Below are 576,716 nucleotides of genomic sequence, written 5' to 3'. Positions count from 1 at the left end.
CATTAAAGGAAGGAAGGTGGAGGGGCCCATGAAACATTGACATGAAGGAACTTAAAGCAGAGATTCATATTTAAAAGGGGAGCAACGATAGGCTGACAGGGAGGAACGCCATGGAATTGGTTAGATGAGGCCTGCTGTCTTTCAAACATTACATTCTGTTGAAGCAAAAACATGAATGAGAGACTGTAAATATCCAAAATATCTCCAAATTCCTGCAGCTGTAGATGATGTTTTCTTCCTGCTTTGAGCTGGTAGGATCAGCGTTTTCTTCAGTGTCGCTATCGCTCATTTCAGCTGTTTCCATTCCACTCCAAATGTCTGTAAGCCTGCCTACCCATATCCCTGCGACATGATTAGCTGGTCGTCTCCTTTTTCTCCTTCTTCTTAAATGGCAACTAGCATTCAAGGTGCATTAGCTTTGTACTGAAACCTTTTCGTCATGTAAAGAGACCCCCCCCCCCCCCCCCCCCCCCCCCCCCGAGGTTCATCCATAAAAATCCAAGAAACAGCGATGGTTCATTCTTAAAATAGGTTTGAATTATTCCATTTTTCTCAACCATTTCTTCATTCAGAGGCAGATTTTCCTCATCATCCGTCTTATTCTTCTCGCTAACCTCCCAAAAGATGACGAACAAGGAGACGAGTGGAACTGATTATGTCTTAAATCTTAGACATGAATGAAACATTTTAGATTTCAACAGCAACTATTAGACGTAACGAAGCAGAAAACTGATTTTGTTGGGCTCATTGGCTTCTGAAAGTTGATATATTCAAACAAGTTAAAGTGCTCTCAGTGAAACAAGAGGCATGTCTAAATAAAGTGCGCTGTGACAGATGATTATCGGCCTTTTCAAAAGTTCTGTAATTGGCGACATTTTTATTCCCCGTAAAACATCACTAATCAAATCTGTCTTCTCACCGTCTAAGAAATTGCTCCATCGCTTTCTTTGTAAGCTCCACATCAGGGTCCCCACTGTGCTGTCGAACAATAACGCATTTGTCTTATGTTGACGATTACCTCACCTCGTCATACACAGAGCACACTGATTCAATAAATTAATTTTAAAAAAGGAATCTGAAAACAAATGCTCTACTGTGGCTGAGAGACGAGAGCGCTGCAGGTCATTCTGGTCTCCTTCCATCTCCACACATGTTTCCAGTTTTTCATTGTTTGGGTTTTCAAAAAAAAAACTCAAAAGCTGCTGTCAGAAAAAAGATAAGAGCCATCAAGCTGAGCAAGAACCCATGAATCAAACGTCCTCTTTTCCAGCGGATGATGAAGAATTGTATGAATCTGTGCAACACATGGTCAATAAATCCCCCTGAACTTTACCTTGATGGAAACACTTGGCTGTGTCCTGCATGCAAACTCTGAATGCTTGTGCTGTGTAGAGGGATCAACAAGAATAAGATTTATTCCACTAATATCCTACAAACAAAAACAAAGACATTCTTTAATGCTTGCATAATTGTTTCCGAGGCAGTTCCTCTTCTGTCTGCAGCACAAAAGTTTGGTTTGTTTTGAAGGCTTCGTGTTTACTCAAGGCCGCCCATGAGGGGGGGATAAAGGGGGAAGCTTTCTGGGGACCAGTCGTTGAGGAGGGCCCATGGAGGTTTGCAAAAACATGGAATTGAGGTCTGATTGACCGGTAGCTTTGTTAAGTTGTTCTGCCCCGCTACCGGCATTGTTGCCCGGCTTGAGTACGGGACTTCCATCTGCCAGGATTATGAACTTGTCAAGCCCGGGGCAGGGGGATTTACGTGGATGAAGTGTCATTATTTGATGACAGGGAGTTATGTTAAACTGTAGCAAAGAGATGAGCAGCGACTTCAAGCCGGACTCTCTCAGCTGGGACGGCGAAAGCACGATGTGTCCGGCTGGTAAAGCGGGGTGCAGAGGGATGAGTTGGAGCTGGAGCTCATTAGCCCCAGAGCTAGCACTCGCTCTAGGCATCCCGGGGCTTCAGGGACCCACACTCGGCTGTCTCGTCCTTGATGTCAAAATCCCAGTCGAACTCGCTTTAATCTCTGCGTTTCAGTAACATTGGTGTTATTCTGTGTCTTTAAACGACACAACTTAATTATCTAAACAAAACTTTCTGTTCCTAGCTGTCCGGAGACGGACCGTGGCGCTCACTGTGGAAACACAATCATTCACTAGAGTGGCAGCGAACAACGGCATAGTGCTTGGCGCTGACCAACCGCGGCGCGCACGGAGTATGTGGAAATTTGGAGAAAGGAGGATTGAAGGCTGGTGATGTTAGCAATGCTAACGTTAGCCAGGCTCGGCAAACCTATTTGACATAATTTACAAACGGCCAAATTCATCCCACAATGCACTGCTGTATGCTTCACTTCACTTGTTTGGTCTGGATGCGTGCTCACTTAAGGCGAGCTGAACTCTGGTGCACTTGGAAGTAAATGGAGACCCCCGTTTTTAAGCGGACCAGAGTTCAGTTCAAACAGACCAAACGGCTTCGGTATGAATGTACCCTAACCCGCAATTCACACAAATTGACCGGATGCTCTGTGCGTTTCCTTGTCTGACTTCCTGTCCGGGCTGTTATATTCTGTCCAGCTTGACGCGTGCCTCCAGCACACTCCGGTGAAAATAGACTTGCTGCGTATTTGAAACAGAGCAGAGCGCAGTGCCATCTGTGGCACGTGCCGGAGACGGACCACAGCGCGCCCTGTGTGAACACAATGATAGACCAGAGTGGAAGCTAAGTACAACGTAGTGTGCGGCGCTGACGGACTGCGGCACGCACGGAGTATGTGTGAATTGAGAAACGTAGGAAGATATTGGGGAATAAGGTCCGTTGCTTCAAACTAACACAGGGATCTTTTCTGCTGTGGACTGTACCAACCTGAGGGTCGAGCTCTCAATTGTGCACACAGCGATTTTTTTGGCTTCACTTTTGAACACCATGAGGAGGCGATGGAGTCCATCGTCGTCCATTCTCGTATAGAGTCAACGATCTCCACTATAGCAGTCTGTTTATCCCATAAGCAGGACCACACTGAAAACATCGATCATTGTGCAGCTCAGGGCAGGGAAAGTATGTGCTGTACTTGCCAGACTCGCACTGACCCAAACATGTGCATTTTTTGAGTTTTATGAAAAATAAAGTACATCTGAAGCCAGAGATCCGTCAGACTGGAAGAAAACTTGTGTTCTGATAGCAGAGTTTCTTACAGCCACACAAGCTCCACACTACAGAATATCATATTGATATTTTCCAGACCAACCTTCCTCACAGACACGTAATTAAAGGCCTAACGTTGGTTAGCAGGAATTTAAATAAAATAAAAACGCTCCTCAGTGCAAAAGCTTGAACTCTCATTAAGAGACAGACTCTTGAAGTTTCTTGTAAATCATTTCTTGAAGCGGGATATTTTGTTACAGCTATCACGCATGAGTTCATCATTTAAGGACGAAATTAGGGGGCTTTTAAAGATGTCAGTCACTGAACACTAAACCTCTGTCAGTTTGCAGCTGATGACTTTCAGATGGTAACACTAACGCGATGTGGCTTTTCATGGAGACCCTGGAGACAAAAAATGTTTGTGCTCTCTGTAATGCTGGTGTGGGCTCCGCATGCACACGACGGAGTGGTTGTTGTCTAACTCAGGGCTGTCATTACAATTGGAGTGGATCATTACAAGTCTGAATACTTTGTTATGACAGACTGTAAACGTGTCAGTGTTAAATACTCTCTGCTCCAGACGCAGAGATTAGAGACAGAGGCTTCATTTCAAAAGCTCTTACATTTACAGCTACAGACAAGTGAATATTTGGCAATCATGCAGATTTTTGTTTGCTTGTTTGTAACTTGAAAAGTAAAAATATTTTGCTTATTACAGCTAAAAGATTTATATTTGTATTTGTCACTGTGACAGTGTTGCCGTCATTTTTTTTTTGCCATTTTGACAGATACAACCGATACTTACAAAGGAGTATTAGAGCCACATTTAGGGTGGAATAAATTGAGATTTTGAGATTAAAGTCAAACATATACGATAATAAAGTCGTAAAAGAAGAACGTTGTAAATTAACGAGAATAAAGTAATTAAATTAACAAGATTACATTTGTAAATTTACAAGATTAAAGTCGTTATTTGAGTCTATAGTTGTGTCAGTGTGAGGAACGTGGAGTATCTTGTGAAGTTATACTTTAGTGAAGGTTTCACATATAAAGAGTGTAAGTCAGGATATGGTAGTAGTACCGAATAGCGCCACTAGGAGGTGCCTCTGTTATGTTTTAGTGCAGGGCTATTTAACTCTGTTGTTCAGGGGGCCAAATTTTCAGAAAGCTAAGTACCCAGGGGCCAGACAAGAAAGCCCACCACAGCAGTACACTGCGCGAAAGCTGTTATTCCCATCAACAACACACGCTTGTGACAGGCTGTGAGCACAGGACCAAAGATGTTCTACTAAACGGGAGCGATGTGCTGTTTTAAAAACTTAACTGTGGCAACAATGACAGTCATTCACAAGTTTTCCCCCCTGTTTATCAGTTATTCATTTTTTAATTGTAAATAGAACTGATCCGCTGAAACACAATCATTGACTGGAGTGGCAGTGAACGGCAACTGTATTTGGAAACTGGGGGTCAGGGTGTATTTACCTTGGAGGAATGCTGTCGTTGCAGGGCGCTTCCATATCCATTAAAATCTGGATGAACTTTGAAACCAAACAAATTAAAAACAAATTTCTATTATTTTTACCAAAGAAACATTGAACGAACACAAAGAGCAGACTCAGTAATTTCTCACTTGATATGGAAATACATTTCAGTGAAAATGAAGGAGCTTTTCTTGAAACTTAAGCTCTGTCTGTAAAATTGAATGCTGGTAGTTGCGTCTTTCTCATCGTCTCAGTGTCAAAGCAGAGTAAAACTGTTGAGTGAAAGACGGGTTCTTTATCTGTCATCTGCATGAAACTTGTAGCCAAAGTCCAATGCAATAATGGATAACATGTGTACTGTTTCTTTATGTTTTATAGCCAAAGTTTATGAAAAGAGGAGCATTACGTGTAAACACAAAGATAAATGATGAGAGTGTCCGATACGTCTTACATCTGTGTGTGTAGTAAAACAAAAAACTTGGCTTCTTCAGAGAGGCTCATCTGCTCTCCTCTCTGACAAGCAGACAGACGGGCTGAGAAGGTAAATCAAAGTCTGTGTTTCTGCTTTACACTGGAAAAGGTTTATGTGAAAATATAGTTCTCAAGGTCTCACCGTGGAGCTCTACAAGGAAACATGCCCAGCAAACCTTCCCCTGAGTTCCACTGCGTTTTATTTCTCTCTTTTTCTCTGAGCATATGGATGTTTTTCTGGACGCTCCACAGAAAATATTCTAACTTGTGTGTGTTTTGAAGGTCTTTGTGTGCCTTCAGCCAGGCTTTGAACCAACAGCTAACCACTGTTTACACTCTCCCACTCCCACAGAGGAGCTGTATAGGCAAACACAGGAGAGAGAATAAACCCACTGAAACAATATAAACCCTCACGGCTGTTTCTTTGCAAAGATTTACTGTGAAATTGTATTTTCCTAAACACAGGAAATTGCACCATTTGAGCTAGATTAAATATATACATTGGTCTGCTTGTGATGTATGGCACATTGAGCTAATGAGCGTGGGCGCTGCTGATTATAAGCCTATGCTTTTCTCTCTGCGTGTGCAATCATCGGAGCTCTGATCTGTTTGTCAGACACAGAGCTGCCTTCTCCGTCAAACAGATTTTTGTTGCTCTGACAAATATTATGTGACTGGGTGCACAATGATTCCTCTGCAGAAGGGTTGGATGTAAACCATCTTTAAACATGCAGAGATCCTGTGGTTTGTTAGGGTTTATTTAAGGTATTAGTTAACAATTACAATTAAAGTTCAAAGTCGTATCAAGATGTGTGATTTTAATCTAATCTTAAAACTAAATTAAACCAAACAGGATTAACTACTTTATCCTGTTTCACAAATTAAACATGATGAATTTCTGAGCAACTCAATACTTCAGTTAGGCATACATTTGTTTCCAGAGCCTCTCACTGCCAATTTCCACGAAGCTCATGTGCACTGCGTTCTGTCAGTACCATGATTATGCCCCACTGGGTCCGTTTCTGGAGCGAGAGCGCAGCCAAATCACAGGAGAACTACAAGATCACGCAGGATTAAAGAGAAGAACATGGAAACAACATGTTGCTTTGTCTTTCTGAGGATGATTTGTTGTTCATTCGGTGCCTGTTTTGATGTAATGTTGATAAAGTGATGGATAATACAATTGCAAGTCGGTATATTTTATTGTTTTATTTTGAAATTGACCGTGCGCTCTGTGCGTTTCCTTATCTGACTTCCTGTCTGGCTCGATCTGTCCTGTTCAGCCTGACGCGTGCCTGATGCAGCGTCCTCAGTCGTAAAAACAGACCTTTAGCGTATTTGAAACGGAGCAGAGCGAAGTGCCGCTGCTTGCATGTGCCGGAGTTTAACCACAGCGCTGGCTTTGGAAAATGGAGCATCGACTAGAGTGGCAGTGAACGGTGGCAAAGTGCGCGGCTCACAAGGAGTATGTGGAAATTGGCAGGTGGGGGAAGTGAGACGACCACGATCAGGGACGCCGTATGGAGAGGCACAGTGGCCGAGTTTCGTCACAAGAACACAACTGACGGAGAACCAACAGACTTTCCACACCAAAGAGAAGACTTTGTTTGGTCTTCAGTCTTCAGAGATCGGTCTCACAAACGACTGCACTCGGTCTGAACATGAAGGGATGGGGGTGGACGAGGGGAAGCGGTCTGCCGAACATAACATGTATCTATGTAGGGCAATTTCTTAAACGATTGATGCTGTCTTTGTTGTGGGGAGGACATTGAAAAGAAGGGTCTGATTTTGTGACAGACTCTCTGTGATGTGCAGAATTACACGTCTCTGGTGCTGACGGTGGTTAAAACGTTGGCTCATTTTTAATGCTGAGGTTGAAGAGGATTTGTCTTCATCCCATCCAGACATTCCTGCCACAGCAGATCCACTTTGACATCCCCTCTCTGTGAGTAACAGCCCATCAGACACCAGTTTCTCTGATATCTCCCAGAAAATTAAAGCTCCTCAAAACAACCGCTTTGAAATCCATGCTGCTCATATCGCTCGCTAAAGCTGACTGCCGAACTGTAAGTTGAAACTTCTGTCAGCAGCTCATTTATAGTTTTGCTCTTTGCACCACTTGCTCACAGTGCTGTGTAAAGTAGTGTCTTGGAAAGTGATAGGATGGAAAACTCAGCAGATGACATTTTCCAGAGGTGAGCATTTATTTACAGTGATACTCCCATCACGTGTTAACTTCATAAAAACAACAAAAGTTCAATGAAAAATCAGGTAAAATTAACACATATCTAAATCAGATTGAGGACCATGTTAAAGGCAGCACATCCTCACCTTTCCCCCCTCAGGAACAAATGTCTCCTCATTTTATAGACTACCCCATTAACAAAATTGCCGCACCTGGGTTAAGAACAACTGACATAGGGAGTTTCACTTTTCTCTTACTGCAAAGAAATACAAATAAACCCTTTAAACCTTTAACATCAGATCATTTACTCAACTAAACTAAACGAAAACATTTCTCAGAAAACAAAACCCTTTCAGATGGTCTGCCCCAGTGATGTCAGCGATGACATCATCAACCTGATAAATACCCAGGAGGTGATGGGCCAGCCCCTTTAACTGCATGGGACCACATGGAGAACTGGACAACAGAACAAACACAAGTAAGTATGGATAACAGACAAGCAATGATATACTCCATAAACTAAATAAAATGACTGAACTAAATCAAGACTGTGTGTTTGCTTTAAGTTGATTTATACTTTGATGTGACCTGTAACTTAATGCTAACACAAACAAACCCGGGATAGTAAGTGCTGAAATGTTACTAAAGCAAAAAATACATTAAAGCAAAATACACAACTGTAAAGAATGAACTGATTTGATATTAAATGAAGATTTAAGTGACAAGTGGTGAATAAGAAAAGAGCATCTCACCCACGCCTAATGCTGGCTACACACTAGACCGTTTTGGATACCGTCATCTAGTTTTCTTCTCTTCTTTCTTCTACACACTTATGCTGTTCGTAGCCCGGCTTGGGAACTATGGAGCACGCTCATAACGCCTGCTTTAGTTCGTTTGAGTTGTACACATGCAAGAGTTATTTGACCCCTAACAGCATTATTTGATGTGTTAGTCTGACTTTGAGAAATGTGTCTTTCATACGAATTCAGTCTGGCAAACACGTTTACACATATTTCAAAAGATATAGTTTAAGTTGGACTTAGAAGGTAGGCGGTTTCAAAGCACCCCCACACATCCGTTTTGGACGCCCCTCAGTTTGCCAGATATGACAGCAGTTATCAGGTCAAACCAACAGGTGTTGCAGTGATGGAAGCGGGCAAGAGAAGTGGTTCAGATAGAAGTGATTGTACCCGACCTAAAAAGCCTCTGCATGTTTCTAATAAGCTCCACGAGCAGAAATGTGCTCAAACTAGGATCAATATTGGAGATGCTTTTGAAAAATGGAGAGAGGTTAGAACACAGAAAGGTTTACAGACTGATGCAGAGCTGGATAAACACTGAAGCTTCAGTGTCCACCACATGGTGACCTGTGTGAGCATCGACTCTAGAGAGGAGGGGGCAGGGAAGCAAGAGAGCTCTCTCCCCGAAAACCGCTGTTGACTATTGACACCAACGCTCTTTTCCATAAGTAAGATGTTCCCCGTATATTGTTTTGTCGCTGTGGATCGTGTCTTGTACCCTCGCTCTGTGTCTGATCAGGAAATAAATGATCTCAAATACAAGACATATAGTGAAAAGTAACAGAGCAGTCATATAGCAGCCATTGTCAACAGACTGTTGTCATAGAGACAGGATTCACGTGCAGCGCTTTTATTCTGAGTTCACAAAAGCTTCATGCGAGAGCTTACCAGTGCACAGCCAGCGCTCTTCTGCCTAGAAAAAAACGCTAGGTGGACACAGAGCCTAAACGCATCACTATTCTTCATGCTGAGTCTTCCTGTGTGTTTCTGTTCCGGTCTCTTGACGTCCCTGTAGCCCACTTCCACTGGATCCTGGATGAGGAGTGTACGGGGAGCAGTGTGAGGGAGAATATCGCTGACTACAAGACAATCTTACTGTAGCGTCAGGTTCTTAATTCAACTCACACACTGGCTTTTTTCACGACTTAAACAGACCCCCGCAGAAAGAGCAGAGATCCTTCTTTGTGGTGTGTAAGAGTGAGTCTAATTAAAGCGTTTGGCTGTGCATTCAAGTAAATCCAATCAGACAGACTCGAGCCCCACACTAGATGATTCCTCGTTTAGGACGGTGTGGCGCTCCAGCAGTGCTCCTCCAGATGTTCTTTGATTCCATGAAGTGATTATTAAAACACACTTTTCCATCAGGGTTTGGCAGCTGCTGTCAAGAATGTGTCTAATGAACCTGGGGGTCTGGGTTGTGTCATTATGTCAGGAGCTTGTATGTGTCCCACTGAGACTTCAGGATTATCTGCACCTTCAGCTCTGAGATACTGCAGCCCAAAGACAGGCTCAATATGTGTGTTACACATTTACTCATTAACATGACATCAACAACGTTTTAGTGTCAAAGTTATGTTTCTGCATCTTGTTCCTCTGTACATTTAAAATGTGAATTCCTGAAGTCCCTCAGCTTTGTTGCTGTTACACTTTTCCATTTTTTCATGACCACATCATCACGTGTCATAACGTCGGCTCGTGGGTCAGGGCTAAGACGGGAGGAGTCAAAAGTTATCAAAGAAATCGAATCATTTATTACAAAATGAGTTATGAGGTGTGTTTAATCTGAATCATCAGTGGTGTGCGTGTGTGTGAGTGAGGTGTTGAAGAGTTAACATAAAGAACTAACAAACAACTGTGCCAGCATCGCTAAGGCTGAATGAGAGAGAGAGAGGGAATGGCACAGGAAGCTGTTCTTTTACATCCTGGGCTGAGCAATGGGCTCAGGTGCTCCAGATCTAGCAGATGACTACCTCTTGGCACCTCGAAAAAGGGATAATGCACATGACACATGACACACGCACACACGCACACACACACACACACACACACACACACACACACACACACACACACACACACACACACACACACACACACACACACACACACACACACACACACACACACACACACACACACACACACACACACACACACACACACACACACACACACACACACACACACACACACACACACACACACACACACACACACACACACACACACACACACACACACACACCACTTTTCCACCCAGCCAGTTCCTGGGCTGGTTTGGAGCCAGTGCCTAATCTAGCACCAGTTCTTTGTGTTTTCTGACTCAGGGCCAGAAAAAAAAAACATTCAAGAGTAGCACCAACTCCTTGCTGGTCTACAAGAAAGAACCGGTTAGGTCAGGGGCCTTTGGCGGGTTATCATGACCAAATTAGAGAACGTATTCAGTGATGTAATGGCTAGTAATGACGAGGCTCTCTGGCGGCCCTTGCCTGTGAAAAAGCAAACGTGTTTTTAGACGGTTCAGACGTTGAGCCAGCTCTCACTTACAGAAAGGATTGGTAGAGAACCCTTAAGGGGAAACGGACAGGAAAAAATGTAAATCTTGTGCTCACAAGAGATTTTAGATGACGTCCAAAAACATACCTTTTAAATTCATTCTGCCGACGGCCCCCTTAGGGACTCTGAAGAATGGCACTCGAATTGGTACAGATGCTTATGGTTCCCTGATGATGCTTGTTCAAGCTGCTCAAGCTGGATAAATTATTATATATATTTTTTTATCTCTAGATGTCCGTAAAGATATAATTTAACATCTTTAAATTCTGATTAAATATTCCCAAACGTATGCCATCTTTATTGGCCTCCCCTGGACATGTTTTTTACTTTTTTAGTGCATACTGTAATCATCCAGGTTCTTATTTTGGGTACACTTCATTCAGACCAGCCTTCATTTTTGCGTGTCCTGCGATCATCAGGTCAGATGTTTCTCAGCATGTTCTCTATCTATCCTCATATTTTACAGCTCAGGGTCTCATGCATTTTATTGTGTGGAATTTCCTGTAATGCTGAAAAGATGGCCGGCCTGAAACAAATCAACATCACAGCTGAGACTTTTATAGAAGGTTTTAGAAGTCAGATTAAGGTTCATTCTAGCGTTTAAAGTGTTGTTTGGACCTTTTTATAACCCGATAAGAAGAAGTATTTATATTGGAGAGATATGCTGGGAGTCCATGGTTGTGACAATCACCTCAGACATCTGCCGGTTAAATGCATTTATACTGCGGCTGATTGCTTTCCTTTACAGACCACAGGTGAACCGCAGACATCTCTAGTGACCCGTTACAGGCTCCTTTAAGAACATGTGACAGGACCGCTGACATGAAGGAACATAAACTCTCACACCTGGAGTCGTGCTGTTCCCGAACCTGCAGGGAGGAAAGCTGAACGTCCTCCTGTGAATCCATGAGGTTCATGCATCATCTCGTGCTCTCATGGCCGTGTGGGAGTGTGAGCGCTGAGTTATGAGCATGATGCAACGCCATGGAGACGTGAAGGCTCCCACACGGCCTCTGATTTAAACTGAAATATAAATAATCCTCCCCCTCAGTATCAGGGTCTAAGAGAGGCTGTGAGGGAGCAGGTTGCTCCGTAAGAAGTGAAGGAGTGTTGCGTGATCGGGAACATGACAACAACAAAAACAGAGATGGTGTTGATTTTCAGAGTGCAAAGCTTCACCATGGGGTCACCTCTGATGATACATCTTTCTGAGGCTGCAGTACAGACACAAACCCAATTAGAAAAAGTAAATGAAAACAGTTCAAGGGGACGGTAATAAAAGTGAAATATGTGATGTAACAAGGTGGATATTACTTTTGACTCGTCAGCTGAGCCGTCTGAGGTAAAAGGAGCTTGAAGAGGTGTCGTTCTTTTCCATCACAGTGACTTCAGGGAAGCTGCTGCCTGTGCGGTGGCCTAGCTACGTTGTGCCTAAAGGGACAAAATGGCAAAGGATTAATGCGGTTAAAAAAAACGGAACTTAAACACATCTCGATTATCGTGACAGCCCTTGAAAAAATAAATAAATTGACCTTTCTTTCCCATGCTATTTTTCCTGCAGTTTAATTACCTGAGACAGAGTTTAACCTGCATGCATGTTCATAGAAAAAGCTCTAAAGAGAATACATAACGTCAGGAAAATAGTTGAACTTTCGGAGCTGATTGGGTAGATTGGATATTTCCAGAAGTTCTCGGTACGAGGTAGACATGAGAACCGCCACGATGCGTAAACACACACATACACAAACTCGGACATAATGGCGAGGTGATTCATCTGCCTGTTTAACATTTGCAGTAATTACAGAACCCATTGTGAAGGCTTAATTACTGTGGGGAGGACATTCATCTGTGTATGTCCTTTAAATGTCACTGTGTCTGTTCTCGCTGTGAGATAAAAAACCTCCTACAGGAGCTGCTGAACCCGGGTCAGACCAGATACCTTCAGGAGGCATCAATCTGAGCTGTCAGTGAATCTATTAGCATATCATTTACATCGCAGTGAGGTCACCATCGTTCAGAAGCTTTGTAATGGTAATATGTGCACCTGTCGGTCATATTGAAACACCAGCTGTTTGCTTTAAATGGTATATTATCATTTTACCTTTTCAGAGTGCGATCCAGCAACACACAGAAACAAAGCTCCACCGTCTTTGTACGATCATATTGATTCTGCAACAGCGTAACATTGGCGTCCCAGTCTGTGAATTTGCGCTGCCTTACAGCGGTCGAGAAGCACGACATGTAGAGGAACAGCTGGAGCTCCACATACACACACTCATGAGCACACAAACACACAGCGCTGGTCAACAGGCAGTGTTGGTCATACAGCGGCCGTTGTCAACAGACTGTTGTCATGGAGACAGGACAGACGTGCAGCCCTTTTATTCTCAGAGCACAAACGCTTCATGCAAGCTCCCCCAAGGACACAGCCAGCGTTTTACTGCCCGGGAAAAAAACAAACGCGAGGAGGACACAGGGCCTTACTATCTCTGTAGGTGTTACAAAGGTGAGGGTTGGATGTAAATATTTGGGCTCCTGTTAAACTAACGCTGATGTGGATGTGTTGAAAGTCCAACTCATTGCTTACCTATTAGAACTGAAATGTTTTCCAGTTCAGTTTCACAATGAACGCCTCTTGCTTTTACTTCCATTTTAACATTTTTTTTATTAAAGGGAAGTGTGTAACTGAATCTGTAATGTTAGGTCCATCAATAAGCTCTTCACAAACATCAGAGCAGCTCTCCAGTGTGGGCTGCAGCATCACTACATCCATCTGTTATCCTGCAGACACCTTCTGATGTCCGTACACTAACACAGCTCTGCTTTCAGAAAAGGCTGCAGCCTTGGATCCTTGTTTTATTTATTTGACAGTTCAGAGGCTTTATCTGGCGCTACAGTCGAACATTCCCGCATGTGTTCTGTGTTTGTGCACTGCCACGACCTGCACCTGTTTGCTTTTTTTCAAAAAATATGAAAGATTGAAGTGCAAACGTTCGAAGTGAAATGCAGCTCGCAAGCTTGACTCTTTGAAACCGAGATGATCCGATACCTGGCTGACGCTCACAAACACAGCTCTGAGTTACTGAAACCCGAACAGCCAACGTCGAACTGAACTCATGGAGACGAACTTTGAAGCTTCCAGATACAATGCTACACTTTGCAGAACTTTCCACTCTTAAGCCCCTCTCACTGTTTACTGCACGACCCCTCCCCCCGGGTTCACTGTCTGCAGAGTGTGTGCATGCTTTGTGTTTTATAATGCAGAAAATGGACGTGTTTGCACAGATGAGCCTGTGTTTGCACAGTGAGATAAACCCCAGTGACATCATGCTTGGACCCTCGAACGGGGGGACTTGTGCGAGTGAGGTCAGAGCTTGAGAGAGGGGTTTGTGTGTCGAGAGTGTGAAGATGAGCTCCAGATGGCTGCATGCTGAGGATTTATGGATGAACAGTGGCTTTGTAATGTAAGAATGTGTGGGATGGGGGAGAGAGATCTGTGACCTCAGTGCTGCTGCTGCTGCTTCAACACGGGGACGAGTCTGTCTACATTTTGTGTAACAGGTCTGGGACTCCTTGTGATAGCTCGTTCCTCAGCTCTGGGACACAGAGTGTGGGGAAAAAACACTTCTGGAGTTCATTATGAGTCCAGTGTGAAGTAAATACTTCATATTTTAAAGCTTCTCTTTACGTTTTTTGGTGTGAATTTGACTGCATCACTGTGCAGTAATTCTTCTCATCGTCTTGTTTTTCCTTCATAAAAATACGACACCTGTTGTTAGTCTACTTTTAATTTTCTTTTCTCACACTCTCCTGCAGGAGGCGCTGTTTTTCCAGCTTCACTCATCACACCAGCTCTGTTCCTACGTGTCGACAAAACCCCTGGTCCTTATCATCAAAGGATTTTACCCAGAGGCTGATTAGTTTCTCACAGGCCGTGGTCCACGCTTTCTGGGATGCTGCACATGGGTGGAGTGTGTTTCGGTCCAGCACGCTCGCCACTTCTAAAGAAGAGCGGCTGCATGAAGAGGGGAAAAAAAGAGGCCTTGATGAGATTAAGCGCTTCAAGATGTTCGCATGTTGGTTTTAAGCCGAGGGAGAGGGAGAGAGAGGGCCACTCGGGGCAGTGCATTGTCACTTCCTGTTGTTTGTTACGGTGTGCACTCTCCCACTCTCTGGAAGTCACGCAGAGCAGGCAGACACACAAAGGCAACACTGTGCTTGTGTGTGTGTGGTAGAGGTAAACAAACTCCATCACTGCCTCCAGATACAAGTCAGTATAGGAAGACATGCACTTGACAATTTCCACTTGGGGAGAGGAAAGTGGAGAATTGTACCACAAATAGGGTGGAACATTTGTCAGATTTGAGGTCTTCTGCAACATTTTAAAAACATTATTTATCTGCAAGTGAGGACTGAACTAAGGGAGACTTAGCTTTGAGGTTGAAGCTGCTAAACTGCTAAAAAGAGGCCGTGCACATGAAGTCATAGAGGCAGAATTCACTTCAGCACTGAGTGGCAGGAAGCATGTAGGCTACTGAAAGAAGCATTAGTGATGCGCCAAATGCAAAAAAAATACTTGGCCTGAGCCTGGTTGAGCATAAAATCAGCGCACCCAAAAGCTGGCTCTTTTTTTTACCTACATTCATCTTAGAGCACATTTAGGCTTCTTCCTGTTTATTATTGTGGACAGAGGAAGAGAGGCTGGGAGGACATTTCTACACGATGGATGACAGACAGTCAGACCCTCTGCATGTTTCTTGTTTTGGTTATGACCAACAGAAGCACAGATCTAACTCATTAAAGGTTATGGAAGCTTATATACGACCTCAAGTATGTGGAAAGTTGTGCTCCCACAGCTGTGGACCCTGCAGTGATCATTTTATTAGCACAGGTAATATTTCAATCCCCCAGCGTTGTTACGGACGGTTGGAAAAACAAGGGAGGTGGACCCAAGTGCAGAATAAACTAATAAAACTATTTATTTAAACAAAAAGGCAAAAACTAAAACTTTCCATCAAAATGTCCAAACTGAGAAAATCCAAAAATTTACAAGCACTGTGAAACACTAGGAAACACTGACACTCTAACATATGACAAACAACACTGGCAACTTACAACAATGAACTGACACGTGAGGGAAGACACACAGAGACTAAATAGACATAGGGTAATCAGACACAGGTGAGACTAACAAGACACAGGTGAGGACAATCAGGGCAATCACACTGGGAAACACACAGAGGCAGGAATACAAGAAACACTGAGGACAAACTAAATCATGAAACACTAAAGACACACAGAACTCAAGAATCTAACAAAACACACTAGAACACAGAGATACACGAGGATAATAAATGACAAAATAAAACAGAAAACACTGAAGACAAAACTAGGAAACACACAAGGGAAAAAGCAGCAACACTAGGGAACATTAACACACAAGGGAAACAAGCAACACTGGGATAAAACAGGGAAACTCAAATACAAAACCAAATCATGACAAGCGTATCCACTTCAAACTCATTATTATCAACCACAGAGCCCTCCACAACCTCCCCCCCTCAAACGTCAAAGAGACAAAAGTCTCATGTATTTTTATTATACTTCTCTTTATTGGTTCAAAATGATACAAACACTTTGAAAATAAAAAAGATATACTTTCTTTGGTCGTGTCCTTCCAAAGCGGGGAGCTTCCTCATCTACCATGGATGTGATGAATCAGTGGACTTCCTCTTTAAAGTAGCACACCGTATTTCAGCGTGAAAGTGTTGAAAAATGATGCATAGTGTGAACAGCAACAGGTCGTTAATGCGCACTGAGTCACTTAGGAGCATGTGTGTGTGCTCAGTGTGAGATGAGCATCATCACAGCAGAGGAGGAAAGAAATCCAAAAGACGTCAAGTCAGCTTGTCCTCATCATTTCCTCTTTGAAATATGGTCAATAAACTCTACAAACAGTGGGACTTATTTTAGCCGTTTGCATGACTTTCAGGAACGAGGACTGTGACTGTGCAACGTGCACATTTAAATCAACAGACAGACTCCTGATGTAAAAGCAGAAACTTTCCAGTAGTTTATGGGGAGAAATAATCAAGCAGACACATACAGTCGAGGAGGGTCGATTTGGTCGTACAGAGCGATGGGGAAAATCCCTGCGGTAAAATTCCCCAATCCAACCTCAGAGACCAACTCGCCTAAGGTGAATCAAAGTGTCACATGTAAAGTGAAGTAAAGATGAGCAATGTGAGTTTTCTTTGCACAGAGTCGTAGGAGTCTGTGTGTGCCATCTCATTCCACAAATTAAATAAAAAGATTACATGTATGATAGATCTCCGCGCAGAAAAGTCAAAAAGTCTCGCTTGAATCACTCCCAGATGTCGAGGACAAAAATAAACTCAAACAAAAACACACAGACCTGCACAACACAAGCTCCTTTTCAAAATTGAGACGTTGCAGAAAACTGTCCAAACATGACGGAGCCGCTGTTTATCGTCAGTCAAAATATTTTCCTCAGCATCCCTCCACATCTGTCCCCGGCCGTGTCTGCCGCGCCGGGGCCGCGCTGTTGAAAGGATGTGCAGATTAAAGGGCCCATTAGAGGCTCTGGAACTCATATCACAGGGCACGTGTGGTGGAGCTGAGTAATCATTGTTGACGATACAAACAGTTGCAGTGAGGACAAAAGGCATCGTTATGTGTGTGGAGGACTTTCGCTCATGGTCATTATTTGTGATGTGAGGCTGCAGAGCTGCAGTATGAAAGGCGCTTTATGTAACCTCATATTCTCCTCTCGTTATCTCCCAGGCTTTGGTAATAGTCGCCGCACACTGTGCTTCTGCATGTCACTGATTTAGCTCTGATTAACATTAATGGGCTGCTGCAGTCATAACATCAGTATGCTGGAAGTACATCAGGCTAATGTCTGCTCTATGAGCACACATAAAGCTGAGACTCTTGTTTGAACTAATCTACTAAGACTATCTGACATCCATAACTGACTGATCCTTAGGAAATGTTTCAGAGAGCAGGGAGAGTGTATTTTTTTTCTCATATTTGGAGAAAAACATCTACTATCATAAAATAGCATGTCCTTTTTTATCTTGAAAACTGAAAATGGCAAGAACATCCTGAAACTGTCAAAACCATTAATCACTGTCCTCTCAGCTATATCATTAAAATCCTCCATCCTCCTCCTGAAAGGTTTTTAGATTGTTTTACTAATTAAAAATAATGCAGACCTTAAAGGAGCATTATGTAACTCTGACTCTTAGTGTTTAAAATGGGTACTGCAGTCTAAATTCTAAACATTACAGAGAGCTGTCTCCCCCCTCCCCCTCCTCTCTAGAGTCCATGCTCACACAGGTCACCATGTGGTGGACACTGAAGCTTCAGTGTTTATCCAGCTCTGCATGGGTCTGTAAACCTTTCTGTGTTCTAACCTCTCTCCATTTTTCAAAAGCATCTCCAATATTGATCCTAGTTTGAGCACGTTTCTGCTCGTGGAGCTTATTAGAAACATGCAGAGGCTTTTTAGGTCGGGTACAATCACTTCTATCTGAACCACTTCTCTTGCCCGCTTCCATCGCTGCAACACCTGTTGACCTGATAACTGCTCTCATATCTGGTAAACCGAGGGGTGTCCAAAACGGCCATGTGGGGGTGTCTTAAAACCGCCAACCTTCTCTGGTCCAAACAAATCCAGAGCATTCAGGACCAGAATCTAAAGTTAGAAGGAGGACATACTGGCTGCTGCATTGCTCCTTTCTTTTTCACTAGACACTTGTGATGACGTGGAAAGTGGCCTGCTGTAACATTCAGTTAGAGCTGCCTGATATCTAAGCCAACATAGTGAGGGACCGAGCTGAAAAGAGGAAATAAAAAAGAAAACATTCATTTATGTTTGAACCCAACAGTCACATTAAACCCTCTCAGAGTCCTGTGAGTAAAGCAACATTGAAATCTAATTTCATTACAAGTGACGGAAAATATGCAGAGGCTGCTTGTGGTACGGTGGTTCTTCGAGCACTTACTCTCTGTTTAGAGTTTGTCATCCTCTTCGTCTCGCATAGCGTGAGCTGCAAACTGGACGGCACAGAGAGCCCGTGAGCTGCTGTCCTCTCAGATAAGATGTGACCACGTTGCACTGGGAGCATCTTAATTCAATGAGTGCTCCGGCTCTGGTAGCATTGCATGTCGTTACGACTCATTTTTCGGGGTTGATCTCACTTCTGTCTCTCATCTTGCAGGAGTCATAGTTTCCTCATTCTGCTGTTGTTTATGTATTCTGCAGCCAAACACATCTCTGACTCAGTAATCACGGTCTGCAACAGCAGAGAAAAATGGCAGATTCAGCTGAATTGCAGATGGCTTTATAGTGTGTTATCTTTCCTAAGAGTCTGGTGTAGATGTTTAATGCCTGACAAAGATATTTTTAAAATCTAAAAAAGCAGATTTTCAAATATGCACTGCTGACAATTTCCATTGAATTTCATGAGAAGTCTTCTTGTTGTAGTCGTTCATACATGAACCACACGGCAGGAGACAATCCCTGTGAGACAGGAGGGAGGGCGCAGTAACATATAACGAGTTTCATTACATGCACAGAGATTGTACCGGTCGCGTGCAGACAGTCTTTGGTCGTGCATCCATCGCAGAGCATTAACGTCAGCACCCACTCCCACTGGATCAAGATGAATTCTCCTGATCTCACATCAGCTCACTCAGACTCTGCAGAAGAAATACAAGAGGGCTGGCAGGAGAAACTCCAGACAAAATCAGATTGTAAAAAGTGTCTGTTTGCGTTCACACATTCAGCTCCTCCTGAACGTATCAGGAGTTTTTCAGTGAAAGTTTGAAAGCACTGAAAGATTTAGAAAATGTGATAGACCTCACATGTAACAACAATAATCATAAATGAAACTCTTTTGTTCCTTGATTGAGCAGTGTGTCGTTTTTGGTCACATCGTTGCTCTCCACACTCTAAACGATTCATTTCCCAACAACCACAGTATTGACTTTCTGAAACTGAAGCTCTTTGCGACTTGGTGACCACGAGGAGGAAGACATTGCGATGGTTCTTGGAATTCTTTTAAATGAAAATCCACAAAGAAATAAGTTAGAATGTGGACAAAGACACGGAGACGGCATCCACACGGGCTGTACATGTAAGAGGACGAGCTGGAGGGGAGTAAGATTTGATTTGCTGTGGTCGTTGTTCGTCCTTCTTTAGTCAGCTCCCAATTGGCTATCACCTGACAATGTGTGCTCGGCTGTCCTCGAGGTCACCTCCACACAACAGGAGATCAGATCGTAAATATTTAACATGTTTATGTTAAAGATTAGCATGTCGTGGTGAACGGAGGTCCTTCCAAGCAGACTGAATCACTCTTAACACAACTCACAGCACAGGAACATCTGGAAAATGAATCTTTAGAACCATCAGAACATTGACAGAAGGGGGGGGGGAATCGGACCCAGATTATCTTGTAGTGTGTACCCCGCTTTACTCCGACACCAACAGCTAGGAAAAGACAAAATCATCTCTGTATGTCACTGAAACCTAGAATGAAAGACACATGAAACTGATTTTGTATGAAGGGAGAGGATTTCTGACCATATTTTCTTGATGTGTTTCATCCCACTTGTTTGTCTCTGATGACACTGGCCTCTGTTCTTTCAAACATGTAATGCCATTATTACCACTGAGACAGATGTTGGTGTTCTCTGATGTATAATGACAGAATCCCCTCGACCACATCACAAGGACAAATTACAGCCAGAGTGCAGCTCTGTCCACCCCCAAAACACACATTTTCGGCATGTCTCCATCATGACAATCCAGTCTGAGGCCTGATGTGTGGCTCCACTTCAGCGCTGAAGCAGCCTGTGAGGATCTGGAGCTGAGAGGAAAAGAAAGCAGGCTGAGAACAAAAGGAAAGCGTTGGAGCCACTTGGCTCTGCTAGGTTGCGTGTTGTCCTCACCGCTGAAACTATTCCACTACGTAGAGCGCAGCCAGACAATTTGTCAAGTGTGTGTTGACTCCCGAGAGAGTGAAAAATGCAAGTCAGAGTGACATAAAAGGCAGGAGAGAGGGTACAAAGAGAAAGAGAGAGGAGGGTTGGAAAAAGACGAAGTACAAGAAGTATGTTGGCAAAGGAAAGAGGGAGGACATTTGTATGCAAGGCTTCACTTCAGCACATTAGCATTCAGTGACGAGTCACTCTCCAGTCTCTGTGAGCTCTCCACTATAAATCAAACAGCATGTTTACGGCTCAGGAGTGCACCCGGCTCAGAGGGGATTGCTGATGCAGGGCACACCATGAGACCACTCTGAGCGCTGAATGTTATGTGCAAAGTCGGCGGTCTTTCTCTGGTCCTCTCCACTGATCGTATTCAGAGGAACATCTTGATGAAGTTAAATGAATTCATTAAACTGCTGTCAACAGACACTAAACAGAGTCTCTTCTAGTCCCTCAGTCAGAGATCCCAAACAGTCATAACTCCTTTTGGATTGCTTTGGGCTGACAAAAACAAGCTGCAAAACACACCACTGCAGATTTATGACATCTGTAGATACAAGTGCAAACATATCGACGTGTCAAAGTGTTGCAGGTCACCCGGTTAGAAAAACGGGGTAGAGCAGGGCAGTGCCAAAACAGCAGACTAAAGCCCCGTGTCCACCTAGTGTCTTTTTTTCAATTGTTTTCAATGAGTAGAGAGCGTTCTCAGCAGAAAGCGGCCTTCTGGAGAAAAAGCGCAGCGCCTGCAGCGTCTTTTCTTCCAAGCGCTCCGCCTTTTTTGTGCTGCTGCTCCGAGCGCTCAACTTGAAAATCGTTCAACTTTTCAGAAAGCTGCTGTTGACGTCAACGGCGCTCTTTTCCAAATGTATGATATTCCCCGTATTTTTGCCGCCTACAGATCGTGTCTTGTACCCACATCCAAAATATAAAACATGCTGCAAAAAGTAACGGAGCAGAGTCTGTCATACAATGCAATGCAATCCCTCCGGGGCCTAAAGAACAAGATATGCCCGCACACTTGCTAAAATGCCTCCAAAAAAATTGTATTCCATCAAAGTCACGTTTGGACCAGAGGTCAAATGATTAAAAGCTGTATGACTTTCTTCTTTATAGTGTGACGAGCTAGCACCGGCTACACATATAAATACAACCAAAAAGCAAGCCCTAACCTGAAGTGTGATAGAGAGGTCAAGAGATGACAGTGACAGAAAGGACTAGTTCTCACTACAGGGAAAACATAAGGCTAGGTCAGCCCATTCTTTATTCTCCCCATGAAAACCAGTCCAAAGTAATTTACAAAACAGAAATATAAGACGATAAACCTGTTTCCTAACAATGGTAATTACTTTATGCTAATCTTTCCTAATGTCTTCTCTCTGGTCATTTTATTCATCTGCAGAAAATGTTGCTCGTTCAACAGGAGACAGGAGACACATGGCAGCAACCGCCTGATTCTGTCAAACTGTCTGAAGACATGACATCCATGAATATACAAGTCGCTAACATTAACAAGACTTTTATTTGTACTTAACCCTCCTCTGGTGTGACCTTAGCAGAGGTGTGGAGGCTGAGAGCAGGCGGAGGAGACCTGAGCTGATGTCTAAAGACTCCCTTGACTCGGCTCTGCTCCTCGCTCCTCTGCTGGACGCATTAACCCGAATCAGCTGCACTTCTCATCACAGGCCGACGACCAACTGTTACACATCAGACACCAGCAGGGTGTGTATAAACACACACAGCCTGTCTTCCTGACACACATGCATCGCAGACGCTCTCCTGATTTTAACACACACTTTAACGCAACTACTCACAGCTCAGGGATACATAAGGTGGCAGGGACATGTGGCGACTCTAGAGACTCTTGGGGGGCCGTCCAACCAGCGTTTATCACAATCATGTCTGCCACAATCATGTCCTGACGTTTTCCCCTCTTCCTCTTTTTCCCTGTTTCTTTTTCTCTCCTATAGACGGATCATTCCTCTTCAGTTTTATTTGTCGACTTTGGACAGACGTTGGTTTTCACAGAAATAATGCATGCTACACTTACCCCCAATCCCCACTGGATCCATTTCTGGAGCGTGAGCGCAGCCATGAGCAGCTGTACACACATCAGAGGAAGATCACGCGGGAATACCGAGGAAAAAGGTGCAAACAACATGTTGCTTTGTCTTTCTGAGGAGGATTTGTTGTTTGTTTGGTGCCTGTTTTGTCGTAATGTAGATAAAGTGATTAAAAAATACAATCGTGAGTCCGTATATTTTGTGTTTTATTTTGAAATTGACCAGACGCTCTATCCATTTCTTTGTCTGACTTCCTGTCCGGGTTATTCTATTCTGTCCAACTTGACGTGTGTCTGCAGCGTAGTGGCGCTGGTGGCATGCTCCGGTGGAAACACAATCATTGAGTGGCAGCAAACCACGAGCGATGTGCGCGGTGCTGATGGACCACGATGCGCACAGAGTATGTGGAAATTGGGTGTTAACAGGGCAATGAGAGTGAGTCCTGTCAGATGCAGCCCCCTTAGGAAGGTTTCATACTGTCTTTTTTATTCTCACATTGTGATCAGTTTGTCAGCCCTCAGGGGCCCCTTACTGGTCTGGGGCCCCCAGCAGTTGCCTGCCCTTGCTCGTTGACAAGCAGTGCCTCTGTGCAGGGACAGATTTAGGGAGCTGTGTGTTCATTAAAAAAGCTGTAACCTGCCTCTCATGGAACATTTTTAATGGTTTTTATGGGTGAAAGATGCACGAGCTAATCCCAAGCAGTCCATTGGGTCGGTTTAAAAATGATCATCTAAAGGGTTTATTGTGAATGTTGATGCTACACATCAAACAGATTGTGATTCATAGTTTTATAGATGATCATGCACATTTTGTGTGACTTGTAAATATTTATGTTCCTCAGTAAAGTTGTGAGTGTTTTTATTTCTTATCCGTACACTTGGGAGGAGTTTAATAGAGCCTTAACGGAGAGAGAGTTGAAGGTATGTACTAAGCATCTCCAAAAACATGCATCCAATGTCTGCAGGATTTCAGAAGCAGAAACATCCCTAAATGCAGCAGAGGTTGGTTTTGCATTATGGTGATGCTTTCTAACAGACAATGCAGAATCAGGACGCAGAGGAGTGGATTTAGAACAAGAAACTTCACAGACATGTTTTTAAGGAGCTCTGAGACTTATTGAAACTGGTTGAATAGGAGGAGGATATGTGACCTTTAGAGGTTGTTTTCTTCTCCTCTTGAGGACGGACCCTACAAAGCTCGACTTTTTACAAATCTGCATCATGGTGTTGTTTTTTCAGCAAACATGAATCCAGTTAATTTCAAGTAAATCAAACGGAAATCGTTTTCTTTTTCAATCAGGCTCAAACTGCTGAAGGGAGCCGGAGTAAAGCGGCTGCATAACAAATATTCTACAGGTGCACTGAGACTCAGCAGATGAATGGGCGCCACTCCGGGATATTATGGGAGAAGAAATGACAGCGGTTACGTTGCATGGAGAAGGAAGTCTTGCATGAAGTCAGGCAATAGCCCTAGTCAGACTGCCGTTTCAAGCCGCCATATTTACACCCGTGTGACGTTTCGCTTGTGATGTTGCTCAGTGAAGGTGTGTGAAACAAGAGGAGAGCTGGGTGAAGCAAAATGAAACAGAAATTAACTATAAAATTGTAAGAAAAAAAAAGGGGGCAGCTGTAGCTCAATTGATAGAGTCGGTCGTCTCTCAATTGGAAGGTCGGGGGTTCGATCCCCAGCTCCTGCAGCAACATGTCCGATGTGTCCTTGGGCAAGACACTTAACCCCAAGTTGCTCCCACTGCTTCATTGTCAGTGGCTGCATATGTCCATTTATCTCACAAGCCTGTATGTAACACAGTCAGCTGAATGTCCTTTGTCTCAGAAGTTTGACCGTTGCAGCTTTTAGAGGTTACAGCAGAGCGGTGAACGATCCACTCAGCTCTGATGTGTGTTACAGTTTAGAGTCTGCTGGTTGCCAGTTGTGTGGGCTGTGAATCAGAGGTTAGGAATAACAGAGGTTTCAGCGACCGTCCCCGGAGTAAAGACGCTGATTCATCTTCGGAAAGACCTTGCTCGCTGTGATTTCATTATGCAGATGAGTACGAGTGCTCCTGCGAGTGACCGAGCCTAAAAAGGACGCAGGCGGCTGGCAGGATGTGTACATGTTGGCAACGGTAAGCCGAAAAGACTTGTGGGAAGCGTGACACCAGCAGCAGCTCTGCAGAGTTCTCCTGATCAGATGCAGTGCTCCTCTTTCCTCGGGTTCACAGGGAAAAAACAGTAAAAAAAAAAAAAAAAAAAAAGCCCCTGCATTCCTCTGACAATGCCTATGTCTGTATAGCATAAACAGATGGGACTTCTGGCTCCACTGAACTGCAGCTTAACTCCACTTTAAGATCTTTTGTTTTTATTTATAGCAGAAAGCTGCCGTGTTGGCATTCTCATCCTGTGGAGAATTTGGTGCTTAATCAAAAAGAAGTGGAAGTTACTGAACCCTCCTGTGTTAATGATAACACAAATGAAAGTGGACATTTCGTAAAAACAGGTTTCATATAAAGTGTTGCAGCGCACTAAACTGAAACTCTTTTTGGGGAGGATTCGTTCCCTAAACACTGTTTTTATTTTCTCTGTTCTTCATTGTCTCTCTGTGTTATCAAAAACAGAAGAGAGATAATGTAGATAAATGTAAAAACTACCTTCGAAGACAAAGGGACATTTCCAACAATATAACAAATATAAAAAGGATTGTGGAGCTCAGGAAGCGACTCATCTACATATTTTTTTTTACTGTTGTCCTGTGTTGGGAAGGTTTTTGGGATTTGTCCGGGGGAAAATTACAAATATTTTTAATTTACAGAAACAGCCACATCCAGCCAATGTTTACGGTGGCCAATAGGGGTCACACGCTCGACAACTGCTGAAAATGATGCACATTTAGAAAAAGTGCAGAAACGCTGCACATTCAAAAGCAGACGCAAACTCCCAAGATAAATGCAACAGTTGAAACACGCTGCAAAGAAACAAACCCGCTGCAAAAAGGCAAAACAAGTCAAAAACACACATATTCAGAATATAACTGCAAGTTCAGCCTTTAACGGAAGTGCTCCAGGCCTGTAGGGGCGCTGTGGACCTGTGTATTTACGGGAGAGAGTAAGAGAGACAGTTAGGAAAAGAAAGTTTTGTTTCGATAAGGAAGTTGTACCGTTGAATATTACAGATACACGGAGATTAAAGCGAGTTTGAGAGTCTGGGATTTTGACATCGGGGACGAGAGCCGAGTGTGGGTCCCTGAAGCCCCGGGATGCCTGGAGCTAGTGCTAGCTCTGGGGCTAATGAGCTCCAGCTCCAACTCATCCCTCTGCACTCGCTTTCAAAGCCTGGCACATCGTGCTTTCGCCTTCCCCACTGAGAGGGTTAAACTGTTCATCTTTTTGCTACAGTTTAACATAACTCCCTGTCATCAAACAAACTTTACCCACCGAGAGCCTCCTGACAAGTTCAAATCCTGGCACAGAAGTCCCATACTCATGTTGGGCAACAGTACCGGTAGCCGGGCAGCCAACAGAGCTACCTGTCAACCAGACCTCATTTCTCAAAGTTCCCAGGTTCCCTCCGGAGCGGGGATTCAGTGAGAGCAGCCCCAGTATGCCTGGAGCCGAGCCCGGCACCTCGCTTCTACTATTACTGCTACTACAACTCCTCTTTCCTGGTTCATAAAATATTTCTGTACCAGCGGAGTGTGTTTATCGACCACAGAGATTCTCATTCAGAAAAATTCATTGAAAATATTTGCTGAATTCTCTTCAACTTTGCCGTTTTATATATGGCAGTTGTAGTGTAATATAGAGGAGATCAACAAGAATCAACCTCAGATCTTAAGACTTAAAAAAAAGAAAAGACTAAAGATCAAGACGTTCCCTCTCTGCTCAGACTTGTGAGAGAGGCGGCAGAAAGGCAGTCGCTGCAGGGCGGCCTCTGGGTTCAAAGTAAGATGGTACTCAAAGATGATGCTGGCGGAAAAACAGGTACATGTACTGCAGATTTAGGGGAGTTCATCCTAAAGATGATAACATCGCTGCAGCTGAATGCTCAGACAACACACTGAAGCCTCCGCTCGTACTCTCTGCTCGGGATTTAATTGCTTTTTAAATTGGAAATGTTGTTCTCCACGCACCATCACACTCAGAAATGTGGAGTAGGAGGATGTATGTATATGTGTGAGTGTGTCAAAGTAATTATCTATCTAAGAAGTTTATTCAAAAGGAGCAGGTGCATTGTCTTCTTCCAGTTTGACTCTCATGAGACCCGTGCTCTACTCTCACACACCAGAAGGTCCGACAAACCTCCCGCTGCTGCAGCCGCCGTTAATGGACCTGCCACGTGGATTGACTCACTAACTCCCTAATGAAAGAGAACCACAAATTATATTCATGGAAATGCCAGAGTGCAGTTTGATGGACACACTCTTCCTCCACTTCCTCTCAATCTGTCAGTCAGTGTCTCGTTCTCTCCGGCTGCACCATCCTCTCTGAAGTGAAAGTCGTTTATTGGTGATTGTACCGGCTGAGTCAACTCTGTGTCAGGATTATTACAACGATTTATAGTCTCACAGACTGAATACACAAATGGACAGCGTGCCTCTGCATCCTCCTGTTGCACAAGGATGAAGCCAAAATTCCTGTTTCTGTTTGACATATTGTGAATTTGGAACAAGAATCGGCACGTTCAGGGCGCAGGTATAGCCTAATGCAGGGGTTCTCAACTGGTGGGTCGGGACCCAAAAGTGGGTCGTGGAGTCGTTTTCAGTTGGTCACCAAAGTGTGCCTGGGGGAAAAAGGGTAAAAAAAATCTAAAAATCCCTTTTAAAACATGTTTGTTTTGTTTCATCTCTTTGTTCTGTGACATGTTTTGTACAGTTTGAGGTCAAATCTGCACAATTTTTCATAAAACAAATATTATTGGTTAAAAAATATCTAAAATTTGGGTCGCGATTTCTTATTAGGGAGTTGGTGATGGGTCCTGAGAACCACTGGCCTAGTGGTTGGTGTGCCAACCCATGTGCATAGGCTGTATTCCTCCAGGCGGGCGGTCCGGGCTTGAGATGGACCTGTGGCACCTTTCCTGTCTGTCATTGCCCACACTCTCTCTCTCTCTCTCCCTGATTTCTGACTCTATCCTCTTTCCTGGCTATAAAGGTATAAAAAGCTCAAAAATAAATCGAGAAAAAAAAGAATGATATGGGCTAGAGGAGACACAGCGTCGACGTCACGCTGCTCCTACTGACAAAAACACTTTAACTTAAGTTTGAGGTATAATTGCTGAGGTATAAAAGCTTTTTTCCCTGAATTTGTTTTGCCGCATCGGCTGCACATGTCTATAAAATGCGACGGAGATGCGAGATGCAGTATTTACATGATCACTAGGGGCAGCGATCATCAGCCATCTCAGCTGATCTTATGTCACTAAGTTCATAAAATATAATAAATAGAGTCATAAATAGAAGAGTCACCTTCTTGAGTGACATTCCACATAATAGACACCTTCTTACGTCTCAAGCTTCTTGGTGTGCCCTCTAGACGTATCCTCTGGTAACTCGTGTCACACATAGGCAAATATATACTAGTACGTTCATGACCGGGCCGGTTGGGTACCCAAGCCCCAGTTTAAACGGCAACGATCTCTTGGGTTGGTACAGTCCATGTTGCTAATACAGTGACACAGCGCCACAGGAGCTGCATTCGCCATCAGAGCTGTCAACCATGACATTTTATACCTCTTAAAACTTCTGCTGAGAAGATGACTTGGAACACAAAATGGCAAACATTTTACCAGACATGCATTTTGATTTTCCAGTTTGACCAGTGTCACATCTGTTAACAAAGACGAGGCGGAGTTAATGACCTTTACTGAAGTAGGGGGTGCTCTAAATCTTTCGGCTTCACTTGAGGCGAGGTGTTTCACTGTCCATTCTTTCTACAGTCTTCCAGTTAAGACCAGAAAAACATCTACAGAAAATGCTTAATTCTTTCTGCAATAATCACCCTGAACAAAATCAAATAGACCCTTTTTATCAGCTAGTGTTTGTAACAGTCCTTTTTTAATGCCTGACTTTATGTTGTGTTTTAAATGTGTTTTTAATGTAAGTTGTGTTTATCGTTTGAGCCGTGTCAAAGGATTCCTGATTGCTGTAGAGCATTTTTGTTTTCTAAACTGTGAGTGTCCCCACATACATTTCTATCTGTATGTTTCCTTGTTTTGTATTCTGCTGAATGTGAGTCCCTCCTAAACACCCACAAAGCAGATTAAGCCTCTTGGCTTCGTGTAAAGCCGTACTTAGGAGAGCCTGCGTTAAGCATCACTTTCTGTGTCTCACCGCACGTTTCTGTTACTTCTTTTTTTTTTCTCCATGCACAAGTGATTTGGCCCTCAGTAAACCTGTAATTATCTAACAGCCCGAGCAGTGTGCCGGTAATGTTTTAAAACGGTCCAGGATCCAAAGACATGCAGGGAGGTCCTCCTCTGTCACACTCATCAGGGACACTTTCCCTCCTGTCTCACACACACACACACACACACACACACACACACACACACACACACACACAGGTGGACAATATACATGTGTGAAAACCAAGAGGGTGAGCATGGTTCGCTTGATAACTTCAGTCGATCACTTCAAGGAGCTTCGTTTTCACTTCGTGCTCACTGATTCAAAGATCATGCATGACAGGAAGTACTCAGACCGAAAGTAAAATCATCATAACACGATGCAGACACTCTATATCACAACATATGAACTGTTGTAGTATACAAACAAAGAGTGAATATGTTGAGAAACACAAAAAAATATTGTGCCGGTTGGTGGGACACACATGGGGGGCCGTCTATTTAACCAACCCTGAATCTAAATGCACAGAGCCCGACTACCTGCTGTGTCCGAGGAGCATTGTTAGAGCGATTCTTTTTACCCCCCCCTCTCTTTGTTTCCTTTTGAGTCTCTCACTGCTTTATACCGAGCAACAATCAAGAACAAGAACATTTTCTCTGCAAAGAACGGTGGACATTGTGATTTTAAAATGATACATGTTGTTTATTAGAAAAGGAAACCACATTATTTTGCTTGTAATGATGATGTCATGTTAAGATTATTTAATATATAAAGATACAAGAGCTGATCTGGAAAAGTATAATAACCACCAGCCAGTTCACTCACAGATAACTGAAAAGAAAGGACACTTTTTCCCCCCATCATAAATCATAAATTAGGTCTTTTGTAACAATAAGAAGAATCATAATTAAAACTATTTTTTTATACTTACCGGTGAAGCTGTGACTTCCCCGTGGCCTGTTAGTTTGTGCCTTCTCTCTTCTTGTGTTGCAGGTTTGTGTAATCGGTAGGCGTGGCTGACCAATCAGTCTGAATGAGAACACCTTACCTGGCCCCGATGCTCACAGTCATTATAAAAGCTGCCACCTCAGTCTGATCAGAGAGACTTTTCTGCATGCATCTTGTTTGATTACTTTAGTCTGTCTAAAGCCAACACCTGCACGATACGCTTTTCACACACCCACTCACTACTGACCCTACTGACATCCAAACTTCATCTCTTTTGCAATTGAATTCATATTTTTGTAAATAAATCAGTTTAATTATTTGGTGTCGCTCTCTTTAATTGCCATGGCCTTTGAGTCGGTCAGGACAAAGCAATCAGTTATGTAACACAGACTAAGTAAAAACTGACTAAGTGAGATCTATAGACATCATGCACTGTGAGCCCTCTACTGGACACTGTGGGGATAGCTTTACTCATTTCCTTCATGGTCAAACCTTCATCAGCAGAGAAAGAACTGCAGATACTTTTAGTTTGTTAGTTAAAAATGTCATCTTTTCCTTACACTTACTAAACACAAATGCCCCCCCCCCCCCCCTTTTTGATTCAAAGATAGATTTCTATACAAACACACATTAAAACACATGATTTTCATTTTTTTCCCTACAGCTGTTCTCTGCAGCTGTGATCATTTGTTTAGTTTATTGAAAGCAGAAAAACAGGCTGTAATAAATAAAATGGTGAGATCCACTAAGATTGTCCACACTGGATTAATTTGCAGCAATGATTTAACTCATGTACCCTCATTTATAGCAGAGCTGTGGCTGGTAAATGAGCACAGTGACACCTAACATCCCGCTCGTTGCTGTAATAACCCCTCAGGAGTTAACACATAGTGACATTAAAGATGAACATTCATGATTATGCGCGGAGCACCCACCCGAAAAAAAATCCGAGATGTCCCTGAACGTCCCTCCAAGGACCACCTCCATGTTATTGACTGCTGTTAACGGCAGTCTGTGACCCTTACCGACTGGTCTCAGCATCATGAAGTGTGATTTATCCCCAGCTCCGGAGGCGGAGCAGTGCGCATGCGTGTTCCGATCTGCTCACCACCACATGCGTTTGGTTTGCGACTTCGTCAATTTCACAGAGACACCGAGAGCAGGAGCAGAAGTGAGGCGGATTAAATCCAGTATAAAAGCACAAGATTGAACATGAACCAAGAATCTGATACTTGGATATTATAAATATTGATAGAAATAAAAAAAACAAATAGACTCATAGGTTGTGCATAGGATGTTGCAGATAAGAATTGCTGGCACATGATCAACACATTAAATAGCCAATTTAATATCTTGTAATGCTTGTATCAAGGACTAAAAAACATATATATAGTCTGACTTAGTGATGTCACCCATGGGTTTCTGATGCACAGTTTTGACGCCAAAATATGCCGCTCAATATTTTGGAAATGTAGACCCTATATTTTCTCTATTTAGTAACAGACAAAGAGGAGGAGCTGAGGTGAGCCTTGAGTTTATAGGCAACAGGTCTGACGTCACATACCAAACATAACTCTTATCCTTTATAAAATCCAAGCAGATACTGTAGGCAATATAGTTTTTTTAATTACCTCCTGAACAGAGTGTGACGATAAAGACGTGAGCTATTCGGCTCAACGTATATTTCTGCTGTCAAAATGGGAAAGTGTGTGTATGGGACTCCTGGTGTTCCAGTGAAGCTTATTATCAGCTGGTGTTTGCACTACCCATCCAGATGTGCTACCATGCTGCTCTGTGCTGGAAGCATTTTTGATAGGTCGCTTTCCATCTATCGAGAAATACTTCCTCTATATTCTTAAATAATTATTATAGAGTATGAAAAACATGCTTCAGTTTCCTTAAGGTGCAAATACAGCGAGTTATGTTTTTTTTCAAGTGATTCTGTACTGGGAGCATTATTTGATATGAGATTTATACGTCGAGATATGCCTCCCCTAATCCTCAATAATAGAGAACCAAAAACTTGCTCCATACTCTGTCAGTGCATACGGAGCGCGTATAGTGCATTAATATAATTATTTTGTTCTGGAAGCATTATTTGATAGGGAAAAATGGATAGCCTCTGCTATGGAGGAAACATCTTTCGACAAGGCGGCACATCTAGACAGAACACTGTGACTTTGGGAGGCTGCCTCAAGTGGACATTAGAGGAACTGCAGTTATTCCCACTTGTGCACTGGCTTCATTTTTCAACACAGGAGGTTGAACAACTTGGCAGATAATTACAATTGCCATGAATATAGCCTATATCAAGGCACTGAATGCAGAGTTTTGTAAAGTCATTAGGTTATTAATAGGAAGCCATTTTAACTAACAGGTGCCAGAATGACGTTTTCTCCCTTATCTTTCTGTTATAATAAGGTTGCTTCATGTTTATTGTGTGTTAAATGAATCATAAAACTGTCTCTTTTTTTCCACATTTGTACCACTATTCTTCAAAACGTGGTAAAACACGAAACATTGATCGGCGAGTTTAATTTCCAGAGCCAAACCGGAAGTTGTGCGTAAACAGCGTGTCCGACTTGACGTGGGTTTTGAATCACGACGTTTGTTGGTGAGCAGCGGGCGTCCTGAGCGCGGAGCATCAGAGGCTGATCCTCCTCCTCCGTGTGTGGAGGGCGTGCGGTCCGCTGTCACACATCCACTAAACGCCGCTCCGCTTCTTCTTCTTCTTCTTCTTCTTGTGTTTCCAGCTCTCAGCGGGATCAGAAAAAAAAGCGCTCCAGCTCAGACCCCAACATGGGTTAGAGACACAGCGAGCCATGGATTACCCACTTTGTGCACTTCGGCGAGGAGGATGATGATGATGATGATGATGATGGGGGGGAATCGGACTTGTTTTCGCAGAGACACACTGACAAAGACCGGGGACTGAGAGGGACTAGAGATCCAGGATCCGCCGCTGCCTCTCTCTCTGTCTCGCTTTGTCGTCTTATTATTTTTCCTCTTTTTTGTTTTTGTTTTATTTTTTTATTTATTTTCACATTTCCCCGCGTGTGAGCGAGACAGAGAAATGTTTGCAGAATTGCTGTGCAGCGCCGTGGCTCTGGTCCTGTATGTCAACACTCTGGGCGCCGATTTCTGCTACGATGACAGGTAGGCTTCTACTTTTAGTGAATGAATGACACCCAGCTCCGTGTTACTAACGCCACTGTCTCCTCTGTGTGTCCTCACATAGAGGAGACCAACTCTGAGCTTCATTATCTGCTGCTGTAACTCTTAATAATACAGCGGGAAAGTAGCAAATAATCAATGGAGTTTGGTGCTTTGAAGATATCTGATGCATCGTTCTGTTGCATCCTTTCTCTTGCAGACTGCGGTTGAGCTTTGAGTGAGCTCATGTGAGCGCTTTCGCGTATTTTCCCTGCAGCATTCTTTCTGTTTTATCAATAAACTGAAATGAACTCCGTGCAAAGTGTTGCAGCCTCCTGAGTCTGCAGGAAATAATTGATCTCCAGAGGAAGCATATGTCTCCTCATCTCTGCACAAAGAGAAACTTCCCTTGACAAATTGTCCAGGACGACTGAAACTTTCTGCAAAGCTGCACATTTCACAATAAATGAGCTTCCAAGATATATGCGGGGAAGTCCTGGCCCCCCAACTTGAAAGCATCAGTTTTGAGAAGCCAGCATGGAGCATTGGGTTCAGCTGGGCAATGCATTACTCATAGCTGGCCTTTTGATATTTGATGGCTCAATGGTTGTCAGTGCCTCAGGCTCATTTATGCAGCATCCATGCCTTGATGTAGGTCAGAGGCATGGTGGTTTCCATGGCGTCTCTATGTTGCATCTTTATTAATAATGAGGTTACATATCCATCGATAGGAGGAGGGAGTGTATTGTGCAGCACAGTCTCAGCAGTGAGTGAACAGGTGTTGCTCTAATTCTATGACAGAACAGGAGGGCATAGCTCAGTGGGGAGGCAGTGCATTGACACACAACATCGTTGTGTATTTCCTCTACAACTCTGCAAACTGCTGTGTAAATATAACACTTCCTGCGTTACACTTTCCCCAGGGCCTTTACGCTGAATCTCTGATACTTTCCTCATGCTGGAGTCGCTATGCCTCTGCACTATTTTACAGTCAGGTGATTCTTGCTGCTCCTGTATAAGACAGACTGCGTTCTATAAACCTGTCAGGGAGCGAGAGGTGAGAGGCTACCGCTGCTGAGGATGTCTGCTGCTGCAGAGTCAGCTGCTGTGTGGCTGCGGGAGAGCCTCCAGCCTGCAAGTAGTTTTAATGTAAAACAGAAACCCTGATTGTTCTGTGAGGACATGTTAACATAATCATGTATTACCATGTGTGGGTTTTGTTTCCAAGATGTTGCAGAGCTCCCATGAAACATGTGAGTGACAGAGCTGTCCAGAAAGAGTTTCTTGCGTCCTGCCTCTGACATGATTTTCAGTGCGGGCTATCTGTCATTCAGCGTTATCTGTTTTTAACACCATGTGTTGGTTCAGGCATGTAATTAGCAGCAGTGTCCCGTCCCCTCAGGCTCCACTGGAGGAGGGAGATACAGTGGAGCGAAGGGCGGCTGTGAACGATATTTAAAAAAACAGCCCTGGTCAAACAGGCTCATCTCACTTGCTAATGTGGAGCTTGTGTGGAGAAAAACACCGAAGTGACTCGGCGATGGTGGAGAAGCTGTCATCATGCAAATGACGCAACGTGTGGATGATGATAAATCAAACTGGGAGCCATTACCCCGTGCCCTGCAGCCTGTGGACAGGACTTATTTTAACCGAGCCTGACACTAATTTATGGATCATTCACATAATGCTTTTTTTCAAAAACTCAAAAATACATCATTAGTATGTGAGGCCTCAAGCTCAAAACACAACGCATAGCTGATGTCTTATTCAGATTGAAGTCTAATGAAGCTCTGTGTGTTCCTCTGAAAGTTTATAATAAATAGTTGCAGGAGAATTAAATATGGATATTTTGTCACCGTGCGATATCGATTTCTCTCTGCGAGAAGACAGACTGTGCTTCTCTTTTGCCACCGGCTGTTAAAAAAGCGACGCATCGACTCAACTCTGCCAGTGATTAAAAGTTAACGTCTAAATCATGGTGCATTTCCAATGAGTAGTGGGGCTGCAGAGCTCACACCTGAGGATATGCAATCGATTGGCAGTTTAATACATTATGGTCTGTCGCTTTTCTTGCTGTATATTCTTGGGAGTGTTCAGCTCAGGGTGTTCTCAGGCGTTCGTCTTATCAGAGGTGACGACACTGGCTACACATTCATTTAAGCAATGCATGCATAGTAACAGAGGCCGCCAGGAGGTCACAGTGAAAACAGAGCATGTTTACACGTGTTATGAGAAATTTTATCCCCAAGGCTGTTAAAAAAAAATAAAAAAAAATAAAAAAAATCCAAGCAGGGCAGTTTTGTGACCCCTGAGGCAGTTACAGCCCCTCCCTCGATAAAAAATGACAGCCCGAACGAGTGGTCTGTTCCACCGCGCCAAATCGCCCCGGAGAGCTTTTCCTCCCCCCCCCCCCCCCCCTCCCGAGGACACACTCATCATCGACTTTGACACCTGCACTGGAAAATGGGAATCATGCGTCATGTTGGTTCATATCTCTGTCGCCCTGATCTGCAGTTTGGGCCATGTGAAGGAATGGGAGAGCCCAGATAAATGTCAGGAGGAGAAATACTGCTGCAATACTGTGTGACGTTTGGAAAAAGCCTGCTGCACACACTGCACACACGCAACCGAAGCTGGTGCAAGCAAAGGTGCAGAATAAGCTTTGATTTCATGCAGTTAAATGCATCCCTCAGACTTTAAAGATCCTGATTGAAAAAAAAAAAAAAAAAGCTTTCGTGCCGGAGGTTAACCAGGATGAAAAAAAAACAAGCCGTTAACAGCTGGAACACTGAGCTGTTTTTTTAAGGTACATTTCAGCGTACTCACACACTACAGTCTCATGGATTATCATTGGCTGTCAGGAGCTTGACGGATGTGATGAACTGCACACAGCTCTTTTTCTCTCTTTGACTGTGTGAGGATGTGGTGTGAAGGTCGCGGGTCACGTTGGAAGGACGCAGCCTTCCCGGGCATGGCCGATGATTTATAACGCTCAGACAGTTGGTCGGTGAAGGCGAGTTGCTGCTCTGCTCGCCGAGCCTGAGAGCTTTATTAGAGGAGTCGGGGATTGTGGGACGAACCGAACGTTTTCACGCTGATGCGGTTTGATGTGAGCTCCGAGTCGATGACGGCAAAGAAGCCACATGACACTCTGGGCAGTGAGTCATGTCGGGTAATGAGCCGACGTACCAACCAGACTATGGAAGAAACAGGAAATGAAACCTTAATTCTTCATTTTATGCTCAGTTATATTCCATTTTGTGTCACAGGTTTACAGGCTGTGTCTTCAGAGACGGACAGCAGCAGACTGGAGAGTCTTTGCCGTGTTGTCTCACAGGTATATCTTCACAGTGTGAAGGCTCTGTGTGGTCCCTCCTGTTGACCTACCTGGCCTGACATGGACTCAGTCTGCTCTCATGGCTGACTCGTCCTTGGCGCTGTGTGTCAGTGCACTGATCTGGAACCCTGCTCTTATGGCCTAAACTGTAGGATGGGCTGCTTGTGGTTATGTTGAGGGCGGCAACCCGGCAGTTTAGTATCTCCACTTTTTTCCCCAGTCAGGCTTTCTCTGTCTGCGCCCTGTAATTACCGCGCTGCCTGCAAAGAGTAGACTCACGGCATGGTGTGGTAGACGTAGCCTCTCCGCTCTCTCTCCTCCTTTCTGTCTGCCTGCCCTTCAACAACCACCCCCCAAAACAAAAAAAAAGCCTTCTCAGGCCTCCAGCGTCCATCATCCAACGGCTGCCTCCAGATGGTCCCGTTTGGTGAGCAGGGTTTTTCTTCTCTCTTGTGCAGCTTGAAGAGGAGGGTTTGAAGTGGATTCAAATGGAGGATGTTGTGTTTGCTGGCAGTTTCCAGGATGGAGACATCAAAGTTCCCCATGACACAGACAGTTGGTAACAGTCAGTGAAGATGGCATCATGACAAAAGCACATACGGTTATATAACATCATACGTCATCATAAGTGCCTTCATACACTATGTGGTGTTGGATTTGACTGTTGTCCGTGCATTTTTTGACAAAAGCTGCTTTCAGTGACAAATCTGTGGAAATGTGGACTACTTGCCCAGCGCCAACCAAGACCAAAGCCAGCACCTAGCCTGCTCACATTTAGCATTAAAGGTAGAACGGGTGGAGTCGGTGAAGATCAGAATCAAAGCTACAAAAACACTAGGGTGCTGGCAGGAGAAACTCCAGGTGAAGTCAGAGACAAACATGTGTCTGTTTGCGTTCACACATGCAGCTGCTCCTGGTAATACCGGAGATTTTCAGGAGTTTTCTGCCAGTGTGAAAGCTCTTTATGTTTGGCTGTTTGCTGCATCAGAATCAGGATTTATGTAAAAATTCACAAATTGTTCTGAGTTACATTTCAACTTAGCACACTCCCTTTTGTCAGTTTCTTTAAATTCTTCCAGATTTGAATAAGAAGATTTAAAAGTTGTCACTATGTGTGACTTTAAAAAGATCACAAATATGAAATAGAAAGTAAAACGAACGTATAGATAGTTTATGAATGATGAGATGTCAAATGTAAAGTACAGAAAGTCATCTTGTATAACATATTTTAAGTACTTGAATGTAGTTGAAGAAGATATGATTCATGTAGATAGAAAGCAGAAATAATTGCTGTTCAGTCACCTGTTTGCACACACCAATCATACCCCCCCCCCCCACTGATCTAAAACAACTTAAAAGGTGATTGTCTTTTAATTGAGTGTCATATTCAAACACACTGAAAAGATGAAAATGACTAATAACCGGTGGTAATTGCTTCTATGTAAATGTTCAATGGATCCGTTGCCTGGAGGAGGGGGGGGTTTGATGTCCCTTCATTTCCTCCCTCAAACCGCAGGAGAGTTCAGTGTGTTGGCAGCAGAGGAAGGAGATCTGTGGGAGGCATCCTGCCCAATCTCTCTGGCCCCACACTCTCCCCGATAGATTCCTCTGACGGATTATTCACAGATACACGGTGCCAGCTCGGGACTCTTATTATTCCAGAGACAGTAGCTGAACACCAACAAACTTGGATGAAAAAAAAAACTTCTTTTTCAGTTTTCATTCCAATTTCTTCCTTCTCTTTTTTTTTTTTCTCCACAAACAATAATGCGATCCTGCCAGCCAGTCCCTCACAGAAATGTATGAATCTGTGGTTATTAAAAAGCCGACTGTGTGACTATCTTCATTCCGGCTTCACCACCCGGAAAGATCAGCTCGGCGTCTGACCACAGTTAGATTGGATCTCCATCTTTTTCAGCTCTCAGTTTCCAACAGAAAACCAATCAAGAGGCATCCATTGTTACATTTTCAGCTATCCCTGCAGAGATGCTCTGTTTCTAAAGATCCCCGTATTGAGGGCTTCTGATATGTTTGTGAGCTGCTTTACTCACCCGCAAAACCTGACAGAATTACCTGAAGCATCCTGGATGAAGGCGGTTCATATTTAGGTCAATAGGAAACAGCTGACATGATATGATGCTCTCTCCTCCCTGACTGTCATCAGGCTCAGAGTAAGACCTCATTACACTCTATCTTGCTTCTTGAATTTCACGTAGAAATGTTGGCCTCAGGATTGCATTCCCTGCGGCGGTGGGGGAGACGGGAAAGAAAATGTTGAATACCTGCATATTTGGAAAATGTGCGGGAGAGATTACATTTGAGAGAGTGTTTTATTGTTGCTCTTCTTGTGGACACACACACATTGCAGCTGAATGTCTGACTCCTGTTGCCTCCCCGTGGACTTCCTTTCTCTTACCTTTCCATTCTGGGTCAGCAGGTTTCTCCACGACTGTCAGAACAGTTGAATGAGCTCCTCACCCTGCGGTGTGGACCTCACTGGGAAGGCAGCTTCCTCTGTGTGATCTGTGCATCATCATGTAGAGCCCTGGAAATGTGTGAGGCGAACTTTCTCTCTTTTAAAGCTGAAAGGCTGAAAGTCCTTCTTCACTGGAAATGAGGGGAACATAAATTATTGTATCCTGCAAAAACTTGCAAAATCGATTTATTGATTTATGTTTAAAAAAATGGAGATTCTTCTCTTCTAAGATTTAATATCGATTCATAACTTCCAAAAATAGAGCAACAAGAAATGCAACCAGTCTCACTGATGACTGGAGTAGATCCTGAAGTATGTACTAATTCATAAATAGACTTTGAATCCATGGATCCAGAACGGTTTTGAATCGAAAATCGATTCTGAATTGAATCGTGACCCCCAAGAATCGAAATTGAATTGAATCGTTAGAGACAAAAATATTCCCAGCCCTATTGTAAAGTTGAAACAAGCATTTGAAACATATTTGTTTCCACATGTGATTAGTGTGTGAACAGTAGCAGGCTGTAGTAGTGAGCATTTTAGTATCTAAGCTGCAGTCCAAGTGTTTCACTCCTTCACAGTAATCCTGAGTGACATTTCACAAAGGGAACATTCTCCTTTAAGTCACAGGACACCCACAACCTTCAGACCCAGATGATGTCTGGACTCTTTATAGAACCCTGATCCACACATGAGTCTTAAATACCTGTGATACCTTCATGTGGAGCTGATCACACACAGTGTACCTGTCTTTGATTACTGGAGCAAACTCCTCTCTGCCCTGTGGATGAAACTGAGTATGTGTGGCCGGTTATAGGGAGCTAAAAAAGACTGCTGATTGCGTCAGCTTCGACTGATTTTTATAATCCAGCAGCAAGTTGCTGGTTCCACTGTGGCGTTGTGAGCAGTCACCGTGTCCATTGTTTCTTAAAACCCCTCGCTGTGCTCTTGCCTGGCCAGAATAAGCCTCTTCAAAGCTGCATTAATCAGGCTCTAATGCTTTTAAATCACACGACTTGTTTGCAGCAGGAAGAAGAATAGGCCATATGTGGATGTCGGGTTGCTGCCTGCAGTGCTGGATGGAAGCGTTAGAGACTGTTGTCACTGCACTCCACTGCACATGATGCTAACCATCGTCCTGTTGGAGTATCCTCGGTGCACCATGTCTGGCTATTTAACTAAAAGCCGACAGATAATCATGTGGTCACAGTATGAGAAGGTCAGACAGCCAAACAATATTAATCACCTTAAAATGGAATAATGTGCAATCGAATCATCCGATAAACAAATCTTATACATGGTCAGTATTGCATGCGAGACATAAAAACGACTTCTCAGTTACAAGAGAAAGGGTAATACAGGTGCAAAAGAAAACACCAAATCAAACAGATTAATCAAACTTGCAACAAAAACAGATTAATCATAGATTAATAGGATGCATCGGGTGTGTCAGTTTTGTACTTCCTCAATGTCCTGGACGGGCATAGTGATCGATACACGCCACAGGTTATGTTCCCATCATTTAACATGGGAGTTAAATGATTTGACTCTGCTGGGCTAAGTTGTTAATGGGTCTAGACAAGGGTTTGGATTTGGTGGGCTAATGCTGGCTGATGGCTCTTAAGCTGTGGCCACTCTCAGGCTCTTGGCCCTCTTCATATTAATGGGATTAACAGGACTGTGGACGAGTGGGGGCACAACGTGTGAGCAGAGAAACCCAATCCATTGGAAACAAAAACGTCCCCCCCCCCCCCCCCCCCGTACCCAACAGGGATGCTTTAGATTACCCGTTTTCGTAAGGAAGAGGAGAAGGATACCCCTCTCTGCTGGGCCCCTCCATCTCGGTGGCCTTATTCTCTGACAAGGACCACTGGCTGCTTTCGATAAGGTTATGACACAAGTTGGCCAGTTAGGGGGCAATGTCTTTGTCCATTGTAAGTAGAGGAGGCTGTGTGGTCCCTCTGTTCTCCCTGGACCCAATGAAGGAGCCCATTTGTGCCCAAACAGAGAGGAATTAAGCCCTGGTTGTGTTGGTGTGTTGTTCATGACGTACAAAGAAGCAAGACCTCAGTGTGCTGTTTGAACAGAGCAGAAAACTGCTGCAGCCTTGCAGCCAAACCTGTCACAACCAATTGGGTGAACTCATTACGGTCGTACGTGCTTCAGTCAACGCTTTCAGGTGGTGAGACAGAGGAAGGAGGGAGGAAGATCCACAGCTAGTTAGCTAACAAATGCTTCTTTGTGTTGTGGATATTCCAGTGTGATTTGTTAGTTTTACATGGCATTGGTGTTTAGTTGGAAAGATGATGCGCCTGTCAGTGCTGTTTGGGGGAAATACAGGCAGTACATTTTTCGAGCTGTTTGCCAGGCTGGAAACCAGCCCTCAGCTGCTGGCTGCCAGCTGACAGAATGGTCGCCATGTTTTAGTAATCTGTAATTGGAGCCATTAACATCTGATTTAAGTACAATAATAATGAAAAAGTAAAACCCAGAATGGTTAAATGTAATCAAGTCAACACAAAGCTATATGTTAGCTGTCAGTCAGTGTGTTTACATGCTGTTTGTAAAAGTAACATACTATGTAATGAATTTGCATGTTAACACCGCAATCTGACCCAAACTGGACTGCACATGATCCACAGTAAACATGGCACACTTTAGGCTGGAAGTCAAACTGCATAAATGAGTAGCAAAGCAGAAGTGGCAATGCCATCTGCCTCAAGATATCGCCATAAGGTAGAGGGATAGCGTGCATCGTATTTAAACCAAAAGTCAAACGCAGGGTGTGTACCAAATGTACAGAGATGGAAGTTGTCCTTGTTTTCACCATTTGATGTACAACCACCACTTTTCTGTTTGCTAACTCGTTAGCAATGTCAACAGGAAGGAGGTCAGATAGTAACTAGCTGAAGGGGTCATACTACCACCTGTTGTAACAGAGTTGGACATTTTATTCCTTAATTAAATCGACTGGCCCTTGCTGCTTGTCTTTTGGGACGAAGACAGTTTTCCAATGAAAGCTGTAACCGCTGCTGGACTAAACTGTGCATGTAAACATAATGAATGTGTGAGATTTTTAGATTTTGAACGTAAAACAAAGGCTTGTGATGGTTTCAAGAATAACACAATTTGCTGCATTCACATAATGAAGTGTTATGACACATGTCTGCACGTTTAGGGCCATGCACGGCTTCGTTTTTCAGCCATTCTCCCACAAAGAGCAACAAGAACTGTCGTTCCAACAAGTGCTGAAAAACAACACGTGCTTTGGTTGACGTGACAAAACCTTATAAACACCCGGAGTAATCATGAGCAGAGCAACTGGGAGATGTGATAAAGCTAGTCTGTGTTTAGGGAGGAGGTCAGAGTGGAAGGTTGGGTCAAAAAACATCAGACTTTAAGACAGGAGACAGCTGTTTATTTCCTGTTTTAAACCCACATTCTCTTTTTTTTAAGACATAACTACCACCGGTCCTGAACCATAACCACATTTTTTTTATTGTAACCATGGCGAGGAAGCTCCCAAAACATAAACAACATGGTCGACTGAAGCAAAACAACTTCAACAGTGATTAGTAAAATGTTTGGAGGGCACAAATGTATTTATAGTTGTACTGCTGGAGCGTCAGTTTAGAAGACACTAAATATGTGTTGCTCTGAGGGCTAAAGATGCAATTTAAATATTATGATAAAGGATGCTAAATGTGTATTATTAGCATTGTTAGTATTTTTTTACTGTTTGTTGTGAAAGTGGAAACCTAACAGATGAAATGGCTGACTTTTGGTCGTAATGGTGTTGCAAATGGACTGATTTTGTTAAAACAGGAAATCAACAGCTGTCTCCTGTCCTTCCACTCTGACCTCCTCCCTACACACAGACTAGCTTTATCACATCTCCCAGTTGCTTTGGTCATGATTACTCCGGGTGTTTATAAGGTTATTGTCACATCAACCGAAGCTCGTGTTGTTTTTAAACACTTGTTGGAATGACAGGTCGTCGTCTCTCAACTGAAAGGCCGGGGGTCCGATTCCCTGCTACTGCAGCCACATGTCCGATGTGTCCTTTGGCAAGACAAATAACCCCAAGTTGTGCCCGCTGCTTCATCGACGGTGTATAAATGTGTATGAATGGATTCGTTAATATTGATGGACTCTTTGTGTGACCTGCGGTGTAAAAGCATTTTGAGTAGACTAGAAAAGTGCAATACAAGCTCTAGTCCATTTACCATTTGCCAAGGAGAAATCAGAGTTAAAGCAGCTGCAGGCCCATTGATTAAAAACATGTGGTGTGTGTCTAATATTCGATCCACTTGGCATTATCATCAGTTACAAAAAAATGCTTCCCCCTCTTGTCAGGTTCAGGTTCATTCCTAAAAGATCACAAGAGATTGTATTTCTCTGGCGTGTGTCATTGTTGTGGTTGAACTGGTTTTCAAACATGATTACAGTATCTGGTGTTTCTTAAAGAGTGTGTGAGTGAGTCAAATGCAGCAGAGAAGGGCCTGTGGTCAGGATAGTTTAGCCACTGTGGGTAACCTGCCGCTCTCCTCGGGTTTGTAACACTTTCTTACAACTAAACAATGTTCGCCTTGGGGCTTGTATCCCGACCTGTGTGAACCTTCAGGCCAGTATATGAAGAGATTACTGCAAACTTCACAAAGGAAATGTTCGGTACGCTCTTCTTTATTTGTGTGGCCATCTTATACAAATGAAAAATGAAGCCAATAAGGACATTTAAAAAACCTGCAGTTCCTTGAGTGTCCACTTGAGGGTGGCTGCAAAAGCGTCAGAAGTTCCTAACTTACACGTTCTAAAATTCCTGTTTTTACAGTAGACATTAAACATGTTTACAGCCTGCTTCAAGAAGTGAATTTGGTTTGAAAAGCTAATTTCTTGATCGCCTCACAGCAGGTTTGGAAATGAGCACCCGTCCCCTGCCAAAAAATGGGTGATTTTTTTTGCAGTGACGGGTGAATTTGCTCAACCTACCTGTCATGGTGGCGGGAAAATAAATGTAAAATGCTTTGTGACAACAAACAGTGTTAAATGAATCCCCGGTCTCCTGCTTGTTCCGCTCTGACTTTATGATAAGAGTCAGGCAGTCGTTCATACGGCCCACACGGCACCGCCCCCTCCTCGAGTCAGTGTTTACAATGATAGGCTGTAATCTGCTGAAATGACTTGACTCCATATCTCTTTAGCCTAGCGCAGCCCGGATTAGCGTCTCAATTTCAGCTTGTCTACCTGCTGAAGGTGTGTTTAAACTTGAGGTAATTATGTAACAATGTAACACATGATTCAGACCAGAGCAAACGATCTATATGTGTGAAAACACAGTAAGTCCATGTTTTATAGTCTATGATCCTATAGAGCAAATTGAAGAAGGATGTCCTTGTGGACCTGAACAGTTGCTGCTGTAGGAGTCTCCTCCGTCCTCTCTCTTCACTCACTTCCTACCTCTGGCCGACCACAGCACCAGAGGAAGCACATCTTTTCTCAAGCTGCCTTTAATTGACACTGTCGAGCCCTGGGAGCCTAGTGCGTTGGTTTTGGTACTATGCAAAATGCATGCAAAGCACAACAGCCTTGAGCGTGCCACCCTCTGGGACACCACAGGTTATTTGCTACCAGACAACCAGTCTGGCTTCAGGTTCTCGTATAGTTTCATTTCAGTAAGTTTAGAAGAAATACCAACCGCACTTGGGTGTGAAGCTTGCCAAGCCTTTCATCAAAAAGCTGCGCTGGGAGAGGGCAAGAGTTGAATCCAATCCAGAGCTGTAATCTCAGCTTTAGGGGGCTTTTCACTAAATAGTTGTGTGGGTTATGGAAGAATGAAAGCAGATACTGTGTGTAGGTTATGGTTTCTTCTGGTACTGCCGTTATGCTACTGTTCCTGTACGTACGTTCAGCTCTTCATTGCCAGATTCATCTGAAGAACATCCAGAGTTGATTAAATAAAGGATTTCAAAATAATTTGTCACATTCAGGGCCATTTTTCTGTTTTGCATTTACGTATGTGGCATCACCAAATCCCACCAAATGAGGTGTAAATGGACTCGTTCTAATGTAGCTTGTCATGACTTGGTGAGGCAGACGAGCCTGACATCTCTCCAGATGGAGAACAGCTTGTGTTGTATTGTATTTCACATGCAGAGCCAAGTCTCTCCTTTTCTCTCGCTCGCTCTCCCCTCTCTCTCTCTCTCTCTCTCTCTCTCTCTCTCTCTCTGTCATCGTGAGTCAAATCACGCCGGTGACAGATTGATGGAATCATGATGCTTTACAGGCTTGATTTCGCTGGTTTATTTTGGCTGAGCACTGACCCTGAGTGTCTGTGGCCGCGGTGTTTCTCCTCATCTCTGACCTTTGGCATGTCTCACTTTCCCCTCTGGCTATTTTACCAAGTGAGGTCTTCCTCTTCAACACGAGGAGGATGCACACAGTTGGCCTGAGTTTATTTTTGATCCGAGGAGGAAGTTTGGGTTGGGAGAAAGCGTGCAAAGCATTTTTTTTCCCCCCTTCACCAGCCCCGGAGGTTTGATGATCTGGGGAGAAGCGCTGTCAGCTGCTCTGACAGAATAATGAGACTTCTCAACAAAAATAAATTTTTCATCTGAGATGAATTGAGGGTATGCGAAAGAGGAAAGAGCTTAGCTAGCAGGAAGAAAGAGTGAGTGATGGAGCATTATGGCATTAGATGGAAGGTCTGATCCTGGATGCTTTAAGTGCGAGTGTGAGGGCCTCGAGGCGATCCCTTTCAGTCTGTGGTGAGCACTTATTGTCCTGACTCTGAACTCCAGCTGCTTATGGGTCTAACAACATTTACCTGATGAGATGTTAAGAGGGCTCCAAACCACAGCCGATCCCCCCGAGTGGCTCCTCCAAACGTGTCCAAGCCTGTACAGTGGACACATTTCTCGCCACCACATGGTAGAAAGATCAGCAGCTGTTTTAATTAGGACGCAGTTTAAAGGAAATCCGTCCTCAACCCTGCTGGCTGGTGAGCTTTGTTTTCGTTGGTATGAGTGACTGCTGGGATCGTCCATGAAGACCCTGACCTTCAGACATGAGGCTCACGACTTTTCAAACAAAGTGTCACTCACAAACCTCAAAGCGTCTCCTTTTTCTGCTAAAAATGTTGACCTCCGCATGTCTTTAAGTTTGCGGTCAGGCTTCATGTTTTATTTTCTCGAAACAAGTTTTTTTCTGGAAAAAGGCAAATCATGCATTAAAGAGAACGACACTTCTAACCTCTTACTCCGAGGTAAGTCTTGTCAAAAAAAAGGAGACAATTTCCTACACTGCTGGCAGATTCCCCTCGCTTGAGTAATAATAAAAAAAAACATTATCAGCACTAAACACAAGATTTTACGGCTTGTGAGGTTCTCTTCCTGCCTCCGCTTCTCATTTAGCACATTAGCTAACTAAGTGCATCCATCACTCTCTCTGCATGATTGATGGAGCTGACAACTCCCCCACATGACAGCTGAAGTGAAGCTGCCAGGCCCCGGGCACCTGCCATGTGGACTCGTTTGCTCCCTCGAGACTCGGCCCTGTTGTTCGGAGACAATAGAGCCTGATTGTCGCTGTGATTATGCCACCTCCTAAACGGCACGTCCTGCAGCTCGTATTCACATTTTCATCAGGAGCTAGCAGCCACCCCCAGCAGCTCATTGAGAGGATATTGATTTTTATCAGGGGAATAATCCACCATGGTTTCCCAGCAGCATGCAGATGGTTGGTCCATATTGGGTGAATAAGGATTACATGTATTTCTTCCTGCAGCCATTACAGAGCCCTGTATCTGATTCAATGAAGAGAGGATTCATAATGGAGCTATGTCTGTTGTACACAGTAACACAGCAGGATACATTTATACTTCAGATATTTATCGGTTCTACTGCTGGGTGTGGTCTAATGGGTTTAGTATTTTGATTGGAACGTGTGCGTGATTTCTGTTAGAGATTTCAAACTCTGCCGTTGGAGACATTTGGCTGTAAATCACCTGAATGAGTGATGGGCTCAGGTGGTCTCAGCTGATGGATGAGTCAGACACAGTGCATGTTGGTCCGCTTCATGGTCTTTCATTTGGTGTAACAACTGAGGCAATGTTGTGCAATTTTCAGTCATTAAACAAGGAATCAGTCCAATATATAGAGTCTAGGAGCAGTATTTGTGTTGCTGCGGTATCAGAACTAGGGCCCAACAGATATGGGATTTTGCTGCGTCCGATATCGAAATAAAAATCACAATACCGATAAATTGGCCAATATCTTTCTTTGATCTGTAGATATAGATAGATAAAGATATACACTTTTATTGTGTTAATCCCTCTAATGCAGTTATCAAACATTTGTGGATAAGATTTATCAGGAGCAAAGGTTGGTCATTGGTCACTCAACTTGAAAGTGACTGAGCATGTACGTGCATCACCGCTCGACACTCTGGAGAGTGATGATGCTTTTTGTAATCCGTATAGTGCCCTCTGATGTTGAAATATAAATGCTAGTGTAGTACAATGAAACTCATTGAAGTGTTTTGTCTGGTGAATAAATCTAGTAATATCGGCGCATATCTGTGATAAAAGCAGCCGATACCGATAGTCATTTGATTTTATCGGCTGGACGATTCAAAGGTCGGGCTCTAATCAGAACCTTTGTTCATTTTGTGCTAACTGAATACAGTTACTTTTCTTTCAAAGGTTGTACATTTTGCACTTTAAAACATTAAAAATCAAAGATTAAAGAATCAGAAAATGTATTAATCATCTTTTCCTGCAAACTACAGTTATGTATAAAAAATACAAAGCAAATGTGCTTCAGTGAAGAAACTCTGACATGAAGCATCAGCCACTGAAAACATCCTTTCTGCAGTTGTGCCAATGTTATTACATGCCCTGACTTCATTAATCACAACTCACAGTAGCCTCCACGGCTTGTTAATGAATCCTTGGTGTATTTATTTATTTAACACACAAAGTGATCCCTGTTTTTCAGACTGGCTTCGGTAGCACATTTGTTTTCCAACATAATTGGCTGTTATTTTCATGGGTAGTTTGTGTTTTACACCAAATAGAAAATCTGGCTTCCATCCTGTGCAATCACTATTTCCCATCTCAGAGTCATGATTAAGCCCAAAACCTGCTTTCCTCCAGGCCCAGTCTGCTGTTGTGAACTTATATCCTCAATAAGAAAATCTGAATTTTCAGTGCTGCAATAGAAAGAGCGTGCCCTCCAAAGTGCTTCTTAAATACATAGCTTGTCTGGATGGTCGTACTGCGTTTAGCCAAGGCCTTATAGCTTTACAATGGAGCGTCTGAGTGAGTCTGTTGTTGGAAAGGTCTCATTTGTAGCTGCGCCATAATCACATAATCATCATTATGAATGAACTCATGCTATTTATTAAGAAGACTTCTGGTTTTCTTCAAGAGTCCAGAGCTGCTGTCTCACATCATGTCCACTTTCAGACTGATTGAGATAATTACTCATATGAAGTCAATGGTCCTCTTTTTTCCACAGTATTGCTTTTCCAGTCTGTTCACTTCCATTCACATATCCTTGATCATGGAGAGCAGGGGAATCCTTAGCCTGCAGCATGAATGAATGAGTGCGTGGGACGCTGTGGGATGTAGAAACCTGAGCCGAGCTGAAGACGAGCCACAGCTCCACTGACTGATGCTCTGGTTAGTCCAAAGTCACCATAACAGATACTTCAACGAGGCTCTGCAGGTTTGTTCATCTGCAGGATTATACTACACTGGCAGATGTTCCTCCGGCTCATTTAACTTTTGTTAAATATATATTACACGGCTGTGTTACCTGCTTGATTCTGATTGGCCAATTACGCATAGCAACAGTCTGCTATCCCTCAATAGATCACCGTTTTTCAGAATAACACACCGTTACTAAGAGAAATACACTGTTGCTAGGGACGCATATCTTTTATTAAGATTTTTTTGGGGGCTTTTTTTAGAGACCGGACAGTGGATAGCGTCAGAAATCAGAGAGAGAGAGAGTGGGGAATAACATGCGGCAAAGAAGCCACAGGCTGGATTTGAACCCTAGGTCTTCAGCCTTTGTACACAGGGTGCACACACTAACCACTAGGCTAGCAGCACCCAGGGATGCAGCGCTTATCACCGACTCTTGAAGGCTAACCATAAGCATAAAAGTTAATCTGAAGATGAGCAGTGCACTTTTGGGAAAAATGGAAAAGAGAGGATAACAGCTGAGATCAAAAAGGATAAAAGACGTAAAAACTGAACGCTATGACAGAAAAATCGACTTGACTAAAGCTGGCACATGAAGCTAACATGTAACAGAACGTGCTATGGGATACAATGGTGTTTGAAATCTAAGAAAATGTCAACCAAGTCGGACATGACGAGTGCTGCGCTGATTGAAGCATGGGGGAAAGCTCAGTTAAATGTTAGTAATGAAAGCGTCTTTAGCTCATTTCATGAAGGCTACTGAGTTATCCGTTGCTATGAACTTCCTCAGTAAGTAACCGGGTAATATCAAGATGATGTAAAGTGAGCGGGCTGTTATCAGGGCGAGCACGCAACAGCCCGCTCACTCCACATGATCCCGTACAACAGATGGATGTAACTGCATGTGATTGTCATCGACAGTGTTGTGTCCTCCCTGAAAACAGATTAAGAATATATTAATTAATTAACCAGAGGATTCTCCCCAAAGCTGTAATAGTTTGCAGATTTGTCTGACTTAGGAGGCGTTCCGTGTGACTGTCAGTGGACTCCTGGGGGTGAGTCAGCTGCCGCAGACTCGACGCCCTCAGTCTAAACCAGATTAAGAGTTTAAACCTTTTAGTCCCTGGTGGAAAGGCTGTTAAACTTCTCAGTCTTTAGACCTCTTGCAGAGAGGTTTTTTGCATGCAGGAAGGTGCTTAAAGGAGCAATCAGTAACATTTCTAGTGACAAACTGACCTTACTATATGATCAGACATTAAAGAAACATGCTATGTTGAAGTGCTGGCTTCTCTGACAACAATGCAGCAGCCAGTATGTCCTCCTTCTAACTTTAGATTCTGCTCCTGAATGATCTGGATTTGTTTGGACCAGAGAAGGTAGGCGGTTTAAAGGGACCCCCACACGGCCGTTTTGGACACCCCTCTGTTTGCCAGATATGAGACCAGTTATCAGGTCAACAGGTGTTGCAGCGATGGAAGCGGGCCAGAGAAGTGGTTCAGATAGAAGTGATTGTACCCGACCTAAAAAGCCTCTGCATGTTTCTAATAAGCTCCACGAGCAGAAACGTGCTCAAACTAGGATCAATATTGGAGATGCTTTTGAAAAATGGAGAGAGGTTAGAACACAGAAAGGTTTACAGACCGATGAAGAGCTGGATAAACACTGAAGCTTCAGAGTCCACCACATGGTGACCTGTGTGAGCATGGACTCTAGAGAGGAGGGGGCGGGGCGGGGACAGCTCTCTACAATGTTTAGAATTTGGACTGCCGCAGTACCCATTTTAAACACTAGGTGTCAGAGTTAGAGTTTGCTCGTTTGGGCTTGCAAATATTTGAAAATCTGAAAATGATAAAGATTGTTGTGATTCATGACTAAACTGTTAACAGATCAAAAAGAAAAAAAGGTGCATTTGATTCATACAAAAATGTAAACTTGCGATCAAAGTGTATCAGAACATCTTGATCTCATTAAAAATGGATCAAAGCATCAACATTTTACACTGACCCCAGCTGGAGATAAAACACAGCTCTGCTATTTGAGTGCATGCACAATGTTTTCATGTCTGCACAGATATTCTCTCTGACAGCTCCAGAACTTGAAGTGGACCTCGCTCTCGTCTCCGTAAACCTGTTGACCCGAAGTCCACCTTGATGTTTGATCCATTTGTTGCCTCCTGGAAGATAAATAAGAGTCGAAATGGAAAAAGAGAATCACACAAATGCACCATGGTACACCCGGCACACAGAGTAAACACTATTCATGTGAACGGTGTGGGATGTGGAGGCGCTCCGAGCCTTCACCTTGTCAATCCCATAAAGCGGTCATGATGCAAGTTGAGCTCTGTGCGGTGCAACCTTTGGCTGATCCATGACTCGGCCCTCCTGCCAGCTCTGAGCAGTAACATCAGTTTTAGTGTGCGACTCGTGTTGGCTTATCAACGCGAGACTTCATTAACATTCGACATGTTGAGCTGCTTTCCACATTTTCCACTTTCATTTATTTATTTTTGTTACGGAGAACAAATTGGACGCCTTCCTAAAGGCCTCATTATCAAATACTTAGGAGGTCAAACACTCTTTATGAGAGGAACACACAGTTTGTTGAATGAAAGCTGAAAAATACAAAATCACAATGAATGCCACACGGTGTTTAATTCAAAGAGAAAGTCAATAAAAATGTAATTTCCATAGACTGTATATTAAAATAGACAGAGCCTACGCCCCCCCGGAGTGAAGCCAGAGTATTCAGAGCCCCCCCTGCTGACTGGCTGCGGTATAGATCATCAAACCCCGTCACCTCAATGGAATATGCAGAATTTTTACACTGAATTATCAAAATTAATAAAGAATAGACTAAACCAATGTTATATTTAGTTGTTGAGTAATTACATTAACTATATTTCCATCAGTTATCAAAGCCACAGAAATCCTACATTTTAGAGTTGTAACGGGACGTGTGGTCACGGCAGCCATGACAGAGCTGCCATGACAGACACTGGATGTTACGTCAAAGACCATAAGGAAGCGTGAGCTGCTACTGAAAGCTGCCATAATGTTGCTGTATGGAGTGGAGTAGCAGAGGGAATCACTCCCATGATTCCCCGCCAGCCTCAACATAATTTTTTGTTATTGTTTTGATTGGGCCTTCATGCGACTTTTCTCTCTTAAATACACACTTATGTCCATCGTTTTTACTGCTGCTGTTTGTTATGGGATGTCACATGATCTCCACATGAAGAAGAATGCTTACCACATTAGCGCCTGTGTCTCTATACGGGTGAAGCTCTGTGAGATTCTGTCTGTGAGATTCTGAACCAGAGATAATCATCCTTTAATAGTTGCCCTTGACTTTGGAGTATTTTGTCTTTCCCCTCGCTAACATCCAGGGCTCATGTCTGCATCGTGCTTCTATTACAGATGTAAACATGATTCCCTCGTACTGTCGTTGTCTACAGGCTGCAGAGCACAGCGTATACTTGCTTGCATTATTTTCAGCAGCTTCTCTTCGGGTTATTAGCCCAGATGGTGATGTGTTTATGGCTTTTAGGACTTTGTTTATTTGACGGGGGGTTTAAGGTTGTTTATTATGGACCAGCTTCAGTTGTGTGCAGCAGTAACGGTCTGATTATGGTGAGATTTACGAGCTGCATGATGTTTATCTGGAGAGTTTTAGTTCAGCTGAACCGTCATCTGCATCCTCATGGATAACATGAAATGATTCTGTGTGGCTCCTAGTGAACGGAGAACTCCTGATCATTTCCCTGAAGGTTCTCTGACTGTGAGGAACCACTTGACTTAAACTGCAGTGATCGGTGCACATGTGACTTCAACTTATGGATTCAAACACATTTGTTGCAGCTTCAAATAGCAGGAGGATTCAAAATAAATTAAACTTCAGTGTCCACACTGACAGGAACCATGGAAGCAGTGACACAAGAAATAAATATAAATCTGGCTTTGGATACACAAATATTTGTAAGTGGGATTGATCCATTATTGGTTGCCCATTCTTGGAAGTAGATATCAATAAGACAGGCTTTTTTAAAAATGTGTTAACGTCTCATGATTACATCAATTCTAACAAATATGCTTTGATTGGAGAAGAGTTAGAAATGTTTTAGGTGCACAGAACAGACAAAAGTGTTCTTTAAGGCTTAATATGCGATTTTTTGATCCAGTAGATGTCGCCCTTGAGCACCAGCATGAAACCAAAACAACTCGCGCTGCATTGTTGTGTTAGCATGCTAATGCTAGTGCTCTTTATAATGCTTGTATCTTCACACTGCATGTACATTTACACAAAATGAGCGTGATCTAGAAACACAGTTAAGCAGTGAGTACAGTATGTTATTCTTCTTTTCTCTAGTCCCTCAATTAAACAACTTTTATTCGCGAGGGGAGGAGCCGGCCGGCCGTCCTGGCAATGTAAACAAACTGAAGGTAGGACTCTGAAATCTCTGAAAGCATCACAGAGAGTGGGACTCGGGTGATACACCCATTGTAGACAGTCATGACTCACAGAGTTATTTTCAGAGGATATACTTGATTTATATTATATTTAAGTTTGAAAAATCAAATAGTAAGCCTTTAAGGTTCTCTGTACAATCATATAAATTGTTAAATACATTAAATGATTAGGCTTTTATTTTGAAACTATCCATTTTAAAAAAAAGGAAGTTGCATTTCCTTTTGCTTCGTACAACTTCACTTTACAGCAGAAGCCAAAAACCACTGAACTACTCTTCACACCAAATCAATTATGAATCTAAATCTTCATCCAGATCAAGTCAGAACTTTGGTCTATGATCTGCTAAATTCATGAGGATTGGTTGAATTTGCGTTAATAGTTGTCATCGTGACTTTGCAACTTCCTGGAGGCAGCGATAAGAACAATCATAGCCTTCTCCATTTGAGCCGATGGAATTCTTTGAGCGTCACTCCTCAAATAAAGGATGAACGTTGGATTGAGTCAAACACTGAGAAGTATCGGCTGAATGAAAGACACCAGGACTCGGTGGTGGTCTCTAACAGAGCTCACCAGCAGAGGCTGGTAATTGATTTGTTAAATCCCCCGACTGACTCGGTGAAACGAGATGACAAGTACAGTCCTGGGGGGTTGTTGAGTGGAGGGAGTGATGGGGGGAGAAGAGGGGGGTCCATGACCCACAGGATGATCAATACGACATGATGAGGCTGTGCAAACGCTGCTGCAGCTCTTTGTTCCGATAAACCGACCACTCAGCGACATGAAACGTATCACGTTATTAAAAAAAGCAGATCTCAGTGACACACTCATTTTCACTGGTCATGTGATTGACCATGTGCTTCAGCGCCCTTCTTTTAAAGTGATATCAACAGCTTTAAATGTGTTGTGGATCTACAACAAAGCTCTACATGGACTCACGCCTTGTCTAGTCCATCCTCATGTTTCCATAGCAACATGCCACGGTCCTTGTCAGGTGCATCCCAAAAACACCACTCCGCTCTGCTGAGTCTGTTTTCAACGGAGCCCGATGCAAGAACACGCCAAGCCACACAGCGCAGATCGACCCGGACAGGAAGTCAGACACAACAACGCAGAGAGCATCTGGTCACTTTCAAAATAAAACACCATGCACACATCGACGACTGTATATTCCATCACGAAATCTACATTAAGGCACCAAATGAAAAGCAGGTCAACCTTGCAAAGTGACCTGTTTGCACGTTGTGTGATCTTGTGCACTCGCAATTCCAGCTGCTCTCCTATGCCTCAGAAACAAGTTTGTTAGGGTACGGTGCACGCCGCCGGATGGAACAAAACCATGACGCAGACCGAACACGGTTGATGTGAGGTCTCTGGGTTAGGCTTAAATTTAGATCGTATGCTTTAAAGTCTGCTTACAAGTTATTTCATGGTTCATACCCGTTGTATTTCTCCTCTTAGCTGTTAGCATCTGCATGCAGAGTTCTAGCATTTTAGCACAGGTTTTGGCAGCAGTAACTTTCAGTCAGGTTTTCTCAGCCAAGAGACGGTGGTAGGTCAATTGCAAGTACACTTTTCAAGTCATAAAATATCCATATACAAGTGTTTTTCTTTGGGGTTCAGAAGGAATTCCTCGCCCTCAGGTGAGGCGGCTGAAGGCTTGGAGGGAATAACCGCTCACTTTGCACCTCATAAAAACCTGCGAGTGAACCTCAAGCTGAACGCCTCACACTGAAGGTCCCCCGCTCTGCTCCCCTCAAAGAAATCCTCCAGGATTATAGAAGTGATGAGGAGGGCAGTATGGAGGAATACATACACCGCCCTCTTCACTGTGTCCTTCACCATAAAACACACATAGTCAGAGTGATGCATAAAATCAGGGCTGCATGGATTCTTTCTTTCCTCCTTTTTTCTGAGCGTTGGTTAAGTAGCGTTTTCCTGCTGGCTCCTCTGGACGGCCACAGCTGCCAGGCGACACTCCACAGTGCTAAAGCGTGTTTTTCTTTGCCACGAGTGCAAGAAGCTGGACTAAAACCATGGCTACTGAGCCGAGCTTGATGTGTGCACTGTGGTGTGTTTTAACCCCGGTTTGCGTGAGTTACATTTTTAATAGAAGCTGCAGGAATGCACTCTGTTGTATTGAAATAACAGGCTGGCAGAGAGCGGGGTTTCCATTCCCTCTGCTCTGAGTGATTTCATGATCCTGCAGCGGTTCAGCCACACTCCCTACTACTGCAGGGCGATGATAGGAGGCTGAGCTCACCCTGAACTTGGGCGGATGAATTATGAGTGTATAAACTGACAGATGAGCTCTTTGTTTCGTCCTCTCTCTTCACAGATCTGTTCCCCGCTGTATTGATCGGAGCCGTGTGGTCAGAGTCATTTGTCACACAGGTGGAAATAGATGTCACAGGACAGAAGCGGCATCGATTATCTGAGTTCTGAACAAATCAAGACAGACCTCTTTTGACTGAAACATAAGAGACTGGGAGAGCTTAGATATGTGAGTTTGACTTGATGGTTTGGTTGTGAAGAGGCTTGCCTTATTTGCTGAAATGATGCGCCGATTAATCTGTTGTTGAAACATAAAAATGTTGTTGGAGTAGGATAAACGTTCAACTCTGCTCCTGTGTGCTCTGATAAGATTTAAGAAGCAGAAACAATACGAGGGCTGCAGCCCAATATGTTTGTATTGTTCACCTGGTGGGAGGCTTGAATGTATCCTTCCTCACATTCTTAATTCACTTACTTCATCCAGGTCAGACCTGCAGGTAAATCTGTCCTCTGAGCAGCCCGTCCTCCTCTGAACTCTGTTAGCAGGGATCTGACATGCCAACAGGTTCACATGATTAACCCCATCAGCTGAGTCTTAACACCCACAGTCTCTGTTTCTTCTTCGCCTCATCACCTTCTTCCCTCCGCTGTGTCCCTCTTGACATCATTAAGCGTGCTGTTTTTCTTTAATTAAGTTCATCTGTGAATGACGGGCTCCATGCTGCTGCTGCTGAGGTGTTCTGGCAGTACGTGGAGTGTCTCTCTCTCTCTCTGTCATGCACAGATACAGATATGTAAACATAAACTCACACCCACACATACTCACACCCTCAGGCTGATGGGACTGCAGACTTTACAGAGCTCCTGAGCTCAGTGTAGGAAAGAGACAGCACGGAAAGATAGCACATATAAACATAACAGATCAATAGATTGGATCCATTTTTAAGGTTTTTGGGGGGGATTGTTATGCCTTTATTTTAGAGCTAAGACAGTGGATGCTGTTTGAAATCGAGTGAGAGAGAGACAGAGAGAGAGAGAGAGTGGGGAATGACATACGGGAAAGGAGCCACAGGTCGGATTCAAACCCTGGCAGGAGGCTTGGAGGACTATGCCTCAGTACATGGGGCACCGACACCCTGATTTGTTCCATTTTGCACTGGCATTATGGCACTGTTTAAAAAACATGTTGTACCTGACACTGCTGCATGCAAAAGAGAGAGAGCACTGTCTTAAATGAACAGAGAACATTTCAGCGGGAAAAAAACTCTGAGTGAGCTGCATGTGTGAACGCAAACAGCCACATTCTTCACTCCCACTTTACCCTGACTTCCAGCAGCTAAGTAAAATTTCAGCGGGAGGGGTCAGTGCAGTCATATTCTGCATCTGGCGCACGACCTTAGACTGTATGCACGTGAACCATGCGACCTCTGTGCACGTAATGAAACTGCTTCTTTATGTTTTCTGTTCTCCAGTATGTTCTTCTCCACTCTTCTGTATATATTGTGAATGTGTGGAATTACTGTCAGAGCATTGTTAAGTGGACTCTGTAGCTTCATCCTTGTCCCTCTTTTTACGTCATTTCTTGCCCCCTGAGGTTCATCTTGTACATTATGTTTCTACTCTGAACATATTTTCCAGGTAAATTGGGATGAAAGTTCATTTATTCCTTCAGTAGTTTTTTTATATTTCCATCACCAGTAATCTGCCCTGGTGGGTCAGACCATCACAGACCGGGGGGAGGCCCGGGTATGTTCTCTGCACCACACGGCTCCGGTCATTACCACCACAGCGAACGCCCACCTTCTGTCAACATGTTATTTTTCGGATTATGGCTTCCCCGCTCCTTCATGAGGAAATTGGGTTGACACAGTGAATTTCTTTCCATTTAAGCAGCCTTAATACTTAATGCTGTTTTGTCTGCCCCTGGGGCCCGCTGAGTGCGCTTTGCACTTCTCTGGGCTGGCACAGCTTCTCATTACCTCTGGAAAAAAAAACTTCCCCTGCTCATGTAAAACACTGAAACCTGATCCTCAGACTCCAAACAGGTCTGCAGGAGACTCCACATCCTGCACAATCCGGTGGAGGGGATGCTGCACGAGTAGAAAACGGCCCCACCGATGATGTAAAGAAACAGCATGTCCTCATTTAACGTCCATTAATACCCGAGGTGAGGTTTACTTTCTCTGGTGAAAGGAACTCTGGGTAATGAAAGGAGACAAAAGGACATGCAGACGGGTGTTAGATCAGCTGCTTTTCATAAAGCTTTGACCATGTTGCACTAGAAGTGGAGTGAAACTGTTCAAACGGTTTAGAGATGAGTTATAAAGAGAAGAGAAATGACATCATACCAGTCAGTGTTTCATTTACAAACATCGAAAAAGCATTGAAGTGTCAAAACATGGTCGACCTTAGCTTATAGTTGTGAAGCTGGGAAAAGAGTTAGGCTCTTTGTTTTTCTGAGCGCCATCGTCTTTTTTCTATTGTTTTCAGTGAGTAGAGATCATTTGCAGCAGCTGGAAGAGAAAGCGCAATCTGCCTTCTTTGTGCTGCCGCTCTGAGCGCTCCAAGTTTAAAATCCTTCAACTTTTCAAAAAGACGCCGTATTTCCCTGTATTTGTGTCTCGTATGGATCGTGTCCTGGTCTGGACCCACATCCTTTTTGCTCGGTGTCTGACAGTAAAAAGCAACAGAGCAAAGTCGGTCATACAGCGGCCGTTGTCAACAATGACTGTTGTCATAGAGACAGGACAGACATGCTGCGCCTCATGCAATGGTACCTACAGAGCTACAGAGCAGAAAAGTCAGACGCCATACTCCTTTAGAGGTATCAGATTACAGAGTGTTTACACGCCATCATGTATTGTTTGCTGAAGGGAGTTCTTTCTCGCTCCCTGCTGAGATTCTCTGTTTTCACCTGCAACTCGTCTCGCTGCAGCCAACACAACAGGAAATCAAATTCCAACCTGCTGGATATGATGTGCTTTAAAATCCTTCACGATGTGTGATGGTGTGTGTTGATTCAGTGTGTGTGTGTGCGTGTGTGTGTGAGTAAACGACTGTGTGCGCCTTTACGAGCTCGTCTGACTGATTTCCCAGTGAGAGCGCGTCTTTACAGCCGGATTCCTCCAGGATGAGTCTGACTGTTTGATAGAGCGGCCCCGTGGCGGCCTCCCGGCCTCCGTCCTAATGAGCACCACGTCTAACAGGTGGTCCATCAGAGCAACAGACAACAAGACGAATCAGACTGTTTGTATGTGAGACGCTTATTCTACGTGTGAAGAGGCTTTTTATACATCAGTAGTTTTCTCCCCGTGCAGTGAAGACTTGTCATCATAAACACATAATCAGCCTGAGAGGCTCTGCAGTGTGTGTTTGAAATGATCCAACATTTCCAGTAATCCTGAAAGGTAGTCACCGTTTACAGACTGTTTATGGTTGTTGACGTTTCATAAAATTCTCCTGTGAACAAGCTGCAAGGTTTCATGATGCCGCCATGAAGAAGGAATAAAACAGGGTCAGAGCTGTACGAGTGTTAATCCTTTCCAGATGAACTTCCACTCTGTTTAAGGAAAACAAAACTTTGTGTGAAATTAATCAGTTTCATCCATTATTTAAAAACTCGGTTTTTAACTTTTAACAGTAAGGACAGCAATCAAATGTGTCTCCAGATTTATAGGTAAACTTGATCTGATCCCTCATCCCGCTGCTGTGTCTCGAAGTTATAAAGTAAGTCTCTGATTGTGTCAATTCACCACCTGAAATATTGCAACAGCTACCGGTACTTTTTCATAGACTGTTTAGTTGTGAAGCAGTCGGAAGATGAGGAAGGGTTGCAGTGAAGACTTTCACCCACTGGAGGATGGATTCATTGACACACTGAGGTCAATATGTAAATCACATGCTCGCTCCTGAACACAGGAGACCTTATCGTGCAACAACCAGACATTCATTATCTCCAGAGGATGAACCCTAATGACTTTGCAGAGCTTTGACTTTCTTTACAGTTTAATGTTGTAGTAGATCAGGTCAGAGCTATCACACACATATGATGCTATCATCAGGTCAATGTTTCCTCCCTGTGCTCCGATATAAACTAGTAAATATTAGCATGATAACATGCTTATCTAGAGGCCTTTCCACACATGCTCAAGACTCCTGCATGTGTCTGAAATATCGGCGATTAGCAGTATGTGTGAAAACAAATAGCTGAACTTTTCACCTGGACTTTTTTTATGCAAATGTTTTAAAGGGTGTTAATGTGCCACCATGACATATTTGTGCATGCAAATCAAAGAACATGTTTTCCCTTTGCATGCAAAAGAAGTCTACTCTATCGTATTCTATTCCATTTCCTGGAAGCCTCAGTGTACAAATTCTGCGTAAAGTCGGGATGAGGTGATGTGTGAACACAGAAAGAAATATTCAGGCAGATTCACCTCAGGAGAGGGGGAGGGGCTGATCACAGTTTATCCTGCAAATGGCACACGGCCGGTGCATTCTTCCCACACATTACTTCATAATTTAGTTTTCTGCTCGTTGCTATTTTCTCCCTCACTCTTTGACTTATACTGTGAATGTCTAATTACATGAAGCATCGATCTGAAGTCAAAACATGTCTTCATAGTGTCAGACTCTGGTGCTCGTCGCTAAGAGGGATTAATCAAGTTTTATGACATCCTGGCTTGCCTCCTGACACCCCCAGCCTCCCGTCCGACCGGGAAACTTCCCACCTTGACGGAGGGACATAACAGGAAGATTTCTCGGGCAGGCTTTTCTGAAACTCTGCCGACGTTTTCAGGAGTGCTCGTGTGAAAAAGGCTTGGGTTGATACAAACTTTAAACATCGTCGTGTTAGCATTCTTTGTGAGCATGTTAGCATGCCGATGTTGTTCTCCGCTCAAAACAAGGCTGCACCCAATTAAAGCTCAAAAGGATGAACTCTGTTTATCAAACATCCACAGACTGAAAGAAGGAGAGAGAGAGAGACAGAGAAAGAGGGAGGAATAAACAAAAACAAAAGATCTTTCCCCACAATGTGTCCATGATGTAAAGACTTCATGTCCAACAGGAGGCACCTTGTTTCATTTATTGTTAAATTCACCTGGTTTTCATACACAGATCTTAAAGGAGGAGGAGGAGGATGAGGAGGATGAGGAGGAGGTGGTGAAACATGAAGAAATGTTTGCTGTCGCTCTCAGCTGTAGTTTCAGTAAAAGTCTAAAGATCTGATTCACAAAGGATGGATTACAGCTGCTAATACTGCCCTACAAAAGCAAAAGGCAGTAACTTCAATTTTTTTGAAAATTAGTTTTTGTCATTTTTGGAACATTACAGATGTGCTTTATCATGTGGACAAATATCTTGAGTCAATTGTGTTGTTGTTTTTTTGAGAAAATAGTAGGTTGTATTTACCATAACTTCCAAAAGCCCTCGAGAAACCAAGACAGAGTCCAGTAACTTCACTCATCAGGGTCTTTGTCTTTGAACTGCAGCATTCAGGAATATACTGATTTAATATAGTGATCAGCAACCAAGTGAAATACAGTATCAAATGGAAGTTACTGCCTTTTGCCTTGGCATGACCTCGTATTATTGTACAGGCAATGCAACGGCAGAGTACCTTAACTTCCAAATAAGGGTCAAAGGTCATGTTTGACCTCAAGATTTTTATGTACATAAAAAGACAAAGAATTGCCACATTTCCAATATTCTGCCTGCAACTCATTTGGCTGGACAACAAAAAGACTTTAAAGTCATTTTTCTCAGTTCTACACTCTGGCGAGTTCAGGTCTTTTGCCTTTGTAGGGCAGAATAGCTCTAGATATTGTGCATGATTCGCTCCCCTATCTGCTCCATCTCAAGGTCTTATTCACAAAGTCGATAGTTCTAATGACATGCAAGCGCAGACACGGCCAACAAGTCGTCCTGCTCCGTGCGGTTTGCTCTCGTTTAGTGTCTGAATGTGGAGAAAAGCCGTCTGTGGCTCGACTCTGCACGGAGCTGAGCTCTCACGCTGACAGAGCTGTTTTTGTTTGTCCATATAGAGATAATGAGCTCCGAGGGGGGGCACTCAGTTTTAACTGGTGATTTCTGAGGTTAATTACTTTAATTGCCTTTTTATCTCATCATAATAAGTTCTATATTTTTCAAATTACTCCCCTTAGAAAACTACATTTGAGAAGACACTGCATCACTGCGTTTGTAAGTCTGAAAACAAGCTAATAGTTTAGCTAATGTTGTTTCTAGATCTTCAACATTATCACAAACATGTTATCTGCCAGAAATACTTTAAATATTTAGTTTCTTCTTCTACTCCTGCTATTCGTGCTGCTTCAAACTCCCCGGTGTGTCTTGTAATGGATGTGTTTCCTCCCAGTGGATGACCAGTATGTACAGTCTGTAACAAAGCACCAGTGTTTCCCATGCATGTCTTTTGTTGAGTTGGAGCTCATTAAATGATGGTGTGTTAGAATGCACAGGGTCGTGTTAGGGTGGGGTGGGGTGAGGTATGATGGGGAACGCGCCCCCCCTTCCCCCCCCCCCCCCCTCTTCTGCATTTCTGCAGCTGACTTTTAATGGAATCTGATTTAGAAAGCTTGTGAATAATTCCTGTGGGGTTGGGGTTTGTAGGTCATCGTGCCATTATGGTGTGTTCCTGGGCTGTCTGAGGGAAGATGTATGCCTGCGTGTGTGTGTGTGTGTGTGTCTGTGTTTGTCTGTGTTTGTGTCGGTGGGGGAGGGGGAGTAAGGCACGAAGGCTTCGGCTGCGTGTCTGGTCGAAGCATCGCAGCTTCTCTTTGCACTCTGCTGTAGGTGGACACCGAGTGAACCCCTCCCCACCCATCCTCCTCCTCCTCTCCCCCCCCCCCGGCCTGACCCACAAATCCCTTCCTCTGGGCAACAAAGGGATTATGGCAGAAACAGACTAATCTACTTTTGTGAATTTACCTATGCAAAGTGTTTGCCCTGCTCGCCCTGGCAGCAGTCTTATCTCGCAGAACAAAAAAAAAAAAAAAATCTGAATCTTTACTTTCTGTTTTTGATATCATCATCCAAAGCTTACAACACTTTCATGCTTTCTGTGCAGAACAGAGAAACCAAAAATTGCTGCAATCTCAACGGAGACTCTTTGTTTTCTTTATCTGAGACACTTGAGAAGGAACACTGGGCTTCTAAGGGGGACACCTGCAATAACAAATGACTCCCCAGCGTGCAGGAAACATCCAAAAGCAGCACTCTGGATGAGTTTTGTCCTGATTTATTAAGATTCTGCATTATGCCTGAGGGCCGTGCATGAATTACAGCTTGAGGTGCTGCAAGAAGAAAAAAACACTCCATTGTGAAGGGCTTCCCAGCCAATTATATTCAGTAGCACATTCCCGGAGTGACAGTGTGTTACTTGGACAAATGCTTAGAGAGCAACTTTTCACCTGTGGTTGGTATTTCTGGCCAGCTTGACTCAAACATCTTTAAACTTTTCTTTCAGTTTATATGTGGAAGTGGAGTCTATATCTGCCGGTGAGGTGGGAGAGGAGTGATGGGGAGTGGAGGAGGATGAACTTATCACCTTGTCTTGGGTCAGATTGATCGTGTAGAGGGTTTCTACATAGCTGGCTCTGTTTGAACGTTCCTGTCTTGACGGTGTGAAGCGTCCAGAGGGAGTGAAGTCAGCACGCTGCATGTGTGGCTGGAAACAGATACAGTCGAATCTTCTTGGCTGGGTTCACGTTATTGTTCCTCCTCAGACTCCCCTGACGCTTGTGAATGAGCCTACATGTTAGCACATACTGTGCAGTGATTGTTTCCGCTCCACATTGGGCCCTGATGATGAGAGATCGGCTGATATTTATCTTAAAAGGAAGAGCTTTGATTTTACACCACAGGAAGAACATGTGGGAGGCTGTTGTGTTGCACAGCGCTGGATTGTGTTTGACTCATTTCCAGATGCCGGGGCCTGGGTGGTCACACCCATAGCGATGTTTCACAATCCCCGTTGACTGCGTGCAGTTTGTTCACTGAATATTGTCTCTGATTTCCTGGTTTTTTAAAAAACTGGATCCTGCACACCAGGTCTGTTTAACTGGTCAACCACACGATTTCAACAAAGTGACCAAGCTGTCATGGTGATATTTCCTGTGCCACATGTTTTAATGATGATGTCATCATCCCAGTGTTTTCACAGGGTGTTCACAATGTGAGACAGATGGGTTGTACTCTTCTTATTCTGGGGCAGACGGTCCAACAGCATGAATTCAGGAACATGCTCCGTTTCCTCCTGGCTGAATATAAGATGATTCAAAAAAAGAAAGAAAACTTTGTGCTAGTCCTCTTGAAAAACGTCCTCTTAAAGCCTTGTTTCAACCTAGCGTTTTGGTTCAGTTCGGTACGGTAAACCCTGCTCTTGCCTGCGTTTCCACAGCCAACCGTACCATTATTAGGTAAGCGCAGTGTAAGCCAGATGGAGATAGCCGCGTCAGCTTTGTAATCGTGTGACATCATAGCAGCCCAATACTGTGTAGCCCGCTATTAATTAAGTTACAATTTCAAGAAGAAGAACGGGACACAGTAAACAAGGGACCCTTTAGGGTCAGATCTGTACCCTTGGCCCCCCAACAGAAGGATAATAAAAAAAAAGTATGATGTACGGATTCCTTATTTTGGTACCATTCCCTACTTTTGACGGTGGAAACGCCAATAAATGGGTACCATACCGAACCGGACCGCTTGGTGGAAACGGGGCTAGATACTATAAGTCAATGGACTAAATGGGCCTCAGCTTGTATATTTCTTTTCTAGTCTTCTGACTACTCAAAGTGCTTTCACACGGCATGTCATACCTAAACATTCACACCCTGATGGTAGAAGCTGCTGTGGAAAGAGTCCATCAGTATTCACTCATCCATTCCTTCACTTGTATATAGCCGATAAAGTAGCGGGAGCAACTTGGGGTTAAGTGTCTTGCCTAAGGACACATCGGACATGTGGCTGCAGGAGCTGGGGATCGAACCCTCGACCCTCCGAGTGAGACGACCGACTCTACCCACTGAGCCTCAGCCGCCCCTAAGTTTAAGAAGATAACCCTCAAACACAGCTCCACACCGCTGAAATTAAACACAATATTAAGAAAACCAAACTAGTTTCTGTGTTTTCAGTGACGGCAACAACAACGAGGTCATGCAAATGTTTCTCCTGTCATGAGTGACGGCCGCACAGCGCTCAGGCTGCTCGCACAAGGTCGCTCTCCCTGCTCTTTATAAGTAATGAACGGCCCTCTGGTGACTTGTTGATCTTGTTACTCACAGTGTGAACGCACACTTAGGCTGACTTGTTGGTTTAATCACCTCAAAGCTACCATGACAGACATCTGGATTTTTATTTTAAACCGTTGTATTGACAGCTGGGTTACATTTCTATAAATAAAACAGAGACTTTGTACAGGAACAGAAATGATTCTCTGTGCTGCCGTTGATTTAACCTTCTCTGAGCTGATTCCAAACGCGGCCCGTAGCATGACCAGGAGTTCTGTTAAGCCTCTCGTGCACAGACCGCTACAAGCTGCTGAGTGTCGCGTGAGGTATGTGTGTTCATGTGCCAGGCATGCACCGCGCTGATGGATGTGTAGTGACAGTTGTGAGATATGGCCTGTCGGACATCCAGGGCCGGAATCATAGTGTCTGATGAGCCGCATCACCAGCCTGCTGCTCTCTGAACCCCGTCTCATCAGAGCGGATAACGCCACTCTAAAGCCTCTTGTGTAAGAGAGCTGATCACCAAAGACAGGCCAGGAGGGGACAGGGTGTGACGCGAGTGTCCTCCCGTTGCTCCTTCTATCCGTCTCTGATCTCTGATCTCTGATCCTGACCCTAATTCTTTAAGGAAAGGTTTCCTGAGAGGAGGTGCCGGCTGACCTGGAAACAGCGCAGAGAGGCGGCGTCGTTTTGAAGGAGCTGCAGACGAGGAGCCAAGGGACCTGAACTGCCTCTCTCTCTCTGCTTTTTTTTTTTTTTTTTTGATCCGATGAAGGACACGGCTCCATCTGTTTCCTGCTCCCGAGGGCTGCGGCGTTCTCAGTCACGTCGGATGAAGACAAATGAATAAATGGGAAGGATGAGTCACAGCTTTAGACCCCGTGTTGTGACAAGTGCTTCTGCTTGTGGAAATATTGACATGTTTGTTAAAATCACTTTTGAGGCTGGTTGTGTGTCAGGCGTCATTATCAACTGATAAACACAAACAATAGTCAGCTCTGCTGACAACATTGTCGGTCTATAACTGTTTACTCCTTCGTCTTCGGTGTTTACTCGGCTGGAATCCTTTGTTTGCTCCGTCAATAAACAAGCCAGCTCAAAATGTGGGACATAGATACTTGTTGTGCTCCCCCCCAGGAAGCCGTTTGCTTCTTAAGAGCGTCTTCCTTTTCTTTCAGCTCATCATCCACCTCCCCACTCAAACCAATCCATCTCCTTTCTCCGCTCCGTCCTCTTGTGTGTCGTCCTTCAGCACCTGTCAGCTCCTTTGTCCTCCCCCTGAAGAAGAGCAAACCCATGCAGCCGTGCCCCTGCGACCTTTTCACTCGCCCTCTCCTAACCAGGCGGGTGCTTTTGTTCCTTCCAGCTTTTTCTTACCGGGTTTTTGAGGCAATCTGCAAGGGGGCATCCGTCTTCCCATTGACGGAGGCGTGGTGCTCGCTGCTTGCTAAGGGCTGATAGAGGACCACACATGGTCGGGGGCTCCAGCGCCTCTCCAGGACCCGGGGGTCTCTGTGAGTGGGCACCGGCCCCCGGCTCTGCCTCCTCTCTCTCTCTCTCTCGCCCTTTTTCTCAGCCTTTTGTGCGGTCTCTTTCTCTCAGCCTGAGCTCTGCTTTGTCCCTCTATCAGGGGGCCCGGTGCCTCCGCGTCCCCTCCCTCAGCTTTGTTCACTCCACCTACACTGTGCCACCAACAAGTATTCCAGAAATGCAATGAATGCCAGTCTTTCTGTTAGCGTGAATGTTCCTAAGTAAAGAAAGAGAAAAGGAGTTTTAGATTTCATGTCGCTCAGGAGGTTCTGCTGATGGTTTGGGCAGTTTATTGAGCTGAGCGGACGACGATGATGAAGCCATTAACAGAACTCTGAGAACGACTCTCCTGACTCTGAGAGACAGTTGATTAAGAGTTTTGCTTTTTTGAAGTATTTGTTTCTGAATGATAAATTGACTCCGTTGACTTTCTTACATTTTCTCTTAATAAGATAAAAGTTTAACAATCAGATCAAAGCTCATGCATGCTTTAATGCAGACGACCCCACAATAAAGAGCACACCCGGTCCCTGCAGACCTCCATCACAGACCACAGGAATCCAAGACGAGGCCTTTTTTTCATCCAACCTGCAGACATATTTATCATACTTGAGTGAATATAAAACACAGACGGCTGATGTCTGGACACTCCACTAAAAACATAATATATGTCCCCCTGTCTCCACGTCCACTAACGTCAGACTGAGCAGCTATAAATCTGAATATCTGAGGTTTATTAAGTTCCTTTTTTTCTTCTTTGTATCGGTCGACTGGACCTCTTTGATGTTTCACATGCAGCCAGTGAGGTTTTCTTTCTTCTTCCTTTCATTATATTTGAGGCCCGGCTGTAGCTGTAGTGCGGCCCTGACGCGTTATTAACATGAGGCATGCAGGATTGTGATGATGTTCATTTTAATGAAATCTCCATCCTGCATCAACTAGGAAACAAAGAGTCCGAGGTTTTTAAGACACGGGTTAAACTGGCTGAAACTGAAGCCTGCGGGCATCGACTGTTTCCCCTTATAATCCTGATGTTTGAGGTACTATACAAATATAGACATTGCAGTCTAATGCTTCTGATTAAAACAGAAGCATTAGACTGAAAGAAATACAGAAATGTTGGGATACTATACATATATAGACAAATACACTCAATACAATTCAGGGACTAAATAAAAACTTAGAATTCAAATTTTTGCCGTTTATAAGTTGTTTTTTTTATATTTGTATAATATCACAGTATATCTGTATTTCTTTAAGTCTAATGGTTCTGTTTGAATTACTTAAAGCCGGGGTCACAAATTAGCCAGGTTGAGAAACCTGCATGACATCTACCTTAATAACTTTAGATTTCACATGAAAAAATGTTCATGAATCCCTTTTAAAAGAAACAGACAAAATGAAAATGTGTTGGTGCTGTCTGCACAGATCTGCAGGACTGAAGCATAACATGCATGTTATTGAAGTCCTCTGCATCACATGGTCATGAGTTGTTTTGCTACCAACCTCAAATGTAATAAAGGAGGAACCTCGAAGAGAACAAAGCTCTCTGGTCGTCTCGGTAGCTGCCTTGAACTCATGCTTCTTTCTTCACCTGTTCCCCTCATCCAGGTCACCGAGCTGCCTGAAATATTTGACACAGTTTTCTGAAGTATTTAAAGAATCACAGGGTTGAATAACATCCATCTACATTTCCTATTATTTATCTGACGTATAAAATGTTCAAGCAGCCTCATTTTATTGACACTGACTCTCTTTATCAGACCTCAGTCATACACCAAACTTTTATCACCCTCATCAAAAAACCGATGAGGCCAGAGTGCAGCTTTGACTCTCACATTTTAAGAAACCTCGATTGAACCTAAAGACAGGAGGAACGACACGTTCACGTTTCCATCAGCACCAGGGGGCTGCTCCTCAGTTTCAACCCACGTCTCGTGTAGAGGATCTGGCTCAGATCATTAACGGCGGCCAATTAGGAAGAAGAAAACAAGCATGTGTCTATTGAGCAGTCAGACCGCCCTCAGGACAATCAGACTATAGATCAGTGAGTGTGATACCCGCTCTCAGGAGCAGAGACTCATCGATTCAGTTCATCCTGCAGGAGTTCAGAGGCATGCATCTTTTTTTAAATCTGTCATTCTCAACATTCATTGTATGCTATGTCTCGTAGAATGTGTTATTTTGTCAGCTGAGCGTCGCCTCTGTTGAACAAATAGTTTCAGACGATCCAATAACGCTGAGTGTTGCAGTTCATGTTGTATCTAAGTTTGGATTCAATTTAGGGCGGAAATGGGAACAGAGGAAAATTGCCTGCGAATGTTATTGACTTTGAGCGAGGCGATTCTCCAGAGGGACGTGTTTGGTGGTGCATCGACCGGAGTGATAATACAATACAGAGAAAACATGAACCACAGGAGGAAACATTACGCTTTATGGAGGAGCTTTTCCAATTTGGTCCATTTCACAGCACAAAGACTCTTTATTGGATACATGTACGCCGAGGCGGTGACACGTCCCATTCACATTTAATTTACTCGGGACGTTTACTTCCTTTCTCATTGTTTGATTTTTCACCTCAGACATGTAAGCGGAATAAAAAACATCTGCTGCGGACAGTTAAGTTAAAGAAATAAAGGAAAATCTCCAAGCGAGCTCACTTGGAATCAGGTTTTGCTTGATCGATATATTTTCTGGATTTGTGCATTTGAGAGAATCGCCTCTTTCTTAACGGACAAACTGAGTGAGGAAAATCCAAAGTGTGTCCAGAGCACAGACGCTGGTTACGGAGGCGCTGCGGTTTGTGTGATTTGGTGGCAATAAAAGTTGAACACACGTAAATGAGCTCCTTTGCAAAAATGCAAATTGCCACCATGTGGAAGACAAAGCATTTAAAAACACGTAAGAGGCTATTTGGGTTCTTCTCGGGTTAGTTTATTGGTTAACAAGGCGGCACTGTCTCACGCGATGGAGGCCGCCCGGCGCTGGAGATTTAGGTTCCTTTTGGCTTCAGGAAATAGAGACACCCGTGAAGTTCTGCTTCTCCTCACTCTATCTGTACTTTGTCTAGTTTATTCTTTCTTTGTTGATGGTTCCTCTTATTTCAGCTGCTCATTGAATCAACACTACAGCAGATTTCTCGTCTAATTTAGAAACATTAGAGTGTCGACGTTCCAAATTACGGTGGCCCTGAAGGTCAAATGCAAAAGCATTTCACTTAACAAAAAAGAACATTTCACTCCAAGCAAAAATATTTAATTAAACACAAAAAGATTTTACTTTCTGGAAAAAAAAGAATAATTTCAGATACTTGAAAGAGCAGGACTACATTACTTGTTTGTGATTGGACAAAGCCCAAGTCCTTAGCAAAAATCAAGCGTCATTTCCTGTTTGTATTTTGTCAGTAGGGCTGGAAATCTTTGGGTGTCTCAAGATTCGATTTGATTTCACTTCTTGGGGTCAACATTCGATTGAGAATTTTTTTTCTTTCTTTTATTCCCCATATGATATTTATTTTCAGATCAATACAAGAACAACTGGGCAGAGTGTGCTAGATTTTGCACATAGGGTTTCAATTTGATTTCGATTCTTGGGGTCACCATTCGAATGAGTATTTATTTTTGATTCAAAATGATTCTGGATTCATGATTCAAAGTGTTTTGATGAATCAGTGCATGCTTCAGGATCTACCCCAGTCCTCTATGATACTGGCTGAATTTATTGGTGCTCTATTTTGCATTCTACTGAGTCAAAGAGATAGCTTTAGCACTTAGCAGGGAGTGACTGATTATCAAAAACAATCTTTTTTTTTAAGTAATTAATTAATTTAAAATCTCAGAAGAGATAAGAATCTTGATTTTTTTCCTGCACCTCTATTTGCCAGTTTGGCCGCTAAGAGAAGCGATGGAGGCAAAGACGTTTTGTTGCATCCCTTCATTATTCACATTTATGGGTATAAGATTCATCGCTAAGATTGTGCAATTCTTAACTGGCAAAATGTAAACAGGAAATGACGTATGACGGTTGCTAAGGAACAAGTAGTGTACAAACAAATATTGTAGTCCTGCCATTTCTGTTTTTTTTTTTTTTAAGTTTTTCTGCAGAAAGTGAAATTATTTTTGGGGGATTTAAGACGTATTTTTGCATTTGATTAAATCTTTTTTTGTCACTGAATATTTTTTTTGCATGAATTGAAAGGTCAGAGTGAGATAACTGCAGCTGACCTTCAGAGCCACCATATTAAAGCCTTGTTTTTTCGGTTGACTCTGACCCTCTGGTTTCCTTGGTATTTACGACCCTGATAAGCCATCAGAGGACAAGGTCCAGAGCGATACCAGAGGATTAAATTCAAATAAACACCAGATTACCATCACACCTCCACATGATTCCCCTTCTCTGATTCTCTAACTGTCAGAAAACAAAAGTTAACAAGCGGGAGATTTCAGCTATCAGAGCGTTTTCCGCACAGTCCGTCACAGAGAGACTTCTCCAGATCCCCAGAGGATCACCAGCCCCTCAGTCCCTCCATCCAAACCCTGACAGCCCCCTCACAGTCACGTGGCTCCCGATGGGGAATCTTGATCTCGGTGTGAGTTAAGCTACATGTGCCTTCAATTAGGGTCTGCATTGGGAGCCTGAATGGGAGAGTTTTAGAAAAGGCTGAGCTGAGAGCAGTGTGAGAACACTGGCCTGTTGTGATAGCATCTAATGAGATGACTCAGAGCTGCATCCTCGAGCGCTGCCATTCATTAATGTAATGATTCGTCCTGTGTGTGTGCGTGTGTGTTAAAATCAGTAAATAAGCCCTCTTGCTGTGTTGTGGTTGCAGAGAGAGTCTAGAAGAAGTCTGCTGTTGAGGTTTATAAAAGGCTAATAAGCTGAGCAAAAAGCGAAGAAATCAATTGCTCTCTGCTGACTTAAGCATGCTCTGTTAGAGCTCTAATTTGATTGGTTCTCTCACATTTATTTGTGATTGATTGATTGCACAGTGCTGTTCTGAGATAGCCTCTAATCAGCACGCCCTGCAGTGAGAAGAGCTCCCCGGGTCCTCGTGCACTCAGCTTCTTCATATTTAAAGAGAAGAGCCTTAGAGGCTGCAGGAGAACTGGGACAAGACGCAGCTGTTTCAAATGTGAACACAGAAGACGGTCGGGCCACTAAAGATGTCTTCTCCTTTCTGCTCCACTGGCCTCCTCAAAGGCTCTTACTGCACCTAAGCTCTCATGCAATAAACATCAGTGAGAGGAGGCCTCTGTGTTCATGATTCAGGCTCCTTCTGCAGAGCTGCTGTGCCTCGTAAAGCCGCGCAGAAAGCTTCAAGGAAGGATGCTGGACAGATGATCCAGTCGCTCATTTGCAGGAGCTCTGGCTTGCACAGGATTTTTCCATCTCACTCTTTTAGTCCCCCCTCCCCAATCGGCTGTGGGTCTCGCTGAACCCCTCCATGGGTCAACATATTCCGAGCCCAAACCAGAGAGCGTAAACGGGCCAGTTGAGGGCCAGGCTGGAAAGGTCTTGCACTAAAACACAGATAAACGCCCAGGAACAGTCTAGCCTCCGCTGCATCGATCAGCCTCTCCATGTGAAAGGGAAGCGCTCCAAACAGAAGAGGAGGAACAAATAGAACAAATTTATTACCCCGAGGCTGCAAAGGTCAGAGCGTGACAAAAGGCCTCCTGTTGTGAGGAGGAGTGCTGTTGAGTGGCCCCCCTCCAATCAGAGCCTGAGTGAGGACCGCAGCATTAGACATGGGTCATTCACAGGGGAAACATGGAGGGAGAGCTAGTTTAAGAACAAAGAGTGTTTTCTTGTCTTTTACGGGGATGTGACGTTAATTCAATACAAAAATCTGTGTGGTTAAATTTTCCACTTTAGTGTTTTATTGGCTAAAGAGACACAGAGGAACGCATTTTTCTATTAGGTCACATTCGTGTGACCATTAAAGACAGAAGGTTTAAAGTTCATAGGTCATCCAGAGTATTGTCATTGGACTGAATATGTCAACCAATCTCCATTAATCTCTTCTGATCTGCAGAAGTTGTCATCTACATTTTCATCTAGGGGGCGCCTGTGGTTCCTTTCCCGCACGTCATTCCCCACTCTGTCCACTGTCCTATCTCTCCCATAGAGGCACTAAAAGCCAAAAAAATATATATTAAAAAAACATTTTCATCTGAAATTTTTTGTCAGTGTGAAGAGATTATTTTCAGACTTCTTTTAAAGGAAAACTCAGGATGAAAGAAGTTAAACTTTGGGTAAAGACGTGGAGACGGCGTCCACATGTTACTGTACAGTGCGATTGATTTTCAGAGGTTCTTGTTCTCCCCTCTTCAGTCAGCTCGCTTCCCAGTTGGCTGTCGTTTCATTCTCATGATAATCCACAGAGTGTGTGCTCGTCTGTCCTCTGGGTTCCCCTCACACAACAGCAGATCAGATTGTAAATATTGAACATGTTTAATATTTGCAATCCGGGCGACGCTGACGTCTTCTGAGCAGATCAGATCACTCTTAAACACCTCGCGCCACAGGAACATCTGGCAAGATCATCTTCAGAAACATCACAAAATCCTGACTTTGATGAGGATTGTCGGCCGGGGGGGGATTATCTTGTAGTGTACCCCACTCCCGCTTTAGCTGTTTGACTTTTTGTTGTCTGCTCCAGCAAAATAGAGAAGGAAATACTGGTCCTTTGGTGTGGCTATCCAAACGTTCTATTGCACCCAATTAAATGTTTCATCGTCCCCAGTTTTCAGGTAGCTTGTCAGTTTGGTTCATGGAGTAAAAATATTGATTTGAGGATTTAGAGAAATGACAATGGAGGATTGGAACGGGGAAATTAACTTCTGTATACGAGAGCTGTTGAAAGAGTGGGCGGTCACTGTCGAGCTCGTTTGCCTGACTATATCTCTCTCTATGATTTGTGTCGTATCTCTACAATGCAAAAGTAATAACTAACTCTAAAGAACACCATCGAGGCCCCGCCTGTAAAAGTTTGAAAGATAGTGCTTTAGTGGCAGATTCAGAGTCCCTGAGAACGAGAGGGATGTGTGAGAGAGAGAGAGAGAACGAGAGGGCTACCCGGGCGATCCAGCAGCTCCTTGCTGACAGATATATTGGATGGAATAATCGGAGTGTATATCACCCTGCTCCGCTCTGCGCAGGAAGCTCCTCTAATTGGCTCCTGCACCTGGAACTGACTATAAACATCGCCAAACGCCTTAAAATGGGACTCGGGCGTTTGGTCATGTGTTTAGAAGTCTCTTGGTTTGGAAAATGATGATGTTTTTTGTGTCAATATTCTCCAAATCAGCTCTCTGTTTGTAATAAATGAAATGCAAACTATAATGGAAGTGTTGGGAAATGTTTAACTGAGCAGTAAGTCATAGAGACAGACTTGTGGACAGCTTGATCAAACAGAGCCGTGGCCCCTCGGGCCGGTGCTGGACATCAGAGGATGGAGCAGGACTCGTTCTGGCCCCTGGCAGCTTCACACCGGGGGGATTTGAATGCCGAGCTGCCAGGATTCCTGCTCTGCCAGCCCCGTTGGCTCGACAGAAGTGTGGCTCTCTGGTTGGTCGGTTGCTCGGCTCTGAGGATCATCATTCAGGTCATGCCCTACAGTGCCCACCCAGCACAGCACAAAGGTCTGATCAGGGATGCTAAACAGCAGGCACGGGCGTTCACTGAGCCCAAACACACTGCTCTGTGCCGGACCAGCCTGCCCCGCTTCAGGCTCAGTGTGCCACTGTTTGCTTGTGTGCTGTGCCATGAAGTAGAGCGAGTGTGTGTGTGTGATGGTGCCAGAGGAGCAGGGCAAATACACACAACGAGACGAGACCACTAACACTCAATAAGGGAGGCTTGATAGATTGGATATGATTCTCTCTGGAAGACAATTTAAAGTTTAAAGTGGGCTGCAGGGAAATGTATTTTTGTGATTAATCTAAATTAATTAAAAATAGACTACACCTATGTTATATATATATTTTGTTGAGTACTTACATCACCTCAAATATTTCCAACAGTTATCAAAGCCAGAGAAATCCGGACGTGTTGACACGTCATGTTTATTGGTTGCCATGGAAACAGATTTTACGTCAAAGGGCACTGCATAGTAAAGCGTGAGCTGCTACTGAAAGCTGCCGTACTGTTGCTGCATGTGCTACTGTGGTCAAAATGTCATGTGAACTCCCATGATTCCCCGCCAGCCTCAGTGTCATCGTTTGTTATTGTTTTGATTGAGCGCCTCCTGGTGGTCAAATTGAAAAAAAAAATTGTCCGTCAAAGAAACCCCATGTCACAATAATTTTGTCCCAGATGTAATGAAGATACCACAGATATTAAAAGAGAGAGGATAACAAATGTAATGCTTTAGGTAGAGGGAAACATTAAACTCTACAAGGAGAAGTTCTAATCCAGTCTGGACACAAACTGATGATACTGGAGGTAGAAAATGGAATAACCGTCACTGCGAGCACAGAGTGGATTCAGCTGAGTTAACCCTGTGATTAACCTCCATGGTGTCTGACTGCTATCCTGATTGTCCACCATCACTGTCTCATCCAAACATCTTTACTGTCATACCTTCATCAGCTACTGTGACAGAGGGACACATCAGGTGGAACACTTTTTTAATACTGCATAAATTAGATGTTTTTTTCTGTGTATTTCAGAGTGATGTGATTAAGGTAACAGACTGATCTGAATCAGAACTCCTGCAGAGGTCACTTTAACAGATTTCCCCTCGGCCTCCGCATGAATAAGAAAAGAAGTTTCACACTAAAAAATAATTTTCTGTGTAAAGAAGAAAGGAAAGTTCTTGAACACTCCCTGAGGCTGTTTCTTTTCTTAAGAGCTTTTATTATGGGCTTACTAATCACATGTGTCAAACGAGAGAAAGCGGCCATTCATTCTAAACAAAGGAGATTTTACAGCGTCCCCTGTGGGCGTGTGTTGGCTTCAGCGAGCTCCTCCAAGACCACTTTCTCTCCAAGTCTCTCATTTTTACTCTCTGTTCTGTGTGGATGTCAAAGCTAAAATATTCAAACATTGAAACTTTGATACATGAGCCTGTTAATCATATTTTAGTCTGCAGATTTAGAAACAAAGAGCAAAGCCTGATTTAAAATTTCATGTCGAATCTACACTGTAGCAAACACAGCGTAGCCCTGTACCTATGCAGAAACCTACAGTATGTAAAATATAACTACGCGTAAAAATGACACAGTCTGCGAGCCCTGTGATTGGTCCGCTGGTTGCATCGTATTTCCTGCATTCACATCATTCCCCCGTCCTCAACTGATACAGCATGCGTACATTTAATCTCCTCCGATGTCTCCTCTCTTTACTTCTTTCAATAATTTCAGTTTAATCAACTGCTGCTCAGTATTATCATCTCCAACATCGACATAGTACACTCTGTTTTAGTTGCCATGGTTTCCTGCACACAAACAAGCAGAGAATGTGGCGGAACCGGAAACTAGCGATATGACAACCATAGAAATCGCTCTGCCAACTAGTGTTAGTGAGAGTATTGCAGAGCTACGCAGACACACCAACACACACAAGTATGTAGTGTTCATGATGGTGTAGGCCGCTGGTTCCCAAAGTGGGAGTCAGGACCCCATGAAGGGCTGCGAGATGCCTTCCTAAAACAAATACACATTTAAGATGAAGCTGCATATTTGTCCCATTATTGTGAAAATACGTACAAACAAGCAGTTCGATTTTAAAATCAAACCATCGTCATTTACTGAGATTTGTGTAAATTATTAAAGAAATTAAAGTAATGTGTAAAAAATGTGACTTTGCACATGATGTAGGTGTGTGTTCCTCTTTTCCTCACACACAGACTTCACCTGTGGGTGTGTTTTTTATGTTTTGTACATCCACTCGGTGCTACAGTCTGTACTTTAAGATGTTGTGTTCTTCTTCGAGTGTTTCTTACAATAAATGACTAAAATAACATAATAATAATAATAATAATTGTTTTTAGGCTGATGGGTTCTTTGGGTTGTTCTAATATCTTAGATATTCTCATTAGTGTGTGTGTGTGACTGTGAGCAACGTTAAACACTTTAATCTCCAGGGACAGCCGCGAGGGTCCCCAGTCTCTTACAGCAATTTTTTTGTGGGGGTTTGGGAGCCCCTTGATGTAGGTCGCTACGGTGCAGCTACGGTGCAGATTTGATGCAGAAGTATAAATCAGGCTTCATGTTGAAGTGGAGCGAGGAGCTCATTTCTCCCTGACTGATGAACTCATAAAATGTTGTCCTTTGGCGTCCACGGCCTGCTGCTTGGTGGGTCTTATCCAATGTTTCCAAAATAATAATTGTCCTCCATGTTTGTGCATCTCATCTCCATCTCTGTCTGCGTTAATAATTGATGTATTTAAATTTGCTCTCTGAGGGTTTGATTGATTTTTCTTGCCACTGAATAAATGAATCTCAGCGCCCTGAAGGCACCAAAACAGGACATCACTCATCTGTCACTTAAGAGAGCAGAAACATTGTGTTTAATAGCATATTAAAATCATATTAAGGCTTTATGTTAATGATTTCCTTGGTAATAAAACATTTGAATGAAGAGTACAGATTGAATATGAGCTCTTGGCATTAGAAGAGATATTTCCCCTCAGTCTTAGGTACCATAAGTGCAGAGGACGTATGCCATTAATGACCTGCTGGCGTGCCCATGGGAGGAAACATTATACAAAGAGGCTGCCGGAAACAGCGAGCGGACTACCCCGGTGTCTCTGTGGGCAGTCTATAAATACCACTGTGCCTCTTTCAGATATTAAAGCTGGGTGATGACATGGAGTTGGCAGACCTTCCATCACTTTCCCCAAACTCCCACCAGAGTTCAGTTTCTTCTCACAGATAGATTTTTTTCTTTTAAAGTTTGGATGATGTTGTTGGAAACTAAAGCTGGAGATTTTCCCCCTAAACCAAAACTTCACCCTGTGACGAACACACTCATTCAGATACTTCCCAAGAGTTCAGAGATCACTCGTATGTCAGGTCGTCAATAAATCTGATTCAATCTGTCATCTTAATGATGGAAAGTATTCAAAAGTAAAAAAAAAAACTACACATCTTTAGTCTAAACTAAAAGCTGTTGAGGGAAAGATAACAAGCACCGTCTTAATTGCACAAATACGTTGATAAGTTTTGGAAACTGAAACAGTGATGACCATTAAAAAAGTTGCTTGCTGATAGTTTAGACATTTTGCAGGAGACTGGCACAGTTTCCGATCATCAAAAAACAAGAAATAACCACAATTTCGATGTCTAGTACTTCTGTTTTTGTTGCCGTGGTAACGAAACAGGTTTCTATATTGTTTTATTTCTTCCAGAATCTATCTGAGACTCCAGGAAGTAAATGGTAAAGGGAATTGAGCTTGTATATTTCTTTTCTAGTCTTCTGACTACTCAAAGCGCTTTTACACCGCAGGTCACACCTACACTGATGGTGTACTGATGGTAGAGGCTGCTGTGTGAAGTGACCATCAGAAGTAACTCTGAAGCAGTGAGAGCAATTCAGGTTTAAGTGTCTCGCCCAAGGTCACATCGGACATGTTGCTGCATGAGCCGGAGACTGATGCTGGAGACTTTGCTTCAGCGTCAGTTGTTTTGTATTCTCAAACGTGTAAAAGATTCAGGGACGTGGCTTTTTTGTTTTTTACTCCTGGAGTGTCCTTCAGCTGTCGCCAATATTTCCAGCACACTAAATGTAAATCTCCTCCGTGTGACTCCCCGGTGGTGTGATTCAACGGCACATGCATTTATTAGTGGAGAATGTTTTTTTTTTCGGTACTTTCTTCAGGCTTCGGAGGATTTATTCTGAAGGTTTAATTTTATTCTGACATCTCCATTTCACTCACAGCTTCATCTCAAATTCATTGAATAGTTGTAGAGGGAAAATCCTGATGACACGTCCTCGGTTTTCAATCTCCTTCATAATATCCAGCCTCGTCTCCTGTGTGCACGCTCAATGCTTCGACTGCACAGTAAAGCCAATCAATCTACAATTTTCGCCTGCCTGTCTACCAGGGATTCTGGACTCATTGAACCTGTATATTTGTCTCCTTCCTGCTGGTGCATTCACATTATAAGTGATGCTGATCCAGGGGTGAAGAGGTCAGCTCTCACATGATTATTTCTCAGCTGAGGAGCCGAGGAGATAGCAGCAGCACTTTTCATGGAAATGTTCTGAACTCAGCAGAAACGGCTCAGGGAAGGCCCACTTAGGAAATTGTTTGAGATCAGATTCATGATTATATGGTTAAGAATTGTCTCTGATAGAGGCGTCAGTCAGGGTCCAAAATAAGCAACCGCCAGTAATCAAATGTGGGTTGAAATCCAATTTGGCGGCTAAAATAAATTAGGTTGATGACCACATTTTGTTTTACAATGACAACACTGTCCCACTACATTTTTTCTTATTCAGTCCATAGATAGAACATACTCAGTACTTTGTTTTATCTCTTTAATTGGATCTCACATCTTTGTTTAGTTGTAGTCATGTCAGAATTTTAAAATTGAGTGAAAAGTGAAGGACTGTCTCTGGATCTCTACGTTTATTCCAGTTAGGGGTCTTGTGTACTGTGTAATGCATAGCTCCAGGAAGCTTACACATGACGTTTTAACTTCAATCCGATCTTTAGCAAAACTATGGAATCCAACTCCACCTTCTGTCTCAGTCCGCCTCCTGACTCACAAACAGATTGTGACAGAATGAGGCACACGACTGAGATCCAGACAAGCTGTGGACGGATCAAGGTTGGCAGCAGGAAGTAGATGATGGAGACAGAGTAATGGGACGTAGAAAAGTTCTTCAGGGGCTTCTCTTGTTAGTGGCCACATGATCTCTCTTCCCCCCCCCCCCCCCCCCCCCCGTTCCTCTGGGAGTCGGCGCTCAGGCGCGCGGTCGTCATAGGAATGTGCTCCCGGCTGGTGAAGGTTTCACAGTGCACACACAGGTCCTTCCTGCTGCCAGCCTTACTGAGGAACGAGTCTGGCCGGCCGCAGAAACTCAATCTCCCTCTCCAGCTGGCCTTTTGGCTGATGAGGGGCCTGATGATGAAGGAGGACCTGCAGAGGATTAATGATTTGCTATAGATTGAGATGACTTAAAGCTCATCTTTCCCCGTGTTTCTCTGCACGTCTGCTGTTTGAGACGTTCGCCCCTTCTTTGAGGAATCATCAGCAGGTAACCTGAAGAGAGAACCCTCCTGCACGGCAGCTCAGGCAGCCAAAGCTGTTAACACAGCGGGCTTCTGAGCGACTGGCACTGGCAGTTTTCTGTGCATTGCTGCCAGAAAATCTTGTGTGGTTTTGAGGCAATATATAAAGTATCTGGGCTCGCTGCGCTCCACCGCAATGCGCTCTGGAAAAAGAGAACACTTGTCTCCATAATGGCTTTGAGATGTAATTGAACCGTAATGCCTCTTATGTGAGCATCTCGCGGTGGAATGAAGATCTCGCCTGACAAATGGGCCAGAGAAAATAACCTGGCATATCTGAGTCATGAAGTGGAGAAGCTGGGCTACTGACTTGAGAGGCCTTGCTGGTGGAGAGGGCTGGAGCCTCCGTCAGACCGGAGGAGCCAGAGAAACCCAATCATCTGTGCGCTGACATCCAAGGCTTTTCTATTAAATCCCAGCTGATTATTTCTCTGCCCCGTCCAACATCCCGAGGCCAGGCAGGTAGTTTTCATTTCCCTCAGATCCATCATGTCTGCTCAGCCGTCTCAAAGGGAGCCGGTTCATTTTGGGATTTGATGAATGCTGCAATCCCCCGCTGCACCACACCAAAGTCCCTGTGAGCTTCTTGGTATTGAGAAACGAGAGCTGCCAAGGGAAAGTGTTATTTTTGAGAGCTTCAGAAACAGTCGAGGAAGCTGTTCATAACCTTTGAGTCAAGTTCTGTTTCGGGTTTATCCGTGTCTCCACATTCAAATATTTGTTTAATTTACACATCAAAAACCATCACTCATCTCGTCTGCAGCTCCCTCACTCCCACACTTAACTCAATGTTAATTGTGACCGCTGTGAGGACACATCACAACCTGCTGCACTCGGCTAGTTGACACGTGTCACATCCCAAATCATCGCACCTTTAATTGCAACACCTCTGTTCTGCTATTGCCAACCACCTTCTCTCCGGGTTTTTTTTTTTTTTTTACCTTCAAATCATCAGCACCTACACCTCCACCTCCCGTGGAGCCCGGCGCTCTGTCAGACACCTCGTAATGTGGCAGAAAAGATATTTAAGGACTCCTGAAGGGAGGAACATGTCTTCTTTTTTTTCTCTTCTCTTTTGACCCCTGCTGGCCACCACCCGCGCCGCTGACATACACAACTTGTTGTCTGTTGTCGCAGCATTACAGTGGGTCACAGAGGGTCATCTCTTGCGGAGTGGAAGTCAAACTTGCTCCTTACTTAGCCACTAATCTTTTGCCAAGACAGGCTGAAAGCACACATTCGTTGTTCTTTCTCATGAAGCCCTGTTTCTGTTTCTGTTTCTTTTCTGCCCGCCCCTGCAAACTGTGAGCTGCCATGTCGATTATCACCGCAGGTCGCCCCCTCTCTAAGCTGCCTTCTGCCTACATGGCATTCCCCTACTGTGTGCCAGTATTTGTTTGTGGTAAAGGGTGGGGTGCTTTCGCTTAATCCCTGAGTCCACAGCTGTAAGAGCTGTGGCGGTGGTGGCAAAGCCGCCCTGAGCTTGAATCTCGCCCCTCTGGTTTTTCTGTTTGTGAATGCCACATGACCGCACTCTCAGGGCCGAGCTGTAAGCCCGAGCTGTTGTGAATGCTTCATTTCATAGCAACCTATATTTTGTGCTGTGCCTGCGCTAGTAAAGAATAGCTGTGCATCCTCCTCCCGAGAGTCTGCAGTGTCCTGCCAGAACAAATAGTCGACACTATAAACACTGTTTTCAGACACAGCTCTTCTATTGAATGTGGCAGGGCGGTAAAGTGGTCGGGCGGGGAGGCAGTGTGACACTAATGGAATCGAGAAAAATGTCAGCGTTGGGTGCTGTAACCAATATTAATCTATCTGCAGTTTAGATATCATATTTCTCTGTTTCCTAATCGTGTCCTGTTCTCTTTACAGCCGTGCAATCAAGACCAACCAGGACCTGCTCCCAGAGACCCCCTGGACTAATATCTTCTATGATGACTTCTGGGGCACCTTACTCACACACAGTGGAAGTCACAAGTCTTACCGGCCTCTCTGCACCCTCTCCTTCCGCCTGAACCATGCGCTGGGGGGTCTGGAGCCGTGGGGTTACCACCTGGTGAACGTAGCCATCCACGGGGCGGTGACAGGCCTGTTCACCTCTCTGGCTCGCCTGCTGCTGGGAGGAGGCCCGTGGAGCCTGCTGGCCGGCCTGCTCTTCGCCTCTCACCCCATCCACACAGAGGCGGTGGCGGGCGTCGTGGGCCGGGCCGACGAAGGCGCCGCCCTCTTCTTCTTGCTGTCCCTGCTCTGCTACATCCGTCACTGTAAGCTGCGGGGCCACGCCAGGCCCTGGAGGCTGGTGGTCTGGTTCCTGGGCAGCCTGGGCTGTGCCGCCTGCAGCATGCTGTGGAAGGAGCTCGGAGTCACCGTCCTGGCGATATCAGCGCTGTATGACATCTGCGTTTTCCACGGACTCAAACTGAGACAGGTCGTCATGCTTCTCTACAAGGTAAAACAGTTTGTTCTCACACCGTGGTGCAGCTTTATCACCGAGAAGAATCTGCTAGACAACATGGGAACACTGACACACATGTAGCAGAGACCGTGTGTGCTGGGTTTGAAATGTTATGAGAAAAACATTTGCCAGTGTATGCACAGCTGTGTCGTTCAGGCAGACTGTTGTGTTTTCCATTAAATGTGAGGAAACACGCGTGTTGGTGAAGGAAACAGGAAACACAGTCTGTTCTTCTGGGTCTGTGCAGAGGGCACAAACACTGATGTTGCTTTATAGCATTGGTTCTCACAGTTTTCCTGTATTGTAATGAATATTCCTTGAACGTCACATTTACAAACACAAATCAAACCGCATCATGAATCATTCATCATGCAGCATGTTTGATATAAACATCTGTCCCATTATGTTCCTCCATCTTACACTCCCTGTCTTCCTCTCCCTGAAGATCATTCTAATCATCAAATTAAGAACCAATTAAACTAATTGAGAGTCCATTAAAACGGAACCCGGTGTGATGAAGAACGGCGAGTAGCTTATCGAGCCATTAGTGTTTATTATTTGGAAATGCATGACGTCTTTATACAACGTTATGATTAGTTTCACATTAGCAACGGAGCAGATGAAGTGTCTCTGGAGAGTTCGTCCTTTTGTGTGCACTAAATGAGTTATAGATCAGCGTGTTTGTGAGCGTGTTGAAAGAGAAGAAGACGAGGACGTTTTTTTAAAAAGAAACTGCTGAGATTAAGAAAACGTGAAAAGCCATTTCATATTTTTTTCCTTTACTTTTGAAGCACTCAGGCATTAAGTAGCCTTCTCCCCCAACAGCTCCTGTCAGAAGTGTTTACTCTTTGCTGTCTAGTCGATGTGACACCCGTGACTCTGTCCACATCACAACAAATTCAACAAGACGTGTGCACGAACATGACAAAAGGGGCCGGGCAGCAGCCAATGGGAGAGGAGCTTTAAGGCCCACCCCCTCAGAGGACAACACATAGAAATGTTTGTGGAGAGGAGCGATAGATAAAAAAAAAACTGAAAGAGAACGAATCGGACACACTGGTTCATTGAAGAGAAGATCAAGCTCCTCCCTTTCTTTACCCCGCAGAGTGCTGAAGTTAAAGAGCGAGAGCCTCTGCTGTCGTCTCCTCCACGCTGCTCCGCTCATGATTTAAGCCTGATCCGACTCCGTGTCCTCTGGAGAACGGCCCATCCATCGCTGCAGACGGGCCTTCTAAAGGCTCGTCAGGCGTGGTCACAGCAGAGAGGAAGCAGGGCCAAAAGGGCTGAAGGAAATGATGCCTCATCTCTGACAGTTTTTTCCAGCTCTTTGATTGAACTTCCACAAAGCCTACTGATCCCATTATCTTTGTAAAAAAAAAAAAAAAAGCACTGGCTAAACTTAACAAACCCCCTACAGATTCCTTTTTATGGTTAGCCGTGCTGCTACACAAGCGTGTGAACGTGCAACTTTGAGCTAACATTTATCATTGTTGTAGCGTGTAATTAAGTTTCACAACAGACAACATAAAAGAAGCAAAGACAGAGAGCTGACATTATCGTCTAAATCACTGTGACTTGGAAGGTTTGTGTTATATAAGACCTCTCAGTGTGTAATGTAACTCTGCTCTGTGATTATGGATTCAGATGAATTCACGAGGGGATCTGACCTGATCTGTTATTCTGATGGTAACCAGTCGAGCACAGCAGCGTGCACATCCATCTCTCTCCGTCACTGAGAGGGGGCCGTCACTTTAACTGATGATAAGCAAAAGGAGCAACTTGAGCATTCAGCCCTTTGCATTGATTTAAGTTTAGTACAGAGTTGAAAATGATGAAATGAAAGTGATAATAAGACGACTCGGCCTCCAGATCCCCAAACTGCAGAGAATAAATGGGACATCAATGGTGTGAGATAAGAGGGAAACAAGGCATGAAAGCCAGATAAAGGAAGTGTCACCATGCCCCACTAAAAACCCCGTTCTTCAGTCGGACTAAAGAGCGCTGCTCGTTGCATGACTGACACACCACAACGGGGCCGGCGCTCTCACAGAGCTCTCCACTCAGCTGCAGTCGTTTTACATTTAACGATGGAAATGGTGAAATGATCCCGCTTATCTGATTGTGGCGCACAGTGCATTACATTAGAGCTTTGTATCGGCCCAAAATCTCCTTTGTGTCGTTACTGCTGCTGTGTGCGGTTTGATGGATGAAGGCAGCGGAGACCGGGAGCTTTGCTGTAATTCCATGTGGGCTCATAACTCATTCCATCAGGACTCTAACTGTAGTCTGTCTGCATTCAAATCAAAGGGACGAGGTAATGCATGGATATTATCGTGATTTATTGGGTGCATGTTGCATAATGTGAATTTTGCATCTTGGAACAGGAGCATCATGCTCTTCAAAACAAATAAAGTCCTCCTCGTCCCTCGTGATACTCACCCAGGTGTAAATGTCTCCATCCTGCATCCTGATCATTTTAATAGAGACTGTGATTCTGATCAGTGTGTTTTACAGTATACAAGTGTGGGTCTACTTCTGCCTGTGATCATGTTAGAAGTATAAGAATGTTTTTGGCTGAAAGGAAAGACGAAGAGACGAGACAGCGAGAGGGGAACAATTGTGGCCGAGCTGTAATTGGATGAACACATGTTCGGGGTCCACAGTGACGCTCTTGGATCCTTCTGGCATGAAGAAGCTTTTATTAAGAGATTTAGTGTAACTTCATAATGCTCAAGGAAAAACATGATGCTCTTTAGATAAATAAAAGTCACCCATCAGCACTTTGTTTTCTTCCGGACTTTGAAGGCATCAATCTGCAGTTTAACTTTTTATATCCCATAATGGTCTCGATCAGGGACCGCGGGGATAAATGGGCCTGCAGGGTTAAGAGCTCCCTTTCTAATAAAATAAAGATGAGAACATTTATTCTTCAAATAACTTACAACAGATTGTTATAAAGTTTGTTTGAACCCTAGTAGCAACCGCTAAACTACTTTATATTGACGTAAGTTGTTTTCAGACGAACAGTTCTTGTGACCTTTTGAAGAGGAACTATCCACTACAGAGTTCCCTGAGGACAACACACCATGGGGACTTTTACTCTGTATGCACGGTTAACACGGTTTTAGGTACTAAAATAGTTCATAGTTCCTGCACTGCAGAATCAAAAAAAAGGGGGGAGGGTCCTAAAAGTTCCTAGAAAGACACGTCCAAGCTCTGTACCCTCCTCTTCCATTCACTTCTATATTGTAAATGATGGACAGGTGTCTTGACCTCGCCTCCATGATCTTCTCACAGGCCACCCACCTTTGACCGATGACACAACTGTAGTGATAGAAACGTAGCGATGCTAAGAAACTAACTCAGAATCTTTTGTGCCTTTATTTGACGTACAGTGGATAGAGTAGGAAATCTGAAAATAGAGTGGTGAATGACATGTAGGAAAGGAACTGCAGGTCGGACCCGAAACCTGGAGGACCACGGTCTCTGTACTTTGGGCGCGACCTAACCGCCAAGTTCAGTGCATTTTAGTGTGTGTGTCTCTTTAAATGCAATGAGCCCCCCCCCCACCTGAGTTTTCCCGGTAGACATCACTCCTTCGCTAGCGAGAATAAAAATGGCGGACCTGTGCAAAAGTTTTGCTCTAGGCTGGTGGAGGAGTCCATGGGTGGAGATACCAGGGGAGGGGAGGGGATTTTTTTTTAACCAGAATCCCACTGTGACATCACAAGGAGAGCACATTTGAAACAGAGCATTTTTCTGTGTGTTGTGAGACTTATGCAGACCACAAACAAAGGACTGGATGGGTTTATTTCACATTTTGTGGGTCGGTAGACACTCAGGTTACGAACATATATGTTCAACAATTTGAACAATTTTTAATTCCCTTTAAGGTAAAATTATTTACATTACGATGTTAACTCTGTTAGCATGTTGGCAATGGCAATTACGGTTATGTGTTAGCATCAAGCTATAAAAAACTAAGATGACACTGGTCCACTGCTAACCATCACTGTTCTACTTACATAAACTTAATAACTTAAAATAATACCCCCTCCCTGCTGTTAGTGTGTGTGTTCAGTGTTGAACCCCCAGCCCCAGTGTGTGTGTCTGCAGCTCACATTGAGTTCTACTTATTTCTTTCCTAAACACACATGCTGAGAAAACCTGTAATTAAATTGTTTACTCAGTGTGACCTTTACAGTGGTGATATTCTCCACTTCTCCGCCTCTGAGTGCCTGATTGGAGCATTTATAGCCATGTGTTGTTGGGCTCTGCGTAACTCCAAGCAGCGGGCTGAAAGCATGCAAATGAAACAGAGTTGGCAAAAGTGTAAGTGCATGTGTGTTGTAATTGAAATTTATGTGGAAAAGTGTTTTTTTTTTTTTTTTTTTACAAGACTTTCTCCCGCACTGCATTCGTTAATAGGCTAATTTTCTAAAACAGATACTGACACGTAATTAGAGCTCTTCATTAAGTGGAGGAAGGAATGTTTTTTATTGTGAGCTGGTGATGTTTATTCCATAGTGTAATGCAGTAAATGATCGGTCCTGAGGACTTCTTTCTCTGTGTGCTGACCAGTTAAATAAATGTTTGGACAAATAAAGGAGTCAATTTGGCTCTGAGATTTATAAGGCTGTACATTCAAAGTAAAAGTCCTAATCATAACGATGTAACTGACTGTTTTTATAGTTGTTGTTCTTCCCACGTTATGCTCCTTACACTCTTGGCTGAAAAAAGAAAGAGAAAGTGTGCACGAGTCGTTTCCACAGAGGAGACACGATACTGATGGTTAACACACAGGTAGAGTGTGAGTCACAGTCCCTGAGGGGCCGACTCTCCTGACAGGAACATGAAGAGAACAAGGATTTGAAAACATTACACAGAAATCTGACTGCTTTGAAAGTGTAAACTGGATCAAGAAGAATTACCTTAGTGATGTCATGACGATGCTCTACATCCATCAGGACCTTTTTTGAAACACACAGGCTCAAATATATCTTCAGAGAAACGTGAGACGTTCCTCTGCGGGTCGCCTTTGTTTCCCGTCCACGCTGAGATGACCCAGCGACTGGAAAACCATTTTCCAAATCTGGGACGCGACCCAGCTGGCCCTTTGAGAATGTCACTTTGTCTTTTCACACCTCCAATTTTCTGTTCACACTTTGGCTATTAGCGCAAGGTCAGTGCTCACGCTGTGTGTGTGTGTGTGTTGTGTGTCTGGAGGGCGACAGAGCTGAGTTTACCGGAGCGCTCAGGTGTAGTTGTGATGACCTCGGTGATGTCAGGTATGGAGGACAAGGAGGGCAGATGTATGTGTGCAGTAACTGTTTCCATGCCAAGCTATGTGTATGTGTGAGCGTTAGACTCTACAAAATATGACACCCATACATACCCTTGCTGTGTATCAGATGAGGTGAAGTGAAACACAGCCCGGCCGATACATTCTTACCTGGGGCTCCACAGATGCTCCTCCATGCTCTAATGGCTCCTGTCACCGTGTGATGGATTGGGCCTGGTGGGCTCAGCTTGTGCCCCCTGCCCTCGCCCACCTGCCTCTCACATGGGGATACACACCACCGCCTCTGGTCAGGATATGGAAATGGGCAGTGCAGGGCATGAATAATGGAAACACATTTATAGATAAACAAAATAACTCATTTTGGGGAACATGCTTGTTTGCTTTGTCGCTGATAGTTAGATGTTTGATGTCACTCTCATGCTCACATCCGCACATAAAAGAGGAGGAATCAAATCAGTAGCACTTTAAATTAAGGTCACAATATTGACTATTAACTACATGACCACAATCTATAGCTAATAAGTCTTTAACTAAGAGTTTGCCCTCCATACCCTCCCTCCATTTCTGCTTATTGATGTCAGTTAGGAAGTTGTTGAACATAAAAAAACTCCGGTGTTGAAAATTGAAGCCAAGGCTGAAGTGTAAAATCCTGCAGTTCCTCGAGTATCCACTAGAGGCTGGCTGCAGAGGCACAGGAAGTCACATACACACCCATTCTAAAAAGCCTGTTTTTCCAGCAGAGATTAACATGTTTACAACCTGGTTAAAAAAAAAAAAAAAACTATGTCTAATTACCGCATTAATTACGACACACACTGTACGGGGGTTGAGTTGTTAAAAAAACAATCTGTTTTGATTTTATGAACGATACAAGTTATCCATTAGGCGCCTGTCTGACCTGATAGGTAGGCACGGTGTAACAGTTTATCAGTAGGCTTAAAACCCGCCTCAGCTCCAGCTCTCAGCCTGTCGTTAGGTTGACTGAAAGTTAGGATGAGACAGCATTTCCAGCACGGAGACCGCCATGGATGTGACCCCAGAGCCCCCTGCAGGAACAGATGGGTGATGTCACTCAGGCTTCCTCCATAAATATTTACAGTCTATGGTGTGTCTAATTGATGATGACCAGAGTCTGTAAGCACAAATAAATTAGTCTTGGTGGCAAATTATTAACTGTTTTGTGAAAATCTGCATAATACCGTGATTATTATTGATCCTCGGTTGGCTTTAAGCTGCATGTTTTAGTTTTCTGACAGTAACAATAACTAATGTCGGTGGCCGGTGAGAGAGCGTTTAATGTTTGAAATGTCATTTTTGATTGTGCTGAATGAGTGCACAATATAGTCCACTACAGAGGACTCTCTATGTAGGGAGTAAGGAATGAGACACAACCTTACTTCTGAAAAGAGAGCGAGCATGCATACATCCCAGAATGTCAATCTTTAATATTAACTTATAGCTTCATATGAAGGCAGCTGCACAGGCAGCAGCAGGTAATATTAAAGACATTTCCATCCCAGATGACTGAACAGGTCTTTCAGATGCTTTCTGTGTTGCTTTGGGGTAAAACGAGGAGAGTACAACCACAGTGATAGAAAGTGACTTGAGCTGGGTTTGCTTCAGCCTCCTGTTCATCAGGGATAAGTGAACCTGACAGGCAGAGAGCCGGCGACAGCCAGCACGGTGACCCTGACTGTGTCTGCTGTGAGGAGATGGAATAGAAGAAAGAGATGGAAAAATCCCTCAAACAGCCGCGTGCTGGTGAGAAAAATCACGCCCAAATACAGCTGGGGAGGTGAAATATTTCACTCTGTTCACTCACTTCACTTCTTGTAGAAAATGATGACATATTGTGTCTTTTTATAGCCAGCATGTCCATGAATCCACAGTTCTATATGTCATATAATACCTGGATCCTGCAGAGGGATGTGGCCCAGCACCAACTCCCTGCAGCATCAGTCGAATGCATACATCAGGCCGTCTAACTGGAGACATATATAGATTTACTGGTTTGTCTCTATTCTCTAAATCATTAGGCTTTCACAAGGGATTATAGATTTACCCATGCAGACAGGAAAAACGGCCTCATAGTAAAGACAGCCACAATATTTAAAATATTGTATTGGCCTGAATATGTGACCCTTTTTATTCCCCTTAAATAACACCTGAAAAAAGTGGGGTTGTCTTCTGTTCGGGGTCTGGACTAAAACGCTGATATACCTTCACAAAACAGACAGAGCCTCTTCTCTGTATAGCTAGTTCACCGCTAATGACTTACGGCAACTGTCACTCACAGCTGCAGAGCCAGGGGGGCGGACCAAACTACCAAACTCCATCTGCAGAGTCCCTTTGCACCTTTAAGTAAAAGATAAAGACCCAGCTCTTTATGAACACCTACAACCTTTATGATGATGACGATGATGATGGTTTGAAGCTGATTAGAACTCTCAAGAACAGCTGTTCATGTTGTGCTCTGCCTCTGGTCACTTCCTGTCAGCACCTGTGTGTCCGATCAGACTTGTTCGTTTGCACTTCCTGACGTTGTCCTCTTTTCTAGATCCTTTCTTGTGTTGTTCTTACTCTCTGATGTCCTTATGTCTTAAATTGTCTGAGAAATGAACTGTAAAAAGTCTTACTTTATAAATTGCTCTTGAAAAGGAGGGTCAGGGTTGTCTTATACAGTACTCTTGACAACGTGGTAACTGACCTGCTTAGTGTCATTATTTCTTGTTTCTTTTATTCCAGAACAAAATCAGACAAACTCACTCTCCATATTTTTACATTTAAAGCCTTGCAAACTATATTTCAAGAGTCATGAAACACCAGCTAAATATAGCTTGTTCCTTTGTTTCAGTTGACGACCGTAGTTCCTGTTTCTGGCTCCTTTTATGGTCCCAGCAAATAAAGTGGTATGTAGACTCAGTCAGGCAGAGCGCTGGTACTTTGCACTTCCAGCTCTGACCAGTAAAAAAAGAAGGACGCCTTTGTTAGTTGTCATGTGGACATATCGTGAAATCTCACTATTCATTACATGTTCCATTTTGCTGCTCTATTCACAGTTTTATAGCAACTCGATGACTTTTTGGGCCTTTCTTGTAAGTGGTTATGTAAAGCTAACCGAAGAGATGAATGTGTGCACTGGAAGGCCTCAGAGCTGTGCGGCAGGTTACAGTTTTCTCATGTGAATAGTTTGTTTAAGACGGTAAATACAGCGTTTAGGAATCCTAATCCAAACAAGCATAACCAGATATCCAATAAACTACAAACTGCTGCCAAAGTCTCTCAGATGGATGAGAGAAATGAAATCATTCAGATGTGAAACGGGCAAACGGCCACTTTCAACAAACAGCGGAAAAGGAAACATGTCGGCTTCTGTCTTCAAGCTCGCCGCTGCATCGTGTCAGCACGTCCTGCAGCGTTCCCTCAGCCTCCTGAAGACACAGCGGTCCACACCGTTACCTGAAAAAAGGTTGAGTCCCGGCAGACGTTCCTCTTGTGCAGGCTGCATTTTCCAGGAGAGGTCTGTCATCACCGTGGGCGCTCCAAGCACAGAGCGGGAGAGCTGAGGAGAAACAGGGCATGTGTGAAGGAGACGAGGAAGGAGAGCGAGTTGAAGAGGAGGCAGAGAGACGTTAATGGAGGGCCAGCCAAAGGACAGAGAGAGGGAGAGAGCGGGAGTCTGCTGTAGACATTTTCAGGAGGCAATGCGTCTGTCAGATGGCCTGTCGCTTCCCATGAACCAGCAGTAACGGGAGGCTCTATTTTAGGATACAAACATCCACACACCAAGCTGATGTTACTAAAACATGCGATATGAATCAGTCTAAGAGAGTCCCCTCTGAGCATGTGTGAACCTCAGTGGCGCCTGATTTTACTTATTTATTTGTTGCTTCAGTAAAGGTTTGGGATATTAGTCTGTTAGCCTGGAGAGTATTCCTTAAACTGGAGGTACACTGTTTGATTACAGACCGGCATTTTTTTTGTCAAATGACTGATTCTGAAGTCGGGCACGATGGCCGTTCACGGCTCGATCAGCTGCTCTCAACCGGTTGGATGCATTTCTGACATGTCTGAAGTTTTGGTTTACGACTGCACAAACTCCCACAGTGAGCCATGAGCAGATTCCCCCAACTTCATCACTTTGTTTTCCTGATCGTGTCTGCACAAACTGTCAGACAGCGTCTGAAAGCACTAATGTGTCCTCCCCTCCGCAGTCTGCACTAAAGATATGAGCGAGAGAATGCTGGCAATTGATGTTGTTAAACTATCACAGATTGCATTTTAACAAAGTGAAATATAAGCAGTGGCTCATGAGTAATATAGTGCGTTAAAGAAAGCCTTTGTTATTGAGCACATGCAGACTCGTGCTCCTCAGCTGTGGTCTCATCATCCTGCTCTTACAGTCCTCTCTCTAATTGTCTCCCATTCTTTCCTGTTTAGCTGCTGAGCTGCAGTTTGAAACATTCAGTCGACCGTGTGGACTAAACGGTCTCTGGCCCACACCAAATCCTAATTTGTCTTCTGTGACACACTGGAATGATTATCACAGCAGTAAAGCCAAAGCCGCACGGGACAATAACCTGGGTAGTAAACACGGATGCAAAATGTGGAAAGAATTCTCCACAACAGGATCTGTGGAGAGAAATCTTCTTGGTAATGAGACTCACATCAATTTACAAAGTGCTGTCAAGTCTTTGTGACCTACAAGTCAAGCCCATGATGTCTCACTATGACACATAATATACCTGCAGGTTGTTTTAAAAAGTCTACTGATTTGCTGTGGAAACCCTCGTCGTAACCGTATCGAGTAGACAAAGAACAAACTGTGCCTTACCGCTTGCCATCCTTTCACAGTGTTGCACCGAAAAGAGACTTTCAGGTGCTTGATTTCTGTGCCAGCACATCTGGGAATTCTTCGCGCGATCCCTAGATTCATTGGTAATCTGGAGGCAAAGCGGCGTAGAATTGAGTTTTCATACCTGCCTCACTTCAAGCCGGCACAGAGATTTTTTTAGAGGCTCAGAGACCTTCTGCGAGATGTCTGCATGTCTCACTTCTCATTTAGATTCCACCTTCTGCGTGTCTCTTGTTTTGTTGCTGGCGTCCCCTCAAGAGTTCTCCATCATATTTTCTCTCGGAGGTCGTTTTTGTTTTTTTCTGATTTTAAAGTGATTTTATGAGTGTATAAGAATCCATGACATGACAGGTCATGCAGCGTCCTTTTGGTATATTGGGTTCATCTAACCTGTCGGATGGTGTGTAAAACACCCTTATCCAAAAACACCCTGATGAAGGTCAGAAGCCGAAACGGGTCGGTCTAATGACTAATTCTCTAAAACGCTCAGCTAGGCCCAGAGAAGCTGCAGATTCAGGTGTTAATTCTCTGCGGGTTTGTCTGTTTTCATATTATTAAGCGTCCACATTTGATGCAAGATTGCTGTAAGGCCGTTGTCTCATAGTTGCTCTCTCGCACACAATGCCACCAGACTGCTTATTCTGTGGAAAACCTTTGAAGGTACCAATGGTAAAAAAAAAAAGAAAAATGTAAGTCATCATTGCGTTATGGGTAATTCTTGTTCCTGCTGTTCGTCATCAACCCACACCACAATTCATCTTTTTTTTTCTTTTACGTCCGCAGAGCTGCTCTCGTGCTTGTTACTGGCCAGTATAAACAGCAACAAATGGCGTGCTGTCACTGAGATGTGGTCGATGGTAACATGACACACCAGAGAGTTATTTTCAAAAAATGGTTCAGAGGGAAAAAATGCAATCGGAACAATTTCTACATTCAGCTTCTGACGTCCCTCTGACAGTTTATCTGCTTAGCTTTGGACCCGAGCTCTGGCTGTGTTTGTCTTATTCCTGCAGGAGCTTACCGCCTCTCTAAACCCTGCAATACAATGACTCTGATCTCCCAAATGCAAAGTAATGACTGGAAATCCATGCATGGGCTGGACTAATCTGGTTTGGATACAGCTGGAAACCAGTCTTTAGAAACTGTCCATTTTGATGTCTTTTTCTTTATATATTATGTTCCATTTGTCCCTGAAGTCATTGAGAGTCTATAAGCAGCATGGAGCACAAAAGCACTTCCCTCCAACCCACACATCTGTCTCTGTAGAGCTTGAATCAGCATCTTGTCAGAGCAAATTTGCAGTAGTGGTCACATAGTCTAGTTGGCCCGCGCAGCAAAAATAAATATGGGAAACTAAAGACCAGAAATCAGGAACACTCCGTTTATTTTTCAAACCATTTCTGTGGTTTCACTCAATAAATATCTCGTATGAAACGTTAAGGGGTTTGAGTCCACTTTGTTTTCCGTCGTCATTATATCCTTATTGTCTGGTCGGCTCGATGCTCTAACTTCTTCCGACTATAACTTACATTTTATTGTGTACAGATGAAGATGAACTAAGTGTTGTTTCAAACTATTAAAGGTCACATATTCTCCTCCTCATAGACCAGTTTAAATAAGTCTCAGAGCTCCTCAAAACATGTCTGTGAAGTTTCTTGTTCTAAATCCACTCTGATCCTGTATTTGATCATGCCTATAAACCCCTCTATTTCAGCCCTGCTCAGAACAGACTGTTTCTGTGTCTGTACCTTTAAATATGTAAATGAGCTGTGTCTGACCACGCCCCCTCTCTGGAAGGGCTTGGGTGTCTCTGGCTTTCTCGCTCCATGTCCTATTTTTTACGGTGAGAAGGCAGACTCAGAGGGCAGAACAAACACCAGGTTAAAACAGAGGTTGTACTCCTCGCTGTCCTTGGGTTTGAATCCGACCTCGGCCCTTTGCTGCTCGTCAACCCCAACTCTCTTCCCCCCACATGTCCGGTCTCTCTTCAGTTGTCCTATTCAATAAAGGCAAAAATTGCAGAAAAAATAATAACTTGATGGCAGATAGCAACCTCTGCTGGTTGAAAAAAGGAGTATTACGCTTAAATTTTTTGTCTCAGCGATTTAGGTTGTCCATATTTGTTTTGATATTCAATTGTACTGCGAGGTATCGTCACATCCTTACGAGGTAGTGTGATGTTTTTCTTACAACTCTGAGTCATTGGGTCTGGTTAGTTGAGGAACTGAACTGGAAGCAGACTTTTGGAAAATGTTTGAGAGAATTTGTTGCCTTGGTTACGTTTTATCAACTCAAGTTTGAGAAACCACTGAGGAGTTGGCAAACTGAAGGATTTTCCATTGATTATCTGTTTATGGATCCTGGCCTCAGAACCTAATTTATGTCCCTCCTGCCATCCTATAGCACACCCCTCTATTACAACTCAAGTTCAGATTTCATCCCCTCCACAAACACCCGCTGGCTGTCAGATGGAGATACAGCTTCCCCATGCTGTTATAAATCTATGGATGCCTGATTGCCATTGATGACAGAATAACTGCTCTCTGATTACAGCGGCAGGAACGACCGAGCCGTTCTGACCTCCACGCAGGGATCACCTAGCTTAAGTACACAGTGTAGATAATTTGTGGCATGATGGGAACATTTAAAGTAAGTGTGTTTAATGGGAGACGAGCGGGAATGTTGAGTGAAGGTTTCAGGAGAAATGGATCCTGTGTTGGTTCAATGATTATGGTTAATAAAAGCTGACCGAGAGAGCATGAGTTGGCGTGTTTTTTACGAGGTCATGGTTGGAAAAGTTCTTGCTTGGATTTATTTGCTCTCACCAAGTCGGCCACCACTTCTTTTTTTCAGTCAGTCTTGTTGTTCTTTTCACATTCAGGACAGTAAATGTAACCTGCCAATCAATATGCATCCAAAGTGGCCTCACACACATCTCCCGTCATGGAATCTGTATGTTTTCACCCCCTTTTCATATTTTTTTATTCATGATTCCTGCTCATTTCTTGCCTTTTACTGTTTCTTAGACAGATTCTCTCCCTCGCCGTCCAGCCACCATTACAGCTGACTCTGAGGGTTTTCTGATTGGTTCACAGGGGTTAAAAGCTTTCATCACAAGCAGTGCCAGTCAGGTCTGCTGCAGGGTTTGACTTTGTGACCTCTGGCACCATGTGGTCCACGATCCAGCAGAGGTCCACTTGCCTTGAAGTAAACCATGTACTGCAGTTTCACACTCAGACGTTTATCTGTCCTGAAGTGATGACAGGGCTGATGGAGATTATCTGAGCTAGATATGTGACAAATTGAGGAATGTGAATGTGTTGCTTTTTGAGATGATTCAAAGTCTGATTTATTGAACCTGTGTTCATATGATCGACTGAAAAAATGTTAAGAGACACTGGTGTATTCAACATCTCTCTGATAAGTTATACGTTACTGTCCTCAAGGGTAAATGTGTCTTGCAGACTCTGTCCTGCAGCTACAAGAGAATGAAGAATACATATATAGAAATCATACAGATGCAGTAGCATTTCAAGGAAAATCAATGTTGCAACAATGACTATAAAATGAGCCAAAAAACGAGACAACAGCTTTCATATTCTGCGTCAGAGAGCGTCAGGCATCAGCTTAATCACGTTTGGAAACATGAGGCAGCTGTTGGTGATCCATAACACGTTGTTAGGAAGTGTAATAGTCAGCTCTTATCTTGTTTAGCCGGCTCACAACCAGGTTTTTACACCCAAGGAGTCTTTAATGTCTCGGGGGGGGAGGATCACAACAGCTGGGGCTGATAAGAAGCAGAAAGATTAGTGGAGAATGTGTGCTTCGTCAACCACCAGCTTGATTAGTCGATCCAGCCGCAAAAGACAAAGGACACGGGACAAGTGTATAGTACCCATCCATCACACTTAAATAGAGAAAATACACCTTTCCAAACAATCTGGCGTTCTTATATTTTAGGTATCAATTTCAACTCTGTGTGTGTGTGTGTGTGTGTGTGTGTGTGTGTGTGTGTGTGAGGCTTTGAAGGTGGTTAGACTCTGATTGGTACCCTGAGCTCATTTTCACTTCCATTACAAGTCCATCAATGTGAAGCAGGAGCTTGATGAAAGGCCCTCTGCAGACAATTGATCTTGGTGATGATGAAGAGGAGGGTGTGGGGTGTGGGGTGGGGGGGGGGAGGTGGGGGGGGGTACATGCTACTCATTCTTTCACAGGATTTTTACTTGACGGTGCTCGCTGGAGTGTGAGCATGGTCGTGGCGTTGCACTTTGATGGGCTAGTTAGACGTGTCGTGTGATGGATCCTTCTTAAATGCTCTTAAGAAAATAGTATGGTGTGCATCAGCCAATTATGCAGACAGGCCGTGAATGACTGGAGCTCTTTCTCCAGACTGATGAATTACATTTCTCTCAGAGCTCCAACAATTTATTCACAACATCCCTGTGGTTGTGTAAAAAAAACAAAAAAAAAAAACATTTTCTCCTCAGTCAATTCGAGGCAGGCACAGGCATTAATAGGGATTCTGTAATTGGCCTGTTTTGCATTTCATCTCCAAGGATATGTTATTCACACGCCTGCCTTATAAAGGCTAAATTGTTTCAGTTCTGAGCTGATTGCGCCTCCAACACAAGAGGAGAGAAAAAAAAAGCCTGCCCTCTTGCCTCCTGCGGGGTTTTGCTAAACCACTTATTTCAAACTAAACTGGATTATAGACTAAAGAAAAAAGCTGGAATGCCTCGCTTTTCCTGCATAATGGAGCCGGAGCACCCAGGGAGCCGTTGCCCGGCTGGCAAACTCGTGCTTTCGAATGAACATATTAACCGCAAACATATTAGGGAAAATCAATGTTTGTTTATTCAAGAGAGGGTTCATGTCGGCCCCCTCCTGTAACCTGTCCTCCAGAACATCTCTGGAGAACTTCCTGTTATGCATACTGCCCATATGCTTCTTTGCTTTCACATTCATGTTCCTCAGAAAGTCTGAGCAGTTGGCAAAGTAGGGCAAGAGGAGGAGCAGTGGGGTTACATTAGTGTGAAGTTCAATCAAGGGGTTTGTTTTATGTTCTCAATACTGCCCCAAAGACTTTAGTCTTCATGCAAAAGGGAAATCTCAATGTGCAAGAGCAGCACGAGGAATGCAAATGAAACACTGCCTCAGTCCTGAGCAGCGGCGTCTGGATGGACGACAGGTATGAGCATAAATGAGAGCAGTCAGGTTGTTGTTAGCTTAAGCACATTCTGAAGCTCAGAGGTTTAAACGTAAAATCTGGTGTAAGTAAGACGCACTTTTATCTTGTTGAATATTTATTTTTTATTGTAGAGACAGGACAGTGGATAGAGTCGGAAATCAAGAGAGTTGGGAATAACATGTGGGATTTGAAATTGGGTCGTCCGCTTGGAGGACCACAGCCTCCATATATGGGGAGTGCGCATTAACCACTGCGCCACCAGCGCCCCAGTAAGACACACTTTTAATACCAATTTGTTCATCCAAACTGTGTACCGATATACAGTACCTGTTTAAAATGCAGAGAACAGCAGTGATTGGCAGCACAACACTCGGTGTGTTGGTTGGTACTTACCAACTATCACAGTACGCCGAGAGCTTTAACCGTACAGGTAGCAGGATTACAAACTCCACATAAATAAAAAGATGGTACTAGAAGAGCTACACAGCTGCACAGAAATTGCATGTGGTGGACTTTGTTAAACACAATAATCGTTACGCAGGAAGACACTTTGAACCTTTTTTTCCCTCTGGATGACCCCCAAAACAGACTGCGTCTTATATACCAGTGTGACTTTTATTCTAGGTTTTATGGTATAAGCCACACCTGCAGACGCTGGTCACATCACTGCATGAACAGAGCAAAATGTGCAGAATCAAAGATTGCAAAGTTGGCCATGTAGGAACAGAAATAAGCTCATGGGCTGGTTGGGAACCTGGCGCTGCGCCCCTTTAAGATGACCGGTTCACTTGAAAAATAGAGGAGGCTTTTCTTCAAGTCTCTTTCCACGCAGTTCTCTGAGTTTACTTTGAGCTGGTGTCTTGTAAGCCCATGCTCGGGCCAGAGAAGAGCCTCATAAATCCACACTGGATCTCCCTGAAGCAGTGATTGAGATGTATTAACACGGCTAAGCAGGCCTCTGTGGTGAAGTCTGCACAAAGCACAGCCCCCGGGGCCCCTCAGACCACTTCAGTCCACTTCAGCTCTTTGTAGAGTTCCTGCTCACCTGCTTTGATTAAAAAGTAGCCACAGGATCTTTGGCTCTCTGCTCCAGCGGGTTGAGGGATGGAAGGTGCATGTTGAAACCTTGTGTGTGAGATTTGAAGAGGATGATAACCATCCATCTCTCCCACGAGTTCATGTGAAGTTCAGATGAAAGAGTCTTACTATGAGTTTAAGGAGAGAGCTCATTTTGGACAGCTGCTGACTGTAAATAACACCGATACTCTTCAGAAGTTGGGTTTCGATTTAAGCGCTTCACTGGGTGCATACTTTCTGTTTTTCTAAAATCTGAGATATGAACAGTTGACATTTGTACACTCAAGTTTAAACAATTATCACAGTTTGTTTGGCACTTTGTAAAGAGTTTTTTTCAAAGTCATTTTAAAGTTGTGTCAGGCCTCATAATATTAACCATGCACTGAACAGGATGGAGGATACATTAAGATCGTAACACTTATATAAGCTTCTTGTGCAAGTACAATGTGAAGATTTATAACCACTCTGTACTTACGATAGGGCGACCTTATTCCAAACCTCCAAATCAGGACACTTTAATTTACCGCAAACTGTATCGATGGTGGGTAAATGTTTCCTCCTGATCAGCTTGTTTAAGTTAGCTTTAAACAGCGTTTGCCTCACTGAAATAAATCATAACAGTTCTACTTCCTGCCTGGCTTTATGTCTGCATTTCCAACGTGGGCGACTGAGAATGGACACTTGCAGTGTGTGCAAAAAGCAGCACATTCATTGGCTGGTACTTCTTGAAGGAAGCTGTAACTCTCCTGGAGGTCTTTGGAAAACTTTATTTTCGCCATGACAGCTCGCCTACCTGTCGTTACGCAGTAGGTCCTGTTCGCATGATAAGCTAGGCTAGCTAAGCAACAGCCGCAACCCCAAGATTTAATGATACATGTTTAAACCAATCAGTATTGGACTTTGACTGGTGGTGCATTAGGGATGTTTCTCTATTGGCTCTGATTGATTGACACATATACAGACCAATCAGGATTATTTCAATGGATTAAAACCAGGAAAGGGACTGTTCAGAACCAGGACATATTAGTGCTTTATAGATATTTGTGGGGTCAGGACACTGTGCTTGAAAACTGGAAGGTACCAGTCAAATTGGGATGTATGATCACCCTACTTTACAATTAATGTAAAGCTACAGCCTGTTAGCTTAGCTCAGCATAGAAAATAGAAACAGCAGAACACCTGGCTCTTTGAAGGTCATAAAATCATGTCTACTAACACCTCCAGTGCTCACCAATGAATACATCCTGCTGCAATTTCATTTACAAAAACACAAGTATTTAAAAAGTCACATGGTGGTCCCTGCATCGTTCATAAGAGAATTCTCCATGCTTGGTTTATCACACCAGTTGCAAGCTGTCAGTTTATTTTAATTGGCGCCTCTCAAATTGTCCAATTCCCTGCAAGACTGGGAACAAAACTGCAGATCTTCTTTTCCCGTATCTGTCTCGTTTCCTCCTCATGGTGTTTATGTTTGTCTTAAGACAGCTTTAGCAGTGAGTCCCACAATCAGCAGGCGCACAGACGCTACTTTGCTACGTGTCACTGAGGGCTAATTAAAATGATACATTGACGGCATGTTAACCTTTGTTTAACAGTAGGGGCTTATTTACCTTTAAAAATAATAAATTGAGTACTGTATATGTTGCTTCATCCTGGTGTGCTTTTTCTTCCAGTCTTGCAGTGAACTGAGTGTAGTTAACATTACAGTCACTTATGATAGCACAGTGGTTTCCAGCTTAACTAGCTTCATCAGGGGTGTGTCCAGTTGACTGGGGTAGCCCAGACCTCTGCAGTGATGGAATTTTTAGGTGCACACAAACACCTATGAATTGACCCTTTTTCTAACTCCAATCATAAACAATATGAAGTAACAGAAGACAATAGCATGTTACAATTGAACGTCAAAGTAATTTCATGCAAACTCCTTCACAGTCTGACTTACAAAAATACTTTTTTTTAGCAATGTTTTGGTTCCGACAATGGGAATGGCAAGGGGTCCCAGTCCAGTAGGGGCGCTGACAAACTTTAAACCACAGCAGTTTCTGAAAAATGTGCATATTTTGCAATGACAGTAGGAAACCTCCCTCAGGGGGCCCCATCTGACAGCACTCACTCTCATTGCCTTCCTAAGTGTTGCATGCATCATTACTCTGATCTTGGATTGAAAAAAGAAAAATGAAAAAAAGAGGAAAAGGAGTAAGCGTTGGGACACTGGCTGTTGGAGGCCCCCCACTGAATGTTTTGCCTATAGGGCCCCAACGGCCTCTTGAATCTGCCTGAGATTCAAGACGGCATGACAGGTTGGAACAGATAGTGAATTACCTCCTACTGTACTACTTTACACAAGCCATTTTTGTGATTGTATAGCATTTGGTAACACTACCCATAATTCCTTGCCTTATTTATTCTTTCTATATCATATAAATGACCTTACTCTGGGAGTTACCGTCTCCTGTCTTCCCCTGAAATGTATGCAGAGCTGACTGTAACACATTTGGCAGATCCATACATTAATGAGAAATGGTGACGTGGGTAGAAGCGATGACCTTTTGATACCAAGCAGCTGAATACTGTCTTCATGGGTGGAATATCTTCATGAAACACAGAGGCACTATACGGGCTGTTGTCAGAGCTCCCCCAAAGCTTTTGACAGAGCTGACCTTACACAAGTTTTTTTATTTTTTTGTGTGTGATATTTTAACTCCCTGAATATTTAATATCAACATACACTGTGCTGTTCTCGGCCATACTAATGTGCTTCAGAGTCCGTGCTGATAGGATTTATAAACATGGTGAGATTAACCGTTTTAGAGAACAGGCAGGTCTTGTGTTTATTTTGAAGTGAACACATTAACTCCGAGGCGTTCCTTTGGTACTACTCTATTTCACCACAGCAAAACATGGTAATTTGTTGTTTGCAGAACTCGTCAGTGGTGCGTTCAAAGCCTTGTCTCCTGTCCCCCAAAGCAGAGGTTGTAAAGTTTATGATCACGTCTGTGCCCTTTGGCGTTTGGATATGAAAGTGTAAGATCACATCCAGTGGAATCAAAGTAAGATGAGTTTAGCCTGAAGTTCAAGTTTGTGTAATGAAAAGGATAACATCCTGGATTGTGAGGCCTGGGGTCCAATTATCCAACAGGATAAAAGCTATCTGGTTTGATCTTGAATTTGGGTTGTTCAAAAGAAAAAAAGCATTTCATAATGGATTAGGATCAAGTAATCAAATCCTGGTTTGAATCCGGATAAATCCTCCAGTTTATGTTAGTCAAACGTTTTGACTAGGATTACACTAGAAGGCTGGATTCAGACTGGATTACAGGGAAAATAAAAGAAAACTATTAAATGTGTAAAAAACAATATTTACAAGATAGTTGATCATTTAAGACTTTTAAATAATTTATTTTATTCCTCATTAAATATTTCACTAGAAAGCATCAATATTAAAGTTAACATTATACAAAATCAGAGACATCAAAAACGTACCAAGTCTGAAGCAGATCTGACATATTACTCAAAATCCACTTTACCACATTTCTCTAACTCTAATATACGTCTCTAGTCTGTCTACAAGCCCCCCAATGATGAGAAAAGTCCATCCTCTCCGGCTTTTGCCTGCTCCACTTTTCAGAAAATGTGTGCTCAAACAGGCCGTTTGGCCCCCCCAGGTGGGTGACACTCCCACAGCTAGGTGTTTGTTCTGCCCTCTGAGTCTGCCTTCTCACCGTAAACAATAGGACATGGAGCGAGAAAGCACCGAGCCACACAAGCCCTTCTAGAGAACTTGTTGAAAAGGAGGATAATGTCAGACCTTTAAATTTTAATTAACAGCAGCTGTGAGGATCTTTCAGTTTGTGGGGATTTTGATGCCTCTTGTGGACAAAATATGTAGTGTGAAGTCCCCTTTAGAGCATAGGTAATCCAGATTTGGTAGTCATTAAAAGTCTGTACCTAAATCAGGGTCCAGGTTTTCTTTGAAATAGCAGGATAAAAGAGAACTGGATTACGTGATCCTCTGTAGAAAAGAAGCGGATTACCAAATCCGGATCATTTTTATCCAGTTGAAAGCCTTTGAAGTTACTTTTTACTGCACGTTTTATATTTTAGATTGTTTATTTCCCGATCAGACACGGAGCGACTGCAAACTATTCTCAGGAAAAAAAACCTGGGGCCTAGACACGGGGCCTAAGAAAGGTCAGTCGGTCCTTATAACGAAAATGCTTTGGGGAGGAGGTATATCCGGTCATTTTTCAATATATTTTTCATAAGCAGTTCCATGCAGCTTTTGGGAAATATCAAGTGTGTATTGTGATGAATGAAGTTCATATCGTTGGTTTTGATGTAGCTGACTCTGGAATCACCAGAGGGAACTATGTGCATGAATAGAAAGTTGTGATGGAGGTTCACCTTCATTTATAAACACTGACTCAGTGCTAATGCTCTGGATTTAATAACAGCTGGCCTGCTTCCCCTCCTCTGGGTTTGCTTCAAAAAGTGGTTTAAAAAGTCACTAATAGAAAAGAAAAACATGGCACTGGACTGATTTGTTCTTCCTTCAAGGGTTTCCAAAAAGATCCCTCCAGCCAGTTTGTGATGAAACACATATCAAAGCTTCACGATGTAGTTAACACTTTCTAAACCATCCTTGAGCACTCGTTTAGTTCCAGATGGCATTACACAGCTGTACTGTGGAGGCCATTTTATTCTTATTTATGAGTTAAAGTGATGGAAGATGAAGCATTTCTTTGATCAACGTCCAATCCAAAGCTTCGATCTGGAGAAATGTGAAAGTCCAAGATTCCTAAATGTTACATCTGCCCAGAGAATCACATTTGGCCCTCGTATGTTGAGTGTATTTTCCAACAGTTGTCCCTTTTTGTTTACTGTGATGTGAGAGTTTGATCAGTGTTTATGTGCTTTCTGTGTCTTCCAGAGAAAGAACCTCCACCTGCTGCTGAACGTGTTTTTGCTGGCAGCCTGGGGCGCCGTCCTGCTGGCCGGACGTTTCTACTGGATGGGAAACAAACCCCCGAACTTCTCCAACTCCGACAACCCAGCAGCCGACTCTCCCTCTCTCCTCACCAGGACGCTGACATTTTTCCACCTGCCCGCCGTCAACTTCTGGCTTCTCCTTTGCCCAGATATGCTCAGCTTTGATTGGTCGATGGACGCCCTGCCTCTGATCAGGAGACTTGCTGACTGGAGGAACTTACATACAGCTGCCTTTTACCTCGGATTGTTCTTGTTGGCGTGGTTCAGTCTGAGGACGCCTCACACAGCTAAAGGGAAGGAAACCAATGGCAAAGCTCACCATTACACCAACGGCAGAAACGGGAACAGTAACGGACACACTTACCAGTACAACAACCATGAACATTTGAACAACTCCCACACAGACACTCACAACAATAGTGCACAAAATGGTACCAAAAAGCACTATGAGAGCAGGACTTCACTGCCCACCACTGAAAATGTGGTGGTGTTCTCTCTGGGTCTGCTGGCCATCCCTTTCCTCCCTGCCACAAACCTGTTTTTCTATGTGGGCTTTGTAATAGCAGAGAGAGTACTGTACATCCCCAGCATGGGCTTCTGCCTGCTGGTCGCCGTGGGGATGAGGTGGTTGTACATCCGTCTGAGACGCAGGTCCTTCAGGACGATGTTGGTGTACTGCAGCGCTGCTCTGGTGCTTCTCTTTGGGGTCAAAACGGTCCTGAGGAACCGGGACTGGCGGAATGAGGAGATGCTGTACAAGTCAGGGATTTATGTCAATCCTGCTAAAGGTACGTTTTAACTCCAATTTATACCTGTCAGAAATCAGAGGTCCCACATTTGCAGATGTTGTTTTAGACTCTGTCACTGTCTGTCTTTGATGGATAGGGTCATAAACATCCCATCATAATGTGTTATAACTAAGTGGCAACTTCTCGTGTTGAAAAATTAAGCAGTTCCTCGAGTGTCCAATAGAGGCTGGTTGCAGAAGCACAGGAAGTCACATACACACCCATTCAAAAAAGCTTGACTTAACAGCAAAAATTAACTAGGTGACAGCCTGGTTCAAAACAAACAATCTGATTAGCTCATGTTTCAATGGGCACACACTGTACGGGGGGTGAATTTTTTGATCCATTTTGATTTGATGAAGGATAAGAGTTATTCATAATAAGGCGTGTAGCTGACCTGATTGATAGATGGGCGTGGTGTAACAGTTCGTCAAGAGACTTAAAACCTGCCTCAGCTCCAGCTCTCAGCCTGTCGTTAGGCTGAGACAGCATTTCCAGCATGGCTCATGCTAATCAAACCACCAAGTTACTGTGTTGCGTGTCTGCTTGAGCAAGTATGCTAGTGTTAGCTTGCACCATTGTTGGCTCAATAACACCAAAACATTAGCTTTGAGTGGTGCAAGCATCAGCTCAATACAACCCTCACTTAGGCAGCAGAAACTGAATACTTTTACAGATTGCAGTTATCCCTCAAATTGGGATTAAAAGACCTGCGGCTTTGTCCAGCTGGTCTGTCCTGAAAACAACCATGCAAATGCTCTCTGTGTCATACGGTGACATGGTAGGTAGGATTTTCCCACATTATTGATGCTTGACTCACGGGAGTTTAAGTGTGAGAATTACAAAAATGGTACGCTGGAGCAGCCTCAGTTTTCTCATTTGTCAGAATCACAGACAGCCTTTAGAGTTCTCCATCATTGTTCAAAGAAATGACATCCAAAAGGTAAGATGTATGGTTAACGTGGCCTCTGCAGTGCAGGTATATCTGCTCCACCATGTACAGATTTTATACTGAATGCTCTCTAGGCACATTGTCTGAATAATGAGCAAGCTTTTTAATTAATAACGTGTGCTTTCTCTCTTCTGAAACCTTCAATACTTCAATATAAAGCTGCTTCAATGTCCCCTCTTCATGTCTCAGCCTTTGCACTGACAGAATATTCAAGTTTGTAAAAGTTTAACTCAGAAGCAAAAGTAGTCCGGAGTGACTCTTATGACTCCAGTCTAAAGCACTTTGATTTGACTTTTGTTTATGAGAGCTCATGTATCATCTCCTACCCAGCATGCAATCTGTTCAATTACACCAGAAGTCTGATCTCACTTGGAAGGACACTGTCACTCTTCCCAAACTGGCAACTTTAACAACAATAATAAAATATTCAGCAGCCTTTAAATTCAAGGTCACCTGAAACAGAGTCCAATCCAAAGTTGTCCGAGCTGCTGCGGTTAAAGCGGAGCGGGCAGGAGGAACTCTCAAGGCAACACGGGGACATGTTGTGTTAGCTAATTTCCCTTTCAGATTCTGCAGTGGAGCTGAGGCATGACAGCTGTTTGTTTTGGCAGAGCGTCAGCCCCGCAGAGCTGCAGCAATGTCCCCCACTCACATTCAATATCATGTTTATGAAACAGTGAACAGAAAACACACTCACTGGTTCGTTTGAACTTGGAAAATTCAAGATGCACAAAGCAACTTTTACCTGTGAAAGGTCCTAAATGATCTTGTTCCAGGAAATGTTGTCTTTTTCCTGCCATTACATTGCACCATCACCGGGGATTTCATACATGTAGATGAAATTTTACACAACTAATTACCTTAAACACATTGCTTAAAGGCTCACTGCATATTTTAGCACTTTGAACACGTTTTGGAAAAAGCAGCACGAGCCAAGGTTTGATATCTCTGATTATACGACTGATGCAGATGCAAGAAGAAACAGAATCTTTACACAAAGAAGTGTTAAGTGTGCGATATTGTACAAGATTATTATGCAGATTTACTGTTTGATGCGTCTACATATCATAAGTGAAACAACTTTAAAATAAACTCGTAAATTGGAAAAGTATAGACACAAGGTTAGATACAGAGACTGTGTGAACCATGGATGAAGTCTTAGTAATGTCACCCCTTAATAGCTTCAACGTGACATCACACACTTGTGAAACCGCCCACCTGGCAGACAAATAGAGGTGTTTTACTGCTGCATGCTGCAGAGAAGTTGCCCGGTCATTTCTACCTACGTGTTTTAATCTTTTGGGTTGTTGTTCAGTGTGATGATCCAGCCAACGAGGAAACAAGCCCGGGTTGTTCTTTTACAGAATCCTGTCTTACCTAGAGAGCAGGAGCATTACGGACAGCCACATTGAAAAATACAAACCCTAACCCCTTACTTTTGTAGACTTTCATTCTGGAGGGTCAAGGAGAAGGATTCTCCACTCGATGTAAACATCACTAAGTAACATTCTGATGAGGACTTAGGTATAAGCGATTGAGATGGTGTCCTGTGTGCTGTTTAGAGTTCACAAGTGGCCAAATCTTGCAGCCTATCTTAAAATCTGTTTTTTTTCTGCGGTTGTCAGGTGATGTAAACATGCATCACTTATCAAGCCCGTTCTGCAGCTCCACAGAGTGTTCAACGGTGACCGCCATTTCCCTAAACTCTTTTTGCCCTCCAGGCCTCTGCACCAGTCACATGACTGAAAACTATCAATTGGTTTTGACGCCGTTATTGGCGATTGCCATATTAGAAATGTTCTCTCCTCCTAACGCTCGATTAATCTAGAAAGAGGCATAGAAGTGGATGCTTATTCATGCACAACTCATCTTAAATTGAATCCAAACTGATGACTTATAAAAACAATTCACCCCCACCCTTTGGCCAATAAAAACATGAGCTATTCAGATGAAAACACATTTTAATTTGGTACCCAATGGGGATGCCTTTGCTTTTGGAGACAGCCTCAAGTGGACATTTGAGGTACTGCAGGTTTTTGCACTTTTGCCTTTCCTTTATTTTCCAACTCTGCAGGTTTCCCCTTATATAACATAGCAATCTGCACAGGCTGCTTTTTTTTAAACCAATTATTTTCTTTTCGTCCAATCACTACCTCAACATTAATCTTCACACTCCACAGCGTCTGCACAAAACGTGCAAAAGCTTTTAGCGACCCTGTTTCACCTGTCAGTTACTACCATTCAGCTCCAATGCTGTTAGCTTTGCAATAGCTCCGTGGTGGTCCTCTTTTCATGCACTCTGTCATAATGACTGGTGGTTTTGGCACAAACCTCCCCTGGTGTGTCATCTCTCTTTACCCATGATGTCTTGGTGCACCAGGTGCAGCAGACAAACGTCCACTTCAGGGATTAAAAAACACAGAGCGTGTGTCAGTGGATGGCTGTGAATGAGGAAAAGAAAATAATTACTTTCCCTCTCCTGGTGCTTTTTTTTAGATCCTGACAAAGTCGTATTTAAGAGGGTTAAAAAGCATTTTCTTTTTTATTAACTTTCTCTTTTGTGTCCTGTCAGCATGGGGCAACCTCGGAAATGTCTTGAAGAGCCAGGGCAGCATGGAGGAGGCCGAACAGGCGTACAGAAACGCCCTCTACTACCGCAGCAACATGGCCGACATGCTGTATAACCTGTGAGTCTGTGTTTTACACATCTCTGCTGATGTCTAAATGTGCCTGAGAGGCTTTTTAAACTGATATATTAGATTTTCTTTTCAGTGTGTCTCCACTCACAGACGCTTCAATGACTTGAGTGTGTGCGCACAAATGAACGAGCTCTCCCTTTACATGTGTGTCCATTGATCAGTGCTGTTCTCTCAGAGGAAGTGCTGCCGTCTTGTCTTGTATTCTCCAGAGTGTCGTCTGTCTGACAGGGTTATTAATGATGCTGTTTTAGCCTGGGGGGTGGGGGGTGGAGGGGGGGTGGACACAAAGCATCCACAGTCAACACTCACAGTTTGCTCATATGTCTGTGGTTTGCTCACATCTAAATCTCCCTCCTCACTTTTATCAGCTGCATGTGTTCTCGTCTGATCCTAACTGCAGCTCTTTTTTATAACTTGAAGTGTCTCCTCTTTTCAGTTTTTTTTTTCTTTTCAGCTCTAAACTGTCTGCACCGTCTGTCCTTTTGTCTGTTCCAGCGGTTTGCTGCTACAGGAGAGCAACAAGTTCTCAGAAGCACTCCACTATTATAAGCTGGCCATTGGGAGCCGGCCAACTCTGGCTTGTAAGTACAGCTCTTCTTTTTTTGTTGACAATCTGCAGCTCTTGTGGTCGTGGCTGTGCTGTGTCCAGGCAACAATGAACACAGGCTGTGGTTGTGGGAGAGGAGAGGAGAAGGTGGCAAAGGGCAGTCGGTGTAAGAGTGAATTCAACGTTCAACACGGCGGTGTGACTTTAAAAACCAAAGGCCTTTCAACCAAATAACTGAATGATATCACTCATTTTGAAACGAGCACATGAATCTCATTTATCCAACAAGTGTTTTTGATCTTGCTTCCTCTCCTTTCCAAGCATATTCCCCACATCATCCTCATCTTTTCCTGGTTTAAAAGATTCAAAAACAGTGTCATTGTAATGCCACGTTGAGACGAGGTGAAGATACAACATGAAAGAGCAGCCAAGGAGACTCTTTTTACAAAAAGTATATTAGATGACATTAATTTAGGATTTTATCAGGAATTAGCAACCTGCTAGAGTCGATGCTCATGCAGGTTGCCATGTGGTGGACACTGAAGCTTCAGTGTTTAGCCAGCTCTGCATTGGTCTGTAAACCAGTCTCATATCTGGCAAACCGAGGGGCGTCCAAAACGTCCGTGTGGGGGTGTCTTAAAACCGATTGATTGTTTAATTGGGGAAAGAGTTCCATCGTAGCTTATCGCCTGCCAGAGGGGGGAAGTCAAGCCACCAGTCACCTCCTTGGGCTGGCACACACACAGACACTGAAAGAGAGAGCACACACACAGACAATCCACAGCGAAAATAAACCAACACATTACAACCAAAGCCGTCCCCGTCGTCTTCAGCAGGTTTGTTTCCTGATTAGCACAAATTGCTCACAATCTGCACCGATCATGCACTAAATGAGCTCCCCGTTGTTCCAGGCATCAGTCAGTGACAGACAAACGTCTCTGCTTTTTAGTCCCTGGATTAATTATAGACCTAATCAAGATCCCGGTAAGACAAGAAAAATTCCATTTGGGATGCAATTATTCAATCGGGTACAGCCGATAACAAGGTTAATTAATTACCTGAAGCGGCAGACATGTGGAAGGCAGAATAAGAAAGTGACAGTTAAAGCCTTTTTCAAGGTTACTCCATCGCTCACTGCCTAATTTGAAAACCACAGAGGTTATTTATTTATATTAACATGCAGAGCCATCCTCCCTTTGAGATAAAGCTCCATTGATTTCTGTCACATTTCAAGCAGAATTAAAATCAGTTAAGAAAGCTGATGAAATTGGAAAACTTTCTTTCTTTCGTTCGTCTGTAGATTTTCTTATCGGTTCTGCTTTCAAAAAATATAAAGAAGTTCAGATTTGAACAATGAAATGCATCATCATGTGGGACAGATAAGACTCTGAGGATGTGGAATAAAATAATGTGAGAGACGACCCGTTTAAAGGAGAGACGGCAGGACAGATTTGATGAGACCTCAACATCTTATCGAGGTTCATCTGCTGTCTCAGGTTAATTTATTCCATCAGTCTGATTGTATAGATAGGAAGGTCTGCAGAGACTAATTACTCTGCAGCTCCACATCGATCCTTAGATTCTGTCTGAGTCCGCTCAAGAGAAAGTTTAACGAGTAAAAGTAAAACACACAGGATCCATATTAAACTAAATCATAGCGTGAAGCATGAAAATGACCCACAGGGGTTAATTTTTCAAACCTCAAAGAACCACTGATCATCTCTTCAGTAGAATTATGTGACGGCTCAGTGAAACCTTCTGATCTGAATCCACATTCATTTCCACGTTTTCTCTCTCTTAACAGCGGCCTACTTGAACACAGGCATCATCCTAATGAATCAGGGTCGCCTTGATGAAGCTAAGCGCACCTTCCTGACCTGTGCTGATATCCCGGATGAGAATCTGAAGGACCCCCACGCACACAAGAGCTCCGTCACCAGCTGCCTGTACAACCTGGGCAAACTGTTCCACGAGCAGGGACACCAGGAGGTAACTGCCTGCTCAGAGATACATGTATACTTTTAAATGTTGTGTTCTCTCCTTACTATGTCGTAGCTTGTAACTGGATATGTGTGGTTTTAAAGAGCCCATATTATGCCCTTTTTGGGGTTCATATATTTAATCTATGTACCTACTAAAGTATGTTCACAATAGCTAAAGTTTGAAAAAAGTGTCTGTTTTCATGTACTGCCGCTCCATGCACCGGCTCGCTTCTGACTCTCTCTCTAAGGCTCTGAAGTGCCCACGTTCAGAGTCCCCACGTGGGCCAAGTCTGATCTGATTGGTCGGCCTGTCGGCTCTGCCGTAATTGGTCAGTCGCTCAGCACGGTTCTTGCAAATGTCCCGCCTCTTTTACCATATTGGGAATGCAGCCACTGGCTCCGAGGGGAGCATAAACATTAGCACTTTAGCACTACTGTGCTACCGCAGGCTACGGCATATTGTGGGCGTGCTACAGAAGTTAATGGGCCTGCAACATGAGCTGCAGGGCTTGCCACAACGAGCCAATGGGCTTAGATCAGTGATCTCACACTGACAAGATCTCACACTGACAAATTTTTATCGAGGGGGGCTAGAACCGAGCGTTACATGCAGCTAATCCTACAGCTAACAGGAGGACGTAGGAGAAGCCGCGTTTCCACGGACTTTGAATTTTTGCACATAGATGTGCCTAAATATGCACAGGACACTTGGAAAACACACTAAAGAGCATATAAAACCAGAAAAAGCATAATAAGGGACCTTTAAGTCTGGTTTCTCTCCTGCAAGTTGCTGCTGCGGAAAACAACATATTTTCTAATATGGCTCTTTCAAATTAAAAGCATTATATTCAGGGACTTTTATTGTGAAGGATGTGTTGGAAATAAAATATGTTCTAAAGAAAATGGTCGAGTAACCTTGGCTTTAGTGGAGCTACAATTAGCGGACATTTTCAACAACACCGTTAGAAGTTACAGTTTTTGCAGCCGCGTCTTTGACCTTGAGTGCTTTTAATCATCTTGGACTTAAGACAAGCGAGACATCAGTTTAAACTCACCTTTAAGCAGGTACACATGTTGTAATGGAGATGAAAATCCATTCAAGCACATAGCCTGTGTTAAAGCCCCAGACAGGCTGCTGTGTAAATGCTGACAACAATGGGCCACATAGTTCCTGAAAGAGCAGTTGAGTTCACCTTTGGTGAAAAATGATCTCATGTAGGAGCTGTTCTGTTGAATTGCAATGACATGCACATGTGTATTGAGTATATATTTTGGCTCATATTTGTGCATTTTTAAGTGTGTCTGCAAACATATTCCGTCCTTCAAACACCCACACTGCAAACATGGCAGCTCAGAGATTACTCCTGTACAAAGAGAACATGCTGGAAAATTTAACAACAGGGTGAATTGAGATTAAAGGCAGGCAGTTCCCTAAAGAGCCTTTAGGGGACGCTGAGAAAATACTCACCTCTTTATGGACATGTTCCAAAAGTGCCGGTGTCAGAGGGGACACAGTGTTTTTGTGCAGATTATCCTCAGGCTGTTCCTAACACATTCCCTCTCTTTCATGCCCCTGAAGACCTACAGCGCTGGCTAAACTCACTGAGTTTCCAATGCTGCAGATTTATATTATACAGCAGCACTGACGCTGCTGATTCAATCAGGACTGAAGCCGCGGCGCTGCAGATTCAATAAAGGCTCTCATAGATTGTTGGCGTGCTGCAGAAAGAGAAACGTCCCACTTCCTCTAACCTCTAACCACAACATTTGCTTCAGAAAAAACATTTCAGATCATCCTTGCTGCTACACTCTGAGGTAAATCACTGGACCTTCACTCGTGTCCACGCCAGAGTCAATATGTGACACCGCTGTAGTCGTCCTAACAGCCGTGACACTGAGGATAGACCCTTTAAGCACGACTCTGTATGAACCAGCCTCCTAGCGACCCCCGATTCCACGCTGTGTATTCACAGTGTTGGGGGGCCCCCGGCTGCAGGGGAGGAATGAGTTTCTCTCGCAGGGTCTCTACGCTCACTAATGCAAACATCCCCCACCTTCCCTCTCTGTTTGTTTCATTCACAGGAGGCCCTCACAGTGTTTAAAGAAGCAATACAGAAAATGCCAAGACAATTTGCACCACAGAGCCTCTACAACATGATGGGTAAGAGCTGCTTTTGTTTCTCAAGAATAATATCTGCTGATGTTCAGTCCAGGAATACTCCCAGGCAGTGGACCTGGGGGGGTTAGGGGTTATTTCTGGAGTATTGTGGAACAAATGGCTGCCATACATCATGCATTTTCTTTTGTTTTTCTAAGTTTTCTAGGTCACTTTAAACAAATAGACGTTGTGTTTTATCTGGACCAGCAGCCTCTGATCTGAACCAAACGTAATGAAGGACAAAGGATAGACAGCTTTTATCTGTTTGACAATTTTAGATTTGAATGTGGAGAAACTCAAACTTACTCAAATCTCAGACTTTGGGCTAGGGGAGGGCTGCTCTCCAGTGCTTGATGCCATTTTTTTGACTGCAAGCACGGGTCAAGCTGGACAGAATAGATCGAGCCAGACAGGAAGTCAGAAAAGGAAACTCCAAGTAGTACAAGTAGACTCCTCATCTTATTTTACATGACTTTAGCAAAATTCTGTCAAAACAGGAACCAAATGAACAACAATGCTACCTCAGAAAGACAAAGCAACATGTTGTTTGAACGTTTTTGTCTTTATTCCTGCGTGGTCTTGTAGCTCATGGCTGCGCTCAGCTGCACTCATTTTCCAGAAAAGGACCCAGAGGGGCAGGGCAAGGACCGTCTGACGATACAAAACCACGATGCTGACTGAACACAGCTCACAGGGACTTTATGGAAATGAGCAGTTACCAGTTGTGAATCTCTAAACCTCTGATTAAGATTAAGATTCAGATAAACACAAGGTTAAGATATCTTTGTGAAGTCTTTAGTTTATGTCATGCCATGGCTGACATGATGCAAAGTTTTAAAGGAGAGCAAAACTCCAACAAGTGTTTAAAGAAATGTCTGATAAAAAATCATAAAAACAACTTTTAAAATCCGGTTATATCAGGTTATATGTGTTATATCCGTGAAGTCAGGGTTTGAAAAACTCATCTGGAATGATAAACAGTGTTTTGAGCAGACTTCTGTAAGGTTTACAATATCTCGTTAATTAGAGTTGATATGCTTTTTACTACAAGAACAACCCTGCTTGTTGGATTACAGCTGGAGAGCAGCTGCTCTCGGCCTCATTAGAGCTGCTTTCACTTCGCTTTTTTACTGAGTTTTTTTCTCCGTCTCCTTTCTTTCCTTCTCCCTCATACACAAGCAGCTACTCACACTCATACGCACACACTCACATGGAAACCTGGGATGTCTGTAATCTTGGTAATGCCACAGGTTTACTTATGAGTTAGCAAAATGGGCTTTGACAGAGCGTCTGGAATGATGTCAAAATGTTGATGAAAGCTTCAGTCAGTGTCGGGAGCAGCTCTGCGTCTGTAGCGGAGCCACTCAGCCACAGATCTGTGATTTCTGCAGCTTAGCTTTATGTCCCTGCTGAACCGATTTGCACACTTGGCACACCTGCTCGGACAGGTTTCCACTTTCAGTCCCTGTGCCGCTCTCGTGCTGTTAGTCAGATGGCGTGGAGCACAGGCTTTCATCAGAGGCAGGCCTGGGTGGTTATCTGCACCCTGCTGGTCTCGCTCCAACACTCTCTGGTGGGCCGAGGAATGTTCCACTCCGAGGAGACGCTTTTCAGCTCCTTGGATTCGACGTCACTTCTAATTGCACGTTGATGTTTGTGCAAACCTCATGCCGAGGTCTGCTGCCAGGAAGGCCAGACAAGTATTCTAGCTGCTTTTAAATCCATCAGCGAAGAAAAAGTTCACGTCAAAACAGACCTTCGAACTTTTTATTTGGATATATTTTCATGCTGAGTGGCTCGTGGGAAATATCTGAAATCTAAGCCGATATGCATCAATGCATTTTATTTAACGATGTTTTCCCAGTAGGACGAGAAAATGTTTTAGGATTCTTGACTTGTATGTCTCGTTTTCTCAACGTAACAACTTTAAAAGTTAATTTTAGCCGTTATTTGTCTGCAGTTCTTTAAGGAGCAACATTTAATTCTGACACCTATTGTTTAAAATGGGTACTGCAGTCCATAAAACTGTCTCCCTCCATGCCCCCTCCTCTCTAGAGCCGATGCTCACGCAGGTCACCATGTGGTAGATACTGAAGCTTCAGTGTTTATCCAGCTCTGCATCGGTCTGTAAACCTTTCTGTGTTCTAACCTCTCTCCATTTTTCAAAAGCATCTCCAATATTGATCCTAGTTTGAGCACGTTTCTGCTCGTGGAGCTTATTAGAAACATGCAGAGGCTTTTTAGGTCAGGTACAATCACTTCTATCTGAACCACTTCTCTTGCCCGCTTCCATCGCTGCAACACCTGTTGACCTGACAAACTGAGGGGCGTCCAAAACGGCCGTGTGGGGGCGCCTTAAAACCACCTACCTCCTCTGGTCCAAACAAATCCAGAGCATTCAGGAGCAGAATCTAAAGTTAGAAGGAGGACATACTGGCTGCTGCATTGTTGTCAGAGAAGCCAGCACTTCAACATAGCATGTTTCCTTAATGTCTGATCATACAGTAAGGTCACTTTATCATTTCACTCACTACACATCTTACTGATTGGACCTTTAAGAACAGGAAAAACCAATGTCATCACGCCTTGATCAAGAGATTAATGAGTCAAAATCTTGAGAAAACAACAGAAATGTACTGATGTATATGGTATATACAGATAAAGATGAAATGTATAGAGGTATGTCCGCTCAGGGTATTTCATGTTTCTACACATTGATGATTGATAAATCTAAAACTCAAGCCCTGACTTTTAAACGACCTGTTCTGTTCCTGACTCGTGTCAAACTTTGACCCTTTGAAAATAATATTTCTATTTGGCATCACTGGACACTTTAGAAACTCTCTCAGCTTGACTTTTTGCATGTTTGATGTTAGCTGTCGACAGGGACCTTTCTGATTATGTAGCTGATTTATTTTGGATTTCCAACTCTTGAATGAGAAACATAAGGCTGCACTGATTGATAATATCTTGAATATATATTGGTCTGTATTACTTTACGTCTCAGGGGAAACATGTTGAGTCTGGAGCTTTCAGTGTTTCATCATAGAGTTTTAAATAATTCCTGACATGCATGTTTCCAGAGGTTTCTTTTACACTCTTATCTCGTGTCATAAAAACGTCCCTGAGTTGTGATTATGTGTCGTTCACCTGCTGCTTATCACAGCTTCTGATCGGGGGGAGTGATTAGTTTAAATCCTTGCTGAATTAAATTCTCATGCCACTTTAATCCAAACAACTTGTCCTCTCATTTGAAATCTAAACCCTGATAAAAAAAAGTTCTGGTGAGATTTTAACAACCGTGATACATCCAGGCTCTTCCCGTCTGCATGTTCTAATGTTGACTTGAACTGTGTCGCGTCCAATAACCTGCTCATGTGGTCAGATTCCTGCAATAATACGAGTGTTATCGGACGGCTGTGAGAGGGAGGTTATTGTTGTTTCAGGTGTGAGCGGGTGGAGGGTCGGATCTGGTGGAGAAGGAGGCCAGAGTGTTTTTGAAATGTTGAATTCTTACAGATTATTTCATGCAGTGTGAAAATTCACATTTGCATCCTCGTAGGTGTCCAAAAAACATCATGCACAGACAACGTGAGGGTGTCTTGTGTCCCTCTGGAAAGAGAGCTGTTCTGAATCATCATGCAGCTGCAAAAATGAGAAGATGTGTAACCTCTTTAACCCCTGACTCGACCCCCCCTCTGCTCCCCCAGGAGAGGCCTACATCAGACTGAGCAAGCTGCCTGAAGCTGAACACTGGTACAGAGAGTCTCTGAGAGCCAAGCCGGACCACATCCCTGCACACCTGACCTACGGAAAGCTGCTGGCTATGACGGTAAGACCGGTGTTATCCCGCCTGGGTCTTACTTAGGGGGGCTTGAGAGGCCATGTGGTAGGAAAGTAGTGTCAGAGTTGTCACTACCTGGAGGAGGGGGCGATGCTGTTTAGGTTGTAGGTAGGTAAGATAAAGAAGTTCTACATGTGGGTGTGGTGGGCAGTGAGAGCTAGCATGGAGGAGTGGGAGGGGGTCTGGGACACTGGAGCTCACTGTCAAGTCTTGCTGAGGTGTCGTGGTACTAATCAGTGAAGGGAGGTTCTCACTTGACAACCCCGATGATGTCCTGGCTCTGGGGGCCCTTCACTCTACATGGTTGAGTCGTGGGGGGGGGGGGGGCAGAAGGGGCCATGTGGGAGGGTAGGTAGTATCAGTAACTTGCTAGCTTCCAATAATGAAACCTGGTTCTGTTGAAGGTGGAAATACTGTTTTGGTTGTGCTGGCATGTGGTAGATTATGTAATATATCAGGAGGAAGTAGATTTTAAAAAGTGAAGGTCTAAAAGGTTAGACACATTTTTTCTTGATTCAGACCTGTGATGTTGGAAACTACGACATATTTATGATACTTATCTTTTAAACTCACTGTAAACTTATGCAGATTATTTTTTATTATTTTTCTAATCTAATATAATTTAACAAACTACATACGACTGCTGCAGGTGTTAGCCTTTTTATTTCTCCCTTTAAAAGAGCTCAAGTTGTTAAGCTTTGAGTGATAATTATAATCAGTGTGATGATGATCTGCACATATCTTTCACATAGTTTAAATACCTCAGCTGACTTCATACCAACATATATACTTAAACAAGTTCATTACTAGTTTATTCTGATGGGAAATCAATGATAATAACTACAACTGTAACATAAGTGAGACACTGAATGCTCCTTTGTTTTTTTACTTTGCAGCAGAGAGAAAAATACTGAGTCCGCACACCAGAAGCTGCTCCAATTAAATTCAATTATATTAAACAGACAAATCACCACATGTAACGTTTGTAGACACACCTCCACATTTATACAACCCCCGAGGTCACCTGACAAATATATATACAAAATAAACTATGCAAGACATTCATGTTAAAACTCCAGCAGAAATAAACCTGCAGTAACCAGAGGATTAGAATAACTTGAATTGCATGACTGTAAACATCAGGAGAAATCGACATAATGGCATGTACAACAAGGAAAGAACGAAAAAAATCTGAAAAGAATCGCACATCAATATGCCACATTAGTCCGGGGCCCACAGCATATGGAAAAATATACCAAAATACAGAATAGAACCGTCAACTGAGAGAAAACACTCTGCAGCAGAACATCTTTGTGGATCCAAACAAGAAGGAATACTTTGATCCAAATGGCTTTTAGGAGTCACTATATGAGCTTTTATAATTCAAAGGTCTGGATTCAGGTTGTAAAGAGCCTGATAGTAACACTCCTTAACGCGGTCTGATATGAATCATTAATGGATGAGTAGGTAACCTTTCTCCTGCTGCCTCCTCTGTGTCTGACCTTGTGTCGACTAACTTTTTGCTTCTCTAACCTCTTCTCATTCTCTACCTGTACTCCCTCACTGCTTTTCACTCGCTCTTTATTGCACCCCCTTTCATCACCGCTGGCTTTCATCGGCTCTCTCCGGCTTTTTACTGATGGTCGTAATGTTCTCCTGCAGTCTCTACAGTTAATCAATAGTGTGTGGGTTAGGCAGAGAGCAGGGAGCGATCGGCAGAGAGGGAGCCTGAGAGACGGACGAGAGCAGGCAGTAATGTTGTGTCTCTCAGGACACTCGGAATAAGACTGCTCGATCCAAACTTTTGTCCTCGCTGCCCTTTTTCTGCCAATGGAACTTTCTACTAGGTCGTAATAAGTAGCTCAACAAAAAGTTATTTCACAACTTCTGATCAGGAGCATGCATGTTATGTTGCTCTGCAGTGTAAAGAATTTAAAATCTCAAAACACTGTAAAGAAATAAGTGGAGCATTTTCCAGGACAGCAGAGATAACATCCTCTCCGGGTCACACAGCTGATCTGGGGTTAGAAGAGCCAAAGAAACAGGCGTCTGTGTGGGGCGGTCTCGGGGGGCCGGAGCAGTTTCCAGAGTCTCGAGTTTACGACGTGGTGGTCATGTGGTCGGGTCACGCCGTCATCCGTTACAGATTGCAGCGAGATAGACGTGCTTGGAGTCAAGGCGGCAGGGAGGATTAGTAATCGCTGAAAAAGGATGGTCACAAGAGAAATAAACAAATTAGAAAAGAGAGTGACGGAGGGTCAAAAGAAGGGTGGAGGCCGTCTACCCAGCTGACCCCGTCTGAGTCTGAGTCCTGATGAATAATAATCTCAGAGAGGCCTCACCTTTTGGAAACAAAAACAAGTGATTTCCTTATCTTTAATAACTTTATATTGTGTTTCATTACTAATGAGTTTGAAAGAATCTTACTGGAGCATCATTAGTTCAGACTGACCGAATAAAAAGCATCTTTTTCAGCATGTTTAAACATTTTTTACACAAGTTATATTTCCCTTCTTTCTGTTAATGCCAAAAGGAATTTAATAAAATATGTTCAATAAAAGATCAATATGAAGCTACTGATCTTTCTACCATCTACCTTCATTCATGCTTTATCTTTTCTGCAGCTGTGGCTCAGTGGTACAGTCGGTCGTCTCACAACCAAAAGGTCTGGGGTTCAATCCGATGTGTCCTCGGGCAAGACACTAACTTATGTAGAACTGACAGTGGTGTACGTTAAAGTTTGGGCACATCTTGTGTTCTTTAGAGCTACCTGTGATAGTTAGTGCAGCCTGTAGGGTATGAAACATGAAAGAAAAAAAAAGAGGAAAACACAAAGAGGTGCAAAAAGAAACTTCTGAATTGACAATTTAAAATAAATCCAACGTGAAAGAAAATGTAAAGTAAAATTTAAGTCAAATCAGGAAGGCGATGAAAGTATGTTTTGATAATCGCTTTTCATCTGAAACTCTCTCATTAGTCTGTATTTACCTGTACATTTCTGCATGTTGTTTTGTGCTTGTGGCTCAATAAGACCGCCAGAGCAAACTCTGTCAAGCATTCCTGCAGCTGCAGGTCGCTTGTGTGTCTCCATGGAGCTCTGAACCAAACTGATTCAACCCTCTGATCGACGGTCAGTGTAGAAAATAGTTCTGCTGCGTCCTTCGTTAAAACATGCTGGTGGAGCTGACATGAAGTCCCCGATGTACAAAAGCCACTGGAAAAAAAATCTGAAAAGCAAACTGTGTCAGCGAGGAGAGTCTGTGGGGAAGAACACAAATCTGTACAGGACAGTGTTCAGACTCGGGGAGGAAATCAGTGGGCTGTGAACTGAAGCTCATTTTATTTAAGACAGTGTTATTGATTCTGCAGGAGAGTGGAGATCAAACCTGCAGGGATGCATATCTGTTGAGCTCTGACCATGATGGATGATAGAGGGGGTTTTAGAGCTCCCATGATCCTTTGAGGGGAAATAATGCCATCAGAGGAGGACAGTTTAGAGCCACTCTATCCTCCTAAGCCTCTTTTATACACAAGAAAAATGAGAAGTGAGAAAAGATTTGAAATTGAAATGTGCTGTAAACTAGATTCTGGAAAGGATAGCTTTCAATGTATGCTCTTCAAGTTGTGGCTATGGCTCCTGTTTTTGATGACGGCGATATTAAAGCATGATTAAAACCAGTGTGTGAAAGTTAAGCAGCCTCTCTCACCCTCTCTCCTGTTGCACCGCTGTGAGTGCTGAAGACGCTTCAGATAGTGTCAGGGGATTTGAGGTTCAGATCCCTGCAGGAGAGGTGCGGAGACTGTGAGATAAGGTTTTGCCGTCGGGGTCAGAGACAGGTGAGAGGAGGGAGAGATGGCGCTGAGCTGGTAGCTGAGGCGCACAGAGCAGAGGGCGGCTGTGATTTGTGGATGAGGGAAGGATGAAAAAGAGGAGGAAGAGAGAGTTAATAAAACAGATCAGTATCGCCCTCCCCCCCATCACACTGACCCCTCCACACCTCAGCAGACTCCCCCAGGGGGATCAGGATGTGTTTCAGGCTCTCGGTACACACCACGGGTCAGAGATGGACACGGCCGCCTTGATGCTTTTATTGGATTCAGTCATCTTCTTGTCATTTCCTCTGCTAATGTAAAGCAGGCTGCATCCATAATCACCTCAGCGTCCACAGAGCGGAGCTACATCTGCAGCTTATCTGATGCTTTTCAGCAGATTGAACGATTTGAAGCATGCACCAATAAGCTCAGCATGTGTGTGACAAAGGGAGGATGAGATATCGACACAATGAGCAGGCTAGAATGAGACGTGGATACAGTTAATGAAATGTGTGTTTGGAAGGACCATTGGCGTTTTGTTATTTACGTCTTTTATCATTTCTTTGGAGGGGCATTTAATCCAACAAAGAGTACAGTCCTGTCAAAACATGTGGAAACTGAGAGACAGTAAAGAAGCTGGCTCTGGGTTCCTCTGACCCTCATGTTTGTGGATTCAACTAATACCTGTCACAAAGCGCTGCGTCACAGAGCAGCTAGCACAGTTGAAGATTTGTTAGCACACGCTGGAGATCTGCACCTAAAAGTGAGATAAAGAGAGTCAGTGAGGAACTTTTCTGGTTTTCCTGTCAGGCATGTGCAACACATTGGCTTTATTCTGATTCCCCTCTTCCCACCACACAATGCATCTCCTGTTGCAACACAGAACACATGTGGATGAAGGAGAGTGCAACACTCAGAGAGAAAGAAAGAAAAAACAATTTGAGGTAAATAACATTTGACAAAAAACCAAACCTGATCTGAACACTGAAAATGTTTGGAACCAGAAGAAACCTCCCCTGAACACAAAGATATTTGATAGAAAGAAACATGATCTCTCCCTGTCAGTGTTGGAAATACTTGAAATAATAAGTGGTTGAAAAGCTGCCTCACATATGGTGAAAATGTTGCTCAATGTGGTCAAAGGAGATGAGGAAATGTAAAAGAAGTGTTGGGCACAAATGTTTGTTGGCTTTTTGAATGATTGCGCCATAATATTAAAGGCTTTTTAAGTATTTCATTCCTCAGTTTTACATTTGTCATGTTTGGAGTGCCCAGTTTCCCTCTTTTTTCTGTGTTGACTCATGTACGGTTGCCATGATTTAAAGGTCACATATTCTGTAAAATCCACTCCACCATGTTTCTCTAACTCTAATATGTGTCTCTAGTCCGTCTACAAACCCCCCAATTATGAGAAAAGTCCACCCTCTCCGTCTTTTCTCTGCTCCACTTTTCAGTAAATGTGTGCTCACGCCCCCTCCCTTCCAGAGAGGGGGCGTGGTCAGACACAGCTCATTTACATATTTAAAGGTACAGACACAGAAACAGCCTGTTCTGAGCAGGGCTGAAATAGAGGGGTTTATAGACATGATCAAATACAGGATCAGAGTGGATTTAGAACAAGAAACTTCACACATATGTTTTGGGGTGCTCTGAGACTTATTTAAACTTGTTGAAGAGGAGAATATGTGACCTTTAAGGTCGCAGAGGAAAAGCAGGTAAATTGAGCGTCAGTGCTGGTGTGTTTCTCGGTTGTTCATCGAGACATGAAGGTAAACTAAATGAGTTTTAATCCAGACATTTGAAGATGAAAGTGAATTCAGTTTCCGCTTCAAGGAGGTTGAACAGAGTATTAATATAACAAGTGGTGTAACAAATTGCTTTCCGGGGGATTAATAAGAACTCTAACAACATTTCCTCTCAGACGAGTAATGAGGAATGAGCTTCTTGTTACCTTTCTTTTTTAAGGTCTTCACACATGCTGTCATCCAAATCCTCCATTATTTCAACTCATTGTGCTTCAGTTGAACTCTGAGGTTTTCACAAACACACGCAGGTCTTTGTGATTATAACAGCAGCTGGCCCTTTAAACGTGTACATTCCTACATCTGTGAATACGTGTATAAAAACACAGAGATGATGCTGTTCATGCTGAAGCTGCTGGGATCATTCCTTGGCACCATCCGCTCCATCAAACATACTGAGCACAGGCTTGATTTTCTGCAGCATGTAAGGAAACGCCGCTCCGATATTTACAGTAGAAATGATGTATTTATTGAATCTTCAACTCTCTAAATGTGTGCGTCTGACTGAGTAAACAGTCATTAATGCAGCTCTGTACTGTTTGGACTGGAGCCCGTTCCTCTGCTTGAATAAACGGAAGTCTTTGCTGATTTTGTGAACATTGTTTTTCCTGGCTTAAACGATCTTTGTTTAATTTTTTTGACCTTTTCTGATCAGTTGACACTTTACCTCATGCCGTCATAACCTTGGTGCGACTCCAGGTCATCCATTATTCATGTAAAAACATTGTCTTTAATTAAACACTACACTAATGGTGGCATTGTTAATGCAGCAAAAAAACATCAGCTCGTACAGCTGAGTGCCCATTGTTAATTGTTAAAGAGATGACATCTGGTGCCCAACTGAGTGCAGAGATGTGTCAAGAGTCCCAGCTGGCACATCTATTGGCCAGCTGCTCGTTTCTGTGTGAGCTGTGATTGGTTACGTGTCACTGTCTAAAGGACCTGAGGGAGCTGTGGAGGTCCACAGGGCTTCAGTGATCCTTGTCCTCATCATGCTCTGCTCACCTTTCCATCACTGATTCATTTATCTCTCTGCAGGCTTAAAAAAAAAACACTCCACACTGATAAAAACCGGACGGCCTGATCCACTAATTATAGACTGGGGCTGCTAGTATCTCCAAAAATGTGCACATCATTTGCTGCTTCTTTCTGCTCCGTCTCAAGGTCTTTTTCACAAACATAACGCACTGAAAATGTTCAGACACAAACACACCCGACAGGTTGTCCTGCTCTGTGCAGTTTGCTCTTGTTTTGCATCTTCACTCTGAGAGGAGCTGAGATTTCATGCAGGTGATTCAAGTTATTTCTATGAGTGAAGGGAAACGTTGTAAGACAGGCCCCGAAAAACATCAGTGTCACCATTAATACAAAGTGTCCTCCCTGATTGGACCAAACTAAAACAGCACTTACATTCTCGTTGTGTGTAACCACTCCAGATCCTCCAGATCGAGCTGCTGACAGTCCCGTTCTGATTTCATCTGCGGTTATAATGGTGATAGTCAAGGTCATATTTACTGACTTTATTTTAAGATAATTTATCTTTGAAGTCATGCAGAGGCCGAGTTGTTCTCCTGATCTCTGGAAAGTTTGCGTATGACATCTCTAATAAATACTCAGCTCACTCCAGCTCCGTGTGACTGAGAGCGTCTCTGTTTGTAATCCTGATTCTTTTTGCAACAAGGTTGATTTGCATAGAAAATGGAAAATCATCCCCCAATAGATTGCATAGAGGTTCATTTAATTAAATGCAAACTGCAACGGTGCACAGAGGCGCTGTTTGCTCTGCGGCCCAGTTAGGGATGCATTTAACCCTTTGTGTGTGTGTTTTGTGAAATAGACGGTGTCGGTTTGACTCAAGTTTAGTGAGTGCAAAAGCTGCAGGATGCTTCTGTGAATCAGGCCCTGTGTGTGTGAGCACTGTGCACCTGTGCATGCTTATGTCGAGCTAAATACAACTTAAGATAAATGATGAAGCTCACAGTTTCTCTGTCATCCTGTCTCTTTCCACTCCTCCCTCCAGCTCCACTTCTCCCTCTCTCTCTCTCTCTCTCTCTCTCTCTCCCTCTCTCTCTTGTTGCACAGTGGTCAGGCCACACACCCTGCAAACCTGCGGTTCTGCTCTGGAAGTGTTATTGCACAGATAAAAGTGTGTAATGAATGTGCCTTTGCCCTGTGTGCCGGTTGTGCCAAGCATGACAACGTGTCCACGGACGGGACGACACTCGAGCTTGAAAGAAAAACACTGGTGGTCCGTGTGTTTCATGTCTGTTTATGAAGATTTATTGTTAAAGTAGGCCTGCGGTTTGCAGAGGGACATTAGCTTTACTCCGAGGTATTTTGGCCCTTGAGCTGAGTGTGGTGTTTTTATAATGAGTCGTTTTGAGGAGCGGTTGAAACAATAATTCCTCTGTGTTTAATCCGTCTCCCTCAGGGCCAGAAAGCAGAAGCAGAGAGGTACTTCCTGAAGGCCATCCAACTGGATCCCACTAAAGGCAACTGTTACATGCATTATGGTGAGTACACTCTTTCAAATTCCAAAAAACTTTTTTAAATGTGACATTTCCTGACTTGACTCTTGAATCCTCACTCATAATATTTTGGCGATCGAGCTCGTATTAGCCGCGAATGTTGCACAAAGGCAGGAACTGAGAGGTTCGGGGAGGCTGTTGGGACAACAAACTTTTCTGACCCTTTCTTCAACTCATCTATGGTGTCGCTCTGTACGTGCAGCAGAGAGGATGATTTCCTCACATTGTTCCCTTTCAATTGATGAAAACATGGAACGTGACAATTTCAGCATCCCTCATCTTTTCTTATTCCCGTGTGAATCACACATGACCTCTCAACGCTGTCACAGTGAGACGGAGTATAAGCTGACGAGTTGATCACTTCATCCCTCTGAAGCTTCTCATGATGAACCGATGTGTCCGCTCGCTATCACTGCAGCAGCCTGTACAGTATGTGACATTTAGAGCGATCAATACTGCAGGTTAAAGGTAGACTCCGGTGTTTTCTTGACGTACAGTTTGTCCAGGTTGTCACATGTAAAGGTTAATGACTCTGTAAAGAGCAGATGAAGAGTATCGATGGAAATAAGTGAAGAGTGTCATTGCAGAGACCGAGAACAGGATATTGATTGATATGAGGTGAGGCATCCAGGTTATGATTTCTAAATCCCCAGTTTGTGGTTCTACCACATTCTCTTGCTTGTTTTGGTACAGGAAACCATGGCAACTGAAACAGAGCGTAATATTTTGGAGTTGGAGCTGAGAAATATTGAGAAGAAGTTGATTTGACCGCAATTAGCGTTCTTTCTTCTGCAGAATTAAAAAAATGGATGGGATACTGGAAATGTTGTGAATGTAGGAAATACGACGCTACCCAGCTGACCAATCACAGGGCTGTTGTTTATTTCGATGTGTAGTAACATCTTTTAGGCTCAGTATGCAGCCTTCTGCAAAGGTACCAGAGTTTTACCCCCAATTTCAACATACTCCTTACGCGCCGTGGTCGGTCAGCGCCACGGTTTTGCTCAGTCGGTGATGCACGCCCTGCCCCACTGGATCCATGTCTGGAATGTGTGCTCAGCAGAACGCAGCCATGATCAGCTGTACACACATCACATGACAACTTCGTGAGTCTGTATATTGTGTTTTATTTTGAAATTGCACGTATTTAGAGTATGTGGAAATTGGGGATTACACAAACATGTGACGTAGAGTCCACATGCAGACGTATAAATCAGGCTTTAACTGTGCCAGATTTCAGAATGTAAAAGAATCTTCTTTGCACTCCTTTTCTACCAGAGAGGAACATGTATAACATACTCACTGCTGCTGGCCGATCTCAGTGTCTCTTGTACCTTTTTGAATGAAGGATCATATTGAATTGTGAGGTACTTGGGTATTTAAAAATGTCAATCAAATCACTAAATCATTATTAAACCTTGAAAAAAAGATCAGATCAGGCTAGGAGGATTGGTTCTACCTTTTCAGTCCGTCTGAAGATCTCAAAACGTACCGGAAACTCCACACAGTGAAAACAGAAGGTAGAGAAAGAGCTGCACAGATGCTGAACTTTGTGGACTTTGTTGAACACAAAGGAACTCATCACACAAGAAGACGGTTTGAACCTTTTTCACCTCCGGGAGACCCAAAAAATCAGACGGTGTCTTAGACAGTTGTGCGCTTTATATTCTGATTTTATGGTGTATGTCACATATTGAAATATGGAAAGGCAATGGAATAATAAACCCAGAGGCTGTCTTTCCTTTATAACTCATAGACCTTTTTTATTTATATATTATAAAACCCTCCATAGCTGCAGAGGTGTTTGTACCCTGCAGCTATTTAACACTCTTTAATTCTGAGCTCTCACTTTACACACGTCTCTCCCCTCAGGCTTTTACTCACAGCTTCAGTTTCATCCACAGTTATTAAGAAAAACATGCTTAGGTTCATATAGTGGTTCAGCATCCTGGTTCAGCGGCGGGGCTAACCAAGGTCAACAGGGAATTCATTCCTCTCCAAACCTGGCCCTTACCGAGGGGTCCGCCCTTAGTTCATGGCCTCGTCAGTGCTCCCTCTCATCCAGGAGGTCCACTGAGGTGAACCGCCAACACAGCCGCGCCCGAAAATGAGACGCAAACCGCTTGTGAGAAAAAACATTTTCATTTTTTAAAAGAGGCAGATCCATCAAAGTTTGCTAATCTGAACAAATGAGTCTGAGAGATTGCCAAAGATGATGGTATGTTGCACTGATATCTCGTGTTTCGGGAGATTATTTCAGGGCCAGACGAGGCCGACCCTCCTCTCGGGCCAAAGGCAACACTCAAAGACTGTGTATCCCTCGGCAGCTCAGCGGGGATCCCCTCAGCGTTTTAATAGAGCTGCTGTTCTCTCCCGCCCTCACAGGTCAGTTTTTGTTGGAAGAGTCGCGGCTGCTGGAAGCTGCAGAGATGGCAGAGAAAGCCGCACGCCTCGACAGCGGGGAGTTTGACGTGGTGTTCAGTGCAGCACACATGCTCAGGTGAGTGAGTGAATGGAATTATTCCTGTACTTTACTTTACATGTGATGGTTTCCCCAGCCCCCAGCTGATGCCCAATCTCACTGAATATATATTGCATTTGTTCGTGGAGGAGATGGGTGGGCTGCAGTTTTCCATGGCTGAGTAGAGTATGAGCTCTACTGTCTGCAGGGTTTATCCACCGGCTTACGCTACTCCTCAGCTGCTGTGATTTACTTGGCTGTTCTTTGTAATCCTCCTCTCTCGCTGCAGTGCCAGCCCCAGAGCTGCTGGTTTGTCTTAGCATGCTGTGCAGCTATGCATCTTCATATGCTCTCTCTCACTCTCTCTTTGCCTCCCTCCCTTCTCTGTCTCACTCTCTCGCTCTGTCGGCTCTGGCTCGTGTTTGAAAGTCTGCCTCCAAATCAGTGCTCGCTTGAGCTGATGAGCCTGAGCGGCAGAGCTTTAGCAGCCCACAAGCTGTTGTGTTTCTGAACACGAGCCATGAGTGGAAATTAGTAAATACAGCCATGTGCCAGCTTACAGTATGCCGCCCCGCTAACTGAATAAACCTACACATTTTTACAGTACGACCCAGAGTGAAGATTTCCTTCTTTTAAGACATCTTAGGCAACACAGGCTTTTCCTGTTGCTGCTCTCTGCTGAGAGGATGTTGTTCTGTAAAGAGTTTTTTTTTAGAGGGAAATATCTTGATTCTCTTTCTCACCATTAGTAACGTGAGAAAATCAATGCTGCTTTCATGATGCGAAAGCCAGCAGGTAATTGAAGTAGTTTGTTTAATACTGGAAGCAGGGGGGAAACAGCCAGGTCCCTAGAACAGCCAATAATTAACACCTTGTAATAAGTTGTTGGTCAAAGCTTTTCAAAAACAGAAAAATTACTTGTTGGGTTGGAGACTCCAGGAGGATTTTGTGCCTGAAGCCAAGAACAAGTCCTACACATGTGCTACCGTCACGTCATTAAAACAGTTTAAAGATACAAGCCAGTCAGGAAAAACGTTCTCTGTTGGACAAATCTGGAGATTCAGACTGATTTTCTGAACGTTTGCACTTCACTCTGTCCGATCCCCACACAGCTGATCTGCTGTGGTTGTCTCTCTCCCTGGTCGAGGTAACATCACATTTATGTTTATAGTTCCAGACCAACTAAGACAACCGTTCCTGAGAAATGTTCTGCAAGTTTCCAAAGTATCCTTCTACGTTGTGTTGTGCTTGTCTGGCTTGAATACACTGCTCCACGCTGCCCTCTATTGTTGCAACTTTTGTTCTGTATTCTAAATGAACGCAATGAACAGAAACAGGAAGCTCCGCCCATATCCGTATACCGTAGCCTTTAGAGGTGCTTGGAGGTACATTTGTAACAGTGATCGTCACATGAGGGGTAAACATTTTCTCAGTCTCTTTAATATGAAGACTCTTAAGCCCATATCTTAAAAAAAGCTTTTTATGACTTTATAATTAGAGAGATGGGTCAGTGGATAGAGTGATAAATCAGGGAGAGAGAGAGAGATGGGAATGACATGGATTATAACCAGGGCTGCCTGCTTTAGGACTGTAGCGTCTGTACATGATAGGGCGTGTAGACTAACCACTAGTCCAGTGCAGCCCAGTTCAGTTCTTGTTCTCTGATGTGGGAAGTCATGGCGTGGAACTGGGTAGGTCTCTCCTCCTCCAGGTGGTGGCAGGGCTAACAGTTAGAGAGGGAGATGATCATGTAGAAAAACAAAAACAAGTATGAAACACGTGTGAGCCTCTGAGTACGTCCCGTCAGTGTGAATACCGAGCTAAGAACAACAAACCTAAAAGGGAGTTTGACTTCACTCTCTCCTTAGAAAGTCATAACTCAACGATATTTATTTGGTGAGGAAATATTTAATATGTGCACCCAGCTGCTTTACGCAGAGCTCCTCCTCCTGGCCGTCTGATCCCGCAGGTTCTTCACCACCAGCAGCTTCTGGCACAGAGCGCCTCTTCCAGGGTCCAGACCTCTGGCAGCCAATGGGGGCTTCGTGCGGCGCTCATTCTGAACTTTTCTCCGTCTGCTTGGCATGGGGTCTCACTCCTCCACAGCTCAGGTTCTTTATATGTTTGTCTTGGAAGCAGACGTGGAAAGGTCCTCGGTAGGAGGCGACCAAGTGATTCTACGCAGGAGTAAAGGAAGCGATTTAAAGGAGAGGAAGATGCTCTCAAATGTTCAAATGTCTTTTATTGCTCTCTTGGGCTGATGGTTTTTGACCACTTTGCTTCCAAACTAATAATTTCCGTCTACTTCCTTTTAAAGGAATCTTTTCCTTTTTACTGATTTATAGTGTGAATGTAGGACAGGAAAGGCTGTTTAATCAGTTTTACTTTCCTTTAAGGTGTTAAATATCAGCGACATTTATGTTGTTTATAATCCACCGACAGCCAGGAGAAAACAAGTCTCCTGGAAACACGCTAAAGCGCATAGTTCCTCTGATAGATTCCCATTCAAACCACATGTTTCCTATCACGAGGTAATACACTGCACCTGAAAGATCCCTTAGTTCATAACTGAGCATGTCACAATGTTAGATATGCCAATTTGTGGATATATTTCTCGGTTCCAATTTTTTAAAACCGTACAAATTCTTTAAAATTGATAACCTTATAATGGTAATAGAGGTTAAAAAATAGAAGTCACATTGGGATGTGCTGCACATCCAGCGCTCCCCAACGGGGAAGACGTCTGTGTGCAGCGTAGCGTTATAAAAGAGAGAATATTGCTTTGCAAAAACACAATTCTGTTCTGAAGACGGATGGGGCGGCTGTGGTTTAAGCATAAGTATGTGGCTGTTGCTGAGAATGCAATTTGTTCTTTTAGTCATTAGTATCCAACAATGTCATGCTTGCAAGCTGAACTGTCAGTGCTGTGATTTGTGCACGTCTGGGGTTAATAAAGCATCTCCAGACAACAAGATGTCCACGTACAAAGATCAGTGGTTGACTTGCTGATTTGAAATATTCTCTCCTCCTCTGGGGATTGTTTTCCCATTTTTATTTCCCTCATCCGTCTCCTTCTTGTTCTTCCTGTGCTCTTTTTTTTGCCTCACATTCACTGTTCCTCGGGTTTAGACCCAGCCGGTGGTTCACATACTTGGCCTGGTTTGTCTGGGAACCCACAGTCAGACGGCCCTCGGAGGTCCTGCCGCCCCTCCCTCCAGCGGTGGTGTGGCAGCTCTCCAGCTCTGCTCTGATAATGTGTTTGTAAATGTGATAATGATATTATAGAATTAGATCTGTGCCTTGTTTTTTCACCGGAAGGTCGTGCTTTCTAAATATTTTGCTGGCAAACAAACATGGAGTTGTGGTTGGACAGTAAACCCACATTTATAATCTCCGGACAAATTCGGCAACACGAGTCTGTGTCTGGGTCGCCTTAGGAATGTAAAATGCTTTTTTGGACGAGAGCTGGAAAACCTCAGTTGTGCTAAAAGAAAAAATAAAGAGCAGTGGCATGTTCTTCTGTATCTGAAGGATGTCCGTGCAAAACATGTGGGATAACTGTCCGATAATGAGCTAATGTAAGCATGTTAACAACTAAGCCTGCTAACATTGTAAGCAATATATTAGCTTAAAATACATCTTGTTGTCATTGTGAGCCTGTTAGCATTCTGACATTAGCATTTAGCTAAGACAAAGATGTACATAGAGCTGCTCTCTTCCATTTAAACTATTATAACTAATATTACTTTTACAATGGACGGCAGTATCTCAGTCTGTAGGGACGTGTGTTGGGAACCAGAGGATCGGGGTTCAAGTCCTGATTCTGGAGTCTCTTGGTGCCCAAAGAGAATCAGTTGGGGGCCCCTCCAACCAGCGTTCACCACCCTCATGTCTGCCCGACGCTGACTCCTTTTCCTCTTTTTTCCTGTTTCCTTTTTCTCTCCTCTAGACGGATCTTTCCTCTTCATTTTCTTTGTTGACTTTCACTGACAAACTTGACCACGTTATATGTAACTAAAGTTTACTATTCATTGATTTAAGAATATAGATCCAAACCAACACATAAGACAGTGTCTCTCAAACCAAACAGTAATACTCTGTGTTTACATTGGCCCTGCATCCATTGAGCTCTTCCTTTCATGTGGACCCATGTCGATGATGATCCCTTAATAGACTGCGACAGCCTAAATGAAACTGTGGCTCCAAAGAGCCCTCTTCCTTTGATCATTACGACTTAAGGGGCTCCGCAGCCAGCCGCCGTCGACCCTGCCCTTGACTTCGTCAGAGTTAAACAGTTTGCACTGAGACGATTGTTACCATCAGTGTAAAGCATGCAGCTGCAGGCCATAAAGGTGACTTTTAATAACAGGAAGGGTCCCGTCACAGAGGAGCCACAGGTCTGAGCATAACAGTAGGCAGAGCGGGGGGTTGTGGAAGGAGATAAGAAGAAGAATCATTATTTTAATATAGGGCATTCCTGCTTTGACTGCAGGTTTTATGCCCTCAGGAACTTCCAGTATTTTTGGTTCCAGGGACCCATGCCGACAAGCCATCTGCCCTAAGTGCTTTTTTGTCAGTTTGACGTATTCGGTTGTTTTTGGTGCATCTGTGACATCTACTCTGCTGTCCTGGTTTCTTTCAGTTGGTACGTTTATGTTTAGTGCTTAGTCAAATTTCTCAAAGTCGGGCCAACACACATAGATCGTCTGCCCGGGGGTCAATTTCCTCTTGCATGTATTCTCCTCAATCAAACTAAACAGGGCTACTTGTTCCAGGATTAGTTTATTTTAGGCTTTTTTATTATGAAGAAACAAAACAATACAGACAGTAATACTACGTAATCTATCCTAAAATGTATGTATAAGATATTCACAACAAACATGAAGTTTAGAAAACAGAGGGGGAGGGGAAACAGTTTGCCGCTTGCTAATTTGTCAACAAAGTCAACCGAAAGAAGATCCAATAGAAATGAGCTGAAAGAGGGCATATCGCCACCTACTGTAGCGGAGTCGGACTTATATTCTGTCAATCAATTCATTCTTTCCCTGTTCTTGTTTACTGGGACAAGGACCGAAGTCAAATAAAATGGCCTAATCGAACTGTAACCATAGCTCGTCTTAACTATTCATGTCAACATACTGAGTGAATTTGTGTTTTCCCCTTAAGTAGTCCTTCAATATTCTGTATTCATCTAGCTTGTCGAACCAGAATCTCCCCCACCAGCTTGAAACAGAAATGCACGGTGAATATTCCTGAGTTTCCTTAAAGTATCCAATAAGCCAAAAGTCCTGACCTCGAGGTTCAATTAGAGCAGAAAGTGCTTGCTCTGCACTGCTCAGCACAGATGTTATGGAGTGAAAGATGCTATCAGAGAGAGAGAGAGAGAGAGAGACCTGCAGGAGATTGGATGGGCTTTTCTCATCCCTCATGCTGTTCCTTCATGTTATTTTCTCAGTGACCCTTGAGTGCCAGTAAACACGCAGGGTTCAAGGCCTCATCCCGAGCCAAGAGCGATAAAGATGAGTAATGATCGCCTCTCTCTGTGTTTCCCTTGCAGACAAGCCAGCCTAAACGAGGCCGCCGAGAAGTATTACGGACACGCAGCCAGCCTGAGACCTAATGTGAGTACAACCACGGCTAGCTAATCATCCCCCATTACTATTTACCCTGATGGACACTTAGGCAATCATAGTCGGGGTGGCTTTCCGATGATATTACTGCCCAGTCTGCCTCACCACAACGGCGCTCATTGTCAGCGGGGCACAGGAAGCGAGGGCTGGCTCTTTACTGAGCTCAGAGGTTTGTTTGTGTAGCGTCCATCACCAACTTCAAAGGAGGAGCCAAGGTAAGTAGATTGAAAAGAATAATGATAATAACACCCGGTCAGGACTTTGACATCTTGAGAATGAATGGGCTCCAGTCTTAAAAGCTTTGGCAGGAGGGGTCGGCCTGTTTAAGTGAGGGCCGCAGAGGGAGGGAAATATGTTTGGCATGCGGTCACCCTGTTTGTTCTGTGTTTTGATTAGAAGAAATCAGCTCAGGATTAATGATCAAAATATATCTGGACAACATTAAGCAGACAATGAAGTTTGGTTCTGAAAGCACACAATGAACTATAATATATACAAACAATGACAAACAAAAGCTTGGGTGTATACCAAAAGGCTAAAAGTCAAGATGTCCACAGAAACATGAAACTAAGCTCCGATCCTCTTTGTTTTTCTCCGTGCAGATGTACACGTTAGCTCTTGCCAGTGAGTTGTGTATTTTAATTCAACCCAGATAAAACAAAGGTACTTTTCCTCAAAGCTGTAGATGTAATGCACATAGAATAAAAAAATACAGTTTAAAGAGAACGGAGAATTGGTGGACACTTTCCAAAGATTCCTAAGTAAGCTGTTGTTTATATTGTTCATATTTTCCAAACGGTATTAGGGCTGTTACAACAAAGACATTGGCTTGTTGGTTATCCTTTGATTGCTTTAATTCAACATTATGGAGGAATTTGGTTTGGTGTGCGTTGGCACCCATCAAAGGTCTTGTGAGTGCTTTGCTGTAAAAAAAAATATACAATGTGCTGTCACGTCTATCCCTCTTAGACAACATGAATAAGCCCCTGTGTCCACCCTAGGACTTTTTGTTCAGAGCGCCAGCGTCTTTTCTCAGTTGTATTCAATGAGTAGAGCATTCACAACAGAAAGTGGCCAACTGGAGAAAAAGCACGGCGCTCAGGCTTTTTTGCTCCGAGCACTCAAGTTGGAAATCGTTCAGCTTTTCAGCTCCTGCCCCCAGCGACACTGAAGAAGTATAGATAATGGATGGATTTTTTTTTATTTTTTTAACTACCAGCATAACAAACACTTAGACGAGCGATTCTCCATCAAAGTAAGGTGCATCTTCTTGGGAGTTCAGTTTTTAGTTCTTTCATACTTTACCTCTTTGATTCATTTTCACATTCACACCTCCAAACAACGGAGAGTCTTTTGTTTAAGATGATGTTTTTTACATGTTCCCTTCATGTCAGACAGTTTCTATAAATCAGGATCATTGGGGGGAAGGAGAACGGGTTTGACGTGCGCCAAAGTGCAGAGGACCAGAGTCAAATCTGACGCCTATGGGACGAGTACCGAGCCTCTGTGTGTTTGGCGTCCACTCCATACAAACTGAACTAAACTGGTACCTCAGACTGAACAGCTCACCTGACTGTTCGTCTGTGAATAATGGGAGGTGGTTGACATCGAAAGGATTACTCGTCTGTCGCTGCTTCTTAAAAAATCCTGGGGATGTTTATGTTCTTAACAGTTCTGTTTCAGGCCACATTCATGTCATTTTCACATGACTGGTTCTTGGCGGCTCTTATTGTACAAACAGGCATTTATTGTCCACATCCAAACACTGAGGCCCCCTTTTTGCCCCTACTTGGTCACTTTAGCTTGGATCCCTTTTGCCATTAATATTGCTTACAGCTGAGGCACGATTGTAACTTAGCATCTTCATCCATCTTCTTTACTGTTATTCTTTGTTCTTTCCGATACAACTTGACTTAAGCCATGTACCCTGTCCATCATCATTTGTCATTTCATGCTTTACTGCGGCTTGACTCTTCCCTCTCCGAAGGCCCTGATGTTTTATATTAAACACATGTGTGTGTGCTCTCCGAGTGAGAGAGGACAATTGCCTCCATTCAAAGGGATTTAGTCCTTTAGTCTTACAATTCCCTCTCTGGACGAGCTAAATCCCATCGGATGTTTGGTTTGGTGGTCGATCTTTGACATCTGTCCTTTTGCATGCAGATCCTTTTTGCCTTAATGCCAATCTGAAGTCATAATGGTGAGGTCTTTTCAGCTCAACTCCAACTCCTGACTCTCCCAGTCTTTGTAGCATATGCTGCTTTACGGTCTAGGTTAATACGCTCCACATCTGGCCTCTCCTCGGCTGCTACATGCCAGTTTTAAGAAGGGTTCGGAGGCAGAGAGGTTACAGAGCAGCAGGAAATGAGGGAAAAAATGAAAGCTTCTGACAAGGGAACATTTCGCAGAGTGTTATGAGTGTGAGGCAGAATGCAAGAGTAGGGATATAAATCACTGAAGCCTAAGATGTCCAGAACTGCAGGAGAAAGGCTTTGGTGAGGAAAGGTGGGAGTCTACGTTGAGGACTGGAGGAAGGAAATAAAAACTCGAGAGTTAGATCAATTCTGCATGGACGCAGAGTGAAAGATCTTTTTGAGAGAGAAGTCAGGGGTCGGGTGATTCTCAAAACCAGACATATTTGCTATAAGGTCTCTTTCCTGTCATCATTGTCTATCCTGGGCAAAAGTCCCTTTTTATTTATATTTAGTGAATAATCCTTCCCCTTACACCGCCCCCAGGATAAAAAGCTTTCAAACGTACAGGCGTCTTGTGTATTTTCTATATGGCGGGGACAGTAACTCTGCAGTTTGGGAAGTGAAAGGCAAGCAAGTCATCATCAATGCATACCTGCGTGCTGACTATCTAAAGTTAGCTAGCTAACGATAGTATCAGGATCACTGACAGCGGTCACTGTCTTCAGCTTCTTATGTCTCTTATTTTTCGCTTCCTCGCTCCTCAATCCTCGCTTGAACCGGAAGTCGTTCTGTGCCGCCATGTTGAAGGACGTCTCAAGTCTCTTATTCCGGCCCAGAGGAGCGAGGAAATAACTCTGAGGAGCTATGATCTACTAATATTGTCGTACAATTCTCACTGACCAACCCTACATACTTTACTAGAGCAGAGAAAATATTGCAGTGCTCTCCAAGTCCAAAAAAACTGCATACTGAGTAATTTACCAATATACACCTACTTGTCACCTACCTGTGTGGGTGCAGTTTGCATGTGTGGCCCCTTAAACTCTGTGCGTAGGTGGAAACAGTCGTGTTTCAGCCGGCTGTATTCTCTGTAGTTTGATCCCTCCTTGTTATTCTGTGGTTTGACCTTTGAATGGAGGGTCAAACAGAATGTAATTATAGTGCAAACAGCCTCAGAATTAACCGAGCATTAAAAGCTAAAACTCTGGCTGCCTCTGAGGGAAATAACAGAAAAATGGGGAATATATTATTCTGGTTAGGGATTAATGTGTTTGCACTTCATGACACCAGTTGGTGAATTGTTGATTAGTAAGTTGAATGATGCACAAACAGAGAAAGTGAGCAGTGGTGGAAGTGTTGCTCTTATCAGACTTAAGTTTGTCCCGAGACATCTGTTACATTAGTGTTGAGGAGAAAACGCTCTGCTCTCTCAGGGACAAAAGGATGATAACACACAGAGTCTATATTTTATATTTTAACAGTTTGATTGTCCCTCTGAGAAATGAATCACTACTATTGTTTCAGTTGTGGTTCTATTGCATGCCCATCACTCATCCAGCTATGACACTGGATAAACAAAAGATGTTTAGAGAGTTTAAGACGAGGGTGGAACAGTCTAATGGACGAGGGAAATTCATGCAACATCCAGAAGTTCTGCAGACTAAAGTCATAAACCTCTGCAAAGCTTTTTTAAACACAGAGGTCATGGTTTCCTTCTGGGCCGTCACAAGAACTGTGCACAACTTGGTTCTGCTGATGTATTAGTCTGCATTCACACCTGAGCCGTTTGGTCCATTTGGAACAAACTCTGGTGCTCTTTGTCTGATAGTTCGTTTGGTTTGGGGGTGGTGTGAATGCTCAAACGAATTCTGGTCCGCTTAAGAATGGGGGTCTCCAGATTCCAAGTGCACCAGAGTACAGTTCGCTGTAGGTGAGAATGTGTTCCAGGCCAAAGAGACAGCAGCTGAAATGAAGAGTTTCAGGCAGAGGCTGAAAGATGGAGCACTTTCAGATTTATGGAAAGTGTTTATGTGGTTGCTTTGCATTTTAGAGTTTGTATGTGTTAATGTCGCTCATGATTTTAATGTAGTGATGAATCAATTAGCTTTATTGGTTTCTTTTTCTTTATTGTAAATCTGTGCTCTGTTTTCCTGTAGTCACTCCTTCATGTAGTCTCATAACACACCACAGACTTCTAGAAACATTTATAGAACTCGTTTGTGTTATTCGCAGCAGGTTTCTCTGAGAATGACTCTGATCAGTTAATAAGCCATGAAGAAGAAATTAAAGCCTGTGGGACAACACGTAACAAATCATCGAGAAGACATAATCATGTGCTGTGCAAAGTGACAATGATTTCTGTGGTGATAATTATAGGAAAGAAGCCACATTTAGGGCGGTAAAAGCACACGATGGGACTGTTTTACTTCAACATTCCTCGTTTCCTAGGAATTTGATTACAAACATTATGAACGTCTAAAGCAGTAAAACAGTAGCTTCCCTGCAGGACTGACGTCTTTTCCACACTTCAAACCAAAATGGAGATCAGATGTTGTTCCTCTCTCGGCCTGGTTACTCCCAAAGTTTAGAAGTGATTGCACTCTGGAAGTTTTTCCTCTACTTCTGTCCTGGTGAATCATCGCTCCTCATCACGTTGATGAGTTTGCCCCTCGGCGGCAGCAGCAGCAGGACGCTACAGAATATTTATCCTGACCCACTTCAAAGATGAGGTCGCTGTGACAGCTGAGGCCAGAAGGGGAAGACACCGGGACACGCAGAGACGCAGGGTTACCGCCTCAGGGCGATCACAACAACAGGAAGAAGAAGTGTGTCTGCAATCTTTGGGGCAGCAGCTCAGACTGTACGGGTTGGGAACCAGAGGGTCAGTGGTTCAAGTCTGGGTGGTGTGGACCAAAGTCTGGTCTGGTAGCTGGAGAGGTTCACTTCCTGAGCATTTCCTGAGTTTCCTTCAAGCAAGGCACCGAAACCCCAACTGCTCGGGCGCTCTTCCATGTCACTCTGACATCTCTCCACTAGCGCATGTTTGTGCATGTGTGTGTATTTCAATCAATCAATCATTATTTGTAAAGCGCCAATTCATAACAAGTGTTACCCCGAGACGCTTTACAAAAGAGCATATGGGATAATATGCAGGAAGGATTTCTCCTTTGATTTCCTCGTGTTCCTTTGCCACACTTCTTTACCGCTGAGGTGGAGGTCGGAGCAGGCCATGAATGAGTGAGGACGGCGGGGGTTGTGGGGACGACAGAGTCCGATGGTGGTTGTGTGTGTGTAGCATGTCTCAATAACAGAGTTTAAAAGTCATTTACCCTGGGGCGCTGGTGTCACAGTGAGTGGTGCGCGCATCCCATGTCTTGGAGTGGGCGGCTCGGGTTCGAGTCCGGCCTGTGGCTCCTTTACCGCATGTCGGGCCTCACCCTCTCTCACAATGATTTCCGTCTCTGTCCACCGTACTATTTCTCCAAATAAAGGCACAAAAGCCCAAAAATAATTCTTAAAAAAAAAAAAAAAAAGTAATTTCCCCCGTAGTGATTTATAAAGGATATCATAAAAAGAATAATAATCTGCGGTGTAGCCTCAAAAGTTATACTTTAATGTTAAATCATTGTTATTTACTCGAGAACTTTGCCTGTTCACTCCCTCTGACACTCCCTCTGCTTTTGTCTTAATATTTTATTTTCATCCGATCAAAGTTTGTCTGGTTTTTTTTGCTCGGATTGAATTGGATGTGATGAAAAACATTTCTGCTCAAATCCCCGTTCCCACTCTAAATTATGTATACCCCAAAGTGTGAATAGATGAGAGTGTATTTGCATCTGTCCTCTGGTGGCCTCTGATGTTTAAAAGATGAATATTGATCAAATCGTTCTTTTATCCAAACAGACCATTGATGGAGGGTAAATAACAGCAGCACACTCTCTGTGTTTAAACCCACTGGGCCTCATTCACAGTCTGAGGACGACATGTCTCCCTAAAGCTCTCTTATGGGCGGGGTTTATTCTGACTGTAGGTACAAACAGAAAAACAGTCGAGAGGATACTGACTTAAGTCTGAGTGCTGATGTACCGGACCACAAGCTGTTGGTTTATATGTTTTTTAAATTTGCATTGTAGACATTATTAGAATGACATGATGTTACATTTCTCCACAAGACAAAACTAAGCACCACTAAGGGCATACAAACATATCAAATTATACACACAGTATGCACTTTTATTCGATTAAATGTATATTCTTTATTCTTTATGTTGTTTATTTCTATAGTGATGTGTGATGTTCCGCATTATTATGCCGCCTAAACTCGACATTTTCCAACTTGATTATTTCCATTAGAAAACTTAAATTAAAAACTCGAGTAACAGTAAAAACCTTTTGAAAACGATTGAAAAAAGATGCTGGCGCTAAGAGAAAAACCTCTAGGTGGACACAGGGCCAAAGGCTACCCTGAGGTGTACTCAGCATGAAACTGATCTGGTCCTAACATCAGACTCTCTTCTGGTTTCAGTATCCGGCAGCCTTGATGAACCTGGGAGCGATCCTCCACCTCAACGGGAAGCTGCAAGAAGCCGAAGCCAATTACCTCCGAGCGCTGCAGCTGAAACCCGATGACTCCATCACCCAGTCCAACCTGCGGAAGCTGTGGAACATCATGGAGAAACAGGGCCTGAGGACCACCAGCCCCTGAGCTCGGCTCGCCCGCCTACCTGCCATCTGCACGCCAGATCTGGGGGAAAACAAGACGGCCAGCACACTCCTCATTCTGTCCTCTCATGAAGGGGGGACTCTGGGAGGATGTTTGCTCAGAGGGGACAGGACTGAGTGCTGAAGTCCTCCTTAGAACTCCTGAGCTCTGCACACTCCTCAGGCCAGCAGCTCACAGTTTGGCAAGGCGCTGCTCGGACTCTTTAGAAACTCAGAATTAGTCCTCTCACAGGAAACACTTTTTATTTGATAACTAGAGCACTTAAACTGGAAGTGAGAAAGGTACATCCCTCAACATTTGTGATAAATTAGGTGTTTTAAAACAAGCATGTGTAGCTCCAAAGGGAGGAGTTTCCCCCTCAGCAGTGAGAGATAAAACATAAAAGAGAATCTCTAAAGGCTACACTAAAAGTATTTCAATAAAGTTTGGGTTCGATCAGATGTTCAAACTTGATAATCAAGAGAAATTAGGAAAATAGTGACAATTGGAAACCATCCAAAAGCTCCAAATGAATTATGTTAATTAAGTTTAATCACATCCTCACTTTGTTTTGCAAATGAGATTTCAGGGCACTTGAAAATGAAGACAATTAGCAGCATCATTGAAAGCTTTGTGTAGCAGGAGTTTTGATATTTGGTGTCAAAAAAAAGGGAAATTTAATTGGAAGCCATCGCAGAACAACAACAGCCTCTCAAAGGTCGACAATGGCTGGATGTTTAAACGCAGAAGAAGAAAATAAGACCCCTCCTCACAGGGTGATGCCTTATTTACAAAAACATTTAAAAAAAGGTGTGAATCTTCTCAAGCAGAGAACTGAAGTATACATGTGGCATTTTTTACCACCACTTGCCATTTCTGCTCTGCACTGGGGAAAAAAGCCAAGTCACCATGGTAACATAAGAAGCTATAAATGGAAATATTAAGCTATCTCTTGGTGGGAGTGCCACAGAACAAAGAGGCAGGTATGCTAAAGCCTTGTTTCCTCTAAGCGTTCTGGTTCAGTACGGTACACATTTATTAAGAGTTGGGAAGGGTACCAAAACTACTTTTTAGGTACCCGTCTGTTGGGGTGCCAAGCGTGCCGATCCGACCCTAAAGGGTGGAGCTAGACAAACTGCAGTCCCTTGATTGGTCAAAAGAATCCTCAATTCCTGTTCAACAGCGGTAATAAAGGACAGACACAAAACACACAATGTTTAAATATCTTGTGGATTTTAAGAGAGAAATGTCAAGGCCATGGACGACCTTGGAGATTCTGGCCATTCTAGGAATCATTGATCTTTGATTACTGTGTCACATTCTTCTTCTTTGCTGGATTTATTGGCCGTCTACACTCATATGTAGCGCCGCTGTGAAATCGCAAGATCATGGTTTGTACCAAACTGTACTGAACCAAACCGGACCGCTTTGTGGAAACGGGTTTTCAGATTCACTACCCTCTTCTTCCTTGCGCTCCAGACGAGCGTGCAGCGAGATGATGAAGGAGATAAAACCAAATACAGACGCTATGCCTACGCCACACTTTATCTGTCACCACAGAGCAATGCAAAGACATGAGGGAAATGTTGTAACACCTATGTGTTCGTTTAAACTAATATCAGCGTGTTTGTACAGAATGAATCCTAATATATACTTACAGTGTGTATAGTATACAGAAAATCATGCAGCAAAAAAGTAGCCCGACTAAAAGTGGAAGCTCAGATATTGAGCAGGTTTAGTCCGTCAGGTGAGGGGTTCCTCCGGCAGTCTTAAGGGTCTCCTTTGTTTTGTATATATTCTGTGTTCTTAACATCTCTTGGTTTAGCATTGTCAGCATACAGGACGTGAAACAGCACCTTCCATGGAGTAAGACCATGTACATTATTTGTGATTTTTCTTTTTTTTTCTTTTTTTGTTATCGGCCACAAACCTCCTGAAATATTTGTGTCCTTACTTTTGAAGAACATTGTAAGTTATTGCTTTGTGTTACGAGAGCAACAGAACCAGCTGGCACTGTGTTTTTAAGTGTTACATGAAGGTCGTGAGTGGATAAGATGTTTAAATACAGTCGAGTCGGCCATTATAGTTAACACAGAGTAGATCAATGACGTCAGTGGTGGATCAAATTTAAATATATATGCGTCACTTGTTAGGGCGGAGATATACTTGCTGTTTAACCTACACAACCGGCTGCGTCATAAACGTAATTGTATATATACTTGACCGTGAGCAACATGCATTACTGGATGAAACCTCTAGAGGGCACGCCAGAGAGCTCACATCTACTTGTTGTGTTGGATGAATGAAACAAACATGCGGACACTAAGCGACAAACTCCAGTTTTTAAAAGATGAAGCCAATGCTGAAGTGCAAAATCCTGCAGTTCCTCGAGTGTCCACTAGAGGCTGGCTGCAGAAGCCTCAGAAGTCACATACACATCCATTCAAAAAAGCCTGTTTTCACAGTGGAAATTCACATGTTTACAGCCTGGTTAAAAAAAAAAAAAAGGTCTGATTAGCACATTTTTCTCTGCACACACTGTACTGGGAATGATTTGTTTTAACCTAATCCTCGTGGATTTTTGAGGATTGACAGTGACGCATAATTAGGTACGTGGCTGACCTGACTGAAGGGTGGGCACTGTGAAGCTGTTTGTCAGGAGGCTTCAGGCCCACCTCAGCTCCAGCTCATCGCCTGGTGTTATGGCTGAATGTAAGGGTAAGACGGCATTTCCAGCATGGTGACAGCCATTGACGGGCTTCCAAAGATAGTTGACATCACTCAGGATTCGTCCGTTAATTTTTAGGGTCTGTGGCAGACACTCAAGGGAGGTTACTATTATGTTAATTCTGAGAACAGAACTAACATGAATAGTAACATCTGATCAGATGGACAGAACACACCATCAGCATCATCGCCCCCTCTCTCAGTCTCACCAACACTTTCCACCATGCGCGGATGTAATAGCCCCGGTGTTTCGGTTTAAATTGTGACCCTGCTGCCTGGTGAAATTAAGCAGAATGCGCCCGTTGATATCGTAGTTACAGACGCTGTTGAAGGCAGAGAGAGTTGCCAGAAGCTGACGCCGAGGTGTAGTACTGACATCGAACATCTTAGCGTTATATGTCTGTACTTAAATGTGGATCAGCAGAGTAGATCTCCTTTATCTGACATCCTCTCTGCCTCTACACTGCCCCCTACTGTTCATGTGCATACTGCAGCTCATGTTTATTTTTTCGAGGACGTGTTAAAAGCAAGTATATCTCTCCGGCCTCTCAGTCACATCGGTGTTAACACTGTTTCTGTGTTGTAATGTGGTGGTCACCAGTGATGTGTTCACAAGAAAATCACAGCTCACACTCGTTTCCTGTCCCACACGTCACCGTCCACACACTCACAGCGCCTCCTAGTGTCTCCTGTGTATATAAAGTGTTTCTGAACAAACACTGAGAACCGTTATTGCTTGAGTGAAGATGTAAAAATAAAAAAGAAGTGTTTCACTCTGTGTCTCTGCTCAGGGATCTTCAGCAGTGGGTTGTTGCAGAAACTTGTCCACAGAGCGTTTACTAAATTAAAGATTTATTTTTGAAAGTTGTTGTATTTGTATAAATTATGGAGATTTGTAGCCTTTTTCTCCTGTTTTTTGTAATATACAGAAGAACAATGTGCCAGGATAGACTTTTTTTCTTCCCGATGTTGCTTTTTTTTCCACAATAAATTTATGGTGTTCTGCTTTTACTTCGCTTCCTGTGCAGCTGTTTTTGACGACGACCTTTGACATTTCAGGTGATTTATAGATTTCATATGTTTACCATATTGATCCAAGGACAAGACAATCCTGATTATCCTGATGAGACGCATTTTTAGAAAAAGACTAAATGTCGTTATCAGAAAGAAAACCATTATATTTGAAAATAATGCAGACACAAAAAGATAAAATAAACAAGGTAGGTTGATGGGTTTTTTTTTACGCCTTTTAAATAATGTTTTTGGTGTGTTTAGATTCAATTGTCACATTTCAATTCAATAGATTAATCTTTCAAATATTTCCAGGAGACTTCACAGTGACTGGTTTCTCATCTTAAATCTTTTTCATTGAGTTAATCACACAGCGCTTTAAATAAAACAGTTTCTGTTCCTGCATTCCAGTCTTCACTAACACACACACTCTCCTGTGTGAGCATGTCTCTACTACACTACATTGACATTATTCTTTGTATCACCATGTGCATAGATAACCATTGTCTTATAAGTGGCATTGACTTAATGAGCACTGTGTCTCGGCACTGAAGTTGTGAGTGACAGCTGTCCTCAGTCATGAGTGCGACATGCTCTACAGATAAGGGGATCCGTCTTTTCCCCAAGTGAAGAAGTGAAGAATCTCGTGTTTGGAAGATGAGATTGACAGAAAGATTGGTTCAGCGTCTGCATTAATGCTGGCGTTGTACTGGACTGTTGTAGTGAAGAGGGAGCTGAGCCTGAAGGTACATTTTTATTAGTTTTTTGGGCATTTTCTCCCTTTAATGGATATGACAGCTGGAGAGAGACAGGAAGTGTTGGGAGGAGATAGTAGGGAATGACATGCAGCAAAGGGCAGAGGTCAGACTCGAATCCACAGCCTCTGCAATGAGGACTACAGCCTCTGTACTTGGCAACATAAACGCTAAGCTATTGGCGCTCCCAAGGCAAAGCTCTCGATAGAAAAAATTTCCCCCATGGGGGATCAATAAAGTTTATCTTTATCTTTATCTTTATAGTGGTAGATTCATTCCAACCCTCACCTGTGGTCATGTACTTTGAGTAATGGCTGAAAAAATAAGATCGTGAGATACAAGCAGCAGAAATGTGTTTCATCCAGAGGGTCAGCCTTAGAGATAGGGGGAGGAGCTCAGACATTCAGGGGAAGCTCGGAGTAGAGCTGCTACTCCTTTCTCATTGAATGAGCCAGTTGAGGTGGTTCAGGTGTCTGATCAGGCTTGCTCCTGGACGCCTCCATTTGGAGGTTTTCCGGGCATGCCCAACTGGGATGAACCCCCGGGTAGACCCAGAGCTCGCTGGAGGGATTATATATCGAGTCTAGCCTGGGAATGATTCAGAATCCCCCAGGAGGATCTGGAAAACAGGGAGAGGAAAGTCTGGGTTACTTCGCCTTCTACACTGCAACCCGACCTCGGATAAACGGAAGAAAATGGATGGATGGTGGCTGTGTCCATTGTTGTGAAAAAGCATTGTAATTGGACCAATGCAGTAATTAAACCCCCCCCATCGTTTAAAAACAGCCTTCACACTCTGTTACAACATCTCCAGTTCTAAGTCAGATTGCTTCAGCTACATTATATGAGTTCACAATGGCGTGCTCTGTCATGCTGTGGAACACGTTTTACAGGCGTTTAAAGTTGCCCCCTTCAAATCTGCTAAAAGATGTCGTTAAATCCGCTCAAATGCATCTCCTCCACTTTGATGTTTGCACAAAAAGGCAGACATGTAAATATTCCCATATGGAAGGGCCAGCACAGTGTCTGCACATGGCTCCTGTGTTTCTACTACAAACGCCCCCGCAAGTCAGACCCCGCTGACATGCAGCAAGCCCCTCCCGAGAACAGAACGCAGTCTGCCCTGTGATCTTTCTCACATGTCGACGTGGAAGCTCTGCTGCCATGATCAGGCCTCACAGGGTGCCCAGATTGGACTTATTGGACTGGAATGCACAGACAGCGTGCACCGCCCGGCCCTGTTTGAGTCTTCTTCTCATCACACAGGTGTGCCTCACTTCTCTCATCAAACAAAGAAACAGGAAGCTTGCTGCTTGGTCAAGCTACTAAAAAAATCTGCTTTCACTTCAGACAATACCAGAATTTTAAACTTTAATATGATACTGGTTCAAAAAGAAACAATATTGACCTGTTTGGATACCATGGCAACAAACATAGAATTACAAATACTTGCAGGCAAAGTCCTACACACGGTCTAAACTGGACAAATAAATTGGCAACAGGGCTGTCAAATGATTAAACTTCTTAATCACAAATCATCGCAAGATTGCAAGTTTAAATCACCATTAATCACATTTTTAATCTGAAAACAAATTAATCTGGATCAAATCTGTTTTTTTCCCTTACAGACTTGTCAGATTTAAGGCCATTAAGCTGCTCCACATGCTGTATAAAACCTCTCCTCATAAGGAGCTATATCCTGCAGCAATAATACTCCTGCTAGCTTCTTGAAATGAGCCCTGCAGGTAAACAGTGAGCTTATTGGTTAACTGTGATCTCTGTTTGAACAAACTGTGAAGATTTCACTCTCATGTTCTCATTTGCATTCAAACCTCTGAAGACTCGAGTGCTAATGAGAGCCTGTCATTTTGTGAGCTGTTATTAGCAAAGCACAGATTTAATTATAGTCATAATGATAAAAACAATTAAGGATGTTTTCCCATCAAACATCATCTCTTCCTGCAGCAGAAAGCTGTAAAGTAAATCATCTTAGAAATTACAGATTTAGGTTTGATCATCATAACAAAGATGAATCACAAAAAACACTTCAAAGTAATTGGGTTTATTTGGAGGAGTGCCCATTTATTCACCAGAATAAGACCAGAACACTTTATTTAAAACACAAGTCATGTGAGTTTGGGATTTGGATATGACATCATCATTAAGACAGAGAAGACAGATTTATGTATCCTGGTAAAAACAGCATTCCTAAAAAAAAAAAGGCAGGACCAATCAAATGAGTTTAAGTGCAGAAGAGGAGTACAGTGGCTGATGAGAGCAAACGATGACCAATAGGAAAACATCAATCAGAAACAAACGCAACAACAGAAATGTTCTGCAAAGGAAAAGAGTAAATTCTGCAAAAAGTCAGAAAAACTCTTCATACACTGAAAATACTGAAATTATATGTCAACAAAAGTCATCTATATTAAGACAAATGCTGCAAATCCAGCCATCACAGCAGACGTACTTCAGGCTCTTTGAGGCCTTCTTTAAGCTGCATAGTTATGTATGTGCATGTTGGACATTTTGGACTTTTACATGTTTTTGTGTTTTTGGTGTTTTGGTTTCTGAATTTGCAGCACTTTTTCTCTGCTGTGCATCGTTTTGGTCTTTGCAGATCGTTTTAGTTGTGAAACGATCGACAACTAAATCTCATTTATCTTTAAAAAAATACATAAAAGTGGTTTGTGATTTACTGCAAATAGAAATTTAACCAAGCAGAATACTGCAAAAAGCTGAGCTGAACAGATGGGTTTTCAAAATGTTTTTTGAATTTTTCCGAGGATTTAGCATTGCGGATAACTGCCGGGAGAGAGTTCCAGAGGGTGGGAGCTGCCACGCTAAAGGCTCTGCCCCCGAAAGTCTGCACAGGTCTGAGAGGGACTAGGCGGACATGCCGTGCTGATATTCGTAGGTGAGGATTTTGTATGTGATGCAGGACTTGACCAGGAGCCAGTGAGGTTGATGAGGTTGGGGATGATGTGCTGCCAGGGCTTAGTGCGGGTGAGAACCCTGGCAGCTGAGTTCTGCACATACCGGAGACTGTGCAGGGCTAAGAAGACTCCAAGCGGGAGAAAGGATTTCTTCTTAGTAAGCCATGTTCTGGTAGATCTGCCCACTGTTATCAAGCAAATAGTTTGTGGTATGTGTGATGAACTATCAACACTTTGATCTGCAGAGTCTGAGCCGGGCGCTCACCGCTCCTGCAGAGCGGGTGGCTGTGCGTGATGCGGAGAAGTCCTCCCCTCTGGACCCAATATCCACTGTTATTCCTTGATAGAAGAAGCATTAAGATGAGACTCTGCTTCATATTACTCAAGGGTTTTGATGTTCACAAAGGAAATTGTCTCTCTCTGGCGTTGGTTACTTTGCAATAACTTCTGCTGCTGTATCCCACTGTATCAGAAACAACACCTTCAAAATAAAAGGGTTCTTTAGATCGTGGTTTCAAAGATGGGGGAACACATAGCATTTCTGTGGGAAAGGTCCAAGTTGTAGATAAACCCACTTCCCTGAATTTGTAAGCCTCTCGCTCTTTTTGAAATGATTGTGTTGAAATAAATACACGTTGTCTCAGCCAACAGTGTGGCCACTCGTACCACAATCAAATAAGATGTAATGCAACGTAGTCTCTGTGCATAATCCTTTTTATCACAGATTTTATTCATCAGATGTCCACACCCTGACCAGATTGGGATTCAGCTATGTTAATGTGACATAAAGTTTAGAGCTGTTGAAGCTTTTACGGGTCCATGACTTTGGTCCAGACTGAAAGACCTTCAGGAAAGAGCTTCCAGATAACTAAATGTACAGATAAGTGTCAAACATTTGTCTTATTCATTCTCAGCTCTGCTCTGTGATTGGTTCATGCAGATACTCAAATACTCATACACTCAAAAACTTGGTGAGCTAGTTCTCTGCAAGGCCGCCCAAAAGGGGGGGTAGAGGGGAAAGCTTTTTGGGGCCCAGCCACATGGGGAGCTTAGCAAAAGAAACTTGGTTCAAGTTCAAAGCACCAATGGCAACATTTTATTTTACACCTAAATACTCACCATCACCTCTTAAAGCAACACAACACAGCCTGTTTGAAAACATAATCTCCCTCTCCTTAAAATGATTTGAGCCTTTTTTTTTTGGTAATGTTGCCGACGTGGGCCAGTGAACTTGACTGTTATTATAGTTATGTGGGAATGAGTATAGCCATTCAAGGACCTGCACAAAGTCAGGATGCGAGAAATGACCGAGGAAGAAAAGGAGGGAGCTGGCTCGGACGTTTGACCCCAACAAGAACTTCTTAAACTTATTTCAGTCAGCTCCAAATGCTGATGGGAGCCAGGCAGAGGGAGCTAATGTTAGCCACTTGGGCCACCCTCGTCCCACTGGGGCCTTTCAAGTGCCCTGCCATTTCTGTGGGAGGGCTTGTTTCACATCTTCTAAATTTGTTTTGTCTCAAATTTTGTAAAGGTTTTTCTCACTTTGTAGTTTTGCTTTGCACCAGCCACCGCAGGGAAACTCTATTTTAAAAAGCTTAAATGCACAAGTTTATAATACCAAGCCTTTAAGACTCACAACAAAGAATCAAGACTCTCAGAGAACAACATTTACTCCAGTAAAATGAAAACACATTCATCAACATGACAACGTCAAATCCTGAGCTTTCAGGAGAATGTGCATATGTAGATAAGAAATCTGATAACAGCTGGCTGGAATTAGTTTTTGATATGAGCACTGAAATTAGTGTGAAAATGCTTCTGTGTGTGTGTGTGTGTGTGTGTGTGTGTGTGTGTGTGTGTGTGTGTGTGTGTGTGTGTGTGTGTGTGTGTGTGTGTGTGAGAGAGAGAGAGAGAGGCAGACAGAGTGTGCAAAGAGAGAGAGAGCGCTCTGGCACCCTGCAGGAAATGAACACTTTGGGTGGTTCCTGTCATCCATGCCATAAATCTTACTCTTCAACGCTCCAGCACTCTACATTTGGTTTCTAGCCTTCACACCAGTCTACTGACAGGTGAACATCGTGTAATATGTGTTTGGAAAATGTATTCTATAAAAGTTTGACGCTGAAGTTGCTGATGCGTGTGATTCCCAGAACTCCTAATTTAGAGTTCCAGTGCCAAGACTCAACCACACGTCGGAGCAGAGACGAAGGAATCCTCCAAAACCAATTATGGCCTCTGACTAATTGTTGGAGAAGGCCAGTCTGCTCTTTTCTCTTGCTTTGATTGTATCCCTGCATGCTTTCACGGTCAACACACACACACACACAGGCTTTTGTGTGAGCTTGCATGGGCGGTCATGTGTGCTTGTGCAGGTGCACGATGTTAGAATGAAGAAGGAGTCAGAGACACAACCCAGATCCCCATCTCCCCCAACGGGCCACCCCTGAGGATTTACCGAGCGCTAATAACAGCCGAACCCTTGAGACCCTCTGAACACACTGTTTTGTGTGTGTTTAGGAGACGTGGAGACTTTACACACCTCAGGAAACAGTTCCAGTTTTTTTATGAGTCTACACAGACAGAATGTACTTTGTCTTCCTTCTGCCGTCATTGACGTAAAGAAGCAGCAACCTCCAAGCTCAATATGTGTGTAGAGAGTTATGTGCATGTGCTGTATGTGTGTGTGTGTGTATGTGTGTGTGTGTGTGTGTGTGTGTGTGTGTGTGTGTGTGGTAACCAGAGAGGAGGCAGGTGTGACCTGTGCGTCAGGATTGATTAGTTCCAGAGACAGAGACAGGACGTGAAGATCCAGCAGCATACTGTCCATACAACAGGCTGAGATCCAAACAGCTGGAGTTCAGTTCAGAGCATCACATGAGCTGCGTGCATGTGTAGTGTGTAATGACTTCATGTGACAATATTTATAGGGGATTTGTGTGTGATCCAGCGTGGGCTCTGAACTTCTTCAGGAAGTACTTGGAGTTCAATAGAAAGACTGAGAAGAATTATTTGTTTGACCTACGGAGGGGGAATTGTTGTGGACTGAGTGACGGCGAGATTAAAAAGGAGCATGAGTCGGGGACACGCTTCGGGAGCTCCGGCGTGCCACTGTTATTACTGGCAGGCCAGCTGGACAGAGACATGGCACAATACATTCAGCTGCATTTGCAGGCAGGGGGACCAGCGCCAGGTATCACTCATCCAAATTATAATACCTGTGTGTGCACCTACAACACCTTCCTCTCAATTTCTATTTTCGAGTACGCTGCAGGCATGCGTCAAGCTGGACAGAATACATCGACCCGGAAAGGAAGTCAGACAAGGAAACACATAGAGCGTCCAGTCAATTTCAAAATAAAACACAATATACGGACTTGCGATCTTATGTTCCATCACTTTATCAACATAATGTAAAAACAGGCATCAAACGAACAACAAATCATTCTCAGAAAGACAAAGCAGCATGTTGTTTGTTCTCTTTATTCCCGCGTGATCTTGTAGTTCTCCTGTGATCTTGTAGTTCTGACGTGATCTTGTAGTTCTGACGTGATCTTGTAGTTCTCCTGTGATCTTGTAGTTCTCCTGTGATCTTGTAGTTCTCATGTGATCTTGTAGTTCTTCTGGGATCTTGTAGTTCTTCTGGGATCTTGTAGTTCTCCTGTGATCTTGTAGATCTCCTGTGATCTTGTAGTTCTCATGTGATTTTGTAGTTCTCCTGTGATCTTGTAGTTCTCCTGTGATGTGTGTGCAGCTGCTCATGGCTGCGCTCAAGTTCCAGTGGGGCAGGGCGGTGGAGCAAAACCCTGGTACTGACGGACTGCGGTGTGCACGGAGAATGTGGAAATTGGGTGTTTGTTTTAGATGGTGTTTACTTTTCTTATTATCAGGAGAGATTTGCATGTTTTTATTCCTGTGTTGTGGTTTAGCATTGAGCTGCTGTGTTGCTTAAACAGGCTGCAGGTTGCTTTTAATCTCTACCAGCAGGTGAAGCCGGCCACAATGATCATCTAATCCACTGAATCCATACATCTGGACATATTGTGTCGTATAGTTCAGCCTGTGAGTTTCTGCCTATTTCATGAGATTGTTTTTGCTTCTCTTATTTTTGGACACAGTCTATTTTTATCCAAACCTCCATCCATCCTCAGGGATTCATGACGCAACTGCAAAGCCTCTGAATCCGGGCAGGTTTCCATCTGTGTGCTGCTGTGGCCGTGTGTCGATGGAGAGCAGCTACTTCTCTGAGACAGGCTGCACTGCCTGGGTTTTATCTTCCTGCAGCACGGTCTGTGTATCCATCCAACCCTGATGGATCAGAGGGCAACATACTTTGAAATAATCCATAATAGTAAATCCACTAAAAGACACAAACCAACAGCACAAAAGAAACACAGCTCCTCTCTGTGGATTCACAGATACCTGCAGAGAAGGGGTCTTTATCTTGATCATTTGGGATTTACTTTTTCTTATAGGTAGACTATTTTGCAATTTACCTGAAGTCCAGTGGTGGACTGAAGACAAAACAAACCTATAGACCACTTATTCAATCACTTCTGGTCAGGTCATTCCCTTCCTGGGAAGATTCTGTTTCTGTTTGTTAATTTGTTTCGGGACTGTGTCACTTTATTCACTTTGCAGAGAGGGTGATTGGCTGCCATCTACCATCTCTCCACGACCTGTACACCTCCAGGACCCTGAGGCATGCAGACAGGACATGGACTGATCGAGACCCTCCCCGCTGGTAAGACGCTGCGGTCCATCAGGACCAAAACCTCTTGCCACAGGAACAGTTTCTTCCCCTCTGCTGCCAGCCTCATTAATAACATCCCAAAACAGCTATAAAAATAATACAGAATAATGTATATTTTTTAAGAAATTATCTTATCTTCATAGTGCACCTCAGACGGTACAAAAGATGTGACAGAACAAAGACATCAAAACAAACATTTTAAAAAAGCTATTCATTTGGTGCTGGTGGCGCAGTGGTTAGTGTGCACGGCCTTGCTCCTCCAAGCGAGCGGCCCAGGTTCGAGTCCCACCTGTGCCTCCTTTCCCGCATGTCATTCCCCACTCTCTCTCTCTCTCCCTCGTTTCTGACTCTATCCGCTGTCCTATCTCTCTATTAAAGACATAGAAAGCCCAAAAATCTTTAAAAAGCTCTTCATGACTTTTTCACACATTTCATTTTCTATGCAGAAATTCTTGACCCACTAAAAGCGACTACGTGACCCACTATTGGGTCCTGACCCGCCAGTTGAGAACCACTGCCCTAAACAAAGTGGCTGTAAATCAATTGATTTGCACCTTTCCTCAGTGTGAGCTCATATTACATGTATAACTGAAGGCTGTACATTCATTAGCCATGCTGGCCTGTGGAGTCAGTCGGCTCTGCTTCCTTCCTTTGCTGTTTCCAACCATCTGTTGCAGAATAAATTCTAAACACTCCATCAACTTCTGACAGCTGCTGCCTTTTCTTTCAAGTAGCCTCGGCTTTGCGCTTGTTCCTAATCATGTCACTGTACTCCTCTCACTCCATTACAGCATGCCGTGTTATCAGCTGTTTCCAAATGCTACACTTCACTGTGTGGAGTTTAAACTGAGAGAACTGTTGTGGGTTTAATGCACCGAGGCAGCTTTCTACTCAACATGAGCACAGTGCAGCTGATCTCAACTCATGGTATCTGTTTCCAGAGCCTAAAAATGTGATATGACCAAGAGCTGACGCACCGTATGATGTCCTTCACTACAGTTTAAGATTCCTCCTGCATGCTTGGTTGACTTCTGGCCTGAGAGTTTGGAAATGAAGATGCATTTTGAGAGAGTGTGTCCAGTTTCAATCTTGATTAAGCTCATTATCTTCTTGTCATTTGCATGAGTGCCATCAGGCCGCACTCTCTTTTTTTTGGCCGGACCCCCTCCCACAGCAGTTGAGTTACCCAGCTTGTTATTTATCCTCAGCAATGTGGGAATGGCTGATTAAGATCCTCTGAGACCCATTAGAGCAGGCAACCTGTCCCGCTCAGCCATCGCCACCATCCATCATGCAAATCTAGAACATGAACAGAACGCTCAGGTCCACCACAGTCAGCTTTATTATCCCCTCAAGTCCAAAACCAGTTAAAGGTCTGCTGCTAACAACTCTAGACACTTCCTTAAAAAAACTCCCATAATAACAGAAATGGGACACCGGTGGGTGATCGTTGAAGGAGCAACAGGTCTCATATCAGCAGGGTTTGGTTAGCCAGCTTTGACACAACCCCCCTCCCCGCCCTCATTCTCCGTCCTGCTCCATATCTTTTCTCCCCGCGGTAGCTGACTCAGGTAGCTGGGTGTTGGACAGACAGCAGGCTGCTTCATGTTATTCTACCCTCCGCTCTGTTGAAGGAGGTGATTTGCAAATAGGCTTCAGGATCCTCCACACCGGGGTTCCAGCCTGAAGTCCCCCTGACGGGTCTGAAGCTGACTCCAGTGGAAAATTTTTCATTGCTGTGGTTTTGGACGGCTACCAGCAGGCCTGACTGGGCTCCAGATGAATCCTGGGGGAACATTGTTCCTGATAAAAACGATGTGATTCCACTTTTGGAGAATCTGTTAAATGTGAAATTCATAGTTCCAGTACTTATACGTACATTTACTACAAAAATTGGCATAAACGATCGAGCAACTAATTTCCACTTTTGATATCAAGACATCCAAAGAAATGCTGCAAAGCGCTGATATGTACCGAACACTTTTTCATCCTGAAATCAATAACTAGTGACTAGTAGTCAATTTATAACCGTTAACATTTTATTTCCTGGACTCAGCTCACATGACCGACTCTTGTGAAGACCCTTGGATCTGACCCTCCACACTAAAGCATGAACAAACAAAAAACACATAAAATGTCAGCTTGAGTGTCATATTCTAAGTTCAACTTTATTAGGCTTTTAGAAATTCATTAAAAAGAAAACAACTAACAGGGACGCCGATGGCCTGGCACCCTCTCTCTCCTCCCAACATTTACTGTCTCTCTTCAGCTGTCCTACAAATGAAATGGTGTTGCTTAAGATCAAGATGAACAATGTGTCAACAAACAGGAGGAGCTTCACATACACACTCACACACACAGCGCTGTCCTGTCTCGGTGGCTTCCACGTTGCATCTCGTCATCATCTTCAGCCTGTGTTACCACCTCCGATGGCGGGACAGAGGTGGAACAACTGTCCCACCACTCCCTCTCTGTGCATTACACGATGCAGAAGAGACATAATGCATTAATATCGCACCTTGAATTGGCAAGTTCTCCAACACGCAGCCTCGGATAAATGCTGAGACTTTCTAACAAGCAGATTTATTTTTTTCTGTCAAAAATCCCATTTTCCCTTTACCCTGAGGCACTTTTAGCAAATGGACTCAACTATTCTGATAGCCTGCACATCATGCCTGTTTGTAATTTGTGCCTCTGACTGTGTCGAGCTCTGTAGTCTAAAGCCACACAGCCAGCACGAGGCCACAGACCTTCTTCATGTGAGGAGAAATATCCCCAAACAGCACGCACAACCTGCCTCTGCTGTGTATCAGAGCTGACAGCGGGGAGAAAACACAGTCCTTATTGAGAGCAGCGGTGAAACCTTCATGCAAAACTTTGTAAACAGCACACAGTTTTGAGATAATGTAGTGGAACATAAGTGTGCAGTGATAACAGGCCTGTGTGAGTTGAAAAAAGGCAAAACGTATGTTTTCACTATGAACCATTGATGGAAATATAAATTGATGAGGCCTGGGTGACGTCACTCATCGGGGGGCTTTGAAGTCCCATCGATGGCGGTCTCCATGCTGTAAATCCTGTCTCAGCTTAACTTTCATTCAACCTAACGACAGGCTGAGAGCTGGAGCTGAGGCGGGTTTTAAGCCTCTTTACAAACCGTTACAGCACACCCACCTGTCAATCATGTCAGCTACACGCCTTATTGTGAATAACTCTTATCCTTCATCAAATCAAAATGGATGAGTCATCAAAAAATTCACCCCCCGTACAGTGTGAGCCGATCGAGACATGAGCTAATCAGACCTATTTGGGATTTTTTAACCAGGCTGTAAACATGTTAATCTCCGTTGTTAAAACAGGCTTTTTTAAATGGGTGTGTATGTGACTTCCGATGCTCTTAGAAGTCACAATCAAGGAACTGCAGGATTTTGCACTTCAAGCATCGGCTTCATTTTTCAACACCGTAGGTTGCTGCGTGCTACTGCTCCAACACATTTTTCCATTTTCTTTTTGTAGAAATCCTATGAATCTGTCATGAGTGCAGAGATACAAAACTTTAATTGTTTTCTATCCATCACATCACTTCAAATCACGTCAAATTGGTTTATTTTGATGTTTAATTCCAAATACAAAATTTACTGAAAAAGCAGAAGACCGTTCTGAAAGCAATCACAACATTTTTATAAATGTAGCCAAAATATATCCACTTATTATGGAGTCTAAAATGCATGTGAGGAAGCTGGTGGTTAACTTCCAAACCAGATATATTTCATAATGGGCGCTGTCTACTGAGCTGTGAGAGCTGTAAAGCTAAGAGTCTACGTGTTGATGAGTATTTGTAGCGACATGATAAACTTCTTCCAGTCTCTAATTTTAACATTATTTTGGAAATGTAAGCATTTCCTTTTGCATGACTTTGAGTTTGTTTTCATATTTGTGAAGCCTTTTTTCATCTTTTTGTGAGAGATTAAATCCATTAGCCTGCTTATTGTTATCTGGGGAAATGTTTCTGGGTCTAAAATGAGTGCTGAGGCTCAGTGGTGAACAGTAATTAGACAGAAAATAGCATCTTCTTCAAAAGGAGTCGCTCTGTTCTCTTTTCAGCCGTGCCACATCAACAGATGGATTTTACTGGAAGTAAATAGTATGGACAGTGTGCCGTATTTTAGCTTAATGAGTTTTCTCACCCACATGACTTTATTGTATTTGCATTAAAGCTGAAAAAGAGGAGATTATGTTCTGCATCTTGCAGGTTGTTTCTTACCTGCAAGCATGCAGAGTGTTTCAGTGCACGCTAATGTGACTCATCTAGTCAGAGATGTAAGAGTTTTAACTGTGGATTATTCTGGAGGGAAAAAAAGAACATTTTATTTTTCACAAACTTAAAAGCAATCATTTGCAGGAATTTGGTCTGGTGCATTTTGGCACCCTCTGCAGGTCTCTGAGTGTAACTGCACTGTTGTAGGACACAGTGCTGTTGCGCCTCGTCCTCTAAGTCGACGTCCATTTGTTGAAAAACAGTGTGGCGAAGCCGACAAAGACGTGAAAAGCCAAAGAATCACGTTGACTGACAAGGTTCAGTAATATTAGCGGATTTCGCGCAGATTTAGGTGGTTAGCAAACTGTTTGCATCCGGAGTATGTGTTTGAGTGTTCAACTGTTACCATGACGACTATAGTCTGTAGCTAAATGGCTACATCATTTACCACATGCTTGTTGTGATAGGTTTGTCAGATTCAAACTTATGAAGCTGACTTGAAGATCGATGAGGAAAGAAAAACTATTCTGGAGTAGGATACATTTATTTATTTAATTGTGTCAAACCTGAGACGTAACTTTGGTTAGATGATTTTAAGCAGCCGGTAAAGCTGCTAAACACAAGACAAGGACGACATCGTGCAATGATACATCCTAACATTACGTCTCAATCTGGTCTGAACAATATCTGCAGGGATTTACACTCTGCTTCCTGCTCGCTCACTCTCTCTCTTTTTCTCTTGTTAGCATCATCCATCAGGGTCCTCTTCCTCTTAGTCTAAGCTGTTGTATCAAACAGTACAGAGATGGGCTTACTGGCTGCTTGTAGCTGAAGGCTGCTGTGTGAACTATAGTGCTGTAAAGGCATACACACTTCTCTGAAGATGACCTCGGCTTGCTGCCAGAGTTACATAGTGCAGTAAACAGGCAGTCGTTCCGAACTGTGGACATGAGAGAGACGACATTCTCTTATATTGAGAGGGGAATATTGCATGCACTTGTATTCAGGTGTCTGTTTAAGGATTAATGAAGTAAAATGATCATAAGATTATCATCTACTGTGACTAGGACTGAGTTAGGGTAGACTTTTTCGATTTTTCCTGTCATAGCCGTAAAAAAGAAGACATCTGTTTGATCAGTAAGCATTAACCTGATAGCGACTGACTTCTCTTGATCACTGGATTCATCTCAATGTACAAATTATGCATAATTATACAGGCATAGGTGCAAGGCCAGATTTGGTTTTGGAGGTTTTCTGACCTCTGTTGTTGTGTGTCAGCTCTAATGAGATGAGATGAGATGAGATGAGATTCAACTTTATTGTAATTACACATATACAAGTATAGAGTAACGCCATATAATTGGCTGTACACAGGAAAACAGTCTGTGAAGAGAGGTCAAAGACGCTGATGCAATCTACCCTGACTTCAATTGTGGAAATGTACAAGAGGGATGTAAACTTAAGGAAGGCACTGCTTTGGTTATTTAAGGAGTTACATTTAAGCTTGGAGGAATGTTTTCAGAAGGATAACATAGACCTTTAACTGACAAGAACACATCTGCCAATGTTCAAATGTAAAAGAAACAAAATAAAATCAGACATACAGTAATCATCTTCAAACCAACACTGTGTTCAACACAGAAAGTCTGAAGTCTCCACTGACGGCCCCGTTAGTCCAACAACACGTGAGTGTGGGAGTTCAAACCGTTCAGGAAATCAATTAGAGGGATTGAGATGAATTCAACCTTCCTGAGGGCATGTAAAGTCAAATAATTAGTGCTCACACACGTGGGAATGTGTTTCCTCTCCATTTGCTACACAAACACAGAAATTGCCTGTTTCTTTTTTGGTCCGACAAAAGGTCAGAGAGGACTCGAATTAAACCTCTTTAACGCCTTCTGTTGGGAACAAGTCCCTCGGTGTTTCCTCTACATCGTCGGCATGTTTTCTGTTTTGAACCAAACAACTAGATTTTAAAGGTCCTCTACTAAGATATCTACTGAGTGAAATGATAAAGTGACCTTACTGTATGATCAGACATTAAAGAAACATGCTATGTTGAAGTGCTGGCTTCTCTAACAACAATGCAGCAGCCAGTATGTCCTCCTTCTAACTTTAGATCCTGGTCCTGAATGCTCTGGATTCGTTTGGACCAGAGAAGGAACCCCACACATCCGTTTTGGACACCCCTCAGTTTGTCAGATATGAGAGCAGTTATCAGGTCAACAGGTGTTGCAGTGATGGAAGCGGGCAAGAGAAGTGGTTCAGATAGAAGTGATTGTACCCGACCTAAAAAGCCTCTGCATGTTTCTAATAAGCTCCACGAGCAGAAACGTGCTCAAACTAGGATCAATATTGGAGATGCTTTTGAAAAATGGAGAGAGGTTAGAACACAGAAAGGTTTACAGACCAATGCAGAGCTGGATAAACACTGAAGCTTCAGTGTCCACCACATGGCAACCTGAGTGAGCATCAACTCTAGAGAGGAGGGGGGAGACAGCTCTCTACAAAGTTTAGAATTTGGACTGCAGTACCCATTTTAAACACTAGGTGACAGAGCTACATATTGCTCCTTTAAAACAAAAGTGTATCCCGTTTAAAAGCATAATACTCTATAAAAGAGATTTGTTTTAGACGTTCTGACAGCTGGCCTTAAATGGAGATTTGTGGAAATGAAACTAACATTCACATTTTCCAAACTAAAGCAGATTGTGGTTACATACAGTAAGAGTTTGCATCAAAGCAGGAACCCTTCAGTTTATTTACGGTAAAAACTGATTTTGGAGGTCAAATATTCACTGAACAAAAACAAAGAATGAATAAAAATGGGTGGATGTGTCCTTAATGGTGTTTTTTTTTCTCCACAGGAAACGTCAACGGCCTGCAGAATTTACAAGCAGTGAATGTTAAAGTGATCCTTTCTTAATTTATTTGAACTTTTATGCACCAAAACATGCAGCACATGAACAAAGAGATGCATTATGTGAGTGCTGCTTGGAGGAAAAAAAGAAAAGAAGCAGGTATGGTTTGAGTCTCACAGCAGCTCTTTGTTTGATGGACACCTGGAGGAAACCGTGAAAGAGGATGGAGGCGGAGCAGAGGGAGGACTGCACGGTTCAAAGACTCCATTTCTCCTTCTTTTCTGTTTGATTTACTGTGGTTCAGAGCTCTGCATGCTGTTAATGAGTTACTGGACAGAACGTAAATATTAATTATGTGACACTGCATTGCTCTCATCCATTAATTAAGATTTCATAAAGACAATTTGATCATGCACAGCCGAGTTAAGACTGCTTAAAGTTTTATTGCTCGACATCATGTTTGCCACCCTGCCACCACCACAACCTTTGAAGACTGCAAAATCTTAAGAAAATTACAAAAACTGACAAAAGATATCTATGATAGGATGAAACCAGTAGGACGTTCAAATATATGAAGAAGTTCAAATGAGAAATTATTTTGAAATCCTAATAAAAACAGCGGACTTCCTGTTTGGTTTTGTCTATGGGTGCATTTTTTGTAGGTCCTGACATGCTTAATGTGCATACCAAATTTCATACATGTAGGTCAAAGTAACCTTTACAGATCCCCCTTTTTAAACATTTTCAAGGGGGTGCTATTGAGCCATTCTGCAAACGTCAACCAAAATATCATATTTTCCAGCAGGCCTGATGCGCATGTCAAATTTGGTGAGCTGATGGGCATGTTAACTGGGGAAAGAAAGCAGTCCTTGCTTTCCAATATGGTCCTGATACCTGATCTGTGCAGCTTTGGCATCACAGGTATGCAACAATCTCCTTTTGACAGTTTTCAGATTAAATAGCTCCGGGACTTTTTGAAGAGGCTCTATCCACTTGGAATTTCTCTGAGAACTGTTTGCATTCACATCACCATGGTTCCTCCTCTGAAACAGGAGCTGAAAAGGTTATTCTAAAGGTGGTTCCAGGAACTAAAATAATTCATAGTTCCTGCGGTGCAGAATCAATAAAGAAGGGGGAAGGTTCCAGTTTCGGGTACTATGATAAAGTTCCTGCAGTCTGAAAACACCTATAGGTACCACTCTGGTTGCAAGACTTTTGACATGACAACGATGTCCAGAGAACTGCTCGGAGCCTAAAACGTTTGCCTGCAATTACACATTTCCCACAACTTCCTGGAAAATCCCAGGAGGTCATAAATCACTGGCGGGTCGGTCAACTAAAACACTTGTGTTAATACAACATCAACAGCAAATGAGCCTTCAAATGAACATCTGCATGCCATATTAGGCTGACTTCCCCATTAGCTGTGAGTGCAGGAGACCACATGTGAAAGGTGTTGGTGATTCACAACTGACCAAACACAAAGGTACAGGTGAGATTTAAAAGCTACACGAGATTTTATATTCAGCCACAGCGGTAGGAGGTGACCTTAGGGTGTCGTCGTAAAAGTTGCTGATAGAGGTAGAGGAAAGTTGAGCTCACCTTTTTTGTTTTTCTTGCCCTTGTCCTTGTTTATTGAGGGGATTTATGCAGTGACCTTTAGTTCACACTCCGGTTTGTTCACCTCGGAGCTACCACAGTTCAGTCCGCAAACTCACAGGGAAAATAAGAGTGAAATGTTCAGGTTTGAAATCCTTATGTATACCAGAAAGATACACCAAAGCCTGTATGATAATAACTTTCCCGCTGGGGTTTACCGACTCAGGTCCTGGAGGTGGATTATTGTATGGATGTGACATTATGAAATCTTTTATGAGCAGCAGCAGTGATAAAAGCTTAGCATTCCGATGAAGATCGTTGAAGCAGGAATGGACGCAAAATACTGAGCAGCACACTCTGATGGATGTGTGTAATAGTGAGAGACCTGAGCACTTACATGACGTTAATAAAGAGTCAATTATTGTGTTAGTCCGATTAAAAGCGGACCTTTAAAATCTATGTGAACATGTTAGACTGTCTGAAATCATTCTAATTTCTCAAAGTCCGACTAACACACCTGGATAATGTTGTTTGGGGTCCATTTACTCATACCTGTACACACCTCAATCATCTCCAATCAAGCCAAGGTATTCTCAGCAGGCTTCAATGTCCCTGCACCGGGCTCTGACCTCCAAGTCAAACAGTATAAATGTGCATTGTCCTCTTCCTTCGGATATCACCATTAAAACAGGGGAAAACGTGCAAAAGTAAAGCACAGAGTGAGCAGCACGTTTTCCACTTGCCAACTTGTTTGTCAATTGTTAGATATGTGACATAATGCTTCAACAACAAGAAGGTCCAAGTAGTATCTAAAGGGGGTATATCCGAATATGAAAAATTTGACCCTTTCCGCAAAAGTTGGTGGAGCCACAATCTTCACAACCTAAACTTAAGCTTAGAGACAATTATCAAAATGTCAGACATTAAAGGAGCAATATGTAACTCTGACACCTAGTGTTTAGAATTGGTATGTGGTGGACACTGAAGCTTCAGTGTTTATCCAGCTCTGAATCGGTCTGTAAACCTTTCTGTGTTCTAACCTCTCTCCATTTTTCAAAAGCATCTCCAATATTGATCCTAGTTTGAGCACGTTTCTGCTCGTGGAGCTTATTAGAAACATGCAGAGGCTTTTTAGGTCGGGTACAATCACTTCTATCTGAACCACTTCTCTTGCCCGCTTCCATCGCTGCAACACCTGTTGGTTTGACCTGATAACTGGTCTCATATCTGGCAAACTGAGGGGCATCCAAAACGGGGTTGCCTTAAAACCGCCTACCTTCTCTGGCCCAAACAAATCCAGAGCATTCAGGAGCAGAATCTAAAGTTAGAAGGAGGACATACTGGCTGCTGCATTGTTATCAGAGAAGCCAGCACTTCAACATAGCATGTTTCCTTAATGTCTGATCATATAGTAAGGTCACTTTATCATTTACTTCAGTCAATATCTCACTGATTGCTCCTCAAAGCAGAGTTGTCCAACTTTGATTTTCTTGGTCTGCAGCAGGACAACAACAGTATCCCATGAATGAATGCACTCAAGTTAACTGCCTGAAATCACTCGCAGGCCTCGTTTCCTAAACACCGGCACAGCCTGTGAATGGTATGTGTCCATACTGTTTGCTTTATGGAAACAAAACATTTCAACCATTTCAACATGATCCAAACCATGTCCTGTCCACAATCCATCTCAAATGGTTCAGATCTTGCAGAAAAGATTACAGTGTAAATCTGTAAGGTAAACACAAACATTCTGCAGGGCCGGCTCCTCGAGTGAGCGCATGGCTTCATCAGAGGGAAAAGTTGTGCAGCAGATGAGGAGAAAGGAGTAGGAGGCGGAGGTGAATCGTGCCAAAATGTGACGTTTTCGTCATTCATCAACGTGTTTTTGGCTTTTATTGTCAGCAAAACCTTTTTCTCTTCTCTGGTATTTCCTACAGTATTTCATCTTTCTTCTGCTGGGTCTGTACATGTGCCTGAGGTTATCGCAGGACAAATTTACCTTTATTTATTCACTAGCAAGGACCACACCACAACAATATGCATTTAAACATTGAATGTGAATTAATCATTGAGACAGATGTATGTGTATAAGAGGGGTGTAGGAGAGATGGACTTCATGTTTTAGGCTGGTCAAGGAGGTTGAGCAGAAGATCGGGCAAAGGGAGACTCAGAGTGGGGGTTTCCTTCTCGGGCATTTTTCTACCTGAACTGATTACGGCCCAGACTGTACCTGGAAGAGTACGAGAGAGGCATAGGAGAGGCATACAACAAGTTGGAAAGGTAGGGATGACGAAGGAGGGTGAATGGATGAGAGGGAGGGAAGGAAGGGTTGGGTCAAAGGAACTCAGACAAACAGAGTGGAGTGAGGTGACCAGGTAGAAGAAAGCTTCTCAGGTGATTGAAGGTGTGGTTTAGGTGTGGTTGTCCTGTTGGACTACAGATGAAAAAAAGCAGAGCGCACACTGTAATTGCACACTGTCCCATGATGAATAAATGAAACAAGATTGTCCAACAAAGAAACAAAAACAAGCCTTTGAAATCGTCCAGAGTAAAACCTGAGGGGCAACATAGAGACGGCTGCTGTGCATACCTTCAACAACATAATTATGGATGTTCAACTTGTTATCATTTCTTTAAAACATATGGGCACCAAACCTGCAGGCCTCTCTACCTTAGGGATCCAACGTTTACATAATTAGATTAGCGTTCAGGTCAAAGGTTGAGTTTTCTTAGGAGCTTGTTTAAACATCGGAAATGTGAGCGGAGGCTTTGTTTATGCGTTGCAGAAGCTTCTAAACATTTAACCAGATATGAGAGCGGCTGGAGCTCAGGGCGAAGAGGTGATTGTTGCTGTGGGGAAGGGGGGGGGGAAGGGGGGCGTTGTACTTTAAGTGCAGTTTTTCCTAAAAAAAAAACAAAAAAACACATTAACTTAAGTTAACAAGAGGAGATCATATTTTCTCCAACTTCTAGTTAGTTAATATTGGTTATTTAATACTTTCATTTTAGCGCTTTTTTTGTATCTTGCATGTCCTTAAAGCACGACTGCATTGTGGTGCAGTGGTCAGCGAGGAGGTTCCTGGTTCAAATCCTCAAGGTCAGCCTCTCTGTGTGGAGTTTACATGTTCTCCCGTGTGTGAGTCTTCTCCGATACTCCGGCTTCCTCCCACAGTCCAAAGACATGCTCGTTAGGTTCATTGGAGACTCTAAATTGGGTGTGGGTGGTTGTCTGTACACTGTGATTGACAGGTGACCAGTCCAGGGTGTAACCCCGCCCCTTGCCCAATGACAGCTGGGATCATCTTCAGCCCCCAGTGACCCCGAACCAGAAAAGCAGCATAGTCCTTAAAGCAGACCTTCCCAACCTTGGGTCCGGGCCCCATGTGGGGTCGCCTGAAATTTGTATTTATTGATCAATAAAAAATGTGTTTTAGATTAAAATATATTGAACACAGGCGACTGTGGGCCATGCGTCTCAGTGCCAAAACAAGAAACTTGCAGAGTCTCCATCTGTCTGTCATCCTCTGTGCAGAAATGTCATCCCAGCCTTTCTTCCTCTGTCCACAATAATAAACACCAAAAAGCCTAAATGTGCTCTAACGGGAATCTTTACCTGCAACACAGAAGAAAAAATGTTATATGAAATTAATATGAGCAGAAAGCTGGATGTGTTTTGGATGTCCGGGGTCAAAGTGGGGTCATGAGGCAATAAAGTTTGGGAACCTCAGCGTTAAAGCCAGACCCTTTCTGACTAAGCATGACTTTAACCCAGGAGTGTATTAAAAACTGGTTCCACCTCCACACCTGATTATAATCCAGACTGACTTCCACTCATTGCAGTCCACAGCATGCGTCCCCTGACATTAATCAAGTGTATTACCTCTCAGTCTGTGTCCTCCTCACTTTGCAGAGCTCACTTGTCTGCTCTTTAAAAAAAAAAAAAACTGACATCATCAAGAATCTGATGCTCCAACATCTGCGTTTCATCACATGCATCCTTACCCTGGATGGCTCCTTTCACCGCTCATAACTTTTTCAATAAACAATCCCAAAGGTCGACGTGCAGGGAGAAAAAAACACAGGAACGCATGAAACAGGTCTGCTTTGGTAATCAGCGCGAGCAGATGTCCACGGCTTTGTACAAACCAAGAGAGGAAAACATTTGGGAAACAAATACAGCTTATCACTTAAAAGGCTCCCGGTGGGCAGGATGCTCCATTTGTTACGAACATGAAAAAGTCGAGACAGTTTTCATTGCTGAGAGGGGGCCCATTCGTCATGCCACGCTATGACAGTGGAGACAGTGGCTGTATAAGCTGATATGATAGATCTTCCTGTTCCATCATGGGGATATTTGCCAGGGTGAAGCCTGCAATGGGTGGCGAGTATATTAGACAGAGAATCAGTTTAAAACAGTTTGTATTTATGTGTCTCAAAGGCAAAGTGTGCTTAGAAGAACAACTGATTCAAGAATCAGTGATGTACATCGGGTTAAAGGTACTACAGACAAATAGGAATGGTAATGATGAGCCGTTTTCACATCTGCACTCCTGAAAATATCTAGATAATTTCAGGAGGACTGTTCTGGATATTCTCCTGACCTGAACATAATGCAACCGTTAAATTAAATGCACAGAGATTTTAGCATTCTCATGTATACTGTCTATGCACCATGCAGCAGTCGCAGTATTTAAATGTCACTCCCCCTCCCATTGGCCCGAGATGAATTCTCTGGAGAATATCCTGCTGCGTTCTCACATCAGCCCGCTCTGACTAGCTGCGGAAAAAATACTAGGGGGTCTGACAGGAAAAACTCTGTGTGAAGTCTGAGTGAAAAACATGTCTGTTTGTGTTCAAACACACAGCTCCTCCTGGAAATATCAAGAGTTTTTCAGGAGTTTTCTGCAAGTGTGAAAGCCCCGCCAATCATGTCTAATATTTGTGCCGACTTGCATCTTTTAACATGACTTGTCTATGTGTTTAACATTCTTATTATGAAAAAAGTCTATGCTTTTTTTGTCGAGGAGAGCACCTTTGCTTTTCACCTTTAAGAAGCTTTGGCTTTACTTGGATGGGGGTCTTGGACTTGTATGGAGATTTTTGTTGATTAAATCATCAAAAATCCTGAAATATCCTACATATTTAGATACAAAAAAAGGTAATTTGTTAGATTGACTGTGTTTTATTTTTCCACTTACCCTGCCTCTGCTCCGCTCTGCCTGCCAGCCACGCCCACCTCATCAACTATAACACTGCTCATTTTGCACACGGATGCCTCCCATCTACAATCAGTCCAGTATTTAAGCCTCACCTAATAATTGGGGCGGCAGTAGCTCAGTCTGTAGGGACCTGTGTTGGGAGTTGGAGGGTTGAGCACCAAGTCTGAAAATTGGTCTGGTAGCTGGAGAGGTGCCAGTTCACCTCCTGAGCACTGCCAGGGTTTCATGTTGTTGTACAAAGCCCATTTTGATTTTGACACAGTGTATGCTCTTTTTAAGTCAACTACATTTTCATGGATCTCTTTTTTTCCCACGTCTGGGTGGCCACAAACTGAAGAAAACTAAATCTTAGTTCTCCTGTCATTCATCTCAGGCTGCACCATCCAACAGAAACACAGTCAAACCTCTAAGGGTGTTTGGTTTTCCATCATTTCAGACCACATTCCCATGTGGCCATTGTCTATTATGAATCCATTTGTGCGTTTGAGGTTCCAAATCTGCGAGAGAAGGTCAGAGAAATAAGAATTTAGTTGTCAGATCAAAAGCAGAAAGCTATTTAAAATGTTCCCCTGGATGCATGAGTCAGTGTATCTGACCCATATGACACTTGTTGCGTTATTCATCTTTCATAAATATTTAACCTTGGATCAAAATAACTCTCAACATCCCTGAGAGACAGCAGAAATGAATGTGCACAGGAGCTTTGAAAACTATAAACTGCAGGAAAACAAGATCTGAATCTTGAATAGAAAAGCCCAACATGATTCATGTATTGATATTTTCTAAACGTTTCTCTCTTTGGTTAATTGCATTGCATCTCACTGCGGAATAATTGACGAATCATGCAGGAAATGAAGCCACTAATAGCTTCCAAGAAAGACCAGTTTTCAACCAACTTCCATTGCTTCTGTTGGCTTGTTTTCTTCGGGGAATCACCAGACGTTTCAGGATGTGGCCTGTTCAGCAGCTCAGCCATGACAATGAGCTTCTTCTTCGTTTACCACATTTCATTGCTCCGTTCATTTAGCCGAAAAGAGCAAATGGAAAAGTGAGGAATGGCCCAGAAAAAAGTCCAAGCAGTGCTTCAAGTGACTCTATGTAATTGTTTGTCTTTCTTAAGGTAATGGCTGCTTCCTTTTTGGTTTTATTGCCAAACGAAGACGACCATCTGCTGCCCCTGCCGTCATATTTACAACTACTGCAGGCTCTGTCTAAAGATGGAACGGTATACTTCAGGTACACCGTTACTTCTAAAGCGAAACACTGGACCTCTTGATTCACAAAAGGATTGCACGGCTTTTGCGTCCGCTAAACGTGCAAATAAGTTAAAGAGATATCACATTCAAAACACACAGGCAAAGGGTAGTCACCTTGCACTTCATCCACATGTGTGGACACGGTCTGGAGCTTTGACAGATGACAAGGATGGGGGTGATATTTTATGTATTAAAGTTGTCCTTGCTTGCTCCATTGGTTTAAATAGTGAAATTTCTTTCACACTTTTGGAGTCTGGCCTGACAATGAACTTAAAGTTTCCCCTCCCCTCCCACGTCATTGTCTTTTTGTGGACAAAGTTGTGCTCCATGAGCTTGCGAGTGCAGCTATGTGGAGATTAAAGGTGCAGCTTCTTTCTCTCTCCACATTCAGATGCAAAACAAGAGCAAACTCCGCCGAGCAGGACAACTTTCTGGGCGTGTTTGAGCCTGAGTATCATTAGCGCTATAGGCTTTGTGAATCAGACCTTGACACCGAGAGAAGAAAGCGAGGGGAGAGGATGCACAATTTTTGGAGCTATTAGCCACCGCAGTCCATCCTTAGTGAATCAGGACCATATTTGTTTCATCTGTGCAAAGTCAGAAAGCAACAATTCCCAGATGAGAGATCTGAATTCAGTTTATTTTCTGTTTTAAAGCTTTTACAGTAAAAGCTAACCAGCTAATGGTGTTAGCCTCCACATCATCATAGATTGGTATTGACTTGTGTTTTCCATTTTTTGCAAACACTTAACCACTTAAATGTGTCTCAATCAGAGTGCACTAATGAGCATCATACTGCAGTACAGTGAAGAGCTTTAACATGTTGCATTTAACACACATCCTTTGTTTCATAAATGCAGTAGCCAGTGCATGTTGTGAATCACGCTCGGCCCCCTCACTAGGTTTCTCTCTGTGCTCAAATAAAGAGCCTGCTTTCACTCTTGTCATTCCTTTGCTAATTCAAGATCAGCCTCACACTTCCTAATTACTCACTCATTCTTCCTCTTCACACACACACTCTTTCTTCCATTCAGCGTCGCAGCAGAAGCATGCAGGAATGCCGGGGAGAGCGTCCTCATTACGGAGGAGACAGCAGATTGAGAATCGGTCTTCAAACACAAGTTTTGGTCGCTGCTTTACTTGAAGAGATACAATCGACCCTGGAGTGTCTCTGCGGGGGGAAACACTAAAGCTGAGTTATGCAGCCGAGTGTGGGAAGAAAAGTGTAATAACTTTCACCTGAATGCCTCCACTCTACCAAACACCATGGGTTTGTCATTCACAGGCGTCAGACCCCCCCTCTGTATTCGGGGAGGGGGGGTCTGCAGGGATCTCGCACTAATGAGGCAGCAGGCATTTCTCTGGCTCGTTACAAACCGCTGTGTGTGTATGTGTGTGTGTGAAGCTTTTCTCTGGACTGGAAGCTGCACCCAGTACCAGCTACTATTTCTCTGAGTGAAAGGGATTCACAATTAATGATGCAATTATGCTAATGGAGTTGCCAAGCTGCTGGTTTGCCTCTCCTCCTACTAAGTATCAATCCTAGTGAAGAATGGGAAATTGAAAGCATCAGTGCTCTCACTCAGCGTGCATGCTTGTGAATCCGAGCGTTCCTCAGAGAAGCTGCCCGGCAAAGCTGATGATCAAAACTGGCCTCAAAACACCTGAAGTCTTGTTTAATGTCACTCAGCTTTTTGTGCTTATGCAGAGAGAAGGATTGGCAGACAAGAGTAGAGTAATTTCTTGAGATCCAATCAAGGTTTGGCCGCACAGTGAGTCATTTAATATCGACAGAATGACATCATTCATGTGCTGTAGCCACAGAGCGCATTGTGAGCTATTCTGGCTGGGAGATGCATTTTCCGTCTATAAGGCAAAGTCAAACATTTTACATCCACCTTTAAGTTGTGCAAGCCTTCAGTGGACGGTCTGACTGAGTGCATGTTCTTGTCATAGCGTTGGTCTGTGCAATTGCCAGCCAATACGAGTGGACTAACAGAGGACCTGAAAGAACATGCTCGTGTGAGGGACTGTTTTTCCTCTACAGACGATTAATGAGAAGGCTCTACTTCTGCTATCATGTTATTATGAATGACATCCTTTGGGTTTATCTAGACGTGACCACATATCGTCGAGTACTCAGTCGACCTCCAGTTTCACAGTCGAGCAGATCATTCCATTCCAGGTCTATGGGGGTGTTTAATGTCTAATGTTACATAGTAGTCTCTCTCCTCCAGATACTTCTTGACTCAGAGCCTATCTTAGTATAAATATCTCCTTATTAATACTTGTAATGCTGTTCTGAAAACCCCTCGTACTTTAAATTAATCTTCTTAGTGTGTGTGTGAAGAAATCACCCCGAAGTATTGATTGAAGCAGCATTACCTGGCATTTTTTCCGGGCAGAAAAGCGCTGGCTGTGCGCTCGGGGGTGTCTACATGAAGCGTTTGTGCGCTGAGAAAAAAAGCGCTGCACGTCCGTCCTGTCTCTATGACAACAGTCTGTTGACAATGACCGCTGTATGACCGACACAGCTCCGTTGTTTTTTACTGCATGATTTATATTTGAGATCGATATTTTGTATCTATTTGTTTTGAGCGCTCGAGGTAGCCGCACAAAAACGGCAGAGCGCTTCTGAAAATGCTGGGTGTTGCGCTTTTTCTCCGGGCGGCCATTGAAAACAACGCTGGCCCTGAGAAAAAAACGGTAGGTGGACACGGGGCCTTATCCATGTTTTCAGAGTTTCATGCTACAAGACATGTCAGTCATCGGCATAGTTGTGTGCAAAAAAAAATGGACAGAAATTGCTGTGGCCCCTGATTCTGGCCCTGAAGACATCCCTGGTTCTAACGTCTTTAGAGGTCGTTCTGGTCCTGATTCTGGTAAATGAACTCAATCATTATTCTCTGGATCTTGAGGGACGCAGCAGAACTTAAACTTTTGTCCCTCTCCTCTATCGCGGTACAAAGAGGAGGACATGAAAAAGATGCCTTCCTTCTCTCTCCACAACTCCTCCAGTTTCTCCTCATTTTCTGTTTTTCTGCTCAAAAGTTGTAGTTGTGAATTTCCACCAGGTGCATGATGGGAAATAATCCCAAAAGGAATCCCGTTGTAGTCCTGCAGTTAGTGACCCTGCAAGATCCCAAGTCTTTGCACCATCTAACTCTTTGAGTGTCTGACACATTGTCTTCAAATGAGAGAGGGCGTTAGTGCGACGTTAGTCTTTTCAAAGTTTATTTCAAGTGTTTTAAAGTCTTCCTGCGTAGAAGACTCAAATCCCACACAGAGTGGGAAAACAAACGTGCAGCCATCCGTTTGAGCTCAGCGGCGCTCAGGGGTGGTTGTGTTTTGATTAAACTTGGAGAAGCAGTAATTGAAAATGTTACACCTGAGAGTCTCTGCTTAATCACATTACTTCTTGTGCCAAGATCTTTCCATTCCTGCTCATTTCATCAGAGACAAATTGTGTTTGTGAGCATGAAGGCACACGTGTGATTGTTTAGCTCCTCTGTGCGTTGGCTCACACACGGACGACTAAAGGTTAATTATAAGAGCAATGCACAGAGGAGTCATGTTTGTCAGCTGCAGATAAAATGCTGAATTAAACAGCTGAGCTTTTTCATTCACATAAATGGTTTAATGCCTTGTAAGTGTTTGATTTCTCTACTCAAACTCTCCCGACACCCGCACGTTTTATTACAGTTTTATACAAACAGTGCTTTTATTTCCAATATAACAAACTCATTGCCAGGCTCCAGTCAGCTCTCCCAACAATAACTGTCACATCTAAAACCACACTACACAGCCGGAACAATGAGGACCCAAAGCCTGACAATCACTCAGTGGAAGAAATGAATACTAACTAATGTTAGACAATCGTGTCTGTGTGTGCGAGAGCATGTAGATGTGGGAGTGAGGAGTCTGCTGAGGGGTTCCCAGGAGGTTTCCCTCCCACGAACAAAGCCCAGGCAGCCAGAGTGTTTGCTCTTGTCAGTCACCTGCCAGATGACGACAGAGACGAGCCAGCCAACAGCAGCTTGAGTCAACTCCAGTCTCACAAAAACACAGAAACCGAGCTGCTTCCTTCAAACAGTTGCTTCCAACTCTGTATGAAGAGAAAGTAGGTTACAAGACGTGATACCAAAGCAAAGAGTCACACTCTGAACATGCAGATGCTTTAAATTCAACACTGTTTCACGTTTCACTATCATAAGATGCACATTTTATATCTCAGTTTGTTGCAGCCCTCTATTTCAAAATCATGTGACACTTTTTTTTTCACAATAAAAGCATGAAAATGAAATGAAAACAAGCATGCTGGAACAATAATAATCTGAATATTTTCATAAGCGACCTCCAACGGCAGCAAGCACATTTCAGAGAGTGTTAGTGACATTCAGACCTCACAGCCTCCTCCTGCTTCCTCACAGCGCCGCGTTTCATATGTGTGATGAATTGGAAGAGGAAAGCCTAACACAACACTTGCACAGACAATTAATGCTGTCAGTGAAATGTAGAATATGTGGTTTAGCCTCCACAGATGGAAAGAGTTTAGGGGGATTGAAGCTGTCGTAATACATGTTGGACAGGATCATTATTCTTCTATGAATGATTACAAAGTTTGCTTTGAGAGTATCATTTCTTTGCTCGGTCAGGTTTGTACACGCCGCTTCGTGTTGTAGCTGGCATGAGTCCAAAAAGCATCATCATTCAAAACAAACATTCATGATGCTGTAGAGTTACGGTCGGATATGCCAACCGATTCATTTACATTAAAATATCCGGTTACTCATAAACATACAATTAAACGCTTTTCACAGTCTTGCTTAAAGTTGTTACCACGATCCTGCCACGTTCAAAAACCAAAGACCTCCTGTGTGCACAACACCTCAGCCCAACAAAACACCAATAATGGCTTCAACAAACACAGAGGACACTTTCAAAAACACTTTTTGTTTTCACAGGGGATGAATATGAAATAGATTTTAGTTCATAAACAACTACGAGGTTCTCTTTAGACTTTAATAAACTAGCATTTGCAACATTGCTAACAGTTCTACAAGAAGAGGGAAGAGTACATTTTTTAGCTACTACATAGAATTGGCATACCGTTGATAACAAATCATCAAAAGCCAGATGTAACAATGAATAAAAACCTCAGATTTCACAGAAAACAGATTTGTTCTTTCTGTTAATACTTCAGTATAAAATCTAAGGCCAAAGTATTCAATTCACTTAACTCGTTCAAATTGTTAAAAAGGACACCACCTAATTCACAAACCACATAGTATTAAATCCAACTCTAACTGCGCTGAGGCAAACAGCGTCTCCTTGCGCATGTGCTATTTGCATGTATAACCTATTATACCATATTCATTTGGGGAAAATTTGCCCCTGTTTTGAATTGTCTAATTCACAAACACCAGCGCAAACAGTAGCATTCAGAGTGGAACATTTCCGTCTGCTAAGAGTTGGTGGTAACTGCGCCACCTGGATTTGTTTGGACCAGAGAAGGTAGGCGGTTTTAAGGCACCCCACACGGCCATTTTGGACGCCCCTCGGTTTGCCAGATATGAGAGCAGTTATCAGGTCAAACCAACAGGTGTTGCAGTGATGGAAGCGGGCAAGAGAAGTGGTTCAGATAGAAGTGATCGTACCCGACCTAAAAAGCCTCTGCATGTTTCTAATAAGCTCCACGAGCAGAAACGTGCTCAAACCAGGATCAATATTGGAGATGCTTTTGAAAAATGGAGAGAGGTTAGAACGCAGAAAGGTTTACAGACTGATGCAGAGCTGGATAAACACTGAAGCTTCAGTGTCCACCATATGGCAACCTGCAAGAGCATCGACTTTAGAGAGGAGGGGGCAGGGGGAGACAGCTCTCTCCTATGTTCTGAATATGGACTTTAAACGCTAGGTGTCAGACTTACATATTGCTCCTTTAAAGATAAATAATCTGTTGATAAAGTATTTAAAAATGACTTTGACATTTCTGGTATTAATAATATCAGAGGTTGAATCAGTCTGGTTCTGTCAGTGGCTCTTAATTGTTCATTCATCCACAATAATCCTCTTGTTTTCTCTTTAATGTGTCCTTCGTATAATCATGTATGTCTGATACATACTTTATTCTTCCATTACAACCCTTCACCTCTGCTGCTTTCCATCCAAATCGCACCATCACAGCAGCGCCCATCGATGTATAAAATATTCATATTAACTCTATATTTAGATTCAATCATGATAAAATATCCCCCAGGAGCTCAGCTCTCCTTAGCAGCAGAACAATACATCATGAAACGAGTGGCCCTTTTCATTTTGTGTCTTTCCTTTTCACATTTCCATATTTCTGCCCTAACGGGAGGCTTCTGACCGCCTCATTTACATTACAGTGGCAGTTCTAGACTAACAAGAAGCCTTCAAAGCCTGTGCACAGAGCTTCTATTCAGATGTGGTCCCACTGTTTGATGACTGAAACATTGGCCTGTCCACAGTTTTTCCCTTTGCTATTGTAGGGAGATTCTTTGGGTTCTGGTAGCGACAGAACTGTTTCCTAAACTCTGTGTTCAGGTCTGTAAACGCCTCACTGTGCACTTTTCATGCAATGACTCACAGCAGACTTTTGCTTTCTGTGATAATCTGATGCAGTTTTTTGGATCAGGACATAATAAAAGAACCAAATGTATGCATTTTTCACCCAGATGCCCACATATCATCACATTTCAGTATCTTATAAGGGAATCTAAGGTAGTGTCTTTGCATCATAAGTTAACGGTGGGGAGTTTAAACAATAACTTGACATCAACTTTTGGTGTAAGCCAGACAAACCAAAGCAGCATTTCACAGTCAAGTTTGCACCGTCTGTGTCGAGCAGAACCCAAAGCTGCTCCAGAAACCCTCCCAGATGGTGCTGTGGTGATAAAACCCACCCACAGTCACTACACCTAAAAGGTTCAATATGTAAGATATATAGTGAGTTACATGATGCAATGACCTTACTATATGATCAGACATTAATGAAACATGCTGTGTTGAAGTGCTGGCTTCTCTGACAACAATGCAGCAGCCAGTATGTCCTCCTTCTAACTTTAGATTCTGCTCCTGAATGCTCTGGATTTGTTTGGACCAGAGAAGGTAGGCGGTTTTAAGGGACCCCCACACGGCCGTTTTGGACGCCCCTCATTTTGCCAGATATGAGACCAGTTATCAGGTCAAACCAACAGGTGTTGCAGTGATGGAAGCGGGCAAGAGAAGTGGTTCAGATAGAAGTGATTGTACCCGACCTAAAAAGCCTCTGCATGTTTCTAATAAACTCCACGAGCAGAAATGTGCTCAAACTAGGATCAATATTGGAGATGCTTTTGAAAAATGGAGAGAGGTTAGAACACAGAAAGGTTTACAGACCGATGCAGAGCTGGTTAAACACTGAAGCTTCAGTGTCCACCACATGGCAACCTGCATGAGCATCGACTTTAGAGGAGGGGGGGGGAGACAGCTCTCTCCAATGTTTAGAATTCGGGCTGCAGTACCGATTTCAAACACTAGGTGCTCCAGCCCCCCAAGCAAACCTCTAAGAACAAACTAAGATATCAGAGTTTTTCTTTGATTCTTTGTTGTAAATGATATCTTAAAGCCATATCCAGTATCAACAGGTGTACCCATAAAATGGATGAGGAGCCCCTTCTTTTGGAACTTATCTCCATGTGTCCAGAATAAATGAGTGTCCCCTGCCCCCAATTTCAATTCTGTCCTCCTCACACCGTGACATTTCAGTCATGTCCCCCATAACAGAATGTCAACCTGGGTGCCATATCCCGGGCCATTAATCTCCCTAATTGAATAAAGATGAAGAGGAACCGCTGTGATGAGAAAGGGCAGAAGAGTGTCTCGGGTGTGATTTAATGACCCCGGTGATTTATGGTCGATGATAACTCCCCGTTTAGGACCGTGTGGGTGGTGTGTCAAAGGACAGCTCGCAAAAAATGCCCTTTTTACCGTTTCCCTGTAGTGCTCCCAGCAAACGCCCCCGCTGCACCTCCGCATCGTAAATTCTCAAACCTTAAAGGGAAGCCTGGCGTGTAAGAAGGAAAGTGTATCTGCTTGACTGAAAGAAAGAGAAGAAAGAACAATGGAAGGAGCAGGAAAGGTTTGAAAAATAGAGGAAAAGAAAAGGAAAGGGAAGGGAAATTAGTGAAAGGGCATGACAGGATGAGTCATATGACAAAAAGTAGAGGGAAAGAAAGAAAGGGAAATGACAATCAAGAAAAGAAAGCAGAAAATCGGAAATGAAAGGGTAGGAAAGAAACAGAGGAGAGGAAGAAAAAGAACAATTTAGGAAAAGTGTGGAGGGAAATGAAAGGCATAGGAAAGAAAGGCGAAGCCAAGGAAAGGATGGAAAGAAAAAGAGAAGGAAATGAAAGGTCTGTAGGTTGCCAGGTCTGTAAGTTGCCAGGTCGGTCCTTGCGGGCCCAAACTGCTGAAATCAGAATGAACATGACAAATTAGAGACAAATCTTTGTGGAATATCGTCTCCTTCAAGGCTCATTAGCGTACAATCACAACACTTTCATACACTTGTCAGGTTTATGGCACACTGTTAGAGTGGCTACTGTAAGCATAGCCTACTGTTGAATTAAGACTTCAGTGTTCATTAATAATAAAGAAAGCACCAGTCCAGTTGTGGTTTTAAAACCACCACAAAGGAGGAAGTGATCATGAGCACACCTGTTTTCAAAAAGCCGAGCCTCCTTCCTTTCATATTTCAAAGAGCGGCTAATGACATTCGCAGACGCAGAGTGATTACACGGCATGTTAACGCTCCTGAAGACACAGTCGTGTCTCAGGCCTGGAAGGGGAAATGTATTTTACAGCAGGGGCAGCCCGACGCAGATGTTAACAGAATCACAGCCATCTGCATCAAGGTAGCCACCCTGCACGCCCCTGCTGCTAGGTAACACCATGCTAGTGCAATGTCACACTGTGCCATCAGCTGTCAAGTCGTTCATAATGAAACAAAGGGTTAAATGTGAGCACACTCACACAGTGGTATCACAGCACACAGACACACGGACAGAGGCTTCTCCATGTCATTTGTACGCTGTCTTCACGCTCCAATCTATCACACAAAACGCAATGACTGCAGGTCGGTGATTAATGAGCTTCTCAACGTGTCTCAGCCTCCGGATGCTATCACAGAACGTGCCGGGTGAAATATTAGATCCTCAAATACAGCACAAGCGCCGCTATGAGTGTCTAGCCGGAGTATTTTTATACAAGCCCCCGGCCGGCTGTGTGGGCTTGTTTCAATAACTGTGAATTTGCCTTTAATTCTTTTATTGTTCCCATTATTCCAACCTCAGACCATCTGCACTCAGTGAGGGAAACTGGATATACAAGAATATGTTGAAATAGAGAAATATCTCTCATCGTGCAAGTTCTATAATGTGCACAAGAAACGTTTTCAGAGGGAATTCAGGCAGCTCCCACACAGTGACTACATGCCAGCAGAGGATCAAGGACCCAGGATGCAGCAGGGGTTTGTTGCCGTGGAGAAGCTGGCAGAGTCCTAAAAAAGAGGAAATTAGCAACAGCTGTGACATTAAGTAAAGAGCAGGGAGCTATTCCTGGAGGACTGGCACTGAAAGCAGAGTCAGCTCATGTAGAAAGTTGGAAAGATGAGCTATGATTTCAGATTTCTGTTAAACGGAAGTAATGAACGCAGAACAAGGCGGCTAGATTGGAAACAAATGAAGCAAAGCACCTGTGCACTCGTTTCTGCCTCATTAAATCCTTCATAGAGAGTGGAGGAGCCTGAAGTCAGAGAATCTTCAAAATTCACTATTTTTAACAGGAACCTGTTTGAAGTGTGATCAAACATCCTGAGGTCTGACTGAAGTCACAGCTCTGAAACTCCCGCAGAGTAATTGCACCTTAGCGGCAGCTCTTCCCCGCAGCTGCAGGCTCCCTCTCTGAAAGTGTGCATGAACGTGGTCCCCGTATTGCCATATTTACATGAAAGGAACAGCAGAAGGCCAGACTGTTGCTGAGGAGTCAGTATGAGAAAAGAGGGAGCACCCCCTGGGGAGCCACTGAATTTTCTGATGCATGTAATCTCTATATGTTTACATAATGTCTTGAAAGGTTGTTCATGTGTTCACATTCTGCATAAATATTGAATGATATCTCCAGAGACATGGCATCTTCATGGGAGGATGAGTTAGCATGTTCTTTAAGTCATTAAATAAAAAGTGTTTGAAATGCTGAAATAGGAGCAAAGAGTTCCTGCAGAGCTTGTTCTCCTCTCTTCTCCTGTGTTTGACGTTAAATAAGGTGAATCAATGTCAGGTGGGGGATACTGAAAAGAAATGTTAAAGTAGATAATAATTGCACTATGGTGCTTGTTCATCTATTAGGATAATGAACAATACAAATCATAATGAAAAATGAAAAGAGAAGAGCCCATTTTTAGGTCAGAAAAGATTTGAACCAGCCATGTCAATGTATTATTATTATTATGATTCTTGGAAACCTTAAATCTGCGTCCACCACAACGACCTTTCCGGTCATAAAGTGCTCAAAGTAACAAATAAAAACCTTCAATTTCCTGATCTTCCTTTGGTAAGACATGAAGACTTTTACTCGACAAAGCATAAAGCCATTTGTGGAGAGAGTTGAGAGGAATGTTTTTGAAGATGTGATTGGGCTTTGTGTAGCCCTCTGCTGAAACAAAGAGGAAATGCATGATGAATTATTTACTGATTTCCAGTTTGTTTAGAGATTTTTCTCCATGTCTGTGTGTGTGTGTTTGCCTGCGTGGATGCGTGTCAGTATGTTTGTGTGTCCGGGATAGGGATAGATAGGAGAAACCCATGGGCACAGTATTCCTCAAACCAGAGTCAAAGTCAATTGAGCTATGAGACAATACATTAATTAAATACTCTTCTTTAAATAGTCTTTTTGAGATATAGATTTGTATGTCCCTCATCAAAGCTCTTTTTCTTCTTGTCTGCTAAATTGTAAAGTCCATGAGGAAAAATGCACTTTTGGCTGTGCCTTCAGTTTCCCCGTGTGTTATTTGTGGGATATTTAGGAGGGTGTCAAGTACTTTACCAGGATGTCCCTGAAGCACCAATATGAAAATATAAGTGTAATCACAATAGATAACAATTTAGATCAATTTAATTGGACAGATGCATGTTTTGAGCAAATGTCATGTAGTGCTTAAGACACATCAGCCATCTACAGAAAGCGACACACATATTTTTTAAAAGAGGGGAAGGGCCTTTGCTGAGAGAATTACCCTTGGTAAGGAAATAATTCAAATGACTTTATATGCCCCATATCTCTGCTCTACTTCCATGACCCTGTGAAAGTCAAATAAATGCAGAAAATAAAGCACCTTGTTTTCTTATAAAGGTCAGCTGAGGCCTCCCTCTGTGATAATAGCAGTGCTCTAACAAAACTTTATCACCTTCTGTTTCAACACAGCTCTGAATGGGAGAGCGAGGAGCACCGTCAGCATTTCTTTATACACAGGAGGTTAAAGGATCATAAAGTGTGTAGAGACAGAGTGCAAACAAACCATCTGTTTAGAAATTTAAGTAAAGGGCGGGGATCATACACAAGACTTACTGACAGCATTTGACAAAGTTAATTGGGAACGGTAAATTAACTACAGCTTGTAAAGTTATTTTCTAGTCTTCTGACTACTCAAAGCGCTTTTTCACACCGCAGGTCACACCTACACATTCACACACTGATGGTGATGATTCTCCTTTATGTAGATGACATTCTCATTTATCCCCAAAACCCTTCATTATTATCTGAAACTATCTGTCTCATTAAGACTTTTTCTAAATCCACTATTCTCAGACTCAGTCCCAATAGTATGAATTTGGCAGCTCAAACTTCCCCACATGCTCTGCAAACTAATAACATTACTTATTTAGGGATCAACATTTTCCCCAGGCTGTCAGAATTAGTTCATCTCAACTTTAAACCTCTCTGTAAAACAAAAGATGATGGCCATCAATGCTGGATGAACCCACCGATATTACTTACATGCAGAACTGCCATAATTAAAAGACCAAACAACCCAAGATGAATACCTGTTTTGGATGATTCCAATAAAGCCCCCACCCTCCTGGTCCAAATTCACTGACTTTATAGTCATACACTATTACTGGAAAAATAAAACAAACTAGAATTAAAGGTAAAATATGTAGAATTTTATTAGAATTTTGCACAAAAATGTCTAAGTGAATTAAAAATGGACTAAACCTGTTATATGTATTTTTTCTTGAGTACTTACATTACCTCAAATATTTCCAACAGCCAGAGAAATCCTTCATTTTATAGTTGTAACATCCAGTTTCTTTTAAGGCGGCCACCGACTGACACGACATGTTTTACCGTTGTTTAGAACCCGCCTCAGCTCCAGCTCTCAGCCTGTCGTTAGGATGACTGAAGGTTAGGCTGAGTCAGCATTTCCAGCATGGAGACCGCCATCGATTGGACTCCAGCGCCCCCTGCAACAGACGGGTGACGTCATTCAGGCTCCTTTCCATTAATATTTACAGTTGATAATGTAAACTCATCCAATTTACAACTTCCCCTGCTAACTTCGATATTTGTGTTCTTTAACGCAGACTCTTGCTTGGGCTTGAGCAGCGATCTAACTTTCAGTTTTACCCCCTCTGCAGATCAAATGAAGTCTCTAATGTCGGCTGATGAATGTAGTAATCTCTTCTGAAGTCATCATGATGCGTCTGATCGTCCCTGGATGTCACGCTCATTGAGTAAGAGGCTTTGAAATATGAGGAACAGTCAGATAGTCCCCTCAGTCTTCAGCCGCTTGTAGAAGCTGAAGATCCAGCATGACAGGCCACGTCAAAAGCCTTAATCCCAGACTCCACCCGCACCAATCCATCAATCTGTAATGTCTCATAATGCTATAATCTGGTTCTCTCTCACCGCCTCTCTCTCTGTCACACACACACTTCTACGCACCATGAAGGGGTTTGAAAACCCTTGTGTTGTTTTTAACTGTTAAATAATGTATCTCATACAGTATAGGACAGAAATAGAGTTGTTGTGTCGCTGATGTCTCTGGCAGATGAATGCAGAGTGCTCTAAATTATGGATCTGTTCGTCCTGTCTTGAATTATAGAAACTGCAGAAGTTTGTTTTGCATCGAGCAAAGATCATCACTGTAGTTGTTAAAATATTCCAAAAACAGAGACACAAACCTCTGTGTTTATATTCAGAGATGTATTCTTTCCAAACTTTCAGACTCCATGTTGTAACTGGCAAAGTTCATCTCTTTTTGATCAGTAAAAGTTGTAAAAGTTTCAGCTGCCTCTGTCAGCACATATTACACAACTCTGAAAACGACTGTGGGAGACGTGTAATATTCCAAACAAATAACCAGATTCTTGTCTCCTCTCTCGGCTTTATGAGTGTGAGTAGGGATCTCATCCTTCAGTGTTCGAGAAAACGACGAGCACACAGACTGGCCGTCTTTCTTTGAGTGGATAATGAAAAAAAACGCCCTGTAGATAAAGATGAAGACGGATTTCTTTAATATCTTTGTCATGGCACCACCAGGACACCTTGCCCTCCTCCTGCACCTCTTAAAGATATTGTCCAGTCAGAAGTGATAACAGCTTTCTGGTAAGCAAGGCCATGGAGGGGGAAAGGGAGCAGCTGTCAGCTGTCACAGGACATTGAGACCATCAATCATTTGTTTGTCGGATGTAACTGGAAACCTGAAGGAAGAATACCTGGAGGGGGAATATAGCAGCCTTTAGATTTTAACAAAAGGGCAAAAACAACTGCAGGGGGAAAAAAATGAATAAACAATAATTAAGATCAATTACAAACCGGTTTGGTTAGTTTACAGTACGTTGATGGACTGCTGTGAATTTAGGTCCATACATTCATGTTCTCCTGAAGGATAAACTGCAATGGTTTTGGAAATATCTGCAAATTTTCAAATGTTGGCAAATTGTTAGCATGCTGAAAGGGTATAAAGGGATTCATTAACCTGCCAATATGTAACAATTTAGGAACCCAACGGTTATCATCAGGCAACGTTAAAGCCTCTGAGAGTGATGGAAAAGTGTTTTGGGCTCCCTATAGTGGTTAGGAGTATTCAACAATTCAACAATTCTACAATTCATTTAGCAGACTCTTTCATCCAAAGCGACGAACATCAGAGAGTAAGAACAACACAAGCAAGGATCTAGAGAGGAGGAAACAACGTCAGGAAGTGCAAACAAACAGCTTTAAGTCTGATTGGACACACAGGTGCTGACAGGAAGTGACCAGAGGCAGAGCACAGGTGCTGACAGGAAGTGACCAGAGGTGCTGACAGGAAGTGACCAGAGGCAGAGCTCAAAATCGACAGCTGTTCTTGAGAGTTTTAATCAGCGTCAAAACCATCCTGAAATCGCCATTATCAAACAAAACTATCGTCATCATCATCGTTATTAAGGTCTGTTGGGCCTCAGCCATGTGTGTGGGACAAAGGACTCAGGCCTGTATCACAGTCTCGAGCCTGACTAGAGTTATTTTGGAGGCAACTAAACAAAGGGGTCTTAGCCCAGCAACCCCCCAACAGAAACTAACAAATAGGTGTGAAAAGTGGGGTGGTGAGGGGTGTCTGAATTCTCTATCCTCATTGGAGGAGGCCTGAGGTAAACCGACAGGCAGCTCCAGGCATTGCTTCCTTCTCTTCAAGTGTTGTCTGCTGACACCCAAGGATAAACTCTCCAACAAGATGGACTCCAGCATTCAAGACAAACCCTTTCCTCCTCTTGACTTACATAGGTTAAACTCCAGAGCTGAGGTTGCTCAGTCTATGTAGCTCTTTTTTTTTTTTTTGTCAATTTTATTTAATTCAAAAAAACAATAAAGTTAAGAAAAAACAAACAAACATAAAATCTAAAATTTTGAATGAAAAGGAGCAGAAAGAAGAATAATCTCATAATATCTGCCCCTCTTTTACAAAACATTAATTAAAACAAAACAGAACACTTAATTCAAAAACAATTTAAATTTAATTAAATTGGCTGCAGGCAAACACAGCCACTGGCAGCCCCCTTGTAAGTCCTCCTTACCAATTCATCATGCACAAAGTATATCACAATACATTTTTATTACAGCATCACGAAAAAAAAAAACAGTATCTCACTGACATATTTCCACATTTATTCAACAAACTGGCTTTAATTTTTCTTTTAAATATCATGTTTGATTTTGATTCTTTAGTTTCTCTGTTGAGATTGTTCCATAAACTTTCACAGTAAAACAACATTCCCTCAATTTGGTTCTGAATCTCGATTTATTAAAGATCTGTGTTCTTTTTAAATTATAACGGCTTTCCCTTTTTTCAAATCTGTTTTGGATGTTTTTTGGCAATGTTTTCTGATTAGCTTTAAACATAATTTGCAGAATACTGTAATCAACTAATTCATGAAATTTCAACAACTTTAACTGAATGAATAGCGGGTTTGATGGATCTCTATACCGACTTCTACTGATGATTCTTATGGCTCTTTTTTGCAAAATTAAAATTTAATGGGTGAATGTTTTACAGGCACTTCCCCATACTTCAACACAGTATGTGAGATATGGAAGAATCAATGAGTTATATAAAAAGTACAATGCTTTATTATCTAATGAATCCTTAACTTTGTGTACCAGAGCAAGTGCATTTGATATTTTCATTTTTATATAATTTATATGTGACTTCCAGTTCAAATTTTCATCAATCATGACACCTAAGAACTTAGTTTCCTTTACTCTTTGAATTTCCATACCTTCTACATTAATTGAAGCATCAATATCTATTACTGAATATCATGAAATTTGTTTTTTCAAGATTCAGTGATCATTTTTTATAATAAACCATTCTTTTATTATCTTCAATTCATTTTTGACCACATCCAACATCTGTGATATGTTATTCCCAGAATAAAATAAGGTGGTATCATCTGCAAACAGAATACACTTGAGCAGTTTGGATACATTCACAAAATCATTGATGTACAAAATAAACAGTTTTGGTCCTAGGACTGACCCCTGAGGTACCCCACAATGAATGTTGTACAGATCAGATTTTAAATGATTTATCTGAACGAACTGTTTCCTGTTTTCTAAGTAACTTGCTACCCACTGATGTGCCACCCCTCTGATACCGTATTTGTTAAGTTTTTTAAGAAGTGAGGAATGATCTATGGTGTCAAATGCTTTTTTGAGGTCAACAAAAATGCTTACTAAATACTTTTTCTTGTCTATTGCACTGGATATTTCAATAATTCCATAAGTGCCATTGATGTGGAGTGATTGGTCCTAAATCCATACTGACTGCTGCTTAAAATATTATGTTTGTCTATACATATGTCCAATCTGGCTGCAAATAATTTCTCTAATATTTTTTGAAAACTGTGGAAGCAAGGATACTGGTCTGTAGTTGGAGAAAATATGTTTGTCTCCATTTTTATAAAGTGGAATCACTTTGGCTGTTTTCATCTCATCAGGAAATACTCCCATTGAGAATGACAAATTACATATGTATGTTAATGGATCAATAACCAAATCAATTATATTCTTTATTAATATCATGTCCATATCTTCACAGTCAGTTGATCCTTTACTTGCACAATCTTTTACAATTTTCAGTATTTCATCCTCTTCACATGCTGAATTCAAGCATCAGAGGATTCAGCTGACTACTTCCATGGCATATTTTTAGGAGTTTTGGGCGCAATCAGATGCTATCAGGTTCGAGCAAAAAGAAGAGTTTCTTTCTTTTGATTTTTCGTAAGACGTCATTGAACGCAACTGGACAGGAGCGCTGAAGGAAGCCCAATGATCCCTGAATCCACAAGGACACATGAAGAACTCAGCTCCTGCAACCAGAAGACCACAGAGCAGCGCTCTGGTCGAAGATCTGAATCCCGCTTCCCTCCTCCTACATCTGCCACGAAGGAAGCCTGCCTGAATCTGTTGATTTAACATTCAGCAGAGTGACGATCTAACTTTGCAACGATCACCAGGAGTTACCCCAAGTAAGAGCTTTGGTCTGGGCAGAAATAGTTACAGAAATAGTTATGTTTCTTTTATACCCACTGATAATTATGCATCATTGTTGACGAGACGTCACATTCTGTTTATTATCTGTTGTAAGCTTGTTTTATTGTGATGAACCGCTGTGTTCGCCTGTGTATGTAATGCTATGCTAGTTTACCTTCAGTCAATGGCTTTCACAATCAGAAAGACCAGTGTACCCGCCGTTGAATCAAAGTCCGGCCACTGGCTTTCTAGTGTTTAAGTAACAGTTACTGAACTCAGCTCAGAGAGCTCAAACTATTTCAAAAGGTAGCCACATGGCTTCCTTTGTTGTCCACCATTTTGTCACCATCTGACGAAGCCACACGGTGCATTGTCTCTCTCCACCATCTTGCTCTCTCTCTCTCTCTCATCTACACACACACACACACACACACACACACACACACACACACACATTTACACCTCATCCACAAGCCTTGCTTGATAATGTTTGTTTGCTTAGATTAGTATATGATAGTTATTTGTTTGATTAAGTTCATTGATTTTGGATTGATGTTGCTTTGTTTAAATAAATTCTGTCATAATTTTAAGAGAGCAGTTGTTTGTGATTACTGGTGTATTTACATTGTGATATAAGCTGGGTGCGAGGGCTTTGTGTACGGATTTCACACCTTCAATTTATTAAATATAGTTATTAATAATTAATAATATTAGTAATTAAGTATATAATTTGAGGCTGATTTGAGTGATATTTTGGTTATATCTCCGAGTACAGGGTGGTGCCCCAAACGAGATTAAACATAGTTTAATGATATTTTTATTTATATTATTAATAATTAAATATAATTATTAAAGAATATAACCAAAGTTGAATTGATAAAACCCCAACATGTCATAGGTTTTTTACAAAGAGCTGGGTCTTTTCTTTTTCTTAGAGGTGCAAAGGGACTCTGGAGATCAAATGGAGTTTGGTAGTTTGTTCCACCACCGGGGGTGACAGAGGAGAAGAGTCTAGTTTGCGTCTTAGGACCCTGTTGTGAGGGTTGGATCAGAAGCCTTTCATTGGCAGAGCGCAGTGGGTGGGAGGGAGTGTAGACATGGATGATGGATGTCCGGGGATTACACCAACAACTGTGTGTCTTGTGTTTTTAAAAAAACTCTGCCGAGGTTTAACATCCTAACATTTATAAATATGGATCTGCAGAATAGATCTCCTTTAACTGCTATGAACATCACCGGCTGTGGGTCAGTGGTAGAGTCGGCAATCGCCTCAACCGTAAGGTCGGGGGTTCGATCCCCAGCTCCTGCAGCCACATGTCCGATGTGGGCAAGACACTTAACCCCAAGTTGCTCCCGTTGCTTTGTAGTCGGCAGAGTATAAATGTATATGAATGGGATTAGTAACTACTGATGGACTCTTTACACAGCAGCCTCTACCATCAGTGTGTGAATGTATAGGTGTGAGCTTTTGTGTGAAAAGCACTTTGAGTGGTCAGAAGACTAGAAAAGCGTTATACAAGCTGGAAAGTTGCACTAATGAGAGGAAGATAGAACAAAGTATTGGGGTCATTATTTCTGAACAGGGTGATTTTTAATCATCTGCATATGTCATAAAAATAAACATCTGCTGTAATTTCTAAATGAACCCAGCGGTCCCATGGAGCCTATATTTACTGTTAACTCAAATCCACAAGATGTTTTATGGACCAAACACACAAAGCAGCTCTCAACAGCACTTAAAAAAACCCCTCTCTTAGCTCATGACTGAGACATTCCACGTCGGTGATGTGGTTGAAAACATCCTAAAGGAGCTCTCAGGGTGAGAACACAGCGGAGGGCGTTTCAATCTCTTCAATTCTCCGCTATAACTCATGTATGACACTCGGACAAAAAGAGAGAGGTTAACGTCTCCAAAAACAAGCCTCTTCTCAGCCACAAGAATGCATGTGAACAGTATGTTTTCAATTACACCAAACCGGCGCGACCATAGGTTGCTTCATTTAGCTGCCTGTCTTGGAGTCGACATAATGTCCCCCTTTCAGTGAATCAAAGAAAATCAAACATGTCTTTGTTCCCTCACTGCTAATCAGACGTCCAGAGAGAATTGTCACAAGTTTCTCATTTTCGGATCAAGCTGGCTTTGTATGGCTGGACTCTCATACAAGAATAGGCTCCCTCCCCTCGCTCATGCAAAATGGGCTTTGACAAAAGAAAATGCAGAGTGACAATTATGAAATCTATGCTGCAGATTTATTGCAGACTGTGGGGGCAAAGCGAGTATGATGCTCAGACAACTTTAAAAGGATGCTAAAGACAAACTTAACACCAGAAAATTAACTTACTACATTTTAATAAAACTTGGAGGAAAACAACAAATGATGATGCACGTGTAATAATTCTGACAGATTTTGTTGGTTTTGTGTAGCGACAAAACTTGGATTCTTAGAGTTCTGTGGATTGTGGTTTACCAAGACTCCCAACAGACCCTGCAGATCTTTCCCAGGCTCTCTGCAGGCCCGACAGAGGTTTCCTTAATTATCCTCCATGAAGAGACCTGTGAGCACAATGTGTGTTATTATGCTCATCCACAGGGTCCTGGTTTCACAATGTGCCCCCCTTGCACTCAGGTTTTTCAGACTCTGTAATGTCCCCTGGGTCTCTTAAACATGGCTGTCACTTTGACTCTGGCTCATGGTTGGGAAATCGGCCACCTTCTCCTGGGCAGAAATCTCACACCAGCTTGCTTTGGCCCGCAGACAGCAGGCTCCCAGTTCCCGGTCCAGCTTCCTGCTCTCCATGGAGGCCCAGCTTGGTGTAGACTGGGAATAGAGGCTGAGAGGTTGGAGTGGGGACAGAGAAGAGGCAGCGGGGGCCGGTGGGGGGGGAGAAGGGGGCACATTTGGAGGGATATTTCCTTTCACCGCTTCCGCTCCTCTCATTTTCCCCTCATTATCAGGATGTCTGGTGCCAGACCTCCTTCTGATCTGGCTGAGGTGAGAGATGAGATACAAAGTGAGGACAAAAACCTGAAAGTGGCAGCTGATGATTTTAAGATGAGGGGGAAAGGCCAGCTCCTGTTCTGAGGCCTGTTTTTCATTAAGCTTTCCTCCAACAGAAGGGGTTAAAGAAAGAACAGTGGTGCCCTGTTTTTTTGGGCAAATGGAAAGAAATACAAACAAGTTATTTATTCATCTGCCCTCCCTCCCTTTTCCTAAACCCCCTCTAGAATAATCCTCAATTCTTCATCAGCAGCTAAGTCCTCTTCACATCCCAGCATGTTTTGCACCTCCTTGACTTCAGCTGCTTTCTATTCACAAAGACTCACAAAGGCCTCTGCACCCCAACTCCCACACTGCTGCAGCCATGAAGGCAGATAAAAGTTCATCTGATGTTTAATTTACAGTGAGCACTGAAACTGTACTTCCACCACCGCCGCTGCTGCTGCTGCTGCTGCTGCCCTCCTCCACCAGGCCACAACCTTTGTTGGCAGCATGCGATGATTTGTGCAGCGCAGCCAGCACTTTTATACTCCGCCAGAAACAGGGCTGGGCAGAGAATGAAAATGTGCTGCTCTGCAGGGCTGGAGAGAGACTGGGTGGTTTCTCTACCGCAGGGATCCACAGCACAGTGGGATGCAGAGAGCTTCAAGCTCACACAGACACATTCCAGACGAGCACATGGATCTCTACGGTAACTGTCGGACTCTCTTCCCCCTAATGCATCTCAAAGTGAATAGAGACTGATTATATTGACCTTAAGACAGCAATTAGCTCTGATTCATTATCGATTGCAAATACATTTAGAGATCCCTAAGATTTCTCTTTGCATCACACTTCCAGATTAACATCTTATTTCAAGCTTTAAAAAGCAACACAATAAGGTCTGCATTACTATAAGTAAGCAAAAATAGGATGAATTATTATCCCAGTCGGCCCCTAGACAACAGCAGCAATACCTCACGAAGTCACAAATGAAGAAAGACCAAATCAGACATAAATACAACTCTTAAGGCCCTGACACATCAAGGAGACCGTCGGCCGTAGGTGAGCGGCCCGTCGTCCAGCTCTGTCGCTACCCGTAGGCCGCAGTTGGCCTTTTTTTGGCCGATTCCACCGATGTTGAATTGCAGTGAGCCGTCGCGGTTGGGGGTAGGAATCTCTCTGATTGGCTGTTCAGCTAAGCAAAACATGAGAGCCAGTGCACGAGAAGAAATACAGAAGCGTTTCTTCTACTCTTGTTCCACTAATAAAAGACCAAGGTCTGACAACCCCAACTTTTTATCAGAAATGATTCTCCATTAGAAGTACCTATATTACGAGTGTTGAGCGACAGCGGTTAAGAAAATTGTCTTCTCGTATCATAACGATTTATTTATTTCAGATCTTCTTCCTCATCCTGTTCCGTTTTCCCCTTTTTTGAATGACGATTACAGACTACTGCCGCCTGCTGGCATGGAGAGTTATTTCCTCTCACGCATGCACAGAAGGTACATGGTGGTTGGCCGTCGGCTGTAGTCTTTGCGGTGTGTTCTATTGCAACTTTTTGGTCAAGAGAAAAGGCGCTGTGCGCCGACACCACTAGCAGCCTTGGACGCCACCAGTTCTTTGCCGTCTGCTTGGTGTGTCAGGGCCTTTAAGGATATAGATGTTCATTAATTTTATGGTAGAAAAAAGAACAGCAGGTTTAAAGAAAAGCAGTGCCAAATCTAATCTGACCCTGGACTGCAAGCACAGACTTTTAAAATAGATTCTTCACATGCTTGTCCGTCGCAAATAGTTCTTCTTTCAAGTCAGAACTACAGCTTCACTGTTCTGCATCCATAGCTCCGTAGTGAAATGGATTACATGTGAAATGAAAAGTGACTCTCAGGAGAACAACAGAGAGGGCCTGCTGACAGCCTCCGTATAGATAAATAAAGAGTTCATCGACCCAGTCTTCTTATTTACAGACCACTTTGAGGCTTTTCCCTCCGGGCAGCCATAATGAGGTTTCCTAAACTCTTTTACCCGGAAGGTAATGTGCTCTCCAGTAGAGCTCAGAGAATCTCTAACAATCAAGCATCTGTGATTATGTGGAGAATAGTGGAGAAGGTAACGGTGCCATAAGAAAACAAACATGACCTGCACATCAGCCTGTCAGACTCTGATGTATGACTGTTTTACAGCAGAGGCTATATGCTAAACGCTGAGGTGTGTGTTTACGCTGATCAGAATCGGTGATATTTCTGCAGCCGCCCGTGCTCTCCCCTTCACCATAAGTCACTGTCACACGTGTCGGCCGTTTGCCCCTCAATATACACAACTGGAAAAGCTCACAGTCAGGGGGTCGTACTGAGGCTGCATAAGCAGAACAACTCTGAGATTGTGATATTTTGCGAGCAGCGCTCTGACAGGTCAGGAGAACGGAGAGAAACTGGATAGTGTGCTCATTATGCTACGTTGACCTCAGAGGTCAGGGACAGGAAGGAAGCCGGCGGCCACTGCGCACAACTGGAACAGAGGTATTTTTTGTTTTCTAAACAGCCGCAAATAATGAGATTTATGGTTTCTACAGGAACGAGAAGGATAAAATCACCCCTCTGAGTATCTCTCACTGCTTTATTTTTGCAGAGCGGTGCTTATTTGAAGGTTATTTATCTAAACTGTGCAAGAATTCAGATAACGGACAGAGTCGGCTTTTTCTCAGACTGGAGATTGCATATTCAGACAAGCAGAAAGAACAAAAAATCGAGTGAACATTTCATTCTTAAATAACACGAAGAGAATGTTCCCTTTGGGTCTGCAAACTTTTGGAGAAGTTGAACCTTTATTTATTAAAGGAAACATGAGCTGAATAAAAAATGTATTCACGAATCTGAAATGATAAATCTGCTGGTTCTAAAAACTTTTTAAAACATCTGCACAAAGTTGTTAGTAGCAAATGGAGGACTTTTGTTTGGTGTGCTTTGACGCCCACTGAAGGTCTCTGCATGCAACTGTACTGTCGTAAAACACAGTGCAGTTACATGCAGAGACAGCCTAACCCTCATACAACGGGCATTTGTTTCACAAGCAGATAGTGCGAAGATGTTGTGAGAAGCCAAATGAACCATGTCGACTAATGAGGTCTGTCTGTGAACCGAGACCGATCATACAGATTTACTTACTGCTCGGTGACGCTCTCTTTCTCTCTTCTTTCTTTTCTGTTGTTCATACAAACCATAAAACCTCAATCTATGAAATGACCCTGCCTTTATCTGGGACAAGCGTCAATACAAGACATGCTTTTAACTTTTAACAAACAAAACTGATTCGCAACAAAGATAATATAAGATTGTTAAGAGAGAATATTGGAATTTTATATACTCCTGAATCACACACACACGCACAAACATGACCTGAGGACATGCATTAGTGGGGAGATGTCAGAGTGGGGCTGCTACACAGGAAGCTCTCCAGAGCAGATGGGGGCTCAGTGCCTTGTTCAAGGGCACCTCGGCAGTACTGGCATCTCTCCAGCTACCAGACTAACTAATATTTTAGTCCGCATCAGGACTTGAAACGGTGACCCTCCGGATCTCAACACAAGTTCCTAGGGACTGAGCTACTGCCGACCCGAATATTTAACTATGAACAAAATTGGGATATAATAAACTAATTAAATTACAAATGACTAGTTTGTTCTTGATTTGTAAGACAGCCCATCTCTGCCGACCTACTGCACTGTGGGGAAAAGAGAGAGAGGCCCCTGTTAATGTAATCTATAACTTGTGCTGTGCTGGAGCTGTGTGAACACATCAGAATGTCATTAGTTGTTTGAAGGAGTTGTCATAGTGTCAAAACTTCACATGAGAGATATTAAAAAAATGATTTGCTCTCATAATTTCTACTTTTTATTTCCATGTCTGAAGCCAGAACAAGCAGCAGAGTCATCCCCGTCGCTCCTGGCTCTCACTGACGTTTAAATGTCTTCAGTCTTGATCCAGATCCAGGGCCTTAAATTGGGATGGGCCTTTATTTGAAGTGTTAGGGTAAACACTGCATGGATGAGGATTACTGTAAGACAAACGACTTCAAAGTGAAATATGTGATGTGTGAAATGAAATCAGTGCACACAGCTACATGTTTGCAAAGAGATACATGCAAGGCTGTAAACACACTGTGAATGAATCCAGTGATTTCAAATAAGGAGTCACAGCAAATGAATTGGAAACATCCGCCTGGTTTGTGTATTAAAAGTGTGATGTTATTGCCTACAGATTTGAATAAATGAATCTAAACTGGATGCACCCCACATGAGAGCAGACAACTGAGTCATTAGAGCTGGAAGGACGGAGGGGAAAACGAGGAGGGGACAGAAAGGAGGGGGAAAGAGGGAGGATGCAGTGTGTGGAGAGAAAACACTTTATCCTAATTAAGACTAATGTGCATTAGCTGAAAGGCATCGTGTTTAGAGAGGACTGCTGAGGAGAGTTGTGCACAGCAGGAGGGAACGTTACGGAGGAGTTTCACAGCAGATGAAGGATGGCCTGATGTAATAACGTGTTTGATACCGGCAGCATTGATCAGGTTTTCAACATGCAGCAGGAAGGGAAGGTCAGCCGCTTTATGGGAGGACGACTAAGACTTAGGAAACACAAAGTAGTGGGGCAAAAAACAAGAAAGGAAGTTTTAAAATACATGCATTCATGAGTAAAGGACACAACAATTCAGACACACAACAGACATGGAGCTGCAACAACCATAGAGTCTGTCTGCAGATGTTAAATTCCCTGACTTCCCTGATCTTTCTGGGGTGAGACTGCATTGTTGTTAAACATGTGGCAATCATTAAAATGACATTATGACTTCAAACTGTGATAATACACACATCTTACATTTGGCTCTAAGTGAAGCCAAAAACAACCAAAGTCTCAATCTGTAAGAAAATCATTTACTAAGGGACTTTCCAGACGGGAACATCCTTAAAGGCAGCCTCGGCTGTGGAGCTACACACCGACATGATTACAGCGCTGACAGAGGAACACATCGACTTTTACACTTTGCGCACTCTTTTCAGAAATAAAAAGAAACACTGACAAAAGAGAGCAGGATGAAATCTGTTAAAGGTCCTGGACTACATTCAAAACATCATTTAAACTTTCATCTCTGTGACCTTGAATTCAACCATGAATTATAAATCCTCCCCCACAGGAGACTCTTCTCATTTCACCTCCAAATGGAAACAGAACGTGTGGATTTGTGAAATAAGGCTCATAAATGAAATATATCAAATCCACCAAGCAGAGCATTTGGGCTGATTTTGATTCTTATACATGGCTGCAGAACTAAACTCAACAACATCCACTTTCTGTCTCGTATGGAAACACTTTTAGATGTTTGTTCATTTCTGGATGTTTTTATAACAATGTGCATGTTTAAAGGAAGAATCTGCAACTTTTTGATCCAGTAGATGTCGCCCTTGAGCACCAGCATTAACAGCAAAACAAACTTCTGTTTGTCCACACCTCCTCCATACTGAATCCTTCGCTCTCCTCCAGAGACACACCTCCAACCGGCCTCCACTCAGTATTCGCACGAAGGAGTTATCAAATAGAACGCACCATAATTAAGCACCATTAAGCGCAAGCGGTGGACAAAATTGTCATTAGCTTGTGCTGCAGTCGCCTGTGTCCTGCATTGTTGTGTTAGCATGCTAATGTTAGCGCTCTTTAGTTAGCTCATAGCTTCACATTGCATGTAAATTTGACACAGAATGAGCGTGACCTTAAAACGCTAACGTGACATCCAAATAATCAGTGAGTGTGTTCTTCTTCTTCTCTCTTGTTCTTGACTAAAACAGCTTTTATACACAAGGGGAGGAGCCGACCGTCCCGTCCATGTAAACACGGCTCTGACAACAACACAGCCAGCGGGACTCGAGCTTCTCACTCATTGTAGACAGTCATGACTCAGAGACACATTTACACAGGATAGACTTAATCTCTGATATATTTATGTGTAAAATGTTGCACATTCTTCCTTTAAACTGTCACCTACAGATGAAAAGTAGCTCTTACTGTACAACACTGAGTATAAATTAGTTAATTTATACTCAGTGTCGTACATGAAAGGGTTGTGCATTTCAAGTGAAAGTACCATTCAAAAGTCATCTGCAATTATTCAACAAACATGTATTGAGACAGACTCAAACCTTTTCAGGCAAACATGTTAGCATTGTTTTTTTTTTTATTGGATGCGACAGCTGTATTAGAGACATGAAATGTTGGGAGGAAAGAGTAGGGGATCACATGCAGCAAAGAGCCGAGGCCGGAGCCGAACCCACAGCCTCCGCACAACACAGCCTTACAACTCAACTCCTGCACTTTAGCATTGTTGAACTTAGCATACACGTTAGCTGATGCTACATGTAAGACTCAGAGCAGGATGCCCACAGGTCCTCTGATGCAGACCCTCGGTCTTGTTTCCATCCAAACAGCCAAACATGGAGACTCTTTCTTCGAGAGCTGAGAACATGCATGTCTGTCACTACTCTTACAGTAAACTCAGAAACACCCTCATTACATATTTGCACAGCTCTCTTCTCCGTTGTCTCTCTCCTTGTGTCTCTTGTTCGCTCTGTCTCCAGCGTGTTGAGGTTTTGGTTTACAAATGTTGGTTTACAAATGTGGCAAAACTTTATTCCTTTATTTACTCGTTTTCTTCCCCACTTACTCCATTTCATGGTCACAGGGGCCTGGACTGTATCCCAGCATGCACTTGGTGGGAAGTCAGGTTGTGGCTAAATTTGATTTAAGCAGTCTGAGGTCTGGATTTTATGGCTGTCTGTGTCCAAACAGACAGTGAAACGTGCCTAACTCCTTCCTTCACAGCTCTTCTGGGACAATTGCTGCAGTAATTTAGTAACAGACACACATCTCTTCAAACAGGAGACACTCTGACTCTCTCCTCAAATCATGGATATGGTATTAAAAGTGCTGTGAAATTATACGTAATATCTTTCCTGCACATCACAGACGACAAAGGATGTCCACATGAGGCTATTTTTCTGTGTTTTCAGTCAATTGCAAGATAACCCTGGACCCTGAAGAGACAGAGTGTGTAATGCAAAAAAGGAAACTGTGAAGCAGAAAAAGCAGAGTTCAGGTTAGACTACAGGGTGAAGCTACATGAAGGTGTTACTCTGCAGAGTGGTTGAGTCATGTGATGACTGTTCTCTGTGAAACACACACACACACACACACACACACACACACACACACACACACACACACACGTACTGATCAGCTTTGAGAGTCAGCTCGGGCAAAGGAGACCTAACAGCTGCTCTCACATATCATCTTTGAGAACCACACCGACGAGCAACTCAGTGCTCTCTCTAATGTCCATGTCGATACAGTCAGAGGGGAAATGTCACGCTTCCCTGCAGAATGTCAGTGGAGCTACCAAAACAAACTCCCAGAGAGGCGGAACAACATTCAGGAATCCTTTAATGATGTGCTGAAGAACTTCCCGCGCCTTCTTTTTTATTGCAACATAAGATACGTAAATGAGAGCATAACTGCATTGTGTGGAGTCATTAATTCTGCAATGAGAAACACAATAATTGGCTTCATTTGTTCGTTTTGATCCACGTACACAGTGTAATCTAATAACATATTACCTTTCTGATTACTGCAACCCAGACAATCTGCTCTTCATTTCTCTTCAATTGCATTATATTCTTGGAGTCATTATCCCAACAATCTCAGCCAGGTTAAATTCCAACCTCTTTAAATTGCAACTTAAATCCCATCCAAGCGTGCTGATTAACGAGAGTCTGCAGCAGACAAGGCCATTACACACAGAAGTAATTGCTCTGCACTCGTTTCACCGGAGAGTGAAGTTTCAGTGATTTAGTTTGTCTGAAGTGTTTGAAGAATGGCTGTTAGAGCAGATTATGTTGCTTCATCTCCAATCATGTACAAACACATACCACAGATATGAGCAATGATCCGTTATTAGCCAACTTCAGACAATCTTGTATTTAAAGCTTGCATTCTTTTTGTATGATTTGTAATTTAATGTAGCTCTACTAATGTTCAGACAGGAAGACTATATTCTGGGTTTATTGTTTGCTACTAATCATAAAAATAAAAAATACCTCTCCATTTTGTCCATGCTCTCTGACTCATGGCTATATGGAGTCCTGTAATGAAGATCTGTCTGGGGTAACTGGCAAAGCCCTGGACAGGCTGGAAACCCCCCTGCCAGAGTCCTCACCCGCACCAAGCCATGACGGCATACCACCCCAAACCCTCAATCACCTCCATAGGCCCCCAACTACATCCAAAATAAAATACAAAGTACTCCTCCTCACTTTAAAGTCTTAATTGAGTCTCTCCTGATTGAAATGCCATATATTGAACAAGGATGTACATGTCCTAATAAACACAGTTCAGTCAGACAACTCACATTTGTATCGTTTAAAATATTTAAAATAGTGCCTCATCACTCCTCACAGTTTTAATTTACAAGCAGAAACTTGAGGAGTGATGGGATGATGATATCTGAAACCTCTCCCAGTCTGAGCCTACAGGTGGATGATGGGGAGGAGGAGGTGGGGCTGAGTGAGAGTGCAGAACTGGTGCAGGTCAGAGCTGGCAATGACAGAGCAAAGAGGGAATCTTGCAGCTTAAATAGAACGCTAATTGGACGGAGGCGTTGTCAGGTAATTGTGGATAATGACGCTTGTTAAGTGTAAAACCTGTGCTCGCAGAACTAGCTTGCAGGCGTCGCCTCAATCATGGTAAACCCAGAGGTTAGATCAGTGTATGGCTCATATCCTTGTTCTACCTTTGACAAATCATTCATCACAGCTTTGACCACACAGATATTACAGATAAAACTTATTCTCCATGAAGTCTGTGTGTGTTAATACTTCTTTATCTATGTTTTGTATAAGTACTTTTTGTCCTTTGTAAGAGTTATAGTATGAACAGTAAATTAAAAATGCATTATGTGCCACGTTTCAGAGCAGCAGAGAAAAAAAACAGGAGTCACAGTGAAGAGAGCGTGTGCTCCCCGAGGCCGTGAAAATTAGTGGGTTACTAAAGACGGTAATTTTCAGTAAGTCCAATAAAGAGCTAAGTACCTGCTCACAAAAACAAACCAAATCCGTCTTTTAGTGCGTGACACGGTGAGCGGTCAGACCACAGAAGGACTGATTCACTCACACAACTTCCCCCAAGACAGCAAAGTTGTTTTGATTGAAGCTGCATTGCATGTGACGGAGGAATTATCCCTGAGACTGCGCAAAACCTGATTCCAGTAAAACACTACATCCTGCCGGCGTAGTCATCCAAATGTGGCATTCTTCTCTTTAGTCATCCAACGTGGTAGATTCTGTTTTATGATGCAGCAGAGTATACAGTGTGTGGACTCAACAGAGGTACTGAATATAACCGTCTACTTTTTGTACAGCAAATTTACACACAATCGACCTTGCACTGCCTTTGAACAGCACACTACAGTACCGTGTGTATATATGTGGGAATCCGGATAATCCTCTGCCTACACACACAATGATTAAGATCTTACACAGCTTAAATGGATAAAGTGGCCACATTTCATTCATGTATAAAAATACAAAAGAAATCACAAGATTAGATCGGCAATACTGCAGGAAGCAGATGGACAGACTGACTGGAAATTAAGCTCTGTGTCTGTAATTTGTCAACAAACGTTTGTGTTGCTTCAGAAAGAAGTCAACTAAATGTTGGCCTTGCACAACAAAACAGTTTTACTTGTAGGTTCCTTTTTTATTGGTGCCATATTCCTCCATAACTGTCGCAGTTAAAGGCAGGGTTGGTAATTTTCTCCAGATACACTTTTTAAGATTTGGGTTGAAATTGTCTTTAGGTCCTGACAGAAATTAATAACTCATATTCTCTGAAAAAGGAGCAAAGAAAACCTGTCTTCTGTAGCAGTTGTAAACCTGTAAAAACTTCGACCAATGGCGCCTCCCTATCTCCCTGCTCGCTCTCTACCTCTTGCGTGATCTAGCCCACACTCAAAGCGCGTCATTAAGGAGTTTATACTGTGAGTTTACTTACTGCTGAATGAGACATGTGACGATGTAGTTTCTACACAATGCAAGCGATGAGCTGAGGTCCACTTCTGGACCAATGGGGCTCGTGCATGTAATTGAGGGGCGTGGCTTTTGATGGAGCACAGAGGGGAGGGGGTGGGTGTCGACGGTGCACTGAGGGAATGCTACTTTCAGAATCATGCTAGTTTTCGAAAATGACCAACCCTGCCTTTGAGAACCTTTAACACCTACACAACTATTAATTTTTCCCCATTTAATCATTTTAAAGCCTTAGAAGTCAACATTCCTTGAGGATTTACCTGTGAAATAAAGTACGAAATCAAAAAACATCAAAGCATACTTTACAGTAAATCGGCATGCAGCATGTAACAAAGTGAGAATTTTCCCATAACATTGCTTCCTCTTTGTGTCTGCTGATGTCCATGCAGCTCTCCAGCACACAGGGAAATGAATCATGTATGCAGCTTTAATCTCATCACTTTTGCTGCATTAGAGCCGGATCTCTGCGTTTAGCACTGCCCGGCTTCATGATTTCATTACAGATACTTGATTCAATACTAACAACTCAGATGACTTCAGGTCAATTACTCAATGACAACGCTGCAGGCAACAACATCCATCACCTACAACTAACCTTCATCTCATCTCCCCCGCATGCAGCAGCTCTACCTGTCCTGTTCTCTGTAGCAGCACACTCTTAAGTCCACTTCCTCTGCTATGCACTCATCTTTCCTGATACTGTACACACCACTCACTCCACACTGTGGACTGTTGGTTGGTTGGTTGGTTGGTTGGTTGTGGTCTGTTGGTTGGTTGGTTGTTTGGTTGGTTGGTTGGTTGGTGGGTGTCTAAAATTACTAAAAACCTCAGTATAAATAAATATATACAGGGCATCAATGTATTTACAAAATGTATGTATATGCATCGTCATACTGTATGTAACTGTTTTCTGTTCATTACTCTATTCCTGCCCATGAAACAGTCTGATTGCAGTTTAAGAATCGCCATCGTTGTGTTACTGTGTGTCATCGTGTTCAGATTAGATCCTGAAGAGCGTCTTGGTACTTAGCATTATGTAATGTATGAATATGTGTGTGATGGGCTTAATGTTTATGAAGCATCCCGGGTGGATTAAAGACTATTTAAAATATGCAATGTGAACCCTTTGGAATTTCCTAGTTTTCTGAATAAATTGGTCATAAAATGTGTTCTGATCTTCATCTAAGTCTCAACAATAGACAAACACAGTCTGCTTAAACTAATACCACACAAACAATTATATGTTTTCATGTTTTTATTGAACACAAAATGTAAACATTCACAGTGCAGGGTGGAAAAAGTATGTGAACCCTTAGGCAAATGAATTCTCCAAGAGCTAATTGGTCAGCCAACCTATGGAGTCCAATCAATGAGATGATATTGGAGGTGTTGGTTAAAGCTGCCCTGCCCTATAAAAAACATACTCCAGTTTTGAGTTTGCTATTCTCAAAAAGCATTGCCTGATGTGAACCATGCCTCGCACAAAAGAGCTCTCAGAAGACCTACGATTAAGAATTGTTGACTTGCATAAAGCTGGAAAGGGTTACAAAAGAATCTCTAAAAGCCTTGATGTTCATCAGTCCACAGTAAGACAAATTGTCTATAAATGGAGAAAGTTCAGCACTGTTGCTACTCTCCCTAGAAGTGGCCGTCCTGTAAAGATGACTGCAAGAGCACAGCGCAGAATGCTCAATGAGGTGAAGAAGAATCCTAGAGTGTCAGCTAAAGACTTACACAAATCTCTGGCACATGCTAACATCTCTGTTGACGAATCTACGATACGTAAAGCACTAAACAAGAATGGAGTTCATGGGAGGACACCACGGAGAAAGCCACTGCTGTCTAAAAAGACATTGCTGCACGTTTGAAGTTTGCAAAAGAGCACCTGGATGTTCCACAGCACTACTGGCAAAACATCCTGTGGACAGATGAAACCAAAGTTGAGTTGTTTGGAAGGAACACACAACACTATGTGTGGAGAAAAAAAGGCACAGCACACCAACATCAAAACCTCATCCCAACTGTGAAGTATGGTGGAGGGGGCATCACGGTTTGGGGCTGCTTTGCTGCATCAGGGCCTGGACAGATTGCTATCATCGACGGAAAAATGAATTCCCAAGTTTATCAAGACATTTTGCAGGAAAACTTAAGGCCATCTGTCCACCAATTGAAGCTCAACAGAAGATGGGTGATGCAACAGGACAACGACCCAAAGCACAGAAGTAAATCAACAACAGAATGGCTTCAACAGAGGACAATACGCCTTCTGGAGTGGCCCAGTCAGAGTCCTGACCTCAACCCGATAGAGATGCTGTGGCATGACCTCAAGAGAGCGATTCAAACCAGACATCCCAAGAATATTGCTGAACTGAAAAAGTTTTGTAAAGAGGAATGGTCCAAAATTCCTCCTGACCGTTGTGCAGGTCTGATCTGCAACTACAGGAAACGTTTGGTTGAGGTTATTGCGGCCAAAGGCGGGTCAACCAGTTATTAAATTCAAGGGTTCACATACTTTTTCCACCCTGCACTGTGAATGTTTACATGTTGTGTTCAATAAAAACATGAAAACATATAATTGTTTGTGGGGTATTAGTTTAAGCAGACTGTGTTTGTCTATTGTTGAGACTTAGATGAAGATCAGAACACATTTTATGGCCAATTTATGCAGAAAACTAGGAAATTCCAAAGGGTTCACATACTTTTTCTTGCAACTGTATTCACCATTTACCACCAAAAGAATCATAGTGTGACTGGATCACTTTCTCAAATAGCTTAAATCAAATCTAAAAATGTCAAGGTAACTCAGTCCCAGTGATCTTCAGGGGAATCCATTTTTATACTAAATTGCATGGTGATCCATCAAGTGCTTGTTGAGATATTTCAGTCAGGACCAAGCACAGCTCAGGAGGGAAACAAAAGATTGAACAAGACAACAGATGCTTAAAGAACTTATAGAATATCCATCAATCTGTGAAGCAGCTCTTTTAGAAAGTCAAGTGCCTTAATTATAAATTCAATGAAACCTAAGTCCATTAGGTTATTGAGTTCCATGTCAAATAAACTGAGCCAATATAAACATCAGTTTTGTGTATTCTAATGAGAAGTGTATTGATTGATCCTATTGGCCTTGTGTGAGTGTGTTCATTCCTGCACATGCAGTGTGTGTGCATGGATGAAAACACACCAGTCGCACGGTGTCTCTTATTTTTCTTTATAACATTTTCTTCAGAGGCACTAAAAGATTAAAAGAATCATTTTGACCAGTAGAGTGAGACGCAGACTCCCTCCCAGCTCCCAGCAGGTCCTGCAGATATAACTGAAGCAATGGCCTTGAGTGTGTGCAGCCTGAAACAGAGCCTCTACGGTCACTTGAACAGATTACTGAGCCATTACTACAGCTCAACTGGGAGAAGGAAGTGGAACCAAACCCACTTTAAAGGGATCAAAGTGAACTGGTTGTAAAGAGAAGTATGTCCTCTACGGTCTCGTCGCACCAGCTAGGTTTAAGTTCTGTCTTAAGTTATAATGTAAAGTCTACTCTTAACCATACATGTAAACTACTTAGTTTGTAACTTAACTCAACTGTCGTTCATTGAAAATAATTGAAAAAAGACTCAAAAGCGCTAGGTGGACACAGGGCCTAAATGAGCACTATCCCTGTTCTGAATAAATTAATAAATTACCATGACAACCATATTTTAGAGAGGACTGTACACCTACTAGGAGCTATGTGAAAGATTTCAGTATTAACTTCTGCCTACATTGGAGCTGTCTCAGTTGGTTACATGTTTAAACTGATGCAGAGCTGGTGACATCCAGTGCTTTATGCTTTATGTGTTTTCTCTGTGTGATTTCCGTGATTGTCCATGCTCTGCATCCCCACATTTTTCCTCTGATCTCTCAGGCAGACAGTTTGCTGAAGACGACCTCGGTCAAGGTCAAGGCAGATGAGAGGCGGCTTCAAGAGCACAAAGACTTAAGAGGATGTGAAAGAAGACGGTGGAAAGGACCTTGGATTAACATTAATGCCTATTGTGGATGTGAGGATTTGCAGACACACAAATTGTAATAGAAGTGCACACACACACACACACACACACACACACACACACACACACACACACACACACACACACACACACACACACGAATGCACACACAAACTCAAACAAAGGATCTGAGAAGTGAATGTGAGTGATGACGGGTGCGTTCAAGGCCTTGGCACTACAGACAGCTCATCCGTCGGCCTCAGAGATAAGAAGAGGATTCAGACGTACGGGTCCAGAATTTGAGGCGGACTTCATCTCTGTCTGCAGGCAAAGTGTTCAAGATTGGAATATATGAATGAAACAAGAAGCAATAACACAAAACTATGCAATCTGGGACTTACTTTTAGTCTTTTCTGTTTACTTGTGCGAGTATGGAAGTTCAGGGCTGACAACAATAGTATTATTTAAATGTACCATGCACCTGTCCATTAATATAAAGGTGAACTCAAATGAGGATAAAATAATCTATTTTGGTCTGGTATTCATTTGTGTTTATATAAATGTGTAAAGCCAAACTTTATTTAAAGGTCCAATCAGTAAGATATCTAGTGTATTAAATGATAAAGGTACCTTACTATATGATCAGACATTAAGGAAACATGCTATGTTGAAGTGCTGTCTTCTCTGACAACAATGCAGCAGCCAGTATGTCCTCCTTCTAACTTTAGATTCTGGTCCTGAATGATCTGGATTTGTTTGGACCAGAGAAGGTAGGTGGTTTTAAGACACCCCCACACAGCTGTTTTGGACGCCCCTTGGTTTGTCAGATATGAGAGCAGTTATCAGGTCAAACCAACAGGTGTTGCAGCGATGGAAGCAGGCAAGAGAAGTGGTTCAGATAGAAGTGATTGTACCAGACCTAAAAAGCCTCTGCATGTTTCTAATAAGTTCCATGAGCAGAAACGTGCTCAAACTCGGAGATGCTTTTGAAAAATGGAGAGAGGTTAGAACACAGAAAGGTTTACAGACTGATGCAGAGCTGGATAAACACTGAAGCTTCAGTGTCCACCACATGGCAACCTCTCGACTCTAGAGAGGAGGGGGCCGGGGGGCATAGCTCTCTACAATGTTCAGAATTTGACTGCAGTACCCATTTGAAACACTAGGTGTCAGAGTTACATATTGCCCCTTTAATGACCCCTTCCAGGACACTCAGAGTCACCATCCAGATAAAACAATTTAAAAACAACATAAAACCAAAGTTAAACAATGTGCAATGCAACGTCAGCAGTTTGGTTTCTTCCTCAGAAGTATAATCTTAATGTTGGTTTATAGCATTTATTTAATCTGATTTATGCCCAAAGAAATCATGCGACTCCTGGAAAACCCAACTTTAAATGCACTTAATTATATTTGTCGGTTCTGGATGTGCAAAGCGTTCAAATACTCAACTCCTCCTTTGGGGACGATATCCTTTTTTTATATAAATCATCTACAGCTTTCCACCATCTGTAATCTATTTTCACACAAAGAGTTGTTTAACCTTTTTTTTTCTTTCTTGCTCAGTCTGCCGAAAAAAAACAAGAGAGAGAAAGAAAACGATCCCTGCGCTGAGATTTATTCTTATATTTCTGAAACAATGCAGCTGCTGTGTTTATGTCCTTATAGGGCTGTATATTTGTTGCAGCTTCAAGTTAAAATACAAAAACACATGAAAGTATGGTGACTGTGTAGGGTCCAGGATTCAGAGTCTGTTCTGTTCCCACAATGCTATTTTCAGTGTGGATGTGGATGCAGACCGTCTCAGAAAGTCACGTTCTGACTGCACTCTGTGGGGATTTTCAGCTTCACCATGCAGCTAATTACAGTTGTGGCTTTGCTCTTACGTTCTGCGTCTACGAGGAACAGATGGACAATGGCTCTGACAGTCTGACTCTGTGACGAGTTACTGCGCCAGCAAAAAGTCGGGTCACGGAGTGTGTCCCTGGAGTCAGGGTTTATGAGAAGTTGGTATCATTTTGAGAAAAGGAGGGTGGCTAAACGGATCATAAACTGGGTTTGGCTTGAGGACGAGCAGCATACAATGCAACAGCAGAGCGCTGACAGATGGTCTGTGAGCGAGCTGAGACATATGCAGCAGCAGGCTGTGAAGTGGTGACTGCCCAGGGTGTGTTAGTGTACTGTGTACAGTAACGAAAAACTCTGGCAGAGAAAACGCTGATGTGTTGACAGGAAAGGTAAACATGTAAAAGTAGGCCAAGATTGTGTGTTTACCAGAGGACTCAGAGTTCAACGCTGTCCGGTTTAAGTCAAGATTCCCTCATAAAAATGAAAAGTGACAGACTCATGCAGAGACACCGTTTATTTAGTAGTGTTTGAAATGTACAAGAGAGTCAATAAAACAACTTGTATTTGGGTGTTCCTGTGAGGCCGACCACATAAGATGAGAGCCACTGCAGATAAATGCTGCCATCTAGTGGCAGAAAGTAGTTATTACAGGTTTTAGAAGCTTATCTAAATTAATCTTTTTTTTTCTTATTCTGGTTTAAACTCTGTTATGGAGACGTGCTTCTCACACACATAGGCCCAAATCACACATATGCACAAAAAGGACATGTAGACATACATTAGTGGAGAGATGTCAGAGTGGGGCTGCTATGCAGGGAGTGCACCAGAGCAGTTGGGGGTTCAGTGCCTTGCTCAAGGGTACTTCGGCAGGGCTCTCCAGCTACCAGAACAACGTCCATATTTTGGTCCGCACCGGGACTTGAACCGGCGACCCTCCTGTTCCCAACCCAAGTCCCCACAGACTGACAGATTTTAGTTTAGTTAAATCAGAAATGCAGCCGCCGCCTGTATTTAATAAGGAAAGTGGAGCATCTTGTGAAGTTATACTTTAGTAAAGGTTTCACAAATAAGGAAATTCTTCTTCTTTTGGTACATCAGCCTCACATTGTCATGAGTATCAGGAAACTGAAAAGATACTGCAGGAAACCGGGGCTTTTCCGGAGAAAGAACCAGACTGACTGGAAATTGTCTCTTTAGGTAGAGAAATGGCTTTGAGGGTTCCCCTTTCATCATTTTTTCACAGGCAGATGTCCGCTCTCCTGATACAACCTTTCAGAATAATTTATCCATAGCCGAATTTAAAGGGAACATATTGTGAAAAATCCACTTGTACAGTGTTTTTGAACATATATTTGGGTAACCTGAGTGTCTACTGACCGACTAAATGTGAAATAAACCCATCCTGTCCTTTGTTTGTGGTCTGCATAAGTCTTACAACAAAGAGAAAAATGCTCTGTTTCAAATGTGCTCTCCTTGTGATGTCACAGTGGGCTTCTGGTTTAAAAAAAAATAATACGCTCCCCTCCCCTGGTATCTCCACCCATGGACTCCATCCCCAGCCTAGAGCAAAACTTTTGCGCAGGTCCGCCATTTTTATTCTCACTACAGAGGAGTGATTTCTACCAGGAAAACTCAGGGGGGCTCATTACATTTAAAGAGACACACACACCAAAACGGAGCGTTCTGAGAGAGCTGGTTTATACAGGGTCACAAACCTCCTCTGGTGGTTGATTCATGTTACATTTTGACCAAAGCACAGCACAGATGTTTCATTTAGACCACAGGAGACTGTTTGAAAAGGTAGAGAAGGACTATAATATGTCCTCTTTAAATCGTTTTATGAATTTAATAATGTAAATTAAGGTCTTTAATCTAGAATTTTACAACAACAAAAAAGTATTTTACGTGGCCCTAATACTCCATCGTACCTGAAGATGAACACACCTGTTTGTCTATTTATTTAAAAAATGTTATGTCCACTCATTGCTAAAGTTTATCGATGAATATTAACTGTATTCTGCTTATAGCCTTTTTTTCAATAAATTACTATATCAAATTTACCCAGCCCCAATCCAGGCCCTTTCCAAAAAGCCAAAGTCTGGAGTGCAGACTTTTCACTAGACTAAACCCTGGTCGTCATTCAGTGGGCTTTTTTTGGGTCCACCTCAGTCGACCGAGCATTTCAGCATGGATACTAACTTCCAGGTTTTGTGGAGGACGGTTTGGATGCATCCTTTCAGGGAATAAAATGTATTTTAACACCCACAATGCTGTGTGAAATTAAATGTAAAAAGTCAAACAAACATCAAAACAGACAAGAATGAATGAGGCCGGTTCGGGTAACTCATCTTTCAAATGTTAAGTTGTTAAATGGTTTACATGCATGGGTTGCAATTTTTTTGTTTTATTTACTGAGCCATCGTGCGTATCACATCTGAGCTGGAGTGTCAATAACATAAGGCGGGCTAAAGACTCCACTTCCACACTGAATGAATCAGACGAAGTAGGAACAAATATTGGCCTACTGAACAGTAGGTCCTAACAGGATACAGCACGGAGAGAAGGGACTGTCTACTGTCAGATTGTGTAGGGTAGGCACTTTGCAATTTGGAAGCACCCACTAATTGGATCATCATCAAATTTCACGTTATGTTCTCACGTTTTTGTACTAAATCACATGACCATTTTCATCAAGACCAACCTTTAAACACGAGACACAAGAATGTGATTGACACATCTTTGGAGTGAAGACACACAGGTGTTACTGATATCATCAGAGCGTCTCTGTTCTAATCAAAGCGTCCTGACGCATGTAAACAAGCCGACACGCACTGTACTCAAGCTCCTCTGCAAAGAATGCAGTCATAATGAATGTTATTAGTTACACCTGTTAGAGTCTGCCATGAGAAGAGTTTCTGTCTGACATCAGTCCAGCTCACAGTAAGAAAGTCAGATCAGCAGTTTGTACTAAAGAGACGCTGGATTACAAAGAGTCAACACGTACCTCCAAGATGTGCAGAAAAAAGTTCTGTAGTTGTTACGATAGTAAACAAACAGGGGATTATTGACCTGTTGCTACTGTCATCGTCAACTTGAAAGAAGTATTTCCTTCTGTTGGATGTTGGAATCAACATAGAAAATTAAGAAGGTGTGTCAAACTAGCTTCACACTAAACGATTATATGGTGCATTCATGTGGCGTGGGACTTATCAGAAAACCGAGTATCCGAGTTGTAAAATGCCTGTTCAAGTGGGAACAACAACTCGGAAGCTCAGAAAATGTGTCATTTACACATGAAGACAGGGTCGACATGTCTCGTCTCTTCAGATAATCAGGAGCAAATGAGGTCAGCTGACTTTAGTTGATGAATTCAAGTCATGAAATTGATTTTAAAAATGTAACTTGTCAGGGTTATGTAGGAACGATAAAATGGACCCAATTGAATATTCAACAAAAAATATTTATTTTAACAGAAGGCACAAAGGCCAACGTAAAAGTCCAAACACAGGGAGAAACAAAGAGCTCAGAAGAATCCAAAAGGAGACACTGAGAAGGTTTAACATATGAGGAACTCTCAAGGAAGAGAAAGCAAACAGACAGGACATAGGCGAGGACTGATCAGACACAGGTGAAACTGGTGAAGGCGATCAAAAAGGGAGGGAAACACACAAAGGGAGGAAGTAACATGAGGCATGATACACAGAGACAAGGCCATAGACTGCAAATATTAATGGATAAATCCTGAGTGACGTCATCCATCTGTTCCTGCAGGGGGGGCTCTGGAGGATCATCGGCAGCCGCAGCCATGCTGTAAATCCTGTCTCAGCCTAACTTTCAATCAACCTAACGACAGACTGAGAGCTGGAGCTGAGGCGTGTTTTAAGACTTATAGCAAACTGTTACCTCACACCCACCGATCAATCATGTCAGCTACGTGCCTAACTATAGATAACAGTCACGTATCATTCATGAAATCAAAGCAGAATTTTTTTTTAAACACACCCTGTACAGTGTGTGCCCATGAGGACAGTAACAAATCAGACCTATTCAATTTTGTTGAACCAGGTTGTAAACATGTTGAATCTCTGCTGTAAAAACAGCTTTTTTAAATGGATGTGTATGTGACTTCCTGTGCTTCTGCAGCCAGCCTCAAGCGGACACTCAATGAACTGTAGGATTTTGCACTTCCGCATTGGCTTAATTTTTCAACACCGGAGGTTGCTGCTTGGACGAGACCTACAAAATAAAACAGGAAACACTGAAAACTTAATCCAGGAATATGAACAGAGAAACTACACAGAGGGATGAAGCAACACGAGGACAGGAAATTAAGTCTACACTGAGATACTCACAGAAGATGATAAGTGAACTTTCAGCAGGATGTGAGTCTGAACATTGTGGACTCTCTTCTGTTATGTAACACTCAGTCAGTCCACAGGCATGTCCTGTCATGAGTATTCTCTTAAACACTGACTTATCTTTATCGTTTTTAAAGGAAGAAGTAAACTACTTTACATCATGCTGAAGGATTATAATTACTGACCCATTATCACTGTCCAGGTGACTCTTCACTGTCTGTTTTTGTTTATTTACTTTTTAATAGAATCAGAAATAAAAGCTTCATCCTCACCTTTCTAACAGAGGTAATTATTTGGGGACCAGGCCTGGAATAACATTTTCATTTTGCTCGTCCAATGAAAGAATAATTAGTTTGTTTAAGGTCTTGAGCTGTAATTCTTGGAGGTTTCAGCGATGCCACAGTTCTGCTGCCAGCTTCAGCACAGCCTGCGTCTGCATTCCTCTGCAACAGAGCTACCGACACAACTCCGGGCCGAGACGCAGACTTGTCCCTTCAGAAGCAGAGAGCTCAACTCCTGACGGCCACATGTATATAAAAAGAACCAGAAAACATTCCGCTGTGCTGCACTCACATGTTGGCCTCATTGTGCAAAACCAGAGGGAAACAAATCAGAAGTATTTTACTTGTTTGCACTTTAGGTAACGGTTCCTCGTGTTTGTGAGTGAAGTGATCTGTGCCAAGCAGGGAACAAAGTTGTTCTTTGTTGTTTTAGCAAGCAACAACTCCTGGGTGCGTGCATTGTAAAATTAGAAAAATAACCAGATTCATGTTCAGGGAGTGTGAACTTTCCACATTTGTCCCTCTGAGGAACATAAACCGAGCTGTTTGCCCGAGGTAAATTTGGCACCTAAAACATACGCCTCAACCTGCTGAGAGAACAGACGTACACACACTCAGCTCTAAGAGAACAATAAACATTGTTCTTCCTTTAGCTACATGACATTTTCTCCTTAAACCGAACTCCTTAAACGGGGGCTGACAAAGAGCTCAACCGAGGCAGGAAAGAATGACGATTGAAGCTGGATGTTATTACACTGTTTCCTGAATGCAACTTAAATGAGCAATATGTAACTCTGACACCTAGTGTTTAAAATGGGTACTGCAGTCCAAATTCTAAACATTGGAGAGAGCTGTCTCCCCCCGCCCCCTCCTCTCTAGAGTCCATGCTCACTCAGGTTGCCATGTGGTGGACACTGAAGCTTCAGTGTTTATCCAGCTCTGCATCGGTCTGTAAACCTTTCTGTGTTCTAACCTCTCTCCATTTTTCAAAAAGCATCTCCAATATTGATCCTAGTTTGAGCACGTTTCTGCTCGTGGAGCTTATTAGAAACATGCAGAGGCTTTTTAGGTCGGGTACGATCACTTCTATCTGAACCACTTCTCTTGCCCGCTTCCATCGCTGCAACACCTGTTGACCTGATAACTGCTCTCATATCTGGTAAACCGAGGGGCGTCCAAAACAGTCGTGTGGGACTACCTTAAAACCGGCTACCTTCTCTGGTCCAAACAAATCCAGACCATTCAGGACCAGAATCAGAAAACACTAACTATCCCTTTAAGGACAGAAAACAAATAAACAGAAGTAAGATGATGCTGTTTAAAATGTAAACAACAACTGGAAAAAGAAAAGAAAGTGTCATGATCACGTACCTGTGACTTATGTGAGCAGCATGAATGAATAATGAAAGTGTGTCTGTGAACTTGATGACAACCAGCTGAAAACTTTGAGCGAGGGAATGACAAGCAGAGAGAGAAAGAGGGGGGTGGGGGGGGATCAGATGTGGACCTCTCCATGTGGATTGGGAGAGGTAGAGAAAGACCAGTGCTGAGGAGACAGAGAGAGAGAGAGAGAGAGAACAGTAGTGATGAAAACGGTGCACAGAACGATGCAGGCTGCAGCAGATGCTCAGTAAAGAGGAGAAGAGGAAAGCAACAGTGAGAGAGACACAGTGCGTATACGGAGAACTCCAGCCCTCTGCTGAAAGCCAAACACATGAGAGTAACATCGAAGTGTGCAGACGACCATGCTGCTGAGTTGGAGGATGCTCGTTGTTGGTGTTTTCTACTGCTGCATCAAAGCAGCCGTCAAAACATCCAAACAAGGTAAGACCTAAACTGAAGCTCCACTTTTCAATGCAGGATGCAAATAACTAAATGAGGAGGAGGTTATCATGTAAAGATCCTCTTTTTGTTTATTTTACTGCACAAAAGAAGAATATTCTGCAGAAATGTTGATGTTATCAGGAAAAGTAAGAATGTGATGTATTAATCGCTGTATGGCACAAGAGTCACAGAGTTTGATTTCTGCTTTTTGTGACAATATTTTGTGAGATCTTTTACTGTGTTTGTTTTATATAAAAGTGATTATATGAGTATTTTCTGTAGACTGTCTTTAGTTGAGCTGTACCACAATAAACATAGCTTATTTTGTATCTTCTGCACTGTCGCATTTTTATGGACATCTAATAAAATATTGTAGAAAACCTTTTTCTGCACTTCTCCTGCAGACACGAAAACCATGCAGTCTAGATCAAATTCTTTTTTAAAAACAACTCTAGATTTTAAAGAGCAGGATACAAAATAATTTGAAAAACTGCACTTGAAAATCATTTGGATCTCTTAAGCTGGGTGAGCACTCCAAGACAATCAGGACAATTTTGGGCTAGATTCCTCTGTTCCAACATTCTAAACAAAAAACGTTGTCTCCCCCCCTCCTGAAGTTTATTATACCTTTCACAACATTACAGATCCATTTATTCTTATATTTGATATTGATTATTGAAATGATATGCAAATAGTTCGTAAACAGTCAAAATGACCGCTATGGCCTTTCTAGTAGCGATAGAATGCCGGTCGTTCTAGTGTTAACTAACTGAACCACAGAGTTAGAGGAGTTTGTCATCTCTCAACTGGAAGGTCATGGGTTCGATCCCCAGCTCTTGCAGCTACATGTCCGATGTGTCCTTGGGCAGGATACTTAACCCTGAGTTGCTCTCACTGCTACATCGGCGGTGTGTGAATGTGTATGAATGGATTAGTGATGATCTCTTTCCATAGCAGCCTCTACCATCAGTGTGTGAATGTGTGACCTGCTGTGTAAAAGCGCTTTGAGTTGTCAGAAGACTAGAAAGGAACAATACAAGCTCAAGTCCATTTCTCTTTTACCGTTTTATATAAACCTGTCAGATTTACCCGAGGCGTGAGGTGTGTTAAGAGTGATTCTGTCTGATTAGAAAGACGCCTGGGTCCACCTTTATTTCAAATCATAAATATCAAACCAAACATGTTGTTTTTTTTTAAGATTTTTTCTTTTGACCTGTATTGGATGAGCTAGAGGACAGAAAAGGAAATCCGGATGAGACAGTGGGGAATGAGCCACAGGAATGTGCCACAGGTTGGACTTGAACCCGGCTCGCCCACTTGTAGGACTAGTGACTCCTTTCATGGGGAGCGAGCTAATTGCTATAGGCCATCTGCAGCCTGTAAAAATTAAACATCCAATCTCCTGTCTTGTTGGGTTAATCCATATTTACTCACCTCCAGCTCACGCTCTAACATGCTCACACACATCAATGAGGCCCGACCGATATGGATTTTTGGGGGCGATACCGATATTGGGGAGGGAAAAAAATCTGATACCAATATATCGACCGATATCTTTCTTAGACCTATCTGTGATCTGTAGAGACAGAAAGATATAGATATACACATGTATTGTGTTAATCCCTCAAATGCAGTTATCAAACACTTGTGGAAAAGATATTTAACCACGACAAGATGGTCACTCAACTGGAAATAACTGCCCATGTCCATGCATCACCACTTGACACTGGAGAGTGATGATGCTTGTTGTAAGCCATACAGCGCCCCCTGCTGGTGAAAGAGAACTGCTAGTTTAAAACAATGAAACTCAAATAAAATGATATTTGACTGGTGAATAAATCAGTTAAACTTGAAATTCTTCCTGCCCATCGTTCGCCATGTTTGTTTACTCCAAAATCGAGTTGACTACCAAAAGTTTTGCAGGATTTGTAGTTTTTAAAGTCAGGACTTAAGGACTCAATCTGTGAGTGTGTGCTGTGCTGTTTTGGTCAAATCTTTGCTCTCCGCACACCATAAGAGAACAACAGTTAAATCTATGATGATTTGTCGTCCTGTGAGGGCTCTCTCTCAACCTTTCAGTGTGGGCCAGGCTTTAGACAAAATATGTTAACTCTCGTCTCACCACCAGGATCAGATCTGCACCTGTTTCTGATTGTAAAATAATGAGAGGGTCCCAAACTGATAAGAGAGGAAACTCGTTTTCCTCAAGTGATTAAAAAGCATACCGCTGAGATATTCAGTCCAGCTCTGTCAGGAAATTCCTCCTGTCTAATAAGTTGAGCTCTTTTGTGATTTGATACGAGTTCTGGGTTTTATCTGAGTGAAACAAACACCACACACATACAGAGGAAGTTGACTGCAGTGCAATATTTCTGATGGCTGCAGTTTTTTGTTTTTGGCTGTGGACCGTTCAGTTACAGGAAGTCTCAAATCAAAACTGGATTCCACAAGCAGTGAAAAGCTGGAGTCTCAAGAAGTTCACATTTTTTGTCAGTATCATCACTCAGATAAAGAGCTCAGGTGGTAAACATATGAGTGCTGATTAAGTTTTTCTTTCTTTTGGTATGTCTGGGTTTTTGTAAACAGTCCCTTCTCAGTGCCAGCTGGAGCCTGCCAGGCATGTGAGTCTGCCCAGCAGAGATAAAAGAGAAACATGTGATCTGAGCACACAGAGCACATGATCCTTTTTTTGTTATTTCCGTTTTGGAATGACCGCTTGCATCAGCAGATTAACGGGCCAACAGAATCAGTGATGATCACAATTCTGTGTGATACCATCCTGACTCCGGTAAATATACCATGAAACATTTCAATTGTCATGTTTCAATTCAATGACAGGACAGCAAAATTGTTGTAGAACATAGATAAGATGGACATAGTGTGTAATGTGAATAAAAACAGAAAGTGATGATTTAAAAAAACCTCAAAACGCCCATTTTTAATTAAAAACAGCAAAAAAAAACACATGAACTGAGAATCTGGGAAATTTCATTGTTTCAGGAGTTCTCTTGTCCGCTTCCATCACTGCAACACCTGTTGGTTTGACCTGATAACTGGTCTCATATCTGGCAAACCGAGGGGTATCCAAAACGGCTGTGTGGGGGTGACTTAAAACCACCTACCTTCTCTGGTCCAAACAAATCCAGAGCATTCAGGAGCAGGATCTAAAGTTAGAAGGAGGACATACTGGCTGCTGCATTGTTGTCAGAGAAGCCAGCACTTCAACATAGCATGTTTCCTTAATGTCTGATCATATAGTAAGGTACCTTTATCATCTCACTCACTACACATCTTACTGGTTGGACCTTTATCTGTCAACTGTTACTCCTTCATCCATTAATATTTACAGTCTTTGTTTTGGACACTGTCCATGTCTGTGAGCAAAGTTCATTACTGTAGTCTCAAACGCAAGCTGAAACTCCCACACAAAGAGGAAATGGTTTTAACCTTTTCTAGAACTGTTGCCACCATCTCTGGGTCAGGGCTCCTTCAAGATGAACTGAAACAAAGTAGAAATCGGTCCTGATGTCTGATGAGTCCAAATTTGACTTTCTGTTTTGAAATAATGGACTCTACATTCTTTGGACCAAAGAGGAGAGGGGCAATCCAGCTTATCCTCAGCACACAGTTACAAAGCCAGCATCTGTGAAGGTGGTGATGGCATTTGTTCACATGGCATGGGGTCACCTGCACACAGCTATGTTTTCTACTCGGGTTCTTTGGTTGGAAATGCTGATATATGGTGCAAAGCATTGTTTCCTGTATTGATTATTTAGGATCTCTCTCCAAGCACCATAATGGTCTTGAGTGGTTTACTTGATCTCGCAGAAGTCTATTAAAACACCATCATCTGGATGCACTTGTTTAGGCAGACACATAAACATTTGGAGAGCAGGTGACTCTGGCTGAAGCCTTTAATGGAAGTGTTTGTGATTCATATCGTCTAATGAGACATAGTTCACGAGTTTGTCACAACATCTTGAATCCAGACTAAGCTGTTCAGGATTCATGCTTTTGTTGTGTTGCTTCTTGTAACATCAACATGTAACATCAAAGAATACACTGTCTACATTTCTGCATGATGGGGGGGAGGTAATTCTTCTTGTCTGCAATGACTTAATGTCTGTAGTGGATGTTGACTTTTCTTCTTCATCTCACACCTCCTGCTGTTCTTCTTTTCATCTACCCAACATTATTACCTGATCTGTTGGGGCCCAACATACAAAATGTAAACTGGCTGAACTCCAGATTTTGCACACATTGATGAGAAACAGCCGGCAAAGAATGTTTGAGATACAGGACAGTAAGTGAAAACAGCGATCAAAATCTATCTCTGCTCTCTTCTGTGCTCCCTTGCTTTACCTTAAACTGTGCTAGCAGGAGGGTTCAGTGGATAAATGGTAAATGGACTTGAGCTTGTATATTTCTGCCAACGGCGCAGCGGGAGCAACATTGGGTTAAGTGTCTTGCCCAAGGACACATCGGACATGTGTCAGCAGGAGCTGGGAATTGAACCCCTGACCTTCCAGCTGAGAGATGACTGAGTCACAGCTGCCCCAGTTGATGGTGAAATGTCTCAATATAAAGTGGATAGACTAACGGCAAATTTGTGACAAAAAAAGTGAATCCTAAGGACTCTGCACATTCTCTGACTTTACCTTTTTCATCCCCATGTAATTGCAGTTGTAATGTCTCAGCAGTTATTTTATGTATTTAGAACAGACTTTCACGTATAGGCCCCTCAAGATGAACTCTAAACTTTGGTTGGACAGACTATAAAACATGGACGTAGTCTAAGTTAAGTTACCCATTGGTGTCTGAAGTAAAGTTTTTTAGGCCAGTAAGGCGGTTGTCATATTTTTAAAAAAGGCTGCCTCAAATTAACTTTACTTTCCGTCAATAGCAGGCAAAGAGGGGAGGGCCTTTAGCCTCCTAGCCAACAGCTACAATGCACCTGGCTGTCCATCAGATCAACCTCACACCTAATTATGCAAAACTCAAATTTAAAACAGATAAAATATAAAACAGGTCGTGTGCTAACAAAGACATGAGCTATTCAGACCAAAACCATTATTTGAACCAGGCTGTAAACATGTTAATTTCTGCTGTTAAAATGCACATTTTAATATGGGACCCAATTGGGGCTCAGATTTTTGGCAGTCAGTCTCAAGTGGACATGTTTGGAACTGCAGTTTTTTATAATTCTGCGTTGGCTTCATTTAAAACACCGGAGGTTGCCACTCATTGAAAAGGCAGAAATCCAATAATTTGGTCTAACCAAATACCATGATGCATTATGGGAACATTATGACAGACCCTGAGATCACACCTTTCGACACCAACACACAGGTTTTTAGGTTTCCCAGATTACACTGGGTCAAACTTGCAGCTATCTTCCTGCTAACTCCAGCCCTTTCATTGTCTTTCTCCTGTGTTAACACATATTTAATTTCTAAAATGTGAGTCAGGATGTTGCACAGATTTTTGACACGACTTCACTTACCTATCAGCTTGTTAGCATCTATAGCATGTTTTTGTGATGAAATGAGGCGACGCCTGCGAGCTAGTCAACTCCAGCTGCACTGATTTTACACTTGACATGCCTCATTCTCAACTATGACCCGACAACAACTCTTGCCATCTGGTGGTCTATTTATGCCACAGGAGTCTCTGACCTGCTCCAGTACTGCCATCTTGCTCAGCCCCGCCTCCTCCTCCCCAGCATCAGACTGCAGGCTCAGACTGGGGGGGTTCAATATATCATCCCATCACTCCTCATATTTCTGCAAGTAAAATTTGATGAAGTCGAAGCCTAGATGTCAAACACATACTTTGTTCTGCTGCAAAAAACATTTTAAACAAATACAAATGTGACTTGTCTCACTGAAACGATTATTTTTGTGAATGATTAGTTCAATTTTTTTGTTCAGTCTTTAATGTTGCTAGTACTTCGACTGCATTGTATTCAGGAACTTTGCATGCAAAGCCAAATACTCTCTCATGCTCAAGGTTTTAACTCTTAGCTCACAATTGACTGCACAAGATTAGTCATGTTAAACCCGGTCTAAACTGTGGCTTTATGGACTGCCTCAAAACGGGGTTATGAAGCTAAACCCACACAGTACATACTGAAATAATCTGGAGCCTGTAGTATAATCCATGTGTTGGTCCACCTTTGATTCATCGGAGCCTTTTGAAGTTTGAGGTCACGTCTCACCGCCTGCAGATAGAAGTCATCTGTAAGGGTCAGAGGTCGCAGACTTTAAAACGCACAGTGTGCATGTGATAGATGCACAGCAGCGTACCGCAGTATGAGCATGATGATCCTGGATCTCACATGTGCCAGAACATAGGCACCTGATAAATCCTGTATTTCATGGCACCTCAAAGTTTTTATTCGCCCGTCACAGGTATTCCCAACTTAACCGATTCAAGACACCTTCTGGGTCCACAGCAATTTATATCACAGGCCTATAATAAGATGAAATTTAAAAGGAAATGTTAGCATAGGAATCTGCTCTTACATATTCCACCAGCCCTCACTCTCCCTGTCTGTCTCTCTTTACCTGCCAGCCCTATTTCCAGCCGCAAGCAGGGTAAAAAGAGCGTCTATGGAAAACCCCACCTTTCACAACTCCCTGGATGATGTCAACCTTTTATTTGAGGTGAGACAAAGAAATACGTAGAAAGTGTATTTAAAGTGTTCAATCAGCCTAAATAATTGTTCTCTTCTTCCATCAGATCTTGATGGCTGGCACAAATTTCAAGACCAGCGGGGAATTTTCAGTGCAAGACGCCGAGCTGGCTTCGCTCCGCAAGACGAGAAACCTGGAAGTCGTCTGTGAGGAGATAATTCCCCGGAAGCTAACGGACATATTTGAGCTCATCTCAAACCTCTCAAATCAGACTGGTCGTTTGCACCCGGACGACTTTGAGCGCACCCTGCTGACCCTGGTCTTCACCGCCCAGCAGATGGTCGACTCCACCGGACAACAAAGAGATGTTTGGGCAGAGTCCTTTGTTAGTTTGTACAAAGCCATTAAGCAGGATCTGACAGGGAGAAACTGATTATTTTCTTCTTTTAAGATATCCACTGAGATCAGTGTTTCACCCTGATTTGTATCAAGTGGTGTTTAAAACAATGCATCGTGGGTATTTGCAGCCTATTAGAAAAGTCCTGACAAACAAACCGTGTCCACAGTTTGATAAAGTGCACAGACTGATAAAAACACAACTTTTATAATATTGACCCTACAAGGCGTGCTTTTCTAAACATGAGGTACGGTATAGATATTAAACCAGACAGTGGGTTTGGACACTAGTATTTAAACTTAAATGAATCTACTTCGACTCATGTCTCTTCAGTGTTTGTTCTCTAGCACCCTCACCTTCAAGACGGGTTCAATCAAAGAAAACTAAAAATCAATCTTTACCCAAAAGAATCAGTGTTAAACTATAAAGTGTTAGTGCTCCATGAATACTAATTACTGTAGAGAATAAAGGGATTGAAGATTAAATATAAATGTCAGACTTTTATCATTCATAATTTACAAAACAACCCATTAACACTTACTTCAGGTAATTAAATACAATCCTCAGTAAAGTCCATATATCAACAGATCTAATGCAAGGTGTTATTTGCAGACGTCACCTCATGTGAAATACTTTGCACCACGTTTCTACAGTACAGTGTCTTTGACGATGAACAGGAGGTCCAAACTAAGCTGCCTATAACTGTATGGTTTGGGGGAAGAAAATCCTCAAAATGCCACGCTGAGGAGAGAACACCTCTCAAAGAGTGACTCCGATGATGAGCTGTGGAGGCTCCGGATGTCCTAGGGGCCGCTTTGACTCCAGGGCGTCGCTCACCAGCGAGGTGGACACACCAGGAGGAAGGAAAGGTACGAAGCGGAGCCAGGAGGACGAAGACGAGTAAGAGCTGAGGCCGAAGGGAAGGTTGTAGACCTCTCCGCTCTCCAGAGTGTTGCTGGAGTCGTCCTCGTGAGCCTTGTTCCAGGCCAGGATGCCTCGTTCATGCTTTGATCCTGTTGCACATGTGTAAAATGGGTTAAAGCATACCATGAGAGGATACTTAGAGGGCCTCTTAGTTTAAAAAAAAAGAGCCTGGGAATATAACACGTATCTCTCCTACTACAATGAAGAGTATGAAATGCTTTTGTCAATTTTAAACTGCTTTAAAATAAAGTTGAACATTCAGTATTTTTGCAGTCTCTACAAACTACTTTGCAAAGAGCTAAAAAAAAAGCATAATGTTGCTTTAAAGCTAGAATATGTAAATGTTCAGCATAAAAATTGTTGTTACAAAGGTTGATTCAATAGCACAATGTCTTTAAAGGAAGAATATGCAATTTTTAGATCCAGTAGATGTCGCCCTTTAGCACCAGCATTAAAACCAAAGAAGACAACAAACTGCTGTCTTTTCTGAAGCCTCTGCTCTCCTCCAGTGACACACCTCCAACCCCCCTCTGAGTTACCAATTAGAACGCACCATAATTAAGCACAAATAAGCAAAATTGTCCACCGCTTGCGTACAGCTTTACAGCACTAGTTTATACAGCATCCTTTTGAAAAGTTTGATAAAGCAGCCAGTTAGCTCGTCTCTGTATAGTTTGATACAACGGCTGAGACTAAGAGGAAGAGGCCAGTGACTGATGAAGCTAAGAACAGAAAAAGAGAAAGAGTGACCGAGCAGGAAGCAGAGTGTACATCCCTGCAGATATTATACAGATGGTCTCATGTTTAGCAGCTTTACCGGCTACAGAAGGTCATCTATCTAACCAAAGTAACATCTCAAGTTTCATACAAATAACCAATAAATCCATTTTACACCAAAACATTGACAACGGGCTGTAAATGCTAGCAGAGTCAGATTTGTGCTAAATACAGTATTTTTACTGAATCTTGTCAGTCAACATCGTTGATTGGCTTCTCACAAAAACTCTCCCCTCTGATTGTCAACAAATGAATGTTGTCTATGAGGGTGAGGCGTAACAGCAGTGTGTGTTTACGGCAGTGTAGTTACACTCAGAGACCTTCGGTGGGCGCCAAAGCACACCAAACCAAATTTCAACATATTGGTGCTTTAAGACAACAGGAATATAAAACAAGTTTTAAAACATGTGTTGCTGAATCTTTGCTAACTCTAGACCTAAATTTGAATGGATGATGTCTCATAACGGTGACCCTACTTCTAAATATGAACAAACTAAATTATTAACCAGGCCCAAGATATTGCATGCATCAATTGTCCCTTACACTGTTATGATTATCGCTCCTTACAATCACTACTAAACCTCTCAAATTTCTCTTTATTGACTCATCACATGATGTTCCTGCTGGATCCATGGACAGAGTGCAAAGATTGTGAATTGCATCTTTTCGTAAATCTGATTAGATGATTACTTTGGTGATGTAAAAGTTTAAAAACAAAGGTTGATACTAATAAATTAAATAAACTTATTATAACACAGTGAAATATGAAACAATACCTGGAATTGTGTTGTCCAGTATGAAGCCAAAGAAACCTCCCACAAACATGCTGGTGGTCAGGAGAACCTGCAGCACCTGGTCCAGTTCAACCACACCTGTGATCACAACACAATTAAATAAGTCAGAACTCTTTAAAATAATAAACTCGTAAATATGATGCATTGGAGAATATATATTCATGTTTCATGCACCTGTAGCAATAGCTTGTTGATTCTTTAATATCCAGTTGGGAATGACGAGACCGGAGAACATGGAGAAGCCAAAAATGAAGATGTTTCGAGATGAATTCATATCGGCATACTGCAAATGAGGGGAGAAAAAAAGAAGAGAAAATATAAGCGCTTTTTTGTAGTCAATGTAGAAAAAATGGCCATAATGGTTTTAAAGTGTGTACCTGCAGATTAGAAACTCCTGCAGCAGATATGACTCCAAACATTACCAGGAACATCCCTCCGACCACAGGGGAGGGGATCGTGGTGAATATAGCGCCCACTTTACCGAACAAACCCATGATCACCATCAAGACTCCACCGGCCACGATCACCATGCGACTGCCAACCTGTCACGAGAAAATAGTAGAGAAAAATGTAAGTTTTCAAATTCTATCAACTAACAAAAAAGGTAGAAGAATTCATGCTTAGCTGCCATTGGCTGTACAAAACATGGACGTCGTAGTCTCAGTGACGTGAGCCATTTGTTTCTCATGAGGCAGGTTTTTTTGTCTTTATAGGAAAGGACAGCTGAAGAGAGACAGGAAATGCTGGAAAGACAGAGTGGGGGGATGACATGCAGCAAAGGGCTAAGGCCGGATTCGAACCCAAGGCCACTGCAACAAGGACTACAGCCTCTGTACATGGGGCATGCATCATAACTACCAGGTTAACTGGTATCCCCTTAAAGATGCGTTTTAAAGCTGAATGATGGCAGTCACCAAATTTGTAATGATATCTCGGCCTGACTTTCAGTCAAAGAAATAACAGACAGAGAGATGGAGTTAGGGCAGGCCTCCACCTAGAAAATAGCTACAACCCGCCAACCTGTCGGTCAACTCACCATCGCCACTGGTTATGCAAATTTCTGAATAACTCTTCTCTTCTCTCTCTCTTCATAAAATTAAAACAGTTAAGTTTTTTGTTTTAAATCTCAACCCCTGTACAGTGTGTACCTGTAAAGAAATAAGAAACTATTACCAAATGTGTCATTTGAACCAGGCTTTCAGTATGCTTGATTCTGCTGTAAAAATTGTTATTTCAATATGGGACCTAATGGGGATTAATTTGCTTTTGTAGCCAGCCTCAAGTGGACTAAATGAACTGCAGTTCTTTGCAATTCTGCATTGGCTCCATTTTTCTAAAGGTTGGTGCTTGTTAGCTGAAAATGTGCTGTTTCATTTGTTTTTCTTCTTGTTTGTACTCTGTATGTCTCTAGCTCTGTCTTTACCTCTATGGCAACATGAGTCTGGTTCTGTCAATGGAAGTTTTTTCTTAGCAATGTAACTTTGCTAAATGTTGCAAAGTGCTGTGCTCATGCTGGATTAATGTAAGGTCTCTGTAAATTAAATAACAAAGAGTACGGTCTAGATCTGCTCTATTTGTAAAGTGGCTTGAGATAACTTTTAATTGGATAAACGGATACAAATTGATTGTTACACAGAGGTCCATCTTACCTTTGTGATACCGAGGGCTCCGACATTCTCGCTGTATGAAGTGGTACCATTCCCAGTTCCCCAGGCTCCAGCCAGCAGACAGCCCAGTCCTTCAATCCCAATACCCCTGTTGATAGCATGTTTAGGGGGAGGTGGAGCCCCAGAAAGTCTGGCACAAGCGTGGTAGTCTCCTACTGACTCTACCATGGAGGAAATCACACCAGCCAGGATGCCAACCACCCCTGCCAGGCTCACAGTCGGGACCCCCCACTGACCTGAGATTGGATTCAAAGAATGACATTGAAGTTACAGCCTGGCTACGCTATTTCCTTTACCATTTATTTATTTTAAAAAAAGGCCCCAAGTTACCTGGGTAAGGAAAGGTGAACCAGGGGGCTTGGCCCATAACGTCTCCCTTTAGATCAGTGCGAGCTCTGTAACCATACTGGTCTGGATCAGTAGGAAACACATTGTATATTGTCAAAATGTAGCACACGAGCCAAGACAAGCTGACACCGAGCAATACCTGAGGATATGAAGAAAAAAACAACTTTCTTGTCTTGTTGTCTAAAGAAATAATGAATGATAATAACATACACTGATCAGATCAAGGACAAAATCAGATGCAACATTACGACCACCTGTCTATCAAATGCAATCCAATACAACTGCTCTGGCAAAATTTTGACTTTTTGAAGTGACATTTTCAGTTTTTGTTGGCAAGGTCAAAAAGATGGTAAGGGGCGAATATTAAGGAGACTCAGACCGTTCAGTATCTGCAACAGACTCCTGAAGACTTTCTAGAAGTCTGGCCTGTGAATGTGCACTCTTCTTTGCTGTGCTGGTGGGGTGGCATCAAGACTGAGTGAGGCAAGCTCATTTAACAAGCTCGTGAGAACGGCACTCTCTGTGTTTGGACTGGAACTGGACGGCTTGGATCCAGTGGGAGAGAAGGGGGATGAAGGACAAAATCACAGCCATCCCTTTCACCCTCTCCATGATGAGCTCTGGCAGGCATTTTCCCCAGGTGCTAAACTTAAAGCCGACCACCATCAGACTGTCCAACAGCAGTGGGACCTTTAGTCTGTCTTCATCATGAACACTGACATTCCCCACAGTAGCTATCACAAGTGCTATACCCAGGACTCGTATCACTTTCACCCAGGACTTAATGTCACTTCTATGCACACTGCTGTTCACATGACTCTGCTGTTACTAATCATACCATGTCCACTTATCTCAAACGTTGTCACTTTATCTCATAACCGGTCATTTTAACTTTAACCTGCCACTTACTGCACAACATGACTGGATGTCCTGTAAGTTATTTTATACTTACTAGTTAATGGTTGTAAATGCATTACATTTGTATTTCTTCCCATCTATTCTTGGTTTTAATTGTACTCATACAGTATACACGCTCTTCTTCTTGTCTTTTTTTTTTACTGCTGCAACACTTGAATTTCCCCTCTGGGGATCAACAAAGGATTATCTTATCTAATATAATGCACTTGAGTACACCACCATGACCTCAACAATAACCATAAAGTACAATCAACACCTTTGATACCACGTCAAGTGTAATTTATACCAGAGCCATTGTATTTGATTGCATTTGACTGCACAGCTGGTTGTGACATTATGGCTGGTTGGTGTATATAAGACAGACGATTATGTGGTACGTACCGGGAGAATCTGAAAGACGTAGACACGGGAGGTGTGTAGTTTTTTATCTTTGCTGTACATGGGAAAGGGCACGGGGATGTGACGGAGGTACTGTGAGAACAGGATGATCAGTGCTGTGGTCCTGTGTGGGAAAGAGACAAAGCCATGGATTGAAATTTAAAGAAACGTCAGCATTAAATCGAAGTAGGAATTAGCAGAGCAGGCTAAGTCGAGGTCTAATCAACAACATTTGAATTTTTAATAGCCTTTCCTACCCACAGAAATTGTTGCTTTGCTAGATTTTTTCATTATTATTAAAACTTGACTGTACTTTAGGCTCAAGAGAAGCTTAAGCTGATTGAACGTAAGCTACTGTATAAGCAAGGTTTGTTTGGAAAGAATGCATTAAACTTAAAAATAACACAGAGCTCTCAGTTTCATGTCTTTATGTAACATGGTCCAAACATCCAACCTGTTGAGTACTCTGTAGCAGAACAACCTCAAACTCTGGAAAGACATTGTCTAGGAATTTTTACCCACATGGCAGAGATGCCCCAGTGGTATCCAGCACTGGTACCAGCTGAGTCAAACAGGGAGAGTCCGATGAGAGCGATGGTGGGAGCAATGGTGAGGGGACCAATGAAGCGCATGAAGAGGCCAATGAGGCCGGAGAAGCCGACAAACACCTGGAACAGTGAGCCAACCATGATGGACCCCTGTAGCTAAAGACAGACACAAGAAAGATAGCATTTAGTCAAGTCATATTCATTACTCTTTGAAATTCTTCATGTATGTTTTTTAACAGGAGTTGACGGAGCTCTGAAGTAAGAGATTAAAGGTGCAAAGGGCTGTAAGTTCAGTATGTGTAATACTATATCTTTAACTCTACCTGGATGGGGTCTTATCACAGGGCACTCCCAGAAAATATTATACAGCCAAAAAGGCCAGTGGTTTGTGAGCAACCAAGTCTCTCTTTCCCCACAAACCTGTTTTTATGCATATGGTTTGAGAAGACCAGTGGATTAAGAAGAGCCAAATGTCAGTTTTAAATCAATTTTGTCTCAGGAAGTTATGGGCAACCTTTGACATCCTGGAGTGAAACAGCAGCTGGAAAGTCTGAGAGCTGTGTTATTTTAGCAAAAATAAAGCTGTGGGACAGGTACTTTGTGATGAGGGGATCCTGTGGGAGCAGAGAGAAAAGGAAGAGGCACAAGAACAGAGCCCTGAGGGACCCCACATGTTAAGGGCAGATTAGGAAAAAATGCTCCTCACAACTTCTGTTTTTTAAGGTTTGAAAAATGCTGACCCCCTGGCCCCCACTGTTCAAGCCAGACAATAATCAGATTGTAGTATTAATAAAACACAGCCCCCATTGTCTGCTGCTAATAACAAATCATTAAAAAGTTTAAAAAGAGCTGATTCATTACTGTGCTGCTCATTAACACCTGATTAAAAAGCTTTGTAATTTTTCTGGCTTTTCTTGTTACAAAGGAATTAAAAGAAATTTAAAAATAATATGTACTTGTCACACTTTTGTTCCCTGTGCAAATACACCTAATCAGCTGTTCTCAAAATGAAAAACATTTTTCCTGTAGACCTTGTGGCTAATTGTTTCAAAGAGAGTCCTAACATCGGGTGAGCATATCATCTAACCTCCAAATCTGGACACTTTCATTTTACCACAAACTCACATGTATCGATAGATCGGTGACCTGCACTGGTCACGCAAGCTGGTGGGTAAAGGTATCCACCTGAGCAACATGTTTAAGTTGGTTGTCAGTGGCGTTTGCCTCACTGAAGTAGATCAGATCTACATAGCGTTTGTGTTTGCTCGTTTTAATAAGGCTTTGCATGTCAGCATTTCCAACGTGGGCGACTGAAAATGGATACTTTCAAAAAGAAGCATCTTCATTGGCTGGTACTTTTTGAAGGAAGCCGTGACTCTCATGGTGCTCTTTGGAAAATACAGACTTCCTTTTCGACATGGCAGCTAGCCTACCAGTCGTCATGCAGCAGGTCCTGTTCGCATGATAAGCTAGGCTAGCTAAGCAATGACCACAATCCTGAGATTGATTGACATATATAATCAGTGTTGAACTTTGACTTGTGGTGCATTAGTAATTTTCTATTTGTTTAAACCGCAACAACCTCTGCAACGGCATTGATTGACATACAGACAAATCAATGTTACAAGCATGGTGTATTGTTTTGGTTGGTTTTAAACCGGGACAGGGACTGTTCCAAACTGGTACACGTGTGTTTTAGAGGTATTTGTGGGGACTTGGGACACAGAGCATGAAAACAGGACAGTCCCAGCCAAATCGGGACGTATGATCACCCTATCCAAACAACACGAGTGCATCCCGATATTTTGTTGTATCACACAGGAGACGTACAAGTGTGTATGACTGGATGTGTGTTGGACCCCAAGAAGAATACCCCCCATGCTGGTGCTAATGGGGATGCTAATAAAGAAAGAAAAAGAAAATACGCCTGAGATGGGTTAGTGTCCTTATAAGCAATGTAGCAATTTGCTAAAATCTGACTGTTTTGTTGCCTGGCTTCACTGTTTCCATCTTCAGTCAACAGGTTGACTCGTGTGGAGGGGATAGACTCAAAGGCCAGTGACAAGATATTAACCTAAGTTTATGTTATTGCTGTGATGCCCCGTGTTAACATAAGCAAAGCATAACTTTTCAATGCTTTTCCATCTTAAAAAAGGAGTTAATTTTAAAGTGGATAATAGTACAACAACTTTCAAAAGTTAGAAAAGTGTCTCTTCCTTCCAAAGATCGCCCCGGTCGCCTGCTTGTAGCTCTTTGTAAGTTTGACAGCAGGTCGCAGTTCTTTTGACAAGTGACTGCATACAGCTTTACATCCCCAGCCAGTTAGACCCATGAATCATGTATTATTGATCAAACTTCCACACTTTAAACCCCCCAGCTCTGATTAAGTAATGCTCCAACACAAACTTGTTTCAACAACCATGAAACCTGATTGTGTTTGAGCTCTAAACCAAAGCTCAGTGAGTCAGTAAGTTGTGATTAGAAACATCACATGGTTTACTTACTGCTCTCATGCGACTCTGCCACACTTCTATGAACTCAGGGGAGGACGTGTTGACCAGGCTCGCATTTTGCGTCCAAGCGGGACATGTCCACTCCGGCATGGAGAGCATTGCCATGGACGGTAACAGCAATGTGAATGTGCCACCTTGGAGAATGGGCAGTCTGGAAATAAAAGTTAAAGACACAGGCGTCAGGAGGTAAGAAAAATGAGCAAGACAGACATCATGTGACATCAGAGTTTTTCTAGGCAGTGTCATACATCATCAGTTCGATAAAAAACAGCTTGGAGCGACAGGTGAAACATAACAATATTTGTACTTTTAACCAGCTGTGTATAATCATACAATATATATAGTATGTTTCACTCTTCTCAGTGTTAACTGCAAGGAAAGCTCCCTGTACTTCCACATTGTCTCTGTGCCCGCCCAAAGAGAGTCGCTTCTAGAGAGGGGCGGTACTTCACATCCGAGATTGACTGCTAATTTTGGTAAGAAATGACCCAATATTGGGCGCCCAGACCAGCCTGTCTGGCACCAACAACCATGCCACGTTCAAAGTCACTTAAATCACCTTTTGTCCCCGTTCTGGTGCTCGGTTTGAACTTCAAAAGATAGTCTTGACCATGTCTACATTCCTAAATACATTTAGTTGCTGCCATGTGATACGCTGATTAAATATTTGCAAAAACAAGCAGATGACAAAGCTGTACCTAATAAGTGGCCAGTGAGTGTATGTTACCATGATATCCAAACAGTTATAAATATAGTTATATTTTTACTTGTATCATATTGATCAGAAAGATGTTGAAAATTCCTGAATCCTGGCAACCTTCAATAACTATAAATACTGTATGTGTTAAGTTGGTGAGAACACACATTGGAATAACATGGCAGAGAGCAGTGTTACTGTGGGCATAGAGGAAGACGGTTTTAATACTGTGATGTTGGAGTCAGACATTCAGGGCCGCTTGTAGGAGCCAGAATACATGTAGAGTGCTGAGGAATAATGGCGTGCAAAGGAGCAAGAGGACCCATAACAGCAGCTAAGGAATGGTAAATTAACTTGTGGACTCGTATTCTGACTACTCACAGCGCTTACAACGCAGGTCACACCTACACATTCACAGTAGGAAGAGGCTGCTGTGTAAAGAGTCCATCAGTATTAACTAATCCAATCATACACAGACACTAACTTAGCTCCCACTGACAATGGGAGCGAAGTGAGTTAAATGTCTTGCCGAAGGACACAACGACATATGGCTGCAGGAGCTCGGGACCGAACACCTAACCTTCTGGTTGAGAGTAGTGGTGGGCGATATAACGATCTTAGATCGTGAAGGATTTCAACTTGCTGACGTTCTGCCAAAGCAGAGAGATCGTAGAACCGGGCTAATGTGTTTATTCTATCATGCTGCAGTTTATGCTCCGACACAGACACGTCTCCTCCTTTTTTGCTCCGCAGCGGTGAAAACAAAAACAAAACTTAAAAGTAAAGTCCGCAAAAACAACTCCATCTCGGTTATATGCAACTGTTCTGATATTTTTCCAAACCGACACGCTGTGAGCAACAGTTAACTTATCTGCATAGTGTGCACAGTTAAGTGTACATCTCGGATAGCGACAAAAGAAACCTTTTTAACGAGCCGGAGAGACGTTAACAGTCAGAGACAGACAGAGCGGAGCTCAGACAGTAAGTGATGGGAGATATAACCCCGGTGTTTAAAATGTTGCTGTCGGTGTTTTCTGCTCTCTCTCAGTTTTTAAAAGTTACTTATCAAGCCTCTCCACCTGAAGCTCACCTGTTGTGATAACGGAACCTACAGGGATTAGGCTAAACGATGTTACAAAGCAGCAGGCAGGTCAGAGTGAGTAACCATGGTGATTGTCTGTCTGTCAATCAACAGTGTCCCGCCCCCTCTATGAATTAAACTCTTCTGTCAGTAAAACTTACTTTGATCATGTGTCACAGAATGAACACATTCTGTATTATGTTTGATTATATATAAACTAAACTAAATGATGTCATAAAAATCAACAAAGGCTGCAGAGCCTGTATAAAGCTCCAGCTGTAGGAATTCTGCAGGGCTATAATAGAACAGAAACACAAGAACTTGAAGTCTACAGGTTTTTAAATGAATGCATCACTGCGTGAAAATGTTCCTGATGAACATAAAAAGAGGACACATAACTAAATCATCATTTCAAAGTGGTGAGGAAAACCTTCAAATTGTGCATAAATATTGATCAAATTGAGGGAAAGACATTTCTGTTCTGGGTGAGACCTCCAGACCTCCTACAATGTTGTTTTTGTTGATGTTTTTCAAATAGATTAAACTTGTCAGCACAGTTTTTGTGCATTTAAAAACATTATAGAGGGAAATAAGTTTGGTTGAACTGGTCAGTAACTTACAAATTCAGTTCAGCTTCAAAAAGATCAGTATGAAAAAAATTGTGATAAAATCGTGATCGGGATTTTGCCAAAAAAAAATTGTGATATGATATTTTTCCCATATCGCCCACCTCTAGTTGAGAGACAACCACCTCTACCACTGAGCAGCCCCAACACGAAGTAGGGAAGGAGTTGGCTCAAGCTGAGAAAGCCGGTTGTGCCGCTGTGGTACAGTTCTTGTGCATGTGAAACTTAGAATGGAGTCATTGTACTGCAGCACATTTCTCTGTGTACATTTTGACAAAAAACATTGTCTTTTCATTTTCTGACATGTTACCAAATGGAAACCCACTTTTTTAAAATGTACATTTAATCACCAGCCTATCCTATAGGGAACAGCCTGGGAGTAGCTCAGTGCATTCTGGGTGATGAAGTATTTGAACCCCAGAAAGTGAATGACCCAGTTTTTTTCTGGAATATTTCTGGCTTTGTAGCACCAATTTTTAAAACAAATTCACCTTTCTACTGGATAGACTGTCTAAAATATAACAAGTCTGTCTTCTCAGCTGCAAATGTCTCCTTTAAGAAATTAAACTAAAAGTTTAAATTTGCTTGGCTTTAGTGCAGCTACTGGAAGTCCACCTAAAAAGTATCTAACTGTATCCACAGTGTCTTTGACAAACATATGATGAAATGGTTCATTTAAATCATGTGAGGATGGAGAGACTAATCCTCTAATTTAGACTGATTGCAGTCTAGAAGTTAACAAAGTTAAGGTCATCTGCTGCGTTATAAACCTCATTACACTGCAGTTCACATCAGGCTGCAGCAGAAGCAGAACTTAAAAATGTGTGATGCAAAATGCACAACAGGGGTTTACATGCACAGTGACAAAGAAGAGAAGACTCTCTAGAGTCAAGGGAATAACAACGATAAATGGAGAGCAACTATGTCTGAGGAGAGTTTCTAATGTTGTCTTCCCAAATGACCCTGTTTATAAGAGTTGTTTTCTTTTGGCTTCTGTTGCCGTTAAAGTCACTGATTGTTTTCTTAAAGCTGACCTCCAGATATTTGGAGAAAGGACAAGAAAGCAGCAGTGGTGCTAAAGCAGGGGAATGTGGATTTAACAAGAACTACATTCCAAACATAATAAGATGGAAATTCCTCCGCTAATCCTGCTGTGACACAAATATTAAGTCAGGCTGAGTCTGCACAAGCGTAGTACATGTTCAGAGCAACAGGACATGCTTTAAGATTGAAGTTCTCCAAAAGTAAATCAGACATTTCAAGACTTCTGTGTGCATGTCATTGCACTAAATGAGATTCAGCAGTGAGAGGAGAGTTTATATTTGGCTGCAGCAACAGAGAAGAAGAAGCACTGTCCTGGTTTAATATGCATCCTAAAGAATCCCCTCAAATGTCATTATACTGAGTAATGTTTTTGGTATGGTGTTTTCACACTTGTGGATCGTTTGCTCTGGTCTGAATCATGAAACAGTTTGTTCCATTGCTGCATAATTACCCTAAGTTTGGTCTGTGTTCACACAGGCCAAAATGTGTGATGAGCAAGGAAATGCTCTCTGATTGGTCTGAACTTTTTGCGGGAAAAATCCCAGAAGTAAACAAAGACTAGCGTCTCCTGATTGGCTGTGGCTGCTCCAAAAACACTTTACAATTTCTGAAAGGACAGATGACTACACGGATTGAAGTCGGCTCTGCTCATCAGTTTTTAAATAGTTTGCATTTATCACTGAAGGCAAACGATACAGTTTGAAAATGAGACGCAACTGCTGTTGTTCCGGAGTCGCCTTATTTAGACAGTTCAGGAGAAGGTGCACGTTAGTCCTCCTGGACCCTGACCTGCTCATCCACCCAAACTGTTTCTGAAGACCCGTAAGGTCTGCCTGTGGTCTTTAACACATGTTCAGTGATGATGATTAGAGAGGATTCTGGCTACGCTGGCTGGCTAAATCCAAAAAGCGCAGTACTTCCTGCAGTTTGGTCAGAACGAGTTGGGTTAAAATGACAAACTAACCGCACCAGAGTCAGACAAACAGCTGACTGAGACCGGCCTTTTCAAGCAGTCTCTGTACAGTTACTAACCTACCTAACCCTAACCCGGTCCGCACCAGGGTTTGATTGACAGGCTTCACACCTTGACAAGCGGACTCAAGCTTGTCTGAACCAAACAGGTTAAGCGCCCTTAAATATTTAACACATGATCAAGTAAAAAAAAACTGTAATATATGTAAGCATCTTAAAATTAAAGTTCTACATTCACTCCGATAATCCTTTAAATAGAAGCGGTGCCCACGCTAACAGTAAAATATCCTATTGTTCATGGTCAATGCTGGCAGAACTCATTCTTCAAAAGGAGTTAAGAGGCAAAGCTGAGAGTTGTTATTGTTCTGCTTTTTAATCAGAGGGAGCAGCATGGTTAATTCCACTTTAATGCACCCTGCTGTGCAGCTGCACACGGTAATTAAGGCATAAAGCAACAGAAAAGAGAAAAGAGGGGGGGAAAACACTGAGCAGCTCTTATTGAGATTATAAATCACATCTGTAGTCCTCAACATCTCTGTCCTACAAAACAGTGGTGCTTCTAGAGTCTGTTGGGTCTCTAGGCGAACATTCACAGGGGGCCCCTCTAACCAGTCTTCATCAACATTATGTTACTACTGTCATTGCAAAATCTGAACATTTGTGATTAACAGGCGGCCCCCTACTGGCCAGGGGGCCCAAAAGCAGTTGCCTAGCCTTGCCTATAAAACAAGCAGCGCCTCAGCTATTCAAAAATCTCCCTGCTCATCCTCTCATTTCCTACCTGATGCCAAAGGTGACCTGCAACAGAGTGCAAAGACCAGAGACGAAGAAGATGGTGCTGATGAGGTGGCTTTGTGTGAGGCCGTCATGATGCAGACACAAGCCCTGAGACAAGATTAACGGGATGGCGACGATACCCCCGAATGCAGTCAAACAGTGCTGAAACAGGGAACACAGAGGGGTGTTGAGAGATGCATTCACTGTATGTTTGATGAATACATGTATAAGGGTTATGGGAGGGAAATAACAGTTGAGTGTTTGCTTACACAGCTGCTAAATGCACAAACCAAACTTTCACTGACTTTACATCTCAACTGTGTCTGAAGCGAATTTCACGTCTAAGTAAAACCAAGTCTAACTAAGCATGAGGAAAACACGCTGTCATGTGACGCTGCGATCATGTTTGCATTACACCAGAAAGTCAACAGGCTCAAATCAGGAAATAACAGCAGGCTCATTTACAGAACGTGACCTTGCAAAGCCCCCTCAGCCCAGCAGACGTACCTGGATGCCCAGAAGGATGCACAGGTACCAGGGAGGAACGTCCGTCACGCAGTACGCTAACTTGTTGCTGTCTCCATGCAGCGACGAGTCCGATGCTTCTCCATGTTTTGTGTCAGGAAGATCACAGAAACGCTTTTCGAGCTTCAAATACAAAGAGGTCAGTTAGATATATATGGAGTCGTTTCCCTGCAGATTGTGCTTCACTGTCATTTTCATTGTAACTTTTTTTTACACAAGCCGTGTCTCCAGCTCGACACACAACTTTCTTAATCTTGACACTTCCTGGTAAGGTCTCGGGACTTTCTAGAAGCCGTAGCAATCAGAGGAAATGTAAGAGAATTAATTTCCCTTTATCAGATGTGTGGGGCAGGATTAGAAAAGGTCACAGTCAGATGACTTACAAATACTTACATTGGGACAAACTGACATGTTGCAGTTCTTTTCTCTGCAGAAATACATCACGTTTAAAAAAGCTGCTACTTTTTCTTACAAAGGTCACTACAAATACTGAAAATCTTACCAAGTATGATAACCTATTCTTTAATATAAAGACTGAAGATTGTCATGTTTTAAGTGTAAATGGATTATTTGGTGCTTTTGATCAAGATGCTGTCATCATTTAGTTAGTTAATTTAGGTTGTCTGTTTTTACCTGGATACAAGAGTTATGCCTGGAAAACATCAAATTTAAGGCTGGAAGCAGGAAATAAATCTTATGAGAAGCATCACCTCTGTGATTTACAAGAATCCTTTTTGAAGCTGGTATAAGATGTTTTCCTTTTGGTTGCCTATATCTCACACGATCTGACTTTTTCTGATATTCTGAGTATGTACTTGGATTGGTCACATGTACAATCTGTAAAGAAGAGGAGGCCAACACGTTAAAAAAAAATCCACTTCAATACAGATTGATCATTTCTGTTTAATCAACTTGTATGAAAATGTCTCCTTCGGTTAGGAAGTCGATATTTTACTTATTTTTATCTTTAAATACTTGAATGCTAAAAAAGGTACCCCAAGTTTATTCTTAAAAAATATATATAGTATATAAATACAGGCTTGTTTTGAGGAAACTGAACCCCATTAGATTGATGAATTACAAGTTTCATAATTACATATTCATCTCACCACAACACTGTTGTCTCATTTAGTCTTCTAAACATTAGTCTCTGTTTGTGTTTATTGTTGAAATGTCATGTTCTACTTTTTGTACATAGAGAGCACAGTTCACCAAAGTCAAATGCCTTGTGTGTGTGTGTGTGTGTGTGTGTGTGTGTGTGTGTGTGTGTGTGTGTGTGTGTGTGTGTGTGTGTGTGTGTGTGTGTGTGTGTGTGTGTGTGTGTGTGTAAGCATTCCTCGCCAACAATGCTGATTCTGATTCTGAAATGTGTCCTTTCTATTCATATATTAAAAGCGTCTATGATTAGACTGCATTGCTTATTAAACTAGAACATTCGCTCCCTGCTCTGGCAGACACATGTTCAGGTTTTAGGTGTAAACATTCTCTGATTAAGAAACTTTACTTCTAAGTTTGAGAGTGTAATGTTTTGATTTCAGGTTTCTACTTCAGTTTCTCTGACTAAAAACGTGTTCGACTCGCGGTTTTATAACGTGATTTTAAGGCATGCTGGAGCAAGAATGTGTACAAGTAAATACATTACCATGAGGATACTTCATGATTAACTGAGCACCACATCTAGTCTCTGAACAGCTACACAGCATGCTTTATCCAGTCCAGTGATATTTCCAGCCACTCATATTTCTACATTAATCTGCATGGTTTCACATTCCTAACTGTTGAAAAGTTAATCTCCAGTTTATCAGAGGGAGAAATGTTGTAATGTGAGAGTCTGGTTTGAGAACAACACGATCAGGGTAAAGCTTCACAATCATCAGGAGAAGATTCACAAGATTCATGCCACATTTAAAGAAAACAATCTTATAAAAGGTTGAAATACTTACTGTAAATGCATAGTTGCTGACACCATTACTTTCCTTTTCGGGAGCCATGTCGAGGTCAGCCTATAGGCTCAGGTGGTGGTCTTCTGAGCCCGAAAAAACACAACAGAAAAGTAGAAAAAATAAACATTTATGGAAGGGGAGGGAACACATCAAGAGAGAGAATGGAGAGGGCTGGGAGGGGGGAGTTTACGGGAGGGGGAGGACTAAGAAGGAGCAGACACGAGACTGCTGCGCCTGTTGATTGAAATGAGTCCCACCAGCAGCTCATGTGAACCCAATTACAACAGTTACAGCAGCTGATCAGGCAGCGTCCAGCAGGCTCTCCATGTCAGGGTATGACCTTTTCTGTCTCTCTCTGTCGTCCTCATTGCTTCTAATCTCACAGCAGGAGAACTTTATGGAGCCTGTGAGAGCTTAAGAAACAAAATGAAAAGAAATGGTAAAAGGACTTGAGCTTGTGTATTTATTTTCTCGTCTTCTGACTACTCAAAGTGCTTTAACACCGCAGGTCACACCTACACATTCACACACTGATGGTAGAGGCTGCTGAGTAAAGAGACCATCAGTATTAACTCATCAATCACAATCATACAATCATACGCCTCGAAAGATTTCTTAAGAGAGCATTTATTTTTAGCACTGAGAGCAGATCTTCAATGCAACACTGCGCCTGCTGGTTGCTCTGACCTGATGTTTAAGACGAGAAAAGTCAGACATCGTATAGTTGAGTTCATGAATCATGAATAGTTAAAAATCATTCTTGAGAGCATGACTCAGTTATGTCCTGCTTGCTTTTCCTCTATTTTTGTACCAAAAGCAAACTTAATAATAACTATGACATGACGTGGTCAAAGCTTTCAACAGGCAGGTTATTGGTGATGAGTAAATGTTTGGTAAACGTTTTTTTCCATGTTCCAATATTTCCCCTAAATTAGATCAATAACATTATTAGTGCCAATGTAGAGGTTTATAGCAGCCCACATGTATTTGAGAGGGTTTGTAAAGTGGCAGCACTGAAAGCTCTTATTCTCACTCTGTTGGCATCCTTATGTGGGTCATAGGACTGTTCATGTGCATGTCCTGTTTCTGAGTCAGGATCCAGGTCAAACACTGGAGGCTGCAGAAAGAGATAGAAAGTTATGAAACAAACACCTCAGCTTCCAAGACAATGCCACATGTCTGCAGAAGTTTAAAATATTGTTAAACATATTCACACATGCTCAAATCTCCTGAAAACGTCCTTATGTTTGTCGGGATGAGCTGCTTGTGTGAACCTGCCAGCCCCCCTTGAAAATGTGAAGCAGGGATGAGCTGATGTGAGGACGCAGCAGGAAGTGCCTTTTTTTTGTTTTGTTAAATTTTGGGCTTTTTTTTACGCCTTTAATGGAGAAATAGGACGGTGGATATAGAGTTAGAAACCAGGGGGCGAGAGGGTGGGGAATGACACGCGGGGAAGGATCCACAGGACCACAGCCTCTATACATAATAACTACTATAGACCACCAGCAGCAGGAAATGTTCAAGACAATTCATCGTGTGTGGGTGGGGGTGATGACATTCAAGGTGTGATGACCATCCATGTAAGGAAACTGCTTCATTATGTTTTCTGTCAATATGTAATACTCTGACCTTTGGTTGATACCCTGAATATGTCAAACTACACGTAGCATCGATATGAAGGCAAAAACTGTCTCTGTTGCTTCGTCTGCCACTTCCACATAATCTTTTTATGTTTTATGTCCCAGGAGTCCAGGGAAAGTCTCCCGCTGTCAGTTTCATATGCGAGAAAGCAATTAGGGAAGATTTCAGGGGTAGCTTGCCTAAATTCTTTAAAGATGTTTGGGAGTGCATGTGTGAGAACAGCTTTAGATCAATTTTAAATAGAGTCACTGGAAAAATATGTGTGAGTGAGGAATCTGGAAAAATCTTAAAAAGAGTGTCAGTTCCTTTAGGAACACTTTGGTATTATGTTACTAACAAACATTAGTACGTAACACTGGTCAAGAAATCTAACTATCTTAGAAATTTAAATTTCATGTTTAATTTGCCATATACATATTTATATAAGTGAATGTTTATTGTACCTGTCCCTCCAAGAATGAGTGCAAAACATCAGTTGTTTTCCTGTCACGGGGGGACTGGAGCCGATCCTAGCTGTCATTGGGCGAGGGGCGAGGTTACACTCTGGACAGACAACCAGCCACACTCACATTCACCCCTAAGGGCAATTTTAGTCACCAATGAAGCTAACGAGCAAGAGTCCAGAGTCTTTGGACTGTGGGAGGAAGCCGGAGTACCCAGAGAGAACCCACGCATGCACGGGGAGAACATGCAAACTCCACACAGAGAGAGTCCGACGGGGATTCAAACCAGGAACCTCCTCGTTGTGAAGTATTTGCATGGTGCAAAACAATACCACTCATATGTGCTTTAAATTAAAAAATATATACAAATGTCAAAATATCATATGATGGAGTGTTTTGATACCATGCCAGCAACGAGATTTACAAATGATATACCAAAGCATGTTTGAATGAATGAGAACGTCTCTTGTTCCTGTAGGGCATTAACATGTTGATAATTATCTTTAAGCTAAGCAGGATTTTAAAGCAGTTAAAGTGACAACGGGGAAGCCTTGGTCAGAACCCTGGAGCAGTGTGAGCTTGTAAATATGCTCTAAACAGAAGACGTTGTAGGAAATGAAGCTCACATGAAACTCCCACAGCACAGAGAGAAGTAGAGCAGAGACATCATGGGGTCTGCTGCTGTGTGTGTGCATGTGACTCCATGCAGTTTACTGTATCCAGGATCAATCACATGGCAGGTAGTCCATGCCTGGGAGAATCGGCATTCCTTAAAATTACAACTTAAATGCTAAAATCGGCTTGTTATATCATGTCTCATGTGTGTGTTTCATGTGAGCTGTGATATTAAATGTGTTCGAGCCTCACAGCCAGCGATGGAGAAATAAGCTGCTAACTAAGCAGTCGATGTCATGTGCTCATTAAAGCAGCTAATCAAAGCTCTGAGAATACATTAATCATCTTTGTGCATGCTTGTCCCCCATTTTCAGAGAAAAGACGGAAGGACTTTCTTTAAGCCTGCGACCTGAAGTGAACCGCATGAGCCCGTTATTGATCTGTAATTCACATCTGAGCTCTGCGTCAAACTGTAACACAGCAGCACATGATCCCAATAAGCTGCAGAGACAGTTCAGATGTTTGTCTCAGAGACTTTTTCATAATCAAATTTGGAGAGGGGCAGCGAGCAATCAATCCCTGAAGATTAATGTGTTGCACATGTTGGATTTGAAGGCGTGTCATAAAAGATCTAAAATTAGCCTGTGACCTGACGTATTAGTAGGTGGGAGGGAGGGTCATGACTTGTGTCCGCAGACATAAAAATTGGCTGAAAAGATTTGCAACTTTTGTGAGACTCGTATGGAAGCATCACTGCGCCCCCTCTGCTCCCCCTTACCCTCCTGGTTTCTGCTACGTAGCTCCGCCTGTCATGGAAAGATCATTATGCTGATGTGCTAAAACTAAACTGTCTGTGACATTTACAAAATACTGTTGTTCATACTGACACCTCTGCATTTACAAGACCTCCTGCCTTCCTCCGAACTGAGATAGACACTGTCTAGACTATGTTTATCATATTTTAAAGATAAAAGCTACTGACTTTACTATTGTCGCTAATGGTCTCGTCATATAGAGGCGGTAATATGTATCTGAGTCTGTTCCGTAACCAGCTAAAGAAAACTCCTCACAGGAGCTTTAATGTGGATGGCAGGAAGGAGCAGTGTGACCATACAGCTGTTATTTCTGTCAGTATTTCAGGTCAAAAATGATCCTCTGTCCTGAGGAATGTTATGTGACCAGGGGAACAAAACAGGTTTAACATGGCACTACAGTAGATTTAATACTGTATCAACAGGAGAACCAGAGGCCGTGGAATAACAGAACAATGAAGTTGTTGTCCGTACTGTAACATGTTGCACAAGTCCAAAGCAGAGACAACCTGGCTGAGGTCATTCATAATAAATACAGGCCAAATGTATTACTTTTAATTGTTATTTCTTCTGATTTGGCGACTCACTGCATCTTGTGACCCTGCTTATTTTTCGAAGAGTGCAGCTTTGAGTTACTAATCACTCACAGCAACTTAACCCTTGTTTTCATGTTTCCAGGAAACAAAATCTTTATTCATACATTGTTTACTCATCACCAAACTGAAGAGGTCGATATGTGTATGTTTACTACTGTACACTGTGACTTGTGTTGGTAGTGTTGAAGTCAAGACCACACTAACCCAGACCAAGACATACCCGAGACCAAGACAAGACCAAGACATCTAAGTCAGAGTTCCTCTGGGTTTGTTCACAGCTTTGTGTTCACACTGACGGCACGGCGCTTCCTTCAGCTTGTTCATGTATCACTCAATTCTACAATTCACTTAACAGACGCTTTTATCCAAAGTGACGTACATCAGAGAGTAAGTACAACACAAGCAAGGATCTAGAAAAAAGGGAACAATGTCAGTAAGAGCAAACGATCAGCTTTGAGTCTGATTGGACACACAGGTGCTGACAGGAAGTGACCAGAGGCAAAGCACAACATTGACGGCAGTTCTTGAGAGCTCTAATCAGTATAGAAACCATCTTATAAGTCGTCGTTATCAAACAAAAACTTGCTTGATGGTATTGGGTCCAGAGGACAGGTGGTGGGCCGAGAGTCTAGCACAAGCTTAGAGACCTCATCCTCAGTCAGAGAGGAGAATGAGTCAAGTGAGGCACTTTTGGTTGGTGCCTTTGGGCTGAGTTGGTCAGGCTCAGAAAACTGGTTACTGATGGTTGCAACCTTTTCAGTAAAATACGAGGCAAACATGTCTGGTGTGAACAGATCGGAGGGTGGAGGAGGAGGTGGTTGGAGCAGTGAGTTAAAAGCAGAAAACATTTTTCTTGTATCTGTGGCATTTCATATCTTGTTCTGATAATATGTTGTCTTGGCCGTTTTCAGGCCGGAGGAGAATGAGACAAGTCTTTGCTTATAGTCATTGAGGTCAGCGGACTGTTTGGATTTTTGCCATTTTCTCAAAATTTGGATTTTTGCCATTTTCTCAAAGGGTAAATATGTTCTATACATGTTTTGTTTCTTTACTTGAGTCCCTCCCCGTTCAACCGGTAGTCCTGCCACCTCGTTGGGGGTAAAAAGAGAGCTGGCCCCCGCCCACTCGGGGACATAATGGACGGAGTGGCGGCACAAGCGTACAGATGAAGGACAACCGTCATACTTTCCGAAGAAAAGACTTTCTCAGGTTTAAAATACTTAGAAGAAAGAATCAGAATGGAGATCCAATAAACGTCTGCACTCGATCAAAACACTAAGGGAGGGGAGGAGGAGAGCAGTGCGCTGAGGAAGTATGTTTAGGTTCAGAAGTTCGACTTCTAACTGAGAAAAGTTGCATTTTTAACCTTCTTTTTTTTCTCTTTCTTGTTACCGATCTTTGTTCTCCCAGAAGTCCACTTCCTGGTTGAGGGGATCGTTCTCTCATGAACGTGCGCCCATGAATGCACCATGCTTCACCAGGTGTTGGCATCTTCAGTGTATCAAGTTTGGAGGTAAGTGCGGTTGGAAGCGTTTAAATCAGCCCTAATTGTTGGTGATTGCTTTAGCTAGATGCATGCAATTTTACAGTCTTGTTATCAGTCAGCTGGGACGCCCTGCATGAGGGGTTTGGTAAAGCTTCCCTGTTTGCCTGGATTATGAAGAGATTAGATTTGCTTACCTCAGAGCTGTGCTTTAATATTAGAGCTCTAAGAAAAGAGCTGGGTTTTTTTTGGCTCTCTTAATCTCCCAGAACTGCTGGTAACATCCTGATTATCAGGGTTTTTTTCAAATCCAAACCCTTACAACACGTGGCCGTTAGCCCACTCAGCACACGAACAGGACTCAGCATGGGCTCTGAAAGATTTTATTTTAACTCTGAGAAAAGGATCCTAATGATGTGATTACCTCAGTGTGGTCTGAGACGGGTACTTACTGCAACAGAAATTCTTGATTACAATACAGGGGGCAGGTTTGAAGGAAAGGGGGATTAAGGTGACGAGGAAGATGTTACAAAAAGTTGTCTTTAATTGTAATTGGATTATTGCTTTCAGAGTTTTTGAAACTGTGAACATTTACTGGGATCAAAAACTTGCACATTCTTCCATTAATGTTGGGTCTTTGAAGATAATGTAACAATGAGTACAGTCTACACCTGCTCTTTCTGTAAAGTGTGTCTTGAGATAACATAAGTTATGAAAAGGGGCTATTTAGATATGGATTGATAAATGTACAGTATTGGCCACTACTGTGAGAAAAACAAGTAGGCTATATGATGCTGAAAAAGACTCTCAAAAGCAGCTGTTGATGTTCTTGGTGATTACAATATATTATCTTTAATTATAAAAGAAGTGCTCTGCCAAAAGGCCTGAATTGCTTGTCGTTAAGTGTTGCCTATATGCAGCAAGTAAATTTGATTTGTTAAATGCCATGATTTGGACCTATGGACATGCATTAATGGAGAGATGTCAGAGTGGGACGGCTACACAGGGAGTGTGCAAGAGCTGTTGGGGATTTGGTGCCTTGCTCAAAGGCGTCTTGGCAGTACTCGGTAAGTTGCATCTCTCCAGTTACCCCACCAGTTTGTAATACTTTGGTCCACACCAGGTCTTGATACCCAAGTCCCTACAGACTGAGCTACTGCGGCCGTAATGAGATGTCCTGTCTTATTTAGAGACACTGAACATGTTAACTTTGGGGTGTTTTATTAGCAGCTTTGTCCTGGCTAGAGTATAAGGAGCATGAGAGAGAGGAGGCAGCCAGCCTTCAAGCAACTTCAAGGGATACTTCCTTCATTTGCATTAAGCTTTGTATCATTAGAAACCTGAGGACGAGGAGCCCGGGGCGGCTTGAGCTGGGGCGGACTGGTAGTGTAGGTGCTCTCACTGTTTGCCTATGGACACAGACATAGAGTCCATTTTCTGCCAGGAATTTCCAAGATGACAATTCCCTCTGGAGGAAATCTCGGAATCAGTTGAGGAAACTGCGTTATGTGTTGTAGTAAATGTCTGTAAATAGAGCACCTTGGTGTCTTTCATCCACATGAGCCAAAAATACACTTTCTGCCTTTTCTCGGTCATGAAGGCACCAACTTCAAAATGTATTTCACATTTCTACTACATATATGACCCAATGTCAATACAGATTCATGTTTCAACGGGTGAAGTATCCCTTTAAGTGTACGCCTTCTGTTGAAGGAAGGGTTGTTCATTGAGGCCTTAGTGTGCATTTTTCTTGTTGGTTTTGTACTTTCATTTGAGATTCATCAGCTTCTCTTTTTTTGTTTTTTTCTAAAAGAAGCTTGTTTTTGGTTGAGAAGTGTTTCTGATTTTGTAAATTAATTATTTTAAAATGAGCTTATACTTAGTTCCTCCTTCTTTTCCCTGGGTTTGATTTTTTATTTTTACTCCCCTCATCTCCTAGACCAGTGGTTCCCAAAGTGTGGGACAACACAAATACAAATTTGAAATGACTTGAAATTGCATTTTTTACCCATTACATATTTGTCCCATCACGGTCATTGAGGTCTAGTGTATCTGTATGCTTTCCCAGACCCAGTATAAGAGTTTGTTTGTTTCTATGTTGTTGTTGTTGTTTTTTTTCTGTCTGCTTTGATTTTGCTTTGTCTATTGTCATCCTATTTGATGTAAAGCACTTTGGTCAAAAGTCATAGTCTTTAAGTGAGATTTGTGTTGAAATGAAAGTAAAACATTTGACCGTAACAATGTGTGTTTTATTTTGTTTAATTATTTTAAGGCTCTGCTGTATTCTTTAGTAATGTCAGTGTTTAGATAGCAACATTAACCACTGATCTTAATCAACGCATTTAAGAATTTTACTTTGTGTGTGTGTGCATGCGTTTGTGTGTGTGTGTGAGATTTTCTGCTCTGTGATAATCTGCTATGTTTGTTATAGTTTATGTTTGTATTACTGTGATGTGATGTTTTAATTGTGACCTGCCGAGAGACTGCAGATGTAAACTAGTTCGAAGCTAACTCTGGTGCAATGCATCAAATGGACACGTTTATGTTTAAGATTGTACAGTACATACAAATTAAACGTTAAGAAGAAGTTAAATGCTTTAACCACCTCCAGGGTCATTGGGGGTCCTCCGTCTCTCGCATCCTTTTTTGGGGGGTCATGGGATGAAAAGTTTGGGAACCCCTGCCCTGGACATCTCGGGGAACGTAACTGGCAAGTCAAAAAAGTGTGACAAAAAGTCTGAAAGGGGTGTTTTTACGTGTTCTAATCATTTCCATGCAGGAAGAAGTCTATATATTTGAAAGACGAGGGGGAGCAAAGTGAATGCACTGACAGGCCAACACCACTAGATGGAGACAAACCAAACACATCTGTCTGTTAACTGGGTTTGTAAAGGTGAACTGAAGTGTGAGGGGGCATACAGAGGACAAGGTGATAAAGACTATCCCTCCCATAAAACAGCTGATAAGAAAGAGTAGCAAGAGAAATTAAATATATTATTTTATGGCTGAATACAATCAAGGTGTAAATCACAACTACAGAACAACAATGACCATGGGCCTGTAATGCAAGAGTTTGTTTTAACAATGAAAGCAATACAACCCTCTGAACAAATGTAACATCTCAGTTCAATAAATGGTGAGTGGAGGAGTGATAAGGAAAGATAATATCAGAAGAATACGTTTACATATTTACTATGAGCACACAAAAAAAAAAGCCTTGACATGAATTGAACAGATTGCTGATATTTCCTAGAAGTATGAGGTGGTTATGTAGTGTTTGCTCCTCCCTATGTATGACCATGTGATGCAGGTCAAACGCAGGGCTGCCCTCGCCGTGCACAGGGTAGAGAGCAACAAAGATAGCACAGAGGAGAAGAAGTGTCTTCAAAGGTTCAGAGGCGTTTGGACATTTTGACTTCTTTGAGTACAGCTCGGGGGAAACAAAAAGGATATCTGGTGACTGAGCTCATGGCAGGGGGTGATAATAAACTGTTGGAAATGTGGAGTAAAGAAGAGAAGGAGTTCTGCAGGGAGAAAGGAAGCGAGTCCCAGCCGAGCAAAACGTTATCCCACTCAATCGAAGAAATCCTGAGGAGGCCGACGTGCATCAGCAGAGAGAAGAGAGTCTATCGCACCTGGTCTGTTATCAAGGAGAACACCAGAACATCTCCCCAGCTCTCATGTGCAGGTATGTCATTTTTTTAACACTCACAAGAGGATCTACTTTTATAAAGTCCAAAAATCATTTAAAAAGTTGTTATTAATGGTGATATTTCTCGCTTCTGGTAGAAACTGAAATGAGACTACTTGAAGGCTCTCCAAAAGTCACAACAGATTGCACGAGTGAGTACATTCACATTTAACTTTTGAATAAGTAGCTTAAAGATTGAATCACTACATGTTTAAATGCTTTTAGTGAGAAATCTAAATGTCTGTGACAATCATGTGTTTGCAGGTCAGAGGAAGAAGAGGCAAACGAGGGTCACCTTCACGACGTTTCAGGTGCAGGAGCTGGAGAGCGTCTTCCAGCAGACTCACTACCCGGACGTGAGCACCAGAGACCATTTGGCCTCTCGCCTGCACCTCACTGAGGGCAGAATACAGGTGGGACACATGCAGGTTATCTCAACACTGATTTTTGAGGGCGTTTTGGATAACAATATTTGGGAGAAAGAAAATCCGATACCAATATATCGGCCAATATTTTTCTTAGGGTCAATCTGTCGAGATAGATATACACATTTGTTGGGGTTGTATCAAGTCAACTTTGGTTATATTCTTTAATAATTATTTCTAATTATTAATAATATAAATAAAATATCATTAAACTATGTTTAATCTCGTTTTGGGGCACCACCCTGTACTCAGGGAAATATAACCAAAATATCACTCAAATCAGTCTCAGATTAGTTATTTAATTACTAATATTATTAATAATTAATAACTATATTTAATAAATTGAAGGCGTGAAATCCGTACACAAAGCCTTCGCACCCAGCTTATATCACAATGCAAATACAACCAGTAATCACAAACAACTGCTCTCTTAAATTATAACAGAATTTATTTAAACAAAGCAACATCAATCCAAAATCAATGAACTTAATCAAACAAATAACTATTATAAACTAATCTAAGCAACAAACATTATCAAGCACACCTTGTGAATGAGGTGTAAATGTGTGTGTGTGTGTGTGTGTGTGTGTGTGTGTGTGTGTGTGTAGGAGAGAGAGAGAGAGAGAGAGAGAAAACAAGATGGTGGAGAGAGACAATGCACCATGTGACTTCGTCACATGTGGACAAAATGGTGGACAACAAAGGAAGCCATGTGGCTGCCTTTTTGAAATAGTTTGAGCTCTCTGAGCTGAGTTCAGTAACTGTTACTTAAACACCAGAAAGCCAGTGGCCGGACTTTGATTCAACGGTGGGTACACTGGTCTTTCTGATTTTGAAAGCCGTTGACTGAAGGTAAACTAGCATAGCATTACATACATAGGCGAACACAGCAGTTCATTACAATAAAACAGCAGCAGCTTACAACAGATAATAAACAGAATGTGACGTCTCGTCAACAATGATGCATAATTATCAGTGGTTATAAAAGAAACATAACTATTTCTGAAACTATTTCTGCCCAGACCAAAGCTCTTACTTGGGGTAACTCCTGGTGATCGTTGCAAAGCTGGTTAGATCGTCACTCTGTTGAATGTTGAATCAACAGATTCAGGCAGGTTTCCTTCATGACAGATGTAGGAAGAGGGTAGCGGGATTCAGATCTTCGACCCGAGCGTTGCTCTATAGGGTCTTCTGGTTGCAGGAGCCGAGTTCTTTATGTGTCCTTGTGGATTCAGGGATCATTGGGCTTCCTTCAGCGCTCCTGTCCAGTTGCGTTCAATGACGTCTTACGAAAAATCAAAGGAAAGAAACTCTTCTTTTTGCTCGAACCTGATAGCATCTGATTGCGCCCAAAACTCCTAAAAATATGCCATGGAAGTAGTCAGCTGAATCCTCTGATGCTTGAATTCAGCATGTGAAGAGCTACCTATACTGAGCTAGGAGATCAGCTCTGGAGTTTAACCTATGTAAGCCAAGAGGAGGAAAGGCTTTGTCTCGAATGCTGGAGTCCATCTTGTTGGAGAGGGTATCCTCTGGTGTCGGCAGACCACACTTGAAGAGAAGGAAGCAATGCCTGGTGATTGCTTTTAAAGACTGGAGCTGCCTGTGGGTTTACCTCAGCTTCCGGCCCCCCCTTTACGTCACACGTAGGTGTGAAGTACCGCAGGGGATTCTGGGATAAAGAGTCCTTTTGGGCCTCTTGTAAATAACTCAAAGGCCCAAGTCCATGGTTTGACTGTCCTAAGCCTGCGTGGCCCAACACATTGTTTGCATTGATTCCTCAAATGCAGTTATCAAACACTTGTGGAAAATATATATTAAGTAGACAAGATGGTCACAAAACTGGAAATTAATTGCTCATGTACGTGCATCACCGCTCGACACTCTGGAGAGTGATGATGCTCGTTGTAATCCATATAGCGCCCTCTGCTGGGGAAAGAACCGCCAGTGTAGCCTTATACAATGAAACTAAAATGAAATGCTATTTGACTGGTGAATAAATCGAGTAATATCTGCACATATCTGGACAAAATTGGCCGATACTGATAGTCACTGGATATCGGCCGATATTGTCGGCTGGTCGATAAATCGGTTGGGCTCTAATCCAAACTGCTCTCAATCGAACAATGGTGATAATGATGAGACAACTAACCTCCTCCTGAATGAGAACTAACACTTGTTACCTGAAGCACACTAAGACTGATTCACTCTTCAAGTTAAATAATAGCTCTCAGTGGATAATAAATGTGTTTTTAAAGTTGCATAAATCGAGGAGAATCTCACAAACGTGTCTGTTTTACAGATTTGGTTCCAGAACCGCCGCGCCAAATGGAGGAAGACCGAAACACTGAAGGACATACAGCTGCTCAGTCGACATCACATACAGTCCCCGAGTCGGCCCCTGTTTTATTACGAGGTAACACGAGACGACTCATCAGTAAAACTGTTCAAATATTACTGTAAAACTTTGTTCAAACGCACAACAGGGTTTCCCACCTCCACTGTAGAACTGTATACACATATATAAACACAGAACTCAGCTCAACGTGAAGATGATCTTTGACAATGTAGAGCAACATGATAGAGAAATTTGGTTTAACGCACTTTGGCGCAAGTTTTCTGCCTTGAACTATAATGTCATAAAACACACAGAGGCTGTTTTCAAAAACCGCCTACTGCATTCTGTTGAACGCAGCATGCTGTATGTGCTGTATGTAGTCTGACCTCCAGTCGGTGGTTATTCTGCAGTATGCCCGTCCAGGCTAAGCTGGTTTTCGGGCTTGGAATGAGGAAGTAAACAACAAGCTGACGACAAATGCCGCCACAGTGAAGCGTCCATGTACAGTCTGAAAAAAGCTGACGAGAGATTCATTTAGATTTGAATTAAAAGATAACTGGTGGTGGTTTGGTCTGATTGTGATGATTTCCTCTGTTACAATGGTTGATGCTGTCCCTCATTTAGCTCTGTGACCTGGCGCTTTGCATTGTGGGAAACAGTAGAGACTGGTCTGATGCACACTGTAGATTCTTTCCCCCAATAGTAAAGGCTGGACGAGCAGCATTCAGTCATTTATCGTTTCATTTAATCATCATTATCTGCTCCACTTACCACTGCTTAACTTTTTCCTCTTGTTCATCAATTTTTTCAATATATACCTGAAGGATCATTTCCTTCGGTGATTTTCATTGAAAAAGTTTATCACAGGAATAATGCATATGATATTTAGCAGCGCAGCAGGACCAAGTGCCGTCAGTTACGGTCACCTTAGGAAGGTTTCTTAGTGTCTTTACAAACGTTGCACATTTTGAGCTGCTGTGTTTTAAAGTTTGTCAGTCCTCGGTCGGCCCCCTACTGGCCTATCCATTATTAACTCTTACCTGGCTACCTGCTCGGTCACTCTCCCTCTTTTTATCTTCCTAGCTTTATCCGTCATCGTCCTCTTCCGTCTCTCATCCTCAGCTTTTGTTTCAAACCGGACAGAGACGAGCTAACTGGCTTCTTTGTAGCTGAAAGCCGTATGCACTTCTTGCATGAGAACCGCTGCATGCTGCCAAAGTTACATAGTGCTGAAAACAAGCGACCAGGGCGCTCTGTGGACAAGGCATAGACAACTTTCCCCGCTAGTTAAACTGATTGCACATTAGATCGACTTTGAGAGAGCTTTTTTTAAGGCAGAAAAGTTTCATATTGTTGCTTTAAAACACACATCACAGTTTATTTCTAACAGTTTATTTTGTTATTCTTAAATTATTTAACATAATTATGTAATTTATGGTCACAAATTTAAACATTTGGAGATGCAGTAAGCATTATTTATACAGTATTTTAGTTACTATGACATTTATCTTTAATGGATCCTTTCACATCATGGTTAGCGATCTCACTGTGCAGCTGTCCCCGGTTACATCAGCCTCTTCTGATTGTTCCTCTGTGATAACCTCTCTCTCCATTATGTCCTCTCGCAGCTCTCACAGACGCCCCCTCTGCAGGCCGCGTGCTGGCTGCCCTGCTGCTTACCTAAACCCCTTCAGTCCAGGCAGTTCCTCAGGGCCACATTAACCCCCGACGTGCTGACTGACCAACATCCCCCAGATCACAGGACTCTGTATTTTGACCCGCTGGGGACGGTCAGATAGCACCTTCAGTAGTCTTAAAAAACAAAACCCCGTTGTGTTATAAGATTAGAAGAGTGGTGCTCAAGACTACATTACAGTTTAGTGTTTATTGTGTATATAGGCCTTGTGTATATAGTGTGTACTCATCAGGAAATAAAAACAGATGTGTCAACAACTGGACGTTTTTTCTTTAAGTTGAATGTTAAACACTTTTATTCTGACGGGCTTGTTTGGCTTCCTGTCTTTTAAAATGTCTTGTAATAAGTTTGTGTTTGATGTTCTTAGTGAAAGCATGTGTGTGTGTGTGTGTGTGTGTGTGTGTGTGTGTGTGTGCGTGTGCGTGTGTGTGTGTGTGTGTGTGTGTGTGTGTGTGTGTGTGTGTGTGCGCGTGTGTGTGTGTGCTGTGTTATTGTGCAGGAGAGCATTTTGATGTATTTATTTTTTTCATGACACCACACTTCCTTGTCAGAGATAAGATTCAGCAGGTCCATAAACTGTTCATCTGTGTTTGACTTTCTGACGCCCTGTCCTTATCTTAATTTGGACTCGTAAACTGAGGTCACTGTCGGGCCAGCCAAGGCTTTACAGAACTCGCTGCACAGGATCAAAGGGGAACACAAATGTTCATATATTCAATATTTGTGCTGCAGATACATTTTGAAAAACTGTAAACGGAACAAAAACCTTTTTCAACTTCTTATCTTTCAGGCAAGCTATAATAAACTTTATTTATTTATACATCACACAGTTACAAAGAGCTTCACATAATCACAGAGTAGGGACGGGTCGACAAGCACACAGATACTAGAGCTGTCAGCATTTTAATCACGATTAATCTCACACTATTTTGTCCCTTTAGGGTCACCGTAGATAGTCGTCCTCAGTGTCTCCCTGTAGTCTCAGTGATGTAAAAGAAGGACACTGCTGCTTCTTTGAATGTCTCATTTCACTTTAACAAACTCTCAGACAGCTCAGCTGACGAGTCCAAAGTAATATCCACCTGATGACATCACACATTGACCTTTGTTACCGTTGCTTTGAGCTGTTTGACGTCAGTTAGGGATCCCCAAACCTGAAGGTCCTAACTTTATTTCAAAATAAAAGCATGGTGTCCCCACGATGTCCCCGTTGCAGCGGCCATAAGCTCCTATCCGACCTCGGCCCTTTGCTGCATGTCGTCCCTGACTCTCTCCTCCCAACACTTCCTGTCCTATCCCATAAATAAAAGGGCAAAAACAATAGCCCAAAAATGTAAATAAAAAGCAGGGTTTAATCAAACAGTAAGTAAAGTACTTTTAGCTTAAAACAGCTAACACTTTAGTAGCTGCAGCATTATATGTAGACGTGTGAGGCTGCTGTTCTTAACCGTCCTGTCATATTTTTGTGAACCAGGTTGCGTACATGAAATCTGTCTCTTCTGTTCCCGTGATAAACTTCATTGGAACGCCTCCAATTACTGCTTCAGTTGATCCCACATAGACCTTTTTCCTAGAAGTGTTAAACTCTGTTCTTCAAATAATTGCCAATTATAAGCGAGATAACGCGGCATCACCCTCACTATCGACACTATGAAATGATTACCTTTATCAAGCCTCTGAGTGTGGTTCAACTTTTCACCCCGCTCATATCTGCGTTTATTGCCTCTGTTTGCTGTGAGATGAATTAACTCCCGGTGAGGTGACAGAGGGCACAAATATGTTGATGGAGAGAGCATCAAACAGAAGAAAATAAAACACACTTGTGTAACCGTCATTGTGTTCTGCCAATCACAAATTGGCATCCAAGAAGTCTGTGTTCGATGAAAACATGATGACCCTCGAGATAAAAAGATAACGCTGAGGTTAAATGAGGAAATCTCGAAAACAGAAATCTCTCTGTTCCTTGTATTTTATCACTTTAGATGCTTTTATTACACAGAAACAGTAAGTTCATTATCATACTTGCTCGCTATGATACTTACTTTAGAAACATGTGTTGCACATCCTCTTTTTCTCGCCTCAGTACATGTCATTGTACTCCTGACCTTGTGCTAACAGACATATGACTAAGAAAACTGAACAGGTCATCAGATCTGTCTGACGTGCGTAGTTTTCTGGCACTAAGCAGGATTATTAGATAACAATTGGCTGTTAAAGGTGACATTCTTCTCCTCTTCAACCAGTTTAAATAAGTCTCAGAGCTTCTCAAAACATGTGTGTGAAGTTTCTTGTTCTAAATCCACTCTGATCCTGTATTTGATCAGTCTATAAACCCCTCTATTTCAGCCCTGCTCAGAACAGGCTGTTTCTGTGTCTGTAGCTTTAAATATGTAAATGAGCTGTGTCTGACCACGCCCCCTCTCTGGAAGGGCTTGAGTGGCTTCGGCTTTCTTGCTCCATGCCCTATTGTTTACAGTGAGAAGTCAGACTCAGAGGGCAGAACAAACACCTAGCTGTGGGAGTGTCACCCACCTGGGGGAGGGGTTACTGCCCTTTGTGATGTCATGAAGGGAAAATCTCCAAACGGCCTGTTTGAGCACACATTTTCTGAAAAGTGGAGCAGGCTAAAGACGGAGAGGATGGACTTTTCTCATCATTGGGGGGTTTGAAGAGAGACTAGAGACACATATTAGAGTTAGAGAAACATGGTGGAGCATGATTTGCATAACATATGACCTTTAATGACTGTTAAAAGAAAGCAGTCAGGTTAGCTACGCGCCTTATTGTCTCTTATCCTTCATCAAATCAAAACATATAAGTTATCAAAAATTCACCCCCGGTACAGTGTGTGCTGATGGAGACATGAAGCTAATCAGACCTATTTGGGTTTTTTTTTTTAACCAGACTGTAAACATGTTTATTTCTGCTGTAAAAACAGGCTTTGTTTTATGTATTTGACTTCCAGTGCTTCTGCCCCGAGCCTCTAGTGGACACTCAACAAACTGCAGTTTATTGCACTTCGACTTTGGCTTAATTTTTTCAACACAGCAAGTGGCTTGGATAAAACCACTTTGTCCACAAGTGGTGCCAAAATAAACACAAACCTGTGTGTCTCCCATGAGCTTTCAGTTTTTCCTTCTAACATGTCAGCTTAAAAAAGGCAGGACCTTCATTACTAACAGGTGACTAATTTAAGGGAACATAACATACAATCAACTCCCTTATTTGAAAACAACAGAAGAATTCATTATATTTCTATAATACATACAGTTTAATAAAGGAAACACATGCAATCAGTAATACAGGACTTTTGAAACCCTTATCCTCATGTTGAGTTTAGTATCTATTTTGATTGAAACTAGTTTTTGTAATAAACTAACTTCACATAAATGGATGCAGTAGTTTTATATTCCGCTCTTATTACTGTGTGAAATTAATTTGTTTTCTCACTCTGCAGAGGTAAAGCCAGAGTGTTTATAATCTTTCTTCTTCCACCAGGAGAGATGACTCGTGAATACCGAGAGCAGGCAGGAACAATTCTCTTGAGCAGATGGGCGCATGGATAATTAAAAATATCCCGAGACGCAATACCTCACAGCAGCAGACAGGTGGCGCCCTTGCACCCATGAATAAGCAGAAATGATGTTTTGCTGAGTGTCACACAGAGAGCAACCCTGACCTGATTTTAAATCTGCATGGCTTCATCTATCAGACAATGTGGTGGTCTGACTAATATTTACCTGCTGTGAGGTGCTGCTGACAACACTGCGGTAAGATTCATGTAAATAATCTTCTGCTTGTTTGATTTATTCATCGCCTGCTCGGACTGGCTCTCAGGACGGGAGGGGGGGGGGGGGTATTCAGCAGCATCTCGCAGCCTCCGCCCGCCTCTCTGGCTCTGTGCAGAGCTGAGGGGGAACAGTAGGACCGCAGACCGACAGGAGGACGGAGTCCCACACAGAGAGAGGGGCGATGGCTGCCGGTGCAGCATGCGGGGAATCGGTGGATCAGTACCGGGCCGAGGTGGAGCGTCTCACCGCGGAACTGGCCGAGGCGAACCGGGAGAAGATCAGGGCTGCTGAGTGCGGGCTGGTCGTCCTGGAGGAGAACCAGGCGCTGAAGCTGAAGTATGCAGACCTGGAGACCGAGCAGGAGACTCTCAGGAAGGAGTTGGAGCAGTTACAGGAGGTAGGAGGAGGAGGAGGTGCGGGGTGTGCTGCTGTCTGTCTCTGCCTCTGCAGACAGGTGTTTGCATGGTGCACCTATTAGTCATGTCTGTTTGTTGTGTTCATTTGCACTCAGCTGGTTGTTTGTGCACCTGATTGGCGTTCAGAGGAGAGTCAGAGTGTGTGTGTGTGTGTGTGTGTTTGTGATAGTGTGTGTGTGGGGGCGTTTTAGTCCCCATACAAATGAGGATATAGTTAAAAATCCATCACTTGTGTCATATGAGAGTCTACCCCCATGATGCTTATGGTTCCATCTTCTATGAATAAGTTATAAATCCAGCAAAAGTAAATAATTGATGCTGTTTCTGTGTGGTGGATATGAAGTAGGCCTTTATGCAACATGGATATTTTAAGGTTTATATTGCAAGCTCAGGATTCTGCAGAAACACCCCCGCCACTTCCTCCAGCCCCCACATCACTGACTGTTTCATTGTTTCAACATTTCTTCCCTGTGTGTGCATAGCAACAATCAGTACTTTCAGGACACTCTGCTGGGACTCTCTCTTTTGTTTTGTTTTTTTTGCCAAGATTTTTAGTTTATTTCTCAGAAATCCCTCAGAAAAGAAACTGGATCTTCAGGTGTGTCCATTACAGTTCTGTGATGGCTCAGTTATCTAGAGAGCTTTATGTCCAGATCATATCGCTTAAAAGGATGAGCTAAGAAGAAACCAAGCTGTGTGAAGATTAGAGTTCTTAGATTACACTCACATACGTCTTGTTTTGTTGTCCCGTTCCTTGGCCCTGAATTGTCCACATGTAGATTTGAGGAAGAGAAAATTGATGTGCAATCCTGTGCGAATAATGAATGCTGACTGTAAAGATGTAGTCATCAACATGCATGCAACAAGACGTGGATGCTGACAGAGTTCACAGCTCAAGGTTGCTTGTTGCGATCCAGGAGGAGTGAAGAGTGTGACTATATGTCTGTTTGTGAGAAACAGAGAGAGAGAGAGAGACCACCTTTTGATTCCTGTTTTGAATTCCTCTTTTTTTTTCAACGAGTGTCATCGCCATTTCTGAGCACAACAGTGAGTTTGATCCAAGATAAAAGGCCCTGAGTCACAAGAAAGAATGAAGTAGAAGCATGTTAGAGCTGGTTCAACACCTCAACCCATCAGTTAGTTCACCTTCAGAGAATTATGAAGAAAGTATTTTTGTTGTTTGATTATGGATGGAGTAGGGACGCACTGATCTGATCGTGATTTTGGGTATCGGTCTGATACTGACTCAGATAGCTGAATGAGGGTGTGAGAATGGGCCAGTCCATGAGGCTGATCTAAACAGTACAGGTCTATGTTATTCTGTTGTCTTTTTTTCGCTCATTGATCTATATTCTCATTTGCAGCGTAAGAGATGAAACATGTAATTAACGTATTAATTACTAATTACTATATTCCATGATAGTACCGTGATGATCCATCCTTTTTCTGCCTCATTAAGTCTGCATCATGTGGGTTCAATAGAAGGGACACCATTACAATTTAGTGGTTCGAAGGCACAAGTTCTAAAATCACTTTTCATCCACAACGTGAGTCCACACAATCAGGGCAGAAGAAACACGCTTCAACACGTGCAAAGACTCGAACAAGACATTCACCTGCTGCCGGGCCCAACAAGAGCATCACCCCACACAAGACCCCCTTACAAGCTGCACTTCCTGTTTACTCCCAGATGAACTACATCTGCATGAAAGAAGTTTCTGTAAGCCAAAATGATATAATGATGAGAGTCATTTTGCACAATTCACACAAAATATGCAATCAAAGTGCTTTATAAGGTAAAAAGGTGGTGCACCTGAAGTGCAGTCGTTGTTGCTCGCGCTCCGTGTGCGGAGGCCATGGTCCCCCCAGCAGTTGGCCCAGCCTGGGGCGCCTTTCCTGCATGTCAGTCCCCCCCTCTCTCTTCCTGATTTCTGGCTCTTCCCACTGTCATATCTCTAAGTACGGGCATAAAAAGCACAAAATGCTTTTTGAAAAAAAAGTAAAAAGGCATGAGCTTTGGAGATAAAAACACAGCATCATGTCGGAGATGTTGAATTAAACTCCATCAGTTGTCCCTTTCTGGTGTGTTGACTCATCTTTCATGCAACAATCACTGCACTCACCATGACACATTATGCATGCGTAACATATCGCCCACTGTCTTCACACTGCTGTCTCCAGAAGTTTGACTTTCTGTTTGGACTTGCACGCAGAATGAGAACGATCTTCTGTGCTGCTTACATCAGTCTGTCAAAATAAAGCGACAGCCTGAAGCCGACAACAGCGGAGCACTGTCCACATGATATCTGGAAATTATGAATTATCGGATGACGGGTTGATGTAGCAGATGATGCGGAGAGTGAGACAGAGAGGAAGTAGAAGCTGCACTGAAAATCAGAGTCTCTTACAGCCCTTTGTACCTATTCCTTCTGTCTTAGAGGATTTGGATGTGTTGTTACTTGTTAACCCGTATTGATAATATTCCAAGTTTTGAAGTTTTGTTTCAAGCAGCGACTGCATTTTTTAAGGAAGATGAATTAGTTCCAGGTATGCAATGCCTTAATGGCAGACCTGGATCTATGGTTTCTTTATAGAAAGTGTCCTTACTTATTGCACTGTGACATGGTTTTAGTTGTCTCACAATGTTCTGTAAAAACAGGCTCCAGTAAAACAGGCAAGCAAGGGGATGGAGGTGCAGCAAGCAAGCTCAACTGCAGGATATCTTTAGTAAGCGTGTTATCCTGATCACCCTCTGTTTGTCGAGTTTGATCTCCTTTCCTCTGGCCGTCGTTAGAGAAAGCCTAAAGAACGCTGACAGCCCTGGTTTTTAAATTGTTTGTTTTTCTCTAATCGATCTTGCCTTGACTTTTCTTGACTAGCCTCAGGCTCAGTGTGGTATGGGTTTCTTTGTTTTTCACTTGAGATGTGGAATTTCTGGAGGTCCGTATTGTGTCTCTGTTGCGTCTCGATTCCCGCTGCAGATCTTATTTCCTTCAGGTTAACAATAAAGTTGAAGATGCATCATATGGTAAATGTTCATAGCACAAGAAATGTCAGCTGTAACTCTGTGAGCACAGCAGCAGTTCTTTATGTGATCTGTCATCCGTTCACATCGTATCCTCCGTCCCCTCCTCCACCTGTCTGTCTCTGTGTGTCTGCGCTCTCGCCTCTGAGAGGGAACATTTTCAGGACTTGATATTACTTCCAGAGAATAAACACCTCCTGGTTCCTCTCTGTCTGTCTGTCGCATATTTCACTGATGAGTCCGAGTGGCGGAGTGAAAACCTGCCACTGCAATAGCATCAGGAGAGGTGCATTATAAAAAGGTCAGGGGAGCTGCAAATGGAAATTGCTTCTGGGACTGGGTGGCCTATACCTCCAGTAACTGTTGTTTGTTCTTTTGAAGGACCAAAAATCCATTACACTGTGTCGCCATCCTTTTACTGGAGACTAGATTGAACCGTCTATGTAGCTGCTGTGTCATATATGTAAAGATAATCCCTTCATGCCTGAAGCTGGGTTTTTTTCTTTATTTGTTATTTGTATTCAGACACAGAGCTGCTGCTTTGCATGCTTGCTCCTGCTGTGTTTGCATGTGTTCTGCTGTGGCACATATGTTCTGCATGCACTGGTTGTCTGCGCACAGCTGGTGGAGAGCAGCAGACACACAAACACACACACAAATAAATCCATACATGTGCAAAACTCAGAGACAAACCCAAATAAGACTAATAACTAGAGTGAGTCAGCTGCTGATAGGCTGGAATAATTAGATCTCTGTGTACCTAACCCGCCCCCTTTGTGTGAGGCTGCATGTTTCTAACAAGCTCCACGAGCAGAAACGTGCTCAAACTAGGATCAATATTGGAGATGCTTTTGAAAAATGGAGAGAGGTTAGAACACAGAAAGGTTTACTGACCGATGCAGAGCTGGATAAACACTGAAGCTTCAGAGTCCACCACATGGCAACCTGTGTGAGCATGGACTCTAGAGAGGAGGGGACGGAGGGAGACAGCTCTACACAATGTTTAGAATTTGGACTGCAGTACCCAGTTTAAACACTAGGTGTCAGAGTTACATATTGCTTATTACGCTACTTTAAAAAAAACATGGGAGACCACAGACAAAAGGACAATTTCAACCGATTTTTTTTCACACTATGGACGACTCGGCCAGACCACGAGACCACACAGTACGGATTTCACAGTGGAGATTCAACAGACACAAGATCTCACAGAACTAGCGTGATCAAAAGTGAGTTCAGAAGACAACAAATATCGAGGAAGATCAACATCTTGTGTGTGTTTTATTGTGCAGCGAAAAAAAAAGAATACTAGTGAAATCCTGACTGAGAAGACGTTCCATGTTTACTGGTTGATGACGCTTCCCAGTCTATTAGCACTCATTGGATATTGCCGGTATTCTGTCGGAGGCAGACTCGATCGGGAGCAGTCAATCGTCATACTTTTTTTTTTACAAATTCAGACCATGAAATGTGAAAAAAAATAGTTTGGGCCATGGGTAAAAAATACCAGTGACCCAATAACAGTCCTGAATGATGGGTTAGGGTTAGCTGGATTCTGTCACACTAGATCCTCTGAGGATGAACGTATAGACCCTGTCTTACATGATAAGAAGTGCATAACATGTAGTTGAGCTACATGCACCGCACCACTACTTGAGATTTATTTGGACTAATAACTGGTTCAGACTAGCTTGTCATTGGGTTAGGTTTGTTAGATAATACGACTTAAGTTCTGTTGATTTACGCCTTCTGCAAGTTAACTCAAAGCTGCTGCTCTTCATTAATTCAGTGTTGGTCTTATTATTTGCATCCTTTCAAGACGAGCTGCGTGCATCTCATTTCCACCTGCAGGGTTTAGTCAGAAACATGACGCTTAAAGCAGCTTTCTGAATCTGAAACCAGGAGGTGTTTTCTTGCTCTTCATATCCTCCTTTTCCTGCTCTTTCACTCGGCCTCCCTCCCCGCCCCTCTCTGCCTGCCGGCCCGATCACTCTCTCCTCCCTCGTATCTCTGCATGTACTGAATGTCTCTGGACTGCTGCCTAAGCAATGACGGAGACACTATTACCCCGTGGTCCCGGCTTGTTAGTGCTGTCTCTGGGCAGATCATTCCTCAGATATAGCACGCAGTGGGAGGCAGCAGGAGGAGGATGCTGTTGATGCAGAGAGTGGAGAACAGTGTGTCCATGTGGCCTATAGATATGTTAGCATCACGCAGTCAACAAGACCGAAAAGATTGAGAGGAATCTGAAGCAACCTGGTATCATAAAGTCACTGCAGGTTGGGTTTCCTTTGGCTTTGTACTCCTCTGCAGCTCAAAAGTCTGTTAATGTCTGTGAAGTAAATTAGCTATCTAAACTATTTGTCACAATAACTCATCTTTGAAGCTCTTTAAAAGTCTGCAGACGCCGCAGTTGGCAATATTCGGTGCTAGACCAGAGCTTTGGCCTTTTCATCATTACTAGCAAGACATCTCATTTTGTTTAATAAGTCCAACTTGCCCCCTTTGCATAGCCACTGGGTCAGAAATGCAGTTTGATGCCTATATGTGCCTGGTACTGTATGGTTATGTGAAATAGTTTTTTGTTTTCTTGGGGAGGGGGGTTGACTGTTTTGAATATTGTAAGATGTCAATGTGTGGTTTTTGTCTTTGATTGTTTGAAAAACCAGTAAAGATAATTTAATAATATAAGTCTGCAGACGGATCTGAATTCGTTATAAGTTGAGAACAGACGATTCTCCAGTCGGCTCTGTTCACAAGGCTTCAGGCTGAGAAGGATGACAAGAGAAATCTGCATCAAATTCTTAACGTGGCATCTTGAAACACCTCAAAAGAAAGATTCAGTCATGACTCATCAGGTTGGCTGAAATCTGGTGTTAAATAACTCGCAGCCATGCAGTCATTCCTACTTTACTCTGCTCTGTTATTCTTTGTGTTCTTCTCACATATTTGACATTTAAGACTTTGGGTATTTTTGTGCCATTGAACCTTCAAATTGCTGCAAACAAAACCACTTTTGACTTTTGTAAGAGATTTGAGTTTATGTCAAGTGCCTGCTGTTCAAAAGGGCATGGGAAAACCAATAGGGCTTATTTTTATGTAACCTTTATTTAACCAGGAAAACTGCAGAAGTGTATTTCATTCACATGAGAAAATAAAGTCTGCTTTGTTTTCTGTATCAATGAGATTCTGGTTCCTCAAAGTCCCAGCAGGAAGTAGACAAAAAAAACAGCCTCATGGATAAGAATACACCAGTGTTGACAAAGAAGACCATCCAGCAAAAACTTTCCAAAGAGACGACCTCAGTTTTGGTAAATGGACTTGAGCTTGTATCGTTCTTTTCTAGTCTTCTGACTACTCAAAGCGCTTTTACACCACAGGTCACCACCTGCACATTCACACACTGATGGTAGAGGCTGCTATGTAAAGAGTCCATCAGAAGTAACTAATCACAGGGGTGCTGGTGGTGCAGTGGTTGGTGCTTGTGCCCCATGTATGGAGGCTGTAGTCTTTCAAGCGGGCGGCCCAGGTTCCAATCCGACCTGTGGCTCCTTTCCTGCACATCATCCCCAACTCTCACTCTCCCTGATTTCCGACTCTATCTACTGTCATATCTCTATAATAAAGGCACAAAAGCCCAAAAATAAACCTTTAAAAAGAAAGAATTAATAAGTACTAATCCCACAGATGCATACGTCGCCGCCAAAGCAGCAGGAGCAAATCGTGGTTAAGTGTCTTGGCCAGTGACAAATTCCGACATCTAGCTGCAGGAGCTGGGGATCGAACCCTCAAACCTTCCAGTTGAGAGACGACCGACTCTACCAACTGAGCCACAGCCGCCCCCATTTCTATCCCCCAATCAAGTGCTGAGAGTGATAATCAGCTGATGAAGCAGCGGGAGCTTTTCTTGTTGTTTTTTCCAAAGACTGCAAGTGAACTCCTGAACCTAAGCCGTTAAGTCCATTTGAAACTAACTCCGGTGTGCGGTTTGGTGTGGTGTGAATGCTCAATCGAACTGTGGTCCTCTTAAAAACGGGGGGTCTCAGTTCGCTTCCTAATGCGCCAGAGTTTGGTTGGCCATAGCTGAGAACGCGTTCTTGACCAAACAAGGGAAGTGAACTAAAATGCAGTGCATTGTGGGATGAATTTGGCCGTTTGTAAACGATGTCAAATCAGTTTGCCAAGCGTGGCTAACGTAAGCATTGCTAACAACTCAAGCCTTCTTGCACATCGCTCGGTCGATATCCCAGTTTAACCTGATACAGTCTTCATATAACTTTATCTCCATTTTATAGATCAAAACACTGCCAATCTGCACCGCACTACAGGATGCCATTCTTCCGCTGTCCTGTTGTTTACTTTCAGGTCATAGTGCAGCATTAGGCCGGATGGCAGCAGCCACTGACCGGAGCTACAGCCCCAACTAGTGACAGCTGGCCATGACTACAGTACACAACATTAGAGACAGGTTTTGGTGCGCTGATGAAGTGCAGTGTCAAAGCAAACCAAATGAAAAATGCACCAATGTTACCACTTAACCCCCTGAATCCCACCAAGTCCACCTGACTTCATATGTGAAAGTGACCTGGGACTGTTTGGTGTTTGCACAGATATTATGTTTACATGTTACACTGCAGTACTTGAGAGTATTATCAGGGATGTCGGTTTGGTACGGCACAATATATGATCAGTCAAAATCTTAAATTAAAGCAGAAATAAAAGTGATCGGAAAGAAGGACGCGCCGTCCAGCAGTCTGTTTATGACGTCATGGTTTTTAGACAGCAGCAGAAACAGTGACCCCTCACAAAGTTCCCTGAATATAAAATGTTTCCTTCAGGTAGACGTTAGCGAGCCTTAAAGTAAAGAAGTAACTGCTTCAGGCTCTCTTTCCTTCCAACATCAGTCACTATTTCTATCCCCCAATCAAGTGCTGAGAGTGATAATCAGCTGATGAAGCAGCGGGAGCTTTTCTTGTTGTTTTTTCCAAAGACTGCAAGTGAACTCCTGAACACCGGCTTATTTAAAAATCTGACTGAAGATCTGAATTGTTTGTCCTTTTTGATGCATCGATCATCAATATAATGGAGATGTTATCGTTTCTAAACACGTGGTAATTGAATATTAAAATGCTGAAATATTCTGACCACCGTATTGCTGAAGCGTCAGCTGACAAATTCTACATAATATCATTACACTTAGACTTCACTGTCCATGATTGACTGGCTGTCAGTCCACCCCCTCTGGGATATTTCACCACCGTGTATTTGCATAAGTTGAGTTAACATCAAATGACTTCTTGGACATCAGGGAGCGCTGATGAGGCTTTGCGGCTGTTGCTTGACTTGTCCTCCAGTGAAGGACCGGTGCTACCTCCCACTGCTGCTCAAACCTCCAAGCAGCAGCACGGCCCAAGTTTTTAAATGGACGTGAGGAGTTGTATTTCCTGACTGATCTCTCTCCTGCTGCTGAAGTCCCAAAAGTTAGCACACAATACTCGGAGGTCATTCACGTTCGAGCACATCTGGTGCTTCTTTCTTTATAGAGACGGTGAGTGATGTTGAATAAAAGGATTAGCAAACCTTGAATACTTATTAACATCTATTAACTTTTATAAAAAGATGCCCAGTACAGCCTGGTGTGTTTGACTGGAGCTCCAGTTCACAGAAGAGCAGTTGTGGTTGTAAATCAGTCTGAGTGGGGAGGAAGGATGCATAACAGCCTCCTCTCTCTCTTTGCTTCTCTTTTACATTAGCTGGGGTCCGAAAGGGAGGGGGCTGTAAACCTGTATGGAGGGGCTGAATCAATAGCACCCACCATCCCCCACCTCCCCTGTGCCCCCCCCCTCTTCCCCCTTTTAGAGTGAAGTGGGAATTATTCATCGATTTCTGCTCGGTGTGCAGAACACATTTCATGTTGTGTGAACTGCAGCTTTGTTGAGAAGAAATGTGATGGATCTTTCATGATTTCATCAAAGTGCTTCAGAAGAGGAAGTAACAGTGTTCGGCACCTTGTGATGTCAGCTGTAGAAAATCCTTCTGTTAATAAAGTCAGACGAGGTTAAACTACATAAAAGAGATGAGTAATTTAGCGAAAATTATTCAAAACTGACATTCAGAACCTCTAAGTGATGTAATCTTTCCAACGTCGGTCTGTCTGCCCACGCTGACCACCTGTTTGCCAGGCTGGCTCTCTGCTTTCTTTGCAGACTGAGGGTGCATTCACACCTAAGCCGTTAAGTCCATTTGAAACTAACTCCGGTGTGCGGTTTGGTGTGGTGTGAATGCTCAATCGAACTGTGGTCCTCTTAAAAACGGGGGGTCTCAGTTCGCTTCCTAATGCGCCAGAGTTTGGTTGGCCATAGCTGAGAACGCGTTCTTGACCAAACAAGGGAAGTGAACTAAAATGCAGTGCATTGTGGGATGAATTTGGCCGTTTGTAAACGATGTCAAATCAGTTTGCCAAGCGTGGCTAACGTAAGCATTGCTAACAACTCAAGCCTTCTTGCACATCGCTCGGTCGATATCCCAGTTTAACCTGATACAGTCTTCATATAACTTTATCTCCATTTTATAGATCAAAACACTGCCAATCTGCACCGCACTACAGGATGCCATTCTTCCGCTGTCCTGTTGTTTACTTTCAAGTCATAGTGCAGCATTAGGCCGGATGGCAGCAGCCACTGACCGGAGCTACAGCCACAACTAGTGACAGCTGGCCATGACTACAGTACACAACATTAGAGACAGGTTTTGGTGCGCTGATGAAGTGCAGTGTCAAAGCAAACCAAATGAAAAATGCACCAATGTTACCACTTAACCCCCTGAATCCCACCGAGTCCACCTGACTTCATATGTGAAAGTGACCTGGGACTGTTTGGTGTTTGCACAGATATTATGTTTACATGTTACACTGCAGTACTTGAGAGTATTATCAGGGATGTCGGTTTGGTACGGCACAATATATGATCAGTCAAAATCTTAAATTAAAGCAGAAATAAAAGTGATCGGAAAGAAGGACGCGCCATCCAGCAGTCTGTTTATGACGTCATGGTTTTTAGACAGCAGCAGAAACAGTGACCCCTCACAAAGTTCCCTGAATATAAAATGTTTCCTTCAGGTAGACGTTAGCGAGCCTTAAAGTAAAGAAGTAACTGCTTCAGGCTCTCTTTCCTTCCAACGTCAGTCACACTGCTGAACAACAGCTCAACCTGACCCCTGTTCACCCAGTCCATGCAGAGTGTTCATTCTTTTAAAGTTATCTTAGCCCTTAGGCGTTTTATTCATATTTATTACGTTGTTATGCATTTCTTGATGTGTCTTCATGGTTGTCCTGTCTTGTGGTATGCTTGTTTATTGTAAATTACACAGAGCTGTGTCTTTTCTCTGCACTTTTCACCAAGACACATTTCCGCCTGGGGACAATAAAGTACATCTAATCTAACCTTCAAAATTATACGGGTCCCCTGATCAGAAAAAGCTGTTTGTTAAAGTGATGACTTATAAAAGAGCACCTTAAAATCCCCTACAGATGTTACAAAGCCTGAGACTTTAAGGTGAGCCACCGCAGGTCACTGAGCACCTGAGGAGCCTGACGATTAAAGATTTTATCTTTAGGCTTTAAGATGAGAAAGTTTAATACATGACAAACTCCAGAATGCGTCTTTGTGAGTCCTTGTGCTGATCTTAAGTGTGACATGGTGTTGACAGGTAGAAGTTACTTTGGGGATGATATGATGAGTTGCGTGCTGCAGGTTTGTCGGTGGTGACATTTGACCCCGACAACAGGCTGAGGGATGCAGTGGAGCATACAGATAAGGACCTGTCTGCCTTTGTGTTTGGCCTCGGGGTGTTTTATACGGGGGCGGCTGATATACGTGTGTTTTGTCAGGACCTGAGGGGGAAGGTCATTTGCGTTCGTGGTTCAGTCACACATCAGGGCTACTTTTCCTGCATGATTGTGTGTGTGTGTGTGTGTGTGTATTTTGTCTCCTCTGTGTGTAGCAGGAGAGGTTGGTGAGGGTGGATGGGGGTGGGTGGGTGCGGATGTTGTGATTGAGGCTGCAGAGGGCGGGGCGGTGGGATAAAGTGGAGATGAGTGACTGCAGCCCATCAGCCTTTGTTGTTTCAGGTTTTTATGGTTGTGTTGACGTGAGCGAGGAAAGAAGAGGACGAGACAAAGTGGGGGCTGGTTGCCGTGAAGTTTGTCAAAATGTTCCATACTTCAGTTCTGTTTGATTCTGTCTCCCTTGTTTCGTTTATTGATAGAATCGGACAGCACCAAAGCTTTAAAAATATTGTATTTTTAACTTAAGCTGCCACGAGAGAGAGAGCGGGAAAAAGAGAGAGCGTGGGAGAGAGAGAGATAGCGGTGTCTAAAGTGCATGAATACGTTGGCTTTTGGCGTCTCCTAAAGATGCAGAAATTGTTTATGTCTCTTACAAACAGACGGAGAGCAGACGAGCTGACCGGGAGGGAGACACTTTCCAAATTGCACAAATACATTGGCAACATTTCAGTACCAAAATCCTGCCAATGTATACGTGCAATTAAGACACTTTGCAGGAGTTTACCTGCAATTTTTGGTGATTCAAATCAAGAAATTATGCAATGTGGGTTGCCTAGGACTTCAACTCTTGTTGCTGCGGAATCAGAACAGGCATCAATATTGTTTGATTTTTACTTGTAGCATAAGAGATTAAAACTCTGTTATGATGACAACCAGTGTTGCTGTCTGTAGAATAACTATTAATGTGAGAACAGAAAGACTCAAGAAGTCGACGCTGTTTTCTGTAATCTAATAATCCTCACACGAGAGAGAGAACATGAATTAATGAAGCCGTTCCCTCTGCAGAGACCCCTCGGGCCCGCCCAGGTCTGCACACATTATGTTTTTCAGAAAGCTCCTTTTTGCTGCAGTGAAATACAGAACAAGTGTGTGAGAGGGAAGAGCGAACAGGACTCCCCTGCCTGCAGGCTGCTGTATTGATTAGTCGTCTACTTTAGCTGTGTGTGCCGCAAACTCTGAAAGCAAAGCAAAAAGAAAAAAGAAAACAGCCAGCACTCTTACAAGGAAAAGTTTTGTATGTGCAACCCAGACATCTTTCTCCTGCTAATTTTAGAAATAGCTATTTATAGGCATATAGGTATTTATTGATGACACGTTATTTTATATAAAAAAATATATCTCTGACTTTAGTTATGATCCCTGGTATCAGTTTCAGTCCTCCTTCATGCTTATCCTCTGTGCATGCAAGAGAGAGACGCCTTTTTATCCAGCAGCACATACACGCTGCACGCAGTTCATGCACACCCAAACATTCACTCGTACCGGGTGTGTGTGACGCAGAATCAGGGTCAGATTTTCTGTCTCTGTCACTTTGCCTCGGTTAGGGGATGTAAAGCATTGGACAGGTATTAAATCATCCTCTAGTTAACCCTTTTTTATTAACCCCAACCTCCATCATGAGGGAGCTGATGTCAGGTCAGGTCTTGAAAAGGACAGAGCCGCGAGGAAGAAAGTATTCGTAGTTATGGAGAAGAAAGGTCTGCAGAGGTCATTTCCTTTTTACTGTAACAGTAAATAACCATAAAGTCTGAAACATGAAGGACTATAGAGAAAACAGTTCCTCACATCCCTGAAGGTTACCCTCATATATTCGATTTACAATAAAATACAACAGAAGTAAAACAGATTCTTACGTTCAAAGGGTTACAGTTAGAAAATGTTGGCCTTTTTTTCCCAGCATTTAGAGGCATGTTTTTAGGAATGAATGCTCAGCTCCGTTGGTCAGTCCTCCAGTTTAGTGCCCACAAAAAATATCAACATCTAACATGGATCCCCATGACAGTTTGAACAGACATTCATGGTCCCCAGATGAAGAATCCCAATGACTTTGTGTTGTATCATAGCGTCATTTGTCACCAACGCCACAGGTTAAAGTTGTCATTAGGATTAGGATTCATTCTAATGTCTTCAATGATCCCAACGACTTTTTAGACTTTGATTGCTCGTGGACTTCGTGGACTATCTGACTGCTGCCTTTGGTCGTACCACAAATGCTAGCAGTGCTATAATTAGCAAGCTCTGCTACCCTCGGCACGAGCTTCACTGCAAAGTTGCTTTTTATTTCCAAAATCTCAGTAGCAGAGAGAATCACTCCCATGATTCCCCGCTAGCCTCAACGTCATCTTTTGTTAATTTTTTGATTGAGAGCCCCCTGGTGGCCGACTTTATATACTGTGTGTTTCATTCAACACAGCTAATTTCACAGTTTAACGCCAGAACTGTTTCCAGATAATAACCCTCGACCACTACCATTACTTGTTACATTACACCAATCAAACGCCTTCATAAAAATGAATGCACAGTGCGTACTGGATTACGGTTGGCGGCCCCACTGAAAAAGGCCTCAGTCCTCCAAGCGGGCGGCCACGGTTGAAGTCTCACCTGCGGCTCCTTCCACATGTTATTCCCAACTTGTCTCCTGATTTCCTGCTCTGTCTGCTGTCCTCTCTAAATAAAGGCAGAAGCCCAAAAATGAAAAAAAGTCTCATGGTTGAATTCTTCAAATGAAAATGATCCAAAATGTTTGGACATGGATTAGAGACTTGAAAAGAGACGAGAGGCTTTAGTGAAGACTTTTAGGGGCCTCATGAAACACTTCCTCTAGCTTCATGTCTCTTTTTTCAGTTTGCTGCACACGGACTCCTGCAGGTCTGCAGGCTAAGCATGGAGGCTCATCTGTGGCTGCACAAAAGCCCTGAGTCACGCAGAGGCCCCGCGTGTCCATACCAAGAGGGTCTCTGTGTGCGGACCAGCCCTTCTATTGTGGTCTGTGTTTGTCAGGCTGTGCTGAGTCCTCTTTATCAGCGCAGCAGAGACCCGCTGCAGAGAGAGGAGACAATGTTATCAGTTTGATCTGTCTCCTGTCGCTCGTCCGCCCTCTCTCTCTCCTGTTCCTCTGTCTGCCTCTCTGGATGAGTCTGCAGGCACTGACACAGAATACCAATCAGCATGTGAGCCTCCAAAACACCCTTATCTTTTTATTTCTCAATGCCGTCCTGCTGGCTCACTCTCCCATGTCCTAAAATGTCTCTCTTAATTAAACGATTCTTGTCCCATGGCTTACGTCTACCTCACTATTTAAAGAAAGGGATGAAGGACGGAGGGAGGAAGGGAGTGTTTGTAGCTCGAGTGGTTCGGACTCCACCCTCCCTACATTAGTGCTCCAGTTCTTCTTCGCCCCAGGCAGGTCCCTGAACACTTGAATGACTTCGGAGACTCAGTGCTTACAGTTTTTAAGGATCATAATAGAGATGGTGTGTTGTCGTTTCAGAGGATTATGACAGAGAGAGAGAGAGAGAGAGAGAGAGAAAAAAACACTTTAAAGGGGATTTCAGGAAGGGAAGAATACAAATATTTGTTTTAGAAATGTTTTGTCCTTTGAGAGATTAGGAGCAGAAAACATCGGTGCTGTCACTTAGGATGGGTTCTGTATTTTTTTGCTGTAAATAAACACATTGGACTAAACCTCCCAGTGGTCCCAGTGGCATGCGTCTCATCAGTACTGTGTGTCTGTAGGACAGCAGTCTCTAAAATAAGTGATGGTAACATATGACTCCACGTCGAGAGCCCTCAATCCTGCTGTGCTTTCCTCTCTTTCGTTCGCTGTGACGTTGGCTTGTACTCCGGCTCGATAAACGGCATCTGGGAGCATATCTCCAGTCACCTTTTTCATTAATAGCAGTCTCATCTACTCCACTGTGGAGTATTATCATAACGACATATGCTAACAGGGCTAGCAAATGATGTTATGTAAGACTGTCTGTCGCCTGTTTCCACTGGTTTCTCCTCTTGCTCTAAGATTGTGTGGTTAAACAACAAACTAATATTTGTATGATATGCAAGTTTAACACCAGACATCCCTTTATCTTCTCACAACTGACATGGTGCATGAAACACTAACTGAGTTGAACTATCGTAGCCTTGAACAACAGGTCCTCAGGTTTTTCAAGTAGTGAAACGTTACTCGAATAATGACGTCATCAACGAGGACTTGAGTACTCCAGTAATGGTACCCATCACTAGCTGTTATTTAAGATCTTAAGTGAAATCTTTCATTGAGCGTTGTTTGTTCTGTTAATGAACCTGTGAGTCACCTTGTTTATCAGGATTTGTCTGGAAGCATAAATATCTGTGGATTAAGCCTGAGTAAAGTCCTCCATCTGTTCCAGCAGGTGGCGCTGGAATCCCATCGATGGTGGTCTCCATGCTGGAAATGCTGTCTCACCCTAACTTTCAGTCAACGTAATGACAGGCTGAGAGCTGGAGCTGAGACGTGAGCTAATCAGACCTATTTGGTTTTTTTAACCAGGTTGTAAACATCTTAATCTCTGCTGTAAAAACAGGCTTTTTTGAATGGGTGTGTATGTGACTTCCTGTGCTTCTGCAGCCAGCCTCTAGTGGACACTCAAGGAACTGCAGGATTTTACAATTGGCTTAATTTTTCAACTCCGGAGGTTGTCACTTGTCTGGTACACAACGCCTCCTTTTACTCACTTATAGACTTACAGCACACAGAATCTGAGGCTGCAGTGTCTATGAATTGTAGGTTGATTTGGTTGCTGTCATTTAGAAGCAGATTGTCCTCGTCAGTTTATGTTAAAGGGGTCATATTATGCTTTTTCTGGTTTTATATGCTCTTTAGTGTGTTTTCCAAGTGTCCTGTGCATGTTTAGGCACATCTATGTGCAAAAATTCAAAGTCTGCGGAAACGCAGCTTCACTTAGATCACTGATCTAAGCCCATTGGCTCGTTGTGGCAAGCCCTGCAGCTCATGTTGCAGGCCCATTAACTTCTGTAGCACGCCCACTATATGCCGTAGCCTGCGGTAGCACAGTAGTGCTAAAGTGCTAATGTTTTTTCTCCCCTCGGAGCCAGTGGCTGCATTCCCAATATGGTAAAAGGGGCGTGACATTTCCGAGAACCGTGTTGAGCGACTGACCAATTACGGCAGAGCCGACAGGCCGACCAATCAGATCAGACTTGGCACACGTGGGGACTCTGAACGTGGGCACTTCAGAGCCTTAGAGAGAGAGTCAGAAGCGAGCCGGTGCATGGAGCGGCAGTACATGAAAACAGACACTTTTTTCAAACTTTAGCTATTGTGAATATACTTTAGTAGGTACATAGATTAAATATATGAACCCCCAAAAGGACATAATATGACCTCTTTAAAACAAACAGCAGATAATATTATTTTCTATTGTCCCTGAAAGAATTCAAACCTGAAGGTGGTAAAACAAATAGTCAATGCTTTCAGTGATGGGGAAAGTATTTTGGTCTTTTCAGAGATCTCTCTGCATTAAAGCCTCTCCTCCCCTCCATTCTCAGTTAGTGCTTTTTTTGTGAGTTCCCTCCCCTGCCTGGTGGCTCTTTTCCCTTCTCAAACTGAACGTCAGGATTCAGGGATGAATACCAGTGAAGTGCATGTCGGAGTGGGCCTGTCGCCCGGCGTTTTTTTAAGCATGTATTTTTGTGCTGCCATGGCCCTGAAGGGTTTGGCCATGTGCTTTTTTTGCTTGACGTGCTTGTGATCTCCTGCAGGGCATATTACCAAACAAGAGAGAGCCAGCTGCACATGACACAGTTCCAGCTGGTACAGTCTGTGCTCGATTACTTTCTCCTGTTTGCTCCAGCTTCAGGATAATGGCAGAGCTTAAAAAAAGAAGATATTCTTTTATGTGTTGTTGTTCCTAGTTGAAAAAAATGCCTTTAAGAGCGTGAAAAATGTTCAACGTTGAAGATAAAAATAAATACTCATATGATATATATACCTGTTTCGATACCATAGCAACAAAAACTCCTATGTATCATACTGTTGGGTAAGGCAAACTCCTTCGTGCTGGCAAAAATGCACAAAAACATTGGCGTCATATAGGTTTCAAAATGTTGCAAATGTATTTGAGCATAGCTCTGTCTCTTTCTCTCACGGCAGCTGTGAGTAAAAGTATCTGTTTTAACAGACTCTTATTTTATTGTTTAATAATTGCTGCTCTTATCACTAAAAAGGAGAATATTTCTTCTTTGTCTCTTCTGGTGTTTGTCCTCATATAAGGACTTGTGGGTTTTTATTTAAATATTTTAAAGTTCTCTAATAGAGTTTGACTTTAAACAAACAAAATATATGAGTTGGTGTAAAAACATTTATTTGTACTTTCTCTAAATTTGGGGTGTTTTAAAGGAAGAATGTGTGACTTTTTTGATCCAGTAGATGTCGCCCTTGAGCGTCAGCATGAAATCAAAACAAACTGCTGTTTGGCCACACCTCCTCTGTTCTGAAGCCTCCGGCCTCCTCCAGCGAAACACCTCCAACCCCCCCTCCACTCGCTTTCACACGAAAGACTTATCAAATGTGCAAGCAGTGAACAAAATTGTCCTTTGCTCGAGCTGCTGTCACCTGTGTCCTGCATTGTTGTGTTAGCATGCTAATGTTAGCACACCTTAGTTAGCTCGTAGCTTCATATTGCATGTAAATTAACACAGAATGAGCATGATCTAAAAACTCTTACTAACATCTAGATAATCAGTGAGTATGTTCTTCTTCTTCTCTCTAGTCTTTGACTAAAACAACTTTTATACACAAGGGGAGGAGCCGACCGTCCCGTCCATGTAAACACAGCTCTGACAACAACACAGCCAGCGGGACTTGAGCTTTTCACTCATTGTAGACAGTCATGACTCAGAGACACATTTACACAGGATAGACTTGATATCTGATGTATTTATCTGTAACATGTTACACATTCATCCTGTAAAACAAATGGTATCGAAAAGTATCGAACATTTTGCTTAAATGATGTTGTTGAGGGAGAGTTAGGAGGAGAGAAGAATCTAAAACTGGCTTTGAGGTGAAACTAAAGGACATAAAGACTCATTTGGGATCTTGCATAAGAAACCCCGAGCCCAGCTGTCTCTCTGTCTCCCCGTTCAATGTCCATTCAGCCTGAGCACACTGAAGTGAACGGCATTCTGGGAAGTAATCCAAGCATCTTTCTTATCACGAGCAGACTCGCAGCCAAATTGAATCACTTTAAAAGGCCGCATCAGTTTGACTACACACAGCCTGTGTGTCCGCGGTCAGGCCAGTCGCACACACATTGTGTTTGTGAGAAAGCGACAGATGCAACACTATTGTGGATTTGTTGTAACTAGCAGGGATTTTCCTCCATGAGGCACATTAAGGCTTTTATCCTGCATTATAGATTCTTCCTCTGGTGTCGACATAATAGCATAATGCTATCAGAGGGATAACAGGCTTCACTGCACTAATCAGCCTTTCAGTAAAGATGAGCGGAAAGCAGGGCAATTCACATTTAGCCTCCTTAGCTATCTATAGAGCGCTACCAGCAGGTTAGCTCGGCGTTTATGTGGACAGTGATTCATGAATAGAAGAGCTTCCCACCAGCTGGGGAAAATGAAAATAAAGGATATAAATGGTGCAGTAGAGCAACCCTGTGCACTCAGTTTTATAATGGTGCCCCTGTTGATTCAGTGGAGGACTGAGGACACACACACACACACACACACACACACACACACACACACACACACACAGGGCCTGTACCTGTATTTTTAATCAGGGTATTTTAGTCAGTTTCATTGTTAATTTTGTTCGTGTGTCTGACCTCCACCCTTGCAGGGCTGTGATTACCCCGCTTCCCCTCACCCGTGCAAATGTGCCTGTGTGTTTTTTTTTTATAGATGACAGATCTCTTGACTTGGCGCTTTTCCCTGTGGCTCAGAGGCACATGGGGACATTTCGGTGTCCTTGTTTAGAGGACGAAGTCAGCCAGGGCAACGTTTCCCATAAAGGCTACCTCACAGTGACTCATTATGTTGATGTGCTTTAAATACATCAGAGTTTCTTTTAGGTAAAGACACAGAAAAGAAACGTTCAAACTTCTTTTAACCCTTTTCTCTGGTGGTGTCAAAGCGAGTCTAACTTTTCACATTTACTGTGACACCCACTCTGCTCAAACAGCTGGGTTAAAGGTTACATATGAATTACCTTTTCAACAAGTCTCAGAGCTCCCCAAAACATGTGTGTGAAGTTTCTTGTTCTAAATCCACTCTGATCCTGTATTTGATCATGTCTATAAACCCCTCTATTTCAGCCCTGCTCAGAACAGACTGTTTCTGTGTCTGTACCTTTAAATATGTAAATGAGCGGTGTCTGACCACGCCCCCTCTCTGGAAGGGCTTGGGTGGCTCGGGCTTTCTCGCTCCATGTCCTATTGTTTACGGTGAGAAGGCAGACTCAGAGGGCAGAACAAACACCTAGCAGTGGGAGTGTCACCCACCTGGGGGAGGGGTTACTGCCCTTTGTGATGTCATGAAGGGAAAATCTCCAAACGGCCTGTTTGAGCACACATTTTCTGAAAAGTGGAACAGGCAGAAGAAGGAGAGGATGGACTTTTCTCATCATTGGGGGGTTTGTAGACAGACTAGAGACACATATTAGAGTTAGAAAGACATGGTGAAATATGTTTTGCATAATATGTGATCCTTACATCGAGCTCGCTATAGTTTGAAAGAAAGCCTTGAGTGTTCATCAGTGTTTTAAGGACAATTTAATAGACAAACATGGTTTAACATGTTTTAAAGCAGTTTAAAATAAGTCAACCTCCAAAGCCTTTATGTGACAACGATAAGCCTCCGGATCTGGGAGTGTAATCTCCGTTTACAGACTCAACAAAAACGTAGTGTCTGTACTCAGGGCTCTGGATTTTCACCATGGGAACTGTTGTAGTATAGAGTACGTTTGTAGTCTGAGCAGTATTGACCAATTAGGTATCAGCAGCATTTGGTGTATGCAGGAGAAACGGTTCATGTAGACTGAGAAATACAGGCGTAACATTATCTGGGCTTATGACAAACCAGCTGCAAACAACGATAATCTGATGATTTATTTATCTCTTTAAACCGATATCTGCATAAAAGCGCAGCTAACAATCTGTTTTAGATCATTTCATCTTCAATGACAAATCTGCTTAATTCTGTAGTGAGAGCCAATCAGCGTTTAGATTTCCTGACTTCCTGGAATGCATCATAAATAAATGATCCAACAAACATTTTTTTAAACAGTTTTCTTCTTCTCTTGAGGACAAACGCGACAAAGGTTGCATTTTTTACTTTTTACAAATCTGCATCCTGACATCATTTCACTTCCAGAGTTCTGCCAAGATGCCCTTGGCACGCCCAACAGCTCTGGCGTGATCCCCGTGTAGCAGCCCTACTCTGACATTTCTCCATTAACACATGCCCACAGGTCACAATAACTGGGTGTAAAACCTAAATTTAATTGGGATTAAAAAACTATGTGAATAACAAATAAAAATGTTAGCAAATTTAGGACCCATTGTTGGATCCCGACAAAGAAAACCAAGTTTACAAACCTAATTTATAGAACCTCACAAAATCTTCAGACAGACGTTGGTGTTTCACGGCAGCTTGCATCCACTTTCTGTCACCTCTAGGATCCATTCCCCTTCATCATGTCAACGTCTCAGATCCTTTAGACCGAACACACACAGAGACAAAGGGAATTTATATAGCCGTCAAGTTCACCAAGTTCACTAAATACAAGGAAAAAGGTACTGAACCATAATCCCTCCCATGACATCAGAGCGTAATGGTCTGCTCCGTCAAGCATGTTCTTTAATAGAAGAAGAGAGTGGGTCAGGACTACATCTTGTGTTTTGTTCACTCCCTCAGGATGCTGTGACATGGACTTGATGATGTGTTGGTTGCGTCTTGTTGTGACTAAAGTTTGACACAGATCGTTGCCTTTCCTGACTTTAACGTCTCTGTGATCCGTCATGCTCTCGACGCTGCTCCTCTGTGAAGCCGAGCTCTCGTTTTGTTCATTTATGGATTTATTGGAAAGTTTGCGTCGTTTAAATCTGATCACAAGGCAAGAGAACAACAAAATGAATGACCTAAATACACACAGACACATATCTATCTCTACTATCCATCCGCCTGTCCGTGCAGCAGCAGTCCCGCTTGTCTCTCTCCGTGGTTCTGAAACCCCTCGTGCGTTCAGCTGGCTGACCATCTGGACAGGAAACAACAGCGCGTGTGTCCCTTTCTGTGTAAAATCTTCTTATGAGTTATAATACCCTGATTTCTGATTTCCCATAACTTATCCAAATATCGTAGTAGCAGACAGAGATTAGACTCCAGCAGGATGTGTGCTTGATATTTAAATCATTTTTTATATATATATATATATATATATATGGAGTAGTACGAGATGTGCGCTTATACCCACATGAAAAATGAATGTCCACATGTTCAATATTCATCCCTAATGTTATTTCATTTAATCTTTGTGACGTTATTCAATTAATTCTGACTGTGCAGCATCTTAGCATTAATTAAGAAGGCCCTGAGTGTCAGCATCATTATTATTGTATAAAATAATAATGTCATTAAAGTCCTCAGATGTGAATCCTAATCGCTTTTGATTTAACAGTCCCCCCACATGCTCTGGCAGTGTCCATCGTCGGCTGCTTTGTGTGTGGGTCCCATTCTGTGTTAAAGGTAGAGGAAGTCACCTTATTCCTTCAAAATAAAATACAGACTTCTCCTAAAGTAAAGCTGCTCCATTGTCCCTTCTAGGCCTCCGTACATGTGAGGTGGTGACTGTGTCTGCAGAGACTCTGTCCTCTGACTGGATTTTACTGTTCTGGTTTGTTCTGGTTGACTCGGGACGTTTCTGGTCGGAGCTGGTGTGTTTCCTCCAGCCAAAGACAGTGCTCAGGCTGCCATTGGACGTGATTCAAATTAGGGTTTATGACAGACGTGGACATAGCGGCAAAGAAGAGAAAATAGTGAGGCAAAATGCAGAGTGGATAAAGCTCGTTCTAAAAACGAGGGTGAACCTTGTGTTGTCTTTACCCGTGGACGTGGAGTTGGTCTGCTTCCTGTTGGACAGGCAGGTGAAACACCGGCGTTTAGCTTGTGCTAACGTGCTTTAGCTTCCAGTGTAGGTACAAGCAGTAAACGCACACACTACGTCCTGCAGGGAGTGAGAGCTTCTGGGGGCGAGGAGAATGTTGGGTTTACAAACTGCAATAAACATTTCTACTGACTCCGCCTTTAAACACCAAAATGTACCTTCAGTTCCATTGTGAGGTATATACATATATTAATATGTGTAGTTGAGTATGTGTACTGTACATACTGTATGTGCACACATGTATATTTATATTTATTACTCAGTCCTGATTGGATGTTTATGAGATATTTTTGGCCCTGTTAGTGCAGGAGGATATGGGGGCATGTGTTTGGCAATGAAGGTTATAAGAATTCCCTTTTTGATTGGCTTGACTTATAAAATAAACGTTATCAAAATATCTGATATTGTTTTTTCTTTTTTTTGGCAGAGAGGGGCAGCAGCACAATAAACAAGTTACAAACATACAACACAGAGTAATTACAAACACGCATCAACATGTCTTGAGTTACAGAGCAGAAAAGTCATTAGTCAAAGCATCTATAACCTGAAAAATCTTCCTCCAACACCTTCAATCTACTTTTTAAAATATTTAAAGCGACCATCTCCCTCAGACACAGATCATCCTGCAGGAGAGTGAAACTCCTTTTCCCCATTTCAAGACACACTTTAAGAAACAGGTAACAAGTTTTGTGACTGGGTTGCAGAGTGAAGAGTTTTCTCTCTCACCTTAAACATTCCTAGATTTCGTACTATCTTTAGATTACTCTTTAAATACATTTAAACTTGTTTGATTTACTTTAATGCTGCTGCCTCGACCTGGTGAATCAATTTAAGCCCGAACATTTGGTGGAGATTAATTGCTGTTGAAGAAAAAGTTCACTTTTCTCCTAACCTCCAGGGTGTCAAATTAGACTCCTGCTGTATATATTTACTCACACACACACACACACACACACACACACACACACACACACACACACACACACACACACACACACACACACACACACAGGTTCTCCCCTGACTCCTCATTAGGAACTGTAGCAGACAGGGAAGGATTTCAGGGTTGCACTCGCTCCTCCTCCTCTCACACTGGTGCAGCGCTGGGTTTGTTCCCTCTGCCTGCTCCTCTCTCCGTGGCCTCGGGGATGAATATCTATAGAGGGGGACTCTATTGTCTGGACTTTATCCGCTGAGCCACAGAAGGCCGAGTAGCCTCAAGGTTGAATGCATTATCAGGTTTTTTAGCACACAGAACTGAGCAGGCTGCCGATCAGAGACTCCATCATCCTGAGGAGATGTATTAAAGTTTAATCCTGCACATTGATACTCTACAGTTATTTGGCCTGAAGAACAGTTTTATGTTTGCAAAATAGGACACAGATACAGGGGAACTAAAACTCTATCACTGTAATGATACAGCATGCGGAGTGGTCAGTGACGTTCACCTAATGAGCCTGAAAAATGCATCGCTGTCACGGTGTTATTTTTAGCCCAGCAGAAGCTGTGGTGCCGCAGCATCAGGAGGGTCGGTCACGCTGTGCTGTCCTTTGTGTGTACATGTTGAACTTTCACTCTCTGCGTGGTCGCTCTGATGTCCTTTGAGAGGAGGAGCAGTAGGCAGATGGAGAGAGGTCTGATTTTCGAGGAACAGCTCAGCCCACGAAGGAGGCTCATTATGAAACCGTCTGCCTCTCGTTACGGCTCCGAGGTCAGCTGATCCGCCGCGGATGAGTTCTTCTTGAATCACAACTTGTATCTGGGACAGTCTGTCTGTTACTGTGAGCTCATTCCTTTATGTGGTGCAAGTTTATCAGACTGAAATGTGTCTTTAAAGGAATAAAAACAGCTGCAGACTGGTCACCGTGTACCTAGATTAGGTCAAATATTTCCTTATGCTCAAACATTAAAGTTACCTTCTTAAAGAATACTTTTTTTTCCTCCTACATTTAATAAGAGGATACATTTTGTACCTGGGAGAAAGTCTGTTACAACAGCCAGTTAGCATAGCTTAGCATCAAAAGAAAACAGAGGGACACCTGAAGCCCAGCTCGGTCAGATAGCAACCAAATCATCTTCAACAAAGTATGCTGACTGTCCACCTCTCTATCTTTTTAAAATCTGTACAAAAACACAAATTGTAAAAGTCTTGTTGTGGTTTTAAGGACTTCCTGAATTCTTCGGTTCTTTCCTGACAAAATGTGACTTTAGTTCAGGGAGTCGTTGCTCCAAGACGAGTAATAATTGTGCTCACACAGTTCTGTTTTCTGTTGTGTTGTGTTGGAAATATTTCATGTTTAGACACAGCCATGTTTGCAAATCTTTATGCTACGCTGAAGCTTCATTTATACAGCATACAAACACAAGACATACAGAGATGAAAGAATTTTAAACTTTGATATGATTCAAGTAAAACTCAAACAATAATCATCTCTGTTTGGATACCACATCGATAGTTTTCTAGTTTTTTAATCAGCAGAAAAAGAAGACAAAGTCCTGCACACTGTCAAAAATGCAGAAATTACAAAGGTTTGAATCAGAGAGTAAAAGGAAGGGGGGATTTTAAAAGAAAACATCCATCCATTATCTATACCGCTTTCCCGTTTTGGGGTCACGGGGGGCTGGAGATGATCCCAGCTGTCATTGGGCGAGAAGCGGGGTTACACCCTGGACTGGTCTCCAGCCAATCACAGGGAGGACATATAGAAACAGACAACCAGCCACATTCACATTCACACCTAGGGTAATTTAGAGTCACCAGTTAACCTAACCAGCATGTCTTTGGACTGTGGGAGGAAGCCGGAGTGCCCGGAGAAAACCCACACATACACGGAGAGAACATGTAAACTCCACACAGAGAGGCTCCTGACAGACGGGGATTCAAACCAGGAACCTCCTCGCTGTGAGACAACAGCGCTGACCACTGTTCCACCGTGCGACCTAAAAGACAACATAAAGAGTAGAATTAGTTTTCGCTTATTTCTTTGCCTTGTCCGTCAATTAAAAAAAAAAAAAAAAAAATCCAGCATATTGGAGGCGCCTGATAGCCTAGTGGTTATGTAGTTTGCCCCATGCATGGAGGCCAATCCGACCTCGTCCCTTAGCTGCATGTCATCCCCCTCTCTCTCCTCCAAACATTTCCCGTCTCTCTCCAGCTGTCCTGTCCAATAAAGCCAAAAAGGTCCCCAAAAAAAGTTTTAAAAAAAAAATCCAGCAGATTTTCTCAGCCTCAGCTGTTGCAGGGAGGTCCGCTCGGACACCGACAGCCCCTCATCTGAAGAGAGAATGCGAGCTCATTCAGTCACACTGTGCTCAGAATTAATCAGCTGTTTTGTTCCTGAGGCCTTCCCTCTTAATGATTCACTACAATCAGACTGTGCCTCCCCAGAGAGAGAGAGAGAGAGGGCACGAGGGCGAGCGAAATAAAGAGTGCAAGAGATAAAAGAGACGTGGTGAGAGAGGGAACATGACGAGGAATTATTCCACAGTGTGTATGCATGAGTGGGAGTCCTTGAGGACATTTTTTATGGTTGAATAGTGAAGTTCTCTTTTTCATATGCTAACTGTTACGTTTGTTATGCGCAGGCTAAACAAACAGATTTTTGAATTTGAATAAAAAACGTCAACCGGGGAATCATCTTTTTAACTCTGTACAGCCTTTATTACCTGATTTACAGACATTTTGATTGTTTCACTGCAGTTATTATGTCAGGACTGTGTTTTCAATGAGTGGAAGTTTTGTTCAAGCAGGATTCAGTGAAGCTCTGCGGGCTGGAGAGCAGAACAGATGTGACCTGAGGAGGGGGTCAGTAAAGCTGACGAGGGGATGCTCAAACCTCACTTTTTGTAAGTTGTAGGGATGTAGCGATGCATTAAACTCATAATATACGTATCACAATATTTGCTTCACAGGTGTTATTGTGGATTTTCTAAATTTTCTAAATTTTTCCACATTAAAAAAATGTATAAAAAGGGTTGCAGTGGTTAATGTGCGCGCCCCATGTATGGAAGCTGTATTCTTTCAAGCAGACGGCCCAGGTTCAAATCCGACCTGTGGCTCTTTTCCTGCATGTTGTTCCCCACTCCTCTCTCCCCGATTTCAGACCCTATCCACTATCCTATCTCTCAAATAAAGTCACAAAAAGCCCCCCAAAAAAACGTAAAAAAAAAATAAAATAGGGCGATAATTAATGATCCCGTCCCCGGCTCTGGTCACTCCTCAGCCTATCCTTAAACATTAATGCATGTAGTGATTTCTGTGGCTCTTGCACTTATTTAGGCGAGCTGGGTTTCAAACTTAGGGCTGCAGGGTGGTGCAGTGGTTAGCGCTGTTGTCTCACAGCGAGGAGGTTTCTGGTTTGAATCCCCGTCTGACAGGAGCCTCTCTGTGCGGAGTTTGCATGTTCTCCCCGTGCATGTGTGGGTTCTCTCCGGGTACTCCGGCTTCCTCCCACGGTCTAAAGACATGCTCGTTAGGTTAACTGCTGACTCTAAATTGCCTGTAGGTGTGAATGTGAGTGTGGCTGATTGTCTGTCTCTATATGTCAGCCCTGTGATTGGCTGGAGATCAGTCCAGAGTGTAACCCCGCCTCTCACCCAATGACAGCTGGGATCGACTCCAGCCCCGAACAGGAAAAGACAGGTATAGATAATTGATGGATGATGAGTTTCAAATTTGCTTCCCACCTTTTGTTATCAATTTGTTTTAGGTGTCTCCAGCTTTGCAGTGTGTCGTACTTTACTTGCCGCATAATTTTATGGGGTTTATTGTGATGTTCATCAGTTTTTTTTACATTTTTTTTCCCGTTATCTTCACTCCTGCTTTAAAACAAGACACAATAGCACCCTCTGCTGGTTAAAACAAGAACATTGCAATACATATTTTTGTCAAGTCGATTGAAATTGTCCGTATTTGTATAGATTTTAAATTGTATTGTGAAGTGTCTTTAACTCACTATCCCCTAGTAAACTTGAAATCTAATTTATTAAAGGTGACATATCCTCCTCCTCTTCAACCAGTTTAAATAAGTCTCAGAGCTCCCTAAAACATGTGTGAAGTTTCTTGTTGTAAATCCACTCTGATCCTGTATTTGATCATGTCTATAAACCCCTCTATTTCAGCCCTGCTCAGAACAGGCTGTTTCTGTGTCTGTACCTTTAAATGTAAATGAGCTGTGTCTGACCACGCCCCTCTCTGGAAGGACTTCGATGTCTCTGTCCCATGTCCTATTGTTTACGGTTGTTTGTTTAACAAACACCTAGCTGTGGGAGTGTCACCCACCTGGGGGAGGGGTTACTGCCCTTTATGATGTCATGAAGGGAAAATCTCCAAACGGCCTGTTTGAGCACACATTTTCTGAAAAGTGGAGCAGGCAAAAGATGGAGAGGATGGACTTTTCTCATCATTGGGGGGTTTGTAGACAGACTAGAGACACATATTAGTGTTAGAACAACATGGTGAAGTGGATTTTTCACAGTATGTGACCTTAAAACAACAATACCAGGGTTTGAATGACAACTTTTATCTTCGAATATCCCTGTCTGTCTTTGTCCTGCTGCCTCATACATTCCTAGATCTGCTCTAAAGTAGATTTCTGGCTGTAATAAAGTGACTCTGACTTATGTTAGGATGTGTGCTGCTTCATTCACTCCTTGCTCATGAATCAAGAGTAAATAGAAAACTGAAAAATGACTTCCACAGTGGTAAGAAGTGAGTGATACACACTGCCGTTTCTGTCTCCTCCATCTAACAGATGCTTATAGCTTATGAATGATTCATCTCGAGGATCTTATGATGTTGTGGTGGGATCGGGATGTGAATTATTGATACTCTCGTTGTCAACAATATATGACTCCCTTATGATTTAGGCTGCATTGTCGATTTGTAGAGAGTGACCCTGTGCAGGACTCTAATAACTACACATGCTGTGTTCACAGTTTCATGTGGTCATGTAAAACCAGGAAGTACTTTCAGAGGTAGCAGCATTGATTTATGGTCCCTCAAAGAGGCGAGTGCAGTAAACAAACTCACTTCTTATGCAGAAACTGTGAGGAACGTGTAGGTAAGGTTCAGGGTATTTATTGAACCACTCAGGGAGCTGCTGCACACACACACACACACACACACACACACACACACACACACACACACACACACACACACACACACAAACATTGTGTGGAGAACAAAGCAGTCAAGTCATGTCTTATGAATGATAAGTCATCACTGTATAGCCCAACATGAACTAATCATATTCCAGTGTTGTGATGACACTAGAATTTTTAACTTCCATAAGACACTTTATGTAACAGTCCAGGGTGTAACCCCGCCTCTCATCAAATGACAGCTGGGATTTACTCCAGCATCCCGCGACCCCGAAGGGAAAAAAGCGGTATACATAATGGATGGATGAATGGATGACACTTGATGTCATGTCCAGCTCTGCATCTTAAGTTATGTTTTAATTGTTTTCCTCCAGTCTTTCTTGTTTTATGTTTGCATTACTTACGTCTCCTATCGTTTCAGATCCTTCACTTCCTGTCCTCGTGTGTTTCTCGCCTGTGTGATTGTCTCCAGCTACGTCTCATTGTCTCTCACTCACTTTAGCATTTAGTCAGTTTCTTCGTCAGTCAAGCGTACCAGCATTATTTCCTACTGTGTTACTTCCCCATTTTGTGGGATTTTTCTGCTATTCTTGCTTATCTATTTTTCTCAAGTAAATTTAGTTTTTCTTGACCTTCAGGCTAAGTGTACTGTCGTGCTTGTGAATCTCCAGTGTTTTTTTGGTCGTTACACTTTTAGTGTTTCAGTTTTAAAGAATTGCAGGCAAACTCATTCACACTGTCTTATTTAATTGTACAAATACGTTGGCAACATATCTGTACAGAAACACTGCCAATGTTATGTTCATTTTAGATGGTGTGCAGGAATTTGCTTTCAATTTTTGATGGATTCTTTCCTCTCCTACAAACCTTTTAGCTTTAGCACTTTTGGATAGTATCAATAAAATTCAAATAACAGGGATTGTTTCGTTTTAAAACCTGGGTAACAGAAGTATCTAAAAAGCTGACGACCAGAGTGTCCTTGTGACTGTGAGCACTGGAGCATTTGTTAGTATGTGTGTTTGGTGCAGGAGGTTAACAGCGGTGAACCTGTTTTGCTGTTGATGCGTGCTTTGATTTTCTCAATCAAGCCTCGGCTCCTTTGTCATGACAAGTCAGCTCTCCGTGCTGTGAAAACCTGTGTCAGGAAAATGGGAACAGTGTGTCTATTGATCACAGTGAAACATCATCCCACATAGACAGAGTGCAGGTATCCTTAAGGGACGGGGGCCCTGCAGCAGGTTTGCGGTCTGGGCTGCCCCGTGGTCACGAGTTCTGCAGGAGAGCGCCTGGTGGCCTTGACTCTGAAAGATGCACTAGCTGTACTTTACATGCCAGTGGGCACAAAATCCCTCACATGGATTAGTTGATGTTATATGACAGGATTTGGATATGTGTCAGTTCAGTTCTGACATGGCAAAAGATGGTTGTTGGTTGTTTGAGTCCTCTTTTTTTTGCATGTTTTTCCTCTGACCAGCTCTCCGTTTTCTTCCTCCTCAGGCGTTTGGCCAGGCTTACACCAACCAGCGTAAGGTGGCAGAGGACGGGGAGACCAATGAGGAGACGTTGCTGCAGGAGTCGGCCTGTAAGGAGGCGTACTACATGGACCGTCTGCTGGAGCTGCAGACGGAGGTGACGCTGAGTCGCTCTGTGGCGTCCAACGCCCAGTCTGAGAACGAGAGGCTTAACGCACTCGTGCAGGAGCTGAAAGAGGTGAGCACTTCAACAGTTATACATCACTTCTTCTGCAAACAGGAGTCAACAATTTTATACTTTATTGATTCGACAGTAAAGAGTATGGTTGTCATGACACCAGCATTTTAAACTTTGATACAATAATTGTCATACTCAAATGATATTGACACAATTTTTGCTACCATGGCAACAAAAAGTGAAGTCTTACGCACCCAATACTTGTTAACTTCTTGTTTTGAATCACCAAAAATTGCAGGAGCACTGTTGTTCACTGTCTAAACTGCAGAAATACAATGCCGTCGTTTCAGTAACAAAACTTTGTCAATGTATTTGTGCAATTTAAACCGTGCTCTCTCTCTTTTGGATTAAGAAATTGACATATCTGTAGCTTCTTTTTTTAAAGGAAGAAGGTGCAACATTTTACACATTAATATAGCAGAAATCTTTCTGAGTCCTGAGTGTCTACAATGAGTGAGAAGCTCGGGTCCCGCTGGCTGTGTTGTTGTCGGAGCCGTGTTTACATCATTCTTACATAGAAGGGACGGCCTTGCAAATAAATCAGTACAGAGATAATACTTTAGTCAATGACTAGATAAAAGAGGAAGAACATACTCACTGCTTATTTGTCACGTTAGTGTTTTTAGATCACGGTCATTCGGTGTCACTTTATGTGCAATATGAAGCTATGAGCTAACCAAAGAGCTCTAACATTAGCATGCTAACACAAAAAAACAACCTTACAGGCCACAGGCAATTTCAGTTTGGACAAAAGAAGTTTGCCCGCTGCTTGCGCTTAATGGTGCTTAATTATGGTCTCCATCTTGTGCACTCGAGTGGAGAGGGGTTGGAGGTGTGTCTCTGGAGGAGAGCGGGGGCTTCAGTATGGAGGAGGTGTGGCCAAACAGCAGTTTGTTTTGGTTTCATGCTGGTGCTTAAGGTCGCACATTCTTACTTTAAGCTTTGGTGCTTTTAAATGCTATCGATTATTAAAGGGACAGAGATTGTATTGTTACAAAACACAAAGTATCAAAAGTTATTGAAGTATTGAAACTGTTGCTAACCATAGTGTGAAATTTTAGAAGTAGAGTTGTTGGGGAGACATGCAGCAAATGTTGAGGCTCGGACTTGAACCGGTACAGCCACGAGGACTGTAGTCTCTGCACATTGGCCGCTCAATCCAACCGCTAAATAAAAATTGAATTGAATAAATAAGCTAAAAGAAATTAGCTAAATTGATGCAAAATACTCGTCGTAGCAAAAGAGTTTTCTTTGAGTGACATTGAAAAGTTTGGTCACTGAAAACATTTTGTGTCTTCCAATAAATTAAAAAAAATCTGCTGCAAACTTTTAAACTTTAGGTCTGGATTTCCTACTTTTCTAAAGACTTTTAATATAGTAATTATTTAATTGCACGTAGACTTTTCCACGTCCTGGCTGGCCTTGTATCCTGTCTACATTAACCTACACGAGCTCAGTGTGCATGATAAAATAAAAAGGGTCACAGTGACGAACAGAAAGAGGTCAAATCTGCCAGAGAAAACCATTTGCATGAGCTAACATGCAGAGCGGGTTTTTCATGCATTCATACGTGTCGGCAGCCAGTGTGTCGGTCAGCGCAGGAGTTCGAGCGGGGGTCAGACACCGCGGCCACGACCCCATTGTGGGGGGCAAATCCGGTGTTAAGCTGGGGACTAAGTAAAATGCCCTGAGCTCGGCACATGTGTAGGAACAGAGGGAGACACAGCGCTAAACACACACACACACACACACACTGCCAATTTCTCCATTCATCAGAGAGGGAACGAAGAGTAATGTCACATCACAACAAATTAAATCTGTGTTTTCATTTTAGAATCCTAAGATTTAAAGTCATGCATTCGATGTGCATCCTGATCTCCGCTATTCAGTAATTTATACATTCAATTACTTTCAGCTTTCTTGAAGTCCTCATTTGAATGTGTGATCCTCGTTAATGAGCTGAAGTCGTCTTTCATCGTCAGAAGCAGGTGTTGAATCCTCACAGGGGGCTTCATTTGTCACAAATCGTGTCAAATCAAAAGGTTTGTGCAAGTTTCAAGCAAACTTCCACAAACATCATTAACATTTATTAAGGGGGAACCAGAAGGGAAATGTTTATTAGTGCAACACAAAGTTAGTTTAAGATGTTTAGAGTTGTAAATCAGAACTTGAGGTCATAAAAAAATCAGAGAAAATCACAGTGAAGCTTCTTTTTATACAAACATACTGAAGGAAGTGTCCAAAAAAAAGTCATGGTGTATGTATGCATACTTTACTAATTTAAAAACTGTATCATGTTTTCCATCCTGTGTTTGTATTCCTTGTTACCACAGCAACAGTGGTGGCAATGATGAATGAACACAAGCTCTCTGGGCTTGTGCCATATTTTCTTTGTGTCATGAATCCAATAAAGCCGTCACAGTCCCGGTCTGTGCCGTGAACTCTGGATCGTGGACTGAGGTCTGTCCCGTGGCGGGCTTGCTGCCAGCTTCATGAGCCACACTGTCCCTGACCCCGACCACTGAAGCCCCTGACCTGCTCGGCTGCTATGGAGCCTCGCTGAATGATAATTGGCTTCTAATCCTTTGCACTTCATACCCGGCTCAGTGTAATTCCCCCCGCATTGACGCAAATATATAATTAGACAACATGTTGCAAGGGAAGGTCATTGTTTACAACAATGGAGCATCCAACAATGTGTTGTTGTATAATCTGACACATGCTAATTAGGTTTGCTCTTAAAATGTAATTTGGCTTCTGGTCGATTTCACTGGATTAGTGTGAAAGTGACGTCTTTGCCGCTGCAGCTCTGCTGTACTTCTGTGCACGCCGCAGTAAAGGCTTCATTAGCTCCATGAGTATCGAAGCTACTGTCAGACACTGTAACCATCAAAGTGGTCAGTGCTTAATAATAGACTGTACTTTTAGTCCAGCAGCCAGTTCACAAAGCACCACTGTATTCAACCATATACATACAAAACACACACATTTATGTACACTGAGATTCTGTTTTAGCACCAAAGGGGGCCGAATGAGTCTGTGAGTTTCTTCCTCCTGTGTGTGTACCCGCTCACACACTCCTGACACTGCCTCTGGGTCAGCACTTCTGCCATATGCACAGAGAGCTGCAGGGGAGCTGCAGGCAGCACTGCAGTGCCCGAAGAATACACGTGCACACCCAAAAATGATTTTGGGGCTTTTGTGCATTTTTTTTTGGCAGGACAGTTGAGTAGGAAATCGGGAGAGAGAGAGCGAGAGAGAGAGAGTGGGGAATGACATGCAGGGAAGGAGTCACATGTCGGAATCGAAGGACTATAGCCTCAGTGCATGGGGCGCCACCAGCGAGGCCATCTGCACCCCACGATACCAGAATTTTAAACTTTTACATACTAGTACACTAGTACACAATATCACAGCAACAAGAATATAAGTCCTAGGCACCAACTATGAAGGAAAATGTCTTGTTTTTCATTCCCAAAAATTCCTGCACACATTGGCAACATTTTAACGTTGTCTGTAACGTGTATTTGTGCAGTTTAGACAGCGTGCAGGAGTTTCTCTGCGGATTCATTTCTCTCCTCTCCTGCACTTTTTTTAAAGTCCCCCTGAAATAGAAACACACTTTCCCGGTTTTAATCCAGCATTCCTGTTAAATGTTAATTTAACTGCCAAATATAATTTAATAAAGCATTATTTGAGTATGTTTACATCTAAATAATTGTATTTTTTCTTCCTGTAAAACTTTTCAAATATCTGATGACTAATCCTGCACAAAAATTAATTTAATTTGTTTTACCCTTTTTATCCCCGCTAATGATCTGTACTTAGAAGTAACACAATTTGGCGATATACATATATATACATCTACTTAGCTTGATTCTTCATCAAACCCAGACTTCCCTCTCCCCAGCAACACATTCCTGCTCCTCCTGGGGGATTCCGAGGCGTTCCCAGGCCAGACGGGATTTATAATCCCTCGATCGTATTCTGGGTCTACCCTGGGGTCTCCTCCCAGTTGGGCGTGCCTGGAAAACCTCTAAAGGGAGGCGTCCAGGAGGCATCCTCAACAGATGCCCAAACCGATTCTACAGGGACACAAAAACAAAGATGTGCAAAGTCACAACTTTAAGTTCTTAGAAAATTGCACCCAAACTCTCGTACACTGTCAAACTTGCAAAAACACATTTATTGGCAAGTTAGTCCATTGCAGGTAAGACAGTTGCCAATCATAGATTTGGATTTTTTGGTTACACGTCAGATTTCAAGGGGTGTCAATGCCAGCCCTGGACACCCCTCTGGACACGGCCCTCTCCATAAATGACTTTGGAAGTGTCACCACCTTTGTCAGGCTCTAAACATACGGTTCTAAAAGGTGTAAAAGTTTGTAAGTGAATCAGTGTGTCGGCTGTTGTGTGAGTGTGTGATGTGTGGTGTGTGTGGCATGTTGTGTGGTGTAAAACTAACTGAGGAGCTGTGGTGACGGTGTGATGCTGGGAGTGGATGAGAGTGGATGACTGCCTGATCTTAAATAGCCTACACCTGAGAGACTGGCTGCCAGACACCGCCCACCAGCACCCTGCAGGGACACAAAACACACACACAGAGACGGCTAAACACAACAGCACGCCCTGCTGGCGGGAGGGCCGTCACTGAAGAGAGAGCTGTGAAGTGCGTCCAGTAATGTGTGCAGGGTGTTGCCAAAGAAATGTGCAGAACTTTACTGTATGAACAGCAGACAGACAGTTCAACGTACAAAGATAATAAAGAGCCTAATGAAGAGCATTAATGTTATGCATAATGTACAGTCACATGTGGTGACTCACTCAATTTATATGCTGACACTTTATTCATCTATCTCTACCGCTGGGAGTAAAACTTTCTGTTTGGAGATGTGTGAGCACAGATGATTCTGCTGAGGTCTCAGTTTTTCCTCTCAGTGCTGCTGCCTGCTCTTCTGAGATTTACGACTCGTGTGGCTGCTGCGTTCTTCTGATCGACGGTTTATCTGGTCCAGCATATGCTCACGTTTGTCTCTGTGCACGGCAGGTGACCTGAAATATGATCCGTCAGAGAGGGTGCTGACTCGCTGCATCCACGATAATAAAAACTGTTTCATAAACCTTCTCATGCTGTCAGAGATGAGGGTAAAAAACAGTTTGGTTCTCTGTGTGAGTTATATCACGTATTAGACTTCAATTGTTCATCCAATCTCAAACTGACAGGAGAGTTTAAAATTGTGAGGCAGGGATTTACATTGTGAACTGAATTTAATCCTCTCTCCTCGTTGTGCACGTCCCCCCCCCTCTCTCTCTCTGCCTCGTATCTTTCCTCTCCGATCCAGAGTAACGAGATGTTGGAGCTGCAGCGGAGCAGGATGAGGGAGGAGATCAAGGAGTACAAGTTCAGAGAGACCCGGCTGCTCCAGGATTACACCGAGCTGGAGGAGGAGAACATCACTCTGCAGAAGCTGGTGTCCACCCTCAAGCAGAGCCAGGTCCGTATGAAGACCTCTCCCCACTGTAGCACCTTAATACATCTCAACTTTGTCACTGATTACTCATTGCATACAGATCATCTCTTTAAACATGAGACACCATCCCGTCTCAGTTTATATGAACAACTCACACTCAATTACATGATGTCAGCGTGGTCCTCCTCTTTAGGGTTTTCAGTCTCATTTCCAGGATTGACGGGATGAAGCGGTGCTCTCATCTCATGGCGTTGCTCATCGTCCTTTATTCTCCCCCGAGGAGCTGCAGCTGTGTAATCACACAAGCTCACACAGTGTCTGGATTGGCTTTAGTCAAATTTTCTAAGCCCTGTGCTGAGCCGAAGTAGATTAAGGTCATTTATCAACATGAAATCACTCCAGTGATGTAGGACTTAGATCTTGCTGCTCCTACTGTAGAGTAAGTCACACTGCAAAACCTCAAATCCGAGCAAGCGTTTAAGTCTAATTTCTAATTACACGTATTAAACAGTAAGATACATTCACCTGAAAGGTCCAGATCAACATCTTAATTCAAGATATGAAATGGTAAATTAGGCCTGCATGGCTTTTAATGTAGAAAAATGTGCAGCAAGCATATTTACCTTGATAAGTGTCTTGAAATGAGATCATCATTGGCCTCATGTTTTTTCTTTTATATTGTTTTTATGTTTTATATTTAAGTTGTTAATCTGGACTAAAAATGAAACAAATACACTTTTGGATCTGAGTCTTTGCAGTGCACAGTAAAGCCCCGTTTCCTCCAAGCGGTCCGATTTGGTTCAGTGCAGTTTGGTAAGCCAGATGGCAATTTCACCAGCTACATAACAGCGTGCCATCACAGCAGCCCGACATTGTGTAGCCCGCCAATAAGTTAAACAAAGAAGAAGAACACAACACAGTAAACAAAGAGGCAACAATGGAGGCTGTCCAGCAGAGGTCAGCACCTCCGAGGACGTCCATGGGGCGGTGCTACGCGCTGATATTAGCTATAAAATTCTCTCTCCAAATCGAAGGGATATTTAAACATGTAGGTTTTGTGTTTGTCCTTTATTCCCGCTGTCGAGCAGGAAGTGACGATTCTTTTGACCAATAAACAGTGCCAGTGTCTGCCACTGAGGTGCAGAGAGCATTACAGAAACTAGACTCCAGGAAATCAGCAGGTCCTGATAAACTTGAGCCGTTTTTCCTTAAGTTGGCTGCTAATTTTATTGCTGAGCCTCTTTCATATATTTTTAATCTCAGTCTGATCAGCAATGAACTCCCAAAGGTCTGGAAATCAGCATTTGTTCTTCCCCTGTTAAAAGGGAGTGAACCCTCACAAGTAAACAATTACAGACCAATTTCTAAACTTTGCATTTTGGCTAAAGTATTTGAAAAAATCATTAGTGAACAACTGAAAGATTTTTTGGATGCCAATAATGTGTTATCTAAGTATCAGTCAGGTTTTAGAAAAAACATAGCACTGTTACAGCTGCTCTTAAGGTTTTAACTGACATGATTGAAAAAATTGATTGTAAGCAATTTTGTGTAGCTCTCTTTATCGATTTATCAAAGGCCTTTGATACAGTCGATCATGGATTGTTGATCAAAACCCTCCATCAAGTTGGTTTATCAAAGCAAGCAGCCTCTTGGTTTGGCAACTATCTGTCAAACAGAACGCAATGCGTGCAAATGGCAGGATCCACCTCCTCCTTTTTAGAAATCTCAAAAGGGGTGCCCCAAGGTTCGATACTAGGACCTATTTTATTTTCCATTTATATCAATAATATGTGTGAAAATTTGTCAAATGCCATGTATCACTTTTATGCTGATGACACTATCATCTATTGTTGCTCAGCATCTGTTGCACAAACTTTTGAGTTTCTGCAGTCAGCTTTCAATGTTGTCCAGTCTCGTTTGAGGGAACTAAGGTTGGTCATAAACACTGATAAAACAAAGCTCATGTTGTTTTCTCATTTAAGTGGAGAAACAACAAATGTCCCACTGATTTTAACTTCTCAAGGAAATGTTATCGAGCTTGTCAGAAGCTACGAGTACTTGGGATTTATTCTTGAGTGTGATCTGTCTTTTAAATCACATATTGCCAATTTGGCCTCTAAACTTAAGGTGAAGTTGGGATTTTATTACAGAAATACATTTTCTCCAAAATGAATTGAAAATGGCGGATCTCATCTCGCTTGAAGCCTTTGGCTCAATCTTAAAAGATAAAATATGCGAGTCAATTGGACAGTGCCTGTGTTTCTGAATTGTAATCCGTGATCAAGATTCTGCACTTTATTTGTAAATCAATTTGCACATTGTAAATCGTTGTTCTCTCTTAACTTATTGTTTGTAAACTGTCTCTTTGTCATGTCATGCTTTTTATGGCGTGTGCTGCTGCCTTCTTGGCCAGGTCACCCTTGTGAAAGAGATCCTGATCTCAATGGGTTATTTATCTGGTTAAATAAAGGTTAAATAGATTTAAAAAAAAAAAAAAACAGGCTGCAGTGTGTCTAGCTCCACCACTTAGGTTCAGATCGTTACACTTGGCAAAATCCAACAGAAGGGTAGCACAGAAGTAGGACGGTACAGATTGGTTATTTTGGTACCATTCCCGACTTTTGAGAGTGGAAACAGCGATACATGCGTACCGTAACAAACCGTACTGGACTGAACCGGGCCGCTTGGTGGAAACGGGGAAAGGTTTATAAAGACTTGGTGAATGTCTTCAACTGCCATGAATCAAATTTGACCACAGCATCTCATCATATCTTTAGATTAAATATAGTATGAAGGTGCCAGTCAGAACTAAAACACCATGCTGCTGTATTTTAAATGTAAACTGTACTGGGGGCAAAGTAGCATAAGGTTTCTTTAGCTGACATCACCTGGCTTTTTGTATTTCTCTAACAAACCTTAACCTGTATGCTGCTACTCTTCCTGAAGTCCCTCTATCCTGACCAGAGATGGGGTCGTCCCCTCCTTGACTTATTCTCCTGTTGTCACCTTTTCTTTCTGCCTCTCCTCAGGTGGAGTACGAGGGACTGAAACACGAGATAAAGGTTTTAGAGGAGGAGACCGTTCTTCTCAACAGCCAGCTGGAGGACGCGCTACGCCTGAAGGACATTTCTGAGGGTCAGCTGGAGGAGGCTCTGGACGCCCTGAAGAGCGAGCGTGAGCAGAAGAACAATCTGAGGAAGGAGCTGGCCCACCACATCAGCCTGAGTGACAGCGTCTACGGGGCGGGGGCCCATCTGGCGCTCACTGTCACCGGGGTCGAGGGTCTCAAGTTCCCGGATGAGACGAACGGGACCAACGGGACCAACGGCAGCGCAATCCCTGCTGCTAACGGCAACAATGAGGACAGCAACCGCCGCAACGGCCACCTCCACGCTGGCACCGGATTGGCTAAGATGAACGGGGAGTTTAGATCAGGCAGGAAAGGAGACGGCCTGCTTCCTGTGCCTGACCTGTTCAGTGAGCTCAACCTGTCGGAGATGCAGAAGCTCAAACAGCAGCTGCTACAGGTGGGTCATCATCATCAGTAACAACAACTGTCAATCAAATGACCCATTAGAACCCGGGTCAGTAATCAGAGTCGGGTCCCAGCTGCTAGAGAGCTCTTTATGTTGGGGTCTGTCCTGTTTCATTGAAAGTTCCTCGTAAAGGTCAGCGGCCTCAGAAAGTGACCATCTGGAAGGTTTCAGTCGTTCTAAAACTGCTTCCAACGCAAAGCCAGAGAGAAGCCACTGCAGGAAGATAAAAGCAGACGCACACAGCATGTCAGATGATTATGGCTTTGATTTATCACAGTCTGTGAAATGACCCTGCCTTTAATTTGGACAGGCGTCAATACGAGAGGGCCGACTAAATATTTTTAAATAAAACTTGTTCATAGCAAAGACGGGGAAGACTTTAAAATTTGCACCAAAATGTTTTACGATATCCATAAGACAAAGTCAACTATGAATCTCTAGTTTTAAGAGAGCGAGGTCATTTTGTCGTTTTTGGACAAAAGTGTTGTAGTCAAGACAAACCCAAGACTAAAGTGCTCCGAGACAACACCAAGACATAAAGGGATCAAGACCGAGTCAAGACAAAGACCAAGGCAGGGTGAGACTGAGCCAAGACCAAGAACATAAATATCTCTTGAAAATCATCCTCTTGTGTGCAGGGTGCGTGTCACTCACTTAGTTACGAACGTAACCGGGGGGAAAAATCAAATGATGAATGAGTTTAAGAATTTAAGATTTTGTTCTTTTAGAAAGAGGTGTTTTCTTTCTAATCACAGGAATGATGTGGAAAAATCGCCTACCAGGTGGTCTTGACTGGTCTTTGTCTTAAAATCTTAAAATCTGGAGTCCACCCAGTCTGAGACCGAGACAAGACAGACTAAAAACACTTTCAATTCCGAGACGGGACCTAGACCTTAAGATCGATTTCGAGTACTACAACACTAAATATCCACAGTATTTATTATGAATTGAGAGCTGCCTTTATTTGTCATAACGTGCTGCAACACCAGGCGAGTAAAAGGGACTGGGCCTTAAAGTGGGACGAGCTCACAGTACATTTCTGGCACTGATAAAACTCTGATTTTTGACAAGTTTATTTCTCATCTCTAGTCAAAAATATCACTTTAAACTAGTATTAAGCCACTGTCCCCTGACAAGAAGATAAACATCTAAATTCAATATTTAAAATGAAAAAGAAAGACACTTCAGTTGTTTTTAATAAGTAGAAATATCTGCTAATGCAGCAAACACAATGATCTTAATTCAAGAGACATTTATCTTGCTGCATTAGAAACCAGTTTCACTCATTATAAGCACGTCAGGATTTATCTGTGCTTGTAATATCTTAAAATAAGATGTTTATCTGGATACCTGTAATGAGATCATTCAGACCAGAAGATTTGAGTTCTTGCAGAGTGTGTTCTGTGTGGGCGACACTCAATATTTGTCAGTGGTGTTTGCAAGGAAATGACGAGGTGACGACGGTTTGGTAACCAGTGGAAAAAAAAGACAAACATACTGCAGGCTTTGCTGACGGATGAAAGATAAATCCGTCGGATGTCCTGGACTCATCTCTCGCCCAGGCCACACAGCCTTGGTTGATCAAGTCCTGCATGTGTCCCAGCAGCATTTGGCCGCGGATCAGCTGTCTTTATCCACAGCCACCTGGAGGCTTTCCCTGCTGCCTCTCTTACAGTCCTGATGTCTGTTCTTCTATGAAGACTTCTCATGCCCAGCAGAGTGTAGACAGCTGAGACACAGCTGAGTGTAGACTCAGCCAACAAAGCCTCTGCAGCAGTGTGCCCAAGACCCAGTCCTCCAGAAGTCCCTGGTACTGGGCAAGCTTTGTTTCAAAATCCACCTCAAAGCAATCTTCTCAGGCTCAATCTATCCAGGCGAGCTGTTTTTAGGTCTCAGAGAGGATGTCTGGTCACACTGATGTTGCTGCAACTTTTGCAGGAAACTTGAGTTTCTTGCCAAGGTTGACCTTTAGCTGTCAGACCTGTGCGGTTGAGAGTAGACCTGCTGCAGCTCTGCCTTAATGAATGACCTCTTATTAGTCTACTACACTAAACACTAAAACAGAGAAACAGAAAGTAAAGCCACTAAAATGAATGGTTACAGTGACAGATCACACATTTCTCTTTTATTTACATCCAGCATGCATTTGAGCCTCTGTCCACTCCAACGTGAACAATATGTTGGTGTTCTGTAGAAGGTGTGCTGGAGCGAGGGTGAGAGTGAGGGATGTTTTGAGAAAGAACAAAAAGTCCTGCAGTAGTAGAAGTACAGGCCGTACATGTGCGTGTTGCATAGGGAGCACTGTCAGGGTGATTAGTGTCTAATAGGCACGGAGAGCAGAAGAAGAAACAAGACGGAGACAAAGACCGCCTCCTCCTGTTCTTACTGTAGAGATGAGAGAACATAAACAGGCCAAACTGATCTCACAGTATTTACCAGAACTGTGCGGGGCTACATCCATTCAAAAATATCAAGCTTATATTACATAATGGAGAAAATGTTTCACTCCTTAACAAACAGTGGATATAATGCATGAACTCAAATCAATGCAAGAGGATTTATCATTAAACATATCTAATTACATTTATTATAAGATATATTTACCAGAAAAATTCAGATAAACAATTTCAAGATCCATACGACACAAAGGCCTGAATTCCTTGTAAAAAGTAAACTAATTGTATTTTATAAGTGTATTAAATGAGGTTGATCCATTCATTATCTATTCCACTTTTTCCCAATTTGGGGTCACGGCGGGCTGGAGCCGATCCCAGCTGTCATTGGGTGAGAGGCAGGGTTTACTCCCTGGACTGTCCGCCAGCCAATCACAGGGCTGACATATAGAGACAACCAGCCACACTCACATTCACACCTACAGGTTAGAGTCTCCAGTTAACCTAACGCGCATGTCTTTGGACTGTGGGAGGAAGCCAGAGTACCCGGAGAGAACGCACACATGCACGAGGAGAACATGCATTAAACTGACCTCTACAGCTTGTGCCCCTTTGGCAGATAAATTTACTTATGACACTCAATTCAGGCATGATTTGTTTGTTGTTAAATCTTGAATTAAGAATTGTCATGTGAATGTAGCTTATCATAAATGTAATAAGATATTTTATTTTTATTTTTTTTGTTTAAAGATTTATTTTTGGGCATTTTGTGCCTTTATTAGAGAGACAGGACAGTGGATAGAGTCTGAAACCAGGGAGAGAGAGAGTAGGGAATGAGATGCAGGAAAGGCGCCCCAGGTCTGATTTGAACCTGGGCCGCCCACTTGGAGGACCACAGCCTCCATACATGAAGCGCGCACTCTAACCACTGCGTCACCAGCTCCCCATAATGAGATATTTTTGACTAGAAATTAGAAATACTCTTGCTCAGATTGACTCTTTGCAGTGCAGTGTGTTTAACAACATAAAAATCAAAGGCAGATGACATTCATTCTAAATCGAGTTAAGTCATTACTGTGAATTTGCCCCCGTAGCTGTGCTCCTCTGGGAAATAAGAATTCGATTAGCGGGAGCTAAATTAGCCGTGTGCCTTTCTCTGTGCAAACAATTACTCACTAATCCATTTTCTCTTTGAGCTTGATTACTCTGGGACTGATGTGAATGCTAGTGGCATCCAATCATCAAATAAACTCTTTTAAATCCATTTTGTCTTTTCAAAAGGAACTCTATCATTGAATGTGTCACCTGTAGTGTTTGGTTTTATTAACTACCTCCTCATCGTTCTATCTCTCCTGCTTTCTGCTTGGAATCAATCACGTTTAGCTTTTTGTGCTGGACGAGCACTGATCCCTTATGAGATGTCTGATCATGAAGCATGTGAACAGAACCTTTTCAGCGGGGCAGGTCTTAGTCTCAAACTGAGTCTGTTGTTGTGCAGCTTTTTTCAGCTACATCTGAATATTGCTCCTTTATAATCTTATTTTATTGTTTGGAAATGCTTTACACTGAACCCTTTGAACTATATGCATCATCGTATTTGGTATCGTTCTGCAGGTGGAGTGTGAGAAGGCGGCGCTGCTCATGAACCTGCAGGAGTCCCAGACGCAGCTGCAGCACACGCAGGGCGCCCTGAGTGAGCAGAGCGAGCGAGTCCATCGCCTCACAGAGCGCGTCAACACCATGAAGTGTCTGAACGGAGACAAAGAGCTCGATGACCCGCGGGAGAGTGAGAAGCCTGACGGCGGCTCCATATCGCCGCCAACCAACGGTCACCATGATCCTGATATCCACGGGTTCCAGATCCTGGAGTGTAAGTACAAGGTGGCGGTGACTGAGGTGATCGACCTGAAGGCAGAGCTCAAAGTCCTGAAGGAGAAGTACAACCAGGCTGTGGAGGGTCAGGGAGACGGCCACAGTGACGACAGGGCCCACGCTCTCACTGAGCAGGTTAGTCATCCTCACATGCAGCTTGTTTTTACTGCAGCATCTTCATCACAATGACATAAATCTTTGATGTTGCAAATCTTTAACTTGTGTCTTCCAAGCAGGTAACTCATTTGGAGCGCAGTTATCGGGAGAGCAGGGAGAGGGTGGCGAGCCTGGAGGCAGAGCTGCGAGCAGCCACGAGCACGACCACAGAGAGTCAGGGCATGCTGAACGCAGCACAGGATGAGCTGGTCACCTTCAGTGAGGAGCTGGCTCAGCTCTATCACCACGTCTGTCTGTGCAACAACGAGACACCGAACCGCGTCATGCTGGACTACTACCGACAGAGTCGCATCACACGCAACGGCAGCCTGAAGGGCTCAGACGACCCGCGGGCTCTGCTCTCACCTCGCCTGGCGCGTCGTCTCGCAGCAGCGTCCGCAGCCTGCTCCTCCGACTCGCCGCGCAGTCCCATGGACTCGCCATCCAAAGACGCGCATCACAGTGAGACATCGACACACATGGCAGACTCTTCATCGTGCCATAGCAGCCCCACACGCAACCCCCCAGGCTCCCCATCCATCAGCATCTCTCCCTGCCCGTCTCCAGTGCCCTCAGAGGGCGGCGGGGACCTGCGGAAGGAGCCAATGAACATCTACAACCTGAACGCCATCATCAGGGACCAGATCAAACACCTGCAGAGGGCTGTAGACCGCTCGCTGCAGCTGTCCAGGCAGAGGGCCGCAGCCAGGGAGCTGGCTCCGATGCTTGACAAGGACAAAGAGTTGTGCATGGAGGAGATCCTCAAACTGAAGTCCTTACTCAGCACCAAGAGGGAGCAGATAGCCACACTCAGGCTGGTGCTGAAGGCCAACAAACAGGTCTGACGAATGGTTCTTATTTGTGCTTACTTTGTCTTTTTGTGTGTCAGATATGCAAGCCAATCTTTTTTTGAATTGGGCGTTTATGTTTCAATGAAACGTCATTATCAACTTTGCAGACAGCAGAGGTTGCCCTGGCAAACTTGAAAAGTAAGTATGAGAATGAAAAGGCGATGGTGACTGAGACCATGATGAAGCTGAGGAACGAGCTGAAGGCTCTGAAAGAAGACGCCGCCACCTTCTCGTCTCTCAGGGCCATGTTTGCCACAAGGTGAGGGATGAATCTTTAGACCACTAGGTGCATATTTATTAAATAAATGCATTTGTAACTAAATCTGTCTTCCCCTCTGTCCTTCTCTCTCTCCCTCGTTGCAGATGTGACGAGTATGTTACACAGCTGGATGAGATGCAGAGGCAGCTGGCGGCGGCAGAGGATGAGAAAAAGACGTTGAACTCCCTCCTCCGGATGGCCATCCAGCAGAAACTGGCCCTGACCCAGCGGCTGGAGGATCTAGAGTTTGACCACGAGCAGACCTACCGAGGCCGCGGCGCTAAAGTGCCCAAGATAAAAAGCAGCCCGCCCAAAGTAAGTCACAGAGGCGCCTTCACAGCCCCGTCCAGTCCCACCAGGTTCCACAGCCCCCCCATTATCACCGCCCACACCTTGAACCAATCCCTGACCTTCCGTAGTCCTCCGTCCATGTCTTTGTGGACTCTGGACACGCTTCCTGAAACAATGCAGACCTCTGCTTCGACACAATTTAACATGAGTTACCCTAATTTGTCCCTCGACACCCCGCCCTTCATGATAGACCCTGAGAGTCTAACCGTAAAGTTCAGACGACTCAGACAAGACGTAGGTCACCTACCCCCGTCTAACAGCACAAGTAGCTCTGCCTCAGTGTCTCCTCACCGGCGACGAAAGCGCTAATCTTCATCACCTGTCCCTCATCATAAATATTGACTTTGTGCACAATCCCTAAAAGCCTCAGGACAAAGTGGATACAGAGAGGAGGACGACTGGTTTCACATGTTTAATGTTTGAATATGCAGTAAAAATAGTTCACCATACTCAGGGTATCTTTCAGTTATCAGGCTTCACTAACCCTGACACAAGAGATCAGACTTACAGTCACATGAAGCTGGTTACCGACCTGATAAATCAAACCAGACTTTCTTTGAGCATTCTCACATGAAAAGGGGCGGAGTTCCCTTCATATGTCCTCTCACGATCAAGAGCCAAACTGCAAACTGTGACATCACAACATCTGAAGAAGTTTGAAACATAGATTACCGCAGTCTAAAAATGAACAGCTGCAGAGGAAAGTGCAGGAAGAACTGTGAAAAAAATAGAAATCACAGAGTTTAAAAGCCAAAATTGAGGCTTATAAAATCTTCTTCCCATCATTAGTGCACCTAAGATCTCAACATAATAACTCCTGGTTCTTCCCTTACATTCAATTGTTACGACAGTTTTAGACGTAATATTTCAGCTGCAGCCTACGGTACCAAAAATGTAAATAAAAATATATTTCAAATCAATAAGTACGCTGATTTTAAATCTTATGATCACAACTACGATGCTCCAGTCCTATTTCAATCTTTGTAGAAGTATGATATCTGTAAAGGTCTTTCAATAACTTTCATAAATATATTTATTATGCAGAATTATAAGGTGAAAGTTGAACTGTTTTCCGGTCTCCCTCCCTTCTTCCCTTTCTGATCTGATTGGTCAGTGGGCGTAGATTTTCACTGGATGATCTCTCCTCCTGAACATAACCGGCTCTGGAGCAGGGAGGAAGTGAATCACCTTCATAACACTGAAAACTCAGAGTTAACCCTGAAGTCACCTCAATAGCCGCAAAATCCTGCTCTCAGTAAACCCCACATGAGGAAGGTGGAGCTCAAGGCGTCTCGCTCCGTCTATCTTTAAAATAAGCACTGCTCAGCCTTTTGTTATTGTCATGTTTTAGTCCCAGTTGGACTGCTTTACATTTTTAAATAATTTCCCTCATTCATTTGAGACAAGGCTTCTCAGAAGCTGTTACAGTAAAATATGACAACATGTACCGATCTCTGAGTGCTGGGAAGTGTTTCAAAATGAAAAACACAAAAAAATATGGCTGCAGCTTCTTCTACAGAATGTTAACAGCGCCTCCTTGTGGCAGTCTATATGCATTACATGTTAGCTCTTAAAATTGACTAAACTGCAACAAATCTATTCGTTATATCGGCTACTATACTGTTCAAATTTTAATAGACTATTAACTTTCTATTATTGTTAAATGATATTTCCTCTAGTTCATCTATGCATGCCTTCTTCTGCCACTTGAAGTAATGTCAGTAAGTCTTTAACGTGTTACATCTTTAATGTGTCAGAGTAGTCTTGAAACCAGTTCGACCTCCTCTCTGTGCCTCGACCTCCTTCTTGATTGTCTTTTTTTTTTTTCTCTTCTTCTTACCCCACATGAAGAATCAAGGTCCAATTCTCACATTGTTCCCATTTCCCCAGTAGAGGGCAGGATCGGACAACATTTCTATTCTCCTCTCCTGACAAATGCAGTTTGATCCCCCCTCGCTCCCCCCCCCCCCCCCCTTCTCTCTTATCCTACCTCAGATAACTAAATCACAAGTGAAACAGCTTAAAGTAAATCTGAAGACAGCATCTTGTGCACAAACATGTATGACATGTATGACAATCCAGGATTTGATTGTTCAGTCTCAGCTCCTCTTTGTCTGTTTTTCTCTTTTTTGTGCAGAACAAATCAATACAACATTGGATTTGAAGATGTCTGTGTGTGTGTGTTTGTGTGTAAATTGTGTCCATGTTTCTGTCTCCTTGTGTTTTCCACCTCCAGTGTTGATTGTCTAGCTGTGCAGAGTCTGGTCCTGTCAGAGGAGGCTGGTTTACAATATTAGTTACATTCACTCTTTGCAAGCATCTACTGTAATCAGCAAGGAGTGGAATCAGTTCTTAAAGGTTCAATATGTAAGATATGTAGTGAATTAAATAAAAAAAAATGAGCTTACTATATGATCAGACATTAAGGAAACATGCTATGTTGAAGTGCTGGCTTCTCTGACAACAATACAGCAGCCAGTATGTCCTCCTTCTAACTTTAGATCCTGGTCCTGAATGCTCTGGATTTGTTTGGACCAGAGAAGGTAGGCGGTTTTAAGACACCCCCACATTGCTGTTTTGGATGCCCCTCGGTTTACCAAACCAACAGGTGTTGCAGCGATGGAAGCGGGTCAAGAGAAGTGGTTCAGATAGAAGTGATTGTACCCGACCTAAAAAGCCTCTGCATGTTTCTAATAAGCTCCACGAGCAGAAACGTGCTCAAACTAGGATCAATATTGGAGATGCTTTTTGAAAAATGGAGAGAGGTTAGAACACAGAAAGGTTTACAGACTGATGCAGAGCTGGATAAACACTGAAGCTTCAGAGTCCACCACATGGCAACCTGCATGAGCATCGACTCTAGAGAGGAGGGGGCTGGGGGAGACAGCTCTCTGCAATGTTCTGATTTTGGACTGCAGTACCCATTTTAAACACTAGGTGTCAGAGTTACATATTACTCCTTTAACAGTCAAGCATTATTTTTTCCTCCTGAATCTTCTGTGTTCATATTTCCCCTCCTGCACTGGGTTGCACAAGCTCTGCTTGAGTTAATTTGTAAAAGTTGAACATACATGTGATTTCTAATTCAGGACTGAGTTTACACACTACAAACATTTAAGGTGTTGTACCAGCTGACCAAAAGGCAAGTGTAAGACTGGAGCTTAAAGCTATCGTAAACCAGTATTAGTGTCTTTGTCCCTGACGAGACCTCCTCCTGTTTGTCCTCCTTGTTTTCTGTCTTTTTGTCTAACCCTGAGTGTCACCACTCTGTATATCTGTCTAATTTATCAGTTTCTTGTAGATTGTCAGCAGCCTGCTGCCTCAGTACCGTCACTCTCCCCACAACTAAGGCGAGGGAGAGCCTCCCGAGCCCGCAGGTAACGAGCTGTAGAAAAGGTAGTAGTAGGCTCATTTACATCCATCTATCTATCTATCATCTATCTATCTATCTATCTATCTATCTATCTACCAAAAGGATAAAAATGATAATATGGTAATCATAGTTTTACTCACCTTCATCTGCACAAGACAAACAGTTAGCATGCATAAGTTTTAACCCTTTGTTAAAGGTCACATATGCAAAGTACACTTCTAACACTATATGTCTCTAGTCTGTCTACAAACCCCCCCCCCCCCCCCCAATTATGAGAAAAGTCCATCCTCTCCGTCTTTTGCCTGCTCCACTTTTAAGAAAATGTGTGCTCAAACAGGCCGTTTGGAGATTTTCCCTTCATGACATCACAAAGGGCAGTAACCCCTCCCCCAGGTGGGTGACACTCCCACAGCTAGGTGTTTGTTCTGCCCTCTGAGTCTACCTTCTCACCGTAAACAATAGGACAGGGAGCGAGAAAGCCAGAGCCGCCCCAAGCCCTTCCAGAGAGGGGGCGTGGTCAGACACAGCTCATTTACATATTTAAAGGTACAGACACAGAAACAGCCTGTTCTGAGCAGGGCTGAAATAGAGGGGTTTATAGACATGATCAAATACAGGATCAGAGTGGATTCAGAACAAGAAACTTCACACACATGTTTTGGGGAGCTCTGAGACTTATTTACACTGGTTGAAGAGGAGAATATGTGACCTTTAAACTAGTATTGAACTGGTTATGACAGAAACACTTGTTTTGCATAAACAATTTTCACCTCTCACTGTTTGAGGAAATAGTGTTGTTGTTTTTCAATTTGCATGTAAAGTACTGTTTCACAAAGAGGCTTAACATTCATGATTCTATGACAATTCTTATTTTTTGTGTTTGCAATTTAGAAAAACATTTGATATTATATATATAAACTTTGGACACATAGTCCAGTTTGCTCGTCTAAACAATAGACCTTTTATATGACAGACATAAAGATTCTGCACAGGAGGAAAACACAGGTCTGAGAAATAATGAAGGAGGTAGATACAGAATGTTTGATAGACAGTAGCTAATATTAGCATCATTTGTTACTCCTCTCTTTGAAAAACATCCACAGTAAGAAGTCCAGTACTTAAACTCTGCATCCAGTCACTCTAATCAAATTCATACTGGGCAACAAGTTGTCTTTATTTTTCAGTGGACTGAGATGTTAATTTAGGACAACTTCAAAAACTGCTGACAGATCTGAGATCATGTTTGGTTTAGTTTTGTGTCTCTTAGACCTCCCCTTTTTTTGTCATATTCCTCACTAAATACTTTGTCTCCAAGTATGACAACAGCCCTTTCCTCTGTATCTGGCATGATTTAAAGGGTTAGCATGTTTGGGAAATATTTCTGCTCTATTGATAAGTGTTAGACGAGAATGATTACACCTCTCATGTTTCAGGCATCATGTTAGCTTAGCATCAAACCTAGCTCCGTCAAGGGTGACAAAATCGTCCTACAAACACCTTAAATGTTTACATCTTAACACATTAAGCCTGATTAACAAGAGGCTTGTGTTGCTTTTGCACAAATCTGTGCAAACGAGTCAAAAAGACACCGTCTACTTCCCAAAATACACGCAAAGGGTTAAATGCTAACTGCCCTGCGTAGCAAACAGCGTCTCTGTGCATCAGTGCTGTTTGTTGTCGTATTTTGGGGGGTACATTTTTTATGTAAATCAACCTCATTGCAAAACGCATCTAATTCCAAAAAACAACAGCCAGCAGTAAGAGTAAAAACAATTGCTGCGCGTTGGTGGTAACTGCGCTACAGTATTTATAGGGGATGTGACATGGAGACTTCCAGTGATCAGGAACACAACCCCCCTCTGTACTGCCATTGCAGGGTGTTGCACAAAGTTTCCTCTAGGCAGCTGCTTTTACCTTTTCGTAAAGATATGCTAGCAGTTTCCTACTGTTTTCAGTCTTTGTGCTAAGCTAAGCTAACCGGCTGCTTGCTCAGTGCAAAACTTTATATTTCACTGACAAACATGAGAGTCGGACTTCTTATTCTAACTGTGCGAAAGATTAAGTATTGGAATATTTCCCAAAAATAACTTTTCTTTAAGGAGCACCATGTCAGTTTTTTGTCAAATGTTGAGTTTTGGGTTGTAGATTTGGTCTGACTTTTTTCCTCCCCTGAATTGTTTCCCTCTTCTGCAGCCTTAAGATAAACGGTCTTTGTTTTCTCTCGTGTCTTTTTTCATTCTTACAGTCTTAAATTATTGGCAGACCACGCAGTCCTGTCGAGCAGAAGCAGCCTTCTCTCCCCCTGCGACCCTCGTTACTGTCTCACCAAGCAGCCCCAGCCCCCCGGCACCTAACCATCCCGCTCCAGCCCGGGTCCTGGTCCCAGCCTGGTAGGAGTCCTACAGAGACAGATACGCTGGCGGGGAGTTCCCTCAGATAACCTCCCCTTCCCCAGCCTTTCAATCCAATCTGGTGCTTACTGGACTCTGTGACCACACCCCCTCCCTCCCACGGCACGCCTCCTGGTTACCTGGGTCACAGAAGAAGAGCAGGATGCTCTCTTCTTCTCTGGAAAAAAAAAGGACCTGAGGCGCAAACACGCCAGAGTGACAAATCAGGGGAATCTTTTCCCTTATCGTTATTAGTATTTATTAATTATTTATCTACTCTGTCGCTTATTTATTATATTCATTTGTGAATATTTTTGAGATATTTATTACAGGAATGTTTTCTCTTTGTTGTTTGTCATTTTTAAAGATGAAACAGAAGACATTAGGTGTTAAACTGCTGTGATTACGCCGACTTAAAGCAGTCTTTTCTGCAAAAAAAAAAAAACAGGTTTAAAACTCACCTAACAGTACTACACAAATCTTAATATGTTAGATTCTGCAAATATGATAATCAAAAAACATGTATGCCAGTTTCCGGAGCAGAGTGAGTACACTAGGTTTGACACTGGAGGTGGGCCCTGATGGGTGGATTTCAGCTCCCTTTCTAACGTCATTCTCGACTCTTTCTTTGAATGCTTGTGTTTTTTATACAGAGATTTTATTTGCAAATCATGTGCTTGAAGACTATTTTATACCTCTTATAATTTATTTATTTTTTACAGCAGACTCTAGTGACATTGGTGTGTCTGTTTTGTAGCTCGGATCTCCTCAGAGACCGAGACGGAGACGAGAGGCGGAGTGTGTGAGATCAGGACTAGGGCTGTTGGCCTGGTTTTTCATTCTTTCTTTGCCTTTTGAATTGCACAGGTTTAAGTGGCCATGGAGTGAACTGACCTCCATCTTTTTAACACTAGCTGAAGGCAGAGGATTCCCTAAAGGTGTGCCTCTTCTAGTGCTACAGTCCCTGTGAGGATAACTGTTGTATTCACATCCATAAAGTGTTGTCTCTTATCGGTCACAGCCCCTGAAAACTGTTATTATAGTTCCTCCTGCAGGGACAGAAATGTGTGAAAAGTGACATTTCTCATATCAAATGCTTCACCTGTCTGTCACTGTGGAATCTCCATGTGTATCTGTCTCCACATGCTTCCTCCTATCAGTATGCAATACTGTCCAAGCACAATTATGCACTATGCATTAAAGCAATACATTAGCTCCGGTTTAAGAGTGATTTAAAAAAATACATTTAATGAAATCTTTCAACAATTTCTGTCCCGTTGAACCAACCAGCAGGCTGATAGGAAAAACGTGTCTCAATCGTACCGATACAGACTGTTTTCATCTGCAGAGGAACGGAGAGCAAAGTTGTGCTGACACGGATGTAATGTGTGACGTTTGTTGTTGCATCATTAAAGTCCTTCTCTCTGGATTTAAACCCTCATTATGTCTTCGATGTAAATGTTCTCCTCACTGCAATGAATTCAAACTTTTATCCAGATGGCTCTAAAACAGAAAAAGTGAAAACTCCAAAGCCAGTAAAGTGTTGTACTAAGAGATCCAATCATCTGTGTCTCGTCAGCGATGGATGAGTGGACTCGTTCTGTGTCTCTGTGTAGCTACACCTGTGGGATCTGTGTTCGTTCAAATTGTCAATTTTGCAGCTACAGAGTGATCAAATAAAAAGAGGAGTCCAAAACAAAAAAAGCTTCTGAACCCTCTGGACACAGGCTCATTGGTGACCCAGCTCTCCTGGTTTGTTTTCAGAAGAGCGACAGAGAGAATAACTCAATAAAAGAGGATAAACCACCCTGCATTAAGAGAATAGTAGCACTACAGTTTGCTGTACTACAGTGGGTTTCAGTGAACGTTGCTCCTCCAGTTTAAACAGTAATAATTGGTTTCAAACGTGAATAAAAGACCTGCCCTTGGATTTGTGTTTGTGTCTGTTTCTCTGCCTTAATGAAGGCAACTCACTTCCTGCTTCTTGACTTGGTTGCCTACTTTTATTCATTGATTATATAGTTGGCAAACTGCAGATGTTTTTGTTTCCTTAATAGAGAAAAGATAACTATTTAAAAGACTGTTAGCAAAAAATTGTGTTTTGTGCAGAATCCGACGAGGGATGGGGAGGGCTGTTTTACTGAATATCAGCGCTGCTGCTCATGACGAGTCACAGCTGCAGCAGTGTGATTTTGATTTCATACAACAGATCAACGACAAACACACAGAAGGAACCAGCAAAAATAAAAATACATTATTATTACTATTTTATTCCAACAACTCAGCTAGTTCCACATTCCACATTCTTCTGCACGCTGCTCTGCTTGTCTCCATGGTTACCACAGAGACAGAATTTTGTGTGCACCCACATGAATAAAGAGCATTTATTTACCCCTATCTGCACTAATCACATCAAAGTTTAAGCAACACAACATAATGGTAACATATAGCCTACATCTTCTAAGCGTAGTTCTTGAAGGACTCAAAACAATATAGGCCTTATGTCCAAAGTCACAATTTAATTTTTTGAAAATTTGCAAACAAACATCTGCACACTGTAAACTATGAGCTGCCTTTTAAAACACAGCCTGAAAAGTGGAATTCAACTTATGTTCCAACTCTGGCAAGGGAAATATCCAAACAACACTTATTTAATAAGTTTAACTTAATTAAAACTCCACTGTCCTATCTCTCAAATAAAGACACAAAAAGCCTTAATATAACTCTTTATAAAAATAAAAATAAACTGATACCAAGGTTGTTAAACATTTTTTACACTTTGTTAATACTTTTTTGATTGGGTTGGGAACAATCACAGCTATTATAACTAGCAGCTATCAAAGAAAAACACTTAAGATCTTGTGGCATATTTTAAACCAAAGCAGCCTCTCAATTGCACAAATAGATGGGCAACTTTCAGTAGTTACTAAAACATTGCCAGAGTATTAATTGTGCAATGTAGACAGTTTGCAGGAGCCATTTTTGTTAATTTAGGCCAAAACAAGAAATTACCCCAAATCGGGGGCCTATAGGACTTGTATGTTGTCGTCTATTTTTTGTAGGCTACTGCTGTCCTGGCGTCCTATACAGAACTATGTGTGCCCTGCCTAGTGTGCAGTATTGCCGCTCTTTTTGTGACTATTGTTCTGTCACTCACCTGTCCAGGGACTTTGCCACGATGGCTAAACTGGCACATTACAGACATGCTTTGAATGTGCATTGTCCATTTACCTTTAAACTGTAGGCTCTGAATAAAATATGTTGTTGCAGTGATATTGAAACAGACTTGACATCGTTTGAAAGTTCATAAAGCAGGCATCTGACGAACATAATTGTTTCTTAAATCCTCATGAATGTGTGTGTGTGTGTGTGTCGTGCTAAACAGTAGGAGCATTGTGCTTAAGATATAATAAGGAGGTCTGCACCGTCAGTACGCACTGAGAGGGGAGGGGGAGAGAGGGGCGGGGCTTAGAGTAACACCCTCATCAAGGTGACTTTGCTCGGCGAGAAGTGGATGATCTCGACACCAACCCCTGACACATGTGGAGAGCTGTTTACCAAACTTCGGGGTGTCTCAACTAAGTTACTTATGATTGTTTTGTATTTATTGTTTTGTTATTAACCTGAGCAGGTGGTTCACTTCACACTCCTCCTCCTCCTCCTCCTCCTCCTCCTCCTCCAGGCTCTCAGGCGAGACTTTTACCTGCACAGAGGGGACGAGCGCGCTTCTTTCGTTCTTTCTGTTTTCTTTTTCGACAGAGTAATTTCCGGTCACTTTGAATGCGTTTCACTTCAGTGTCTCAATGCTGGAGCGGTCTCTGCCTGTCACAGGAATGGAGGGATTCAGCAGAGTCGCTTTTCGCAGGAAACAAACAAGTCTGGACATTGTGGAGCCAGAAGAAGGTAGGATCTTAAGGAATGCAACCTTCATAACAAAAACACAACTTTCACCACTTCTAGAAACTTCTGTATCATGGATAGGCTTCTCATTCTTCTGAACTGCAATTTGAAAAAACCGTTGTCTCCTATCTGGCTGATTTATGCTGATTTGTTGGTGTATACTATTTTATTTTGGATCCATATGGAGGCTGTGTAGTATGACCTTTGTGGGTTAAACTTAAGAATTAGGCCATTACAGGCTTTAAAGTGTTTAGCAGGCACTGGTGACTCAGTGTTCTGACCTGCTGCAGGTCATGTTTTTGTCAGGCTTGTTGGGAAAGCATGGAAGAACCAGACTGTAACACACCTACATTATAGCCCCTTGTTTACACACAACCGCTGCTCAGCAGGTATGAAGGTTTTAGAGGCAGGTACCAGCCTGTTGTGTTAGCATCTTCATGCTGGAGGGCACATTTCTTTCCCTTTGTGGAGACTACTACTTCATGGGAAGACTGCAAACTCAGTGTGCTCTAAATGCACCTCCCAGAAACATGCACAGATACATTCTCTGACACAAAGGTCCATGTGCAGAAGAAGCCTGATCAAAAATAGTCTTTGGATCAGTCTCCAGGCTTCCGGATGAATCTCTGCAGAGCTGCAACCTGGCAGCTGTGACTGAAAGTTTGCCCAGGCTTTACTCTGATTAAGCAGCCACATTTTTACAAATCATCCAAATACATGTCGGCACTCCTGCTGCTGCGTGTTACTATCTGGGTACAACGCCTTCAGAGATTCGTCTTATCTTGAATCTCTGTGGAGTTCCTGTGCGAACATGAACCTGAGGTTACTCACTGTAGCTGCAGCTTGATATGAACTTTGCTCTTTGGTTATACTGCCACTATTATGATTGGACTAGGTGTCCGTCAGCACTCAGTCACAGTTAACGAGCGATATGGCAGGAAGTGAGGTACGAGCTAGAATACTCAGATATGTTATCTGTCAGTGAGTCAGTGTGTTAGCAATCTTGGAGTCACATGTTTGTATAGATTATTTTCAGCATCATTAGACCCCAGGATTGCACAACTATACAACTTTTGACGCATCCCTAAGTGGGTTCTGGATCCAAAATAAACAGGCATAATGAAGCAAAAACATCCACACATCAGCATGTTGGAAAAGGGACGTTTCACTCGATTATGTTGGCTGGAAACGTCTCCTGTTGCTTAATACATCCTTTATCGGGAGCTCCCTGAGGTGCAGATGTTCTTGCTTCTTGATGCTTTACACATCTGCTTTGACCAGATGAGAAAGTAAAGATACTTAAAAAAAAGGACTAATGATCGGGTGAGTGTGGAACTGGAACTGAGGCCAGTTTTACATCATTACAGCTTTATTATCAAAGGTAAATGTTTCTTATAGCCAGGGAAGACGAGGGGGGAAAACAAAGAGAGACGGGCAAATGGACTAAATAAATGAATAGCAGTGGTTAACCCTGATTGGTAGAACAGTCATCCTTAACGGTCCCTGCTTGACTCCGACCCTCGTCCCTTTGGTGCACATCCTCCTCGCTCTCTGTTCCCCTTTTTTTTGCAGAAGTAGAGTAATCATTTAAATCTTGATTATCTTGTTTTCATGATCGTGGGAAGCCCAGGCTCACTCACTGCCCTAGGAATTAAGTCAGAGGCCAAAAACCATCTTTATAAATTACATGAATAAATCAAGTGACATCAGGACACTTAAATTGTTAATCCACCATTGAAACCATCATTAGTTAAATGTTAAAATGAAAGATCAGAGAAATATCACTTTAATGGCCTGTGAAAAAGTACCGTCTTAAACCTGTTTGACCTGGATATGGGAAGTCTAAATCGATGTCCAGAGGAGCTCAGATTCTCTTCTCTGGACGAGGAGGACATTTATGTGGAACACATCGAGCCTCAGAGGCTGCTCCCCTCGGAGACTTCATTAAATCTTCCTTCAGAAACCTTTAACCCTCGTCATCCAATTGGTTTTTCCTCCCAGTCAGAATGGCAGTGCTTTGGTTTCATTACTGAGCTCCTGCAGACGTATCAGTCATCCTGTTAGTGAAGGACTGCAGCTTACTTTGACATGAAATGTGGCTCCTTTTTCCAAAGTGAAAGCACTAGATGAAGCAAACGAGCATATTTTGAGTTCCCTGGGCACAGCTGAATGTTCTTCCATTTGACTGGGCTCAATACTAATCTTAGTGATGGAGCACTTTTCATTGCGGCTGCCCGATTCCGCATTTATCAGATGACAAAGAAGAGACTCACAATCACAATGATCCATCTCTCCTTGTTATTTTGACTTCAAGCACCTTGTCAGTTTAGTTTTGGATCCTCCTGAGCAGAATAAATGTTGACTTTAAGGTCGTCTGTAGTTTAAGCTACTCTATAAATGGGTTCATATTTGTAAATCTGACTCTGAAAAAGTCAGTGTCACTGTCATGTATGTCTATTTTTTTAATAATTTTCAGTGGAAGTAATCATTCATGAAGTCTGCAGTTCTGTTGTCCTTTTGCTCAGTCATCTTTAAATGTAAACAGAAAACATCATCCTGTCAGCTGAGTGTAGTGGTTGGATTATACACTGTAGACATAAACACTAGGGTTGTCATGATACAAGAATTTGTAACTTTGATATAATGCTAGTTAAATTAGAAACATTTTGATAATTGTTACGATGCCACGACCACAAAAATAGACGTCCTAAGCACCCAATGTTTGGCAAATAGTTTGTTTTTAATGATCAAAAATGGCAAGACAACTTTCTTTAAAGCCTGGCTCAGGCTGCAGGATAATCAGGTCGATTTGTGGTCCGATTCCTCCTTCCCGAATATCGTGGGGTTGTTCCAGACTCAAGGCTGCTCAGAACCGATTATCTTCCCAGATGATCTTGTAGGGTGAGTCGTATAGAGATCCAATCTTAATGTCCACAATCTGCTCGAAGATCGTCTGGGATGCCCAAATTGATTTCTAACATGTTTGATATTTAGGATTTAATAGCTTGACGATTACGTCATAAACGGGTCTAGAGGAAGTTGTGTGTGACTACAATAAAGTGAGAGACAATGGATGAGTGGACAGGAGGGGCAACAAGTGGCAGGACGCAACCTGCACAGGTGACCTCCAGCTCTCACTGAAGAACAGACAATCCATGTTGTCCGAGTCTCTCCAGACATTTCTTCACATGTTTAAAAAAGAAAAATGTTTTCGTCCTCTCAGCATTATAATCGCAAATTTAACCGCCAGCTCCATTGTTTACGTGAGGTCACATGAGGTGGTGCGTTCCTCAGTCGGGCACAATGACCTCAGTAAAATCCTGTAGTGTGTGATGTACCATGATTTTCATCTCTGTAGTGTGAGCATGCTTGAGATTGAGATTAAGTCAGGCTTAACTTGCAGAAATATGTAGTCACCGTTTCAGAGTGTGAGGAGCCGTTTGCCGTCTGCAGAAACAATTGAATGTAATTTCTTCATGAACATCACTCCACAGAGTATCTTAGTAATCATAAAAAACAGATGGAGGGACATTTATTTAGTGTTTAAAGCACAAATAGCCTGCGGGTGTTTCGGGTTGAGCTGCTGTTGCTGTGAGGAAGGACAGCTGTATCAGTGTGTAACAAAGGATCTGTTTGTTTTGGGTGTGCACAGACGGAAGCAGTGGGACTCCTCGTGAATCAGAGGCAGTGTGGCCTGCTCGCCTCCTGCTCCGCGGATTGTTTCGCTGCTCTGATGCACATTCATCCTGAAGTGAACCCTCTCCCTGTCCTCTGCAGGCTTTAACTCACTGCAGGAAACAGAGGTGCTGTTGTGCAGCTCAGTTCATGATGGCTCAGACTAGATGATCGCCGTGCATTGCTGTACCACATCAGTACAAGCTTCACATAAATCACAGCTCTGTGTATGGACAGACATCGCTGCATTGGTTTTTCAATTCGTAAAGGTCAAGTTTTCTTCCCATGTTTTGTGATTAAATAAACCAGAGGCACTGTTTTGTCAATAACTTCTGAACAGAAACAGAGAATGTGTCTTCTCAGAGTAGAAGTAGTAAAATGTCCAGGGTGGCCTGCACCTTTATTTAAAATGTGATTAGCCGCTTCAGGTACCCCAAAATCTTAAATCAACTATTCTGGCAGGGTTGCAACAGGTTAACAACGTTCTTTACATTTCAGTGTGGCAAATTTTGATTATTACGTTTTTAGAAAGTAAATAGAGAATTTAAAAGTTGTGTTTGAGAATGAAAAGTCACTGTGTGGTTAATCACAGTTACACTTTAATCTATTGACTGGAGTAATTTTAATTTCAGTGTCGGTTTAAACAGGTTGATTTGTGAATCTTAAATGGCTAGTTTGATGTGTTCAGCTATGACTTCTTAGAATTTCAATTCCAGGGGCGTTGATGTTCTTTCCATGTACAGAGGCTATAGTCCTTCAAGTGGGCAGCCAAGGTTCAAGTCCGACCTGAGGCTCTTTTCCTGCATGTCAGTCCCCACTCTGTCTCTGTCTCTCTCTCTCTCTCTCTCTCGCTCTCCTGATTTCCTACTCTATCCACTGTCTTATCCAAATAAAGTCAAAAGCCCAAAAATAAAAAAATAATTTCAGTTCAAGCTAATTGTCTTGAAAGTTGAGCTCTCAGAATCGAGGAAGGAATCTGGAAAAAAAACACGTATTGAATTTATTTATTCCTCCACATTGAGAGCACCTTAAATGCTGCGGAGAGGGAAGTCTGGGTTGACTTACTTTGCTTTTGGCCATCGCAACCCGACCTCGGATAAGCGGAAGAAAATGGATGACTGGATTAAATGCTCTGAGTCTTCTTGGGCTTTCCCTCCCGGAAAACAACGTTTAAAAAATGTGACAAAAACTGAAAAATGTTTCATAACACTCCACTAACAGGCTGGTTCAATACTGAAGTTATTTACCTTTTAGGTATTCATTATAGTTTAGAAGTATGAATCAGTGTTTCCTCTTTATTTCACATTCTTGCTTAACAGTGCCTCTGATGCCCCCAGACAGCTTCTCCCCCCCCCCCCCCCCCCCCCCCCCCACACACACACACACACACACACACCCACAATAGTGACGTGAGGCCCACCCTCGCCTACACAGACATCCATCTTTTACCTCAGAATGGAGGGGATTGTTTGAGGAGGTTAATGGTTTGCTCAACTGATAATATTGATGTGTGTGTGTGTGTGTGTGTGTGTGTGTGTGTGTGTGTGTGTGTGTGTGTGTGTGTGTGTGTGTGTGTGTGTGTGTGTGTGTGTGTGTGTGTGTGTGTGTGTGTGTGTGTGTGTGTGTGTGTGTGTGTGTGTGTGTGTGTGTGTGTGTGCGTGGGCTGCATTTGGCAGGAAGCAGCTGATTCATGTGTGTGCTTGTGTAATATTCCTGAGCAGTTGCACGCTCATGCTCTCACAGACAGTTTGAGGTGCTCCAGTTTGCACTTGAACCAGTAGATGGAGGTAAATGTTCATAGATGTTGAACTCACAGAGCAGCAGCTCGACCTCCACGCTGCTCACCGTGAGGTATGAACACACGCAGAGTATTTGACAAAATGACAACAAAGCTACCACACACACAATATCTCCTGATGTGATGCTGTGCTGCTGCTCACAAATCAATCAGGTAACCGTCATGATGATCGTCTTGGTCAAATTGTCTCACTAAAACTAAGAGTTACTTTCATTTCAGAACAGGTTATCGTTCTCTTTCTCACTCAGTGGATCTGTTTTGATTAACAGATGAAATTTACAAAATTTACAAACAGTTTTGCTCTAGGCTGGGGGTGGAGTCCATGGGTAGAGATACCAGCGGAGGGGAGGGGATTTTTTTTTTTTTACCAGAATCCCACTGTGACATCACAAGGAGAGCAAATTTGAAACAGAGTATTTTCCTCTGTGTTGTAAGACTTATGCAGACCACAAACAAAGGACTGGATGGGTTTATTTCACATTTTGTGGGTCGGTAGACACTCAGGATACCCAAATATATGTTCAGAAACACTGTAAGAGTGGATTTTTTATTATATGTCCCCTTTAATGCTATTCTATTCTAGTGCTATATCAGGGATAGAATGGTAGGCGCCTCTATGTTTGCAGGAGGTTGTTAGGTGAGTCACCTTGTTGCACCCAGAGTGCTGAGGATCAAACTTGTTACAGGAGAGCTGGTCCTGTTACTGAGAGGGTAACTCAGGTATTTAACAGTTTAAAATGTGTTTTTGCACCTTTAAGAGTCAAACAAAATCCATGAGCAGACTGTTCTCTAATGGCATAATTGAATTATTTTTAAATCTTTATGTTTTCTCAAATCCCATCAGCTCAGGTTTAAACACTGAGTCAGGGAAACATGAAACTGTTGGTGCTTACTTTTGTCAATCCCAAAATGCTAAGTCAATAGGAGGCTAAATATCTGCCATGCTTCAGTCAGGTCCCTCTGTTTTTCTTTCCATAAACCAGCCAGTGTTTCCTGCACTGCACTTTGCGTCGTTTCCCCCTCCTCACTGGCATTGTGAGCCTGCGAGCTTCTTCCCAGACACTTGCTCTACTCTCTGTAACCTCTCAAGCTCCGTCTGAGAGAGTTTGGACACCGAGGGACCGAGGGGGACTTGAGGAAGTAGCTTCACAGAGAGGAAGATATGGGGAAATTCTGTTACCTAAGTTTTTTTTTCCACTCACCTTTGCGTAATTGAGGACATCCAATTCGTAAGAAGGATGTGCAATGTCGGTGGTTTGATGACTCGTCTTCAGTCTTGTCTGTGCGTTCTGAAGGAGTGGAGTCAAGTCAGAGAAGCGTCCAGTCAGAGTGGCCTCTCTGCTTATTTGTTCCCAGGCGGAGGTAGAGGAAGGAAGGGGAGAAAGCACTAAACAGAGGGGTATTTAAGGCCGTCGTTTCCACTTGGGAAACTAAACGTTAGTACTTCTCCTTGACCTCCTTATCTTGTCAGACACTTCATTTCTACTTTCTCTATTGCGTTCTGTCTGCCGGCGTGGACACAGCATGGACTGCCTGACCGACGCCTGCTGGAGGTGCCATTTCAGACACGTTTCCTCGGGTAGGTGATCCTTACAGGCTGGACGAATCAGTGAGGATGAACACTGTCATTACTGAAATATATGCACACGTTAGCTGGAGATCTTGTGTTTGGTATTCCTTTTTTTTTCTTTCTTGTTCAAATTAAAAGACTCTGGACTGACGATGAAACGACGGCGCAAGTACTGGTTTTGGAACCGGAAAGGTAAAAACGCTAGGATGTGTCTGCTCTGCTGTTATGGTAAGACTTTAAGACTCAACATCTGGCTTTACACCGAAACATCCTGGATGGGTTGATGTGATTTGATGAAAATAATTATAATTAAGTGAAGATTATAATTCTTTTCAGCCCATCCTTTCACAAACATCATCAGTGACTCATCTCTCATTACCATGAAGTATTCCCTTGACTTGTTTCGGCCCCGCAGCCCTGTCATCCTTGTTTGCATGTTTTTTTGGTTAACCTTATTTTACCTGCAAACTGGATTAATCTCCTGATGTTTCATCTTCTCAAATACACAATTTACTTTCCACTCAGCTGATTTGATACTGTGTCCTGTGACTATGCAGAGTGGTGATTCTAGAGTCTGTCGGGGCCCATGGCAAAAATCAATCAGCGGGCCCTCCAACCAGCGTTCAGATGTGGAATGAGAGTGAATGCTGTCAGATGGGGCCCTCTCATGGGAGGTTTCCTACTGTCATTGCAAAATTTGCACATTATGTGTCACTGCTTTAGTTTACATTACACACATTGTTGTGGCAAAAGCAATGGGGGCGCGATTCAGGAGATCTCCCTGCAGAGAGCAGCCCACTGTCTTAGTGGAGAGATGACCGCAACTCTCCAAGCTGGCTCGCAAGTATTCGTGTGTGCCAGGAACTGTGCGCTCCGAAATGGTGTTCTTATCAGTAGATAATATTTTTGACAAAAAGAGAGCTGCACTCAATCCTATTTAAGTTGATAGATTTGTGTTTCTGGATAATAATAATATAAATGAAGGCGGTCCTTTCTGATTGTCAACAGGCTGTTGGTTTTGGGTTCATTATTGCTACGGTCAAATGAAGAAATGAAAATGTTTTGTGTGTGTGTAGCGGCTGTACTTTGAACTAATAAAGATGTGAGCTAGTCAGACCCAAACTGTTCTTCAGGGTGTATAGGTGTTTATTTCTGCTGTCAAGATGGCCATTTTAACATGGCTTTGAATGGGTCTTCCAGGCTTTCACAGCCGGCCTCAAGTGGACATTTGAGGAACTGCAGTTTTTTGCACATTCATTTTTCAACACAGTAGGTTGCAGCTTGGAAATGACCCATAATTAGGTGCCTAGGTCTTCTAATTATGTTGCCATGGTATTGGACCAGGTGTCAATATCGTTTGATTTCTACTAGTTTAGTATCAAAGTTTTAAATTCTGGTATCGGGACAACCCTGCAGCAGTGTGAGGGAGAATTAAAATCCACCATGCTGGAGAGAAGACAGTTTTGTTCTTAGAGGCCTGGGAACTGTTCCCCGTCTTAAGACCCTTGTCTAACCAGTCGGGTCTTTTGGCAACGTCCTCGATGGCCCGCTCCCCAGCTGCGTCTGTGTTGTGTGGCTGTTTAACATGCAGCAGAGCAGGGCAGTTGAAGTGTGAGTACGTCTGTGTGTGCTGTAACATTTGCAACCCCTCGATTGTGTACTTTTCCTTGGGTGGTGTGTATTCCCGGTGAGCTGGGGTGAGTCACCCTCATTTATTAGCAGAGCAGAGGAAACACGTTGAGGCGTTCTGCTTTCATTCTTGTTGGCAGGAAGGAAAAGGCTGGGAGCTCCAGTCGGCCCGGGTCCTTTCACCAGCCTCATTGTTTCAACGTGGGAGCAGGAATACAGCAGCAGCCATGAAACTTCTCTGTACCAGCCGGTCTAAACTCACATGCTTTATAACTTTTCATCTTATTCCAAAGGTAGTTTTACCAGTTTGGAAATGGTCTTGTAGTTTACGGCTGATTTTAATGTGATGGTGAGCTGTTTCTTTAAAATGTGGATTATTGTCAAGTTTATGAGGACTACAGATTCTGTTTGTCTGTCTGCAATAATACGTGAAAGTAATAAACAGATTCAGGTGATCAGCACAGAAATGCTGTAGTTATGATGAAGGTCATTTTTAAAACAGGCATACCACTTCATAGTTTGGCCACTAGTGGGCAGCATTGATGGGTGTAGTTTTCTGTTGTTTAGGGTCTTTTAATTGTGACACCTTCATGCAGGTTGTTGTAGATTTAATTTATGCTGAGGATGAATATTTTAATTTCTACTTCATCACCACTCTCCAAACATTGTGATCACATTCAGATCCATTATTAGTGAGACTACGCAGGCTCTCATCCTCAGCCTTTAGACGCCTGACTAGTTTTTCTCAGCACGGTTACTTACTTAATAATTCCCCCCTGTGACTTTCTTGCGTGTTTGCGTGTGCTCTGCCGCTCTAACGGAGCTCCGGCTTCAGATTCAACAGCACAGTATGTTCTCACAGTACGAGCTGTGTGTGGATGTGTGGAGGAGAAACTAGAAAGTCAGGTAGTCGGGTGGAGAAAGATGAGGAGCTAAATTTAGACCTGTTCTTCTCTTGCTGTGGTTTCATGCTCTGCAGTACGAGGTGACTGCGAGGTGGGCTTTTTCTTTCTTTTATTTGTCTTTGTTGCTTCTCTTCTTTCTCTCTTTTTTCTCTCTCTCTACATTGATCCACATTCCTCCCGCTCCCGGCATGCCTGTGTCCTGACACCATGCCCAGATTATAGTTTGACTGACGAGGGATGTGTGCGCACATACATTAACACACACCTTGACAAATGTATTAGACACTGACATTAAGCTCATGCAAACATATTCTCTAACAGGTAACAGGGCAAACATCTCCTTTGTGTGTTTCTGCTCAAGTAAAGACTTTACATTATAATAACGGCTGCAGATCTTTATGCAAATCATTAATGCCCTTAAATATTGAACTCGCTTCAGGGCAGCGATAACAGGATTTAAGTGCCTTAAATAAATATTGTAAACTCTTTCTTTAACCAACGCCTGTGAACCCTGAGCTCATGTATTTACTACAGGGCCAGAATTTAAAACTTTGATACCATTCTTGTTAAAATCAAACGATACCACGGCAACAAAAATAGAAGTCCTGGGAAATCCATATGGGGTAATTACTTGTTTTGAATTACCTTAAAAATGCAGAAAACTCTGACGCATGCTGTCTAATAAAGTGTGCAATATTTTGCCACTGTCACTGCCTCTGCGCTCTGTGTTTGAAAGAGCCATAAATATAACTTGTGCATCTTTTTGAGAAGCCTAAAGGACTCAAGAAACGTCAGTTATTTGAGTATTTACCAACCTGTGATTTGAAATGGACCACAGAGGATCACAGAGGAGGTGAAACTGTCTAAACTGCACAACATAACGTTGCAAACATACTTGTGTAATTTACAAAGTGTCATCACTCTTATTCCACTTTGAACTGACCTGCGTGAGTTTGAACAGACCACAGCTGCTCTCTTTCTTTCTCTCACGGCAGCTTTTTGGGCCACATTTGGAAAACAAAAGAGAAAGAAAAGTGCTGAGGGTACTTTATAACATTCATCATGCCCTTTAATATGCTTTCTTAAAGGAGCAACCTGTATGATATGTAGTGGATTCAATCATAAAGTAACCTTACTATATGATCAGACATTAAAGAAACATACTATGTTGAAGTGCTGTCTTCTCTGACAACAATGCAGCAGCCAGTATGTCCTCCTTCTAACTTGAGATTCTGGTCCTGAATGCTCTGGATTTGTTTGGACCAGAGAAGGTAGGCGGTTTTAAGACACCCCCACACGGCCGCTTTGGACGCCCCTCAGTTTACCAGATATGAGAGCAGTTATCAGGTCAAACCAACAGGTGTTGCAGCGATGGAAGCGGGCAAGAGAAGTGGTTCGGATAGAAGTTCCACGAGCAGAAACGTGCTCAAACTAGGATCAATATTGGAGATGCTTTTGAAAAATGGAGAGAGGTTAGAACACAGAAAGGTTTACAGACCGATGCAGAGCTGGATAAACACTGAAGCTTCAGTGTTCACCACATGGCAACCTGCGTGAGCATCGACTGTAGTGAGGAGGGGGCGGGGGGAGACAGCTCTCTACAATGTTTTGAATTTGGACTGCAGTACCCGTTTTAAACACTAGGTGTCAGGTGTCATTTTGCTCCTGCAAATTGCTTTGCAAGTTGAACACTTGTAGTATTATTTTTTGATAACTCAGGGGACACATTCAGAGTGAGCAAACATCTGCTCAGATTTTTTGTTCCTCTGGATTAGTCAGAAACACATTTTCCCATTTTCTTAATATACTCTTATTTTTATTTGTGTTTTCAGTGTTTCCCCTACCATTATATTAGGGGGTGCCCCCCCCCAACGGCCCCTCCCGCCTTATTTTTGGGCTTTTTGTGCCTTCATTGTAGAGATAGGATAGTGGAGAGAGTTGGAAATCAGGGAAAGAAGTCATTTAAGGATACCTTTCCGAGAGAAAAGGACAGCTGTCATTAAAAGTAACGCATGAACACCAAGATTCCTTCAAGTGTTTGTGTCGGTGTGTCGGCGTGTCCCCCCCCCCCCAACGCTGTGAACCTAGGGGAAACTCTGGTTTTTGTAAATGACGAACTAACTGTTAGAGATTTTCATGTGACCTGTAATTTCAAATGTGGCCACCTGAGGGCTTTTCTGGCTCTCAGTCAGTGACCCATGAGCCACAGCTCTCTCTTTCTCTCTTTCTCTCTCTCTCTCTCTCTCTCTCTCGCTCTCTCTCTCTCTCTCTCTCTCTCTCTCTCTCTCTCTCTCTCTCTCTCTCTCTCTCTCTCTATTCAACCCATCAGGAACAAAACTCCTTAATGTTTTAACAGCCAGAGCAGATGCATTACTATCTGGCTCATAATGTCTGTGCTTCCGTCAGGTTGTGAATGAAATCCAAGCCTCCCCACTCGGCCTGTTATCAGTCAGAACTGAGTATCAGATCTGCTGTTACGTGGTCATCCATTAACGATGGCGTGTTTGCGGGGACGTGATTTTCAAAACCTGCTCAGAATAAGATTGACATGAAGATCCAAACATTCAGGAAGAGCAGAGATAAGGAATGTCGACGCAAGGTCTGCATTTTTTGGCTAGAGGTTCATCAATAGAAGATAATTGACCTCGTCTGCATGATTACAATTACTCTTGACTTTACAAACTAGCCTCTGATACACACATGCCGTCACTGACACACTCCCCAACATGAAAATAATGAGGCACTTATCGCTCGCGGGGATCTCTCTCACCTCTTGGAGTTAATTCCGGCTGGATTATTGTGGGATTTATTCAGTGTGTTTACTGCCAGGAAAGATGAGCTTGATAACGGGGATAATGAAATCAACCAAGCATGCTCGGTGCTGAGACGCACTTTTCAAACACTCGCAGTAAACTAATTGTTTAATCAATTCTGTGTCGAGATGAACTCGATTGTCTGGCCGTGTTGTTGTTAATCCTGCAGCAGTGTTCAGGAGAGAATCTGCAGTTTAAGGTCGTCATGGTACCAGAAAAAAAAAAACCAAACGATATTCATATCAGTTTGATACATAGCAACAAAAATAGAAGTCCCTAGGCACCCAATATTTTATAATTTCTTATTTTTAATCATGAAACAAATGCAGGTGACCTCCCGCAAGCTGTCTAAACTGCACAAATACATCGGCAACGTTTTGGTGACATGACATACTTTTACACTTTAGACAGTGTGCAGGAGTTTGCTTGCAGTTTGAAAATAAATGTAGTTTTTTTAAAAGCTTCCGCACCTTTGGATACTAACGTTCCCTAAAACAACAGAGATGGTATCATTAAAAACAAAGTGGTATAGAAGAGTATCACACATTTTGATAACCTCACTCTGCACGGTCAGCTTTAATCTTGGCTGGGTTTTTGGCTATTGCAGGAGAAGACTGACAGCATGCATGACATGACAGAGTGTGTGTGTGTGTGTGGGAGTGTGTGTGTTTGGGAACCAATCCAAGGTGCGTTGTTGTACGACAAGAGGGCAGATGCTGACCTCGTTGCCTGCAGTGCCCTCATGACAGATGTGCCCTGCTGCTGAAATGATGCCGATTCAGCGTGTGCATCTCGGGTTTTTTTGTATGTACCTTTTGTTCTTATGTGTGTGAGTCTTTGAGCATGTGTGTGTCTGCAGATAATACCCATCATTCATCACTGACCTTCATAATGTGCGTGGGGCACCGGGAGGGGGGGGGGAGTCAATGAAAACAGCACGGGTTCAAAAGCAGTGTGTGTGCATGCCAAATGTGGGTGTGTGCGTTGTGTGTAGGTGAACCTGCATTTTAAGTGATGGGGGGTTTAATTAATGATGTGTGTGTGGGAGGCCCATGTTATGGGGATGTGGAGGGTGATGGCCCAGAGCCATGCCGCACCCCCCTCCCCTCGCCTCTCTGCTGAGGCCAGAGACAGGAGAAAGAGATGGAGGGTGAAGGGAGAGGGGAGGGGGGACTGGAGTATGAGTAGAGAGGAAGGTGGATGTGACAGACAGGCAGCTGAGGTTGCAGGGAGGATATGCCAGCTGCAGTGACAAGGAGGTAGAGAGAGGTGTGAGGTTGGCAGAGTGAGTGTGTGTGATGAGTGGGAGGAAGGTAGCAAGGCAGACGGAGTGAGGAGGACAGAGTAAAATATATGCAAATATACATTACAACCTTAAAGTTGAGCTTCAAAAATACATTTCTATGCACTGAGGAGTTAAAAAGCAAACTGCGCCACTCTTTGAGTCTCCTGAACTCAACATAGAATGGAAGCATTTATCTTAATCCAAAACATCCGACAAAAGATACTGGAAAGCTTCAGGAGTTTTTACAGTTTGAGTTTAGAAAAAGGTTGATGTGCTCTCTGTATTCTGCAGACAAGCAGGAGGAAGCTCTCATAAATCTCACACACACACACACACACACACACACACACACACACACACACACACACACACACACACACACACACAAACATACACACACACACTGACACTCTGAGCTGCTGTCATCCGAGGCTGCAGTTTTCACTTGAAAGCCAAAAGATGTTGCTGCCTTAAAGCTACACTACTCAAATAACTCTTTCTTTTGTTTTATTGTTATTATGAGGTTATATTAACGGTATCTTTAAACCTTTTATTTTACCTGGGGGCCTAGGATCATTTTGGAATTACCCCTTTATGTCAGTATTTGATGTGACGTCTGTAATTTACTCACATTTACTGACATTTCTGATTGAAAACATTGAGGTGCTTCATGACCATCACCTGGTCTATAGGGGGCAGCGTCACACTTTACTGCATACAGCCTGTTGAATAATCACCTCACATATTGCAGGTGACACTGCTGAGAGACAGAAAATCTTCTTAAGATTGTAAAAAATAAGACAAAAAAAATAGACAGACAAAGTCGACAAACACGGTCTTTTCAAGTTCTCCTAGCTTTGTAGATGCTAGAGGTCATTTGTGTCGCTTACAGACGGACAGATTTTTTCGCCCGTGACATTTTGCTGATCCTCTTTCTCTACCATCTTCAGAGGTAACAGAGGAGAGATGGTTTAGTGGAACCGGCGGGGGAGCCCAGTGCTGTGTGTGTGTATGTTTGACTGTGTGTGTATGTGCCATGCTACTGCAACGCTGAAACACACTTTGAATTCACAGACCGGGACACCAATATTAGGCTGTTGCAGAATCAATATGAATGTACAAACAAAGATGTGATGACCGCTGAGCTTATTTATGGCCGGTTTGTGATGAGAAGCAGTCTGAAACGAGCTATACGATCTCACAAAAAGAAACTGCTTTTATTCTGCGATTTCAACTCTTCATAGTCTGAGTTGGAGCTCAGTTTGAGTTCAGTCGGCTGTAATGAAAGATTTAACTTTCTTCACATGCTTAGGCCTACAGGATGTCTGCACGTCAAAGCATGTGAGAGCTTCAGGGTCACCAAGGTGTGAGAAGGAGGGTTCGTTTTTGGCAGATTTACAGCGCACATGGCACCAAACATGGTGGTGTTATATGACACGTTTCATCACTTCTCAGTTTTAGATGGACAGAGAGACTTTAATTTAGGCGGTGTGTGTGTGTCTGTGTGTGTGTGGAGCGCTGACATTCACAGTGTGTGACAACAGATTGATCTGTGGTTTTGAAGAACGGCTTATCTTCCTCTGTGCAGCGTGTGTATGAAGTGTTTGACTTCATCCCTGGGTGTGTATTTGTGAGTTCTCTTTCTGCATTCATACATCTCTCAGTACGTGTGTGTGTGTGTGTGTGTGTGTGCTGTGTGTGCGCTCTGTGCACACACCTAGTGTAAATGAAGTCTATGGATTTGATGGCGTTGGCGTTAATGCCTGCATATTTGCCTGTGTGCTCACGTCAGATGACTCATTGTGTGGAGAATACTTAAACAGGCCCATTACTCACTGTCTCACTGAAAAGCAGTAGGCCTCTTCTGTAAAGTGTCACTATGGAAACAATAGACCATCCTGCCGATAATGATGAATGCATTGGGTACATAAGAGCTTTGATTTGCAAACACAATATTCAGTTATTCACTTCACACTAGGCGCCTGACGTTCTCTAATAGTCATATCCTGAGCCTCCGCGTGTGATTACTGACATGTTGACCGGATGGCGTCCTGTCATCTTCACATCAGTGGTTACATTTCTGTCCAGGTTTTTCATGAATATGTTTTTTAGAATCCACTGAGACACAAAGAGAAGCACACTATGGATTCACACGCTGACACCGAGGGAGCGTGTTTAACCCCTTCCCCTCAAGTTCACACAAAGTAGTTATCAAACGGGAAGGCACCATAATTAAGCACCATCAAGTGCAAGAGGCGGACAAAATTGTCCTTTGTTCGAGCTGCAATAACCTGTGTCCTGCATTGTTGTGTTAGCATGCTAATGTTAGCGCTCTTTAGTTAGCTTGTAGCTTCACATTGCATGTTAATAGACAGAATGACCGTGATCTAAAAACTCTTACTAACATCCAAATAATCAGTGAGTATGTTCTTCTTCTCTCTAGTTCTTGACTAAAACAGCTTTTATACACAAGGGGAGGAGCCGACCGTCCCGTCCATGTAAACACAGCTCTGACAACAACACAGCTGGCGGGACTCGAGCTTCTCACTCATTGTAGACAGTCATGACACAGAGACGCATTTACACAGGATAGACTTGATATCTGATGTATTTATGTGTAACATGTTGCACATTCTTCCTTTAAAGATGTCAAAGGTTCAGCACACAGCGAGGCAAAAACAGTCTGCAAACAATTCTAGAGGTGTACTAAAGGCTGGGTCAAAAAACAGGCAGAGATCAGTCACAGTAAGGCTTTCAGAAAAACACTAGGATGAGAATCACGAGAGAAACACAACAAACTGGCAACATGGGGGTACTAACAACCCTCTTAGAGACCAAAGTGGTTATCAGAATGAATATCCATTAGAGCAACAGCTGACTGTACATAAAGTTACACTGGGTTTATCAGAGAGTTTAAAACATGAACTCTCGAGCTAAGATAAATCCGAGATCTCTGTGTGCAGCTTTAGATGCAAACCAAAATAAGATGTCTGGATGTTCTCCAAGTTCATCTCAAGCTAACCACGTGATACTTGTCCTAAACTTCTCTTTAGGAGTAACAACAGTCAGCGCAAAATCACATAAAATCACATAAAAACAGAAAATAAAACCAGAAACCTAAAGGGGACATATTCTGAAAAATCCACTTGTACAGTGTTTTTGAACATATCTTTGGGTAACCTGAGTGTTTACCGACCCACAACATGTGAAATAAACCCATCCAGTCCTTTGTTTGTGGTCTGCATAAGTCTTACAACACAGAGAAAAATGCTCCGTTTCAAATTTGGTTGTCTTCTGGGTGAAGCAGAGAAAAATAAAAAGTAAAAATAATGTGCTTTATTTGGTTAAACATTTTGATCTAAAACAAAAGTGATACCAGTTCAAAAGCGGATGAACCACTCTGAGCTGAGAGTCTTTACATGTCTGTTAATAGACACACTGTTTTATTTGAACCAGCCACACGAGGGACTCCCACTTTAACTGTAGAAGAAGAAACATGCAGGTGATGCTGTTGAAAATAAGTCTGTGTGCATATATTATGACTGTTGAAAACTATTCTGATCTGTCGAATCTATTCCTAACAAGTGAAAATGTTATGCTACATGTAGTGTTTTCTTAGCTTTCAGCAGGTCAGGGATTCCTTTGTCGACTTATAAAGCGCTACAGGTCGTCAGTCGTCATGTTTAAGCTAACATTAAATCCCTTTTAATGCCTGCTTGTTAAACCCCAATGTCTGTTTTTGTTTGTGGTGTTTCTGTCAGATAAGTTTACTGTTACCTTTGAGAATTCTCCGACATTTTCTCTCATGTTTCTTTCGAGTAGATTGCACAACACTGACCATCACACCCATCATGAAACACAACAGAAGTGCTGCATGTCATCTCTGTGTATAGCATGAAATCAAACTGATTAGTTTGGTAATAGTGCTTCATGTTTTATACATTTTTTTAACTTCATTTTGATTTATTTACCTTTTTGTTTCTCGGGTATCTCTAATTTTTTATCAGTTTCTTGTTCTTAAAATGAACTTGAAGACAGGAGATTCTGCTTGTGTGTGTGTGTGTGTGTGTGTGTGTGTGTGTGTGTGTGTGTGTGTGTGTGTGTGTGTGTGTGTGTGTGTGTGTGTGTGTGTGTGTGTGTGTGTGTGTGTGTGTGTGTGTGTGTGTGTGTGTGTGTGTTTCTGCAGGCCATGTGACCCAATAGCAGTGAGTACCTGTTGGTGGTAATGTCTCTACAGTTAATAGCCAGGAAGAAGTGAGCGTGCAGTTAGCACATTGGTTTCCTGCATGTGGTTTACACAGACACAGTCCGCAGAGACATGCAGACAGCACACACACACACACACACACACACACACACAGACACACATACACACACACACTGCTGCTGATGGAGTGGTCTGGATGTAGTTATTGCTCTCTCGGCCTTCCGGTCACTAATTACTGTGTTGTGTAATGAGGGCTGCACTGACTCACCGTGTGTATGGAGGTGTGTGTGTGTGTGTGTGTGTGTGTGTGTGTGTGTGTGTGTGTGTGTGTGTGCGTGTGTGTGTGTGTGTGTGACACTAACAGTGTGTATCTTTGCCGTGAGCTGGTCGTTTCATGTAGCTGCTGAAAGTATTTTTTCTTTTAATGAGCATCCGTGTCCGGCACTGGTTGACAATAAAGTGTGTGACGGAGAATCACAGGCTGCCTGCTGACTGTCCAGCTGCAGCTAAACATCAGATCCTAAGAGGAAGAAATGTTAAACTTTGATATGATCCAAGTAAAAATCAAACAATATCAATACCTAAGTGGAGTCATTCATAATGTTGGATGCAGTTTGTAAACACAACATTCAAACTAGCCCCTCCTCCTCCTGGGCTCATCGCCCCCTGAAGCTCACCCTCACTGCAAGATGTAGTGTATACCTTTACTGCTTGTACCTACACTGCAAGCTAACTCATGCTAGCATAAGCCAACCGCCAGTGTTTGTCACCTGCCTGTCCAACAGGAAGCAGACCAACTCCACGTCCACGGGTAAAAGCCAACACAAGGTTCACCCTCGTTTTAGAACGAGCTTTATCCGCTTGGTGTTTCTCCTCACTGTGATTATATTTTCTCTTCTGTGACACTACTTCCACATCTGTTTGTTTGAATGGCGTCCAATCTCTGAATTGCATCCCCTTCCTAAACTCACCTGCTGCGCTGTCATTGACTGGAGGAAACACACCAGCTCCCTGCCCAGAAACGTCCAGAGTCAACCAGAACAAACCAGAACAGTAAAATCCAGTCAGAGGACAGAGTCTCTGCAGACACAGTCACCACCACACATGTATGGAGGCCCAGAAGAGACAATGGAGCAGCTTTACTTTAGGAGAAGTCTGTATTTTATTTTGAAGGAAAAACCTACTGACTCTATCTCTAAAATAAGAGAGACTGGTTTCAAAAAAATGCAAGCAAACTTCTTTTGTGTGCAGGAGTTTGCCTTCATTCTTTGATGGGTCCATTCCTCTCCTACGTGTAAGCACCTGTCTTATGGAGTTTTCTTTTTTTTTTTTAAAACGCTTTAAACACTTGTCAATGCTATTATTCTTTTTAACAATGGAGCTAACAATTAACGTGGTATCTAAAAGTGTCAGTGTATTGACAAGTGAGATGACAAAGGAGAGAGAAGGAGATCAGTGAGGAGGAGCTGGTTAAAGGAGAGGGTTAAAGAATGAGAGAAACCAAAGACGATATGACAGATTGGAGGATAGAAAGGAGGTCAGGACTGTAATGGCTGACAGTCTGAGTTAGTTGAGTGAGTGATCTCCTCAACATGACACCAGTTTATTTTCCCCCGAGTGCCCGAGGTGTGACTGTGTGTGCATTTACTTCAGCCCACAGGACGTTTCTCTGACGCGTTTTCTGAAAATAACACATCTGCCTGTGTGTGACTGTCACACTTCTCGCTGCCTGAAGGTCATTTTCACAGTTTTGACAAAATGTGAACGTCTGAGCTCTTCTTCCCTACTATGTCAACACTTCGTCCACTCCAGCCAACTACAACAGAGATCTGTCTGCTGCTCTCCAGTCCACTGTTTGAGCCGAGGAGTTACTGTATGAATGACGGATTCTGAGGAGGCAAACAGCAATACATGAAGAATCTCTAGAGATGATTTCACACATGCACTTCTGTAAATGTATAGAGGATTTCAGGGAAACTGTCACTGACAGCCTTCTGATCTGGTTGTTCACATGTGCATCTCACAGCGAGAGACTATCCCGGTCAGACAGAGGTGTGTATATACTATACTATGTGTGTGCGTGCGTGTGTGTGTGTGTGTGTGTGTGTGTGTGTGTGTGTGTGTGTGTGTGTGTGGGGGGGGGGGGGGGGGGGGTCGTCTCAGGAGGCATGACATGATGTAAAAAGAATGACAGAGCAAGACTTCGCTACACAAAGCTGTAATGAGAATATTTGCCTTTTAAACAATGTCATGTGCGGTCACAATATCAAGAAACTGGCGAGCAGAAAACATGATGCGGCAGTTTAATTACCTTCACAGAGATCATAGTGGTCATGTACAGTGTATGTTTGTGCACCAGTGGCAGACATAAACATCACCATCATCCCGCACTCCCTTGAGGTGTGTTTACCTGAGTATTTCTTGTTTCATTCAGTTCAAATCGACTTCACATCAAAACATTTACTCAGCAGGATGCAGGATGGTCAGAGTGAATAATTTGGCAGTTTATGTTCACACCTGCAGCTCATCCTGAAGCTTCAGGACTTTTCAGGAGTTTTGGAGCTCACTGCCTCTGGACATCAGAACGACGAGCTCTCTTTATGCTTTTAAAAGCCAACTAAAAACCCTTTTTCATATGGCTTTTTATTTGGAGTCATTTTATTACCTTGGTATCATGTCTGAACATGTGGTGGGGTTAGGGTCCTACATATGTAATATTTCTTACTGTATTCATGATGTTTTGATTCTGTGATCTGTGATCCCAACTTCTGCACTTTATCTGCGAACCAGTTAGCCCATTTGAGTTGTTGTTGCTCCTGATAGTTTGTGAACCGTTTCTTAATCATGTCATGATTATGATGATGTGTGCTGCTGCCCTCTTGGTCAGGTCACCCTAGTGAAAGAGAGCTTGATCTCAATGGGTTAATTAGCTGCTTAAATAAAGGTTAAATAATTAAATATACAATATCTAGATTCCACCACCAGGGGGCTCTCAATCAATACTGCAATAACAAAAGATGACGTAGAGGCCGGCGGGGAATCATGGGAGTTCTCTCTGCTGCTCTCTCCCCCCCGGTGAAAACAAACTCTGTGTTGACCGTAGTCATGGCGACCAAGCGAAACCGACCTGAGGAAGAGAATATGTTTACAGAGGAGTTAATGTATCAGAGTATAATCTACATGACATTTTTATCACAGCAACACATACAGCAACAGTACGACAGCTTTCAGGAGCAGCTCACGCTTCTTTATGCAGTGGTCTTTTGCCGTTAAATCTAGTGTTTCCACGGCAACGATAAACATTCTGTCTGTCATGGCGGCCGCCTTGGCAAGACACGTCCCGTTACAACTATAAAATTACGGATTTCTCTGGCTTTGATAACTGTTTGAAATATTTGAGGTGATGTAAGTAAGGAATAAAATTTCACATATTGTACGTTTAATTTGGTCTTTTAGGGTTTCATCTAATCTATGAGATTACTTAACGCAGATTTGCTCTTTGGAATACAAACTTTTTGTTAGTCTGATGTAAAGAGTATCCAAATGTTTTACACTTTTTGTAAATCTCTCTCCATGTGCTCAGACTTTGGGGTGGGTGGGTAACCTCTGATGTGGTTGTCATGGGAATAGAGTGGGTGGCTTTTAATCCCACTACCTCCAAAGGACTCAGTGCTGCTCAGTGTGAACCCTGAAAGAAAGGAGTTCAAAGCACGTCGCTCAGCTAATGAGAGAAACCGCAGATAAAAAAATGATAAATGAGATAGTATTAGCCATGACCTCCGGCTTCTTCTTTCTAACACACAGATCAATGCTTCATCTCTCTCTCTCTTCTGTTGCCTCCCCCCTCCTCTCTCTTCCTGGAGGGGGTTGTTTTGTGTCACACTCAGCACCTACGTCTGCTGAAGCCACCAGCAGCAGATGAGTCCGGCCATTGGCTTCTTCCTCCCCTCTCGCTGGCCCTCCCCTCACCCACACAATAGGACTGATTGTCCATGCGACACACACACACACACACACACACACACACACACATACACTCACTCACACACAGAGGGGGCTTTACTCCGGGGCTGAGTGTGTGTCGCTCCCCCGCCATATGCCCCATCTCCGCTGGAATGTGATTATCTTCGCTTGCCATCGAAAGGAATGAGGAAAGGGTAAAAATAAGAAGAGAGCAGCATCAGAGGAAAGGAAAAGGGCGAGTCTGTCAGAGTGTGTGCAAGAGTGTGTGTGTGTGTGTGTGTGTGTGTGTGTGTGAGAAAGAGAGAGAGAGAGAGAGGGAAGGAAGAGGATGCAACCAATGCAGCGAGACAGCAGTTTAACACAAGCCTGAACCTGCCAGTGAGAGCGACAGAGCGCAGAGAGAGCGAGACTGAGAGAGAGAGAGAGAGAGAGGAGGGAGAGGTCTTTGGATTTTAATTTCTTCTTTGGACTCCACCTCGCCGCTCTCACAGGAGACATCAACCCCACTCAGGTTAGTGCCTCTCTCTCTTTTTAGACTGCTTTAGTGCAGCGCTGCGGCCAACGAGTGCACAATGCAGCCGTGGGGCGTTGGAGTTAACGGAGCCGGTAAACAAAATGTGGGTGGTTCGTGACCACAGAGACACTTTAATGCTGTTTGCTGTTCGACACACACAGACACACACACACGTCGCCGGCTGAGGCTGATGGTTAACAAAGAGAGGGAGCACACATCACAAAAGACAAACCCTGGATCTCACCACAGGATGTTCCTCTGGCGGCTGCTGTCGTTTAGTGTGGCAGCGGGGTTTGTGTGTGTGTGTGTGTTTGTGTTAACTACAGCATGTGTGAGAGGGAGCTGTTGGTACTCTAAGCAGTTGGAGCTGTATTGGCTGGAGGGGACTATTAATTTTCTGTAAGGCGTTGTTTACTGAGCCTCTCAGCTGCTGGCTGTCTCAAGATATGCACTTCACACACACATATATACTCACACACAGCAACACAAACTCACACACATACACACATGCTCGTGCACTTAGAGGCTACTGCTGCTGATTTCAGTTAACTCTGTTTGCAATGATTGTCGTAATCGGCCTCAGCTGTCCACAGTGAGCTGTGGGAAAATATGCAAGTCTGAGTCTGGAGTGGATGTGTGTGTTCATGTGTGTGTGTGTTGTGGGTTGCTGTTCCTGAGCCAACTGCAAACACAGCTCTGATTTGAAGTCACCTTGTCATTACAGCTGTAACACAATCTCCTGCTGAGAGATGTAATCCTTACTGCGTGTGGTTTCGTCAACAGAGGGAAATTGCTCTGTAAATTTTATTGATAAAGCAATCAATTGTTGCAGTAATGACTTTTTAATTATCAGACCGATGAAGAGAAAGTATGCCACATGCTTTTTTTGCCTCTTTGAGCTTGATCCCCCCTCTGCATCTCCCTGCTGTGTGCACTCACTGTAACTCATTTGGGCTTGCTATCGCTGCAGTTGAAACCATTAACTCCGTCTGCAGCGATATATTTTCAGTAGTGCCTCCTCCTCTCGGAGCCCGGGTTCCCATGCAGGCTGACAGTGGCATGGGGTATAGGATGGAGGCCATGTGTGTGTCTGCGTTGTGTGTTTGATCCCACTGTGGGGGGGAGTGTTCTGCAGGATGAAGGAGGTCTCTCTGCAAAGAATCAAAGAGCTCGATATGAAACAAAAGGGAGGTTAGATTCACAAGGGGAGAGGCCTCTGTAGTTCAAATATAAGTGAAGGGGATTTTTAGAGGATGGGCTCTGTAGTAACTATTAAAGCTGTCCTACATGGAGGGCTGCTGATCGGTGTAATGTTCTTTATTTATCTGCAGAGTAGGACACGGTAAATCAAATTTAACTTTATTAACCATCCAGTAATCCTTTGACAAATTTTTTTTTGCAATGCCAGTAGATGTGAGTTCTTAAGAGGTCACGATGACTTAGAAAACTCTAAACTACAAAGTTGTCTGTGTTGTAAATCAACAAATATTAGTAACCTCTGTCTTCACTCTAGTGGCGCTCTGGAAGTCGGTAACTTCATGCAGGTCGCGCAGCATTTCACAATAAAAGCGTCTGGGGCAGAGACGCGCATTATGGGCTCGTTATTCAATAAGGTCTCAAAAGTACAGGGGGCGCTATGCTCTCACTCCAGTCGTCTGCGATACATCAAGACAAAGAAGATATACTTAAAAATAAATCCCATGAGGGGAAGTTACTTTTACACCCTGATGTTCAGACATGCTACACACCTATAAGCTTATATACAAACACAATCTGATGGACGTACACTAATGGAGAGATGTTAGAGTGATGGGCTGCACATGAAAGAGCGACAGAGCAGATGGTTTTTTATCTTACATGGATCTTATATGGTGTATATGGAACTTACTGTATGGCTTGCAGGGGCCAATGGTTGGGTAAAAGATGTGGTTTCTAAAGAGAAGCTAAAAGGATGTAAGCGGGGTACACTACAAGATAATCGTGCCGATTTCAGGCCCGATGCCTCTCTTCCGATCAAAGTCAGCAAAGGCCAGATTATCTTGCCATATTCTCCTATGGTGTGAGGTGTGTGAAGAGTGATTTTAACCCCTCAATCTGCTCGGAAGACAATCAGGGCTGCGCCGATTAGAAAACATGACTATTAAAGATGTTCAATATTTGTTGTGTGGGGATGACACCAAGGGCGGGCGAGCATTGGCTCTGAATTGTCACATGGAACAGAACAATAGCCAATCAGGAAACAAGCTGACTGAAGCAGGAAGCACAACAAACATAACCATGGCGACGACAGCAAAGAGTTAGATGGACGTCTTAAATTCAATGTCGTTTGATTTTTAGTTGTTTCATGTCAAAGTTGAACATTTTGGCATCATGACAAAGCTTCATCACCTGGGGATTCATCCTCCTCACCCTCCACCCTCCTCTAAAGCTAATGTGTATATCATATCTGTCTATATCTGTCTTTCTTGTCTCTATAACTGCCGTGTCATTTCCCTGCATGGGCACGAGTAGTTTGTGGCAGCAGCTCGTCGGCCTCGTCGCGTACAGTGGTTTGCCTTTCTGCTGAGCCGTCCATGACTCAGGCCAGAAACGCTGATGCTGATTGACACTTTATTCCACCAGGACGTGTCACATTAAACACTGCTGGTGTGTGTTGGTGTGAGAGTGTGAGTGTGCTCAAGAGACGGCAGGTGACTCAGTTGAATTGTGCATTTAAATATGAAAGTAAAGATCAGCTTTAAGAGAAAATGATGACAAACCTGCTGTTGGAAATGAGGAAGAAGGGATATCATTTTGAAGCGTGCTCGGTTAAAAAAGGAAGTTTGTGTTGTGTTCAGCGTTTCTCTTTCTCTTTGGGCCTCATTAATGTCCTGTTCTTGGCTGCAGGCTCGACTGCAGGCTTGTTTTCAGGCTTTTGCAGTCTTTTCTGTGCATTCCAGCTCCGCGCGGAGAATCTGGGCTCCGGAGCCTCAGCTCAGAGAGGCTCATTCATACTGAGCACAAAGATCCTGTTTGAGCCTCAAGTTTTTACCCACGCCGTTTGATTGGCATTATATTCAGCATCTATTTACTTCATCCATAATGCATGGAGTCAGATCTGCTTTGCATTAATGAGGCCATGTTGCTTACTGTTTCTTCACTGGAATCAATGGAAGGAGAAACACTAAGAGTCAGATCCACATGAAGAATACTTTAGTTCATTTAAATTATGTTGCTTTAACAATCAAAGGCTATCTTTTCTGAATGCTTATTTGTAGGGGAAACAAAGAGATTAGATGCTTCTTTAGCATACTATTATAGTATGTTTACATTTCAATGTCATGAATTAGGAGCTTTAAAGAAAACATATTATGATAAATCTACTTTGAGAGTGTTTTTGAACATATATTTGGGTAACCTGAGTGTCTACTGACCCACAAAATGTGAAATAAACCCATACAGTTTCAAATTTGCTCTCCTTGTGATGTCACAGTGGGATTCTCATACAAAAAATTGAATTTAAAGAGACACACACCAAAACGGAGCGTTCTGAGAGAGCTGGTTTATACAGGGTCACAAACCTCCTCTGGTGCTTGATTCATGTTATATTTTGACTAAAGCACAGCACAGATGTTTCATTTAGACCACAGGGGACTGTTTGAAAAGGTGGAGAAGGGGGATCATATGTCCTCTTTAAGGACATGAATATATCTTGCAAACATGGCTGTCTTAACTTAGATTGAAAGTCTTCCTGGAGTTGCTTCTCCTCACCAGGTAATAAATGCTATTGATAATGCTAACTGAAAGAACACAGTTACTTTTGCTTGAACTGTGGCTTTTTTCCTTTTTGCAATGTAATGTAAACTAACTGCAAAAAGGAGAAATGTGATTTAAAAGAGTTGCTGCTTTTTAATTCTCTGTGGGAGTTACCAGAAGACGCTAACATTTCAGCTTACTGTACAGCAGAGGAACACACCGTGCTCACTTCCTTTGTTACACTTCTCCTTCTGCAGAACGAGGGAGGTCAAAACCAAACTCTTCGGAGAATCGATTTGAAAGACTTTATTGTCACTCAGTGTGTTTACGTGCACCGTTATGTAGAGCTGCGGTTCGAGCTCGATGAGGCCTATTAATTGGGCCGCAGGAGAATCGATGTATTGATGGAAGTTTGTCTGACTCCACTACAGCAGGTGGCGGTAAGCCCCCTTTCAGCAAGTCACTATTGGACATTCTTCCTGTCAACTTTTTACGTCACATACCAAACAATCGACCGTCACAATTCTGAGTTCGCCTTCCATCCATGTCCTTAAAAATGTTGACCTTTTTCAACTGACACACCATAAACTGTGTCTCCCCATCTGTCCAAAAATGCATGGTTGTTTTCTTCTCGGCTTTCTTCAACACGTTCTTGTTGTTTGTCTTCAGGTCAAACGCCTTGCTCAGGAACTGTGGAGCATGATCAGAACGCCTACATGCCTGATTGAGTTGAAGACATGCAAGTGCAAATCGACTGTGAACTTGTTATTTCGGTGTGCTAGACCGATTCAAGTCAGACCAACATGTTTACATTGATTTTAAAAGTCTAGTTTTAGGCACACCAACACAAAAAATTGTCTTTTTCCACCCGCATGATAATGTACTCCAGATTGTTTTAGAGGATACAACGAGATTGAGACCTCCACTTCTGGTTGGTGCATAGACGTAAAAGAACACACGTGCAAACATCATTAAAAAACTTTTGCACATGGAGGCTGATGGTCTGGACTCAAGGTAGTGCCCCATGTGCGGAGACTACAGTCGGATGTCCGACCTGCGCCTCCTCTTCCACATGTCATTCCTCACTCTCTCTCCCTGATTTCTCATCTTCTGTCCTATCAAATAAAGGCAAAATACCCCCCAAAAATCTATAAAGGCTTCAACATGTGCACAAGCTTGACCGACCTGCTGTGCTACATCGTGGTTGCCAAGCTGTTATTGGACAGTAGCTGTTTGGGGGAGGGGCTTATCAAAGGGTCAGTAATATTCCTGATCATTGCAGGATCAATCTTCACTTTTTACTGTATCTTCAGGTAAAGTAGAAACATTCTCTTGTTAAAAACCACGCCTGTAAACCACCAAGATTTATTTAATAACAGAAATCTTCACATGAGATGTTCTCTGCAAAATAATCATCCCCCATGACCTTTCACAAATGTCACGCACTGTCCCCTCCTCCTCTGCACGAAGCCTTTGTTGTGGCTCTGTGCGTCTCAGTCTGTGCGTTTAAATATAACCGAGTGAATGTCTTTGTTTTGGTCTTCGGATAGTCCGAGATGCGACCAGAATCACATGAGTCAAAAATAACAAACTGAGAATTTCTCATGGGTTTATTTTTAGAGGCTGCGCGGTCTATTTGAAGTTCAGGAAGTCTTTTTACTTTTGCTGCGCTAATGGAAATCAAGATGTCTATTTCAGTTGTAGATTTGCCTGAAAGGGGATTTCACATTTAGTGAAAACATAGCTTGACTGTACCCTCTGGGGAAATGTGGCTCTGCAGGGTTCAGTGTGCTCGGTTATTAGAAATATGTGCAGCTTATTGCTCGTTATAGACACAGTCTGTTAGTGTTTCTGTTTGTTCTTTAGACATGAAGAGGGTCATGGTCTTTAATGCAGAATAAAGGTCACCCTCACATATCGTCACTTAATCTGTGACACATTTCAAATCCATTAGCTTTAGCCTTATCGTAATAGAGCGAGCTGTGAATGAGCACTGTTGTCCTCTCACCAACAGATCGGTCTGCTGGGCCGCCCAGTCAGACGTGCTGATTGGGTGGACACTGTATTGATTGACACATTTGGGAGCTCCTGCCCCAGCAGCTGTGGTCTGTTTTCCGAGGAGGACAGGCGGGTCACAGGGGGGTTGGAGGAGGGGATGGAAGGAGGAAGAAGGTGATAAAGAACCAGACAACAGGCTGGCGGAGAACAGTAGAAAGGACCAGTAAGACGGACACATCAGAGGAAGAGAGAGAGGGTGAAAGTGACTGTTGCTCGTCGATGTTATCGCATTTCCAACAATCGATCCCCAACTCTCAATGCCCAGTAATCACAGAGTCCACTCTCTCTGCACTGCTGTTTGGATCTCAATTATATAACACAGGTCGCTCTCTTCCTGCCTTTTCTTTGAATAAATTCTCTCACATTTTCCTACCTGCTTGGATCAGTAAGAACTAAGCGAGTCTCTGCCGTCTGACATCCAGAGCGTATCTGAGTAATTCTTCTCTGAATGATGATTACATCGCTGCTGTGACAACCAAGAAACATCCTTTTTCCATCTATTTCTTTGAAGTACAGACAGGAACTGTTTGACAGGGAGGGGGTGGGTTAGGGGGGGTTGAGGGGGTTAGGGGGTTCAGTCGCCTGCTCGTCCTGCCCTCATTAGACACGGGCCACTGAGCATGTTCAGATCATGCTAAAAGCTTGTCTTCTCATGCTGGGGCCGTGCAGGGAGCATGCTGAGAATCAGAGAGTGGATGGGCCGCTTCCGCACATGTTGTATGAATATAATAAGTTTGAGGTGAGGTTTATGTGCAAAATGAGCCGCAAAGCATACAGACAATATTAATCCTTAAAGGAATACTTTTTGGAGGAGGGGAGCTGCATTTGCATAGAGAGAGTTTCATCTCCTCTCCTAACCACTAGAAATATTAAATTAAAAGCTTCAATAATTACTGTTTAGGATTTTCACAATCCCCTTTCCCAGTCAAAACATACAGGCAGCTTTCCAGCTAAACAAAACTCATCTATTCTTCTTCCTGTTCTGCATCAAATCGCAAACCAGTACAGTCAGTGAACTGGTGACTAAAGCCTTCACACCCGCACAAAACTCCTGATATTTTCATGTTTGAGCTGTGTGTGTGAACGCAAACAGACACATTTTTTTTACAGTATTGAGATTTTAGAGTATTTTTTACATAGGAAGTCAGAGTGAATGGATGTGAGAACGCAGCAGGATATAATCAGGAGAATTCACCTAGAGCAAGTGGAATAGGGTGTTGCCATTGTTGTTATAGTCCGCCTATACTCTTGCATGAGTATTGACTGGAACCGTGATGCACATGTGTGCGAAGTCTCTGTTCTCAGAGGAACAGCGTATTTCCAGTTTACACGATGACAGAGACGGTGCCGTTTTCAAAAGTTTGCACTCTGAAACCCGTTGAAACTTTCCATTTTCAGGCACCTTAAATGCTGCTGTTGTGCCAACCACTAGCAAATATGCAACAAAAGGTTACCTTAACCCCCTCACCCCGCGCAGTCTTTGTGGCCCCCCTGACAGCAGGTGGAGAACCTTTGAATAAATCACCATAAATGTGCTGTAAAGACCCTATCGGCTTATTATGTGTACAATAGTTCCTCACAGTGCTGACTAGATATGATGAAGGTTAACTACGTCTCATGTCCATGTTTGCTCCAGGAGCAGGAGGGTCTCATCTGGCCGCCTCGACCACATAAAGGCTTTACAGGGTCTTTTAATTTCCACTCCATTCTGTTTGTGGCAGAAAACCATAACTCTTTGGTAATTGTCCATCATGGAGGGACAGGAGGAGAGGGAGACGGACGCATCTGGTCTCATTCAGGAGCCAATCTCTTCTTAGTCGAGCATTTAAAAACCTCACACACACACACACACACACACACACACACACACACACACACACACACACACACACATACACACACACACACACACACACTATCACCACGTGAGGCAGGATGATTAAAGGGGAGTGACTTGGCATATTAATACGTCCCCCTTTACATCATTTATGAGCTCTGTTTGAATGGTAGTTATATCTTAATAAAAGGCAGACATGTAAATGAAGCTGAAGTTACTTTGCATTCTTTTGTAAATGTAATAGCATATATTTCTCTTCATTACATGGTGATCAATGCAGATCCCCCTCTGTGATGTAGGTTTTTAAATGTTTAAAATCTCTTTGTGTGACATTGAGTTCTGCTGCACTCTTAGCAGGACTCGGATTTGGTTCAAAATGGGGCTTTTTTGTGGGGGAGGGGGGTGCAGTCTGATTTTTGTACCATGGGAGAGAATATAATGAAGACAGAGAAAAAGATGCTGTGTTTTATGGTAGTAGAAAATGTGTTGAATAAGGGGTTGTTGGATTATTCTGCAGGGGGGATAAAGGAGAAAGCTTTCTAGGGCCCAGTCGCATGGGGGAGGGAAACACGGTCCATCCTAATTTTAAAGGGGACATATCATGAAAAAATAATAATATAGTTAATATATAAACATAATACAGTGTTATGGAAAGGGGCGGAAAGGGGATCCTGGAAGGGGCGGCCCGTTCACTGGGCCTTTCAGTGGCCCGGCTATTTCTGTGGGCGGGCCTGGCTACAGATGGTTAAATGTGAACGGTTACGGCTGGTTGATTTTCATCTCTCTCTCTCTTAGTCCCTCCTCCACCTCCATCTTTCCTCTCCACTGATTTACAGTAACAGTTTCCACCCTTCTCCTTCTTCTCCTTCTTCTTTGGTTTCTCTTCTCTCCCCACTCTCTCCTCCCACATGGGGTGACTTTGTCCTTGAGTGCTGGCTACCTCTTGAAACAGTATTATTATGGAAATACTTAAAGGTGAAGGTGAATCGACACCTTGAAGGACAACGTCACCCTCCTCCCTCCCCCTTTCCCTCCCTCCCTGCACCTGGTGACTCTGGTTTCCAGGGAACCGGTTTGTGCAGTGACAGAGCAGAGACTCTGATACGCAAACACAGACATGAAGTAACCGGCAGACGGGGAAACACTTGTGTCTGAGATGAAGAGATTGATTTCCCTCATAGCTGTGTACGAAACACATTCAAAGGGAGATTCACAGATGGATTATGACCACTTGGTGGACAGGAGACTGAAAACAAAGCCATACTGGAGAGAGGAGCTCTCAGGTACTGTGGAGACGTTTTCTCTTGTTAGCTAAGAAATGTCAAAAGTTAAGTTTGTTTTTTTTTGGTTTGAGTAAAGACGTCTGAGGTGATTGTGTGTGATCCAAGGAGAAAAAAACTGTAGGAAGTGTTGGTTTCACCACAGAAACCCACACACACCCACACACACATGAACACACACTCACACAGGTGCTGCCAGATGACTGGATCCATCAGCGTCAGTGTATTCACCTCAGAAACATTTTAAGCATGCGGCTCATGTGTAGAGATGAAACCATGTAGGTAAATGACTCATGACATAACGAAAGGAGTGTGAAGGCGAGTTTATATCAAAGGTCAGGTGATGTTTCTTCATAATTGAAGGTTGTGGAAGCTTGTGTTTAATATTGTGACATGTATCAGAGTGTAAAGTTGTTTGCACATTGTGTAGTGAACATGACTGTTATGAAGTTAATTGTCACACCTTAGAATGAGTCGGGAAAATCCAAGTTTTCTGTATCGTGTTAGGGAAGTTCTTGTGCGTGCATAGACATGAAAATCCTCCAATTGTGTTCTATCGCTTTCTTTTCAGTCTTTAATGGTTTCATGTTTTTGTACTGAATCTAGTCATCCTTTTCATTCATGGCTGTATTTGTATTCTTTATCTCTTCATCGTTAGTGAATAATTTCAGCTACCAAATTAGACTATGAATATATTTAAATAAGAGTTGCACACTAAGTTAATATTGTTAAAAATCTATTTAAAACATGCTTCTATTGTTTGAATATGGGGCTGCATGGTGGTGCAGTGGTTAGAGGAGGTTCCTGGTTTGAATCCCCGTCTGTCAGGAGTCTCTCTGTGTGGAGTTTGCATGTTCTCCCCGTGCATGTGTGGGTTCTCTCCGGGTACTCCGGCTTCCTCCCACAGTCCAAAGACATGCTGGTTAGGTTAACTGGAGACTCTAAAGGTGTGAATGTGAGTGTGGCTGGTTGTCTGTCTCTATATGTCAGCACTGTGATTGGCTGGCGACCAATCCAGGGTGTAACAACGCCTCTCGCCCAATGACAGCTAGAATTGCCTCCAGTTCCCCGCGACCAGGACAGGAAAATTAACAATTTTTGCCTTTATTGATACAACAGGTGAAGAGAGACAGGAAGTGTTGGGAGGAGAGGGGGGGGGGGGGGTGACATGCAGCAAAAGGCCGAGTACAGATTTGAACCCACGGCTGCTGCATTTAGGACTATACCCTCTGTACATGGGGGCACCTGACACAACCACCAGGCCATCCAGCGCCTCCAGAAACACTGTATTTTATAAAGGACTGTTAGCAGCTGCTGTTACTCTTCAGTGAGCGAGCTGTCACACCAAGGCTCGTGTGTGAATGACATGCAGTACAAAACCTGTAATAATAGCACTTAAGCAAACAAAGGAGGAGGCTTCACCAGACTTTAGGTGCAAAGGTCATTATGGTTGACAGTATAGAGAATAGAATAGATGTTTATCGCACAGGAACAAAGCAGAACAGCAATTTGTGTTGTGATAGAAAAGCAGCAAACTAAATAAATATGTTACTGCAAAGAAATACAAAATGTACAATTAACACTTGAAAGATGAATGAAATGAAATGAAATGAATGAATGAATAAAATATAACACACTTTCTACAAATATAAATATAAAAGGAGACCCTGTTTTAGGCTTTGAAAGGGGAAACACAAATGTTCATGTGTGTTTGTGTGTTTGTTTTCTTTCCTGAAAGTTTTTTCACAGATATTATTGCACATGGATTTTTTTCAGATCTGTTATTTGCACCTAAACATTTCTTCACAGCTTTATTGCTCAATATGTAATTGCAGTTTTTTTGTTCGTTGTTTTTGACAAGTACATTTCTTGTCAAGGTGTTTTCAGGGGTTTAGTAGAGGCCAAGCCGCCGTTTTTAGCCACCGAGCCGCTACTTAACTGATGGACTTGCTAAAGTTTACCCTTGTTACCTTGCCTTGTTGAACACTCCATTCATTGAATTTCCATATTTCCATAAATAAAAACATCTGCTTGTAGCTCATGCAGTAACAGCAGTCAAAAAACTGTCTCCACTTCCAGGTGGAACACCTGACCAGACTCAAAGGTTCCATATCATTTCTAAATCTACCTACAGGACTTGTTGACAATCTTTTGTTATTGAACATCTTTCTGGATTGTTTCTTGTCAGAAATAGCAATACTTTTTTTAAGGTTTATTTTTTAACATTTTCTGCATTTATTTTGCCGTAGATAGAGTCAGAAATCAGAGAGAGTGGCAAATGACGTGCAGGAAAGGAGCGAAGGTCGGATTGGAACCCGTCCGCTTTGAGGACTACAGCCTCCGTACATGGCACGCTCACACTAGACACTACACTACAGTGCCCCAATACTTATTAAATTATTTTAAGATTTATTTTTGGGATTTTTGTGCCTTTATAGGTGAGATAGGACAGTGGATAGAATCGGAAATCAGGGAGAGAGAGAGTTGGGGATTATGTGCAGGAAAGGAGCCACAGGTCGGATTGGAACCTGGGCCGCCCGCTTGGAGGACTAAAGCCTCCATACATGGGGCACGTGCATTAACCACTGTGCCACCAGCGCCCCAACTTTACATAATACTTTAATGTTCAACTGAAGCTGCAGATCTTCAGCGTTATGTTTAACCGAAAGCTGCAGCGGCAGGTACCGTTTCTGTTCCCATTGGCAGGAGTTTGAATGCAATTTTCTGGAAATTGAGAACAATAAATTACTGAATATTTAATACCCTAAAACCTGTGTTTTTCTTGCTGTCATACTGAAACCGGTTGTTGAAATCTTTAAATCATATCAAAGTTTTAAAAAGTGATGCAGTGACAACTCTTTCTCGTGTATTTAGCATGTCATGGTCATGGTGGGTGTGTGACAGATTCTTCATCATTGTTTCTGACTCCCTGCACCTGTTGAAGGTAAATACTTCACTGTGCAGTAATCTTCTATTCCTGCATTTGAAAGTGTCTGCTTGTAATAAACACGGTGCATCTGTAACCTGTAACGCATGAAATGGCCTCGCTCCACATGTTTCTGATGTTCATCTCAAAGCAGGAGAGCAGTGCAGAGTGAAGAGATGAGATTCTCTACTGTGTTTGTTGAGTGAAGGCCAGACTCGGGTCATAACTCAGCGTAGACAGCTGAGAGACTGATGTGTGTGATAAGAGGTTTGTTGACACCACATGGGATGGTTTGATAAATGTCACAGCTCATTTAATGTCCTTTAACTGTCATGGAAAAAAATCACCTCTGTCCTCTCAATCAGTTCCTGTTTTACATAAAGAAGACTCAAACCGTTAATTTACAGTGTCATTAAAACGTTCTCAGAGCTGTCGCGGTTTCCTACCTCCGTCAGGAAAAACGATGTCGTTCATTCAGGAGCTGATTGCATTGCGTTCAATGTGACTGCTTAATGACGTTTTTATTTTCTTTGACTGCCATCATTGCTGGATTTGCTGCAGTTTGCCATCTGTGTTGTTGTGAGTTTAGATCATGATGTTAACAAGAACAGACTGAGCCCAAAGAATGACACAAGGCAGGTGTTTACCTTTTCCTGTTGGTGTTTCGACGATGGTCTCGATATTATTGATGATGATGATGATGATGATGGTAATGGCGATGGTTTTGTTGATAACGATGTCTTTTAAGATGGTTTCTATACTAATTAGAGCTCTCAAGAACTGCCGTCATTGTTGTGCTTAGCCTCTGGTCACTTCCTGTCAGCACCTGTGTCTCAAAGCTGATCGTTTGCACTTACTGACATTGTTTCCTCCTCTCTAGATCCTTGCTTGTGTACTTACTCTCTGATGTACGTAGCTTTGGATAAAAGCGTCTGCTCAGTGAATTGTAGAATTGTAGTTTCACATGATCCCAGACAAATCCTCTCAAATCTAACATATTATAGAGGATGTTCTTATGGTTTCAGTAGCATGTTGTGATTTTCATAGTTGTAACATTGAGAATGGCCGTGTTTGTGCCATCCCAGGATGAACTAATACCATCATTTTCCCTCCATGTTTAAAGGAAGAATGTGCAGCATTTCACACATATATAAAGCAGATATCAAGTCTATCCTGTGTAAATGTGTCTCTGAGTCCTGACTGTCTACAATGAGTGAGAAGCTCGAGTCCTGCTGGCTGTGTTGTTGTCAGAGCCGTGTTTACATGGACGGCCAGCTCCTCCCCTTGTGTATAAAAGCTGTTTTAGTCAAGAACTAGAGAGAAGAAGAAGAACATACTCACTGATTATTTGGATGTCACATAAGTGTTCATGCAGGAATTGTACGAGGAGGCTGGTAGGAAAAGACCGGATAAAGTCGGGGTGAATAATTTGGCAATTTGCTCACGCTCAATGTTTCAGGCCATTTTCAGGATTTCTGTGCATGAATCAAAATACCAATGAAGAGGTAGAACTCGAGTAAACAACAGTCCTCCTCCTGTCAGGGGATTTAAATGGAATAAACTAATATGTGCAATTTGTTTAGCATAAGATTTAAAAGTATTAAAGCAGTTTCAGTGTCAGTATTGTGACCTTTTAATGAACTGTGTTTGACTTGACAAAATCCTGCCCGAACAATAACCCGTGTCCACTGCACTGTGTGTCTGTGTTTATATGTCAGTGTGTTTTTTTATACAGTTTCTCTTTTGTTCTTTTGTCCGAGAGTCTCTGTGTGTTTTCTCAAGTTGAGACCTTCAGATTTGAGAATATGAAAACAAGAAGTTGACAGTCAGGAAGAGGAAGAGGAAGTGAAGGGTCAGGCCAGAAGCTGAACCCCCCCTGTCATATATCATAAGTGAAGTAAACACACACACACACACACACACATCCCAGAAGCCCGTTTATCTGGCCTTTATATCCGTCTGAGATGTCCTCACTTGTGTTCTGGCTAAGTGTGTGTGACATTTTGTTATTGTTCAGTGTGTGTTTGTGTTAGCAGTGCTGACATAGTAACACAGTCCCCACTTCAGGAAACAATAGGCGTCTGATGACTCTGGTCACGTGGGGGGGTGGGGGGGGGGTCGTCTCTGTAGAGAAGTGATATTTAGGTGATGCTTTTGTTAAGCTGCTTGTGTTGTTATGTACTCTGAATAGGGAACTTATATAACAGATTGGGGTTCTCCTTATGAACTGTAGATACACACATCTTGACAGTAAAATGTTTGTGTGTGTGTGTGTGTGTGTGTGTGTGTGTGTGTGTGTGTGTGTGTGTGTGTGTGTGTGTGTGTGTGTGAGTGTAAGCAGCAGGCAGGCCCGTCATGAGGAGTCCAGATGGTAGGTGGAGAAAGCCCTCCTTTAATCCCTGAGCCAGGATATTATACCCCCCCTCCTTCACACAGACACACACACACACACACACACACACACACACACACACCCTCCTACCACTGAGTTTGCCCACTCCTCTCTTACGTGGCGTTTACCTCGTGCCATGATGGCTGTCTCACTTCAGCACTTCTTTGTTGATACATCCTGACTGTTACTTTAAACTAACTGCAAAAACTTAACTGTAGCATAAGTGGAAAATGTGAAACATGACAGATGGGGCTTCCACTTAAAGACATACCCTAAAACTTCAAATAAAAGCCCATCCCGATTTGCGGCCCCTGTCCCTTATACCAGCCTGTAGCTGCATACTTACAAATAACGGCAGCTCTCAATTAGAGGCCCCTATGCATTGAGAAAATGATTAGTTAGTGGATTAAATATAGAGAGACAAAGCAGCAAGACACAAAAAAAACCTCAACATCTGTCCAAGAAAGACAAATGATGCTGGTTAGCGTACCATCTGTGCAGCAGGTTGGCGTACTGTCTTAAAGGCACAGTATGTAGTTTCTGCCACCAGGGGGCTCTCTATCAATATAACAACAAAAGATGACTTTGCGGCTGGCGGGGAATCATGGGAGTGACCCCCCCTTCCCATGTAACGGAGCTCCTGGTTGACCGTAGTGAAGACGAACGTGCAAAACCGACCTGAGGAAGTCTGTTTTTACAGACGGGCTAATGTATCAGAATATAATTGACATTACATTTTTTTTATCACAGCAGCACTTACAGCAACAGTAAGGCAGCTTTCAGCAGCAGCTCACACTTTCTTATGCGATACGCTGATGATGATCTTCTGTATCTGTGATTATGTTACATCAACAGCAAAGTCAAAAATCGCCTGGTCCTCACTGTCATGATTGTTTCGTGTCATTTTTATTATCTCTGTAGTGAGAAATGTCGATTGTCGTCGGCTCAGCTTTAATTAGTCGTTTTCTGAAGTTGTGATATCATTGAATTTGTCACTTGCACACGCTGCTGGGTGTCGACAACAACTGCTCTGATCAGCTGCAGCTTTGATGCTTCACATTACATCAGACACAGCATACGTGTGTGTGTGTGTGTGTGTGTGTGTGTGTGTTTGCAGGAGGCCGTCTAATACTCATGAGGGCCCATCATTGTTTTTACGACAGTTTCTATTTTCTCTTTCATCTTTTATGTGCATATTAAACGGCTGTGTTGAAAGAGTGTGAGCTCTCCCCACAGATGATGATGCCCTACATATCACAGACGGACTAATTAGGGGTTTCTCTCTCCGAGGGGCGGTATTTTCCCTTTTCACTCTCAAAACAAACACAAAAAGTCTGCTCCTCATCTTGATTAATGCAGCTTCATCACACTTGAATATCTGCAGCTCGATGCACGTGTCCAGCTTACTGTCTCTGCCCAGACGAGCATGTTAGAAAACAGAGACTGTAAAATCAGTTTGATGTTTCCTCCTGCTTTTCTTCACTTATTCCTCATTTTCATTTTCTCGCTCTGAGTCTCCGTGCTCCTCTCAAATAACACCATCGATGTTTCCTGAAAAAGCTCTTTAATCAGATGCAGGTGGAGTATTAAAACATCCTCCTGCTCTCTGGTTTTCTTGTTCTCTACACAAAGTGTGTCGGCTTCCTCCTACAGTGACTTTTGTGTTTTGTTTCTCTGTAGAGAAGAAAGGTCGAGCTGGCTGTTTGCAGTCCAAGAGTCCCGATGAGGAGGCCTGCGTGGCGGTGAAGATCGAACACTCCAGAGGTACACAGCGTCACCTTCACTCACCTTAAAGCTCTTTCTCTTTTATGCAGCTTTTTTTTTGCATAACCGTGTGTTTGATTGTGAAGTGCGTGGCTATTCACAGACATCTTGTGCATAGATGTGAGCCGGTTTCTCACTCACAGTGGCTTCCTGTCTGTCAGTTTTCATGCTGGGGTTGACTCACTCGGGGTCCTTTTTTTATCTGCTCGGTCTTCTTCTTGTGATGTCTGTGCGAGGCAGCGCTGCCACAAGCCAAATTAAGATGCAAAGCTTTGTTACTTGACAGTCACCACCTCTGATGCACAGCAGGAGGGCTGCATTTGAAATAAATCTTACGATGACAGTTTCAAGCCTTTCCATCTTTGGAGATCTTCTTCTTCTTGTGCTGCAGTGAAGGGAACTTTAAGACGAGCTGGTTTTCAGAGGGTGGATGCAGGATGATGCTGTACAGGGCATTATGAACAGCTTCTTCCTGCAGCTCGAGGTGTGAAAGACGCTGCTGCTCTATGCTCTATTTTTATATCAAAGTAGTCTCTAGTTTCTGTGTGTCTGTGTGATGAATGGTTGCCTTCCTCCAGCCCCCTCCTGAGTGTCCGCCTATTTTTCACTGTCTCTCATTTCCCTCCTTTTCAGGTGTACCATCTCATTCTGCGCCCTATAAATCCCTCCATCCTTTCACCTTCCTCTGAACCGGCTTTTCACGTGTCCGTCTTCTCATTTCTCCTTGATGTCATCACGCCGTCACTTCCCCTTCCTTCCGTCTCTTTTATCATATTTTTCCAGGGCAGTTGAAGCTTTCTGCTCACCTTTTCACTTTTACCTCAATCGCCTGAATCCTGCAGAATAACACCTCCATGTCTCTGCAGTTTGCCATCTCTCTTTCACCTCCTCACACTCCATCTTTTACATCCCTCAGGCATATTTTTCCTCCCTCCTCCTGGATCAGAGCAGACCGGGGTTATAATCTCACCCTGTCCCCTGGATTAGGGGATGAGGGAGAGTTAATCTGAAGAAAGTCTGGGTAGTTTAACCGAAACAGCTTATCCCATATGCCTCACGGTTATCTGTCACCCTGTCTGTCAAACACACACACACACACACACACACACACACACACACACACACACACACACACACACACACACACACACATTGTCTCTTCCAGCTTGATGGACACAATGAGCGCTTCCTGTACCAGACTGAAAGTACACTCTCCCTAATCTCACCGAGGGATGTAGGGCAGCAGAAATGGTTAGAAATTAGGTTTTGTGCGTGTGTGTGTGTGTGTGTGTGTGTGTGTGTGTGTGTGTGTGTGTGTGTGTGTGTGTGTGTGTGTGTGTGTGTGTGTGTGTGTGTGTGTGTGTGTGTGTGTGTGTGTGTGTGTGTGTGTGTGTGTGTGTGTGTGTGTGTGTGTGTGTGTGTGTGTGTGTGTGTGTGTGGGTCAGATTGTGTTGCTTGTGTGTCACAAAGGTGTGAAGCAGCTGTTACCATCACTGTCTCTGTGTTTTTTCACACTGTTACAGTGTCAGAGATGCATTTAAATGTAAGGATTTCACGGTGATCTGTTTTGTGTACTTGTCAGCGGGCGGTCTGGACTATGAAGCAGGATTTTTGTTCATCGAGGTCACAGCAGGGTTAACTCTGAGTTTTCACTACTATGAAGGGTCACTTCTTACTGGACTATATCAGGATGGTCAATTATGCTGGACACCTAACCTGCTCCAGAGAAGTTCATGTTTGAAAAGAGATCAACCGGCATAAAGCTCCGCCTACTGACCAATCAGGTGTCTTGATTGAGATGCTCTGAGATCAAAGCATCTCTTGAAATGAAAACAACACCTTTTAGTTTTAAAGTAAGAATGTAACTTCTCTGAAACAGTAGAAAATAAATAACTTGCATTTCTTGCTAACAGTTTTTCCACAGTGTGACTTATTTTTGTTCTGTGTCGTCTTCCCTAAAGACAAAATTTTGTCCAAACAACGGTCATTGCTTCCATGTCGCGGATTGGACGTGTCGTCGCTTGACTCTGCCCTGAAAATAATCAACATAATCGGCATCGGAAAGATTACGTCGTTTAGAGGTTCTGAATGTCGGTTTCGGTTAATTTTCTATTAATTTCCCAGCCTAACTGCATGTCAACACATTTCCTGGATTTCTTCTGTTCTGAGCAGCCTCTGTGGTCAAATGTCCCATCCAGCATCTCTAAGGACACCAGTGAGTCCTGCTGGTCTGAGACTGCAGTGAGACCGGGCCAACAGTAAGGCTGCAGACTGCATCAACTCATGTCTGTACCAGTGAGAGAGGAGCATGAGAGTGCAGTTTTGGCAAATTCTGCTCACTTAGTAGTAGTTTCACATGCAGCATTTATCTTTAGCTCTTAAACAAAGATCTTTGAATAATGTGATCATCACTGTAGCAAAGGAATGCAGTGAGTGGAATTTCTGCTGGTCGAACAGGTTCACTATGAGAGAAGGATAATGCCCGTCATTCCTTCCTTTACTGCTCTGCTGTGACATAATGACACTCAGTGAGCTTGAAGGTTTTTGACAATGTGTGCACCGTGTGTGTGAACATGTACACCCAAAACCCACACGCACCAATAACTTTAATGTGCACATAGATAGCAAGATGACAAGAACTATGAATGTCACATCATAGCTGAAACTAAAATAAGATTTCCTCTGTTGCCTTGGGTGTTAGTTTTTTTGTTGTGGCCATGTGACTGCTCAAAGTTAAATATAAAACTGTAGATCAGCATTAACGCCAAGGAGTGAACACCTCTGAGCCTGACTGCTCGGTGCAGCTCGGCTCATAAACAGAACATGGAGGAGCTTTGGTCGCAGTTCTCTTTGGTGACTTCTGCAAAAGGTAACTACCCGTTTGATAGGATCTTGGTTTCATTTTCACACGAGGTCATTTGGATTCAATGTCAGGTTGTTTGTAGATTTCACCTGATACACATTTGAGTACCAACCCGCTCTGTTAAACGACTCTTTTCTCTCACTTATCTCGTTTTAATTTCTCAAATATTTGCACAAGAAGACGGCCTGAGGATGAGGAGGAGTTGATGGGACGGTGGTTGGAAATAAAACATTACAGCCTTTGAGCTTCATTTAGATTTTAGTAGGCACATGAGAGAGCTGGTGTTGGCGCTCGGGGCTGCTGTACTGTGGTGTTTGTTAATCATTGATCAGGGTAAGCGACTGATGCCAGGGTGCACACAGAATGAGAAGTGTGCTGGCAGTTACATAAGCGGGTACGTCCTCTGCTGGTGCTCTGGTTCCTGCAAAAACGCCCGCAGCAGTAAAGTCGATTCATGATCTAGTTTAAGAACAAATTAAAACAAGAATTTAAAGGAAGCAGGAGAGCACATCAATATTGTTTTACCTGCAGGTACTGTGCATCTACTTAATTACAAATTTCCTACTCTTAACTTTTTATATTTATGCTCAACTTAACATTTCAACAGTCACAAGATGAAATGTTTCGCCGCCCTGCAGTTTAGATTTGTAGCTTTTAAAGTCTTAAGTGCAGATCCTCTCTGCTGTAGAGTTGTTTGCTGTAAACCTCTGAATGTGTGTGTGTGTGTGTGTGTGTGTGTGTGTGTGTGTGTGTGGGGTGTGGGGGGTGTGAAGGAGGAGTCTTGTAGCGCTCTGTGAGTTTCCTCGTCGAGCTGTATTCACTCAGTGACAGCGCTGCCTGGGAAGATAGCAGGGGAAACTATGAACTTGATCCTCTTCTGGGATTCACTCATACACACACACTCTCACACACACACTCACACAGCACACTCACTGAGGATCCACCGCACAACTTTTTTTCCCATCCGTCTTGAGCACTGGGTGAGTTTATCGCTGTGATTTTTGACTTCACAGATTATTGATTGTTGATTGATGTAGCTTTCTTTTATGATAAGAAAAAGTTGTCACAAGTTGGAATTTGTACCAAGTTTGCACGCTCTTGTGTTGACCTCTTCGTCTGTTGATGCAATGTTTACCCTCTAAAACCTTTCATGTAGTAACTCTCTTGCATGTGTAAACAGACTCTGCACTCCATATGTTCTACCCTTTTGTACTCTAACCACAGTGAAACAGTTTCAAGCTGATTTATGGTCGCCTAAAGACTGTGCATGTGAAGGATTTCTGATAAGATATGTGTTAACTTGGACCCCTCCACATCTCTGCCATCCATTTTTCTTTAAATTGATTTCTGTTGTTGCTGCAGGTTGGTAGAAGCCAGATAATCTTTAATGTGCCAGCCCCCTTTATGAAGACGAGTGTGTAAAACGTCCTCTCAGACATTCTCTTTTATCTGAATGCGGTGCCTTTGGGACCACGAGGGCAGAGCACAAAGCCTGAGTTTCGAGGCAGAAACTCCTCCGCCCGCTGCCCTCAGCTGCTTGCAGGGTGCGGACTCATTGCATTACTAAGACAGGTGTGCCTTTTTGTTTTCCTACCTGCAGCTATCAAGAGCTGTTAGCACACACTTTGCCAAGGGGGGGTTGGAAGGAGGAAGAGAGACAGTGATACAAGGGACAGGTTTTTGATGTTTAGACTATCATGACATGTCACATCTTAGAAATGTCTTGAACGCTCACTTAAAAAAAAAATGTTTGACTCAGAGCTGAGTGCAGCATATCTGAGTGGGACACCTGCAAACATATATCTGATTTTAAGTACAAGAAAGTAACTCAGCTCTGCTCGATGGTCAATCTTCAGCCTTGCTAACAGCGTGGACTTTTTTTGTTCATCTTGATCTGTCTGTCGGGCGACCACTTTAAGTCTTAGACTTTAATCTTAACAACCGCTAAATCGATATTCATGGTCCCCAGATTCTTACCATTCTTACAGATCCATCTTTAGGTTGAAATGCTTCTGTGTCTTTGATGAAATGTCCAAACAAATGTTGGATGAATTGACAACATGTTGCCATAGGTTGAATCTAGGGATGTTCCAAGGCGACTAATTTCAGAGTCACTATTAATTTAACACGGATCACAGCATCTGCGGGTCATCATGTGGTTATCGTTAGGAGTGCTAGCACCGCCAGCCTTCGGTCCACCTTGCAGGTTAACGTCCGGCTCTCTTTTTACTGAATGTGGTTACTCATTGCTCCGGTTGATATTCCAGTTTTAAAAAAACGCAGCTTACCCATAACTTTATCTCCATTTTCTAGAATCAAAACGCTGCCTAATCTCGATGCTTCTACGAGATGCAGTCCGTCCACTGTGCTGGTTTACATCAGGAAGTAAAGCGAGGAGAGCAGGCTCATTGACCGTGTCTAGAGCCCCATCTAGTGGCGGGTGGCTGCATTACAGCTCAGACACAACATTTGACAGGCATAGGCTGATGGTTAAAATATGAATAATTAGAATAACCGGCTTGTAATTCTTGGAGCCTGAGTAGACTCCTGATTAGATTGTTACAGGTAGCAAAGCTTCTGCAAATGTTTGCCAGGTCCAGCAGGTGATTTTTGACTCAAAATACCAAAATATACGGTCAAATAACTTTCTCTGAATCAGAGCGAGAGAGTTAGACTTAGACACAGTCAGTGCAGGAAATGAGGTTTAAAAGCCTGTACTTGTCATTCTCTCGAGAGCATGAGTGTACAAACCTGTAACAGTTATTTCATATGCAAATGTTTGAGTAACTGAAGATCAGAGGATTTGCTCATCGCCGTCCCTGGACTCAAACTATTTCAGGCACAAGTTGGGATGATTCACTATTTTCGGACTTGTTTTGTATTTTTCTTGCAGTAGAAAGATATTTGTGTCTGTGTGAAACATTCCTTCAGCCTCCTTTTGCCAGCTTGTGGTAAACTCACTCCTCCTCCTCCTCCTCCTCCTCCTCCTCCTCCTCCTCCTCCTCCTCCTCATCTTGGCAGAGCTGTAGGGTTTTGGGAAGGGGGGGTGTGTCTTTAATGCTGTAGTACCATCACAACATTGACCACACACACACGTCATAGGGTCTTCATGATACCAGATTTTTTAGACTTTTGACAACCTGTTAAGATCAAGTGATAAATTGTTGGATACCATGGCAACGATAACAACGTTGCCTCTGCTGCCGTCTGTGTGTTTGTGAGAGAATTAAAAATATTTTTTTTTGCTATTAAAACTTGAGGAAAGTTTGAAAAGTGTTTGCCGACTTGGAATTGAATGGACCACCGCTGCTTTTGACAACCTTTTTACACACTGAGGTAAACTACAGAAAGCAGGTTATCTCTTCTCTGGTCTGATGGATTTTTGGATATTTGATAAAGCTCTGTCTTACTGGGCGGCTGTGGCTCAGTGGTAGAGTCGTCGTCTCTCAACCAAAAGGTCTGGGTTTGATCCCCAGCTCCTGCAGCCACATGTCCGATGTGTCCTTGGGCAAGACACTTAACCCCAAGTTGCTCCCGCTGCTTCGTTGGCGACATCTGAATGTGTAAGAATGGGATTAGTTACTTCTGATGGTCTCACTACACAGCAGCCTCTACCATCAGTGTGTGAATGTGTAGGTGTGACCTGAGGTGTAAAAGCTACAAGTTCAAGTCCATTTACCACAGACATTTTTTGGGGGGATATTGAAGACATTTGGTGATTTTCAAATCAACATTTTGTCTGTCTGTTTCCTTCTGCTGCCAACCCTGAAAGTATTTCTTCATTCTCACACTCACTCACTCATTTGCAGTTTATTTTATTTAATGAGAGCGAGCTGGAGCCTCTCAGGTTAGTCCGCTCAGTTGGGAGATAACTTTGCAGTGGCAGCGAGTCTCACCAACCTTGGAGGAGGACGGAGGTAAAGGTTGAGCTTCAGTTTCTCACTTTCAGAGCTGCAGCAGTGTTTCAGGGATTTCTTTGAAGAGCATATTATGTATTTAGAGTAACATTAATGTCACACCTTCTTCAGTTAGGATTGACAATGTGTTTTACAGTTTAGTCCCAGTTTATTGTCTTTAAACTCGCCTGGCGCTGGCAGAGTGCACAGCCAGCAGATTTTGGTCTTCTGTTTATGTCAACACCAGCAAGTCTCAGATCCAGACAGCAGGGCTCCTTCACCGTCACCCAGATGGGGGAGGAGAATCAAAGGCTTTCTGCTGGGTGGCTGTGACTAAATTACTATACACACACACACACACACACACACACACAGCGGTCTGACACTTGTGCCAAGCCAGATTTAATGAGAAGATGCTGGAGTGAGTGTGTTACCAGGAGCAGCAGTTCCTGCCAAAGTGACTCGGCTTCTGGGAAAGGAAGTACAGTTCCTCCTGTATTTACTGAAACAGAACGAGACGTGTTACATTGTAGTCATAGTTTTAGATAAGAACTCAAAGAGAGCTGATGTGGCGTGGACAACTTTGTATCATTATGTAATCTATTGAGAAAAGGATTAGAGGCCAAAATGTAATGTGATGCATTTAAAGTCGTGTTTATTTACATCATTTTACTCCATTTTCTCATCTTGAACGGTAACACTTAAAATACCTTCACATACTCCAGATGAAGGGAAAGTCTGCACACTAGAGTGTTGAAAACAATGCGATCTCTGTTATTTTAATGATTAATAATATATCTAAAAGTACCTGAGGTTTGAAGAAACAGCGTCTGGTTCATAAGATAAGTGCGTACAGGAGAAAAGAGTCCATGAGTAATTTTAAGAAAACTCCTGCACACTGTCTAAATTGCACAAAAACTACATTTCTCTGTCAAAATGTTGCCAATGTTTTTGTGCAGCTCAGACAGTGTTCAGGAGTTTGGCTGCAATCTGTTGTGATAAACAACAGTTACCCAATGTTATATGTCTAAGACTATTTTTTGTTGTTGCTGTGCATGGTAGCAAACAGTTAGGGCACGACTGATATGTTTTTTTTTTGGTCTAATACCGATATCGATTTTGGGGAGAAAAAATCTGATACTGATATGTCGACCCATATCTTTCTTGGATCTGTAGAGATAGATACATGTAGATTAACACATTTATTTATTTACAACAAAGACAAGATGGTCACTCAACTGGAAAGTGACTGAGCATGTACGTGCATAACCACTTGAGTCCTGGAGAGTGATAATGCTTTTTGTAATCCATACAGCGTCCTCTGCTGGCGACAGAGAACTGCTAGTGTAATACAATGAAACTCTAAATCGAGTAGTATCGGCACATATCTGTGATAAAATAAGCAGATACTGATATCGGCCGATATTATGGGCTGGATGATAAATCGGTCGGGCTCTACAAGCAGGTTTGGATATCGTTTGATTTTCACAAGTGAAATTCTGGTATGGTGAGAACCATTTGTGTAACATTGTGAGTCAGACAACCCTAACTTATAATCATTTTTGACACAACTGAGAGAATTGAAATCCAAAATGTTTGCATTTCTGGACACGTGTGCGTTGTGTATCTCTGTTTACAGAGACACTTGCCCTTATCTTGAACTTGAAAATACCTGCACAAACTCGGCTGTAAGTTAAAGTCTGCATACTAGAGCTGTCAAGATGTTTGAGACTTTTAGATTCTATGTGTTTTAAAATGATACAAACTCTGTTTTTTGAAACATGAGCGATAATATCTAGAAGCACTGAAATTACATCAGTTTCATAAGAAAGGTGCGTGGGAGAGAAATTCATTTAGTATTACCAATTTGAAGTCAAACTCCTGATATAACATTGCTGCACACTGTCTAAACTGCAGAAAAACATTGGCAACATCTCCTTACGGAAATGTTTCCAATGTATTTGTGCAATGAAGACAGTGTGCAGCAACGTTATGTTCATGACAAAAAAAAACAAGAAATTACTCTATATATGTGTCCCTAGGACTTATATTTTTGCTGCCGTGGTTGCAAACAGGTATGGATATCATTCAAAGTTTAAAATTCTGGTATGGTGAGAACAATGGTGACATTGTGTTCAGATAGCAATTCAAAAATAGCTGATGTGGCTCTTTTTAGACACAACTGAGAGAAGCAGTGGCCAAAAATTTTTGCATTTCTGGACGTTTCCATGCATATCTATCTAGTAAGCCTTAAAATACCTGTAAACACTCAGTTTCTAGTGAACGTCTGCAGCGTGGAAGTGATTTACAGCTTAGATCTGGTGTTTAACAGAGGTAATAACAACCCTCAGAGACGGACCCAGGCTGCGGAGAGCGGACCTCCTGCAGGATGCAAAAAAAAAATCCCTATATGGAGAACACCAGCCTGCAGGCAGAGACTTCTTTTTAAGCCGTACAGTGTGGTGCATATACCGTGTTGATGGTTGTTTTCTTAAAACCTCTTAATGTGGAAGCCAAGCACGTAATCAAGTGACATTCCTGATGCCCGCCTTCCTGCAGGATTGATTGGTTTTGTTCGCGTTTAGAAGGTCTGCGCTCTCGAACGCAGCGTGGGACAATTTCCAGTCAGACAGTTTCTAGAGCTGTCGTCTTTAATTACGGTCAGGCTGTCAAAAATAGAAACTGTGACTATATGATTCTGTGGTTGTTGTTTCTGTGTCCGTCCCTGGATTGGTGGGACGATAAAGATCACTGTTGGGAAAATAAATAAGGGGGTCCCAGGCAGGCGACATTTTTAGCTCGTAGTAACAACAAACTGCATCTGGGAGGGCATGTAAGCCACATACAGTGCATACATTTTTCTCTCTAATAACAGACGCTCATGTTCCTCAGGGCTTCGAATGGCATTTTTATAAACATCACATACTTTTAACATTTGTTTTTTTCATTAATCCAGCATTTAAAATGTAAGAAATAAGGAAAAATGGCTCTAAGAATCCCCTAAAGTCAGATTGCACATCTTCAAATGGTTATCAAAATGTCCAAAATTCACTTTACTACCACTTAAGATAGAGAAGGTCACAACCTGGCTCAACAGTATGTGACAAAAGAGGGAGACCACACATAGTCGGCAACATTATTCAACGTAGTTTAATTAAATTATTAAATTACATAGTGTTATGCTTGTGAGGAGGTCAGTGTGTATGCAGTGATGAGAGTGTGTGTGTGTGTGTGTGTGTGTGTGTGATTGAGTATCAAACTCCAACACAAACAAACAAATGTTAACAGCAGTCTGCAGGATAGAAGAGAATGAGAAGATTGAGCAGGTCTGCTTTGTAGACTCCCAAAACCAGCCTGCTCAGGTGTGCTGCATTAGAGTCCTCCCTGACTCCACCCACATCTACCTGCAACAAGGAGAACACAGCCAGCAAAGGGAAACAAACAAGAGGCCAAACCTTGAGGCGGTCACACAGCGTAGAGAAGTCAGAAAAGCTTGATAATGTTTGCTTTAGTGCTAATTGGACAATGTTAGCATGCTAACAGGATACACCTTGATGAGTAGTAGTATTTATTACTGGTATTTATTACAGAAAAGTGCGATGTGCAGTCTCATCTCTTATACAATACTCATGTTTGCAACATGTTTCTCCTAAATTCAAACGTGTTTTTTTGCATCACTTAATTGGAAGAGTTAATCTGATGGCGGCTAATGAGCTTCTTCTGACTGGATCACAATGATGTGAGAGCCTCTCTGTGTAAGAGTATACAGCCTTACAAAGAAGGAAGCGCTGTCCCAGAAAACATTTTAAGGATGTTTTTAAAAACATGATTAAAAGACTGTTGAAAAAAATTTGACAGATTTCCTGTTTTTGTTTTCTGCTTCTGTAGCTTCTAACCGGATATATTTTGAACATTAATTTTGGCCCATGAATGAATTCAGACCTCTCATCATAGATTTAATCTTAAGCAGCAACCTCCGGTGTTGAAAATGAAGCAGATGCTGAAGTGTAAAATCCTGCAGTTCATCGAGTGTCCTCTAGAGGCTGGCTGCAGAAGCACAGGAAGTCACATACACACCCATTCTAAAAAGCCTGTTTTTACAGCAGAGATTAACATGTTTACAGCCTGGTTCAAAAAACAAACCGGTCTGATTAGCTTCATGTCTCCAACAGCTCACACTGTGAATTTCTTGATGACTCATCCATTTTAATTTGATGATAGAGTTATTCACAATAAGGCGTGTAGCTGACCTGATTGACAGGCGGGCGCGGTGTAACGGTTTGTCAAGAGGCTTAGATCCCACAAAAAATACTTTTTACCAAAATAGTAGTCCTAGGCCTCCAGTATGAGGTAGTTTCACGTCTTTGAATCAACAAATATTGCAGGCAACCTCCTGCACGGTGTCTTAACTGCAAGAATACATCAGCATGGATACCCTACATGTTGCTGATGTATTAGTGCAATTTAGACAGTGCGCGTTCTCTTTCTCTCATAGCAGCTCTTGGTTAAAGATACGACTGAAGATCGACTATCAATCTTTCAAATGTCAGAGATTGTATCGTTATGAAACATGTGGTCTAGAAAGTATCAAACATATTGAAACCCTCCGTCTGTTTTCTTTATTCCAACGTGCACACACACGTTTATCTCCAAAAGCAAGCCAAGCACGACGCTGCATCGATTGCTGCATACGACCCATAAATCAGTGCCGCTTGTTAAATCACACACAGCCGTTTGTGTTTCCACTTTAAATGGAGACTAATGAACCAACAGTTTGTAAAATAAAGGGAGCACCTTCTGACTCCTGGTAATCTACTACCATATATGGTCATTTGCCTGTTTAAGGGCTGCATGTCTAAGTACACTCAATGGTCGTGTGTGTAGTGTGTGTGTGTGTGTGTGTAGTGTGTGTAGTGTGTGTAGTGTGTGTGTGTGTGAGGTCAAAGAGAGGTAGATGTAGAGGCTCCTGTAAACACTGTCAGTCCGTGTCTGTCGCTCCATTAAATCGGTCTCTCTGTCTGCTCGCTCTTAAACACTCACGCTGTACCATCTGTGGCCAGCTGGTCGGGTAAAAGCCTCGCTGGCGACGATCATCAACTGGATCATTAGCTGGATGATCTGCTCAGCTGTCGGACACCCCCGAATATTCAGCCTGCAGCTGTTTATCAGAAACATGCATACAGGAATTAATGTATACAGTATGTCCTGTGATTGGTAAAATACTCTGTAAAAACTTAAATCTTGTGTATTTGTCTAATTTACAGTCAAAATGTATCTGTCCTAAAACCCCCCATTTGGCCCCACTCCCCAAAAAACTAATAGTGCTTTTACACTTGCACAAAACTCCTGAAAAACTGCATGTGTGACGCAAAAGTTATCCAAAGTTTCTCCTCCAGCCTCCTCGTATTTATTCTGCAGGACGGCTGTGGCTCAGTGGTAGAGTCGGCCGTCTCTCAACCAGAAGGTTGAGGGTTAGATCCTCAGCTCCTGCAGCCACATGTCCAATGTGTGACTTCACCCGGAGTTTCTCCTCCAGCCTCCTCGTATTTATTCAGCAGAAAGTCAGAGTGAGCTGATGTGAGAACACAGCAGGATATAATCAGGAGAATTCACCTGGAGCGAGTGTGAGGGGGTGGTGACGTTTATTCTCTGTGATCGCTGCACGACCATAGACTGTCTGCACGCCACCTCTACTATCTCTGTGCTCTAATGAACCTGCTGCATTATGTTTCCTGTTCTCCAGTATGTTCTTCTCCACTCTTTAGTTCACATTGAGATTCTGTTCAACTACACGTAGCATTGATAGAAAGACTTAAATATTCTCATATATATTCTCGTCGTATAGAGGACTCTGATGCTTCTTCAGATATCTCTGATAATACTCTGAGTCTGGAAGGTGGTTTTATTTTGTTCCTCTATTCTCCGTCTAAACAAACAATAACATTGTAGTCAGCTTTACTTCTTGTTTTTGTTATCTCTTATGTCACCGACCGTGAATGAGAGTTGTTGATGTGTTCTCACACATGTTCTCTCTCTCTGTGTTCTTCAGCTCTCGGCAGCAGCCCGGCGTGCGAGCACAGGGACCCGCCCAGCGTGCAGGCGTGTCTGAATCGAGCAGGCGGCGGGAGGAGTGACAAGAACTGGAGAGGGGTCAATGGAAGAGTCCCTGCCAGCAGGTCGGGCTCACAGTCTAAACCACAAGGTACATATCGACTGACGAGAGGGAAGGGTCAGTGGACACAGTTTGTATCAGCGTGTGATTCACACGTGTGGTCAGGGAGAAAGTAAAGACACACACAGATGAATCAGAGAGACCTTCCTGCTGCTTTAATAGAGTCTTTATTTATCTACACATTCAGACATACCTGAAGAATATCAGCATACCTGGAGAGTGTTCAGATCCTAAACTCTTTCTTTTTTTTTGTTTTTGATTTTTTTTTAAGATAGTCTTTGGGAGCTGTACAGAGAGGAGGTTCCTGGTTCAAATCCCCGTCTGTCAGGAGCCTCTCTGTGTGGAGTTTGCATGTTCTCCTCGTGCATGTGTGGGTTCTCTCCGGGTACTCCGGGTTCCCCCCACAGTCCAAACACATGCTGGTTAGGTTAACTGGTGACTCTAAAGTGCCCGTAGGTATGAATGTGGCTGGTTGTCTGTCTCTGTATGTCAGCCCTGTGAACAGTCCAGGGTGTAACCCCGCCTCTCACCCAATGACAGCTAGGATCAGCTCCCGCCCCCACGACCCAGAAAGGGAGAAAGTGGTATAAGATAATGGATGGATATTCTTTGGTACTTTTTGCTTTATTTAAATAGAAGAGAGCTGAAGAGAGAGAGGAAATGTTGGTAGGAGAGAGTGGGGGACGACATGCAGCAAAGGGCCGAGGTCAGATTCGAACCAATGGCCGCTGCGATGAGAACTAATGCCTCTGTTCATGGAGCACGCAGCATAACCGCTTGGCTATCCGCCACCCCTCATATCCTTAACTTCAACTTACTGTGAGAAGTGTTTAACCCATTTATAAATGGGCTTTAAACATGAGCTCCAAAATCCAACAAGACGCTTCAACCCTGCGGCTGTCTGAGGAGACGATTAACAGCACGCTGGAGAAACAGACGTTATTTACATTTTCCTCTGCAAAGAGCGACTCTGAGTAATGATGGTGACTGTTTAAAGACAGTACAGGGTAACTGAACTCTGAAAGCACGGGGTACCACGTGCACAGCCTACATACGTTCTCAGGTGCCGCTTGGTTGCAGGAACATACTACAATAATCCATGGCCCACTGAAAATTACTTAACTGGATCTTTATTGTGAGTGAAGAACGCATTTCCCCTGTAGCTTCCTCAGGGTTGCCCAGCGTTGACTTTTTCCCCTGTTAGTCTCACAGAGAGTTCAATGTGCAGGTTGTTGTGTGTGATTGGTGGAGAGCTTGAGGAAAAGGTGGGACCGTGCGTGTGTGTGTGTGTGGGGGTATATGTTTTGGTTGTGTGTGAGCAGTAGCTAAGCTGACAAGTACTGTAACTCGCATAGAGACTGCAGGTTTGTGCTACAGTCGCCTGTGTGAAGATTGGGAAATAAAACCAATGCAAGCTTTATTTTCCCCTCATCTGCTGCAAGCTTTCTGTACTACGTGTCAATTGCAGCAGGGCGGAGTATTTTGCATCTTATCTTATGTTATCTTAATCCATCATTAAAAGTACTCTGCAACAATGCACTAAACTCCTGAAAGTTTCAGGGTGAGCTGCATGTGTGAACGGCAAAATAACCAAATGTTCCCCCTGAATATGAGCAGCCAGCCCCCTTAAGATGAAGTCAGGGTGAGCTGATGTGTGAACACAGCAGCACATATCCAGGAATACAGGTGATTCCTGCCCCGAGTATTGTACAAACCTTCCAGTTTGTAAATTATAAAGTGCAATTAGAAAAGTAGAAGCTTGTGAGGAAACGACTTAAGTTGAGTGAAAGGATCCGGTATGTTCTGACGGACAGACATGAGGAAACTAACGTGGTTACGTAGGACTAGAAAAGTCTACTTTATGATTCTGCAGTTACTCAGGACACCGCAGTGAAACGGTGAAAACAGGAACGTTGTTGTGTAAGTTGGCCTGTGATCAGTGAGGCTTCAGCATTGTTCCCTTTTTGTGATGTGAGTAAATCATTGGACACAGATAAGAGCAGCGGCAGAGCTCCATTCTCTCGCTGTAAACCATCGATTCCCAGCACGTGATGTGTGATACCATTCAAACCGTTCAGTGACTCTATGATGAGCATCCCGTGTGTTGTGTCAGTTTGGGAGCTTATACCGCCCCCTTCAGATCTCAATCATCAGTCCAATTAACCATTTTTTGTCTTCTCCTCCAGTGCCTCCAAAGCCGCCACATCTCCAGAGCCCAGTGACGGTGCCCACCTCTCCGTGGGGCCGCGTCCAGAAACCACTGTTCAGACTGGTCATGGAGGAGGGAGGAGGAGGAGGAGGAGGAAGAGGGGCTGCAACCAGGGAGAGAGCCAGGGATAAACACTCCAAAGTCTCAGACCTCATCAGTCGCTTTGAGGAGAACAGGTAGGGACTCTTTACTCCCTGGCTGTGACTTTTGTTCCCCTTTGGGTTTTTTCGGGGTGTCAAATTAATTCAGTGAAAGCTTTGTCTGATTTAAAACACTTCCACACAACATGAAGAAAGAGCTGAATAACTCCACATACGTCACTTCAAAGCTTTTGAAACCAAACGACCTCACTCACACTTTTGCAATCACAGTGACGGAAAACTTTGTCTTTCCTAACGTTTCCTACCGCCGGTTATTTCAAGGAGGAAAAGCAGAAGTGGCTCGATTAAAGTCTTTGAGCCTGACTCATTGATAGTAGCGCAGACAGACAGGACGAGCAGAGATTAGCCCGAGCTCTACAAGCCAAGTGTTAGCGAGGGGATGAAAGGAGATTTGTACAGACGAGGGGAAACACAGCTCCTCATTCAGTGGTGGGACAGGACTCAATGTGTTGACATGAAGCCCAGGAGAAAGAGGTAGGATCTGCTCTCTTAACGTCTTTGATCTTTCATCTCCAGCTGACATGATCATGATTTCTCCTGTTGGCTTTTTTTTTCACAGCTGAGTTGATTCATTCTGATGATGAGAAGTGAGAAGTATCCAAAGTGCTCACTCCATTTTCTGTGTGCATTTTTCTTACGATCTTGTACAAGTCGTGCCAGATTTGATTTTAGCCGCAGCTATTTTTTTTCTATGTGAGGGAGGCTCGTTGAGAGCGTTGAGAGACACAACAATGGCTCCCTTGTCCCCAGCTGCTCATACAGTAGATCCCTAAAATATTTGCTCTGCAGACGTAGCATGCCCACTAAGATTTCTCTCAGTCTGTGGCCTCATATTCCATCTCATCTCCGGCCTGGATCTCTTAAAAAAAAACGTCTAGGTGGACACCCTGGCTGTCCTCCACACATTACTGAGTGCTGAATTGAGGTTAATCAGAGAAATCGGGTGTATCCTCTTCATTCAGACTCTGCGGGGCTGTGGGGATTAGCCCTCTAGTGGCCCCGGAGAGGAGAGAAGGGAAAGGACCGCAGCTTGAGAGAACAGAATTAGCCTACTAATATACTAATCTGGTTCACATGGCACTAGGCTGCCTTAAAGACGGCCACATGGAAGGTGAAGCTCTTCTTAAATCTCATCTAGTTAGGCCTGTTTGAAAACACTGTGGTGCACTGCAACACTTGCTGTGTTATTTATATGCAAAGAGGAACTGCTCTACAAAGTGACATTGTGTGTGTGTGTGTGTGTGTGTGTGTGTGTGTGTGTGTGTGTGTGTGTGTGTGTGTGTGTGTGTGCGCGTGTGTTTGTGAAAACAGTATTAAAGCGTATCTGTCAATCGTGGTAGCGTATAATTCAGCCTCCCTCAGAGGGGTTCGGACGGTATTGTTTCATGTCCAAAGCCTCAGGTGGCCGACAGCCCAGAAGTGATTCATCTGTGGAGTTTTTCGGCAGCCTGTTGTTCCTCTATTTATACATACTTCCTGTTTCTGCCGGACGGTGACATTCAGCGCAGAAGTAAACGAAGATCTGGCTAACTAGTGATCTGAAGTGCTAACCATTGGATGCATCAGTTCAGGTTTGGTTGCAGATACAGTATGAAGCGTTGCTTTTCTGCTAGAAAGTGTGATTCTTGTGGATTTTGTTTGGCTTCTTTCTGAGGCCGGTTTGAGTGCAGAAGTGAGGGCAGCACTCTGAGCTAAGATACAGTTGTAGCTGTATCTGCTGCTTACAGTTAAGACTGGAGGTCTGGAGGGTCGTTTACAGGGAAACAGCTGTGCTGCCTGCCGCTACAGGATGTAGGGCGGATGAATAATGTCATTGGACATGCTTGTGAGTGTGTGTGTGTGTGTGTGTGTGTGTGTGTGTGTGTGTGTGTGTGTGTGTGTGTGTGTGTGTGTGTGTGTGTGTTTGTGTTAATCTCTAAGCTTCCATCCCTGCGCTGTGTTTCAAATTGTCTTGAACAAACTGTTTTTCCCATCACGTTCAATCAACCAATAGGAGAGATGTAGGAGCACAGTGTGTAATTCTCCTTGGAAGTAGGACATTGTCTCTCTCTGGGGGTTAGTGTTGTATCTCCCTCCTTCTCCTCCCTCACTCTACCTCCATTCCTCCAGAGCTCACACACACTTCCTCTGCAGAGCGCTGGCTCTCGGCAGCCTCATAAGACTGAAGGCTGAAATTTGTGCATCTCACTGTTTTATTTTTAACTCTCACACTCACATGCAGAATCTCTCTGCTTAACGTTGAGTCCCGCTCCCCCTCCTCGACGTCCCGGCTTGAGCAGCTCCCTGCACACACTCCTGTGATCTGTCTTCTTAATTTCACCTCTTTTCCTCTCCTGTCTTCAGTTACTCAACTCATTCTGTGCCCTTGTTGGTTGACCAACTTCCTCCTCTACTTTTGTCCTCTGTTCCCCCAGCAACACAGACAGCAAGAGAGACGGCTCGCCGCTCAAACAGACCAGCAAGTCGACAAACTGCAGTCCGGCTCACCGCGCCCAGCAGACGAAGACGGACACGGACGAGACTCAGGAGAAGCACTCCTCGGCTCCAGCCGCGCTGCAGGATGCTGACAAGCCGGAGGCTAATGGGATGCTAGGGCAGATGGAGCCGGAGAAGGAGGAGAAACAGGAGAGGACCAATGAAAGCGTGAGGATAGAGACCGTGGGGCTGGTAAACGGAGATATGGGTGGCGGGAGCGCAGAGCCGAGCGATGAACATTCAGCGCCTCACACAGACAGGACTGGTACCGAGAGCCACTCTGAGAATGAGGACAGTAAAACAGAAAGCATGCAAAGGAACGACGAAGGGAGCACAGAGCAGAAGGTACGTGCACGCCTGCTGGTTTTCATGGTTAAAGATTTGTTTATTTATGTCTCGTGTGTCGTATATTTAGAGCTCTCTTGTTGCTCTGCAGTCTTGGGAAGACCAAACATCAGCATTCATTTATGTCCTGGGCTTTCAGCACAATTAAATCTTCTGAACTGATTCACTGTAAGTTACTGTAATGCTGTTAGGGTAGAGTTACGAGATAGTGTGTATCTGTGAGTGGCTCAGGGGGGTTATTTTCTATGAAGGCTGAACAGATGTAAGCATGAGCAGCTGAATACATGCCTCAGCGACTCCCCACCCCACCCCCCTCCTGTGGGAGCCTGCTGTTGTCTAGAGATTATAAATATCTTAGACTCAGATCAATCTCTGTCTCCTCACTGCTGAAAACAACCAGGTCGTCTCTGTGATAACTGAGAGGAAGAGCACAAATGATCAGTCATGTGTGCCATCGACCGCTCCCCGCTGAAATGTTCAGTCTAAACACTCGTTTGTTGACCTGGCTGAGCTGTGTCAGGTTGAAACATAGCTTCTGTAATGAACTCTTTGGAGGTTTGAGCCATTGCATGTTTTGTAGTTCCACTTTTAGACCCTGAAACAGGTCAATTGTGTGAGCTGTTTCTATCTTGAGTTAGAGATGCTTTCACTTGTAGAAACTTCGATATTGTCACATTTCTGACTTTAGGTCCACTTCAACTTTTGTCTTCCTGCATCCACAATCAACCTCGACAAAAATGACTGATTTTTATCTCTGCTAAGAGTCTAACTTTTAAAGTCAAACTTGATTATCAGCTGCATTTTATTTTGCATTGAGTAGGACACTGAAGAGAGAGAGAGTCGGTAGGCCATGGAAAAGGAGCCACGGGTCGGATTCAAACCCCGGCCGCCGCTTGAAGGGCCAGACTCGTTATTGACTTGTTATTAACTCGCAACAAGAACGCAGTTAACTTGGGTGTGACGTCATTCCCAACTCAGAGATCCCAGTTCCTAGGTAAATGGAATGCACCGATACTTCCCACAGCTTGATCTCTTTATTATTTCATATTGAAGTTTAACAATCTATCAGGTGGCAGTCCTGCAGCAGACAATAAATCCTTGTTTCTACCAAGTGGTCCGGTTTGGTTCAGTACAGTTTGGTACAGTGAACCCTGATCTCGCTCACATTTCCACAGCCAGCCGTACTCTTACTTGGTAAGTGGAGTGTAAGCCTGATGGCAATAGCTGCGTCAGCTAAGTAATAGCATGACATCATAGCAGATGGACACAGTGGAAGAAGAAGGAGACAGTAAAAAAAAGGGCAACAATGGAGGACGTCCAGCGGGGTCTGTACCTGCGATGCTACGCACTGACATTAGTCGTAAGAAACAAAAACAGCCTTGAAATTAGTTTCTCGAAAGCGGAGGGATATTTACACATGATGCGTTTTGTTAAAGCAGCAACCTCCGGTCTTGAAAAATTAAGCCAATGTGGAAGTGCAAAATCCTGTAGTTCGTCGAGTGTCCACTTGAGGTTGGCTCCAGGAACACCGGAAGTAACATCTACATGACAGGCAAAAAAGCCGTTTTTACATCATAAATAAACTTGATTACAGCCTGGTACAACAAATTAAATAGGTCTGATTAGTTATTGTCATCACTGGCACACACCCGCCTTAGCTCCAGCTCTCAGTCTGTCGTTAGGTTGACTGAAAGTTAGACTGAGACAGGATTTCCAGCATAGTGGCTGCTGCCGATGAGCCTCCGGAACCCCCTGCAGGAACAGACGGCTGACGTCACTCAGGCTTCGTCCACTAATATTTACAGTCGCCCAATCATCGGACTGCAGTGTGTCTAGCTCCGCCCTTTAGGGTCACATTGGTACGCTTGGCACCCCAACAGAAGGGTAGCAAAAGTAGGATGGTACAGATTGATTATTTTAGTACCTCTCCTGACTTTGGACAGTGGAAACACCAATAAATGCGTACTGAATTGTGCTAAACCGTATTGAACTTTGTATTATCATGGATGTGGAAATGTTCGGCTGGTTGCTCTGAAACATTTGAAAAGGAGTCCGAGGGTCCTTGCAGATCTGCAGCAAGTGAAACATTCTGCAGCTGTGGTCTTTATGGCATTTAATGATCCCGTTTATCTCATCATATGATCTGTTAACATTTTGACATGTTGAAAGTGATTGTTTTTTTGTGCTGATTAGTTTACCACACAAACTCTGCTTTGTTTGATTTTGTGTTATTTCCCTTTGTCCACGTTTTCATTTCCTTTTCTGAGAGCGTGTGCTACACCACAGGACAACACACACACACACACACACACACACACACACACACACACACACACACACAAACACACACAAACACACACAGAAAAACACCAAACATTTAGCTGCACTGATGTGTTTGAACCAGATTCAGTGCAATAACTGAAATGTTTCCATGATAAACAGTTTATCTTTGACGTTTAGAAAAGCGTAACATGCTTCCTTAAATAAAACTTAAAGTTTTTTCCAGCTGTCCAAAAAAGAAGTCAGTGATACGAAACCAAAACGGGAACTTGCAAAAGGACAGGAAGCTCAACTTTGTAAATGATACAGAGAATACTGAGCTGCACTGAATCCATGCACGGCTCAGGTCCTCAGAATGTGTGATACTCTGATGCTTTTGGTTCCTACAGTAAACCATACACTCTTTGTTCTTTTGACGATCGATGGGATCACAAAGTGACAGAGCTTAAAAAACAGCTTCTGATTCATGTCACAAGTTCCAGGAGAGGAATGAATCCTCCAAAAGTTGCAGTTTAACTCCTGCACACTGTCTAAACTTGCAACATTTCCGAAAGCTGCCAATGTTTCCGTGCAATGGAGACAGTGTGCAGGAGTTTTCTTGCAGCTTTTAGATATTAAAAACAGGGAATTACCCGACAGAGGGTGCCCAGGACTTCTGTTTTTGAAGCTGTGGTATCTAAAAAGGTGTCGTTATTGTCAGATTTTTACCAATGTTTTATGGATTGTTTAACATTCTGGTTTCAGGACAACCCTTTGCACTAGAGGCGGTGGCTTTCCCCACATTTCTTCTTTAATATAAGATGACTAAGTGTAACCTGAAAACCTATTAAGGTCCTTTGAGCCTTCTGACACAATAATCACTCATCATTAGAGACGTTTTCGACTGTGTGACTCTTGAAACAGAAGATCACTTTCAAGCTTCACCAGGTCACTAATGAGACGTAGTTAATGAAGAGGACCACATATATCTAAAAGTTCACCTCGCTATGTTCTCTATTTTTAGGAGACGAATGAACAGAAGCTGTTTAAGATCGCCAGCGAGCTCTTGCAGACGGAGAAGGCGTACGTGGCCCGACTGAACCTGCTGGATCAGGTGAGGAACTTTTTTTTAAATGTCTCACAGTGAAGGAAGGAGCAAAGGTGTTAGAAACGGGCAGTTTATTGTAGTGTTATGGTTTTGTTGCCATGGGTTTCTTTGTGTCATGTTTGATGTTGTGTGTGTCTCCTCAGGTGTTCTGTACTAAGCTAATGGAGGAGGCAAACAAAGGGACATTCCCTGTTGACGTAGTGAAGAACATCTTCTCCAACATCTGCTCCATCAACGCCTTCCACAGCCAGTTTCTGCTCCCTGGACTGGAGATACGCATGGGAGAATGGTGAGTGAATAAGCCTGTAATTAAATTATAATCAGGGGGCGCCGGCAGCCTCGTGGTTAGTGCGCACGCCCTATGAACAGAGCCTGAAGTCCTTGGAAGTGGGGTCCTGGGTTTTAGAATCCAAATTCAAAACATTGTAGAGAGCTGTCTCCCCCCGCCCCCTCCTCTCTAGTCGATGCTCTTGCAGGTTGCCATGTGGTGGACTCTGAAGCTTCAGTGTTTATCCAGCTCTGCATGGGTCTGTAAACCTTTCTGTGTTCTAACCTCTCTCCATTTTTCAAAAGTAGAAAAAGTAAGAGGCTTTTTAGGTCGGGTACAATCAATTTATAAAAATCTACAGATCCTTGGCCATATTTTAACCGAGAGAGCCAAGAGAGAGAGCGAGAGAGAGAGAGAGAGAAGGCTAAATGACAAAAATACATTGTCTCATGACAACCCTTCCCTCTGCAGGGCGTCCAAACCTCGCATCGGGGACATCCTGCAGAAGCTCACACCCTTCCTCAAAATGTACGCGGAGTACGTGAAGAATTTTGACAACGCCATGGAGCTGCTCAAACAGTGGACGGACCGATCGCCTCAGTTCAAGGCCATCATTCAGGAGATTCAGGTAGAGCCAAATGTTGCATGAAAACAGACATGTTCAGACATGTTTGATAACAATACAGTGCACCATATGCATACATACTTACCTTTGTTTCATGTTGACATGTACAGCTGACTACTAGAACACATTTCATTAGGGTTGCACACACTGGATCAACACAAGCCATTCTATTATTTTTAAGTGGGAGGGAATATTACAGGGAATCAAAAATGATGCACAATTAAATACGAGAAAACCCTTGAGTGTTTCACAGGGAAACCCTGATGTAGCTCAGGGTTATCCAGTTGTTTTATTCGCCTGACAGATTGTCTTGATGTTTTTTTTTGGCTGTTCTTGCTGAAATATTTCAACTCCAGTTTAAGGGAAAAGTGTAACTGAAAGTACTGAAAGTGTAACTGAAAGTAACTGAGCATGTGCATCACCGCTCGACACTCTGGAGAGCGGTGATGTTTGTTGTAATCCATACAGCACCCTTTGCTGGTGAAAGAGAACTGCTAGTGTAAAACAATTAAACTCAAATGAAATGCTTTTTGACTGATGAATAAATTAGTCATATCTCTGATAAAACTAGACGATACCGACAGCGACTGGAGATGCTAATATCGGCCGATATTATCGGCTGGATGATTAATCGGTCGGGCTCTAATACTTATGAAGGCACAGTAATATTCGGCTTAACATAAATAGAAAAGCAAAGTTCTAATGTTGTCTTATTTCTGAGCAGAGTACAGATATGTGTGGCTCCTTGACGCTTCAGCATCACATGTTGGAGCCGGTGCAGAGAGTTCCTCGCTACGAGATGCTGCTCAAAGACTACCTGAAGAAGCTGCCTGAGGACGACCCGGACCGACGAGACGCAGAAAGTACGTCAAGACAAATAAAACGACCTCGCCATGAATGTATTTATTTTCATTCCTGAGGTAACCTCCTCTCTTTTGTTTCTCCAGAATCGTTAGAAATCATCTCCACAGCCGCTACGCACTCCAACAGCGCCATAAGGAAATCTGTGAGTACAGATGGTTTTTTAACCAAACAGAATCTTTGTGACATGTCGACATAAAACTAAAAGTAAACGTCTCGTCATTATTCAGGACAATCTGAAGAAGCTGATGGAGATTTATGAGATGCTGGGAGAGGAGGAGGACATCGTTAACCCCTCGAATGAGTTCATCAAAGAGGGTCACATCTTAAAGCTGGCCGCCAGGAACACCTCGGCCATGGAGCGATACCTCTTCTTGGTGAGTGGGGTGTCTTCTTATCTAATGAAGGACATGGCAGGGAAATATGCTGAAGCCTGACTTTGTCTGCAATTGAAACAAGTGAATCATTCTGAGCCAGGAACACCTCTGTGTGAAGATACACCAGGGGCTCATGAACACATCTCTCAATTACGGAGATGAGCAGATGATGAGATTATGGTCTGCCTGTTTCTTATTAACTTCAGGCAGAATGTCTCCCATCTGTGTGATTGAGCTACCTGCAGTGTTTTAAGACCGCCCCCCACGGAGGAAAACAAAGAATTATCTTCGAGTAAAGAAGCCCGTCTGACGTTTTTGTGCTTCTCTTTCTGCCAGTTCAACAACATGCTGCTTTACTGCGTGCCAAAGTTCAGTCTGGGCGGGCCGAAGTACACGGTGAGGACGCGGATCGGCATCGACGGCATGAAGGTCCTTGAAACCTCCAATGAGGACTACCCTCATACCTTCCAGGTGTCGGGGAAGGAGAGGATGCTGGAGCTACAGGCCAGGTACTTCTTAATGCCCACAAAAAATAATTAAAAAAGCATCTCCTTTACAATCCGTGTAAAGAGGTGCAAAAACGTCCCCGCCTCTCCCACACTGAACGCTGGAACTGTCGGTCATTTGTTACCACACGCTGTATAATTTCACATACATGTGGAAGACCACCTAAATGAGCACACCCAATCTCCGTTTTTAAATCCTGTAAAGCTCTAAAAGACGTAAAAACTCTCTGACCACGGCTAACTGCTGTGTGATTAGTGGAACATGTGGTTTGATGCTTTTTCTGCATTTCTTTCCTCCTCAGCTCGGAGCAGGACAAGGCGGGCTGGATTAAGGTACACACAGTGCAAAAGCATTCATTTTCAACGCTTCATAATATGTGTTTTAAGCTTTATGCTGAATCTGAGTTTCATATTTTTATCCTACAGGCTTTCCGGGAGACCATCGACATCTTCCAGCTGAAAAACGAGTCGTTCAAGAACGCACTGAAAGACGTGGAGGAAGTGTCGGTCAGTGTCGCACCAGAGCTAAAAAAAAAAAAATAAACACTTTTAAACACCTTCCAGCGCAGTCGTATTCATACTGAGTTTGTTTTCATGTGAATGCAGAACGCAGAGCTTGGAGTGAGAGCCCCGCGCTGGATCCGCGACAATGAAGTGACCATGTGTATGAAGTGTAAAGAGCCTTTCAACGCTCTGACGAGGCGGAGACACCACTGCAGGGCCTGCGGATACGTGAGTAATGTCATGAATGATGCATTCACAGTCCATAAGAAGAGCTCAGTCAGAAGGACAGAACGCTTCAGAGATCACAGAGATGATTTTACACTCCACACACTCAGTGATTATGTTTTTCCAAAGAGAAGTAAATGTTAACGATTGAATGAATGCATCACCCACGTCCTACAATTCAGGATCAACATATTGATTTTGGTGCAAAGTTTAACGTTTAGTTCACACAAGTATGAAAAAATAATGAATCCTGCAAGGACACATTTGTTGCACGCCATCTCTCCTTTATCTACTTTTATTTTCTCTCACGTCTCTTTTAAAAAATCACTTCATTGTGGTTGAAATACTTCCTAAATCACAGGTCTTTAAAAAGTCGTAAATTAGATGTTCAAAGGTTATAAGTAAGGTTAGAAACTGTCTTAAAAAGTCTTATTTAAGCTGCATGGTGGTGCAGTGGTTAGTGCTGTTGCCTCACAGCGAGAAGGGTTCCTGGTTTGAATCCCAGTCTGACAGGACTCTCTCTGTGTGGAGTTTGCATGTTCTCTCCGTGTATGTGTGGGTTCTCTCCGGGTACTCCGGCTTCCTCCCACAGTCCAAAGACATGCTGGTTAGGTTAACTGGAGACTCTAAAGGTGTGAATGTGAGTGTGGCTGGTTGTCTGTCTCTATATGTCAGCCCTGTGATTGGCTGGAGAACAGACCAAGGTGTAACCCTGCCTCTCGCCCAATGACAGCTGCGATTAACTCCAGCCCCATGTGATCCCAAACAGGAAGAAAGGTGTAGATAATGGATAGAGAGGTCTTAAATTTTAGAGACATGTCTGAGTACCCAGTGAGCGTTATATGAGCTTTTGTTCTTTTTTTTGTGGATTTGCTTCCTCATGTGACAACACATAGCATTTTTCAGCAGCAGATTACGTACGCATACAGAAACAGCCAATGAGAGAGAGAGAGAGAGAGAGAGGAGACAAAGTTGGGGAAATGCAAGTTCAGAGGAGCTTCGGCTTAATAAGGAGTGGTCGGCAACTTGCAACATTTGCACTCCACCTTTTGATAATTAGGACAATGGGAAATAGCCGATGAGTTGAACATGAAATTGAAATAAAGTGCAGACACTATGCTGTGTGAACAAGGTATAACTTAGACTTTTGGGTCTCTTAAAAAGTCTTACATTTGATTCTAAAAAGATCAGCAGCCCTGCTGATAATTGCAGTAAATTCAGAGATTCTCAAAGCTACTTCCATTATAAACTATATGTCTTGTTTTGGATAAGAAAATGTTATAAGACAAAGTTACCATGGAGAATGACAGATCTTTTTTTCCATCTTTCTTCACCAGGTGGTTTGCTGGAAATGTTCAGACAACAAGGTACCACTGGCATATGACGGAAACAAGACGAATAAAGTGTGCAGAGACTGTTTCTCCATCCTGACGGGAGAAAGAGTAGCAGAGGGCAAGAAGAAGGGCATCCTGGAGGTGAGGAGGATGTACTGCAACACACATGTTGAATATAATGCTGGGATAAAGAAACACATATGTCAGCTCGGTTTGATGTTTTAATAGATATGTTTTTTTGTCTCATTGCGTGCAGATCGAGGCAGCTCAGTTCTCAGGCAGCAGCATCATGTGTGGCTTCCTGCAGTACTGTGAGAAAAACAAACCTTTGCAGAAGTTTTGGTGCGTCATCCCTGAGAAGGAGTGTCTGGTGCTCTACCTGTACAAAGCTCCGCAGGTAAAACACACAGAGCATGAAGCAGAAAGTCTGTCACACATATTTACCATATTACTGAATATAAGACAACCCCTAATATAAGACGACCCCTAATATAAGACGACCCCTAATATAAGACAACCCTTAATATAAGACAACCCTTAATATAAGACGGCCCTTAATATAAGACAACCCTTAATATAAGACAACCCTTAATATAAGACAACCCTTAATATAAGACAACCCTTAATATAAGACGGCCCTTAATATAAGACAACCCTTAATATAAGACGACCCTTAATATAAGACGACCCCTAATATAAGACGACCCCTAATATAAGACAACCCTTAATATAAGACAACCCTGAATGTAAGAGCCACTTTGTTCTGAACGATCGCCGTTTCTCCCCCTCATGTCTCCCCCTGGTGTCTCCCCCTGGTGTCTCACCCTCATGTCTCTCCCTGGTGTCCCTCCCTGGTGTCTCCCCCTCATGTCTTTCCCTCCCTGGTGTCTCCCCCTGGTGTCTCACCCTCATGTCTCTCCCTGGTGTCCCTCCCTGGTGTCTCCCCCTCATGTCTTTCCCTCCCTGGTGTCTCCCCCTCCCTGGTGTCTCCCCCTGGTGTCTCCATCTGGTGTCTTTCCCTGGTGTCTCCCTCTGGTGTCTCCCCCTGGTGTCTTCCCCTAGTGTCTCTCCCTGGTGTCTCCCCCTGGTGTCTCCCCCCGGTGTCTCCCCCCGGTGTCTCCCCCTGGTGTCTCCCCCTAGTGTCTCTCCCTGGTGTCTTCCCCTAGTGTCTCCCCCCGGTGTCTCCCCCCGGTGTCTCCCCCTGGTGTCTCCCCCTCATGTCTCCCCCTGGTGTCTCCCCCCGGTGTCTCCCCCTGGTGTCTCCCCCTCATGTCTCCCCCTGGTGTCTCCCCCCGGTGTCTCCCCCTGGCTCTGCAGCTGTAGATGACAGCAGGCGTCAGTCATTAGCGTTAAACTCGCTGTACAGATAAGCGGCTCTGTCTGTTGTTGTGAATGTATTTTGGCATTTAAAGGTCTGGAAGACGAATAATATACAATCCCTCTTTTTCAGGCGTGTTTTAAGGAAAAATAAACAAAGGGAATAACGGTATTTGAAATCACACCATGTAGCTAACAGCTCTTCTTTTCCTGACCTCCCTCCACAGGATGTGAAGGCTCAGTGTTCTATCCCCCTCCTGGGCTACTCTGTGGACGACACCGTCCGGCCCATAGACCCTCCGGCCAGCTTTCGCCTCTCGCAGTCCAAATCCACACATAACTTTGCTGCAGAAACGGAGGAGCTGAAGCAGCGCTGGCTCAAAGTGATCCGGGTGGCGGTGACAGGAGAGGTGCCAGAATGCCCTCAGACAAACGGCAACAATTCAAACATGATGGACAACAACAACACACAGGAAGCGAGTACGGACAGCACATAAAGAGAGAAAACTCTGCTCATGAAAAGACGTAGTGTGCACATTGTGCTGCACACAAACACACACTCCTCCTCATGCTGTCTGTGAACCTGAACCTTAAAGACGGAGGGGAGACCTCAGAGCTGGATTAGCTGCCTTTCCTCCTGTTTCCTCATAAAGCTACACAAGGACTTTTGATTCACTGCTAGAGCCGTGCTGGATTACTGAAGGACACGTCTGGTACAGTCAACACTAGAGCGCAGACTGAGGCCTCAGGATTGATTGACTTCATTCAAACAGGCACCATAAAGGACAGCTCACACCCACTCATCATCACTTAATCCTGTCAGCTCCTCTCGAGCCAGTGGACGACCACAGACTTACACAGCGCCCCTGTTCAGGACGTGAATCACAGCAAACTGAAGTCTGCTGGTGCTGTAACCTCGACTCTGTGTACCTGTACAGTATAAATGTTATTTTTTGTCTTTTAAGAAAAAAGAAGAACCGTTGTGTTTTTATGAGATCAGTCCCAGGCTTTGTTTTGATAACATAGAAAATGATAAAGTATTTACAGTATTGCCCCGCTTCTGTGCGTGAGATAATGTTTCCTGAATGATCCTGTGGTTGGATAACGATGTTCTCGTCTCCGTCTCTCACCTGTCAGTGTGAATTCATCAACAGTCCATCAAACTCTGAATGCACGCTGGCTGATCTGTCTGCTTTGCAATCTCTCGCTCCTGTCCTCAAGTGTTTAGTATAACACAAAAATCAACTAAAAAGCTCATCCAAGCGTTCACTGTATGGGTGAACATGTGGGTTTATAAATACATTAATCAAATGTGAATGTCTGTTTATGACTTAACCAGTTACAAAAGTACCCGACAAAACAAAGTGTTTCATCACATTGATGCAACAGGCATGTCCATCCATTATGGCAATAATTCAGGCTTGCTCATTGATTGCAACACTGGTCAAATGTGAGCAACTTTGAGAGGCATAATAAGGCTTCTTTGTAGAGTTTGGAGAATTACACCATACAAATGTTTTTGTAAAAAAATGTTAGCTCTTACAATTCCCATGATGCAACACATTCAGGACTAATATTAGACTTTCCCTGCTTCTAGAAATACTCAGATCTTCTGTCATGTATTAAAGGTCACATATTCTCCTCCTCATCAACCAGTTTAAATAAGTCTCAGAGCTCCTCAAAACATGTGTGTGAAGTTTCTGGTTCTAAATCCACTCTGATCCTGTATTTGATCATGTCTATAAACCCCTCTATTTCAGCCCTGCTCAGAACAGACTGTTTCTGTGTCTGTACCTTTAAATATGTAAATGAGCTGTGTCTGACCACGCCCCCTCTCTGGAAGGGCTTGGGTGTCTCGGGCTTTCTCGCTCCATGTCCTATTGTTTACAGTGAGAAGGCAGATTCAGAGGGCAGAACAAACACCTAGCTGTGGAAGTGTCACCCACCTGGGGGAGGGGTTACTGCCCTTTGTGATGTCATGAAGGGAAAATCTCTAAACAGCCTGTTTGAGCACACATTTTCTGAAAAGTGGAGCAGGCAAAAGACGGAGAGGATGGACTTTTCTCATCATTGGGGGGTTTGTAGACAGACTAGAGACACATATTAGAGTTAGAGAAACATGGTGAAGTGGATTCTGGATAATATGTGACCTTTAATATCAAGCCTTACACATATTAATAATCACCCTGACAAATCACTGTGCCATCATCAGGGTCATTGTCTAAGACTTAAGGTGAATCTAAAGCTGCTTCTGCTGCAGGTATTATAAACATGATAAATCTCTTTAACCTCATTATATGTATTGATGCATTTCTCTCGGACCTCTAACATGGATTATGCATTAAATTGGCACACTGAAAAGGTGAAGTCTATTAACACATAATAAATAACAGCTGTATAACAGGCACTCGAGTGCAGAGTTTAGGATGAGTAAAAACCTTCAGAACGTAATCAACCTTAACTTTAGTGTAGAGAGACGAGCGAGGATCGTCGTCTTTGTGTGGCAGGTTTTTCTATTTAGACGCAGCACAATCACAGATTTAGAAAAGCTGGTGCGAGAAATGTAAATGTATTTTTAATGCTGTAATTAATTTTATTATTTAAAAGTAATTTATAGAGTGTGACGAGCATGATCTGTTAAGAGTAGCACAAAGGTGTTCCCTCGGTCGGCTCAGCAGGTGGAAGGCGTTTTTCACCCGTCACTTCCTGTCCTCAGATTCCCACTGGACGAGCTGTGTTCAGTCATGATTCTGTTTGACATGAGCCCCCCCCCCCCCCCCCAATGCTCGATGCTGGTGCTCACGAGTCTGACCCCCCTCCCCCTCCTCAGTATTCCAATAAAAAACAAGAGCACAAACTTCTGTCTGTAAGATCTGAATGTAAATCCAGACTTCTCTGTGTCCTCGTCTCCCCAAAGGTTTGAGAATCGATGCACTTTACAGTCTTATAAAGTGTACCTTCAGAGAAAATAAAATTACATATGAGATCCAGCTTGGTTTTTTTTTTTTTTATGTTATACTTCCTCTACAGTAACTTTCCCTTCACCTTGTTATCAGAAACATTCACACAAGTCTCAACATCTCATTTTGGTTCCTTGTTTTGCTTCTCTCAGCGAGTCTCCTCTGACACGCTCGGATGAGAATCTGTAGCTGCTGTTTTCTGAAGGCGTCGACATTGAAGGAAAGTTGTCAAAATGTTCGATACGATCTTAAATACTTTTTTCGATTCCATGTTCGATAACGATATGTAATATGTTGATGATCGATGGTATCAAAAAGTCCCAGAGTTTTTTGAAACACTGCAGATCTTCAGTGTAATTTTTAACCCAGAAAGAGAGATCATCTTCTAAACTGCACAAACACACCAGCAGCATTTAAGCTTTGCTAACATGTTAGTGCAATTTGGACAGTTTGTCTGCAATTCTTGTGTATTAAAACAAGAAATAACTCCATATTGGCAGCCTAGGACTTCTGTTTTTGTTGCCTTGGTAACAAAAGAAGTATCTTTATCATTTCAGCCTTAATAGTATCGTATCAGAAACTGTTGTAAGATGTTTTCACATATCCTCCTGACCTGGCTGTTCACACATGCACCTCACAGCTGGAGACGATCTCTGTCAGACAGCCGCCCTTCTTGTTTGGAATAAGCAACAGCACAGCCTCTGTTAGCTGCTGGTTTACGTTCAGGTGCTTTGTTCGATGATTTACTTAAACTAGATGAGCTCTTAACAGATTTAGGAAACGTTTATTTTCACACAAAAAAAGAGAGAGAGAGAAATCAGTCCAAACAAAAGAACATTGAATCCTCTGAATGAGTAAAAATGTTTTCATCGAGGAACACTTCTTGCACAGCGTTTGTCAAACATAATTAGGAATGATCACACAGAAAGCAAAACACGTTTTCAGGGCATCAAAGTCCAAAAGTACTAAAGAGCTTCGACCGGTCGGTAGAAAAGAGTGCTGTGTGACAAAGAGTTAAAGAGTCCTCGGTGGTTTTCTGGTTTTGCTTGGCAGACGATTTCATCCAATTCATGAAAAGGGAGCGATTCCATTTTGGTCAGTCTTTGAGTTTGTGTGTGTGTCTCAGCTTTTGGGCTGTCGAAGCAGGCCGCGGATCCTGCGAACCAGGGCCTGGATGAAGGTGTATCTGGAGCGGACCTGGCTGTACTGACCCTCCACCTCCAGCAGCTTCTTCTGCAGAGCCTCTCCGAAACCTGCAGCCATGTCGCCCTTCAGCTGCACAGAAAAAACAAAACAGAATGGTCACAGATGGTTTAGTTCATCGCACATAAATGTACACAGACACAGCTGATCAAGGCACACCCAAAAAAGCAGCATGCAAAGTGTAAGCAGCATTATGCAGTGTGTGCAGGATGCAGACAGCAGGCTGCCAGTTTACATCCTTTACTTACCAGGTCCAGGTCTTGCTGGCTGACTCGGGACAGACTGAGACCCCGGCCTCCACTTGCTTGCAGCCCACCAAACGAGTCTGAAGAAAAAATATATTTAAATTTCATCATTTAGAGTCCAGCTAAATTCACTCAGATCCAAGTCAGGAGAGTCACAGTGATATCTAGTCAGTTTCAACGTAGGTTTTCAAAATGTTCGATACCACGTTGTTATGTTGGAGAGGAATTAATCCATCAAAATCTCAGACAGGGAACCTCAGTGTCCTCTTTTAAATCACTTCTTTATAGTCACTTTTATCTGCTCACCTTTTGTCACCATGCTCAGACTAAACATGGGAAAAGTTTCAGATCTTGGAGGTAAATATAAGGTGGAGTAGAGGCTGCAGAGGGCCCTAAACAGCTCGCTACGCTAGTTCTCTGATAGGAAACTGAAAATGACATGAGACGGCTTCAAGCCTCTATGTAAGCTGTTAAAAACTTCTTACATAAGCTCTCTTCTCCCAGCAGTTGAGAGATAGCCCGACAGCATTCTGTCCCCTATAGGGCTTCCAGAGAGCTGGCCAATCAGAAGACAGCAGCTTATAAAAAACTGTGTTAGGCAAAGGCTGATTTAGGGAATTTACTGACGACAGTATCAGGTAAATAAGGAGTTTTTTGATCTGCTAATGGAGCAAAGCTGCTCTAAAGGTTTCAAAGACTGACAACATGAAGGTGACCATCTTTAAAATTCCTGTATTGTGTCAACCCTAGTCTAAACTCCATTTTATTTCTAGAATAGCGTCATTCAAGGACCTCTGTGATCTGGTTTGAATTTAAAATGAAAGAAGTAAGGTCTTATAAAGCTTCTTATAAAGCTTTTAGGTGTTTCAAGCAGTGGGGGTAACGTGATGCTTTTTCACTTGTTATGATAAAAATTATCTGAATCTAATCGTGGATAAGAAGTGCACGTATCTCACCATCTGTGAGCCGTGATCTGAATAAACCAGCTCCAGGCAACAGGTCTTTTGGGTCGGTGGGAGTACAATGCAACAGGTAGTACTCCAGGTGGCGCCACAGCACAAACAAACACGTCTCGATAACATCTGAAGAAGAAGGAGGTCAAGGCGTGTAACAGAAATTCTAAATGGTTTTCTATCCCAAAGACAGACATAGTGTGGTGAGAACATTTTTCTAAAAGTAGATTTTTCTTTCTCATCTTGAAGCCGCTGTGACTGAAACTGATCCTGCAGCAGAACAAAGGATACAGGAGCAGAGGGACAGCAGCTTGGCTCTGTTGTTAATGAGCTGGACCAGCCGTCTCTTGGCCAGCAAGTTCCTCTGGACCGAGGGGATCTTCTCCACCCCTCCTGGGCCCGACACCAGGCCTTGGCACAGCTAGAAAGAAGATGTCGGTTAGAAGGGCAACAAAAAATGACACAATATCTCAAACAGATTCTGACCTTCACCAAAATGTTCTAATCTGAGATATGTTGTTAGTTAAGACGAGAATCTACCAACACTCAAGCAGAGAACCAGAAACTTTTCTTTAATTTTAATTTGGGCCTTCATGCCTTCTCTACTTTTTTTTCAGCCCTGTATGACCTCTGTGTTGCACACGGCCCTGTAACACCATCACATGAGAATTATAGTGGCGTTTTTCTAGGCTGATAAGGAACAACGTGCATGACCTTACGAGGACATGGCGTTCATGAATTTAAGAAGAGAGAACGCAGTTTGCTCTTAGTTACTACACTGCTGTGCACAAAGAGATGTGTTGCGTATTCATCACTCATTACCTCCTTGAGCTCCTCGGGAGGAAGCTGGTCCAGGCTCTGCAGCTTGCCCAGGCTCTGTCTGTGACTCTGGTGGAAGCGGAAGAAATCTGCAGCGCTGTTCTTCAGCAGGTACAGGACCAGACCCAGGCTGGGGGCCCGGGAGTAAGCCATGGAGGGCAGAGTGGATGACAAGTCTAAAATAAAAATAAAAAACAGATGAGTCATGGTTACTTGAGGAAGAGCTGCTGATGATAAAAAGCTAACTTGCCTTATCAATAAACACAGAGTAGGGTCACATATCTCAGGTATAAGACAATGGAAAGAACTGACAGTCACAGGAGTCAAATTCCTTCGAGTACGTGCAGAATAACACCGACCTGCTCGTCCTCCGTCCCGGCCCGCTGGCTCGCTGCCTGACGGGCTGAAGAGGCAGATGCTGAACTGAGCCTGAGCCGAGCTCTGCAGCAGCAGGGTCTGGCAGTACTCCATGATGTTAGCACACACCTGGACACAGAGGACAGCACCTCTCAGGTCACTCACAGAACAGAGGAGGGCTGATGAATAATCATGACTATGGAGATTAGACTTCACATGCTTTCCTCATACCATCCATTGCTGGAATATGTGAAGGTAACATTACATTTTAGGCACAGAGAATCTAACAAACCACAAAAGGCCTCTCCACCTCACTAAATATTCTCCATTTAAAGATTGTTTTTTTCAGACCTGCTGCATGGAGACCTCCATCTCCTCCCGTCTTTCTGCAGAGTCTCCCGGTGCAGCGATCTCCGCCTGCTTCAGCAACCTCTCACGCTCACTCCCTGCCAGACGGCCCAGCAGGGACAGACAGAGGCGCTGAAAAAAAGGAGAGACGTATTACTGTCTGCACATTCACACGCTGGACTGGGTGTGCATTGGCAGGGATACAGAAGGCAATAACAATAAAATCTAGGGACAGTATTGCAAATTAGTTTAGGCTATAAATGCTGCAGTGTGTGGCATCAGTTTACTTCTCCATATACCAATAAACGTGAATTAATTAAACAAGAGGCGTTAACACTGTGTGGATCTAAAACCATGGCAGCTGTCTCACCTGGAATCTGTTGATGTGTCCCTGGAACTCCAGGAGTGCCGCACCGTTCACCTCCCCGCCCATCTCAAGGACGCCTGAGAGACAAGAGAAGCACAAAAACAACACCAACCATTCAGAGTCCACATCATGTCAAAATGTAGATTTGATAGAGGGTATGCACTGAAGCCCCTATCCTGCCAGGGCACACTCCTTTTGTTAGACTGAGTGGTAAAACAGTCTAAAACACGGTTGTTTTCAGCAGGGGAAGGACAAAAAAACAGAAGTAGAACAGACGAATATCTGCTTAAATTATAAGAACATTATATCAGGAATTATAAGGAAGAGATTCCTCAAATATACCAAAGACACAGCTGTCTGTGGACATCGACTCGTGACCAGAAATCAGGTTTCCTGAAATCTACATGAACCCAATTCTAAAAAGAAAATTCTGCAGGAAGCAGGACTTCTGCTCATCTTTACTCCGTTCCCCTTCTATTCACTTATCCACACATGGGCCTTAATTATGTAATATTCACCAGCAGTATGCCAAAGACGCTCAATTACATTACATGCATTTGAAATGTTTCACTCTATTGTACGTTGTCACATCAGGGGACCCGCGCTTATTGATGATGCACGTATGCTGTGTATGACAACGATCACAGCTGCAGAGAAATATTAAAACAGCAGCCTAAAAAGTTGTGTTTTTTTTTTCCATCAGTGCATTTATGGGAGAGATGTGCAGTCAGCAGACTTTTCTCTCTCTCTTTCTTGGGTGTGTCTCTCGCTCGCTCTCTCTCTCCCGCATGTGCCGGGAATTTTATTTTATAAACAAAGGTTGGGAAATATACCCGGGCGGCCTGTCCAGGTATCGACTTTGTGTGGGAAATGCTGTGATCTATCCAGGTAAAAAGAGAACCTTCTTTGTGACAGTGATTTTAGGCTCAATCTCAACATCCCTCGGAAGGTTTGGTTTTGTTCTCGCTACATTCAGGCTGAACACCGATGCAGCTTCTACGTAGCCTCCGTGCATATAACCACAGTCTTCCACATACTGTAGCGTCAGGTGCATACCCTCTAGACAATAAATAGGAAAGTGTAAACCAGGAAGCAGTGATTGTTCGATAATATACCTGGCAGAGCCGTCTTGCTGATGATGCCTGTAAGCAAAGAGAGCTCCTGCAAAGCTCCCATACTGAGCTCCTGACAGCGCAGCAGGGCCTGAATGGTGTCTGCGTGGACTATCAGCCACTGGAGGACCTGCACACACACAAACACGCGCATACACACACAGTCATTACAGGGACATGAGACATTATACATTAAATTATAGACTCAGTAATAACATCCTGGCTTTGAGGATTTAACGTTTTTGTGTTTCACATATCAGTTACTGATTAAAAAAGAAAAAACCTAAATGCCAAAAAGAGGAGGTCAAAGCTTGTTTGCTTACCTGTGCTGCCCCCTGCTGGTGGTTCATGGTGGTGGAGGTCAGGATCACCTGAAAGAGCCTCAAGGTGGGCAAGAGAATCTGCCTGTAGCGGTCCAGAGGGCTCGGGATGAAACCTGATGGGTCCCTCATCACCCTGAGGACAAAGAGGGAGCAGACGCAAGCTTAGAATTTACTAAAAAGAAGTAGTAGTCCGGGGATAGTTTATAACCACACGGGCCAAAATAGAAGATGACCCTGATTATCAGACCACCCCTCCTTTTCAAGACAAATTGATTTTTTGATGATTACATCTTGTTCTTAAAAATAATATAAACACAATCACCTTGAATAATACACATGAAGTTATTGGTTTGTAAAAATGTTTTCAACACATTTAAGACTAAATTGTCACATTTCAGTATTTCCCACTAAAAGATTGTATACCTGTGGCGGTTGCCGACAGTGGGACATCTATTGAGTTCACATTTTCCCACACAGACACCTCACCTCTTTATACACTCAGCACTTTCATCCTTGTGTGTGACAACACAACTCCAGTGTCAAGAAGTTTGACTCATGATTTTGTAGCTCCTTGTTACATGGACTTACAGTAAGACATCCCTCTCTGTGTCTGATTAGGAGAGGTGAGATTCTCTGCAAGAGCTTGAGAGGTTGAGACCGTCCTGACCCGGGTCTTTCATATTTAAATCCGTGTTCCTTTGGATCCTTATAACATATATATTATCTGGACTATGACCTCGTCTCCCCCTGGTGTCTCCCCCCGGCACTGCAGCTGTGACTGACAGCTGGCTCTACTTTTTTATCTCTCTTATATTCGCACCAATGCGGTCATTAAACAATCATAATAACTTAAAAATGAAAAAATGTTCCTGTCATTTCAGTCCATACCTGTGTGCGTCACTGTCAGGCACCATGTCAAACACCTGACACTCGATCAGCTGAGCCACCAGACCACAGCGCAGCAGCTCCACGGCTCCCTGCCCCGTCTTTGCCACACGAGTCAGCAAAGCCTGAACACACAAAGCAGAGTTTGTACCGTGATTCTCCCGCTCTAACAGGCTTTAGGGCAGAGGTTACTCCCACTCTTCAGCTCTGTGTGTGAGAGATTAAAGTGCACATCTCACCATCTTGCTCTCGTAGATGTAGAGCGGCTTGAGGAGGGGGGGTTGAGGGGTGAGAAGGCTCTGCAGGGCGACATCATCCTGCCTCAGGCTCTCCACCAGCGTTCGCAGGTAACCACTGTTACAGATGTAAACGAGCCACTGGTTCTGACGGTCTATGGACAGGATCCGGTCCAGCACCGCCAGAGCTAACATCTGACACACGAGGAGAGGAGACAAGGATGAGAAACGAGCCTGGATATCTGGAGAGCTAAGGTGTTTGTCTTAAATATTCATGATTAAGTTCTCTGATTTTACATTTCTTAGGATCGATTGTTTAGTCCAAGAATGGCATTAAATCTTTCAATATGCTTAACACAATTTAGACCTCACCCTGCTAATTTCATGGCCGTCACAGGCGTCCCGGCACACCACCTCCATCAGAGACTTTCCGTAGCTCTCGATGATGGCGAGGTTTTCTCTCTGCAGTTTGGAGAAACCATCTTCAGGAGCTGTGAGACGCTCCCACATCGCCTTCCCGGCTGGAGAGAAAAAGAGATGGAAAGCTTTCTTAGACAGGAACTTCTTACAGACTTTGACTGGACTCTGTTATAACGTTTCTGTGTCATACCTGTCTGCAGAGTGTCTGGCTCATCGGGTTTCTGGGCCATCTGAAGGTAGTACAGCAGGGAGCCGTACAAGTGAGCACGCAGACGCTGGTATCCACCTCCTTGATTTAAAAAAAAAAAAAAAGATCATATTATAAAATGTAACAGAGCATGGTTTATCCAACAACAGTGTGAAACAGTGATGTAGCTGTAGGACTTGTGGTGCCTGGAATTAAGATGAATCTGCAAGAATCACATTACTCCATAGTCTATGTAATAAAAGTAGGTTATTTTTAGTCACTCACCAGTACTCAGGATAAAGTCCAGCAGTTTGCGTAGAATCAGGTGCAGGGCTGAGTTGGCAATGGAGGCAAAGCCGGACGAGGCCTCTAGTCCCGCCCCCTGCTGCTGCTCTGACAGGACTGATTGGCTGAGGTGAGCTGTCAGGGTGAAGACTGCCCCAGCAACGATTGGCATCAGTTCTCCTGCTGCATCCTCGGATAACACCTGGACAACGTTTAGTTTTAAGATTAACTTGACATGTTATGTATGTGTGAAAGTTCTAAAAGGACTCAGGTGGTTTTTAGGATTTTCTCTGCTTTGATTTACAGAACAAAAACTACTTTTTAATTTGACCTTTTCTGTTTTTTAAGGATGACGCAGCTAATTTGAATAACACTAAATACAGTAATAATGCATGGATGGAAATTATTGCTGAGCTTAGATCACCCTCGGCATGACAAACCTTATCATGCAGGTCCAGCAGCAGGTCTCTGATGATGAGCTGTCTGTCGTCTGCAGGTATGAGATCTGAAGGGCACGCCGTCAGCAGCGTCTCCACGAGGCTCCTCCATGACCGCAGCGCGTGTCGCTTCGCACTCAGACTTCTTCGGACACGATTACGTTCGACAACCTGCTGCAGGATGGAGTTCACCTCCTACAAGAAAACAAGAAAATACAGACTGAAATCATTGCAGGCTTACAGCTCACTGCATGACGGCCTGTGATCGGGTGATTGATTCACTCACCTCCATTAACAGGGGCCTCTGTCCGATGGCTGCCATCCCCTGCAGTGCATTCACCTCAGCGACCAGCACTCTATGCAGCAACTGTGTGGAAACCAAAACATATCAGTGGATGATTGAACACAAAAACAAAGCTGACACAACAGAGACGATCACATCCTCAACCTGGAGGCCCACCTTAACGTTGCACACGGTGTGTCCTTGCTCGTTCACGTGCTCACAGTTTGAGATCACCTGCTCAATCTGAGCGCGCTCAAAGAAGTCCAGCTGCAGCAGCTCGGGCATGTCCTGGCTGAAGTCGATGGCGTCCAGCACACTCAGCAACTTCCTGCGCACTAATGATATCAAACGGACGAGGTGAGAGGTCAATATTAGTCTGGGATTATTTTAACAGAACCTGAGCATCATATGACAGCCAGAATGATAATGAACTTGATATTGATTATATTACTTCAAGTTTGCACAAACCTTTAGAAACAGTGTCAAAATGCAGGAATCCACTGACTGATCTGGTTTCCTCCTCCATGCCAGTTTCTCCATCTGGTGCAAAACAAGTTAGAGCATGAATGATATGTGTTGGTGGTCATGATGTTTGGACTTTTGAGTTTGCATGCGAGGGAGTGTGATTATTACTTTTGGATATAAAACAGTTTACAGGCAGGCTTTGGCCAACAGAACTTCTCACAATGTTTAAACCAAAAACATGAAACAATTGGGCCAGAATGTATTCCTTTCCTTCAATAATTGGTGTAGATTGCACATCCATAGAAATACCTGAATGTTGGGTGTGTGGCTGGTCGTCCAACAGGAGGCTGACGAGACGCTGTGTGTGTGAACGCTGGCGGTTCAGTGAGGTCACTCTCAGCTCGATCGCAGCTGTTTTCATGAGCCAAGACATCTGGGACAGGGCGGCGATCTGATTGCCTTAAGGAAGCAGAAAACGTAGAATTGAGGTAATGAAGAAACAAGACATGCATCTTATTTTTATCAAAACATTCATCTGCATCAGATGCTTTTATCTAAAGCGACGCACATCAGAGAGTAAGAACAACACAATAGAGGATGTAGAGAGGAGGAAAGAACGTCAGGAACTGCAAACGAACAGCTTTAAGTCCGACTAGACACACAGGTACCGACAGGAAGTGACCAGAGGCCGAGCACAGGTACAGACAGGAAGTGACCAGTCAGAGGCAGAGCACAGGTGCTGACAGGAAGTGACCAGAGGCAGAACACTTTTGTTTTTAAGTAATTGAAGTCAACATATCGTCATCAACAACATCTACAGCCGTTCTTAAGAGTTCTCATCAGCATCGAAACCATCCTAACTATCATCACCTTCATCATCATCATCATGATTTAGATTGTAAAAAGTTTTTGAAATCTGTTTCCCATAAAATAGACAACAGAGCAAGCATGCCGTTTTGGGATCTTTGTCTTGATTCTGCGGTGTACACTGATGAAGGCTCCTTGTACGCTGCTGCTCTACCAAAGTTAAGAGATGTTAAAGGACATCAAGTGTGCTGTCTTTTCCACTTGTTATGTTTCTTGTCTTTTTGTGGTCATGTACTCAAAAAGTTGTCATTGTTCCCTTTTTCCTTCTGTGTGTCATGGATGTACAGAGAGCCTCAGTATGAGAGAACTAGACTAAGCTACACTATCAGCCTTCCTGCCCCCTGCTGTGCACTCTCTTTCTCTCATGTTGCCAACTTTGACTCAAGCAATCAAGTTGTATTGTTCCTATTACGCATTGATCGGTATCAATAGAATAGTGATATTTTAAATTGTATTAGGATATTAATAATCTGAACTTGAATACCAGGAACTGATAAATCCTCCTACTGCTGCCTTTGGAGACGACCTCCTCTAATCCGATGATTCACTTTGTTCAAATTGAGGGTTTTTCTATGACATCGTAAAACCCTTTCTGCTTATCGAACAGTCGGAAACAAAAGGGAAACCCGCTGATCCCTGATGGATGAGGTGACGCAGACTCATCGCCTTAGATGAAAGCGGAGTGATCACGCTTGTTGTGTAAAGTCAACACAAAGGCCTGATCTAAGGCAGATAAAAACTGAGTATCAGCTGAATAATTCACACAGCATTGTAATTAACGTAAAATCCAGAATATAAGTCGCACCAGTATGTTAGACGTAGTGAGGCGATTTCCACTGTGTTCAGCAAAGAGCACAACATTCAGTTTATGTGCAGCTGTTTGTTTTTTTTAGAAGACAGGAAAGTTGACAGAGACGGAAATCAGGGAGGGAGAGGGTGGGGAATGATGTGCGGGAAAGGAGCCATAAAAGTCATGGAGCCCACAAACTAACCACTAGGCAAGCGACGACCCCCGTTAGTGTGCAAGTGCAGCTATGTAGCTCTTTTAGTATCATGTGTTCTCTCCATGTGCAGTTCATAATCATGCTAGCTACCAGCACGGTAGTTGAGCTCTCAGCCTAAGGTAACGTTGGTAGTTGTGAAGTAAAGAACCACAGCCAGAGACAGATTTGCAGAGAGTCGTGCTGCTCACATCCTCTGGTACCTTTCTGTCTTTGACTGAGGAGTCTATTCTACTTCCTGAACTACACAAGGAACAGTCAACCTCCATTTCATTTAAGCACGCTTTGTGCAGAGAAGTGACTGCTTGTCGTACAAATGAAGATATCTGCAGGGACTCTGTACTCACTGGACAGGATGAAGGGGAGGTGCTGCAGGTGAGAGAACAGGAAGTCCTGGCTGGTCCTCAAATAGCGCATGGTGGGTCCTGATGTATCCGGGCAGGCACACAGCTGGTAGATCACCTGAGAGAGGAAAACCATCCAAGAAACACATGAAACCCACTTTAAAACATAGAAGAATCTTTTGTGCTACCCTGACTGATCATCCTGTCATGGAGTTTGATTTCTGGCAGTCTGGAGCAGAGGATGAAGTGTACCTGGTAGCAGAGCTCGGCCAGGTGTGGCGCCTGCTGTGTGAGTACAGGTCCTGATCTCTTCTCGGTGCCTCTCTGCAGCAGACTCAGAATGGCGTGCAGGCAACTCCGTGGACACCCCAACACACCTGTAACATGAATGCACCGATATTACTCTCTGGTTGACCTGATCTTTTCCATCTAAATAGGAATATTGCTAGAAAAAGACACAAAAATAAACATCCAAACAGTTGGAGCTTTGTCTGACCCGGGTCCTGCAGGTTGGTAGTGGACACCGGCTTCTTGACTTCATAACCCAGAAGATAGAGGGCCAGGTTGGGGGTCTTCAGCTCCAAAGAGGTGATGAGCAGGTTCAGCATGTGGATCTGAGTTTCATGTCGGATTCTCGAAACCTTATTTTGTGGGTCAGAGTCTGGAAATTTGGAATTAAAGTGCACATTGTTAAAAAAAAAAAGGGTTAAAAAAAGAAGAGTTTGAATCTACTGCAGAAGATTTTACAGATTACACCGTATGTCCTCCTCTCACCGTCTTCTCTCTCTGCTCCCTCCTCCGCCTCTTCGTTATCCAGACACTCCACAAAGCCCGCCATGAGTTTGTCACTCACAGCCTGCAGCACAGAGAAGGAGACCGTTCTCAAACACAACTACAGTTTAACACATCATCGAAGTCAATCAAACACAAACACACCTGGACTTATAACAAGAAGCTTCCTGTCATTCAAGAAGCATTACATTCAAACATAGATACTGATTGTCACAGATAACCAATCTAGCTATCCGATATCAGGATCAGATCGGTGCATCTCTTACTATAATACATTATAGGTATAGTGGCTCTATTTTGAATGAAACTTGAGACTTGTGTACCTGGTCATGTGTGAAATCTCCCACCAGCCGGTTCTGAATGTTGGGGTAGTTGGCGATACGACGCAGGATCTTTGCACTCTGGAAAGCAGCCTCTGGGTTGGAGCTGCTGTGGTACAGATACCTGCAAAGGCAGACCGTCATTTAGTCGTAACTATTCTTTAAAAAATTATCCTTTAAAGACGTTATTTTTCTTATATATCATCTACAATAACTTATTATTTACTCACAACTTTAGTCTCATACCTTGCAATATTGACGATGTGATCGGCTCTTCGAGTTTGAGGACTGACCCCCTGGAGGAGCTGCTCCAAGGGGGACACCAGCAGGGAGGACTGGCTCTCCCTGAGGAGGTCCATGTACATCACCTCCTTCTGCAGAGCCAAGTCCAGCAGGCACAGGCAGTGAAGCACGGCCGACTCCAAGTGCTTCTTACCTGCAGGGGGAGAATAACAAAGCGTGGCGTCAGAGCCGTCACACACATACACACTCTCATTCTCCGAGAGCAGCAGCAGCATATGTTCTCTCACCAGGGAAGGGTGCGTAGGTGTCCAGCTGGCGTACGCCCTCCTCCAGCAGGCTGAGGCAGAGCGCCAGCATGGGCGAGTCGTTAAGCAGGTGGAACATGATGCTGTGGCCGGGGGGCTTGTGAGCAGGGACCTGCTCCCCCTGCAGCTCCACCATCTCCTGCACAAAGTCTGATGGCTGGGGCTCGTAGTCCCGCAGCAGCTTGTGGAACACCTCCAGCACAGCATCTGCGACCTCCCACTGAGGGACGGCAGAGGAGTAAACAGGAAAGACATTAACAAATACATTTTTAATGCAAAGGGTGCACATGCACGGAGCAGCTGCACGTTTTAATCATGTAAAGAAAGAGCAGAAAATGGTAGCTGACCTTCTCTGCTGGGCGGCGGTACGCTCTGGTCGGGAAGGGCAGGAACACAGAGTCACGAAGGAAGTTCAGGTAGGGCTGAAAGCCTGGCACACGTAGCCCCGCCCCCAAATTGACAGGCATGCTGCTCTCCACCAATGTGCTTGTCAGATGACAGAAGCCACGTGTCAGGGGATACTCCTCGCAGCTGGACTCGATCTCATTCAACTCCACCTGAGGGCCAAAGTAATCATCAGAAAGTTTGAGATGACTGTTTGCCAGTCAATCACAGGGCTGACAACCATCTACACTCACATTCATACCTACGGGATATTTTAGAGTCACCAGTTAACCTAACCAGCATGTCTTTGGACTGTGGGAGGAAGCCAGAGTACCCGGAGAGAACCCACACATGCACGAGGAGAACATGCAAACTCCACACAGAGAGACTCCTGTCAGACGGGGATTCAAACCAAGAACTAACCACTGCCATGCCACAGCCCTGACTTACATCTGATTGTTACACATTGATAATTTAAGTAGAATTTGTCACTAAAAGATGAGAACTCATTCCTTATTTAAATATTCCTGTTCAGTCAAAGTAATGTTACTGCAAACCAACTAGAAGAGGATCTTGGCAGACTCAAGTGCAACGTATCAGCCATCTTATCTGACTATCATGAAGCTTAAAGACAAGATAAATATCAGCTCCATCAAACAGAGAGACTCACCTCGATCCCAGCGGCCTGTCTCTGTCCTGGGGCTCGAACTGTCTGAAGAATCTGAGGTGAAAGAACAAAAAGTAACAAAACTTTAAATCTGAACAATATGTATGTATCAACACGTGAAGCTGTGAAACTAGAAACAATGTCATAACACTGAAAGACTTAAGTATTTCAGAAACAATAACAATAACAGCTGGACTGATTATATGACTTCACAGATTCTGTCCTGTGGTGAAATGATGGAATATGCTGGCTGACCTGTGTGTATTCCAGTGACTGCCAGAGCGAAGCAGCGATCTCTGGTGACTTCCCAAACGCAGCCAGGCAGTGCAGGACCTCAGCCTTTAGGACGGGAGGAACGCTGCACTGAAGCAGCCCCAACATCACAACCACCGGGGTCCACTGAGGATGCTCACACAACGCCAGGCGAGCATTCTCACTCTGGAGGAAAATTAAAATCACACAGACACACATACATTTAGTTAAGAATGACTTAAGAAACCTGAACAGTAGACGTGCGTAACCCCCCTCCCCTCCTGCTGCACCTTCTTCCAAAGGTAAAACATTACTTTGACAGAAAAAAGGAACTCCCAACAGATCGAACATAAATAAAAACAGCTTAAAGGAACGGTGAAAAATAAAATGTTTGATGTCACAAGGTGGATATGACTTTTGACCCGTCAACTGGGCAGTCTGGGAATTAAGTGATACAAATCATTCAAAAAGGCACAGCGGTATCTCTATTTTCCATCATGGCGGCTGCAGGAAGACGCAGCGGTGGCTTAACCACAGTGTGACAAACAAGATGGAATAACACCCAACTAATGCATGACCTTAATCTGTTAACGCTGACAGTCCTAAAGTGATATTCCACATTTATAGTGTTGACATATTAAAAGCATAAAACCAAGGCACTTGTGACTTAGTGGTTGGTGCGCAAGCCACCATGTAAGGAGGCAATAGTCTGTCAGCGGGGAGGCTGGGGGTTGAGTCTGACATGTGGCTTCTTTCCTGCATGTCGTTCCTGTCTCTCTCTCTCTCTCTCTCTCCCTGTCTCTCTCTCTCTCTCTCTGAGTTCTGACTCAATCCACCGTCCTGTCTCTCAGTGAAGGCATGACATGCCCAAAAATAAATTTTAATAAAAGCCGTCCAGGTAGTGAATGTTGTTTCATACCCAGGTAATAATGGTGGTGAGCAGCTCCAGAAATGAGGTGAGTCCCTCCAGCTCTCTCTGCGTGATGCCCCTCAGTGGCGGATGTCGGTACTGTGAAGCGTCTGGATTTGGGAAGTCTCGTCGCAGGTTCTCGTGGTAGAGCATGAGGGAGTGAAAGAAATGTTCCCAAGACACCGGGCTGCCGGAAACTCCCTGGATGTTGTCACCTGATCGCAGATACAGAAAGTTAATTTGCAGTCGTTCAGATACTACAGACTATTCAGCTGAAGGCTTTCAGAGTCTGATGTTCCAATACCACAGCGCTGTGTATGTGTGTGCTACATGTCTGACTGTGTGTGTGTATGGGGAGCTCCTGCTGTGCCGTGCTTCACACCAATATCACGCCGTCACTGATTCAATACCAACGTACAAAGACGTGATGACAGCTGAGCTTAGTTGCAGCATTACAACAGACGGCTAATTTGTATAGTGTAATGTAAACAGACATTAATCCAACTAGAGAGCCACAAAAAAACAGTCCAATACTCTAATGGAGGAAATTCCCAATCCAGATCAAGGCTTAACTGCACATCAAATGTTTGTTCTAATATCAGAAATCAATCTGAAAATATGTTTACTGAACCCCAGAGATTAAAAAAAGCTTTCACGTTATGACAGCAGTCTGCCCTTACTGTGTGTGGCTCCGTTGGTTTTCAGCAGGCTGAAGCAGTAGTGAGCACACTGAGGACCGTTGGCGAGGCCTTTCAGCATACGCAGATAGGAGATGTAGAGCGTGGAGGGCAGAAGGTCTCCCATCTGACGCACAAACTTTGACAAAACCACCTGCAGAAACAAAGAAAGCGATTCATCTTCAACATTTCAGGATTTTTGTACTTTTCTATACAACTCTCAGAGGTATGTGATTTGAACTCTCAGTGCAGAAACGGCTCTCACCTGTTTGTGTGGAGGCCTCTGCAGGGCCATTCCCAGGTAGGATCCCTGCAGAGAGGTGTGCTGAAGGGACTCTGTGGGACACCAGAACTCCAGACCCAACTCCAGCCCAAAAGAGTCCTTACTGTAAAACTCTCCTATCTGGAAAAGAAAAGCACAAAACACCGTAAAAAAAAACTGAAACAAACTACCCGCAGCATGTTTCCACACACAGTTTAACTGCTGTTTACTCTTTGTAACTTAGTAACAGTAAGCACCAGTGAGAAACGCTCTGTTCTACATAAATAAATACATAAATAAAGGGTTATGATTAATGATACATGTATGTATGTGTGTAAATGTGTTCTGAAAATTGGCTCACGAGGGTCATGAGGTGGTCTAAGTCCTTGCGTAATGACGCTGGGAGCTCACTGTCCATCTGCAGCGACATGTGCACCAGACGAGCATCCTCATCAGCCCGGTTACGAAGCTGCTTCACCTACAAGGACAGAAAAATGAATAGAAACATAGAAATAAAACCATTAGAGCAGACGACGTCCTGTATCCTCACACCCATAGTGGTCCCTCCAAATCAACCTGATACTCAAGTATTAATTGTGGACACCTTTGGCCTCTCTCACCTTCATCGGCATCAGTGCCAGGAAGTCTGTGATTAGTGAATGGAGGCGGCGGATGTAAAACTCCTCCTGGGAAAAACTCTCACAGCCCAGCATGCCCTCCTTCATAAACAAGAAGACATCTCCGAGCAGCGCCAGGTCAGCTAGAGCCTCGTCCCCCTCTGTGAACTCCACCAGGGCTGCAAAGAACACAATATCTCACATTTAAAAGGCTCCACGTTTGAGCGCCACTTATCTTGAAACTTAAATTCAGTCTTAAAAGGTTTCCTTCAAACAACTGGAAGGCACATTTAATGTCATTTAAGGAGACCTTACCGGATCCCTGTGGTAGCTGAGAGAGGACCCTCAGAGAAAGAGCCCAGGCCATGCGACACACTGCCTGAAGGCCTGGAAGCTTCCACGGCTGACCGTCCATCAAACGACTGTGCACCGCAGACACATACTGCCTCTCAGTCAGCAATGGCAGAGCCTGGAGCAGATCTGAAATATCACAACGTAAGAGTTAATACTTCACTAACTTTAAAACAATAACAGTGAAATTAAGAGCTGCCCTGTGCACAGGAATAGGAGGTTTTACTGAATTTAAAGAGATAGATATAGTCCATATTTTAAAATACTCTCACCTTCTCTGTCTTCTGTTCCCTGTTCTATGAAGCTCACGTCCAAGCAGTACAGCAGAGCCATCACCAGAGCCAGGTTCACACTGTCCAATGAGCCGTCAGCTTGAGCTGTGACCGTCTCCAGGTGGCCAATCAGAGCCAGCGTGTCATCTTTAGTCAGCGGTGATTGGCAGGTCCAGGAGAAGAGGCTGTCTGCCAGAGCCTGTCTGCATTCTTTGATGAGGTCTGACACCTGAGAACAAGAGACAAGAGTTAAATCGACGTCTGTGTTTGTAGATTCTTTTCATGAAGATTTCTACGTCAGTCACAACACATTACCTCCTTTCTGTGCTTCTCGTTTCCCAGGCCGCGCTCCTTCTGCAGGCGTTCGAACTCACGTGTCACACTTATCTCTGACACCAAGGTGAGGATGCGTTTGGTTAAGCCTTGGCTCATCAGTTCGTCTGTGAAACATGTCGTATAAGCCACCAGCTCCCCACTGAGTGAGAAAACAGACAACAGGGCGGATCAATAACAACAAGACGGTGTAAGACAAAGACACAACAAGATGAGCATTTATGTCAGTATACTGACAATTAATAGACCCTGTCAAGAAACTAAAATTGTAACTTCAATTTGATACTTCTAAATATCAAACAATATCGATACCTGTTTCTATAAAAGAAAAAGAAGACCTAGGTAAAGTACAGAAGTATTCAAACTTTTGACAACCTTACATATTAGTGCTTCAATATTACTTCAAGGCAGCTTGTTACCTCAGGTCCAGGGTGAAGGTCTTTCCCTGGCGTGACTGGATGAGTGTGCGCAGGGAGTTTGCCACACAACGCTTTCCATCCCAGTAGAGCAGCACGGCTACTAGGCCTCGTGTCAGACCTGGAAAATGTGGCTGCTGCTGCTCACCTGGAGACAGAAGCATATATTCAGGAAACTGGTTGAGTTCATTAAACTAGCTGGCTGTAGCTATAACATCTTCAAAATATGTTGTGTTATCATGTTCGTCACGTCCAGTTTACCTGCCAACAGAAGCTCCAAAGCTGCCAATTCTCCAATATCAAACAAATCACTGAGGATGAAGGCCTCTTTGAGAAGCTGCTCTGGAAGAAGACGAGACCCCTGCTGACCTTGGATGGGGATACCTTCTGTGCTCGCTTTACGCACCTTTTCTCTCTGCTCGGCACTCTTTGGCTGAAAGGGAAGACGACACCAAATAAATGTCCCAGTTTGTAGAATACTGTCACATTCAGATATGAGCTAACACTTATTTCAATATTTGTATATGCGCAGCGTCTTACCGGGTTCTTGAAGAGTGAGAGAAAGTTGGCTTTGTGTTTCTTCAGCTGAAGGTCCAGGAGGTGGACGCTCTCGGGCTGCCTCCTCAACACCGCCCCGTCCACCGTCTCCCACAACTCCTTCAGCGGCCCCCACAGACTGGCTCCTAGGGTGGTGAGAGAAATGTTGAAGTTCATGCCTCACCACACCTCCACAGAACTGATCTGCACCACTCCAGATGATTTATTTATTTAATCTGTGATTCTTTGGTACAACTGATCAAAATCCTCCTGCGTCTCTCTGTGAGATCAAACAGCAGCTCTGGAGGCTGTTGGATGCTCCACTCGGATCACACCCAACACTTCCGGATCTCACATAAAGCATGCTGTATTTCATTATGTAGGATTACTTTTTCTCTGTTTCATCTCACCATATCTGTGTTTATCATGTAGGTACCAACTGGTGGTTAATGGTGACCACAATTAGAAATGTATCATCAGCAGCGTAACAGCCTGCTGTAGTGTGGAGCTGCAAACTTAAGACAAAGGAACTCTGTTACAGAGCGCTTTGTGTTCAGTCCAAAAACTATAGATATAGCCTCTAAACGCACACTTCTCTTTCGATGTCAGACTACCCAGCATGCGCTGCAGTCAGTGCGCAGTCACACACACGCACACTAGGGATGTAAATATTAATTGTGAGGCAGTTAAAAATCATTTCAAAGGAGTCAAGGTTTACATCAGTACTCTGAAAAAAGAATTGCAATAATATCTTGAGTGTAAGCAGCTGCAGAGCAAGATTTTGAAATTGAGGACGCACCACTGTCTTTTAAATCGGAGGTGTGGAAGCATTTTGGCTTCCCCAAGACAGAAAATGAAAGAGGTGAGAAGATAACAGACAAGACAAAAACTGTGTGCAGATATTACAAAAAGACAGGGAACTACACAAACAGCACGACCAACATGATGCAGCATTTAATCTACACCAAGGCCAAACCCCACTGACAAGCGGGTTTGCAGCCCCGCTCGCCCAAACGAGTGCAAGAGCCAAAGAGATTACTGGGTGCTTTGGTGTTTTCATGAAAAAATGAAAGGAATCTTTTTCAGTCATCTTATACTTTGTCTTCATTTTGTAAAATAAATTGTGTGAGAATCGTATCGTGAACCCAGTATCGTGAACCATATCATATTGTGAGTTGAGTGAATGTTACATCCCTAGCAAGAAGTTATTGTGGGGGGGGGCACAACAGTGAAAACATAACTCTCCTGGTAGCTTTTTATCTCCAAACAGTGTTCAGCAACCAACATTTTCCTTTCAGAAAATATATCACTTTCACAATTCAATTCAATTGTTTCACATCTCCAACTTTCAAATTTCTCTTCCAAAACTCCATAGTGCACCTTTAATAAAATACACATGTTAAGTGTATGTATGTATGTATAAGTTTATCACTGGAGAAGAAACACTAAGGTCATGTACTGCTCGCTGTAACTCCTGCCTACTTTTTAGAAAGCACAGATAATATTGTAACTCTCCAGGACTGAAACATATGAATGTATTTATGTAATTAGTTGCTGTGGTATCGAAACAGTTATTGATTTTGTATGGTTTTTGTAGTATCATATCAACGTTTAAAGATTAGGTATCTTGACAACCCTAGAAATAAAAACATCACAATGATCAAACACATCGATGTCAAACATTTCTTTACGTCACTCAGTTAGTTTCAGTTTTGTTTCCTACAAAATAAACTAATCTGCTGCTCATTTGATGTGTCGTATTGTATGTATGACATTAGAGAATCTCCAATGTTATTAACGCTGTTTGAAAACGTGTCTGCACCTTCAACTAAATCACCTGTTTAACCACATTAGTAGACCGAACGTGTACATTTAAGCTAGGCTAAGTTAGCCTAGCATGAGTGCCTGAACTTGAGTGAACCATCACCATGGCGACAAATCACGACCTGCAACAAACCTGTCGTTATGAAGCGAACATGTGTGTGTTTATGTGCAGGGTAAAAACTACCTGCAACTGATAAAACCGACCACATAGTACTAACTTAATGAAAGAAATGTGATTCATACCCGAATTTACCGCCATCTGCGCCGCCATGATACGCTGCTCGGAAAGTCGGACAGGAGAGTCTAAGTATTCGCCGGTGTCAAATTTAAAATTATAAACTCGCTTAACACGGTGATGTCAGGAATGATAAACAATTAATAGCCACCATGCTTAATAGATATATAAAGTGTGTTCTTTAAACTCTATATGAAATTTATATGTATATGATTAATTTGAAACTTTCAGGCGGGGTCCTTACACCTTTTCAGACGCGCAAAGCTACATGGGAGTTGTAGTATTCCTGTGAAAATGGATTAAAGGCGCACTTTAACAAGATTTTGTTGGATTTCGTGTGGATTTTATTCCATATCGGCAATCAAACATCATTATTTCACATTAATTTTGACAAGTAAATGCTTGTGTGTCGCTGAAATCATTGTGGTAATGATTAACATGTCACAACATTGGTTCCGTCCTGTGTTGGTCCGGGCTGTTTTGACGTAACACCAAGATGTCCACGCTCTCTTGACAGCTGTAGAGCCGTGACCGCTGATATGGAAATCTGTGTTTCGTGACTATAAAACGTCTACGTTGACGTACGTGTAACACCTTCATATAAAGATTTGTGGACATTTTAATCTGAACCATGGCTCGGGTCGTGAAAGTGTTTCGGACTCTGCGGAATCACTGGAAGAAGTCCACGTTTGCTGTGTGCGTGCTGTCTTATGGGGGCCACTGGCTGTATGGGAAACACTGGTGAGTACCTCCTCAGGTTATTATGGATTGAATAGAGAATATAGTACAGGTGTTATGCCGAGAAATGCACCCCTGCCGAGAATTGCATGCACCTCGCGGAAGTGTTTGAAAACGGTCTAAATGTTATTTCTGGGGGCAGGTATGTCATGACAAAGTATGTGAAGTTTATATTTTATAAATAAAATAGTGTCCTTATTGTTCTGCTGACTCGTAGAAGACGCATTTTCTTTGCAAACAGTGTGTGGCTATAAAGTGTCTGTAGAGGGAGTTTAAGGTTTGATGCAAAACACGTCAACATAGTATTTTAAGGGTGGAAGACAAATTAGGCAGTGTAGAAATTGTTCTGCAAGGTGCATGCAAGTGTCGGCATTACACCTGGCTTGTCTTATGTTTCACATTTCTTGTCTTCTATATTCTCAGTGACAATCTTCTGCGGAGAGAGGCGTGTCTCATGGCCAGGGTAAAAACAAGACATCTCTTATTTTTGCACATACACTGCCAGTTAAAGACATCTTCAAACCCTCATTCTGCTTTTTACATGCTATCATTGTCTCTTTTAGGAATTTGGGCGTCAACAGATAGAGCCACATGCGCGCCTGAGGAAAGCAACAGTGGTTTTAAACCCAGCAGCTTGCAGTGGGTAAGACGACAGAGATGTTACAAAACCTCTCATTGACACTTTCAGACACCAGTTTTATCAGAGTACAGTGTGGATGTAACTATACACTCAACTCACAAGATGATACGTATATGATTTTATCGATTTTCTAATTTGGGGGGGCATATGTACCCTCACTGAAGCTACAGAGCTCATTGGTTTAATTTGTCCATATTTGTATTGTTTTTTTAATTTATTGTTTCATCAGAAGACTAAAGTTCCTGCCTTTGTGTTCCCCAGGAAAGCCAACAACCTGTTTGAAAAGAATGCCGCCCCCATATTACACCTGGCTGGAGTGGAGATTACAATAGTGAAGGTACACTGAACCTTTTATTTAAGAAAACTATCGATGGCATAAGATATTGTGATAGCGTGATTATATGTCCGCTGTTTCTCTACAGACGGATTATGAAGGCCAGGCGAAGAAACTGATGGAGTTCATGGAGCAGACTGACATCCTGATCGTTGCCGGGGGAGACGGCACCCTGCAGGAGGTTGTCACAGGTTTACTACGGAGGCCGGATCAGGTGAGTGTCGAACACTTATCATGTTAACCTGTTATCAAGCTTCAGTTCAGTGCTTATTCAAAAAGATATCTGTTGCCAACGCATTTGTACAATTTAGACATGTGCATGAGTTTACTTACAAATTGTTGTTAAAGGGGACATATTATGAAAAATCCACTTCTACAGTGTTGTTGAACATATATTTGGGTAACCTGAGTGTCTACTGACCGATTAAATGAAATAAACCCATCCAGTCCTTTGTTTGTGGTCTGTATAAGTCTCTCTAAAGAAAAGAAACTCCCCTCCCCTGATATCTCCACCCCCAGCCTAGAGCAAAACTTTTACACAGGTCCGCCATTTTCATTCTTTATTAGCGAAGGAGTGATGTCTACTGGGGAAAACTCAGTGGGGGCTCATTGCATTTAAAGAGACACACACACCAAAACGGAGCGTTCTGAGAGAGCTGGTTTATACAGGGTCACAAACCTCCTCTGGTGCTTGATTCATGTTATATTTTGACCACAGCACAGCACAGATGTTTCATTTAGACCACAGGGGACTGTTTGAAAAGCTGGAGAAGGGGGATAATATGTCCTCTTTAATTAAAAAGAAAAAATCAACTTAGGACTTTTATTTTTGTCACACATGTTTAAATACTGTAAATACTCACTTTGCATATCAAAGCTTAAAATGGTGGCATCGTGATAACTGCCTTTGTGTCTGTGATTCACTGACGGATGCTTTGTGACCACAGGACACGTTCAGCTGCACTCCGATAGGATTCATCCCTCTGGGTGCTCACAACTCTCTGAGTCCCAGTCTCCATCTTCTCAGTGACAACAAGGTCAAGTAAGTACCTCGTCGATATCATACATCCAGATTTAAATCAAACACAACATCATGATGAACCGCCTCCTTCCACTTTCCAGAGACATTACATCAGCAACACTCTCCATACTGAGGGGAGAAACGGTTCCCCTGGACGTGCTCCAAATCCAAGTGAGTTACTCTTTCTCAAAGTTACAAACCTTCTGTGTTTCTTACATGTGTACACCTATATTAGACATCAGTGCAGAAGTATGCTGGAATAAATGATGTCATCAGGTAACAGACAGGTTCATTTACATGATGTGGATAGAGTACAAGTTAGAGAGGTTTCATGTGACAGCACCTTGACAGGATCTTAAATGTGTGTTTATTTTGACGTTTATGTGTTTTTGTTTTTTCCTAGGGGGAGAAAGAGCAGCCGGTCTTCGCTCTGATGGGACTACGTTGGGGTGCTTTCAGAGATGTGGCTGCAACAATCAGCAAGTAAGGCTCCCTTCTTTAGGTAAATCCCAACATGTTCCCCCGAACAAATGACTGATTAAGAGTTTCTCTCCGTAGGTATTGGTACCTCGGACCACTGAAGACAAATGCAGCACATTGGTTAAGCAGTCTACGGGTAAGACTATGTTTGTTGTTTCCTGGACTAATAGATAAGTATGTAGAAACGCTGTGAGCTTGTCATAAAATATCTGATATTGCAAAGAGGCCATGTCAGCCACCAGGGGTGAAAGACAGACATTTCTTTTTCAACTTTCTGACTTCAAGTTCATCACTCTTTCAAAGGGTTGCATCATGAGCACTCCTGGAAAATGATACAAAATTGACAACAGCGTGCCCCTGAAATCTGCCTCAGTTGCAGTTTCACACACGTGCCTCACAGTGTGAAGTTTTCCCCGTCAATCAGGAGGGGGGCGGGCTGCTGCAGAAATCCAAGATGGCAGATGAAGCTATATAGATGACTCTGTTGCTTCGTCTGCTACTTTTGTGTCTTTTTTTTTTTAACTTCACATCTTACCTCAGGAGACCCGCCCCACCTCCGGTCTGACAGGGGTAGTCTATCTCTGTGAGGTTCATATTTGAACAGTCAGGTTGGGAGAATCTTCGGAGCAGTCCTCCTAAAATGATCTAGATATTTTCAGGAGTGCATGTGTGAAAACGGCTTAAGTCATCACTTATAAAACACATCATACTGAATGTTCTTTAGATTTCTACATGAGGTAGTTTCTGTTTTTCATATCTCCCTCTTTATTCTTTGTTACCTGTGTCCGCCTGCAGCTTTATTTTAATCTTACACTGTCTTTATTCCCATCAGGAGTGGCCCCTGGTCAGAGACGTGGTCGTGTCTTTCACCGCTCCCAGCCTCCGGCCCCCTGATCTGCCCCCTCAGAAACCCACCAGACCCAACCTGCTCTACCGCATCAAGCGCCGGCTGCAAAACTACTGGAACCCTCCTGTTGAAGGTAGAAGAGTGTGTTACAGTACAGACACAGCGACGGGGGGGAGGGGAGATCAATAATCGGTTATACTCTGGTTCTAATTAAAGGAAAGGCAGATTTAGCCTCGCTGTGTACAACATTTCTCCAGACATCCAAATAAGATTTCTTATTCAGGCCTTTCATATGTAGCTAACAGCTCTGTTCAGACGGCCGCTTCAAGCCGCAATATTTACGCACCTGTAACATTTCATCTTCAATCTAAATGTAGCAAAGGCGTATAGAGGGGACGAAGGGGTTCCCCCCCTGTACCGCCTTCAGAGTTAGTAACAGAGACGAGAGGGTTTCAGCAGAGGCATCATGGGAGGGCGGTGCTTTGTGTGTGCGTGCATATCTGACTGTGTGTGTATGTGGAGCTCCTGCTCTGCAATGTGAATTCACAGACTGGGAAACCAATTACGTACAAAGACGTGATGGCGGAGGAGCTTAGTTACGACAGTTTTGCTGGAAAAATCTGAAAAGGACGACTGCATGAGAAAAATAAAAGATTCAGTTTTTGTCGAACTGCAAATAGAGCAACTGAAGAAAATTCATCTTTATTTTTAAACAACAGAAAGCTAATGTTTTCACTCAGGACGAATTCAGAAATCTAAATTTGGTGGAGGAATGCGTCTTTGCATTTGTTAGGTGACATGATGACACTCTTCCAAAAAATGTTAAATTCCACCTTCTTCTTGATTACACAAAATAGAATTAAGTAATAGATTGGCTTCCATGCACGTAGAGATGAGATCCAACATCACCATGAGAAGCTTGTCCCTTCATACAACATATATTCTCTTGTTTTTGAAAAGTCTGGCACACACAGCATCGGTTTGTCCTCTTAACCTGTTGTCTTTCCCTGCAGAAATCAGACCCTAAATGAGAATATTTAACTTGACAGTTCTGGAGAAATGTGGGGACAAGGAGACAGACATGTTTCCTTTTTTTTTTAAAACACAAACCTTTAAAGAGAACCAGACCAGATCCTAGCTGTGCAGAAGTCTCTTTGTTGTTTCTGGAGTTGTTATCGGCAGAGTCACACCGGATCCTGACGGTGGAGTTTTGGTTGTTTGGTTTGTGTGTTTGCTCAGAGCCTCCAAAAGTGGAAGAGCCGGAGGAGTGGAAGGAGCAGCAGCTGTCGACGTTGGAGCTGTTTGTTCAAACGCACAACAAAAACCCCGTGCAGAGGGTCAGTGCAGAAACCACTCGTACTTTTTAAAACATTGTATTTGTCCTGATGAACGTTGAATAATTCTAAAATCATATTTCTCTTTTTTATTTCAATTCTCAGCGGCTCAATGACTCCCTGATGATCTGTGCAGAACCAGACGACTTCACCGTGGGCGAGTTCATCACCGTCGGGTTAGTGCTTCATTGTTTTTATTCGCCTGCTGCACACAGAGGAGGATTTAGATACATGAAATGAAAGTTCATGTTTCATAAATTCAAGACGAATAAAGTGAATGTTCTTTACTTCAGAAAAAAAAAGGAAGAGGACCCCACTGTGTTCACCAAAAACGCCACAAAACTAGAAGCCAACGCTTGTCACCTGCAGCTCCCAGAGGTGAGAAACATTTCAAATGTATTTTTATTGTCACAAATCAAAACTTGTGACACCTAACATGAACCTGGACCTTGCAGGGTGCCGGGGGTTTTTACAACATCGACAACGAGGAGTATGAGGCCATGCCTGTAGAGGTAAGGCTGTTGCCACGGAAACTACAGTTCTTCATCAGTGCAGAGCGGAGGGAGCAGCTCCTCTCGCAGACACAGTGATGGAAAAGAAGAAAACATCAGATCTGAAAAAGGAGACACGAACAGCGGGACAAACACTGACTTCAGGATCCCGAAACTGTGACGAGGAGTTAAAGAATCTGTTTCTGAACATTGAAGAATCGCAGAAATATTCAGTTGAAGTTACTTAAAACAGTAACGCGGAGGATTACATGATATTTTATTATATATATATATGAATGGACCAAGGCTTTGTTTCCACGTGCATGTTGTCTTAAAATGGACTTTACGTTGACTGGATGGTTCGCTGTCATTACATCTGAACTTGGTAAATAAAATAACAGCTGTCCAATCAAACACGTCACAGTCTTATGTTTGTATTAAGTATGTTAGCATGTAGCAGACAGCAGGTTTAGATGAGGAGTGCAGGAGTTTATTCTTTGTTTTAAAGGTTTATTTTGGGGTTTTTGTACCTTTATTTTAGAGATAGGACAGAGTCAAAAATCAGGGAGAGAGCGAGTGGGGAAGGAGCCACAGGGCCCCCCCCTCCCCCCCTCCCCCCCTGTACATGGGGCATGCACACTAACCACTAGGCCACCGGCTCATTGAGCTGTAGGCGTGGAGTAAAGTGATGGATAAGTCGGGAGCATTTCTCATTTTCTTTAAACTTAGATATGATACAAGTAAAAATAAAACATTGGTTTGTTTGGATACCATGGCAACAGAAACAGAAGTCCTAATTGCCCCAATATTGGGTCATCTCTTGTTTTTTAATCAACCTCATCCACATTGATAAGAAAGAGAAATATGGTCTCGTGTTTCTTACTCAGTGAGGACGTATTAACACCATGACTATGAGGTGCAGAGTGTGGAGATGTTGGACGGATTAGGGGGGTCACGATGCCAGAACTGGGGGCGACTGTAGCTCAGTGGTCGAGTTGGCCGACCCTCAACAAGAAGGTCAGGGCACGGGTTTGATCCCCAGCTCCTGCAGCCACATGTCTGATGTGTCCTCGGGCAAGACACTTAACCACCCCACGTTGCTCCCGCTGCTTCGTCAGTGGTGTATGAATGTGTATGAATGGACGTGTTAATACTGATGGACTCTTTACACAGCAGCCTCTACCACCAGTGTGTCAATGTGTAGGTGTGACCTGCGGAGGATTTCGATACCACAGCAACAAAACTAGAAGTCCAGGGACCCATTTTGGGTGATTTTTTTGTTCTTAATTACTAAAAAGCTGCAGAAAAACTCCTGCAGTTTAAATTGCACAAATGCGTTGGCAACATTTGTGCAATTTAAACTGTGGTCACTCTCTCTTACTCTGGCAGCAGCTTTTGGTGAAAAACATGACTGAAGCTCTGCTGCTTTAAATATGATCAATCATTCAAATAAGGGTGATTGTCTCACTTAAAAACGTGACATCAAAGTATTGAACATTTTGACGACTCGAGGAGGGATAGAGCTGAACGACTGTGGAAGAACAGAGAGATGCCGGCTGCAGGCAGCGCTCTGAATGTGCTCCAAATGCTCATAATCTCAGATGAGGAGTTTGGCAGACTCCCTGGAGGGGCTGGCTCTGATCTGACAGATGGTGCAGACAGAAAATCTGCAGGATTAAATTTGAAAGCTGCGTTGCCTCATATTTGGCTGTTAAGGAAAAAACACAGGAAAGCCCTCGGTTTTATTAATTTAATGGAAAAAAGGTTTTAAAAAAACGAGTTATTTTTACTCCTATGCAGTTATTTATTTCTTTTGAGGTCATCAAAATGTTCTATACTTCAATACCGTTGGATACCAAATGTTTTAAAATATAAACTGCTATTTTAATGACCCATAATATCAGAAGAAATCAGTAAGCTGTGTAGTGACTGAAATAATAAAGGTACCTTACTATATGATCAGACATTAAGGAGGACTAAGTGCTGGCTTCTCTGACAACAATGCAGCAGCCAGTATGTCCTCCTAACTTTAGATTCTGGTCCTGAATGCTCTGGATTTGTTTTGGACGCCCCTCGGTTTGTCAGATATGAGAGCAGTTATCAGGTCAACAGGTGTTGCAGCGATGGAAGCGGTCAAGAGAAGTGGTTCAGATAGAAGTGATTGTACCCGACCTAAAAAGCCTCTGCATGTTTCTAATAAGCTCCACGAGCAGAAACGTGCTCAAACTAGGATCAATATTGGAGATGATTTTGAAAAATGGAGAGAGGTTAGAACACAGAAAGGTTTACAGACCGATGCAGAGCTGGATAAACACTGAAGCTTCAGTGTTCACCACATGGTGACCTGTGTGAGCATCGACTAGAGAGAGGAGGGGGGAGACAGCTCTCTATAATGGTTTGAATTTAGACTGCAGTACCCATTTTAAACTCTAGGTGTCTAAACTCAAGCCCTTCCAGAGAGGGGGCGTGGTCAGACACACGCCATTTACATATTTAAAGGTACAGACACAGAAACAGTCTGTTCTGAGCAGGGCTGAAATAGAGGGGTTTATAGACATGATCAAATACAGGATCAGAGTGGATTTAGAACAAGAAACTTCACACACATGTTTTGAGGAGCTCTGAGACTCGGATAAAAAGCAGTGATGCAGAGGATGACAGAACAGCTGACTGTATCAATGTTTTATTGTTTAACAATGGCAGTACAGTGGAATTAACAGTTGCTCATGCTATTGAGTTCATGGGTACATTACTGACATCTGGTACAGTGTTTCACATTATTAAGGTGGAGACGTATCGGTTATTAGGGTGAAAGCTCTTGATGTACAATCCAGAAGAAGAACGTTACTCGCCCGTGTGTCTGCATGTGTGCGATACTTTTCGCTGTCTTTGACATTCAGTAGAGAGTGACACGCTGTACAAACAACTCATAGCTAATGCTGGTACACGACTGTGGACGGCTCAACAAAGAAGGCATTTTATACAGTGGTGTGTATGTGTGTGTGTACGTTCTCTTTTTCACTTAACGTACACCTGTAAAGCAAACACCATCAGAGGCATGAGCGTTAAAGATTCAACCGTCAAAGAGGACGAGGCTCTAAATCTTTCTGCAAACACTGCTGACGTGCAGAGAAAGAGCCGGACACTTCGCTGCGGGAAGAATGAGAACATCACGTTTCCTTAAGGCCCCGTTGAAACAACTAAAGCTCGAGTGCCCTTTTCTTTAAAATACAATACTTTGTGCACTTTTCTCTACTTCTTAAACCGTCCTAGAAAACCTCTTACAGGGGTCCAATCAAAGTCCAGCACAGGCTTTAAAACCATCAGCAGTGCTCGGCCCCCCTTCAGAGCGTCGTATCACCAAATGTGACAGTTTTAAAAAAAAGTGACTTGAAAAGACGTGTTACAAAAAAAGAGTTGGTATTTAAGCTTGCATGTTTGAGAACAGCTCAGTCTACTTTTTTTTTTTTTTTTTGGGAGGCCAGCGTCGGCCTCGTGTGTTCCAACATGGAACAAATTACCTCTCTGATTGGCAACATGACGGAGCGACCAAACCAGTCCTGCCAGGCAAATTGAAAAGACACAGTTGGCCTCCGTCTCTGGAGCTGGATTCACTCAATGGGGCTGTGATGAAAAGGCGGAGAGAACCCCTCAGCTGGAACAGACAGCGGGTGGGGTGGAGTGGGGTGGGGGGGCTCCAACGTTAGATTCCCCAAAACGCACAAAGAGATCTTTGTGGAGGACACGGACAAACAGAGAGGATCTCTTTGACGCTGATCGACAAATAAACTACAAACGGCTCCATCAGGGACTCGTCCTCAAACTGGAGCACAGAGGACATGAAATAACGGGTTGTGCTGGTCGACCAGCCTCTGGTTCAAGTAAAAAAAGAACAATGACGGCCTGTGCGCACAGACTAAAAGTCATTCATGTCGGTTTTTTTTAGCATGATCACTGTGTGCAACAAGAAATGGTCCAGTGTTGTTACAAAGTGCAGCATTCATGGTAAGTTAGTGATAAAGTCACATTCAGCGACCTCAGCGTTTGAAGGTGACACAACGGAGTCTCCAGAAACGCCCTCCGTCACACAGAAACACACGATAACATCCACGTTGTGTTGAAAGGTGCATAAAAAGGTGAACAACAGCTCGTTCCCTCCACATTCTGCGACATCAGCTTCATAATTATTAACAATCCTCTTAATAAAAAAACATCTTTATAACAAACGGCTCGATGCTCCCTTTCATCTGTGAGAGAAACCGAAACGGTGGCTGATGATTTCAAACCACAAACAGACTCCTATTGCTTCTTTGTCCTCTCTGAAAGGTGAATCAAGCACAGAGCAATAAAGCAGCTCCCTCTGTAACAGAGCCACATAATCATCCATGTTATTGTTTTTGTTTTTTTTGCACACTATGAAGGCTAGAATCTGCTAAAAAAAAATGTTATTTAAAGCACTAAAGTTCATTTCCAGCAGTGAAAACTCACCCACATAATGAGACTCTTCAGGGAGCCTAAGTGTCTCCAAAGTATCAGGAGCGAGAAAGTTTCAGGGATTTCTTCTCTGTGAGAGGAGAACGAACAGTCATCACCCAGAACAAGATGGGTGTATCCAGTGCTTCAGCAGTCAAAAAAAAACACAGACAGGTGAACACATGATGAAGGGCGTGAATGAAATTAAGGGCACACTGCTGCCCTGGGCTTCCCCTTGTACAGGGGAAAAACAGAGACCCACGAGGGGACGGACAGATGTCCCAGGGTGAAGGCAGTGTCTTCAGTGTCTTGATGTGTGTGGGAGTGGGAGTGGGGGTGGGGGTGGGCCTTGAAGGCACAGATATCCAGTGGTAGTTTAAGTTCCTCAGGCTGAAGAGGGGCTCAGGGACAGCAAAGAGTGTCAATGACCAGCGTGACGTCGATGCCGTACACCTCCAGCAGGTCGAGCAGGAAGGAGCGATCGCTCTGGGGGTCCAGCCCCATGGCGCTCATGTGCTCCTCGGTGAGGACGGGTTCAGCGCTCCCGGCTACCTCCGACAGGGTCTGGAAGATGCGGTTGTTCAGCTCCATGAAGAACCTGGGAGGACAAGATGAAAGACAGCTCTGTCATACTCCGTCAAAGTGATTCAACTTACATAACGGCACCACTCTCCTTAACCTAAGAGCCTGAGTATTCACTTTTCAAGGACTCACAGAATAAAAAGATCCTCTTCATTTGAAGTGCAGTCTCCGTCAACCTCCTGAGAGTACAGCAACATTTGCCTGGAAACAGAAATCAACCATCTGTCATTCTAAAACCTAAAGCATTGGATCCTTGTGCTTCTAGTTTTGTTGATCATATTCATAATCTACCCTGAAATAAGACCTCACAAGCCTCATTTCATCAGTCCAACCAGGTTTTCGCTGACGTTTTCTGTGTTTGTTGCAGCCTAAAAATGCCTGATTTTGCAGCTGCTTTTTGAAAAAGTTGCAATGCAAGTTGTGATGTTTGAGAGTCAATTTTTGGCTGTAACACATTACAGAGGGACTGTAAGCAACTGGGAGAAACGTTTCAATAAAAGTAGAGAAAAGGGTTTTCTTCCGACATCCCTTCGGGTCTATTTCAGGGTCAAGATGCCAAAGAAAATGTGCAAAGCCTCGTTCACAAAACTCCTGAAAGTCTTCGGAGTGAGCTGCACGTGTGAACGCAAACAGCTGAATTTTTTTATCCAGAGTTTCTCCTGCCAGCCTGAGCTGATGTCTGAACTCAGCAGGATACAATCAGGAAAATTCTCCAGGAGCGAGTGGGAGGGGTTGTTGACGTTAATCTACGACCGTAGATGGTATACAGATGTTGTTGCTACGTCTGCCACTTCTGTGTCAATCTTTTTATGTCAGGTCTTGCCTCAGGAGAGACCCCGCCCATCTGACAGGGAGAGTCTCCCGCTGTGAGGTGCAGGTGTGAACAACCAGATCAGGATTTCAGGAGCAGTCCTCTTGATATTTACTAGAAACTTCCAGGAGTGCATATGTGAAAATCAATTTAAAGGCAGGGTTGGTCATTTTCAAAAAGACATCATTGAAAATAGCATTCCCTCAGTGCTCCGTCTACACCCCCCCCCCCCTCTGTGCTCCCTTAAAAGGACATAAGGTGGATGGAAAGATTAGAAAAAAAGCCTCTGATTGGTCAATAGACTCATTAGTTAATTGGCTGACGTACATGTCGACGGCTGTGGGGGAAAATATGGTGATGGGTCAAATTTATGAAAAAGTTGTAGAGATTTGAAAAGATCGCAATGTTGCAAAAAAGGTTCAGGATTTAATTAAATAAACTTTAAATCGAATCGCTACATGGCAACTTCCTGGTTGAACTGATTTCATGTTTTTGTATTATCACAATGTTTCCAATTCATAAATCAGATGAAACAAACGAGCTGTGACTGATTTAAAATGTGACATAGTTCTTACCTCTGCTCGCTCAGTTTCCTGTATTTCTCCTTGTCTGCTGCGTTCACTCGGAGCAGCGAGTGCAAATGGGTTTTGTGAGTTTTCACGTTCTGGTTATCAACGTAAACGTCGTACAGCTCCTTCTTCTCCTCGAAGATCTTCTCAGTGGTGCCTTAAAGACGACAAAACACATGCCCGCACATGAGGGACCACTTCTTATAAATCAGAAATCAACTGACCGTGTTGAAGAGTAAGGCTTCACTCACAGGCCACGTATGACAGCTCCGTTTCCAGGGTGGTGATGTCGGCGATGTTGACGTAGAAGAAAGGACGTAACTCAGGCACGGTGACACCGACTCCGGGTAACGAGACGTTAGCCAGGCAGCAACAGCAATACACTGAACAAGAACGCAGAGAGTGTTTTATGGTAAACTGAATTTTACTGCCAACGAAGTATATTGTATATTATTGAACATGTGGTTTGTTCAGTGGTAAGTTAGGGTGTGTGCAGACTCAGCGCTGCATTAATGTGGGAATAGAGGAGGTGTTCTGGGCTCTGATTGGGCTACACATGATCTGTACCTGTACCGTTAGTCCTTTGCACCTAAATAAATTTGCCTGAAGTGATTTGGGTTTCAGGTCCTTCTTTGAGAGCACAGACCTCCATTTGTGGAGCGGCTGAAGCATGAGAGTTTCCTTCGACCAAACAATAATGTAATTTCAGTGTTTATGTGTGTGTGTGTGTGTGTGTGTGTGACTCACCCCTGTAGCAGACCACGCCTACAGGAGGGGGCGAGAAAATGAGGATACGTTTTCTGAGAAGTGCGAACTTCCACAGCACCATTATCTGCTCCCCGAAGAACTGGATGAACTGAGACATGCAGCCAGCCGGGTGGGTGATCTGCAGAGAGGGGGGGAGAGAGAGAGAGAGAGAGAAAAAGAAAGGTCACACACCGCGGAGGAAACCTGCTTTCACTCACAGTAATATTAGCGTGTTTGCTCGCAGACCTTCATTTCCGGGTGCATGCAGCGGTTGATGGTGGTAACGCTCCAGGTTGGGCAGGCGGTCACCAGACCGTTTCCTGCAGGGGGGAGCACGGCCTTCTTATCGTCATAGAAGGCCTCCAGTGGAGAATACTGGCCCGGACACTGCAACTGATGTCTGCAAGGAAACAGCAACAGGAGGAGAAAAAATTAGGAAGGTGAGTCACAGGTACATAAATCTGACAAAACTGGATTTACTTTAGTTTTGGAAATGCATTTGTAAAACAAATGTGCACATTTTAGTACCATCCAGAATATTAGCACATAGTGGAGAAGACGTGACCTCATTTCAGTTTTACTGGAAGCTTCATTTTCTTAAATAGAGGAGTAGGACATGTGTCATGTAACCATAGTAACTAAATCACTCCTGCTTGAACAGAGGGCAGGGAAAAGAGCTGCTGTGCTGCAGAATCAGCCTGCACAGACATTAATGACACCGTCCTGATTATACAAGTTAAGTAAGACCGACTTTTTATTAACAACCTCGTGGACATAATGACATCATCTCCTCCCTCCGTTTCTCTGTGCCTATAACAACCGTCAACAGCAGACCTTTAAAGTCAGAACATCAGAATAAATCTGCATCCCTGTTGGATAGTTAAATGGATGAAGTGTGCCTAAGCATTTAAGAACTGAAACTTCTATCTCCAACTCTTCACTCAATGACTACTGTACGTGTCTGCAAAGGAAAGATCCTCTGAAACCATCAGTGAGGACATTCCTGTTACAATGTATCTTCAGGTTTGTTTAACAGCTTTCATTAACTTGTATGTCAGCCATTGAAGGACATTATTACAACACTTCCCTGTGATGATGAATAATTTCCAGTTGCCTTCCCAAGATCTCGACTTAGTTAAATGCTGATTTTCACTTCATTACAGTTGTTTTCCCGATATCTCAACTTATTTTTCCAATTATCTTGGAATAAAAAAGACATAAAAAAGAACAGTAAAATCGAGTCAGAGGACAGAGTCTCTGCAGACACAGTCACCACCTCACATGTACGGAGGCCCAGAAGGGACGATGGAGCAGCTCTACTTTAGGAGAAGTCTGTATTTTATTTTTTAGGGAAAAGCTGCTGCGTCTGCCTGCGTAGGGCTTCTATAATTTAGTAGTCTTGCTTTACTTATTTCATTTCAACACCATCAGAGGCGTCTTCTGTGACAAGCCACATCAGCAGAGATCGACTGTAGCTTTCATTTTAATTAATTCAGGCGGCAACCTGAGCCATCTGTACGTGTAACCTGATCATCTTTTTATACATAGTCAATGAGGAGGTGAGGTTTCTGTGAGGGCTCTGAAGAGCAGCAGAGTCACTGAGGAGCAGAGAGAGGCTGTCAAGGCGTCTTCCACTTCCGTGCTTACGCTTCATACAAAAAACTCCAGGAGCAGGGACTCAGAGCTCATGTTTAATAAATGAGAGAGAAATTTAACAAAGCAGCAAGGAGAGGAAGCAGACAAGCCAAGAGAAACCTGTAAACACGGCAGGGTGGGAAATAAATAAACGTACACAGAATACAAAGAAGGATATGAACAACACAAACGTGGACGGCTTACCTGACTTGGTTCTCCAGGAAGTGCATGTAGCGGTAGAGCAGAGTGTAGGAGGGAGACAGGATTCCCACAGACTTCATCCGGGCTCCTCGCTCCAGCTCACTCTCCACAGGCATGTTCGCAAAGCAGGCCAGCCCAAAGTAACAGCCTTTACGGAAATATCTAGCCCAAGGCAAAAAAAAAAAGAAGGAAAAACAAGAGACGAGGAGTAAACACGGAGACAGATTTCCTGCAGGGATTGAAGAGACCTGTTTTTAGTCCCATGACAGATTTCCTGTTCCTAACTTTACATACATGAAGTCGTTTGTGATCCGATGGGAACCGCTGGCCATCGATTTGAATTCGACGCCGTCTAGGTTGATGTCGTGAGGCAAGCACCACTCGACCATATTCCCTGCAATTCACATACAAGCAAAGAAAAAAAAAATGACTTCCCATATTCAGTACTTTCATCCTTTACACTTCCCCTCGCTCTGTTTGTGAGTCATGTGGAGTCAGGAGGTCAGAGACGGTAAGAAAGCGCTGACTCAGCGACTGTAAACATCCATACTCTGACCTCTTCTTTACATGAAGCCAAGTGTCACATCCCAGTCAAAATGTTTCCATACTTTTTGATACTACTACCATTATTTCATGATCAAAAGGTCTCGAGGCTTAACAAAAAAAACACTTCTATTTCAATAAGACGGGTGTGCAGGAGAGGAATGAATGCATCAAAACACACTCCTGCACACAAATACGTTGGCAACATTTCTGTACCGGAACGCTTTGGTACTTTTCAACGCTATCTATCAGTCATTGAGATAAACGAGATTGTATCGTAGTGATTCCATCCATCCATTATTTTTTGATATCCGGGGCCGATTCACGGTGTCAGCAGGCTAACCAAGTTGCCCCAGACTTCCCTTTCCCCAGCAACGTTTTCCCGCTCCTCCTGGGGGATCCCAAGGCGCTCCCAGACCAGATGGGATATAATCCCTCCAGCGAGCTCTGGGTCTACCCCGGGGTCTCCTCCCAGTTGGGCGTGCCCGGAAAACCTCCAGAGGAAACTCATTTCAGCCGCTTGTATCCTCGATCTCATTCTCAGAGAGAATCACTCCCTTGATTCCCCGCTAGCTATGTTATTGTATTGATTGAGAGCCCCCTGGTGGTGGAATCTACATACTGTGCCTTTAAGTTCTTTATATGAGGTATTATCAGAGTCACTTTTTATAAAAAAATAACATTCATTTAAATGAGTTACTATACAAACCTCATCACTTACATTTATAAAGAAAAATAATGATTTGTTTTACTTTAAGAGAATTTAAAATATGGGAATCATTTTTATTCACTAATTGACTTTGATCTTGTGTCTTTATGCAAACAAAAATAAATAATAAAGAAATGGTATAAAAAAAGAGTTAGGTGTATCATTACATCCCAATGAAGCATGCAGGCTATAAACTCTAACAATAATAATAATATAATAATAATAAATTAAATTCTATTGACGTTGAAAGTTTGTTTTTCTCGCTAATGAAACTGTTGTTTTTGGGTTTTTTAAAGCTATTTTTGGACCTTTTTGGCAGACAGGACGGCTGAAGAGAAACAGGAAGTGTTGGGAGGAGAGGGTAGGGGACGACATGCAGCAAGGAGCTGAGGCCGGATTCGAACCCTCGGCTGCTGCGCTGAGGACCATTGCCTCCGTGCTGCCATCATAACCACCAGACTATCGACGTCCCTGAAATCTGTTTTAATTCACTGTTCACATTAGGGATGTAATGATTCATCACGAGGCAGTAAAAAAATCGATTCAAAGGTGTCAAGGTTCACATCAGAAAAAATGAATCGCAATACTTTTCTTAAACAGCCGAGGACGCTTTCTATTTATGCTTCCCTTGTTTGGCGTCCTACGTCACCCACATCAGACATGAGCGTCAGGAGAGGCAGTTGGTTGTAGCAAGCAGGCGTTGTCATGGCAACTGCTGAGCAAGATTTTGAAATTAAGGACGCACCACTGTCTTTTAAATCGGAGGTGTGGAAGCATTTTGGCTTCCCCAAAGACAGAAAATGAAAGATGAGAAGATAACAGACCAGACAAAAACTGTGTGCAGATATTACAAGAAGATAGAGAACTACACAAACAGCACGACCAACATGATGCAGCATTTAATCTACACCACAACAACAAGCTCCAATCACCTCCCCTTGTTGAGAGAAAGAAAACATTAAAAGGCCAAAGCACACTGACAGCCCCGCTCGCCCAATCGAGTGCAAGAGGCAACGAGATTATGAGGTGATTTGGTGTTTTCATGAAAAAATGAAAGGAATCTTTTTCAGTCACAATCTTCAAAACAATTATCTTCAGACTCATTTTGTAAAATAAATCGTGAGAGAATCGTATAGTGAACCCAATATCGAATGGTGACTGAATCGTTGCATCCCGCGTTCACCGACAGTCGGTTTGTCAGCTCAGGAAGAAAGGTTTACTGCTGCTTAATGATTTGAGAATTTGTTTAGTCGACCTTTGACATTAGAAATGTTTGACAGTCCCACTTGAACTGAACAAACTCAAATCATAGCAAATATCTCATTAATTATACACTTCAAACCTCATTCTTACCTGAGAAGTCCGGATAAACATCTTATTTAAAAAAGCAAATAAAATAAGCACATTATTTGTTGTGATCAGTAAAAATAATATATATATATATTTTTTACATGTTTAATGTCTTGAAATGAGATGTACAGTTGGGAATGAGCTGCAACATCTCAAACACATATTGATCCTGCTTTGACTGATGTTTTTTTTTTACTTTTTGAAGATAATGCAGGCCTTATTTTTGCTTCTTGTATGTTGAATTAAGATGTTTATCCGGACTTATCAGGCAGATAATAAGTGTGACGAGAAAGAAATTGCAGTGTGGCCTTAAAGCAGACATCCTCGGCCCTTCACAGTAACTTAATTGAGCTCATTAGACAGATGAGACTGACATTAAAAGATAACAAGACTTCTTAGGATGATCTTCTCTGGAAATTTTGTCTTTTCCAGAACCGAGAATTTTAATTGAAGGAGATAAAAGATTAGATTTTTTTACAATCTGATGGCTTACCTGATCTGGTATCAAAGGTGACTACAAACACAGCCACGATCTGGTCCTTCTCCTCCCACTGATCCCTCACGGAGAGGCCGGGGAAGAGAACATTACGCTCCGTACCGGGAGGCTCCGGACGATCCCAGCCGTGCCCGGTGAGCACAGTCCGCGGTCGGCCCGGGCTTCCGTTCCTGCTGGCAACAACAGCTGTCACACTCTTCGTCGGGCTGCAGGTGATGGCGACGGTGCTGTTCCCGTTGCTGTTCCCGTTGCTGTTCCCATTACTGCTCCACCCAGTGCCAGCCGCGGTGCCTGCGGGTGTCCCTCGACCGGCTGGCTGCGAACTTTTCTCCGCCGGTGCGTCAGGCTGCGGCGGGGCCGTTTGGATCGCATCGGGCGGTGGGGTCTCCTCCCAGTCCAGCAGAGGGGCTCGGTCCGACTTCTTCACCATGGTGCTGCTGCCTCGAACAAGGGAGAAAAATATCAGCAAAAGTCCCGGTTTCCTAACGAGTCGAGCGGACTAGACTCTCCGCTGGAGCCGGATCATGGTTTCCTGCTGCTCTCGGGTTGTTTTCTGTGTATTTGTAAGCGTGTCACATCCACTGACGGACTACTTTCCCTCCGCCCGTCTCACTGTTTTGATGACGTCGCGGACTTCCGCCCACGTGTCTTTATTACTATTTAATACAATGACCTAATTTTGGTTTGGGGCCATTTATTTTGCGAATAATAATTCGTCCTTTTCGTTTCCAGCCTTTTATCATCTTATCCTTTTAATCAGCCAACTGACATTTGGCTTTGAGCAGTCTTGTGCTCACACCTTTGGATACAAATTAAGGTTGTCAAAACTTTCCCAAACGTTATTTTAATTATCTATCGTACCAAATTATAATCTACAAATCTTTAGCTGCAGCTATTTTTAACCCAAAGCTGCCACAAGTGAAAGACTTGTGTGAATAAATGTGTCAATCATAAACAATAAATGTCTCGTTACCTATGATTAATATTTCTGTTGCCATGGTATCGAAAAATGTATCATTTATCATCTGAGCTTTACTAGTAGGCTTTCCTGTCAAAGTTTAAAATTCTGGCATCCTAATAACCCGTACACAAACACCTCTTAAATGAAGTTTGTTTTGGTAATATGGTCACCTGTTCAAAGTCGTTTGCGCAGCGTTACAATCCAGGTGCGCAGAGGCAGCTTTCAGCCAATCAGAGAGCTAGGTGTGCCAACCTGGCAGCAAAGGTAATTTAAACAGGAAGTAATTAGCATACAGGGCGCGGGATTCAAACGTGCTAGTGGTGGCTGTAGTAGGGGACGCGAATTTTTCTGTGAGTATAAACATGAAAATAACAAAAGAGAAAATGTTCCTCAAACGTCAAAGTGACGTGATGCTCAACATGTGAGGATTGAGATAGGTCAGGAAGTTACTTCACAGCTGCACTGGTTCTGCTTTTCAGGTGTTAGTTTGCAAAAACGTCTTAAAGTAAGTCAGTGAAATGTGAAATGGACTTATTGATGATGAGTGTGAAGCTTGTGTTGTGCGCAGTGGAAGATGACTGAATTTAAATTTGTGTAAGAAAGATTTAGTGATGACTGATTATTTTCTATTCTCTAACATTTTAAATGTTGTCATGCAAACGTTTTCAACACCCCGTTTTCTTTTCAGTGTGTTTTTGTAATCTCTTTGCCGTTCTTGTGTAATGTTGGCAGCAGAAATAGTTGCATCCAGGTTGTGGGGAGCCGGTAGGGGCCATGTGGTAGGAAGGTATAGTATCAGTGTTGTCACTGCCTGGAGCTTGCATGTACGGAGCCTGGGTCTGCTTTTTGGGCTGTGTTGTTGGGTAGTTAAGAAATAGAAGCCCTTTGGTGGGTGTGGTGGGCGATGAGATCTAGACTTGATGAGTGGTTTTGGGACGCCAGAGTTAACTGTCCAGCCCTCCTGAGGAGCCCTGGGACTAACTGGAAGAAACAGCAGTGATGGAAGGTTCCCGCTTGACAACCCCGCTGATGTCCTGGCTCTTGCTGCCCATCGGTTCAGTTGTGGGGGCCATGTGGTATCAGGGTTAGGGTTTCTATTTTTGTCGCCTTGGTATCAAAACAGGCAGCGATATTGTTTGAGTTTATCCTAACAACCCTTTTGCGGGTTCTTGGACTTAAACAGACTTTAATGTGTGCATTTTAAACTAATGTTAAACATAAATTCCAAGTTTAAAACCCTCTGTTTATTATGTGGATTTGTTTTCGCTCTCTAAGGGGAGTCTACAGCAGGGTTGAGTCTGTGAAAATCTAAAAGAAACCTCTGTCAAACACAGGCCCGAAGCATGGCGACGGTGTTTGACGGGATCAGCCAGCAGCTGGACTTCTCGAGCTGTGGAGAGGAGGGCAGCAGCAGTGACAACAGCTCCGACGACTGCACCTTCAGGATCAAGAGCCCCAGGGTCCGCACTCCCAGGGTCCGCACTCCCAGGGTCCATACTCCCAGGGTCCACAGTCCCAGGGTCCGCACTCCCAGGGTCCATACTCCCAGCTCTGCTTGCATGACCCCCAGGGTGCAACGCCACTGCAGCATGAGCATCACCATACCGTCCCCTGTGCAGTGCACCAGCCCCATCCCGTACGCTTCCTGGAGCAAACTGAGGCTCTGTGACTCTCCGAGCACGCCGAAGGTGGAGAATAATTCAACACAACAACAAAAGTCACTACTCAGTGTGACCTCCCTGTACACGCAGCACTTCTTGAACTCTTTGTGGGAGAATGATCATAGAGTTTGATAGGGCTGTAAGAATACCAGAATTTCAAACATTGACATGATACATGTTAAAAATCGAATGATATCCAGACTGTGTCAATACCATTGCAACCAAAAAGAAGTCCTAGGCATCCAATATTGGCTACTTTTCTGTTTTTAATTTCCCGAAAATTGCAGGCAAGCTCCTACACACTGTCTAAACTAGAGCCCGACTGATTTATCAACCAGCCAATATTAGCATATCCAGTGACTATCGGTATTGGCTAATTCTATCTCTGATATTTCTAGATTTATTCACCAGTCAAAAAGTATTTCATTTGAGTTTCATAGTTTTACACTAGCAGTTCTCTGTCACCAGCAAGAGGGCGCTGTATGGATCACAACAAGCATCATCACTCTGCAGAGTGTCAAGCAGTGATGTACGTACATGCTCAGTTACTCTCCAGTTGAGTGACCTTCTTGTCCTCATTATAAATGTTTTCCACAAGTATTTGATGACTGCATTTGAGTGATCAACCGATAAATGTATATATCTAATATCTGTCTTTACAGATGGAAGAAAGATATCGGCCGATGTATTGGAATCGAATATTTTTCTCTTCCTAAAATCAATATCGCCCCAAAAATCTCATATCGGTCGGGCCCTAGTCTAAACTGCACAAACACATTTTGAAACATTGTGAAATTATGACGGTGAGTGGCAGTTATCTCGCAGTCTTTGATGGATTCATTTTTCTCTCTGTCCTTGAGTTTTATTTCCAGCAAATTGATCATTTAAGTAACTGAGATTGTATAGCAATTGAACACGTGCTATTGAAAAAAGTTTCACAGATTGAACAGCCTTGCTTTGCATATTCTTGTTCTTGTTTTGGTGCATTTTGTTGTGTGCACCTGTTTTAACTTTATTATAGAGCCCTTTGGACCTCTCCCCCTGTATAAAAAGATGCTATATAAGCATATAAACAGTTAAATTATCATCATAACACCTTCTGTTCCCTGACTGTATTTCTGCAGAGTCTGCTCTCCAAGGCGTCCCAGCCTTACTCCAGCACTAAGATAAGTCGTCATCAGAGGACTCTGTGTTTTGTCTCAGCCGCTGCCAACCACGTCCAGGCCCCTTCTGTCAACGTCAACCCTTTCACCCCCGACACGGTCCGCAGGAACAGCGAGCAGCAGCGGAGGACCTGTTTTAGGAGCGATGACGATGACGACTATGGACGCAGGTGATGACTGCTGTGAGGTTTAGTGTATCTGAAAAAAGCTGAAAGAGCAGATAGTTTTTAGTGCCCTTACTATCAGATGTGACTTTTTAATCCCTTATTAACTCAGAGAGTGTTAAGGTCTAAAGGCCCTTTTCTCATCTTTGGCAGGTTGAAACACAGTTTAACGTCATCTGAGGAGGATGATGAAGCCTTTCTCCCACCAAAGGTACGTCTATTTTTATCAGTGCTTTCTGGTGGATGTAACCCTCCCTTTCAGATGCCTCTGAAATGGTTTCATCATCAGGCTTTGTCATCTTCTGCCGCCGCCTCCTCACTCGTTGTTCTGTCCAAAATTAAATGCTGCCAGTCCGACTTCCGGGATATCTCTGAGGAATCTCCAGCGGAAAAGCTCCGTCAGAGGCTCCGCTGATCCTTTTCCTCGTGGAAGTGCAACCATATTTGGTGCAGCACAGAAGAAAAGTGTGTGGATCTCCGGGGCTGTGATCAAACTCCTGCATCAGCTCTGTGACGTTTTGTTTCTTCTTTTAGACATGTCTTTACCACGAAGCCCCTCTTGTCTGTTTCTCTGGCAGAGACGAGCTGTCCAGGCCTTCATGCTGTCACGCTATGAGAGCGAGTTCCTGGAGCTGGAGTGCATCGGCGTGGGCGAGTTTGGGGCAGTTTACAAGTGTGTGAAGAGGCTGGACGGCTGCTTGTACGCCATTAAACGCTCCCGCCGACCCCTGGCAGGCTCGGCCGATGAGTGAGTGAGCAGCAGGTCAGCCGATCCATCCATGTCTTTTTTTGAATTCATGGTTTGATCAAATGTTTTATGTTTTTGATGTCTTTTCAGACAGCTGGCCCTAAAGGAAGTTTATGCACATGCTGTTCTCGGACACCACCCACATGTTGTTCGCTATTATTCAGCATGGGCAGAAGATCATCACATGATCATTCAGAATGAATACTGTGATGGTAGGTTTCCTCCTCCTTCAAAGACTTTCATTCACTTCTGGATGTTATGAAATACACAGAATAATTACGTTTTGATACTGTGTGTGTGTGTGTCAGGTGGAAGTCTGAACGACGCCATCCTGAAGAAGGAGATGCAGGGCGAGCTGTTTTCAGAGGCCGAGCTGAAGGATCTGCTCTTACAGGTGTCAATGGGGCTCAAATACATCCACAGCTTAGGCCTCGTCCACCTGGACATCAAACCAAGTACGTCTCATTCAGCAGTTTGTACATGATGCTTTGTTTAAGTGCGTACCCTCTGGAGTTGAGTTTTGTTTACCTGTCACTTCACAGTCGCTGTTTTGCAAAAGCGACTCACATCAGAGATTATAAAGCGGTGAGATTGCTCACTCCTCAGCAACTCAGATAAATCGTTGCACCCCTAATATCAAATGGAATAAATCAGTTATCTGTGTGAGCGCAAGGAGGCCTGACCTGTAACCTGAAGGCAGTTCATTGCACCCGATCTCGATTGCAGGTTTCACAAAAAAAAAAAACTTAAAGAATTTGAATTTCATTAAATATTCAAGAAATTACTAATAATGCACTCGTTTGTGTTTGTCCGTTATATAACACCTGGATAAAATCTTCTTTCTCATGACATTATATGGAAACTCTACCTATGTCGACTCTCTGCAGGTAACATTTTTATCTGCCAGCGCTCCAGCTCTAGGGCCGCAAGCGAGGGGGAGAGTGAGGAGGAGGAGGAGGAGGAGGAGGATGAGGATGAGGATGGAGGCACTTCAGCTGGAGTCATTTACAAAATAGGTGTTGTTTTTACTGTTTTGGTCAAATAGACAGATATCTATCTTCTTTTTTTTAAATGCTTTTAATTTAACTCATGTCGGTCTCCTGCAGGGGATCTGGGTCATGTGACATCAACAAACAGTCCTCAAGTTGAGGAAGGAGACAGCCGCTTTCTGGCCAGCGAGGTCCTGCAGGAGGTAAAAAAGTTGCAAACCCGTTAAAAATCATTTCCAGGGGCTTGAATAAAAGAGAGGACCTGTTGTATTTGCAGGGGTTGTTGTTGTTTCTATTGATCATTTCAGCTGTTTTGACGCCCTGCAGGATTACAGCCAACTCCCAAAGGCAGACATCTTTGCTCTGGGCCTGACGCTGCTGCTGGCAGCGGGTGCACCCCCTCTTCCCCAAAATGGAGATGAGTGGCACAGCCTCAGACGGGGAGAGCTCCCCAAACTGCCACAGGAGCTATCGCCTTCCTTCAAACGCCTACTTCAGGTACTCTCTATCGATAGGATGATCAAGTACTTGCAAACTTCTTTTTGATTGGTGCTGTCTGGCAACGACTTCAAGATCTAAACGTGATTAATCACAGTCTAGGATGTGATTAATTGTTTTTTCTTTCTTCTTTGTGTCAGTCGTTACTGGATCCAGATCTGACAAAGCGGCCGTCTGCCAGAGAGCTGTGCAAGCACACAGTCTTAAGGGACGAGCGGACTGGGAGGCTGGCTGCTCAGCTACGCAGAGAGCTCAATGTGGAGAAGTTCAGGACGGCCATGCTTGAAAAGTAAGATCAGAAAATGTCTGCTTTTTGGTAGCGGCACCTTATGTCACAGTTTCTAGTAAATTAATTAAGTGATAAAATCCTGAAGGGCTTTCTAGAGACAGATTGCTCTCAAATCACATTAAAAGCTGGCAATGAGATCTAAATATAGAATAGAATTACTTTATTGATCCCAAACTGGGAAATTGTGGAAATGTTATTTGCTGATGCCAAACAATGCCTCCTTTCCCACATGTCATTCCCAATCCCCACCTTCTCTCTCCCTTGTTTTCAACTCTATCAGCTGTCCTGTCTCTCCAATAAAGTCATAAATCTTTTAAAAAGTATGACATTCTGAGAACCTTAGACTCCAGTGTAAAAGCATTCATTTATTATTTTCTCCACAGGGAGCTCCAGGAGGCTCGTCAGGCCGCTTTGTCACCCAGGCAGAACCTCTCCCTCGGGCTGAAACCCTCTGCTAAGATGGGGTCTCTGCCCAGACCGGGGAGGAGGCTTGTTGGTATGAAGACGGCTCGCTCCATGAGTTTCGGTTGTTAAGATAAGGAAGGCCCACATGCTGCAACCAGGTTGTGTTAAAAATGCACCATGTATATATGAGAAGACATAACTTAAACATGAGCTGTGTGGAGGATCCTCAGGGACTCTTTCCATGTAAAGGCCTTTAAATCTTTGACAGCGATGATTTTGAAGAAGAAATCTAGACAACAACATTAGAAGTGATTTTTAACAGCTTGTTCTGCTGCATGCCTATAAACTTAAACCAATGCATGGACTTGTTTTTTAATTGTAAATAAACTTTTAAAGCCTTTTATCAAATGGATTCTTGTTTTATTTTCTGAGAAACACATCTAAATAAAAAAAAAAACCCTTATGCAATCTGTTTTTTGTTTTTTTTAATGGTTGAGGGTAGTGTTGAAGTACTCAAATCATTCTCAGACCAATCTTTAAAGTCTTGTCTTGGAATAGAAAGCAATTTGTCTCTGACTGGACGGACTCTGGATTTTAGAGTCATCTCTGTGATCAGAAGGAAAACACCTCCTTCTAAAAGAGCAAATAACTTCAATTCATTTGTAATTTCATGTTCAATCATCCCCCGGTTACGGCAGCAACCATTCCGGTGTTACGGTGTAAGTGAGTGACACGCCCCCTGCACATAAGATGATTCATATTCAGTGATATTTATGATCTTGTCTCGGTCTCGCCCTGCCTTGTTCTTGGTCTTGATTCCTGAATGTCTTGGTCCTGTCTCGACTCGGAGCCCTCTGGTCTTGGTTTGTGGGGTCTTGACTCCAACACTAGTTGATGGTATTGAAAAGTACAGAGGCTTTGAATAAACATCTCTTTCATAAGACGGGCATGTGTGAGAGGAATGAGTCCATTGAAAGCTGCAAGATAACTCCTGGACAGTCTTGATGGCACAACAACATTGAAGCGTTGCCAACATGTTTCTGAGATTTAGATTGGACAGGAGTTTTCTTGCAATGTTGGACAATTTAAGAAACCGTTTCCCAAATACTCGTCATCAAGAACTTTTACTTTTGTCGTCTGGTATCGAAACAGGTTTGTGCAGTTTGATTTTTGCTAGAATCATATTAAAGTTTACAGTTCTGGTTCCATGATGGCCTTTCTGAGTAATCCAATATGCTTCTTTATTTTTTTTTAAACCACAGCAGGGACTTTCCAGTGCCCTTGATGCTCCTCTTATCTTTACCAGCAGCCAACCGTGTCACTGTATGTGGTTCAGTAACTTGGAATCAACCAGGAAGTAGGAGCTGTCTTAGCGTGGATTGAATGTTTTCTTTTCCCCGCAGGTCGGTTGATGACACTGTTCATTGTTAAACATTTGTATTCAGTTTCACCTGCAGTGAAATACTTTTATTTATTTAAAGAGGACCTATTATTCCCCTTCTCCACCTTTTCAAACAGTCCCCTGTGGTCTAAATGAAACATCTGTGCTGTGCTTTGGTCAAAATATAACATGAATCAAGCACCAGAGGAGGTTTGTGACCCTGTATAAACCAGCTCTCTCAGAACGCTCCATTTTGGTGTGTGTGTCTCTTTAAATGCAATGAGCACCCCGAGTTTTCCCGGTAGACATCACTCCTTCGCTAGTGAGATTAAAAATGGCAGACCTGCGTTAAAGTTTTGCCCAATAGGCCGAGGATGGAGTCCATGGGTGGAGATACCAGGGGAGGGGAGGGGATTTTTCGACCAGAATCCCACTGTGACATCACATGGAGAGCACATTTGAAACGGAGCAGTTTTCTTTGTGTTGTAAGACTTATGCAGACCACAAACAAAGGATTGGATGGGTTAGTTTTACGTTTTGTGGGTCGGTAAACACTCAGGTTACCCAAATATATGTTCAAAAACACTGTGAGATTTTTCATAATATGTCCCCTTTAAATCAAAATAACTTTTAGAACATCAACCCAAAGGGACCTGGCTAACCATCAGTCACAGCACTTGGTTCATTAAATAATGTATAGGTAGATTAATTAAAGATGCACTAGCTCTTCTAATCGGCCTGTTTTTACATCTACAGCATTTTATTTACATCTCTGTTTCAACTCATGTTATGTGGTTATTTGGTGCCTTGGTTTCCATTGGACTCTCCTCAGTGAATTTTCTGTCATTAAAATAAAAAAAATATTTATTTAGGAATAGTTTACTGTTTCTGATGGTGTTTAAAAGCATTGCTGGTGCATTTAGGGACCCACCCCCTTGGTCTAAAGTCAGAAACATGCATACGTCACAGTTTGCTTTTGTTTATCTCTTGTGCTTTTGGCTGCGTTCACGTGCTGTCTTAATTATCGGACATTTTTGTTTCCGAAAGAGAAAAGTCACGTAAAGTCGCCGTAAGCAAGATGTAAGCAAGAGTTAGCCTGCAATTTTAGAGAATTGACAACGATAATTTACCCAGTATATAAATTCTGATGATAATGACAAACCCACTGGCATTAGCTAGGAATGTGTCGATATCAGTTCCCGTTTTCGGTTTAATTTTGGAGCAATCTGGCACTAGAAAGTCCTTCAGGTGTCAAAAAAACTATCTAATTGTATCCGTTTATAATTATTTATCAGAAACTTGAATGATGTCGTCAGTCGTCATTAGCCGAAAGCCCACAAGCAGATTTGCATTTTTCTTATTTTGCTGCGGTACCGAAACTGAAAGGCCTATCCTCATTTGATTTTTACTCGTATCTTATCAAAATTGGGGAAGTTCGACTGATTTCCGACGCAAATGAACGCATCCCCGCTAGTTCTATCTATCATACGATGAAGCTGATCAGTGTCTCACAACAGTGTGCAGTCTGTCTCACTTGATGGAGCATCACTAACTTATCTGAAGCTGAACTTTAAACTCCAAGGCACTAAATAAACGAATGTAAGTACAAGATATGATTTAAAAACGTTAATAGCTGTTACGCTGATGTGTTAATTAAACGTTTATTTGATTACCTAATCGAAAGTTAACTGTAACAGAAGTTAGCATTAGCATTTAGCTAGCGTACAATTAGACGTCACTCTATCCGAATATTATTATAAAGTTATTTCCTGTTTTAAGTAGTTCATGGCAAACACACTGGATCTTGTCTTTGCTGAAACTAACGTGTATTTGTCTTGTTGTTCGGTACTAATGTCTCTCATTAAGGATACGTTTAATTGATTAAAGGTCGAGTGTGATTTCTCGATGGATAACCTGGGGAGCCTGAACGGAGGGCCAAACGCCGCCCTGCTCGTCTTGACCTTCCTGCAGGCGGATTGTAGGAACTCAGAGTACCTGAAGGAGCTTCACTCTCTGGGGCAGGAGTTTCACCTCCGTCTGGAGGAGGGAGAGCTGGAAACTGACGGTCACCTGCCCGTCTTCATCAGAGCCTCCCTGGATGATATTCAGCCTTCAGTGGAGCTGCAGTACAGGCCGAGTGAGTAACCATCAGTGACTTTAAATATACCACAATATAAAAATGTATAGATGTTAGGAGGTAGGAGGTAGGTGTCCTCATGTGTTTGTTTGTAGGACACCAACACTGGCAACTTTGTAATGTTATGATTTGTAAATGTGAACCACTGCAACTGAATTCTTTGGTGTCTTATAAGCCCATGAGGGTTGGCAGTGGGTCAACAAGTCTTTGACCCAGCTCAGCCTTAATTAGTGTTTTAGATTAGATTAGAAAACTGAATTAATCCTCATTGGAGAAACATACACACAACTAACGATATTGACAAGAAATGCATGGTTCCCCTTTTTTTTCAGATGAAGTAAATGCATCTGAATATGTCTTCTTCTGTCTTCAGATACAAACAGGAAGCAGCAACAGCTGTAAGGTAGCGGTAGTGTCCTCTGAATGTTGTCATGGAGACGATTTGTGGTCATCTCTTGCAGTTCAGTCTGAACGTCTTCAAAGCGAGACAGTGCGAGCTGAGAGTGTTTAAAGAGCTCGACGATCTTTCTTTGATCGGTGACGTGCGTCTGCGCCGCCGGCCCGATATGTACATGACGTCAATCTGGGTCATCGCCATCAGTGCTCCAAAACATTTTTTTCTGACTTTGAGCATCCTTTTCATTAATCAAAGGTGTTCTTAACTCGTCAAGAAAAGGAGGGAAAAAAAAGAAAAAGAGATTCATTCTGGACGTCTCTCACAGTCTGAGTTCCTCCGGGTTGTTTTTAAATCTGCCGATTTGAAGAACCAGAGGAAGGAACTCGTCTTGTTCAGAGTGAAAGCAGGAAGTGGACAGTCATCTGTTTACATTATATGCGTCTCAGGATGCAAATTTAAATTCACACTTGTACTTCTCTCACTTGGTTAGTGTTTGTTTTGTCTAAATTCAGATATTCAATTCAATAAAAAAAACTTTATTCATCCCTGGGGGAAATTCAAATTCAAAGACATGTGTGACCGCTGCAGTAGATGATTGGAAACAGTCTTCTTCCTCGAGTCCTTCCAGCTGAAAACAAACAAACACACAGTGCGTTAACATGTTAAAGTGTGCTTAAGTTGTGGTTATCCTGTTTCTCTGCAGGAAACGGTGACGATGCAGGATATGTACGTTTTGCACAGGAGCTGAGAGTAATCGCAGCGCAGCTGGAGCACAACATCGTGGCTCAGGCGACCCAGAACCTCAACGGGAAAATATCAAACTCCCCTTTCAATGTAAGTCTGTGTGTCTACAGGTTCTTTTTACTAAATGTTAGAAATGAGAAAAACACTGAGCTTATCTTTTACTCAGTATTACGGTGGCTGGGAAGTGCAAAACAAAATCACAAATTTACAAACGACAGAATCTTGACGGAAAGGGAATGAACCAAATGGCGGAAGGGATTGAGTGAGGGGTCATTTTCTTTGTTTTAGCGGAAAGACTTGGCGTTTACAGTCTGAGTGATACAGAGTTTGTGGTGACAGAAAGATGTTTTGTATGTAAGTCTATGTTATTGCGATGATTTCAGACTTTTTTGATGGTTGTTTTGAAGCTCATATTGCAAAAACAATGATATTACAGCCCTTGTTCTTTACACCATGTGCTGAAAGGAAACGTCAATGTAAATGTTAAAGAGCACATATTCTGCCCTTTTTGGGGTTTGTATATTTAATCTATGTACCTACTTTTGTACGTTCACAATAGCTAAAGTCCGAAAAAAGTGTCTGTTTTCATGTACTGCTCCTCCTTGCTCCCTCTACGCTCTGAGTCTGTCAGCTACACTCTGCTGAGCCCACACTGTTAGACCCCACGTGGGCCAAGTCTGCTCTGATTGGTCTGCCGGTCCGCTCTGTCGTTATTGGTCAGTTGCTCAGCACGCGTCTCGGAAATTTCAACATGAGCTGCTGGGCTTGCCACAACGAGCCAATGGGCTTAGATCAGTGATCTCACACTGACAATGACGTTGGACTGACAAATTTTTATCGAGGGGGGCTAGAACCGAGAGTTACATGCAGCTAATGCTACAGCTAACAGGAGGACGTAGGAGAAGCCGCGTTTCCGCAGACTTTGAATTTTTGCACATAGATGTGCCTAAACATGCACAGGACACTTGGAAAACACACTAAAGAGCATATAAAACCAGAAAAAGCTGAATATGGGACCTTTATGTAATAAGGTGCATCAAGTTGTGCCTTCACAGTTTCCATAAACAGTGTCTTAACTTTCTTTGCAGCAGTGGAAAGACCACCTGAGCCGGGAGGTGGAGCGGGTGATGAGGCAGGGCGTGGGTCTGGAGCATTTGGCCCGGGAGAGGGTGATCATGGCCCTGACTCTGACCCTGGTGAAGGGAGTGTGTGAGCAGGCGCCGCGGCTGCTGAGGAACCTCTTCAACATCGCGCTGCAGTACGTGAGCGGCGGGGGGAACAGGTGACCGCCGAGCCGCTGCCTGAGAGGAAATAAGTGAAGGACATGCGGAGGAAGTCGACTCATTCTGAGAGAGGATGTGTCTGTGCCCACTGACTGACAGAAGCAGAGCAGGTTTCAGAGTAAAATAAACTAAGGAAAGGGAGAATATCACTCTGAACTTTCAGTATTTTGATTTAAAAAACTTGAATATTTTTCTTACTAAATGTACTCTTTTCATTTGCCTCCGTTTACTTCAACAGATCGCATCTCTTCAGTTTGACACTGAAGTACATGATTTGATGTTGTTGAATGATTCCACTTTTGTAATGAACAACTAGTACGTTACTTGAATAAATCTATTTTTCTTGGATGAGAGTTTTATTTCGCGCATTAATACTGCGAGTTATTTTTCTTTGTGTGTGATGGTCAAAGTAGTCACAAACGTTTCAACAAACCACAAGCGACATCTCAAATATTTCAATCCTTTATTCTCATCTCAAACAGAGCTGTAGGAAACTCAGGGTACAAAATGTCATGTTTGGGACCTTCTCACATCTGTCCTGCTCTGAACTGTTTCCCTTTAAAGCAGGAACAGAGTCCTCATGTGTCACTACCTCTAACATGGAAACATCCCTTCTGCATCAAATATTTTCATGAATTTTCACGGTGATGCATCCCCACGTTCCTCAAAACATAATCAAAATATTGAAGTGGTGAGGCGGTTTTTAATTACTAACTCATACGGATAAACTCTGGGAGATGATTCCTTAAACGGGAGAAAAACACACTTTTAAAAAATCTAATTTAATGTGGGGAAGGCCGGGGGAAATTCCAGTGAGGGGTTTTCATTCTGTGGAAACTAAGCTGATGCTCCCTGACGATCGGCTCGATGGTGACCGCTGAAGTTTATGCAGCTGGGAGATGTAGTCATGCATAAATGTACTTTTAATCCTCTGATACCATGTGGTGCTTTGGAGATGAATTCATCAAAATGGCAGGCACACTGTCTAAATTGCACAAATAAGATTGTTGCCAACATATTTTTGTGCAATTTAAACCATAGTTTTTCAAAAACAAGAAATAACAGAGTATTTAGACTTCGGTTTTTGTTGCCGTGGTATTGAAATCGTATCGTACTGAAGTTTAAAATCTGGTATCATGACATCCCTAATATGAACCGTTCTTGCTGGAGCGACTCTAAAAAACAGTTCTTATAACATCTTCATTCATGAAGGTATACAAACAATGTGAGGCCGTTTTGATGTTTGCAGGTTATCCCACTTTCTGTTTTTAATACTTCACACTAGTGTTGTACTCAACATCAGTTTCAGTCTCGACTCAGAATCGGAAGTCTTTGTCTGTGATCCTTAAAGTCTTGACTCGGTCTCAGAGGACTCTGGTCTTGGTTGGTGTGGTCTTGACTTCAACACTACCTCACACTGTCCTACTGCGGTGCCCTTTTCCTCTCAGGGAGATGGAATCCTAACTGGAGACACCGGGACCATTTTTAGGTAAAGATTTTAAAAAGAAAAGAAAAGGGGGTCTTCGATTGGAGAGGCTATGTTTTCCATCAGGTGCATTAAATAATGAAATCCATTAAGCTTAAACTTGGTGCTGTCCTCACTGTACTTTGGAGAGTGAAGACTCAGTGGGTTGAAACTGAAAGCAGTGTTGTGAATCTGAAGAGGGGGACAGACATTGATTGCATCATGACTAGACTCCTTGTTACTGTTTTGAAGAGCTGTGTTGGACCTAACAAGTGTTTAAAGATTTATATGTGACGATTGCAAAGATCATCTCAGGACATTAACATACATCATTTCTTCAAATTAAAACTCAAACATGTTGCATGAAAAGGGACAAGAATCACTTGTGCAGTAAAGAATAATCTTATTTTAATGATTTATCGTTAAAGTACCAACACAGCTAAAGCGCTGAGCTGAAACAATACATTTAAGTTTCTCGAGGTAAAGACTCATTAAAGCCTTTTCTTTGAGATCTGAAGTTAAGTCGTTATTAAAGGGAAAAGCAGCGTTTAGTCCTTGAGATAGTGTCCGAGATAACGGATAATTAAGTCCAAATCTCCAGAAAACAACCGAAACTCACTCGATATCGTTGGAAAACTGAGTTAACTAAAGTGTATGGATGTTTGTCTGTTCAGGACTTCTGTACCAAAACTTAAAGTACGTCGAATTCAGAAGACAGGAGCCGAATGAAGCATCAAAAACAGCAAGCAAACTGTCTGAACTGCACACATTTGTTGGAAAAGTTTCATTGAATTAGTGTAATTTAGACAGTGACAGCTTAATTTGATTACCCTGCTGTGGTTTCTTAGTTTTTAGATTTTTATTAGTATCATGTTCAAGTTTAAAATTTTACAACCCTGATGTAATATCCCTCTTAAGAGTCAGAAGTCTGACTCATGAAATCAAATCACAGGATTCATCAGCAGACGACACACTGGGTTTTGTTTATCAGAGTTTTTGATTATCATCACAGTGAGAGAGGAGGGAGGGAGGGGGAGAAAGAAAACATAACTGCAAAGGAGACAGAGCAACAGTTAATGTGGACTGTAGACTTTAGCTGAGGGAGGGGTTGTGCGGTTTGTTTGAATCACTTCACCTACGTTTGAAATCTGAACAGAGAGCCACTGACACAACCAAAACCGAAACCAGCAGAGGCGGGATTAAAGTCCACGCTCTTCTTAACAGTTGGTAATGGTGAGCTGCAGTTTTAAGAATTCAAAAAACACTTGAAAGTTAACCCAAAACATTTAGAAGAGAAGACATCAAAAGTGAGGAGAACTGTGGAGTGTGTCCCCTCGTTCTGTGTCTGCAGCCGGTGCACTGAAGCAGCCTGGACTCCCTGCTGTGATGTTGTGTTTTCACAGATTAAAAAACAAATTGCAGCCTTGTATGATATCCAACATAATTTGTAAAGAGAGTCCCACCATGTGTGTACTAGTACTTTTATTTTCTATCTTAACCTCAGGTTTTCTGCTTTCCCTCTCTTGAGTAGGATGCTTTTCTACTTCCTCCTGTAGCTTATGATTCCGTACGCCAGGACAGCGAAGATGGCCACCAGAGCAGCTCCTCCGTACAGCAGCACCTGGAGCTCTGCGTCTGGCTCTGGCGCCGCTGGGGGCTCCTCTGCAGGGGCCTCTGGGACAGGAGGTTCAGCCTGCAGGCCCTCTGGCCCTGCTGCAGTGTCTGGTTCTGGCTGAGGAGGCACTGTGACGGGCTCTGGCTCCGGCTCTGGTTCAGGAGCTGGTTCTGAGGTGACTTCAAGCTCTGCTGGTACAACGGGGGTTTCCTTGGCTAGAGACGGGGGAGCTACCTCAGCAAGCACTGGGGCAGCGGCAGCAGCTGGTTCTGGCTCAGGCTCTGGTTCTACTGCAGGAACAGATAAAGGTGCTGCTGGTTCTGGCTCAGAGGTAGGGGGGGCTGCAGATTCTTGGACTGGAGGGAGCAGCTCTGGTTCTGAGGAGGTGAGGGAGGGCTCTGCCGACAAGATTGTAGGGGTCTCTATGACGACCGGCTCCTCTAATGAAAGCAGGGAAGCCGGGGTGGTGGAGTCCAGCTCGGCTGGCTCTGGAACTGGAGGAGTCTGGTCCCTGAATTCTTCCCTGAGCTCGGCCAGATCACTCTCTGTGCCTAAAACGCTCATCATGCTGTCATCTATCGCTCCCACTTCTCCGCCTTCCTCCAGGAGCTCGGCCTCCTCGCGCTCCACGTGGACAATGTCCGAGTTGGAGGAGTTGTTCTCGCTGCGCTCCTCGGCCAGAGCGACGCCCTCGTTGCTGTCCAGGCTCTTCACGTCTTCGGGGTCCATCGCAGCGACCTGTGCCCACGACTCGTGGCCGGCCAGAGACACAGGTAAGCTTTCCGTCTGCCAGGAGCTCTGCCCGCTGCTGTTGTCTCCTGTGCAGAGCAGCGAGGAGGGGGGGCTGAGCTGGTCGGGATGCTGCTCTCCTGAGAGGATGTAAATGTCGTTGCTGTCTTCAGCGATGGTCACACCTCGCTCCTCCTCCGACTCGAGGCTGAATATCTCCCCCTGTGGCAGACAAGAGACAGAGAAGTTATCAACATGTTGTAAGTGAAATCACAAGTCTCAACCCTGCCTGCATCACCCCACCTGACCCTGCCACACCTCAGCAAGCTGTGTCTAGAGGCATTATGACTCAGAGTGAGACACATGAGAGCAACTGTAGGGGAACCAACGTGATGTTTATAGGCACTCGTCTGCTACCGTCTCTGCTGGTGAAAGAGGACAGGAGAGGAGTGGGTAGGTATGTGAAAGGGGGGGGAGGGGGGGAGGGGGGGGCGCTTGGTAGAGAGCATTTGTTTGGATCTGAAAGTCGCATAGTAAGCGTTCAATAAGAGAACTGCACTCAACTGCATTGCTTTCATATCTCAAGTTAGCCTTATATGCCACCTAGTGGTTTAAAGCTGCAAACCGACAATGGATCAGGAGCCATCTGCAGAGCTCTGATGACCATATGATATGACTGTTACATAATCAGAGTGTTAGAGGCCGATACAGAGGTCAGCTTACTGAAGCAGAATGTGTTGGAATAAATCCAACAGTGGAGTCTGCAGAAATAAACTCACACATTCATCCTCAAAATATTAAAAAGGTCAAACTCTTGTGCTGAAGCTCCTTCTCAGTCGACGGTAACCAAAAAAACAATGCTCGTCTTTTCTTATTGTGCCGAGTGTGCAGTGTTGGGATGCAGGATCTACAGTATGTGACTCAGAAATAGGTCAGTGAGTGTTTACAATGAGCCCACAGTACTGACATGCTCACCGACCTGAGGGCAAACATGGTAACAACACTGGAAGGATTAAAGGGTTAATAAGATGATGTGGTGGTGGATCGCAGTTTACTAAGGCTTGAATCAGGTTGACATTAAAGCACCCCACGCGGCCGTTTTGGACGTCCCTTGGTTTGTCAGATATGAGAGCAGTTATCAGGTCAACAGGTGTTGCAGTGATGGAAGCGGGTCAAGAGAAGTGGTTCAGATAGAAGTGATTGTACCCGACCTAAAAAGCCTCTGCATGTTTCTAATAAGCTCCACGAGCAGAAACGTGCTCAAACTAGGATCAATATTGGAGATGATTTTGAAAAATGGAGAGAGGTTAGAACACAGAAAGGTTTACAGACCGATGCAGAGCTGGATAAACACTGAAGCTTCAGAGTTGAATTTGGAGTGCAGTACCCATTTTAAACACTAGGTGTCAGTTACATATTGCTCTTTTAACAGTCTGCTGACATGCTAGCAGTTTGTGAGGCTCTGTACTTTGGCCCTGTGGTGCATTGAGCTAAATGCTAATTCAGCATGCTACCATGCTCCAAATGGCAATAATAATGCAAATGTTTAGCACCTCAGCATGCTAGCATTGCAAATGCTAAGATATTTGTTAATCAAGCAAAATATTGGACCTGTTAACGTGTGTCGACCTCGATGTAAAGTGATTTCCAAAGATAACCTCTTGTCCTCGAAGCAACAGAAATGTGCCATCAAACGTCACATAATAACAGATTTGGTATTTTTCTCTGTGACCATCATGATCGTGGTTAAGAAAAAAATAAATCATCCTCTGTTAGGAATTGTGTGTAAAATTTCATTACGACCCATCTGATACTCAGAGAAAGACTGACTTAACAACAAACCAACATGTCCATGCAAACACATCGCTCCATGGATGGTGATCGGTGGTCACATCTGTCTGAGCAGGTGCACAACGCAGACCAAGAAGACGCTAAAAAAGCTGCTTAGTTGTTAAATAACTGTTCAGAGTTCACAGGTTAGGAACCAAGCGTGACTGGGCTGTGGTTAAATTTAGACGTGTCACTCATTTGTCACCCAGGTGTGAGCTGAACACAAGAGATTCAAACAGACAGTGGGCACTGAGGTGTTTGTCTTAAAGGGAGGGTGTGTGTGTGTGTGTGTGTGTGTGTGTTCAGCAGACAAACAGGTTCTGACAGCGGAGACCAGCTCCCACAGCTACACTTTCTCATCTTAGCACATGATAACATGTCATTAACCTCTGCACCGTGTTAATGACCGATTTGCATCCGATCAGCGCAGCATTTAGCTGAACAAGCTCGCAGTATGTGAGACATTATTGACCCATGTAAATGTGTTTTTTTAAACTACATGGCTGTCAAGGTTATTTGCCTTACAAGGACACTCTGGGTCGTGCACGGCAGCTGCATCGAGGGAGGCAGCAGAGAGATTAAATCGAACAGCGGTCCATCGTTATCCAACATTTGCTTCCTCTGTAAGCTGATTTACATGAGAGAGAAAACCCTGGTCCTCAGGAGGCTGCTCCACATCAGCTACACAGGCGTGACCGGGATGGCATGTGATGTCAGACGTTGCTGATGGTCAAGATTTAGGACTAATGTCGTCAAAATGTTCAATACATTTTGATACCACGTGTTTTAGAACAATATATCAGGGCACAAACACTACAGATCTGCAGTCATATTTCAGAGAGAGAGAGCAGTGGTGGTCCACAGAAATTCACAGGTCGTCAAATCCTGAGGTTTCTCAAGTCCTCATGGGGTCTCATAAAGATGAAAAAGTTACCTTTATGTCTCTTACAAACAGAGAGCAGAGGAGGTGTCTAAATTGCACAAATACATCGGTGACGCTTTGGTACTGAAATGTTTCAGATGTTTTTGTGCAATTCAGACGATGTGAAGGAGTCCGCCTGCAGTTTCTGATAACTAAAACAAGAAATTAAGCTGTGTGGGGCTTATTTTGTTGCTGTGGTATCTAAACAGGTCTTGATATAGTTAGATTTGAAACAGTATCGTATGGATGTTTAAATTCTGATATCATGACAACCCTGTTCAGGTACAATAAAGATCCTCCCCTCTCATGTCGCTTCTTGCTTCAAATTTCTGTTACAACAAACACGCTGATCTGATTAACTTTAACAGGAGGTTAAACAGTGGTAGTTAAAAAAAAAAAACAGAGCCAAAGAGCAGCTTGGAGGTGGTCGTTTAACAATACAGCTTTGAGTATCACACTGAGGCAACTATCTCACTGAGTAGTCCACTGAACACAAACAGTTTAAGAACAAAGAAACATATAAACAAAACATTTAAACCTGCAGGGTCGAACAATTCCAAAGAACACACACACCTGAGGAGACGCTCCACTCTGAAGCTCCTGCACGTTTGAAGCTGGGAAACACTCTAACTTTTCACGAGTCGTTCTTTCTGAAGGTGTGATCCGCCGCTCTCCGCCCTCGCCCCGAGACAAACACAAAGTCTATAAAGACCAGCGGGACACATTCCTGCTGCGGAGCCAACAGTAAACGCTGAGTCTAACCTGTCGCTGATTTGCATGTTCTAACTCTCTCTGCTTCAGAACATTTCCCTGATCTGATGTTAAATACTGAATCCAGTGCACCAGAGACGACCTTTAAATTTAAATACCTCGAAACACTTGGTTGTTTGACCTTAACAAGCACTTCCTACATTAACACTCAACTGTCACAAACCGTCCACATTCTGCATCCTCCTGCACATACAAACATTAAAAAAAAAACTCCCTCCACTTACGTAACAAAAACGTAAAACTCCAGAGGATACATCAAAACTCTGAGTCATATCGAAAGGTTCACTATCCAGATTACTAATATTCACTTGCTCTTAAGTGCTGACATTTCTGAGGGTTATGTAATCACTGAAACAGCTCCATAAGAGGTTACACAGCAGCTTGAGGGAAGTCAAACCAGGACTTAAAAAGGACTGACATTTAAACACAATTGGAGGAAAAAGTTAACGATGCCCGTTTCAATACCACAGCAACAAAAATAGAAGTCCTAGGCACCTGATATTGTATATTTTCTTATTTTTTAATTAACAAAAATGGAGGCTTAATCCTGCAAACTGTCTAAATTGCGCAAATATATTGGCAACGTTAAACTGGCAAGATATTTTTGTAAAGCTTCGGTACTTTTTAGGGTCCTTGGGTTGGGCACCAGTATGGACCAAGTCTTGGTCTGCTGGCTGGAGAGGCGCCAGTTCACTTCCTGACCACTGCAGAGGTGCCACTGAGCAAGGCACCGACATCCTAAATATCGTCGTTATTAAGGTGGTAGGTGTTCATAAAGAGCTGGGTCTTTAGAGCTTTTCTTTGAAAGGTGCAAAGGGACTCTACAGATCAAATGGAGATTGAAAGTTCGTTCCACCAACGGGGGGCGACAGAGGAGAAGAGAGGGTAGGTTGAAGACCAGTCGTTGCTGCTCAGTTTTGGATCATACAAATGAGTGAGAGATACTGGAGTTCAGGTCGGAGTTTGTCTGCATCTTTTGGTAATGAAAAACAAGAAATTACCCAATATTGTGTGCCTAGTAATTTCTTGTTTTTGTTTCTTTGGTATCAGACGAGGTAACAATATTGTTTTTATTTACCAGAATGGTATCACAGTTTAAAAACCATGTGTTTTGAATACTTTATTCTGCAGTGTTTATGTTCTGTGATCATGTTTAGACCCAACATATCACCTGAATGTTCAAACTGAAGTGCTGCAGAGTGGATGTGTTCGCTCCATGTGACATCTTTATGAGAGCCTCAGGGTGATCCCTTTTCAAGCCGGCTGTTGGGGCACAGCTAGACAGTTTGCATCAGTAAATATTGGTTTTTGTCTAGTCATCGTTGCAGTGTTGTGGCAGCACTGAGGCTGATGTGTGGAGGAGCGAGGATGGAGGGACGATTGGGTGCCCTGTATAAACCGTGGCACTCGGCCAGAGCATCACTGCTGTACCGAGGCCTTCAGCACGCCACAAGTGGGCCAGTCGAGCCCCTGGTGCTGATGTTCTTAGGGGATTATGGGAGTTATTTTTGGGCCCTTCCTCAGCCTGCATAGGCACTCCAATAAAGAAGTCCAGTTTTATGTAGAAACAATGGCACAGGGATGCTCATATCTTCCCTGGAGCTGAGGAGACAGGCTGCTTACATAACAAAGGGGGGGGGCACTGTTACACTGTGCAGGGTGGTGTGCCCCGACACGGCCCCCGGCTGGAGACCCTCACAGCACTCTGTCCTAAAATATCATCACTGCTACATCACTGTTCCTACGCAGCATTAGCATCAGACAGTTCAGAACTGAGAGCCTTTAGAAGTACCTTGACTGTCTCTCAAGGTACGCTGCTTTGACTATCAGTGATGAGCGTCTTTATGATCTCTCTCTCTCTGTGCGGAGAGGTCAGGTGCAATCATCAGTGTGCCACTTTGAAACCACAGGAGTCACATTACGTGGCGCTCACAAGGACGGTAATCTGAAATGGCTGTTGTGCAAACTCACGCAGCAGTTTTCACTGTCTCTGACTCCGACTCTGAAGGACAGTTGTCAGAGGACTCGAGGGGAAAGAGAGGGAAACAGAACGCGAGCACCAAGACTGACGGACGGGAGAGACGACCCAGAGTCATTCATTGTACACAATCAGCATAAATCCTGCTTTCCACGTTCATCAGACATCTCCTTTATTTCAGAGTTTGACTGTGTGGATGCCATTTTTTTGTTCTTCTCACCCCTCCTCCTCGTCACCCCCAGATCAAGTCCCCCCCCCCCCCCCCCTCTCTCCTACGGGCCCCAGGCTGTACTGTCTGAGGGTTTTGTCCCTGCCAAATGAAGTGTGCACCACATTAAGGTCATAATAATCCTCATTGTATTTGTCTGTAACTAACAAAAGGCATTAGGAGGGGCACCCAAAGCTCACGTGGGGTGTCACTTGAATTACAGTCACAACAATGTCCTGAAGAGGGGAGGACACACGGAATATCTCTGATTTTTAACAATATGTCACAAAAACAAAAGCCGCATTCCACCGTGCAAAGACCTCTTCCTTTTGTTTGTTGTAGCCGATTAATACCAAAAGAGATAAATGTTGTGTTCAGAATTGATTGTTTTGCGTTTGCAATAAAAGTGAACATTGAATTAAATAAGATTCTGTGCAGAAGGATGGCGTGCAACTTCTCCACAACGACAAAAACCAAAGAGCGACATGCAAACAGAGAGTTTGTCACAGCTGCACACTCTCTCTCTCTCTCTCTGAGGAAACACTCGCACGCACATATTCATCTGAGGCCGCTCATCACAAGTAAAACGTCCTACCTCAGTGTGAAGACGGGAGAATCCCCTGGTTTCACCTGAACACACTAAACAGGAGGAAATGGAGCGGATGCAGAGAGAGCTGGCTGAAGAGACGCGTGAACACCGGCAGATGTCAAACTAATGGAGATTTCACTTTGCCCCTACTGGCTCGTCATGTCCAACCCCTTTTCTCCTACACCCCTCCCTCTTTCCTATTCCCTCCCTTTCTATCACCACGCAAACTCTCTCCTCTGCTCTCCCTTCATCCCTCATACGCTCGTCCCTCCGTTCATCCCGTGACATAACACAGGGTAATAATGTAGCTTTGTTTGGAGGCTACGTTCACGACACATTACACTGCAAAACACTGGGAGAGAAGAGCAGCGCGTCATTATGATGAGGTAATGGCGACCAGAGCAGCGTGACCCTCCATCAGCATGACCTCGTTCATAGGGAGCCATCTGTGACGCAGTGTTCCACTTTTTCTACTTAGAGCATCGCCAAAGACAAGCTGACTGTCGTTTAATCCAACTTTTTTATTTTTTTTAAACTACAAGTTCAGAGAGGGCGTGACGACAGGTTAACAAGACAGAGACGACTCAGCTCGTCTGATATATGAGTGACTGAGGACACATCAAGATGAACTGCAGAGATTACTTTCAGCAGCAGACTGAAAACGAGCAGAGGTCATATTGTGAAAGCTTTTTATCTCATTTAAGGGAGGGGGGGGCAACGTCTTGTGTAACAGAAATACAATCACGTTATTGTTCTAAACTTTGAAGGGGGATGTTTAATAGATTACATGAAGCTTCAGGTCAGACAGATCACAGACTCTGATAGATGATGGTAATGTCACACTTTGGGGCTGCAGGTTATTTATGTAGATAATCTGTTAAGGGTTTATCCTCATACATACGTCCAGTATGATGTATATTTTAATCTCTGATGGGGATGTGGTTGTTGTAGATCACTAAACGATCAGGGGCTCTGGAGAAGAGAACATCTGTACAGGCAGCTCACTGACGCCCTCATCTGGCTAGTTTGAGTTATGAGCATCATAGGCTGTGAGTCTCTCTCAAACCGCTCCCTCCACAGTCACACACCGGCACGGACTCTGACGTCACGCCCACAGCTGAATGAATACAACAGAAAGCTTCGGGATGAACTACCCTCACACCCACGGAAACAGGAACTCAAAGTAACCATGATTTTTATTTTGAGGACAAAAGATGTTAAAGGCCACCAGCCTGGTCTGCGTCGCTATGTATCCTAGCACAGAATGCCACACACAATGACAGGAGGAGAATTTTCAATCCTGTCTGGTCGCGTGCAGAGTGGACTGTAGCAGCTGCACTTGCAGTTATGACGTGCATGTTTCAGCATTTTACACTGGTATATTAGTCACACCAAGGCTGCAAAATACAGGGGGTCTGACCCCTTGAGCCTCAACATTTTTTTTTTTTTTTTTTGAGGGGGGGTCTCTGGGAAAAATAACATTTCACCTGCAATTGTCATGAAAAATGTATTTTAAACACTAAAGATATCAAGATATTAATTTCATATTTTGTCATATTACAAAACGGCTTGGCTTGACTGAGGATGGAAAGTTAGGATGCCTCGTATGTAGGAAAGCAAAAGCTTGCTGCTCTCAGAAAATGACCAGGTATACACCTCGCAGAGGAGTGAATCAATAATGAAGTTACGGGCCCTGATGCAGGGAGGCTACAGAAGAAAATCTACAAACACAGGCATTGTGGCTGGTGCTTAGGCCTATTTCACAGCAGTGGTGTGTGCCCGTGCACTCGTGTGGGAGCGGCACGAGTGTGCTGAGTGGATTCTGTTGCGGGGTTGTGTAGTTGTGAGAATGGCTGTACTGTTAATTATGTTAGTCTTCGCGTTGTGTATAGACTGTTATTGACTTATTTGGCTTGCATCCATGAAATCTTGAATATTGTGTACTATTGAATCCGTGTAAGACTTCAGCATAATGTTGGGGCACTAGGTAGGCGGACCCCCGGTATTTCGCACCCTGGTCACACCGGTATAAAAGGAGGCAGCCAACAACTCAAAATCTGAAATAATGGGGTTTAGCCATACTCCAATTTCCTGTCACATCCCTGCTGCCTTTGCACATTTTACATTTTATTAATCTATATGGAAAAAATAGCTGCATTTATGTGCAGCTCAGATGTTGGAGGAAAGAAAGTATTTACCACCTGACATCATTTATCACTTCCATGATTAAGTGAAGCTGCTGGGAGCTTTGGCTGTCGCTCTCAGAGGTTGTGTCATCGTCAGACGATACTCGATGGGTTCTGAGACCAGGAACATGCCGATCAGAAAGTCACATCTCGCCTTATTTAATTTTAATGTAACCTTTGTATAAATATGAGTGTATTTGGCATTTATGTTTTCCTCTTTATTGTGTGCTGTAAAACTCACCCATCCCCCCTGCTGGATGATGAAGCCAGCTTCATCCTCCTCCAGGAAGCGAACGCCGAGATCTAACAGAGTTGTAAGTGAATGTCCCTCGCTTTGTAAAGCCTGGAGCAATACCAAAGGTACTAACACCTGGAGAGAGAGAGAGAGAGAGAGAGAGAGAGAGAGAGAGAGAGAGAGAGAGGGGTTAAGGGAGAGGGAAAGAAGGTACACAGGTAGAATACATTAGGAGGAGAAGAGGACACACATATGAAAAAAGGTGACAGACATATTAAACTATCGGCTGGCTCACCTTGCTCCAGCCTCCCTGTGTGTGTGCTGAGAGATCAAATGTTGTGTCTCTGAATCTCTGGAAGTTCAGGCTCCTGTAAAACACAAATATATAATCACTAGTATCAAACACAAGCTCTACATATGGAAGCTGTGATATATAATAATAATATATATGAGAATCATAATCATAGTCAACGGTCCATACCCAGAATCTCAATTTAAATATTGTGTACACCTACTACGAGTATTTTGTTTCATAGAATAAACTAAATATCTGACTGCAGCTTTAAAATGTTTTAAAGGTCACATATGATGCAGAATACACTTCACCATGTTTCTCTAACATTAATATGTGTCCCTAGTCTGTCTACAAACCCCCCAATGATGAGAAAAGTCCATCCTCTCCTCCGGGCCACTAGTTTTCAAAGATCACTGGCCCGACCATTGTAACTGCTGTAACTTTACTTTTGATTCGAAGAATAACAGTCACCAATTTACTCTTGAACCATTCTGATGCAAAAGTAAATTACAACTTTTATTTAATAAATTGAGCTCTAGTTATAAAAATATTTTGTAGTTTTCTTATATTCATGTGCTCATGTTTATTCACCATGTTGGTAACTCTAAGAGTCTACTTAATCTGATATTAATATGAGGCTGTGATAGAGCTGGAATTGTTATGATCACCTTTCTCTCCTACTATCTTCTCTGTGACAACAAAACACCGGTATGACAGGAAAGCGCTGTGAAATTGAGAAAGTGTTACTGTCTATTTTGTTTTTTTCAGGCAGTATTTTAACTGGCCAGCTGAACGTGCAATCAGCCGGCCCGGACTCTGTCAATCATTCATCCGGGCCAGTTATAACGTCGAGCAGTGAGTAACCCCTCCCCCAGGTGGGTGACACTCCCACAGCTAGGTGTTTGTTCTGCCCTCTGAGTCTGACTTCTCACTGTAAACAATAGGACATGGAGCGATAAAGACCGAGACACCCAAGCCCTTCCAGAGAGGGGGCGTGGTCAGACACAGCTCATTTACATATTTAAAGGTACAGACACAGAAACAGCCTGTTCTGAGCAGGGCTGAAATAGAGGGGTTTATAGACATGATCAAATACAGGATCAGAGTGGATTTAGAACAAGACACTTCACACACATGTTTTGGGGAGATCTGGTTGAAGAGGAGGAGAATATGTCACCTTTAAAGTTAAAATGTGAGATCTAAGCTTTCTATCTAGTGTTAAGAGCTGAATACAGTTGGAGGTTGCCCAGTACACACCCAGTTCAGTCTTATCTGGTGACCACAGAGAGACTCTACTGGAAGCAGTATCAGTTGTTTCATTGAGTTTGATCGGGTTTTCATATCCTCTTTTTGTGTTACCCCAGTTTCTGACAGTGCCGTTGACGCATCAGCAAAACAAACATGGAGCAACAAAGAAAAACTGAGTTTTGTCTTTGGGTAATGAAAGAATCAAATATAATTGGAAGTTAAGACGATCTATTCAAGTCTGTGATGAACAGGCTACATGACGCCGGTTTACCAACACGTACGGTTGCCGCTGTTTGCGATGTAAAAAATAAAACATCACAGGCGCCTGCACAAATAAGACGCAGTAATCATAAAGCAGGATACTAGTATTGATCTTGTATACAGAGATATGAAGAACCAGGTTTCTCTGTGTGTATGTAAACGCCATACACTGAATATAATCAAAACTGGGATCATGTCCAAGTAATATATCCTGTGTAAATGTGTCTCTGAGTCATGACTGTCTACAATGAGTGAAAAGCTTGAGTCCCGCTGGCTGTGTTGTTGTCAGAGCTGTGTTTACATGGACGGGACGGCCGGCTCCTCCTCTTGTGTATAAAAGCTGTTTTAGTCAAGGACTAGAGAGAAGAAGAAGAACATACTCACTGATTATTTGGGAGTAACGTTAATGTTTATAGATCACATTGGTAAATGTTCATGCAATGTGAAGCTAAAAGCTAACTAAAGAGCGCTAACATTAGCATGCTAACACAACAATGCAGGCCACAGGCAGCAGCTCTAGCAAAGGACAATTTTGTCTGCAGCTTGTGCTAAACTTCTTTGTGTGACCGCGAGTCGAGAGGAGTTGGAGGTGTGTCTGGAAGAGAGCGGAGACTTCAGAACAGAGGAGGTGTGGCCAAACAGCAGTTTATTTTGGTTTCATGCTGGGGCTTAAGGAAGAAATCTAATGGATCAAAAAGTTGCACATTCTTCCTTTAAATATCGTTATTAGTCATCACACTTTTTAATTCTTTAAAGATTCTGGATAGTTTAAAGTTATTTCTAGAATCTGAGCCGTCTCAACACAACACAAAATGTCTTTCACACATTTCAAGCACAAAGAGCCGCTGAGATTGTGAAACGCTGAGTTACAGGTGTTGGATTGAGTTGTTTGGTTTAGATAAGCAGAGGTGAAAGTAAGAGAGAGCCAGAAGGCGTATTGCTTCATTAAATGTGTACTGGGCATATGCGGTGTTGTCACAATGTCACATTTTTAAACTTCGATATCATTTTTTGTAAAAATACAAATATTGGTACCTGCTTCGATACCAGTGCAACAAAAATAGAAGTCCTAGACACCAAATGTTTAAAAATGTCTTGTTTTGATTGACAGGCAAACTCCTGCAAACTGTCTAAATTTACTATTGTGCTTGTGGCAGCTTTGGTTGAAAATAAGACTTAAGATCTGTCCTTCTTTTAAAACTCCAGTACTTGAGGATACCCTCGATGATTAATAAAAAGATTTTATTCTTTTAAAAGTCGGGGAATCAAAAAGTATCAAACTACGGAAACATTTGAAAACCTTACGTGTGATTGTGTCGATGATGGAGGGCTACGACGTGCATTTTATCAGACAAAATGTGCCTCTAAACCAGTGCTTCTCAAACTGTGGGGCGTCCCCGACATGAAAAGGGCTTATGGGATGCCTATGCAGGGGTGTGGCCAAATTAAATCTGATTGGCTACCCCAGGTTCCAAGCCAAAATCCTAAACTCTGATTGCCTTGTCCAATACGGGGTTTATGTTAAAATGTACTATTTTTAGCTGTGCTACACATCAGCTCCTAATAGCTGTCTTTGTATTTTAATCTGGCACATTTTGCTTTGCTTTTAAATGATGACTTTGAACGAACATCTCAGCCCTAAAAAAAAAAAGCAGACAAGATTAAACTGTGGTCAATCTGAATCTGTCAATCTCAATAGTGCTATATTAATGACACTTTAATATTAGTTATTTAGTGGACATGAAAGGGTAAATAAATACTTAAGTGTATTTGCACATTCATATTTAAAGGTCCAATCAGTAAGATGTGTAGTGTTACTTACTATATGATCAGACATTAATGAAACATGCTATGTTGAAGTGCTGGCTTCTCTGACAACAATGCAGCAGTCAGTATGTCCTCCTTCTAACTTTAGATTCTGCTCCTGAATGCTCTGGATTTGTTTGGACCAGAGAAGGTAGGCGGTTTTAAGATACCCCCACACGGCTGTTTTGGACGCCCCTCGGTTTGTCAGATATGAGAGCAGTTATCAGGTCAAACCAGCAGGTGTTGCAGTGATGGAAGCGGGCAAGAGAAGTGGTTCAGATAGAGAATGAGGGGGCGGGGGGAGACAGCTCTCTCCAATGTTTAGAATTTGGACTGCAGTACCCATTTTAAACACTAGGTGTCACAGTTACATATTACTCCTTTAATGGGGAAACAATGTTCACAATCTTGATGGTATTTTAATACATTTTAACATGGGGGGGGGGGGGGGGATTTCCCTCGTTTTAGGAAAGCATGAAAGTAAAAGTGTGAACTCCTTCTCTGAATAGTTTAGGACTGAATCTCTGATAAAGTTTAAGAGTTCATGGAGGAGAAAATGAAGAAAACAGCAGTTTAGAAAGTCAACATTGACTTTATCATTCCTCTGATTGTTACTCTCAGCCTGTGGGCTCACACTGGATGAATACAGTGTTTAAATATTATCAGGAGTAAGACATCTGTAAGGATTGAACAGTGTTGTTCCCACACTGACCCCTGCATTTCTGTTTCCATGATTACGATTGAGTCCATGATTTTATGATTACGGCTTTTGTTAGGAGTCATGAAATGCAGTGTTCCTGTCCTACGAGGTTCAAGTCAGAAAGCTGCACACTGACCCTGCGAGGAGTGTGTGTACGGCTGCTGCCAGGTGTGTGTCGAGGTCTCTGGCCACCCGGTCTCCCACTGCAGCCAGACAGTCTTCAATCGAGGTCTCAGGGTTGACAGGATAGAACACCGGAGATGTGTGCTGGTCGAAGCCTGTTGTGGAAACAGCTGCAGAACACAAACACAAAGACAAAAACAACAGGATGGAATAAAGTCTTCAGTCTGTTCATTCAACAGAAAAACTATATGAGACTGAATGAAAGGAAAGACAAACTGATAAAAATTAACAAAGACAGCACTGATGAAGCAGATCAAAACTTGAACAAAATGTATTACACATTCATAAATAAAGGTGCTCGCTCAGGGAATCCTGACAAGTTTATCCCTCACACTGCACAGAAACAGAAAGTGTGAGAAAGACTCCATTAGGCTGTCCTGAAAGTTTCTGTGGCATCGGTTTTTAAATGTGTCACACATTAGGACCATAGATGAGCAAAGAGTGCAGTCTTTAACTCCTGAACTCCTGGTTATGTAAAGGAACCAAAGTTCTCCTTCAGAGCATACATTCCATGTTTTACATTGTCAAATATTGACTTCTGGATTCTAACTGTCTGAATGGCCCTGTTTACACCAAGCGGTCCGGTTTGGTTCAGTACAGTTTGGTAGGTAAACCCTGATCTTGCTTGCGTTTCCACAGCCAGAAGAAAGTCAGCTAGGTTATAGCACGACATCATGGCAGCACGACACGTGGTTTGTTATTATCATGATGATTTATGTTTAAGTGTTCGTCTTTCTAGGTTGTTTGTTTTTTAATTCGATATAAAAAAAAGAGCAGCTGCAACGTCATGGCCAACTGCTCTGTCGACGAGGAAGGTGCCTTGCAGCGTTCTAGACTGGATAAGCAGAGTGGAGGAGGAAAGGCGAGAGGAGTGTCTGATTCACCCAGACTGTACCGTTCTCAGGGAAGTCCAACGTGTGCTGCAGTAAGCTGAAGGGGCGTTGCCTAGTTTGAACAATGAATTTCCTTTCTGCGCCTGTCCATCGTAATGTACAGTCTATTTTGTGTGTGTGTGTGTGTGTGTGTGTGTGTGTGTGTGTGTGTGTGTGTGTGTGTGTGTGTGTGTGTGTGTGTGTGTGTGTGTGTGTGTGTGTGTGTGTGAACTTACAGGCAGCGATTTCATCTTCCAGTTGTCTCAGTTGGTCCTCTATCTGCTCCTTTATCACTGATGTCCTCTCTCTCTCCGTCTGGGCTTCTCCTGATGAAGATAACCACGTCACTGAAACAACCGTCTCTCACTCTCTGTAAACATTTCTTCGACTAAATATTCAGTCGTCGTATATTCACAAGAATATGACACTTACATGATTACATGATGTGTGTACACAGTTTGGCAATCGAACCAGGTATGTGTCGTGTGTGTGTGTGCAGGTAAACAGCACCGGAGCAGTCACAGAAATGACGCCCTTGACTTTCAGGTCATTCTCTCGCTCCTCTGCACGTGATTTGCTGAACCCAAACGAGAAGAAAAACTTGTATGACGCTCTCTCATCGCGTGCATAAAAGGCATGTAAATTATTAACGAGATTCAGTCTACACCGCAGGGGGCAAAATGAAGCATGCAAGAGTCCAAAACTGACACAAAGGCTGCCTCAGGGGTTTGACTCCGAGCGTTCTCTTTCACACAGAAGATCTTCTGAGTGCAGCCTTTCAGATTGGTAAAGCTCCATCGCCATCTGATTAAAAAACAGAGAATTTATCTGCAGTCCACTCACTCAACAAATGCCATCTTGTTATTTCCATGTGGGCGCTGTTAGCTCTGTTTGAAAACAGCTGAAGCGGGCAGCCAGAAGAAGAGAAACACTTTTATTCTTTATGGTTTAACAGCTCACAGGCACAACACACAGGAAGGAAACTGACGCACAGATCCCCCTCTTTTCTTTTCTGTTTGTGCCCCTGCAGCTCATACATGAACTCTCTGAGGATCACTGTTGGTTTTTCTGGGCCTGGATGCTGTTTCAGCATCGAGCCAGACAGACAGCCGGCCAACTATCCTGTATTGGTCCACCAGCGTGTGAGTAATCCTGCGGTGATTACACATGACAGGCTGTCAGAAATTGGACCGGGTCAAGCGGAAAGCAGGGATCAGCCACTCCTCTGCCTTTCTCCGCCCATTGCAAGCATGCACACAACATAGAAGAAGACTGGCAATAGCACTATCAGCATACCAGAATTTAAACTTTGATGTACTAGAATAATTGAAAGACATCGATACCTGATTCTAGAGGGATAGAAGTCCTAGACCCCCAAATTTAGACCAATGTTTGCACAATGCACACTGGGTAACCTGCACATTTATGAAGGCTCCATTCATTCAGAACCATAGAAACAGGTTTTAGAGCTGCCAAAGAGACGACTTCTTTTTCAGGGGAGGCCTTGATTATTTCAGCAGGATAATGTTGGACAACATTAATCTGCACGTATTAAAACAGCACAGCTCTGTGAAAGAGTCCAGGTCATAACCTGACCTTCCTAAAGTCCCGACTTGTCACCCACTGAAAATGTTCAGAGCATTATGAAATATAAAATAAGACAAATGAGAATCTGGACTGTTGAACAGCTGACATCCTTCATCAAGCACAAATTGGACAAGTTACATTTCACTTTGTCAGTCACAGAGACTTGTCTCCTCAGCTCCTAGAATACTTACAGCGAGTTGTTAAGGGAGAGGTGACACTACAGAGGGGTGAACATGACCCTGTCCCATCTTTATTCAAACCTGTTGCCGGCATCATGTTTGAAATGAGCATATTCTGTTGTTTTTGTGCTATTTCGATTAAAGAAGGGGTTTAAATGTTTTGATATCGTGATGCTATCATAATATTCTGGGCTTTTCTTACATTTGACACAGCGACTGAACTGTTTTGGAAGCACTGTCACAGAAAAGCTCTGTTGTGCGTTTATTTGGTGTGACAGACACATACTGAACAAAATCAAAAACAGACATCCTGAAGCCTGGAGCTGCTTTGGACACCACACTGAAGGAATTTAATTTGTGCTCACATGACATCTGTTTGTTTACTCTCATAAAATGTCTCAATTGGACGTGAACACAAGTCTCTCTCTCTCTCTCTCTCTCTCTGCATGTGTGTGTGTACCAGAGTGAGAGACGGCTAAACTGAGCTGGAGAACAGGTGGCAACCTGCAAACACACACCCGGAATATTTGTTGTTGCCGCTGCCATGAGTGCATGTGCACACAACTCTATTTGTGTGCTGTGTGAATTCACAAAGTGTGACGCTTTCCCTGACATGCGTGTCCTGCACTGCTCAACATGGAGAGCACTGAAACAGGGCGTCCTTGACTGAAGTTCCACTGTAATAAAGAGCAGGGGAGGAAGGCTTCCTGTGGCGTAATGTCTGATAAAAAGTTGAAAATGGCGCAGGCGTTGTCAGTCCTTGGTCTTTTAGTTGAAAAAGAAAAGAAGAGACGGAGGCGACGAATAAGGAAAAAGCACTAATGGGTGAAAGCATGGATACTACAGCAGCATGTTCAAGGGGCTTTCCTGAACCTGAGAGGAGAGCTGGAGAGAAACGAAACCTCCCAACAGCCAATCAGAGAGACTCCTCTCACCGACGCAGATTCTAATGGTCGAATCGGCCAAAAAAGGCAGACAGGGGCCAACGGAGCCGGACACACCACAAAAACTAGAGAGACGACCGCTCACCGACGGTCAAACTAGGACCAACGGCCGACGATCTCCTTGGTGTGTCAGGGCCTTAAGACTAAATTATATGAAGAATCAAGAGGAAATAGAGTCGCTCATTTGAAGCTGTTCTTCTCACCTTCACTTGCTGTTTGTGCCTGTGATCTACCAACAGGCAGCATTCCCAGGTAGTTGAGCACAATAAACTTGGTTTCATAATGGAAACCCTCAGGCACGGTGGTGGCGGTGGAGGCAGAAAAGGTGGAGCCTGAGGTAGCCATCGAACAGACGTGGGTCAGACTCTCAGGCACATACAGGTAAAGCTGGACGTCTCACCTGAGGAAAACGATAGCAAGAGGAGGAATTCATTTGAAGGTTAGGTGAAAATGTTCTGATACTTCTTCAATACCACGTGTTTAAAAATGGGAGAGAAAGCGCCGGTGTCCTGCTCAAATTCAAAGGTCGACAATCTGGAGGTTTCTCGAGTCCATTTGGAGTCTCGTAAAGATGCAAAAGTAAAGTTTACGTCTCTTAAAAACACACAGAGAGGAGGTGACGCTGAAAAGTTGCCAATTTAGACAGTGTGCAGGACTTTGCTTGCAAGTTTTGTTGAGCCTATGACTTTTATTTTAGTTGCCATGTAAAGGTATCATATTGTAGTTTAACTGATGGTATCATGACACTCAAATTACCTTTAAGCCAGGTAGATAGGATTGCATGCCCATCTTGCACAGGTATAAAGAGGCTGCACATGATCAATATAACATTTGTAAGTGAAAAGGAGATAACCCCACAACACGTCAATCTTATGCATGGGTACGTTTTGTACCTACATCATACATGATGACACAATGCGACTTACATAACCCACGTGGTGGACAAAGGGGCGTGAAACGTCCTTCAGCCTTTGCTATAGAGGAAATACTTCTCCTTTATTGCTTCTTTAAGGGGTTTTAGGACGTTAGACTACCGTTTTTTAAGTCAATGCTTTGTGAAATAAATCGTCGCCGTCTGAAGTTTGCATCGCCTTCATGAGAGTTCAGACACACATGCGGAGCAAAGATTACATCAATGAAGTCAAGCTGCAGGAAGAACAGAAAACGTCCGGTTTGAGCTGTCAAAATACAACCTCTGGCTCATTTTTTTTTTACTTACAATAACGATACATTTACTCCAGGGCTGAGTACAAATATAAAACTAATGGCTGTAATTAAGTTTTAAGCAAATCCATTATTGATCAAAATGCCTTTAAAAGACATATCAACATACCTAATTAATAATCAGACATGCAGTTCTTTGGATAACCTGACTTAATTCAAACGTGTGCTGCACTGGAGAGTCTGTTTTTACAAAGATCAGAGGTTCCCTGAACACATCAGCACACCTACAAGCTGCAGCTAGCTTAACGGTTCACCTTTTATTTTAAAGACGCAGAACTTACTTTGAATATAAATTAAGCTTAATTGAAGGTTTCTCACCGTCCTCGTCCAAAGGCCACCAGGTGCTGACAAACGACAGGCTGAAAGGGGATTATTCACGACCCCAGACCCGGGCAGAAGTGTGAGAGGAGGGCAGACCACCGCTGGCAGACAGGAGTTAGCACTAGCACACTGTGTGCTTTGAAAAGCAACACAAGTTAGCGACAAATATGGCAACAACACATCAACGAGCTTCCGGTCGAGACCTTCAAAGTAAAACTTCACAACAAACCACAGAGTTCCGTTTCTCGAGTCGTTAATAACAAAGTAAAAGTGACTTTTAAGTGGAGGTGCTCGATTGTTTGACGGATTAACGTCAATTATTAGCGCCAATGTCCTCGCAACGGAACATGGAGGGCGAAATTTGTGAGAGTGGACATTAGCACTTCCTGTTCAACAAATTAATTTAAATAATACTTAAGAGGATCAGGGACAGACATGAGATATAAATAAAGATAGGAGGAATATATTATTTCATAATGCACAAGGTATGCACGAAAATAAGAGAAATGTAAAGAAAAAAAAAGTCAAAATGTCGGGAATGAAGCCAAAATATAAAGAAAAAAAAGTTGAATATGTTAAGAATAAAGTTGAAATGTTTAGAAAAAAATGTAATGTCTAAGATAAAATTGTAATAAATTACGGGAATAAAATCTAAATGTCCAGAATAAAGATGAAATATGGAAAAATGTTAACAAAAAAAGTGAAATGTTGAGAATAAAGTAAAAATATCTAGAATTTAAGCAGAAATGCGGGACAAATCTTTAATTTCAAGAAATATTTTGTTTTTTTTATTTGCAGCTTCATCCTCGAAATTGTATTTTCATTTTATTTTTGACATTTGGACTTTTTTTCTCTACATCTAGACTTTATTCTCGACTTTTCAATTTTTTTCTCGAAGTACATAATGAATGAAAAAATCTTCATCCTTTTTATTCTCAATGCCTGGCCCTAATCGTCTTCCGTAAAATAACGAAAGTAAACATTTACATTTATGTCCCTAAACGTATGAACCGTAAATAAAGAGGAAACCGTGACATTTATAACCTGTAAAAAAGTAATTGTAGACCTGAAGGACGCGCCCCCTTAGTAGTCCTATACTATGAGCTCTGTCAGTGCACTTGTCATTTTAATCGTTGTTAAAAACTGATAGTATTTGGGTTTCTCTGCGATCTACTAAAATATTTGACATTAATTAAGATGCGGTGATGGGTGTGTCTCCTGGCGATATTGATATATTCAGGTGCTACTCGGAGTTTCCATATTAGGTGACCGTTCATCCAACTGCGGCATGTTAAAGGATGTAATCTGAATACAACACGTACGCTCCTCTAAAAGGTCGTATTTAACTGCTTAAAACTAAAATAGACCGCTCTGAAATTTCTAAATCAAAAACTCACCTTTCTGATATTTCAGGCACCTTGACATGAATTTTCCAGTTGAAATATCACTTTTCCGATTATTGAGACACCACCTGAATGCAGCGTGTGTTTTATTTTGAACATAGTGAGCGGACGTGGTGAAGCTAGCTTGACGTGCTCTTCCTATAGTTTCTTTTCTGTTTACTGGGTTGTGAAAGTGGTCGAAAAGAAGATTTGTTTACTGACTTTTATATTAACATAGAATATCGAGGAACAGCCATGGCTCTCACCGATGCTGACGTTCAGAAACAGGTAAAGACGTCAACGTTAGACCCGTAATGGTTAAGTTTAGCCGCTGCGTAATCTGCTCCCAACACGAACTATTTTACACTTTTTACATATTTATATTCATCTTAAAGTTATTATACATGTATTAATGGATCCTGTTATTTCATATGTGTGTGTAAAGTTGAAAATAATCAGCACTTTTACGTTAATGTTACAGTAATGTTATTTTAAAGGGGACATTATGAACAATCCACTTTTACAGTGTTTCTGAACATATATTTGGGTAACCTGAGTGTCTAAATAAGAACATTGCAGGGGTTTTCTGGTACATTTTTTTGAGGCGCTACCCTCATTCCACGAATGCACAATCCTTACAAGTTATACCTCGTTGTAAAGGTGACTAATCAGGCTGTCCAACGATATATAATACAAGACCAATTAGTATTGGTAAAGGGGCGAAATAAGTGACCGAAATAACGTTTCCAAACTTTTTTTGAGAAGTTTATATTTGGGTAACCTGAGTGTCTACTGACCCACAAAATGTGAAATAAACCCATCCAGTCCTTTGTTTGTGGTCTGCATAAGTCTTACAACAAAGAGAAAAATGCTCCGTTCCAAATGTGCTCTCCTTGTGATGTCACAGTGGGATTCTGGTTTTAAAAAATCCCCTCCCCTCCCCTGGTATCTCCACCCATGGACTCTACCTCCAGCCTAGAACAAGGGTGCATTCGAATTGTCCCTCCTATCTCCTTTCACTATCCACTTTACCTTAACCCCGGGGAAAACGTCATGAGGTCAAGGAAAGATGTTAGGAGAATTCATAAAGGACTTAATCTCGTTGCTCTGACAATCCGACCACATTTCCACTAGGCCACGTCATTAAATGCGAAGGGTTAATGATGTGAGTCTAACATGGAGAAACTACAATGTTCAGAAAATGGACTACTAAAAGCGCATCTAAAAAACTTTCCCCTGTGCCTTCTTACAGGTGAAATAATCCTAATTACTTATTACCACAAGGTTGGGATTGATATAAAAGAAATATAGAATACCAGGCTACAAGTAAGAAAAGTGAAACCATCAGCTTCCTGTCCACTCAGAAATCAACATCAACATAAATATGATTGTATGAAATGAATTGTTACATTTATGTAAGATATAGCCTACACATAATGTTTTAAGCATACAAATGTACAACTGCACAAAGCATTCTCAATGAATGAAATATGTTGAATAAAACATCATCTGGCTAAAAATGTCTCTTATTTTTTATCCCTTGATCTGTGTGACTTTACAATCATCGTTAATGTTCGTGAACGGTCAGATGCACGACTCGCTTTAAATGTTGCGGCCGCAAGGAATTGTGGGACGGCATATCTCATCTCCTTTGGTAAAGGATGGTCCAGTGTATCCTATGCTAAAGGAGGTTATAAAGGAAGCATTGACCCACCTTTCCTTAGCTTTTGGAGAATTCAAACGGCTCTTATCATGGCCGCCACTTAAATGCTTCCGGGTCATTTCACTCAGTTAGGAACCTTCCTAAGCAAAAATGACAATTCGAACGCACCCCAAAACTTTTCAGCAGGTCCGCCATTTTTATTCTCACTAGCGAAGGAGTGATGTCTACCGGGAAACCTCAGGGGGGCTCATTACATTTAAAGAGACACACACACCAAAACGGAGCGTTCTGAGAGAGCTGGTTTATACAGGGTCACAAACCTCCTCTGGTGCTTGATTCATGTTATATTTTGACCAAAGCACAGCACAGATGTTTCATTTAGACCATATGAGTCTTGTTGTTTTCATTACTTCAGCAGAACTGGGCTCCCATAGTTTCAGTAAGAAAATGCCTGTTTTAAATCTTTCTAATTGCTTGGTGTCTGCTTATTACAAGTTGACATTATTTCATGGATAAAGTTTGGACTAACTATTTAGTCTCCTGTGGCAGATCAAGCACATGATGGGCTTCATCGAGCAGGAGGCCAAAGAGAAGGTGGAGGAAATTGATGCAAAGGTAATTGAAGTCTGTCCGTCTGCTGTCTTGTGATTCTCCGTTGCATTGAGCAGTCATAGGCTTTTGTAAAAAGACTGGTCTGTTTACAGGCGGAGGAAGAGTTCAACATCGAGAAAGGTCGCCTGGTGCAGACTCAGCGAGTGAAAATCATGGAATACTACGAGAAGAAAGAGAAGCAGATCGAACAACATAAGAAAATGTAAGTTTTTACTTATTTATCAGTGTTTCCCCTAGGTTTACAGAGTTGGGGGGGGTGGGGACACGACGACACAAACACTTGAAGGAATCTTGGTGTTCATGTGTTACTTTTGTAACGTGAGGGTCCGATGTGTGGTGGATGGATCACTCTAGTTAAGAGAAACAGAAGGATGGAGACGGATAACTTTCTCAGCAGCACTTTACTGTCATCCACATTGTTCTGCTACACAACAACAACACTTCCTTGTTCCTCATCACATGTCCCGTCATTAGCCAATCAGAGGTTAGGATGATTAAACTCAAGGCAAACATTATGACAAACACAGAAATAGATTCAATATAATTTGGTCACAGTTACTAGGTGCTACTGCAAACATTAAAACATGTAAATATATCAATATTAACTTTGTAAACTCAAATATGTAAATAGTTCACTGTATAAATGTTAACTTATTTTTAACTTAAACTTAAATACATGGATTAACTCAAATATATGAATTTACTTCACTTTTAAATCTTACACTTTTAATGACAGTTGTCCTTTTCTATCGGAAAGGTATCCTTAAATGACTTCTTTCCATGATTTCCGACTCTATCCACTATCCTATCCCTACAATAAAGGCACAAAAAGCCCAAAAATAAATAATATATATAAAAAAATATATATATAATGGTAGGGGAAACACTGTTTATGGTCAGTTTAGGAAAGAAACTTTTTAAAAAAACTTTTAGACTAGGGCTGTGCGATATATCGTTATGCCTGCTGCGTCACAATACTGCTGACGCTGCAACAATTCACATGTCAATCTCGCAATCCATTTTACTCTCACTCGTGAACAAGACTCGAGATACTTGAACTCCTTCGCTTGAGGCAGAGATCCTCCCCCGGGTTGGGAGTGAGTCTCCTTTTATTGTCTGTATGAATTTCACAAATCATTTAGATTTAGTCTTGATAGTTGACTTTATTACAAAACTGGTAATTTACTACTATAAGTCATATTGTGGAGTCTGCTGTAGACTCTCACCTGGCAGGTAGCTCAAAAATGTGACGACTTGTTTGTCATGCAGAGTGAACTCTTCAAACATTGAGCTGTGTGGATTAAAAACACAAAGCTCATCCTTGTCTGAATGCCTCCTCTTCACTCTCTCCTTGAAGCGACCTTCATTTATTTATTGACTTTTCTTTACTTTCCTGCAGACAGATGTCCAACCTGTTGAACCAGGCGAGGCTGAGGGTGCTGAAGGCCCGAGAAGACATGATCATGGTGAGAAGTCAAAGCTCGTACCGAACACATATTCACACATCACTTTCATGTTACATGGACACATATGCCATCTATTACGATCCAATCAGAAGTGATACCGTTATGTGTTCCTTGTATGAACATCTGTTATGACCAGCGTAGGGGAAACCAGCCGTAGCACAAAAGTGACCCTCTCCTTCCTCACTCCAAATGATAAAACGCAATCAAACATATTTCTAGTCCACAATAATCTATTTATTTACAGAATTCACAAAATGAATCGAACTTCAGGGAGAGCACCGGTAAAATAATAAACATGACATCTAAGTTGAAACCCAAACTATCCTACCTCAAATAAAGCAAAGCAAAAAAGAAAATAGAGGCATCTTGCCAAACTCCCTTGAAAATATGAATCAAAAGACAAAGGCTACTCTCCCCTTCAACACAATCAGGACTGAACATAGTTATCTCAACATCTCAATCTAACGAACACACAAAGTTTTCTCTATTCACTCAACGTCTCTCATTTGAGGTGAGGTAGAAGGAGAGCAGCGTTGAACTTCCGCCGCTACTTTTGATAATCGGGCGCCCTCGGCTGTGATCCAATAAAGCTCTCGCACGCAGCACCGGCCTCGGTCCAATCACTGGCCAGCGCACACCGCCAGCTTTTCCTAAAGCTTGAAGTGTACTGCGAGGAACAAGCAGCAGACCCTGATCGGAGGACCTCAGAGTCCTGCTGGTGTAGTACGGCTCTGAAAGTTCTGATATAAGCGGGCGCTCGACCATGCAGGTCTCGATACACAATCACAAGAGTTTAAAACTGGATTCTGAAATGAATGAGAAGCCTGTGCAAAGACTTGAGGATGGGTGTGACATGACGCCTTTTAGGAGATTTTGTTACCAGCTTATCAACTGTCCTATCTCTAAAATAAAGGCTTAAAAAAGTCGTCTAATGTATGGAAGGCTTTAATAAAGAAATATAAGGTAGAATAATCTTTATAAATATTTTCTAATTTGATCTAGCTCCACAATCTCTCAGTTCCACTATTTCTGGGAAAACTCAGGCTTTATCTTCTGTTTCCTGTGTTGTCGCTGTGTTCATGTCTCAGGACTTGTTGAACGAGGCTCGTCAAAAACTCACAGAGACTGTCAAGGATCCTGTGAGGTACTCGGTCCTGTTGGAAGGCCTGGTGCTTCAGGTAACATGTCCCACCTCTCACATGTTACCGTACAGTTCCATCAGCTTTTGGTTCTCCTTTTTTAATGTCTCCTGAGTTTCTGCTTTCACTTTTCAGGGATTTTATCAACTGCTGGAACCAAAGGTGACGGTTCGCTGCAGACAGCAGGATGTAGAGATGGTTCAGGTGAGGCCCAGCTGACTGATGTGTTGTTTGTTGTGATTATTTATTACAAAGGACGAACAGGAAATGAAAGAGCCCGTGTGTCCTGACATGATGTATTATTTCTGGACAGGCTGCAATCAATAAGAACATCCCGATCTATAAAGACGCAGTGAAGAGCAACATCGTGGTCAGGATCGACCCGGAGCGTTTTCTCTCTTCAGAGATGTAAGATTATTTAATTTACTTTAACATGAACACTTTATGTTTTCTGTAAATCTTTGACAAAGGTGAGGACTTTTGTTTTTACAGCTGCGGAGGAGTTGAAGTGTACAACGATAACGGGAAGATCAAAGTTTCAAACACGTTGGAGAACAGGCTGGAACTGATAGCTCAACAGGTAAACTACCTTTCATCAACTATCCAAAATCTTCATCCACTAACTTGATAACAAACTAAATGTAGTTTCACCTCGTTGCCTGTAGAGGGCAGCAGTGAGCTGTATTACAGATAGGACAATGATGCTGAATTCAAGTTAACAAACTTTAATGATCTTTATTTTAATCTTGTGAGTATTGATTAGATTTTATAAGAATATAAATTTAACAAACATGAACTTTAAGTTTTTAAAAATCTCAGAGTGAGTCTTAGAGAGAGGAATTAGTATAAAGTGTGAAATGTTTTCTGCTTTCTTCACACTGCTGCAGATGCAGATAGTTTCACTTAAATGGCATCAAATAAAGAACAAACTTTTAGATTTTCACACATTAACTAAGACATGATAACACACTTCCTGGATAGTTTATACAGAGGTCTTTAGGTAAGAACAAGTGTCCTGTTGAGTTTTTATTCATAAAAACAATTCAAATGTTTGTCATTTTTTATACTAATGCATCACTTTTTCATACGTGTGCTGTGTGGGGGGCTCTAAGGAGTAAATGTTTGGAACCACTTGTCTATGCAGAAGTTATTTAAAGTGAATTATAAGATGAGTAACTCTGGACAAAAGATGTAAATAATATGTACACAGATAGCATGCTCGTCAAAGGCTGTGTGACTTCAACTTCAAATAACTTAATTTATCCGTTAGGAACTTCAGTTGTGTAAAAGAGCATCAGTGTGCACACAGCTGAGCATAAAAACACACACATGTCTACACCCACCGTGCATCAAAAGGGCGCGGAGTGAGTGAAGCTTGTTGGCCGTAACAAATGATGCGTACCAGATCAGCAATAAAGAATTCTAATATGAGTTAAAAAAGAATAAACATTCAAGTTAGCTTGTGAAATGTATTAAAAGCATGATATGTAGGTCATGAATAATTGTTATGAGAGAAACCAGTCAGCTGACTTTAAGGTGTAGTTTGTATTGTTTCCTACAGAGAGGCTGCTCGTTTGTAGGATTCAGTAAAATCAGTAAATCTCCCTTTATGTCCAGAAATAAAGAAGAGTATCTTCTGCTCTCTGTGATATCTTTTTTTTATATTTGATATGTATTTTCTTCCTTCTGCATGTTCTTCTGTTGTGTCCTCACCTCACACCTGACAGATGATGCCTGAAATCAGAGAGAACTTGTTTGGTGCCAACCCCAACCGCAGGTTCATGGATTAACGGCGGCTTTGCAGTGAGGACACAGGCCTACACAGGTTGTGCATTTCAGGTGACACGAGACCATCTTCATCACAGTGAGCGAGAGTTAGTTTCAATCACCCACCAATCAGGAGGAGGCTCAAAGAGAGCCCTGAATTACTTGTGTTTATATGTTTTTATTTGTGTACTAATGGGCTGAGTCTTGACTCAACAAGTTCTCTTTTTATTTGAATCTCTCTGGGTTTTCCAAAGGACTGCTTTGGATTTTAGATGAAATGCATTTCATTATAGGAAGTCTGTTGCAATTAAGTTCTTAATAAGAGTAATCAAAGTTAAGGTCACCAAAGACACATTCGTTACATGTTTTCTATATTTTTGTAAACTGACTCAATTCTCTCGTATGTTTGCAGATATTTTTTATAAGTGTGCGTGTGTGTGTGTTGTTCTAAGGCACTTAAAAAAAACAGAAATAAATGTGTGTGACACGGACAAATCCACATGTATGAGATATCTTTATTTACAGCTTGTAAACAAACATTGACTCTATGTTCTCTCTACGATGAGGAAGATATAGTAGCCTAGATAAACTAGCCACTAGTCAAAATGTGTCTTGCATTAGAAATGTAAAAAAAAAAAAAAAATTTAGTGCCACCCAGTGGACTTAAGAAATGGCAAACAGTTGGCGAGCTGCCATACTCCCTCCATGGGTCTTACACATCAAATTGTACTCGCTGAATCGGACTCAAGAACCAGATCTTTGACTTAACCCCAACGATTCCAGAAAATCTCCTTTAGAAACTATCAGCAATAATAAGGCTTGAATTGCGTTTTTTTTTTGTTGTTTTTTTTTTTAGTTGTTGTGCGCACATCATTTAAAGCAACACACGTTTTTCTTTCTTTTAAATGTAACTAAAGCAGTAAATGAGCTTCTCCTGGTTTAGTTCTCTGAGCTGTGGAGAAGAGGAAGGCAAGGCTTCGAGACAGAGGCACAGCAGTGTAACCTGTGGCCTCTAGGCAGGAAGTGAGCTGTGTGTTAGGGTATATTGTGCTGCTAATATGGGGATTAAAGCATTACCGTCAGATTAACGAATGACCTTAGAGACTCTGGCAGGCAGCACCTCCCAATCCAGTGAAGGCATCCAAGATTACACCTCAGACCTCACGGATGGAGTGGGAGGAATGCATAACAGGATAGGCAGAAGGAGATTGAGATGCTCTCGCAGAGAAACACATTTCAAGTTGAAATGATTGACATTTGAAGTCGAGTCAAATACCACGTTTGGACTCTGACATCATGGGTTGTGCAGTTTGATTGAATGGGTAATTGTCACTTACAGTACAGGAGGATGCAGAGGTCTTCGTCATGACTGTATAAAAAACGATCCAATTGGAAGGCATTTAAATCATGCAGCAGCCCTCTCAGAATAATCCCTCAGAGCCAAGATATATGTTACAGTAACATGCTGGGACAAGACAGCTTGGGACACACACCCAAAGATTAGTCACACTCATGAACAGGACCCTGTTTGACCTATGGAACCCTGCAGACAGCATGTCAAAACCTACAGAAAGTTGATTAGAGTGAACCCACAGATCCACAAATTAGTAAAAAGAGCCTCTCTTCAAACCTCCCATCATCCTTCCTCCTTTGGTTAGCAGGCCATGGCCGAGTTTCCCCCCCTCTCAGTAGTCACCGTTCACCTAGATGCTGCAGATTAAAGCAGCAAATTATCTGTACAGAGACAACAGAGCCACCGCCACCAATGCCAAAGCTCCGCTATCCCAGCAACCCTAGCGCCGCCTCCCCCACCCCGAGAAAGTAGACACCCTGTGCAATGCCAAAGAGGGGAGCGATGACCAGAGCTCGACACGTTGCACCCTTGAGGAATGCTGATGGGCCCTCCCGCGTCATGATGCGCCTGCAAAAGTGCACCGACAGGAAGACGCCAGGAAAGAGAAGAAAAGAGAGGAAACGTTAGAAGGATCTTAAAGTTGCCAAACTTCGATGCCTTGTGTTTCACAATGATACAATCTCAGTTTTTTTTTTAGTCGATTGTATTCAAAAGTAGGGAAGTAAAAAAAAAAAAAAAAAATGCCAGGTCCTCAGTTTGAACCCAGAGCTGCCACAAGCGAGAGGTAGAGAGCAGGTTTGCAAATGCTGACTGTTCCTTTTAGTGTCTTACAAAGACACAAAGAGAGTAGAGGAGGCGACTGGCCATGATGCGCACACGCATTGGCTATGTTGCCAGTGTGCAGGAATTTTACTGCAATTTGTGGTAATCATAAACAACTAGCCAGTATTTACTGCCTAGAACTTCTATTTTTGTTGCCAAGGTATTAATTCAGGTATCGATATCACTTAATTTTTCATTTTAAAAGTTGTACTAAAGTTACCATATTTTGATTATTAGTTGACACATTTTTTGACAACAATCTTACCGTGTGCAGTCAACAATTCCTCTGTAGGTGTCCTCCCCCTCGCCCTTCTGCAACGTCTGCAGACGAGTCTTTATGACTGAACAGAGAAGCAAGGAGGTCGTTAAACAGCAGGGGTGATTAGGTGTCAATAAAGGCGAACAAATGACATCATAACAAAATGTAAGGTGGTTACAACTCAAATAGAGAAGTCAAACTGAATCAGTTTGGTAAAAATGTTCCAGCTACTGTTTGCTGTCCGCCATTTAATCCCAGTGTTTACATTTCTTTATGATTTAGTGCACCAAAGAATTCCTCAATGTTTCAAAGAGAAGAAAGATTCAGAATTGTTGGTACTTTCACAGATGCACAAACCTCCTGAAAACTTCCTGGAGTTTTTATCGGGTCGAGCTGGAAGTGTGAACACAAACAGCCAAATTTTTCTCTCTGACTTTATCTGAGATTTGTCCTTCCAGTCTCCTAGTACATTTTCCTGAAGTCGGGGTGAGCTGATGTGAGAACGCAGCTGGAAATATTCAGAATAGTTCACCGTGAGCGAGTGGGAGGGGATGAAGACAGCCAGTGTGATTACACTGCTTCATTATGTTTTCTTTTTCACTCTTTTGTTGATAACGTGAACATCTTGAACTTCACATAACGCTGATACACTTGGATATAAGGGTAAGAGTTCTCATCATAGTGTTGGACTCTGTTACTTCGTCCACCTAATTGGTGTCGTTCTTTTTACATCATGCCTCTTGTGACTCTCCCACCTGACGGAGGCAGTCTCCCGCTGTGAGGTGCATGTGTTAACGTGTGAACGAGCAAGAAGGAAATATTTCAGGGACAGCCTGTCTGAAATTTGCAAGACATTTTCAGGAGTGTATATGTGAAAACGGCTTCAGTGAGTTTTATATTTGCCGGTTAAAAGAAAGCAGGATGAGATTTTTTACTTCTTTGCTGCTTACACTCGCACAGGACAAAATCAGCAGAGAGATCAGACTAACTGCTTTGTCCACAGGGGGCGCCAAAATCACCACAAAGAAAAAGTTCCTCACAGGAGCTTTGAGACGATACTGACGACGTCGTATCGTATCAAACATCAACTTTTGTTCCTTTCAGAACACGTGGAGTTTAGTGACCAAACCTTTGAAGAAAAGTTTGATTGCTATGAACTTAGGAAGAGGTCGTTTCTACTTTGGAAAGGTGCGTAGTTAAACTTTAAATAAAGTGAAGGACGCAAACACACTGTTTATCTTTACTAACAGCAGAGTCTCCATAATCATTGTTCTTAAGCTGCCTGTTATTTGTCCAACTCACCATCCAGTGGTGTCACAGCCACAGCTGCCACAGAGCCCGCGCTGCAGCCCGCCAAAAAGGACTGCCAGAACGGCGCCCGGGCATGCACATCCCCCCGACCTGGCACACTTTCCCGGCCCAGAGAGTTTAGGTTGGCAAACAGCGGGAAGTATATCATTGAGAAGGGGACATCCCTGAAAATATAGTTTGAATAAACGTCAGATTAAATGAGCTGGAAAGAAAACAGAGGGAGAGAGGTTGCATAGATGTTCTGGACTGAAAACAAAGTGGGAGGAGTCACAAGATAAAACATACATGGCCCCATTCAATGCAGCACAGTTGCAGACATAGCTGCAGGAAGCTATTGATCAGTGTTGATTGTATTAGGTGTCAGGAAATACAACAAACGCTGTATGAGTTATGCAATGAAATAACAAAAGCTCATTAAATCAGCGATGACAGAGAGAAAGAACCAGAGAGCATCACGTCAGCAGTCGGGGCGTGGTTTTAAACTTCATGGACTAAGTGACATGAGGAAGATCAAAGAGACAAGTGATGTGTAACAGATGTGTAATAATATAGAAAGCACTGATAGTATGCCACCACAGTGAGCTGCTTAAGTTTGCATTAGCAGTAAAAACGACTATCACTCATGTTTTGTGGTTACCTCATTAAGGTGGCTCCGGCCCCCCTGTACAGGCCCGCCAGTCCTCGAGTCTTCAGCAGCTCCACAGTGATGCTCGTGGCTGAGGATCGAGGTGGGGGGTTCCGTCGTGCTGGTGGGGGGGCCACCAACGATGGAGCTGGACCAGGAGCGGCAGCCTGAGTGGGAGTTTGAACCGGCCTCTGGGCGGCTGAGGGTTAAACACAGACGGAGCCAGGTTAGACAAACACACACAGGCTGATGATTTACTTAGAAAGGATGGACGATGGGCGGGGACTGGCTGGTCTCTAGACAGGAAGTGTGAAAAGACTTTAGTGCACTGCGTCCTTTTGCACAGACTCTGAAGGTCAACACACTGCGTCTTCATATGTGCACAACGACAACAAATACAAACTTTGAGGACAAGCTTACCGAGCCGTCCAGCGTCCTGCAGCTGGATCTTCAGCATCTCCATGGGAGTGGTAACTACCACCTGACAGGTCCCCGCCCCGCAACCCGCCAGTACCTCCCCCCACAGGGGCAAATGGCTGCGAACACAAAAGAGTCACAAAGCATTAACAACACAACAGGATTAGTTTTCTTAGCAACATGCTATACGCCCATTTAGGGATTTCTAACACCGCAAAAACTGAAATCTTACCACCTGTATCCGTCCTATTTCTATTAGAAATCTCATTACTCTTTTCACCTGACAAGTCCAGATAAACACATTTTTTCAAGATGTAAAAAGCACAAATGAGGCTTTAAATATGTAAAGAATTTGGACTTGTTGAGTGTTGAAATGAGAAGTCACTTCACAAGTTGTCTTGCTCCATTTGCAGATATGTTTTACTAATTACAAGTAATTCATGCCTTCTTTTTGGCCTTTAATATCTCCATTGAGATGTGTACCTGGACTTCTCAGCTGAATGTGGCTTATATTAAGTGTACTGAGATATATCTGATTAGATATGAGACAAGTACACTTTAATTTTTTAGGAAAACCACTGTGCACAAGATTGAGACAAAGTGTGCTGGAAGGAGTTTGTTTACTAGTGAAGTTTAAAGACACATCTACATTCTTCAACTTTTGTGTTAACTTTGATGTTTGACTGAAATTTAAAAGAAAAATTAACACTGAAGAACGGATTGGACGAACTCGATCTACTTAGGTTGCTTATTATAACAAACATGCTTTAGGTTTGTCAGGTTAGCAGAATTTTAATGGTCACATGTAATGCAAAATCCACTCCACCATGTTTCTCTAACTCTAACATGTGTCTCTAGTCTGTCTATAAACCCCTCAATGATGAGAAAAGTCCATCCTCTCCGTCTTCTGCCTGCTCCACCTTTCAGAAAATGTGTGTTCAAACAGGCCGTTTGGAGATTTTCCCTTCATGACATCACAAAGGGCAGTAACCCCTCCCCCAGGTGGGTGACACTCCCACAGCTAGGTGTTTGTTCTGCCCTCTGAGTCTGACTTCTCACCGTAAACAATAGGACATGGAGCAAGAAAGCCCGAGCCACCCAAGCCCTTCCAGAGAGGGGGCGTGGTCAGACACAGCTCATTTACATTTAAAGCTACAGACACAGAAACAGACTGTTCTGAACAGGGCTGAAATAGAGGGGTTTATAGACATGATCAAATACAGGATCAGAGTGGATTCAGAACAAGAAACTTCACACACATGTTTTGGGGAGCTCTGAGACTTATTTACACACATTTTCTGAAAAGTGGAGCAGGCAAAAGACATAGAGGATGGACTTTTCTCATCATTGGGGGGTTTGTAGACGGACTAGAGACACATATTAGTGTTAGAGAAACATGGTGAAGTTAGAAGTTAAAAAGCAGGAACGTTGAGGGACTAGTTGCTATTGATCGACTTCAACAACAGCTCTAAAAACTGAGTATGAAGACATCCAGACAAAATCCTTTAGCTGCCTGTGACCTTGTAAATCTTGCTCACCTTTGAGAAGGGATGTACAAAATCCAAAGTTTAATTGAACCCATGTTATTGCACACCCCTTTTCTGACAGAAAATGGCGGATTATCTCATTTGTGTTAAACCAAGTCTGAAGTGTAATGAACTAAATGTAATAACCTGGACCCCTCACTAAGCTGTAGATGATTTTCATGTAGCTTTATTTTGTGATTTGAAGTGTTGAGAAAACTTTATTTACCCATCCTTAGAGAGCTTCTGCCTGAAGACGTCATTAGCCGCCAGCTTGATGGCTTTTTCTGGCGTGACAAGAGTGAGGTTCACTGCAGCGCCTGCAGAACACAAACAGGGCAGATGACTGTGACACACTGAAGCGTCCACTGAGAAACACAGCAAGAACAAACCTACACCGCGGCTTACGGCTCGACAGCGGGGGCGTACAGCCACAGGTTATAAAGACAAAAGACTGAGCGCTTACAGGGGGGAACAACAGCGAGCGTGGGAGGTAAGATTAAGCTTATAGTAAAGCACACTTATAGTGTTTGTCACGGGGATTAGAAACGCAAAGAATACCTCTGTAGCATCCAAAATAGCCCTCTGAGCGAACCGTCTTTGCCAGGCAGTCCAGCCTTTAAAGACAAAGAGGAAAACATGTTATGAACAAGGAGTGAGAATGAAAATAATGTTCATCTCTTCAGGTCAAAGCATCATTGTGTAAAAACAGCAGCTCTGGTGAAGTTCTTTTTATTTGTCTGTGGAAAAACAGCAACATCCGGCCTTGTGATTCTGGCCTTTGGGGGAATAAGTTATCCCAGGCCTTGTCTCCATGTGTGACTCATAGTGGAAAACCACAGTCTGAAATGTTTGTGCTGGTAAACACATGATGAGCACGCCCTCTCATCCTGCAGTATTGATGCTCAGCAGACTGAAATCAGAGTCAGTGTGTCTTTTAAGGACACTGGCGTCATTAATGTGACTCTAATGATCGTGTTTTTCAGTGAAACTTCATCTCAAGCTGACGTTCTGGAGCGCCAGATCTTTCATGTGGACTTGATTGAACAAACTAAATCTGTGCATGCAATCTGTTTTTCAAATTCACCACTTAAGCTGAGTAAAACACACACTCTCTGCAGCCACAGGTCTATTTTATCTCGTCTGTGAGTTCAGCACAAACGGACACAAATATGGGTCCAAATGTGGGGAGAGTGTGTTTTCGTTTTTTCCAGCTCCACCCTCTGAGATTCAGTCGGAAAGTATGTGAGTAGGAATCAAATTACGACTTGTTTGAAGCTCAAATTATAGAGTGCTGTTTACACTGCAAAAAACTCAAATCTTATCAAGTCTGTTTGTCAAAAATATCTCTTTACACTTAAAATAAGTCACATTCACCTGACAGGTCCAGATAAACATCTGATTTCTAGAGATGAAAAGCCTAAAGTAAGGCTGGGGTTCCTTGGTTGAAGATGTTTATCTGAACTTGTCAGGAGAATGTGGCTTTTATTCGATTTTAAAGAGATACTTTTATTATTTTTGTGGGCTTTTTATGCCTTTATGTTAGAGACAGGACAGTGGATAGAGTCAGAAATGGTGGGGAGAGAGAGAGTGGGGAATGACATACGAGGAAGGAGCGACAGGTCGGATTCAGGCCTGGGCCGCCCGCTTGGAGGACTGTAGCCTCCGTAAATGAGGCGCTTACTAACCACTAAGCTACTGGCGCCCCTTAGAGAGATTTTTTTTACTATAAGTTGGACAATTAAATTTGTTGAGATTTAAGTTTTTGCAGTGAAGCATTTGGCAGATTTACAACAATCCACCAGCAGTAGATACACTTCAAAAACTCTTTACAGAAGTATTTGTCTAATTTCATATCAAAAATATCTCTTTTTCAATGACTATAAGGGCGCGGTCAAACTGGCCATCCATACCGTGCCCAAGCATGCTTCAACCCTAAAGTCTAGTTTGTTTGGCCAGTGTGACCGCTCCGTGCCGTGTACGGTACACTTCCTTGGCTTTGGCACACTTCGGAGAGGTGTGCTTCAGCACGGTACACTTCATGCACGAGCACAAGCACGCGGGAACACAACGCTGACAGCCTTCATTATGGAGAAATCCAGAGTTTCATGGCTGTATCTGACTAACATGACTCAATATAAGACACAAAGTAGCTGTCATGTTCTCTGTGTTGTTTTCTCCGATGTGCGGCCGCGTCTCTTTCTCTCTCTCTCCCTCTCTCTCTCGGTATCGGCAAATTTTATCAGATCCACAATTGTATCAGATTTATTTTTTTTTGCTCCCAAATAATGATATCAGTATCGGCCTCCCAAAAGCTCATATCAGTCGGGCACTAGTTCTTACTAATTTAGGAGGTACATCTTATTTCAAGAAACTCAACAAGTAAAATAAGCTTGACCTATTGGAAGATATTTATACTTGTTACAAGCAATTCAGGCCTCATTTTTGTGTTTTACCTCTTGAAATAATATTTATCTTGACCATAACCTGTAAATATTAACAGACTAATCCTGAGTGACGTCAGCCATCTGCAGGGGGGCTTTGGAGTCCCATCGGCAGCAGCCGCCATGCTGGAAATGCTGTCTCAGTCTAACTTCCAGTCAACCTAATGACAGGCTGAGAGCTGGAGCTGAGGCGGGTTTTAAGCCTCCTAGCGAACGGTTACATCGCACCCGCCTGTCAATCATGTCAGCTACACGCCTAAGTATGAATAACACGTATCATTAATGAAGTGATGACAACAACTAATCAGACCTATTTAGTTTCTTATACCAGACTATAAACATGTTCATTTATGCTGTAAAAACAGCTTTTTTGCCTGGTGTGTATGTGACTTCCAGGGTTCCTGGAGCCAGCCTCTAGTGGACACTCGAAGAACTGCAGGATTTTCCACTTCCGCGTTGGCTTCATTTTTCAAGACCAGAGGTTGCCGCTTGATTTGGACTTATCTGGCGAATGTGGCTGATAATAAGTATGAGAGATTTTTGGCTAGGAATTATACAAATACATTTGATAAGATTTGAGTTTTTGCAGTGTAATCAAAAGTGGGTGATGGTTTTTCATACATTTGCATGCAGAAACAAAGTATAAGTCTGCAGAACTTTCGTATGTGTAAAGATAAATAAGAATAAAAGAGGCTTTAGTTCCTTTTTTTATAATCAATCCAGGATGATGAAGAAGCCCTTGTGTTATGTGGCAGATTAATTACAGTATACCGGGTTAAATCGGGGAGGGGAGACCTACTCACATTCCTTTGTAGACTTGGACACCCTGCTGGTTCTGAAGGCGTGTCTTGGCCAGGTCAATAGGAAATACACATGTCACACCAACCAGGCCCGCCACGCCCCCATTAATCAGCTTAGCAGGGAGGCTGTGAAGGGATCAACAGACACACGCACACATGCCAGACCCATGCAAACCAAGACATGCAAATGACACGTCCATTCATGAACAAAGATAGAAATAATGCACAAGAGCACACACACACACACAAGAGAGGATACAAGATCAACATTAACACTCCACCTAGCATCCACTTAGCGAACACAACTCGATCTGTCTTCATTAAGACGAACAAACGACGGCATCTAAACTTACCTAACCTTCTTCTCTGCCATGCTTCTTCTTCTGTTTGGGCTCCAGGCCCAGGTCCACTACTCCTCACCTCCTCCTCCTCCTCACCTCCTTCTCCTCCTCAGACCTTCTCCTCCTCTTCCTCCTTCGTTTCCTCTTCCTCCTTCGTTTCCTCTTCCCTCTCACGCTTTGGCACGCAGCCCGAAGTTGTCAGCTCAACTCTCACCTGCCAGCCAACTCCAAATTCACTCTCTGCTTCTTTCTCTTTCCTCCTCCTCTCTTCTTCTTCTTCTTCTTCTTCTTCTTCTTCCTTTTTGTGGTCCAGCTGGTTTGGATGCCCTTTTTTTTTCAGTTGTGCTCAAAACCACCAATATTTGATCTGTGCCTCCTGGCCAGCCGTTCTGCTCTGATGGACCTCACGCTGAAACCAAATCTCTCTCCCACCACCTGGATACACAAAGACATTCAGAAAACAATGACTGAATATTTCCAAAGCGTGCACGTCACATCAAAGTTTCTCTCTTTTGTATAGCAGGCCGATATTGTCTGTCTCAAAAGCCGTGGTGGATAGACATCTGTGATGGCTTCAGGAGGGTTTTGTTCCTATGGAGGCTCGACGCACCTCATGTTTACTATCCGGTCTTTCAAATCCAGCCTGAATCATTCATAAAAGTGATTAGCACTATATCCCAGGACTCCCACACTGAGACAGAACATCTTGAGCCTCTCTAATCTGCGAGCTAAAGGGGATAAGAGTATTTGATCTAGAGACGCGGGTGGAACTGAAAAATGAAGGGCTTACACGTATTCTTTTACCACTTTGGGATTTCAGCGTTTACAAAAGACTCTAAAAGGAGATTTGAGTGGAAGCTGGGGAATTTGTTTGACAAGTTTCTTTTCTTTTCTTTTGCCCTGGAAGTACAATAGCATGCGGTCTAGCCTTAGATCGGCCGATTACAGACATAAATGTAGCTGTAAATCTTTACCTGAGCGTTCACACCTCTTAATTTCCTTTACTATGTTACTCTGTTTCTTTTCCTTCTTCACTCCCCTGACTTCCCCCTTCCCTCAGCTGCCTAATTAATCTCTCTCTCTTAATCTCTCCACCTCCATTACGCCTCTATTTTTAACCTGTAAACCTTCACTGTTTTCTCCACAGACAGTAACAGAAACACTCTATTTAACATCACGACGGTTATCTCGGATGTCCATCACCTCTACTCTTTCATCTCCTCGTTTTTTTTTTTCTACCTCACTTTGCATGCTCTGCCTTTTCCAGTGCAGGGTCCTAGTCACATTCTGCACATGCCTTCACTGAGCCTCTTTCTGTGAAACTTTCTTTCAGCTCAGCTCCATTCACACACAGTGACCCTGCCAAAACACAGACGAGGGGTGCCTCACCCCAAGCGAACCTCCAGCTCTCCCAGACCTCTGTTTCCCCCCCCGGAAAAAAACTGCACTGAAACACCCTGCTCTCACAGTTCACACAGAACCAGCCCCACGAGAAGACAGCTTTCAAAAGAAGTTAATTTTCTTCCATCACAGAGACACATCAGTGGGGAACGGGGATCTTACCTCTGCCGGTGCATCCCACAGACAGGATCAAGCTGTCCACTTTCCTTTCACTCCAACAATGTGTGCAGCAATGGTAGTCAAGCGAGAGCGATCTGAGAGAGCTAGCCGCCACTCAGGGGCCGTTGCACAAACACCAGCATTGTCCTGCTGCCTAAGTCCCTCCCTCTCGTGGTGACTCCCTGTGTGACACAGCCCCGGCAACACAGCTCTGCACTAACACAACTCGACATTAAACTCATGCCTGTGGAGCTTCTGCCACCTCACACGCAACCGACTCCACAGGGTCGGACACCCACGATTAAAACTCTGCTCAAAGTATAAAAAGAGAAGTATAAACTGCAAGAAAAAAAAGGGGCTTCACCATCACTAATGAGCTCTTGTTGCAGCAGTCCAAGGATTACATAACACCTCTAAGCACAATGAATGCCACAAATGTTCAGAGACTTACAATTTCTACCAAGGTTACAGTGATATACCAACGTGATTATAACAGTTTTGGTCGTTTTATTAGTGTCAAATATGTCAAAGGAGTTAATTAAAGGACAAGCAGTTATATAAAGACATCAACAAAAAGAGCACGTGACCACCACAGCAACCCCTCGCTGCCCCTAAAGTATTTTCTCATGAGCATCGACTGACGTATTGATTCCTTTTGATGGAAAAAACAATTGCTATCAATGATCAGCAGGGAAACACTCATGAAAGATGACTATTTTTTTTAATCTACCTCTTTAGATTTAAAGCACTTTGTTACACCACACACACCGTTAATTAGAGGTGGAAACAGGAAACTGCATTGGCTCTTGTATCAATATATAGAACTATCTAGAAGACAGAGTGTCTGTCTCTGTAGCCAACCAAGAAAGTCAAAGCCGGTGCCGCTTTTATCTACTGCAGTCTATAAAATGACCCTTCCTTTGTTTGGGACAGGCGACAATACGAGGCGGGCGGTTAATCATTTTCAAACCAAACTCATGCACAGCATAGATGGGAAGGACTTTTACATTGGGAATTTACACCAGAAGGGATATTTAAATGTGCACAAAATAAGGGTATCAATAAACAAATGAAATAACAATTCACTGATCTGCACTGTGACTGGTAGAGAGGCAGGCAAGACACCCCTTGATAATATATTTTTGATCTGCAAACTAATCAACACTACATGCATCAGGGCCTATAATCGAGACCTGCCTTCATTTGTCAAAATGTGCAGCAACACCGGGCTAGTAAAAGAGACTGGGACTTGAATTGGGATGGGCTTTTACTTGAAGTTTGACCGTACTTCCCTGGGAAAGAGCTCGGAGAAGGACTTAGTAGAGAACATAGACCTCAATGTGGCAGAAAATGCAGAAAAAATCCAACTCTGCACGAAACAAAACAATACTTTTAAAGTTAATTAATAGGACCTATTCTCAAACGTATGCAGGTGAACGAAAACGACACGTAAACAACAAGTCCACAATTTCCCAGTTTGGGATCAATAAAGTAATTCTATTCTATTCTAAAGAAAGGGAATGCACGCTTCAGCTTACGAATATTTTGCAAACCGGTGTGAACAGGGAAAAAGAATCACAGCATGGAGGAAAACTCCTGGAGCACATGGTCGATTCAGTAATTAATAAAATGCACCATATACTGTTTATGCCACCATTTAGAGACAGGACAGTGGATCGAGCCAAAAAAGTGGAGAGGAGAGAGAGTGCAGGGAATTCCATGCAGGGACGGAGCAACAGCTCAGATTTGAACCCGGCCCTCCCCCTCAAAAGGAAATGGGGGCATGCATTATCCACTAGGCTAGCGGCACTCCACTGCTGTTTGTTTTTTGTTTTATTTGTTTCATTTTTGTTTTAGTTTATTCTTTCCGCCCTACAATGTCAAATAATTTCTTGAACTGAATAATTGAATCCAAACATACTTTGCTGGAGGGCAGAGGTGTTCAAAACAGTGATGACAATTTTAAATGTGTAGTAACAATATAGAGAGCTGTGCAAATCCAGTGATAACATGTGTTATAGTGCCAATAAGTGTGCAGACATGTTATCAGCTGACAGACATAATGAGCAGATACACTATTCAAGGGAAATTGAATGTGCAAGGGTAAAATGTAAAAACTTCACAGGAGCAGAACAAGTTACAATTTGGAATAGACAGAGGTGATCAGGATGACAATTAAAAATACTTTACAACATGACACAGGTAAAGCTTTAAAACGTTTCCATTCATCAGTTACATAAACTCCTCAAAAAAGTTTTGAAACCTTATTTCGGTCAATAATTTCGCCCCTGTAATAACACTAATTGGTGTTGTATTTTATATTGTTGGAAAGCCGAATTAGTCACCTTTACAACAAGGTATAACTTGTAAGGACTGTGTATTCGTGGGAATGAGCAACACAGCTAAACGTGTGGGTAGCACCCAAAGAAAATGTGCCAAAATCCCCTGCAATATTTTTCTGTTGGTATTCACTCCTGTTTTGAGTTTTTGTGGTGGAATTGATGATTGCCCTCTCCCACAGTAATAAGGAAAAAACAACACATATTGGCCATTTTTTACATTTTACACTGTCAGGGGCCTTAAAAGCGTGTGGAAGATCCAGGCACAGCCACAACAGCTTGGCACCTCCTCCTCATGTTGGTCACCTGGTCACATTTCGGAATGGGATGGCATCCCATTCATCAACCTGGAGTTGTTGAAGGTCAACCTATGTGGTTGTGTTGGTCACTCTAGCACGTACAGCACCCCCAAGCTGATCCCATAAGTGCTGTCAATCAGGTGCCAGTCATACACCTGTAACTGGCACACACCTGGCAGCACTTGAAGCTCAAAACAGGAGTCAATACCACAAGAACATTGCAGGGGTTTTCTGGTACATTTTTTTGAGGCGCTACCCTCATTCCACGAATGCACAATCCTTACAAGTTATACCTCGTTGTAAAGGTGACTAATCAGGCTGTCCAACGATATATAATACAAGACCAATTAGTATTGGTAAAGGGGCGAAATAAGTGACCGAAATAACGTTTCCAAACTTTTTTTGAGAAGTTTATATTTGGGTAACCTGAGTGTCTACTGACCCACAAAATGTGAAATAAACCCATCCAGTCCTTTGTTTGTGGTCTGCATAAGTCTTACAACACAGAGAAAAATGCTCTGTTTAATTTGCTCTCCTTGTGATGTCACAGTGGGATTCTGGTAAAACAAAATCTGCTCCCCTCCCCTGATATCTCCACCCATGGACTCTACCTCCAGCCTAGAACAAAACTTTTACACAGGTCCACCATTTTTCTTCTCTCTAGTGAAGGAGTGATGTCTACAGGGAAAACTCAGGGGGGGTCATTGCATTTAAAGAGACACACACACCAAAACGGAGCGTTCTGAGAGAGCTGGTTTATACAGGGTCACAAGCCTCCTCTGGTGCTTGATTCATGTTATATTTTGACCACAGCACAGATGTTTCATTTAGACCACAGGAAACTGTTTGAAAAGGTGGAGGAGGGGGATCATATGTCCTCTTTAAGACTTGCAACAGAATGCAGAGTGTTATTAAAGTGTGTGGCAAAATCGCAGGTTCGTCCCTTTCTGACCTAACACACCTTTATAAGGTATAGACTTTGAAGGAGGTTTCAGTCAACCTTTTTCCAATGAGTTTCAGTTGCTTCAGTCTGGCCGCAGATTCAGTCTGACAGCATGTAGGACAAAGAGACTGAAGAACTAATTTGTCCCGGCTGTCATTGCCTTTTTAAACGACTGGATGTGTTGCTTTTTCATCCGTTTTTATTTATTTATTGTATTTATTACTTCTTAGTGTCTTCTCATGTTGTGTGCTGATTGTTGGCTGGATGTTTATATGCTTTCACTGCTGACTGCAAAACAAATTGCCTCCTCACAGGGTTAATAAAGACAACCTTGAACCTTTAATGTGTACCAAATTTGCTAATTTTGTGTTTACGTTACCAAGGCCCATGACATAAGTAATAAATTACTGACTATCTTTAAAAAAGAAGAAGCATTTATAAGGACATTTCAAAAAGGTCTGTTGTACTGTAATTGAATTCTCATGTAGGAGAATCCTTCTATTTTGGAAATTACCCAGCCCCTCATCAGCTTCTCTTTGGCTGGGTGACTTCATCTCCTTCTTAAGAAAATCAAGTTTGCATTCAGAGGTCCAGTCGAGAAATTTGATGTCAGATGGCAACCGACTGTTACTTTGCTAAAAGTTGCTTAGGGCTCATGATGGATTAATGTTGGGTCATTGAAGATAATATAAAAATGAGAAAGGTCTTTTACCTGCTTTTTGTAAAGTGTCTCGAGATAACACTTGATATAAATTGGCGCTATACAAATAAAGATCGATTGATGGATTGAACTTCATCTCACAAGTCAGCAGGCGTCCAGCTGTCATTTTGAAAATAACTAGTAGACTATATTTATCTTCATTCTTAAGAAGATAGATTGTGTGTGTTCTGTGTGTGTTCCCCAACACTTCTAGTAACTCATGTATGGGAGTATTAGGAAGCAGAACAAGGTGTATATTGACTGTTTATTAACAGCACTTTCACTGTGTGTAATATTGCAATCGATTTGGATTTTTTTGCTTTGATAAAGTGTACATGTGATTTCCAGGATAGTTGTTAAAAAAATGTTCGGGTTTATTTTCAGGCTTTTTAAGAAGGATAGGACAGTGTCTAGAGTTCAAAGGGAGGGAGAGAGTGGGGAATGACATGGGAGGAAAGGAGTCACAGGTTGGATTCGAACCCAGGCCATCTGCTTAGAGGACTACAGCCTCTGTACATGGGGCCCTCACTACAACCACTAGGCTGATGACAGCCCCGATTTCCAGGATAGTGAATTGTCTATAATTACCCCAAGAAATTCTATTTCAGACACTCTTTCAATTTTGAAACCATTAATCACGAGTTTCTTCCTGGTTGAGATGGTTGACCGGTTCCTAAAGATCATGAACGTCGTTTTACGTTCAATGTTCGTTTATTTGAGTCAAACCTTCAGTCTTCACATTCAGTTTCTTTAATTCCTTTTTTAATGTATCCAAAAGTTTTTCCAAATTGTCCCAGCTGCATAGTCAATTTGTGTCATCTACAAATAAAATCGTTTTTAGACATAGACTTGTTTAAAGCTTAATTAATCACTTAATATGCAAGTACACAACTTTAAAGTATGTGCACACAAATGTGCTTTTTAATTATTTTATATCAGGATCCTAAGACAATTAATCCTGTTCATGTAGGAGAACAAATGAGCTTCCCTTCATGTCAGTATGTGAACTTGCACACGGCACATCTCATGAATCCGATTCTTTCATTCATGTCGATACATTTTCTAATGACTATTGAGCTTCTAAGAAGGTAAGTGTCATGGCCTTCCCTCTAGTGCCACCTTCAGGGCAAGAGTTTCCCCTAACTGTTGGTTAAAACTTTGTTATTCAGTTTGTGTTGCTGCATCTTCTACATGCCTTTTGAATGTGGTTTGAGTTTTGCTCTCTGAAAAGCTGTTTGCCTTTTATTCATACTTTTGTTTTTTTTGCATTTTTTTATTCCAGTGAAAGAAACTCATTTTGAACGTGGGGGTGTTTTAATGACATGCTGTTTACAAATTAAGAAAAAGGTATATTTTAAGTGATGTGTGCAAGTGTGTCTAACTCTGGAAACAGCCTTGCAAGTCAGAGTGGACACTTTAACACTGTCACTCTTAAGAAACAGTGCAGACTCCGTGCATACACTTTTTATCTATTGCGATAGAGGGAGCCCTTGTCTTGTGCATTGCCCAAAACGTCCGCCGCATTGTTGTTGACAAAATCTAAAGTGAGATTGTAATGAATTACTGTACGCAACACTGATCAGCTGGACGAAACATACGGAATATGGATTGCTGAGAATAAATGTTGATAATAGCCTATTAATAATATGAGATTTAAAATAAAATAAAAAATAATTACATTTAAATCTAATGTTTGAATAGGCTACTGAAATAAACATATAGTTTAACTTAAAATATGTTAGCTGCTGGTCCTTAACTGGTTTAACTTTACTGTTTTTATTCATTCACCATTCAAAAGCATTCCCTTTAAATGGTCGCTGCACTAATAAGCGGATAGGGTACAATTTATTTTAGACTTTAAAATACACTGACAAATAGGCTAGAAAGGAGTTACAAAAATAATATAAAACTGTATATTTCGGTCAGATTAAATTGCCATGCTCGACACTATACGGTTATTTTATCTAAAAAATATTGAAACATCAGGCGGAAAGTAATCGTGCACCCCCCCCCGGCGCAGTGAGGTGGTACGGTCCTTCCCATCTGTTCAGCTCCGCGAGGCTCTGATTGAAACAGATTGAAGCGCTCCGCGGGTCGCGATGGCAACTGTCCGAACTGGACGGCGACAGCAACTTTTATCGTACTGATAACAACACGGAGTCGTTATAAGTCGGTTTAGAAACTACTTTCTGATGTGAGAAACAAACTCTACACACTTTCTTCAGTCCGAAAATGTCACAGGGATGTACAGTTTCTGTGGAAGAGATCCAGTCTTGGTGGGAAGTCCCCGCCATAGCCCACTTCTGCTCGCTGTTCAGGACAGCGTTCAACCTCCCAGACTTTGAAATAGAGGTAAATACCCGCTGTTGTTCCTCAAAGTTACACAAGTGAGTTTTATTGCGGAAATGAAAAGTTGTTTGTGTCAGCTTTTTGGTCTACGTGGTGTGCCGAGCGCATAACTAGCAACCAGGTTAACCAGCTTAGCCCTGCTCTGTGAACTTCTCCCTCGATAGCGTTACCAAGGTGATCCTGTTAGGTAACGTTAGCTAGCCACAGCTCGTTAGCACAACTTTAATTGCCTGCTGTTGGTTCTCAAAGCTGTGAAAACGCCACAAGAGACGTCATGATAGAGTTAAACGTGCGCAGGTGTACGGTATCATTACGTGGTTGTCGTCTGTCCCAGGGTGTTCGTGCGGCAACTGTGTGTAACTTTAGCCAGAGGGGCTCCAGTAACACAACCATGTGCCACTCGTTTGTTTTCATTTGGCCGGAGCCTCATGTTTATGTTGAGCAGCGACCTTTACTTCAGGTCAGTCAAACAAAAATGCTCAAATAAACTGGCACGAAACGTAACCACGTGTCCTATTTTGTGGATTGTAAAGTTATTAATGCGACTTTAAAGTTGTTATTGGAGTGAAAAGTCGCACACTTTACCTTGTTAGGTTGTCCCGTGTGCGGAGTGGAACCTGGTACTGTGTTTTTGTTTCACCTTTCTGTCATTTAAAGTTAAGTTCATTGCGTGAGGTTTGGAGTTTATTGTCTTGCAGCCATCTGGCCGGGGTAGCCATAGGGACGCAGATGCTCTTCAGGCATTGTTTGTTCGCCCAAGTCCTGTTTTGTTGCGAGAATCGATGATTTCAGTGCTTGTTTCCATCATCTTAGCGCTATCGCAAGTTATAAGAGACCAATATAAGCATAGTATCTTCGTTTAGCCTTAGAATACATTGAATTTATCACACCACGATCACATAATTCAACTTTATCACTCGGGTTGGCCCCCCCCTTGTTCCGTTAAATATATTCCATTTTCCCAAAACAGATTATTCCAGCATGAATCTTTTAGATTATTGTGTCAGGGATGGCTGGAATGGTTTGAGCTATCGAGGAAAGGTTGCACTTTAGAGAAATTGGTAAGGTCAACATCACGCATCAACAGTCCCCATCACTCATTCATCCCCACCCCCTTCTGCGGAGAAACACACGCAGGCATCGCTTTGTTATTAAACGAGGTGCAGGGCAGATGGGGGGGGGGGGTCGCATTGCGCCTAGTTTACATGAAAGTTGAGCTTCTTGTGTTGTTGAATTCCCCCTGAATTAAGGTTTATATTACCCAGGTAATGGTGTAGTTTAAGATACTAATTATGTGTTCAGTTGCAAATGACTGATAGGCTTTAACAAATGCTCTTGTGTTAGAGTCTTTCAGTGTAACAGGAGACTCTCTCTGCTACTATCCAATACAAATATAATATATTCGACTTTAAACGCATGACAAAGCAGATCACATGTACGGATACACCCCCTCAGCTGGGTTTCCAGGAAATATTGAGATGGATGTAGTTGTCTTATTCTTTGACATCTCAATCAGACATGCAAGTGATCAAGGTCACACACTTCCTCTGGTTCTTGGTGTAATGATCTACCACTGCAGTTACAGGATGGTTTGATTGTCAATGGCTATAGAAGATTACTTCTTTAGGTCTTTGATTGAACTGATTATTGCTGTACTTGCATGTTAGATGATTCTGAATTTCATCAGGTTGAGATACTCTGATCCTACGTAGCATTATGATTGAATACTTCTCTGATGTGGTGGGAATGCTATTGAGGATTTATAATGCATGAGATGGCAATTCTGTTGGGGCGAGCAAAGAAAACTAACAACACAAAACTAACTAAAAAAATCGTTGAGTCAACGGATGTTAAATGTTTGATTCCAAAACATAGATTCGGTAACATTTAAGCTATTAATTTGCAGTTCTTGTCAAATTCTTAATAGATATTTTTAATCAAAAGATCACAAACGAACGCACATGTGGTCGGTCTGAACAAACTGTGATTATCATCTCCCCAGTGTTTAGTAAAGAACACTATTTTGTCATCTTCCCCTTCTTCTTCACCTACATCACTTCCTGGTTTTCTCCTTTCCTTTCCCTTGATTGGTTATTGGTTGCATTCTAACACTCACTTCTATTGACCTACAAATGGGGCGGCAGGACCGCACAGATGGTTGAAATATCCCATGTGTGTTTTTGTTACCCCCTGTTTTTGAACCTTTGATTTGAAGTTGAAGAAATAAACCTTGTAAACCATGACTGAAGTTTCCTGGCTGGATTCATAGATCCGGACCCGATGCCCATGCATGATAGTCACCCAATAAATTTGAACCCTTCCTAACAATGGTTTTCTTTCTCTTGTTTCCTCTGTTTGTGTTCCTGCTTTGAACAGAGCATGTGGTTTTCTTGGGTAGAAGTTAGTAGTGTACAAATCCAGCACCTCTAATGCTGATATATATTATCTTCTGGCAAGAGGAAAACTAAATCTACTTAAGTAGCTGTGTTTATATGGAGAGTTTTCTTCTGCTAATAGTTTTACAAGAGCTAAAGCAGAGTTAACATGCCTCATGCAGCTTGATCCGTCATCTGTCATTTTGATGCTCCTCTTATTACTCGTCAGTCTTATGCTTGGTTAGCTTAAATGTTAAAATATTTTTAAGTGGTGATGTTAAGTTGTTTTGGGTTCAGTAAAACCACAAGTTCAAGGTTCACAACTTTGTTCTTGTTTTGGTCTTTTTCCTCTCATCATTTCAGGGGAGCAGATCACTACTCAGCCTGGTAACAAATGTGCTGGAAGTTTAAAGTGAACACTTTATTTCTGTGTCCTTTTATACTTCGTCATTACACAGGATTATGTACCGGTGTTAGTGCCAGAAAGTTATAAAATAAAGATAATTCAGACCAATTTCTTCCTACTCTCTGTCATCTGATCTACAGATAAGGTTGTATAAGTTTATTTTAGTGATCCATAGTATTAAAAGAACAGAAGCTTTACAGAAACTACAGATCTTTATTCATATTTTTAACCCAGAGAGAGAGAGAGAGGCCTGTTTAAATTGCCCGATAGTGGGTGCCTAGGACTTATATTTTAGTTGTTGTGGAATGGAAATGGGTATCGATATCGACTTTAATCTAATCTAATCTAGTAGATACCAGGAAGACTCTGGAAATATCACTTCACTTTATGTATGACGACATTTACATATCACCTGAGGTTGACAAAACTTTATATTTCCCTTTTTTAACCCATAGTTACCTTTAGCGAGAGAGAGAGAGCACCGGTGGTCAGTTCGGCAAATACTGACGTTTCCTGAGTCATTTTGGCATCTTGTAATGATGGAAATGTGTTTGTGCCATTTAAACAGTGTGCAGGAGTTTGCTTGAGATTTTAGTTAATGGTAAGCAATAAATTTGAGGTGCCAGGGGCCTAGCGATTGGTTATGCGCCAAACGCTCAGAGGCTGAAGTCTTTGAGGTGGGCGGCCTGGGTTCGAGTCAGACCTGTGGCTCCTTTCCAGCATCATTCCCCACTCTCTCACTGTCCTGTCTCTCAAATAAAGACGTAAAGAGCCCAAAAATATCTTAAAAACAAATAGATGAATAACCCAATATTTGTGCTTAGTACCTGCATTTCTGTTGCTGCGTTATCGAAACGGGTGTAGATATAATTTCATTTTTGGTAGTATCGTATCAATTTAAAAAATCTGCTATCATGACACAACCCTAGTCAGTAAAGTTTAGTGTCAGGCTTTTCATGCCTTTATTTTTAGAGACAGGACAGTGGATAGAATCAGAAACTGGGGAGAGAGAGAGTGGGGAATGACATGCAGAATCCACAGGTCGGATTCAAACCTGGGCCGCCCACTTGGAGAACTATACCCTCCGTACATGAGGCGCACGAACCACAGGGCTCTCCTATTCATGATGCTTTTGATGCATTGTGTGAGGCACTTCGAATTGCCTTGTTGCTGAAATGTGCTGTAGGAATGTAGGAATGAACTTGCCTCCTGTTCTAGTCCAGTTCTTTACCAACTTCATGCACTCTGTTAATGAAAAACAGTAATCAGTAATGGATTGTTCCAGAAGCTGGACATTTGGATCAGACATGTTTACTTTCTGAGGACTGTTTGTCACTGAACTAAAAGGAAACAGGTCATGTCGACATGTTTGTTTTGCTTAATGCCACATGCCGGCAACAAGACGAGCTGGTCTGGGCACTGTCATGGCCTGACTATCATCTGCTTTTGCCTTTTTCTTGACTTGTAAGTTAGGGTTGATTAAAATAGATGAGCTCCTATTTGTAAACCTTAATCAATCTGACAGCTGACAAAGTCTTTCAAGTTTTGGTTAATTGTCTTTTTTTCTTCTAAGGGATGCTTCTGGCGGTGCTTGGGTAAGAGGAACGGTTGGATAATATCACTCAGCTCCAGTTGCACTTGCGTCTCTGGACACAGGTTGAATTACTCAAGAATCAGGGGTTGAAAAGGGGGCAGGAAGTGGCTGTCATTTGTCATGACAGAGTAGGGGGCGTCGAGTGGTTTCACCGTGTCTTGAGCTCAAGTGTCAACATTAGCTGACATACTATCAGTCCTTCCTTGTGGATGTAGAGTCTTGTATTCGCTGCTGTCGTCTTTGTGCTGTCACTCTTTGCCACTGTATAAAAAACAATATGTCAAAAAATGGGGCTGTGGAGTTGTATCTTCTTTGATTGCAGAACATAATTCTGCAATCAAAGAGGGTGTGCAGGAGTTTGCTTGCTATTTATGGTAATAAAAAATATCACCCATTACCCATTATTCAGAAAGTCTATTTCTGTTGCCATGGTATCTAAACAGTTATGGATGTTGTTTTTTTTTACTAGTATTAAAGTTTTATTCAATATTTAAAATTATGTTATCTTGACAACCCAACCCAAAAGGGTGCACTCACACTAGGCCCAGTGGCCCGTACACTGCTGAAGCACGATTGTCCCCCCCTCCCTATTCCCCTGCTGGGCTGCACTCCAGGACTTACTGGGCCTGAGCAGCATGGTTACCTCTCGTACATAACATCGTATGTTTACAACACATATATGCATTTACGTGATCATGAAACAGGCTTGGTTTACAAGACAGTCTGACTCAAAAAAAAAAAAAAAGGGACGCACAGTCAAGTCCGCACAGAGAGTATGACTGCTACGTTACAGGCATTGTGGCTCATCTTGCGTCATTTTAGTCAGTTACCAGATAGTGTTATACCAGAGCCATAGCACTCTGGGATTTCTAAATAATGGAATACTCTCGGCGATTCATGCCTGTGCTTGTGCTCGTGCATGAGCAATTGTACCGTACCGAAGCACACCTCTTCCAACCCTGCCAGGGCCAAAGAAGTGTACTGTGCTCGAGCACGTAATGGAGCACGCACAATGGTCAAATGAACTGGACTTTGAGGGTGAAGTGTGCTTGAGCAGGTGGTTTGCATTGTCACCTCATAGCCAGAAGGTTCCCGGTACAAATCTAGGTCGGTCACATAGGGCACGGTGCACCTGGGTGTTCCCAGTGAGTGCATGCATCCAAAACCTGCTCATTAGGTTAATTGGTGTCAGAGAAAAGCTTGTAGGTGTGGATGTGAGTGTGTGACTGGTGGTTTGTCACTATATTTAAGCCCTGTGATTGACTGGTGACGAGTCCAGTAGTGTAGCCCGCTTCACGCCCAACAACAGCTGTGATTGGCTCCAGCCCCCCATGAGCTAGAACAAGAAGTGATGTAGATAATGAATGGCTGGATAGAAAAATTTTGATACCTTGACTTGAGTATGGGCAAATACAGGGTGCACTTCCGCTACCAGTGCAATAAAAGTAGTTGAAAACGAGTTTGCCTTTGACTAACATTTGCTTTCTGCTGGCACCACACTAAATTATTTTTTGTCACATGAGAATTTACTTAGAATCAGTTGATTTTATTGGAAGGCCGGCTGAAAATTCGGCCCAACTTCAAATCAGTTGTACAACTCAACAATCTGGTCTATATTTGGCTGAAGCTTACAGTGGGTGGGTGCTCAAATTTGACAACCTTTTCTTTTTTACACATAAAGGAGACTGCTGACACTGAAATGTTTGTAGTTTGTGAAACTTTTTCAAGAATGGATATTGACAAACCAAGTGGATCAGTTAGATAGTTACTGTTGTGGGTCTGGTGGGGCAGCTCTTTTCTTTCATGGTGCTGCTCAGTGATAATGGAGGCTCCCCACAATCTCGTTGGCTAGCCTTACAAAACAGCCCCTTGCACATTGTTCCTTGGCTGATACACTTCACTGTCCCTGGTTTCCCTGGTTTCCACAGAAAGGAGTGGGTGAGATGGAGAGGAAAGAATGAGTGGGAGGAAGGGGAAAGAAGGGAAGTGGAGGAAAGGTGTCCAAGAGACAGAGAGCAAGGAAGCACAAAAGCGTGAAAGAGTGAGAGGGTGATCTGCAAGAAACAAGCCGAGGGTCAACATGCCTGTCCTCTTTGAACGGCTTCTTGTCTTTGCAGCGTATGCTTGATTTCTTGGCTGTGTATCTGTGAAATGATGCTTGAAATCCCAAAGCCAACAGACGCTGCAGGCCTCTGTCGCTGGATCCTCAGACACAGACCTTCATGCCAAGGACCTCTGTCCCTGTCACCTTCACTCTCCATGCTCTGCTGGCAGCCTGTCTTGGCAATCTATCGAGCATTTTTTTCCATGTGTCTTCATCAGCCGCCTGTCATCATCCCTGTTGGGACTTGACTTTGCTCTGCTTTGAAGATGTTTGTTATTAATCCAGTTATTAGCTGAGTGAAATGGGAAATTTCATTGCTTAAAATTGGACTTATGATTTGTATTTTACTTCTTCTTTAGAAAATAATGAAAATAGTTCTTAGAAGTTTTCGATGAGCATCTCGTGATGCGACAGGTTCAAAGCAGGATTTTTTGAAAACACATACACGTTTTATTAGTTGATTCTACAGAGTGAAAATAGTACACACACAATTTACACAGTCCAGGGCTAGCCAGGCCAGTCTTAAAGCCAATAAATTAATAAATACACACATGAAAAGTTTAACTTTTACTTCTAACATGAACTAAAAGGGTTGTTATTGTTCTTTCTGGACAATAACGAATATGGCCAACATAAACATCTTTCTGTCAGTGGTTCTGTCTAAAATCACTAACTCATTCTCTACTCCTGATATTAGGAGCCCTCCTTAGAGACTATATAGAGCTCAACAGTGACTGCCCACTTCTTCTGTTGCTCTTGTTCTGGAAGTACATTTTCTGATTCAAATCCTTCAAAGACATTTCACAAAATCCTTATATCAAGAGATTGACGCCTGGAACCAAGACAACAAGCTACCACAGTACTCGTGACTATAGTACATTTGATTCGGTGCCAAGCGCCATCGAAAATCTGAGAAAAAGGCAAAGGTACAAGTCTGTGTAGTGTGTACATGTAGAAGTTGTAGTTTGTGTTGTTGAATTTATAAATTACAGTCACTGCAGCGTAACAAGGTTATTAGTACATTTCGTGTTATATACCCCCATAGTTGTGGGTACTGTAGTTCTTTTCCCCGATATCACGAATAAACAATGTTTTTCTCAAGACGAGGTTGATATCATATGAACTTGTGTCTCCCACAGGAGCATAGACCATCCTTTCACACACAGATAGCTTGTGGTAAGGACCTTGGATAGTTCTAACATTATGGCTAATCATTGCTGTCACACTAAAACATGCAACTAAATGCCAACCAAGTTTCAATATATCTACAAAACAATAAAATATTATAAATAAATATAACATTTTTACTTTATAATGAAACACATTTTTGCACCAAACTTGTTTATCTGTGCACAGACGATGGCCTCGTGTCTGTCACTACATAAAGAAAAACTAACGTTTCTCAAATGAGATTTTAAGCAAATATTCTCATGCTTCTACTCAAAGAACGATTACAAATGGTTGAAATTGTTCATGTTCAGTGAGTAAGCATTGCCATTGTTAGCATCTGATGCTAGCCTTAGCTCTTAACTAAAATCCCCCATATGTATGTCCAACAGAAGTATCATGGGTTGACCTTGAATTTTCAAGTCATGGACCATCTGCCTTTCTTTTACAGCAGGTCTGGTTTCATTCATGACCGAGAAGGTTTCAAGTGTAAAGTAAAGGCTGGCTGCACCCCTGTTGTGAGAAGAGAGTTATCTGCTATTCCCATGATGTCCATCTTTGAGCAAATTCCAACCATAGAGTGTTTCAGTGTGTTCAATTAAGCCCAGAAGGATTTCATCTTAGTAGGGAACTACTGTAACAAAAACCCAACAGATAGGGCTTTCGCACTTTCATTAAACCCTTGGAAAACTGCATGGGGATGCATGTGTAAGCACAGAGAGGCAGAATTTTTACTCTGACTCTGCACAATTAAACGTCTGCATTACGTTTTTATATAGAGGCAAATCCTCGCACTGTAGCATCGTATAGCGGACACTGTTGCTTTGTCTGCCACTTCCTCGTCATTCTTCTACGTCATGCTTTTGCCTCAGGAGACCCCCCGCCCTCCTTCCTGTCTGACAGGGATAGTCTCCTGCTGTGAGGTGCATTGGAGAACGACCAGATCGGGAGGATTTCAGGGGCAGTCCTCCTAAAATTGTCTAGAAATGTTCAGGAAATGTGCATCTGTAAAAATGTCAAAAACGTTCATGGCCCCTTTTCCTTTCTCTAAACCTTTTACAAATGTACCTCTATGCTGATCTTATTCTGACAACACACAGATGATCTGTATGTGAGAATGCAAATGTTCAAATCAGATTGGATGTTAAAAAAAATCTATTGTACTAACTCCAAGTAACAAGTGATTCAGCCAATGCATAAAAGAGCAAGTTCTGGTGAATTCTCAGACAATAGTTTGACATGTTGATTCAGTAAATGATGTGTCACAAAGTGAAGTTGCTTGGTTCTCTTTTCTGCCTTCCTGTATAGTGGTGACATGCAAATACATGTTGTCGATGCTAAAAAAGTCTTTATTATATACTAGTCCTCCTGTTCTAGATTGCTCCTCTTAGATGCTCCCTCACCTAAACCAGAGAGGGAGTATTTCAAGTGGGTCATAACGTATACGACTATCTCCTTTTCTTTGCTTCATGTCTGAAAGGATAATACGGGACAAGGTGTTGACCTAATTCCATGAACTTTATCCACCGTTCATGTGAAGAAAGAGCTTCTGTTTTTTTTGTATTTTATTTACTTTTTCTTTGAATGGTAGTGTTTATTATAATGAAGTATTTTCTTCTAGGTAAAAGTGACACTGACTATTAAAACATCTTGAAGCCCACTGGTAATTTATTCAGAAGAAACGCTCAATAGCAGGGCCAGACATGAAGACTTTATTCTGAATGTAATGTTGTAGATTTGTTAGTCTTACAGGTTGTTTTATTTGATGAGAAAAATAAATATTTATCCCCTTGCCATTGTTGATGACCTTTATTATGATGATTTCAAGAGTTAAATTGTGAAATACTTGCCCTTCCCTGTATTGGGAACAATAACTCTTTCACACTTGCAGAAAAACTCTTGATATATCCAGGAGGATCTGTATGTGTGAACGCAAACATGCAAGTTTTTTACTCTGACTTGTCCCCGAGTTTCGGCTGCCAGAACATCAGTATTATTTCCTCAGCGAGCCTGAGTGAGCAAATGTGAAAACACAGCAGGATATTATCATTAAACGGCTGCATTATGTTTTATGTTCACCAGTATGTTCTTCTCCTAACAAATCTTTAAGCCTGGCTAACGGGTTATTTCCTGTCTGCTGCTGATTTATTGAGTTACACTTTCAATAATAATGCAGTGTAATAACTTTATATTCGGGGGATGCAGAAAACCTGAGTGAAGATTTTGGCTGAGTTGTTCGGGAGTTTTCAGCAAGTGTGAAAGCATGATAAATGTCAGGGTCGTTTTCACCTTCATCCTTGTAGTTTGTTCAAAGAGCTTGTGACTTCAAATACTTAGAAACACCTATTTAAAAACCCAGCTTCATCTACAGCAGCTCCCCTTCAGATCCTTTTCTCCATGTTTAACTCTCTCCAAGCCCCATCCTTGTTGCCATCCCCTGTCCCACAACCCAATATCCATTAACAGCCCCATCCCCTTCTTGAGCCCCAGCCCCTGGCATCACCATGACTAAACCCCAGATGGTGGGTCTTTTTTTCCCCTTCCCCCTGAAGGGTGGAGGCTCTCCTCTCTCTGACTGGGTGCTATCTGCTGCTGCTGCAGCCCTTCTGGGAAGGGGGCCTCCTATTTTTGCAAAGCCCCTAGTGTGACTGTAAAAGAAGATTTAGTCCTATTAGATTTGGTAAATAAGCAAGAGCAGACATTGTGTGAACACGTCCTTGTTTCTGTTGTCTGGAGAGAAAATGGATTAATGGGGGGGGGGGGGGGGGAATCAAGGCTTAAGAGTTGCTCTATCATGGTCAAACTCTAGACGTACACACTCTTTATTATTACGAATATTTTTGAATAATAAGTGAAACTAAATAGATGTTTACAATCCGGCTTCATTGAAGTTGCTTTGGTATGGGAGTCAAGGATGGTTATGGTGAAGACATGAAAATGGTTAAGCAAGTTTAGTCATTTTAATTCTTAATCTCCTCCAAATCCTGTGCTGTCATATCTGTACCATCATCATCGTCAGAGATCAGTGGTTGGTGGCTTGAATCAGTGATGATGTTTACCTTCATGCTTGGGCTGCTTCGTCTCCTTTGTCAGTTCCAGGGAGGAGATCGGAGCCCCCCCACACAACAACAATGATCCTTTCTCACCCCAGATCTGCACTGTTCACTCATCCCTCGCATCCCTTTCTTCCCTTCTGTCCCACCCACTGACACATCCCCGGCTCAGCCCTTCTTACAGCCACACAGACACCAACCTCTGACACTTTCTCCTCCTGATCAAGTTCCATATAAAGCCTTCAAAACTTTTGCTCACTCTGTGACTACCCCTTGACGATCAAGACACCTTTTAGCGTATCTTTTTTAATACCCTCCTTTGCATGCACTGTGAGGGGGGGGGGTTTAAGAGGCTGCTGCCCCTCCCCCAGTTGTGATTGACAAGTGAGAGCAGCAGTACATGCATCAGATGGTTTCACATGGGGAGCATGTGCACAGAGGGGGAGGAACAGGGGAATATATACCAGGGTTTGTTTCAGCCAGCGTCATTGTTGCAGCTCCCCATGGTTCCCTCTCTCTGTCTCCAGTCTGGGGCAACATCCCTCCAGTGTTGCCCAATGCCCTCTCACTCTGGGCTGCTTGTTGTTTTGATTGAAGCAGAGATAAGTAAAGCGATAGACGGGCAGTGACAACAACTTCAGCAAACATGGTCTCATCCTGTGGGAGTCCTGGAAATCGTTCTGTAGTGATTGCTTAATGTGCATGTGTTTGCCTAGAAGCAGTGTTTGTTCTTTGTTAGTGTGTGTTTTCTTCTGTGTGTGATGCAACATCACAGAGAGAGGAGGTAATGCTGCTCTTGTTCCTATAGATATCTTAAATAGTAGGTGTGGAGTGCCAAGGGCAATGGGAGCACAAACATGAAAGTTGGATTATTTTAAGCCATGCTGACTTCAGAGTTGCAGAGAGCTGGCATAAGAGGATGTATAGAAGGGGTGTGGATCTGTGATGCTGCAGAGGAGTGCAGATGGACCCGTACTTTTTGCTAACTAATGACTTGGAGGCTGAAATGAAGATTTCTGGTTGGCACACTGGAGTCATCTCAACCTCAGCATATATTTTCACACTTGTTCTGTCCCATGGTGTCCCATTTAAATTTGTCCAGCCTTAAGTTGATGAAGGAGTCTAAGTCGGACAAGTTTTCTTCGAGTCTGTTAGATGCAGAGTAAAGCCTCAAACCCCATTCAATAGCTGCTTCTCATCTGTTGCTTGTGCCTTTGTGTAATGAGAGGATGGAGTGACCTAACCTCTGTGCCGGCATGGGAGGTAGGAGCAGAGACGCTACAGGAGACGGGATTGGCAGAGCCAGTGGGGAGAACAGCGCTGCGTGTGTATGTGGAGCTCCCGCTGTTTGTTGTATGTGAATTCACAGAATGGGACACCAATATTACACTGTTGAGGAATAAATATGAAAGCACAGACATGATGACGGCAGAGCTTCACTGTTTCTCAGAATTGCAATTTGAAAAAGTCTTATGACCCCTAACAGCTGAGCCATCTTTCAAGGAAGGTTGTCTTGTTGGTTATGTAGCTGTGTGACGTAGCCTGGCACGTTACTTATGAGACTCTCTCCAGTTTTTAAGTTAAGAAAAATGAATAGAGTATTTTGGTTCAGATGTTGTAAATTGCTTTGCCGGACACTGACCATGAAGCGGCTTTGACAAATATTTAAAATAACTATAGAAGATACAATCATTGTTCTTGATTGCTTTTTTTAAAGTTATTTTATGCTTTTATTGAACAGGACAGCTGAAAAGAGTCAAAGGAGTGAGTGGAGGATGACATGCAGCAAAGGGCCGAGGTCAGATTCGAACCCGTGGCCATTGCCATGAGGACTTTAGCCTCCATACATGTGGTGCGTGACATAACTGCTAGGCTCTCCAGCGCCTGTTGATTTCTCATTTCTCAAGTCATACAAATTAGGGATCTCTGCGATTAACAGACAAAGAAAATGAAACGTCATCACAGTCGCTAATTTCTGTCTTGTTTCATTCAAAAATCCTCATAACACTGAACAGCAGAGAGTGTGTGGATGGCTTCAGGTACAAATATAACAGTTTTGAAAAAAACCTTCATTATACAGCGCTTACTTCTAAAATCCATTTATTACCAGTCACTCAATTTCATATCCTAAACAATAGTCGAACTAGTTGATTGAGAAATCTTTGGTTTGTGCCAGCTCTAATGTTTACAGAAAAAGTTTTAGATTTGTTTAATCTGTTCCCATCAGAGCTGTGACAAGGCAACTGTCAGTCTGAATGAAGCTCGTAAGCTGTTGTAGTGATGTTAGGGATGTTCGGACCTTGACTCAGGAGGCAGATTTAAAAGGATTACAGCAAACAGGACACATGACTCTGGCATCTCACACCTTTGTTAAATGTGTGGACTGAACAGCGAGTCGTGCAACGTACACCTCCCAACATGTTATGAGGCAAATTCAGCACACCATGAACAAAAGGGTGTGTCATTAGTGCCGGTTTCCCAACTTCCAGAAGAGCCAGTTGTATTCGTTGGAAAGCACAACTGAGAAAGAGGCAAAGCTGCTTTTGAACTACCTGTTAGGTGTCTTTACAACCAAGCAGCGTCTACAAAGTTTCGCTTTCTGTTTGGAAAGCAAAACAGTTCTGTTCTAAGCGCGCAACTTTACCTGTCAAATTTAAATATCTTTTTCTTAAGGCTGCTTTTGTTTCCTGAATAATAGTTTTTCTTGTGTGTGTGTGTTTTAACTCTGGGGCCATAAAGTCATCTGCTTCATCCTCAAAGACGCTGGCCAGGGACTTCTTTTTATCTATAGGCCCAGCAGGCTGATTTTTAACTGGCCGTTTGTGTGTGTATGTGTAGGCATACAGATGCATGTTTATGTAGTCGGAGAATGGGACCACTGGGATGTCTGCTGAAGCAGGAAGCTCAATTTTATGCAGGGAAGTTGATGATGTGGTTTCCTCAGTGCTGGCAGTGGAAGCATGCGAGGCGATGGCCTGCTCTGGGTGGCCTCCCATCTCCTGTGCTTAATGATCATCTCCCACATAGCCAGCCTGCTAGGCCAAGGCAACGGCTCCCCATCTGTCTGGAGAGAGCTCGTCTCAGGAAGGATCTGTTCACTGCCCTTTCCCCACCACCCACAGTATCTCCTCCAACACCTAATGCAGCCCAGCCACCTGTCTCACCTGGCCCTGACATTGACGCTGTAATAAAACTGACCTTACAGTTGTGTATGAGCTATTAAGTGCTTGTCTCTGTTCTCTTGTGTAGTGAAGCTCATTTACAACAACCTGCAGCCGTTTTTCCTGTTCCCATATTTTCATGAACAAATGGTGTCCTCGCCTGGAGGCTCTAACTATTTGAATGTGTCAAAATGCTGGTTAAGACAGGTGTGGAGGGCTTTTTACTCTGGCTCGAGCAGAGATGTTGTAAATCATGTGTGGTTATGACGACAAATCAGTCAGTCAACTTGTTGTGATGCATCAGTTAGATGTTTTTATGGGGGCAAGTCCGAGATGTTGATGCTTTCTTCTGATTATCAGATGAGTGGTACATCCTGAGGATGCGAGGGCGTTTTCCTGTGGTGTTATGGCTGTGTGTGCATGTTTGTCATGTGGCAGGAGGTGGTTACATGTGGGGGAGGAGGGTGTTGTCAGATGATGGCTCCTGAAGGAACCATGTGTGAGATGAAAGAGGGAGGGGAGTGGGGGAGGAAGAATAAAGAAAGAAGCAAAGGAGAGGAAGAGAGGAGCCTTTACACAACAAACAGGCCTCCCTTCCCCCTCCAGCTAGCCGTGCACTCGTCCTCCAACTGTTGGTGATATAGACCCCGGAGGAGCTGTTAACGGCAGTGGCATGGAAAGTGTCTGCTGTGAGGGAAGCCAGAGGCCAACCCCCTGATACTGAAGGCTCTGTGGATCTGCTACAACCTTCAAGCTGATACAAACGCTTCTGCTCTGCTTATCACAGACTTGTCTCTCTCTCTTACTCATAGCTTTCATTAGGCACATACAAACATGCATTTAATCTTGTTTTTTCTCTTCAAATACGAATTGTGACACATTATGGAACCCGAAGAGTCTATAGAGAAAATGCCTTGAAGTTGATTCGGCCTTAACGGCTCCTTTCTTTTAAAATTCCCTTTTCCCCCCTCAGGACTTTCATCACAGCACAGGTATGTTTTTCACAGGCATAGGTTTTGTTGACTCAACTTTAACATGGCATTATTAAACCTCTTTTATACTGCAGATGAGAGAATGGTAGTTTCAAGTTTTAATGAATGCACACTTGTCCTAAACCATTTTTAAAAAGTTCTATCCGATTGCATTCACGGGTTAATCTGTAGTTGACACCAATGTCTTTTTTTTTTTTAGATTAACTTATTGGCTTTTGCCTTTCTTTAGTGAACAGTAAGTAATTGGGAGAGAGAGTTGGGAATGACATGCGGGAAACAAGCCACAGATCAGACTTGAACCACACACAGAGGCTGCACACTGAGGACTGTAGCCTCCGTACATGGGGCAAAATCTAACTGTTTGGTCATCAGCGCCTTGACATCACTTTCTTTTAAAGATTATTTTGCCTGATTTAGACATAACCTAACCAAAGCCTGAAATCCAACCTGGTGTCAAAGCTGAGTGTTAACCAATGATAGGAGGAGGTTGTGTTGTCTTGTGCAGGTGGAACAAGTGTCACAGTGTAGGCCTGTAAGATGAGTTTGCCTCAAAAGGAGTAGGGACGGCAAAGCCATGGCATGAAAAGGACGCACCAAGATGGCAGATGAAGCGAGCTTATCAAAATGAAGCAGATTCATTACGTGCAAAAAGATCACACCTATCATATGCTGGTCGCTGAGTATAAACACCATCACCCCTGCCTATGCTTGCGGTGAATTTTCCTCAATATTTCCTGTTGTGTTCACACATTAGCCCACCCCCCACTTCTTGCAGAATGTTTTACCAGGGGGCTTTCGGGAGTGTAAATAAAATGTACAGATAAAGTCAGGGTGTAAAATGTGCCTGTTTGCCTTCACATATGTTGCGTAACCCAGAAATATCAGGATATTAATCCAGGTTTGAATCAAGTTAAATGGATCCAAATGTAAATGTGCAAGAGCAAAAGCTAAGCCTAGCTTATTAATTGTATTATGGACTTAATATCACAGGGTCACTCAATCTCCCTCTGCATAATTACAAAAATGGTACTATTGCAGAGTGTACAAAAGGGCAGAGGACATAAGGGACGCCTTCTTATTTAAAGCCAGTTTCTTGTTACTGGGTTTATTTGCTAATTCTAAAACCTACGTAAATAAAGTAACAAATTCAATGTAGTTATTATGAATCACGCCATATGTTCCAAAGGATCTTACTAAGTTTGAGAGATGTATAGATTGCCTCCCTCTTACATTATGAAGCTGTTTGCAAAGCTAACCTAAACAAAATTTGAATTTATCACAGAAAAAAGGACATTTTTCATGCGTTGTGTAAGAAGTATGAAACTGATTCACGTATTTCTCTCCATCAAAATGACTTATTCTGGTATGTTTGTTATGTTGCTGCGTAAATCTTTCCATAGTTAAGATATTAGTATTCAAGCATAGACTCTTGTATTTCTGAAGCATGCGTTTTGCTTCCATTCTTTGTGATCTCTTTGTCTTCTCACTGAAGGAGAGTCAACTGGAAATAAATCATGGTAATTGAAATTTTAACTTTTGACATCTGTCAAAAGTTCTGTTCTGAAGGTAGAGGCTTCAGAACAGTGTGTTGTTTTCTTTTATTTGTCCCTGACAAAGAAAAGGTTCATTGGTCCACTTGACCTTTTAATCAGTCCGTAAGTCACAACACATGACAAGGGTGCTTCTAGCTGTCATGCTGTTCCCATCATCTTCACAATAGAGAACAAACCATATGACGTATTTTTGTAGGCCAACTCGGAAGTAGCATCGCCATGGGGTCTAACGAGAATTCGCCTGTGGGATTTTTGCATTGGATTTTGGATCATTGCAGAAAATAAGCGCTGTGGCAATCGCACGTTTCTGAAGCACAGTCGTTTTGTTCAGCAGGATAATCTTCACAGATGAACACCATTTTTATGATGTTTGAAGCGTTAATGCGGCCGACAGAAGTAAAAGGCTAACGTTATGCTACAAGCGAACTACACCACGGTCGGATGATTGTGACGTCACTAGCGTTATGCTTCATACGATCTCCGATAAACTAATCCGCGTAGCTTAATTAATTGTTTACTAACATAATATTTGCCTTAACCTAAAGATTAAACCTACATGAGACTTCTCCGACTAGTGAGAGAGTTCCCGGCCTCTGTGTCCGGCGTGATGACGTTTAATGTCCCCGACAACCACTGTAGTCACGTTTAGCCACTTGTTAGCAACCGCCTTTTTAAAGACACGTAAAAAATAAAAAATGCATAAGTGGGGGTATTACCTAACGTAGTTTATATGGTCTAACAAAACGCCAACATCTCTTCAGCTTGTGTTAACCACAGACCTTATTTCAGGCGTCTAACCACAAATCCATTCATAATCCCCATTGACTTTTAAACGTTAGACCCCATGGTGCTTAAATGCTAACTTACTTCCGGGTTTTAGGACTCATTCCTGTGGCGCTCTATTAATGACTGACTATTCTAGGGCTTTCACACTTTCAGAAAACTCCTGATATTTGCCGGAGAAGTTGTGATGTCTATATCCTGCGAGCGATGTGCAACCTATGTAATCGTCGTGCACGTAATAATGAAGCTGCTTTTTACTACCCTCACTGTGTTATTTTCCAGAAACTGTCATCATAGCTTTGGGCTCAGTTGCTCCGTCTGCCATGTCGGATGTGTTGTAAACATTACACTACATTAACTTCTGCGGCGTCCTTTTTGGTTGACGGATGACTCAGGAAGATTTTAGTGTCAGGCTATCCTGATATTTTCTGCAAATCTTCTTGAGTGCATGTTTGAAAAAGAGTTATAGTGTTGAATTATCAAAAATTACATTGCTTCAGGCATTATTCATTTTAATCTAAGCTGAATCTGCTGTGACAGGGTCTTATGAAAGGGAAAATGACAAGTGTTAAGTTGTTCTGACACCACAGGTGTTGCTTCACACGCTGCTTTTTAAGTCATTGACCAGAGGCCTTGAAATAATTGTTTTGGATGGAGAGTTTTGAGTTTACATGTTTTGTTTTCTCCACTGTAAATCATTGGTAATCAAGTTTTCTGTTGCTGTAAAGCGTCTACACTGTCCTCAGCTGCCTGGAAGCTGGCGGCTGGCTGGAGTGAGGAGTCTGTTGACTGTGTGTAAGGAGATAAGGAGGACAGGGAGAGGAGTGGGGTGGAGAGTGGAGCGAGGGTGTTGTCAGGGGAATAATAGAATGCCTCAGAGGCCCTTGTAGATCCTGAGCAGCAGGACGGGGAGGAAAATGGTGTGGAAGAGAGCACTGAGAGGTTAAGCCAGAGAGAGAGAGAGAAACAGCAGGGGGGAAATGGGTGAGAGAAGTGGCAAATACCTTCAGGCTGAATTGCTGATTGCATGCCCGGCCTATATAGGGGCTGTGGTGATGACACACCTTTTGACTAAACCTTGACTCGCCCTCCAATCTTTGTCCTGGTGTGTGAATATGTAAAGCCTGTTTTGTTCACTGCAGAAGCTGAGCGATAATCGTTTATCAGCTCATTTATCTTTAGGTTCAATTGATCATTAATGTGAAGTAGCCAAAGTACTGTCTGTGTTTACTGTTGAGACACATGCATGTATGAACGTTGCTATCAGGGCTTTTGTCTGTTGTTGACAATGTTTGCTAAAGGTTGTGGTTGTGTTCTTGTAGTGTAGAAGTTAGGTCACTACTCTGCGTGTGTGTTAGTGTTGTATAAACTTACGATTCCAAGTTAAAGCAATATTGATACCTGTTGGTTACCACAGCAAAAAAAAGTCCCAGACACCTAAATGTGGGAATTTTCTTGTTTTTAATTAATAAAAAATTGCAAGCAAAGTCCCGCAAACTGTCTAAATTGCACAGTTATATTGGCAACATTTTGGGAGTGAAACGTTGACAATGCTGTTGTGCAACTTGGACAGTGCTCTCACTGTCTGTCTCTTGCGACAGATCTGTAGGTTTTCGGTACTTTTCTACACTATTGATCATTAAAATATCAGCAATTATATTGTTTTAAAATATGTGGTATCAAAAAGTATCAAACATTTTGACAACCTCATGAGCTTCTAGAGGGGAGAGGCTCCTATAGGACGTTTCCAGCTGCAGTGAAGTGTCCCTTGCCGACCTTCATAAAGCAGAGTAGTGTGTTAGCACCAGGCCGAGGAGGGATTGGCCAGCTGGATGGATGGATAAAGAAAGGGCATGCACACCACATTAATTCCCCTTCCCTCTGCCATCTGAGATGCCGTGTGGCACTTCAAAGGTGGAACAGGGCGGTGTTAATCCAGGGGCTGTAGTGAGGCCCTCCACTCTGCTGCGTCGTACTCAACTCCACTCTTCCCCTGGCCCTGGCCCCCAGCTTTTTCCAAGTGTGATCAAAGTGCAGCCTCTCTCTGATGGATGGGCTCTCTACGGCCCAGAGGCGGCCTGACAGGGGACCAGGAAGTGGAAGGGACGGTGACACAGGATCTCTCGTACACCCACAGATATGCACTATCTCTCTACCATTTAGTGATCAGAGCTAATTTTGTTGTGTCACATTAATTTGATGCATGGCAGGCTAGTTTACCTAACTGCTGATTCCTGTTGGACAGACTGTTCAGTGTCGGTGTCTTACATTGTCTCTTAGGAAGATCAGCAACATGCAGTTTGTAATACGTGTTATTTTGATAATATAGAATCAAAAATTACCCAAGCTTAAAAAACACTACATCTGCCGCTGGTCAGATTTGAACAAGGGCGTCCACTTGGAGGACTACAGCCTCCGTACATGCAGTGCGCAATAACCGTTTGGCCATCAGTGCCCAAATATCACGTGATTTGTACTTGTGTTGGTTCAAAGTTTACAATTGTGGTATCATAGAGGAATTTCTGGCACAACTTCACCAACTACAAAGGCTTGAAGACGTCAAAAGCTCCAGCAACAGTTTTAGTATGAAGATCAACTTTATTAGACCAATGTGTTTCGGCTTGTGGTGTCCTTTAGATAACCATTTATAAAGGCCACAAGCTGAAATGCGTCCAATCTTCATACTATAAGTGCTGATGGAGCTTTTTGACCTCTTTAATTCTGGTACCATGACAGCCCCAGTGTGTCCACCCAACTGTTATTATGATCTGACCCTTCACAGTAAACTTATTGCAAAAGTCTGAATTTATTGCTTTTGATGAGAAAATTATAATTTTATGCAAACAAGCAATGTTTTCTCACTCAGCATGTGCTAATTTTACCCTTTGAATGGAGTCCTGTGTATAATGACCATAGCCCTATTCTGACCGCCAGTTCAAGGCGCGATATTTACGCCCTGTGACGTCTCACCTTCACGATGAATGTCACTGAGGCATAAAAAGGGGGGGTGGGGGGGTGGGTTGAAGTGATCCAGCCTCTGTTCTGGCATCAGAGGTAGTGACAGGCGTTATAGGGGCAAGATGAGATCGGTGGAGCCAGTGGGGGAGAACAGCGTTGTGTGTCTGCTCATGTGTGAAGATGTGGAGGTCCAGCTGTTTCTCTTCACATCATGCATCCTGAACAGCATAACACAATGTGTCACAGACAGGGACATCAATATCACACTGTTGCTTTATGAATCAGTATAAATGTACAAAGACTTTCAGGAAGGTGGCGCTTTCTTAGCCCAAGAAATTCAAAACAGCTCAGTTTCAGCGCTCTTTCGGATTGACACTCTGAAAAGGGGATTATGCTTTCACTTTGCGCTTCGGGTTAATTTTGGATTTAGGAGGGACAAGTTGCAAACACAGCTTGTGTAAAACATGAAGAACAGCACATAGACGTAGAAACTGAGGATTTATAGCTAATAACTACTCGTTAAGTTTATTTTTCATATTGTTGTCACCATATCTCATGAAGGTCATCAGCTCGTTCAATTTAAAATTTTATTGTCATGTTGTTTCAGTGTAAAATAAAAACACTTTTGGGAAGTCTGTCTTTAATAGGAAGGATAGGAAGTTAACATTACTTCCATTTTTTTAATGCAACTTGGCAACCATCACAGGGCATTCACCACCAACAAGATTAGACTAACCTCAACCCATTAGGTCATCTGTAAACTGCTGAATAGCTGCAGTTGTTTTGTCTCAGAGTGCCTGCATCATTTACATGGCAAAACAGGAATTATGTTAGTTAAATCTGTGACTTCCTTCTACCTTAAAGGTGTGTCTGTGCCAATGTGTAGCTCTGGCTTCACCATTTGTATTATGTAGTGATCTTAGCATCCTGTGCATCAGTATATTGTAGTTATATTACAGGGAAATGGGTTTATTTTGCAGTCATACAGGTGTAGAACGCCAGTTTCAACCCCAGCTACAATGAAAGTGCCACATGATAGAAGCTGACTGATAGATAGGTGCTCCTTAATTGACACAGAAGGACTACATGAGTTTCTCACCCTTCGAGAAATATTGGTACAGAGCGGAGCTTACTTGTCATTAAACTGGTTTCTGGTCTGCTTACTCAATATTCGGTTAATCCTTCTTTTTATCTACCATTAATTGCAGACTGTTTAAATTGCACAAATATGTTGCGTCAGTAAAGCTTGCTCAAGTGTCAAAACAAGTACTGGTGAGCAGAAGAATATGAAGCAACTTTATTACAATGTAAGCATCATCACCCCCATCTTCTTGCTAGTGGTGATTTGTCATGAATATTTCCTGCTGTGCTAACACATCAACTCGTTCCTACATCACATGAAAGTTTCACCAAGAGGCTGGCAGGAGAAGTCCAGGTAAAGTTTGGGTAAAAAAATGTGGCTGTTTGCATTCAGACATGCAACTCACCCTGAACATTTCTGGAAATTTCAGGAGTGTGAAAACAACATTCAATTCCACAACAGGTATAATAATGTGTAGGCTTAAAATTAACGAACTGTTCCTCCTTTGAGTCATGGGACGTAGGTGATTATTATCATCTCCTGTCATCAAACTCGCTCTCCTGGTATTTATCTACAGAAGTCTGAGTCAGAGGCAGAGATATTTACACTGTATTGACTTTCCCTCACTCTTATTTTGTTTTCTGTCCTCAAGCAGAAGCCTTCAACTCATCCTGTTTTTCAACTTTTCTTTTTCAACCTCCCGTCTGTCTCTCTCCTCCTTTTCTTCTGTTTTTCATTGCGCTGACTCGTTGGCTCCTTGTTTCCGTCGTTCTCCTTGGCTGGGAGGTGTGTGCACTGACCTTTGTTGACCCCTGAGACCAACCTGGTTCCTCCAGACAGTGGGAGAGAGAGGCAGACTGACATGACATGAGCTAGTGAACAACAATTAAACGTGTCTCCTTGTCCTTGAGATGAGTTTGGACTGGTTTCCCCCCTCCTGAACTTGTAGTGGTAGTTTTGTGAATGTTTGTGGGACACAGAGAGAAAGAGTTTGGATCTGTTGTTCCTGTGAGAGCAGGGACCAGGAGGGGTGAGGAGAGATCAGCTGCAGTCAGTCATGTTCCTTTTCTAAAGAGCAACTGGTTGGCTTCAGCCTGAAGGGGCTGCTTTGCATCCAGCAAAAAGGGGGCTTTAAGTGAAATGGACACTTGGCTGACGGAGCACTTTACATTTGCATTTTTGCCCTCTCAGCCTCCTGTTCCCTCTCTCTCCCCTCCTGTTCTATTTCAGAGCCTCTGGGTATCATTGGGGAAAGCGGTGCATGCTGGGAATCTGTGTGGGGTGCTCTGTCTTGGTTGGTCAGCAGAGGAGAGGAGGGGGCCAGTGCTGTGTTTCGCAGCTCTCGGCCCCTGCTGCCTGCCGCCTCTCCTTGGTGCTTTCAGGTCTTTTAGAGTTTGCTCTGCCGGTTACTGCCGCTTCATAAAACCTCAATGGCTGAAACACAAAGCCAGGCAGGAGAGGGGTCATGGCTGAACTTGAACCTCTTCTCCAGCCAAACCACCACTGGCACACCAAGAAGCCAAAACCAGATAACTTGGAAATTACAACCGTCCCTCCTGCTGTTTACCTCTGCCAGCTCACCTTACTCTGATACACTGGTTCCATCTGTGTGCAGCTGATATGTAGAAACATGTAGTTAACATGTTATACCTGTAAATGCATACCTTGTTGCACTATATCTCTAATCCTTTATCTAAAACGGCTCTTAATGTGTTTGACCCCTTTCTTTGTTGTGTGTCCAGGAGCTGGAGAAAGCCCTGTCAGAGCAAGACTTGGACTTTCTTGGGGACCTCATTGCTTGTCTGTTGCAGGGTTGCTACCAGCGCAATGACATCAGGTATGTTTAAATGTATCAATCTTTAAAAAAATGTTCTTTGTTGTCTTACAGAAATATTATAGAACCTTTTAAGTTCTGGTTCTTTGGTAGAGGATATATAACCTTGTTGTTCTATATAGAACCCTAATGAACCCTTTTCTCTGACTTTGTCACAACTGGAAACATTCAAAGCATTTCCTGCAAACTTCAGAGTTACAGCGGAAAATAACCAATAAATATTTCCTTTCAGCTTCATTTGTGGCTGCCAAAATACAACCAGTATTTCTAACCTACCTGAATTAGTCATAACCCCCAGGAACTCTCATAGGAAGCGTGAGTCACGGCACATGACTCGCTGAGGAGTCAGAATTTACCCACCATATCCTGACTTGTGGTGAAATCATGATCTACTCTCACGTTGATCATGCTCTACTCTCACATTGATGAATGAAACCACTGAAACATTTTTTTTCCTCGTGATAAGGTGACGGGAGAAAGTGAGTAAATATCAGAAGTTGATATTTAAATCCATTGATATGTTTAATCTCTCGTGGGGCTTTCCCCCTTCACCCACCTCCTCCTCTGGTCCTTCATTAGAGAGAAGGGTCGTCACTACCCGTCCATCAACACCCACAGGCTGTGTTCTCAGAGTGTAGCACGGAGTAGCACCGCCAGACAACTGGAGGGCTGAGAAAAAGGTGTTCCCGTGGTAATTACAGATTCACTAGCGACAGCGCGAGATAATTTGATGAGTTCAGTTTAAGTCTGTATCAAAACTATTATACAACAAACACACATAAGGGCGTTGATCCAAACTGCCGAAACAGAATGTTTTATTCTGAAAATAAACCAGATGTTTTAAAAAAAATCAAATTCTGTACTTGTAAGATTCTGCACTTACTTTTGTACTTTCAATATAGTAACGGAGATTACATTGCGTTTTAGAACTTGTGGCATTGAAAGCATCAAACATGTTGACAACTTTAGAGAGCAGCTCCTTGGTACCAGTGAACCGATAAGCAGAGAGGCAGGAATCCAGTTTTTCCGCCTAGACAACTGGTAACAGGAGGACAACCTGCTTTATTAGACTGGACAGGCGCTGGCATCCTGGGGGTGGCTGCTCGGCACTGGCCTTTCACTGAGCTGCCCTTTTCATCCGCACGTGTTAAACGCTCTGCCGGAGCGGGGGAGAGAAAGGAGGGAGGATGCCAGAGAGAACGAGGGACAGAAAGTAGGAGAGGGATGGGGTTGCTAGGAGGAGGGGAGCCTGCAGCTGTGCGAAAAGTGTACGCTGCTCTTTCAAGATAAGCCATTTTTTTTCTGTCCCTTTTTCTCTCATAGATGTTCACCCCTGCCCCAGAGCTCTTGTTCTGCTCATGTGAGTTGGAACTGAAAGGTACAGATTAATCGGCTAGACCTGAACCGGAACCAGCGTTTATTTACCAGCTCCCTCTCATTGCAGAGATACAACCTCACTCCCATTCAGAGAAACTACTCTTTTTTTTCAGCCCCACCTCCTCTGTCGAACAGGCCACTGTGGTGGTTTGAACTCTGTTTGTTTTCTAAGCTGCGCTCTACAAAAGGACACCAGTTGATATTGAAACATTGTCTGTTGTCTTTATAACACGCACCAAACATTTGCAATTGAATTGACTTACATCAATCCATTCTGACAGATTCAAGTGGACCAAAATAAACCTTTTGTTCAGCTAGTTTTAACTGTTGCTTCAAACTAGAGTTTGCACAAATATGCTCCAATATAACGCTGGTTGTAACGTCTATTTAGGTTTGTAACAACAGTCAGATAGATGTGTCTAACAATATTTAAGTGGCTTTAACTAATCTCGGCCTTTTACTTTGGAAATAAATTACTTTTGTTATCAGGTTTTTACTGTTTGTTTAAACAAGCATGTTTCAACAACTACACAGGAAATGATCCTGCATGTATCTAACTCGTCATCGCCATTACTTTTGCGATTTGCTTATTTCTGTTGCTTAACTCAGTGCACTTAAATTGCGTTTATATTTTATGCATTGTTTCTTTGTTCTAAATTCTTCCTGACCCCCAATCCCAACATACTTTGTGCGCGCCACTGTCCGTAAGCGCCACAGTTTTGCTCGGCATGTGGATCCCACTGGATCCGTTTCTGAAACGTGAGCGCAGCGGAGCGCAGCCATGATCAGCAGCTGTACACATAACATGGGAGAACTACAAGATCAAGGGGGAATAAAGAGAAGAACATGCAAAAAACATGTTGCTTTGTCTTTCTGAGGATGATTTGTTGTTTATTCAGTGCCTGTTTTTACGTAATGTTGATAAAGTGATGAAAAATACAAGTGTGAGTCTGTATATTGTTTTAATTTTTTTTATTGACCGGACGCTCTGTGCGTTTCCTTGTCTGACTTCCTGTCCGGGTTGTCATATTCTGTCCAGCCTGACGCGTGCCTGCAGTGTACTCTGTCGAAAATAGACTTGCAGCGTATTTGAAACGTAGCAGAGCATAGCAGCACTTGACTAGAGTGGCAGCGAACTTCGGCGTAAGGCGAGGCTCTGGCGGACCATGGCACGCATGGCAGTATGTGGAAATTCGGGGTTATACTCAATGCATTCAATTTCTAAGCTAGAATAAAATATTTGAAGCACTCTGATTCAGTTTGAGGGAGAACCATAGTACTAAAAAAGCTCTTTCAAAAGTTTCCTTGGTCATGGTCGTTCACAACCTGCTGATTACCAGGTTCAAAGACTGGTTTGGGATCCAGGGGTAGGCTCTTAATTTTCTCAATTCATTCTGTTCATTGCTCAATGTGGATTTGCCAAATACCTTTTCCACCTCGGCACCACTTATCTGTGGGGTTCCCCAGGGCTTGGTTTTAGGGCCTCTTCTGTTTTCTCTGTACGTGCTACCCCTTGGTCGCCTTGTAAGGAGAAGCGGCATATCTTTACGAAAATTAACAAATCTCTCCTTTCACTGTTATGCCACTTAAACAAACATTTGGGGGGAAATATTTGTTTGTACCACAGCCCTCAGTCTTTACAACCGCTTGTTGAATTCTTCAGGACATTAAAGACTGCATAGATAACACACAGAAAAGTGAAGTTGCTCTGTTTGTCTGTTCAGTTTCCACCAATCTACCTCCCAATAAACTCGGTGGACTGAGTTTCTGACTCATCTTTTAAATTTGATAAACAAATCAACTCTGTGGTGAGAGGCTGCATTCTCCAGCTATCAGCTGTAGCCATAGCGAAGCTGTTTTCATGACACTGAGAAAGTCAACCGTGCGTTTTTATTACCTCTCGCCTCGACTACTGTAGCTCCTTTTACATGGGGGTCCTTTAGTCCTCCCTCTCACGCCTGCAGTATGTGCAAAATGCTGCTGTGATTACTTGTTTTTAAGTTCCTCCATGGATTGGCTCCCCTACATTTATTACACCTTTTAATCCCTATACATCAGCATGTTCACTCAGGTCCTCTGTAGCATCCCTCCGAAAGATTTTGATGTTGTTTTTCAAAGCATACAACACTACACAAACCACTGTAGGAGCTTTATGCCTCTTGCTAAACATTAAACCTTTTCACTTTTTACTGCTCCTTTTAGCCGTTTACATTAAATCCATAACTATTCTGTCAGTGACAAGTTTGTTTGTTCGTAGTCAAGGTACCTTCATGACCTTCGTTAACCTGGAAGTTTCTTTTTCTCTTTCAAAACAAAGCTAGTCTTTATCCAAACAGGAAGCACAGTAGCCTTAGCTTGACCAAGCGGCAACCTGTGGTCTGGAAAAATGAAGCCAATGACCTTTTTAATTGACCTTTACATGTCATATTTCACTTGAAGAAATTAGTTTGTGAATAAAATATCTATCATGCCACTGATAGTACTGTGTGTCATTGTCTCTGTTGGTTAGAGGTTAAACCTGAAATTGAGAATCTTTTGTTACAGTTTAAGCTCTTTATGTGGTCTTGAGAAACAACCTGTACCTGTCTTTCTCACTCTCCCGTTCTTCTGTTTTCCCCTTATAGCCCCCGGTCGTTCAGCAGTTACCTGGACGACATCATCAGCTACAGGTGGGAACTGGAGGAAGGGAAGCCGAACCCACTGCGAGAGGGCACCTTTGAGAACCTCCCTCCTCGCACACAGGTGGAGCTGCTGCACCGGCTGTGCGACTACCGTCTGGATGCTGCCGATGTCTTTGACCTGTTGAAGGTACGTCCATGAGCACCAGTATAAATGATGTGGACATGTTTGTTTTTAGTGATTTAGTCTGTTAAGAATGATTTGACACAGCTAAATGAAAATCAAAGCCTAAAGCTTGAGGGGAATAATGAATAAAAACATCTGTGAAAAAACATGAATATGATCGTTCTCCCCTTAAAGCGTTTTATCCTTGTAAAGCTTAATGTATGATCCAAACTAGGGATCGCACAGACGAGAGAACGTGTCGACTTTACAGCTCTGTGCTGACACTCTACGTCTGATGTCGACTAATCGCTTATCACATAATTAGGTGTTAACCAGACGGATGCTTCCATAAAGACAGCAGGTGAGGGGTCTAATTGACCACTGCACAGAGGTAAACATCAAGTGTGTCGAGAATATTTCAATAAAGATGAAAACAGAACTACGGTAACTTCAAAAATATACGTCCTTAAGTACAAAAGTGAAACCGGCATGCACGCTCATCTGAAAAGGCCCCCGCTAATACTAGTAGAGGAGCGGCCCCAGTCTTCTCTGCAGCAGTCTACAAACGACTTTACCAAACGTCCAAATCGCTGGTTCATTCTCTTCTCCTGTCGTTTCATTGATAACTTCATCAGGGACTAGTCCACATCGACTCTACTATTATCACATGACTGTTGACTTTAAAAAACAACTGAAGTCATGCAACCCCTAAAACATACTGATTGGAGAATATTTACGTATTAATTTATGCACACACTAAGTACGCAGGAGACACTGAGAGGGCTTCATGTCGGCTCATGATTCACAGCCCGTGTGGGCTCAAAGGACTGAATGACATCATCCAGAGATGACTGATGATTTAAAAATGGAGTCCCACACATGATTTAAGAAATGCTATTTATTTTCCCCACCCACAAACCCCCACCCATTAGGGCCTAGATGCAGACAGCTTGAGGGTTGAACCCCTGGGGCAGGATGGAAATGGAGCCCTCTACTGGTACTTTTACGGCACTCGTATGTACAAAGAAGAGCCGGGCAAGAGGAAAGCAGAGAAGATCAGGTAAAAAACACACAGGACACTTCTCTCTCTAGCTCCTCTTGGCTGAAATAAGCCAATTTCTGTTTTGCATCCTGCAGTTCATTTGTGTGCCTGCGCTTCTCTCCCTCTATCTCTCTGTCTGTCTCTATCTCTCTCTGTCTCTCTCCTCTTTCTCTCTCTCTGTCTCTCTCCTCTCTCTCTCTTTCTCTCTCACTCTCTCCCCCTCTCTCTCTGTCTCTCTCCCTCTCTCCCTCTCTCTCTTTCTCTTTTTCTCTCTCGGTCTCTATTCTCTCTCTCTCTCTCTCTCTCTCTCTCTCTGGAAGGGATGTTGAGTAAAGGTACATGTTTTCTGTGGTTTACCGGTGCATGTAGTAAATGTGTAATTGCAGTGGCAGTTTGACAGTAATTTAAAGGCCTGTTAAGGGTTGATTTTAGAGGTCTCCTATTGCTAATTACCCGTGTGAGGAGGCTATAATTAAGAGTTTTTCTGTTTTTTCCTAAAGTGACTCCAGTGAGCTGGGGTTTCCAGAGAAGAAGAAAAGGGGAAGACCACCAAAGAAGATAAAACTAGAAGACCCTCAGCTGAGGTGAGAAAATAAACTTTTTTTTAGTTCGTTGTCACTGCCAACCGTGAACTGCACAGAGATGCTGACGTGTAGTTGTGCATGTGTTGCACAGATGTAAAAGAAAGCATGGATCGAACTGTCATAGCAGATACCACTGCTGTTTTCCATGTGTTGTGTTTTTAAGATTAATTTTGGGCTTTTTATGCCTTTATTTTAGAGATAGGACAGTGGATAGAGTCAGAAACCGGGGAGAGAGAGAGGAATGACATGCTGAAAAGGAGGCATAGGTCAGATTTAAACCCAGGCCACCCTCTCTCTAGGACTTGAGCCTCTGTGCATGGGATGCACTAGGCTACCGGCGCCCCCTTCCATTTGTTGTTTTGATTGTGTGTTTTTTTTTAAAGAGACCTGACCACTCAGCGCCCCAGCTGAGGAAGGGGCCTTATTTAGGGCTGAAATAAATATACAGTTTTTCTCTTAGTCAAAACTGAAAAACCTGATATCTGTTGAAAAATAAAATGAATTCTAGTGCAAGATGGACATAGATAAAAACAGACTTATTGTCAGTGAGCTTGAGAGGATTTGGATGTATTATTCTTGAATGTTTTTAACTTTCAGTGAGCTGGAAACTGAGGTGACTGAGGTGACCGAGGTAAAGACAGAGAATGGGCTGGAGGATCTGCGTCCCAGCACAGGTGAAAGGATTTTACAAATATAAGTGTTCATATTTCATGTTCAGCACATTAAGAAGTGAGTGTTTTAAATCAATTTAAATGTCTCTACATATTTTTCCTGGACACAATGAGCCAACGTGTCTCCTCTTTGCTTCTTCCAAGGCCGTAAACGAGGCAGGTGGTCCCTCGTGTGTGATACAGAGGAGCAGTGGGTCAGTCTGGCAGAGAGCATCAAGGACAAAACCTCCCCTCAGGACCGCCACCTTTACCGCATCATCAGCCAGAACTTCCTGCCTGAGATCAGAAGCATGATCGAGCACAAGGTCAGACACCAAAGAGACGCACTTTTATTCTAAATTAAAGAAGTCCGTTATGCTTTCTCTTACATTCTACGAAGACGTTTTAGTTACTCCCTAAAAAGGTTGTCAAAATGTTTCAAAATCAAGTCTATCCTTTGTAAATGTGTCTCTGAGTCATGACTGTCTACATTGAGTGAGAAGCTCGAGTCCCGCTGGCTGTGTTGTTGTCAGAGCCGTGCTTACATGGACGGGCCGGCCAACTCACTGATTATTTGGATGTCACCTAAGTGTTTTTAGATCACGCTCATTCTGTGTCAATTTACATAAAATGTGACGGTACAAGCTAACATTAGTATGCTAACACAACAATGCAGGACACAGGCGACTGCAGCTCGAGCCAAGGACAATTTTGTCCACTGCTTGCGCTAAACTCCTCTGTGCGAACGCGAGGGGGCGTTGAACTACATGTATTACTGATATAAAGGCAAGCATACTCATTATGGTGTCATATAGCGGACTCTGTTGCTGTCTTACCTCAGGAGGTGCTGTGAGGTGCATATGTGAACAGCCACATCAGGAGAATATCCAGAGCTGTCCTCCTGAAATGATCTAGATATTTTCAGGAGTGCATATGTGAAAACGGTTTTAGTCTGATGGGAAAATACTCTGAGGGATAATTATGTAGCGTTAGAAACATGTTTTCTGCTGGTTTGTTGGGACAGGTGAGGTGAAGGGGATGCCAGTCTGTGCTTGTCCCTTAAATCTTCACATCAGTTTTGAAATGACATTTGCCTCAGGCCTTAACTTGAGCCTAACTTTAGAGACCTACTGTATGCTCTCATGCTAGTTTGGTTGACGGAGGGAGAGAAAGTTCTGCCACCGGCTGTTTGGCGGTTCCTCAGGTCAAGCCTATTTGTCTGTCCAATCTTTCCTGGAATGTGTTTTAAATACCTCAAGAGAAGATTACAGACATGCTGTTTGCCTTTGAATCAGTCAAAACAAACCCTACGCATCAAATGATCCTTGATATGTTTAGTTTCTGAAGGAGTTTATCAAGTGATGCAGCTTCACGTCATCTTATATCTTCTATCTATTTATTAAAAATCATATTGAGCACTTTCCTGATCCTGTAACACAAAACCAACACTGACTGCTGCATGTCAGCCTTTCTACATCACCGAGAAGGAATGAAGCTTCTGGCAGTTTGATGTCGGCAGGTTGGACGGTCACTTATCACAGACACTCACTGGATGAATCAGTCAGCTGTGTTGCACCGACTTTTGGCCAATAGTTAGAGACGGTGGTTTTCTGACTGAAGCTGAAAACAAAGTACATCCACTAGTGTTGTCACAATACCAATAACTTCTTTGTTTTTGTGCAATTAAGACAGGGCTCTCTCTCTTTTGCTCGCAGCAGGTTTTGGTTAAAAATATGACTGCTCCATATGCAGGGGTCCCGGCACAGAACAGGCTGTTTCTGTGTCTGTAGCTTTAAATGTAAATGAGCTGTGTCTGACCACGCCCCCTCTCTGGAAGGGCTTGGGTGGCTCGGGCTTTCTCGCTCCATGTCCTATTGTTTACGTTGAGAGGGCAGACTCGGGGCAGAACAAACACCTAGCTGTGGGAGTGTCACCCACCTGGGGGAGGGGTTACTGCCCTTTGTGACATCATGAAGGGAAAATCTCCAAACGGTCAGTTTGAGGACACATTTTTTGAAAAGTGGGGCAGGCAGAAGATGGAAAGGATGGACTTTTCTTATCATTGGGGGGTTTGTACACAGACTAGAGACACATATTAGTGTTGGAACGACATGGTGGAGTGTATTTTGCAGTACATGTGACCTTTAATGGCTGCATGTTATTGGTGCGGGCTGATGAGTGGAGAAGCATGTTGGAGATTGTTTGCTATGCCTTTATCTTAATTGATTTCTTAAAGCATGAAATTGTAGCCTATAAAGCACAAGGAGCAGGATTAAAAGGGACACAATGGAATAAATATTTCCATTAACATTTTCTCTATCAGGCGTTCTCGATTAATTACTTGGCTCGAAAAGCAGGATGAATTAAAGTGAAATACAAACCCCACTGATTTCACACAGCAGGATACCTAAATTATGCATTGTGTTAATAATTACTCTTAATGTTTACTAATTGCTGATATTCTTTTAGCCCATAGTCAATTCACTTCTTAGATCTGTCGAAGCTGTGATCAAATCGAATCATGTTGATACGATGTATGAACATATCTGTGTTTGTGCCAGTGTGTGCGTACGATCGTGTCAAATGCAGAGTGTGAGCAGCCTCTTGAATCCGTCCCCTCATGTGTCTCGGGCTGCTGTCACCAGCCGTTTCACGGGGCACTGACAGCAGGAGGGAGCTCACCTTGAGGCAGGAAGGAGCCTCTTGAGTTGACAGCTCTGCTGGGCTGCGGGATTCTGTCGACCTCTCTAAGTGGTGACACCAGAGGCACTCTATCTTCTGCATGTTGGATGGAGGGGGGGTTGGATATGTAGTGTAGGGATGGATTGTATACCCTGAGGATATACCAGCGCTGCAGAGATGGAGTGTGGACAGAGTAGTTGTGGAGGGCACTATAGATCAGATCATGAACATCAGTCTTTTTTTTGTCTCTGCTTCTCACTCCTCACCACACCTTCCTTCTAGTGTTGCCAGTTTTTTAAATTTCCTGATGATTCTTGTAAAAGTAAAACAATATTGATTGCTGTCTTAATACCACGGCAACAAATTCAACGTTGCTAATGTATTTTTACAGTTTAGACAGCTCTCCCTTTTCCTCTTGCGGCAGCTTATGGTGGAAAATATGACTGAAGATCTGTCATTTTTTTACGGCTTTGGTAAGGGAGAAACTCTTTTGTGCTTCAGTTGTCATTTTTGATTTAAGAAAGATATGACTATGCACTTTTTAAAACAGCTTTTCTATTCAATGCAAAAGTATAAATCAGGCTTTATGGAGCAACATGTAACTCTGACACCTAGAGTTTAAAATGGGTACTGCAGTCCAAATTCAAAACATTGTAGAGAGCTGTCTCCCCCTGCCCCCTCCTCTCTAGAGTCCATGCTCACGCAGGTTGCCATGTGGTGGATACTGAAGCTTCAGTGTTTAGCCAGCTCTGCATTGGTCTGTAAACCTTTCTGCGTTCTAACCTCTCTCCATTTTTCAAAAAAGCATCTCCAATATTGATCCTAGTTTGAGCACGTTTCTGCTCGTGGAGCTTATTAGAAACATGCAGAGGCTTTTTAGGTCAGGTACAATCACTGCTATCTGAACCAGTTCTCTTGCCTGCTTCCAAAATGGCCGTGTGGGGGTGCCTTAAAACCGCCTACCTTCTCTGGTCCAAACAAATCCTGAGCATTCAGGACCAGGATCTAAAGTTAGAAGGAGGACATACTGGCTGCTGCATTGTTGTCAGAGAAGCCAGCACTTCAACATAGCATGTTTCCTTAATGTCTGATCATATAGTAAGGTCTTTTTATTTAATTCAGTAGTTAATGTTAGCTTGTTTCTTACTTCAGGAGTTGAATGTGTTACTGTTTCTTAAAATAAGCAAGATCGACATTCATTCTATTATTTATCCTCAGCTGCGCTCACACTAACACTTGATATGGCTGCTTACGTATTTTTCGGCCTCTGAAGGTTGTTTTATAGACGTCCAGGAGCCGGACTGTGACTCCTCTCTGTGCTGCCCGGGCTGTCGGTTACTCACAGTTGGGCTTTACTGATGAACTCTGACATGAGCTGCAGAGGCCGCTCCCTGATATAGACATACCTCTAAGGATTGTGCTCAGAGCAATCTGTTGTTTCCCCTCTTTTCCTGTGGAATTATCTGGATCCCTGATGTTTCTCTTATGTGGATTAAAGTGTTGACTGTAAACTTATTATGTACTTGCTGAAGGATTGTGCTTAGAAGTTGCAAGATTGGCTTTCTGGTGTCATATCACTGTGTAGCTAATTAAAATTAACTGGACAGCAAACCTTTCCACCTCCCTGTTTTCTCTTAGCTTATTATATGTATGATTAGTAAAATCGTGGAGACACACAGGGTTTCATTTACACGTTTTTCCCCCTGATATTGGCTGTAAACACTGGGAATTCAGTCAGCAGAGGAGAGAGGGTGTCTTCTTGGGGGAGGGGAGAGCAGAGCCAGTGACCTCTCAGTGCTCACCGCTCCTCCACAACTCCCCAGGGCCTGTCACTGTGTTGGCCCGTGTGTGGTCGTCCATCTCTCTGTCTTGAAGACTCAATCAATTAGCCTTTTTCAGATTGTGATTCCACAACAGCGCTGTAATGAAGCTCCTTTGTCATTATGTCTTATGTAATTTCATATTGATTCTGCAACGGTGTAATATTGTGTTACTTTGTCGGAGAAGCATGACTTGTAATCAAACAGCGGAAGCTCCACATATATATATACACACACACATGCTGTTCTACCCTGCCTGCTCTGCATCTTTATAATGATCCCAACCTGCCTCTGTAACTCCTCCGTTTCTGCCTCGATGCCAGCACATAGGTGGGACGACCTGGTCCTACCATCAGGTCTCTGTGACATTCACAAAAAAGGCGGAAGGTTACAGGGGCCGCCCCTGTACCTATCACACCTTGAACTAGTCATATGACGGCTAGTTAATTGTTGTCCATTTCACCAACTGCCAGATCTACATATGTGATGCAGAGAGAAAAAATTAAAGGAATTAAAGATTTAAATCAATTTAATCAAATACATATTTTTGTGTTCTACGGCTACTTCCGTTTGTTTGGGAGGTTCTAGTTATGTTCAAATTTGAATCACAGATAATGTCTGGATGGCTGGATGAACATTTTCATTTTTATTTTATTTTAGGAGCGGGAGCAGAAACAGAAATTACTGGACCCAACTCCAGTCCGCACATCTCAACGATTCTCAATAAAATACAACAACGAAGAGGAGGACGGGGTGAGTAGGCGTGCATTTTTGTAAGTGTTACGCCTCTGATGTCTTTGTTTAGACTCTAGCTGTGATTGTTCCGGTGAACCAGTTAAACCTGTTGCTTTGCACAAGATTTGTATAGCAAGTTATCCTACAGTCAGCCACATATTCATCACAGTTGACCTTCTATGATGCAGAGTCGACTAATGATCTTATGTGTGTGTGTCTCAGGACGACCTGAATGCCGTTGGGGAGGAAGAGAAGAAGAAAGATGAAGATCTGGACCGGCAGGTCCTGCTGGCCGAGCAGCGACGCGAAGAGGAAAGACTTCTGCAGGAGGAACTACAGAGAGAAAAGATGGAGAAGGTCAAAGCTGTGGAGGGTAAGATGGATGTCTGTGAATATAGATGGATCACAAATTACAGTTTTTTTGTGTGCAAGAATGACGTTATTTTTCAGATTTGAGTCCGTAAACATAAAGCTTACATTGTTATAAATATGCAGAAGGATTACAAAATATAAATAAAGGGTCATGCTAAGCACAGGGTTCCCACAGATCCTAAAATAGTCTTAGGGCGTTTTCACATTAGCAACATTGCCCCCCATCCCTTCTCCCCCCTGCTGGTCTGCGTTCACATTGGTAACATCTTTCTGTGCCCGAGTCTTGTGTATGAACAAAGTCCGATACAGCAGGTGGCGGTATGCACACAGCTGGTTTGCAAATTTGCCAAAAGCAGAAAGAAAAAGAAGAAACTATGGCAACCACTCTGAGTCCATCCTGCTAACTGTGGATGTTTTTGTGATTTCTGAGACGCCAACAACAACCCTCTTCCTACTTCCACATTTATCGTGCAGCTCAGAGGATGATTGTCCTGTGCCGTGCTGATACCACAGTTTTTGAAGCCAGAGCAGCAGTTTAGAATTACATCATATAGCGGTCCACTTCCCTGTTTGAAAACGGTTGCATACACATTTCCCACGGTCCATACACATGAATCGTACACGCGACCACCTTTTCGGGCACAGTTCCAGAGTACGGTACGAGTACGGTACGAGTATGGTACGATTGTGTTTTCACTGATCAAATGAACAGACTTTGGAGTCAAGCGTACTCGGATCCGAGTGTGAAACCACCCTTAAAATTACTTATTTTTTTCTTGTGAAAGGTCTTAGATTTTATATGGCCCTTTGAGTGAGACATGTCAGAACACTTTGGGACTAGTGGGATTTATGTTTTTCAATCTTATTCTTTTTGGTCAGTTAGCCATTACTCATTTTCTGTGGATTTCTATGTTCCTGTAACAATTCATGACATTTAGAGCAGCTTTTTACGTACGCATTCACAAACCACCATCGTAAGAGAGGTCAAGAAGAGGAAGAAGAAGATGGGGAAATGCAAGTTTAAGGAAATTTGGCTTTAGGATGAAAAATAAAGGGAATGGATGACAACAATTATGAGGAGACTTCCAAGATACACAAAAAGCTTTTAAACTGTGGACGATGGGAATCAAAGAGGCAGAGTCCTAGAGCTCTGACGCTACCTGCAGCAATATTTGTTTTCTCTTTTAGGGTCTTAGAAAGGTTAGTTTAGGGTAAGTTTGATTTTAAAAAGTGTGCAATAACCCTGAAGTATCAAAAAGTGTTGTCATATTCTGTCATCACAAACCTTTCACAGCAGGTAGACGGCTTTCCTACCCTTTTTCCAGATCGTGTGGCATGATGGATTCTAAAGAGGATCCCACGCACGTCACGCACACACTTTTCTTTTTTCTAACACGTCCCCATCGCTGTGGTTCGGCTCTTAACGGTTCAGAAATCTTCGGTGGCCTTGTGATTTATGTGCAGTACAGAGAGACTGTGAGAGGGAATGTTCAGGGCTTTTAATCACAGGATCACTCCTCTTTCACTCCCTCCCTCTGATGTCATCTGTCAAGGGTTAATGAACTGCTGATTGTGCTTCAGTGGAGGAGCCTCATTAATGTATTATAGATGAACAGCAGGACCCGGGCTGCTCTCTGTGTGGATTGCATATGAAAAATCCTCCCTCAGACCTCTTTAATCCACACGGCAGGGGGTTGGCAGGCCTCTCATGTCAAAAGATAAAGCAGTGATATATACGCACTCTCTCTGCTCTTTTGATCAACTGGGCCTCTGGAAAGATGGCTGACGAATCTCTCCCCTTCTACTTATCTGAGCTTCTGTCTCCAAAGACCCAGGCCTGGTTTTCATTGACTCTCCTGATGGCCTCAATGGGCAGCGAGTAAAAATTTAAACTGTAACTCAAAAGGCAATTAAAGCCATATCCACCTGCAGCCTCCAGAGACTGGTGTTATTGTAATGTTTGTGCCTCTAACTGCTCCTTGTGTTCCTCCTTCAGAGCGAGCGAAGAGAAGGAAGATGCGAGAAGAGAAAGCCTGGTTGCTATCTCAAGGAAAAGACCTTCCACCTGAACTCCTGAACCTGGAGCCTTCTTCTCCTGTGCACAGAACTCGCAGGAACAAGGAATTGTAAGATGTTTTTGACACTTTGACTTCACATAACTTCAAATGAGACGATGTCCAGCATTTTAACATTTATGTTCAACATTACAGCTACGAAATCGATGACGACTACACGGCTCTTTACAAAGGTATGCCTACTGAGCTCTGAGTTGTTGCTTTGACTAAATCTGGATTAATATTCCTGCTAATGTCTTATGCACTTGTGTCTGTTTTGCAGTGCTTGAGGCCTTGAAATCCCATAAAGATGCTTGGCCTTTCTTGGAGCCTGTGGACGACTCGTATGCCCCCAATTACCATGAGCTAATCAAGGTATCAAACACAGGCTGTAATGGCTGGCATGTAATTAGAGGTGCACCGATCAAGAGGCTGGGACATGGCTGTGAACAGTGACCACCCAGTCCTCACAAATATATCCAATTCTGTGACCATCTCAGATTTACACACACAAGCTGCAAGGTTCATTCAATGCGCACACACGCAAGCTAACGCGTCAGGAGAGTGGACATGAGGTGTCCATCAGCAGAGGCAAAAGAGCTTTGACCTACTGGAGGATAAGCAGAAAATTTCCGAGCACTAGCTCCTCTTGGCTGAAATCAGCTCTACCAGTTTCTGTTTTGCATTCTGCAGTTCATTAGTGTGCCTGCGCTTCTCTCCCTCTATCTCTCTGTCTGTCTGTCTCTCTCTCTCTCCCTCTCTCTCTCTTTCTCTCTCTCTCTCTCTCTCCCTCTCTCTCTCTGTGTCTCTCTCTCTCTCTGTCTGTCTGTCTGTCTCTCTCTCTCTCCCTCTCTCTCTCTCTCTCTCTCTCCTCTCTCTGTCTGTCTGTCTCTCTCTCTCTCTCTCTCTGTCTGTCTGTCTCTCTTTCTCTCTCTCTCTCTCTGTCTTTCTCTCTCTCCCTCCCTCTCTCCCTCTCTCTGTGTCTCTCTCTCTCGCTCTCTGTCTGTCTGTCTCTCGTTCTCTCTCTCTGTCTTTCTCTCTCTCCCTCTCTCTCTCTCCCTGTCTCTCTCTGTCTCCCAGGGCTTTGCAAGCACAGTACATTAAATACTAATTAATTGATATACCTGTAATATTCTTTGGTAACGGTGGGACACTTGAACAATTAAATCAGCGTGTGAGCATGTTACTCAAAAGTTTAACCTGCCGTGAGATGCATCACTCACTGGTTTTGATAATTAACTGATTCAAAACAACATAAAAGCTCTTGCAAGCTGCAAATACCGTTCACCATGGCAATGAGGAATAGAGAGGTAGACAGGTAAGAAGCCATCATAGTCATCAATTTGTTGGATAATTCATAACATCTTCAGGAGTCAGGCAGCTGAAGCGAGTGAAGCTTTACGCTTTGAGAATGAGCGACTGTTATTTAACCTGATGTAATTTTTTATAAACAGTTAGACTAACTAACAGTCCGTTGTTTATTATGAACATAAAATTGAGTTTCCATTAAAGAAAAGTAACAAGAACGGTTTGTTTCTGCTGTCGGTTGTTGTTCTTTGAAGAAAGGAAATCTGAATCAGCAGATCAAACTTTGCAGAGATCAGAAGAGGCCATGAAATTAGCAATCGGTGCATCGCTACATGTCGACAGTTTGAAATTTTGTTTGTATGTGGTGGTTAAAGTAACTTAAATAATCAGGGATACATATACTACATTGGTGTTAAATTGGTTTTCATTTTCTTGTGCTAGCCCTAATCCTAACCCTCTGATCCGTCAGACTCCCATGGACCTGTCCACCATCGAGAAGAAGCTCAATGATGGGGACTACATTGCTAAGGAGGAGTTTATTGCCGATGTGAAGCTCATGTTTGAGAACTGCATTGAGTACAACGGAGAAGACAGTGGTAAATTAACACAAGTGCACACATTAATCAGTTAAACTCCAAGAATCCTGCTTTGTAAAGTCAGAATTTGCCCCCTCAGTATGAACAGAGGCACGGAGAAGGAGGCACATGTATGAATTTTTTTGGGGGGTGAGAGTGGGAGAGAGAGCAAAAGAAAGGGGGCCGGACTTGGTGCTGTGTAGGGGCCGGGGCCAGGGCAGCCTTGACAGTGATTAATGAGGAGTGATTGAGCTGTGCTCCAGTGCTCAGGGGGATCCGAGCCCTGCAGTGCCAGAGAAACATTCCAGCCCCTAAGCCCCCTGTCTGGAGCCATCCATCCAACTGAATACTTTCCCCAGGGACAGGGGGGAGGAGAGTGGTAAGGGGGCCCAGGGTGGAGCAAGGAGAGGAGGAGGAGGAGGAGGAGGAGGAGGAGGAGGAGGAAGGGGTTGGAGGAGCAGGGGTTAACCTTAGCCCTCTGACCTGGTCAGTCGGCCACTGCTGTGCTCAGAACAGAGCAGCAAGTGTGTGTCTGTGTGTGTGCACGGCCACCATGTTGGTTTGTAGGAGCGGCTTTGACTTAATCAGTTGTTGGTCCCGCAGTCAACTTGTAGATATTGATACCACGTGTTATTATAATGATCGCAAGTCCCGAAAAGTACTACATTTTCTAAGATGGCTTCAAATCTTCAGTCATATTTGGAAAAAGAAATAAGGGAAAGAAAGCAATAGCACACTGTCTTGATTGAACAAATACTGAAACATTGCCAACTTGCCAACATTTTTGCAATTAAGAAATTCACCAATATTTGGTGCCAAGGACTTCTATTTATGTTGCTGTGGTATCGAAACAGGTATTGATTACCGTTTGATTTTTACTATTGAAAATTAAAAATGTGGTATTGTGACATCCCTAAATCATGGGCTAGAATCTGAACCCCAGAGTCCTATCTCATCAATGTTTGAATGTGTGTGGATTAGTGAATGTGACATGTAGAGTCAGAGCGTTTGAGGGGTGATGCAGAAGATGTTTGTGTTCTGTGTTTTATCAAATAAGCATCAATTTAGTTTATTTTCATCTTTCTTTTCCAGAGTACACTATCATGTCGGAGTCTCTGGATCGCTGTTTCAGCCGGGCTTTACTAAAACACTTTCCATCAGAGGACGGTGACACAGATGAGGAATTCCACATCAGCAGAGAAGACAAGGAGCGCAAGGACAAAAAGCGAAACCGTGGTAGTAAAAGCTCTGGACCCGAGAGTCTGATCAAAGCCACCGAGCTATTCCAACGGAAGAGAAACTCCCAGGGTGGCAAAGGCAGCCAACTTTTAGAGGAAGATGACAACAGGCCAAGCCAACCACCTCTGCCCCCTCACTGGGCCCACCGCCCCCCGCATCACCACAGCCTTCATCCAGGTCGGCAACAAGTCCACGGGGGAGACATCAGGGGCATGTACCACCCAGGGCAGCAGGTATCCACACCATAACTTTGATTTTAACATATGCTCCTAATTCGTCTTTTGCCACTTTTATTATTTTAACAACTTGTTCTTACTTTACCTTTTTCTTTTGCTTCCTGGCAAAAATGCTGGCAAAAAACTAAAACTGTGAACCCTCTCTTATATCTGTTACTAGATCCATCGTCCCCCTGGCCCCCCTGGTCCTCATGGTCCTCATGGTCCTCATGGTCCTTACATGTATGCCCAAAGGATGGCCATGGATCCCCGCTTTGCTTACCAGGGTCACATGCCCAGACATGGTGAACCTGGTTTCAACCGCTTACCTCACGATTTCAACATGCAGGTATGCAGATACATCTCTCCTTAAATGAAATGATTGCTGTCAGACGTCTCTAGATAAATAAACACTTTCTAGTGCCATCCAGCTGATGATGATTGAGCTATAGGATTTCTGTAGAGCTCAAATATTGCAAACACACAAGAACTCTTAAAGTCCACATTTAGTAAAGTTTTTAAATGAATGTATTCATCATGGTGTCAGAGTGAGTAAAAACAATTTAACACTACACTATGTATTTCTCTACAGCAGAGCCCCCTTATTTTACTGTCTTTTTTTGGATACTTCTAGAAGATCAATTAACAGATATGCTGTTCGAAAACACTCACTGTTTTTTTTTCTTCTTAGCATCGTATGGCTGAAGGACATCCCATGGGTCCACGCTATCCAATGGGCCCAGAGCACAGCCATCAGCATCCCCAACACCCGCAGCAGCACCCATACATGGGTCCGACTCATGGCCCGTCCCTGGGCCCACGTCCTGTAGCCCTCCAGTCTGGACCTCCTCCTGAAGCCAGCATGTACCCATCCCACCACCGTCCAGAGGGCCACAACATGCACGCTGTGGGCAACAGATTCCCAGGGCCAGAAGGACCTCCTCAGCACAACTTCCCAGGCATGAGGCCTCCTGGTATGGGACTATCCAACATGTGGACTGGTATGAATCACCAGGAGAGACCCAATGGGATGCGTATGCAAGATCCCAACATGGTGAACCAGCGGAACTTTAGTTATGGTGGAGTTCCCCCTCCAGTGGGGCATAAACCATGGCTGGAAGCTGCTGGATACCCCCACCCACCTCCAAACGCCCAGTATCAAATCCCTGCAGCGGTCAGCTCCACAGGGCCCACATCCTCTCGTCCCCCTGTCCCCCACACAGACTCCTCTGGCAGGACAGGCTTGGCCTCCATGCTGGAAAGCCCAGAGATGCTGGCCCTGCAGCAGCTGTCAGCCTCTTCTAGACCCCCTGCTAGCGCCCCTCATCAGCACATGAGCAACTTTCAGCAGCCCGGGCCCCCATCAGGAATTGGCAGCATCCCAGCTCAGCCCCCTCAGCAGCCTCCCCCTGCCCCTGAGGTTCAGCTGCTGCGTCCTGCTGGAGACAATGGGCCAGACAGGCAGCCTTCTCCACAGACAGACCAGCAGCCCAAAGGTAGAGCTGACCTTCTCTCTCAGTGTTTCCACAGCCGTCTGTGTTCTGCATGAAGAAACCTGCACAGTCTAACCTTTCTCTATCTATACAAACGTTCTTTATAGACTGTGAAGTGTTTAAATCAGTACATCCCCCACCCTCGCCCGTCCTCTGTGACGAGTGCTTTTTCCAATTTGATTTTAATTATTTTTCACAGTAAGTGGCAAATTGAATATTCATTAGTTTAGTGAAATGTCTTGCTGGTGGCTAAAGGGAACAGAAGAGATGGCATGTCATCAGTCAAGCTTCACTAGCAGGCTGACAAATAAGTGAAATCAAACATGTATTATGTTTTATTATGATGACTTGTTCGGATAAATAGTTGCGATATTACGGATCACTAATCCCACCGTTCGGATCAGATCATAGATTTTCATCACAGATCGGATTAGGTTTTTTTTTCTGGATCAACAAAAATAAGAAAGACATTTAAAACATAACTTTTCTTCTCCTCAGCTGGACATGACTCAAACTGAGCATTTTAACATCCCTGCAAATCAAAATGTTTCTCCATGGATCTTAATAATTTTTCAATCCTCATATTTTATTCACCGAAGGCTCCAAAATTAATAATAATAGAAGCAGATGAACCTCAACTCATTTTGTTTAGACAGTGCTTTTAAAGGCTGAATGTATGACATTTTACACATAAATACATCAGAAATCAAGTCTACCCTCACCTGTGTAAATGTCATGACTGTCTACAATGAGTGTGACACCCGAGTCTTGCTGTCTGTGATGTTGTCCGAGCTGTACCTACAACATGGACGGGACGGCCGGCTGGCTCATCCCTTCGCGTATAAAAGTTGTTTAATTGAGCGACTCGAGAAAAGAAGAATAACATACTGTACTCACTGCTCATTTGAATGTCACATAAGCATTTTTAGATCACTGTCATTTTGTGTAAATTTACATAAATACATACATACTAAAGAGCGCTAGCATTAGCATGCTAACTCAACAATGCAGCTTGAGTTGTTTTGGTTTCATGCTGGTGCTCAAGAGCGACATTTGCTGGATCAAAAAATATTCTTCCTTTAAAATCAGGGAACAACAAACTGAAATATAAAAACAGCTTTATTACAACCTGCACTAGGGCTGGGCGATATGACCTCAAATTAATATCCCGATTAATGAAACATTTTACCTCTATAACGATTAATTAACGATTATTTCCTTTTTGTTTTTTGCCCTCACAAGTTCACTGACGAGGTCTCTACTGTAAATATGCTCAACTATTAAAGCTGAGATATGTTTTCTAATGACAGAGTTCATATCTGATGAACTATTTTGTGGTTATTTATTGAATATTTCAAACTGAAATAGAAGAATGGCTTGACATGAAAACAACACATTTTGGTTTTAAAGTAGAAATTAACTTCTCTGAAACAGTAGAAAATAAATAACTTGCATTTCTTGCAAACAGTTTTTCTGCAGTGTTTACATTTGACTTCTTTTTGTTCGGTGTCATCTTCCCTAAAGACAAAATGTGTCCAAATGACTGTACTGAAAATAATCAAAATAATCAGCATGGGCAAGATTATGCCGGTAAGATGTTCTGAATGTTTTGATAAATTTCCCAGCCCTAGCCTACACCATGTTTATAAATTGTCATCGATCTGCAGATCATGTACAGCCGAACTGTGGAGGGTGATCCAAGCAGATCAAGCATGATCCGTATCAGCTGTTTTCATTTTGTTGTTGTATTGAATAGAAATCTTACTTTCTTATTTCACTTCTTCCTAATGCTGAATATTCTTTCATTGTCAACAGAATCCACATCAGGGAACACCGTGGCTGCAAACAACATTTCAGATGAAGTTTCAACACAAAACACTGTTTCAGCTTACCAAGAGCACTTGTCAATCCAAAGCCCCACAGGACACAGCTCTGGGCCACCGGAGGGCACGCAGAGCTTCCCAAACCCTAAATCAGACAGATCCCTGCAGAATCCGTCTGGACCACGGCTCCCACAGAGTTCAACAGAGAGCCACGGGCACAACAGAACCGCTCAGACACAATCTGCTAGCCATGGTCCCTCTCAACAAGTTTGTGCCAATAATGTTTCATCCCATATCAACGGAAGTGACAACAGCTCCACTTCACCCACCCATCCTGAGCGCAGTCCACAGGTAACAGCGCCCAAAACCACACTCCCTCAACAGAATGCACCGTTGCTGCAGGCTTCAGCATCTCAGACTTCAACTCAGCAAGGGACAGAGAACAATCTGCAGAGTAAACGTCAGCAGAGCGACCACCAGCCGAGCCCCTCTCCTCACTGCCCCCCTCAGAGCTCCCCCCAGCAGATAATCCAAAACACACAGCAACACAGTTCTCTGCCACCTCCCCAAATCACGTCTCAACAATGTCCTGCACAAACCAACCCCATGCACGGCATGCCTCAGAGTGCCACACAAGGAGCCCAGCCTGGACCCCCTCAGCCTGCGCCTCTCACCTCCTTACCACCCAGTCATCCCACCCCACTTTTACCCTCCCAGCCCTCCCCTGCAGAGCATGGAGATCAAAGACCTAGTGAGCCTACGAGTAGACCAGACACAGGAGCCACGACCATTCCCCCTCAGCACGCTGTGATGAAATCTGGAACTCTGAATGGTGTTTATAAACAGCAGGCTTTCAGCCCCAATCACCATCAAACCTCACAGCTGGGCGGTAACTCAGGTCTTCAGGTTCAGAGAGGACCGGCACTTGCTCACAATCAAGCTGTGCCCCCTCACCCCCAAGGCCAGGCAAATGGAGCCATGGGTCCTTACGGCATGGGGAACCCTCAACATCCAAACTACAGCCAGACGAACATGAGCAGGCCCATGCCTCCGTCTGCCCGCCACCCTCATCACAATGAGGCCATGAACCCCCTACACAATCCTGCCCACCACCCTAACTACCACCAGCAGGGAGGGCCAGCCTACTCTTACCACATGCCAGGCCAACAGCACCCACAGCCCCACCCCAATATGTACCCTCACCATTACCAACAGCAGCACTACTACCCCCACCCACATCCCCAAGCGCAGGCCAACAATAGAGGGAGCTTTCCTCCCGAGGAGTGGCAACGTGCTCATTATCAGCCTCACCACACGGTGCCGCCAAACACCTACATACCCACTACCGCTGCCAGAGGAAATGGTCATTTAAAGGAGAGCAGTGTGTCTCCACTGGGCTCTGAGGGCTCCAGTGGTGCTTCTTTGATTTCCCCTGGTCCTGTGCCTGAAGGGCTGCACCATGGCTTCTCAGAGGAAGGGAGGCGTGCAGGGGGAGGCAGCCCAGCAGGTCAGCCTCACACTGAGGGCTTGGAGCGATCTGAAAGCCCGAAAGAACTCCTGGACCTCGACAGCCATAATGCTGCCGCTCGCCGCCGAAGCACCCAGCCCCCCATCATCACCACCACCCTCCCGCCTCAGCTGCACACATGGTGTCCGGCTACATGTACGACCCTCGCAGCGTGCACCCCGGGATGCAGCAAGGTGGCGTTCCTCCACCTCATATGATGTCTCAAGCTCGAGGAAACGCCAACGGAGCCCCTTACCCTGGCCAGCCGTACCCAGATCAAGGACGATATGCCTCCCAAAGACCACACCCACACCTGATGGAGGCTCTGCAGCGGCCCCAGCAGCTGCCCTACTCGCCGGGTCAGACACGCATGGCCATGTACAGACACCCGCGTCCTGTGGGGCACTTCCAGGGCATGATGATGCAGCAGAGAGGACTCGCGCCAGAACACTTCCTACACCCAGGGTACGTATTAAAAACAAGAAATTACCTAATATCCGATGCCTAGGACTTTTATTTTTGTTGCCATGGAATCGATATCATTTGATTTTTTTACTAGTATCATATTGAAGTGTACATTTTTTGTATTTTTACAACTCTACACAGCAGTTTAAAGAGCTTAGAATAAAAATCTCTCTGTATCTGTAGTTTCATGTCTGAGTCGAAACAGTCATCAGTTAGAAGTTAAAGGGATACTTCACCCGTTGAAACATGAATCTGTATTGAAATTGGGTCATATATGTAGTAGAAATGTAAAATACATTTTGAAGTTGGTGCCTTCTTGGCCGTGAAAAGGCAGAAAGTGTCTTTTTGGCTCATGTGGATGAAAGACACCAAATCCCAGAATGCACAGCAACGCAGGCCACTCCCACTAAGGTCATCTATTTCAGAATCAGAATCAGAAATACTTTATTAATCCCAGAAGGAAATCCGATCGTTACAGTTTCTCCAAAATATACAATATAGCAGTAGAAATATAGTAATAAAAACATTTACTGACATATTTACCGAGATTTCTTCCAGAATTGATCTTGGAAATTCCTGGCAGCCGGTCTGGAAAGGCAGGTCTGGTGTCGCGCCGGCCCTGGAGGCTAGCGGCGGCTAGCGGCCGCAGCAGCCAAAACATGAGACTGGCCTGTCGGCAGCAGCCGTCTCACCGCTATATTTATATTTTTTCGCCATTATCAGCTTTCTCCATAGAGCCTGTTAGCATAGCTTCCAAGCAATATGGCAGACATTAAGTTTTGATTCTGGGAGTGAGTTCCCACCCACTTATCTGTGATTGGTCTGTAGCTTCAGTGGTCGAAAATATGAGGAACTAGCGTTGTAGTTTCACCCTGCTAATCACAACAGCTTCCAGTGACTCAAAAATCGTCATTTTGCATCACTGGAAGCTCCTTTTCAGACTTAGAAATACAAAGATTTCCCATCTCAGGGGAAAATGAGGGCGGGATGCACGACCATTCAAAAATACTACCAGATTTCTAATGAATCTAATGAATCTTGATACAAAGCTTAATGCTAATGGATGAAGTATCCCTTTAAATGTGGGAACGCTGCAGCTCAAGCATAGAGTATATAAATGCGACTGCTATGATCTCCGTGCACGTAATTAAACGGCTGCATTAGGTTTTCTCAAGTCGGAATACAATAACAGGAGAATGCTGCTGGCTCAACAGTGGCTCGCCTCGTCTTTTAGTGTTACGGAGAAACAACATTCATTGTTTTGTAACTCTGTGTTCACAGGCAACAGATGATGGCTGCTCCAGGCGGCCCGAGCGGTAAACAAGGAGTGTGACCACAACCATATCAGTGTGAGTAAAGTATGTGGATCTTCTGGATTTATCTGACCTGAAGTTGTGACAGTGTTTCCCCACACATAGAACGTATCACCCCGGTTTACAGCCTCATAGGTACATTTGCCGACCATTTTTTGCCAACAAAGATTGATACACTAGTTAATGATTTTCCCTCGCTCTCTACCCCTCGCGTTGGTCGTGCGAGAAGCGTTGGTTTGAGAGAGAGAGATGTCGTCTGTAACATTCCTCTTTAGATACAAATATCGAGGTGTTAAAAATGAGACCTCTGGGGCATCGACAGCGTAGTGGTTAGTGAGCGGAGGCTATAGTCCTCATAGCAGGCAGAGTGACTCAAATCTGACCTGTGGCTCCTTTCCTGCATGTCATTCCCCACTCTCTCTCTTCCTTATTTAAAACTCTATCCACTGTCCTTTCTCTACAATGAAAGGCTCAAAAAAAAGAGACTCTAATGCCCTTGTTTTAATTGTCCTGTGTGGCTGATTGCTGCAGGTAGCGATTCTGCACTCTTGAGTTTTGCCACGTCATTCAAACAACAATCCTCCCTACACAAGGCTCATCTGTTGTGATAACAGGATCACTAATGACACTTTTTAAAACCTGCGTTCATGTTCTCCACCTCTCTGCTCCGCTTCTGGCCTTTGAACTATATATCATTTCACAGCTTTCAGCGATTTCCTGTTTCCTCACCATCTCTAAAAATAAACTTCAATATGGTGATGCATTTCATTTTTCTTCTCAGATTGAACCAGAAACACAGAAGTGAAACCTTCTTACTGTCAAGACACATCTGTTAATGCTATAATATATAATAATATTGTTCTTCTTCTTTCAGGCACGTTATTTCAGGACAAAGCAGATGGCAAAAAGGAAGAACAGAGACTATAGAGGAGAGGAGAATCTTAACTCCATAGACGTCTCTAAATGATTTTCTTACACTGGACAAAAACCTTTGAGTCTGTTTTACCCGCCACTGGACTTGAAGATTGAAGCAGCAGCAGGTGTCACCGAGATGATGATAGAACATGTTATTGAGCAGAACAGCTCTGCACAGGGTCACTCATGAAGCAGCTTTGTGGATGTGGGCGGGATCCTCTGACTCTATCGAGGACAATTCGCGCTTGTTGTCGCTTCCAAATTTGAGCATTTGAACTTTGACCGTCCTGCAGAAGGGCAGATTTTTTTAACCACTAGGCAAACCTGCCAAACTAAAAGGGACACTGCCTTCAAGAACACTGGACAGCCGTCTTCCTCTTTGAGCCGTTCAAATGTGAACGGAGCTGCAGACAGAGCGAGGCGGAATGTGACCGAGACTGTTTGTTTTAATGCTGTTTTCTGTGTCACCCATATCTTAAATCTCAGGGTTAGAAAAGGAGGTACTATGAGACTGTCACCTATCCAAGTCAACTCACAGACCCCCTTACGATTGCCTTGGTTTCCTTTGTGAATGTACGAGTGAATGTGTGGACAATGAGGAGTGTGCAGCAGAAAAAACTGCATACATAAAGCGTTGTGAAAAAGGCCCAGCCACTGTCCTTATCCAGCCCAACTCTGAAATGTTTCTAACACAGTATATGCATCTTTCAAAGCTGCCTTCTTTGTGCAGAATGTCTAACAGAAAGGGAGCAGCCAAGATGGTGTGGTTAGAATCCAGCTGTACCTAACTCTCTGTTATGCACTACGGAGCTTTTTAATCTTGACATCCTGAAATTGAGTGGCCTTGGATCGTCAACCACATATATGTATCAAAATATATCTTTAGCTCTTGTTCCAGATGAGGGATTTCTACAATTATCATAGCTGGTTTATGCACAAACACAAAAACAAAAACAAACCCCCATGTTGTTTTTTCTTAATGTGAGATTGGTTGCATTCCACCTCTGAAGTTCTGAAGTAGCTCTTTGTTCATCCTGGTCTTTGCTTCATTGAGAGCTTCCTCTTCCCCATCTCAAAACAAATCGTTTCCTCAGGGTGTACAGTTTCTATATACGGGTATTTTTCTGCATGATTTAAAGACGGAGAAGCGTAAGGAAAGAGTGGCACATCAACCCAGCTCATGTGAAGAACATGTTAGGAGACATCATGTGACTTTTTACTCTCCTTAAAGTTGAGTCAAAGTGAGATGGATTCACTCTGGGGTTTTTCTACATTCCTGATGTCACTGTTGGTGAAGACTGTCACAATCTACCTCATCCAACCGCTCAGTGGCATCTGCAGACACCACACATTGTAAAACCAGTGGAAGATTTTCGAGCCACTTGTTGTTTGTACGCTCACAGAAGCGATGGTGAAATGGCCTTACGATCCCTTGCCGTGTTGGGAGGGGGAACATCCTGTCAGCTGTGTCCACAAGACGCTGACGCGATAATCCAGCCGTCCGTTTGATTTTTAGCTCCAGGTGTTCTGTAACAAAGCAATCCTTGAAAGTGTACACTATCCTTTAATAGACAGCACTTTCATTAGTCAGTTTTCTGATGTCGTCTTTTCATGTGTGATGGAGGATTTTACATCACATGTCTGAGATGAGGTTCTGAAGGTGGGTCTCTTTAGTTGTACAGATTACATGACTTCCTGCCTGCAGATGAAGTAGGCAGCATTTCAGTCTCTTTGGGCCTGGAAAAGACTGCTTAGAGTTTGGAGGATGGTTTTTGTAGCTGTAGGTATCAGACATTTTAAGGAAACAAACTAGGAAGAATATAAAAACAGGAGAGTGCTCGATGCTGAGACTCTCTATTTTATTCAAATAGAGAACCGTCTCATTATTTAGTGTCGTGTAGGGCCATTGTGGAGGTAGCGTGTTCACTTGTGCTGTCTAAGTTATGAAGGACACAGTCAATTTTAAAAGCCTGCCAGGCTGTGCGAGTGTGTTTGTGTGTGTGTGTTTCTGGTGTGTGTGTGTGTAGACTCGGCACCAGACGATGAGAAAGTGTGCATTCACCTCTCACTTTTTTCCCCTGCTGTCATCTCTCTGCACTAGTGAAACCATTTAGACGTGATGAAATGTGAATCATATTTATTTGCTCTTTGAATAATTTTTGTACATTTTTTGGACTTGTTTTTAATATAAATGTGGTGTATGTTTCTTTTTGGGGGGGGGGGGGGGGGGGCAGTTGTCTTTTACCTCAGTAGCATGGCAGCATTGAAAAGAAGATCTGTACTTTTCATTTTTAAGTGACGTTTACAAGTTCTTATCTGACTGACATAGATTATTTTGGAAATGGAGTGGAGTATTTTCTATACTGTACATTTCTTAGAAATAAAAAACTTTTCTCAAACAAAGAGTCTGAGATTATTCACGCTTTTCATCTGTCACCTAAAAAAAACATTTTCCTTTTCTGCAGTCTTTATTTGCCATTCAGTATTAAAGGTCCAATCAATACGATGTGTGTTTAGTTAAATTATAAAATGACCAGACATTAAGGTGAGTATCATGACCACTGTTACAGGACGGCAACATATTTAGAATGAATGTAAATCAGCATCTTTTTTTATGAGCCTAGTACCTCAGTCTGTAGGGACTTGGGTCGGGAACCAGAGGGTCGCCGGATCAAGTCCCAGTGCGGACCAAATTTGGAAATTGTCTGGTAGCTGGAGAGTTGCCAGTTCACTTCCTGATATCTGCTGATTTGCCCTTGAGCAAGGCCCTAAATCCCCCCACCAGCTCAGGAGTGTTCACTGTGGGCAGCACCCTCACTCTGACATATCTCCAGTAGTGCATGTCGACAGGATCCTATCTTGAATTTCCTCTTGTGGGATTAATAAAGTATATTTTCTTCTTCTTGTGTTTATGTTTAACAGGCTGTGATTAATTATGCTGCTATAATTTCAAATGTATTTCTCCCAGCAGGTACAGGAGTTTTTGTGTGTTCAAACTGATATGATACTGATGTTCAGGGCTTGATGTGATGAAGTGGAGTTCTGTCTCTACATGTAAGGTGTCACAGGGGGAGCAGTATGTAGTGTGGGAGCCAGCTCTTTCCCCCCTCATTATTTACACTCTCCTCCAATCAAGTGGTTAACTCTCCAAAGCAAAAATGTGTATCGTCGTCAGCAAATGTAACTAATTTCAACATACTCTACAAATATCATTCAAATTAAGTATAAACACTAATGCTCAGGATGAGTATTTTTACGGTTAAACTTTCATTTGTGATCAAATTAGCCAAATCAAACCAAAAACAATCCGTAAAGAAATTATGTACCTTGACAGAATGCACTTTGTACTCGGGGAGTTTTATTCCCAGATCTGGGTCTCACAGATTATTCTTTACACTCTCCTCCAATCAAATGGTTACGGGGATTAAGTATCGGCCAATCAGAGTTTCGGGGGGTGGGATTAGAACGCAGCTGATAGAACGTCAGCCTGACAGACAGTTGGTGCATTCATGTGGTGTCGGACATATCGGAAAAACGAGTTTCCGAGTTGTAAAATGCACATGAACGACATGAACACCTGCTCAAGTCGGAACAACAACTCGGAAACTCGGCAAAGAATTAAGGTGCCCGACTTCCCGACTTGACGTCAGAATCGTCATCAAATGGGGGGCAAAATATGTTTTGTTAATATTAACATACATTTTATTAATTCACGTATTACACATTAGCTTTCTGCACAAATATAAGTTCACAGTTTTTTGTGCTGTTGTTACAACATTGAGACATTCAGACTTTCCGAACTTAAATAACGGGAACAAACTGAAGTCGGAAGAACGACTTCACAACTCGTAAACATGGACCACCCGAGCAGCACTTGAACGCAGCATTTGCACAGGGACTACTACACCAGGCGATCAGATTTAGTAAACAAACCCATTGTTAGCTTTACGTTTACTGGTCTTTGTTTGCGTCTTCGCTCCGAGAAATTGGATTTAAAATCACGCTGTTTGACAGAAAGGAGATTCTTGAGGCCCCTGTGAGTCAGTTCAGTTTGTAGTTCGCTGTTTTAAAGTGACTCCTAACAGCACCAGCTACACGAACCCTTTCTCTCTGACTGGCCTTAAACAAACGACGAGATTAGGTAAGATTTTACACTCTCAATGGGCAGTATACTAGCCTACCATTACGGTTGTCAACACCTCCGATACTTCTCCACCTAAAAGCCATTTTCCTTAAACATGTTTACGTTTTACCTGTTTCTCTTTCCTCTAACAGCAGCACACTGCATTTAAACCATGGCAGTGTCACCACAGCGCCCCCTCGTGGCCGTCCTCTGTCTGCTCTTCTACTTCTTGAGGAGCGGCCTGTCAGTCCCTGACCCCCGGCAGAGAGAGGCCCTGATGAAGCTGGAGGCCTCGATGCAGACAGGTGGACAGGTGGTTCTGACAGATGCTGAGCAGCGTCTGGATACTCTGCTGTTCAAAATGAAGCAGGAGGAGATCAGGAAAGCAGACTTCCCTCCCTCCATGCACTTCTTCCAGGCCAGGCACCTCATCGATAGCAGCCCCATCTTCAGCCTGATGCAAAAGATGCCCAAAGGTGTGTGCAGAGTCACATCATGGCACACATGTATTGGTTCATATTTGTTTTTAAAACTCCTGCACACTGCCTGAATGGCTCACATGTGCAGTGGTGATTCTAGCGTCTGTTGGGGCCCTAGGCAAATTTAATTGGGGGCCCCTTCAACCACCATTGTGTCCCGATGCTCTTTCTTTTTTCACTCACAGACAGATAATTCCTCTTCATTTTCCTTCAGTGACTTTTAATTGACGAACTTTGGTCATCACAGGAATAATGTAAGAGACGCTAAGCAGGCTGTAGGCGTAATGACAGTGAGTGCTGCTGTTTTAAGTTTGTCAGCCTTCAAGGGCCCCTTATTGGCCTGGGGCCCCAAGCAGTTGCCCACCTTGCATGTTGACAAGCGGCGCCTCTGCACACATGTCTCTGCAAGATGCCATGTTTTCTGTTGCAAACGTATTTGTGCAAGTTAGACTTTCTCTGTTTTGCTAGAGGCAGTCTGAAGATCTGTAGGTTCTCTTAAAGCGTCCGTACTTTTACATTTCATTTGTTTAATTTTGTTCTGTTGAAGCAGTACCGTGTAGAGGCGTCCATTCTTTTCTCTTTGGCTGATACAAAGAACGAAAAGGTGCAGGAAGAAGTGTAAACCTGCCCTTGGTACAGGGAAAAGAAAAGTAAATAAAAGAAGTAAAAGAATTCCAAGACAGCGATTTGTTTTGGGCAAAAGACAAACTTAAATATGTTCATATATGCATAAACAACGTGTGCGTACAATGTTTAACATTTAACAGAAACTTAACAGAGAGAAGAGAAACAAGCTTTTGAATGATAGAATCAAAAAGGTCATAACTTTCATAAAAGAAGTCACAGTGTTGCCGTGTCCTTGACTGATAAACACACGTGAAATTACAAACATTCAGGACATTTTTACAGTAAACCAGTAAACACCGCCATGCGCTGCCACTCTAGTCAATGCTCCTGTTTCCACATCTGATCCGTTTCAAAGACACTGCGAGACTATTTTTGACGATGCAAGCTGCAGGCACGTCAAGCTGGACAGAATATATCGACCCGGACAGGAAGTCAGGCGAGAACACACATAGAGTGTCCACTCAGTTTCAAAATAAAACACATCATACCGACTCACGATCATGTTCCATCACTTTATCAACATTATATCAAAACAGTCACCGAATGTACAATGAATCATCCTCAGAAAGACAAAGCAACATGTTGTTTACACGTGGCGCTGGCAGACAGCAGCGTGTGTGTTTGTGGAGATGAAGAAGTATCCCGTTCATTTATTCCTTATTCTGTCCTCCAGGGGGAGCTCTCCATGTCCATGACCTCTCTATGGTTTCTGTTGATTGGTTGGTGAAAAACGTGACCTATCGTCCAAACTGCTACATGTGCTGCACCGACAACCGCTCCATCAGATTCATCTTCTCGTCCCGATGGCCCAAAGCTCTGCCGCGCTGCTCCGCCTGGACGCTGCTGGAAAACCTCCGGGCCAAGACGGTCAACGTCACAGACCTGGACAACAGGTGGGCGGGTGATACTTTAATACAAAGTGTCAGAGCTGGTACCTGAGATCAAACGTCACCTTCTTAAGGTTTTTTTTTATTTTGGGGCTTTTTGTGTCTTTATTTAGAGATAGGACAGAGGGTAGAGTCTGAAATCACTTGCTGAGTAGGGGACTTGAGCTTGTTTATTTCTTTCTCAAAGCTGTTTTACACCGCAGGTCACACCTACACGTTCACACCCTGATGGCAGAGGCTGCTGTGGGTAGAGTCCATCAGTGTTAACTCTTCCATTCACATGCCGCCGCCGACGAAGCAGCGGGAGCAATTTGGGGTTAAGTGTCTTACCCGAGGACACATCGGACATGTGGCTGCAGGAGCCGGGGATCTAACCCCCGACCTTCCGGTTAGGAGACGACCGACTCTACCACTGAGCCACAGCCGCTCACAGGCTTTGGTCTCGTGTCTGTCATCATCATGAGGACGCCGTCCATCTTTGACTCTTTATTAAAACAGATCAAAGATTTCAGGTTTCAGGCTCCAAATATGAACTTTATTGTGTTTTCTGTGTTCACGCTGGTCGCTCCTCTCGTCCGTCTCAGAGCAGTCGAGTCAAACGCCACTTTCTGCCCGCAAAAGTCTTTGAACCACCAATGCATGCTGGGATATATTGCTCGGATAGTGACCATCGATTGTACACTACTTTTCACAATGCATTGTGGGATACAGTGAGTGGACTATATAGGGTATGGTGACGCTCAGAATGACGTGTTGTTCACCTGTGGGAAAGGAACCACAGGTCGGACTTGAACACGGGACGCAAGCATGGAGGACTGTAGCGTCTGCATGACAGCAGCACAACGCGGCTCTGAATAGAATATCATGTGTGCAGAAAGATTATAGAAGTGAACGGGTCTGGTAGTAAATCAAATTGATCACATTCATATCTACGTTCTCACTCTCTCAGCATCGAGGGCAACCTGACCCTCTTCACCCACCAGGATCCAGAGTCCGTGTACCCCAGCCAGGACGTGGTCTGGGACCGGTTTGAACAGAGATTCCGGGCGTTGTGGGGTCTGGTCACGTACGCGCCCGTGTTCAGAGACTACTACCACGAAGGCCTCGCGCAGTTCTACGCCGACAACGTCATGTACCTGGAGCTGCGAGCTTTACTCCCCGAGGTAGAGAAGTGTCACACCTGTTTGAGTTCACTCGCTGCTCTGTTCATGAAACCGTATGGAAAATGTTTGTCTTCGTTGTTCTCAGATATACGAGCTGGACGGGAGCTTTCATGACACAGCGTTCACTCTGAAGACCTACCAGGAGGTGACCACACGGTTCACAGACCAGCACCCGGACTTCTTTGGAGCGAGGGTCATCTTCACGATCAACAGGTGAGTCAGTCTGAAGTGCATACTGCTTGTTGATGATGCTTTTACTTCTTCATGAACAGATTCCTTTAATGACAGAATCCGTCAGAGTGCTGCTGTTTGTGTCCGCCTAGCGTTTTGTTTTCTTCTGAGCACCAGCATCTTTTTGAAATTGTTTTATATGAGTAGAGAGCGTTCGCAGCAGAAAGCGGCCGCCTGGAGAAAAAGCACCCGCGCCCAACTTCTCTTTCCGAGCGCTCTCGCCTTGTATGTGTGGCCACAGAAAGGCGCCGTTGGGGTTTAGAACTAGGAGCCTCCTCGCTGGGAGGCAACAGTGCTCACCACTTCACCACCGTGCAGCCCTAACCGTGTGGCCCTGTGATAAATAAATCAAAGTGATGATGATGCCATCACGTGCTGCGTTTCAGGGGAGTAAATTTGTCCGTGATGGTCCGAGTGGTGGAGGAGGCTATGAAGCTACAGAGAGACTTCCCCGACTTCATGGCTGGTTTCGACATGGTGAGAGGATTTTTTAATTTACAGTGTTCAAAACCAACAGAGCTGTTTGTACTGACAGGTGTTCTATTTCAGTAACAACATGATTATCACACCCTCAATCCTCCTGTTTATAAAGCAGTAACTAAGAAGCTCTCTGCTGGCTGCTCTGTGTGTGTGTGTGTGTGTGTGTGTGTCCCCAACTTAAAAATGTCATAACATAAAATGTTGAAGAACTTTCTCTCTACCTGCTCAGGTGGGCCGGGAGGACAGTGGCAGACCCCTGTGGTTCTTCAGAGAGGCGTTGTCACTGCCGGCAGAGAGAGGAGTGACGCTGCCTTTCTTTTTCCACGCTGGAGAGACGGGTGAGCTCAGCCGTGACCGATGTGTAACTCTTCTTTTAGTTTGTACAGAAGCAGTGTTAGGGCACCATCACACAGAGACAGGTTGCTAGGGTTAAAAAAAACAAACAGCTGTGAGCGCCTGCGATGAGGGGCTGCGTGTGCATACAGGCAACTAAATAAAATAAGTAGGAAAAATGAATTTGAGCAAACGTAGAGCCTTCGTCCATTCCTTTGTTCCTTGACTAGGAGGGAGGGAAAAGCCGCAAACTTGATTTGATTAACTGCTTCGGCCAATAGTGAAATTGACGAGCGATGCAGACGTCTTGAGATGGAAAGTTGAACATCTTTTAATTTTTGTGGCGCCCAAACACTGCTAGAAAAATGTGTTTGTGGAGCAGCAGAGAAGAGCGCCCATCAAGCGCGCTGTAGGTTACCAGAGGAAAACAATGGTTTTACTGCTCACTTTTTTCTCACAGCACTCTGTTTGATCGGGCTCTTACACATTAGACACCAGAGTGAGTCTGATTGGTCTATATGCTTTTAAACAGATGAAGTCAACAAATCATCTCTGTCTAATAATTATGTGTAACAGAAGAAGCTGGTTACTTGCATGTAGAATACTTTAAAGAGTCAAAGTGCAACAACAACAACATATAAACACAAACATGTGAAATTAAGATTGTTGTTCTGTTATTATCCACAAGGGGGCGCTTTAAACTCATCAAAGATACACTGTTGGTCTCAAAGGTCCTTTTTGTTAAAGAGTTTTGAGGGAAGGAAACGATCAATGTTGGCGTTTTTATTTATCAGAAACTTAAAGAAGAAACGACAACCATCACTCCCTTTGTTTCTCAGACATCCCATAATAACACACGATCTCTCCTCTCTACCACGTGTAGATCTGGAGGGCACAGACGTGGACCAGAACCTGCTGGACGCCCTTCTGTTTAACACTTCTCGTATCGGGCATGGGTTTGCTCTGCTGCGCCACCCGGTGGCCAGAGATATGTCCAGGAAGAGAGGGGTGGCTGTGGAAGTGTGCCCCATCTCCAACCAGGTACAACATCGTCTTTATTAGTATGGTCCTGTTACATAAACCGGTTAAATACTAAATCCACACGTTAACTGGAGTGATCATGATACCAGGGTTTTAAACTTTGATATGATACGAGTCAAAATCAAACGATATCAATACCTGTTTTAAAAACAAGGCAACAAAAACAGGAGTCCTAGCTTCCCAAAAATTGGGCGATATCTTATTTTTAATTACTAGAAACTGCAGCCAAATTACGGCTCATTGCGTTAGTTGTACAAATATGTTGGCAACGCCTCGATACTCAAATGTTGCCAACGTATTTGTGCAATTTAGACCGTGCTCTCTCTCTCTCTCTTTTGCGCATGACATTTTTTGGTCTAAATATGACTGAAGATCTGTAGTTTTCTTTTTTAAAGCTTCATATTTCCTCAAGACATTTTGTAAAGAGGCTGCAGGGTGGAACAGTGGTTAGCGCTGTGCCCTCACAGTGAGGAGGTTCCTGGTTTGAATCCCCGTCTGTCAGGAGTCTCTCTGTGTGGAGTTTGCATGTTCTCCCCGTGCATGTGTGGGTTCTCTCCGGGTACTCCGGCTTCCTCCCACAGTCCAAAGACAGGCTGGTTAGGTTAACTGGTGACTCTAAATTGTAGGTGTGAATGTGAGTGTGGCTGGTTGTCTGTCTCTGAATATTAGCCCTGTGATTGGCTGGTGAACAGTTCAGAGTGTAACCCCGCCTCTCAACCAATGACAGCTGGTATCGGCTCTAACCCTGAACTGGAAGAGCGGTGCAGATGATGGATGGATGTTGAATACTTTGAATCTTTGAATTACGAGGCTGTAATTGAGTTCATCATTTTGTCTCCTGTTCTCCTCGTTCAGGTGTTGAAACTTGTCAAAGATCTTCGAAACCATCCTGCGGCTGCACTGATGTCAGAGGACCATCCTGTGGTCATCAGCTCCGACGACCCCGCCATGTTCGGCTCCTCTGGACTCTCTCACGACTTCTATGAAGCTTTCGTTGGATTCGGCGGCTTAAGTTCACATTTAGGCACCCTGAAACAGCTGGCCATGAACTCGATAAGGTCAGGCTCAGCAGAGATGACAGGAGAGGAAGTTTTTAAAACCACAGCTGAAGTGCGCCGACTGACGTGTCCCTGTGTGTGTTTCAGGTACAGCTCTTTGAGTCCACCGCAGCAGGAGAAGGCCCTGGCTCTGTGGCAGAGAAGATGGGATAAGTTCATCTCTGAAAATACTCGTTAGGAGGAAACAGCCGCCATCTTTGAACGCCACCATGCTGAACATGAGAGGGAAAAGTGTCTTTCCTTTTCTGACATGTCATATCTGCTGTAAAAAAACTCCTTCCGTCCAAGTCGCCTTAAAATGGAGCTGATGGTATCTATTGGTTATATTGGGCAGCGTGAAACATGCCTGAGCGTTGGGCCATAAGATGCAGAGTGAGGATTTGAGCTGCAGTTCTGAAAAAGCTTCAGTTTGAGGCGTTTCTGTTTTTCTGGTTTCTTTGAGGACTTCTCATGACTTTGCACTTTGAGGGGAAAATTCACTAAGAATGTTTGTCGCTCGCTATCTGCTCCATCTCAAGGTCTAATACACAAAGCATGGTGCTCTCATGATATTCAAGAACATAAACAACCTTAAAGTTTGTTGATTGTGGCGTCGTCAGCTGCTCCTCTCTCGGCGTGCAGATCTAAAAGATGCTGAGCTGCGGGGGAGGGGACACGTTCTACATTTTGTCGTGCAGTCTAGTTTTTAATCGATATACTTTTTTCTCCGTTTAAAACGAAGCACCCTCCCTGTATTATGCCGGTGAGAGCGGCTCATGCAGATGAAAGGAAACCCCTCCCATCTCCGTCCTGCATGAAGAAACGGTGCCATCCTTTTGTGAATCAGACCGTGAGATACAGACATGTAGTTACAGAGCCAGGCAGTATTGTTATCTGTGGGTGTGTTCATAAATTGTGTTGGATGCAGTGGGCAGTTTTTAAATCGTTTAGTTTTTAAAATCGTTTTTCTTGAATCTAAGTTTTTGGGATTTTTTTGTCTTTTTTTAAAAAGTTATTTAAAGGTGCAGAGTTGACCTTTGCTCACATTTCATGTAATCATAAGAAACCTACCTGAAGCCCTGAGTATACTTTCCTTTAACGTACGTGTGACATCAGCCTCGCGTATCGAGCAGCGGTTTGGAACGCTCCAAACCGCTGCTCGATATGCGAGGTTTCTGCAAGTCCTCAGAAATTAACACTGCGAGATGCAATATGCATATAACCACTAGGGGCAGTGTTGAGTTGTACGATGATGACACTGGAAATGATCACATCGAGACACCAGAGAGCCGCTACGACAATGGTGGAAAATGTGGAATAGCATAGCAACAAACGTGTGCCAAATTAGCCGGCGACAGATCATCTCCACTTCTGTGTTTTACGCCATCTGATGAATGTGGTGCTCCCTCTAGAGGAATCCTCCAGTAACACATGTTGTACTGAGGCAAGTATTTGAACATTTACGTTCACGATGCAGCTGGTTGTCTACACGTCGTAGGCGAGGTTCAAAAGCAAGTTTATTCAAGCCTATACAATCAAGAGAATCATTCATGCATAATATTTTAAAGTGAGATTTGAAATAAAGATGAAAACAAAATTGCCAGCTGCCGAACTTAAATATGACAATAAATCAACAGATCGTTTTCAGTGTTTGTCAGTGTCTTCATTGTTCTTGTCATGTCGCTCTTTAATCAGGAGCATCAGGTCGTCGGTGCTGCTCGTCGTCCATCATCTGCTGCAGGTGTTGAACTGGGAGAAGAAGCTGTCGTCGATGCATCCTCTCTCAATGTCTGGTTTCCTTCGAATGAAACCAGTTCAGACACACAGTGAGACAAATAACAGGCTTTATGTTTATTCTTAGTGAATTAAGACATGAACCATACTGACTGTTGTTTGTGTGTTTCGGCCAGTCGGAGGTTGGTGCTGTCCAGGTGTCGTCTCAGCTGCTTGTTCAGTCTCGCCTGCTGCCGCTCGAGGAGCAGAGCCGAACGAGCCGAGTCCAGACGCACTCGTTCATGTTGCTCCTCTTCGTTTGTCTTCTCCAGTTCAATCCTCTACACACACACACACACACACACACACACACACACACACACACACACACGTTCTTTAAGGGTTGTAAAGGTTTAATAACACAGAATATCTTCAGTCGTTTCAGTCGTCCCTGCTGTTTCACCTTTTTCTCCTCAATTTGATATTTCTGGAACTGGATGACCTGCTGCCGGCTCTCTGAAGGGACCCTCCTGTCACTGCTGGGACAGAGACCTGGCAGTACCATGATTCTCGGGGTATGTGGGGCGTCTTCACCCATCAGCTCACCCCGCAGGTGGTTCGTGGTGGAAGCTTGATCGTCTTCCTCTTTATGATCCGCTTTCTGACGGCGCTCCTCTTCAGTCTTTGACAGTCCAGACGCCGCGAAAGGAGGGAGTATGATAGAAATGGTTTTACTGAACAACTGCACTTTACACAAAGTTTAGGGTACAAAGGTGTCCTCTACTCTTCCCTCTCTTTGGGCATTTTTTGCCCTTATTTAAAAAAAAAGGACAGCAGAGATAAAGGTTGTCTTAATAATGCATGTTTTCAAAACGATAACATCTTTGATAATTTACTGCCGGTTTTAAAAACTTTAGATTTATAGTTTTGAATAACTTAATACTTTTGCCTTATTTAAATGGAGAGAGCTGAATAGAGACAGGAAATGATGGGAGCAGAGTGTGGGGGTTGACATGCAGCACGCCCCATGTACATCCAAGGTTCGGATTCTAACCCACAGCCCGATGTGACGAGGACTGTAGCCGCCATACACAACACAACATAAACAGCGAGGCTATGTGGTGCCACTTCACTAATTTTTAATCAAAAGTTGCTGTAAGAGAAAGAGAGAGAGAGGGCACTGTCTAAATTGCACACATACATTGGCAATGTTAGGGTACCAAAACATTGCAATAGTGTGCAGGAGTTTGCCTGAAATTAAAAAGAAGAAATTACACATTATTGGGTGTCTAAGACTTCTATTGTTGTTGCCGTGGTTTAAAAATGGTTATCGATATTGTTCGGTTTTTAATAGTTTCATATCTAAGTTTAAAATTCTGGTATCTGGTGACAACCCTCGGCAAGAGTGAGAAATATTGAGAGCAGACGGGAAAGACATGCTGCAAATGTCAAGGTCAAGGATCAGATATGAAACCGGGACGGCAGCGAGGACTCAGCTCTCTGCACGAGGCACACAATCTAACCGCTCAGCTGATATGTCGCCCAAAAAAGCGGTTCAATTTGGGGCTCTAGTTGCAGTTAAATTGAGCCTCATGTACGGAGGCTACAAACTTCAAGCAGGCGGCCTGGCTTTGAGTCAGACTCGTGGCTCTTTTCCTGCATGTCATTCCTCACTCTCTCTCATCCTGATCTCTACATCTATCCACTATCCTGCCAAATACAAGCAGTTCAATTGATTTTAAAAGGCAGGAACCATTCCGGTCACATGGTATTCGACGTTACATGAATGCATCTCAGGGTTTGTTAGCTTTACATCTGTGCTGTCTGTACCTTGGCCAGGTTGAACTCCTTAGTGGCCACAGCTGCAGCTTTCCTCCTCACACTGTCCATGCTGTGAAGCTGCAGAGCTCTGATGTCCATCTCTACTCTGCTCTGGTCGTAGCGCTGCCCTGAAGGACCGAAGACATGCGAGTCAAGTTTATTCATAGAGCACCGATCATACTTAAAGCCACTCAGAGTGAATATAAACCAGACAACGATTGATTTTACTGTTTTATCACATCTAAAACTTGAAATGCAAACAACACTCATGCTTAGGCCTTAGTCTTTTCTCCTAAGCACACTTTATATTATGAAACCTTTTTGAGTCAGTTCGTCAGCATCAATCAATAAGATGTGCAGTGAGTGAAATGATAAAGTGACCTTACCATATGATCAGACATTAAGGAAACATGTTGAAGTGCTGGCTTCTCTGACAACAATGCAGCAGCCAGTATGTCCTCCTTCTAACTTTAGATTCTGCTCCTGAATGCTCTGGATTTGTTTTGGACGCCCCTCGGTTTGCCAGATATGAGAGCAGTTATCAGGTCAACAGGTGTTGCAGTGATGGAAGCGGTCAAGAGAAGTGGTTCAGATAGAAGTGATTGTACCCGACCTAAAAAGCCTCTGCATGTTTCTAATAAGCTCCACGAGCAGAAACGTGCTCAAACTAGGATCAATATTGGAGATGCTTTTGAAAAATGGAGAGAGGTTAGAACACAGAAAGGTTTACAGACCCATGCAGAGCTGGATAAACACTGAAGCTTCAGTGTCCACCACATGGTGACCTGTGTGAGCATCGACTAGAGAGAGGAGGGGGGGGGGGGGGAGACAGCTCTCTATAATGTTTTGAATTTGGACTGCAGTACCCAGTTTAAACACTAGATGTCAGAGTTACATATTGCTCCTTAACTCTTTAAATTCTTCAGGGACTTGAACCCTTAACGTTGTGGCATTCACAATCTTCTTGGTCTGATAAAAGTAAGTGAGATTGTGTTTCATGTGTGTGAACTCTGACTTCTGTGAGGGCTCTACCTTCCAGCTTGCGTTGCTGTTGTGCTGATGCTCGTTCGCTCTGCTGCTGCATGAGCCATCCTCTGAGCTGCTCCTTCTGTCTCTGGCGTCTGCTCTCGCTGTCCGGATCCTCGCCCACCAGACCTTGGAGCATCATCTGCGCCTCACCCGTCTCTGCGTCCCTACAGTCTGGGTCGTTCAGGTCGTTTTCCCGCTCTCTCTGAGGCTGCTGGTACTGACGCCGGTAACTGACGATGTCTTTTGCCACTGCTTGCCTCCCCTTCATTTGTCTGTTGTGGAGAAGGCGAGCTACTTTGCTGTTATGCAGCAGATCAGCATCTGGATGGAGAAGACATTAGAAATCATGCAGTGCATACCCATCAAAATGTACTGAACATGTTGGATCTGTTTAAGAATGATCAACCTCATGTGTGACTACATTCACTTTACTATCAGTTTGAACTTTGGTCCTCCCTGGCTCACAAAGTTTAAGGAGCTCACCTTGAGCATCTTGTTGCTCCTTTTCAGCCTTCTCTTGATTCTTCTTCTCTTTAATCTGCAGGTCCAGGGCTTCCTTGTCAACCTGTATGAAAACAAAAAGGTGACACAGAACAGTGTGTAAACAAAAACAATAAATACAGAAATATGACATCAAGCTAAAATAAAACTTTAATATACAACATATATACACCAATTTGTTTTCGAGAATTGCTGTGGGTCTGTCATTAATGGTGAACGATTATAGCCAACTATTATTATTATTTTGTCACAGATTGATTTTTAATCCTACCAAATTATTTTATCTGTGACTCCATAGCCTCCCGTAAAACTTCAAATAAAAGCTCATCCCGTTTTAAGGCCCAGTCCTTTTTATTACTATCCTGTGTTTGTGTTAACTAAAGGTTGGTCTGTAGCAGTGAGTGATCTTACCCCGATAGTCCGCACTTTGTGGTTAAATATCCTCTCTCGTCTCTCGCTTTCATCGTCTCGTCGTTTCTGCAGATTTGCCTTCGCGACGCGGTCTGACAATATCTCAGTGTTCAGCATGATGACTTTAAATACTTCTCTTACGCGACGTTTAATTAAGGACGCCTGCTGAAAGTTATCCCACACCTAGATTACATTACAAACACTCTGGTTGCTAGGAAACCAGAGTTCGTAAGCGTTCGTAGAGTGTCGGCTCTTTACGTGACATGCCGAGTTGTGCCTCCCTTCCTAACTTTATGTATATAGATTAAATATTATGACATACTTTTAATTTGGAATAAAAGCATTGTCTATATGGTTAGATGTAAGTTATCCAGCTTAGTGTTTATGGTTTAGCCCTCATTTCTGATATTCGTTTAGTTTAGTATAATGGTATTGGGGTTGTGGTGATATATGCCCTGAACAGTGGGTGGCAGTGTGGAGCTCACCTTTCTTTTGAGCTGCGAGTCGTTGCAAAGACGAAGAAGACTTTTATTTACAAGCGATAAGAGAGCGTAGGTCAATGAAGAGGTATGTTGACAGAAAATATGTTTTATCTAAAGTTTAAATATAATAGGAGTGATGTTCTCCACATATTCGTGTTATACGATGATACTTGAAGTCCTGCATACTGTAAGGTTCAGTTATAAACTTGTTATCTGCTATATTTGGCTGTCCCTAGTAGCCTAGCATCACACATGACCTGAGTTACACAACGAGTTCAGCGTTTTTTAAGACTGTCACAACTAAAACAAACAATGTGTAGATGCTTAAGGGTATATTCTGAAGGCTTTTTCTATATAACGTTGACGTGTTTATAAGCTCCAAACGCAGAAAGTGAGAGTGCGAATTGATGGGTGTTAAGGTTTAACTTGTGACCCTGTTAGTTGGAGACATCTTGACCAATGTGTCTGCGGTTGTCATGGTTACAAGCGCTGTTGAAAAGGGAAATAGCCCTTTCAAATACCTCTTTGACAAGGTTTAATATTGCCTTGTCAAAATATGGTCAAAATAGACGTCTGTAATGTTGTTACCACGACAACCATAGACGCGTTCGGGCGGAAGTCGGCAGTTAACATGGTCACAAGTTAAAGCGTAACACCCCACTACATATGTCACACAGTGCAGGGGAAAGGTGAGCAGAGCATCCTCCAGGCTTTAGACAAAGACGCTAAAACAAATAATTAACATGTTGCCTTTGAAACCGACTGATCCACAGGAGACAAATAAGAGAGAGCAAAGTCCAAGAAGTGATAAAGGATTTATTGTACCTGTCATGTGAGGAAATCATTTAATTGCTTGATTTTCCTTTTTAAAAGTAGGTTATACTTTTTAACATTTAATAGATGGTCTAATGCTGGAGTGTGAATTCAAAGAAATGCTGATGAAGAGGTTTTTGTCTTTGGTTTTAATTTGTCTGTAGCAAAGTTGTGTGTCGTTTACACACATTCAGGAGCTTTTGCGACGACCTGACATTTTCTGTTCTCCTTTTTTTCCCGGTAGAGGACTTCATTTAATGGCTGCAGCAGAGAACTGAGAGGAGTTTTAACATCATGGAGTCCATAGTTGACCTCCTAAATGTTTTTCACATTAAGGCCAGTGGATGGTCCGTGACGGTCAGCCTCTTACTCGTCTTTCTGGGTCTTCTCTACTGGTGAGTTTATTCATTAGATACCTGTTTGTTGGTTTGTTTGTTTGTTTGTTTGTGATGCTGCAGCTGGTGTGGTCAGTTTTGTAACCCACCAAAATCGTTAATCGGTCAATTATGCACCGCACTCCTCATTAACAAGATCTGATGTTTGCACGTTGGACTTTTTGAGCGTATTCATGAGGAAACTCTTTCAGGATAAATATTCCAAACCAGCCGGGAAACAAATGTGCAGTCGGGTAGATTTGTACAGCTTCTAGGGTGTAAGACTGAGTTCATATTCTGGGATTTCTTTGCTATGTTGTTTTGTTATGACCTATCACGAGTTATTTCCTTATATAAGGTTTGCAGGTATTAAATCCACAAGTAAACTCCTTGAAACGCTTTACACAGTGTTTGTCTGAGCAGCTTTGATTCCTCTTTACGTGACCGCTGTACAAAAATAAATATGGGACAATGAGGCGATATTTCCTGAACATGAAAAAAAAAAAAGAGTGTTAAATTAGAGCACATCCCACCCTGTGCACTCACCTACTACATCCCCATCGTCTCTCCAGGACACCGGCAGGATTTTTCTTAACGGTGTGTTTTCCATTAATTTAGAAAACAAACAGATTCAACATTGATGTCATGGTTTTCGCTGCGTTCAGTGCCTCTTTTCATGCTTAAAGTATAACCTGGTGTGTCTGCTTTCTTGCCAGCAACAGAGAGTTCCTAAAACATCGTTTATTAACAGTGATGTCACTGATTTTTTTAGCAGAGTGCACTGATTCATCAATCAACAGCACACATCATGCAGAGGATTCAGTCTCTAAACCAAGTTTTTCATGCAGAATTTTTACCCTGACACTTCGAATGTGATATTTAACAACATCCCTGTTTGGTTCAAATCATGATTGGACAATTAGTTAATATTCCTCCGTGTGATTGTCTTCATCACTGTATATGCTTTCATGATTTTCATTACATCACTCATCAGCTCAGCTCTGTGCTCTGACTTCTAGGTATTCAATTTACCCCTTTTCCGTCCTCTCTCGATGTGGCATCAAACATCCAAAGCCTGTGCCTTTCTATGGCAACCTTTTCCTGTTTCGACAGGTAAGATATTCCTGATTTTTCCATTAAACCGTGTTAAACCCCTTCGCCTCTTACTTCCTTTTCTTTGGTTTAGTCCCAGTTGTAATCTTTACCCCTTCCTCTCGTTTGTGAGTTCCCTTTTGCCCCTCAGAACAGAGTTAGTGGTAGTGGTGAAATCTCCCCCGACAAAATGAGTCCACCCTTCAAGCCTCTTCCTCAAAAAAATCTCTGCACTGCCTTTCACCCCAGTACTTTTCTGAGCTCCTCCAACCCTCCCCATCCGATCCTCTGACACTCTCCATTTTCCACACCACCCTGAGGACTTTTCCCCTTAACTCTGGAACTCTCTCCCAGCAGTTATCCGCAGTGCTACATCCTTGGACATATCCAAAAACCTATTGAAAACTCACCTGTTCAGCTCAGCATTTGGACTTGGTTAACTGTGTTGTCCGGTTAGTGTGTTTGCATGTGAAGCGTCCTTGGGCCCGTTGACCGGCGCTATTTAAATTCAAGCTATTATTATAAGATCGACTCTGATACGTCATTAGTAGTCATGAAGGGTATTTACGTAAACAGATGCATCAGCATTACTGGGAAGGAATTCTGGGAGATCCCTCACAACGCTGTCACGACCCCGGCTCTTAAAGCCTGACAAAATACAAGAAATGTACGTTTTTAAACAATGATGTAGGAATTATTGCCACAAAATACCGACAAGATACCACAAAAATAATAAACAAATGGTGCAAGCCAGGATGTATGCGAGAGAGTGAGAGGTTGTCAGCCCTGATCTTAAATAGCCTGCACCTGGGAAAATGGCCGTGACTGCTCAGGTGCAGCAGAACCCCGCTCACCAGCGACCTGCAGGGACACAAGACACACACAGACAGAAGGCTAAACACAGCAGCACGCCCTGCTGGCGGGAGGGCCGTCACAACACTCACACTCATTTGGAGTGTGTTTCTGAAGAATCTCTGTTTTAAGGGCCATGTAGCCCCAACACCCTACCCCTCCATTCAAACAAGAATTGGGACACCCTACCCATAATCGTGCATGCACAATACTCGAGGAGCCTTTATTTTTTATCTGCTCAGACTAGGAGACATTTTATCTTCTAACTTAAGTGAATAAGAAAAGTGAAGCTTCCAACACATTACTGCTCTTTATTAGATATTCACACTGATGCACTTATACAGCCCAGCCATTAATCTGTCTGTGCTGTTACCAATCATGCCCTCTTTTTTCTGAAACACTTTGTTCTTACGAAGAATTACACATTTTGTAGTAGGCAGCATTTTGGGGACTGTCCAATATTTTTAGAAGGAGCACGAGTCAACATGTTATTTGCTTTCTTTGTAAAGAATTTCTAATTTTCCCTTTCACACTTCCCGCTAGAAACATGCATAAATATAAACTAAGGATTGACACAATGTGCTTCATGTTAGGATGTGATTGTGTTGTGTTTAGTCTCTTCTCATGTTGTCCTCTCAGGGATTTTTCCAGCCTATGAAGGATCTCATAAAGACACACGGCAGAGTCTGTGGGTGAGTAAAATAAAAACTGACTACATTTAAAAAAAAAAAAAAAAGGTTTGTAACATCAGCTGAAAACCTGCCTGGTGAATACCTTCATCCGTAAATATTAAAGTTGTTGTTTGATATACTCTCAGGTATTATTTGGGCCGCAGACCAGTGGTGGTGATCGCGGACCCCGACATGCTCAGACAGGTGATGGTCCGAGAATTCAGCACCTTCCCAAACAGAATGGTGAGGGCTTTCACAGAAACACACACATGTTCACGATATGCTTACTCATTATTCTAGTTTGTTTTTATGAGTAACACTATGATAAGAGACGTGTGTGCCGGTTTGTCTTTGTTCATTCTGTATAGTCTTTTCGGTTTGCCACCAAACCCATGACGGACTGTCTGCTCATGTTGAGGGACGAGCGCTGGAAGAGAGTTCGGAGCATCCTGACGCCGTCGTTCAGCGCTGCCAAGATGAAAGAGGTGAGATATGAAAGAGCAGATTGATTGTGTGCCAATTTAAATCTGCTAGAATTAAAGGTCCAATCAGTAAGATGTGTAGTGAGTGAAATGATAAAGGTACCTTACTATATGATCAGACATTAAGGAAACATGCTATGTTGAAGTGCTGGCTTCTCTAACAACAATGCAGCAGCCAGTATGTCCTCCTTCTAACTTTAGATTCTGCTCCTGAATGCTCTGGATTTGTTTGGACCAGAGAAGGTAGGCGGTTTTATGGCGCCCCACACGGCCGTTTTGGACGCCCCTCGGTTTGTCAGATATGAGAGCAGTTATCAGGTCAACAGGTGTTGCAGCGATGGAAGCGGGCAAGAGAAGTGGTTCAGATAGAAGTGATTGTACCCGACCTAAAAAGCCTCTGCATGTTTCTAATAAGCTCCACGAGCAGAAACGTGCTCAAACTAGGATCAATATTGGAGATGCTTTTGAAAAATGGAGAGAGATTAGAACGCAGAAAGGTTTACAGACCGATGCAGAGCTGGATAAACACTGAAGCTTCAGTGTCCACCACATGGTGACCTGTGAGAGCATGGACTCTAGAGAGGAGGGGGCAGGGGGAGACAGCTCTCTATAATGTTTAGAATTTGGACTGCAGTACCTGTTTTAAACACTAGGTGTCAGAGATACAAATTGCTTCCATAATAAGCAAAAAATAAATAGAGATTTTAAAGTCACCAATAAGAAAAGCTGATTAAGGTGTGCCAGTGGTCTAGTGGTTAGCTCGTGCACCCCTTGTTCAGGGCCTGTTGTCCTCAAAGTGAGTGAGATATTTTAATTCTTAACTTTAATACAAACGATATGTAAGTGATTGGCAGATGAAATCTTACAAAGCTTTGGGTCTTTCTTTCTATTAGAGTCAAAGATTTAGAGCTGTCAAACTCTGAAACAGTGCCATCTGCTTGCTGTGAATTATACAGCAGCCCTCTTAATCACCACTACGAGAGCCTCATGATACCAGAATTTAATGATAACGGTGAAAACCAATCCATACCTGTTTCATTACCATGGCAACAAAAATATTACTCCTAGTCACCCAGTATTGGTTAATTTCTTGTTTTTAATTGATACAAATTGCAAGCAAACTCCTGCTCACTGTCTACATAGCACGGTAGATGGTATCGTGTCACTGTCTTCTCTGTTTCCCTGTAGATGGTCCCGTTGATCAACACCGCCATCGACGCCCTGACCAACAACTTAAATGTCCATGCTGAGTCCGGAGAGGCGTTTGACATCCACAAGTAATCACACATCGAAGAAGTAGAGTTGAACAGAATACAGAATGTCTCTTTCCATCCTGGAGTCCTCATACTCTGTGTGGTCCTGCAGGTGTTTCGGCTGCTTCACCATGGATGTTATTGCCAGTGTGGCGTTCGCTACTCAGGTGGACTCTCAGAACAACCCAGACGACCCGTTTGTCAGCCACGCGCAGATGTTCTTCACCTTTTCTTTCTTCCGGCCCATCATGATGTTCTTCAGTGAGTCCGATCTTTTTGTTTTGTCTTTTATGTAAACAGTGATTTTCACGTTCGTTTATATAGAAATGAGTAAAATACGATTCAAGCCAAGAGCAGAGGCTGGAGGGTTGACTTTTCTCTGTTGCTTTAAATCGAGATGATGTCGCAGTTTCCCAAAATCAGAATTTTTGGAATGGGTGTGTATGTGACTTGCTGTGACAAGAAGCACAGCCTCTGCACATGGGGCACACAACATAACCACTAGGCCATCAACGCCCCACCATCGTTATCATGACTGCTTGTCTGCTTACATGTAATTATTGCACAGGCCTGTCTGAGTGTAAAAGTTGGCGTTTCATGTAGAGTTACAGCGAAAACGTCTCTTTGTGTGTCCAGTTGCTTTTCCGTTCATCGCGGCTCCGCTGGCCGGACTCATCCCCAACAAACGACGAGACAAGATGAATAACTTCTTCATCAACTGCATCCAGAGGATCATCGCGCAGAGAGAGGAGCAGCCTCCTGAACAGGTGGATTTAAAAAAAAAAGTGATTTACACTGTGGTGTTTTAAATTCATTTATTGATTTATAGGGTTGTCACAATACCAGAATTTTAAACTAAGAGTTGATACTGGTAAAACAACACTGGTATCCAATGATATCGATACTACGGCAAGGTTTTTATTTTTTTTTAAATTAACATAAACCTCAAGCAAACTACTGCAACCTGTCTGAATTCCTTAACAAATACCATAGCAACGTTTCAGTAAGATTTAGACACTGCTCTCTGTCTTTCTCTCACCGCGGCTTTTGGTTAACAATATGATTGAAGATCTGACGTTTTGGTACTTGTCGATACTATCGATCATTCAGATAACGGGGATTGTGTCGTTTTTAAATATGTGGTATTGAAAAGTATCGAACATTATGACGACCTTCTCGATTGATATCTTCGCATGCAGAGGCGTCGAGACTTCCTCCAGCTGATGTTGGATGCCCGAACAACCAAGGACAGTGTGTCTCTGGAACACTTTGACACATTGAACCACTCGGATGAGCTCGATCACAGGAACCAGCGGTCGCAGGCGTCCGCTCCCGATCAGGACGTCGGCCCGCAGGAGCCCCCCAGCAGACGCCAGCAGAGAAAGATGATCACTGAGGACGAGATCGTGGGTCAGGCGTTCGTTTTCCTTCTCGCAGGATATGAAACCAGCAGCAACACGTTGGCCTTCACCTGCTACCTCCTCGCCCTCCACCCTGAATGTCAAAGCAGAGTGCAGGAGGAGGTGGATGATTTCTTCACCAGACATGTGAGTGTGGGGTATCTTACAAAGCAGACGATATACAGGTGACATCATGGTTAACTCTTTCAGGAATACGAAGGTGGTTCACGTCTTACTGAGGTAGATCACCACGGTAACAACCTGTGAAAACTTCATCGTGAGCTCCATGAGCTGATCGAGAGCGGAGAGAGTCCGTCAAACACTTTTTTATTTCCCTTTTGATTTTACAAATATATCAATGTACTTTACTGATATCACACTTCAACAGAGACTGAAGCTTTGCAGCTGTGATTGTGAAATTAAGCACCGCTCTCACTTCCTGCAGCTGCTGGTTATGTTGTTGGATTTAAGTTATAAAGTTGCATTCTCTCTACATGTTTGATGCATTATACTAAAAGTTTGTTGTTCTCTGTTGCTCCAGGAGTCACCAGATTACTCAAATGTCCAGGAGCTGAAGTACTTAGACATGGTGATCAGTGAAGCTTTACGCCTCTACCCTCCTGGATTCAGGTAACTTCAGCACATAAAGTGATGATCCAGTGTGTTCTTTTAACTTACTTGTTTCAAAATACCACAGGAGTGAAGAAAGAAAAGATGTGTTTTAGTGCTTTAAAGATCTCACCTGTGGTACTTTTCCCCCCTCAAAGGTTTGCGAGAGACATCGACAATGACTGTGTCTTGAACGGTCAGCTCCTCCCTAAAGGAGCCACGCTGGAGATCCCTGCTGGCTTCCTTCACTACGACCCCGAGCACTGGCCGGAGCCCGAGAAGTTCATCCCTGAGCGGTAGGAGCGAATGACCTTACAGGAAATGACAGATCTCTTTTGCCTCCTTCGTATGTTTAGATGTCGTTCCTTAACTGTAAACATGAAACCTCTTAAAGACTTAAAGCTGAATATAATCTTATAATTCATGCTGTGTTTCTATCACTGCAGCTGCTCTAACTGTAAAAAAAAAAAGGAAATATAAAAAGCAATGTGCTGTGCAGCAGTGCATCCATATTTCTTTTATTATAGAGAGTATGCATGTGATGTCATGGTGGGCGGAGTCACTGCACTTAGAGCCAGTGAGTGTCAGAAAGCTCCTCGTACTTGGTGTCAGAAAGAGTCCGATTAACACGGCTGCTGCTACAGCGACAGATAAGAAATGTTTAGTCCATAGATATTCATCATCATGAACATATCCTGGCTTCTATTCAGACAAATACTGACGTTATCTCCACACATTTTTTTCATGAGAGGGGAAAGTATCCAACCTAATAACGACAATAATTCTGTATGTGGTTGTCTCATTCCAAATGAACGGGAGGCGTCGACAGTTAAACAGCTGTTAACACTAAGTTACCTCAAACTCAAAGAAAGCCTGGCTCTGTTCACGTTGAACTCACTTCGACCTGCACCCCTCTGTCGAGCGATTTACAGACCACCGAAAGATGAAGTAAAAATAAGCTAATAGAGCTCAGAAATACGGAGAAACATCTGGATCCATAAACTCTGATTCAGCTTCACATCCTTTACTGATCGAACCGGGCTTACTTGTGTTTTTTTGTGTAGGCTAATGACGTGGCTTTGATATCATGTAAATATAAAAGTCAGGAAAACATGATTTCTTGCAAAAGGTAAATGTCCACAACAATCTTACACTGTTTGGATCAGGTGAAACGTTAAAGTTAATAGTTTGGATTTTGGATCCCATTGGCGATTAATCTCTTCCTCCCGCCTCGCGTCTGTCCTACTCGACTCTGTGTTCGGTAAAACCTTTGATTTATATTTTTCAGTGTATTTGTAGTGATGAAGGGCACACAACAGTCATCATTGTGGCTATTGGTTTGTTACCGTCTCAGTGCGAAACGGGTGTGACGTTTTCCGGGCGTTCCCTTAATGCTGTCTGTATCGATTCCATCTTTCTACACGAGTCGAGCTTTTTAAGTTGTGAGGCTATATTTCATCCTGCAGCTTTCTCCCCTGTAATGAAGGGTTAGGGTTTCTGCTGTAACAGAAATGATAGAAACGTTTCACTGCTCTAAACCTGAATGAAACTCTGAACTTTATTTTGATAACGATGATGAAGCTTGTGGTCGATCTCCAGGTTCACTCCGGAGGCCAAAGCCAGCCGACACCCGTTCGTCTACCTTCCGTTCGGGGCTGGTCCTCGTAACTGCGTGGGGATGAGGCTCGCTCAGCTGGAAATCAAAATGGCTCTGGTGCGTCTGTTCCGCAGGTTCAACATTGTGGCCTGCTCGGAGACCAAGGTGGGTACAACAAGCTGTTACAAACTACTGTAGTGTCCATTCACACACCACTCTGTAAACATTCCCATCAGTCAACATACAGCAGGCAACTTTAAGGCTTTGTTTGATTAGGGGAAGTAGCGAACAAAGCGACAGAGTCCTCTATACGACGCTATAATGAGAATATGTGTCTTCATATCAATGCTACGTGTAGTTGAACATAATCACAATGTGAACTAAAGAGTGCAGAAGAACATACTGGAGAACAGGAAACATAATGCAGCAGGTTCATTAGAGCACGGAGATGGTAGAGGTGGCGTGCAGACAGTCTATGCACCATGCAGCATACACAGTATATAAACGTCACCCCCTCTCCTATTGGTTCAAGATGAATTCCGGAGAATATCCTGCTGCGTTCTCACATCAGCTCACTTGGACTTGCTGCAGAAATAATACTATGGGTCTGGCAGGAGAAACTCTGGGTGAAGTCCGAGTGAAAAATGTGTCTGTTTGCGTTCAAACATGCAGCTCCTCCTGGAAAAATCTGGAGTTTTCCAGGAGATTTCTGCGAGTGTGAAAGTCTGAGCAGCTCTGGTGAAAATGGAAAAACCAAATGAAATTACCTTTTTGTGTCTGTATTAATATCTTTAAAGGCTTACTCCTCATACATTTATTAGCTCGAGTATGATTTGATTTCAAGAGAGTCTGTTCAGTTAACTGCAACAACAAGAAGATTTGAATTAGTGCTGCAGGAGAACTATGAGACTGGACATAATTTTAATCTGCAGCGACTGAACAAATAACCAACAATTTATAATCTAGTAATCAAACTTCAGCATCCCTCTGTGATTATTTTACACATGTGGCAATAATCCCATAAAGCATTCCCTTTACACGGCGTGTTCTGCCTCTTCTACAGGTTCCTCTGGAGCTGAAGTCGTCGAGCACACTCGGACCTAAAAACGGTATTTTTGTGAAAATTCGAAGAAGAGAAGCAGGAGAAGGCGGCTTGAATTCTCCATCAGATAATTAGAAACTGATGGACTGTGGAGGACAGCTCAGGTTGTTGTGAATCCCTGCAGAGAGTTTCATCAGTTATTTTGGTGATTATTGAATAATGGGAACTTGAGGAATCATTTGTTTGCTCTACTTCATACATCTTACCTCAAAGTGTGGCAATATAGATTTTATTTTTCTGATTTTTTTGAATGGATATAACTCTTCAATCTAATGTTTATTATTAAGGATATTTGGGGAAATAACCCTTAATGTTTATCTCACTTTAACCAGGTCACCACTCTTCTTTGCACTGTAGAATTAAGTTTCTGTTGTTGATTTATTTTTTTAACTTGTCATGGTTTTAAAAGTCACATATTCTGCAAAATCCACTCCACCATGTTTCTCTAACTCTAATATGTGTCTCTAGTCTGTCTACAAACCCCCCAATGATGAGAAAAGTCCATCCTCTCCGTCTTTTGCCTGCTCCACTTTTCAGAAAATGTGTGCTCAAACAGGCCATTTGGAGATTTTCCCTTCATGACATCACAAAGGGCAGTAACCCCTCTCCCAGGTGGGTGACACTCCCACAGCTAGGTGTTTGTTCTGCCCTCTGAGTCTGTCTTCCCACCGTAAATAATAGGACATGGAGCGAGAAAGCCTGAGCCACAAAAGCCCTTCCAGAGAGGGGGCGTGGTCAGACACAGCTCATTTACATATTTAAAGGTACAGACACAGAAACAGCCTGTTCTGAGCAGGGCTGAAATAGAGGGGTTTATAGACATGATCAAATACATTTCAAAACAAGAAACTTCACAGACATGTTTTGGGGAGCTCTGAGACTTATTGAAACTAAAAGGAGGAGAATATGTGACCTTTAAGTGCTTTTAATCTGATGCACAAAGATTGAAACTTGCACACAATGGAGTGAAAATGACTAAGACCTCGCTATTTAAACTCAATGCAACAAAAGTCAAGAACAAATCTGACAGCTGAGCCTGAGAGTTTGTGCTGTCCTTCACCAAAACGGGCAGTCGTTGTTATATCACTTCTGTCCTGGAACAGGGATTCATTAACAGTTTAAAGGACCATCAACCGGTGACGATAGAGAAGTCCATGTGACAGGAAAGACGGGTGACCTTACAATGTGTTTCTGATTTCATTTACTGAAGACTTGGTGACATCACTTCACCGTGCACTCAAATGAAAGCTGCTATGATAGAAAATGACAGAGGGGATGTACTGGAGTTGGTGTGATCAAATGTTTACTTGTCATTCTGATTCTATCATTAATGTTTCTTAAAGGAGATCTTGTTGACATTAAAACATCTCTATCTTAATCTATTCCATGTTTGGAGGTTATTCTGAGCTGCTCGAGAATTTCAGCCCTAAATAAAAACTTTGAACGTGTTAAAAATAGTGAGTCAGGGCTGAGCACTCAATGTGCCTGCTGTGCAAATTAAAATGGGTTGTTTGACATTTGTGATTATTAAAAAGTATTAACCTCTTGAGTTTTGTTGGTTTTTTGAAAATGTAACTGACTTCTCATGATGGAGATCGGGTCGTCCACTTCTTTTAGGGTCCGCTCCCTCAGTTCAGTTGTCAGAGATTTCATGAGAAAGATTCTGAGCTGCAAATAATTTCTGAACTCTGTTTCACCTGTGTGTGCAGATAAAACACCCAGACGGAACAGTGACGCTAGCGTGGCGCCCACCCACTCCCCACAAGGACAATGAACGACCTTCACTGAATACAATGTTTTTTAAATTTGTTTTCAATAAAGGCGATTCATACATGTACAATTTTGAAAGGGCAAAGTAAGCATGCTGTAGTTATTGATCTGCAATATACATGTAGATTTAAGAGATTCTATTAAGTCACTGATTGGTGACGTGTTTCTGGTCTTGGGCGCCAACTAGTGTTGTAGTCAAGACCACACTAACCGAGACCAAGACCTACCCGAGACCAGAGTGCTCCGAGACCGAGATAAGACCAAGACATAAAGAGATCGAGACCAAGTCCAGGCCAAGACCAGGGTGGGGTGAGACCGAGTCAAGACCAAGACCATAAACATCTTGCGTGCAGGGGGCGTGTCCCTCATTGTTACACCAGGAAGGTTGCTGCCGTAAACGGGGGATAAAAATCCAATTATGAATGACCGATTTCAAGTACTACACCACTAGTGTTCTCTTTCAACCAAAGTCTGAATCAGAGCGTTGAATCTGTTCATCAAACTCGACCAACAAAAAGGTGCAGGCCTCTCTGTGATGTTGCATGCTGACCACCCGATCACAAGTTTGAATCAGTATCAGCATTGTGCCAGTCTACTTCTGAATTGGCAGCATTGATTTAAACTGATATTCACCTACCCCCCTCACATTTTGTTTGGGTGGGCGGGACTCCTTGGCCCTATAGGCTGTCACCGGCTTTGAGATGTACTCAGTTGTCCACAGCGGCCATCAAAAGTAAAGACCCTAAATGATTGATCCATCATCATGTATCAAATTAAGAGCAACCCATAAAAGAGTTTCCCCTTCACCAAGGACTTCGGAGAAGGAAGTCGGGTTGCTCTCACGATCTACGCAGCTGTCATAGAGGGTTTTGCCGTCTCCTTTAGGTGGAGGTCGTACGTAGCTGCTGCTTTCCCTCGTGTACTCCCCGACCAGGACCAGAGCAACAAACATGGTCTTCTTCTTGTGTCTGTTGACCTTGACGTATGTGTCTGAATAGGACGCATCTTTGGCAAAGGAGGCGGTGGACAGGCGACGAACAGGATGTCATCGTCAACTGCCTGATCTTTAATGGACGCAGAGCTGGAAGCAGCCAGAGTGAAATAACAATTCACTCAAATGGACGCAAAACAGCAACTTGATGTTCAAATCGAGACAGATAACCATATGTTTTTTCATTGACGCACCTTTGAATCGACAAATATCTCAAACTGTCTAAGGTGTGTGTCAGTTGATCCATGCAGCTTGAGTCGCGCCCCGGGTCACAGTAGGATGTCCTCCATGTCAGGCAGGTCCTTCCAGTTCACACCGTCGCTGTCTAACACCTGCCACCTGTAAGGAAGGCGGCAGAGGGGACAAGTGCTCTCCTCTTGGGGGGAAGAAAAAAAAAAACAATAGAAATCATTGGACAATGTTAGAAATAAAAGCACCATCTTCACTTCAACACACATTTGTAAAGAGAGAGAGGGATTTGAGAATGTTATTCCGGCCTTTATTTGGTTTCGTTTTGATATTTATAACTCTCTTTATTGTCACCTCATTCAAAACCCATTACATGACTCCAGTTTTACCTGGCGTCAAATGTAGAAACCTCTTTTATGGCTCACAGTGATATTTAGAATTGATTTAACTTTTACAGATTTTGCTGAGGAGCCAAGTCTCAGTCATTTATTTGTTCCACAGTCCAAGCTCAAGACTGAACTGTCTTGCACTACTTTGTGCTGGAAATTTCTGTAATGAGAGTTTGTTTGATAAAAGATCTTTGAGTCATTCAGTTGTATTTGTTGGTATTTTATTATTCATTTTGCAAATAGGAGGAACAAAGCTTCAGAATGAAAGAACAGTCTGCAGCAAAGCTCAGAGAAGGGTAGTCCCTCTCCACACTAGACATGTACAGTATACGAAATTATGACACAGCCACTGTGCTAAGATAAAAAAGTAACACCTGGTATGGACAGTTCTCGGTACGGACAGTTCAATCCGGGGAGGCAGTTTCACCAAAGGTCTCAAGGTCCTTTTCTATTTCAAAACAGTTTCTGAAATGATAATCTTCGTATGCAACACTAACAGTCTACTACATTTCTAGTGGGCACATACATTTCCCATTACACCATTCTCTGTTAAATCACCTGTACTGCTGCATTCTTTCACTATAATTTAGTTTAAAACTTATTTGCCAATATCATTTTTTTTTTTTCTTTAATTAATTTTGTTTATTCTTGCGGCCTCAACGACTGAGGGGCATGTCAGTGTGAACAAGCAAAAATAGACCAACCAGAGAAGGTCTTACCAAGTAATTCAGTGAAACACCTGTGTATGCCCAGGGTTTAAGGATATATGATTATAATCTATTTAGCCAAATAATTTCATAACTGAAGAGCATCAAGCAACTGTTTTAGAAGTATCAGACTGTAATACTTTTTTAAAAATTAATTCTTATCAAGTGTATTTGTCCAATTTCTAGTCAAAAATATCTCTTTAAGAGATTAAAAAAATATCTCTTTAAAAAAAAGAGATAAAAATATTTTTGTGAAAATATCTCACAGTGGACACTCTCCGGGCTTCTTCTGATGGATCAGTAGACCATGTTTTTAGCCATTATCAGACAATAGCTGATTATTCGACTACCTGTGACCCTCCGTCATCCTTCACTAAATGCAGTTTTACTCTTCTGACAGGTGTTAGCTTCCCTAAGCTCAGACATCATGGTTGTCTCACTGTGTTTAGTTGATAAAGTCAGGGATGTCTTAAATCATCCTGATATCAGCTTAGGCCAAGTAACCTTTAAACTGTTGTTAAAGCACGGGCTTGTTTCGTCTCATCCATTGGCTGCAGAGTCTATCACCTAGTTAAAGGGAAAATAAAAAGGAAATAAAATAATAGGGAAAACATGTGGTTGAAAATAAAATGATTTTCTGTAATAAACTACCAAAAGCTACGTGGACATGCATCCATAAAGTCATTAACTCGACTTATTTATCCTGTTATCTTGGGATAACGTCGCTGGGTTTCCCATAGTAACAAGCTATCTTTAAATCTAGAAAACAAAATAAGAATAAGAATAATAATAGCTTGGATTTATATAGTGCCTTTGAAGAAACAGAAGGACGCTTTACAGTAGTAAAAAGGGGGGCAGTAATAGGAGACAAAAAAATAAGAAATAGGCCTAGGTCTCGGTCTCGCCCAGCCTTGGTGTTGTCTCGGGCTGGCACTGCCTTGGTTTTGGTCTTGAGTCAGTCTCTTTCCTTAAATGTCTTGGTCTTCTCTCAGTTTCGGAGCACTCTGGTTTGGTTAGTGTGGTCTTGACTACAACACTATAAATAGTTATTTGTTTAGTAATACAAATAATAAGATCATTGTGGCAGAATCTTTCATTAACAAATGTGAGTTTGGTAGAGTTGTTTCGTGGTTTTCTTATTAGAGGCTGTTTATTATGTGGAATAGCTTTCCTCTAAGACGAAACAAAAAGCTATTTAGACTGTGTTTTATAATATTCTTGAGTTAGCCGTTACAGTCTTGTAGAGTCCTTTGAACTTAGATTTCATATTTTCACGCCGCCATGTGCTTTGCCTTTGGCAAATTCTCAGCCCATGCAAAGAATTTGTACCCTACCATTGATTTACTTTTTGTGTATTTTTGTGTGCAGAAAGCTTTACTCTTTACTTTAAAACTACAGAACATATTGACACATGAGGATGTATGACAAAAAGAGAGAGTTTGGTATTATTTATATTCAACACTACAGTCTATATTCACACACTTCCTCTCTCTCGCTCATCCTCATCAATGCTTCTCTCTTCCTATCTCTGATGAAAGTCCACTTTTTAATCACTTGATATTTTTACAGGTTGAAGATGATTGAGTCTGAGATTTTATTTGCATACAGTGCTGGGAAATTAGATCAGATCAACACTAAAAGCTGGGGGATTACCTGGTCACACGTGTCAGTAAACTTTACCGCTCTGAAAAATTACAGCTGGTCACATTTAGAAGTGCAGGAAATGGAAAATTTTCACGAATCAGTGCAACAGTGTGTCAAAGTTTATCAGTTTACTTCGTATCATCCTCTTGTTGCTAGCTAAGATATAAAAAAAAACGTGTTGGGAGGTACCTTATATTAAGTATACTTGAACTGATTGGTTTACATATTTTCTCTCTAGTCCTCCGATATTTGAATATATTGACTGATAATTAATTTACTATTTTCAATTCATTTAACTTTTCCCTTTGTATCATGGCAATTTTAAGTCTAAAGACAACTTTTCTCTCTGGGGTCCCACAAGGATCAGTCCTTGGGCTGCTGCTCTTTATTCTATACGTGCTCCCCCCGTTACAATCATGGAGAAACATACTATATCTTACCATTCATACGCTGATGACACAAAGTTTATTGGTAAAGGGCCTTGAGCTTGTGTATCCCTTTCTAGTCTTCTGACTAATCAAATACTTTTACATTCACACACTGATGGTAGAGGCTGCTGTGTAAAGTGGCCATCAGTATTAACTAATCCATTCATGAACATTCATACGCCGCCGACAAAGCAGCGGTACCAACTTAGGGTTAACTGTCTTGCCCAAGGACACATCGGACATGTGGCTGCATGAGCTGGGTATCAACCCCCGACATGTATTACCACCGTCTGTTAACATTAGAATAGATCATGATGAGCAGGTTGACATTCTGCATCTGAAGATAAATTCAAAGCAGTGTTGCGTGCTTTGGATGCTTCTTAGAGCAAAGAGTGCTCCTGTCTCTTCCTCTCTTTAACAACTAACACAACACAAGTCCATATTTTTTCATCGGTATCCTTTATTCAGAATCAGATGTATATTAATGACATTAAACAGACATCCAACATTTTGATTCTGCACTGAATATTTTCCGACACCTTTAAAATTCCTTAGGACACACGTTAATAACGAAAGTTCAACATTTAAAAGAGTTACTAAAGACTTTTCTAATTTTAAAAACACAAAAGTAAAGAACATTGAAAGTCCCTGTGAGGACTTTTAAGCTGGTTATGAAACAGACCGAGATTCATATTTATGCTCTACATGAGCCAGGATCAAGATTGCTTCTTTTTACTAAGTAATTTTAAAATGTCTGTAACCACAGGTGTCAGACAAGTGGATTTACCTGTACAGGACAGGATCAACAAGGAGATAAGAGTCACTGCTTGGTCCACATGGGGGCACCAAAATCAACAAAAGCTGAAGTACCTCACAGGAGGTCTGTGTTGGTTCTCAGACATCCAGGTCATGGTAAATTCAAAGCTTGATCCAAAAGCAAATTGACTTGGTAGAAGATCTTGAAGACGTTTCATCTTTACTCCGTTAGTCTTCTCCAGTTGTCCTCTCCCAAAACAACTGAAGCCCCAGTCCCACAATTGAACATGTGACTCAAACTACCCACTCAACTTGGGGTGGTAATGACTCTCCACGAAACTATCCACAGAGGCTTACATTTCTAGCTTGGCCCACCAGTTAGCTTGGACCTGAAGACGCCTTTCAGAGGAGGAGACGTGAAACGTCTTCAAGATCTCCAACTAAGTCCAGTTGCTTTTAGATCAAGCCTCGAATTCCTCACAGGAGCTTGACAAAAAGTATTGTTAAAAACATTAGAAACAGTTGAAAAATGAATTGGTAAAGATAAAAAACCAGCCTGTAAACTAATAAGACTAAACTACATCTCAGAGGAAAGTATCTGTTCATAAAATCTAATGCATAGCTTAAGCTCAAACCACCCAAATGTCTATAGTATTTAATATATATTCAATCTGCTGCAGCACTAAAAATTATCACATTCATGAGCTACTCTGTGTCATTTGTTCTTACAACTTCTGGAGTAATTTTACAGTTTCTTTACTAAAGTATAGAACCTGAATGTTTCTTCTACCACAGATAAACTCTGTAAGCCTTAAACCAAGCCCCATTTACGAGTAGCTGATAAGATACTCCGGATAAATCTGTTGTTTTTCAAAGATGACATGGATGCTCGGGTTGCTCTCACAATCTACGCAGCTGTCATAGAGGGTTTTGCCGTCTCCTTTAGGTGGAGGTCGGACGTAGCTGCTGCTTCCCCTCGTGTACTCCCCGACCAGGACCAGAGCAACGAACATGGTCTTCTTATTTTGTCTGTTGACCTTGGCGTATCTGTCTGAATAGGACGCATCTTTGGCAAAGTAGCTACCTAAAAATAAAGAAACACAAGACTGCATTTAAAATATGGACATATCAATCATGCATAACTCTCAACCTTTATATAATCAAAATGGATGAACAACACAATACAAAAATGTACTGAGACCATATGTATAAATACCAGACTGAAATGTGTATTTCTGTTGTAAAAATCAACATTTTAAAGGTATCGGTGGGACTTCTCGGCCTTTTGCAGCCAGCCTCAAGTGGACACTCAAGGAACTGCAGCTTTTCACTTCCCTATTGGATTATTTTTCTATACCAGAGGTTTCTGCTTGGTGTTAACGCTCATTGTAAAAGAAAATGATTCTTCTACGATAAAATAAACTCCCTTTTCCAGTGAAGGAACCTCATACATGTGGACTTTTGTGTCCCATACCAAAACAAATCTGTCAACATTTTATACCTTATATCAGTGATTTTGATTTAATAACTGTTGGGGCTGTTTTTCTGTACCTTTGCCGTATAATGTTCCATGGACACCACACATCCTCCAGTCAAAGTTCTGATCACAGATCGGCTCGATCAGAGACTCATCTGTCCCGTGGAACAAGTACTGCTCATTCACAAGTTTCCCTCCATTCCTCTTCTTCATCTGCTCTTTTTGCCTTATAGGAGACATATTATGAAAAATCCACTGTTACAGTGTTTTTGAACATATATTTGGGTAACCTGAGTCTCTACAGACCCACAAAATGTGAAATAAACCCATCCAGTCCTTTGTTTGTGGTCTGCATAAGTCTTATAAAACAGAGAAAAATGCTCTGTTTCAAATGTGCTCTCCTTGTGACATCACAGTGGGATTCTGGTAATAAAATCCCCTCCCCTCCCCTGGTATCTCCACTGATGGACTCCAACCCCAGCCTAGAACAAAACTTTTGCGCAGGTCTGCCATTTTTTTTCTCACTACAGAGGAGTGATGTCTACTGGGAAAACTCAGGGGGGGGGGGTCATTGCATTTAAAGAGACACACACACCAAAACGGAGCGTTCTGAGAGAGCTGGTTTATACAGGGTCACAAACCTCCTCTGGTGCTTGATTCATGTTATATTTTGACCAAAACACAGAAAAGATGTTTCATTTAGACCACAGGAGACTGTTTGAAAAGGTAGAGAAGGGGTAGAATATGTCCTCTTTAAAAAAAAAAACTGTTTAGAAATTTGTGATAACATGCAAATAAGAACTAGTTTCACTTTTGATTAATTGGTGCTATAATCTCTGTTATTGGTCTCCATCAGCTTTTAGAAAAACACTCTCTGTATCTCCACCTGCTAATCTCTCTCTATAGCTGTTTTCACATATGCACTCCGGATAATATCTAGATATTTACAGGAGGAACGCTCCGGAGATTCTCCCGACCTAGCCGTTCACATATGCTCCTCATAGCGGGGGACTTTCCCTGTCAGAGGGGATGGGGCGCGGGGGATTTCCCGACGTAAGACATGACGTAAATAAACAACGCGGAAGTAGCGGCTGAAGCAACACAGTCCGCTACACAACGCTATAATGAGAATATTTGTCTTTATATCAATGCTATGTGTAATCCAATGGAATGACAACATCCACAAAAGAGTGGAGAACAACATACTGACGAACAGAAAACATAATGCAGCAGGTTCATTACGTGCACGGAGATCGTAGTGGTCGCGTGCAGACACTTTAGCCGGTCACTGTATATAAATGTCATTCTCTAGCCTATTGGCTCGAATTGAAAATCTCCGGAGTATATTCGACCGCGGTCAGACATCAGCTCACTCGGATATTCTGCGGATAAAATTCTAGGGGTCTGGCTGGAGAAACTCTGGGTAAAGTCTGCGCGAAAAATGCGGCTGTTTGCGTTCACACATAGCCTAAAGAACCTCCGGGTAGCCAAATCTCTGGACTTTTTAAGGAGATTTCCGTATGTGTGAAAAAGGTTAGTTATTAGTTAGTTAAGTTATCCAGAACAAGGGACTGGAATTTACAAATTCATGGAATAAATTAATGACATACATTTGTATGTCAATTTTACAGCAAATTGCAAGTTTGATTGAATAAGGTTGCCTTGAATGGCTCTGTTAAGGGAGGGAAGCTGCAGTTTTTAGTCAAAATCTCTGTTGACATATTACTATTAGGCAACTAACCCCTTTCAAATTGTCTTCAAAATTCACAAGTCATATTAAACACACTTGAATCAGGTCTTTTACCATTGAAAGACCCTCCACAGATAAGGGTTCTGGATCCTCTGGATGCTGTGAATTGTACTGTTAGGCATGGTGAGCTGGAACAACTTTCTCATCATATTGTGCTCTGGAGTAACAGGGAGAGGTACGAGCTGCAAGACAAGAGTACAGTAAAGGACATGAATATATATTTACTATTCAAGAAGGGACAAAACATTGTGCAAGATTTGTATTCAGCCTGCAGCTTATTACTTGTTGCAAAAAAGACGTAAAATAATCATATGATAATGAAATAATAATAAAATACCACTAGGCTGTACATATATCCTAATATAGTAATAGAGTATTTAATGCACTTAGTGTAGATATGTTAATTTGCCTACAAAACAGAAGAATTAAGTGTATTGTGACGAGGCTCAAATGGTTTTATTTCTCATTTATACAGGACTTTATGTTGATCTTAAAAAGGAGTTTCATTTTCAGCCTTGGTAGTCTAGCGCCATGTTTGGCATTGTTTTGTTAGCAGCGGTGTTAAATAAGGACAGTCCTACGTTTAAAAGAGCAAGAGCCTTTCTGTTTTATTTGTTAAAACTTTTTGTATTTAATGAATTGATATTTCAAGTAACTAATGTGCTGCTATAATGGTTTCAATAAAACAAACTGAGAAAAAGATGTGCACTTTGTGGCATATTAGTTATTAATGATTCATCGCTAATTATTTGTTCAGATATTCAACTATCGGTTAAGAAAAATGGTGGAAATTTGCAACCCTAATCATCGACCGTAAAATATTCATGGACGAGGCCTGAGTAACGTCAGCCATCTGTTCCTGCAGGGGGCTTCAGAGTCCCATCTGCGGCAGCCGCCATGATGGAAACGCTGTCTCACCCTAAATTTTAGTCAACCAATTTTAGGGCTCAGAGCTGGAGCTGAGGCGGGTTTTAAGGGCGCACACAGAAGGCAATCCACGCTTCACCCCTGAAGTCCAGTTTGTTTAACTAGTGTGAGTGCTCCATTCACTTCCTTGGCCCTGGCATGTTTCAAAGAGGTGAGCTTCGGCACGGTACAGTTCATGCACGAGCACAAGCCCGGCTACACAACGGGGACAGCCTTCATCATGGAGAAATCCCGGAGTGTTCTGTCTGTATCTGACTAACATGACTCAAAATGAGACACAAAGTATGTCTAGTTCTCCGTGTTGCTCTGCGATGTGCGGACGCAGACCGGAAAGCGTGTCCCTTTTTTAAAATGTTTCAACACCGGAGGTTGCTGCTTGGTTATGATATTAGAATACGATACCCTTCACTGTCCCCCGTGCACACATTAAACTGCCTCCATAATTGCTCCCAGGTCTTTGTCATTGTCTAAAGAGAGTGTTGTTTTCAGAACTTGCTAAAAGCATGAAAAGCACCTGAACTACAACTTTGTAAAAACACGTCAACACCACAAGCCCTCAAAGCCAAAAAATTAGCACTTTCTTATTGATAGTATTTGTTACACATGTTTCAAATGCTTTAAAGATACCTTATATCCTAAGTCTGGGAGTGCGTTCTTGTTCCAGTGAGGTGGGAAGGTTTCAGGTGTGGAGGAGCTGGAGCTGTGTGATGATGGACTACAGAGGAGACAAATATAAGTCTGACTCATGAAGTAGCTTCAGACAAAGAAAACCAAATCAGCAAATTCTTCCTCTGTAACTTTGAATCAGGATACCTCTTTAGCTTCTCCTCCGCCTCCTGAGCAGACACAAAGCGAGGCCTCCGTCGGACCTCCCTCTTGGTTTTGTATCTTACATTCTGCTGATACATCGGCAGGGTTCCTGCTGCCCCTTTAAGGCAGAGAATGTAATTCTGTTTGTCCGCCTGAAATTGAATCTCTGTATCTCTGTCTGCCAGGTACACATTCTCCAGAGTTTTAGAGGTGACAGAGGCTGATGTGTCAGCTTTGTCCTGAAGAGAAAAAACAGAGCACACAGATATTTTGAAACGTAGAAAATATAAGAAGTAACAAGTGAAAAAGTGTTCAGCATTATTTCTCACCTGTCCGTACTCCAGCCACTCCCCAATGTCATCCTTCCAGTACCACAGCCACTGGGTTGTCAGAATGAAGTGAGGAGGCTTTGAGACAGAGGAGGCGGTGGACAGGCGACGAACAGGAGAGCCTCCGCATGTCATCGTCTGGAAGTCAACTGCCTGATCTTTAATGGACGCAGAGCTGGAAGCAAGAAAATCGTAATCATGTGGTGGAAATCTGCTTTCACAGACAACACCAGACCTGTCCCTCAAAGCACACAGAGATCATTGGTCTGCACTGCAAAGAGTGCTGGTATTTACAGTAGTGCTTCCTTTAAGAGGCCGAGTGTGTCAGTGTTGTAGCCTACTCTGAGTCCTGGACTCAAGCCCTGACTTTCAGGACTTGTGACTTGGACTCAGGAGTTTGCTACATTTTAACCCTGAAAATGGAGAGGAGGACTCCGACTTACCTCCTGATAAAGACTGTTTTATTTTTTGCTTTTTACAACGATTGATTGAGTTTTGACAAAAGGCTGGCACGTGTTCCCCTGCACACGCTCATGTGGCATCTTTTAATCCACAGCTGGTGTGTCGTGGTGATGCAGTCATATAACTATGGATTGGGTAAACTGCGTCATAAAGTTGAAAATTGTGGTTAATAATGAGAGGGCTGCAGGTTTATTTGAGTTTATTAGACGCCTGCATTGATCCCATCACAGCAGAAACGATCAGTGCGTCTCCCAAAGAGGAGCATGATGAGTACTTAAGAACGATGCACAGCGCTGTATCTTCATTCGTAATTAAAATCTCCAGACGCGCTGACAGGATTATTCAGAATCTCATGTTAACCAATGAGATGTGTTTAAACTTTATACCCATCCGAAAGGTCCCACTCAGTCCGTGGAACAGCACACCTCCTCATAAATCCGGAGCTCATTTTATTTATGATCAAAGTTTATCAGTCCTCTCTGCAGAGTTTCCACTGTCCTGTCAAATTATTACAGTTTTTAGTTTTATATTTTCTGCACTGACATCACTGTGACATCACTCAGTCATTTCTAGAGACATATTTTAAGAAATAGTGAAAAACTCTTCGGTGTTCTAGATAAAGATCTGTGTGTGTTCACCTCAGCGCTTTCTTTCTTCTTTTACCCACCCTTGAAATGAAAGTGACTTGATGTTCAAATCGAGACAGATAACCATATGTTTTTTCATTGACGCACCTTATCGACAAATATCTCAAAAGGCGTAAGGCGCTTGTCGGTTGATCCATGCAGGTTGAGTCGTGCCCCGGGTCACAGTAGGCCTTCTCGATGTCCTCCATGTTCGGCAGGTCCTTCCAGGTCACACCGTCGCCGTCTAACACCTGCCACATGTAAGGAAGGTGGAAGTGGACACGAGCACACGTCTCTGGAAAAAAAGACAGCCACAGAAATCAACACATCTTCTCTTCACTCACACAGGTATTAAAACAGGGTTGTCAAAATACAAGAATTTACATTTGGATACGATGCAAACAAAAATCAAACAGTATCGATACCAAGGCAACAAAAGTAGAAAAACACAGGCACCCAAACTTTGCACACTGCACACTTCTCTTTTGGCAGCTTTGAGTTAAAAGTATAACCTTTTGGTACTTTCGATATTAGCAATCATTCAAATAGCTGAGATTTTATCAGAGGATTGAAAATGTTGACAACCTTTTATATAAAAAGTGCTCTACGAGGGAACCTAATCCTGTAGAAATTACTAGATTGAGCATTACCTTTGTATCTGCAGTCCCTGCGGACGAAATAGAGGCAGATTTCATTCCTGTCAGCTTCACTCACGGGGTTTGTTTGATTAGCAGGCGAGGGCTTCAGAGCAGAGATCCTCACCTCTGGCAGCGCTGCAGGAGAAACAATCATGTTTAATTTAATGTGAAGATTTACACTCTGTTTAGATGAGCTTCAAAATGTTTGTGTAAAAGTTCTCATTCTTTACCAGCACCAGCTACAGGCTGTCTCTCCTGCTGAGCCACGATGATGTACTTGTTTCTGTAGATCTCGTTGAGGTTTGTTATATTCTCCGGACTAAGGCCTCGGAGAATCTTGGTGCTACACTCCTCGATGTTGTGTACTCTCTTACAGGAAGAGCCAAACCTGCAGTCGCCCTGGAAATAGTGCTGACAGATGTGCAGCTTGTTGCAGGAGTCGGTGAACTTGCAGGAGCCGTGCAAACCGTTTCCCTTGTTGTAATGTGGGCAGATCTGGAGAGGTGTACGAGAGGGGGGATCAAAGTTTACATGACTTTACATGACATCCTGAGGCTCTGAATACCCACCTCTGTCTCCCCACACTGCAGGTCCAACTTACCTCTGGAAGCAGATAAGGATCATTCTGCAGTAACAGCTGGAACAGCTGTTTCTCCGTCAAATCCTGAAGACCATGTCTCATCAGAAGCTCTGCATTTTGTGGAAGGACCAGACTGTGGCGATTTTTACACTTTTCTCTGAAAAAAATGATTAAATATATTTTCAGTGTAGAGTTTTAATCTGAAAACAGGCTTACAAACATCCATTTGGTTTCATTAAATGGACAGAACTCCACAGTTAAAAATGTAAAGGACAACTTTCACACCTTTGCTGATATATCAGCTGAACCTCAGTATAAGCAGATACTTGCCCTGTTGATGGACGTCAGCAAATAATGTGGCATACACTGATGTCTATCCATTGTATCAAACAATTAAATGCTGGCCAGCTTTTATACCTCATACCTAGACTCTTTTTAAACCACCCTACTACATACTGCTATTGAATGCTGTATGTACTGCATTCAATAGCAGTATGGAGAATGCCGGTCGCCAGGCTTAACTGGTTTCTGGTCTTGGAATGAGGAAGTAAACAACACCCTAGCTGACGTCCCATGTCGCTACAGTGAAGCATCCAGTCTTTTTTTACAGTCTGAAAAAAGCTGACAAGAGACTCATTTAGATTTGACTCAATATATATTTGGTGGTATCTTTGTGTGGTTTGGTCTGATTGTCATTATTTCCCTTGTTGCTGTCCGTCATTTAGATATCTTACCTGATGCTATGCATTGTGGGAAACAGTACGAGAGGGAGACTGGTCTGATGCATCAGACACACCCGGGTATTTTTGGCATACTGCGGATCTCGTATTAGTTTGTATACTTCTTTTGGGCAGAATCAGAACATCAGTACATACCCCATATTTGATACATACATTTCTGAGACCTATTACATTACCATATGGTAAAAACTTTGCTCGAACTTTGCCCCCTGGTGGATACTGCATATTATGTATTGCCAGTGCAGTAGGCAGTTTCAAAAAACAGCCTGAGAGATTTTTATTGGGCAGAAGAAGTCAACTGTTGGACAAAGTCTGGCATGGCGTAACAGGGTACAGGTGCTGTTAACATGATTTGTTTTCATGGTTAAACATAAAAGAAAGTTTCTGCAAATGGGAGTTTGAAACCATCAGTGTGTGTGCAAAAACTCAAATCCTACCGAGAGTATCTGTCTAATTTCTAGTCCAAAATATTTCTTTACACTAAATTGCCTAAATTGTGTACAATAAGTGGAAATTATCTGCCAAAGCAGCGTGCAAAATATGCCACATCTCCTGTCAGTTTGTTTGCTGCATTGGCAGACATATTTATTTGTTACAAGCAATTCAGGACGGACTTTCAGCTTTCTTAAAATATCTTAAAATAAGACGTTTATTTGGATTTGTCGGGTGAATGATACAAAATATATTTCAGCATACAGAGGCACTGCTTCTCAGCGGGCAAGGCAGGCAACTCCTGAGGGCTCACAAACGTAAACCAAATCAGTCGCCCAAAATGTAATTTTTTTTGTCGGAGTGTGCAATGGCCTTTAGTGTCGGGACACTGGGAGACATAATGTTGGTGAAGGCAGGGAGGGCCCCCCAATAGATTCTTGCTTAGGGCCCCAACAGACTCTAGAATCGCCACTGTCAACAAAAATCTCTCAATGTAAAGTAGCCTACTAAATGTTTCCACTTCATTGTCTGATTGGTCCACAACTGGCATGATGTAAAAATTAACTTGTGTAATCTGTAACTGAACAACATGCATTGTACATTAAACCAGGTGTTAGGAAAAGGCATTTTTTTGTGTTCACTGTTTGTGATGAATATAACAAATAAGTTCTAATCACAGCATATCAGCCCTCTGCTCATGCTGAGAGTTACAGGAGCTTTAACGAGAAATATGTGATATCAACAAAATCATGACATAAGTGTGTTCACGCCCTAAACAGTGTAACAAAAATGTCGGACCTGAGGTGGATACTTACCCATACGTGCATCCACCGGAGACATAGTACCTGCACAGGTGTAAGCCGTCGCACTGTGGACACTCTCCGGGTTTCTTCTGACAGAGCCGCAGACTGGTTTTAGCCACGATCAGACTATCCGGGCTGATGGTCTGACCTCCTCTGACCCTCTGCTTGCCATCTTTCATACATATCTTATCGTCGTCGAAGAGGAGTTTGCTCAGGGCTGAATCTGTAACTCTGTGACTCTGTTTTATCTTCTCGTCCAGGCTCGTGAAGTCTAGACAGCCCCGGTTATCGCACAGAGTCTTCCTGATGAACCCTGAGATGTCTGAACTCATCCTGGTATTTGTTCCCGTAAGTTACCTTTGCTCTGTTATTGTTAAAGCAGGGCTGCTCTTGTTCCTCTCAGCGACAGCAGTGACTCGGTTTATGACCAGATTGCGAGGAAATGAAACAGAAAGTTAAAAAGATATAAGATCGAAACTTTGGAAGGCCGTTTGAGCATTTATTCTAAACCCTTGAAATAAAGCGTTCGGCTGTTTGCACATATGCACTCCGGAAAATATCTAGATAATTTCAGGAGGAATGCTTCCTGAAATTCTCCTGACCTGATTGTTCTCACATTCACCTCACAGTGGGAGGTGCATGTGAGAACAAAGACAAATATGTATAAAAAACTACATGGAAGTGGCAGACGAAGCAACAGAGTCCGCTGTAGAATGCCATAATGAGAGTATCTACCTTTATATCAATGCTAAGTGTAGTTCAAGGGAATCACAATATCTACAAAAGAGCGGAGAAGATCATACTGGAGAACAGAAAACGTAATGCAGCAGTTTAATTACGTGGGCGGAGATCATAGTCTATGGGCGTGCACTGATCACAGGATATAAACGCCACCATCCCTTTCCACTCGCTCGAGGTGAATTCTCCGGCTAATATCCTGCTTCGTTCTCACATCAGCTTACTCGGACTGGCCACTAGGGTAGGCTCTTGCAGTAGTGTTTCAAAGTGGTACTCCAGTCCAAATTCAAAACATTGTAGAGAGCTGTCTTCCCCCGCCCCCCAGAGTTGATATGCACGCAGGTTGCCATGTGGAGGACACTGAAGCTTCAGTGTTTATCCAGCTCTGCATCAGTCTGTAAACCTTTCTGCGTTCTAATCTCTCTCCATTTTTCAAAAAAGCATCTCCAATATTGATCCTAGTTTGAGCACGTTTCTGCTCGTGGAGCTTATTAGAAACATGCAGAGGCTTTTTAGGTCGGGTACAATCACTTCTATCTGAACCACTTCTCTTGCCCGCTTCCATCACTGCAACACCTGTTGGTTTGACCTGATAACTGCTCTCATATCTGACAAACTGAGGGGCGTCCAAAACAGCCGTGTGGGGGCGCCTTAAAAGCGCCTACCTTCTCTGGTCCAAACAAATCCAGAGCATTCAGGAGCAGAATCTAAAGTTAGAAGGAGGACATACTGGCTGCTGCATTGTTGTCAGAGAAGCCAGCACTTCAACACAGCATGTTTCCTTAATGTCTGATCATTGGTCACTTTATAATTTCAATCAGCAGATATCTTACAGACTGGAGCCTTAAATAACATGTTTCTTGGGTTGTTTATAAATAGTCAGTAGGTGACGGCAGCTTGCGGTTATGCACCTTGAGGCTGGTCATCTGTCATTTAACAATGAGAAAAAGAAGACAAAGCAAAAAGTTTGTTTTTTTGTGCAGCTTTTTGTTCTGTTTTCAGCTTTAGTTTTATATCCAAAATTAGTATTATTTTTATCATAATGAGAAAACATTTGGGCGGCAGTAACCAAGTATGGAAAGCCAAACTGTTCAAAAACACATGACTTTAAACACTTTGACAATACGTTCTAAAATACAATCACAATCTTTCAGTAGTCAATAGACAGTAAACAGTCCCTACTATCCGTGCTGTATACTTTTAGGACCTACTGTTCAGTAGGCAGATATTTGTTCCTACTTCTTCTGATTCATTCAGTATGGAAGTGACTTCATTTACGTTACCCAAACCGGCTGCAACCACCCGTTTTTTTTATTTTTTTTTAGCTTTATTCAAGAAGAATAATGCACATATACAGTCAGGTAAACAAAAAACAATATCACAATGTAAATCAAGTAAAAAACAGATTAAATAATAAAATAACATACAGTACATGCAGGAGAGTACAAATGAAAGACAGAAATGTACAGAATATAAAGTAAAATAAACCAATAAAGATGCATACATAAATATGTAATCATTATTTAAATAGAGGGAGAAAGGTTTTATAATAATGCAGACATTTGTTATATTTTTTGTTGTTAATTTAAAGTAGCGATTTCAGTAGGGACTTTAACTCTAGATTAAAAATGTATTCAATTCATCCATGCTGGTTTGTTCTGATTTGGAGGCGCACGCGAAGTGACATTTTACGTTTAATTTCGCACAGCATTGTGGGTGGTAAAATACAATTCATTTCCTGAAAGGATTCATCTGATCCATACTGCATGAAACCCGGAAGTTATAGTATCCAAACTTTATGGGGTAGTGCACGTAAATTTTGTGCATCAGCTTGGGTAGGCTATATATATCATAATTATTACCACTTTTGAGCACTTTTGAGTTACATACTTTATTATTATATTTTTTTTATTATTATTATTTGGGCTATACTTCATGCTGTTGTTGTTTAGGTGCATTCCAGCTTATGTATGTAGTCCAGCATTTGCACCACGCAAACTCACTTCCTCTAATCTTTATTTAAATATAGATTTTTCTTTCTTCCCTCTTACATTATTATTATTTGTATTATTATTATTATTATTATTATTATTATTATTATTATTACATACATAACTTCTGGAAATAAATCATCATCACACTATCCCGACTCCTTGGCCACAACATTCCACTATCTATGTTTGCATTCTTGGCAATCTGGATGAATTTAACACTAACTCAAAATAAATACTTGTAGCCTACTTGTAGCCCTAACTATCGCCAAGAAAACAATACTGCTAAACTGGAAACGTAGGAAAAAGATCAGCACATCACAATGGTTAGACCTCCTTACAAAACAGATATCAATGGAACAATAATCAGCCACACCCAAAAACCAAATTACAGAATTCAACAAAATATACTCCACAATTCTTACCAACATTTTGATGCCGGAGGGTCAATGCCACAGCAGAACCAGGCAGGTCAACGAGGAGGAGAGAGGAAATTAGCACAACAATTTTAATATAATATAGTCTGTATTTGGCAATCATCATGTTAGCACCCACACAAAGTGAAAAACAATACAAAAACAAACAAATAACAACAAAAATCGCCACCATGTGTACAACCTGTCCCACCAGTTTTATTTTACATATTTTTGTTACTATACTGTCCCCATGTCCCTCTTTCTAATTCATTCATTTTATTTACTGACCCTTTTCCTTTTGTTTTGTTTGTTTGTTTGTTTTTGTCTAAATCTGCTTGCAAAACTGTATCGTACCACAGTTCCCCTCTTGTTTGTATCTCTTTTTTTATTGTGTGAGTGTGTCTATGCACGTTTTGGTGAATAAAAGAAAAAAAAGAAACCTGTATGAATTTTGATGTGCTAATGCAAAGAACCTTTTGTTGTGAGTGATGTTCAACAGGTACTACAGGTGTACGGCTTTTCACCTGTATGAGAATGATTTTGGTTATCCAAATGTCACAAATATTGCAGGTATTGGTCTTCCTACCTCTGTGGACACGCTGATGTGCCTTGAATTCTGACTTTCTCTTAAAAGATTTGGAGAAGGTGTCATATTTAAAAGACTTTTCCCCCTGGTGAAGATTACAGTCAGTTTCTGATGTTTCAGTGTTCTTCTTCTTCTTTTGGGAAGTTTTTTTTTGGTTCTGATTTTCTAGTTGATTCTGAGTCTCCGAGCTCGCTTCCTTCTGGATCTTGATCCTCAGCATCATGATAGTTGTTAGAAATGGGCTGATGTTCATTTAGTAGTTGTGCTTCACTATGGTCCCTCTCTCTGATATCACCTTCAGCGCTCACTGACCCCCAACTGCTCTGGTGCGCTCCCTGCGTGGATCGTGGAATGGGGCGGGATCGGATGTCCGACGCCTCCCCTTCACTTTTCTTATTGGATACACCGGGCGGCGGATATCAGATGGGCATGGTCTGGCGTGAATGGATGTTGTGACACAAACAGCACCATCTGCTGGATGAGCGCAAGAACTACAAATACACCTATAAATACTGTATATATAAATATGTTTTTTTTTTATTTTTTTTAGAATTATTCTGTTCATTATTATGATACTGGCAACAATATAACAATAACAACATATGATCTTATTTGTTTGAGCTTCATTGTTCAAGTCATTACTGTTGCTGTTGTAATTCTGTAGCCTCAGGAGACCGTATTCAATGTTTGCGAAAGAAATACAAACTCATAATTAGATATGAATGTGAATAACTTGTATTAGTATATTCATTTTTAGCTTTATTGTTTAGTTATTTTGTTCATTATTATGAAATAATTATTGTTATAATCAGAACACTTTATTTAGGAAAATAAATACAAATAATAATCCATAATTGCTCACTTAACAATGAAGAGGTAGAGGCAACAAACTGTATGCCATTTCCTCTGACACTTTAATTCTTGTGCCTTGATAATCCTAAAATATAACACATATAGCACTGCACAGGAAACATGACACGTTTGTGCATGGTGGGGTTGTGGAGAAAGCTGAAGCTCAGAAAGAGGCCAGATATGAAATCAAGAGGGCTAAGCTCCACTTTAAGAATGAAATAGAGGACACATTTCACGGTAATAACCTAAAGGCAGTGTGGGATGGTATGAAAACCATGACTGGCCAGGACAATAAGAACAAAGGGGGGGATCAACACGGACGGTTTTAAATCACACACAGAGTTTGCTAATGCACTGAATGATTTTTATCTACGATTTAATGATGAATATGACAAAGGTGCATAGTGACTTGTTCGACATATTAAGTGACAGTACTGCCACCTCTCAAACTCAGTCTAAAGTAGTATAAGTGTCCATTCTGTCAGATCCGTGTTTAAAGATGTAACATTAGTAAGAGCCCCGGACCAGTATGTACACTACACAAACAAGACACATATTTAATTAAAAAGGCAATAAGGATGATTCAAATGGGTCTCTCTGAGGTCTACTGGATATCAAAGGGTGACTCCATCACAAAGTATTAGTAAAGAACTAAACATTGAACTAAACACATCTTTTGTCCTAATAACCTTAATGTTTCCAGTTAGTGTTCATCCTGAAAGCCTGTGCCATTAAGGAAATCTAAACAAAGAGTTCTCTGTACTGTGGCTTCATTATATATAGTTACCACAGTAAAGATAACACAAATACTAACTTTGAGCCTATACTACAAACACTGATACTGATCACATTTTGTAAAAGTGTCCAGCTATAATGACAAGTAAAAACATGTCACTAACACATATCTACCACCTGGGCACCAAACGGGAACCAGAATCCAGTAGAAATCTTCTGTACTATAGTAAAACAAAATGTGAAATTAATAGTATAAATTAAATGATGCACATATGATTATAAAAGATATGACAATGATATCATTCTTAAGTCCTGAGTAGCCTATAGTTATATGGTGTTCAGGATTTTGTGCTCCAGGTGGAAACGAACTCTGAACAACATGGCGTTTTGCTGAGAAAGCCGAGCTAGATTCCCTGAAAGACCATTTCAGTGGGTAGCCTACTTGGTTGGCACTTCTGGCCACATCTAACTGTGTGGAACTCTGAATGAAAAAAGTAAACATGAATATTATATTGAGTCACAGAAATATCCACTTTAACATTTAACACATGTAATGCTTACGTGATTAGACCTAAAGAGTTCATGTTCCATATTCAGAAAAGTAATCTTGGAAATGTTATAGCTAATAATTCTAACCTAACGTGAAGACGTTTTTAAGAAGCCAACGAGAGGGCTATAATGACTAGGAATCATTTCATAGACCTTTTAGATTTAGCACCAGGTTTAAGACAACTTTGGCCGGTATTCCTTTCATCTGACGGTTCAGTCGGTTTAAAAAAAATGCAATAATTGAGGAAATGAATGGATTGTAACACTTCTCAAATGAAAGGTAAGTCTAATGACCCTAAACAACAGCACGCAAGTAAACATCATTTTCTAACCTTGATTTTTAATTTGTAGCTGTAGCCTTAAAGGCTATTTATATTTATAAACGTTTGTACAGGCGACAAATGAACAACGCTACGTAGCCTAGGCCATTTTCAATTTTGCAATTTGCTGAAGTACGGTACAACTTTGCACAGTGTGAGCCCTTAGAGACTGTAGGTACCAGCAAGCCTGATAACTGAAGGCTCTACCTCCCATACATTTAGAGAATATAGGTACCACAAGCTGGCCTGTTAACTGAAGGCTCTACCTCCCATAGTACATTTAGAGACTGTAGCTACCACAACCATGCTTACATTCTGGGAGTGAATGTACTTGAAAGGTAATATGGCACTATAAGCTCTTTAAAATAAGAGGTGCCTGGCCATTTAGAGATTTTTAAGTGAGAAGAAGGATTTGAATATCTATTCTATATTGTACAGAGAAGCCAATACAGGAGTAATGTATTCCCTTTTCCTATTTCTAGTCATTACATGAGCTGCAGCACTTTGGACTAGTGTAGATCTTTGAGACTTTCTGAGCACCGTGGCAAAAGAGTTACAATAATCCAACATGGAGGTAAAAAATGCATGAAGTAGCTTTTCTGCATCGTTTTGCGACAGGATATGCCTGATCTTAGATATTTTACGTAGGTGAAAATAGGCTGTCCTTAAAATGTGTTTTATGTGACAGTTGAAGGACATAAAGTATCTTGATCAAATAGATCTCCTAGATTGCTAACATTGGTGCTAGATGCCAGGTGGATGCCATTAAGGACAGTTATATCATTAGAAAGTCTCTCTGAGGTTTTTAGGGCCAAACACAAGAACTTCAGAGTTGTCTGAGGTAAGCAGCAAAATTTTCTGGTCAACCAGGTCCTGACTTCAGGCATGCTTTTAGTTTACATAACTGATTGGTCGTCAGGCTTTATTGATACGTATAGCTGAGAATGAGAAGAGAATCGGTCCAAGGAAAGAACCTTGTGGGATTCCATGCCTAACTTTGGTTTGGGTTCTGAAATTTTTGTTGATTCTGAGTCTGTGTGCCTGTGTCCTTTTGGATCTTGATTCTCAGAAACACTACACGTTATTCTGCTTATTACACCCTTGTTTAATAGGGAATCAAAGAAATACCCAGAATATTGATTGCGTAATGATTTTATTGATTTATATGTCTTTACAATTAAAAACAATACAATGCAGGGTGCCAAATGTACGGGTCATATAATACTCCAAGTGGGTGTCCTGGGTTAGGGTCAGACCTGTGACTCCTTTCACGAATGTCAATCACCACTCTGTGATGCCCGGGTTTCCTACTCAATACACTGTCCTTTCAAATAAAAGCTAAACGCCCCAAAAATAAATCTTATAAATCAAAAGAAATGGTACTTTAAAAACAAGGGTTAACTCTGTAACTTTTCTTAAAATAAGCTAAACTGTGATTAGGCAACTTACATCAAAAGTTACAATATGCAATTTATTGATTGTTAGTCACGGGCATCTGCAGGTCTGATGAACAGAAATCCTCAGTGTTGATTCAGAGCCATCACTTGAACCAAATCACATCTGCATACTCATAACTTCTTATCTGCATGTGGTTTCATCTGATCAAAAAATAGAATCAAAGAATCTTTCCAGAACTTACAAAGGTACGGCATCTCACCTGTGTGAGATCTTCTCATGTGAACCGTCAGGTCACCACAAACTTTGACCCGCTGCACGTTTTGCAGGTAAACCATTTTAACCTTCATGAATTTCTATGTGCTTATCTAAATGACTTTCCACATGTACCACAAGTGGATGGCTTTTCACCTGTATGAGAGCGAATGTGACGAGTCAAAGTTGACTGCAGCGCAAATCCTTTCCCACAGGTGCTTCAGGAGTAAGGCTTCTCACCTGTGTGTGTTCTCATGTGTCCTGTCAAATTACTTTTAAATCTGAAAGACTCGTTGCATGTTGTGCAGGTAAACAGCTGTCAATACTGATTTGCGAATGAAACTTTTATTGCAGACGCTACAGGAGAAAGGCCTCTCACCTGTCTGTATTTTCATGTGGGTTGTCAAAGTACTGTTTAATGTGAAAGGTTTGCTGAATGTTGTGCAGGTAAACGGCCTCCCACCTGTGTCCATGCATGTGGACTATCAAACTTTTTTTTAAATCTAAAAGATTTGCTACAGGTAAACGGCTTCTTGTATGAATTTGTTCAATGTGATTATTCAAATAACCTCTCCTGCTGAATGATGACCCACAGGTACCACAGATGTACGCCTTTTCACCTGTATGAGAGCGAATGTGACGATTCAAAGTTGCCGGCATCGTAAATCTTTTCCGACATGTGGGCTGTTAAATGATGTTTTGTTACTGAAAGTTTTGTTGCATGTTGTGCAGGTAAACATCCTCTCACCTGTGTGAATGTCAATGTGTGAACTTAAGGAAGATTTCTGAGTGAATTTTTTCCCACATGTTTTGCATGAATAGGGCTTCTCACCTGTGTGTGTTCTAATGTGGATTGTTAAATTACGTTTTAACCTGAATGATTTGCTGCATGTTGTGCAGGTAAACGGCTTCTCACCTGTGTGTGTTCTAATGTGGATTGTTAAATTACGTTTTAATCTGAATGATTTGCTGCATGTTGTACAGGTAAACGGCTTCTCACCTGTGTGTATTCTAATGTGGTCTGTTAAATGACTTTTTTTTCTGAAAGTTTTGCTGCATGTTGTGCAGGTAAACAATAGCCCCTCACCTGTGTGAATGTGAATGTGTGAACTTAACGACCGTTTCTGAGTGAATTTTTTCCCACATGTTGTGCAGGTAAACGGCTTCTCACCTGTGTGTGTTGTCATGTGGCTTGTTAAATGACATTTTCTTCTGAATGATTTGCTGCATGTTGTGCAGGTAAACAGCTTTTCACCTTTATGAATTATGTTGTGCCGATTCAATGTCCTCTGGCAGATGAATCTTTTATCGCAGATGCTGCAGGAGTAAGGCCTCTCACCTGTGTGAGTTCTTTTATGAATTATCAGCATTGATTTTGAACTGCATATTTTCCCACAAGTATTGCAAGTATCGGTCTTCCTACCTCTGTGGACACTAAGATGGTTTTGTAATCCTGACTTTTGCTTAAAAGATTTGCCGCACGTGTCATATTTAAAAGACTTTTCCCCCTGGTGAAGATTACAGTCAGTCTCTGATGTTTCAGTGTTCTGACTTCTTCTTTTGGGAAGTTTTTTTTTTGGTTCTGATTTTCTAGTTGATTCTGAGTCTCCGAGCTCGCTTCCTTCTGGATCTTGATCCTCAGCATCATGAGAGTTGTTAGAAATGGGCTGATGTTCATTTAGTAGTTGTGCTTCACTGTGGTTTCTCTCCTCATGAGTAAGAGTCAACATGGATGTGTCAGTCTCCTGCTTCAGTACGAGCTGCTCTCCCTCCTGACTGCTGCAGTGTTCCTGCTGCTCCTCTTTAATCTGTGGAGGCTCTGGCTCTTCTTGGTCCGGACTGGAGTTCCTCTCCTGATTACAGAGCTGCTGGTCGACCAGAACCTCCTCCTCCTCCTCCTTACACACATGTTGCTGTGGGAGAACTGGAGGAACACAAACAAAAGCATTTATACTAACTAAGGTGTCCCACAACAACAAAGGGACTGTAACAGCTCAAAGGCTTTTTTATTGGTAGGAACATCAGATAGATTGACACAGACAATTATCCATAAACAAAAATGTGCTGCACTGCAAATAGGGCTGAATGTAAATTTGTTTTTACATCACAATTCTGATGTGTGCATGTGTCACATAGCAGGACGTCCAATGCCAATCATGTGACCTGAGGCACGTCATACTGCCACTTTTCTGTAGTTTGATGCAACCAAAAAACGCCAGTTTTCTTGTTTTTCATGAGTAATCCACGGTAAAAAAAAGTGTGTCTGATATCACCTTCAGCGCTCACTGAACCCCAACTGCTCTGGTGCGCTCCCTGCGTACCAGCCCCCCGTGATAACTGGTCTCATATCTGGCAAACTGAGGGGCGTCCAAAACGGCCATCTGAGGGTGTCTTAGAACCACCTACCTTCTCTGGTCCAAACAAAACCAGGCCATTAAGGACTAATATTAAAATGAAGAAGGAGGACATGCTGGCTGCAGCATTGTTGTCAGAGAAGCCAACACTTCTACACAGCATGTTTCCTTAATGTCTGATAAGGTCACTTTAGTAACATGAATTAAAGTAATTAATACTGTCATATTACATTGTATCTTTCTGTCATTTTAGTTTGTTAGTTCCTCACCTGTTCTGTATAAGGTGATGTGAGGTTTCAAATCTATATCCAGCAGTCTGCGCTGACGATCGATCTCTTCCTCGTACTCGACGATAGTTCTTTTAAAAACTACAAAAATGTCTTCCGCAGCAGCCGTTAGTCGCTGGTTGATAAACTCTCTCAGACTCTCAGCTGAACACATTGTTGTTGTTGTTGTTGTTGTTGTTGTTGTTTTATTAAATGTTTAAAAAAGATGAACAGCAGACAAGTCTAAAAGGAGATGTAGCTGCGATCGGAACTGGTGCTCTTGTTTGTTTACTTCCGCTTTGTGTCACATTATAAAGTACCGACAACGGAGGTGCGGCAGCTCTTTGGTTCCGTTTTAAACTGATTTGTGTTCATGACTAAACCAAGCGGCAAACTCTGGGCTTGGAAAACGAAGCCATTGCGGAAGTGCAAAATCCTGCGGGTCGTCGAGGGTCCGCTTGAGTCTGGCTCCAGGAACATCAGAAGTCACATAAAGACAACAGGCAAAAAAGCAGCATAAGTTAACATGTTTACAACCTGGTACGGAAAAAGAAATAGGTCTGATTAGTTATTGTCATCGTGGGCACACACTGTACGGGGGATGATTTTTTTTTAATACTGCTCTGTTTTGATTTTATGAACGATACATGTTTTTTATAGTTTCCATAGCCCGGGTAGTCCTGGAGGAGTGTGAGTGCAGGCCAGTGATGGAATGGGCGGGGACAATTGTGCTTAAAGAGCCCATATTATGTCCTTTTTGGGGTTCATTTAATCTATGTACCTACTAAAGTATGTTCACAATAGCTAAAGTTCTAAAAAAGTGTCTGTTTTCATGTACTGCCGCTCCATGCACCGGCTCGCTTCTGACTCTCTCTCTAAGGCTCTGAAGTGCCCACGTTCAGGGTCCCCACGTGTGCCAAGTCTGATCTGATTGGTTGGCCTGTCGGCTCTGCCGTAATTGGTCAGTCGCTCAGCACGGTTCTCGGAATGCAGCCACTGGCTCAGTCCGAGGGTAGCATAAACATTAGCACCTTAGCACTAATGTGCTACCGCAGGCTACGGCATATCGTGGGCGTGCTACAGAAGTTAATGGGCCTGCAACATGAGCTGCAGGGCTTGTCACAACGAGCCAATGGGCTTAGATCAGTGATATCACACTGACAAGACGTCACACTGGCAATTTTTTTTCGAGGGGGGCTAGAACCGAGCGTTACATGCAGCTAATGCTGCAGCTAACAGGAGGACGTAGGAGAAGCCGCGTTGACGCAGACTTCGAATTTTTGCAAATAGATGTGCCTAAACATGCACAGGACACTTGGAAAACACACTTAAGAGCATATAAAACCAGAAAAAGCATAATAAGGGCCCTTTAAGCACAGTACGGTACAACTTTGCACAGTGTGAGTGCGCCCTTAGAGACTGTAAATACCACAAGCAAGCCTGATAACTGAAGGCTCTACCTTCGATAGTACATTTAGAGACTGTAGTTACCACGAGCAGGCCTGATAACTGAAGGCTCTACCTCCCATAGTACATTTAGAGACTGTAGTTACCACGAGCAGGCCTGA

General features: G+C 42.9%; 20 protein-coding genes and 1 long non-coding RNA gene across 39 annotated transcripts; 13 read left to right on the top strand and 8 right to left on the bottom strand.

Moving 5' to 3' along the window:
* The first annotated feature begins 32,640 nt into the window (after positions 1-32,640).
* tmtc2b (transmembrane O-mannosyltransferase targeting cadherins 2b) lies at positions 32,641-143,148 on the top strand. The gene is made up of 12 exons (XM_061036693.1): positions 32,641-33,162; positions 81,313-81,889; positions 103,251-104,097; positions 107,622-107,736; positions 108,244-108,329; positions 110,100-110,284; positions 112,360-112,438; positions 116,146-116,267; positions 124,326-124,407; positions 126,808-126,922; positions 132,441-132,504; positions 139,234-143,148. The coding sequence occupies exons 1-12, from the start codon at positions 33,080-33,082 to the stop codon at positions 139,411-139,413; spliced, it is 2,535 nt and encodes an 844-aa protein (XP_060892676.1). The 5' UTR covers positions 32,641-33,079; the 3' UTR covers positions 139,414-143,148.
* A 65,897-nt stretch (positions 143,149-209,045) lies between these two features.
* LOC132973305 (protein FAM180A-like) lies at positions 209,046-216,974 on the top strand. Its single transcript, XM_061036696.1, has 3 exons — positions 209,046-209,265; positions 215,839-215,930; positions 216,007-216,974. Exons 1-3 carry the CDS (start codon positions 209,187-209,189, stop codon positions 216,331-216,333), a joined length of 498 nt encoding a protein of 165 aa, XP_060892679.1. The 5' UTR covers positions 209,046-209,186; the 3' UTR covers positions 216,334-216,974.
* An 82-nt stretch (positions 216,975-217,056) lies between these two features.
* slc23a4 (solute carrier family 23 member 4) lies at positions 217,057-232,963 on the bottom strand. Its single transcript, XM_061036694.1, has 12 exons — positions 232,830-232,963; positions 230,869-231,009; positions 230,366-230,523; positions 225,156-225,315; positions 222,626-222,807; positions 222,107-222,227; positions 220,790-220,946; positions 220,442-220,695; positions 219,170-219,334; positions 218,967-219,075; positions 218,775-218,870; positions 217,057-217,310 (listed from the first exon to the last, which is right to left on the bottom strand). The coding sequence occupies exons 1-12, from the start codon at positions 232,875-232,877 to the stop codon at positions 217,057-217,059; spliced, it is 1,845 nt and encodes a 614-aa protein (XP_060892677.1). The 5' UTR covers positions 232,878-232,963.
* Positions 232,964-241,651: 8,688 nt separating this feature from the next.
* Positions 241,652-247,158, top strand: LOC132973304 (intestine-specific homeobox-like). The gene is made up of 5 exons (XM_061036695.1): positions 241,652-242,107; positions 242,209-242,262; positions 242,375-242,523; positions 244,838-244,951; positions 246,502-247,158. Exons 1-5 carry the CDS (start codon positions 241,888-241,890, stop codon positions 246,670-246,672), a joined length of 708 nt encoding a protein of 235 aa, XP_060892678.1. The 5' UTR covers positions 241,652-241,887; the 3' UTR covers positions 246,673-247,158.
* Positions 247,159-250,128: 2,970 nt separating this feature from the next.
* On the top strand, positions 250,129-303,222 carry bicd1a (bicaudal D homolog 1a). Of its 5 annotated transcripts, none has more exons than XM_061036679.1 (10): positions 250,129-250,757; positions 280,429-280,641; positions 285,983-286,135; positions 289,141-289,638; positions 293,655-294,047; positions 294,146-294,907; positions 295,027-295,178; positions 295,283-295,493; positions 298,821-298,906; positions 301,148-303,222. In XM_061036679.1, exons 1-10 carry the CDS (start codon positions 250,542-250,544, stop codon positions 301,254-301,256), a joined length of 2,793 nt encoding a protein of 930 aa, XP_060892662.1. In that variant the 5' UTR covers positions 250,129-250,541; the 3' UTR covers positions 301,257-303,222. The 5 variants fall into 5 exon arrangements, with proteins under 5 accessions (XP_060892662.1, XP_060892663.1, XP_060892665.1 ...); XM_061036680.1 differs by having other exon boundaries at positions 250,130-250,757; positions 294,149-294,907; XM_061036681.1 differs by having other exon boundaries at positions 250,131-250,757; positions 298,831-298,906.
* Positions 303,223-304,986: 1,764 nt separating this feature from the next.
* On the top strand, positions 304,987-373,341 carry fgd4a (FYVE, RhoGEF and PH domain containing 4a). 8 transcript variants are annotated; one of them, XM_061036685.1, is made up of 18 exons: positions 304,987-305,195; positions 343,460-343,543; positions 356,352-356,504; positions 358,661-358,859; positions 361,259-361,664; positions 364,948-365,037; positions 365,175-365,320; positions 365,771-365,927; positions 366,649-366,787; positions 366,872-366,930; positions 367,016-367,162; positions 367,499-367,671; positions 367,971-368,001; positions 368,095-368,175; positions 368,275-368,400; positions 369,735-369,872; positions 369,988-370,128; positions 371,276-373,341. In XM_061036685.1, exons 1-18 carry the CDS (start codon positions 305,096-305,098, stop codon positions 371,543-371,545), a joined length of 2,640 nt encoding a protein of 879 aa, XP_060892668.1. In that variant the 5' UTR covers positions 304,987-305,095; the 3' UTR covers positions 371,546-373,341. The 8 variants fall into 8 exon arrangements, with proteins under 8 accessions (XP_060892668.1, XP_060892670.1, XP_060892669.1 ...); XM_061036687.1 differs by lacking the exon at positions 304,987-305,195 and adding an exon at positions 312,102-312,244; XM_061036686.1 differs by lacking the exon at positions 304,987-305,195 and adding an exon at positions 312,319-312,463.
* Positions 373,342-374,772: 1,431 nt separating this feature from the next.
* Positions 374,773-394,631, bottom strand: nup205 (nucleoporin 205). Its single transcript, XM_061036676.1, has 42 exons — positions 394,551-394,631; positions 392,487-392,629; positions 392,208-392,379; positions 391,950-392,094; positions 391,513-391,672; positions 391,198-391,426; positions 390,890-391,054; positions 390,578-390,753; positions 390,319-390,435; positions 389,961-390,098; positions 389,699-389,849; positions 389,028-389,233; positions 388,112-388,294; positions 387,860-387,910; positions 387,153-387,362; positions 386,788-387,025; positions 386,504-386,693; positions 386,261-386,381; positions 385,920-386,001; positions 385,642-385,806; positions 385,398-385,522; positions 385,149-385,263; positions 383,243-383,392; positions 382,937-383,008; positions 382,646-382,803; positions 382,472-382,552; positions 382,189-382,380; positions 381,749-381,950; positions 381,467-381,565; positions 381,229-381,377; positions 380,860-381,051; positions 380,624-380,745; positions 379,736-379,868; positions 379,416-379,542; positions 378,304-378,377; positions 377,937-378,065; positions 377,588-377,714; positions 377,232-377,404; positions 376,701-376,830; positions 376,413-376,538; positions 375,460-375,536; positions 374,773-375,283 (listed from the first exon to the last, which is right to left on the bottom strand). The coding sequence occupies exons 1-42, from the start codon at positions 394,576-394,578 to the stop codon at positions 375,131-375,133; spliced, it is 5,976 nt and encodes a 1,991-aa protein (XP_060892659.1). The 5' UTR covers positions 394,579-394,631; the 3' UTR covers positions 374,773-375,130.
* Positions 394,632-395,018: 387 nt separating this feature from the next.
* Positions 395,019-400,841, top strand: agk (acylglycerol kinase). Its single transcript, XM_061036677.1, has 14 exons — positions 395,019-395,283; positions 395,704-395,743; positions 395,844-395,923; positions 396,182-396,257; positions 396,343-396,468; positions 397,202-397,296; positions 397,377-397,446; positions 397,679-397,758; positions 397,834-397,891; positions 398,588-398,735; positions 399,842-399,939; positions 400,042-400,112; positions 400,230-400,314; positions 400,392-400,841. Exons 1-14 carry the CDS (start codon positions 395,174-395,176, stop codon positions 400,524-400,526), a joined length of 1,272 nt encoding a protein of 423 aa, XP_060892660.1. The 5' UTR covers positions 395,019-395,173; the 3' UTR covers positions 400,527-400,841.
* Positions 400,842-403,094: 2,253 nt separating this feature from the next.
* dennd11 (DENN domain containing 11) lies at positions 403,095-413,173 on the bottom strand. Its single transcript, XM_061036675.1, has 9 exons — positions 412,541-413,173; positions 409,740-409,839; positions 409,449-409,607; positions 407,856-408,009; positions 407,610-407,748; positions 407,114-407,245; positions 406,869-407,019; positions 405,615-405,683; positions 403,095-405,498 (listed from the first exon to the last, which is right to left on the bottom strand). Exons 1-9 carry the CDS (start codon positions 412,971-412,973, stop codon positions 405,303-405,305), a joined length of 1,533 nt encoding a protein of 510 aa, XP_060892658.1. The 5' UTR covers positions 412,974-413,173; the 3' UTR covers positions 403,095-405,302.
* LOC132973296 (uncharacterized) lies at positions 407,939-412,514 on the top strand. The gene is made up of 2 exons (XR_009672979.1): positions 407,939-408,049; positions 410,994-412,514. It is a non-coding gene; the product is annotated as an uncharacterized LOC132973296 (long non-coding RNA).
* Positions 413,174-413,540: 367 nt separating the features above from the next.
* On the top strand, positions 413,541-419,823 carry wee2 (WEE2 oocyte meiosis inhibiting kinase). Of its 2 annotated transcripts, none has more exons than XM_061036673.1 (12): positions 413,541-413,854; positions 414,839-415,192; positions 416,290-416,498; positions 416,646-416,703; positions 417,071-417,240; positions 417,331-417,452; positions 417,549-417,695; positions 418,128-418,256; positions 418,347-418,432; positions 418,557-418,727; positions 418,868-419,016; positions 419,400-419,823. In XM_061036673.1, exons 2-12 carry the CDS (start codon positions 414,848-414,850, stop codon positions 419,548-419,550), a joined length of 1,737 nt encoding a protein of 578 aa, XP_060892656.1. In that variant the 5' UTR covers positions 413,541-413,854; positions 414,839-414,847; the 3' UTR covers positions 419,551-419,823. The 2 variants fall into 2 exon arrangements, with proteins under 2 accessions (XP_060892656.1, XP_060892657.1); XM_061036674.1 differs by lacking the exon at positions 413,541-413,854 and adding an exon at positions 413,887-414,009.
* A 2,443-nt stretch (positions 419,824-422,266) lies between these two features.
* Positions 422,267-425,709, top strand: bida (BH3 interacting domain death agonist). Of its 2 annotated transcripts, XM_061036672.1 has the most exons (4): positions 422,267-422,401; positions 422,690-422,939; positions 424,040-424,170; positions 425,169-425,709. In XM_061036672.1, exons 2-4 carry the CDS (start codon positions 422,708-422,710, stop codon positions 425,364-425,366), a joined length of 561 nt encoding a protein of 186 aa, XP_060892655.1. In that variant the 5' UTR covers positions 422,267-422,401; positions 422,690-422,707; the 3' UTR covers positions 425,367-425,709. The 2 variants fall into 2 exon arrangements, with proteins under 2 accessions (XP_060892655.1, XP_060892654.1); XM_061036671.1 differs by having other exon boundaries at positions 422,301-422,939.
* A 103-nt stretch (positions 425,710-425,812) lies between these two features.
* bcl2l13 (BCL2 like 13) lies at positions 425,813-447,663 on the bottom strand. 4 transcript variants are annotated; one of them, XM_061036664.1, is made up of 7 exons: positions 447,509-447,663; positions 446,170-446,366; positions 443,493-443,582; positions 442,338-442,494; positions 438,187-438,259; positions 437,898-438,026; positions 425,813-429,394 (listed from the first exon to the last, which is right to left on the bottom strand). In XM_061036664.1, the coding sequence occupies exons 2-7, from the start codon at positions 446,309-446,311 to the stop codon at positions 428,369-428,371; spliced, it is 1,617 nt and encodes a 538-aa protein (XP_060892647.1). In that variant the 5' UTR covers positions 446,312-446,366; positions 447,509-447,663; the 3' UTR covers positions 425,813-428,368. The 4 variants fall into 4 exon arrangements, with proteins under 4 accessions (XP_060892647.1, XP_060892650.1, XP_060892648.1 ...); XM_061036667.1 differs by having other exon boundaries at positions 443,493-443,579; XM_061036665.1 differs by having other exon boundaries at positions 447,472-447,659.
* Positions 447,664-448,999: 1,336 nt separating this feature from the next.
* On the top strand, positions 449,000-456,039 carry atp6v1e1a (ATPase H+ transporting V1 subunit E1a). Its single transcript, XM_061036670.1, has 9 exons — positions 449,000-449,181; positions 451,106-451,171; positions 451,261-451,370; positions 452,568-452,634; positions 453,723-453,812; positions 453,909-453,977; positions 454,087-454,181; positions 454,266-454,353; positions 455,501-456,039. The coding sequence occupies exons 1-9, from the start codon at positions 449,149-449,151 to the stop codon at positions 455,561-455,563; spliced, it is 681 nt and encodes a 226-aa protein (XP_060892653.1). The 5' UTR covers positions 449,000-449,148; the 3' UTR covers positions 455,564-456,039.
* On the bottom strand, positions 456,040-467,192 carry slc25a18 (solute carrier family 25 member 18). Its single transcript, XM_061036669.1, has 10 exons — positions 467,000-467,192; positions 465,449-465,871; positions 465,099-465,221; positions 462,413-462,468; positions 462,081-462,171; positions 460,332-460,447; positions 459,924-460,110; positions 459,278-459,450; positions 457,982-458,057; positions 456,040-457,461 (listed from the first exon to the last, which is right to left on the bottom strand). Exons 2-10 carry the CDS (start codon positions 465,466-465,468, stop codon positions 457,320-457,322), a joined length of 984 nt encoding a protein of 327 aa, XP_060892652.1. The 5' UTR covers positions 465,469-465,871; positions 467,000-467,192; the 3' UTR covers positions 456,040-457,319.
* Positions 467,193-473,354: 6,162 nt separating this feature from the next.
* On the top strand, positions 473,355-524,033 carry LOC132973287 (chromatin remodeling regulator CECR2). The gene is given in 20 exon segments (XM_061036663.1): positions 473,355-473,629; positions 496,596-496,690; positions 500,689-500,872; positions 501,781-501,908; positions 502,391-502,474; positions 503,072-503,148; positions 503,290-503,450; positions 508,287-508,379; positions 508,584-508,734; positions 510,730-510,859; positions 510,944-510,981; positions 511,071-511,162; positions 512,565-512,691; positions 513,763-514,142; positions 514,306-514,473; positions 514,816-515,620; positions 517,433-519,051; positions 519,054-519,412; positions 520,694-520,761; positions 521,600-524,033. Coding segments are annotated over 19 exon segments (4,863 nt in total). The 5' UTR covers positions 473,355-473,509; the 3' UTR covers positions 520,746-520,761; positions 521,600-524,033.
* Positions 524,034-525,502: 1,469 nt separating this feature from the next.
* Positions 525,503-532,446, top strand: ada2a (adenosine deaminase 2a). 2 transcript variants are annotated; one of them, XM_061036661.1, is made up of 10 exons: positions 525,503-525,781; positions 525,919-526,239; positions 527,543-527,762; positions 528,706-528,919; positions 529,005-529,132; positions 529,537-529,627; positions 529,860-529,968; positions 530,847-531,004; positions 531,860-532,062; positions 532,150-532,446. In XM_061036661.1, the coding sequence occupies exons 2-10, from the start codon at positions 525,936-525,938 to the stop codon at positions 532,238-532,240; spliced, it is 1,518 nt and encodes a 505-aa protein (XP_060892644.1). In that variant the 5' UTR covers positions 525,503-525,781; positions 525,919-525,935; the 3' UTR covers positions 532,241-532,446. The 2 variants fall into 2 exon arrangements, with proteins under 2 accessions (XP_060892644.1, XP_060892643.1); XM_061036660.1 differs by having other exon boundaries at positions 525,504-525,781; positions 525,916-526,239.
* A 1,118-nt stretch (positions 532,447-533,564) lies between these two features.
* On the bottom strand, positions 533,565-537,693 carry ribc2 (RIB43A domain with coiled-coils 2). The gene is made up of 7 exons (XM_061036662.1): positions 537,517-537,693; positions 537,088-537,169; positions 536,608-536,925; positions 535,585-535,703; positions 534,218-534,436; positions 533,929-534,095; positions 533,565-533,839 (listed from the first exon to the last, which is right to left on the bottom strand). The coding sequence occupies exons 1-7, from the start codon at positions 537,631-537,633 to the stop codon at positions 533,770-533,772; spliced, it is 1,092 nt and encodes a 363-aa protein (XP_060892645.1). The 5' UTR covers positions 537,634-537,693; the 3' UTR covers positions 533,565-533,769.
* A 1,130-nt stretch (positions 537,694-538,823) lies between these two features.
* Positions 538,824-549,792, top strand: tbxas1 (thromboxane A synthase 1 (platelet)). 2 transcript variants are annotated; one of them, XM_061036659.1, is made up of 14 exons: positions 538,824-538,944; positions 539,056-539,206; positions 540,205-540,298; positions 541,769-541,821; positions 541,947-542,043; positions 542,169-542,285; positions 543,471-543,559; positions 543,648-543,796; positions 544,172-544,302; positions 544,735-545,082; positions 545,477-545,565; positions 545,703-545,840; positions 547,144-547,306; positions 548,205-549,792. In XM_061036659.1, exons 2-14 carry the CDS (start codon positions 539,106-539,108, stop codon positions 548,316-548,318), a joined length of 1,683 nt encoding a protein of 560 aa, XP_060892642.1. In that variant the 5' UTR covers positions 538,824-538,944; positions 539,056-539,105; the 3' UTR covers positions 548,319-549,792. The 2 variants fall into 2 exon arrangements, with proteins under 2 accessions (XP_060892642.1, XP_060892641.1); XM_061036658.1 differs by having other exon boundaries at positions 538,846-538,870.
* A 5,009-nt stretch (positions 549,793-554,801) lies between these two features.
* On the bottom strand, positions 554,802-565,193 carry parp12a (poly (ADP-ribose) polymerase family, member 12a). Its single transcript, XM_061036657.1, has 11 exons — positions 564,704-565,193; positions 562,738-562,873; positions 562,367-562,631; positions 562,149-562,271; positions 561,607-561,793; positions 560,411-560,585; positions 560,085-560,320; positions 559,899-559,986; positions 558,399-558,526; positions 556,669-556,820; positions 554,802-556,201 (listed from the first exon to the last, which is right to left on the bottom strand). The coding sequence occupies exons 1-11, from the start codon at positions 565,021-565,023 to the stop codon at positions 555,945-555,947; spliced, it is 2,067 nt and encodes a 688-aa protein (XP_060892640.1). The 5' UTR covers positions 565,024-565,193; the 3' UTR covers positions 554,802-555,944.
* Positions 565,194-572,014: 6,821 nt separating this feature from the next.
* On the bottom strand, positions 572,015-575,349 carry LOC132973280 (gastrula zinc finger protein XlCGF57.1-like). Its single transcript, XM_061036650.1, has 2 exons — positions 575,152-575,349; positions 572,015-574,452 (listed from the first exon to the last, which is right to left on the bottom strand). Exons 1-2 carry the CDS (start codon positions 575,321-575,323, stop codon positions 573,173-573,175), a joined length of 1,452 nt encoding a protein of 483 aa, XP_060892633.1. The 5' UTR covers positions 575,324-575,349; the 3' UTR covers positions 572,015-573,172.
* Positions 575,350-576,716: the final 1,367 nt, after the last annotated feature.

This window comes from Labrus mixtus, chromosome 4 (assembly GCF_963584025.1).
Source record: "Labrus mixtus chromosome 4, fLabMix1.1, whole genome shotgun sequence".
NCBI classification, from domain to species: domain Eukaryota; kingdom Metazoa; phylum Chordata; class Actinopteri; order Labriformes; family Labridae; genus Labrus; species Labrus mixtus.
Note: the sequence above shows the minus strand (reverse complement) of the source record. Positions and strands in the feature narration are given on the sequence as shown.

Excerpts from the sequence above, each read along its gene's own strand:
- LOC132973280 (XM_061036650.1), bottom strand. The coding sequence starts at position 575,323 with ATGTGTTCAGCTGAGAGTCTGAGAGAGTTTATCAACCAGCGACTAACG. Across the intron at positions 574,453-575,151 it reads CATCACCTTATACAGAACAG|TTCTCCCACAGCAACATGTG; the intron begins GTGAGGAACTAA and ends GTGTTCCTCCAG.
- tbxas1 (XM_061036659.1), top strand. The coding sequence starts at position 539,106 with ATGGAGTCCATAGTTGACCTCCTAAATGTTTTTCACATTAAGGCCAGT. Across the intron at positions 542,286-543,470 it reads GCGCTGCCAAGATGAAAGAG|ATGGTCCCGTTGATCAACAC; the intron begins GTGAGATATGAA and ends GTTTCCCTGTAG. Across the intron at positions 543,560-543,647 it reads GAGGCGTTTGACATCCACAA|GTGTTTCGGCTGCTTCACCA; the intron begins GTAATCACACAT and ends GTGGTCCTGCAG.
- bicd1a (XM_061036679.1), top strand. The coding sequence starts at position 250,542 with ATGGCTGCCGGTGCAGCATGCGGGGAATCGGTGGATCAGTACCGGGCC. Across the intron at positions 286,136-289,140 it reads CCACCCTCAAGCAGAGCCAG|GTGGAGTACGAGGGACTGAA; the intron begins GTCCGTATGAAG and ends GCCTCTCCTCAG. Across the intron at positions 289,639-293,654 it reads TCAAACAGCAGCTGCTACAG|GTGGAGTGTGAGAAGGCGGC; the intron begins GTGGGTCATCAT and ends ATCGTTCTGCAG.
- slc25a18 (XM_061036669.1), bottom strand. The coding sequence starts at position 465,468 with ATGGCAGAGAAGAAGGTTAG. Across the intron at positions 462,469-465,098 it reads GTCCAAGTCTACAAAGGAAT|GCTGGACTGCCTGGCAAAGA; the intron begins GTGAGTAGGTCT and ends TTGTCTTTAAAG. Across the intron at positions 457,462-457,981 it reads GGAATTGTTGACTGCACACG|GCGCATCATGACGCGGGAGG; the intron begins GTAAGATTGTTG and ends GCACTTTTGCAG.
- slc23a4 (XM_061036694.1), bottom strand. The coding sequence starts at position 232,877 with ATGGCTCCCGAAAAGGAAAGTAATGGTGTCAGCAACTATGCATTTACA. Across the intron at positions 231,010-232,829 it reads TCAGCAACTATGCATTTACA|CTCGAAAAGCGTTTCTGTGA; the intron begins GTAAGTATTTCA and ends TTGTATTTGAAG. Across the intron at positions 219,335-220,441 it reads GAGCCCTCGGTATCACAAAG|GTTGGCAGTCGCATGGTGAT; the intron begins GTAAGATGGACC and ends TTCTCGTGACAG.
- bcl2l13 (XM_061036664.1), bottom strand. The coding sequence starts at position 446,311 with ATGGCTACCTCAGGCTCCACCTTTTCTGCCTCCACCGCCACCACCGTG. Across the intron at positions 443,583-446,169 it reads GGCACAAACAGCAAGTGAAG|GAGAAGCCCAGACGGAGAGA; the intron begins GTGAGAAGAACA and ends TATCTTCATCAG. Across the intron at positions 438,027-438,186 it reads CACAGGGAGGCTGGAGCAAG|GTGTTAGTACCTTTGGTATT; the intron begins GTGAGCCAGCCG and ends CTCTCTCTCCAG.
- tmtc2b (XM_061036693.1), top strand. The coding sequence starts at position 33,080 with ATGTTTGCAGAATTGCTGTGCAGCGCCGTGGCTCTGGTCCTGTATGTC. Across the intron at positions 108,330-110,099 it reads GAGCCGGCCAACTCTGGCTT|CGGCCTACTTGAACACAGGC; the intron begins GTAAGTACAGCT and ends CTCTCTTAACAG. Across the intron at positions 110,285-112,359 it reads ACGAGCAGGGACACCAGGAG|GAGGCCCTCACAGTGTTTAA; the intron begins GTAACTGCCTGC and ends TTTCATTCACAG.
- parp12a (XM_061036657.1), bottom strand. The coding sequence starts at position 565,023 with ATGAGTTCAGACATCTCAGGGTTCATCAGGAAGACTCTGTGCGATAAC. Across the intron at positions 559,987-560,084 it reads GCGGAGGAGAAGCTAAAGAG|TCCATCATCACACAGCTCCA; the intron begins GTATCCTGATTC and ends TCTCCTCTGTAG. Across the intron at positions 556,202-556,668 it reads TGGAACATTATACGGCAAAG|GTAGCTACTTTGCCAAAGAT; the intron begins GTACAGAAAAAC and ends CTTTATTTTTAG.
- ada2a (XM_061036661.1), top strand. The coding sequence starts at position 525,936 with ATGGCAGTGTCACCACAGCGCCCCCTCGTGGCCGTCCTCTGTCTGCTC. Across the intron at positions 529,133-529,536 it reads GTCATCTTCACGATCAACAG|GGGAGTAAATTTGTCCGTGA; the intron begins GTGAGTCAGTCT and ends GCTGCGTTTCAG. Across the intron at positions 531,005-531,859 it reads TGTGCCCCATCTCCAACCAG|GTGTTGAAACTTGTCAAAGA; the intron begins GTACAACATCGT and ends CTCCTCGTTCAG.
- wee2 (XM_061036673.1), top strand. The coding sequence starts at position 414,848 with ATGGCGACGGTGTTTGACGGGATCAGCCAGCAGCTGGACTTCTCGAGC. Across the intron at positions 417,241-417,330 it reads CTGGCAGGCTCGGCCGATGA|ACAGCTGGCCCTAAAGGAAG; the intron begins GTGAGTGAGCAG and ends ATGTCTTTTCAG. Across the intron at positions 417,696-418,127 it reads CCACCTGGACATCAAACCAA|GTAACATTTTTATCTGCCAG; the intron begins GTACGTCTCATT and ends GACTCTCTGCAG.
- ribc2 (XM_061036662.1), bottom strand. The coding sequence starts at position 537,633 with ATGCTGAACACTGAGATATTGTCAGACCGCGTCGCGAAGGCAAATCTG. Across the intron at positions 534,437-535,584 it reads AGGAGTTCAACCTGGCCAAG|ACTGAAGAGGAGCGCCGTCA; the intron begins GTACAGACAGCA and ends GGACTGTCAAAG. Across the intron at positions 533,840-533,928 it reads GCCGAAACACACAAACAACA|GAAACCAGACATTGAGAGAG; the intron begins GTCAGTATGGTT and ends TTTCATTCGAAG.
- dennd11 (XM_061036675.1), bottom strand. The coding sequence starts at position 412,973 with ATGGTGAAGAAGTCGGACCGAGCCCCTCTGCTGGACTGGGAGGAGACC. Across the intron at positions 409,840-412,540 it reads CACCTTTGATACCAGATCAG|GGAATATGGTCGAGTGGTGC; the intron begins GTAAGCCATCAG and ends TGTGAATTGCAG. Across the intron at positions 409,608-409,739 it reads CGGATCACAAACGACTTCAT|ATATTTCCGTAAAGGCTGTT; the intron begins GTATGTAAAGTT and ends GCCTTGGGCTAG.
- atp6v1e1a (XM_061036670.1), top strand. The coding sequence starts at position 449,149 with ATGGCTCTCACCGATGCTGACGTTCAGAAACAG. Across the intron at positions 451,172-451,260 it reads TGGAGGAAATTGATGCAAAG|GCGGAGGAAGAGTTCAACAT; the intron begins GTAATTGAAGTC and ends GTCTGTTTACAG. Across the intron at positions 452,635-453,722 it reads CCCGAGAAGACATGATCATG|GACTTGTTGAACGAGGCTCG; the intron begins GTGAGAAGTCAA and ends TTCATGTCTCAG.
- bida (XM_061036672.1), top strand. The coding sequence starts at position 422,708 with ATGGATAACCTGGGGAGCCTGAACGGAGGGCCAAACGCCGCCCTGCTC. Across the intron at positions 422,940-424,039 it reads GGAGCTGCAGTACAGGCCGA|GAAACGGTGACGATGCAGGA; the intron begins GTGAGTAACCAT and ends GTTTCTCTGCAG. Across the intron at positions 424,171-425,168 it reads TATCAAACTCCCCTTTCAAT|CAGTGGAAAGACCACCTGAG; the intron begins GTAAGTCTGTGT and ends CTTTCTTTGCAG.
- LOC132973305 (XM_061036696.1), top strand. The coding sequence starts at position 209,187 with ATGCTGCTGAGTTGGAGGATGCTCGTTGTTGGTGTTTTCTACTGCTGC. Across the intron at positions 209,266-215,838 it reads CGTCAAAACATCCAAACAAG|CCCTATTTCCAGCCGCAAGC; the intron begins GTAAGACCTAAA and ends TTTACCTGCCAG. Across the intron at positions 215,931-216,006 it reads ATGTCAACCTTTTATTTGAG|ATCTTGATGGCTGGCACAAA; the intron begins GTGAGACAAAGA and ends TTCTTCCATCAG.
- LOC132973304 (XM_061036695.1), top strand. The coding sequence starts at position 241,888 with ATGGCAGGGGGTGATAATAAACTGTTGGAAATGTGGAGTAAAGAAGAG. Across the intron at positions 242,108-242,208 it reads TCCCCAGCTCTCATGTGCAG|AAACTGAAATGAGACTACTT; the intron begins GTATGTCATTTT and ends CGCTTCTGGTAG. Across the intron at positions 244,952-246,501 it reads GGCCCCTGTTTTATTACGAG|CTCTCACAGACGCCCCCTCT; the intron begins GTAACACGAGAC and ends GTCCTCTCGCAG.
- agk (XM_061036677.1), top strand. The coding sequence starts at position 395,174 with ATGGCTCGGGTCGTGAAAGTGTTTCGGACTCTGCGGAATCACTGGAAG. Across the intron at positions 395,924-396,181 it reads AACCCAGCAGCTTGCAGTGG|GAAAGCCAACAACCTGTTTG; the intron begins GTAAGACGACAG and ends TGTGTTCCCCAG. Across the intron at positions 399,940-400,041 it reads ACAAAAACCCCGTGCAGAGG|CGGCTCAATGACTCCCTGAT; the intron begins GTCAGTGCAGAA and ends TTCAATTCTCAG.
- fgd4a (XM_061036684.1), top strand. The coding sequence starts at position 336,338 with ATGAAGAGATTGATTTCCCTCATAGCTGTGTACGAAACACATTCAAAG. Across the intron at positions 356,505-358,660 it reads CTCACAGTCTAAACCACAAG|TGCCTCCAAAGCCGCCACAT; the intron begins GTACATATCGAC and ends CTTCTCCTCCAG. Across the intron at positions 366,931-367,015 it reads ACAGCGCCATAAGGAAATCT|GACAATCTGAAGAAGCTGAT; the intron begins GTGAGTACAGAT and ends GTCATTATTCAG.
- nup205 (XM_061036676.1), bottom strand. The coding sequence starts at position 394,578 with ATGGCGGCGCAGATGGCGGTAAATTCGG. Across the intron at positions 392,095-392,207 it reads TTTGGAGCTTCTGTTGGCAG|GTGAGCAGCAGCAGCCACAT; the intron begins GTAAACTGGACG and ends TTCTGTCTCCAG. Across the intron at positions 383,009-383,242 it reads GCCACACACCCAACATTCAG|ATGGAGAAACTGGCATGGAG; the intron begins GTATTTCTATGG and ends GTTTTGCACCAG.